Genomic DNA, 485,180 nt, shown 5'->3' with positions numbered 1-485,180 from the left:
TGGCAATATGCTCCAGTTCCTTCTTCGGGTTTCCGGGAGCTCTAGGTACGTATACTTGCGTTCCTCGTCAGGGATGAAATGCTATAATACGTCTGATATTTTTGAGATCAGTCTAGACATTTTAAATTATTCAGTTTCGGCAAGTAGTATAAAAAAGACAAAGCACCGGAAAATAGGCAGAGTTCTCCTAGAATTTTTCTATTTTTTCAATCCTTCAGGAGGAATATGAATGGGGAATTTCCATTAAAAATATGCCATGAGGAAATCAGGACCTAGATATAAGTTTTTTAGCCATAATTATAACATCATAGTATATAGTATAGATTTAGATTGTTAGCACAGATGAAGGGAACAAGTGGTATCGGTATTTGCAAGAATAAATATTCACACCAACGAAAAAGAAACAACTACTTTTTATTATTTCAAATAATTAATCATTGGAAACACCGCATAATTTCACTCAGATAAATAATTAAGGTCATAAAAAGCTGGTGCCTAAGTGCCTCTAGGCAGACTATTATAATTATCCTTAAAAGTTAAGGTGAAGGGTTGATGGTATAAGAAGGATATCCTTAGAAAATATTTTCATTCCAGTTTGAAGTTGGTTGTGAAGCAACTACCGCGCTTTCCTAAGCTAATAAGAAGATCGTATTCAGTAATAATAATCGAGAATTTCTGAAATCATTCACTAAGTTGTGAATATGGCCGTTACCAGGAGAAATATAGATAATTCTACTACTAAAAGAACTATACCACAGGGTCGACGTTCTAGAAGACGGAATAAAAAAGGTCAACAGAATTCAGGTCGCATTGATTCTGAAATGCAACGAGCCAATAATGCTCGAAAGAGTTCGAGCTGTCTAGCTTCCAATTCTTCAAAGCACGCAGGTCCTCGAGTAACGCGCTCAACTCTCAACACTAATGAAGATCCAAAAGTGGGATATGGCGCAGCCCATCCTGATACTCAACGTGCCGGTGCACCTAATCAGATTCGAAAAGACGATGAACAGCGACGGGTGTTTTATGAAACATCAAATGATAATACGTCCCAGCTTCTCAAGATACCGGATTCTTCCCATACAAACACTTTTGCATGCAGTAAACGGAGACGGCGAAGAAACAGGATTCGATCCCGGCGGAATGGCAAGTTCGTCTGTCGAAAAGACGATCATGGCCAATCACGAAAAACTGCAAATATAAATGCCGAGCATTGCTTACCGTCCAAGATCCACCTTGATGAACACCGAGTGGTGTTTTATGAAACATCAAATGATAATACGTCCCAGCTTTTCAAGATACCGGATTCTCCCGATACAAACACTTCTGCACGCAGTAAACGTGCTCGGAGACGGCGAAGAAACAGGATTCGATCCCGACGGAATCGTAAGTTCGTCTGCCATGATTGTAAAGCTGCTTCACCTTGGCTTAAGTGCGAAACTATTTGGACCGATGAATTTGCAGATGGCAGACGTCCACGAGAAAACGGTCCCTACGCTGCCCAACCTATAGCTACACGGTACTCAGAGGACAAATATTCTGAAGATCAACGCGTTCCAAGTCTTGACACAGATTGTGGGGATAGTGACCTGCAAGTTGTTCCAGATATAGATTCGGCAAGGACGGAGTTTGGCGGTCCTATGGAAGGTTGGGCCCTTCTTGGTGACGATTCAGACATGTTTTCTGGAGCTGCAGACGGTCAGGCTAAGAAACTGGGATGGCGCCATTGGTATTAGTACGAAGAAGTATGGATGGATCCGACAAATTTATTGTGCATGTTCAAGGACGCTTTTGTGTCCTTAGTTTGCATTTATGTATTTTTTCTTGAAAATATTACATGGAATAATTGAATAAAATTGGGTGACTAAATATTTTTCTCTCGTTCTCTATTTATTGTGGTAGGAGTTGCTCTATGAGTGACCTGTATTAAAATGACAAACTGATTACCATCGGTTAATTATTCAAGATGTAATTCCGACCTGATTTTGACGTGAAAAGCGCGCCATTGTTTTTGTAGATGATCCCCTTACCTGGTCCCACTATTGCAGATATTGGCCTGGTTATGGTTAACAATATTCCAGTTCCCTGGCATAGACAGCAGGAATGCTCCGTTTAGGACCAATTGTTTTATATGATGTCAAATGGTACGATTCCGGCATTTTTATCCCAAACATTCCTCGGCTGCTAATGACATAGCATGTATCTCCATAATGGTTTGGCTTGCCAAAAACACCCCTGAGCTCAATCCATCTCTTTACCATTAATCGTTTGCGGGTAGTACAAGCCGGAAATCGCCTGAACTGATGTAACAGGAGATACTACGAAGTACGGTTTCATATATCTTCTTCATTTTCATCGGTACCGCCAGAGAGCCGAATTTTGGCCAGCACTATGTGCTGTGATTTTTGTTCAAAGAAAGAGGTTAACTTGACCCTGCAGGTGGTCTAAGGTTAATCGTAGTTAAACTCTCGCCTGAGGGTAGTTTGGTCTATCGCTAAATAGCAGGTAATTTCTAGTCCCAAAACTAGTATGTTTGAAGTTACATCTAATTTCAATCGGCAGGCGGTCTCAAATTTTTAACGCATTTTATCCGACTTTCATGAGAACCACTCTCAAGACCATTCGACATCAACAACGTCTACGACAAGGGGATGCCCTACCATGCGTCCTCTTTAACCTGGCCCTCGAGAAAGTGATCCGTGATGCTGAGGTAAATGCAAGAGGCACGATCCTCTTCAAGTTCACCCAACTACTGGCCTATGCTGACGATATCGACATCATGGGAAGAACCACCCGAGACGTACAAACTGCCTTCATCCAGATCGAGCAAGCGGTGATTGGCGCGAGATCTTGGGCTGTACATCAATGTAGGCAAGACAAAATATATGGTGGCAACGTCAGCACCGAAGACGAATCAACCAACAACATCAAACCGCACTGGTCAAACACGAAGAAGAATAAGGATAGGAGAATACAACTTTGAGACCGTTGACAATTTCTCCTATCTAACGTCGAAAATCACAACTGATAACAGCTGAAATGATGAAATCCGCCCACGGTTGTTGGCAGCCAACAGAGCCTGTTTCAGCTTACAAAACCTGTTGCGCTCGAAACGTCTCACCATAGGGTCAAAGCTCTTGCTGTACAAGACTATGATCTTGCCAGTCCTCATGTATGCCTCGGAAACTTGGATTCTTAGCAAGAAAAATTGCGAACTCTTGGCCGCGTTCGAGAGAAGAATCCTCCGAAGAATTTTTGGCCATTAATGGACATTAATTTCAAAATAGCTTTTAGTTTCTCCTTAATGCCCCTCCTGCGTAGATTCCTGTTCACGCTATTGAAAGCTTTCTTTCAATATTGGAAGACCCTAAGCGGAAACCGACATGTATTATTTTAGCTATTATCTTTGCGACAGCAGGATTGTTACACCCAAAACTTGTGCCCTTCGTTGAAATTTGAACGATCATCCTCTTCTACTCTCGGGGAAAGGTCTCGGATTTCCATACGAGTGGAAGCATCTTTCGCTTCCCCGATCAGCGCAGAAACAAATTATCTCTTGTCACAACGTACAATATACCGAACAACGGTCACTAGTGTTTTCAATTGCTTCCGTTCATCGATCCGCTTCTCCGATTCCGCAATCAGCACGATTTTATGATGCCCCTTTGAGACATATTCGACGAACTGTGTAGTATCCGGGCATTTTTGCTGACAAATCAATGCTCAATGGTATTCTCAGGCGGTAAACTCAGTATATATGCCGTTCGATCAGCAACTTAGGGGTGACAGCTCCCCATCCCTGCGAAAAGTGGTGGACGTAAGATGCCAACGAATGGAAACGATCATCAGATGATGATCCCTTTCGAGGTTGATGGTAGCGCCTCTCTTGTTACGCACATCCAGGAGACAGCTCCTAAATCTGCTGTTGACTGCTCCTACTATGTCGACCAATTGAAACCAAACTGCCAACATGCCACCAGCCAAGAGGCGATGGAGGTTTCAGAAATCCACAATCACAATGTCATCTGTCGCCCCTGCAACAACCCGTCATCGGATTCGTGTTTCGTCGTAGTCCTTATCCGGGGCATTGTTGACGTTTCGGTAACAATAAAGTTTCAAATTTACAGGGCTGGAACCAGCAATATTAGGTAATTTAGGCATGTCTTAAACATTTAAGTTATGTCTCAGCAACTAAAGTGGAGTAAGAACATAGTTGGAAACCTCACAGTAGTTTGAGTGCATTGGTTGATATGGTCGTCTCAGTTGTATGGAACTAGGCAGGAGGAACAAAATTGAGTAGGGTAGCATCTGCAATATTGTGGAAAAAGCGTTTGAATGTAATTCTTTACTTCTTCAGAAAGGAGAATATCTCACCGACGAAAAATCTTAAAGCCAAAATTTTTGCCGAGCCTTAAATTTCGATTGAGCTGTTGACACTTTTGGAAAACATGGGCGAAAACGAACAAAATGTGCTACTACTACAACATCAGTTTCCAGACCTTAAACAAAAATCTTATTTCTTGGTAAATACTCATATTTCGTTGAAATAACCGTGAATCAAGCCGGATTTGTCAAGAACTGCGGAACTACTGACGCAATGCACGACGCGCGGTTACTCATGGAGAAACACCAGAAGCAGAAGCAGAGAAGCATCGCCCTCTTTACATTGCCTTTCTGGATCTAGAGAAAGCGTTTGATCGTGTACCACACGAACTCATCTGGTATGCTTTACGACAACACTTCGTGCCAGAAGAACTCGTTCATGAACTAATAATAATATAATAATCGTTGGCACAACAATCCATATTGGATCATGGCCTTGAAGTGTGCTAGAGCACTTCATTCAAGACCGTAACGGTACACTACAGTAGACTGTAGGAGGCAATGTGGTCAGCATTGCGCTCGCCCGAGATTATTACCCTGATTTGACTCAGGTACTCACGCTGTTCACGTCGAATGGTTTCTTGAAATTGATGAAGAGTCCATGCAACGAATATCGAAACTCCGCGCACTGTTCCATAATGATCCGTAGGGTGTTGATGTGGCCTATATAGGGAGTGTGGAGCGAAAACAAGCCTACTGCCTCCCGATCAAACTTTCGAGATGTTCTTTGATGCGTGTCAGAATTATTTCAGCTATTATTTTTGCGGTTCAAATCTCACTGGTGGCAGTGGAATTTGCATCGTGATTTGACGTCGGATACCAGTCGACTCAGCTATGAATAAGTACCTGAATCAAATCAGGGTAATAATCTCGAGCGAGCACAATGCTGACCACATTGCCTCCTAGTGTACCGTTACGGTCTTGAATGAAGTGCTCTAACACACTTCAAGGCCCTGATCCAATATGGATTGTTGCGCCAACGATTATTATTATTATTTTTACGACGGCAGGCAGCTATAAGATACTCCTCTAATTGTCACACTCAATACGTCTTTCTTCTAAATCTTAACGATCATCCTCTTCTTATTCTCTCTGGGGAAAGGTGTCGGATTCCCAAGATTTCGGTAGCAGCAGTAAATCTGCACTAACTGCAGGTGCAGTGATAAGCATCTCTCCGGGGAGACCGTCAAGCCCAGCGGCTTTGTCCGTTTGATGGTCGAAATGATTTTTCTTCTGCTTAGAGAAACAGTCCGTATTTGCGTGTTAGGGTGACTGACTATTTCATGCGCAAGAAGAGGACGTAGCCATGATAAAGTGTTCTTTCCACCTTTTCAGTTATTCATCATCGTAGATGAGAAGTTGACCGTTAACGTCCTTCACTCGACCGTCGAATGATTTGCGGCCACATGCAAGCTATTTCGTGATGCTGAAATTATTGCATTCTACGGTATCTTCTGCTTCTCTTCTTTTTTGTCACGGCGTACACCACGCTGAACTTCTTGAGATTTCGCTCGGTATTGGAATTCCATCACGTCGCGCACGCCATAATTCGCAACGGCCATTGCATTCTACGGTATCTTCTGCTTCTCTTCTTTTTTGTCACGGCGTACACCACGCTGAACTTCTTGAGATTTCGCTCGGTATTGGAATTCCATCACGTCGCGCACGCCATAATTCGCAACGGCCAATAAAGCTTTTAGCCCCTTCCGTTCACTGATCCGCTTCAGCGATTCTGCAATCAACACGATCGATGTGTTCGACGAACTATGTAGCACCCCAAAGAGCATTTTTGACCGGATCGATATTCTCTGTTGGGTTATGCAATATATCTGCCGTTCGATCAGCAGCTTAGGGGTTACAGCTCCCCAACCCTGCGAGAAGTGGTGGACGTAACACGCCAGCGATGGTAAGCGATCATCAGATGGTGATCTCTTTCGAGATCGATATCAGCACCTCTCTTGTTATGCACATCGAGGAGAGTTCCTAAATGGTCGATCTAACTGCTCGTGCGATGTAAACTAATTGAAACCCAACTGACCTTATGGCAGGCTCGGTGTCGAACAATGTGCCATCAGTGACGGGCTATTGAAGGTGGAGAAATCCACGAACCCACTTCGATTTTCGCTAAGACCGTGTTTCCCCATCACATCTCAGAGCAAAGTATTGTCAGAGCCCACCTTGGCATTCAGATCATCCATCACGACTACAATGTCACCTTTTAGGAAGCCTCCCCTGAGCTGCGCTTCAGTGCTAGAATCGCTTCTCTTCTCCCGAACTTGACCAGCGACTAAATCTTCATTAACACTGCCCTTCTGATTTCTTGTGAGGAAGTGGATGTTATAATTGCGGTGTCGTGTGTGTTTTCTCAGGAATTTAAACATCCCGGAATATTCCCTGTCTAGATCCTGACAGAGAAGTAAGTTTTTGTGGATTCTACTGGCCTTCACACTTTCTGTCATGCCTAATATCCTTGTATCTCTCACATGCTTCAAGAGTTCTAGGGTATTCCTCCTTCATCTTCGACCTGATTTCTTCACTTTCTTTTTCACTAACTCTTCCTCATTAGGATGCTCCCCGAAAACTTTCTCAACCTTCTTTTTCGTTTGTCCGATGTATACATTGTTGTAATGGGTACAGGGAAGATTGTATACTTTAGACTTTCGGCCATTTGGTCTATTGGGTCCTTGGTTAATCCCAGAAGAGTTTTACCAACACGGTCTTGGTGTCTGCAACGATAACGGTGGCATATTTGTGGATTCCTGCAACTTCCATCGCGTCATTGGTGGCACATTGTTCGAGCAGCGGAATCGAGGAAGTGGATCGATGAATGGAAGGGATTGAAGACCCTATTGACCCTGGAGGACGTGACGCGCTCGAGCGCTACTTCCACTTATTTGGAAATCCAAAATCTTTCCCAAAGAGTCGAAGGAGGATGATTCCAAAGAATGGCATTAGTTTTGAATGTGACTACTGGTGGGAGGGCGCGTGATATCTGTGTGCTGCTAACACTAACTTGACTTAGACTCATGACTACAGGGAGGAAAGCCAAGAAAAAAATCCCTCTTGACTTAAAGAAAAATGTAGGATGGGGACAGTCTCTTCGCGGATTGAGAAGTTTCTGTTAAGGATGGGCCAGAAAAAATTTAACCGATACTGGTGTAGGACATAATGGAGTCGACGTGAGGAATCGGTGACACCGGGAATTCACGTGGACGCCAAAGTATCTGAAGGAACGGACGGAGGGGATTGAAGCAGCCCCAACATTAATGTTTAGGTTTCGTGTATCACCTGTCATTATAGAGTAAATTTGAGTCTACCTCGGAAGACGATGGATTCGCAATTAGCGGATTAAGAAAGAGTTTCCAGGAGTGAAGGAATTTATTCAGGGATTGGATGGAGAGATTAAGTCTGATTTAAGCTGCTGGAATGTTACAGGATGCGGTATGCAGGACCAGATCGTCAGCGTATTGGATGGTTTTAACGGCGTTGGTGGTTTAAAGGGGAAAAGGGACTGATCCTTGTAGGATGCCTGTAGAAAGCGAATATAGGTCGGATAGTGAGTCAGAAATACGGACTTGAGAAAGTGCGGTTGAATATGTAGATAAAAATTAAGCTGCAAACGGGGTGGGGGTGGAATTTGAAGGAGTTGCATAGTTTAAAGATGAGACCTTCGTGCCAGCGGAATCAGGTCTTCTGTATATGAAGGAGACAGGCAGCGGTAGGGATATTGTTGCTCAGGTTGGAGAATATGTATGTTTTAACGATAAGGGGGCGTAGTATGTGCATTTTTATTAGCCAATTGGAAAGAAGGTATGATATTATTTCTGGAGATGTGTGAGTGGATGATGTCATGTAGGAAATGTTCAAACATTTTGGATGTGTTGTTGACGAGGGTCGGTAATTGCTCGGGGAAGAAGAAGGATGTTGTTTCTTAAAATTGTGGGCAAATGGGCTGTGAGGATGCATGTATTGAAGATAAGAAGGGGCTAAGAGTTTAAGTATACTTCTTTAAGAAAACGATCGGGATCTGATCGGAGCCGATGAATTTTTTGTTGTTGTGGGAAATCATAATGAATTCTACTGTGGGGGAGGTGATGGCTTGAATGGGGGAACAGAGGATCAGGAAATGTAGAGAAGGGGCTGGATGCCGTGATGTATTGGACATATTGGTGTGTGGTTGCGTTAACACCGGGGTTAGTGATGTGGAGCTAGGTGTAGTGGGTTACAAGGAAGCAATGCTATCTGCATGATCTTTGGGAGTGGTGTTTTTCGGGAGGGAGCTAGCTGATCTGAGTTTAGCTAGACGATGGTAGGTGTTTGACGAATATGCCTGCAACATAAAGGGACGGAATTTCGCATCGGTTGCGTTGGAGTTTGGGTTGGGTCTTTGGTAGCTGTTCTGAATAGTGGGCTAGCAGCACATGGTTGCCATATTGCCAGGATCCAACTTCTGGGGCGATGAGGACCTATCGTCCACATTGCGCTTCGCCATACAGTTGTCGACGCGCCTCTTCACTGACAAGGTTCACCACCAGTGAAGAGGCCTACCACACTATCGCACTTCACGAAAACTCACTTGCGCACAATACACAAACCACGATTAAAATTGCGTCCGGACTCGTACGCAGCTAACACGAATGCCATATATACATTGTTGATGATTTCCCTTATATAGGATTCCTGAATTACACACCAGTAATCTCTTCTTTCTATTTCAGAACGGCGCTCAATGTAAAATCGAGTTACTCTTCTGGCTGGAATTATTTATGAACCTTGGTAAGTTTCCTACATTATTTATTTCTTGATTGTAAATTGTAAACGCAAAAAGGTGCTTACGTCGTGCCTATATTTTAAATTGGTTGGAAGGATGACGCAAAATCTTGGTTTAGGAAATTGTGATGGTTGATAATGGGGCTTTAAGGAGAGAACTTGGGGGTGTCTGAACAGAAATTTTTTTTAGATTACAGCTTGGTACGGAGAATGAGAAGACCTTAAAAACCGCATTTAGATTCTCGAGCGTTTCAAAATACAGCAAAAAGGCATTGCCACCATGGTGAAAAGGAAACCTGTTTTAATTTGAAGCAGTTGTCCAGGGAAGTCTTCAACACCTGCTAGAGGCTTAAATATTGGAAAGACCTTAATGTGCTCCTACATCTCCTTTCCTTAGATTTCCATATAATATATGCTGTATCTTGCAATGGCGTCAGACTTCCTGAGTTAGGGTGCTGGAAAGCGAAGCGAAGTAACATCCTAGACGAAATACCTCGGTTACTCTGAGCATTTCCAATAAATTACACCACTCGTTACCTTAGTTTAGTTAGTTAGTTAGTAGTGAGCTTTCCAACCAGTCTAGCGTGGAAGACCAGCGATGTTGTACGGGGCAACGACACGGCATTCCTCACCGACAAACAAAGGGTGTTCTGTAGAGTCCATGCTAGAGTATTCTCAAATACTCACGGTGTGGTCGACTCTTATGGATCTTCGGGAATGGCCGGGATTCGATATTAGAAGTGTGTCGGTGGCTGGGGCATGATCTGAGCATCAAGCGTACATAGCTATTCTGACCTTCAGTGAAGCTTCCATTAAGGCTTTGTACTGAGTCACCAGATTTTCATGGGTGTGAGGGCAGGGTAAGGATGCCTCCTTTGGTTTCCCTGTTATAGGATCATAACGAGAAATGATCGAGTCAACTAGCAGCGCTGAGGGTGGAATTCAACCACATTACTTAATAGCCGTTGACTTTGGTTGATGAAGGTTCACCACCTGTGCTAAATCAAGGAAAATATGGTCCTTTTACAACAAAACCCGCTCATGAAAGCTTTTGGGCCTGACGTAAATGACTACTGTGATTTGCACGGGGTACTGGCTTATAAGGTACCATGGCGCCAGCTGATTGGGGCCGCTCCCATTGATACGTATCTAAGTTCTTGCTCGTCGTATGCCGTGACAAAAGGAATGGAAACGGCCGCAAATAAAAACGATTTTGCTGCCGTGTATCGGATTACGAAAGAGTTGGCTGGTAGTAAGCCTTTCGATAATGTTGTGAGGGACGTTGACGGTAGCCTTCTTATCCACAATTATGGCCCACTCATGTTGACGCCAACGCTTTTCCATCTCGTTTTCGGTGATGTTTTTCGTGTTTCCTTGGCTGGGGAACGTGGACAGTTCCAATGGATGAAGCCATTTTTCTTCAAATACTGATTACGCTGATGACACCGCATGGGCCTCTTATGGAACCATTGAACTTAGTCAAATGACTCCGGCTTTGTAAAAGAAAGCGGGGAAAGTCATATTGATGGCAAAAATCAACAAAACCAAGTTTGCTGTCTGACTGGTCGTCGCAATCTTCTCTCTTCCTCTGATAATGGTGGCATCGAACTTACTCGTAATGTTGCTCAGCGTATTAGCAGCACTTAACACCGCCTTCACTGTTCGTCGGAAGAGTGACTTCCACTGTTACTCGGAAGTTCGTTGCTTTTTGTCATTGGAGTTTTCGGTCCTGGAACAAATGAAGCAAGAAAAGACAGCCTACTTCCATATGTACTGATGAACAGACGGCACGGTGAAAAAGGGCGACAAGTCCATTGCGGGTTATGCCATGCAATGAAAACCACTTCGCTAAGAGGGCCGACGGAAGGGTCGTCCTAGTAACACGTGCCGCAGAGCAACAGAGGCGAAGTGTAGCTTTTTAAGAAGACCTGGAAGGAGCTGAAAGACACTTGAACGAACCGGTAATGACGGTGCGTCGGCGTAGAGGATCGGCTTTACTCCATTCAGGATATATTGACAATTGTACACATCGTGTTCTCAAGTAAAGAAAGGTCAAGCACACCTTTCGCAGAACAGCTTCATAAATCAATAGTATTTTCTATAGGCTTATTCCGATCCTCACGTTGAACTCCTGGGAAACTGAGATCTTCTCTAAAAGTTCAGAGAATAGTGGTAGTGTAAAGTATATTTTACGGCACTGCGGTCAAATGGTAATGTCGGATATTCAATGCTTCATTGAATCTCAATCTTCAATTCGCCTTTACTATTTGTGTAAAATTTATCTGAGCAATTAGCTGTGTTACTTCTTGGTCAGAGAATGCCATATATTAATTTTCCATTCTTGATCTTAATCTCGAAAAATGTGATTTGAATAATCCGCAAAAACCTAAAGCATTAAAAATGCGTAAACAATTGCTAAACGCAAATCCGGGATTTATTTTTCCCAAGTTAATTATCTTCCTGCCTTGCCGATAACAAGATACTCACCTTTTCTTCTCCCATCCTTGGGCAGTTCATCCGAATTATGGAGGATTTAGGTCCTCCAACAGGATAGCTTTGTCCAACATGAGTGAAAAGTATCTAAAAATACTTACTAAGGTAAAAATAAGGACGTTCAAACTTCCTAATCTAGATTCAATGCCAGTGGAACATCTTAATCTGGTAAAAGCACAGACACGTGTATTTCTTTAAGAAAATCCAGGCAAATTGAATTAGTCACTCGTCGATTGACTCCTAAACGAGCCACTTTTACTGCTTTGCTTTTTATCTTCTTCCGGACGCGACAGAGTGTCAGGACATGTTTACATCCATCCAAGCTTAGAAGGATGCCACCGGAGTTTAGATGAAAAGGACTTGCGCTACGTGTGAAATTAGGCCGGAGAACAATCTTAGCAAACACATGTTTGCTGCTCTGATGAACCGTAAAGAGAGAACTCCTTTCATTACCAAGAATCAGCCTTGGGTAGTAATTGGATTTCCGGAGGGGTGGAATTTACATTCGCGTTAAATTATTCTTCCTTGATTTGCTTACGAATACAGGGAGTCTCTGCAAGGACTAGAAGTGGATAATCATCGCCTCAACGCACTGTGGCTTAATAATAAATCTCATTTGTCAGTGTCGGGTTTTCTGAAGACACCAAGTTAAAGATTCAAAGGATGAACACACCGTTCGACAGTGAATAAATATTAAACCAGTCGAGTTGACACGATTCGTTTGGCGAAATATGTGACCCTAATGCGAAAATATGGAAAAGGAGCGCATTATTAATAGGTCCGCACCTTCACGAACTATCCTGCGTCCCGCCTGAACAGGATATAGAGATGAAGTTATATCTTGTTGCGTCCAATTTGAAGGGACGAGGACAATGCCATTTTATCTGTGATTCGATTATGACTGATCGAATAAAGTTTATTTACTGGAAGAGTGAAGTCGATGGAAGCAGTGAATAATGAAACACGGCTGAGGGACAGATAGACGTAAACAAATGAACTTGGGAGTATTTTTGGTTCATGCCGTTTTCAATGGGCCCAAGGACACAGACGAATCGATCGTTATGAGCAGAATGCGATTGAATTTAACACGAACGTTGAATTGTTGGCGTAGGAAATGGCAGGCATGTGTGATTTCCCGATGTGATACGAGTATGTATAGTCAATGGTACTTGAATGAGATTTGTTCGTCGAGAAATTTGGGAGTAATGAATATTGGAGATGTTTTCATTGTGAGAGCTGTTCAATACAAATATTCTCGTTTGCATAGTATCGAAAATATATTTGCATTGCAAGATGATAGTAGATACATTCTCAGTTGTGCAAATGTTGTGTATTGAAAAGAGGAAGGGATATTCCAATTGTGATCTATTTAATTACATATGAGAAAGATATGAGAATGTAAGATGTGTTCTTCTGACTTAATGTTTAAAAGTTATGAGATATTTGTCACAGGTTATCGAGATGTTTGCAGTTCTCAATATTGCCTTCATATTCACTGTGTGAAAGGCTTTCAAATGGTCCCCCATCCAAGTACTAGCTATGACCAACAACGCTTAACTTTGATGATTGGATGGGGATTGATTTTCCTCCAAAAACTATTCGGGGCCATCTGGGGCAAATTAAGTTCATTTAAGCAATGTTTTCAAATGCAGCTTTCAAGAATATTCTCGTTATATATCAGATTATTCAATATTCACTTTGAGGCTAAGATTCTATGATGACTTACACATAAAAGGCTTTCCATAGTTTTTCATATATATAATAATGATATGATTTCTACCAATCACTTCAATATCGTTCTCTATTTTGTGTCTTAAGGATGAGCATGAGGGAAGGCCCTGCTAGCAGACATCAAGATAGTGTGTATTCTGATGCTTATATTTTTTAAAGAGGCATCATCATGACTTTTCATTGGGCGGTTTCCGAGACTGAACCCTATTTACATTTTTTGTACTTTTTAGCTACCCACTCCCTTTCTTAAAAACCGACTTGAAAGCTAAGACCCATTGCATGAGGTGCTAGTGGAGATCTTTCATTTTATGCTGCTGCTTGGCGCAGGTAAAAGGGGAAATAGACAAACGTAGAATAGGACGAAAAGAAACGGAATGGTGCTCATCATAAAGTGTCCTAAGGAGCTATCTGCAATCATTAGCTATGATCGGTGCCAGGTTAAACTTCAAGAAATATCTTTAACATGGTTGCCCTAAGGTCCCAAAAACCGAAGTGATTGCACCGAGGTTGTATTTCGCTCTTAGGACTGTCTGGCAGACAATATAACGTGCATTTATACCGGAAAGCCCAATTACTGTGATCAGGCCCCGAGTAACGCAAAGAGAGATTGCAGCGCAAAGGCAGAGTTAGCTGTTGCATCAGTCTCTTCATCACGTTGTGGTGGGTTCATCATGGATGCTTTGTTCGTCTTTATGGCTGGAAGCTTATCAATTGCATAACATTAATTGTGACAGTAATGAAACTGAAACGCAATGTCACTGAAAATAAAATGAGGTAAAAAAGTTCAATATAAACGGAGAGACTATTTCCCGCCCTATACTTCATAAAGAAGTGAACAGAAGGCATACAGGGTCTGTTCTGAAGGTAGCAGGACTAGTTTCTCGCCGGGTGAACGGGCGAACGAGAGGCAATCTGCGCCCAGAAACGGTGGAGAGGATATTGGGAACGCTGGGAAAAATCGTCAGTTGACTGTCGGCCGTTGACTTTGAATCATAGAGCATTTACTGGGGCACCGACACGTGATAAAATTTAGTGTAAAGCTTGGCAAAAGGGTCAGAAAGACTCAATCCCTGATGGAAAAAATTAACGGTAATGGTGCCATGTTACGATTGGGTCTTTTGCAGTAGCATAAACTATCTGAGAGTGTAGAGGAAGAATGGAAGTACAAAATGATTGCTGATGAGTTAACCATCCCTCAAACCCAATTTTTGAGTTCGCGAATCTGGTGTCGCGAGTGTCAAGCAAAAGGCCAACCAATAAGCGATCTACCAAGATCTACTTCAACATGTGAATGAGGACCCTAACTTTTTCAACTTGGCCCCACCAGACTCTTTTCTTTTCCCGAAAATAAAATCGACGCTCAAGGGGAGACATTATGCTTATTATTGGCAGTTCAAAAGGGCGTGACGATAAGGCTAAACAGCACTCCGGTACAGGCGTTCCTGGAGAAGTGTGGACACTGAAAAACTCGTTAGCAGCAGTGTACAGATCCGGAGGACTGCCACTTTGAAAAATTCTGATCGTCTGTACTGTTGTCCTGAATATATATTATTTTTTTTTAATGACTCATACAATTTTTAGAAAAGACTATGTACAAGGTTTGGTCGTAGAAAAGATACGGTGCATATAAGATACACCAGATGCCTGGTTAGATTTAAACTATCGGACAATCTATCTGGGGAAATCCTGGAAGGACATGATAAATTTCCTCCTCCGGAAGGTTTCGTTTTGCATAGGTCAAAGCTTAATGTATTTTTAAGTAAAGTTAACGGGAAGAACGTCATGCTGGGCTTGATAACTCCTCAGGTCCCCAGACCACTTTGTGGCTCATGCTTTTGGCTGGATTCTTGATTTCCTTGGTAACTGTGCAACTGTGCATGCAACCCTTATATAGTTGACGGTTTGGTACTTACCAGCATAATAATCAGCAACGCATATTAAGGTGCAATGGTCACGGACGACACTGGCAACAATGATGCAATCATGCGGAAATTTAGTGAATCTTCGTCTTTTTCTTGACATATTGACCAGGGCAACATTTGAGTTCCGCTTAATCGGTTATTAGCTGATGACCCTTAATACATGCGCCAACTGCTTTATCGCTATTAGGTTCCAGGACACAGCAACTTCTTTCTAGCAGCAAGCTTTTGACGAAGTTTTTTATGGGCTTGAGCGGTGAACCAGACTCTGTAAGAGTGCGTAGACTTAGGAAAGGAGGAAACATAACAGGAAAGAAGATCTAATAAAGTGGTGTTGAAGGTGCTGAGTGCTTGGCCACATGTTAATGGAGAGATAAGGGAAGCAAGTTGATCCTCACCAGGACTGAGTTCAGATCTTCAAAAATTGCCTTATGAGAGTTTCGGCACGGAAAGTGAACTTAATGGCAATGGCCGGTTGACTTGCTATGTGTAGCGCTGTCTTTGTTACAATGAGAAACAGAGTAACCTTTGAGGAGCTCGGAATCTAAAATCCTATCATTTTACTAGGTTTCTGTAATGCAAATGACGGGATGTTGGAATGCTAACGCAGTTAACTTGAAGCTCGACAACATGGTCTTTAGACCTCTAACATTCTGGTATGGTCTTATGTTAGGAAAATCATCATAATATCAGTCAAAGCCAAGGGATTAGTCGGCTGGGGCGACTTAGGTGTGGCGACAGACTCGACAGTATAACTAGCCGCAGTCGCTGGCAGACTGTATGACCATATGATCAGGCAGAGTTGTCTCAGAAGCCGAGACTACGCTGGTGCCCGATGAATCAGCAGATTGAGACAGCAAATTGGATGCTGACCAACAACGAGTAGATGCTAAGCACTCTGGTTGCGGGTGCAAGAGTAAGTGCGTCGAAAATCATAGCAGGGGACTTCAACGCGTGGACTCTTGAATGGACCAGAAGAACAAGGACTATGAGGGACTACGCTCGAAGCATTCGCGGAATTAATACTTGCGCTTTCTGAGGAATGAGTGTGTGGTCAATAGTGAGACTGGCATACGCTGAGGCCACGTATGTCAGACAGGTGCTCAGCAAACTATGGATTATGCTCATAGTGACCGCCAGAGAGTTTGCATGAAAATCCTGGGCGGATGGAGCTTTCAAAATAAAAAAAACTCTCGGGAAATGTCTGGTGGGTCGCTCTGGTGGACGGAGAAAGTTGTTAAGGGTGGTATGATTTTTGTGCCACTCGAATGCGCCATAATTGACAGGAGTGAGCCATGAAACTACTGTCGTGCTTGAAAGAGGCATTCTAGAAGATAACGGAACTGCTTCAAACAGATGCTCAGATAAAAAAAGGAAGGGGGGGGTTTGGCACTATGGCAACGAAAACGTTGCAAAGATCACTCCAGATGACCTTTGCGAGCTTTCTTAAAGAACTCGTTGCCATTTTGTTTCTTAGCTATCAAAGCAGCGTATCCACTCAAAGAATACGTGGCACTTCAAGTTACCGAGGAGGGACTGGTGAAAATATGTGGCAGGATGGGCCAAAGTAAGGCCCCACAGATGACCTGTAGTAGATTTGGATAGCATACCTCACAAAGATTTGAAGGTAGAAGTGAAGACTAGGCTCGGCCTTTTCAATACGTTCCTCAACGAATTGAAGTAATTTTCCCTGCTCAGTACGTTTGAAGGAAAGCCAGTGGACCTGAGAAAAAGAACTGCGATAGCGAGTCGAGCTCTGCAAAGGAAGCTGCAGTGCCGGAGAAGCAGAGAAAGGGCTCAGCAAAAAATAAGCGCCGCGAAGCTGCTCAAGAGCGGGGTATTACCTGAGACGATTATTGAGGTAAGTAGCAGGGTCGTCTTAGAGTACAGAAGTGTACGCAATAGGATGGTTAAAAAGGTAGCCTTGGCAAATCGCTGCGAAAGGCGGTCACAGACTGCAGGGCAAAGGATAACCTGTGTGCCTTTTGCTCGTAGAGTGGCCATATGGCCTCATCCTGCAACAATGAGGTACATTGCAAGAACTATGCGTTCCGGAGACTTCCGCCCGGGCATATGCTCAGATTGATGTTGCCCCCTGAGTTTATGGTTTTTTCAGTGAATTAAAAAGTTTAGCTGTTGAATGGGTGGATATGTTACGTGAACGTGATATACTGAGGAATCCTAAATGGACGTTAAGTATGTCACGGTGGACGAATACTTTTCGCAGTAAATAGAGGGAAGTCCGTCGCTTAAGGAACAAATTCCGATCAACTTAGGTAAGGTGTTTCGTGTTCTAAAGAGATGTTGAGACAATCAGAGACTACTGGAGACTTTTAGTCTGTGAGCGTAGAAGTGACCTCTGAGGAAGGCTCTAACGGATATGCAATAGGAAATCAAGTTACGATATTGCCGGCGTCCAGGTGAACCTAAGCTGACATGGCGTAGTAGTGTTTGTGCCTCGCTAGGTGAACTATTTCCAATATTCGCAACTATAGTGTCCTCCTAATCGCGCTGAAGAGGGGGTTTCTCCTCTGCAGTGTTGTGAGATTATGGAAAGCATGGCGGTGTTCAGGGCTCCGAAGCTACCTGGCTGGAATGGAATAGCTGACGAGATGTGCAAGGCCATCTTGCGTGCACAAACATAGTCCTATCCATTCTCGTATTTAGTTATCGCGCTATGCAAGCTTATCGTTTGGATCCAATTTCGGATCCGCCCCCAAAGATCGATATCAGACAATCGAACCTGAAATCGTTCACTGGGAGATTCCGAAGATCTGCCCCGGTGGGTTTTAGATTCTACCCATGGGTCGTAGAGTCATGCGATTGATCTGTAGTAGTGATTGGTGAGGTAGGAAGAGCTTAGATAATCCTAGCAGCTAGTGGTTATCGTTGTAAGGTGGAAGTGCGTTGCACCTTCTGCAGTGTTTTCTTCATCATGTAGGCCGCAAGTGAGCCAACACCTGGACATAATGTGGAGGAGGCGGAACGGGCACCTCTTCACTTGCAGATTGACATATGATAGGTGGATTCCTCTTCTGCACTCTCCGTGTGTTTTCCTTTCGGTTACGAATGGGGCATAACGTGGGGTCCAACATTTATTAGGTTTCAACATAGTGAAGCTGTGGAAAATAGTCTGTTCTGGGTTCTAACTTTGTTTGGTAGATAGACACGTCAGTGCCTCACCTATCTTCCCGGTTAGACTGGATTGTACATCTTCTCTCCCCGAAGGAAGTGTTTCAAAGCCTCAGTTCCATCTGTTCGGCTGATTATTTTTATATTTTTTTCTTTTTCCTGACAAAGTGTCAGCTGAGGTTGTCTTCAGCTGTGTTTGTACTATCATCAACGCTTCGTCCACGATTCGAAAAGTGGAAGATCGGATTTAGTTTATCGTATATCCTATGAGGGGAGCAGCTCACCAGATGCGCTAATACTTTGTTTAGGAAAATTTAACCACTCATCGTACATATCGACAGAAATCTGATTTGGAGCAGTGAGAGGAAGTGTTTCTTATAGCGTCGTTCTTGCGGGAGGCAGATTCATGCCATGAAGAAACTGTAAACAATTTTTTTCAACCTTCTGGTGTATTCACGTATAACTGAAAACGGCTGTTTTCCCTAGTAATATGAAAATTCCGAACCCTAAGCTATCGTAACTTAGTTTTGTACTCCACTGTCTCTATGGGTGGAAAAGCTATCGGCTGGCTTGGGGTGGGTGGAAAGCTCTTTCATTTCAACCAAAACAATCCCTGCCTTCGTCTTCCCAGAGCGTCTCGCCCACGTTCAATGGCGGAAAACTGAAGAAAAGCAAACTCCACTCGCATACTGGCTTCATCAAACCATCATGAGTGGATGAAATATGCTGTTGCATTCTCAGTTCGTGTGCGGCTTTTCAGCAATAACGACGCACGTACCGTTCGCCTGTCGTTAGGATCAAAAGGACATTGTAACGGAATTTTGTTTACGATATGATTGCTTACCTCCCCTATTTGGTGTAATTTGTTGAAGCGGCTAATGCCGGAGAAACTATCCAAACTGTTGAATAATAAATCAAGTTTTAGGGTCCCCTTGCGGTTGACTTGTTGCATGCGAGAGTTTTCATAGTGAATTAATTGTGGTTCGTTTATCTGTGGAAGGTTAATGTGATTTTCCCTGAAGGTGGACAATATTCCCGTGGCTAAAAGTAGACCAGTGGGTGGACAACATCAAAGGCAACATCTTACAGGATTGATTACTGAAAACATTAACTATTTGGTAAGTCACCAGTGTGGAAATCGATTTTTTATTCAAAGCGAGCCTTACAATATGGTCGCTTTGTAATCTGGCGCCCATTATCTGTACCCAATCTGATAACACTTGATATTTGCTTACCGATCTGACGGCATATTCGACCAGTTCTCGCCATTTATTTCACCATCTTCACATGTCCCCTTCCCCCCAGGATTTATGCGGACCGATATACGTCTGCTAGATAAAGGACATTGAACGAGTGTGAGGAGATATATCTGTAGATGGATGAGTTGTTAGATAACACGACGTTCTAGCCATAGCGCGCTAGCCAACTAGATTGGATACATGAGATAGCGTCCGGGGCTCATCGGTTCGTTAGAGAGGTCGTAAAGAGCTTCCCGCTGTAATTACAATTATCTATCTGGAAAAAGTCGCGAAGAAGAGTGTCGCGCGGAAGAGCTGCAGAGTAATAACGGCTAATAGTTTGACACAGTCCATGACTGGTATCTTTTTTTAACGCGAAGCCTAGTTGAGTATCCGTTTTGTTTACGTAAATAGGAAAGACGATGTTAGCGAAACCATTTGAAAGGTATGGGGAAGAAAATGCGCCTAATGAAAGAGAAACGTCTGATTTCGGCCTTTACCAATGAAGAAAGTGCTATAAAAATCTAATCACTTTAAGTAATACCTTTTCCAGAATATACGCATCAAAGTTAGTTCCTCCTCGCTACTTTAGACGCTATATCCTTAAGGTCTCCATTACAATTGACTGTGGCTGATATAATTTGTAAATTAGAAGTTGATTGACTCCCATATGGTAGATATTTTTAGACTGAAAACCTGATTATCTTATTTTATGCAGGCTTCATTCTAAGACAGCCCCCGGTATATGATATTTCACTTTGAGTACTTCTCCGCGGATTCTCTTATTTTACGCCGCATCTTTGCCAACTCTGAATACGAAGAACAGTTCTGGCTTTCAGATAGCTGTAATAAGATTCGCTTCATATTTTCGAAATACCGAATAGATTGTAGGTGTAGCGTTATCTCGACACGGGGGGATATCCACTACTAACTCGAGTTCGTTGCTATCAGTAAACTGGAATAAAAGATGGATAGCGAGGATGTTGCCGTTTTAGTTTGCCTTTTGTTGAGAATATGGCGTTTTGCCTGCCGATGAAGCGTTTTGGTGTAGTAATGACGTCAGATTGGAATACGATTTTTTTTTTGTATTTTATTTCTTTTTTTCTCATTTATTTTCGTTGGTGTTATGCGGACTAAGCCTTTTGCATGGAGGACGAGTTCAATTATTTGTCATTTTTAGTGTTTAAAAAGTAAAGTTAGATAAGAAGCAGTCCTGAGTCCTTGACTAAACCTCATACTTAGCAAATAGCTGAATGAGGTAGAAAATAAGTTTGATTCGTCCTGAAAAGATCTATGTTTTATTGGAAGGATTGTAGCCTCTATTCTGATTGTATGTAGCTACTGTCGGGTTAGTTATTATTTTCTTGGAGTTTTGGTATAATTATTATAATCTCACCATTTATGTTTGAATTGCTTAAATGTATATTATATTTAGATATTTCAGACTTACTCGATATTCCTTCCTCAGATTTATTCTACATTCACACAGTCGTATCCTTTGCTACCAATATGATTGGGTGCAAGTAAGATTGAAAATACCCGTGTCTGCTGAACGGCTGGGTTAGGTAATAGTCAACCTCAACGTGCTTTCGATTGAACCATGGCCGCATTTCTTTTATGAGATGCGCGGTCCATCTATCTCTCAATTCTGCTTCCCAAAATTGCTACCATGCGCAGCGAGTACGGGCTCTCTCTTCACAAGCGACAGCTTCCTTATTTCTTTCACCTTTCTTAAGATAAGCCTGCGCTTGGGAGGATGAAGAGTGATCGGAATAGGTAGACATAGCCCACAGAACCCCTCTTTGTACGTGCGCTAGGCATTTACATTCCGTTACTGAGAATGTCAGCCCATGTTTCGGAACCGTAAAGGAGGAAGGATTGAACCGCGCTGATCAGCAAGTGGCACCTGCTGGATAAGGGACCTACGATGTTGGACATTAGCCGGCAAATGGCATTCTAGCCGCAGCCTTGGCTGTGGTCTTACGAATCTGCCCGAAGAAGCTTATTTTGGTGTGTATTTCATGTATTTCACCGCCGTAGTTTTACCAAACTTAATAAGGACGACTGTGGGATTACACTCCCTGGTCAGCACAACGATTTCAGTTTTCTCCAGAGCTGGGGAGAATTCATGCTCAGCCATCCATTTGCTTACTCGTCGCATCACCATTCCCAGTGGCTTTCACAACAATGCCGCAACATCCTCCGCCACCAGATGCAATTCATCAGGCATCTCGAGTCGTAGAAGGCTATCGTATAAGGCGTTCCAAAGGTCCTTTAAATAGTGCCTTAACATCCGCAAAAGCTAGCCTGGAGTATGAAAACGATTTTCCAAAGCCTAAAGCATGTCGCACTACCTCGCAGAATTAAGGATATTTTTTACGTCGAGGCTTACAAGGAGCTCCACTCGCCGACAATGATGACTGTGTGCCTCAGCCAGTTTTACCGCTTGGACCACGTTCTCCATGGCATCAATTTTGGATCGCTCCGCTCTAAAGCCATATTGTGTTGGTGAACAATCTCCCGTTGCACATATTGCATCAGTCAGTCGTGGTTTGATGAGCTTTTCAAGCAGCTTCCCTGCTGTGTCCAACATACCGAGCGGACGACACACTGATGGCACCTCTGGGTCGCCTTTGCCCTTGTTTATCAGTACAAGTCTCGCAACCTTCCAGCAGGACGCAAAAATACCCTGTCACTGTCAAACATAGGTTGAATGCGCCGAGTAGCAATTCCTACACGATTTCTTCCATCTTTGCTGTTCCATAGAACAGTCCACCCTTATACTCTGCGGCTCTAAGCGTCACATCGTCTTGGCCTCTTCCGCGCTGACCAATCCGCCAAAGTCTGAGGCAATTCAGCCACAAGTACTCGGGTAATTTCCCTGGACACAGTTTCCTTTTGGGAGCTGATGCATTACAAGATCGGTAATAAGGCTCATTGTTGAATGAACTAGCGGTTCAGTTGCATTTGATCTGTCTGCGCCTGGATCTTGTCGCTTATTTACCCCTCTTGAGAGATAAGCGACAAATTTTGCCACCTCGATTTTCCCGATGTTCCACCCGGTAGGTGTTTGCTGGCAGAACATTGAGAAAAGCCGTTTGTCACTTCGAAGGAAATGTACTGACTACCACTGGCCGTGAAATCTTCCAGCACCTTCCATCCTTGGCCCGCTGACACTAAGGACTTTGTAGCAAAAGTTACGTCAGGTTGTTAGGTCATCAGAATGTCGGAGTGATACCAGAATTTAGGACAACGATTCCTGTCCTGGTGGCCATCTCTAAAACCTGTGTGCCTCGAGAATCTGGTTCAGGCATGTCCCATTCGAGGGGTTTGGCGTTAAAGTCTCCTCCGAGTAGAATTCTCCCTTCAGTGTTTTTTCCTCCAAGGAGGCGAGTCTATTCCGAAAAATCTGTATAGATTCATTTGGTATGGGGTAAATGCTGAAAAATGTCACTTCTGCACAACGAAGCCGTCTTCTCAACCATGGTCCCGCACCCGCAAGTTATTATCAAGACGGGGGTAGCTGTAACATTAACCTGGAAGCCGTTTCCACGACAGTGTTAGCTCATGTGCAACCTTTCCCGAATCGTTTGCCAAATCATAAGAGAATGTCAGGTCGTTGTCGTTGCTGCCACTCACGGTAGTTCCTCACCGAGTGAGTCGACTTTAAAATAACAAGGATTGCTTTCATCCGGAAACTTTGCCCTCTCTTTTCGAACCCATTTAGCCCTGTAGACGATGTAGCAGTTCCAAAAGTACCTTTTAAATGCTTTCTAGTGGTAGTTCTTTGCGGTTCTTCGGATCGTGAATTCCTCGTCTTTATTCTCCTCGGCTGAGCGACCACGTCCTCCAATTGCTGAATCCGAACAACCTGAAGATCCTGTTGTTTACTAAATTCTACTATCCGTTGCGGTGTTCTGCAAGTGGTTGCTTAATTTCCATCACCTGCAATAAGGACAGCTTTTGAAGGATACCCCCGATGACCACCCGGATTGATTATGGTCAATCAATAGGAAAGAGCTATATCAAGAACAAAAGAACAGAAAAAGTGCCGAAACTGTTTCAGATTCTGAATTATAAAATTGGGCGGCTTTTGCTTTTCCACTAGTATTTTGATTCGCATAAAATGATATTTCGGAAACTGGTTGTTATCTTCTGCAGTGCTACAGGTCACGTCAGATGTATATGCGAATAAAAATAAAAATACTAGCTAAATAGCAAAAACCGTCCATTTATTTCAAATAATTTAATCACTAGAATTAGCACAAGAACACGCTTAGATCAAATTGGGGATATTGCGAGGAGTTTCGGAAAATGCACGCAAAATTAAACTAGAAAGGTACAAAATGGCGGTTCGGTGTGAACAGGGAAAGTCGTGACCCGAGTACCGCGATGGAAGAATGAAGAACTACCGGCGATCCTCATTAGAACTCTCTTCTGCTTCGGTGTCTATGACGCCCGGCGTTTGGAACCTCTTTATTGCCTCGGTGTTTATAGGCCATTGTATATGGGTGTCTCTTCCTCAGAGCACCTTTACAGTTCATATTCAGACAGAGGATGGACTTTCATCGCAGGAAACACCGTATGTCTCTTCAGTTACTTTACAGATCCTCACACGCATCAACTTTTTGGCATGAGACGGATTACAAGTCAATTTGGATAGGTTGGACAGCGATGTCCTGGCCTCACCCGGTTAAGACAGATCTGGTGCCGTAACTCCATCCGCATCTGGTATTAAGTATTCTCCCAGGTGCCACAACGCACTTTTCGCAGGTGGTCCCAGAACATGTGTGAAATCTTCATCCCTCTCCTCGCAAAATCTACATACAGTAGACTACGTATTAGAACGTTTGTTGTAATGCAGCTGTCTATGATCTTAACCACTGTTTTAAGTACGAACGATATCAGGCAGATTGGTCTCCATCATTTAAGGTGAAAAGAATCCTTTTTACCCGCTTTCGGAATAAAGACCATTTTTGCCCGCCTCCAGGCCCTTGATATATCCCAAGGCTATGCTGCACATTACTATTGTTAGGAGAGATCATGTTTCTTTTTACTTCTAGGCCTCTCTGCGGTAGTGCTACTACTACTATTTCTTCGGGTGATTTCAGTGGTTTAGAGATTTCCAATTCCTGCTTCCTTTTCCTTTACCTTTTTCGCTAGTTTCCAATTCCCCTTTGGGAAGGCTATTGCCTTCCGCCGCGGAGTAGGACTTCGAGGAAGCAGAAGTCGTAGAGGCTTCTACGTCTCAATCGTTGCGGCTTCGGGAAGTTAGACCGTCAAAACGTGTGCCCCTGGTATATCATCCCCAGCACATGTCGACAATCCGTTCCCTTTCATCCTTCCATAAGTATATAAACCAATAGAAAAGCTGGGCAAAGATGTATGCCGGTGAACACGAGCTCCTTACTCCATCCCTCACACATCTTAATGACGATGAGGTCCTCTATTATTTCCTGCTTCACACAAGTGTGTATTTGTACGGAAATGTGTGTGTGTGGTCGCCTGGTTCTCAACAACTTATCTTATCTGACATTGAGAGATGGCAGAATGTACAGTCCGGACCATCATAACAAGTACTAAATGAACCCCTTATCACGATATTCTACATGGCTTTCCAGAAGTAACACGTCCGGACGGAATCAAAAAAATCGCATGTCATCGAACTAAGCATCATGGGGTCATAACGCTAGTTCCTTTAAAATCCAGCTTGGATCGGGTATATCAAATAGTTAATAGGCTGCTCCCTTGAATATGGTGCCTAAAAAGAATAACGAATGGAGATCCTGCGGAGATTATCGCGCACTCAACGCCCGCACTTCCACTGACAGGTACTCAGTTCGGAACATCCAAGGTTTCACCCAAATGCTCTATGGTAAAATTATCTTTTCAAAACAGGACCTAGTAAGAGCATTTAACTAAATCCCCGTGGCTGAAGAAGACATACCAAAGACTGCTATCACAACATCGACGAGGCTTTGAGAGGTTTGAACTTCTGCTATGCCTACATCAATGACATATTAGTCGCTCTATCTTCATGTGAAGAGCACACCTAGGAGCAAACGCCACCGTTAAACCGATAACACAGAGGTATGTTTAGTCATCTGGGAAATCCGATTGCAGGAATTAGACGCGTGGTTGCGATAATTGTCAGCGATCAAAAGTGACTCGCCATGTGACTGCACCAAGGGGGGGGGGACCTTTGCGCCACCGTCATGAAGACTCGAGTACGTTCATCTAGATATCGTGATGCCTTATTGCGAGAGGTAACGCTACCGCCTGCCCGTGGTAAATCGTTTCTTGCGTTAGCCGGAAGTAGCATCAATCTCCGATCAAGAAGCCATCACAGTTGTTAGGGCGTTCCTGGATACATGGATTTCAAGGTTCAGCATATCACCACAGATCAAAGAAAACAGTTTGAATCGAGGTTATCTCAAGAATTCCGCGTTTTCACCGTCGTCAGCTCAAAGCAGTAATAAGTTGTCACAGACGAAAGCATTGCCTGTCGTGCTACGAGGCATTCACACAGTTTGGAAAGAAGACCTCGGTGCAACTGCAGGAGAAATGGTGTATGGTCAGCCATTATGCCTTCCAGGCGAATTTTTCAACTTCCAGCCGAATAACGAGTAGATATACACGTCTAATTTTGCCAACGAGTTGAGACAGCTTTTCCAAATGTTTCGTGCAGTCAATGGGAGTCAACATAACAACATGAGAATCTTCATATTCAAAGACCTGGCAACAACAAGCCATGTTTTCATTCGTAACGATGGTCCCAATAAAATACTCCAACATCCGTACCAGAGCCCATATCGACTGGTCAATAGAATAGAATAGCTCTTTAAAGTTGGAAGTTGCCGCACGTATCATTACAGTATCCATCGATCGGCACAGACCTGCTAACGCGATAGCCGACGATATCGAAGAGAAACCGATCTCGGACCAACAACAGTGGCAATGCCCATTCCCGAGAGACATCCGAAAAATCGTTTCCGCCCAACAACCTGAAGTGGCAAACTCAACGAAATCTGGCAGACGAGTTAGGTTTCCTGATTTCAGGCAGGCATTTAGTAATTTGACAAAAACACAGATTCCCAGCTGGCGTCACGACACCGCCAACTGAACCATTGTAATTTCAGTGCGCTCAATTACTTACCGGGGAGTGTTGCGGTGGCGCTAATTACTTCCAGATCAGAGGCTCCCTCACAACAGAGGGAGCGGGTGCCGGTGCCATTGGTCCAAGGAAAATGTACTTTGAGCCAATGGGCAGGTACACTAGCATATTCCAGGCGGAAATATACGCCATAGACAAATGTGCCTCCTTTAATCTGCAAAGGAACTACAGGGAGCAGGACATAGCTATTCTCACCGTCAACCAGGTGAACTCTAAACTAGTGCGGGAATGCCTTGAGAGACTGATACTTTGGCTTCCAGGCCATACTAGGTTGGAAGGCAACGAGGCAGTGGACGAACTACCCAAGAAGGGAGTAGGGACGCCTTTACACGGGCCAGAACCCTTCTGTGGAATCGGAAACGGTTTCATGGCTATGACTCTAAGAAATGAGGAGGAATGGTTGAGGTAACTATACTGGGTGGGCCTAACAGAGATGGAGCAGTCCAGGGTGCTTATTGGGGGATACGAACCCATGCGTACAAAGGATTGCTTAAACCTCACCAAAAGAACCTCCGAATCATAGTGGGAATTTTCACTGGTCACTGTTAGCTGAACTATCACTTAGGGAAGCTAGGGATATCTACGCACGCTGCCTGCAGGTTTTGTGAGGAGTATGACGAAACCTCTATACACGTCCTGGGATAGTGTCCGGCGCTTGTGTAAAGTAGGTCGAGGTATCTGGGAGAAGCTGAAAATTCTGGAAGTAGGGAACATACTAAAGTTTCTGACGGTTATAGGCCTGCTTGAGATACTATGATCGATACGTACACTATAACCAGTAAAAGGGGCACAATGGCTCTTTAAGGACGCGGTGCGACTTTCCCTTACCAGAATAATAAAAATAGCAATCGTGCGATTCCCATAACACTTGGTAGGACCTTGCCTATGCTGGTGGAAAATTTCATGATTCCAGGATCAACTTAGGGGGGTTTGCAGCCAACTATTACAATTATGGTAATATGCTATTATTAACTTTATTTGAACAGATGGAGGGTATTTCGGAGTCCATTTTCCTGATTTTTTTCATATTTTTGGGTTGGGTAGTTTCTGACAATGGGTTGGTGAAAGAAATGACCACTTTTCACGTCCCGCCCTCCACCTTTGTGCATTAAATGTCGAAACTGAGGCTAGCTGTGAGGAGTATTAATAAAGACCTTTCATTTGCGACTATATTCGGTGAAACAAAATTTACAACCCCAACCCCTTTACTTCACTACTTGGTCGGTCGCCGTATGCGTGTGCGCCCACAGTTCCTAATTTACCATCAATTTGGTGTCAATTGGCATAACTGTTTCTGAGAAAAGCGGTTTTATTTTACACAGAAGCTTAAAAATGAGGCTGTGAGGATTGCCAATGCCCCGCAAAGCAGTTTTATAAAATAGGAGAAAAGGGACTTTAACGGGAACATGTAAAGAATTTACTAAGTGGCAAAGGAAGTTATCCTGTGAATTTTTTGCGACCGACTAGAAAAATGAACACCAGAAAACTTTACATGAGTCCTCATCTCCACATAGTAATTTCTATTCTTTCAATATCCTTGAAGTTGTCACGGAAAAGTGAACTACGTCTTTCAAACGCCAATAAATATTTATGATAGTGAACTACGTGTTTGTCAAATACATATTTATACGCTACACTTTTCATGCTCCGAAACACAAGTTTCCTAAAACGATTACTGCATACCTAACTTTCGACTATCTCAAATCCCCATAGGCCGGAGCATGAATCAAAGTTAAGAGCAAAGTTCCAGTCGCCCACATGAAATTTTTCGTGGTCCTTCCCGTCGTCCAGGAAGCAGGACCGTCTACGTCAGTACCTCTATATCCTTCAAACAGATAATTCATCTAACGCATATTGTGCGCCCGTAAAAACAGAAATTTTGAATGGTACCAGAGCTGTGCTCCGAAGATCTATTTTAAGGACGCGTATGTTTGCTCGTTCTGGAGCATGTTTACTCTGAGTTCCCTTTTTAAATGTAAATGCCTTATCTCCTAGTTCTTATTTGATGAGCAATTTATGGAAATGTTTGAATAAAAATTCATGTAGTCTCCATTCCAGATAGCTCTCGAGAGCAAACAACAAGTTCACTGCTCAGTGTGCTCCGTGTGGAGCTGGGAGTCGTGCAAGGATTCAGGAATACCCGACTGAGAGAACTAAGACGATATGTCGTTTAATTTTTAATATGGCAAGTGAAAACAACATGAACCGAAGCGTTATGAATTTGATTTGTCTTGTTGCTTATGGACAAAAAGGATTCATTACATTCAGCAGGATTTATTAACTTGAGATGGTGTTGAATTAATTTGGAAATGTGGAATATTTGAACGATATGGAAGCAGGGAATAAACCAATTAACCAAATTGGTTGCGAAATATTGTGAAGATGATAATCAAATGGTGAATCTCAATCATAGCTTATTATTATTATTATTCTGTTAAGGGAAAGTCGCACCGCGTCCTTGAAGAACTATTGTGCCTTTTACTGGTTATTGTGTATCTATTGATCATAGTATCTCAAGCAGGCCTGTAACCGAACTTTAGTATGTTCCCTACTTCCAGCTCTTTCAGCTTTGCATCTGGTATTAAGTGTTCTTCCAGATGCCTCGACCTACTTTACACAAGTGCCGGACACTGCCCCAGGACGTGTATAGAGGGTTCGTCCTCCTCCTCACAAAACCTGCATGCAGTGTCCGTAGATATCCCTAGCTTCCCTAGCCGACAATGACCACTGAGAATTCCCACTATAATTAGGAGGTTCTTTTTGGTGAGGTTTAAGCAATCCTTTGTGCGCATGGGTTCGTATCCCCCAATAAGCACCCTGGACTGCTCCATCCCTGGTAGGCCCGCCCAGTATAGTTCCCACAACCGTTCCTCTTCATTTCTTAGATTTATAGCCATGAAACCGTATCCGATTCCACGGAAGGGTTCTGGCCCGTGTAAAGGCGTCCCTACTCCCTTGTTGGGTAGTTTGTCCGTTGCCTCATTGCCTTCCAACCCAGCATGGCCTGGAACCCAAAGTATCCAGACCTTGCTGGACGAGCCGAATGTAATCAGTCTCTCAAGGCATTCCCATACCAGTTTAGAATTCACCGGGTTGGACCTAAGTGCCTTCATCGCTGCTTGGTTACCGGTGAGAATAGCTATATTCTGCCCCCTGTAGTTGCTTTGCAGATTAAAGGAGGCACATTTGTCTATGGCGTATATTTCCGCATGGAATATGCTAGTGTACCTGCCCATTGGCTCAAAATACATTACATTACAAAGTACGTTTCCTTGGACCAATGCCACCGGCACCCGCTCCCTCTGCTGTGAGGGATCCGTCAGTATACCGACTAATCAGTTGCTGGTTTAAGCTGTATGTCATAGTTATGCTCTCCCAGTTTGCCTTGTTACTCCAACGTGTTTCAGACTTCTTATAGAAGTAAAACCTCGTTGTCACGTTATCCCATGGTATCAGTAATTCGGGATACCGCCTAGAAAGAATATCAATCTTCCTTCGATCTAGGCAGCTCGCCGCCTCACTCATACCACCGACCATCATGAATATTGATCTCCTTGCCTGCATCTGTATGTGCAGATGGAGAGGGGTTAATCCCAGAAGGACCACAATGCCGTTGGGCATGTCCTGATTGCCCCCACTGATACACACGCAAGCCAGCCTTTGGAGCTTATCTAATTCCCTGGCTTGTGTGCTGAGTTCGGTTCTTTCTGCATAGATAACCGCTCCGTAGGTAATCATTGGCGTAAGCGTGCTGACAGTGATGTAGGGGATTACGCTTTAGAACGTTAGTTCTAGCATAGTTGTCTATGACCTTCTCCACCGTTTTGAGTACGAACGATGTTAGGCAAATTGGTCTGAAAGATTTAGGGTGAAAAGAATCCTTTTTACTCCCCTCTTTTGCTAGTTTCCAGCTCTCCTTCCTTCCCCTTTTATTCGTTATGGGGATATCAGGCAGACTGTTGTCGCCTGCCACCGTGGGGTAGGACCCCGGGAAATGAGTTCTGAGAAGCAGGTGTACCCTGCCCTCCTCATTCTCGGTAAATATCCTGACTTCCTTTGCCTGGTTGCTTCTGTGATCTGTTCAATCCCTTCACAGAATTCCCTGAAGCTGTTCCGTTTCGCTTCCTTGATCGCGTTGCTATACGCAGTCAGTGCATTTTTATATCTCTGCCAGTCGCCAGTTTATTTTGCCCGGTTAAAGAGTTTTCGCGCCTCTGTTCTCATCCTGGCTAGGTTCTTGTTCTACCATGGTACATCCCTTGATGACTTGACTGTCTTAGCCGGACAGCTGGCCTCATATGCGTCAATGACGATTATGTTGAGGTTTTCCACCACCGTTTCTAATTCCAGTTCGCTTCTGATGTCATCGACTCCTTGAAGGTGGGGAATGTTGTTGCTCAAGTGCATTGCGTAGGATTCCCAATCCGTTCTCCTGGGATTCCTTATTATTCTTTCTATTTCGGAGTTATCCTCAATGTCGAATCCGATTATCCTGTGATCAGACATTGAGGGTTCATCCGATATCCTCCAATTCCTGACCATTCCATTCATTAGGGCATTTCCTAGAGTTATATCTAGTACCTCCTGTTTGGTGCTGGTCATAAATGTTGGAGAGTTCCCTACGTTGTATATTTCTAACTTATTGCTAAGAATAAATTGAAGAAGGTACTCACCTCTACGATTGGTATCGCTGCTTCCCCAGACTTCGTGGTGGGCGTTGGCATCGCAGCGGAGAAAAAGTGGTAACGCCCTCTCCTGGCAATTTTCGTCACCTGGGAAGTATACCGATGTCACAACTGCCTCTCGAGTGCTCCTCCCGGCTTCCAATGAGACTTGGATAGCTACAAGGCTCCCGGTTAAGAACTCTGAAAGACATATGTATTTTAAATTACGTTTAAGAATTATGCAAGCTTTTGGTTTTTCACAAGAGGAGTCCCAAATTACCTGCATGCTTCATCCTTGCAGACCGCGAATCTGCCCCCGGTACACCCAGGGCTCCTGAGCCAGCACTATTCCAAAGTTCTCCTTGGAACTTGGCGGAGGTTTATCTGGGCTATCTTGGTGCTGGCCATTGGCTCTGTTATTGTTTCGAGCTCTTCTCCACTGTCGGAGTGTCACCCTACTCCTCCGACATCGCTCCTCCTGCGCGTCGCTGTCCACCCTGAGCCCTAGGAGTCCTAGGTCTGAGTCGTTCAGCTTCTGCTCTTCACTGGGCAGCAGGTCTATTTCCCTGGTTGATCCAGTCCTTTCTGCCTCTATGGCTTCCGAGATTTCTTCAGGTACCTCGGTAAGTTTTCCACCCGATGCCTTCTCCGAGGTCTCTTTCTTCGGCTTTTCCCTGTGCACATGCACGGGTATGTTGCCAAATCGGTAATTGATATGACAATTCCGACGTTTGATTGCCTCCAGGGATCGGTCATCTACCCCGATCGTGAGGAGTTTCCCCTTGCCCTCCACCTTGCTTCTGAAGACTCTCCATAGTCGGGTATGGAGATCTTCATTCTGAGCCATTAGGAATCTCATAAGGTTTTCCGTTTCTATTGCCGCGGCTTTTGGCAGAAAAACTGTCACCATGTGGGCTCCTGGTATATCATCCCCAGCACATGTTGACAGTTCCACCCCTTCCCAGCCTGGCAATCTAGGAACTATTCTGCGGTGTCTTCCGTCGCGCAGTCCACCAGTATGAGGCCTGGTCGAAAGCGTATCCCGGTGAACACCAGTTTTGAAGTCCAACCCTTGATCATCTGCTTGACGACAAGGTCCTCAATGATTTCCTGCTCCTCACGAGTGAGTATTTGCTCGGGAAACCTTTTTGGCAGTATGCAGTATGGCCAGTCGAATGCCCTTGACCGCACTAGCATAGCTAATGGTGGGCTTCCTGGATCCTGCCTTCACTCCAGACCTGCCCGGGTTTTCTCCCCCCTTAGGTTCAGGTTTGGATTTTTTGGGAGCATTCCCTTCATGCGGGCTGATCTCTGCTGCTCCCCGCTTTCTCGGTAGAGATGACTTAGGTCTGTCCTGAGCCTTCTTAAGGCCCTCTTCTGGTTTCAGGTCTTCCTTCAGATAGCGCATTTAACACCGGCGCCACTGAGACCTGTCTCCTTCCTGACGTCTGTTATAGTTATCTCCCTTCTTGGGTGTAATCACCTGGCTCTCAATAATTCGGAGACGTGCCTCCACCTGATTAACCAGTTTTTGTGCGGTACGGGGCCCCGCTTGTTTGGTTTTCGTTTTCTTTTCTTTTTTTGTACTCGTTTGATTCCCACGAGTATGGGGGTTAAGAGGTGCGCTGTGCCATAGCCCCCCGTAGCACGGTAAGGTCTATCTTACTCACTGAGGCGACCAGGTATCAGTGAGGCTCCGTTCGAATACAGTCAGTTACCCCTGACTGCAAACTATCCAATGGGCACGGTTCGCATGACACCCTGGATTGGGGGAGGTGTTTTTCGTCTCGCCAGTCTAGATCCGTAGCGTTTTGTTAATAGTAGGGTCACCTCGTACAGGGTGTGGCTATCACCACTCACTAACGGTCTTGGTAGACAAGAGGCTTGGCCCCTGAAAAGGCGCACACCGTCCCAGAGGAGAGACAGCTCATCCTCAGAGAGAGATAGGTTGGCCTCAGGGAGCTATGTTCCGCATCAGTCTATCCTGCAGTGCACTGCTTGACCCCAATCATAGCTTTAATGAAAGCTTAAAGGTTATTATTCCTCGGAACTCTCTGCATTTCTGATCAAAAATGCAGCCCACTTTGGGGTGAATAGACAACTAGCTTCTGTGGGACATACATACATAGTTATTGAATAAATTGGATTAAATCCTTGAATCAGAGATGTTAATATTATATGTTATTATAAACACAGTCTTACCTGCACAGGGTTGGGAAGGCGCGATCTCCTGATTGTGTGTTCTGCAATAGAGTGCCGGATGACGCTGAACACACCTTTTTCTCTTGCGAGAGGTGGGATGGCCTCCGCCAGCAGCTTTATGCAGACACAGGGGAGCTCTCTCCGGACAACATTGTCAGAGAGATGCTGAAGAGCGCTGGCAGCTGGAATCGTATTGCGCATTATGTTCGGGCTCTTCTTACTACGAAGAAGATTGAACTCGACCGGCAGAGGGATCGGACGGTAAGGGGTTCCCTTAACTAACAACTCCCTTCCTCCCCTCCCCTCCCGTTGGTGAAAGGAATTCCCTGACTTGAAGGCTCCCAAAGCCGGGAGAGCGGGAGGGCTAGCCCGAAGTAATGTGTCAAACGGTTCCAGGCTAGTTCTCTGATGACAGGGAGGTGTTTAGTTGGTAGTCCGCCAGCGTGCTTTTGCGGGAGTCCAACACTCCGTGCGTAAACGCATTCACCTACCCTACTCCAAAAAAAAAAAAAATTGTAAACACAGCTACACGCACAGATTCACTATAAATAGATTGCTAGCGGAGTTATTTCGAATCCATCAGACAAAACATTGTTCACCGAAGCGAAATTATTGTCATTTGTTAGAAAGTCCATAAAGTTCGGTGTCTATCTCTGACAAGGAGCTAAGACGAAATTCCTCATATGCTAGGATGTTCAATAAGATTTTTCGTTCGAAAAGAAAAACACGATTTTATGATTTGAAATAGATTTTACCCTAAATTTCAATACATTTGTTCAAGCGACTCGAAAGACTGCAGAAATACGCTTCCACATTTGCTATTTATTACCTTTTCATTCGTTGGAACTCGTTCCCTATTCATGCTTTTTCCATATATCAGATCAGTGAGAAGTCAGAGGGAGTCGAATTTGGTAAAAAGGGTGTATGTGGAAACAATTCGTGCTTTCATTGACTGATCTTTGTAATGCGTTTTCGTGTTCTGTGAGAAGATGTGTGCTCTGATAAAAAATAATTTTTGTCCTGTAAACCAGACCTTTTTTTGCAAATTTCAAAAGGTTACAATGACCATTTCAGCTTAATGTTTTACCAGGTTGGGGGTAGTCCGTGAATAGAATGGTTTTTGCGTCCGAAAAAACTAATACTAATGCTTGTATGTGTACGTGTTTGTAGTGGAGGAGAAGCTACAGCCTCTACTCAGGCTGTAGTGAAACACTGTACTCGACTCCTCCGTTTAACGAAATATTCCGGACGCATTGGTGTATCGCAAGGTGACCGTTACTAGATGGAATGATACCCGTTACAACTGGAGAACATGGGAACCGAAGATAATGTCTGATGTGTCCACAGACGGGTTATTCACATAGAAAATGCTCCGTGGATTCCGCTTCCTCATCAATCAAATAATCCTATTCTGAACATATGTCCAGCAGAATACCTACAATACTACTGATTTTCGACAGGATAAACTTTGTGGTATGCATATTTGGTTGTGATAGGAAAAGTTTGATGTGTCTAGCAGCATTTAAGCCCTGCTACCTGTCATCGTACGATGCTTCTTCCCAGCCAGTGCTACTGATACTCCAATTGTTGGTTCGGGTCCTGGCGTAGCAGAGATTGAACCCTCTAAGGCATCCGAGATTTAATTTCATATCCAGAGTAATTCCACCATACTTAGAGACAGAGTTGAAACGGTTTCTGCATTCCTGAACGATTTTTGAGGTCTGGCTATCACTTCAGATTGCGATGCGCCTGCCCTTCAACCGTTCGCTACTCACCCAGTTTGCCGCCCTTAGGATCGCATATACATCGGCTTAAAAAGCCGCCGCATATTATCCCAAAGGAAAAGCACACTTTTTGTTTTTATTCGAGAGTTAGACTCCGTCTCCAGAGCCCTGTTCTGTTTTTGAGTCATCGATGTAGAAGACATCGTATATTCTGCCACGCATTCGTCTGGAACTTTCCAATTCCTCCTACGTTTCAGGATAACTTCATATTTTCTACCAAACAAATGTATGAGGACCCGAGATTCAGAAGGTATTGTAAGAACTGGATTCAGTGCTCCCAATAACTCTTCCAATTCTCTGTGCCCCTCCGTCCGTTGTTTCCCCATAGATCTAATCGAACTTGTTTATGAGTTGCTCTCATTGTGTCGTTTTGAATAAATATTACCAATGACTGTTAATTGAGTAGTGCATTTAGAGCAGCGACGGATGTCGTGCTCATGGCAGCGGTAATACCCAGTCACACAGTTCATTGCAGTCCGGTAGTTTACGGTGGAAAACTATTTGTCTCACCTTAACCCACCACACCACGAATGCACAAATGAACATCTAAATAATTTAGAACTGAAATTGAGGCAAGTGTCGTTCATAGAACTTACCCAACTAAACAATCTAGAAAAAGGCGTGTTCATTTTTTAAGTAAATCGTAAAGCCCCAAAATTGAGTGAAAGTATAAACAATGACATAGGACATGTTAAGTTTGATTGGAGTCATGCAATTACTAACAAAGTTGCAGTAGGTCAAACCTGTAGTCTGTATGTAAATCTACTGCAGGGTATGGGACCATATCCCGCCAATATCAAATCAAATTCAAATATAAACATAAGTAAATTATTGGAATGGCCCTAGAACTTCATTTGTGCAAAATATTATAGAATGTAAAAATCATTGACTATGCATAATTTGTCAAGGGCTCATCAACGTCGAATTTTTTTACTTCTCTACTTTATCCTATGGCTGTATTGTGTCTTTCTCCCCCAGTACAGCTCCTTCTACTTTTTACCTAATCATCCCGGATTTGCACCGAGGTCCACCAAGTTAATATCCCTAAAAGCTGTCTGGTCTACGCCATTGCTCCATCTGAGGCATGGTCTGTTACATCTTCTTTTTCTACCATATTGCTCTTATAGATTTTCCAGGCTAGTTCATCTTAATCACCTATTGAACCAAATTTAACCCGCAACCATCTTCGGAGGAGGGAGCCAGAGAATTTAATGGACGGAGGGCATAGTGTGGACAGGGCAGCCTATAATTATTCCTGCCCTGGAAAAGTTGCTCGTGATGCTGATGTTAATACGAGAGGCATCATCATCTTCAATTCTCTCAACTACTGGCCTATGTTGACGATACTGACATCATGGGAAGAACAACCTTCAACCAGATCGAGTAGGCGGCGCGAGATCTTGCCCTGCACAGTAATGAAGGCAAGGCAGAGTATATGGTTGCAACGTCAGCCCCAAAAACCAAAGAAACAGCAACATCAAATGGGAACAATAAAAATGGGGGACTACTACTTTGAGACCGTTGATAATTTCTCCAATCTAGGGTCGAAAATCATAACCGATAACAGTTATGACGATGAAATCCACACATGGGTGTCGCCAGCCAACAGAGCCTATTTCAGTTTAGAAAAAAATGGTTTTGGTTGAAACGTTTAACCGTAGCGCCAAGGCTATATTCCTTGCACACCTGGATTGTCAGCGAGAAAAATTGCGAAGCTGTGTTCGAGAGAAGAATCCTCCGAAGAATTTTTGGTCCTCTGCATGAGGATGGACGATTCCGTAGCCTCTATAACAATAAAATTTATGAACCAAACCACGACCGTCTGAGATATCAGGCAGGCAGGCCTAGCTCAAATACAGATTGTTGTGCTGTTGATGATGATGATGATCTGTTGTATGCCAATGGAAGTGCTAGACTGCACTTCTGTATATTGGTTTTGAAAGACCTCCCGGTTATCCTTGTTAATAACCAATGTGATGGTAATACCCCACCGGTCAAATTAACTATAAGAAGTCAATGGAGAGGTAAGGAGCTTCTTTGGTGCTTTCCTTATTTGCCCTATGACGAGGATTGAAATTCCCAGCGGAATTTTCTGAACAGCTGTCCCTCATCGGAATTGAGTTCTCTACTCAGTACGCCAAAGAAGGACAAAACACACAGGAGAACGACACGAAGATTTGTTAACCGAGCTATGAAGTGTGATTCAGATGTTGGCTGGAATCGTTCCAAAAAGGCTCCGAAAGCTCTGAAAAAGATAACAATCGTTTAGATGACGACTGTCAAGGGGGTCTTTTTGCGAAGAAACTAACTTCCTCGAGGGGACATCGAAGTTGAAACTGATTCTTGAGAAAGGATGCAACCAGGGAGAGGTTTTCTCTCTGTTCCTGTAGGTCCTGGTAATGGAAACCTTTCTATGGCTCCTTGAACAAGCAGAGAACCCAGTAGTGTTCTGGGAAAATCAGTATGAAGAGGAAATGGCCTGGTGGGGCTCCTTTTGGGGAATTGCCTCTTAAACTATTATATGAAAAAAAATGGGTAGGTGCTTTTGACCGTATGTAGCTAACGTGTGCGGAGGAGTCGAGTACAATGGGCTGCTCCGCATGGTAGAGGCGCTGAGGCAGCGTCTGATGAGATCGCCTCTGCCCTGCGATCGAAATCGCATAGCCAATATTATCATCATCATCATCAACGGCGCAACAACCGGTATCCGGTCTAGGCCTGCCTTAATAATGAACTCCAGACATCCCGGTTTTGCGCCGAGGTCCACCAATTCGATATCCCTAAAAGCTGTCTGGCGTCCTGACCTACGCCATCGCTCCATCTTAGGCAGGGTCTGCCTCGTCTTCTTTTCTACCATAGATATTGCCCTTATAAACTTTCCGGGTGGGATCATCCTCATCCATGCGGATCCAGTGACCCGCCCACCGTAACCTATTGAGCCGGATTTTATCCACAACCGGACGGTCATGGTATCGCTCATAGATTTCGTCATTGTGTAGGCTACGGAATCGTCCATCCTCATGTAGGGGGCCAAAAATTCTTCGGAGGATTCTTCTCTTGAACGCGGCCAAGAGTTCGCAATTTTTCTTGCTAAGAACCCAAGTTTCCGAGGAATACATGAGGACTGGCACGATCATAGTCTTGTACAGTAAGAGCTTTGACCCTATGGTGAGACGTTTCGAGCGGAACAGTCTTTGTAAGCTGAAATAGGCTCTGTTGGCTGACAACAACCGTGCGCGGATTTCATCATCGTAGTTGTTATCGGTTGTGATTTTCGACCCTAGATAGGAGAAATTGTCAACGGTCTCAAAGTTGTATTCCCCTATCCTTATTCTTGTTCGTGCTTGTGTTTGACCAGTGCGGTTTGATGTTGTTGGTTGATTCGTCTTCGGTGCTGACGTTGCCACCATGTATTTTGTCTTGTCTTCATTGATGTGCAGCCCAAGATTTCGCGCCGCCTGCTCGATCTGGATGAAGGCAGTTTGAACGTCTCGGGTGGTTCTTCCCATGATGTCGATATCGTCAGCATAGGCCAGTAGTTGGGTGGACTTGAAGAGGATCGTACCTCTTGCATTCACCTCAGCATCACGGATCACCTTCTCGAGGGCCAGGTTAAAGAGGACGCATGATAGCGCATCCCCTTGTCGTAGACCGTTGTTGATGTCGAATGGTCTTGAGAGTGATCCTGCTGCTTTTATCTGGCCTCGCACATTGGTCAGGGTCAGCCTAGTCAGTCTTATTAATTTCGTCGGGATACCGAATTCTCTCATGGCCGTGTACAGTTTTACCCTGGCTATGCTATCATAGGCGGCTTTAAAGTCGATGAACAGATGGTGCAACTGTTGTCCATATTCCAACAGTTTTTCCATCGCCTGCCGCAGAGAGAAAATCTGATCTGTTGCTGATTTGCCTGGAGTGAAGCCTCTTTGGTATGGGCCAATGATGTTCTGGGCGTATGGGGCTATCCGGCCTAGCAAGATAGTGGAGAATATCTTATAGATGATACTCAGCAACGTGATACCTCTATAATTGCTGCACTGTGTGATATCTCCCTTTTTATGTATGAGACAGATAATGCCTCGCTGCCAATCGTCAGGCATTGATTCGCTGTCCCATACCTTGAGCACAAGTTGATGAACCACTTGGTGTAACTGGTCGCCTCCATATTTAACCAATTCGGCTGTAATTCCATCGGCTCCTGGCGACTTATGATTTTTAAGCCGATGAATTGCACGGACTGTTTCTCCTAAACTTGGTGGTGGCAGTATTTGTCCGTCGTCTTCAGTTGGCGGGACCTCCAACTCGCCGATGTTCTGGTCGTTCAGTAGCTCATCAAAGTACTCAACCCATCGCTCTAATATGCCCATTCTGTCGGAAATCAGATTTCCGTCTTTGTCTCGGCAGGATGAGCATCGAGGTGTATAAGGCTTCATCCTGCTGACTTGTTGGTAAAACTTCCGCGCCTGGTGCGGTTGCTCCCTGTACTTTTCTAGTTCACAGACTTGTTGGTTCTCCCAGGCTTCCTTTTTCCGTCTGTGAAGTCGCTTCTCCGCTCGACGGAGTTCGTGATAAGTCTCTGCGCGTGCCCGCGTTCTTTGAGAATGCAATATTACTCGGTATGCGGCATTCTTCCGTTCCGTTGCTAGCTTACATTCATCGTCAAACCAGCCGTTCCGACTCCTTTTGCGGCTGGGGCCACGTATATTTGTGGCCGTATCCATGATAACGTTCTTCAGGTGGTTGTGAAGATCATTTGTTGATGCTTCATCTCCAGGTCCTCTATTGACTGCGGTTATTGCGGCATCCATTTCCCTCTTATAGGTGTCGCGGAGGGTTGTGTTGTGGATGGCTTCAGTGTTCACTCTCACCTGATTGTCAGAGGGGATTCTAGGTGGTATTGTTATTCGAGCTCGGAGCACCATGCCAACGAGATAGTGATCCGAGTCTATATTGGCCCCCCTATATGTTCTGACATTCATCAAGGCTGAGAGGTGGCGGCGTTCGATCAACACGTGGTCAATTTGGTTGAAAGTGGTCCCGTCTGGAGAGGCCCACGTATGTTTGTGGACCGCTTTCCGCGCAAACCAGGTACTTCCAACAACCATTTCGTGTGACCCTGCTAATTGAATAGTCCGCAGTCCGTTATCATTTGTTTTTTCGTGTAAGCTATGGGAGCCAACGTATCGCCTGAATACGGGCTCCTTCCCTACTTGGCTGTTAAAATCCCCAAGTATGATTTTGATATCATATCTGGGACAGGCTTCGAGGGTTCTTTCTACTGCCTCGTAGAAGGTATCCTTCTCCGACTCTGCAGTCTCCTCTGTAGGGGCGTGAACGTTTATGAGGCTTATATTTCTAAACTTGCCTCGCAAGCGCAGAGTGCATAGCCGTTCGCTTATACTTTCAAAGCCGATAACAGCAGGTTTCATTTTTTGGCTGACTAAGAAACCTACTCCGAGCACATGGTTTACTGGATGGCCGCTATAATATATGGTGTAGTGGCTCTTCTCCAGGAAACCGGTCCCTGTCCATCGCATCTCTTGCAACGCTGTTACATCAGCCCTATATTGGGACAGGGTATCGGCTAGCTGCTTATCAGCTCCATCTCTGTACAGGGAGCGCACGTTCCATGAGAAAATGCGCAAATCGTTGTTCCTTTGTCGTTGCCGGGTCCGTCGTTTTAACATCCGTCCTATCCGAGGCTCCTGTTGTGGCTTCGTAACAGGTTGTTTTCCGTGTAGGGTTGTCAGCCCTACCCAACCCCCAACCTGGAGGACCAGTTGGTACAATTTGTCCCGTTTTTAGGCGCGGGAGACTCGCCTTCATCCTTCTCCGTCTGCAGCTTTTCGTCAAGAAAGAGCTCCCAGCGGTCACCACGTGGAGGTGGAGATAGGGTTTGGTAGTAGAGCTATTGGTGTTGGTTCAGCAGGCATTTCCCAGGTTTTATGCTCCATCGTGGGTACCAATCCACGTTTCGCCCCGGGACCTATACTACCCTTTGACCACCCAATATTATACATTTTTAAAAGTACTGGGCGCTTGCCCACGAAAGAGTAGCCCGCGCACTGAATAGCAGAAGTAAGTTGCTTCTCAAATATATGTAAACCGCCATCAAATAGATGATAGGCTCAGGACAAGCTCATCCCAAAACAAAATTTTCATTTTTAACCAAATCTAGCCTGGATGTTGTTAGCCACGATCCATCCTATCCTAACGTTCTATTGCGTGGTAGCCCCGGCTGGTCAGGAAATATGAAAGGACGGAAGGTTCAAAAATTGCATATGCAGATGGTACTGGGAAGCGAAGCCTAATGGACTGTGTTGTACGTAAGCTGGTCTTTAAGAGGTTTTTTGCGGTGGGACTTCCAACCAGAGCAGAATGAAAGTCCGGCGATGAGTTACAGGGTTCACATTAGTATACTTTATCAATGTATCGAAAATGGAAATGGAAAATGGAAAATATTATAGTCTATTCTAGGGTCTTCCATGAGATACCAAAAAATAATCTCGATGCTGTAGAGGGCATGGTAGTCTCAAATGTAGCGTAGTCATACTAACTGACAGCCAAACCTCAATTGAAACATATAGGGAAATGAGCGAGCCTGTGGACTGGCCAAACTGAACTCTACTCTAGGTAGGTACCATTTTCGCCGCGCTGGCTCACATTACATGATAGTCAGGTGGCGAAGATATACTACCGGTACCAAGGCAAGGAAGATTCGGTCCTCTTACAATAAAATTCAGTCATGACGTACGAACTACGGCGATATGCGTGAGCCATTGACCTATATGGCACAGCTGAACTTCGCATACCCTACAATTCACATAACCGAAGTTGCATAGAGGAAAGAGAAACCCTCAGGCCGTTGACATTGAGTAGACTATTCTTTGGCGACTTCAAAGAGTTGTAGGTTAGGGGGTTTGTCACGGGCGAACTCTAAAGATCTAGGTCTACACTGTGTTCCCTTTGAATTTCCTACAGCGGTTATAGTCCTTGAAATTTGTGGCATTAAAGTGGTACACCGTATCAATACAGCGGCTTACCACATTTTCCTAGCTACACAATGTAATAGATAGATATGTAAGCGTAGATTAAATCTGACGACTGTAATCGATTTCACAAATGATCTGCATTTGCTGAAGGCATAAGCCTGAGAGGGTGTTTCTTCTAAAAAAATTTACAGATGGGATTACAGTTAACAACATTTAAAACTATTGGATTTATAAATTAGGATAACATGCTCATCATATTTCTTTCTTATGCCCTGTCTTTAGTTATCTAATTGTGAGTGAATTCCTAGATTAAAGATAAACGATAAAACTTTAACTATGTACTCCTTTTACTCTCTCCTTCTCTCTTTATATTCCTATCTTTCGTAGGTGTCATTTCAAAATTGTCTGGAGGACAAGGCCAATTGGGCTATATTTTAGCATCATCTGACCTTCAATTCAGTGCCAGCTTTCACTATCTAGTCTACTCCTGCAAAGTGGGTATCACAAAATATTGCATTAAATTTATGTAACATCTGCCAAACTCCGTGAGCATACATCTGAAGTCTATCCTTGTAAAAGTTCAGTGAATCCTTGTACTATATGGTCTCGTTTACCTTGAAGATTTTTTTCTAGGTAAATGCTTCCAATTTTGTGTATTTCTTAACTTCAATCTTCTAAACATAACAACCTCATCAAAAAAGGAACAAAGCTCTATATCCATCCATAACGAATTTCCTCTTTGGAGTTTGTTTTGTTAACACCATTATTGCGTATACATCATGTACGCATAAGCACATATGGGTACATATAGGCAAATCAGAGGGAAATTTGTGAAAGAGGGGGAGAGCTACCCATTCCAGGACTTGATCAAAGGCACCAAACCCCACGAAAACTTTCTAATGGTAGACGCAGGCAACCTTGAAAACTGACTGAAAGTTATCGTCGACTTTGGCCCCAAATAATCCGGCTCGTTTTGCGTAAGCGTAAGATTAAATTGCATCTCAGATTCAGAAAGTCAATCTTATTTCGGTGTCAACGTACTTAAACCGCTAAGTGGATAACGAAAATAGAAATGCTTATTAACACTTTGAAGAAAGTTTCGAAAAGGAAGAGTAAAAGTTTTCCACTTAAAATTTTCATGGTAATAAGAGCGGGGGCGCGTTGAGTTAAGTTGGAAAATCCTGTCAACTTTTCTTATGCAATTAAAACATCAAAAGTGTGGTATCTACTTCATTACCGCCACGAACAGGTTGCCAGTTTGCGCTATAATTAGCGAAAGGGCTAACTAATTACCGAGATTTCCACCCACATAAACAGGAGATATATTTTCCCGAAGCCTGCATGTTCTGAATAATTGTTTTCAGTAACAATTTATTACCAATTTATGAGAAAGTTCAGCACGTTTAGTCTGAGAAGTCTCCACTATGTACGACACTAAATCCTCCGTGATGCGGGTTCGGCATTTTCACATTGTTCCAGAATAGAACGAGATACGTGAGGTGGGTACAGCTGTGTTTATTTGAATGTGAATGTCTTCCCAATGTCATTTTTGTGAAATTTTGGGGTATAGCGAGGAGGGTTCGGTTTTATTATGGAACAAGGTATTGATTTTGAATGAAAGCATGCGGTCTACTTAGGACAGAACCTTCTGTTTGCGGCTACTGGCCTGTATAGAGTTTTGTGCCCTATTCCTAAAAAAGATGAATGTTTCCTAGTTTGAAGCAACTTTGAAAACCCCGCAAGAAAGATTGAAAGGATATATGGAATAGGGATGTTATTAGAGCGATTCACTTCTTGAAATTGCACCTGCTCCTCCTATTTTATAGCGGTTGAAATGGGAATCTAGTTTGTGTTGCGGCATGTGAAGATATATATCCGAAACTGTCTTTGAAATATTCTCTATTTTGTGGATGATCATCTCTACTTTGTAGATACCCATCATGGATGCATATCATGCTTTGCTGAATAAATCTGATATCGTTATTTAATCAAGCTTTCACTATGAACTACCTCTCTGTAACGAAAATCTACCTCTAATTGTGGCTTACTGCCAAGAAGCCGATATATCATGGAGTATTTACTATAATTGGTGTACTTTACTATTAAGCTCGAGTGAATCCTTTCATTGAGTCCTAAGCATTCACTTTTCCACAATATCCGTTGGAATAATTTATTCATTTCACATTTTCTACGGAGAACTCGTTCAATTAATTACTGTAAATTGCAGAGACGGAATTCCCGGAATCACATCAGTCATTAATGCGCTTATGGTTTATTGACGAAGCATTTAAGTGGATATAAATTCTATGCTGTCGTTAAGTATCTAATAGTATTTACTAGGGCAATGAAATTAAAGATGATTATTAAAAATATGGTCAGGTTTCTAGAATCCTTCGAATGCTTGCGTTCATATCACCCCATGAGCACCCTGAATTATTCTATTCCTGGTAACTGTGTTCGGTACAGCTCCTTTAGCCACTCATGAACTCCTTTCGGATTCAACAAATGGATTCCGGTCCATATAGTAGTGTTCCTGCTGTTTTGCTGGCCTACCCATCCACTGCCCCATTGCCTTCTAGCCCAGAATGTCCAGTTTATAGCGTATCCAGTATCTTAGAGGATTCCCATCATCATCAACGGCGCAACAACCGGTATCCAGTCCAGGCCTACCTTAGTAAGGAACTCCAGACACCTCGGTTTTGCGCTGTCTGGCGTCCTGACATATTCCATCGCTTCATTTCAGGCAGGGTCTGCCTCGAGATCTCGCGTCGCCTGCTCGATTTGAATGAAGGTAGGCCGTACATCTTTGACTGTTTTTCCCTTAATAACAATATTGTTAGCGTAGGTTTGTAGTTAGGTGGACTTGAAGAGGATGGCGTCTCTTGTATTGACACCTGTACCGCGAATCACTTTCTCCAGGACCAGGTCTTAGACCGTTGTTGATGTTCAATTATCTCGAAAGTTATCCTGCTGCTATTATCTGGCCTCGCGCATTGGTCAGGGTCAGCATAGTCGGTCTTATCAATTTCGTCGGGATACCGAATTCTCTCATGGCCATATACGGTTTTACCCTGGCTATCCTATCATAGGCGGCTTTAAAGTCGATGAACAGATGGTGCAACTGTTGTCCATATTCCAGCAGTTTTTCCACCGCTTGCCGCAGAGAGAAAATCTGATCTGCTCCTGATTTGCCTGAAGTGAAGCCTCTTCGGTATGGGCCAATGATGTTGTGAGCATATCGGGCTATCCGGCCTAGCAAGATAACGGAGAATACCTCATAGGTGGTACTCAGTAACGTGATACCTCTATAACTGCTGCACTGCGTGATATCTCCCCCTTTATGTATGAGACATATAATGCCTTGTTGCCAATCGTCAGGCATTGATTCGCTGTCCCATACCTTGAGCATAAGTTGATGAACCACTTGGTATAACTGGTCGCCTCCATATTGAACCAATTCGGCTGTAATTCCATCGGCTCCTGGCGACTTATGATTTTTTAGCCGATGAATTGCACGGACTGTTTCTCCTAAACTTGATGGTGGCAGTATTTGTCCGTCGTCTTCAGTTGGCGGGACCTCCAACTCGCCGATGGTCTGGTTGTTCAGTAGCTCATCGAAATACTCAACCCATCGCTCTAATATGCCCATTCTGTCGGAAATCAGATTTCCCTCTTTGTCTCGGCAGGATGAGCATCGAGGTGTATAAGGCTTCATCCTGCTGACTTGTTGGTGAAACTTCCGCGCCTGGTGCGGTTGCTCCCTGTACTTTTCTAGTTCACAGACTTGTTGGTTTTCCCAGGCTTCCTTTTTCCGTCTGTGAAGTCGCTTCTCCACCCGACGGAGTTCGTGATAAGTCTCTGCGCATGCCCGCGTCCTTTGAGAATGCAAGATTACTCGGTATGCGGCATTCACGCTTGGACCAAGTACCTTAATAGCCGCTTGGCTGTCAGCTAGAACAGAAATTTTCTGCCCCCTATAGTTTCTTTGGAGGTAGTACGTGGCATACCAATCACCTACTCATTCCCTGTGCTCGTGGAAGGTCGCGGTTGAAATCTCACTGGGGGCAGAGGGATATGTTATCGTGGCTGGATGTCGGTTGATTCCGTTCTCATTGCCGTAATGATGCACACTACTCAGTCTTTGAAGTATGTGCAACTCCCTGACTGCTGTGCCGAATTCGGTTCTATTTGCCCAGACTACCGCTCCATAGGTAATTACTCGCCTTATCCTTGTAGCGTACGTATATCCAGCGTAGAATTATTGGGGTACATTCTTTCCTGCTGAGGATCTGCATGAGATCAAAGCCCCTGTAGCTTTTCCACATGCACAGCACAGCCACAGTACGAGCTGATTTGGCATACTTTGCGGGAACACCTAGTGCCAGAAGACTCGTACGCTGACTAAAATTAAGTGTAGTGGGTACATCAAAACCCCTTCGTGTCTCGCCCTCCTTATTTTTTTCTTCCATCACTCCTCTTTGTTCTTTTGATGGACACTATTACACGGGATGTATAGCGTACAACGCTCTAAACACTGCTTTATGCAGTTTATGCTTTCCTAGCGTCTCATAACAAAGCTGATCTCAAAGAAATTGTTTAAAGATGGAGTGATCGTCTCATGCAATACGGTTACGGATTGAATTTGAATATAGGAGAATTTTTGTTGAACGCTCCCAATGAAACAGGCACTATCGCTGTCAGTGCCAGTGTCCTACCCAGAACTGAGCGATTTAAATACGCCGGACCAATGTCGCACTGTCATTCGCCGTGTCACCGGCTTCCTAACCAACCCGGGATTTGCTCCTCTTTGGGTACCTTGCCTTCTCCTCTTGCGGGCTGTGCTCCGTTGCTCTCCTCTTTTTCGGTTCCCCTTTTAAATATATTGAGTTCTATCGTGAATCTTCTTGGAGGTTTTTTTCGGTTTCAGGTTTTCCATCAGATAGGGTGGACAGCCTGTAACACTGGTACCTGCCTCCTGCTTGTCGTCTGGTGTACTGCACCTTAACATATTCGCAGTAGGCCAATATTCAACTTGGCTCTACTGCTTGATTTCCCAACCTCTCCATTTTTCTCTGTAGTCAGTATTGCGAAGATATGCCCCACTTGATGGACCTGTTTTCTTCCCATGATTGTTCTTCCCATAATGTATATATTATTATCATAGGACAGTAGTTGAGTGGACTTGAAGAGGATTATGCCTCTCGCATTTACATAATGCATACTCCCTTGCCTTAGACCATTGTTGATGGTGAATGGCCTTGAGTGTGATTCTATCGCTTTAATTTGGTTTCACATGTTGGTAAAGTTAGCCTAGTCAGTCGTATTCATTTGGTTGAAATATCGAATTCTTTTATCGCCCTGTATAATTTTACCCTGGTATGGTAGGTGGGTCCGAAGCTGATGAAGATACCAGGGGCTCTATGTGGTTATTCCAGCATCTATTTCGCCCTTATAGGTGCTCTGGAGGACTTACTATTCCTTCCTCCTGTCGCTGTTCACCTTGAGCTATAGAAGACCCACGTCTAGGTCCTCCAGCTTTTTCTCTTCACTGGCCCTATCTTTTCAGCTCCTATGGCCTCCGAGATTTCTTGGGGACTTCGATTGGTCTTCCACCCGATGTATCCTCCGAAGTATGTTACTAAATTTGTTGCGGCAATTGCGACGTTTGATTGCCTCTAAGAATTAGTCAACCACTCTGATCCGGCTTTCTTCTGAAGACTCTCTATAATCGCGTATAGAGGTCATCATCAATTAGACGGTGGCTGCGGCTTTAGTACAGGGTGCGGCAGCATAACTTCCTTTTTTAAAATGCGCGCCACTCAGTTAGTTGATGTCATAGCGGAGCGCTAGTGGTCTCGTTCAAGAGGGGATACTGTAAAGTTTTGTCCCGACACGGTTCAGTCACCATCATGCGTTGGAATAGTGAGGAGCGTGCCTTTGCCGTTGAGGTTTACTTTTCAAGCCGATGTTCGGTTATTGCAACACAGCGTGCATTTCGGGATCGCTTTAATTTAGCCCCGTTGGCTCCCGTCCCAGACCGCAAATCAATTGTTACATGGGTCACTACATCCAGGCAAACTGCAAGTGCGACAAAAGGAAGAACTGGAGTCCCTCGGCCCGCAAGATCACCTGAGAACATTGAAGCAGTGAGAGCGTCAATGTTGCGATCGCCACGGTGTTCTACGCGCAAACACGCATCTGCCCTTGGACTATCCGATCGTTCTGTGAGAAGAATTGTTCGTGATGATCTTCATTTTCATCCCTATAAGATGGCGATAGTGCAAGAACTTTCAGAACGTGACTTCAATTCTCAGATGAACGCGTGTGAGCTTCTTCTTGATGTCGTTCCCGAGGGTGCTATTGTTTTTTTAGCGATGAAGCCCATTTCCATTTGTGTGGGTCGGTTAACAAACAAAACATGCGCTACTGGGCTGACACCAACCCTCGAGAATTGCATCAAAAGCCTGGCTGGAATTATTGGTCACTGGTTTTTTGAGGAAAATGAGGTTACAGTGACAGTGAATTCGGACCGGTATGTAAACACGCTACAGATTTTTTTTTCCCACGGCTAGAAAATTTGGATTTGGGGGACACTTGGTTCCAACAAGACGGTGCAACAGCACACACTTCAAGAGCATCGATGGCTGTTTTGAGGGAACACTTTCCAGAGGCGATTTGAAATGGCCGGCACGCTCTCCCGATCTGTCCCCTTATGATTTTTTTCTATGGGGTTTTTTGAAATTCCGTGTTTATGTGAACCGTCCAAGAACCCTACAAGATTTGAAGACCAACATCCAAGAAGAAATTGCCAACATAACACCTGTTGCACCTGTTTACGCAATGTATGGAGAATGGGGGACGTCATCTAACAGATTTGATCTCCAAAAAAATGTAAATAAAAACTTTAGACATGTACCTACATTATAAAAAATAAATAAATATTTTCCGATGCAGACAATAGTTTTTATTGAGTTTTGAAACGTTGCCGCACCATGTAAAAACACTCTCTGCAGGGATGCTCCTGCCATTTCATCTCTAGCACATGTCGACAATTCTGCTCCTGTCCAACCTGGCTAGGGCCTTTTCAATTTAAGTAATAACTACACATTCACGGGGTTGGATCCCTTATATCCTTAATATTATTAATAATAGGCAGCATTGCCTTACCCTGGGCAACATTAATAGAAAAGAGAATACAAATTAAATGACAAAATTGAGATATATTGCATAAAGGACGTTAAACGCGTTGCTAATAAGTTTAAAGTGAAAAACGTTTATTTCTACATAATAATTCCAATTAAAACATTAAATTTTTCACAGAAGAGATAGATAAATATTTGCCTTCAATTCTCAGGGACTTTACTTTTCGTTGCCGTGAATATTTATTCTTGCAAATACCGGTATTTCGGGAACCACTTGTTCCCTACATCAGTTCTAACAAGTCGCAAATTTGTTAGCACCGATGAAGGGAACAAGTGGTTGCCGAAATATCGGTATTTGCAAGAATAAATATTCACACCAACGAAAAAGTAACATCGAGTTTTTATTATTTCAGATAATTAATCGTTGGAAACACCGCATAATTTCGCTCAGTTCTAATTCTTGTACACCTGTCCCATTAAATGCTTGCTTCTCTTGACTTACAACTCCAAGTGAGACCGAGCTCTGTATATTTTCGATTGAAGACGTCAGCCGATTAATCATATTCAGTTTTGCATCACGGCCTGGGTCATTCAGACCGCACTTTGCGCGGATAGCCTTCAAAACTTCCAGTTGCTTACAACACTTATTCAAAAGTTCTTGCTTTCGCCTTTGTAGGCCTGCATTCTCATCCTTCCGAATAAATATACGGGCTGTCTCTCTGGGTGGCATCTCAAAAACCTCCATCGGATTATTGCGTGACACGTTAGCAGCCTTGAATGACCACGAACCGTTTCTGAAGCCAAAGGTAGTGCTTCGGTGGGCAATAATCGCTTCAGCCCGACCGGAGAATGTCACAGTCGCAGCTCGTGGATCGGCTTGGTATCCGACTTTAATGTCCATAATTTTCCCGTACTTGGAAAAATGGCTGTCCAATTCAGCAATAGTGTTCATCCATTTCGGTATTCCACGCAGCTCAAGAGTGCAACTTTTTCGAACTATAACCTGAGGGACGGCGGTTTTGTCAACTGAGATGGTGGTGGATTTAGATCTCTTGGGAACAATATCATCCACTGTATCCTCTGGCTCGTATCGGCGTTTAAGGGTGTTTACTACCGGTTCGAATGAAGGTCCGGTATTTGTACATACTAGATTCCTGGATACGGTTGACGACCCGGGTGTTGGAAATGACCCTGTCAAAATCCTAGATTCAGGTCCATTGGTGGGGCGGTATGTCCTTTGAGTAGGGTTCCGTCTTAGTGATCTCGATGCATTGGTATAAACTGCTCCTGTTTTTTGAAAATTGTTGGTTCCATTCCTAGCTTCGCCGCTAAATTGCCCATGTTAAGGATACATTTTAGTTTTTAGTTTTCAATTTAAGTTTTTAAAAGAATGTAGGTGATTCTTGTCTTGTCTTTTCGTTCTGGAAAACGATTTTGAATGTGTTAAGTACAAGATTTTTCCCTTTTATATATGATATTTTCCTTAAAAGTCATTTCACTTAGATAATTAAGTTATCCAACTTACTACTTGCTAATTTGGAAGGTTATTTACCGCAATTGCGGCTTCCTCTAACTCAGCGGAATAGAGGAAGAGTAATTCGCTAATCGACTTTATGTGTAATTAAACGAACATAGGCGTGGATCCAATGTTGGGATCTCTGTCTTTGCGGACATTTCCAGAATCTATTTCCCTCTGGAGGGTCGCGGCTCAAATGTCAGTGGTGGCGGACGAATGTCAGATACCTGTCGATTCAACTGTGAATGATAATAATCACGGATGAGCGCAATGTTGACGGCTTACAGGGTACCCCCTATACGGTGTTGAATGAAATATTCTAACATGGTTCAAGACTTTGATCCAATTCTATTGTCGCGATAACGATTGGTGGTTGGTTTCTGAATGAGACATGCCCTAACCTAGGGCCTTGGCATTAAAGTCATTCCTACGAGGACCCGCCTCTCAATGCTTGACACAGCGTCTTGCAGAGCACGAAACCTGCCTGGAAAGTTCGCCATCGTTTCGGTAGTTAGACGCCGAAAAACGTTCTCCCTAAACATAAACTCTAAAGAGAACGAGCCCCTCCTTTCCAGTTCCACCCTGAAGACCTTTGAAAGGTCTCGCCATTTTCGTCAGTTTAATGACGAAAGCTAGTGGTCTAGTCCCGTCCTTTTACTTGTTTTAGATTCGAACAGGCAGCACAGGAGCACTATTCATTATGAGAGTTTATCCTACTTATTGAATTGGCGCTTAACTTATAATATGCGGTCAAACTATTTGCGGGATGATTAAATTACGGAGTTCACAGCATGGTGGTTCCTGTACAATTTCAGGCGTGAGTGATACGTTAGATGGTGATTTAAGGGCCTCACGACCCCATCCAGATCAGACTTTTAACCGAGCAAAATGGCGCAACTGATCAAGACGAACCAACTCCGCCTTCAAATGGGACAAAGTCTGAAGAAGAAAAAGTTTGTAAGGAGAAAGTACTGGGGACGACAAAGTGCAGTTTTGAATCAAGGGTGCATTCTAAGAAATACCTATGAACTCGGCGTCTTCGACTGGAAATCCACTGTAGGCTCATACTAGAGTCATAACATGGTATAGTAACGTAAATCGTAAGCTGGAGCATGATACTGATGAAAATGTTACTATTATTGACAAAATTATAGTAGGCCAAAGTTGTCTGGTTCGTGTAAATTTACTGTAACCCAAAATGGAATGGAACGCTAATTATCATCGTACTCCAATAGTCTCACCTAAGTAATAACTAAAAGCTTTCATACCTGAAGTGTCGAGCTTCCGATTTAATATTCTATTTTTTATTTTGTACCGAAATTCAGTGCATTTTTTTTGGCGGTCTGTCGTGGGACCTGTCATTAAGTCTAACTATACTTTATTTATCAGTTTCCATCATTTCATCGTTTTGTTTAGTTTCTACTGAGGCGGCTTGAGACCAGCATGCCATGTCAATAACTTGGGGTTGCGTCGGTATATTATACTATTATTCTCGACCCAGATTGTTGTCCTTTGTTACAGGCCACAAAGCCCTTAGGCTATGCTCAACGCCCACTAGGAGAGGTTCTCTCTTCTCTGTTATGGCTTGACAGAAGGGTTCTGGCCCATATAAAGGCGTCTCTGCTCCCTTCTTGACTAGTTCGTCCGCTGCCTCGTTTCCTCCCAATCCAGCATGGCCTGGAACCCAGAGTATCCAGACCTTGTTGGATGAGCCGAGTGTATTCAGTCTCTCAAAGCATTCCCATATCAGTTTGGAGTTTACCTGGTTGGACCTAAGTGCCTTGATCGCTGCTCGACTATCGGTGAAAATAGCAATGTTCTGCCCCTTACAGTTCTTCTGGAGATTAAAGCAAGCACATATGTCTACGGCGTTTATTTCCGCCTGGAATATGCTAATGTACCTGCCCATTGGCTCAAAGTACATTTTCCTTGGGCACCGGCACCCGCTCCTTCAGTTATGAGGGATCCGTCAGTGTACCAAGTAATCAGTTGCTGGTTTAAGCCGTATGTCACAGCCACGCTCTCTCAGTTTGTCTTGTTACTCCAACGTGTTTCAAACTTCTTATCGAAGTGAAACCTCGTGGTCATATTATCCCTTGGTATCCCTTGGTATCGTTGTCATGTTATCTCTTGGTACCAGTAATTCGAGATACCGCCTAGAAAGAATGTCAATCTTGCTTCGGTTTAGGCAGCTTCCCGCCTCACTGATACTCCCGGCCATCCAGAATATTTCCCTCCTTGCCTGCATCTGTATGTGCAGATGGAGAGGGGTTAATCCCAGAAGGACCGCCAGGGATGCCGTTGGGCATATCCTCATTGCCCCCCTCTGATACACACGCAGACGGGTCTTTGGAGTTTATGTAGTAATTTTTGGTCTAACGTAATTCCCAAATATTTGACGTCCCATAGTACCTCTGTCAGCTGATACGGAGCAGTTTCAGTTGACCGTCTTGCCCGGTAAGCGTGTTGACAGTGATGTAGGGGATTACGCTTTAGAACGTTAGTTCTAATATAGTTGTTTATGACCTTCTCCATCGTTTTGAGTACGAACGATGTTAGGCAGATTGGTCTGAAAGATTTAGGGTGAAAAGGATCCTTTTACCCGCTTTCGGAATGAAGACCACTTTCCCCCCTCTCCATGCCTTGGTATGTATCCCAGTGCTACTCTAACCCCCTCAGAAGAGACGCCAAGATGATTCCTAGGCCTCTCTGGCTTAGTGCTGGGAAAATGTCGTCTGTTCCGGGAGATTTCAGTGGTTTAAAAGTTCCCACTGCGCACCTTAGCATAGCTTCTGAGCATACCTCAAACAGACGGAGAATATTGCCCCGTCTTTGGCTACAGCCTTGTAAAGCCTGGTTGCTTCTATGATCTGTTTGATCCATCCACAGAATTTCTTGAAGCTGCTCCGTTTTGCTTCCCTGATCGCGTTGCTATACGCAGTCAATGCATTTTTGCATCTCCACCAGTCCCCGGTCTGTTTTGCTCGGTTGAAGAGTTTTCGCACCTCTGTTCTCATTCTGGCTAGGTTCCTGTTCCACCATGGTACATCCCTTGATGACTTAACTGTCTTAACCGGATAGCTGGCCTCATATGCGCTCATGACGAATGTGTTGAAGTTTTCCACCATTGTTTCCAGTTCCGTTCGCTCCTGATGTCATGGCCCTTTGGAGGTGGGCAATGTTGTTGCTCAATGTCGAATCTGATTATCCTGTGATCAGACATTGAGGGTTCATCCGACACCCTCCAATTCCTGACCATCCCGTTCATTGGAGTATTTGCTAGAGTTGTGTCTAGTACCTCCTGTCTAGTGTTGGTCACAAATGTTGGAGTGTTCTCTAAGTTGTATATTTCTAACTTATTGCTAAGAATAAATTCAAGAAGGTACTCACCTCTTCGATTGGTGTCGCTGCTTTCCCAGACTTCGTGGTAGGCGTTGGCATCGCAGCCGAGGAGAAGTGGTAACGCCCTCTTCTCACAGCTCGGATTTCATCTCCTGGGAAGTATCCCGATGCCACGACTGCCTTTCGAGTACTACTCCCGGCTTCCAATGAGACTTGGATAGCCGTTTGGAGGGATTGACAATACACAACTTTGGAGCAATTGAGGATTGATCTGCTATGAGAGACGTTGGTACGCAAACAAAGAACCAGGTGAAGCTATCTTGCAGTATTTATGCAATGCACTGTTTTGGCGCCAGTCAAAATCCATGGGTGTCACCGCTTAACAGTCTACTTGACCGGGCATCAAGAAAACCTAGGCTGATACTATTCAATGCTGTTGGGTGTGTTTCAGTTTTGTTACTACCACATTTTATTCTGTGCAAGTGACAAGCCTACAGCATCGAAACCGGCACAAAGACGAACGCAAACGTCCATGAAGGATGTGAATCGAGCCCTGGGCAATAAAATCGAGAGACTAGCACTCAATCCTTAAATGGCTTCTTCTCTGTATCTCCATCGCCTTGCGAAGACTTACTTCAACTTGTTGATCCTTCCAAGAAATGTCTTCCCCGGGTTATGCATCAATGATCGAACAATTTTCTACCTACACAAATCCCGAATTAACCTACAATCATCACGGAACTTTCAATTTCTTCCGAATAAAATTACCCAATAAGCATTCAACCGTTATAATACTAAAACTTGTGCTTGATGTTGATTTCTCGAGAAAACAATTTTCTGATGGACTCCTATTTACCCAGAAAATTCTTAGAAAGGCTCTGCAAACTTTTCCAATTTGAAGGATGTCCTTCTCTTGAAAAGTCAACGTTCTCAATGAGCTCAAGGAACTGAAATTCCAATTGACTTTCTTGCTCTTAAGAAGCAACAATGGCTCCCTGAACGATTTCCCATTGCAATTATTTGCTCTGCTAACGAAATTGTCTGGCTATCTGTTGCTCCAATTGTGTTGTAAAAATATCGGTCACGAAAGAAATCTATTATTGAAATTTGTCTAAAGATACCAACCTTGAAGATTGGCTGTTTGTTCAAGTTGGCTCTAATTTGAAACCGAACTACCTGTAGGCCGAAGGACACGATCCAAGGGTCTGACGCTGAGTCAGCGAGCATATGTTACAAAATCAATATTTATATCCTTGAAGTGTATACATTTGCGTACGTGATATGTTCACCTGGATCACAGCAACGTCTGCCCAAAAAATAGTTATAAAAATAGTTTGAATAAAAGACGTGGCTACATAAGTTAGCTATTGTTGACACACATATTTCCTCCTGCGAACATTATTTTGTTGTTGATATCAAGTCCGAAAAGATAATCAATAAAAAAAAGACTCAGCTGAACTTTCATTGCAAGCCAAGGGAAAAGGATATTTCAGGAAAACAACAAAGAGCAGGAATCGTTGGGGCAAACAAGGCTAATTGATGACTTGATTTTCTTTATCCTCAAGTGGAAAGCGCCGAGACGAGGATATGTCAAGTGGAAGGAATGCAAGTAATTGCTTTGAGAGCTACGGAAAGGACTCACATTCTGGACAATATTGTGAAAAATACCGTTCCAGATATGAGGAGGAGCATATGTGGATAATGTCATACTAAGGTGAAAGGCATAACCCTTGTGTCTACAATAGATCCTCGGTTCTATTTCAATAAAAAGATACAGTGCATAGATGTAGACTATCTAAGGTTGCTATTAAGTTTGCAGGATATAACGTCACTAAATTGTTGTAAAAAAAAAGATTGAACAAATTTTTGCAAAATTGATTTATAATATGTTTGTTCAAAGAGATAGTGTCGGTGTTTGTAGGTGTTTTGTTCTTGGAATTTGAGAGTTTGAAACCATTTTCTGATTCGAAGGAGCTTAAAGATCCTAAGGTGAAAGGTATCCATCTTTTATATAATACCCTTATTCAATTCAAAAGCTTTCACTCGATTGCCGTTTGACGGCCTTCGACTTCTGTTTGTCGTCAGTATAATTTAGTGTTGAGTAGATAAATGGATACCAGAGGCTTTCGTGATTCCATCAATGTTTATTGAATGAATGAATCTTTTATTTCCAAGGTCGTGGCATTTATAACAGGTAAAAGGTATGAAATGGAATCGACATTTCAAAAACAAAGGCTAGATGATGTTGTTCACGCAATAAACGACTATAAAGCAACGAAAAGCCTGGTGGATGAGCGATCCTTAATGTTAGGGGTGTTATACGGCAGAAGGTTGTATTTCGACTGAGAGAACATCAAAGGGAGTATTAGGGACTCATTATCCGCGCTTATATACTAAACTTTAAAGTCACTGTAATTTGATATAATGAAGTTGGTGGCTGTAACGTGCCGTTTTCTCGGAGCCGCATTATTCAAAGTTGCCATGGATCATGTTCCCGAATTTAAAATTATTTAAGATTATTTTCATTATTTCAAGTCTGACAGAATACACTGCCTCCGGTCCCAGCTTAGCAATCGTTCCCTAATTCCTTATTTATTGCAATGATGTGCGAGGAAATGTCAAACATAAACGGAATTAATTTCAACTTCATTTATTTTTGTTTATAAAAATTTATCATTTTTCCACTTAATCTCTCTCTTTGAATTACATTTTTGCCAGCAGATTGGGAGCTTTTAATGCCTTCGTCGCAAAAATTCCCTGGATACTGTTGTGGCCACTGGGACAGAAACGCATTCACCACTCGGTGGTCGGTGAAACGTTGGCTTCGAAGCGTTTGTGTAAGGTGTACAAGAAGATAGATGTATCAAGAAGATTTGGGATTGCTGGGAAGATATTCGACCGTTTTTCATTTTAATTTATATAATTTTTGCCCCGTCACGTTCGCCGAATGTCTTATCATACAGATAAATAACATTCTTTTTCAAGATTGAATCTTTCTTCTTTGCTATCGAAAAGTATGTTATTTCTTGCTCCATCAAGATTATAAAGATACTGTGCAATAATTGTGCGTCGATAACGCCGTAAACTGGCGTGGAAAGTTTCTTACCCAACAACCAAAAAAACAGTTTTCATGACCTGCTTACCTGGGAACCATTTTTTTTCCGTCCGTCTTCACCGTGACCTTTCCATTCCATTCTATACTCACCAATTTTGACATGTTCGTGTAATCGCGCAAAAGCATCTCTTCTTCTCGATGGAGTCAATTGAGGAGCCGATAGGAAAGGTTCAGTCAATGTCTCTTGCTCCTTCCACAACAAAAGTGCTTCTCATCTAGAAGACGCTCTGTGATATCTAATGTATAGTACCTTATCTGTTCGTTATTCCCGTATATGGTCTTGACGCCACGCTTCCTATGTAAGATTTTAGGCGCTTTGATGTTGGCCGAACTCGTGTCTCAAGGAGGACTAACAGCATCCCCTCCCCCATAATATGTTTTGTTTGGCAACCTGAAACCGTATAACGCAATACCAATGTACGACCACATCACTCGCGATTTAGGAAGCCTCAACTACCCTGTCGTCTCTCCTATACATTTCCTTTTTTTCGCCTTAAAAATGCTTTCACCGTTGCCTGTCACTCTGCTCAACATGTCATTTCTATGCAGCATGGCCTCAATTGACTACGTGTTGATTGAACGCCGCCACTTCTCAGCCTTGATGAATGTCAGAACATATAGGGAGGCCAATACAGATTCGGATCACTACCTCGTTGGCATAGTGCTCCGGGCTGGAATTACAACACCACTCAGAATCCCCCCTGACAATCAGGTGAGAATGAATACTGAAAACACCTATAAGGGGGAAATGGATGCTGTTATAACCGCAGTTAACAGGCGTCCTGGAGTTAAAGCATCAACAAATGATCTTCACATTCACCTGAAAAACGTTATAATTGATACAGCTACAAACATACTTGACGCCAGCTAGCAACAGAACGGAAGAATGCTGCTGACTGAGTAATGTTGCATTCTCAAAGAACGCGAACACGCGCAGAGACCTACCCAGAACTCCATCGAGCGGGGAAGCGACTTCACAGACAGAAAAAGGAACCCTGGGAGAATCAACAGGCCTGTGAACTCGAAAATTACAGTCCGTGCAATCCATCGGCTTAGAAACCATAAGTCGCCAGGGGTTGATGGAATTACAGTTGAATTGGTTAAATATGGAGACGACCAACTACACCAAGTGGTTCATGAACTGATGCTCAAGGTGTGGGACAACGAATCAATGCCGGATTACTGGCAAAAGGGAGATATCACCCAGTGCAGCAATTATAGAGATATCACTTTGATGATGGTACATCTATAACATATTTTCCGCTATCTTGACAGGCCAGATAGCCCCATACGCCCAGACCATCATTGGTTCATACCAAAGAGGCTTCACTCCAGGCAAATCAGCAACAGATTAGATTTTCTCTGTGCGGCAAACGAGGGGAAAACTGTTGGAATATGGACATTAATTGCACCATCTTTTCATCGACTAAAACTTAACACGACCATGAGAGAAGCGGTCTCTTCAACCTGGCCCTGGAGAAAGTTATTCGCAATGCGGACGTGAATACGAGACGCACCATACTCTTCAACTCCACTCAACTACTGGCCTACGCTGTCGATATTAACATCATGGGAAGAACAACTCGAGATGTATAGTCTACCTTCATCCAGATCGAGCAGGCAGAGATCGGCGCGAGATCTCGGACTACGCTTTAATGGAGGCAAGACGAAGTACATGGTGGCACCGTCAGTGCCAAAAGCCAAAGAACCATCAATATCGAAGCGCACTGGTCAAACGAAAACAATGTAGATAGGAGACTACAACTTTGAGACCGTTGAAACGGTCCAGAAAACAATTTTACCCACGAATTGGACTTGTAAATCAAAAAATTTTTAAAGGTCGTCCTGAGTTTTCCTTAGCGCGCCAAATTTCCTGTACTACTCTCATGGTTCTCAACCAGTGGTACTGGCCATACATTATATTCCCTTTAGGCAAGCAGTTGGATCTTAACCTTAAAGTGTATTCAATACCGTAGGATAGGACCACATCACACTGTAGGAGGCAATGTGGATAGTATTGCGCTCGCTCGTGATTTTTATCATGATTTGGCTCAGGTATTCTTTCGCAGCTGAGTCGATAGTCTAGCGCTCTATCCATTAGGCTGACTTTTCCACTTGCATTTCTCCCTTTTTATCCAGCGAACCTTTCTTAGATCTCGAATCATATTAGCGAACGGTCTGCATCAACGGCCACAATGAGGTTACAAATTTCGTCTGAATCACGTTGACACAATTCAGAAAACTCTTAATAACTCTACAATCGTCGCTCGTTGTCAAATGGTATGAACATTCGTGGTACCTAACGCACACTATTTTTTCATGCGGAAATGTTCACTTAAAGTCTCTCCAATTCCTTCTTTGCTCGTCTGTAACTCTTGCTGCTGTCTTTTCTCAAACCATCTTCATTCAACGATCGCGTCCTCGCTGTTTTCATCAAAAGAATCAGACCAGCGCTTTCGGAGTTTCCTCACCATTTACGTTTCGAAGTATCGTCAATACGTTGAACGTCGCCCTTCCTTTGAAGATATTGACCAGTTTTTTGGAAGTTTGTGTCCATGTTTCATATCCGTAGCATAGTACACGTCTTATTGTCGATTTGTATACTCGAAGCTTTGCTTTCCTTTATATTCAGCTGGCTTCTAAAATCGGCAGTATGTTTGTAAACTTGTTTGGTTTGTAAACTCCATAACCGAAGGCTTCCCTATTGCTCACCCCTTTTCTAAGGTATATCGACCTGAGCTCTGCACCCTGTAGACGGAGGGACTGAACCGCACTCATCAGCAAACGACCCCTATTGGATAAGGGCTTCTGACATTGTTCATCATTGTTCGTGTCTATCATAATGCCAAAGTATTTCCCTGCTGCGGTAATGAACTCCTATCTCGGTACTACGCGCTGTTGAGCAACAAGTCAGCACTTCTTTCTTAGGCCATCTGTCCTATCAGATCATGAGCAGTTGTACTGGTGCGCCTATTTGTTTGCAGTATGTATATCATGGTGCTTAACTCTTCACTTTTTAATACTCTTTTTTTGGAGACCTCGCATTGCTTGGAGCCCCGAATGTGAACCACTCCTTCTTTCTGCAGATCGGGATTCTTGCAAAGTGCACATCATTTTGGAACACGATTTTCACTTTATGCTCGATTTCGCCACATTTTTAAGACTAAAGCCCTTCTGGGCTCTTAGGCCCAGCACTTAAAGCAACGGGTCGGAACTGTCCTTCGATTTATCCTGCAGATCTTTTTTTTCCACAAAAAAGGAATTGGCTCGCTCTCTTCGCAGGGGCGGTGACAATAACTAATTATTGTCCCCTAAAGTCTACAGATGTAACTTCCTCTTTGAGGTTGCCTTCATCTGGGTATCTCTTTTTATAAGCTGTCTGGGGGAATACCCTGCTGAGGCCCGGACCTTGCGCAACTAGAAGTTGGTTTAAAAATTTGCTTCTCTTCGCCGGTATTCCAGGAGTTTTGCTGGTGTGTGGTAACGTCCCGGAATTCCTCTATCTTCATCATGACCTTTTTTACATTTATAGAGATATTTCGTTGAACGATGGTAGCAGTTTGGGTCGCACTTCTTGTGCAGTCCTTTTTTTCTGCCCTTGTCTTTCGGACTCGTTTCATCCTCTTCGCTGAGATGAATTGCATTTTTACCTGTCAATCCTCTTTTCGGACAAAAGAGTGTCGCAGAGCTCGGAGCTTACCACCCCGAGCCCCCTACTGCCTCTCTCACTACTTGTCTTCTTCTCCATTGGGACAGTGCGGCTCTCTACCCTTTCAGTAGGCGACTGTTGCAGTTTTGTGGTTCTTGTAACGGAATTTATGGTAGAATCTACCATTTTAGTTGTAAGAAGCGGTCAACGTCGTGTATTGCCGCGCCCTTTAAATCCCCCTTCCCTTTTAATTTCAGCAATTGCAGGTTATACGGACGTAATTTTCCTTGTTTTTGTTTTTATCGTTGTTATTGTCATTGTATTATGGGTCTCAGCTGCAAGTCACTGTCTCCACTAGAAAGTGCAGTCGCTTTAAATGATTGTCTATATAAACAGGGAGCTCGTGTGTGGGTTGACATAAATCCTTATGTCAGCTCGTGTTTAGAGTGGGGATCAGACTCTAGTGAGGAGTGCGCCTCAACTAAGCGTGCGCTGCACACTTAATGGTGTCATAGTTTGGAACGTACTTGTATTTTCTCAACATCATTATCGGGTCGCAGGCAACTTGTAACATTAGCCGTAGAGCAGTTTGCACGAGATGTCACTCTGTTAATTAACAGTTGTTAGCTCACGTGCAACCTATTCCGAATCGTCATAAATGCATGCCATGCCGGGTCGTCGTCGTTATCACCGCTAGTTAATCTCTAGGTTGACTAGTGGTTATCCGGGGTACCAACTGAGAGCGGTGAGTCGACTTGGTTCGGAATTCACGGGAATCGTTGCCATCTAGCAACTTTCCCTTGTGTGTCCGAGCTTGTTTGACCCTAGATTTTAGGCCATACCAGCAACAGCCATGTGACTAATAGATGCCCCACATTCACCTAACCCAACATACTTTCCACGCACATCGCAGATTCCTGCGGAGCCTGTGGGCCTATGGACGTAGGTCAGTTCATGAGACGGTTAATTATAAAAATCAATTTGGAATAGAAAATGAACTACGGAAGTGTCGTCTTTACGGCAAGAGCAACGGCCTTCCAAAATGCACCGCCTTATGGATCATTTTTGGGAGTGAAGTTGAATTTACGTAGACAATATTATAGTTAAGGGTAAAGATGGGGCTCAATTTCTGGGTTTAGTCATTATCCAAAAAGGCATTAAAATCAATCCTGAGAGCGCCAAATCTTTGGTGGATTTGTCAATTCTAAAGACACTGCGAAATTTGAGACTGTTCTTTGGTATGTCAGTACACTGTCGGTGCTTAATTTTCTAACTGCGAAAATGGCGAAACTCCTGGTACCTTCCTAAAAGCCAGCAATTAAGTTGCTATTCACCCTTTAGTGGAGTGTAGCGCGTCAACCTATGTGCCATTGTACCCAATCCAATGAAACGTGCTTTAACTCTTTGAGGACTACCCGAAACGGACAAGTGTCCTCGAAGGCTTGGAGCTTTGTGTATGACAGTGAGAGTTACAGTCATCTTTCCATGTGCTGGGAGTAGCAGCAACACAGAAAGAAAACTAAAACAGAATAGTCTCAACTTGATTTTAATAATACTAAGTGTCCAGATTTTGGTGTGAGATAAATGCATTTCAAGATTTTAAGGTAAGGAATTGAAAGTGGATCTGGCGTTAATGTGTCAGGTTACATTCGGTTCTTTGCCAGCATCGACAGAAACCACGATTCCCAGATAAACATGCTTTCGATGCTCTACCTATTAATGCAAATAGGGAGAGTTCGATAAGCCCTGAGACTGCGAACGTTGATTCTTTTGGTGTCTGTTGGACTCTCTTTCAAATACAGAACCATTTGGCCAAGTTACATAGCCTGGTGATAAAGCAAGCAGATGTCACCAGAATATTCGTGGTGCTTGAGGAAAGATGTCATACTTTATTAAATTCCTCAGCATGAAGATCACCATCGTTAACAAAAAGAAAATAAAATAATAATATTAGGTAGACTTGTTAGCACTGATGGGGGGAAACAAGTGGTTCCTTAAATATCGGTTTTTGCAAGACCAATAAATTAACACTAGCGAATAGAACAAACAAGTTTTTATTATTTCAAATAATTTAATCGCTGGAAATACCGGATAATTACACTAAGAGAAATAATATCGGTTGCAGGATGCAATTCCTCGAAGCAGCACGTGACATTTTGCGCCATTACAAGTCGCTCTGGCGCCCTTATTTTCTCCGGGATTGCCCTACACTCCCTTTTGACGCTTTCAAAAGCCTTTTCGAAATCGATGAAGAGTAGGTGAAGCCAAGATCTAAGCAATGGGCGTTGCTCCAAAATGTCCCATAGGATGTTATTGTAGTCGGTATAATAGGATCCAGAGCGGAAAGCAGTCTGCTCTTTAACGATCAAGCTTTCGAGGTGTTCCTTGTTGCATTCAAGGATTATTTTAGCTATTCTCTTTGCGACGGCAGGGTGCATGCAGATACCCCCCCCCCCCCCAATTGTTACAATCCCCTTTTTGGGGTCTTGACGATCACCCCCTTCTTCTATTCTCTGGGAAATGTCTTAGTTCCCGGAAACTGGAAGTGGAGCAATGAATGACTCGGCTGGAAGACCGTCTAACCTAGCGGCTTTATTGCGTTTAGATACATTAATGATCGGAATGATTTGCCTTTTACTTGGAGGACCAGTTCGTATCTGAATGTTGCGGTGAGCAGCCATTTCATCCACAGGAGTAGGAACTTCGCCGGAAGTGGTACGGTCAGTGGAGCCGTCAACCGTTCATCAATCCGCCTCCCCGACTCCGCAGTCAGCCAGATCTTACGACACCCTTTTGGGAGGTGGCCGATGACCTGCTATACAGGTCAGAGAAAAGAGCATTTTTAATGGCGGCTCAATGCACATAAATGCTCTCAGGCGGATTACTCAGTATATCCGCTGTCCTATCAGCAACATAGCTCTGCCACTGCCGAGAGGCAGCTGGGTTGTACAAGCGGTCGATGTTGGATTTAGAAAGTCGCAGCTTCTCAACCTTGCGAGAAGTGGCGGACGTAACACGTAAATGAACGTAAGCGAACATCAGATAGGGATTCGTTTCGAGACCGATGTTAGCGCGTTTCTTGTTACGCATATACAGGAGGACACTCCTAAATCTACTGCTGATTACGAAGTGGTCGATCTGATATATCATACGGCGTCGGTCAGTTGAGACCCGACTCACGTTATGGCAGACTCTTTGTTTGGACAATCTGCCACCAATGACGAGACGGCGGAAATTGCAGAAATCCACGAACCTGCCACAATTACCGTTGCGGTCGCCAAAACCGTATGTCCACATCATATGTTCGAGCAAGGTATTGTCAAATCTCATCTTGACATTCAGATTACCCATCACGATCACATTGCGACCTTTAGGAAGCCTCCCCTGAACTGCGTTTAATTGCTCGTAGAAATCATTGTAATTATCATATGATGCTCCTTCACCTTTATCGGAATCTTGGAGTTAGAAGTCTTCCTGTCAGAAACCGACCCCCAGGTCACGAGAGCGCGCCTTGCGGTAGTCGTCAGAAACAACCCGACACCAGATTCGCATCTGCTTGGCTTTCGAGAGTACAAAAGCACGTTGTCACAAAAGGGAGAGAAGTACTGCCCAGAGTCTCAACATCTTACTTCACTTAGGCCCAGAATGTCCATATTATAACACTAGAATTCCCGCTCAAGTTGCAGAAAGCAAGCATTCTGAGGAGCCGTTGTCGTTGTCGAGGAGCATACGTACATTCTAGAAACTAATCATAGTCCGTTTTCGATAGCCAAAGGAGACTTTGAGTGCATTCTTAGGCCTCAACTTCCAGAGCCAAAAAGTATAAAAATTGTATATTTCCTGTTTGGTTTTGTAGAAAAACATTGAGAGAACGTGGGAGAAACTTGAGTGGGCGAAAATCCATCTTTAGGACAAAACAAATCCGCTGAAAGATAATACAAACATCGAATAATACAATTATCTTATTTCATAAACTTGAAGATGAAATCGACACATAGCATACACTCAAACACGACAAGGAACATAAATAACAAGTCGGGAAACCGGAAGCTTGACGCTTCAGGTATAAAAGGTTTTGTGCTTTTCTATGTGAGGAGCATAACGTAGTTTTCCATTGGCTTATAGCATTGACCCGAGATATTGAAATCGTTCAGTTCTTGGCAGATTACTGCCATTGCCAGAATTGAGCGATTTAAGTATCTCGAAGGGCAGGTTACTGCCATTGTCAAAACTCAGCGATTTAAAAATCTCGAGTCAACGCTATCAGCCAATGGAAAACTGCGTAATGAAGTTGTTTCACGCATTAATGCAACCTGGATGAAGTGGCATTCCCCAACTGGTGTTCTTTGTGATCGACGTATCAGCGCACGTCCCAAATCTAAAATTTACTGCAATGTCGTCCGTCTGCCGCTCTCTATAGTTCTGAGTGTTGGCCAACTATAAAGGACAATGAACGGCGTCTTGCGGTAATGGGGACGAAGATGTTGCATTGCACTGGTGGCGTGACACGTTTTGATTACGTCTGAAATGAGAATATCCGCGAACGATATGGGTTTGCATCGATCGTGGAAAAACTGCAAGAGAGGCGTTTTCGATGGTGTGGTCACGTAATTCGCGCTAACGAGAATTCAACAACCAGTATTGATCAGAACATCGAAAGCAATGGTAAGCAACCAAAAAGCCGGCCTAAACAATGGTGGCTTGATACGCTGGATGGGGATTTAAAGGTCTCGCGATTACATCCTGATCAGGCATTTGATAAAATAAAATGACGAAACCGATCACCACGAGCCGACCCCGCTTGCGAACTGAAGGCTGAAGAAAAAGAAAAAGATGTGAGGATCGACGAGTGCACGACCGCTCCGTGTAATATAGCTAAAAATTCCATTGCCCTCTATTTTCTGGAAAGCGATTTAAATAAATCATTTGATGGAAAGCCCTGTGTTGATAATGGTCAACCTCATATGCTTCACGCCCTCAGGTTAATATTATTAGCGAATGAAAACAATTTAACCAACATCAAATATAAAAAAGGGCTAGGGAGAATTAGATTCTTCTTGAATGGAGTTTTAATATTTCACTGGAATTTCAATTATTCTCGTTAATTATGACGTCAGCATCTTATTTGTATGGCTTAGAATGCCGTTAATTAGCACGAAGTTGATAAGTTTGAACTGCTATAACTTTCCCACTAATAGTTGGATTTTCATGAAACCTGGCATGTGTATGCACAAGGCTGTCCTCTATGTCGGTGCAAAATTTAGTACACTTAGGATGAACTTAAGGGGAGTTTTTTAGTCTATTTCTAAAAGTTGATAATATACTATTAGCAAATTTTTTGAGCAGATACCGGAATGGGACATCTCTCGAAGATTAGATTTCACATAAGTGTTTTACAAAAAACCTTAAAAAGGGCTGCAGATAAATAGATTCTTCATAAATGTGACTTTAATATTCCACGCGAATGTCAATTATTCCGGGTAATTATGACGTCAACATCCGATTTGCATGGCTTTGGAACTGCTGTAACTTTGGCGTTAATTACCTGATTTCTATGAAATTTGGGGCATATACACGAAATATTGTCCTCTCTGCTGATATAAAATTTGGAACTCCTAGGATGTATTTAAGGGGGGTTTTTCAGTAAATTTCTAAAAAGTAGTAATATACTATTAGTAAGTTTATTTGAGCAGATATCGGAATGGGACATATTTTCAGGCCTAGATTTTATCTAGGCGCACTACCCTGATTTTTTCGGATTTTTAGGTTGGGTAGTTTCCGAAAATGAGTCCTGTCTCACTTCAAATACGTACATTTTGACTCCTTACTCACGTACTTTGCAATTTATGCCAAAACTAATGTCAGTTTCGGAAAGTACAAATCGAGGCCTTTCATTTGATACCCTACACAACTATATCCGGTGAAAAAAATTTTTGAATCCCCCCTTTGCATGTATGGGGAGCCCCCCTTTAAACTCCACCTAAATTTATGCCACTCGCTGTATGCGTGGGATTTCATAGTTCCCATCTGTCCACCAAATTTCGTTTGGATCGGTTTAGCCGTTTTGGAGAAAAATGCATGTGACAGACAGACAGACAGACATTGAATCGATTTTAATAAGGTTTTGTTTTACACAAAACCTTAATAAATCATGTTGATAAACAAATGTCTATACCTGTGACGTCATATCAAATCTTCTAGAGAATAGATGATTTAGATATAGCAGAATGAAAGATGTTGTTTAGGGAGGTTTTAGACTGCACCACATTCGGAATTGTATAGTGAATAAATTGAAGCAAAGATTCGGCCCGTTGGTTTTTACATTGATTCCCTTGCTGCCACCTTCAAATCTTGAAGGGTCTTTCAACATTTCGGATCAGATATTCTAAAATATTGACATTACCACCATACGCCAGAATCTTACAGTCAGTATTATGCTTTATGGTAAGTTCCCAGGATAAGAGGGCGCGTCTAACGCAGGGTTCAAGCTTACATCCGACAAACTTGCTAGAATACGACGGACAGTGTCGCAGGATTGAGGAAAGTGTGCCCAAAAATGCCACCATCTTAACATAATGTCTAGTTTGCACCGCTACAGTTGGAGTAAACGGGGATTCTTGGGAACCTTGATACCGTCTCCTAGAAGTAGTCGCACATTTCAAGATCTGATCATAACCCGTTGACGAGTGTATGATTCCGAGACGTGGCAGCCGTTTCCGAAGCATAATAAAATTCGCCCACAAATCTCTATTCCTTTTAGTAAACTTTTGCGAGAATCGGAGAATACTTTGAGTGAATTCTATAACTCCCAATTTCAAATGGAGTCGCTACCCCAGCGGGGCCTCGAGTTCCCGTCTTAGTGGAGAGCACTGTGGCGCAGCAGAGTTAGTTGCGAACCATTGGTTGGACTGGTCAAGGAATCTGACTTGTGTTCGGAGAAACTTGCATTTATCAACGTTTAGGACTAAACCGGCCTGAAGGAGACGTTGAAAAATGCACTCGAGATGGGCTAAATGCTCAGACTCTGAGGAAGAAGCGACCAAAACATCATCCAAATACACGAAACAAGTCAAAGTTTCGCACGACCGAGTGGATGAATCTTTGAAAGGTTTGCGCCGCATCGCACAACCCAAAAGTCATCCGTGTGAACTTGAATAGTCCAAAGGGTCTGTATATTGTCTTCTTTGGAATGTCTTCTGGAGCTACAGGGATTTGGTGATACACCTTGGTTAAATCCAAGATACGGCAGTTTGCGAGATGATGTGCAAAGTCGTGGATGAATGGAATGGGCTATCAGTCAGGAACAGTCTGTGCGTTTAGCCTTCTATAATTCCCACAGGGGCGCCATTCGCCGCTCAGCTTCGAGACTATATGGAGTGGGGAAGACCAACAGCTGTCTGAAGGTCTGCAGATACCCTGTTGGATAAGTTGCTCGAATTATTTCCGTGCAATAGCCACCTTCTCGGGTAGTAGAGGACGCACGTTTGAGAAGATAGGGGAACCAGTGATGTTAATGTGGTGTTGCACATTGTGCTTCACTGGTTTAGAGAGACTACATTCGGTAGTAATCTGGCTGAACTTTTGGAGAAGTGCCCAAACAAGAGTGTCAGTAATGTCCTCCAAAAGATTGTTGTTGGGATGTGATGAGATTCTGCCTGACGAGTTAAGATTGGTTGTGGAGTATATAAGGGACCTATTCTGGAAGTTCACTAGCAACCCATAGTGACACAAGAAGTCTGCGCCTAAAATGGGGAAACTGACATCCGCCAGGATGAATCGCCACGGGAACGTCCTACGCAAGCCAAGACTCACGTCCACTTGCTTGTAACCGTAGGTGTTAATGCGCGAGGAATTTGCCGCCGAAAGTTTTAGAGGTTATGGGAATAGCCGGCAATTCCGGATTTGGTTGCTGAAACCCCTAGGTTTCATCTGGGGGCGGAGTAATGTGGCGCAGCAGAGTTAGTTGTGAACCATCGGGTGTTCATTTGAAGTCTATTGAAAAATCAGCAAAAAAATTGATTTCGTATTTTATCTCAAACTAAAATAATAATTATAAATACAAGTAAGAAAATAAATGTGGAAATAACACTTTTCATCCATTCTACCCCGAATTGGAGGTGCAATTTTTAAAGCACTATTAGTTAGGGTGGAGTTGGCCTCGCGTACTTCCTGAGATGTGTTACATGGCCATTTACACTATATTGACCCTTCCCTACTCCTCTCACTTATGGGGCGGTCTACGGTGTAGCTTGCACAAAGTTAATAATAGCGCCGGTGATAAAATCTAATTACGAAAAATGAACGCAATCTTAGTTTAAATCTTATTTTCAAAAAAGTACAAAAGAACAAGCTCATGCAATTTAATTCGCGTTACTAAAGTAATTTACAGAGAGTCGATTGTGTTTTGAGCATAACTTCTGATGGTGTAATCATGCCATGAGAATCTTATGCGACCGGCGAGATTGGGTCTCAAAAACATTCCCGAGGAATAAAATGCTACAGAATAGCATGACAGCAGATTTTTGGGAAGCCTTAATAGTGGGAATGCTTGTACGTGAAGGTTTTAGAATTCTAAAGAGTTGCTAAATCTCGATGTGAATCTTGCTTTGAAAATGAATCAGAAAATATGTAAGTCGTGTATGTTGTGGACAATTTTAAGGAAATTAGCAAATTTCCCGACATTATAACGGGGCTCAGAGAATTTTCGGTCCACAAAGAATAATTTAGTTCCTCGGGAAGGAGTGTAGAGACAGGTAGAAAGGCAGACCCTACCTCAGACGGAGCGATGGCGCAGGACGCCAGACAACTTTTAGGGATATCGAATTGGTGGACCTCGGCTCAAAACCGAGATGTCTGGAGTTCCTTAGTAAGGCAGGCCTTAATTGGATACTGGTTGTTGCGCCGTTGATGATGATGATAATTTTGGCATGCCGCAAATATGCCGTTCATATTGGGAATTCGGGCTTATCCAGTCTCAGCAGACTATCATAAGAGCGTTTCAGACGTCCGGTCCTCGGATGGATCCCTGTGCTACCGCCGACGTGAATTCCATCCTAGTCTAGCCCTCTATCGTCTCAGAGAGCAGGGAGTGGTTTTTCAGATAATCCCTCAATATCCGCAAGAGATAGCTGGGCACGTGAAATGAATTAACATTTTTAATGTGCCTAGCAGATCTGTCCATTTTACGGAATTTAAGGCGGTTCTGACGTCAAACGTTATGAGGAGCACTATCTGTCGAGATCGGCGGCTGAGTTCGATGAACCGCATCTAGACCTCCATAATAGCATCCACCGTGGATCTCCCTATTCTGAACCCGAACTGCCCTGGAGATAAGTACCTGGTAGCGCGGATGACTTCAGTGAGTCTACTCCTGATGAGCTTCTCGAGCACTTTCACGGCCATCTCAAGCATAGACAACGGTCTGTATGCGGACGGAAGCTCCGGGTTTCCTTTTCCTTTGCTGATCAGCGCCAGTCTGGCCACCTTCCAGCGACACGAAAGTCCTGGGGGTTTAACGTGAGTACCTGCCGTGAAGGCTTAATCCCACGGTCCTCTTCGGACACGGATTGATTTTGGGACTACAATCAGAGCCCCGCCACGCAAGCACGGCGGTCCTGGTTTATACTGAGTGCAGGCTCAGCATTCATACCAGTGGATGCGAGGCCTATCTAACACCTCTGCCGTAACTAAGGGGTACGGCACCCGAGTTGTACAGCGCAACTCCACGCTCAAGCTCCGAGGAGCTCTGCCCGCGATGTAGGCATTACCACAACCACCATGAAACTCCCATTAGGGGGCCAACCGCAAATAACCGGGCCGAGAACACATCCTCCAGAAATTCTCCTGGAGCATATGCTCTCAGAGGGCCATCCCGGTTCCCATGGTACCAGATAACCTCCGGTGAGGCTTCGTGGCAGAGCCACTTCAGATGAGTCTCTTGCAGACTCGGGTCTGATCGCCCTCCTCGAGTACATGGGACCTTCCAGCGACAGGAAAAAATACCTTCCTTCAAGCAAGCGTTGAACGCCCCAAGCAGCAAGTCTGGCCGTTGGCGGAACACAAGTTTGTAGACTTCCGCCGGGATATCATCAGGACCTGGCGCCTTCTTGTTTTTCATAGTAAGGACCGTTTCTTCGAGCTCTCTCATTGTGAAAAGAGGGCAATCCCCGACGCTTTCCGCGCTATTGTCATCAACCCGTACAGGATGTCTGGTGAACAATGTCCGTACAATGCGGTCCATCTGGTCGGTATTTAGTATGCAGGGCTTTAGCAGAGTCCCAATTTTTTGGGTAACAAGCTTATAGCCAACTCCTCACAGCCGCGAGAGTTGGTTTTATTTACCGCCCCGCGGATTTCCCTTTTTGCTGATCTATACCGTGCCTTTATAGCGCATACCCCCTCGTTGGGGTTCTTTCGTGATACGTTGTACACAAATCATCATGTTCTGCAACAGTTTTCGCTTCCCCGACCAGACCAATAGCGAATTCCGTTTTGTGGCGATGCACGCTACTTGAACTTCCCGAAATTTCGCATGTTATCATAGTTCGAGCGCGTTACACTCGGTATCACTCGTAGCGGTCAATAGAGCCTTTATTTCCTTCGTTCATCGATCTGCTTCTACGATTCCGCAGGCAGGCAGATCTTATGACGTCCATGCACACAATGATGGCCTGTATAGTAGGCGAGAAAAGAGCAATGATCATCAATATGCTCTGGCGGATTACTCCTTGTGTCTCTCTCACTATCGAGCGACAGGTGGATTATACTAACTGCTGATGTTTAACTTAGAAGATCACAATTCTACAATTCTGTAAGGAATGGTGGACGCAACACATAAGCGAACTTAACCGACCATAAGGTAGTAGACCCTCTTTTATTACGTACATTCAGAAGACATCTCGTAAATCTGCTTCTGATCGCAAAGCGACCTATCTGATTGCTCGCACGGTGTCGGTCAGTTGAAACCGAACTGAATTTATGGCAAGCTCTGTGCTCGAATTTGTGTTTTGCGTAAAACAAATCCGAATCAAAATCGGTTTACTGTCTGTTTGTTTGCCTTTTTTTGTTGATGGAAAGTGGAAAGCTTCATAAGCTACCACTGGCTCCTGCCACAAGGTTATGTGGGACTCTTACCCACTAAAACCACCTCCTTCTCTTTCCACTCTCCCCACGGTACTTCCATATGTTATTACTATATAATAAGCTCGGTGTCCACTCAAGAACTGGATCGAAACTTACCTCACCGTGGGCTTTTTCGAACTATTTCCAAATATCCCATATGATTCTGTGGGTCCAGCGGTTTTTTCTGACTCGTCCCACTTCTCCTGCTATTCCGTTTCAGCGTGCGAACTGCCGCCGAGTGGCAGGAGATTCTCCGGTGAGGTCGTTTTCCTTCTCTCGGCAGAATCTCAATGGGAATCATTTCTACTATCACGCAGGGTGCTTCATCGGATATTCTTCTGTAGGCGCAACATATTCCCTTATTTGTTGTATTTTTCAGTGTATTTGCCCACACTAGGGCTGCATACATCGATCGATCGAACTGACTACCCTCAAAATAAGAAGTTGGCGGCTCGGCCTTGGGCCACCTATATTTGGTAGCATTCTCGCAATCATTGCTCCAATGGTATATGCCTTGATTTCTGTTCACTTTGCACACTCATATGATTTGGAGTTTAGCCTCTGGTCTATCATTACGCCTAAGTACATCAGCGCAGGCTTGGAATGAATGATTTTTTTTCCAATTTTGATCTTCATGGAGGTGCACTTTCTCCGCTTGGTAATAAGTATAACTTATGTCTTATGTTCTGTGAGAAGAGTGCTGGTCTACACTCTTTAACCAGGACTGAATATCATAAACTGCTTCACTAGTATAAAGCTCGACTTCTTCGAGGAGGCGGTCAACAACCGTCACACCAAAGTCGTCCGCGAAACCAATGGCCGCACCAGTAGAGAGGTCTAGCGTCAATACTCTTTTATACATAATAATCGACAATAGTGGTCCTAGGGCGGATCCTTGTGGAACTCCACATGTTGTTTCATATAATTTCATTCCTTCATCTGATTCATAGCACAGAAGCCTACCGATTAGGAAGTCGGCAACGATACGCACCAGGTACTTCGGGCCTAATTTGATTAGCGACTCAAGTATTTTGCTCCATTTTCACCACGAGTGTGATCACTACACAGCATTTGTCTTTATCAAGTGCTGTCTTAGCTGTGTTAGCCACCAGACTAACTGCATCCGTCGTAGACCTTCCTTTTCAAAAACCGATCTGATTCTCAGAAAGACCGCCTCCCTTTTCGGCAATTGTAAGTAATCTGCTACGTTCAAATAATTTGCCAGTATTATTTAGAAGGCATATCTGTCTGTATGGTGAAGGTGCACCCAGCGGTTTGGCGGGCTTGGGTATGATAATCAGCCTCTGTTCTTTCCACTCTGTGGGAAATGCTCCTTAGGACATGCGGCAAACCTCGGCAAACATATTTGACGCTATATTCATTGCTGCCTTAAGGGCTTTGTTGGGGTATTCAAGCCAGGAACCTTATTTTCTGCTTGTTTGCAGCTTCCAGGAGCTCTTCGTCGCTTACCATTGGGGTTTCAACGGAATTCGCTTGGACAATAGGGAGGCTAGCAGTGTTCATATTTTGTGGGAAGAGGTTCATCACTATCTCGACTAACAAGTTAGGTCAAGTAGTCGATAGAGAGCGTTTGCCTTTGATTTTGGACATCACTGTTTTGTAGGCGCCGCCTCAGGGGTCCGAATAAAAAAAAAACAACTTATGAAAAAAACGTTACTTGCCTTTGGCAGGCCGGACGTATCGAAAATCTATAAAAAAAAATCTTTGGACGATCCACTGCTCACACGACCAAGTCTAAGGCACTCAGAATTTCTTGGTGGTTACTTTTAGCCTTTTCTGTTGTCTACAATAAATATAACACTTAAATTTGTTAATTGTCCAACTTTATTTTAGTCTGAATCGCTATGGTTTCACTCGCGGAAGATGTTTCAATCTTTCTCTCGTTTTCTCTTTTTTGCATTTTAAGAAATTCCTTTAAAACGTTAGTATTAGTAGATGCATTCTGTTTATAATTGTCTCTGGAAAAGACGGAGGATGGACTGCACCTGTCGCACAGACGTGGACACTGCAATCCTTTTCACTGAAGCGAAAACTGGGAAAAGTGGTTTGGATGTTGCTTCCAGTAGTCGGACTGGCCTAGGATCCGCCAAAGATTCAATCGACCAAAAGACCGAATCTGAGATATGTATATACATATATAAAATTTCCGCGTCCTAGCTATCAATTGAAGATGGCAGAGTGTGCAGCAAAAGGGGCCGACATACGATCTGAAGGACTTTAAATTAGTACAATACATAAGGATGTAAGGAAGTTAGATATGACCGAAATAGGGAGATCTATAAAACTCAAAAATAGATTGTTTTCCTCAAGGCATGTCAGGAAATTTCGTGAAGCATCAATTATAACATTCGCTTCACCGGCGAAACGAGGTTTCAGAAGGGGACGTTAATGAGGATTCAATTACGTATCAAGTCTCTACCTACCCATTTCGTTCGGGGTGAAACTTAAGTAAGACGACTTTTTATGGCAATGGAGTGGATCTTCCAATCAATTTCCTTACGTTATCTCATCAGTTCGCGTACGCTTTATGCCGCGATGATACCTAGCTAGACTTCATAGTCAAAATTAAATCGTCGTTAACCCAGTTTTAGATTAGAAATGGATTTCATTCCAGGGAAATAATTTAAAAAGTTGAACCAAGAAAGCCCTAATCAAGTTGGTGGCGACCATTTGTTCAGAAACTGACTGATTTCAAGAAAACTTCCTAAGCATGGAAAGGCTGCCTTGAGTTCGCGGGAGGTTTTCTATGAAACTGGCGAGTTCTAAGTGGAACATTTCATTGACCCATTTTCTAAGTTTATTACTCCGTATTAATTTCTTGGAATGTCCCCAGGCTTAAATGGATGTAAGCGGTGGCGTGTTATGCGACGAATAAGATGGTAATCAGACTAAGTTGAACTGCATTTCGTATCATGGACGTAGTGAAGGATTCTGTTTCTTCAAAGCTCTTAGGACTTACATGTGAGCTACTTCTTCAAGGACTCCACAAAATTGCCACGGTATAAGCATGTACGTAGTTAACAGAGGATTTATTGCTACATCAGTGAATTCGGGCGAACGTACTCTGAACAGTGCCGAGTACAAAGCGTTCACAAGCGAGAAGTGGCACTAACCGTATTTCAGTGTGCACATATTCAGGATGTAGCTCATCAAAAACGAGGAGACGAAAACTGTCTTATGGAAATGAGCAGAAACTCAAAACCATTAGTTTCTGTCTAACCATGAAAAACTTCTGCGGAAACCATTCCAACCACTCCATTACTCCATTCGAGCGTTAATAGTTTCTTCCACCATGCAAATTTGCACATGAACCACCTGTAGATTGGGGGAGGCTGCCAATGAACTTTCACGCGTCTCCCTTTAAATTTCCCATGTAGATTCGTGTACGTGACTACATATGAATAAACATATACATACGTAGCGTGTGAGCATATGTTAACACATCAGTTTGAATGGAAAATTCCTTAAATTCTGCTTAGATGGGGCGTGTAATCAGGAAATTTGTACATCGCTCCTTTGGAAGACCCAATCTGAACATTGTTGAACAAGGATATTGGGGATGGTGAATTCGATGGCACTGTCGAAATGCACGGATGCAGCTGCTGTGTGGGAAGTACATTATTGAGAGCTCTTTGTACGGACAAACTTGTTTGTAAATGAAATATTTCCAAGGAAATGTTGTCAACACTAATCAGTTTTCTTGTGAAATCCGACCGCCAAATTCCCACGAACTGTGCACTTCCATATTGGAAAACTTCGAACTTTAACTAGAGGTGAATTGGTTTTTTGGTTAATTTAAGGTCAAAGGAAACATTTTAATGGAAGACATGTTATTGGCAGAAATGGTTATGCACTGCTGGCGAGTTTGTGGGTAATTTAGTGGTATTGTTTGTAATTTCCTGGTTAACTTTTACTCTGGAAAGAGGATCGCATATCTATGTAAGTGTAAAATTGAATGATTCCCTAGAAATTTGATAGAAATGTTTTTATATCATCTAAGTGAAACCTACCTCCCACCGGGATGGAAAGGGTGTGTAGTAAAAAGAGGATGATCCTCTCTTAGGCAACCTTCACCTAAGAGAGGATCATCCTCTTTTTATTACACAACCTTCCCGTTGGGGATGGAAACTTTATAGAGGATGAAGGAGGAGGTTGCTCCTCTTAAAATCCGATGAAAACTCGCGGGAGTACCTTAAAAGAAATGACCTCTCAAATTCAAATCCATCTTTCGACCTTCGCTAAAAGCAGGTAGCGGTCACTCAGAAAGTTACAGCGTCACGAAAAAAGCTTGTTTGTAAGGCAATTTTCGCCCTGATGTGCGGGGGTAGACACATTCCCTCTTTATCCCCTCCCTCTCCGGGTATGCGACACATCACATCAAACTTGGTGGGATGACCGCCGTTATTTTCCGTACCGTACCGATTTGGCATGAAGCTATAACTTTTCAAGTGGGATGGGCGCTGCAATTTTTTTAGCGGGCTTAGAAAGGAGGACCTTTTTCTTTCTCTTGCACACCTTGCCCATTCTCTTTCCGTAACGGGAGAGGGCTGAAAATTCAGATTTTACCATGAAGACATAAAAAAATCCCACTTTGAGTGGCCATAACATTTTAAGTGTATTAGAGCGCCTGACTCAAGACTGAAATGGTACACTACAGGACTACGGTACTCTGTAGGAGGCAATGTGGTCAGCATTGCGTTCCCTGTGATTGTTACCCTCATTTCGAATTGAATACTCTTTGGAACTGAGTCGACTGGCATCCGACAGTCACGATACAAATTCCTCGGCCAATAATAAGATTTGAACCGCTACTTTCCGCTGCGAGTAACAAGCATATTAATGATATGAAAATAGTTCCCTTCTTGGTCGCCGTGATTTTTTAAAAATGGGTGACCACTATTAGTTTTTAACGGGCTAGAGAGGGAGAAGGCCGGTCCGTACCGGATTCCGAAAAATACTTAATCATGGGGATTCACGTCCATCTATCGAGATGAACAATACATAAGCTAAATCTGAAATACAAAAAAAGATGGCGCGATCGCGCGCATGGAGACATAAAACTTCGGACCTGAGTTCCGCAGTCTGAAAGGAGGAAGCACGACGAATCACCTCCTCAATCGATGTTTCCCCTGCTTCAGATGTTTTGTGAGTCGTGACCTCTAAGGTTCTCGCTCTTCCTTAACATCTTCAGGCCATTATATTGGAAGATCTCCCTTTATATTATTTCTTTTATTTCCGGGTTTAGCTCGCGCGCTGGGTGTCATTTGTAATGATTTATGTAAACTGTCGATAGTTAAACGAGCATTCTTAGTGGCATGAGGATGTCAAGGAAAGGCGGGAAAGACAAACACATAAAAAAACATAAAATAAATACCTCACCAAGAGCTCTTCTGATCACATTATCTTTTCCCCATAATTTTCTCCAAGTAATACTAAAACCCAAGAGCAAAAAGCGTTCAATGATCAAATGGCTGTGGTTACACTGTCAGAGGATGCTTCAATGTTTCTTTCCCTTTCTCGTTTTCGCGCTTCTTTAAGGAAATTAAAAATGTAAATTCAGCATGAAACACGTCAAAAAGAAAGCAAATCAAACACAATTCAAGAATAAGCAGGCGAACGAACAACTTTTTCCGCTGCACACGAGCATGGAAAACTACGGGAGTCTGTACTTTCATTTTCCGTTAAATTCCGTGCTCGGAGTTCTTTCCGTTATCAGAAAAATCAGATAAAGTCAATATGAGCGCATCAAGTTGCAGTGCACGCAATCCCTTTCAATGCACCTCCCTCGGATCACATCTAATGTTCAGTTTCTGGAACTCGCGATTTTCTTCTCGTGCTACCTCTCATAATGAATCATCTAATTCAGCCCTTCTGTGCAGTGTGCTTTGGTCAAACTATTACCATCACCGCAATATCCGAATACGAAATTACCTGATCAAAAAAAAAAAAATATGACCGAATGTTTCGCTACGTACTGAATCTGTTTTCCGTATTGACCGCTTATATATGAAAGATTTCATTTATTTTGATTTATATTCACAAAATTGCAAAGTTTCACACAACTCACGGACTTTCTCTCACAGAGTCGCCTATCAAATGACGATTGCCGGTCCAGCTCATCAGCTGTCCATTGATCAGCCGGTCTCGTTCCTGACAATTCCGTTCCCCGTTCATGGTCTTGAACTTAAAAGTCCATGTCGGTTCAGCGCCAACAGTAACATACGCGGTTGCTGAAGTGCGGCTCATTCCCCTTTGCCACGAACAATCGCCTGCACCCAATAATGTAGAATACGAGCTGTTTTATAAAAAATTGAGTTTGGAAAGGTGTAAGTGAAATTGAGTTATGCATTTTATGGGAAAGAGACCAATGGTTGGTGGTTTAAAACATAAGAAGATTTAGTTAGTTGAAGTGTTACGTATTGTATCTAAATGAAGGAAGGGATGGGAATTGTGAAATAGAGAAAGTTAATTGAGGGAACTAAAGGAGTAGAGAAAATAAATAAAGAGAATATTACACAATATTGAATGCATTATTTGGTCAGATTGGCGTCGGAAAAAGCGAATGGAATACCGCTCCTATCGCTAACCTGCGGAGCCTGCAAACTTTCTAATGAAAAATATGTACACTATCATTAAGTAATCCATGAATAATTTTTTGGATTATGTGGATTCATCAAAGAGTCAATATTTGCCAGTTTTGAATCAACGCAAGTTGCAGTCACCATTGAAAACTGCGACATGAATACAAACTTTCGCAGCTCACTGATGTTAACGCAATTTGAGAGTGTTCACGTCACCCTGCGTGCGAACATTGGTTGATGCATTCATTTCCTTATTTTACAAAAAAAAACGCTGTGTTACGTCACGTCATCTCAGCAAGCTGCGCTTCAACTTGCGTCCGGCCTTACTGCCTTTCCCTCCAGAAGTAGGGTTGGTTGGTAGGGTTTAAATTCGCCGTAATAACGCCAAAATGACCCTATTTAGGGTACTATAACTTTTGAAGGGCGGACATCCGATGCGATTTTTGAAAGGGGTTAGTGGAAAAGGTTCTCTTGCTTCTTCCTCCACAACCTCCCCACTCCTTCCGGGGATGGATTTTAAAATTAAATTACTGTTTTTACACTAAAAGAGCTCCACTTTGCGGCCTCATTATTTTTTTATGGGTGCCAACCGCCAAAATTCTTTAGCGGGATTAGAGCGGGGATCTTCCTCTTTCTTTTGCTTACCCTTCACGCACTCTGGTGTTGGACTGTTACTCACCACCATCACATGGCGTGTTCTCATGATTTGTGAGCCGGTTTCTGATCAGGTCAGCATCACAATTGTTCAGTGCCATGCACCAATGGAGATTTTCCATATAGTGGAGATAGGCGATTTCTAAAAGCAATCATATTCAGTTCGGGAGTGGCTTCCTAAACTCTAAATAACCCGCCCGAAAATACTGGTGAGTTTTGGTCACGTCCCGAAGAGACGTTAATGGTAAGTTTTTTATCCACGAGATGTCCGGCTGAAGGAGTGAAAGAAGCACTTTACTACCATTCATCTAACATCCGGCGCAGTTCGACCTCTTGTGAATGATATGGGGATTCATCTTAACATAGATAAAAACTGCTCCTATAAATATAAGGGAAATTTTCTTTGCGGTCATCGCACTCAAACGGAGTACGGGTTCTCTTCCGAATTTATCCGTGCTGTCCCAGCAGTCTAAGCAGAGTTTTTAGTTCCATGCCTTCTTAAACGCTGGCATCCTTTTCCAGGGAGTGGCAAGAGGGAACTTGGATTGGATTGGGCTAAGAAGGGCTTCTGTCTTGAATACAGTAGCTGGAGAGATATTTGCATTGTTTTTGCATTATGTTACTCTCAACAATTTCTTGGCGTTTTGCTTCTGTCCTTTTTTGCATGGATGTTGTCTTTTTAGGCTTTTTGGGCAAAAACTTTCTTGCTCATTCGGATCAGATGACTTCCCTACTGTGTCCTATTGAGGGTCAGAATCTGTAACAACCAGAACACTTTGTCGGGTTTGAAAGCAAAGGTTGTGGTCTGTAAACATCGTGAACGGCCTACCCTAAGACGAATATCGGAAATGTTTTATTGGGGGGTACGCGACTAATAACTCGCGATCATAACTGCTGAAATTCCATTGAGTGCGGTTCAGTTGCTTGGAAAAAAAGGTCAACGGTTACCTCAGTTTTGGTAAAGGATAGCATCTACAGCAATGTTTGATGCGTCGATGAATATCGCAAGGGGTGTTAAGGGAAAGTCAGAAATGTCGCTTCCACCAGCTGTAGCTTGATGGGCTTGGTGGACAACTTCCGGGAACTACGAATCAGGCGGGAGATTTTGGTCAGATAGGTAAGCGTGAAGGGCGGTTTTGGGCAAGAAACGACGGTAGAAGTTTAACATGGCCAAGAATAGTGGCTGTTAACGTTGCGGTCTGCTGCAACTAAGTCACCTGGTTTTGCGTGTTATGTGACATTTCGCCTGCCACGGGTCGCGCGTGGACTTCGTGGATTTGATCGTCGATTGCGGCCAACGTGTCCAGAGACCTGGAATCCGCACATGCTTAGATGGAAGTCTCTGCAACCGCAAATACTGTAGCCGCACGCTGCTGACTTCGTCTGCTCCATTTTGCGCAGTAGTTGGCTTGGCGCAGGGCCACCAAATGTATGCTCTGTCAATAAGTGGTTTAACTTGGCCGTTCCGCTCACTAAAAGGCGCTTACTAAGCTACTCCTTCAGTCTCTTGGACAACTCCCATGGAACCCTTTGTTTGGGGTTAGATACAATTGACTGCTTCCCGTTTGAACACTGATGAATTGGGCAATCGTTGGATCAAACGGTTCAAATGCCGTAGGAGTTATCAATACCAACTGTTGCGACCGCGACGGTCGACAATTCACTCAGAAATGATGTTTGGCAGAAACAATTGGGGAGCCTTAATATGGAAAACCTGAAAAACCTTTTTGGAGGCTGCACAAGGCTAGTTCGAGTCAGCGACAAGGGCGGGAAAACCCTGTCTTAATCAGTGAGTTACGTTCTAGTGTGTAGCACGTGGTACTCGATTAATCCAAATCCAGGAGTTTTTAAAAATATAACTCCCAAAATTTGCTTTATTTTTTGGCCTCTTCAGTGGCTTACCCCTTCAACAATCCGTTCAAAAATAACAACCGAGTCAAGCAATAATTTCAAAATTTTACTGGATCGCCTTTTATCTTCAGGATAGAAATGGCCAGATGGTGTTCTACTTCTTTTCAAATCGAGAATGAAGAATTCACTGGGGTTAAGTTCTAAGTCCCATCGGCTTTCTTATAGGGGTATGTGTTCTTCCGTTTTACTGAGGGCAGAGTGGGGGTTAGGGCACCAGATACCAGTGTTAATTTTGTAAATATTGAATGCGTTTTCTGATAATCTGTCGCGGGGCTTGTCATCTCTGATCTTCCCTGATGACAAATCCTAGGACAGACCACCAGAAAACACATTCAATGTTTACAAAATTAACACTGGCGTTCATCGTGGTGTAGTTTTCCCAGCTATACCCTTTTCAACTCCTACCTTGATCTCAGCTATATTAATTTGATTTCTTTCGGCACATTACGTCAAATCCCCTTCTTTACCTAGGCTTGTGTTTTGCAAACAGAATGTTGGAGTTAAAGTGTTCTAAGTTCATGTTTATTAAAATGTCTCCCAGTCACTCTCGATTCCTGGCTAACCACGAAAAACAATTTATTCCGAAAGTTGATGCTCGAACTTTCGAAGTACGACAATATTTTTTTTACTAACCAAAAACCACATAAACCTCAATATCCTCATATGAATACCAGAGAGCACTAGTTAATGTGTTTTTCTTTCTGAGCAGATAATAAAGTTTCCAGGAAATGTTGGTCGTTCGTAGTTTCCAACATAACTGAAAGTTTCCCTTCGACGTATTACTCCATTCGCACGGGCATTCCTTGCTATTTATTCTACTCTGGAAAACTTTGCTGGTTATTCTAAGCAAGGGGCCCTCTTTACATCGACTTGTCTGCACAATTCAGTGCAAAGAGGAAATAGGGATCTCACCCTGTGTTGTAGTTAGTCCTATGGATGAATGGTGCTTTCTTTTGAACTTATGAATTTTGAATTGAATTGCTCTCGAATGAAGGAATTGACTTTTTTTAATTTGGTAGAATTTTTCGATCCCTAACGTATATTACACTTGACCTAGATCCGTTGATTCTCCTAATACTCCCAATCCAGATCTCAATCTTCATTTCATTACCGGTTCCTTTCAATTCCATTCGAATGCTAATCTTCCTGCCCCAATTATAGAAACATTGGAAAAAAATCCCAGTCGGGCGAGCATGAAATTTTTCACGACTTCTCCAATATCCTCCCTCGAATTTCTAGAATTTAAAACTGTTTGGTCTCTCCATGCTTCTGAGTCAATACAGGAAAAACAGGTGAAAACGTTTCCCTACAAAAAGCACCCCTTTTATATCAATGAAAATTGTCGAGATGAAGTTGGCTTTTCTGCTCCGTCAGGGAGAAAGTCTTTTCTCCCTACATTTCACACCTGAGTGCTGCACATTTTTTCTCGCAAAAGGATTTTTAAGGCAAACATCAACCTGAAGCCGAGACTTTTAATTGGATTACGGAAAAGCTTCCTGCAAAAGGTAGAACTGGAAAAATCATAGAACCGGATTAATGCGCGGTTGAAACGGAACCACGAGCAAAGTGAAAAGTGAGCGGAAATTTTTTCGTGGGTGTTCTATAGGGTGTCAGCTTTACTGATCAAAGGCGAAGTTTTATGGGAAAGACCGTCATTGTTTGTTGAAAACAATACGGGGCGAATTGAGAATTTCATTCCTTTTCAACGAATCACATGAAAAGGACATTGCGAGATTTCCCTCGATTCTGCCAATTTTTCGTTGGAGAAGATAAACTGGAATGAGTTCACCGCTCGTCCTTGGTAATTGTCTGGTGAGACTACTGTAGGACAATTTTGCTATGTACAGAGGATTTGAAACGGAGATTAAAATTTAAGTGAATTTTCCACCTGGCAGAGGATGTCTAGCCGGTTTCCACCTCGTTGAGTGAAGCGTTTGAAACGATATACATGTAAGCATCCCCAACTTCGAATGATATCTCAACTCTGGCCATTGAACTCGCTCGAGGTGAATTGAATTAAATGTCAATTTATCTCGGTTGGTCTGCTTTGTTTTTCTCAAAGATATCCCAGCAGCAAGTCCTTGGATTCAGGTTTACAGTCTCTTCTCTTTCCGAAGTGAATAAATTGAAAATGATTAGAATTTTTCGTAGATAATAAGATGATGGATATTATACGTCGCCTTTTAAACCAATTCTCCAAGGGAATCCTCCTTGAGCAAGAGAGCTGAAAAGAAGATTTCTGTAGCTCTCCATTTCACCTAAATATATATTGGGTTAAAGATACTTCGACATTCAGCAGAATCCAAAGAATGGCAAACGCTAGTAAGTCTTTATCTCTGGGACGAATTCATAACGAAATCAGGACACTTCTTTGATACTCCTTTATTCCAGGAAAATAAATTTATGGAAAAATTTTCCTGATTCGATTGAATTTTTCATCGCATGGAATGTTTGTACTCTGCGGGGCTTCCTACAATAATTGTTGACAGAGCAGCTCCCTTTTGTCTTTAATTTAATTTTCGAGCTTTGTAAACGACAGCAGAATGCAATATATCCGGTTGGAGGAAGGTCTGCTGCTAGCTATAGAGGATATTTGATTATTGAGCAGGAAAAGTCCTGAACAGGATATGGAGCACGGGAAATTCATTTTAAAATGATTGTTGAAACGAACAACTCAATTCACTTTCTGTACCAGCAATCTTTCGCATCTGCTGAAATGTAATTGATAAATTCAAATCTGAGTGGACTTTCAAATTTATGCTTAGCTCTTGATTTAAATAGATTTTTTGGTTAGATTTTAAATGCTTCAGAGTATGACCGGGCAGAAGTGAAATAAGCAATTTGCTGTCAATATTCGTTTCTTGTTAGCTTTGGTCCTGTTCATTAGGGGTCGATTCGTCTGAATCTGGTGGAGTCTGGAGAGTTTTGAAATCGTAGTTTAGCATATCAAGCCATCGTTTTTTTCGGTGCACCTTGCTTTCCTTCCCAATCAAATAGGAGGATGAATCTAACTCCAGCTTATGGGAAACATCTTGCATATATTACCAGCAAAACTGAGACTATGTTGGGAAATAGGGACTGTCAGGTAGGTAGGTAAGTATCAGTGGCGGCTCCAAGTAGTCCAATTAGCGCTTTGGTGCGCCGTTCTGATGCCACAAACTCCTAAGACCGGACTATCAGGTGACAATCTTTTTGAATTTTTGGCTATGCAAATGCCGAGTTGATTGAATATCTGTGTCTGGCTTTCGCCCTTTGAGCTGGATTACCAATTTTGTTGCAAATGTTTGTGAGCATCTTTATGCTTTTCGCATTGCTGCTGGCTTATTGTCTGCAGAGTATTAAGTGTGATAACTCCAGCAGACAATCTCAGTGATTAGTTATGACGGCCAGCCTAAGTTCACCATCGTGAACGACGAGCATGTTTAGTGAAAAAAACTCAGGTGCTTTAAAGTAAGGTTCAGAAGTGCCACAAGAATAGGAAGTTAGGAAGAAATCACTAGCCGCTGCAAGGAGCCCAATTAGCGCTTAAGATGCCGCGAATTCCTAATATCGTGACTGGTCAAGAGGAGCAGAATTTAACCGGATAAAATATTTAGAGCCAACCATTACCGCCTAGGAAAGGTAGCAACTCCCGCACCTCACAACAAGAAATCTCTTTGGGGACCCGAAGAAAACTTGTTTCTAGTGTCTGCAGCCTGGCCCTGGCCAGATTGGGCAATCGCAAAGGAAGTGTCTAAGGGTTTCTCCAACCTCTCTGGAAATTTGGCATGTTTGGCGGCGTGGTCATTTGTAAGTTAGTGCGTGATCCATGCCGATCGCTATCGTTTTGTATTCGTTGACTCACGGCTAAAAGCTCTCGCGATAGGCTCTTGATATAGAGAAGATATTACCTCCGTGAACTGTCCTATCAATTGGGAAATTGCCTATGCCACGCTTGAGGTGCCGATCATATCTCAGCCACCGACAAGTCTCCAGTATTGGCAGCACAGTACTTAGAATACATTCTTCGAGAAAATATTCGCTTCCAACTCCGCAGATCATCTTTAATCCGTTGGTAAAGAATACTGTATCATAATCTTGGAATGTGTCACCAGGTCGCCCATCTACTTTACATCGGAGAAAAGTTTTGTTCCTGGGTACCCTTGTCTTGATAGTGAATAGTATCAGCTCCGTTTTAGTTAGATTTTTGCCCATATCTTGCACCTCAGCAACATACTTCTCTTAACGCGTGCTCCATGATTTCACTTGCTACGGATCTATGACAGGAAGTTGAAAACATCGCAAAGAGCCACCTCTGTGCATTTTGCTTGAAGGTAGGCATGCTGAAGTTTGGAGAAGGATGACTTTTCCATAATCGTCCGTGAATGGATGTCCAAGAGGCGTTCTAGGGTCTTAAATGCCAAGAATTTGACGCTGAGTGGCCGGAAATCATGGAAGCGCCTACCGAATTTGGTGTAAAAATCACTTCTACACATCTCCAGAAGTGCGATCCATGTCCGAACAAAATGCAGCCACAAAAAACCTGTCCTTGCTGTTTTTGGAGTATAGCCCGCGATTATACCGTCTGGGCCTGAAGACTTACCCGGAGTAGTTCTTTATAGGCCAGCTGATTTTATCCTTGATGGTTACCCACTCGATATTTTCAAACGGGGGATTGCACAACCTCCAAGTGGAGTTGTGGCACACAGCCCTTTATTCCACCGTGGTGGTAATTTATTTTGATTGTACTTTATCGGGCATGAAACTCTAAAGATGATTTCCAATGGTCTCTGCCAAGCCCCAAGCTGTGACTCCAGCTCATATACCGTGCTAATTCTACTCTTGGTTGTATCGGTAAATTTGGCTCTAATAATCTGCTCAAACTCTCCGCAGTCGATCATCCTAGGATCTCTGAAAGGGTAAGAAACTGCTACAGTGAGGTTTAGATTGAAAAATATTAAGCTGTGTCTCAAGGAGGTTCACTCTTTATTTTTTATTTATTATGTTATATTTATCTATCGTGAAATTTCCACTGTCCGGTGGTTGTACGAAATTAAGGATATCTTCCCAATCGCTTCTACGCCTGAGCTGGGGAAGCGGACGGCTGGTTACACATCGACAAGTTTACGTTAATAATAAAGTCGACTCTCTCATCTCTTTCGTTGATTTTCGGTCTGCGCCACAGCGTCTTCTTCACATTCACATTGGAGCCTAGCAATAGGTGGACTTCCCCTGATACGATGGCAGATGTCAGATGTTATAATTCTTGTCGCAGTGCAGATTGGTCGTGAACCAGATATGCTGGCGATACATATACATTTTCCGCTTCTGCCTACTCTATTTGGGCCACTGGAACTCAGACTAGCCACAGGAAGACCTTTAGGGCCTTCTTAACGAAGAAACACACGTTCGTCCTTTCCCGATCAGTGCTGTGAAATATATGGTTGCCATTCACTTCTGGGTGGGGTGTAGCGAAAAGCCCTTCAGTTCCCCGACGACTTCCGTCTTCCTCTACTGTTCTGCGTCGAGAGTGATTTCCACTGTGTGGTGTAATCCGCAATGTAATTGTTATCCCTCTTTGATGTCTACTCCATTGCCTGCCACTTCCAATCACAGTGCGAATGAGTGCCCAGGTTGTGCGCCGACCGAATTCTTCGTTTGAAATAGTGTCAGCCCAGCCTACTCCGAGCCTTTGAGCAACAATGGAGTTCAGTTTCCATCTGCTAACAGTCTCAATTTGAAGTTAATGTTGAGATAGCTGCTCTTCCAGATTTTATGCAGAGTAGCGAAAGCGCTGTAAATGTGTCGGGTAACATTCAGTTCGGTGCCACCGTCGACAGAAACTACGCTTCCTGAATATACAAATTAATTGACGCCTTCGGTGCTCTGGTCATTAATACTGACCCTTCAGATTGCGAACCTTGGATTTGTTGGTTTTTATCTTAAGTCCAATTGGTCAAGGTTCATGATCCGGTGAAAAAGTAAACAGGTGTTATCAGCGCACTCGAGGTGTTTGAGCAAAGATGTCATCGTTCATTCAATTCCTCCAAGTCCTCCGTACAAAGCAGCTCGAAGAACGTTACCCGTTACAAGAAGAAATAAACATCGACGACAGGATGCAAGCCTGGCGGTGCATCATATGACATTTTGCGCCACCATATGTCGCTCTGAAAATGGCGATTAGCTTCTTCGGAATGCCTTTCCAAAATGATCCGTAGGATGTGGATGTGGCGAATGCAAGAGGATCCGGAGCGTTCTAGCATTATTTGAGCTATTATCTTTGCAACGGCAGAGAGTACACAGATACCCCTGCAATACCACATTCAAAACGTGCGCTTTTTTGGAATCTTAATGATCATTGTCTTCTTCCATTTTCTGGAAAGGGTCTCCGATTCCCAAAATTTTCATATTAGTGGACCTGAAGGAACTCCAGGTGCAGCGATAAATAACCCCGGCGGAGACCGTGAAGTTCAGTGGCTTTACCCCGTGTGAGTGCATTGATGGCCGAAATGATTTCTCTCCTGCTTGGGGAAGCATTCCGTGTCTGCGTGTTACGGTGCCTAACCATTTCATCTTGTAGAGGAATTTCACCGAATGTGATACGGTTAATACCAGCGGCGAACTGTTCTTTCCACCTCTTTATTTGCTCGTCTTCGTGGATGGGACGTCGACTGTTAACGTCCTTCAAAAGATAATAAAATTTGCGGACACATGTTAGCTATTTCATGATGCAGTATAGACTTTTGAAGTCATTACTTTCTGCGGCATCTTATGCTTCCCTGGCCAGCGCAATCGCAAATTCTCTCTTGTTACGGCGTACACTACGTTACGGATTTCGCCCGGTAACCGAGTTTGAGCGTCCCACGTCATCACTCGCAGCGGTCAATAGAGTCTTCAACCCTTTTCGTTCATCATTCACTTCCACGCTTCCGAAGTCAGCTAGATCTTATAACCCCGTTTTGGGATGAGGCCGACGGCCTATGTAGAACCCGATAAAAGAGCATTTTTGGTTGCAACCCAATTCTCATGGATGTTTTTTTTCATTATATCTGTCGTCCGATCCCCAAGATAACCCTCCTACGGTCGAGCGACAGTTGGATCATATAAGCGATAGATGTTGAACTTAGAACCCGATCCGATGCATGGTTGGCGTTTCAGTAGTTCCTAGATCAGATGAAACTAACTAACCTACTTTTTTTTAATGTGCCTATCTCCAGGAAGACAGCTAAGATGCGCTGCTTGCAGTGTAAAAACCGTGCAATCGTGCTAGTTACCTCGTTAAAGGTGGGCTCAGCACTTTTGTATTTGAAGTAGGTGTTATTAAATTTAGAGAATGCAGGTGCACTGAAAGACTTTTCAGTGTGACAGTAGTTCTGCTAGCCTGATTAAACTTCCTCCAGTCGTTCCTTCTGGAGTCTTTGAAAGAGAAGGTAATCTCAACAGTGAGATTTAAATTAAAAAATGTCGAATTCTCTGATCAGACACTTTCTAGTCCTCCGCCCTGAAAGTCTCATTATCTGTTGATTGGGTTCTATCGCGGATCTCCTTCATCTGTGACAATTGGAAAAGTGGAAGGTTGGCACACCGACAGGTTTGTGTTAATTATAAGGTCGTAAGGAGATAAACTCTTTTGTTAATTTCCGAACTGGCCTGTCTTTCCTGTATTTGATTACAGATGCTAGATATTGTATTTCTTCCGGTGGTGCTGATCGGTGGTGAACCATGTCCTCCTTGTCAATGGGCATTTTTGGGATCCGCTGGGAATTTCATGTGAATGTGACATGCAAAGGCCACCTGGGAGGCCCAGGAAAATCTCTAATAAGCTGCTCCCATTGTCATCCGTAACTCAGTCCCTTCGTTGAATTGTTTGACAGCGGCTGCTTCGTCGGCCGGCCGTTACTGCTTCACTGTCTTCGGAGGTTGCGTAGCTACTGAGGCCTTAACAACTCTGCTCCTTTTGCTCTCCTGTTCCATCTCATTATTAGATCAGTTATCTTTGGAACCGGTAGTTTTCACTATCTGATGATTTTCTAGAATTCCACCGCACTTCCATTCCTTCGTTGGCTTCCGGCAGCAGGCATCTCTGTTCCCCGGGGTATACTCTATGGCTTTAGACTGAAAATCGCTAGCCCGTCTGCTGCTTCGCTCCCGGAGGTCCCTGCTGTTGGTTTCGACGTAGAGGTGCTATGTATGACTAGCACCCGCTGTACTGATTTCAGCGGCTCTTATTTCTCGACTTGATTTCCGCAGCTCATCCTACGATGATGCGCATTGCATGAGCACCACTTCTTTTCTATCGTGCGTTTTATAAAATTTGAGTCCATGTCTTGGTCTTACAAGAAAAAATTTACTCCCCAATTTCTAGAAAGCATATTTATGTGTTTAGCTCTGCTACTGCGTTAAGTCAGCAGAAGCCTGCATTACTGACGCTTATTCTTGTAAACTGAACCCGCTAATTCACTCAGATAATAAGGAATTATGTTATCGATTGATTTGAATAAAGCATCAGTAAGTCTCTGCTGCCAAGCATGATTGTCACCACTGTGGGTTATCAGGCATGGGATTCATGTAGTGTTATGTTGATACACATTGCCGGTTTCGTATGGAGAGTTCATTATATATAATCCACTACAGCATGTTGATAAAGTCACCAAAGTAGATCAGTCTAGGCAAATTGTTGACCAAAAAATTTCATAGGGCATATAATATAAGAAGAATTTTGTTGACAGTATTAAAAATGCCAAATCGATGACATCCTAAATTTGCTGGTGATCCCCATATGATCTTCATATGGTCATTCGAAACCCAACCTAGCTTGGGGCAGATCCTATGTTCTATAATAGTTGTGTGCTGCCGCTGACGCACTGAACGCAATATGCTGGAGATGCCCCAGATGACTATCTTGGTAAACTATCGTTTACCCGGGGGCAAATCTACCTCAAAAACAGAAGATATGATACCATGCATGTCTGTCGGCACCCAAATACAGCTTCATTGAAGTGTTCTATTGACACGCGCTTGCAGGTCTTGACGCTAGTCTGGCTCGGTTTTGGCAGTTAAGTTCCTCACACGTGGGCCCCTTCCTGTGAGTGCCCAAGCTGAGGGCAATGAGATTAACTACTGCAGAGACAGCGCGTACGCAGATTCCATCGGGAAAGCTCCCCGTCTTTGTACTTGGATAAGACGCTTGCGATATACCTCACTGCCAAGAAGGTCAATCTATACCTTTGCGGGGTAGAACTGAGATGTCGCCTCCTAGGGGTAGGACCCTCAATATTGGCTATTAGTCGACTTAAGGGCAAGGTACTGTATCGTTAATTTGGCTCGATTATCGACTTGTCGATCGATACGGGACGCATTGTCGGAATTCTCTTATTAGTTAGGATGACTGCTTTGGTTTTTTTTCCAGTGCAAGGTTAAAACCATGAGCAGGTAACAATATCTGTAAGAGATAGTTCGGCACGTGGAAAATATTATCTAGTGGGTCTAGAATGTCTTTCCATCCTACGAAATTAAAGGCATTTCTGACGTCAAGAATTACGAGCAGCACTACCCCCTGCTTCAGGCAAGCGTTAAGTGCGCCGATGACTTGGTTTGACCGATGATGGAGCACCAGTTTGTATATCTCTGCTGGGATTCCATCAGGCCCTGGTGCCCTCCTGTTTTCCATAAGAAGGACTGCCTCTTCTTTTATTGAGAAAAGTGGGCAGTCCTAGCCGCTGCCGTCATTTTCCCGTACGAGGTGCGCAGGGAATAGTGCTCCTACAATGCGATCCATTTGCTCGGCCTTAACCGAACAGGATTCCCGCAGAGCCAGTTAATAACCGACTCCCCACGGATCCCCATTCACCCCATCGACTAATTCATGCCAGCAGTGAGCTTTACTCCTATTTATTGTGCTGCGGTGTCTCCTTTTAGCTGATCTATACTTTGCCATTATGGCTCCTCCCTGTCGTTTAGACCTTGTGCAAGCGAAGAAGTTTGTGACACTCGTTTTGGAGCTTTGCAATTTCCGCCGCCCACCAATAGATAGAAGGCTTGCCACGTGTCGCTGTTCTTCTGCAGCTCCGCAAACCGCTATGTCGGTTGCAGCGCGACCACCTCAAGGAGTGCCCACCAGTGCTGCCGCACCTACTCCAAGAGTTTCGACAAATCTCGCGGTGTTCACCTTTGCGACGTTCCACGCACAGAAAGGACGATGAGATGGCGCACATCGAGAGTTTGTGTCAACCACTTCGAAGGCACTGTGTTGATGGTCGCTAGCCGAGAAGTCTTCCAGAACATCAATGATTCCGACGCTTGCAGCCTGAGCACCGTTGGGGTGGATTCGGTGTTTAAAACTAGAAATCATGGCAACTTCGTCCTAGCTCTTTCCAGTTTCGCTCTGGACACCGGTCCGAGCTCGCAGAGTGCGTAACGCTCTAATCAGACTCGCCACGATTCCTGCACAGAAGGTAGCTCTCCTTTTCATTATAGGTATTCGCTGTATAGCCTGTCTGACCGCATTTTTGGCATGCTACCGTTCTGTCAAGTCCTCGGCAAATCGCAGACGTGTGCCAATAATCCAAACATCTGTAACATTTGGCTGGGGCTGCCCGGATTCATATCCTACAACTAATTCTGATTTTCCCGCTGTTAATTGTTATTGTTCGACAAGTGCCACCATAGCTAGTTTTCAGCCGCGGGAGTTCGCAGAGGTGATACCGGGCATTGGTTACCTCCGGTAATTCACCTTCGATGACCTCTTCTATTTCGTTCTTTCCTGTAAGGCAGTCAAGGTTTCGGATTCCCAGAGAGCACATGGGTTCCAGGCTTGAAACCAAAGCTTTCTCTCCCAATAGCCCTTTGATTGCCTCACAGACCGCACTTGTTCTTCTCGGGTATACTTAGACCAGGACTCCACCATCCCTCATTTTCCGAATGGAAGACACTCTCACCCTCGTTAGCTTCGGGCTTGATCCTATAACGGATTTCACTGAGCACTTCCGAAGAGGTCTTGCCTTCCATCGGCAGATCTGGCGGTTTAGTCCTCCTTCGTCTCCCCACCTTTTCTTTTCGTGCTTCATCCTTCAGATCCGCCTCAATTTTAGGCAGAGGTTTCTCTGATCAAGCGGCGTGTTGTTGCCTCTTGCCCCTCTTCGCTTTCTTCTTTTGGGCCCTGGAGAGTACCTGAGTGAAGTCTAATTCAGATGACCCCTCCTGTTTTTGTTTTGTTCTTAGTGGGGGTGCGGTTGTTTCTGCTTTTCGCGCGTTTTCTGTCACTCTATAGTATGCCTATAGTACGAATTCACGAGCTCCATCTGACCGTTTTTAACCCCTTTGCTTTTTTTGAAAGACCGTTGTAGACCGCATGTGCTTTACAACTGTCGCGCACTTTTTGATAAACCTTTCCTCTTCAGCTTCGCAAGAGTAATCGATAGCGCTCCGATTCAGTTTCATCAGTTCTCACCGCAGCAACAGCATTGCGTGGTACTGTTTGGGGTGTCTTCTCCGTCACGCTTGTCGCATCACTTTGCGATTCTTTTTCTCTGTTTGCGCATCCCTTCCCTTTCAGCTCTTGCTTGGTATTGGGTTACGTCGATAACACAGTGCTGATCGATGTTGCGAAACATTCGTTATAAAGTAATTTCGGAAAAATGCAGCTTTTTAAATCACGGATGATAAAACAGAGGTGGTGCTTGTAACAAAGATTCCTAAGGAAACAATCGTTCAGATCAGATCGATCAAATACTTTGAAGTGACGAAAAATTCTTGGCAGAAGTTTAAGTGGCATTTGCAACTAACTTGCATTAAGGCTTCGGGGTGGTACCAAATGAGGGGCCGCAGCCGTTAGCTGGTTGTAGCTAAAGTAAGGAGCTCTATAGTGCGGTACTTTAGGGATCTGTACTGCTTACCAAACGTAATGTCGAAAAGATGAGTGTGGTTCACAGAAGCATCGGCTTGACAGTGCACTCTGGCCTCAGAACCATCTGGGACAATTTGGTTTACTCGATAGTGGGGACAATGCTTGATTATTGATTAATTAGCACGTGATAAACCCTGAAAAAGAGTAATCGCGGAGCAGGTGGCAAAACGATGGGAACTGACGGAAAGGGGTGGTCAGGTTGGTTGCCAGCGCAAGGACTGGATACAGAGAAGGTGCGGAAACACAATCTCGCATGAGTTCTCATGGGGAATGTCAGATACTGCGGATAATTGTATGAGTTGAACAACTTGCTTCACTGGTGGCTACGGAACGTCTTTTTCAGAGAAATCTAGAGGAATAGTACCACCGAGGGAGGTAGAACATGAGGTAGGCGCGGTTACGTGAGCGATGGGCGAAAGAAGAGAGCTATGTTCAAGAAGAGCATATGAGGTTCGGTTTTTACGAAGAAGCAAATATGGATTCGCTTCGGCGTTTTTGTATAAAAATAATAAACGTTGATAACACTTCTGCCAGTGTCTTTTGAAGGCTTCCACTTTAGGAAAAATTCTTATAAATCCTCAATAAAACGCACATACTAACTCGCTCAGGCATTTATCAATTTCCTTCTCTTTGAATACTATTATTTTCTGCCCTTTATTAGCATCGTTTAACTTCTTATTGTTGTGCAAATGGGCCATAAGCATGAAAACACAAGCATCCATTCCCGAAATGATGAATTGATCTCCGGGGACCGATTTCTAAAGACTGGCGCTCAAGGATCCAGTGAATTGCATCGCCTCTATTCAAGCTACACTACCTTGGAAAACAGCTTTGGATTCTGCCGAACAGAAGCCGTAATTCTGGAATCTATTAGACTTCATGATATGTCATCGTTAAACAAATATTGTCTTAGAACCTTGACCCAAAAACCATCAAGTTCCAGACAAATAATTCCATTAAATTCACATCACACTTTGTTGTTCCAAGAATCTAAATGAGTTTGTAGACTGGGTTCATTCAAATTTCCGAATATGTATCCACCTCTATATTTAAGATGTCTCAACAATTTAAGGAGGCTTTCCTAGAATATGCGTCTCAGCTTTATCCTGTCTAAATCCGAGTATAATAAGCAGAAATAATAGAATGAAAAGATACAACCAGGATTATCCAGGTAATTGATGGTGAGAACTTCCATAGGCAAACGAGCTTTGAATGGGTTCAATGTCTCTCAGGGAGAGTTGATACAGCGTAAGGAAATTTCCATTCTAATTTTCTTGTAATTCTTGGGTACACCAATTTAGCTGGCGCTAATGGTAGGACCAGGGGTTGAAAAAATAGCAGGCAAAATCGAGGAAGCTTTTTTGTGTCAAACAAACAGAACCAACCAAATAAATGAAAATGTAAAAAGTTCAATCGAGTTCAGCGCAAGATATCTCCCCTACGTTACTTTCAGCTTGTCATTATGGTCCCTAACACATCTGCCACTAGCACTGGCAGAAGATAACTTCATTAAAATCAATTAGTGAGATAAATTTGCCTACCAACTGACGCGAATAAATTTCTAGATGTATCTGTCTTTCCAGGAACAATCTCAAGGGAACATGACAACAAGCGTATCCCCGGACATTTTGCCACTCATACACTTCACTCAACTGCAATAAATTTGTATCAATCAATCGAACATTGGATAATCCTTGTGAAGTTATTTTTCACGTTGATAGACACTCATGTAATAGCCATCTCCCACTGCTGGCCATCACGTTGTTCTTAACTCCGAGCGCAAGAGTTCGTAGCTCGAAGCAGAGTCCTGACTTGCAAATTTATTTTCTTGTCATGATAAATGATTGTAATGCTCTTCACGGATATCATGGAAGGAGACAAGAACAACGAAAACAGCCTACAAGGCCCAAGGAGAAGGTTTGGGACACGTTAAGTGCCGGAGATCAACACGAGGCTTCCTTTAAATTTGGTTCGACTCTTCCCAGTAGATTTTCACCTGAGCCACCTTTGTTTTCTGCGTAATACAATATGCAAAGTAAGGAAAACTTAGCACGTGCTAACCTCCCTTCGTCTGGTACCCAGGATCTGTTGACACCTCGGCGGAGAAAAATTACATGTTGAGTAAAAGAATCAACATAGCATGCCGAGAGGGCAGAAGGATCTAATGAGAAATTTTGCTCGGATTACGACATATACTCAATCAGTCGGTCCTGAAAAAAACTAAAATTGGATTCTGAAGATGAAAAGCAACCCGTTCAGCTGAAAGAAAGGATGCTCTTGCTCAAGGTTCCTTCCGTTTGAATCCTGCAAATCCGGGTATATGACAACAACTTTCCAATGTGCCGGCCGGAAAACAAGATATTTATTTCTGTCTGAATAACAACCGGGGGCAGATGCTATGATTTATTATCGAGAATGTCTTTAACTAGGGTTGAAAAAGGACTGCAATCGATTAAAGTAGGATCTGAGGTAATTTGATGGGGCATAAGTTTGGTTGGGGAAATAGTATGATGGAGAAAAATTCAAGGGTTCCCATTGAAAAGGGAGGAAGGATGGTGGGTTAGTTTGGTGTTTGTTGGCAAATTGACTCATATTAACGCTACAAAAGTTTTAAACTTTTGCTTGGATTGATGAATTTGCAGGTTATTTTCAAGGACCCTTGTATTGTAATCCTATTATGAATGTCCCACGTGGTGTGACGATAAAGAGTCCCTCTTGGATTAGAACTGCCCACATGTAACTAATAAACGTCGCCAGATGATCAAGGATAACTACAGTAGCGAAGGTTATTGTTAAGGTTAGTGGTCGAGTAAATCTCTTTTAAGCAGATCCAATTATGGTGAGGAAAACACACCATAGGAGCATACTCAGCAATATTACGGACAAAAAAATTATAAAGGATGACTGAACAATGGACATTCAGGAATTGGTCAGAAAAAATTAAGGATTAAGGAAGCTGTATGTCGACACTATGAACAGATCCTTGTAAAAGTCAGTGACTCGACGACGAGGGAGACATTTCTTGTGAATATCATCATGAGTACTAGGTCCTCACATTAGGTGGGAACTTCTTCCAAACGCTCCCCCTAAATCATATAAAGTAGCTTTAAATCGTCTGATACGAAAGGCAAGATCAGCTAAATAAGGAGGGAAGATCGTTCATAAAAAAATAAAACAGAAATAGCAGACAGAAAGGATCTTCAGAAACTCTGGCGGTATCACCGAGGCGAAGAGCTATTTAAATCGAAAGAAGGTTGAAATTCTTTCTAAACGGTATCCCGAATTACTGATACCAATTTGGAAGCCACTATTAGTCAGATCTAATCTCCATTGGAGTCGCTGTTGACTCTAGATATCTATAATAACATAAAAGAGATTTCCAGAAAATTTAACTTTCTTTTAAAACCTGGTCTGTTTGCGGAAGGCAAGAAGTGACTTGGCTGCGCCGGCGGCAATACAGGCAGCGAGCCATGCCGGCAAAGTCGATTTCACTACCGGCAATGCAGTCGTGGTTCTTGCCTCCGAGCGCCACCACATCACTCCACTCCCAGTTGAAACTGCGTGCACTCAGCGGAGGAACCCGGGACATGATCCCGCCAATGGGTATACCGGGAGAACCTGATGCTTCGAGCATGCTTTGTTGGGGCGGCCCCCGATTCGGCTCTCGGTGAGCTGCCCGAAGGCCGAAGGAGATCGCGGCCACGACAGATCGCCGCGAGCCAATAAGACGACCTTCAGCGTCCGGTGTTAACGTTTCAGCATCCAGTTTGAAACCAAGGAGTTTGCCTAATTCCGAGAAAGGAGTAGACTCAAACGGCATTCCCTGGGTACGGCTGGTAGCGCGGGATCCATTCTCTACAGAAGGCCTCGGCACATGATTGCGCCGTAATGTCAGTCGGAGGTATTGCTTCAGGCCAATGATGGAATGGCGGGTGGTGTGGAAGCGTTTGGTCCACCAAGGAAATACGCCTACTTCCTTTCTTACGTATTTATTGATCTTACACTTCTGACCCGCGATACACTCTCTTGTTCAAAAGTTTATGTCCTTGTTCATGGACGGTGTGAAGGATTTTCCAGTGGCTAACCGGTTCGTCGTCCTGAAGCCTGGGTGCGCAAGACAGTATACTGCGTTAAATACTTGCTTCTGAAAATCGGTCAGAATATATGGCCTGGGTGCTTTGCCTAAACGCTTGCAGAGTAAGTAGAAGTTTGAGCCGAAATTAGGAAATTCCTTGAACTTATATTTGGAGTTTTCCCTCATGCTCTGAAGCTCTGCGTCGTCTTTTTGCCCCCCAGCGATTGCAATTTAATCGCCCGCGGGGGGGACTATGACCTTAGAAATTTGTGCCAAAGCGTCCGCAACGAAGTTGTCTTTTCCGGGTACGTGTTGGATGTCGGAAGTAAACTGGCTGATGATGTTCAGCTGCAGAAGTTGGTGAGGAGACGCTTTGTCGGGTTTTTATTTAAGCATGGCAGTAGGAGACTTGTGTGGTGAACACGGTGAATGGCCTGCCCTGAGGGCAGAGGGAGAAGGGGAAGTGTTTAATGGAAACGTAGGTGGCAAGTACATCACTATTGTAAGCCCTGTAGTTACGTTGAGCTGGATTGAGTTATTTCGAAAAGAAAATCAACGACAAGTCAGTAATAAATTTGATGACTCTGCGGAAATAAAACTGTCGCTCCAATAAATTATCCAGACATTCCTCATTGAGTAAGAATCCCTTACGGTTACTTGCTTCATCATTTTCTCGATTCTATCCAAAGAGCATATGGGTCTGCTCGACGAAGCTTCACCAAGAAACCAGCAGCTTTAGACGATATCGCTAGCTTCCGACATCTCCAAGACGAAGGAAAGGTCCCCAACCCGGGATGTCTCAATCAACTCAGCAAACACGTCCTCTAGAGCCTCAACTTAATAGCTAGCTTAAGGACTTTCTTCCTCGATGGTGTTTGGTCTCAGTTCTCGTATTGCCTCTCTGAGAGAATAACCGCTGAACAATTTTCAGGAGAAAATGACGACATGTGATTTGCGGAGGCACGCGTCTTCTAATCTCGTTGTTAAAATGCTGTAGGCACTAAGCTTCAGTTTAAGGTCTAGCCAAACTTCTATAAATGTTTGTTCGTCCACTGATTTTGCAAACCCGCCTGACATATTGTTAGTTTTTGTAAATTCACCCCAGCTGTTTGGCTTCTTGAAACTGATTGTTTGCTAACATTCCAGAAAAATATCCCAGGTAGCACAATACTAACTGAAGTTAGGTCATTAAATGTACTGGCTCTCTTTCTGGTAGAGGCGAACTTCATCGTCGTTACCAAATATAACATCTAGTTCCGGGTTTTCTTCCAGAAGGATTTATCTTCTTGCCTTCCCTAGTGAAATTGCCCATTCGGCTACCCACGTATTGAAAACACCGTAAATTACTAATCAAACATGTCCTCGAATTCACCCAATGTGAGACTTCGAGAAGCATATCAACTATAGACGCTTCCGTCAGTATGCCTGCTATTCAGCCTCTTCCTTTTACCGTATAATACACTGATGATCTGTGGTACACTGTCTGGCATCTTGGTGACCCCTTTCTCCACATCTCTGGGTAGGGCAATGCTTGAAGCCCGCCTGTGTGTCGGTGCTCAAAGGCGGCGTGGAGGAAGACAGGGCACCAGCCTTCTCGACTGGATCAACACCAAATGACCAAGGGGAACCTCTAACCTCCAAGCACCGGGAAACACTGTATTCCGCGCTTTTGTGTTCCCGCCGTCATCATCACGGACCAGGGAAGGCAACTTGAATGTACTTTCTTTTCGGAGCATCGAAATCTCCAGGGTTTCAAACGTCAGCGGACAACTGCATACCATCCGCAGCCCAATGGGATTCTGGAACGTTGGCACCGGACGCTAAAAGCAGCCATTATGGCACGCCACGAGCCATCCTGGTCGCAGGTCTTGCCTTCTGTTCTGTTTGGCTCCCGTAAAGCCGTTTGCCAGCCCTGCTGAGCTGGTGTACGGGGAGAACCTTCGACGCCCTGCCGACCTGGTCCTCGACAAAATAGGCGGCTCAAGGAGAAAGAAAGAAGTGATTTATGCGCCTACTACGAGAGGCCGTGCCCAAATTAAAACCAACTCCGCCATCTGGTCACATGCAGCCGGTGGTCTGCATCCCTGGGGAACTTAAAGTTTGTACCCACTTTCTGGTGACGACTGATGCCTTCCAGGTGCCGCTACAATCACCATACGTGAGCCCCTATAAGGTACTCAACTAAGGAGAGCACCCGTTCAGTCTGAACGTCGGTGGCGAGCGAAGACGATCTCCTTAGACAAGCTGAAGCCTTTCTTCCAGGAAGTAGACGGCACTAAAAGGAAGCGAGAGCGCCGCCATTGTTTTGACGTTCGCTAGACGACAGTAGTCTAGAAGACTCCCCTGAGTGAGAAGTAAGAATTCGAGAAGGTTTCTTAAGATTCTTTAAATTTAGCTTTTTTTTTAATTAATTAAAAATGACAGAAGTAAAATGTTTTAACTGAATTAAATGTGTTCTTAATTAAAAAAGCAAAACTATAGCCGTGGCTCCGACCATGAGCATGACCAGAGGTTATCTGGTAGCATGGGAACGGAGATACCTAGGGTATATTTCTTAGGAGAACTTTCTGCGTTCTTGGCCTGGCGTCCCTGCGGGAGTTTCATGGGGTCCACGTCCGTACTCACATCAGAGGTAGAGCTCTTATGGCGTCAAGCGTTAAACCGGTGGAGGCTTTAGGTAAGCCTTGCATCCTGCTGAGTCTGCAGTATAAACTGGTATCATTGTACTAGTGACAGTGGGGTTCTGATTCCGGTCTTCAAATCAATGCGCATCCAAAGAGGACCGTGGGGTTAGGCCGACACGGCGGGTATTCACGTAAGACTACAGAGACTTAACTACCTGCGTGCCAGCATACACTTTCTTAAAATTTGTGGTATATGCTTTTTCTAGGCCTTAGAGCTTGAATTGCTACACTAAAATATTTACATAATTTCGCCTTAGATGTGATCTCGTGAGGAAACATAATAAAGAAATGTTTAGAAATGCCTGTGGGATAAGGCTAGAGTTTTTGGTTACAACTTTTCTTGTTGAATCAAGGATGAGTAGATGTGGTGAATCGATTGGAATCGCTATACTATTACGGTTTGTTAAATCAACTTGAAACCGGCATCGCTACCGTGTTAGGCTATCGAAAATATTTGCAAATGCGGTGTTTCTGCCACCTTTAATCCTGTCTAACGGCGCGATGATTGAGGATATAGAGCGTCAGTCTGTTAATCTCGTTGATCTGGTTCGAATCGCAGTCGTCATGGAGGTGTATGTTCGTCTTGTGCTTGTCTCGCTGCTGCGAGCTTATCATTTACACAGCGTGATGATAGTGAAACTTAAGCATAATTTGACTGTGTAGACCACACCACCAGGGATTGAACAGGAACCACCAAGCCAGTCTTGAAAAGCAGTAAGCGCTGACGAAGAAAAATTCTCAAGTTATCAAATTAGTCGCAAATTAGGCTACAAAGAGAGAGGGAGGTTTTGCAGATTACTACACCGGTTCATGGCCAACAGTCGGTAGCTGCTTGGAGCGACGGGTTCCATCTTGCCAGATTCAGCACAAAATATTACTCTCTTCAAAAACCGTCGACTTCCGCCTAAGGGTTTGTTGAAAACAAAAAGTTACCAAAATTGGTTCACTCTCTGCCTGCCTTTCTTTATAAGGAGGTGGAAATCTTCAAAAGTCTCTAGCCTGCACATAATGTGCTTATTACACATAATGTTCCACAGCAGTAGGCCCCCAGTATAGATTCCTGTGGGACATGCGCGGAGACAACGTACTCCTGGGGTTTGTCATTTGTATCACACCAAAACCCCCTTTCTGCTAAATTGAGCGCATTTATCACGTCCAAGGCTACTACCACGCAGTATTTGCTCGAACTATCCTTTTCGTGAATCGGGTTCTCGGCTAGTCCAGTAATCAAGTTGATTGCATATGAAAAGCCTCCTCAGCTCTTAATCACCGGTAACAACGTGCTCTAACATTTTCCCCATAGTATTTAAGGGACACATGGGTCTATAGAAGGTTGGCTTTCTTAGAGGTTTACCCCGTTTGGCAGTAGTACCAACTTCTGCTGCTTCAATGCTGTAAACATCCTTCCGGACATGCATGCTTCGAACAATTCAGCGAATATGTCTGGTCTGGATTTTATGTCAAGGTTAAGGGCTCTATTCGGTATGTCGTCCAGATCCGTAGCTGGGGATGGAATAACCCCTAAATGATTTTCATCCAGAGAGTAGGGCACTTGATCTGTGGGAATGACCAACCTCTAAACCGTCCCATAAAAATTCTATAGAAACTCCCCCACGGATTCACATCCGCCTCCGAACAGAACTCCTTAAAACATTCTCCCTTGCTTCGCTGAATGGCAAGCTTGAGGTTTTCGTAGGCTTCCTTGTAAACATACTCCTTTTGTCGCTGATCGCTCTTACCTACCTCCCTCTGAGTCGTTCGTCTAGCTCGGTGACAGGCTGATCGAATGCTGGCCAATTTGCTATTTCACCAGTTGGGTCTTTTACTGGGGATTGAGCACCTCCTAGGCATAGACGCGTCACATGCCTTGACGATGCAATGTGTAACATGGAGAGCTAGTTAGTGCTTTCTGAATAAGGGATTTGTTTTGAAGGCGGTTGCGAAATGGCTGGGTCCGTCTACTCTAAAACTTAATCATAAAACGGAGTCATGAAACTCTTCATATGTAAGGAATCGAATTAAGAGTTTTTTTTTAATCTTAAGGAGACATTCTTAAAGTGTTACGTTACACGCTTTTAAGGATGTACCCACTTACTCCCTGACATCTATACTAAGTCATAAGAAAAGTTGTGGGTGTGCTTCATGTCCTTAAATCAATATTTTTTCCGTCAACTGCTGTGTTTATTCGCTTTCCAAGAGACATAATTACTTGTTTGGATGATTACAAATTGCTTCTTAGGATTATTCCTTCATTTTCTCTGCGAGAAAAGAAACGTGGCAAAGAAACCAACTAATAGCATTAAACAAACCCCCGTGAAAGTACTTATCTTCGTAAGAAATTGCACGGCTGGACTGGAAAGCGGGTGTTCTTTGGGCATCAAAGTAAGAACCATAATCTTGAAATCTCAGATTTTTTTCTTGGTTTGGATTGAGATTTTTTAGGAATGTATAGGCAATGCACGCGCTTAAAAATTGACTTCAGAGGTTTTCTGTTAACGACTTCGTTAAGAAGATTTATTCGTTTTCGGCATAATCTGCACGACGGTTTCATCGTGCAGATTATGTTTTTAGAAGTAGCAAATCAAGTCCTTGATTCATTCGTGTAAAAAAATCTCTCTTCTGTATTTGAGGACATTTAGATACAGAAACAAGCTAAATCAACTGGAGAGATACGATTAAAAATATAGTATAGTATCCACAAGCATTTAAATGTGAACAAATGCAAATGAATATTTGAAAGATACTCAATGGGGGGATGATATCTAGGAAATTGTTGGGCAAAGAGGTTACCATCGGCATGATTTTGGAGCATTTATCAGGAGCAAATCAGTTCTGAGAAATCCCAAAAATTCTAAATTAAGTTGGTAAGCCAATTGGTGCGCTATTTTAATGGCGTCCACCTGATCGTAACGGCGAAGTATTTTGAAAGAATTGATCAGTAAGTTAGATTCGAGTTCGATTTAAAAAGTAGGAAATGTTCAATCGGCGCAATAGTGAATAAACTTTCAGAGTGCCATAATGCTGTTGAAATACTTCGTTGTTCATCTATTTTGGTGTAAAAATTGATAAAGAAATTGCTAGATAAGCAGCGCGAATTGTGTCCCAAAACGTGCAAAAGAGTCACCTAATTCTCGGTCACCAGACGATGTGCGCATTCAGTGCACTCGCTGCGGTGAAAGCGTCCAGGTTTTGGGCATCGCAGTCCTACAGTACCAGAAAAATATTGTTCCTGGATATGATGATTCCACGTTGGCTTAGAGTCGAGGTGCACTCCTAAATACTTGACTACTTGATGGATTTGCACCCTACCAGACGTTCATACTAAACATAATTATTCTAGTTTTCGTGGCATTCAATGTAAGTTCGTTATGAAGACGCTATTAGATGCTCTAGTGTTCTGTATCCTCTCACCAAATGGTTTGCGCCGATGGAAGGGCGATGTTATCCTTATGAATGTTTCTTCGTAAACGTAGTGGATATGAGCAGAACACCAAAGAATCTCTGTATCACAACCAGGTCAAAGCCTATGGCCGACAAAAACAGCGAAACTGATCTAAGCGAGTCGATCCTGTTATAGAATGGGGCAAAAGCTAAACTGAGTTTTACTCAATTTTGATGGTTTCGAAATATGCAGAGCCTTTTGTTCGTCTTTGTCCTGAAAGAATTTGGCAGGATGATCCATTTACTTGTATGCGACATTTTTGCTTTCCCTCCTATCTGGATTCTTCAGCGCCTTCATTGTGCTTCCTCCAAATTCCCATCCAGAAATCCTATTGAATAAAAACAATCACGTATCTCAATTTATATTATAATTGATTATACAACCACCATCTTTAAATTTTAAATTTCACGAAATACTAAAACCTATTTAAATATTCATCATCCTCAATGGCGCAACAACCGGTATGCGGTCTAGGCCTGCCTTAGTAAGGAACTCCAGCCATCTCGGTTTCGCGCTGAGGTCCATCAATTCTGTCTGGTGTCCTGGCCTACACTATTGCCCCATCCGGGGCAGTCTGTCATGTCTTCTTTTTCTGGCATCATCGTAGGTGGGTGGACGTGAAGAGGCTGGTGCATAACTTTATCCAGGGCCATGATTGGGCATCCCTTTCTTTAAGACCGTTGCTGATGTTGAACGGTCTCAAGAATGATCCTGCTTGTCTTCGTCCTCCTCGACCTTCACATAGCTCACCGGGGGGAATTCCCAGTCAGCCCGCGGAGTGTGCGGGGAGAGTCTGCGACTCCCCGCCGACCCTGTACTGGATATCAGAGCAGGGTTAAGCGACTGCAGCATGCTGCGTCTGCTCAGGGACGCGCTTTCGAAGCTGCGGCCGACTCCACATCCCCAACACACGATGCCGGAGGTCGACACCCCCAGGGACCTTGAGACATGCTCACAGGTCCGCATCAGAGTACGAGGACCCCTTTAAAGCCTTGGAGCAACGAGACCACTCCTTCGAGCTCGACATTCGGGCGACGTTTGTCGAGGCTGAAGGCCTTCGCCGAACCGGGAGACGCTTCAAAAAAAACGTTTTTTTAAACAAGTTAATGATAGATTTAGTTGTGTAAAAAGAAAGGCAAATTGGGTAGCAAAATTTTCTTAGCCATTGTGTTAAATAAAAGTAGCTTAACTTTTATTTGGCCTAGCACGTCGATCAAGCTCAGCTAAATCTATCTTATCAATTTCGTCGGGATACCTAATTTTCTCATCACCGTGTACAGCTTTATCCTAGCTATATTATCATAGGCGCCCTTAAAGTCGATGAAAAGATGGTGGACCTAGTGGCCATATTCCATCGCTTGTCGGAAAAAGAAAATCTGTGATTTTCTGGGCGTATAGGGCTATCGGATCAAGGAAGATAAAGGAGAATATCTTATAGATAGTACCCAGCTACGTGAGACCTCAGTATTTGCTGCTCTGCGTGTTATCCCCCCTCTTATGTATGGGACCGATAACGCCTAATTGCCATTCGTTAGGCATTGATTCACTATCCCACACCCTGACCATCAATTGATGAACCGCTTGTTGGACCTTCGACTGTAATTCCATCGGCTACTGACGACTTACGGTTTTTATGCCATGAATTGCACGGACTGTTTCTTCCATGCTTGGTGGTGGCAGCATTTGTCCATCGTCTTCAGTTGGCGGGACCTCCAACTCGCCGATGTTTTGGTTGTTCAGTAGTTCATCAACCCATCGCTCTAATATGCCCATTCTGTCGGAAATTAGATTCCCCCCTGGTCAGGTGGTAAGGTTCATCATGTGTAAGGCTTCATCCTGCTGAGTTGTTAGTAATACTTTCGCGTCTGGTGCGGTTACTCCCTGTACTTTTTGAGTTCATAGACTTGTTGGTTTTCTCTGGTTTCCTTTTTCTTTAGAGTGGAGAATCACTCGAAGAAGTCCACAATTGGTCTTTGCGTTTGCCCGGGTTCTTTGAGAGCGCAGCTTTGCGGGTATGCAGCATTCTTTCGTTCCGTTGCTAGGTTACATTCATCACCGAACTAGTCATTCTGAATTTTTTTGGGACTGTGGCCAAATATGTTTGTAGCCGTATCGATGATAACGTCCTTCAAGTGGTTTTTCAGTTCACTTGTTGATGCTTCATCCCCACGGCCTATGTTAGTTGCGGTTATTGCAGCATCCATTTCCTCCTCCTGGGTGTTGGGGCAGACCTCGAGGGTCCGCTCTATTGCTTCGTAGAAGCGGTAGATCTGTTGGGGCGGGAGCCTTAATGAGGTTTATATTTCGAAATTTACCTCACAAATGCAGAGTGCTTAGCCTTTCGCTTATTAAAATATTATTCGACTGTAATACAGAAATTCGTAAGTATCAAAAACGGCCATTAAGCATTTTTGTAGTAATGGGGCTTGGAGAAGGAAGTTCATGGAGAAGTCAGTGGTTTGCAGTTAGTGAGAATACTCAAGACTTTTGAGCAAATTGGGCATCGTCCATTTTCATGGCCTGAGGATGCCATGAATGATGGGGGCCCCAAAGGTTGAGGAATATTATCTTCGGGATGCGATTGGTTGTAGATCTTTCTTCTGGATCTCAGCATATGGGTGTAGAGTTTTCCAGTTGTCAGTTTAACGCGCTCGGGCGAGTCGTTTTTTTTTTCTATTTTCAATTTTAGTTTCCCTTTCACAATCATTACGTTTCTATATCCCATTTTCTGTTTCTGGTTTCGGTGCAGGTAGTTCTCTTGGTCAATCAATTCGATGGTTTTGGTCCACTACGCAATCGCTCAAGTCATCACAACTTGATCTTGGCAGGGCCATAATAACTTAGGTCATTAATTAGGATAGTTTTGTGTTCCCCAGCAATCACGGTTCTTATGTGAAGTTCATAACTGTCTTCCAGCTATATCACAACAACGGTGATATGAATTCCCCAACCAGTTGGTGTTTGCTTTTCTGCCTAGCACCATCCACACGATAGTTGCCAGTTGTCCAGTCTTGCGCATGTAGTTGAAGGAAGGGTATCACCTAAGTGAATGTCTGTATTCTCGTCAGCAAAGTTTAGCCGTAATATTTTATGATATATGGTGCATCGACCGACTTAAGCCTAATTTTGAGATGTTTTATAAGGATGCAATCCTTACAGATAGAAGCAATATTTTATATTTTCCTGCGCCATTGACACTGCTAGTTTTATACATCCAATTGCATCTCGGCTAAAGCAAACATGTACAGTTATATTTCAGTAAGCCTTAGCTTATTCGAGTACTAAAGTTATGTTACTGGAGTTCATTTTGCTTCAAGCGATGTTTTGCTAAATTCCTAGGAGCACTTCAAAGTTTCAAATACATGGTAAGGAAAGTGGCAGAGGGCGAATATCGTCCCTAACCGTTGAGAAAATCTTCCAAGTCCGGTTCTATTCCATCCATCTCCTCCTCCATTTTCATCTTCTATATGTACCTGCTCAAATGCTGTTCGGTGATGGCGTCAGAGAATGGTATTGAGGACAACGTGGATAACGCGAATGGATACTCCCAAGAATCAGTTAGTGATATGCTTTCGAATGTAATATTATGGGAATGAGTCCCGCTAGACGAATCAAAGAAGTTCAGCCTGGGTTTAAATTTGAGAACCACCAGGACCGGCTGGTCAGCGACTCTTGCCTGTGGATGACGGAGATTGATCCTTATCCGTCCTAGACTCTGTAGCTGCCTACTTTGAAACTGTCCTAACAAGGGGATCACAAATGACTGGAAACAATAGCACATTCTGTCATGAATGCGGAGTACCGAATTTTATTATGTTAAAGGGTCTGTTCTCCTACCTAGCTTCGCCAACTTCATGGTCTGACCCAGCAGACTTTAATCTCCAACTCCCGAAATTTTTATAATGGCAAGAATTTAGCTTTAACTAGAACCTCATGAATCCAATTTCTTAAATTTTCCGCTACTTTAACTTTAACGGATAAAATTTCCAATTCCTTAAAGAACATTCATACATCGTTAACCCTTTAGAAACATAACAAACTCTGCGTCTCTCATGTTTCAGTAGTGACAATTGGAACTCCTTTGATTCTTTTTAAGATCATGATTCCCGTGACATTGTTCCAATTGAAATTAGGAATCGCATGGCTAGCACTTCCTATTTGAACGATTTGTAAGAAACATTTCGAGTGAGCATTTGAAAAAAGTTACAAAATGCAAGACGTATTGGGATGATTTCGTTCGTTGTTTTCTAGGAAGCCGTTTATTTGGAAAGTTCATGTTAGATTGATGAGGAATTAATGCAGGACATTTTTTGCGTCATCGGCAGTAAGAATTTCTATTCTTGCTTAGTGTGTAGGACGATGAATAATCACCGCCGTTATCCATACGAAGGACATGCCCTGTTGAATGTATAAAATTTGACTACTTGCGATGTTAAAATCTGTAAGCAGGTTTTGATAACAATGAAGCATCTATTGACGGCGCACTGCATTACTTTCCCCAAGTAGTAAATTTTCGATTTGGCTGCGGAAGTCTTGAGTTTTATTCTCCTCGGAGATTTTTAGCTCCAGTATGAGATCCCCCTTTGGGTTACTCCGGGCCCTACTTGCAGGTAGGTAGGGTAGGTGTCAGTGGCCGCTCCGAGGAGCCCAATTAGCGCTTTGGTGCGCCGTTTAATGCCACAAACTCCTAAGACCGTAACTGTTGTTATGGGAGCAGGGAGACAGAGTCCAGCCGGCTCGGCTCCTCAGAGCCAGCCCCTAGCATTCACGAAGGAAAGCAGCTTCCCGACCCTGCAGCTATAAACCTCCCTGAGGAAAGAATGGTTTACCCAGTGTCCGCAGCCTGACTCTAGCTAGAGCTGGGCAATCGAAGAGAAAGTGCATGAGGGTTTCCCTTCCTTCCCCGCAGCTTCGGTAATACGAGTTATAGGGTATGCCGAGCCTAGCGGCATGGTCCCCTATCGCCGTAATCTTGAATGCATTTGCACGCGTCTGGAACAGGAGCTCTCGCGATCGGGCTATGTTATAAGCGGGCCAAATTCTCCTTGACTTGTAAGCCTTCGCCATCTCAGGCCCGCGGCTGCTAGGTGGTGCGAGTAGACTCCGCCCCCGACAGCCACCAGCGGAACACCGACTGTATTTGCCGAAGGACTGCCAAGAACAGAGCCTTGCCAATCCGTCAGCCCGCTCATTCCCCTCTATGTTCCTATGCCCGGGAACCCAGAGGAGAGTGACCTTGAGCGTGCCGCCCAGACGGTTGAGCGCGTCTCTGCACTGCCCCACCAGCCGGGAAGATGCCGTCGTTGAATACGAGGCCTTGATGGCCGAGACCATACGACTTGGATACACCCTGTGTATTCGAGAAAACCGCCGCGCCGTCTCCATAGACCATCTTTGATCCGTCCGTAAAGAATACTGTGTCATAGTCTTGCCCTGGTCGGAAGGTCCACAGCAAAGTTTCTCGGTATTTCATCTAGGATGTTGCTGTGACCGTAGGATTTCGCTGCCCAGCATCCGGACTCATGTAGTCTGACGGCACTGCACGCTGCGACATATTTAATGTGGAGGTTTAGAGGGAGAAGATGCAGGAGTACATTGAGAGCAGGACTGCAGAGCCCCAGTAGCACCTGTACACGTAGTTCTTTGAATCCTATTAGCTTCGTTCTGTTGTATTTTTGCATCAAAGCCTGCCACCATACAAGAGAGTCGTACGTTAGGATCGGACGCACTACAGCGGTGTACTTCCAGAGAACCATCCTCGGCTGTAGACCCCATTTCTTTGTAAAGATTCTCTTGCAGACATAGAAGGCTATACAGGCCTTCTTAACCCTCAGTTCTATGTTCAACCTTCAATTTAGCTTAGGATCCAGGATTACACCAAGATAATTTACCATTAGAGGAAAGAACCAACCCAACTTGCATTCCCCGGAAAATTTTGATAACAGGTTCAGCTTTCACCCGTCCAAGTAGGTTTGGTTAGTACATACTTCCCGTGCTTGGGACGAATCCTCATTCTCTCTCCCTTTGTTTTAGACTTTTTGGCTCAACCTTACTCCAACCGTCACGTAGCTTTTGATTAAACATTGGCTTCCTTGGCGGCGCAATTGCTGCAGGCACTATTTTCTTGCCTACCGACCGGCCTATCCTTGCTCAAATTGAGCTTTGTTTGCTCTTCTTTTAGGAACCTGCTACTTACCCTGAGTGACCCGTTTTCCTTTTCCAAATGTTTGTTTTCCCCGTCATGAATACGGTTGGATGGCAGCTGCGCGGACTGTGTTACCGTCGAAATTTTAGGGTTTCTTCGATTCCTTCCGATCTCTCTGCAATTTATTATGGCTATCACCATATCGATTGCTTGGTGCACGTTCTGTTTCTTTGATAAATTTTGGCAATTCAATAATTTTCGCTCCATGCCAAGTCAGACTCTGTCTCACTGTTTTTTTCCAGAAAGTACGGCCTTGTATATTGTATGAGATATCACCATCATTAAGCTTCTCCTAAACGGGCCGGGTTCTCGATATTGATGACCCTCCTCTGACTGCTTAGGCTCGGAAGCGGTTGGTGCCATTACGGCTGTGGCATTAGCTGTCACGGTGGTCGTTTGTCGCCTAATCTCTAACCGCTGCGTGATTGTGATCTTGGTCCGCGATCCAAGAGAGTATAAAATTGTTAGACCAAGGGAAATTCTCTCATAATCACTTCGACTCCTAGAACTCAGACAAAATTCCCGTAAAATCGACCAACGCTCAATAATTCTTCAGGATGACAACAATTTCAAATCCAAGTGCCACTCAAGAAGGCTGATGGGGATTCCCCATTGTCACGCTTCTCGTTTCCTTGTAAAATTTGTAGAAATCAGGTCACCAGACTGGTTGGAAACAGGGCCCCCCACTTCGAATGACACAGCCTTTCAGCCGGCAATGTCAACTCTACATCCTTCAGTGTACTGATTAAGTCATCCCTATCAATAATGGTTGTCCCAGAATGAAGTCAGTGGTGATGCTGCGACAATTTACTTCACTTCAATCTGGATGAAGGCAGTTTATATATTCCTGGTTGCTCTTCCCATAATGTCTCATTCATAGCCCAGTAGTTGGGTGGACTTGAAGAGGATTATCCCTCTCGCATTTACATCAACATCGCGGATTACTTTTCCAGGGCCAGGCTAACTTACTTAGTGATTGGCCTTGCGAGGATTCTACTGCTTTAATCTGGCTTAGCATGTTGGTAAAGTCAGCCTAATCAGTCTTATTCATTCTTCTTTTACCGGCCTGTACAATTTTACCCTGCTTATGCTATCATAGGTGGGTTAGAAGCTGATGATTCTCTGCAGGGATGCCCCTGCCATATCATCTCTGGCACATGCCAACAATTCTGTCCAGCCTGGTAATTTAGGGAGCATCCTGCGTCGCGTCCACCAGCCTTTATAGAATTTTTTCAATTTTTGTATGAACTACTGACTCAAGGAGTCAGATCCTTTATATTATTAATAATAGACACTTATTCGCTTAAAGATTTAGTTTATTTGTCATATATAACCCGTGAAGTTTAAAGTGAATCTATTCTAAGAGTTCCTACAGTTAAAAAATGTTATTTCTACATAATAATTCCAATTAGAACATTAAATTTAGATCCGGGTATTCCCAGTCATAATCGAGGGACGAGTAGTCGAGCAAACTTTTATCAGTACATTTGACGGCTGCCGTTGAAATAGCTTGAAACTTGTGGGGCGGCGATGATAGGCTCTGCAATTCTTCCATTTACTACTACTTCTATTTCCACGTCCCCCTCTTATCGGCATCTACCTTAATCGTTTTGTGCCAGTTGATCCGTAGGTTTTAGACCGGCCACTTCTAATTGTCGTTGTTCCCCTGTCCGATCAGATGTTTGCTTGGCTTGACTTTGAACTCCAAGTGAGACCGAACCCTGTATATTTTCTATCGAAGACATCAGCTGCTTAACCATATTCAGTTTCTTCTCACGACGTGGGTCTCTCAGGCTGCACTGTGCAAGGATAGCCTCCAAAGCTTCCATTTCCTTACAACACCCATCCAAAAGTTCTTGCTTTCGGCTTTGTAGGCCGTCATTCTTCTCCTTCCGGGCTGGCTCACTGTGTGGCATCTCAAAAACCTCCACCCGATTATTGGGAGTCATGTTAGGAGCCTTGAATGACCACGAACCGTTTCTGAATCCAATGGCAGTGCTTCGGTGGGCAATACTCGCTTCAGCCCGATTTGAGAATGTCACAGCCGCAGCTCCTGGATCGGCTTGGTATCCGACTTTAATGTCCATAATTCTCCCGTACTCGGAAAAATGACCGCCCAATTGAGCAATAGTGTTCATCCATTTCGGTATTCCACGCAGCTCAATAGTGCAATTTTTTTGAAGTATAACCAGAGGGACGGCGATGTTGTCAATTGAATCGGCCGAGGATTTAGATCTTTTGGGAACAATATCATACATTGTATTCTCTGGCTCGTACTGGCGTTTGAACGTGTTTACAGGTATATCCCTCATGGTGTTTACAACCGGTTCGAATGAAGCTCTGTCATTTGTCGATGAGGTTGACGACCCGGGTGTACGAAATGACCCTGCGAAAATGTTAGATTGAGGTCCATTGGCGAAACGGTAGTTTCCTCCATAACTGGCTTCGCTGAACTGCCCATGTTGAGGATACATTTTGGTTCAATTTATTTTTTTTATACGAAAGATGCTTCACTTCTTTTTTCGTTCTGGAAAACGATTTTGAATGTGTTAAGTGCAAGATTTTTCCCCTTTATATATGATATTTTCCTTAAAAGTCATTTCACTTAGATAATTAAGTTATCCAACTAGCTACCTGCTAATTTGGAAGGTTAATTGCAGCAATTGCCACTCTGGATAATGTAATTACTCTCCCCCTATCAAACTACTTTATCTGTAATTAATTCTTTGGAAGTTTTTGGTTGCTAACCCACAAACAATTGCAAATTTTGGAACTTTCCTGCTTTTGTAACGTCAATGCCGCTTCGTTAGCATAAAATATAGTCTCACGTCTTTGTCAGCATTACATTCAGTATGGTCACCAATCAATCCTCTTTTATATGGAAAACTGGTTTGAGTGTGTGCATTCGCAGAGATTTTGTTTAGATGCTGTTTTTTGGACACATCCCTGGCATTGGAGGACCATCTTGGTACAGTTAGGAGCCGTCAGGGTAGCGACGCCCTTTGTGGTTTAATGGGAGTATCTGTCGAGTTGACTTAACCCCACAGTATTCTTAAGGTACGAATTGATTTTGTGACTACAATCAGAGTCCCACTGAGCCAATATATGGCTCAGCATTCATACTGGTGGATGCCATACCTACTCAAATCTCTATCGTGTTGAAACGGAATACCAAGTTTGAGTTCCGAAAGTCTCTGTTGTCTTGGACGTAACGACAGCCTCCATAAAATTTCCATTGGAGTGCCAACCGCAAGAACCGGGCCAATCGAACATGAACCAGGAACTTGGAAAATCTGAATTCAAAGAGCTATCTCCGCTCCGTGGTACCAGTATATGCCTGGTAAGGTTTCCGTCTTTCAGTTCATCTGCTTCGCATAGAGCTGCTGATCAATCTCATTTTACCTTCCACAAGAACCGACGTCGTCCACCACTCCATGGCAAAACACACAGTTAGTGGATTGCACCATGGAAGGAAGTTGGCAGAGGTCACTCTACCGGTTACCTTCACAGCTGACTCTGAGACAGCTGAGTTAGTTTTACGCATCTAATTGCAACTCGACTAAAGCAAACATGTACAACTATATTTATTGCAAAAAAGCGTTGAGTGGGCTCCAAACGATTTACAGCTTCAGCCTATTTATGTTGTCTCTTGTGGAAGAGTCCTCCGAAAGTGTACAAGCTCGCTCCACCAATTCATTTTGCTTGGCAAACCCTTAGCTTATTCGAAAACTAAGGAAGCACTTCAAATTTTCAGATAAATGGTAAAAAAAAGTGGCAGACGGCAAACATCGTCCCTAAACGTTAAGCAAATCTTCCAAGTCAGGTTCTAGATTCATTTTCATCTTCTATATGCACCTGCTCACATGCTGTTCGGTGGTGGTGCCAGAGAATGGTATTGACAACAACATCAGGCAATCTGAGCAGACGGTTGGATAACGCGAATGGAGACTGTCAGAAATCAGTTGGTGATATACTTTCGAATGTAATATTATGGAAATGAATCCGGCTAGACGAAGCAAAGAAGTCCAGCCTAGGTCTGGTGTGGGCTCGGTTGGGTTTTCAAATTTGAGAGCCACCAGGACCGGCTGGGCAGCGACTCCATCCCAGACTGTGTAAATCATCAATAGCTGCCTTTTTTAAAACTGTCCCAACAAGGGCATCACAAATGTCTGGAAATAGGAGCATATTCTGCCATGAATGTAGAGTACCGAATTTTATGATGTTAAGGGGTCTGTTCGCGGAAAATCTCCAATCCCCAGTTTTCAATATCTCCTACCTAACTTCACCAGTATGGTTGTATGTCAACTTCATTATCCATCAGATCTTAATCCCCCCTCCTATTTCTTAAATTTTCCGCTACTCATAAGTATCTTCAACTTTATCACTTTCCGATAAAGTTTCCAATTTCTCAGAGAACATACATACATCGTTAATTCTTTAAAAACACAAAAAACTTTGCTTCCCTCATGTTTCAGTAGTGACAATTGGAATTCCTTTGATCCTTTATAGGATCATGATTCCCGTGACATTATTCCAATTGAAATCAGGAATAGCATGGCTAGCACTTCCTATTTGAACGATTTGTAAGAAACATTTCGAGTGAGAATATGAAAAAAGTTACAAAATTCAAGACGTATTGGGATGATTTCTTTGTTGTTTTCTAGGAACCCGTTTATTCGGAAAGTTCATGTTAGATTGATGAGGAATTAATGCAGGACATTTTTGCGTCGTCGACAGTAAGACTTTCTATTCTTGCTTAGTGTGTAGGACGATGAATAATCACCGCCGTTATCCGTACGAAGGACGTGCCCTGTTGAATGTATAAAATTTGACTACTTGCGATGTTAAAATCTGTACGTAGTTTTTGATGCAGCACTTCTCAGAAGCCCTTGGAAAAACGGTATTGATAATGAAGTACTTACATTCCAGCCCGAAACATCCTCCACTCTATCTACAAGTAATCAATCTAATTTCTTAGCTCGCTATTTCTGTACGCTATTAATTTCTGTATCTACATACATACATTCATGTCATTTGATTTTCCTTTGCAGATTTTGTAAGTATCAACTGGAATCGAAAATTGGCTGCCATGGGAAAATCCTTGATTGAAATATTTATCTTGTAGTACGTGCGCCATTTTTTACATACCCACTCAATAGCCGCTTGGAAGTTGGTCACAATTACTACACATACCGCATGAAAATCAAGGTATTTTTTATTTTTCCCCATCATCAGAGCCTGTTAGTCCAAGGAACCCCCTGCCATCCCGCTCCTCCACCGGCCGAGCTCTATCTTCTTAGCAACGAGAAGGATCCGAACGTAATGGGCAACACGGCTCCACCTGTCAGCACTCCTCACCATCTCCTCGACAATATTGTCTGGAGAGAGATATCCTGTGTTTAAATAGATCTGCTAACAAATCCGATCCCATCTTCCACAAGAAAAAAAGTGTGATAGGCGTCGTCCACAACTCCAATCCGGAGATCGCGCCCACTTAAGAACTTAAGGAAATAGGAGTTCCTTATTAAAGTTCTTCACGGCAACCACCTCCCTTGCACTTGTATATGGCTTGACACTCCTTGATCACTCCCGCGATCGCCATCACGGCCGGTTCAGAGACAGTGCGGTGCGCAAACGCCACCCGCAAAATTCCCCGCCTCTGTACTTGTGCGAGATGCTTACCTCCTTGCCAAGAGCGTCAGCCCATACCTCTGCGTCGTAGAGCAGGACAGAGTGCGGTGAACTCACCAGGAGACGTGGCTTGCTAGACGTAGGACCCCAATATTTTCCATTAGCCTACTTAACCCCCAAACTCTAGCTGTAGCCTTGTTCGCAGCTGCTTTGATTTGCTCAAAGAAGCTTATCTTTGAGTCAAGAGTCAGCCCGAATTACTTTAGCGCTGGTTTTGACTCAATTATCGACTCGCCGAACGATATGGGACGCATGGTCGGAATTCTCTTTTTAGTCAGGATGACTATTTCGGTTTTTTTCCAGTGCAAGGTTGAAACCATGAGTAGTCATCCATCCGCTTACTCGTCGCATTAATATGCCGAGTCTGCTTTGCGCCTGTTCGACAGTGCGTCCAGCAACTAGCGCCGCGACATCATCTGCATAACCAACGAGGCCTGACTCGTCTGGCATATCGAGTTTAAGTACATTATTACAGGTAGCGTTCCAGAGGTCTGGCCTAGGATCCCTGTCCTGTCGACGTGAGCTCCATCCTCCTCTGATCCCCTAGCGTTTCAAAGAGCAGGATTCCACAGACAGTCCCTCAACATCCGTAAGAAATAGTTCGGCACATGGAAAGTATTGTCTAGTGTGCCTAGAATGGCTTTCCATCTTACGGAATTAAAGGCGTCAAGCATTGCGAGGAATATCACCCCTCGAGTTCGGCAGCTATATGCCTCCGCTCGTCGAACGGCATCCAAGACCTGCATGACAACATCAACTGTGGATCTCCTTGCTCTTAAATCGAACTGCCGAGGAGATAAATCTCCGGTAAGCTTTTCGAGCACTTTTTCAGCAGTGTCAAGCATACATAGTGGGCGGTGTGAAGATGGCAACTCAGGGTCGCGTTTCCTTTTGCAATGTATTGATGGCCGCTTGCCGAGAAGTTTTCCAGGACTCGCTACCCGTGCACCGGCGAAAGGTTACGTCCGGAATGCTTCCCTCGCAACCTGGGCGTTGGAACCTTGGGTGGATTCGGTGTTTCCTCCTGTAGTCTGTGCTAGGAATGCCCCATTCAAATGTCCTGGCTGAAGTCACCCCCGACCATGATCTGCCCATCTGTGGCTAAGACAGTGTCCTCCAAAGCATCAAGTCTGCGTCGAAAGTCTGGCATCGTCTCATTCGGCATAAGAAAGACACTGAAAAACGTTATCCCTGAACACCGAACGGACAAAGCCGTGCTCTCGGTCTTGGGTAAGAACCTTTAGGTAGGTTCCTTCCCGAACCCATATGGCAGTGGTGCCTGATATGTCAGCGTGTCATGGAACTGGGTCCTTGTTTCGGTACTGCTCACTGGTGAGTAAAAAATCATCTTTGGTCTCCGAAGCGAACCGTGAGCGGTTGCACTCCAGTGCATATTGATTTGTAGAATGCGAATCATGTTTATCGGGTCCTAGCTTCCAATTCTGCTCTGAAGAATGGATCTTATCAGACATCAGCTTTCCTTTTCGATACAGGTGTTCGCTTTATGGCCTGACTGACCGCATTTATGGCATTTCTGTTAAGTCCTCAATAGGTTGCGGACGTGTGTCCATAACCCAAAATCTGTACACACTATCCAACCAATTCCCATTTTCCCGCTATTTAGAAATTTCCTCGCGTATTGCTCGGAAACTTCCACTTAAGCGAGTTTTTGACCTAGGGAGTTAGCAAACGTGATGCCAATCCGGACGCGTTTGATGGCGTCTTCTACCTCGATCTTTTCTGTGATGCAGTTAAGGTCTTAGATTTCCAGAGAACACGTGGGTTCCAGGCTGGAAACCAAACGTCTCCGTTGCAGGTGCCACATCACTTTACGAGTCCTCTTCTCCGTCTGCGCATCCCGATGTCTCGTCGGGTATTTCAGCCCTTGTTCGGTCCTTCGCTGGGTACTGGGACGAGCATTTTTGTGCTGCGTATAAACATTGCCACCCCACCCTCCATTTCCACTATCTCTTCGTTTGTTTTGTTTTTTACCAGCGTATAGTGTGCAAGCGAAGGGGCCGCAAAAGTCAGGAACGGGTGTACCTTCGGGGACAAAGCGCCTGCCCCAGTTGCCTGAGGCCTAACCTAGGATTAGCTGATCCTGGAACTAGCAGACGGATCAGCGCTCGCTGGGGGCAGACTGGTTCCTGATACACGCCACAACTATCACCTTGGCTGAGCTAGGCTCACATCACCCCATCGATATCGACAAGGAGATGTCGATGGCTCTAGTTTTCCGGTATGAATCGGTAATTAGCAATTCACTCTTTATCGAGAAACTTTCTCGAGGGTACTACCTAGGACGCAGGTGTTATGCCAGCTAGGGGGTCAGAACTACTTGCTCGGGCACTTTGGGGACGCCCCTCACCGTATCGTAAACGACCTGTTAAGGATCGTTGACAACCCTTGAGAGGATGAAAATAAAGATTTTGAGGTCTTTGGAGGGAACCAGCCAGTCGACGCCTAGAACCCTGAAATAATAACGATAGAGGCTTCAAAGGTCCAGTTACTGGAACAAATTCTCTAACTGCTAACAATCTGCAATCAATTTTAGTCACTTTATTCACGAGAAAGCTTTCACCCTTTACTATTGATAAGAAGCAGCTTTAGCATAGTGGACACGGCTTTACGATTTCTTACCAGGGCAGAGACAAATCGGTAAGAAACCGTAAAGCCGTCATCGCTTGACTTTTTAGACCAAGGGAAGTTCTCTTATAATCACTTCGACTCCTAGAACTCAGACAAAATTCCCTTAAAATCGACCAACGCTTGAATGAATAGAATACACATTCTCCAGGATGGGAACAATTTCAAATCCAAGTGTCACTCTAGAAGGGTTTCCTTGTAAAATTTCCCTCTAAAAGTCAGGTGACCAGGTTGGTTGGAAACAAGGCAAGGCTTTCCTCCGTGAACGTGAACTCCACATCCTTTAGTGTATTGATAAGGTCGTCTCTATCCCTAATAGATGTTTCAGAGAGAAGTCAGTGATGACGCCGCGACCATTTATTTTACCTTACTCCCTTTCCTTAGGCCATTGTTGATGGTGAATGGCCTTGAGAGTGATTCCACTGATTTAATCTGGCTTCGCATGTTCGTAAAGCCAGCCTAGTCAGAGGTACCAAATTCTTTTATAGCTCTATACAGTTTTACCCTGGTTATGCTATTATAGACTGGGTTTGAAGCTGATGAAAAGACCAGGGGCTCTGCGCCAGCATCTATTTCACCCTAATTAACCCCCAGGACATCATCTTTGGTGTTTGTATGTGAGCTATGGGAGCCGACGTATCACCTGAACATTGACTCCCACCCTACTTGCTTATTAAAATCTCCAAATATGGTTTTGGTATCATTCTTGGGACAGGCTTCGATGGTTCGTCCCACTGCCGCCTAGAAGGCTCTCCAAATCTGCAGTCTCCTCCGTAGAGGCATAAACGTTAGTAAGGTTTATGACGTTTATATGGGCTAGCCGTTGAACAGCTCCTGTCACTGTACAGAAAAGAAGCTGCTCAACGGCGCACGTTCCATGAGAAAATGCGCAAATCGTTATTTCGTTTTCGGTGCCGGGCCTGTCGTTTTATAATATATTAACTTCGAGGCTCCTCTTGTGGCCCCATGACAAATTGTTTTTGTTTCGCCCTACCTAATCCGATGGATTAGTTGGTACGTTGTTCTATTTTTAGGCGCAGGTGATTCACCTAGTCCTTTTCCGTCTGTTATTTTTCAAAAAGAAAGAACTCCCAACGATCACCACGTGGAGGGGGAGATAGAAATTGGTAGTAGAACTGCCGGTGTTGGTTCAGCAGGTGTTTCCCGGGTTGTCTGCCCCATGGTGAGTATCAAGTTTTCAATAATCAATCAGATAAAAGCAGAATTAAAGCGTTTTTAAATTCCAATATTGAATTATGAATCATAAATCATGAATTATATAATATTTTTCATTTGAGATGCTGGGAGTCCTGAGTCCGCACCCACTTAGTGACGGGCCGAACCACTTGGGGAGCAACTTAGGCAGAGGTGAGGCAGCGTCTGATGAGTGACCTCTGCCCTGGACGAAACCACCTTTTTGCCTTTTTTTGTAAACATGAATTATAATTAAAATTTTCCGGCTTCTATAGGAAGTGAAATTTCCGTTTTAGGGAATTTCTGTACATAAAAACCCTACATTACAGAGCTTAGCTAGCGCAAAGACACAAAAGCGCGTGTCAAAGGGACATTTAGGTCTAGGTGCTGGTTGGTCTCTGTGCTCAAAATTCCTTCCTTCTTCCTTTGGTTTCTGGGTTAGCTTTGTCTTTGTTGTTGATCATATTGAAATTTGATGCAATACAGCGACAATCGCTTCATGCTAAGCGTTTCCGTCCTCAATAACATATCCTGATTCTGTTATCCTATTCCAAACGAGGAAGACTGAATTCGTGTTCTACGATGTACACTTTCCTCAGAAACGGCTATACCGATTGACAGGAAATTTGTTGAGAAGGTGAAACTATGAACTCCCCACACATGCAGTGAGTTGCATCTTTCTAGGTCAAGTTTAAGGGGGTCTTCATACATGCAAAACGGGTATGTAACATTTTTTCAGCGGATGTGGGGTCATGTGGGGTATTAAATGAATGGTCTCGATTAGTACCTTTCTAAGCCAGTATTAGTTTTGGCATTGATTAGGGACAAGACAGATTAGCGCGGAAGTCCGAAAGGTTCAATTATTTGTACTATCCGTTCTTAGAAACTATTATTTTATTAACGGAAGTTACACTGCGTCCTAAAAGAAACATTGAAGTTTTTACTGGTTATAGTGTATCTATTAACTATAGTATGCCAAGCAAACCGACAGGAATTTTAATCCATACCTCCAAGGCATCTGTTATTAAGTATTCTTTCAGCTGCGTCGACCAACTTTGCACAAGTGTCCTAGTGCGTGCATGTTCATAGATATCCCTAGCTCTCCCATGTGATAGTTTACCCTGTAGGGCATAGTTAGTATTCCAATTATGATCCGGAGGTTTAAGCAATGTTTCGAGCGCTTGGGTTCGTATCCCCGTTCCCTTAGCCGTACCTCTTCATTTTTCAATATCGTAGCCATGAGCCCATTTCCGATTCCACATAATGGCTCTGACTCGTATTGAGACCTCGCCGCTCCTTTCCTGGCCAGACCGATCGCTGCCTCATTGGCTTCTATGACAATGTAGCCTGGAACCCAAGCGAGGTTCCGTGTTCAGTCTGTTGAGGCATTCCCATACCAGTTAAAGTTTACCTTGTTGGACCTAAACGTGTCGGTTGCCTCTTGGTTCTCGGTCAGAATACCCCCATAGTTCCCCTGGTGGCATATCTCGCCGCCTGGAATATATTAGTATATTTCCGCCTTAGACTGATGGTCTCGAGGCTTGCTCCCTCTGCTGTGAGCGATCAGTGAGTGTGCTAAGTAATCAGTTGCTTGTGTAAGCCGTATGTTACTCCATGCTTTCTCAGTTTGCCCTGTTACTCCAACGCGTTCTAAACCTTTTATGGAAACGAAACCTCGTCATGTTATTCCTTGGGATATTGTAATTCGAGGTACCGCCTAAAAAGAATGTTAATTTTTCTTCGATTTAGGGAACCCCCTACCTCATTGATTCTCCATGTCATTCTGAAGATTTTCCTCCTTGCCTGCACCTGTGTGATCACATCGCCATGGCGAGGAGTTAATTTCAGAAGAACCTCACCGAATGGCGTTGCACATGCCCTCATTGCCCCACTGATATTTTGAAGTTTGTATAATTCACTGGCTGTTATGCTGAGTTCTATTCTGTCTGCCCAGAGTACCGCCCCATAGGTAACCATCGGCCTTACTATTGCAGTGTGTATCCAGCGCAGCATTTTCGGGGCGCAATCCTTTTTTTCTTGCTATGGACCCGCAAGTCATCAGTGCGCTTTTGGCTTTCCGACATATGTTTTCAGCACGCATCTTCCACAGTAATTTTTGGGCTATTCCTAAATATTTGACCTCTGTTACTCGTTTCATCCCCATGACAGGGAATCTAATCTTTCAGGTGATCAAGTTTCCGCTTGCTAGCGGCTTGGCTACGTTGATGCGCAGTCCCGCCTTCCCCTACCAGGCACCAATTCTTAGTGCAGTTTGGATTCTGTCACATAATATAGGATATCCTCATAAATATGAGGCCCTATAAATTAAAACAATTCCGTGCGCGTAACTTTTCACTTCTATTTCTTTGTTTGTTAGCTCTCCTAAGAGTTCATCCATGGACATTCTTCAGGAGTATTCATGACAATAGAATTTGTACCTGTTGGTACTTCTATTTGCCTCTAACATTCTCCCCATTCAGAAGGCAGGGTGTTTCCCACTCCTTTGCGTATCAGGGTATCTTGTATTTCTGCGTGTGCTATTTCTTTTGTCTCTGTGGCATCCAGTAATACAACCGGTAACTGATACAGGGCAGTATCGGTTGACCGTCCTGTTCGGAAAGCATGTTGACACTGTTGTAGGGGATTGCGCATTAGAACGTTAGTTCTAATATAGTTGCCTATTACCTTCTCTACCGTTTTGAGTAAGAATGAAGTCGTTGAAGTCGCAAATTGATGTGTCAGGCAGAACATTGTCGCCTTCCGGTAAGGGGTAAAATCTCGAGAAATGAGTTCTGAGAAGCAGATATATTCTGTCCTTTTTACTCTCTACCGACATAAAGGTATAGCCTGATTTCTTCTATGGTTCCCTTCATAGAATTCCCTCAAGCTGTTTCGTTTTGATTCCCTGATCGCGTTGCTATACGTAGTCAATCCATTTTTATATCTACTACTACTAAATCTATAGCTGTTCCGGCAATTGTGACATTTGATTGCTTCTAGGAATCGGTCAACTACCCCGATCGTGACGAGTTTCCCTTGGCCCTCCGGCTTTCTTCTGAAGGCTCTCTATAATCGCGTACTGGGATCATCATCAATTAGACGGCGGCTTCGGTTTTAGTAGAAACACTTTCTACAGGGATGCTCCTGCTATATACTGTCCAACCTGGTAATTTAGGGAGTATCCTGCGCCGCGTCCTCCAGCTTTTACAGAATCTTTTCAATTTTTGTAAGAACTACTAATTCACGGGGTCAGATCCTTTATATTATTAATAATAGGCAATTATTCCCTTAAAGATTTAGTTTACAAACAAGTCAAGAAACCTAGGCGCTTCAGGTATGAAGCTCTTCTGTGAGTATATTTGAGTGTAGAACTATCCTATTTGTACGTAGTCCGTTTTGTATACGCATTTAGCATGTCATAACTTTGAGCTACTGTAACTTTGTAACTAATAGTGTGATTTTGATCAAATTCGGGGATAATATGCTTCACATTATATTTTATGCTACTACCCACTTTTATCACTCTGGGATAAACTTAAGGGGGGTTTTACTAAATTTTCCCCAAAATATGGCAATATACTACAATTAACTTGAGCAGATATCGATATGGAGAGTATTCCGAGGCCTAGGCACCATACAGAGGCAGCTTCACGATTTTTCAGATGTTTCGGTTGGGTAGTTTCTGAGAATGGGTTCATTAAAGGAATCATCACTTTCCACCCCTTCCACTCCCCAACAGATCTCAAAACTAAGACCATTCATTTGATACCCCGACTACATTCGATGAACCTTCTCACCGAATTTCGTGTCAATCGGTACAGCCGTTTCTGATTGAAAAGTGCATTTGACAGACAAACATTGAACCTATTTTGCAAACAAAACTTTAAAAAAAAAATGATATTTTCATTTGATTCGTCTTAATAACTTCATACGTAACCCATGAAGTTTTATATTATCATATTAATAATAATAGACATAATAGGATGGACGATGGAGCATAAAACCTGGGAAATGCCTGCTGAACCAACACCAACAGCTCTACTACCAAACCCAATCTCCACCTCCACGTGGTGACCGCTGGGAGCTCTTTCTTAACGAAAAGCTACAGACGGAGAAGGATGAAGGCGAGTCTCCCGCGCCTAAAAACGGGACAAATTGTACCAACTGGTCCTCGAGGTTGGGGGTCGGGTAGGGCTGACAACCCTACACGGAAAACAACTTGTTACGAAGCCACAACAGGAGCCTCGGACAGGACGGATTTTAAAACGACGGACCCGGCAACGACAACGGAATAACGATTTGCGCATTTTCTCATGGAACGTGCGCTCCCTTTACAGAGATGAAGCTGATGAGCAGCTAGCCGATACCCTGTCCCAATATAGCGCTGATATAACAGCGTTGCAAGAGATGCGATGGACAGGCACCGGTTTCCTGGAGAAGAGCCACTACACCATATATTATAGCGGTCATCCAGTAAACCATGTGCTCGGAGTAAGTTCCTTAGTCAGCCAAAAAATGAAACCTGCTGTTATCGGCTTTGAAAACATAAGCGAACGGCTATGCACTTTGCGCTTGCGAGGCAAGTTTAGAAATATAAGCCTCATAAACGTTCATGCCCCTACAGAGAAGACTGCAGAGTCGGAGAAGGCTACCTTCTACGAAATCATACTTCGAGGATTTTAACAGCCAAGTAGGGAAGGAGCCCGTATTCAGGCGATACGTTGTCTCCCATAGCTTACACGAAAAAACAAATGATAACGGACTGCGGACTATTCAATTAGCAGGGTCACACGAAATAGTTGTTGGAAGTAACTGGTTTGCGCGGAAAGCGGTCCACAAACATACGTGGGCCTCTCCAGACGGGACCACTTTCAACCAAATTGACTACGTGTTGGTCGAACGCCGCCACCTCTCAGCCTTGATGAATGTCAGAACATATAGGGAGGCCAATATAGACTCGTATCTCGTTGGCATGGTGCTCCGAGCTCGAATAACAATACCACCTAGAATCCCCTCTGACAATCAGGTGAGAGTGAACACTGAAGTGACTTCACAGACGGAAAAAGGAAGCCTGGGAGAACCAACAAATCTGTGAACTAGAAAAGTACAGGGAGCAACCGCACCAGGCGCGGAAGTTTTACCAACAAGTCAGCAGGATGAAGCCTTATATACCTCGATGCTCATCCTGCCGAGACAAAGAGGGAAATCTGATTTCCGACAGAATGGGCATATTAGAGCGATGGGTTGAGTATTTTGATGAGCTACTGAACAACCAGAACATCGGCGAATTGGGGGTCCCGCCAATTGAAGACGACGGACAAATACTGCCACCACCAAGTTTAGGAGAAACAGTCCGTGCAATTCATCGGCTAAAAAATCATAAGTCGCCAGAAGCCGATGGAATTACAGCCGAATTGGTTAAATATGGAGGCGACCAGTTACACCAAGTGGTTCATCAACTTGCGCTCAAGGTATGGGACAGCGAATTAATGCCTGACGATTGGCAACGAAGCACGATCTGTCTCATACATAAAAAGGGAGATATCACACAATGCAGCAATTATAGAGGTATCACGTTGCTGAGTACTATCTATAAGATATTCTCCGCTATCTTGCTAGGCCGGATAGCCCCATACGCCCAGAACATCATTGGCCCATACCAAAGAGGCTTTACTCCAGGCAAATCAGCAACAGATCAGATTTTCTCTCTGCGGCAAGCGATGGAAAAACTGTTGGAATATGGACAACAGTTGCACCATCTGTTCATCGACTTTAAAGCCGCCTATGATAGCATAGCTAGGGTAAAACTGTACACTGCCATGAGAGAATTCGGTATCCCGATGAAATTAATAACACTGACTAGGCTGACCCTGACCAATGTGCGAGGCCAGATAAAAGCACCAGGATCACTCTCAAGACCATTCGACATCAACAACGGTCTACGACAAGGGGATGCGCTATCATGCGTCCTCTTTCACCTGGCCCTCGAGAAAGTGATCCGTTATGCTGAGGTAAATGCAAGAGGTACGATCCTCTTCAAGTCCACCCAACTACTGGCCTATGCTGACGATATCGACATCATGGGAAGAATCACCCGAGACGTACAAACTCCCTTCATCCAGATCGAGGAGGCGGTGATTGGCGCGAGATCTTGGGCTGCACATCAATGAAGGCAAGACAAAATATATGGTGGCAACGTCAGCACCGAAGACGAATCAACGAACAACATCAAACCGCACTGGTCAAACACGAAGAAGAATAAGGATAGGAGAATACAACTTTGAGACCGTTGACAATTTCTCCTATCTAGGGTCGAAAATCACAACCGATAACAAGTACGATGATGAAATCCGCGCATGGTTGTTGTCAGCCAACAGAGCCTATTCCAGCTTACAAAGACTGTTCCGCTCGAAACGTCTCACCATAGGGTCAAAGCTCTTACTGTACAAGACTATGATCTTGCCAGTTCTCATGTATTCCTCGGAAACTTGGGTTCTTAGCAAGAAGAATTGCGAACTCTTGGCCGCGTTCGAGAGAAGAATCTTCCGAAGAATTTTTGGCCCCCTACATGAGGGTGGACGATTCCGTAGCCTACACAATGACGAAATCTATGAGCGATACCATGATTGTCCGGTTGTGGTTAAAATCCGGCTCAATAGGTTACGGTGGGCGGGTCACTGGATCCGTATGGATGAGGATGATCCCAGCTGGAAAGTCTATAAGGGCAATATCTATGGAGAAAAAGAAGACGAGGCAGACCCTGCCTAAGATGGAGCGATGGCGTAGGTCAGGACGCCAGACAGCTTTAAGGATATCGAATTTGTGATGATGAATAATAATAGACAGTTATTCTATTAAAGATTTAGTTTATTTGTCCTATGTAGCCTATGAAGTCTAAAGTGAATTTATTCTAAAAGTTAACTTCCTACAGTTAAAATTTTTTATTTCTACATATTAATTCCAATTAAAAGATTAAATTTAGATCCGAGTATCCCCAGTCATAATCGAGGGACGAGTAGTCGAGCAAACTTTTATCAGTGGATGTGACGGCTGCCGTTGAAATATCTTGAAACGTGTGGAGCGGCGATGATAGGTTCTGAAATTCTTCCATTTACTACTACTTCTATTTTCACGTCCCTCTCTTATCGACGTCTACCTTAATCGTTTTGTGCCAGTTGATCCGTAGGTTTTAATTGTCGTTGTACCCCTGTCCCATCAGATGCTTGTTTGGCTTGACTTTGAACCCCAAACTGTATACTTTCTATCGAAGACATCAGCTGCTTAACCATATTCAGTTTTCTCTCACGGCGTGGGTCTCTTAGGCTGCACTTTGAAAGGATAGCCTCCAAAGCTTCCATTTCCATACAACGCTCATACAAAAGTTCTTGCTTTCGGCTTTGTAGGCCTTCATTCTCCTCCTTCCGAATAAACATACGGGCTGTCTCTCTGGGTGCCATCTCAAGCACCTCCACTGGATTATTGCGAGGCATATTAGGAGCCTTAAATGACCACGAATCGTTTCTGAAGCCAATGGTAGTGCTTCGGTGGGCAATACTCGCTTCAGCCCGATTTGAGAATGTTACTGTCGCAGCTCCTGGATCGGCTTGGTATCCGACTTTAATGTCCATAATTCTCCCATACTCGGAAAAACGACTGCCTAATTCATCAATAGTGTTCATCCATTTCGGTATTCCACGCAGCTCAATAGTGCAACCGTTTCGAAGTATAACCTGAGGAACGGCTGTGTTGGCAGTTGGAATGGTCGAGGATTTAGATCTTTTGGGAACAATATCATCCACTGCATCCTCCGGATCGTACCGGCGTTTGAACGTGTTTACAGGTATATCCCTCATGGTGTTTAGTGCCGGTTCGAATGAAGGTCTGTCATTTGTCGATGAGGTTGACTGCCCAGGTGTCCGAAATGACCCTGCGAAAATCTTAGATCGAGGTCCATTGGCGAAACGGTAGTTTCCTCCACACCTTGCTTCGTCGCTGAGTTGGCCATATTGAGAATACATTTTGGTTCAATTTAATTTTTTAAACGAAAGATTGTGTTGAGAACAAGATGTTTCCCCTTTATATATGATATTTTCCTTACAATTCATTTCACTTACATAATTAAGTTATCCAAGTAATTACCTGCTAGTTTGGAAGGTTAATTACAGCAATTGCCACTTTGGATAATGTAATCACTCTCCGTCTATCAAACTGCTTTATTTGTAATTAATTTTTTGGAAGTTTTTTTGGTTGCTAATCCACAAAATTGTTGGCCCCCTACATGAGGATGGACGATTCCGTAGTCTATACAATGACGAAATCTATGAGCGATACAATGACCGTCCGGTTGTGAATAAAATCCGGCTCAATAGGTTACGGTGGGCGGGTCACTTAATCCGTATGGATGAAGATGATCCCACCCGGAAAGTCTATAAGGGCAATATCTATGGTAGAAAAAGAAGACGAGGCAGACCCTGCCTAAGATGGAACGATGGCGTAGGCCACGACGCCAGATAGCTTTTAGGGATATCGAATTGGTGGACCTCGGAGCAAAAGCGGGACGTCTGGATTTCCTTATTAAGGCAGGCCTAGACCGAATACCGGTTGTTGCGCCGTTGATGATGAATCTACAAAAAAACTGCAAATTTTGTAACTTTCCTGCTTTTGTAACGTCAATGCCCCTTGAAGAGAATTCAGGCAATTTGATGTATACGAGTGCTTCGTTAGCATAAAACATAGTCTGGCGTCTTTGTCAGCATTACAGCAGTCAATCCTCTTTTATATCAAAAACTGATTTGAGTGTGTGCATTCGCAGAGATTCTGTTGAGATGCTATGATTTGAAAACTGGTTTTTGGACACATCCCTGTCATTGGAGAACCAACTTGGTATAGTTAGGAGCCGTCAGGGTGGTGACACCCTTTGTGGTTTAAGGGGAGTATCTGTCGAGTTGTCTTAACCCCACAAGTATTCTTAAGGTACGGTTTGATTTTGTGACTACAATGAGAGTCCCACTGAGACAAACACAAAGGTACCAGCCTATACTGAATATATGGCTCAGCATTCATACTGGCGGATGCAATACCTAGTCAAATCTCTACCGTGTTGAAACGCGATACCACGTTTGAGATCCGAAAGTCTCTGCTGGCTTGGACGTAACGACAGCCCCCCATTAGAGGGCCAACCGCAACAGCCGAGTCGATCGCACACGAACCACGAACTTGGGGTATCTGAATTCAGAGGGCTATCCGGGCTCCATGGTCATCTTCGAGTTCATCTGTTTCGCATAGAGTTGCTGATCAATCTTATTTTACCTTCCAGAAGAAAAACAGTTGTGACCGACGCCGTCCACCACTCCATGGTAAAAAGGCACAGTCAGCGGATTTCACCATGGGAGGAAGTTGGCGGAGGTTACCCTCCCGGTTACCTTCACAGCTGGCTCTGAGACAGCATGGTAGACAGACACTACGCGCTCGTGTTAATATTTGCGTTAGGCATTCACGATAAACCTTTTTCCAACCGCATTAGCTCACACTTCCGCACCGTTGATGAAAATGGGCTGTGCCGTACTCATGAGAAAATAGCTCGTACTAGAGGTGGAGCCCCCAACATCTGGCATCAGCTGAGTCAAGTCTGAAACTCCTGCTGTAGCCTTATCTGCAATGTTTATTTTGCTGCAGAAAGCCCATCATACTTGTATATGCGTCTAGCAGTTTACCATAGGATACAGGGCCGAAATAGGTTAGTCACCTTGACGGTTTTTTCCTAGAATAGATCCGAGTTGTATCCCCAACGTTGTCTCCGTCCTCCTTTGGCCTTCGAGTGTCTTATAGAGCAGATAGTCTCTCAATATCCACAAAAGGTCGACTACCTTTAGATAGATGGAAAGAATTTTCTAATGCGCCTAGTGTATCTACATAGCTTACGCAATTGAAGGAATTTTTAACATCGAGCGTTACCCAACGACATCAATGGTTATATGCCTCGGCTCAATGAGCCACATTACAGTACCCTGTAGAACCCCTTGCTATAAAATTGAATTGCCTTTGGGGTAAGTCGCTGGCAGCACAGGTCAAGGTCTCCTTTGTCTTTATTGATAAGCGCCAGTTTCTAGCGTCAGTGAAAATGTCAAATTATAGGCATGTGTTGAGTGCCTTGGACAGTAGGTCAGGCCGATCTTGGAACACCAGTTTGTGTATATTTTCCGGGTACTTCTTATTGTTTATTGGACGGATGGCTTCTTGCAGCTTTTTCATGAAGAAAAATGGGCAATCTTCGACAGTTTCCACGTTATTAACATCACCCGTGCAATGAGGTCTGCTTGTTTGACATTAAATGAATGGAATTTCTGTAGGATTCTTTTTTTGGATGATCATTTTATAACCGGTTGGCGGTTGGTTACTGGATGAGACATGCCCTATGCCAGTGCCTTGTCATTAACCCTCTGTCCATGCTTGAAATGACGTCCAGCAGAGTACTAAACCTGCGTGAAAAGTTCGGCATCGTTGCGGTAGTTAGACGCTAAAAAACGTTTTCTCTAAACATAAACTCTGAATAGAACGAGCCTCTCCTTTCCAGTTCCACCCTCAAGATTCCCAGTTGCGCAACGATCGCTAGAGAGAACGCAATTTGCTTTTTCGTTCTCACAAACAAAGTGTCCTACCTGCCTGCACCTAGTGTATGCTGTCCTATTTTCAGTTCCCTGGTAGGTTTTAAACGTCTGCGCATAGTCTGAGCACTTCTGACACTATTAACAAATTGCTTTGCATATTGAACAACAAAATGCAGGATAACTAGTCTTAGCTTCGTTAATCCACATCCTATCTTGACATTGTTCGCTTCTGGGTTTTCACGCTTGACTTCCTGGTCCGCTTTTATTATGTCAGACAAAAGTTTAAAGTTTAAATTTCCAAAGAGGACATAAGCTTTAGGTTAGAAAGCAAAACCTTCTCTTTCAGTATTTCTTTCACTGTCTTACAAAACGTAACGAGGAGTCTGCAACCCTTCGTTTTCTGTATTGAAGACATTTTTTCTTTGCTGTCTTCGGGCTTGATCTTATAAGGGAACTCGCCGAGGATTTTTCCAAGGTCTCGCCGTGTCCGTCGGTTTAATGAGAAGAGCTACTGGTCCAGTCTTACTTCGTTTTCCTGGGTTTGGGTACGAAAATGCAACACACGAAAATATTTATTATGAGAGTTGGTGCGCTACGTACCTAATTGGCGATTAGTTTCCAATAGGCGGTCAAGCTATTTGCGGGATGTGCCAGGATTGTGCGTTTCCTAACCTCTTTGCTTGTAATAGTGGTATTGAGATGATAACTGCCAGATTTCAGATGTCAGACAAAGCAGCGAAAGCAAATGTAGCACTTTTAATGCGTCGGGCGAAAGCCACGTTTCTTAGATATATCAGTTGTTTAACGCTTTTGATGCCCGTAGGGAGCATCCTTCTCCACCATATCGGAAGCGTTTGCCGGTGCCACCACATGGGGGTTCTCGTAGGCCACTCGGTTTCGGTTTGGTGCAAAACGTTGCTACCCCGTCTTCCTTACCGTCACCTCAGAGCAGCAGTCGTCAGGGCATGAAAGTTCTGGGGGTTTAACGTGAGTACCTGCCGTGTAGGCATAACCCCATGTCCTCTTCGGACACGAATTGATTTTGTGCCCACAATCAGAGCCCCGCCATGACATGCTCAGCATTCATACCAGTGGATGCGAGGCCTCTGCCGCAACTAAGGAGTGTGGCACCCGAGTTGTACAGCGCAACTCTACGCTTGAGCTCCGAGGAGGTCTGCCCGCGATGTACGCATAACCACAACCACCATGAAACTCCCACTAGGGGGCCAACCGCAAATAACCGGGCCGAAAACACATCCTCCAGGAATTCTCCTGGAGTATATCCTCTCAGAGGGCTCTCGGTTCCCATGGTACCAGATAACCTCCGGTGAGGCTTCGTGGCCAAAGCCACTTCAGATGAGTCCCTTGCAGACTCGGGTCTGATCGCTCTCCTCGAGTACGTGGGGACGGTATTCCCCAACGGGTTGACAAGTCGTCAGGGCAGTTAAGTCCTTGAGGGTTTTACGCGACTTAATCCCACGGTCTTCTTAAGAAACGGATTGATTTTGTGACCACAATCAGAGCCTCGCTGAGACAAACAACAACGGTACCAGTCTATACCAAGTGCATGGCTTAGCATTCATACTGGTGGATGCAAAACATACCTAAATCTCTATCGAACTAAGGAGTACGGCACCCGTTTTGAACCGCAACACCACGCCGAGGCCCGAAGGTCTCTTCACGCTTGAGCATAACCACAACCCCCACGAAGCTTCCACTAGGGGGCCTACCGCAAATAAGCGAGCTGTACTCATATACAACGGGAGTTCAGTATACCCCTGGTAAGGTTTCGTGGCCAATTACCACTTCAGATGAGTCCCCGTGCAGATTCGGGTTTGATCGCCCTGATTAGGCCTTTGGAGCATTCGCCTATTGCATCACGGCCGGCAAACCAAAGTGAGTACAGCGTCTCCCGGTGCCACCACTATGGAGGTTCTCCTCGGCCACTTGGTTTTGGTTTGGCCGATAGGGTTGCCGCCCCATCTTCCTCACCGCCACCTCTGAGCACCAAGTCGTCAGTGCAAAGAATTTCTGTCACTAACGGAATAGGAGAAGAGGAAGGGAATTTGTTAAATCGAAGAAGCCGCTGCCATCCGGTCCCTTCACCGACGAAGCTTAGTTTGCTTCGTAAGAGGAAAAATTCGCACATACATAAAGCATCCTTCCCCACTATATCGGAAGTCTTCGTTGGTGCATAACATTGTACAATTGTGTTGCTTCTTAACTTGGATCGCCTCGCAGCATTGCATGGATCCTGACTACTGTTTTCGAGTAGCGTGCGTCGTTCCAGAAACAACTGATGGTCCGTTTTCGATAGCCAAAGGTCGTGTGAATGAGATCCGAGGTATTGTTGACGTTTCGGTAGTAATAAGGCTTCAAAATTTCCAGCTTGTTAGTCCACAAATTTCTATCCCTTTTAGTCGCCTCTTAAGATAAGCAGGGAAGACTTTGAGTGTATTAAGCCCTAACTCACAGGGCGGAATAATTGGGAAGCAAGCAAGAATGTTTGAAATAGATCAGACGTATAATCGGCGGTGTGGCTTACGTGAACCTGAAAGGGCCGAATCCGGAGAAAGATTGAGGTCCTTGGACTCATGCCCGCGATTTGAAATATCGTAAGCGAGAGACGCATTGTATTCAAACCGGTCGGAATTCATTTTCAACTGGAGGAGGAGCTCCTTTAACTTTTCCGATATTTATCACTGTCCGAAACTTTATCATTTTCCGATAGTACTCCCATCTCTTTGCAAACATGCTCGTACATAACTAACTTCTCAGAATCATATAAATCCTTGCTTCTCCCATATTTCAATGATAGTTGGAATTCTTTTCAAGCATTGCACGATGACGACTTCTATGACACCATTCCAACTGAAGTCAGGAAGTGCATGGCTAGCACTTCCTATTTGAACAGGTCGGAAAGAACATTTCCAGTAAGGATTTGTAAAAGTTTCAAAATGTAAGAGATATTGGAATGATTCTGAGAAGGATGTCTCCACCCGTTCCATATGCGCTTCCATAAAATGTATTTTATTGCTAGGAAGCCGTTAAATTGAAAAGTTCGGACTAGATCAATAAGTAATTAAGGTATGATATTGACACTTTGTATTCTTGCTTAGTGTGTAGGACGTTGAGTAATCAAAACCGTTATCCCTAAGAAGGACGTGTCCTGACGAATAAATGAAGGTTTGTCTATTTATAAAGTTAAATTCAGTAATCAGTCTTTGATGGGGCGTTTCTCAGAAGCATTTGAAAAAAATATTTTTGACAATGAAGTGCTCAAATTCCGGCACAAAACATCCTCCAATCTACTTACAAGTAATCAATCTAATTTCTTAGATTTTGTACGCCATTAAACTTTGTTTTTAGATACATTCACACCATTTTGTCTTTTCATTACAGATTTCGTAAGTATCAACTTGGATGGAAATTGGCTGTGATGGGAATATCCTTGAGTCAACATTTGTTTTAAGGTAACGAAATATTTATCCTTAAAGACTCTTTCGAGCTTTTCAAGATCTGCTCGTTCATTACGTAATATTATAATTTAAAGGAGGTCATTTTGTGCATTTGAAATAATAGATTAGGTAAAAATTATGGTGGCTTTTATCTTTTATCTCACAAGTGTGGTATTAGCCGATTATGTTATAGCTCCCACAGTAATGGCACCAACAAAAGAGGAACAAATCTTTGTTGACTTGTGATAGAGCAATAATATATTTCAAGAATGGAAGATAAATATATGGCGTGCTGGGCTACCACCATGAACAACGTCTCGACTATCAAAGACAATGAACAATGCCTCGCGGTAATGGAGACGAAGATGTTGAATTAGATCAGTGTTGTCATAAATTATGATCACATCCGTAATGGAGACATTTGCGATCGACATGGAGTTCCTTCATAGAATAATTTTGAGAGAGTCGTTTTTGATGGTACCGACTCACTAGTTAAGACTAACCTAAAAAATCGCCTTTACTCTCAAAATTTATCTAGGAAGGTTTGTCAGTCTTGTGTCATGTCGCCAGAAATGAAAAAGTCGCTGGTTTTCTGAATTGAAGTCATCTCAACCAGCTCTTCTCTTGATGTCTCTGATGGCATTGTGAAGACAAAGGAGCATATGTAGAAGGATGCTAACTAAATCTGATTTTCTATTCCGGCACGATCGATTCTTTTAGCGGGCGGTGTTATCGATCAAGTATTTTTTTTGTAGGATGGTATTGCGCCGCTGTTCTTCTTGTAACCCGCGAAATTTATAAGCTTCCAATCGCCATCCTTAGTTGGTTGTGACAGTTGATAGGAAACCAAATGTCGGGACTCATGTACGCTGGTCTTAACGGAGAGATCTTTGGTCGGTATTGCCTCTGGGTGGCGAGCGACTGTCAATTATTGTCAACCTTCATCGATTCTTTGTAGAAGTACATACTTTCGAACTTCATATTTGTGAATTCATATTTTTCTCTTATAACGTCATCAGATTCAGTTCAATCCTTTGGTGTATAGGGCATCCATACAGTCTCTTTGTTTTATTGTTATTCCTCCATTTTTCAATTAGACTGTCATCAACGGCGCAACAACCGCTATCCGGTCTAGACCTGCCTGAATAAGGAACTCCAGACATCCCGGATTTGCGCCGAGGTCCACTAATTCTATATCCCTAAAAGCTGTTTGGCGTCCTGGTCTACGCCATCGCTCCATCTTAGGCAGGGTCTGCCTCGTCTTCTTTTTCTACCATAGATATTGCCCCAAGACTGTGCTTCAGTTTTATTAACATCACAATTGTGTAATTGATAAGCTCACAGCGGCGAGACAAACATGAACGCGAGACTGAAAGGCTGACGCTCGACTCCCTCAACCATTGCCCCGCCAAAGCAACCATCAGAATAAACCTCACCGTAGCACACTGTAGCATGAATTTCTCCTCTTCCCCTTAGTGAGTTCTCGCGACACACAAAATGGTCTTGTGCAAATGAAGGGATGGGTGACACTAGATAGTAAAGATGAATACGTCAGTGATGATTTGATATTGAAAGTTTTTCAAAAGATTCTTCCACTTTCCGGTCATTTTAATTTATAGCTGAAATCCGAAAGACGTGAGGTGGATGTGAGGGTCAAATCCTCGAAAACATTGAGCAAGTCGGGATACCGGAAGCTAGGTGGATCGGGTATAAAGGTTTTGTGTTCATTTTATGTGCACTGCATGTAAAGGGACACACGGACAACATTTTCTCACCAAATTTCGTGACAACCCATTCAGCATTCCATTTGTGAATTTGTCTAGAATGGTTAAGGGTGGCATGATAGTCTGTACATTATCGCCGGTTAGTTAGAGGGCAGAAGGGACTGTAGCATTGACTGTTGAAAGGTCAGCACATTTCTTGAAAGACTGTACGTTCAAATGCAGCGTGGGCCCGATGAAGTCTCTGGTGTTACTTCGCACGTTCGTTGAGCTGCTAGTGGACCCGTTGTAATGTACTGCTTGATCCACCGCCTTCGATGCCCTGGATGGGACGGTAATGCGAATGTGCTCTCGATGAAGTTCGTGGTATTTTTCCATAGAGGAGAAAGTGAAGAAGCTTAGGCCATCGTACCTAACCATAACTGCATAAGAGCAGAAATTGCTATCAATGATTTGTACGCTTCGCAAGTACCTTTTCCAACTATGTGATAATGCTTTTTGAGTGGGTTTCGTTGCGAATGTTGGCGGAAATGTTGAAATATCAACGTCCGTATCGATGAGCAAGATTACCTCCGCTTTTTTGTCCGATAGAAGCAGACGGCTTTTCCTGCAAAGCTACCGAAACAGTTCCGTCTGGGACGATTTGTACTGATTCAGCGGCGATACTTAGAGTGCCGCAAATTTCCGCAATTCAATCGACGGCTTCTGCAAACTTGACGAACTCAGACTATCGAAAATTGGAATAATGCATCGAACATATTCTGAAAGTTCCTCCATGAAGAGTATCTTCAAAATGGGGATACTCCGGTAGTGCGAGGAATACATAAGAACTGGCACAATCATAGTCTTGCACAGTAAGGGCTTTGACTTTGAGGTTTTGTAAGCTGTAATAGGCTCTGTTGCCTTCATTGATGTGCAGCCCAAGATCCCGCGCCCCCTGCTCGATCTGGATGAAGGCAGCTTATACGTCTCGGGTCGTTCTTCCCATAATGTCGATATCATCAGCATATGCCAACATGCCTCGCATTCACCTCAGCATCATGGATCACTTTCTCCAGGGCCAGGTTAAAGAGGCCTCTCTTTGTCTTGGACCGTTGTTGATGTTCAATTGTCTGAAAAGTGATCCTGCTGCTTTTATCTGGCCTCGCACATGAGCCTGGGTCAGCCTAGTTGGCCTTATCGATTTCGTCGGGATGTAGAATTCTCTGATGGCAAAGTACGATTTTACACTGGCTATGCTATCATAGGCGGCTTTAAAGTTGATGAAAAGATGACACAACTGATGGCCATATTTCAACAGTTTTTCCATCGCTTGCCGCAGAGAGAAAATCTGATCTGCTCCTGACTTTTTTGTGGGGCTATCCGGCCTAGCAAGATGACGGAGAATATCTTATAGATGGTACTCAGCAACGTCACACCTCTAAAATTGCTGCACTGCGTCATATTTCCCTTTTTATGTATGGGTCAGATAATGCCGCGTTCTCAGTTGCCAGGCATTGATTCGTTGTCCCACACCTTCGGCATAAGTTAATGAACCGCTCGGTGTAATTGGTCGCCTCCATATTTAACCAATTCCGCTCCTAGGAACTTATGATTTTTAAGCCGATGGTTTCCACGGACTGTTTCTCCTATGCTTGATGGTGGCCTTAAACTCGTCCATGTTTTGGTTATTCAGCGGTCGATCAAAATATTCAACTTGTTAAGTGGTGAAATCGAAATGTGTAAAAAGCTAAAACTGAGACAAAATATGAGCTTTATGTCTCTCACTTATTTCGTATTCGGAATGTGCAATGAGAGTTAAAGTGTCACCGACTCATTGATTATCAATGCGCAATCGGATGAAAACTATATAATTACATAATTGTCTTGGAAGAGGTTTAGTTAAACGTGTAGGACGAGCATGGTAACACGCAATTAGTAGACGTACTAACTTGTTGCCATAGCTTGCAATCCTACACAAATGAGAAAATCAGGAATGGATCTTGACGGAGATCTTCCAATAATACATGTGTGTGGTGAATATGTGTGTGTGAAAACAGGTTTAGCTTGAAACCCTTCCACTTGTCCAGTTTTACGCTTTAAGATAAGAAAGGATCTCAATCGGAGATACGCCGTGAAAGAGTTGAATAGAAGAAGATATAGAAGAGTGTAGATCTTGAGAAATAAAGACAAAGTGACGGAATTATTTTGTGTTTCTTTTTATAATTGTGCGTTTAAGTACTTTACACAACTCATCGGTCCAATATGCCCATTCCGTCGAAAATCAGATTTCTCTTTTGCATCGAAGTGTATAGGGCTTCATCTTGCTGACTTGCAGTCGCTCGCTGTACTTCTCGAGTTCACAGACCTGTTGGTTCTCCCAGGCTTCCCAGCTGGGGACCACATATATTTGTGGATCACTTTCCGCGCAATCCGGTACTTCCAACAACCATTTCATGCGATACTGCCAACTGAATTTTCCGCAGTTCGTTGTCATTGGTGTCCTTACGTAAGCTATGTTACTCTTGCTACTTGGCTGTTACAATCTTGAAATATGATTTTGATATCATACTTTGGCCAGGCTTCGAAGGTCCGCTCAACTGTGGGCTTCATTTTTTGGCTGACTAAGAAACCTACTCTGACACATGGTTTACTGATGGCCGCTATAATATATGGTGTAGTGGCTCTACTCCAGGAAACCGGCTCCTGTCCAGCGCATCTATTGCAAAGCTGTTACATCAGCTTTATATTGGGACAGGGTATCGGCTAGCTGCTGAGTCGCATTTGGTCTGTACAGGGAGCGCACGTTCTATGAGAAAATGCGCAAATCGTTATTCCGTTTTCGTTGCCTAGTTCGTCGTTGTAAAGTCCATCCTGTCCGAGGCTCCTTCTCTGGCTTCGTAAAAGGTTGTTTTCCATGTAGGGTTGTTAGCCCTGCCCAACCGCTAACCTGGAGGATCAGTTGGTGCAATTTGTCCCGTTTTTGGGCACGGGAGACTCGGCTTCATCATCACTTCCAGCGATCAGCACGTAGAAGTGGAGATTGAATTTGGTAGTAAAACTATTGGTGTTGGTTTAGCAGACGTTTCCCCCATCGTTCCGCCCTTTTCACCCCCCAAAAGATTACGGCTGTAGGCCTGTCTGAAGTGCCCTGGTGAAGAATGTGCATGATATTTTGACAGATAAAAAGATACTTTCAACTATAACACTAAATTTTCCGTTTTCCAAAATTAACATTATTCATCAATGTCCCTAAATTTAATATTTTTCAATAATTTTCCCATTTCTTCTAAAAATAACCCTGGGTAACTCGTTAGAGATACATATGTCAAACTTTGCTTCTCTCATATTTGAATAGTGCTAGTTCGAATTCCTTTCATCTTTTGCACGTGATGACTTTCATGACTTCATTTGAAGAGAAGTGTATAGCTAGCACCTTCTATTCAAACAGGTTACAATGAACGATTCTGAGAAAAGGTCTTTCACGAATTCCGTAACAGTTTCTAACATATTTCAAGGGAGGTGTATCTTCTATATTTATAGGAAGCTGTTAAATTAGGGAGCTAGGATTAATTCGATAAGTAATTAGTCATGTTTTTATCTTTGCTCGGTTTTAACACTTTGTTTTCTTTCTTAGTGTGTAGGACGTTAAGTAATTACCACCATTATCCACACGAAGGACGTGCCCTGTTGAATGAATGAAGGTTTGCCTGTTTGCAATGTTAAAATCAGTAATCAGTCTTCGACGAGGCGTTTTTCAAAAGCTTTTCAAAAAAGTGGTATTGGTATTGAAGCTTCTAAATTTCAGTACGGAACATTTGCGCTTCTATTTAAAAGTAATCACTGTAATTTCCTACACTTTGTGCGTCATTGAATTATAGATTTATACGATTCTGCTCTTCCATCGAGGATTTCTTAAGTATCAACTGGAATGGAAAATTGGCTGTAATGGGAATATCCTTGAGTCAACATTTATTTGAAAATTACGAAGTATTTGCCCTTAAGGCTTTTCTCTATCTTTCTAGGCTTCATAAACTGCTCATTTACGGGGATGAAATTTTCTATATTTTTATTCATAGGGCCTCATTTTCCTTTTTTGAATGTTGTAGACTTCGCGAAAATTAAGCTACATTCAATTTGCGTCTTTTAGATCCTCAATCCCGGCCGAGAGACATCTAAGTGTTCCAAGAAGCACGACAAAGATATCATTCAGAAACATAAAATATAGCAAACTTTAAAAGGTGGCCGAAAGGGTGAAACCTTTCACGTCAGGATCCTAATATTTTTTTTACCTTATACCAACAGCAGTGGTTATTGGAAGTACCTTGTTTGCATGGAAAGCGGTCCATAAACAAATGTGGGCCTCTCCAAACGCGACCACTTTCAACCAAAATGACCACGTGTTGATCGAGCGCCGCAACCTCTCAGCCTTGATGAATGTCAGAATATATAGGGGTGCTAATGTAGACTTGGATCACTATCTCGTTTGCATGGTGCTCCGAGCTCGAATAACAACACTACCCAGAATCCGTTCTGACAATCAGATGAGAGTTAACACTGAAGCCATCCACAACACAGTCCTCCGCAACATCGACTAGAGGGAAGTGAATGCCGCAATAACCGCAGTCAACAGAGATCCTGGAGATGAAGCACACCTGGGAGAACCAACAGGTCTGTGAACTCGAAAAGTACAGGGAGCAACCGCACCAGGCGCGCAAGTCTAACCAACAAGTCAGCAGGATGAAGCCTTATACACCTCGATGCTCATCCTGCCTAGATAAAGAGGGAAATCTGATTTCCGACAGAATGGGCATATTGGAGCGATGGGTCGAGTACTTTGATGAACTACTGAACGACCAAAACATCAGTGAGTTTGAGGTCCAGCCAACTGGAGACGACGGACAAATACTGTCAACTTATAAATCAAATTATAACTCGGCAGGAGCTGATGGAATTACAGCCGAATTAGTTAAATATGGAATTATCTGATCTCTGGTTGGCGTGTCATCGAGCCAGACGAGAAACCTGACGTTAGCTATATCGAAGCAAGAGAGATCGCCTCGAAGCACTCTGCACAAAGGTGGATGTAGGCCCATGGGAAGGTGTCTACAAGGTTGTATTGGGGAAATTCAAAGGTCAGGTAGCTCAGCAAGTTACATGTCCCGACCTCCTACTGCAAATTGTTCAGGGTTTGTTTCCTCAGGAGAGTTCGAGCGGTTACAGTCTGCAAACACCTTTAGATATGGTTGCGGTAACCCCAGTAACGACGAAATGAGTTCTGCACATTTACAGTAGTCTGGGAGACAACAAAGCACCGGAGCTCGATAATGTACCAAACAAAGCGTATAAGCTGACTGTTAAGTTGAAGTCAGAGATATTTGCAGAGTTTTTTGAAGCATGCTTGATGGATGGGATCTTCCCGGCGACATGGAAAAGGCAAGGGCTAGTGTTGTTGCCTAAACCTGGTACGCTTCCTAGTGAATCACGTTCCTACAGACTATTGAACACTATGAGGAATATGTTGGAACGAACAATCTACAGCAGATTGCTCCTGACTGTAAAGAGTCAGACCGACAGTTCAGTTACCGATCAACCATTGACGCGGTCAAAGTGGTTACTGGTTTAGCTGAAAATGCGTCGCATGGAAGTGGAGTATTGTACAGCGATAACCTTTGACGTGTAGGATACGTTCAACTTGGCTAGTTGGAACTTTATAAGGACGTCTTTGGCGATTGGTGTACCCAGTTACTTATCTGCGCTAGTCGTTGGTACGTCACAGTGATGATTGTTGTTGGAAAACATTTGGGGGTTATGGAATTGCATTCATCCGAAGCAATCACTATGTATTATAAAGGTGGAGCTGAAAGATGCACGTTTTGCACTCGTTGAGGACAAAACAGAGGCGGCGCTTATTACGAAGCGGCATAAGGAACCCACTGATCGTATCAGAATGGAGAAGGATATATCTCTTCAAATTCAACAATTAAATACCTTGAAATTATGATGGATACTAGGCTGATTTGCTAGGAACTTTTACAACATGTTTGTATCAAGACGTGCAATGTTAACATGGCGCTGGCAAGGATCATGCCAAGTGTTCGGGGCCGGCGATACACTCGCAGGCTACTTATAGGTAGAATCGTGAATTCTATATTGATTTACGCAGTGCCAATTTGAACAGCTGCTTTCCTCATCACATCCAGAGCTCAAAGGCTGAGTTAAAGCAAAAGGAGTAGCCGGCATGATGCCGATCGACATTTTGGCTGATGAGAAGACGCGCATCTACGATGGACTCGATTCGCCGAAAGGGAGGAATCGTCAAGCAAGTGGCAACAAAGGCGGTAACGGGCGGAAAATGGTCGATGGATACACAGGTTGATTCCCAACATGCAGGCATGCTAAAATAAATTACGACCTCATGCAATTTCTCATGGCCAGACATGACGGAAAGGTTTAAACTGGATAGCTGGAGTATCTTTTCTTGCATTGTCCTAGATTCGCAGAAAAAAGTCAGAGTCTAGAGTGGCATTGGAAAAAATAGTAGCATCAGAAAGTCTAATTGGGAAAGTGCCACGAGAACTGGACGGACACCAAGAGAACGATGTAAATGAAATAAATCGAAATTGTTTCAGGCTTTATGAGTCAATACGCCAACCCTCTCACCCCTAGCGATTTCGGCAGAGAGGCATCATTTGAGTTAAGCGATTACACTCATCTACCAGCATTGCTAATATGGATTAGGGTCAGAGAAGACGTACGTGAGTCCATGTAGAAGATCCAAAAACAGAGAAAGAGAAGAAAGAAAATTGGGTAAACCTAAATATCGTCAGAGGTATTGTATGGTTTCAAAGAATATAAAATTAAGATTCAAACAAATTTATTATATTTTTTGGTAAAATCTAATTTAGTTTACATAAATTTCTGTTCTTAAAAAGATATTACAGATTCTCACAGGGAGTTTTTACTTGGTACAGACATAATGGTTTGCTATCGATTTTTATTCCCAATCGCCTGATAAATCTGGATATTCATACTCATAGTCGAGAAGCGAGTAATCCAGTGTATCCTTGGCAGTCGCTTGGCCAAGTTGGTCAATATTTCCAGTTTCCTCAACTCGCAGGGATCCTTCCTTATAACTGATCCCCGAATTCCCTGAAGAATGGTTATTTGACATTGACGAAACATGAACAACGTCTACATCATGAAGTTGGGTGGAGAGCTTTGGTGTTTCTATTTTCTGCTGCAAACCAATGTTATCACCGCCTACTTTAATCGAGTAATCCAGTGTATCCTTGGCAGTCGCTTGGCCAAGTTGTTCAATATTTACAATTTCCTCAACTCGCAGGGAACCGTCTACATAACTGATCCCCGAACTCCCTGGAGAATGGATAACTGACGTCGACGAAGCATGGACAATGGTTACATCATTAAGTTGGGTGGAAAGCTTCGGATAACACGCTTCTATTTTCATCTGCGCCTCACTGCCCACCTTGTTCAGTTTGTTTACAGAATTTTGCCGTTGTTCTTTGTCAGCTGGCACTTCTGATTGTCCGATACTCAACTGGTTGTTTGTTGGTGCCATTTGCTTAACGACTGCATTATCAGGTACTTTCGATTTCCCTTCAATACGTACCTTGGCTTGTTCGACTGCATTATCAGGTACTTTCGATTTCCCTTCAATACGTACCTTGGCTTGTTCTCGCACTCCTACAATTGAAACGGAAGCTTTTATACTCTCCATTGACGACATTAGACCCTTAATCATATTAAGTTTTCCTTCACGGGCTGGATCATTTGGCCCACACTTTGCGATAATATCCTTTAAAACTTTTAGTTGTTTGGAGTATTGTTCGAGTAGCTCCTGCTTTCGTTTCTGCAAATCATCTACTTTGGTTTCCTCCTTCCGAATAAATTTATGCTTTGCCATATCTACAGGTGGCATTTTATAGGTTCCTCTTCGATGGGTAGTACAAGGTACGGTGGCCGAATTAGGAGCCTTGAACGACCATGAGCCATTTGTAAAACCCATGTTGGTACTCCGTTGAGCAGCGCTCGCCTCAGCATGGTTAGAGAATGTTACAGTCGCAGCTCCTGGATCGCCCAGATAACAAACCTTAATATCCATAAGTCTCCCGTACTCAGAAAAATGACTGTCTAATTGTCCGATCGTATTCATCCACTTCGGTATCCCACGAAGTTCAACAGTGCAGCCGTTTCGAAGCATAACTTGAGGGACCGCACTGCTGCCAGTTGAAATTGACAAATATTTACTTCTTTTAGGAAGAGTATCGTTTCCAGTATTCGCTGGCTCATAGCTGCATTTTAGCCCGTTCCCAGGGATGTTTGCTGAAGCATTTACCGCTGGTTTGGACAGGTAGGATGGTTTGGTATAGGACAATGTCCGGTTGGTTCGGTTAGTTGATCTCGTAAAATTGCTAGTTTCGTATGTCGCCGATGCGTCGTTATAAACTCGTCGTGCTGGTTTTCCAAAAGTAATACCACCATTCCTTGGCTGAACACTAGATTTTTCATTTGAAGAAAACATTTTGGTTTTTGAGCGGTTGATAGAATCTTGTAAAAGTATACTAGATGTTTCAAGTTCGAAAACGCTTTTGAATGTTGGAAAAACCAAATTCCTTGTCTTTATATATGATTTTTCTCAGATGCTAATTAGAAAAGCTTCCCTTAAGTAATTTAATTATCCGGTTAAATGTTTGGAAAGTTTCTGAAGGAATTCTAATTTTAAGTAGCCTAATTACTCTGGCTGAACTAGTGGGACTTAATTACATCTCATTAACCTCTTGAAAATTTCCGGATGGCTTATGAAAAAGTCTTTCCTGAAAGATTGTACTTTTTTGATGTTATTTTTCTTCATTCAGAAACGATCTTCTAGGAAGAAGACCGGCTCACGAATCACCAATCGTTTTTTGCGTTACTTTTTCCAGGACCAGGTTGATCAAGTTTGGGACCAACCAATCACTTGATTAGTGGCTGATTTTCATTTTACTGAAACTGTCCATTTTCTTCGAAATCGTAAAGATCATCCCCTTTTTCCACTCTCCGGAAAAGATCTGAGATTTCCAGCATTTAGGAATGCACTATGACAAAAAAAGTCTGTCGATGGACTGGTTTAGAAATGGAGAATGTTGAATAAGAGATCTTTCTCAGTGCATACTTTTCAATTCCCATCTTGTCGTAGATGCTTCCAAATTATTCAGCAATTCTAGAAGGATCGATTGGAGGGGAAGTTGTAGGAACTAAACAGCAATCTTACCCAAAATTGCGCGGCTTCAGAGAAGGCAATGTAGATAGCATTTAGAATATCATACTCAGAAAAATGTAGCGAAAATACACTACTACCGTAGTGAAAGGAAGAACTGTCTAATTTGAGGAAGATGACTAGAGACTTCTTTAATATTTGCAGCCAACATAAATTTCAATGCAGCGGCCAAGTGATTCACATCAGGAGCCAAATCTTGCTTGAAACCTTTGCGGAATTAGACATTGTACTGGCCGACGTTAGATGCATACTTACCTTCCAAGGTAGATTGTTACGCCGAATGGTTTACCCAACATAGCTTAGTTTGTCGATTGAGTGAATTCTACACCTATATTGACCACCGCCTCCCTTCATGGTCGAAATAGTCGAGGTAACAACGCACGGCGCAATGTAAGTAAGAAAATTCAGAATTGTTTACTGGTGTACTGGGACTTTTGGAGAAGAGACATTCCTGGTACTGCGCCTTGAAGGGAACGGTCAGGGGCAAAATGGATCATTTGTGTCAGCGTGTATGAGATGTGTTGCGCTTAATGTTGCGACAAACTTGCAGCAAATCAAATTATTGTTGGAGCTGAAAAATCTCAATATTGAGATCGTGACAAGCCGGAGCACTAGGAGTTTGAGGGGGGATATCTGGAGTTTCGAACTTGCCTCCAGAAGGCCTTGCGGAAAAGTGAACCCGATTGACACAGGTAGCTATGCCCCGAAGCAAGTTATGTGTGCAAAAATCATCCTGAGTGATGTGCCCGTGGCTCCTGTTGAAAAAGATTATAACCTCTTTTTAGACCTCAGTCGAAGATTCAAGAGGATGTCTCCTTAACCATGGAACCTCAATTGTAGATTCAAGAGGATGTCTCCTTAATCCTGGAGTTACAGAGGAGGAACTACGTGGCAAACGCGGGGATAACAAAATTTAGGAACTGAACAGAATTTCGATCAAAGCAAGCCTAACTCTTGTCTAGTAGAGGGGCTATTTTTCAGATATTGGAAGGGGCACCGAATGGTTTTGTTATCGAAACCCCAGAGTTAGTATGGCCTTCATCGAGCTTATTCTTAGGGATTTGGGTCTCCCCATTTACGTGGCTTGATTAGTCGAGATTTAAGAGGCTTTTCTGGTACGAGGCGAATGATAGACTGAAAGAATACATTCTGACAATAGGTGTTTCTCAAGGCTTTATAATGGGACCTCTGCTGCTCTGCGTTAGTATCGAATAATATAATCGATACGAAGCTTCGGTCCGAATGTTCGGACTATCCGTGAGAAAAAATTGCAAAAGTTAATCTATCTCTAGCAGGACGGTTCGTTCCTGAGGAGGGAAAGTTCGGCATACGGGACAATCGGATAGAATCAGCAGAGTCAGTGTCCGCTGTCATAAGAATTTCTTCTTGATTTTCCAATATATGAAGACCACTATCTCTACTAAAAAACGAGCTGCATAATGATCGTACCAACCTTGGTATAGTTCCGAAAAAGTCACTGTCGCGGTATAAGTAATAACTGGACTGAAGATATAGAGAATGAATTACCACGATGGTTGTAGAAAATTTTTGCATCGTTTCGATTTGGACGAGCATCTAGACTTTCAAATGTACCCCACATTCGAGGACTCGGAACACATTATGTTCTGCTATCCAAACTCCGATCACAATCTCATCGGGAAGATGCTGAGGTCAGTAGCGGTACTAGTAGCTACTCCGAAAAGCATGATTAACGTTGTGCTGCTCCGTTTTGATGCGAACAATTTCTAGGGTCGTGACCACTATGGGATGGTAACGGGAGAGGACGGGATTCAGCTTACTTAGATTTTCAGAACCTCGTTGAAACCCTAAAGAATTGCTTACTAAATCTAGCTAGAGATGGGCAACACAGAAGGAAGTGCCCGAGGCTTCCTCGCTAATATCCCCAACTTCCACAATGGAAATTATAGTGTACGATGAATAGGGGGCATGGTTCTCTACTGTTCAGTGATCGGGTTTTCCTGTAGGAGAACCAAGCAGCATCTGTAGGAGAGCCAAGCAGCATCTGTCTGTGTAAGTAGACTCCACTCCTTCATAATCCCTCCGCTCATTCGTTTCTGGGTTCATATTACATTTAACCGAAAGCATGTCGCCTGGATTATTCACCGTGTCTTTGAGCTGGAGATATATCCACTGAGCACAAAGCCATGATGGAGGGTTGAGTGTCTGTCAGAATGACTATGTTTTGCTTGGGGTTTGACTCGTCGTATTCTACAAGAGTGGTTACACAGTTCGTATCAGCGAAAAATCCCGGACCGATTTCACAGATTATATTTGATTGGCCGGTAAAGAATATGTGTCGTTATCTCGTAACACATCGCCGCACTGTACCCTGGCTGGAAACCCTAAAGCAAAACCCGGTTTGTATTTAGTGTATTCCATCAAGAATACCTAGAATTTCTGTGGAATTTGATCTAGAATATTATTATGGCCGTAGAGCTTCGCTGCCCAACACCTAGTCTGACTGAGTCTGATAGTGCTGCACTATACGGTGTATTCAAAGTGGAAATGCAAGATGAGGAATTGTGGGAGTACATTGCAGGCATCCACCTGGCAGGGTTACGGAGTCCCAGTAGCACCAGGGGCCATCAATGGACTTAGGTCCAACCAGGTGAATTCTAAACTGGTTTGGGAATGTCTTGAGAGGCTGTCCGGATCGGTCAATAAGGTCTTGATGCTCTGTGTCCCAGGCCATGTTGGGATTGAAGGCAATGAGGTAGCGGACGTACTAGCCATGGCGGCAGTAGGGACGCCTCTACACCGGCCAGACCCATTCTGTGAAATCCGAAACGGATTCATGGATATGACATTAAAAAATAAAGACGTACGCTTATGAGAAATATACTGGGCGGATCTACCAGGAATGGAGCAGTCCAGGGTGCTTATTGGGGGATACGAAAAAAAGCGCACAAAGGACTGTTTAAACTTGACTAATAAAAACCTCCGAATCATAGTGGAAATTCTCACTGGTCATCGCCGGTTAAACTAAAGCATAAGGAATGTTGGGATATCTACAGACCCTGCCTGCAGGTTCTATGTGGAGTGCGTTGAGACCTCTATACACGTTCCCAGACAGTGTCCGGCAGTTGTGCAAAGTAGGTCGAGGTACCTGGGAGGAAACTTAATACCAGATGTAAAGTTCCTAACGGTTATAGGCTTGCCTGAATACTATAGTTATACAATAGTTTTTAAGGACATAGTGCGACTTCCCCTTAACAGAATAGTAATAATAAGGGTCCAATATCACATTCGAGGAAAGTGTCGTATTTAGCCGGACGAGGTAGAATTCAGGATTTAGGTATTCATGTTGTGGAACGTTGATGTATGTTGCTTGTGGTCGAATGATCGCTCAATCGAGCTAATTACCTCATGCGATTTCCGCAGCTTTGCTTCTGAAGTAGGTGGTCCTTAAACAAACGTCCAGGATGCACTCTAGGATCTTCAGCACGAAAGAGGTAAGGCTGTTTGGTGAAATTTCTTCGCAGACTCATGGTCGCACCCGCCCGCTTTCGTTATAAAAACCACTCGCGGCTGCAGTACATATCCGAATGAAATGCAATTTCGGTAAATCGCTACAAGCTACGGCGCAACGTTTCTTACTGTCTTTTGCGTATGCCAGCTGAGCCCGGAGGTTTTTATGCAGCTGTTTATAGCCACTTAGATTCCATAGTTGTTACTGGTTCTCCCAAACTTGCTGGTGCTCTCAATGTCCTGACAAAGCCACGACCGCTTCCTAACAGTTTTGATGGCCGACTTGTATTTCTTCTGGCGTTCGTTGGCTGCTTGCAGCAGATGCTGTAGACCTTTTTGGGCAGCTTCATGAGATTGGATAAATCTTCATTTCAATAGGGTTTTGAATGCCTTCTCCAGAGGTTTGCACGAAATAATAGTGCTCAATGTTTCCGCTAAGATATAGGCGGGGAGAAGAGGGAGGGAGTGGTTTAGGTGTTCGTGAATCCGCTACACGTTGGAGCCTGGGGCAATAACATTTTTCTGAGATTTTATCTTTATCCTTTAAAAAATGCCGGAAAGCTTTTAATAACTAACAAACCTGGCATTTCCGAAAGCACCCATATCATGACTGACTAGCTTAAGCTTGAATTAGGCAACGCGGATTAGCAAAACCGGAGCTCAAGGAAATTTCTAGTTACAGAAAGGAGGGTTCATATCTTTTGTCAACTTGTGCTTACTGGTGGTGGTGTTAACTCCCTTGTCACTTTATAACTTTCATGATTCTGGAAGTCAAACTAGGCAGTATACTTCCTACTTACAGAGGCGCTGAGGTCAGCTGATGGATAAATCGCTCTAATTCCAATTTTGTTTTCCTGTGGCAGTTTGAGCGAGCAAATATCTTCAAAGTTCCAAGATCTTCTGAAATTTTAAAAGAGATATTTCCATGATTGTACGAAATATATACAGATACTAACTTGGTTAGAGGTGACACCGATTGGAAATGGAAATTGTCAGCACGGTAGACTAGTATTTTCGAGAGTTGAAGTACTTCATTGAGTTGATAACCTTCTTCCCTCTCCTGAGGTTCAGAATAATCTGGTCCTATTCAATGGAAAATGTCTGCCTTTTTGACTTTTCCTTAACTTTAGAAGTTAACTTTACATTGAAAGATTTTTACTTGTTGTTTGCAGTGCTCCATGGGTTTCGAAATTTCGCTACGAATTTCTTGGAAAAGTGGAAAGATTTCCCTTAAGTTAATGTGGGAATATAGTAGCTTGGCTCGTAACTTATTAATCCCATCAGTAGCTTCCAGCTAACTTGGTTGATTTTTCGAAAATTTTCCAAACTTTCCATGACTTTAAATTTATTCTTTTGAAATTTTTCACACACACTTTGGTATTAGTTCATATCCAAATATGATATAACCATCCCATGTGCCACATAATTACACATAAATTAGGAGAGTCCTTGGTGCTGTAAAGTTGCTCGGTCCCCTCCCTTAATGCCTATCAACTCCAAGAAACGACCAACAAGTTTCGAAAATCATTAGCTTTATTCCAGACAGACTCTTTCAATTTTCTCATGAATTCACTAGCTTCCTGGCCACATCTCCCTAGGGTGTCATCAGTTTTTTTCACGTTGCCGTCGCTCCTCAATTTCGAGCCCGTGCTATCAAACTGTTTTCTCCAGTCTTGACAAATCCCCTCCCGGCACGAATATCGTCCTCTTCGTCTTAGCTCTTCCTTCCACCGGAACTCGAGTGAATTTCCTTTCTAGGACTGAAATTCGAAAAAAAGTTTGGTCTCGTTATGAAGGCTGCTACTGTAGGTAATTTCAATAAATTCGTTGTACACGAGTTTCAAATCACATTGCCCTGGAGGATTCCTGGCCAGTCCTTCTGCATTCGAAAGTCTTTGATCGATTACGTAAATATCTTGTCATGGCGAGCAACTCGATAAAAAAGGCAAAGAAATGGAAATGATTTGAGGCTAGTCAGCAATGGCTTTGTTATTGAAAGGACACCGAAATGGGAGTCAGAAAAGTTTGTTGCGAAACGAGCGAATGATAACGACGGGACGAATTCACACACGCAGGATATAATATGTTAGTGGGCGATTGGATGAATTCGAGAGGAATGCTAACGATTATGTCCTATCTGTTGCCTAACAATTCTCCAATCGTATGTCGAATACTTTTTCTCGGTTTCATTTTCAGCCCCGAAATCGAGGAAAAGTTTCGGGGCTGAAAATGAGAAGGCTGAGAGTGGGTGGGGATGATGAAAGGAATCAACGACGAAATTACCTATGTGAGCGAATGATTAGGCGGTTAATCAGCAGAGAAAGTATCGGGCATGTGGTCAGAATCATAAAGGATATTATTACCAGAGAAAATGAGGTTGTAATTGAATTATTCGAGGTACATGTTGTAATAAATATTTATCACGTGAATATTAGTTTGGAAGATTACACTCAAATTATTTTATCATGAATTTTGCGAATTCGGGTTGGAGTCTAGAAGATAATTTATGTTTTGGGCAAGTTTATGCCGTTATTGATTAGACTTTGGTCCTGATATCCTCCGGGTAAAATCCTTTTCGAAGCTCTATTAAAGTGGAATAAACATCTATACATGGATCCAGTTACGCTTCTTAGACTCTGTGGGCAAAGTGTCATTAATATTCACCCCAGGTCAGATACTAATTGCAGATTCAATTCTCTTGTTCGCCCCCGCATTCTGCTTCTTACACCCCATTCCCTTATTCATTCATTTCACAAACACTAGGTAATAATAATCATTTGTGGAAGGAAGAAAATTAATCTCAATTGACTAAATCCTCTCTAAGAAATCCTTAAAGGAAACACAATGAAAAAAAAATCCCGGAAAATAGAAGGTTGGAATTGTGAATCACCTCACTTCCTTTTCGATGCAAATTTCATACCTGAATTCTGAGTTTTCCTTACCAGTCCCCCGACAGGTCCGCGTCTACTGGAGTAATGGTTACCAATCAGCTTTTCTCCCACTCTAGTGTCCTTTCAGCTTTACCTGAAGAGAGTGGCTTCTCAAGGTGTTTCAATGATAAATTTCTTGTGAGTTTTCTTCATGTTTTGGAGGTCTTCGGTAAAGGGGAAGCTTTAGAAAATCATATTTTCCTTACCCTGTCTCAATGGGTGACCATTCACGACTCATTGGAAATGTTGGTATGTTTGATTCAGATGAAGCCTTAGCACCTACGATGTCTAGTTAGAATGTTACTAAGTTATCAAACCCTTTTTCAAAATCGGCATATAAAAACCGAATTACGGTGCATTGGCGAAGGTGGTTGATCGTCAGCCTCTCGATTTTCGTGCCACGGATCCAAATATTAGCTCTGCTCCTCTTGACTACACAGATGGGACAGGTGACAATAAAATCGAAAGTGGTATAGGAGAACCTAATGAGGAGGGAAGAAAATGTAGGACAGAGGGATCTTTTGCGTTCCCCCAAATGCGTGTGAGAAAATTGACACGGAACACAGTTTTGACCTGAAACGGCCACCGCCAACCCTGTTGGGAACTCGGATTGCTAAGTTATCTATATTTATCAAAGGAAAATAAAACATGCACTAAGCAATTGAAAACATGATGGCAATAATCTGTGTGAAGGTGTGTCTTTGAGATAGGAGAGAGGCGAAGCCTCTGAGCACTCAGATCCTAGTGGCCCTTTGTACTCGACTCCCCCGTCTAACGGAAAATCTCGGATTCGTTTATGTCTTCTTTTTCTTCAGCCTTTGCCCCGTTCTCAAGCGGGGTCGACTCATCGTGATCGGTTTCGCCATTTGGCTCTATCGAATGCCTGATCTGGATGCAATTACGAGGCTTTTCAATCCCCATCCAGTATACTAAGCCACCGTTGTTTCGGGCCGCCTTTTGGTCGTTTACCATTGACCTCGATGTTCACAAGCGAATTCTTGTTAGCGCGAATTACTTGACCATACCTTGGAAGACGCTTCTCTCGCAGTTTTCCCACGATCGGTGCAATCCCATATCGATCGCGGATATTCTCATTTCGGATGTGATCAAAAGCTGTCACGCCACTAGTCCAACGCAACATTTTCGTCTGCGTTACCGCAAGACGCCGTTGAATGTCTTTTGTAGTCGGCCAACACTTAGAACTATAGGCAACGACAGGAGGAACGGCATTGTGGTAAATTTTTGGTTTGAGACGCTCTTTGATACATCGATCACAAAGAACACCAGTTGTGTTACACTTCGAACTTTACTTTCCGGATCGTGATAAAACAATTGAACTCAACGCACGAGTTCTTCTGGCACTAAGTGCGGTCGTAGAGCATACCAAATGAGTTCATGTGGCACACTGTCCGACGCTTTCTCCAGATCCAGAAATGCAATGTAATGAGGACGATGCATCTCACAGTGCTTCGCAGTTCTTGACAAATTCGGCTTGATTCACGGTTATTTAAACGATTTCGCGAATACGGTTGTCATGAATGCGATGAAAAATCTTCATGGTATGGGGGAAGTAATTTGAACAATCTGTTGGACTATCTTTCTTTTTTATACCGAAACTATGGTACTTTCTTGCCAGTCGGATGATATTCTGTTTTCCTAAATAACCCGATTAAAGATTTCACTGAGCTACAGTGTTAGGTCCCAGCTCTTCGCTTTCTGGAGCTCAAATAGGAAGTCGTCAGGTCCTGTTGCTTTCCCCGATTTTATTCATTTTATTGCGTCCTTGACTTCAATTACGCTAACATGTGGAACTGCTCCGAATGTCGGCAATTATTGTGGAAGTGGAGGATGAACAAATCCTTCAGTTAAAATCTGCTTGAAATATTTTCGCCATCTATCCGTCCCGGCCCGACGGTCGATAAGCAAAGTATCGTTCTTGTCATTAACGCAACAGGAGTGTCCGATGTGTGCGATCTGTCTCCTTTTGGCAAGTCAATATAGATCTCTCTTTCTATCCCGAGTGTCCAGTTTATCGTAAAGAAGACGGGTAAAAGCAATCGCTTTTTTTCCTTCTTGGTTGGCATCCTCATAAATTTACCCTTTGCCCAGCGTTTTATTGTCGAGAAACTTGTGGTAGAGGCGTTTCCTTTCATGGACCTCCATTTCAACAACGTCATTCCGAAGCCAAGTATCTCGGCTGATGTACCGCTCACCTGGATTGGTGACCCCGAAGGTTGTAGAGGCCGCTTTTTAGACTGTGTCTTTGATTTGGTTCCAAGATTCTTACACATTCGTAATCACGTGGGATCATTTCCTCTTCCGTCTCAAGAAATCGCCAATATTTAATCCGCTGAGGGCGGGTTCTCATAATCGATTATGCGCTCACCAGCTTCATTGCGCGCCCCAAAGACGTTTTCCCATGGCACCTTTTACCGTTTCACCTACATGACCATTAAGGTCGTTGGCAATGATGATATAGTCATCAGCAGGCATGTCTTTTGATTGAGAGCTTGCCAGAAGGCATCTTCTTCGGCGTTAGGTCAACCTGTCTACGGTGCGTATGTGTTGGAGAAGTGCATAGTGCAATCAGCTGGGAAAATGGTGAGCTTCATCAGCTGATCATCACATTGTTCGATCTCTTTAATAGCATCACGGATACCCTCTGAGATGACAATGTCAACACCGTATTTAGTGCGCGGGCTACCAAAATAGAGGATTTTGTAGCGATTTCTTCCGGGTTCGTATTCAATCTCGCAGCTTTTGGCACCAGATCATCGGGTTTCTCGCAGAGTACATATATCAATGCGCCTTCTCCGTAGGGCTCTTGCGAGTTCCTCGGTCTTTCCAGTTAGGGTGCCAACATTTAGCGTGCAGACACGTATTTGTTTTGCTTTTGCTCGGGCTAATTTACTTACGTCCTGATGTCGTCCATGTATCAAGAACCCTTGCCCATTTTTTGACAGGACCGGGGCCCGTCTTGTTACTCGAGCCGATCATGTTGATTCTAACGACATTGGATTCATTTTTAAGTCGGCCTGTCGCGACCTGTCACCAAGAAAGATCAGGTAGGATTTAGCAAAGTGGAATAACCCCAGCTCCAACTATACTGTATTTATCTTTTTCAATGTTCTCAACGTTTTATCTTTGTTTTACTGAGGATAGTACAAAGTACGTTGCCTCAAACCTACACTTGTGACAATAACATGGCGGAGTTGTCCCGGGTTCGTTTATGTATCGCATGATTTCCATTAGTGCAAGTGATGCTACCCGTTGCAACTAGAGAATATCGGCACCAAAGATCTGATATCTGAGGTTTCCATAGGCGAGGCATTCACATAGAAAATGCTTCGTGGATTCCACTCCCTCATTACAGGAGGGACACGTAGCATCTTGAATAATTCCCAATCTTAACATGTGTCCCGCTGATGAATTATAGCCAGTCAGAATGCCTTCAATACTCCTGCAAGTCCTCGTGCTTTTGGACAGGATACACTTTGCGGCATGCATGTTTGGTTCTAACAGGAAAAATATGGTGTATCAAGCAGCATTTAGGCTCTGGCACCTGTCATTGTTGGAAGCTTATCCCCAGTTTTTGAAGACAGCCTTAGCCAGTGCTACCGATACTCGAATTGCTAGTTCGGGCCCTGGCATGGAGGAGATTCAATCCTCTTTTGCTAAAGTGTCTGAGATTTCATTTTTCTCTACCCCACAGTGACCAAGTACCCAAAGTAGTTCCAGGCATCGACGAAAATTATTTCTTAGAAGTCCCTCTAAGTGTCCCGTACCCTCCGACCAATGCCAGCTGCTTTGAAGTGTTCAAAGGATAGTCTACCAGATCTTGTCTTTTCGTTGGTAACAATCGCTCTCACTGTGTTCTAATTTATTTTTCTTGCAATACTTTCGTGTTGAAGGGTTTGCAGCCACCGCCAATGCTTATCTTCCCACTTCTGTCTCCAATTCTTCTGTCACCGGTCGTGTAGGAAGACCTTGAGCTTTACTCTCGACGAAGCGTTCCTAATCCTAGCGACTCACGAGCCCAAAAAGTCCTTAGAGAATGGGTTCACGCATGCTTCGACGCGAAACCCACAGACTACCTGGAAAAAAATAAAGCAGCGAATATATCCCCTGTTCCTCCTTGCAGTCTAGGAGATGCTCCCTGGTCATCTACGACACCTACACAAGACGGCATCTCCGGCACTGGTTTGTCGCTAGCAAAATTATCACCCGCCACCTCACCCCACATAAGTGATTCTTGCCAAGATGGGTCTGAACATCGAAGTCGATGGTAAGCGAGCAAAAGGCAGGCCAAAACAACAGTGGCTTGATACGCTGGATGGGGATTTAAAAGTCTCAAGATTGCACCCAGATCAGGCATTTGATAGGGCCAAATGGCGAAACCGATCACGACGAGCCGACCAAGCTTGTGAACGGGAAAAAGGCTGAAAGAAAGAAGAAGAAAAGTGTGTGGTTTTTAGCGGGAAATCGCCAGTTCGGAGTTCCTGCTGTTGGCTTCAGCAAAGCGGTGGTGTGGCTGCCTCCGACGGCCACTGTCTCCTAGCTGAATGCCAGTAGTTCGTCCTCCGATGATGCGCTTGACATACACATTTCTTCTTTAGCTTAAATTGGAATCCATCTAGTATTTTGTTGTTGGTCACGCAGCTCTCGTCTTATGCTATTCGATTTTGGTTTGGTGTCCCATCAGCACCTTTTCCATTACAGGACCGATGATCCCTGGACAGTTGCTTCGGCTCGTTGCCCGCCAGATCCACTTGCCTCTAAAACATGACTACCACGGAGAGAGATCATCGACAATTTGATGAACCTACTGCCGACTCGGCCTTATACACTCGTGGCTCGTTCAAATACGGTTTCAAGCGGTCACTACGGGGAATTTATGCCAGAACTTTGCCAGATTATGCAACCCCTGGAGTATAAGCAGATTATCCTGCCTGAGGTAGGAAGTATTTATCGCGCTGCCATTTAAACAACCGAAATTTTCACTTACTCTCCTTTAAGGGAGGATTTCCATTTCTCCAGGACTCAAATATTATTTTTTAACTCCACCCAGACAATATTAGAAAATACAAAAATTATTTCAACTTTTCACGTAATACCTTATTTTGACGTCATCTTTTTCCAAATGCTTATTATCAAATTTCCGACACTCCTAACTCAATATGAAATAAGACCTAATTATGAAAGCGTGGATAATATTAAATTAAAAACTGTCCCATTCTCTGGTCCTGTTCAGGAAAACAACTTTAATCCAAGCCTCCCACTCGCCATAAATCTTGTTTCCAATGAAAGCAAAGCGCAATAATCCTGCTCCTGATTATTCATACATTGTCATAAAACTCAGATACACAACGAAATCATCACGATAATTGTAACGAGGGAGGGCAGCCAAGCGTTTGTATCCTTTGTGAAATTAATGTCTCATTAACATTTCCAACAATTTCATTTTATCTCCTGCAAAACAGCGCAATATTGCGCTTAATGTGCTCTAGGACGTGACAGTAATTGTTGGCAGACAACAAACACTTTCTCCTGGGTTTAAGTATCATTGGCGGATTCGAGTCAATTAATTGATTGTTATTGTCATCCGGTTGTCCGTCGGGAAGCTGAAATACTCAAAGGACTGCCGTGACTGGGTACCTGTCAAGTAGGAGTGCTGGGTCAGCAATCAAAGGGGATAATTGCCCTCATTGAAGAGGGAGTAATCCTTTCTGTAGAGCTCTGGCCTGGATAGCGTGAAGCTTTTAATTGACCATGCATCGGGTTGACGTCCTCATTGGGTTGTTATCCTGATGGCCATCAAGTAGGTGTTAACACAATGGGGTGCCAATCTGCGTGGAATACGAATAGGAGATGAAGTGAAATTGAATTAAATTTGTACACAAATTGGAGCAATATCGGAGTTGAAATAAACACACTTTTAATTCGGTTTGTACGCGGCTTATCTCATTATTGATATTTGATATATTGTATCACTAACGACTGTAAAAAGCCCACATTTTATTTGAACAAAGGATGTTAAAATTTAAGCACCACATATAGGCTCTTCGTCTGTATTTATTTCTAGACCACACTGTCCCCAAGCACCCGCCAAAAGAGAACAATTTGAAACAACACACTACTGACAATGCAGAAGAGTACCATTTTCGCGCACAGGGAGAGAGAAACTTCAACAATGGAAGGTTGCCTCCACTGGCACCGAATCAAATAAAGATGATTCCGCGAATAAATAGGTGTGCTGTCTTCACGTATGAGCCGGTTTCTGACAGGATCTGATTGCAAAATTCCGGCGTATGTTAAAAAGATGACATCGCGTCCGCAACTGATCACCACCTAATGGTTGCTTGCCTTTACTTGCGTGTTGCGTCTCTCCAAGTTCAACATTGACCGCTTATATGATCCAGTTGTCATTCGAAAGTGGTGGAGCTACCTTGCTGATCGGACGATAGATATCCTAAAGAATCCGCCTCAAAATATGGATGGGCGTTGAGCTTCCATCAAAAGTATTCTTTTCTGATGTTCTCTTCAGGCCCCCTGCCATGTCTCGGGAGAGGTCGATAAACGGAAGGGATTGAAGGCCCTCTTGACCGCTGCAAGTGACTCTGATTCCGTACGAAACCCCAGGAAATTTAACGTAGTGTTAACCTTGAAAAGGGGAATTTGCTATTGTGCTGGTCAAAAAAGTGGAAGACGACGCAGACTGCATTGATTTCAGAAGTATATACCGCGTCACGAAAGAACTTGCATGTGGTCGCAAATCGTTTAAAAGTTCTGTGAAGGACGTTAACGGTCAGCTCCTCATCCAAGGTGACAAGTAGGTGAAGAGCCGGAAAGAACACTTCACCACGACTTGACATTCTCCTTGCTGACTTATTCATCGCTGCAAATGCACTCTCTGCAGATCTGCTACTTCCACTTGTACGGAGATCTTGGGAATCCGAAAATGTTCGCCGAGAGTCGAAGAAGGGGATGATCATTAAGATTTCAAAGAGGAACACCCGTCTTTAGTGTGGCGATTGGGGGGAGGGTATCCGTCTGCTCTCTGCGTAGTAAATTAATATTCAAAATAATCCTGGAACGCATCAAAGAACACCTCGAAACGTTGATCGACGAGAGCAGGCTGGCTTCGCCTTCGGCTCCTTCTGGATTAACAAATTCAACACTCTGCGAATCGTTTTGGAATAGTGTACGCGGGTTAGAATTTCACTTCAGCTGCTCTTCATCGACTTCGAGAAAGCTTTCAGGAGCGTGAAGCCGGAGTGTGTCTGGAGTACCCTACGCAGGAGCTATTATCAGAGCGACATATGAGGGCACAAAATGTCACGCGCTGCACCAAGGTAAAATTTCAGAGGGTTTTGAGTTCCAAAGCGAAATCTGCGATATTATATCTTCTTGTTATTGCTGATGCTCTTGATGTTGCCTTGCCTGGATGACGTGGAGGAGTTCAACGGCGCATGAAATATTTCCTCAAACGCTACGACTACGTTGATTTGCTCTCTCACCGGGTCATGGACTTTGACGGAATGACTTGATTTGGAAAGGGAGGCAAGTAGATTTGGACTGAAGATAAACGCCAACAAAATCAAGTTTCTCAGTCTGACGGGTTATCTCACTCTCCGTATCTGCATTAATAGGCCGAAAATCGAAGACATGGATCAATTTGTATATCTGACAAGCATAGTTTCGGCGGACGGTGGCGCTCAACTGGATATCGCTCGATGCACTAACAGCACTAGATCCGCTTTCACTTCCCTTTATAAAATTTGGAAATGCAGTTATCTCAACGCCAAGATCAAGTTGAGACTGTTCTGTGCTAGTGTTCCTCTTGTGTTGCTATATGGGGGACCCCCGCTGTCACTCAAAACCTCCGAGCCTCAGTGGTTACCTGTCTGTGACGTACCGCCGAGGTATGTTGGTCTAGTACTAGTTCAAACTTGATCGGCGAGTTACCTGTGGACGATGTAATAGGAAGGTGGGAGTGGTAATGGATAAGACACACATTAAGGAGAGGCGACAGTTGAATTGCTGGCTACGCCATGCAGTGGCCGACGATTTGGTCGCCTCAGAAATGCTTGGTACAGAGTAATAGAATAGAGGTATGGTGCAGGCGTGCCAGAAGAAGTTGAAGCGTATTTCAGTCAACCGTGTGTAGATCAACTTTCAACTTTTTTTTTTGGTCTGAGTGGAGTCGAGAAGTTCCTAAATCATCAACTAATGATTCAACGTCGTTGTTTCGCTCAAGCTTCCTTCATTATCAATCGGCCGGTATTCGGAATGTTCGAAACGGCGCCATAGTGGATTTTCGATTTGAGATGCTGGTTGATACGTTGATCGCAAAGGACACTAGTTGTGGAAGCTAACACATTGTACGCATTTTCTTGGCCAGCCTGTCGCGGGACCTGTCACTTAGAGATCAGGTAGGACTTAGCATAGTGGAATAACTCCTACTTTATCTATCTCGCTCCCTGATATCAGCATTTTATTTTTGTTTTACTGAGGATAGTACAAACTATGTTGCCCAAGCCCTCCTTATTTACCTTGGCATGGGAATAGCATGCTATGTAAATAATATGGCGAAGGCAGGCATCCGAACCTTATTATTCTTTTTATTTCGGAGTTGCCTTCAATGTGGAATCTGATTATTCTATGATTGACAGAGAGGGCTCATCCGACACCCTCCAATTCTTAACCAACCCGTTCATCAGAGTATTCGTTAGAGTTCTGTCTGGTTCCTTTTGTCTACTGGTGGTCACGAATTTCGGAGTGTTTTTATGTCATTTCTAACTTATTGTTAACAATAAATTCGAGGAGTTAGACACCTCTTTCATTAATCTGGCTGCTTCCCTAGACTTTGTGATGGCTGTTGGCATCGCAGCCGAAGAGAAGTCGTAGCGCCTCCTTCTCATCAAACATTTGTCTAATGGCTAGCTCCGGTGGGATCCGGATTTCGTCTCCGGACAAAGTTTTCCGGTGATAGGACTTCACCTAGAGTTTCCTCTAGGTTCCTCCTTTCTTCCACAAACCTAGGACACTGGAAGAAAACGTGCGCTGGGTCCTCTGGGACCCCGCAGTTTGGACAATTAGGCGAGGTGTCCAATTTAAACCTGTACAGGTATTGACGGTACCCTCCATGGCCGGTGAGAAACTGGGTGAGATTATAATTGATCTCCCTATGCTTTCTCTCCAGCCACACCACGATGGAAGCGATCACCCTGTAGGTCCAACGACCCTTTTCTGACTGGTCCCATCGCTGTTGCCATCTGCTTATGGATCTCTCCCTTTCGGTTTTTTTCACCTGAGATAAGGGAGAGATGGACCTGGTGTTATAAATGTTCATCATTTCGGTTGCCAGGATGTCAATCGGCATCATTCCCGAGATGACAAACACTGCATCATCTGAGACGGTCCTGAAGGCAGAACACACCCTTAGGGATGTTCTTCTATAAACCCCTACTCAATTTATGTGTATTGCCCAGAACCTGCAGTGCTTTTCCCCAAACTGGGTGTGCAAACAGCGTGATAGAGCTCATCACCCTGGCTATGAGCAGCCTGCAAGTATGCCGCGGGCCTCCCAAGTTCGGCATCATCCTTGCCAGAGCCATACTTGTGGTGGATGTTCTTTTACAAGTATGCTCTATGTGCTACTTAAAATTAAGTCCTCCGTCTATCACCACCCCCAAGTATTTGATGGCCGGCTTGGAAGTGATGATCCGATTCCCGATTCTAATGCAGGCGTAATTTCTTTTGCGGTGCTTAGTGATTAGTTCAGCACTCCCTAACCAAGCCTTAACAATACTGATTGCTTCGCTTGAGTACAACTCAGCATCCTCGAGATTTTTTGCGACCACAACCACTGCTATATCATCGGCGTAACCCACCACCGTGTCCTCCTCCGGAACCGGAAGGTTGAATACATCGTTATACATGATGTTCCACAGTAGTGGGCCTAGTATAGAGCCCTGTGGGACACCCGCGGAGACAAAGTACTCTTTAGGTCCATCATCGGTATCATACCAGAGTGTCCGCTCTTTCAAGTAGCTATCGATAATAGCGGCGAGGTAGGTGAGAACACCAATCGTCGCCAGAGACTTTCGTATAAGGTTCCAATTGGCCGAGTTAAATGCATTCCTCACATCCAGGTTCACCACCACGCAATATTTGCTGGTACAACCCCTTCCGTGAATTGCATTTTCGGCCAAGCCAGTAACCATTTTGATGGCATCAATGGTTGATCTGGCTTTACGGAACACATACTGCCTATCTGAAAGGCCCCCTTGGCTCTCGACGACGCTCCAATATTTTTCCCATAGTGTCTAGAAGACATATGGGTCTATAAGAGGACGGTTCCCCTGGAGGTTTGCCAGCCTTAGGTAACAGCACCAGCTTCTGCCGCCTCCATGGTGCTGGAAAGATACCCTCCGACATGCACGTTTAGAACAGATCCGCGAACATATCCGGTCTACATTTCGTCTCCTGGGAAGTAGCCCGATGCCACAACTGCCTCCCGAGCTCTCCCCCGACTTCTAGTGATCCTTGGACAGCCACAAGTTCTCCGGTCAGGAACTCTGAAAGACGGACCACGACTCTATTCCTTGTCCTTGCAGATTGCCTTTACAATCACTGCAGATGACGCTCTTGCATAGTGGAGGTTTATCTAGGCTATCTTAGTGCTGGTCATTGCGTCCTTTAGTGTTTGGAGATTTTCATTACTGCCGGAGTGTCATGGCGCCTTTCTGAATGTCGCTAACCATCCTAAACTAGCTCGTCGTCCAACTTCTCCTCCTCACTAGGCAGAAGGTCTGTTGCTGATCCTGTCCTTTTAGCCTCTATGGCCTCCGAGATCTTTTCGGGGACCTGTAGGTTTTCCACGCGATGTCTTCTCTGAATTATCTTTCCTCGGCTTCTTCCTGTGTACATGCATAAATGTGTACATTTAAAATGGCCGGGAGCAGTTAATCTTTGCCCTGCAACTTGCTTCTAAAGACTCTCTATAGTCACGTATGGAGATCGTTATTCTGAGCAATAAGGGAAACCATAAGGTCCTCTATATCTAGCGCTGCAGTTTTGAGAACTCTGCTCCCTTCCAGCTTGGCAATTTAGGGATTCTAGCCCTAAGTTATTGTGTAGTGCACTTTGTCGCGCAGTCCACTAGCATATGACCTAATTGAAAACATATGTCGGTGCACACGAACTTCGCACATGTAGAGCTGTGGGATGGACCCTTGCAAGTGTACCTGACGGCAAGGTCTTCAAAAGTTTCCTTCTCCCACGAGTGAGTATTACCCTGTAGAAAAGGCAGTATGGCCAGTCGAATCCTTTTGACTGCACTAACGTAGCTTACGGTGCACTGACTCCTGATCTACTCGGAATTTTCCCTTTTTTGTTCGGTTCTGGTTTGGGTTTTTTCGGGAGCATCCCCCTGAGTTCAGGGCTAACCTATATTACTTCCCGCTTTCTTGGTTACAATAATCGAGGCTTAGGTCTGTTCTGAGCTTTTTTAAGGGTATTTTCTGGTTTCAAGCCTTAATTCATATAACGCAGGTACTCTTTAGCACCTGCGCCACTGAGGCAAGCCTCCTTCCTGTCTGATACCGTACTTTTCATGTGCCTGCTTTTTGAGCAGTGGCCTTTTTTGGTTGCGGTCCTCGCAGTAGGCCAATGTTGACCCTGCCTCCCCTGCTCGACTCCCCAACTTCTCCCATTTTGGCCCTTAGTGTTGCGCTTGATGGGCCAGTTTGTGTGCCGTGTGGGGTCTCGCTGGTTTCTTATTGTTTTTCTTTTTTATGTTTAATTTCTTCGTTCATTTGGTCCCCACGAAAGGAGGGGGGGTAAGAGGTAAGAGGTCTGCCGTGTTATAGCCACAGATACTTGAGACGACCAGGTATCAGTGAGGCTCCATTCGAATACCGTCAATTACCCATAATTGCAAACTACCCAATGGGCACGGTTCGCATGACACTCTGGGTTGGGGGAGGCTTTTTCAACTCCTCGTTCATGATTCGTAGCATTTTGTTATTAGTACGGTGTCTCGTACCGGATGTGGCTATCATCACTCACTAATTGGTAGACGAGAGGCTTGGTTCCTGGCGAACCATATATCACCACTGAAGAAAGATAGGTTAGATCCCAGCTATATATCATCCTGAGGAACATGTTGGCTCCCAGGCAGCTATACTCCACGCCAATCTATCCTGCAGTCCACTGCTTGATCTATTTCGCAAATGATCTAGCGGTTGTTATAAAATAACCTAAAAATGTTGAAGTATACGCTAATGAAACCAAATAAAAGTGTAGCTGGAAATGGTTCAGTTTGACCTTGCGGAACAAAAGACAGAGCAAGTCTTGTTGGTTTGCACATTATCACTTCAGAGCTGGGTATCAAATACAACAGAAAATCAGTTACAAGGAATACCTGGATTATGCCCGGGAAAAAGCGGCAAATACCAGCCTACAAAATACACTCTATCCTATTATGCGCAAGACCTATCTGGAGGAAAATACTAGCGTATGAGAAAAAATGGAGAGGGTAAACACAACTTACCGTTTAGTGGCGTTAAGGGTGTGCAACACTTCGAAGACAATCTCAGACAGGCAGCCTGTATTATTGCGGGAATGGCCCCGATCGACTTTATGGCAAGTGACACACGCTGCCTGTACGAGAAAAGGAGTCGTTGGTAGCAACAATGATGGGGTGATTTACAAAGGAGCCACTTGACCCATACTCTGATTCCCCGTAGGGAGGAGCGGATCCAGCGACACCAGGAGATGAATTACCGCCTAAAACAATTCTTATCAGGTCATGATCTGTATCTGTACCGATTCAGGTTGGATGAATCTCCTTTTTTGTTCTGAATGTGATTGCACACCTGGGAGCTGGAGCATGTCATGTTCTGCTGTTCACTGTTTTGATCATAGAGGACGAGCTGGAAGCCTCTCTGAAAATCAGCATAAGTTCTCGAATCATCCTCTGGGAAACATTGAAGTCGAAGGTAACCTGGTGAATGGTAAATTTCGCAATGAAAAGGATTCAGGTGGAACTTAGGAAAGCACAGTTCGCTTATGGCGCAATCTCCTGCGTGAAGTAATGGTTGCGATGGTTCCGAGGAGAAGGACGAAGGAGGAAATCAGGGTGGTTTTAGTGGTTGAGAATCCACTACGGTGCTGCAACCTCACGCGGCAGAGTGTTTCTAGGATTTTCACCTCCAACGATAAAAATGACAGACAGAGAGACAGTAAACTGATTTTAATGAGGTTTTCTTCCTCACAAAACCTTAAAGTCGAGGCTAAGCTGTATGCCATCGTTTGGCCGAAAATCCTATTTTGCCAGATCTACAGATCTGTTTCAATTGTTCGACTATGTTAGCGTCACCTGCAAAAAAATTAAATTAGGGAAAACCAGACATAGCTCTGTAAAAGGATATGATAAGAAATCTTTATAAAATCGACAACGATTTATCCAGCTCTTCCGATATTTATGTAAATTACTGCGCATTTACAGAATTATGGAAATGTTTGGTGAAAAAGTAACTTTCCACACGTGGAACGTCCTGCTGTTGTCCTCCGAGGCGAAAACATCTTTTGAAAAATTCATGACTGTTGGCTCGTGAAGGACCGCAGACTGAAATTAAAAATTATAAGAAATCCCTTTATAGATAACGCCCACACGACGAAAAGTCAGTAGAAGTCATACGTACGAATCGTCTCCCACCCACTGAAAACAGGGGGCAATTTCCCGAATCAAATATTTCTTGGGAAATCAAATCCTTCATTCTATTCACTTTTGATTGTATTAAATTTGAGTTAAACAATAAAGTAAGAAAGGATAATAAAACGAAATGTCCTTGCTATTGTCCCTTTGAATGAGTCGTTCAAATTAAATCGAGATATCGATACAGAATCGCCTATTCATAAGTATTATCCTGAAATAACGATTATTCAATGGTATTGCCCATAAAAGGATACTACGCGTAAATTTAGTGGGAGGAAGAATTTGTCTTATTTACCCAGGTCGAGGAAAGTATCCTTTCTAAACCATGCTGAGAGAGACACTGTCTTACCTAGACGTGAATGGAATTGCTGAAAGTATCCTAGATCCTAGCCTAGGATACTAGGAAACTAGGATACCGGGGATACACTTTCTCATATGACGATACGTGCACATTATCGCAAATCGTTTCGGCGTATATCCGTTTTTATTGTCGCTCGTAAAAACAACCCGTGGAAGCGATGTACCAAGATGAGGTTGTTGTGAGGTTGTGGGGTCATATTATCCCATTGAAGATGCGGCCGTGTAGCTGGTACCCTAGTATGCAGGATATCGTATTCATCGCATAAGCATATGATTACGTTTTATACTACATTTCATCAGATACGCTCCTCTTGCTTTTGAGTTATAGATAAATAAATCTTAGGATTGATGGCACATGGGGGAATGACTCGTTTAAGTATATGGAGACGAGCGATCTGCGGGCGACAATATTCCAAGCACGTTACTGGTGCGCGATTAAAGTTGCAGTAATGGGAAATTAGGTCCCAAGGCAGTATTTTTTGTTGAACCTTGTCTTGAATGCCCTTCAAAATTTGAATCAAAAAACTCAAAAGATAATCTCTTATTTGTCGTCTGCAAATAAAATTTGTCTGCGCTTATCTAGATAAATCGCGCTGAATTGTTCTTATCTTTCGCATTTAAATAACTCAAGCCCAATTCAATTATCCTTTTAATACATAATCCTATTACCCTCTAACCTGATCCTTGATTTATGGTAATACCATATTTGAATAGATGCTGGTCTGCTGCTGAATTCTAATATCTTCGTTAATAAAATTATGTCCTTGGCACAATCAGGCCAATCGATAAGGATTTTTACTGCAATGACAGCCTTCTCTGGATGGGAGCGATGTGCATTAAAAACTTAATGATGATCTTATTTCAATTCTGCAGGATTTCTCAGAAAGTCAATTACGGAAAAAACCAATCAAAAGTTCAATTGTCAGCGCTCACCATTTGGAGCAGATTCTCATCTCTTCCTTTGTTCCGTACGGAATAATTATTTTATTGAACCATATTGAATTTCTATTGAGGGTTGGTACGTCTTTGCATATTATTTTTCTGGATTGGAATATGTGACTGAGAATTCACATGGATATCTACGAAACAATTTTTCTGCTTCTTTTTTATTCAATTTATTAGAATTAATGATGAATTCACGTTGTGAAAAAATGGTTTTTTTTTGTAATTAAATATTATGTTTCTTTGTTTTCCCACATTCAAGAACTCAGACAAGTTGAGAACATTTCACGTTTTGCGAGGCTGGAGACCTTGGCAACCAACCTACTGAATTACTCGTGTCTGGAAATGAATATCTTACTAAGGATCAAATTACAAAATTGAAATTTGGATTAATAGACTATTGCCATATCTTTAAAGTGTTACTAAATGTAACGAATAATTTATAGCCCGCTATACTATGTGGCGTTGACATACAAAGTGGTGGTTCCGTAACCTCGCACTACTCTCCTCAGTCAAACTACGAACTAAACATTCCCCATCGTCAGAGAACCAACGTGGAACCGTTTGTCACTTTTCTTCGAGTGGGTTCTCTCGCTGTCTCATCTTGGGAAGCCTTCAAATCAGGGAAATCCTTTTATTAACGCGACGGGAAAGAAGGAAGGGAACTGCTAGTTCAAGGAATCCTTTGCCACCCTGTCCCTCCGCCTTTCGGGCTCTATCCTTTTCGCAGCAGGAAGACCCCGATCGTAATATGTAACAGCATCTCTCTGACAATGTTGTCTGGGGAGAGCTCCCCCGTGTTTGAATGAAATTGTTGACGAATCCCAACCCACCTTCCACAACGAAAAGGTATGATCGGCGTCGTACACGACCCCATTGTAAAATACACAGTCCGGGGATTGCGATCTTATGCGGCTAAGACTGAAAATCCTCGTGCTCCTGGGTAAGGAATTAGTCACTCTCACTATGCTTTCGATTCACACCTAAGTTACCAATGAGTCCTGCAATCCATCTGCCTCTTGAGTCGTTTTGCCAAGAGAGTTTCCACTCATTTAATGTACGTTGCCGTTCTTCACGAGACTTCCACTTCCATTGCGCTCGTATATGGCTTTACGCTCCTAAGCAAGAAAGGCGAGGGGGATTATTCACACGATCACCATCAGCGCGAAAACTTCAAATCTTTCTGGTCCCACATTCAGTAAATCCTCTCCGTCCATTAAATTCTCTGGCTCCTCAGCTAGCTCCCTCCAACTATCTTGTGATTTACACTGCTGCCATTTTTCCTCGGTCAATGTTCCTCCTCCTTCATCCGAATCGCTCCCGGTAGTGGATGTAGCATACCCTGCATCGCCTACCTCATTGGGAAACTTGATGCCAATGTTGGACCTGGCTACGATGGTCTTCCAAACCTCTTTTTGCTCAAAACTGGTAAGTCCAGCTCCCTTCCTCTATCTCTTATTTCCAAAAAAACCTCGTACAGAATCATTTTCCCGGCTTATGTAAAGAGACCCTCATCATCCCCATTCGCAAAAGTGGCGATCGTGCGCATGCCGAGAATTATCGTCCTATTACCCTCCTTTCCTCCTGTTCCAAAATCTTTGAAAGGTATGTCAGCGATTGGTTGTCCGCCCACTTTGGCCACAACATAGTGAAATAGGAACGCGGTTAGGCGTAGGTCCACTGCCTCCAACCCGCTTGACTTTACCAGCTTTGTCGCCAAATGTCTAAAATTCACGGCAAGAAGTACATACCATTTACACTGATTTTGTTAGAGCCTCCGACACTGTAGATCACAAGATACTTCTATCCAAACTCTCGTCTCTAAGCGTTCCCATACCATTTGTTTTATGGCTTGCCTCTTACCTTTCCAAGCGATCCTGCCGCGTTTCTTTTGACGGCTGCACTTCCCGCTCCTTTCCCCCTCCTCTGGCGTCCCACAGGGATTTATTCCGGGCCCTTTGTTATTTTTATTTTTTATTAACGACCTTACCTTACCTTAGCTTGGTCCTTTTAACTTGTCTACTTTAAGTAGTTTGAAGCATTGGATATGATTATTGCTCTCTCTTCCTCCTGAGGACAATAAGTAATTGGAGTTTACTCTGTTTGTTGTCCGTCAAATTAAGTAAATAACTAAATAAATCAGGATGGGTTAAAAAAACATTATGATCAGGAAGCGCCCCGCACAAAGCTTCCCATCTCTGCCCTTGCCGAAGGCATGTACGGTACACCTTTTTGTCAAAGAGGTTAGCCTCATACCTTAGAGCAGAACAGACTGAATTGTATTCATTAGAAAAGTCACCTGCTAGACGTAGAACCCGGGATTGGGATTCTATTTTAAGTCAGGATTACATTTTCGGTTTTTCCCAGCGCTAGACTTAAACCAACAGCAGTCATCCATCCGCTTACCCGGTCCATCAATACGCTAAGTCTGCATACTCAACAGTGCGTCCAGCAACAAGTATCGAAACTGCATCTGCATAATCGAATCTTTTGGCATGTCGAGCCATGAGAAACCACGTAAGAAGCGTTCCAGAAGTCTGGCCTTAGGATAGATCCCAGTGCTACTCCGAAGTGATGTCCATCCTCCTCCAGCTGTCTAACGTCTCATAGAGAAGGGGTGGTTTCCCAGGTGATCCCTTAATATCCTTGAGGGATAGGTCGGCACGTGGAATGAAATGCCTAGAATGTCGCTTCATCTACCGGAATTAAAGGTATTTATGGCACCACTCGGCGAGATTGGCAGATGTGTGAGCGGCATCTACGACCTGCATGACAGCATCCACCGTGGATCTCCTTACTCTAAAATCGAACTGTCTTCAAGCTAAGTCTAACCGATGGAACATCAGTTTATACACATCTACCGGGATACAATCGGATTCTGGCACCTTGCTGTTTTTCATAGAGAGGGCTGCCTCTTTCAACTCCTTTTTGGAAAAAAGTGGGCAACTTTCAGCGCCTTCCACGCTGCTGTCATCAATCCGTACGATATGTGGAGGCAATATATATATATTTATATAGAAATAACAATAATGAACTGTGTTAGAGCACTTCTTTCTAGATCGTAACGGCACACTACATGATTACAGAACCCTATAGGAGGCAATGTGCCGAGCATTTCGCTCGGCTAAGATTATTAGCTTGATTTGACTCAGGTACTCATTCACAGCTGAGTCGACTGGTACCCGACGTCAAATCACGATACAAATTCCACTGCCACCATGAGATTCAAACCGCGATCTTCTGTACGATAGGCTTGTGCTCTAACCACTGAGCTATATATATGTGCAGGATATATAGTTAAAAAAAGCCCACGAACCCTCTTCTCGCCCAACTGAGCCGAGGGGCGACCAAACTAAGCATAGGCTGAAGGCAACATCCGACCATGCGAAAATGTATTGCTACATACCGGTTGTCGCAAACACTTCAAATAATGACGCGGTGGTTCTATACTACAGAGGCATGGATCTTAAATGGAAGACAGTACGAATCAAGACTGAAGCCCACTAGGTCAGATTGTTACTGGACAGGACTCTTCGAACTATAGTACAGGCTGCAAGGATAACCGCTTTTTGCATCTCTATGTATAGTCCAGTTCTAAAATCGAGTGTTTTCAGCGCTTCTCATTTCGCCAGAAATCTTCTGCCTGATCCAGATGGAGGTTACTTTCCGACTTGAGTTGGTGAGATTTGTATAGAATCACCGTTGGTTCTGGAAGAACAAGGTGTTGTCTGTCATCATCATCATCATCAACGGCGCAACAACCGGTATCCGGTCTAGGCCTGCCTTAATAAGGAACTCCAGACATCCCGGTTTTGCGCCGAGGTCCACCAATTCGATATCCTTAAAAGCTGTCTGACGTCCTGGCCTACGCCATCGCTCCATCTTAGGCAGGGTCTGCCTCGTCTTCTTTTTCTACCATAGATATTGCCATAAGGGCGTCTATGAAGGCTTTCCGGGTGGGATCATCCTCATCCATACGGATTAAGTGACCCGCCCACCGTAACCTGTTGAGCAGGATTTTATCCACAACTGGACGGTCATGGTATCGCTCATAGATTTCGTCATTGTGTAGGCTACGGAATCGTCCATCCTCATGTAGGGGCCAAAAATTCTTCGGAGGATTCTTCTCTCGAACGCGGCCAAGAGTTCGCAATTCTTCTTGCTAAGAACCCAAGTTTCCGAGGAATACATGAGGACTGGCACGATCATAGTCTTGTACAGTAAGAGCGTTGACCCTATGATGAGACGTTTGGAGCGGAACAGTTTTTGTAAACTGAAATAGGCTCTGTTGGCAGCCAACAACCATGCGCGGACTTCATCATCGTAGCTGTTATCGGTTGTGATTTTCGTCCCTAGATAGGAGAAATTATCAAGGTCTCCAAGTTATAGTCTTCTACCATTTCTAAAATGTTAGATATTGCCTTCTGTTTGTAGTTAAGTCTAAAATAGATAGACCAGTAGCTTACTCCAAACTACAATTTTATTTTATTATGTATATATATTTCGGGAGCAAATTACTCCCTTCATCAGTACAAAGCTAGTAGCTGTAGCTTAATAAAATAAAATTGTAGTTTGGAGTAAGCTACTGGTCTATCAACTCCTATCATTATTCTTCCCGTTTGACCAGTGCGGTTTGATGTTGTTGGTTGGTTCGTTTTCGGTGCTGACGTTGCCACTATATATTTTATTTTGCCTTCATTGATCTCGCGCCTATTCGATCTGGATGAAGGCAGTTTGTACGTCTCGGGTGGTTCTTCCCATGATGTCGATATCATCAGCATAGGCCAGTGGTTGGGTGGACTTGAAGAGGATCGTACCTCTTGCATTTACCTCAGTATCACGGATCACTTTCTCGAGGGCCAGGTTAAAGGGGACCCATGGTAGGGCACCCCCTTGTCGTAGACCGTTGTTGATGTCGATTTGTCTTCAGAATGATCCTGCTGCTTTTATCTGGCCTCGCACATTGGTCAGGTTCTACCTAGTCAGTCTTATTAATTTCGTCGGGATACCGAATTCTCTCATGACAGTGTACAATTTTACCCTGGCTATGCTATCATAGGCGGCTTTAAAGTTGATGAATAGATGGTGCAACTGGTGTCCATATTCCAACAATTTTTCCATCGCTTGCCGCAGAGGAAAAATCTGATCTGTTGCTGATTTGCATGGAGTGAAGCTTTTTCGGTATGGGCCAATGATGTTCTGGGCGTATGGGGTTATCCGACTTAGCAAGATAGCGGAGAATATCTTATAGATAGTACTCAGCAACGTGATACCTTTAAAATTGCTGCACTGCGTCATATCTCCCTTTTTATGTATTGGTCAGATAATGCTGCGTTCCCCACACCTTGAGTATAAGTTGATGAACTACTCAGTGTAGTTGGTCGCCCCCATTTTTAACTAGTTGGGCTGTAATTCCTTGGGCTCTTAGCCATTTATGATTTTAAGCCGGTGGATTGCACGGACTGTTTCTTCTATGCTTGGTGGTGGCAGCATTTGTCCGTCGTTTTCAGTTGGCGGGACCTCTAACTTGCCGATATTTTGGCTGTTGAGCATTTCATCAAAATACTCAACCCATCGCTCCTATATGCCCATTCTGTCGGAAATCAGACCTATCCGAGGCTCCTTCTGTGGGTTCGTAACATCAGTTTTCCATGTGCGGTTGTCAGTACTGGACATACACCCAACCTGGAGGACTAGTTGGTACAATTTGTTGCGTTTTTAAGTGCAGGAGCCTCACCTTCATCTTTCTCCGTCTGCAGTTTTTCGTTAAGAAAGAACTCCCAGCTGTCACCACGTGGAGGTGGAGATAGGGTTTGATAGTAGAGCTGTTGGTGTTAGTTTAGCAGGCATTCCCCAGGTTTTATGATCCATCGTGGGTACCAATTCACCTTTCGCTCTCGCGGTTTACTAAAATGCACTTCAGTTCTCTGCAGGACTTCCCGAAATTTCCGTAATTCTCCTCTACTGTGCCAAGTGTTCTTCGGGCAACCCACACGGCGGTCATCTTGGGACAGTGGGTTCCACGGCATGGTGTAGCCAGCAACGGAATTTTCACCCCTCCATAATGTGTAACCTATCCGCTGCCATTTTCGCCTTCCGATCACATCTTTTAAGGGTGACGAGTCTGTACGTCGACTAAGTTCTTTATTTGCAATAGTAGCATGGCAGCGTACTTTGCGTCGACCAAGTTTTTCATTTGAAATAGTATCAGGGCAGCGTACTCCGATGATTCGACCTAAATAAATGTTTGCGAAAGATTGGAACTCTCGACTGACGGTGATGATCACTTTCCCTGTGTCAATCCCATATATTGACACAGACAGATCACTAGCACAAAACCGTCTCAACTTGATTTTGGTGTTAAAATGACTGCATTTCCAAATTTTAGGCAAGGCAGCGAAAGCAATTCCAGCACTATTAATGCAGCGGGCAACATCTAATTTGGTACCACCGTCCATTTCCTAGATATACAGATTGGTCGCCGCTTTTGATGCTCTCTGACCCGTAATACTAAAAATCTTGATTTTGTTGGTGTTTATCTTCAGTCCATCTCCATTTGCCTCTCATTCCAATCGAGAGAACAAACAGACGCCATCAGCGCAATCGAGGTGTTTGGAAAAAAATGACACCGTCCATTGAACTCCTCCACGTTCTCCAGACAGGGCAGCATGAGAAACGTCACCGATCACAAGAAAAATAAAATTGGTGAAAAGGTGCAACCCTGGCTAAGTTCATTTTAGATGTCAAATTCTTCTGAGGTTTTAACCCGATGTAGCACGTGACATTTATCATATATCTCTCAGATAATAGCTATTAGTTTCTCCGGAGCACACCAATACACTCTCTGCTCATAATCTCGAAACCTTCCCCAAAATCGATGAAGAGCAAGTGAAGCGAAGATTTAAATTTCGTACACTGTTCCAAAATGATCCGTAGGGTGTTGATGTGGTCAATGCAGGAAGATCCTGTGCTGTTTCACTTCTTCCATTAACGTTCTTTATATGGCCATCGAAAGATTTGCCACCACAAGCTCTTTTGTGATGCGGTATATAGTTTTGAAATCATTGCTATATCTTATGACGTCCATACTCGACGTGTCTTGCATCTGAGAAAAGACCATTTTTCATGGCGCCCTAATGCTCGTCGTTACTCTCAGGCAGGTTTCTCAGGGTATCTGCCACCCGATTAGCAAGATAGCTCTCCCACTGGCGGGCGACAGCTGGATTATACAAGCGATCGATGTTGAACTTGATGGCCCACAGCAAAAAGTGACCACAATATAGCAATCCCTTTCTTGGACAATGTCAACATCTCTGTTGTGTATATTCCGGAAACCAATCATAGTCTGTTTTCGATAGCCAAAGGTCCTCGGCGTAAGGTGAGCCCCTATTCGAGGGCGTTGTTTACGTTTTCGTAGCAATGAAATTTCGAAATTTGCAGGTTGCTACTCCACAATTTTCTATGGCTGTTAGTCGCATTTTGGAAAGGCAGAGACGACTTTGAATGTATTCTTAAACCCCAACTCATAGGGCTTTAAGTAAACAGGGTTTCCGCAGAGCCCTGATTTTTGGGGCTGTCAGTTTATAAACAAATCCCCGCGAATCGCCATTCACCCCATCGACTAGATCCTGCCAGCAGCGAGCCTTGTTTTTGTTTATCCTACTGCAGAGTCTTCTTTTGGCTGATCTGAAGTCTGTCATTGGGCTGTGTGCTTACTCCTAGTCACTTAGAAGTTGTGTCAACAGCGAAGCTTTTGACGCTCTTTTAGAGCTTGGCAATTTCGACCATCTGGACAACAGCGAATTTTGCTCTCCTTGGGATTAAGGCTTTGCAGCCTGTCGTTATCAGGTTCTTAACTAAATTTTCGAGAGTGCCAGCCGTAGTGCCACCACTACACGGAATGCCTTCCAGTACAGCTCCGCCTGCTCCAAAACCTTTAACGAATCTCCCGGTGTTAATCCACGCAACTTTCCATGCACTGGAAGAGCGCCGGGTTAATACACACCAAGAGGTGGTTTCCACCACTTGGAACACGATGTATTTATGGTCGCTTACCGAAAAGTCTTTCAGAACTTGCCAACGGTCCCCCGGGAAGGCTACATTGAGAATAGGTCCTTCGCAGTCTTGGTGCCGGAACGGCATAGGTTCTTGACACCATTTCGATAATTTGTTTCTCTCTGGACACCGCCCCAAACGCGCAATATGTACAACGTTCTCACGAATCCGTGCGGAGAAGGCAACTCCCTTCTTCGTTACAGGTATTCGTTTTATAATCTACCCGACCGTATCTGCATCATGCTGCTATCCTGCCAGGTCTCTTGCAGGTTACAGGCGTGTGCCCATATTCTGAGCGCCTGTAACACTTGGTGGGAACTTCCAGTATTCTTATCCCATACACATACATACCAACAATGAGGAGCTTGGTCGCTAATATGGGGAACTGGAATACCCTCGTTACTTTCAGTTTCGATTCTAATCGTTGCCTTGGTGGCTGCGCCATCCAGGCCGAATATTTTTTCTGGATTTCTCGTGTGATCAATACATGAATTCCATATCTAGAAATAAACAGCGGACCATGGAAGGACAATAGGTGTTTAATTCCCGGTGCAGCATTGGACAACGAATTACTGGCATTCAGCAAGGAGAGAATACCCGTCTAGGGTACTACATCCGATGCCAGCTGTATTACTGCTGTACAGGAACCAAGAATAGGGAGAGGGATTTCCAATCCTCCCTCCCTCGATACCGTCGAAGTTGGTGATCAAAGAAGAGGATCCCCAGGTGAACAGCCAACCTTTCCTATTCCGTATGAATAGAGAATGCTTGCAAATACCGGAAAAGGGGCAGACCACAAAGTGTGATTCGCAGCCAGGTGAAAGTTCCGCTCCGTGAAACTGGACAATGATTTGAACCCAGCCGACCCGGCCAAGGTCCTTTGGGAAATCAAAATTGACGGTCTGACGCTTCCTCTTATGGAAGCAGATCATGCTGGGAGTAGTGGGGGTAAATCTGTAGCACTTCAAATGCACTTAAACTAATCTGTTGGCCTCCTCCTGAGAGAAAGACATCGACATCGCAATGGTATAGGAGCCTTGGATAGGAAGGGTACTCTAAACTATATATTACAATTTATTCCGTAGTACAAGAGACGCTGATTGGGACAGACCTAGAGCATGTTGCCTAGTCGCAAAGAGGCTGCACACCCTTTTGTGTTCGCATCACAGAAAGGCGACCTAACCATGGTCAAACTGAAATATGCGGGAGTGATGAATGTCTCCTCGATTCACATCTTTCACAACCAGTGGTCTCCACCAGAAGAATTACATCGACGGATGTCCATTATCGCAGCGAGAAATACCAACCCGTCGATAGGCTGCGACGCAAATGCAAAACACGCATCTGTGTCCCCAACGCCTCCGTGGTAGAATAAATATCTATCAAATCTCAGGAAGCTAACCAAGTATGTGTTCGATATCTGCTACAGACTGAAATACTGACATGGACTGTCTGAAAAAGAACAAGCCGGCCATTTCGGTGGGAGTTTTATCAGAATATTGGAAGCATCTGTGCTTTTGCAAAACTCAGGAAGATTCTCGCCAAGAAATATAAGAAGCAGTGACGGAAAATCAGCTGGGCTACAGACAGCTTCTTCGGATATAAACCTCCGAGCCACAGGCGACATTACCTAGAAATAGCAAGAAAGGGTTGTGTCGTTGCTTGTACAGATTTACCGGAGCTGTTATTCGTTCGGACATGTACGGAACTTCTGAATTTTTGTGCTGAAAAGCCCCAAGTTCACGTTTATTTCGAGTAAAATACCTTTCTTGACATTTGTCTTCGACTACTCCATTCAAATGGCTATGATTTTTAGACTATATCCTTTTACGTAAGTGGGCACTGCATCTTATTGTCCGGTGAAGTTACGCTAGAAGAATAACAACCACCAGGCTTTGAAAGGCCTGTTCTCTAAATGGCCACACACGACTGCCACTACTTCTGCAATAGTAAGCTCCGCCCCGTTTTGCAATTATGCGTCTATGTTTAGGAGATTGTATTCTTTTCCAAGTTGAACCGATATTTATCCCTTCACTTTAATGAAAACTTGATAATATCTAGACAATTCGTCCGGAATTCCAGGTAAAATTAACAAACCAGGTACTCTGAGTGAAATTATGCGGTGTTTCCAACGATTAATTAATTGAAGTAATAAAAACTTGTTGTTTCTTTTTCGTTGGTGTGGATATTTATTCTTGCAAATACCGATATTTCGGGAACCACTTGTTCCCTTCATCAGTGCTAACAAACTTGTTGTACCGAAAAATCGGTATTTACAAGAATAAATATCCACACCAACGAAAAAGAAACAACAAGTTTTTATTACTTCAAACCAGGTACGTTTGAAATAGTTTTCTGGCATGTTTTTTGTATTTTACAAAGTTCTCGTATTTAACAAAGTTCAATACACAATTTCAAAAAAGTACTCCTATTATAAATCCAGGATATTAGAAATTATACTGATTTCCGTTCGTAACTATTTTCTTCCTGCACAAAACTCGTTCTTTTCACAATGACTGCCAACCAACTGTCTTTTTCTTACTTATTATTGTTATTTTTTTCATCTGACGTTTCTCGTCACCTACTCTGTTCTTCACTCTTGTAGCGAGGTCTGAACTGAGCGGAGCGCCGGTGACGTCATCTGTCCGCTGATCCTGCCGCGCCACATATGTATCCGATTCGAAACTTTACCCGGGTGTCTGCTATTGCCTGCAATGTATCAATGCCTCTGCCATTCTTGTTGATTCGTTGGAGCTTTTGCAGCCGGTATGTGATTAAAGACAGGATATCTGTAACATTACCTTAGTCTTACCTAATCCTTAAGCCAACTTGTGACTCAGTTTATTCTTTCTGCCATCACTAGCTTGAGCGCTTTCTGTGCCTTACCCTTTTCCAATAGGGTTAGGATTTCGCTGAACCTTTGGGAGACTGTTATATGATGCCTTTCTCGCTTGGAGATAATCATTACGTCCAGTTACGCCTTCCCGCCTGTCTTTTTCTTGGTAGCTACTTTTCTCCAGGCGTTTGTGATCCCCTTTGCAGTCCAGTGTCATTTGCAAGGGCAAGGACCCTTCTGCCCTTCATGAAAAATACTCCAAATTTTCACGCGCGGTCCTTTCATCCCGGACCTTCGGAGAGATTGTGATAACCCTTGAGCTTGTTATCTCATATTTCGGCTCATATAACTTTTAGGTAAGAATAATTTCTTTGACTAACCGTAAGTGATGCACTTTTTACTTTTTCTTTCTTGTTACTTCTCAGTGTTATTTAATCCTTTTTTACCCCAATGCCAAAAAGGAAGAGAAACACCCAACTCCAGTTTGACTACGTTAGATTAGCTAAAAATGACAAGATCTTGCATCACCCAAAGTTTCTATATTGATGAATTTGCCAAGCTGACTAATAAGTACGTACAAGACCAGGATAATGAATGAATGAGTAGCTAACAATGACAAGGGAAAAGTTCAATGTCACAATGAAAGCGAAATACTTGCGTTGAAGCTATTATCCTTAAAAATTATCCTGCTCACTTTGACAAAACTGTCTTCCCAAAAAAGAAAACATCTTCTAAGAACCATTCGTTTTAAATCTTATGGCACAATCTGTGTTACACAAATTGAGCCGAAAAACTAAATTACGAGAAATTCCCCTTTTTATATCTTTTCCGTGTAATCTCGAAATGACTTGCCGGTTATTCAGGCAGTTCAATGAAACCTTTGTAGAAGGATTGTAACTCTCACCTCATATCCTTTTTTGTGCCAATCCTGGGAAAAATCCGAGGCCACTCAGGGCAACATACTCGATAGAAGCGAAGAAGCCTAAATATCCACGAGCCAAGGGTTTATCGTTTTATTCAGGCCCATTATCCTTTTTGGGGTGTTGTTCCGAGTGAACCCATAACTTCGAAATGTTTTCGCCCTACTTAAGCCCTGCTCGTCCTGTACTTCCATGTATATTCCACCAAAACTGTAGTAAAAGTTTGAAGAAGTAAATCTTTTTCTTGGGTTTAATGAATTGTGGGGCTAACTGCTCTTTTCATTACGTCCTTAATACGTACTTGTATTCCGCTACCCACATTGTCCAACAAAACGATAAAATTTTAGTATTTTTCTTGTAATCTGCACTGATCCTTTTTTCCCTTTTTCCAGATTAACCGCAAAGTGTAAAGAGTGAATAGCGGGGTGGACTAGACAAGAAAGCGGGAGCGAGGTGTCGTAATTGTTGAAAGTGAACTGAGGTATCGTTCGTTAGCCTGCATAGTTGAAAGGGTCAACCGCATCTGTGACGAAATGGTCATGGTTAGTTCGGCAGTTCTAGGAGCAGCCACAGGGACAGGAGTGGCGCTACTACTTGCAGTGACAATTGTTGTCTATCGTTACTACTTGCTCAGGAGGAAAGGCAAAGAATGGGCGGAACTGGACCGTTGGGAGGAGACCAAGTGCATGAGGAAGGTGAAGTTGAAGGTAAGTTTAGATGGTAAGGATTCAGGATTGATAGGTTGAAGGATTTGAATCGGTTGTTGTATTGGATACGCAGGATATGAGAAAGGACATTTCACAGTTTGAATACCGTTGGAGAAGCGCTCTTTGTCTATGATTTGAACCAAACTGTCGAGGAAAAAGTCAAGGAAAAGCTTTTCTGGTTCAATTATGGACTGCTATAATATCAAAAGGATAAAGGCTAGTTGCAAAGTATATATACGAATATGTTAAGTATTTACTTGAACAGCGAAACGAGAAATGTGGACCAAAGTAGTGAAATTTTCTTGATTTGATTATAAGCTGGTCTCGTTTCTTTTGTCAAGATGGACATATCTTTAAGGAATTGATGGCCACTTTTTTTAAGGACAGAGGTAATTAGCAGCAGTTTGTCGCTTGCTACCGGCATCTCCATGTAGACTATAGTGCACCGCCTTTTCTGCCGGCTTTTAACGATGAGTTTCCATTCAACCATTCCGAGTCCTATAGCTCTGGGTGTTATCCATATGCCCACTGCATTGAATATGTAAATTCTATTTGAAACCATGGTTGACAGTGAGATAATTATTCTGCGTTTCCGTTAGCCCTTTGGTCATCAACCGATATCCTAACTAACCACACTGAAATAGATTTTCATTAAGAATTGCATGGGTGGAAATTGAAATTATCTTGGACACTCTTCAAGCATTGCACGGGAGTAAATAAGGCCTTAACGTGGTATTGCCCCTGGAGTTTGGTCAGTGGGCATGTTTGAAATAGATGGTATTGCTCCAACATGTCTTCTGTCAGTGGAAACAAAAATACCCGTCCATGTTAATTACTTTCTCTTCTTTGATTACCTCGCCAAGGCTGCATATATGGAGAGAAAGGACTCATGTCATCCTGAGTACTTTGGTGTTTTGATATGAATACTCATTTGACAGTTGCCTTCACTTCTCTAAAAAGTTGACACATTTGATAGAAGTAAATTAATCACTGAAAAACGACGAAGTCTACTTTAACGAGCGATTTGAGGAAAGGGTTTACTGCCTCTCCGTAATACTTGTATGCAGCTACCCCAGCACTAACCATAAATTGAGGTTATTCCGCGCCAAACTTCTCCATATGTAACTATATTTGAGCAGTACAAAGAAAATGTTCGTCATTATTACTCGTAGGCTTCATTTCTTGGTTAGCAATTGTGTCAGCCTTGTCATGTGATAATCTGGCCTGACGCAATCGCGAAGGGAGAACCGGCAAATTTGTTAACTAGAGTGCAAAAAATGACAGTGGATAGATGAGTGGGAGGGATATAACTTCATTACTGATTATGCCATGCCATGGAATCCGCGTCGACGAGTGGGTCGTCCTAGAAACATATGGTGCAAAATAGTATAGGAGGAGTGTATGCTTTCTGGTAACATGTTGAGGAAGCGAAAACCTACGTCTGCAAATTGACAGCAATGGCGAGTATGTAGTGTCAACATGTTAACTCCATTTAGGGGATAATAGGGACCATGGTTCTCTGTTTTGACAAAGATATCATTGAATTAAGTCAAGATATGTTTCGGAAGTAATTTAACTTTTGCAATTTTGGTACACTAGTTTGTTCCTGTAATTCTTCTTTGGTCCCAGAATTTTAGGTGGAACTTGTACAGTGACACAGGATTCAACACTGAATTTTTCATTTTTGGTGATAGCAACTGTGGAGTAACTGATTCATGAGGGCGCTTCGTAGCATATAATTGATCAATAGGGGGTAATCTTTATTCTGGTGGAAAATCTTTCTGTGTTATATAACAATCCGGATTTAACTTGAAGTTTTCATGAAATTATTCCAAGATACTGGACAGGAGTACTGGACCAAGATAAGGACTGTAATACTCCCAATTCTCGATTTAAAACCATTTTAAACTTAAAGTCGCTGGTAAGATCAACTAAACAGTATTCCATTCGATAGTAGGGAATGTCAACCAAACCTACGCGTCATCGTTTGCGGTTACCTACTTTCCGAGACGCCCGCACGTCCCCTCTACTGTTCTACGCAAGTACCCAAGAAACCACACTTTCTAGATATACAAAGTGATTGACATTTTCGATGCCAGATGCGCTTATCTTCAATCCAACTCTACTTGCCTCTCTTTCCAAATCAAGAACCATTTGGCCAAGGTCCATGACCATTCAGAGAGCAAAAAGGTATCATCAGCGTAGTTGAGGTGTTTGAGGAAAGAAATCATCGTCCCTTGATTTCCTTCACATCTTTCGGTCAAGCAAGAACGTCAACCGTAACAAGAGGAAATAATATCGATGACAGTATCCAACCCTGGCGGACTCCGCTTTGAACCTCACGATATTCCGAGATTTTGTCCCAATGCACCACGCCACATTTTGCGCCATCATATGTCACTCTGATAAAAGCTATTCTTTTCTCCGGAATGCCCCTGCCGTGGGCTGCACATCCCGTTCAATGGTTTTAGGAGCCGACACTTGTAACGTGACGGTCCCAAGCCTTTAGGGTCGGCAGCCCGTTTGTTCCCGAAATTTTTTAACATCCGGTTCAGGAACGCCGATAATAAGGAAAGTTCCCGGCCAATCAGCTCTCTCACCTATTTTGCTGCCTACCAACATTCATGTGGGTGTGTTGTTCCAAAACCTCAGCACCATTACCCCCTTCGACACCGGAACACATTCTGAACGACGGCAGCTGAGAGACCCTTTTCAGAGTTAGTCGCGCACCCTCTCACTCATCGTTGAGGGATGAGAAGTACTGCCTCAGTCACGCGTTCGTGTTTTCTTTGGAAAAGTTTAGCCATAACATTTTACAGTACATACCTCCCGACTTAATGCGAAGCTTATTCCATTGCGAGGATGCAGTGCTTACAGCTAGGAGAACTTTCTCCGTAAGCCATTCGCACTGCTCAGTATCATAACGGACCCATCCACCAAATGAACGCTTAGCCGCTGCCGACCAAGCACTCTTTACTGGTTTTTATGTCGAAGATTTGGAATCCTCCGAGGACCGCTACTGCTTCGATTTGCCCTTAACCATGGTGCCCCGGATGCTCCCTTTCTCTCAACGTTGGTACATCGCGGGTTGTAATTTTCCCGAATGCGGCGCGCCTGGAGGTGGTCTGGTCGAAGGCTGTTTGCTGCCCGAGGACAGGTGCTCATTCGTAGTTTTAACCTCACCGCTAGTTGGCAGCAGGGGTCCTTTTTCGGTTCGTCCATTAAAGACTGAGCCCCCACTTGGATTGGTTTCCACTTGAATAAGTAGAAAATCTGCGTCTTAACTCAAGTTCTTCATCGATAAGCTTATAGTTGTCTCTTCACTCAGAGTTGCATTGTCACCGCCGAGATTAGTTCTAGTTTTTGTTTTCTTATATGTTTTTTGTTTTGTAGTTTTTCATAATTGCTGCTATGGCTTTAGTTTTACAGGGGAAAGTAAGTCAATCTCTGCAGAGCTTTTTTTTTGCTAAGACCAATCTATTTGAAAGTGAGCGTCCCTGTGACCATTCAGCTTTCGGTACGGTAATCAGAACTTGGTTTGGAGTTTTGATTACTGGTTTGAATCAGTTGATACTTCTGACTCCCTAGAGGATCTTCCTTACTGCGCTCCCTCACCACAATAAAATAGGTACCCCTCGAATGGAAAACAAATGACATTCGTCAAGTACTTGTGGGATCCTGCGAGATCGATAAATTGAGTCTATAAGAAAAGTTCATTCGTCCGTTCTTCCTTTGATAGTGCCTCGTCAAAAATTTGACATTTGCGATTTGTTGTATGTATTCAAGTTTCTCAGTTACATTTTTAGTAGCCGATTTTTGCCATAAATTTTGTTGGTATGTTCTCAATTTTTTCTATTCCTGACCAAAGTTTACGAGGGCTACACCAACAGCGATCGGCAGACAAACATCTTTGAACTAAGGAGTTATCATACATGCCAAGGAAACAGCAGCGGAGAAGGGCATCAGGCTGGTTTGCAATAGTATTGGACGAGGAAAGCTTCGTGAATGTGTGGCTAGGCCAATTTTCTAAAGCGGACGGGCTCACGGGGGGAGCTCTCCTTATCACACAAAGCATCGCCAAGGAATGTAACGCGTCCATGCCTAGGAAATGCTTATTTATCAGTAGAAGACCCAACTACTATTGGAATAGTGAATTGGCTAGCCTTCGATCAGCCCGCCATCGAATCAGACGAATTGCTCAGAAGGCGGTAGGTAGCAGCGATCAGGAGCAAAAGGAGCATTTTACCAAAAAGCGTGCACAGACCTCAAGCTTGCCTTCTAGCGGAGCAAGGGGTAATGTTTTAAGGATGTAAATCCGGGGAGAAGCGCCTAAAGAATTCTGATGAGACGGCTTAGAGGTCGGGCATCCCACAGATCTCGTACCCTACCCTCTTGTTGAAAATCATGCAGAGATTATTCCATCAGCAAGAGAGAGACACTGACTCATTTCAAAAATCTCTGAATGTGACGGTAATTTCTGCAGTAATGCAGGTGACAATAAAGCTCCGCGCCTGGACGGAATACCGAAAAGAACCCTTAAATTCTCGATGAAATCCAGACCACACATGTTTACTGAATTGTTCGAAGCGTGCATGTCCGATAGGATATTTCCTAAAGCATGGAAACAACAGAAACTGGTGCTGCTACCTAAGATTGGTAAACCTCCAGGTCTACTATCCCATCAGACCCATATCTCTACACTATGGGGAAAATATTAGAGCGCATAATCTACAATAGGTTACTCTCAGTTATTGAGAGCCGAGGATTCCTTTCAGATTGACAGTGCGGGTTTCGTAAAGCCAGATCAACCATAGCAGCAAATACTGCGTGGTGATAACCCTTGACGTAAGAAATACGTTCAATTTAACCAGTTGGCGCTTGATACGGAAAACCCTGGCAGCGAGTGGAGTTCCCACTTACCTCGCTACTATTGTCGATGGCTATTTAACAGAAAGGAGGCTTTGGTTTGACACTGTGTGTGTGGAACATTATGTACAATAATGTATTTAATCCTTCGATTTCGGAGGAGGAGAAGTTGCTGGTTATGCAGATGATATAGCGTTGGTTGTAGTTGAAAAGCATTTAGAGGATGCTGAGTTATATTTTTGCGAGGCAGTTAGTGCTGCTAAGGCCTGGTTGGAGAGCGCTGAACTGGCACTGGGACGAAAAACGGAAGTGGTCCTCATCACAAAGTGCCGTAAGCGCAATTACGTCCGAAATTACCCGTAAATCACATCATCACTTCCAAGCCGGGCATCAAATACTTGGGAGTGACGATAAATACGAAGTTAAGTTTTAAAAAACACCGGCAATATGCTTGTGACAAGGGATTCAAGACGAATGTGACTCTGGTAAGGATAATGCGAACCTATGGGGCTACGGTATACTTTCAGGCTATTTATTGCCTTGGTGGCGAGCTCGATCTTGCTTTATGCCACCCCTATTTAGGGAAAGGCATTTTACATATCATGCAATGGTCATACACTGAGTGTGGTCTATAGGAAGATAGCCCTAAGCGTGTGTTCTGCCTTCAGAACTGTCTCAGATGAGGCTGCATTCGTCATCTCGGGAATGATGCCAATTGACGTCTTGGCAGATGAGATTGCGAGCATATAAAATCTGTCTTTTGTTGGAGATTAGATATTGTCTGTTATTGTTAGTTTAGACTTAAATTGATAGACCAGTAGCTTCCTCCAAACTACAATTTTCATTTTTCATTGTAGATATATATTTCGGGGGCAACTTACCTCCTTCATGTATATATCTACATTGAAAAATAAAAATTGTATTTTGGAGGAAGCTACTGGTCTATCAATTTTCTGTCTTGTGTTGCAAATGAAGAACGCGAATGGGCGAGATTTGTGAATAGATGGTAGGAGCGTTGTGGCCACTTGGGAAAGGGCGGTGGACACACAGGCTAATCCCTACAATCAAGGAGTGGCTGGGGAGACAATATTGGGAGATTAATTATAATCTCAGTCAGTTTCTGACAGGGCATGGGTAATATCGCCAGTACTTCTATTGGCTCCAATTGGACAATTCTGTCAATTGTCCAAACTGCGAAGGAGTTGTCGTGGACCCAGATCACGTAATCTTCCAATGTCCGAGAGACGACGGAAAAAGGAAGCCTGGGAGAACCAACAAGTCTGTGAACTAAAAAATTTCCGACAGAATGGGCATATTAGAGCGACGGACAAATACTGCCACCACCAAGTTTAGGAGAAACAGTCCATGCAATTCATCGGCTAAAAAATCATAAGTCGCCAGGAGCCGATGAAATTACAGCCGAATTGGTTACATATGGAGGCGACCAGTTACACCAAGTGGTTCATCAACTTGTGCTCAAGATATGGGACAGCGAATCAATGCGTGACGATTGGCAACGAGGCATTATCTGTCTCATACATAAAAAGGGAGATATCACACAGTGCAGCAATTATAGAGGTATCACGTTGCTCTATCTTGCTAGGCCGGATAACCCCATACGCCCAGAACATCATTGGCTCATACCAAAGAGGCTTCACTGCAGGCAAATCAGATCAGATCAGATTTTCTCTGTGCGGCAAGCGATGGAAAAACTGTTGGAATATGGACAACAGTTGCACCATCTGTTCATCGACTTTAAAGCCGCCTATGATAGCATAGCCAGGGTAAAACTGTACACGGCCATGAAAGAATTCGGTATCCCGACGAAATTAATAAGACTGACTAGGCTGACCCTGACCAATGTGCGAGGCCAGATAAAAGCAGCAGGATCACTCTCAAGACCATTCGACATCAACAACGGTCTACGACAAGGGAATGCCCTATCATACATGCTCTTTAACCTGGCCCTCGAGAAAGGGATCCGTGATGCTGAGGTAAATGCAAGAGGTACGATCCTCTTCAAGTCCACCCAATTACTGGCCTATGCTGACGATATCGACATCATGGGAAGAACCACCCGAGACGTACAAACTGCCTTCATCCAGATCGAGCAGGCGGCGATTAGCGCGAGATCTTGGGCTGCACATCAATGAAGGCAAGACAAAATATATGGTGGCAACGTCAGTACCGAAGACGAATCAACCAACAACATCAAACCGCACTGGTCAAACACGAAGAAGAATAAGAATAGGAGAATACAACTTTGAGACCGTTGACAATTTCTCCTATCTAGGGTCGAAAATCACAACCGATAACAGCTACGATGATGAAATCCGCGCACGGTTGTTGTCAGCCAACAGAGCCTGTTTCAACTTACAAAACCTGTTCCGCTCGAAACGTCTCACCATAGGGTCAAAGCTCTTACTGTACAAGACTCTTACCGGTCCTCATGTATTCCTCGGAAACTTGGGTTCTTAACAAGAAAAATTGCGAACTGTTGGTCGCGTTCGAGGGAAGAATCCTCCGAAGAATTTTTGGCCCCCTACATGAGTATGGACTATTCCGTAGCCTACACAATGACGAAATCTATGAGCGATACCATGGCCGTCCGGTTGTGGATAAAATCCGGCTCAATAGGTTACGGTGGGCGGGTCACTTAATCCGTATGGATGAGGATGATCCCACCTGGAAAGTCTATAAGGGCAATATCTATGGTAGAAAAAGAAGACGAGGCAGACCCTGCCTAAGATGGAGCGATGGCGTAGGTCAGGACGCCAGACAGCTTTTAGGGATATCGAATTGATGGACCTCGGCGCAAAACCGGGATGTCTGGAGTTCCTTATTAAGGCAGGCCTAGTCCGCCGGTTGTTGCGCCGTTGATGACGATGATGATGATATATACGAAGTTAAGTTTTAAAGAATACATGCAAAATGCTTATGATAAAGGATTCACGGCGAGTGTGGCCCTGGCAAAGATAATGCCGAACATGGGAGGGCCACGGTATACTTTCAGGCTACTTATTGCCTTAGTGGTCAGCTCGATCTTACGTTATGCTACCCCTATTGGGGAAAAGGCATTTCACATATCATGCAATCCTCGTAGACTGAGTGCGGGCCTATAGGAGGACAGTCCTAACGGTGTGTTCTGCCTTCAGAATCGTCTCAGTTGAGGCTGTATTAGTGATCTCGGGAATTATGCCAACGGACATCTTTTTGCAGATGGCGAGAATTTTATTGACTTTTTATGGTTAATGGTTAATCCATCCTTTGTTGCAAATGAAGAACGCGAATGGGATAGATCTATAAATAGATGGCAGGAGCGTTGCGGCCATTTAGAAAAGGGCCGATGGACACATAGGCTAATCCCTACCATCAAGAAGTGGCTGGGGAGACAACATGGGGAGATTAATCATAATCTCAGTTTCTGACGGGGATGTCTGATGGGGAGTATCACCAGTACCTCTATAGGTCCAAATTTGACAATTAGTCCAATTGTCCAAACTGCGAAGAGGTCCTCGAACACCCAGATCACGTAATCTTTCACCGTCCGAGATTCAAGAACGAGAAGAGAAACCTTACGTGAAGCACTGATACCGGAAAATGTAGTGAGGAGAATGCTAGCATCTCAAGAGGAAACTGCGAACGCGGAAAAAGGGAGGAAGGCACTGTTAGAAACTTCACGCATAGAAGATAGGAGAAATAACTAGCTAAAGTGAGCTAACACCGCCCCATGGTTTTATACTTTATGGTGTTTCCACGGGGTATGGGAGAAGTCAGGGTGGTTTTAGTGGATAAAAATTCCACACTCTGACGTTCCTTTTGAAAAAAACTTCCTCTTCTTCGAAGGACAGAATTGCGTGAACTATCAACAAAGGATAGCTCTCGCTTGGAGGAAGCCGCACTTAATTTTTATAAAAAAGTCGTTATTTTCAACTGAAAATGAAGGGTCTGTTTATAGAAAACTTTTCTCCCCAATCAGTCACAATCAAGATGTTAAGAAAGTCATCCCTCACCCCAAATAGCTACAGAACTACACCTTGTAGAGTTCTAAAATTTGACTGGCGGTTTCGCGAAGGCAGAGGCAACTCATCAGACGCTGCCTCACCTCTGCCCTGGGAGCAGCGTGACCTAAAGTAACGATAGATGGAAAATGCCCCGTAATCGCAAACACGTAATAGGTACGAATTATATTTAAGTGAAATCCGTTACCAGTCTAGACCTAAACCAGGCCGATGTAAATAAATAATATTTTTTGTTGAGGCTGCTGGGAGTCCTAAATCCGCACCCACTTCGTGGCGGACCGAACCACTTGGGAAGCAACTTAATTCCTTTTTTGTAGTTCCCGAACTCCTCTTTTTTTAGTTAAACTCAAGTTTACTTTCGGTCACGCTGCTCCCAGGGCAGAGGTGAGGCAGGTCTGATGAGTTACCTCTGTCTTGGACGAAAACGTCAGTCAATTTTTTGGCTTTTTTTGTAAACTTGGGTTTAGCTCAAAAAAAGAGGAGTTCGGGAACTACAAAAAAAGGAAGTAAGTTGCTTCCCAAGTGGTTCGGTCCGTCACTAAATGGATGCCGACTTAAGGCTCCCAGCATCCTCAACAAAAAATATTATTCTAAAATTTGTTCAAAAGCTTCGATCATCTGTTATTTATAATGTAATGTAACGTCACTTTCGCAGACAATACTGATAATGAGGTTGAACCGAGCCTACAACGCTCTTTCAAATTCGAATGGCGAATACTAGAAATAATAACCATACTTACAGTTAAACATCTTTTTATTTAATTTTAAAACATATAATAACATCTTAGATATGTACAATAACAAGAGCCTCACAATTTGCTTGCCATCTGTAAACATCAATTAGATACAATAGTTACCGCAATTCAAGTGATTCAAATACAAATTATTAACATTGAAATCCTTTTCACTAACAAAAGATTCAAAAATCTGAAGCCTGATTGAAGAACCCGCCCTGTCAGATCTAATTAACCTCCAAGCAAACGGAAAATGTAAACAACAAAGAAACAACCCCTTTTGTCGTGGTCCATGGATACATCTAATTCAAATTTTGTAATACGCGCATGGTTAAGCACCAGGATCAGATGCAAACATTCGCTCGCGCCATTACAAATTCCAGCCAAATTTCCAAGTAAGGACATTATGTACATTTGGGATGCGGTCGACTAAAGAAAAGGAATCCTGATTCCTTTTCCATATGCATGTATGTGTAAGGTACAATGCGGCTAATGATTTAGTTGCATGTGCCATCAAAGCGAGAAAAGGAGACACACCGGTCTCTTGACTGCTACCATATTGCTATGGTGACTCCCCTCGGCTTTGATATCATCCCTTCGGTAATAATTTACAATGGCCACAGTAGCAATTTCAGCTTGAAATGATAAAGAGAAGATGATCGAGTGAATAGTGAACTCGAGAGGGTAAATTACCCCCGTACGAGTACATGATATTATTCCAGAATATAAGTTCGTACGTCGACATAATAAGTAGATAACAGGACATGCATATGTATTTACATGTGCAAAATCTCGAAGAACTGCTTGGTAATTACCTTCGAAACAACACCGGGGGAAATAAGGACACTGTGCATGTACTGCTTCCTTCATTTGATCATCTGAAAGTGATGGCAATGAATATTTTATTAACTGAATCCGCGGGGATTACAATGAGGCTTGCAGGGAAATGGGTCTGGAACCGGATTTCAGAGGGGTGCAAGGACTGGTTTTAAATTTCAAATAGAAGGGTTTGCAATTTATGCTGATAATAAAATGGTGTGGATTTAATGAACTGTAAATTGTACTCTTATTGATGGTCACATTTAATGATGATGTGGAACTTCATATTTAAAAGTTAAATACTTTTTTTCCATAGAAATGACCCAGAATCAAAATATTGCAGTGGCGGATCAAATTAATAACTGATCAGTAAACACAGCACGAAACACCTTTTGCAGAATGATACCTATAATTTTCAGGATTATTTATTATCACGACATTGTGTACATCGATTATCCTTACACCAACATTAATAACAGCGGAAAAGATCGTGTTCGCCAAATTATGAGTAAGAACCTATAATTATGGGATTGGGAATAGTATCAAGGGGACAATTTTCGGATTATCAGCGGATTTTCCCGATTTCACTAGTGAATTTTTTCCTCGAAATTGTTGGTTTTATACAGATATAATTATAATATAGATAGAGTGGACTCAAAAAATTCACGAAAATCTGTAGAAATAATGCATTCGTTGCATGGATTAACCAGCAGTGGGTATGAATATTCCTTCTTATTAATATTATTTTCCGCGTTTCTGATTACATTTTCATATATATAAATTAAATTCAATTAAATTAAACATTTATTCATATTTTCATCCCTTTCCCATGCTTTGCTTTTGTTCGGAATATAGTCTAGCGTATCGGAATTGCAGCCGAAGTTATCACACTCTATGAAATTTTAAATTGAAATGAACTATGGTGTTAGGGAGAGGAGGTGAGTCTCGTGATAACCTTTATGACTTTATTTTTATTAACCTCGGTGACAGAATGAAAACGCTTATAGCGTCTTTAAACACCTTTTAATGAAGAAGTTGTACTCCTTCCAGCCAAATGGCTCTTTTTACTCTGCCGAAAACATAGCTCCTCTACCGTTTCCACTTTGTGTCAAAATGTTATAAAATGCATTAATACCACAAATACTGAGATTTCAGATATGAAATAAAGATTCTTAGTGCTATCTCCTGGCGTCGGTACTAGCTTCGTTTTCTCAAGGACTTCGACCTTTTCATCATGTCATGACAGCGTCATCCTAAGTTACTTCTGGCACCAAATGCCTTTGCCGCTATACTTAAAAAAATGTCGAGGGAACGTCATTTCATCATCGAGAATCCGAACTATAAATGACGAACCCTGTACTGCCAAGAATAACAGATCGATCTAAGATTCAAAACGCCGACCATGAATTCCGGAAAATTATAAGAGCTATAAACTCATCCATGCAAAATACCGCCAAATTTCTGCCGGATAGTTTTAACGAACTAGGTGGACTAGACTCTAAAAGATCCGTTAGGAATAGAGGGGATCTCATCATGCAACTAAAGAATGGAGTTTAAGTCACCGGGCGAACAAATAGTATCATTCGACGTGGAAGCCTTGTTTCGAGGCACCCGGAAACCAGAGGTGTCGCAGTCGAGAACCGCCGGTCACCCTTCTTGAATGAACTATTTATGATCTGGAACGAGAATGATCTTCAGTCCAAAAGCCTACTTTCTAAAACCTGAAATAAAGGCAACTTGGAGAATGGAAATAAAAGACAATGAACAGTTCTAGTTTTTGTATTTAAAAATGATTGGGAGGATGATGGAATTTCTTTGACATTGAAGGAAACCTACCCACACACAAAGAACAATTTCGGAAAGTTCAAATCACCTCTGCCCCACAAAAGTGGCACTCTTTCATGAGATGACCCACAGATTGTTCTCAGTGCAACAAGTGCAGCTGCGACATCCATCGTCAACAACACCAAAACTAAGAGAAGAATATGAGCCATACTCTGAGAGTCTTCGTCAAAACTCGAGAAATTGATGAAAACCCTGAAAATTGGCATACTTAAGATTAAAGCCAGATATGGCGAACCAATCGATTGGTATCGGTGCGCTCGAAAACACGCTAATGAAGCGAAAACGATCATCAGCATCAGCGGCGTAACAACAGGTATCTAGACCTGCTTTAATAAGGAACTCCAGACACCCCGGTTTTGCGCCGAGGACCAAAAATTCGATATCCTAAAAAGCTGTTAGGCGTCCTGACCTACGCCATCGCTCCATCTCGGACGGGGTCTGCCCCCCTTTTCTACCATGGATATTGTCCTTATAGACTTTCCGAGCTGGATCATCCTCATCCATACGGATTAAGCGACTGGCCCACAGCAACCTTTTGAGCCGGATTTTATCCACAACCAGACGGTCGTGGTATCGCTCATATATTTCGTCGTTATGTACGCTACGGAATCGTCCATCCTCATGTAGGAGGCCAAAAATTCTTCGGAGGATTCTTCTCTCGAACGCAGCGAACAGTTCGTAATTTTTCTTGCTAAAAACCCAAGTCTCCGAAAAATACATGAGGGCCGGTAAGATCATTGTCTTGCACAATAAGAGCTTTGACCTTATGGTGAGACATTTCGAGCGAAACAGGTTTGTAAGCTAAAATAGGCTCTGTTAGCTACCAACAACCGTGCGTGGATTTCATCCTCGTAGCTGTTATCGGTTGTGATTTTCGACCCTAGATTAGAGACATTTTCTTCCCATAATGTCGATATCGTCAGCATGGGTCAATGATGTTGGAGCGTATGGGGCTATCCGGCCTGGCAAGATAGCGGAGAATATGTTATAGATGGTACTCAGCAACGTGATACCTCTATAATTGCAGCACTGTGTATAATGCCTCGTTGCCGGCTGTCTCATACCTTGAGCACAAGTTGATGAACCACTTGGTGTAATTGGTCGCCTCCATATTTCACCAATTCAGCTGTAATTCCAGAGGTCCAGAGCATAGGCTCCTGGAGACTTATGATTTTTAAGCTGATGAATTGTACGGACTGTTTCTTCCATACTTGGTGGTGGCAGTATTTGTCCGTTATCTTCAGTTGGCGGGACCTCCAACTCGCCGATGTTCTGGGTGTTCAGTAGTTCATCAAAGTACTCAACCCATCGCTCCAATATGCCCATTCTGTCGGAAATCAGATTTCTCTCTTTGTCTCGGCAGGATGTTGATAAACTTTCCACGCCTGGTGCGGTTGCTCCCTGTCCTGTTTCGGAAAAACCAGTTAAGTAGTCTGGAAGAAAGTGAACTGAGAAAGTAAAGTTATTATACTTTGAAAGAGGCATCGTGTGGCTCATCCTATCGATTGCAGTACAAAGTCGGCTTTTTTTAAAGTAGGTGAACGCGTTTACGCACATATCATCGGAGAATTAGCTTGGAATCGTTTGACACATTACTTCGGAGTAACCCTGCCGTTCTCTCGGTTTTGGGAGCCTTCAAGTCAAGGAATCCGTTTCAACAACAGGAGGGGAGGGGACGAAGGGAGTTGTTAGTTCAGGGAACCCTTTGCCATCCGGTCCCTCCGCCGGTCGAGTTCAATCTTCTTCGCGATAAGAACAGCCGGAACATAATTCGCAACATGATTTCAGCTGCCAGCACTCTTTCTGATAGTGTTATCTGGAGAGAGTTCCCCTACGTCCCCTATAAAGCTGCTGAGGAAAGCCGTCTCAATTTTCGCAAGAGAAGAAGGTGTGTTCAGCGTCGTTGCATAGGACATAATCAATCTCACCAAGCGAACGCACGCTTCAGCCATGGGTGTAAATTGTCGATCTAAAGCCGGTTCTGAGGCAGTACGTTAAGCAGACGCCACTCGCAAAGCTTCCCGCTTCTGCACTTGAGCAAAGCCTTTACGATGTATTTCCTTGTTAGGGCATCAGCCCACATCTCCATGCCATACAGCAGAACCGACTGTGCTGCTCCAGTCAGGAGACCTCTCCTAGTAGATATGCAGCCCTGTCCGTTGGTGCTTCGATTTGCTCGAAGGAGTTCGTATTTGAGTCGAGCTTTACACCAACCAACTCACCGATCAATATGGGACGCAGGATCGGGATTCTCTTTTTGGCCCAGATGAATACGTCAGTTTTTTTCAAGCGCAAGGCTGAAATCATGAGCAGTTATCTATCCGCTTACCCATCGCATCAATACACCAAGTCTGCTTTGCGCCTGTTCAACAGTCCCTCCGGCCGCAAGGGCCGCAATTTTGTCTACATAACCGACCAGACGCAAATCTTCTGGCATATCGAGTCTCAGCAGACTATCGTAGGAAGTGTTCCAGAGAACCGGCCCGAGGATGGATCTCCGTGCTATTTCCGTTCCGTTATTTCAATCCTCCTCTGGCCTGATAGCACCTCATAGAGCAGGGAGCGGTCTTTCGGATAATCCCTCAATATCCGCAAGGGATAGCTTGGCACATGGAATGAGTACAGATGTCCATCTTGCGGAATTGAAGGCATTTCTGACATCAAGCGTTACGATGTCCGTCGAGATCGGCGGCTGTGTGCCTCGGTTCGACGAACCGTATCCACGATCTCTATAACAGCATTCACCGTTCTGAACCCAAACTGCCTTGAGGATAAGTTTCCGGCAGCACCGATCGCTTCAGCGAGTTTATTTCTGATAAGCTTCTCGAGCACTTTCTCGGCCGTGTTAACCATACACAGTGGTCGATATGCAAAGGGGAGCTCCCGGTCTCTTTTTCCCTTGTTCTAGGAACAAGGAAAAATGCCCTCCTTCAAGCAAGCGTTGAACGCTCCAAGCAGCGCGTCTAGCCGTTAGCGGAACACCAGTTTGTAAACTTCCAGCGAGATACCAAGATACCAAGACCTGGCGCCTTCTTGGTTTTCATGGAGAGAACAGCTTCTTCGAGTTCTCCTATTGTGAAAAGGGAGCAAACCTCGACGCTTTTCGCGCTATTGACATCAATTCGTACAGGGCGGAATTGCCCAATTTCCGCGTACCGATGCATCCCAAAAATTGTTCGTTCTACGAACCGTAGAAGTTGGAGTCCCAGCGTTAGAAGTTTCTACTGAACGCAGTTTTCAATAGTTGAGTGCAGAAAAAAATTTTAATCAGAAAACAGTAAGTCAGTCAGTTTTAAGATTAACGAACCTGGAATTATAGTGTTAATGAGGACGCAGCGTGGTCTCCCTTCCGACATTTCTTTCAAAGTTTCATAAAGCAGCTAACTATGCACTCCCAAGCTCTTAGTACCACGATCCCGTTTATCTTATGCATATGCTAACTGTATTTTACCCCAATTGCAATTCTAAGGTTATTGAAAGGGTAGCCAATATAGACAGACAGCCGTGATCAGCTTATAAATAATTTTGAACTTTATAGCACGATGAAGCTTGAAAGTGTTGGGGATCTGTCTTAAATCGCTGCAAAGATATAGATGCGGTGAACTATATCCAGTGATCAATGAGCCGCTTGCAAATCAGAGGATTCCTTGCTATTTAAAATATGTTCACTGGTTTCCTTATAACTTTGATATCCCCTAAATTAATATTTCTGGTCAAAAACCCTATTTGAGAAAGAGTTTTCTACAAGATAAACTGTCCTCCTTTATTTCTTTAAAACCACAAAACATGAGATAACTCTAAATTGATTAATGACCACTGGCATTGTTCTGCACCTCATGATACCGATCAAATCAACTAAGTGTCCACTAAAAGGTCTCCTCAAGATCATCACTGAGCTACTTTGTCCGGCAATAATAACAAATAAAAGGTAAACAACCGAAAATTGGTACCTCCTTAAGGACTCATTCAAGACACTCGGGGTTCCTTCATCCAAGGTACAATATCGACACAAGGACTATCAAGGAGAAAAAAAGCCAAGAATAAAACCCAATCATTCCTTCAAGACATATTTCACCGACATAAAATTTGTTTTTGTGGCCGTTTCATGAATGCATTACTAAAATCCCTCCATTGATACACATTATCCTTGCCGACTGCAGAAAATAGCCGAGATGTTGTTTGTAAGTACTTTGCAGGACTCATTCAAACATTGTATCCGTCCTGAATGATTTGCTGTGCATTCTTCATTCTTTTCTTCCTTTCGCTCATTTTGAACAGAAATGATTCTCTTCGTGAATGAGGGAAAACGAAAGAAGGACGAAATCAAAGAAGCAGAAAATTTCCTTTGAATAGATCGAGCCGCGCCGAGTTTCATTCATGAATTGTGCCAGGATCTTGTATTCTTCGAGTTTGCAAGAGAATGAGATAACTGATTTTTGATTCCTTGGAATTGCATTCTGGCTGTACACGGAATGCATCTAATGCTGCAAGGCGACAATATCGTGAGGTGACATTTAAACAGTTTATGGATTGGCTTTGAGTCGTTGTTTAGCGAGGATAATTCGAATAATGCTGTACACTATAAGAGCCTTTAGCCGGAGGATAATGCGGACAACGATTGCCTCTTATCAGCTTTTCTCGATGCAATTCGAACGACTTTTTTCTATTTTTCGGGATTTTTTTATTCTTGTCGTGCATTGTCATTTGTCCTGCAAGTTTTTAGTGTGTGGTGCTACCAGTCAGCGTGTGCTCTCGCTAAATACACCAGCGTGCGTTGTTATTGTTGGGTGAGGCGATCTAATAATGGAAAAGGACTCCATCGGCTATGAAATATGATGACAAATGACAGACTTGTGCATTCGCCGCCCGTTCCATGCTTGATCCTTTTGAGTCAATTATGAAAGTGAACATTTGTCGATAGCCTGTTTAGATACTTTGAAAATTTGAACCTCTCTAAATGGAGGAACTCACAATAGAACAATAATCATTTTATTGGCGAATAAACAGTTTATTATTGTTTGAAATTTAACTGTTGGAACTTTTGAAGTGATTATTGGAAATTCAATGCATCGGTTGGCAGCGTTTATAGCTCACAGTTCGTTAAATATTTGTTGCAACCATTCTATGCAGATTTCAGACAATAAATGGAAAATGTGTCAGTCCATGGCACCAAACTCGCCAGTTCCACATTACTAGAATATGTTTCAGATTAATATGAAAAATTATAATTAATTTTCAGTTTTATTAAAAAATTCTGGAAAAGTTCGCTTTTCCAAGCTTTAAAAATGTCGTTGCATATCCCGTGACATTTACGAAGCAGGAGATGAATAGAATACAATATAAACCCTAAAGATTAGAAAGGACTAAAAAATTCTAGGAAAGGGTGCTATTTATGATAGTCTCTGGTTCATGCTGCCATAGACAGTCCGCAGCCCGTTTCAGCTGAAAATAAGGAAGAGTCACTATAGTCTGAATAACCGCCAACCCCGTCCTGACTAATAGTATTTTCTATTATGGCGAAAAGCCTGTGTCCTGCTGACACAGTGGTTCCCCTGTGAATTAGGGGTTATAGAATAATTCCCCCAAAATATTCTCTTATTATCGCAAAAGGTAACTTAATGTGATAGCAATTTGTGGCTTAATAATCTGCACATCTTGAAATTAATTATTTTTCGGAAACGGTCACCACCACGACCTTTTGGTTTCGGTAATAGTTTAGTTTATTATTACACTTTGGAATATGCGAAAGTTACTCGACGACGATATCGAGGCTAGCCAGAATGCATGCGATATGGGCTGAACATTCTGGTGTTAAGCTAGTTAAGATGGTGAGATTTTGGCGAGCATTCATCTCCCTCTTTTGGCACTATGCTGTTGCATTCTGGCAGGCACATTGAAAGTATTAATGCTTGCTGCGTCCGCTAGGCCTGCCCTTTCCTAGGAACTGGTATCAGACAGAATCCCAACTGCGATGTTCCGGTCCAGAATGAGGAACATCTCAATGGCGCAATGTTACGCACCAGACTTTCAATACGGAGGAAAACCAGGCTTTCTATAAGGAACTCAATATATTCCAGGAGAGACTTCCTAAAGGGGACATTGCCATCGTAATGGAAGATCTGAATGTCAAGGTGGGTTCTGATAACACCTCACTCGAACATGTAATGGGGAAGTATGATCTTCGAGACCGTAACCACAATGGGGAGAGGTTTGCTACTTCCATCATCTTGTCATTGGTTTCAGATGGTTCCAGCACAGAGTCCGGTTGGGTATCAAATGGCCGGCAACATATATTTAATTTGACTAACCATATTGTTATCAGCAGTAGATTTTTTTTCTGAATGTACGAAATAAAAGAGGCACTGACATTGGCTTCGAGCGAGACCATCACTTGATGGTTGCCTGCCTTTGCTTACCTTCGCATCTTCTCGTAGGGCTGGGGAGTTTTAACCCCCGAAGCTAAACGCTGTTCGTTTACGGGACCCGGCTATTGTTTTACGGTACAGAAATCATCTTGTTGATCGGACGCTTGAGCGCAAGTATCGCGGAAAATCTCGGGCAGTGAAGCCTAGTGTGCACCGTGGCAAAAGGGAATTTACTATTTCGCTAGTCAGGAAGTAGCTGCAAATAACTACGGTTTCGTATACCGTATCAGCAAAGTCTCTCGATGGTCCTATGAGGGGCGTTAAATGTAATCTCCTCATCCACGAGAACCAGCAGCCGAAGAGCTATAGAGAACATTTCACCATGGTTCTCGATCATATAACATTTGGTAAATTTCCATCAATACACTTAAGCGGGGTAAGGCCGCTAGGCTTGAGAGCTTTCCCACGGAATTTTTTATTTCAGCTACGACGAAAAATGGTGGAGGGGTATATGTATGCTTCCTGTCGTCGCAAAGGTAATAGTTGAAATCATCGAGGAGCGCACTTCTTGAAAGCTTAGTCGATAGAGAGCAGGTTTCCAATTCGGATCCATTGATTTCGAGAAAGCTTTCAATTTCGTGAATATTGAATGTATCTGGAGGGCTCTACGCGGGAGGAGCATTGCAGATAAATTAATAGTTGAGAGCGACACATGATAATGCAAGATGTCACGTGTTTTATCGACAAAAACTTGCAGGAGGATTCGACGTTCAAAACGGAGTCTAGCAAAGTTACATTCTGCAGCCGATACTATTCCTTCTTGTTATCGGTATGATTCTCCATGCTGGCTACGTCGCTGGCTCTACTTTTTCACCCAATTAGGGAACTTGGCAAAACTCTGGATTTGGAAAGCGAGGCAAGTATAATTGGACTGAAGATATAGATAATGGTTCTTAGTCTGGCCGGTTATCGTACCTGTCTTATCTGCATCAACGGGCAGAACACCGAAGGTGTTAATCAGTTTGTTCATTTTAGCACCGTGGGGGGGAGCGGGGGTGGTCGAAAATGATGGTTTCTTTAATGGATCCAGTCTTAGAAACTACTCAACCGAAAAATCTAAAAAAAAAAATCACGAGGCTGTCTCTAAACGGTGTCCAAGCCTCAAATTACTCTCCATATCGATCATCATCATCATCAACGGCGCAACAACCGGTATCCGGTCTAGGCCTGCCTTAATAAGGAACTCCAGATATCCCGGTTTTGCGCCGAGGTCCACCAATTCGATATCCCTAAAAGCTGTCTGGCGTCCTGACCTACGCCATCGCTCCATCTTAGGCAGGGTCTGCCGCGTCTTCTTTTTCTACCATAGATATTGCCCTTATAGACTTTCCGGGTGGGATCATCTTCATCCATACGGATTAAGTGACCCGCCCACCGTAACCTATTGAGCCGGATTTTATCCACAACCGCACGGTCATGGTATCGCTCATAGATTTCGTCATTGTGTAGGCTGCGGACACGTCCATCCTCATATAGGGGGTCAAAAATTCTTCGGAGGATTCTTCTCTTGAACGCGGCCAAGAGTTCGCAATTTTTCTTGTTAAGAACCCAAGTTTCCGAGGAATACATGAGGACTGGCAAGAGCAAGAGCCTTGACCCTATGGTGAGACGTTTCGAGCGGAACAGTCTTTGTAAGCTTAAATAGGCTCTGTTGGCTGACAACAACCGTGCGTGGATTTCATCATCGTAGTTGTTATCGGTTGTGATTTTCGACCCTAAATAGGAGAAATTGTCAACGGTCTCACAGTTGTATTCTCCTTTCCTTATTCTTCTTCGTGTTTGTGTTTGGCCAGTGCGGTTTGATGTTGTTGGTTGATTCGTCTTCGGTGCTGACGTTGTCACCATATACTTTGTCTTGCCTTCATTGATGTGCAGCCCAAGATCTCGCGCCGCCTGCTCGATATGGATGAAGGCAGTTTGTACATCTCGGGTGGTCCCTCCCATGATGTCGATATCGTCAGCATAGGTCAGTAGTTGGGTGGACTTGAGGAGGATCGTACCTCTTGCATTTACCTCAGCATCACGGATCACTTTCTCGAGGGCCAGGTTAAAGAGGACGCATGATAGCGCATCCCTTTGTCGTAGACCATTGTTGATGTCGAATGGTCTTGAAAGTGATCCTGCTGCTTTTATCTGGCCTCGCACATTGGTCAGGTTCAGCCTAGTCAGTCTTATTAATTTCGTCGGGATACCGAATTCTCTCATGGCCGTGTACAGTTTTACCCTGGCTATGCTATCATAGGCGGCTTTAAAGTCGATGAACAGATGGTGCAACTGTTGTCCATATTCCAACAGCTTTTCCATCACTTGCTGCAGAGAGAAAATCTGATCTGTTGCTGATTTGCCTGGAGTGAAGCCTCTTTGGTATGGGTCAATGATGTTCTGGGCATATGGGGCTATCCGGCCTATCGATATCTACTCAAATTAGATTAATAATAGTACATAACTATGTTTTTATGGAAATTTCCGTTATGTAATTTAAGAAAACTGAATGTACTTTTGTAAAAGCGTTCAAGTATGAAGGATTTTGGAGTTGATAATATTCATCCTTAGTCGATCAGGGCCTATGAATGTCGAAGATAGAGTAACTTTCACTGATTGGTACATATATCGTATATTTGTTGGTGTCAGGCGCGTTTTTTCCAAGTAGTGAATTCTAATACGAGTGACAGTCTACCTTCAGAATTTGTGACTACTAGATGTCAATCGGTATCATTCTCGATATGGTGAACGCATCGTCATCTGAAAGAGTCCTGAGAGCAGAGCACATCCTTAGGGTTATCTTTCTATAGACTGCACTCAATTTATTAGCGTTAATTGACACTTTTTGGAATCATCCTTGCTAGGGCCATACTTGCAGTGAATGTTTTGCCGCACACATACTGCACGTGCTGCTTATAACTGAGCTTCCTGTCTATCATTACTCCCAAGTAATTGATGGGCGGCTTTGAAGTGATGATATCATTCTCAATTCTAATACAGACGTAATTTCTCTTGCGGCGCTTAGTGGTGAGGACCACTTCCGTCTTTTTCCCCGCTAGTGTGAGATCAGAGATCTCTAGCCAATCCTTAACAGCACTGATTGCTTCGCCTGAGTATAACTCAGCATCTTCGAGATGCTTCGCGACAACAAGCACAACATAACCCACTTGCTTGGCTTAGTACATCGTTGTAATAATATTCGGCAGCAATGGGCCAAGTACGGACAACCGTGGAGACAGCGTACTACTAGGGTCCGTCATCGGCGCCATACCAGCTCCTTCTTTCAGTTGAGAAACTATCGACGATAGCTGTGAGATAGGCAGGAATGCCAATCTTCGCGAAGGATTTCCGTATTAGATTCCAATTTTCCGAATTGAAGGCAATTTTCACGTTATATACCACGCAATATTTGCTGCTACTACCCTTAGGTGGCTTTACGGAACCGATGTTGTCGATCTGAGAGGCATTCTTGGCTCCCAACAACCGGAGGTAATCTATTATAAATTGCCCGCTCTACAGTGTGTCCCCATCTATCCGTCCGTCTCTCTGTCTGCCTTATACCTCAGAAGCGATTACTCGATTGACATGAAATTTGGTAAAAACGAGGATCTGTGAATCCCCTGTATGCAGTGAGTAACATAGTTACCGGTTGAATTTAAGGGGGAGGGGGGTTAAATTTTTTTTCACCGAGTATAGTTGTGTAGGGTATCAAATTAAAGATCCCGATTAGTGTTTTCAAGAAGCTAATTTTAGTTTTGGGATTGGATGCAAAGGGGAGGAGTGCGTGAGTCGGAATAGGATCAGTTACTGCAAAGAGCCGTTCTCAGAAACTACCCAACCCAAATATTTGGAAAGACATATGCTGGTCCGTGCGCATGGCATCTAGGCCTGAAAATACTCTCCATACCGATACCTATTTAAATGAAGATAATAATAGCATATTACTGTATTTATTATAAGTATAGTTTCTGAAAATTGACAGGCAACTCCCCTTAGCTTTATCCTAGAATCATTATCGTCAATAATATAGCCTACACTATAGAGCATAATACTGTCAAATTTGATGGAAATTGCACTATTACTAACAGAGTTATAATGGGTCAGAATCGTCATTTTGGGCATATGTCTTGAATTCTAAGACTGAATGTCAATGTCATGCTAATGTGAATGGTTTGACAAACGCAATGCATGAACATTACGAGCTAGGTAAAAATGGGACAAGTGCCCACTTAAATATGCTTATATAAGAAATACACAAAACCGTTCATACCTGAAGCTTAGCATTCGGTTTCTCGGCTTGTCTTTCTCCATCTTTGGCCCGCAGGGATCTTTACGCCCCTGTAAAAAGGGAGAGAAATCCTCACCTGGTGTTAAGGCGTTTCCCAGCGGTCTTAAAATTTGAAGCTACTTTTAACAGGATAATATATAGCTTTTTCGTCAATAACCAGCAGAAAACTGGACATTTTTCGGAGTTCCACCGATTTTTTTTATACGTAGGGCTCATTTTCTGATATCAATAATAGCGGGCGGAACGTTGAAGATGGTTTTCCTGGTGAGGCAATAATTTGAAGTGCCAATGAAATGCAGTTCCAGTCATTTATATTTTGTCATTAATTTTTGTTCTTTTTTTAAAAGTATGGGTCGAGATTTCATACTTGCAGCTCCCAACCGGGGCGTTTATTTTAGTATGCGGCGTTTATTTCTTATTTCTGAAAACATGTGGATCTTTAGGATTGGACTCACTTTTTTGTTGACGCTAGTTTCGAAGTGAAAATATCCTATTGCAATATAATTACAATGAATTCGAGTAGATAAATCTCCTTTGATCTGATGATCGTTTCCTTCCTCTTTTTCTCTTAACTCCCCACAGAACTCAACATGAATGAAAACTTATCTTTTTTGAAATGAGTCATAAGATACGAAGACAGTGACAGACTATGCCTTAAGGTTAGTTGAAACCAGAAAACGATTTCAAATGAAATCTCCCCATCAATGAATTGCTTTGTCCTGCGTGTCTGATCGCTTCTTTTCATTTTATTTGGAGATCTGAAGAAGGATTTTCACATTCTCGTAGCGCTAATCATATATAAAACACCAGAATTTTGTTAATGACGTATATGGGGACGAAGTAGGAAGATCTTGACTAACCATAAAAGAAATAGGCAAGCGTAGGTACCAATGGAAACTTGATCTGAAAGGACGGCGGGCATGAACGGTGGAAGTTTCCATTTGTTTAAAAGTTCTTACAGCTCCATAATATACCGATTCTAATTGCGACTGATTTTTGCCTCTCTCTTTGCTTAGTACATACAAATTGATGACACGCAGATGCAGATTTTTTTCAGACTCTATGTCCTTATTACCTGACGAATAAAATGCTTTCGTTCTGCGTCCCGCTTAAAGCTTTGAAGTTCCAAATAATTGCTGGAGTCAACGGCTCTATTTCTATTGCTCTTGGAGAACTGAAGCTGAAAATCGCTTCATCGGAAATCAGACTTAATTACGTTATTTTGTCTTTACATTCTGGAAATGTTTGACAATTGTGTCTAACGGATATGTCAGAAAATATTTCGTTTTTACCATCTTTTCACACCTTTTTATTATTCTCCTGAACTTTCTCCAATGCCCACCGTTTCCAGCGCAAAACTCGAAAGGCCAATGCAAATTTAGACAAGCTTGAACAGCAACAATAATAAATTCGTTTATTAAGTTTTGCGTATCCTTAAAAGCTTTTTTTCTTTATTTGGTCTAAGTTAAGTTCCCATTTATGATTTTACATATTCTGGTGTCATCATATGATCTCAGAAGCTTAAATCATATGGTTAAGGCTAGGTTGATGGAATTCGCCCCTCTTCTATCAAAAAGGATTAATATTGAAATCAGTGCTGATCTAATCAAATAACAATCTTTCTTTTAGACTATTAAACTATTGTTTCTCAATCAAGATACGAAACTGAAAAGATGTATGCAATTTCCGAAACCCTCGCTAGACATCTCGGCGACACAGCACACGTCCCTTCCTCAAACCAACCAAACATTTTCCCACTTACAAACCTATTCAAGCCCAATAACATTAGCTACTACACCACCGGCCACTGCCTTCCTCCAATGAATATTTCAGTGTCACGTTCCCTCCTAAAATCCGGGATCTTGCCAGGATAATAACAGTCACGGTCGCTGGCAACCAGTCACGGTAATGGAACTAATTTGAAAAATTATCAAACTCAGGTAGGTAAGAATATAAACACATTTTCGGGAGAGAGAGGAATCGGATTCATGTTACAGAGTCGGAAAGGACCCTTTTCACATTGCATGGATTTCATTGAAAGGAACCCTCCTGAAATGTGCATGTGATTTCGTAGCAATGTCAGGATGCATGGAGGGGCGGAGTTTCAATACTTATTTACAATTATCCCTCATTAGGGTTTGGGATAAGCATTCAATTGTTATGAAATATTCTGAGATTGCTGTTGGCTGGCTGATGCCATCTTTGCGAATTAGTTACAGTTAAATGTAGAGGGGAAGGCCCGGTGGCATATATAACAGGAACGAGTGCACCCCGTAGACATCAGTTGCACTCAAATCGTAGGTGGAACAGTGTCATCAATTTTCAAAAAATCGAATCAAAATGTCGCGATCATTTTTAATGGACTCCTTGCTCAGTGATGCCCCGAGCAAACATGAAAACTTGGATAAATTCAGGCCGAATCCGCTGCCAACATTGCTGCCCTACCCTGCTTGCTACGTCGGGAGTTATTTATTTTCCTTGGGTATTCAGCAGCAACACCAGCAGCAGCATCGTCTAGACCCCTATAATCATCTAAAGCTTAAACGATCACCGGAGTACGCAACCCCATTTTTGGATTACTGCACATCGCCAACATCATCGAACGCCGACTACACCTCTTTCGAGGATCTCTCCAGCCCCCCTCCTGCAGCAAAACGAATGCGCGAATCATCTGCATCACCAGCGAAATCAGCCGCTTCTATTCAGGATTATTCCGATTCTAGCAAAAGGATTCGAACCGCATTCACCAGCAATCAACTATTGGAACTGGAGCGCGAGTTTGCTTCGAATATGTATCTGTCCCGATTGCGCAGGATTGAGATTGCGAATCGTTTGAAGTTGTCGGAGAAACAAGTTAAAATCTGGTTCCAAAATCGCCGAGTGAAACAGAAGAAAGGCGGACGTGATAGTCCAAATGAAATTGGAGATATCAAGCCTGCAGTGATGACCATGGGGTCGAAGCAATCAGAAGCAGAGACTTCACATACCTCCCATTGTTGTTGTCATAGGAATCAAGTGATAAATCATTGCATTGATAAGATTTGTGCGAATAATTAGTTTTGTTTAAGGAAGCTTTTAATGTAATTGTATATTTTGTTAAATATGTAGAAATATGGAACCAGCGCTATTATATCTTATCCCAGTTAAATCGAAGATAATAAATATTTATTGAATATTAATTTGGTGTTTTCGACTTTGAATGCTTGCCCCCGAAATGGGGTCGCACTTGAATCCTTATAAATCCAATTACCCAAAATTTTTCCCATTAATTCCAACCCTAGAAATTGAAAGTCGTGTGCCGAAAACTAACATTTTCAAAAAGGATGAGATCGGTCCTATCGAACATCGAATACCTTTCGGCAAACTCAACTTGCCATGCTATCTTCATGCGAGGTAAAACCTTCCCCCCACTTGTGCTCCTCCTAAATTTAAACTTAGTTGTTCAGAGCATGAATGCAAACCATAAACATGAATCTCCTTTTGAGGATAATTTTTATTAGACATCTGCCAAAAAAAAACCTGTTGCGAAAGGACTCGATAAATTTCTCGGAGAAAGGACTGCAGAGGAAAATTTGCGGAGCATATGGTTTTAGTTTCCACACGTCTTACTTTTTCTGGAGTGATATTGGGCCAGACTCCCGAGGACACTTTTTGAATTTTCAATGTCGAATTTGAAAAACATTTTGCCGACCTCTCACGAGCATACCACCAACACCTAGACGCGCTCCCATACAAGGACATGAAGTCATCGACTTTATCAAAATATTCGCAGGTGACAACGATTTCACGTCAATATCCTGGATATGGGTGTAGATATGATTGGGGCCGGAGGTTCGGCGGAAATTCTAAAAGCTATCCTGCGAACATAATTTCATAAATCGGTTTTGTCACACGACACCACAACCAGGATAATGATGTTTTGGGCGAAGGGAGCGTGTCAACACTTTCTTAAGGAGACTTGCTGGATTTGCTTGTATTGTCCTGGGGTTGGGTTTCGCGCGCTTGCGTTGCCTCCAAAACTGAGACGAAAATTTCTCTTTAACTGTCAATTTCGAAAAAGTTCCTGTTGAAGTTGGAGAAGTGAAGAATGTTCGGGGTGATAAGGACCAAGCGTAACAGGGTGGAAAGCTTTGGATTCACTACACCGGGTGTCCCCATATTACGGCGTTAATAAAATCTACATTATAAGCAAGTGTTGTCGGATGGTGTTTGGTATATAAGGATCTGTAAGGATCTGTATTGCTGGTGTTGCCATCACACCGCCTGCTGGCTGTCTATGCCTGTATTGGTGCACTTTGTGACGCAGTCAATAAGTTTTTGTAAGGACTTGTGTGTTTTATTTAATGTATCGACTAGTTTTATTCCTTTGGAAAATACAAGGCACTTACATAGTGAGACCAATAATTGAATTCAAGCTTGGCGATGGAGTTTTGAAGAAAGGAGAAAGAAATTAAAATCGATGGCCGATGATGTAATAAGTCCTGATGATATTAGCAAACTTTAAATAGATGAGAATAATAAAGTTTATGGTCTGGCTGCGAAACGACGCGTAGAATTTTAATAGCTCTGGGAGGGAATAGGGGACGAACATGCTTAACAGTTTAGTGGGAGTGTTAAGTGAGTTTTCAAGTATGTTTTCTAAAGGACAGCTGTATTTCATGCCATCCGATTATTAGGGTACATGCTTGCTGAAAATCTCAGCCTAAGTTAGAGCATCTTATATCCTGCACACCATTGTTATTGGTCTTGCACCACGTGATCCACCTTTTGCCAGGACTTCTCATTCTTTCTCAACTGGGACTCATTCTTCGGTTGTGTGGTTGACGTTAACTTTATTGTATACTACTTACAGGGAGGCGCAAAATTGTGTGCTTTTAATGTTTTTAATGTCAGATTTCAAGAAACGGGGTGTTACAACTTTATTTTTAAAGATACATATATACGAAGTAGTACACAATGTAATTCGTCTTGTATACGACTGCGTAACTGCTGACCATTTTTGAGTTTAAGGTCTCTAAAGGGACTCTGCTTCTCTGCTGACTACACTTTTTGAAAGAGGCCCAAAGGCACTGTATTAATCTAGCCTGATTTGCCGAAAGTAAGGGTAGTCGGTTGTCGGATTAATGCTTGCTACTCAGTATCAGACAAAATGATGACCGCTATGTTCCGATATAGAAGGAGGGACATTTCAATATTGTTGCAGTACTCATCAACGGAGACTTCGATATAGAGGAAAATAAGGCATTATCCAGGTCAATGCACGAAGCCTAAATAAAGTTAGTTGGATTTAATCAGCAATCAAACCAGATCGCGATCAGCGGTAGGTTCGGGAGTTGTCTTCTGATTATGCGAAACTGAAAAGGTGCTGATATCGGTGTCGATCACTTGATGGTCACTTGCTTTCGCTTCCGAATTGCGTCCACATTGTTCAAAAATTGTTCTGTTTGCCTTATGGAATCATCGATCACATACTAAAATCACATCGCAAGGCCTGACGACAAAAAGTAATGAAGAAAATGTTTTAGTGGTGGGTGTGTGCGAAGCTGAACTTCGTTATCATGACAAAATAAATTTCATCAAAATGTTGGTCAAGGAAGCAGAAACTGTGCAAATAACAACGATTTAGTTGCCGTATTCTGCGTCATAATACAGGTTACAGATGATCGTTAGCCTTTTGATGGTTTATTATATCATTATGTCAAGGGAAGTGTTCTAATTTATAATAATAAATAATCTTGGAACGCATCAAAGAAAACCTGGAAAACTTGATCCATGGAAAACAAGCACTATCTGCCATATTAATACTCCTCTGATCATGTTGGATCAGCGCATAGACCTTAGATCTCCACTCTCTAACTACTGTATATCAGCTTTGTGAAAGCTTCGGACGGTGTGAACGTAGATCGTATCTCGAATGTTTTGCACACAAGAGGCTCTCCGGCGACATTAATTGCAATTAGCAGAGCAACATACGATACTGAAAGTTGGGAAAGATCTCAGAGGAGTTTGAGGCAGAAGCAGACTCCACCAGGGTTGCATTTTATCACCGTTCCTCTTCTTCTCGGTACTAATGACCTTCTTCATGTTGCTTTGCCCGGACAACAAAAAGGCCTTCAATGGGCCATGGTATATTCCCTCAAACATCTCGACTACGGTCATTCTTTTTAAGGTAGGGTAGGTGAATGCATTTACGTACAGAGTGTTGTATCCCGGTTCGGTACGTCGTCCGACTACCAAATAAATACCTCCCTATCGTCAGAGAATTAGCCTGGGCCCGTTTGTCACATTACTTCAGGCTAGTCTCCGAACCCTCTCGTCTTGCGGGGCCTTCAAATCAGGGAATTCCTTTCACCAACGGCTGGGGAGAGGAGGAAGGGAACTGTCAGTTTAAGGAACCCCCTGCCATCCGGCTCCTCCACCGGTCGAGTTCTATCTTCTTAGCAACGAGAAGGGCCCGAACGTAATGGGCAACATGACTTCACCTGTCAACACTCCTCAGCATCTCTTCGCCAATGTTGTCTGGAGAGAGATCCCCTCTGTTTAAATAGAGCTGCCCACGAATCTCATCCCACCATCTATAAGAAAGAAAGAGTGATGGGCGTCGTCCACAACTCCATTGCAAAACACACAATCTGGAGATGGTGCCTTTCCAATCTTGGGCAAGTAAGACTAAAAACCTCCATGCCTACTTAAAAATTGGGTGAGGAAATAGTCAGTCTCACCATGCTTCCGATTCATTCATGCACCTAAGTTGCCGATGAGCCGCGCAGTCCATCTGTGTCTAATTTCATTTTGCGAAGAGAGGTGCCACTCGTCTAAAGTGCGTTGCCGTTCTTCACGACCAACCACCTCCCTTGGCTCATCTCCCTTGCGTTTGTATATGGCTTGACGCTCCTTAGCAAGAAGGGCAACGAGGATCAGTCCCGCGATCACCATCACAGCCGGTTCAGAGACAGTGCGGTATGCAGACACCACCCGCAAAGCTCCCCGTCTCTGTACTTGCTCGAGACATTTACGATATACCTCCTTTTTAAGAGCGTCAGCCCATACCTCTCCGCCGTAGAGCAAGACAGACTGCGTTAAACTCATCAGGAGACGTCGTCTGCTAGACATAGGACCCCCAATTTTTGCCAATAGTCCACTTATCGCCGAAACTCCGGCTGCAGCCATGTTCGCTGCTGCTTTGATTTGGTCAAAAATCTCCTCTTTGAGTAAAGAGTCAACCCGAGGTACTTTACCGCTAATTTCGACTCGATTCTCGACTCGCGGGGTCGGAATTCTCTTTTTGGTCAAGATGACTACTTGGGTTTTTCCAGTGCAAGGATGAAACCATGAGTCGTCATCCATCCGCTTACCCGTCGCATCAATATGCCGAGTCTGATTTGCGCCTGTTCGGCAGTGCGTCCAGCAATAAGCGCTGCGACATCATCTGCATAGCCGACCAGGCGCGACTCTTCTGGAATGTCGAGTTTAAGTAGACTATCATAGGTAGCGTTCCAGGGGTCGGACCCTAGGATGGATCCCTGTGCTACCCCCGACGTGACTTCCATCCTCGTCTGACCTTCTAATATTTCATAGAGCAGGGAGCGGTTCCTCAGATAGACCCTCATCATCCGTAAGAGATAGTTCGGCATTTGGAAAGTATTGTCTAGTTTGCCTAGAATGTTCTTTCAACTTACAGAATTAAAGGCGTTCCTGACGTCAAATGTTACGAGGAGCACTACCCGTCGAGTTCGGCGGCTATGTGCCTCCGCCCGTCGAACGGCATCCACGACTTTCATGGCAGCGTCAACAGTGGATCTCCCTGCTCTAAAACCGAACTGCCGGGAAGATAAATCTCCGGCAGAGCATATCGCTTCAGCGAGTCTACTTCTAATGAGCTTTCCGAGTACTTTTCCAGCTGTATCAAGCATACATAGTGGGCGGTATGAAGACGGCAACTCGGGGTCGCCTTTCCCTTTGTGGATAAGCGCAAGCCTCGCCACCTTCCAACGAGCAGGGAAAATGCCCTCTTTCAGGCAAGCGTTGAATGCTGCTCGGGCCATGCCGCCTTCTTGCTTTTCATAGAGAGGACTGCCTGTTCCGAAAGAGTGGACAGACGTCATCATCCCATTCGGGGTGCGCAGGGAATAAGGGCACTATGAACAGGGTTCTGCGGACCCAATTTTTCGGATTACCAGTTTGTACCCGAGTCCCCACGGGTCTCCAATCACCTCGTCGACCACATCCAGCAGCGACTTTTCTCCTTGTTTATTAGGCTGCGGAGTCTTCTTTTGGCTGATTTGTACTCCATCGTTATGGTAGATGCCTCCTCCCGGTCCCTTAGACGCTGCGCGACACTCCTTCTGGAGCTCTGCGATTTCAACTGTCCACCAAAACATAGAAGGTTCGCCACGTCTCGATCCCCTCCTGGGCATGGAGGCTCCACAGACCGTCGTTATCGGGTTCATAACTAAATTTACGACAGTGTCGGTTGGGGCGCACCGCCCCCAGGAGTACCCTCCAGCGCAGCCCCACCTATTCCAAGAGTTTCGACAAATCTCCCGGTGTTCACTTTCGTGATATTCCATGCACAGAAACAGCACCGGGGTGGCGCACACCGAGAGTGTGTGTACACCACTTCGAAGGCAATGTATTGATGGTCGTTGCCGATAAGTCTTCCAGAATTCGCCAGCCGTCCACCAGCGACACCAGTGATTCTAACGCAAATGTTACGTCTGGAATGCTTCCCTCGCAGCCCGAGCGCTGGAACGTCGGGATGGATCCGGTGTTTAGAACTACCAGCCCTGTTCTCGCCGCCATTTTCAGAATTCGCTTCCTTCTGGAGTCTGTGTGAGGCATGCCGCATTTAAGTGCCCTAGCATTGAAGGCACCCCGACCAGGATCCGCCCATCTGTGTCTATCATCCAGCCTGCGTCGAACGTCTGGCAACATCTCATTCAGCGTACGACAGACACTAAAAAATGTTATCCCTGAACACCCAATCCAGACAAAGCCATCTTCTCGGTCTTGGGTAAGAACCCTAAGGAGGGTGCCGTCCTGAACCCAAACGGCATCGGTACCTGATATGTCAGAGTACCATGAAACTGGGTTCCTTTTTTGGTACTGCTCACTGATGAGTACTAAATCAGCTTTGATCTCCTCAGTGAACTGCGCTAGCAACTCATGAGCCGTTGCAGTTCGGTGCATGTTGACTTGTAGGATGCGAATCATGTTGACCATGTCCTAGCTCTTTCCAATTCTGCTCTGAAGACTGAACACCGCCCTGAGCCCGCAGTGTGTGCAATGTTATATCAGACGCACCACGATCCCTTCATAGGATGCAGCTTTTCTTTTCATTATATGTGTTGCTTTTCTGTCAGGTCCCCGACAGATTACAGATGTGTGCCCATAATTCAAACATATGTAACATTTGATTGGGGCGGCTCGGATTTCACAATCACAATCACAATCAATTCTTATTTTCCCGCTGTTTAGAAGCTTCCTCACGAGTTCGCAGGGGTGATACCAATCTGGGTATTGGTTACCTCCGGACATTCGCCTTTGATGGCCTCTTCTACCTAGTTCCTTTCTGTGGGGCAGTCAAGGTCCGGGATTTCCAGAGAGCACTGGACTGGAAACCAAAGCTTTTTATCCCAGAAGCCTTCACAGAACGCAACTTTATTTATTGTCTTCGGGCCTAGTTCGACTAGGAATCCACCACCCTTCATTTTACTTGTCCGCCATAATTTTAGGCAGAGGTTTTTCTGATGGCACGACGTGTTGTTGTCTCTTCTTTCTCTTCGCCTTCTTCTTTTGAGCTCTGGAGAGTACCTGGTAGTGAAGTCTCCTTCAGATATCCCTTCCTCCCACCGTTTTTTACTCAGTTCGCTTTCTTTTACTCTTCATAATAATAATAATAATCGTTGGCGCAACAGTCCATTTTGGATCAGGGCCTGGAAGTGTGTTAGAACACTTCATTCGGTACACTATAGTATACTGTAGGAAGCAATGGGATTAGCATTTTGCACGCCCAGGATTATTCCCTTATTTGACTCAGGTACTCATTCACAGCTGAGTCGACTGGTATCTGACGTCAAATCATGATACAAATCCCACTGCCACCAGTGAAATTTGAACCGTGACTTTTCGAACGATTGCCTTGTGCTCTAATCACTCAGCTATTCGAACATTTACTGTCCATGTCCCCCTATAAAATGAAATCCTGTCCAGGAGCTAGTTCGATTAGTCCGTTTTCACCACTTTGCTGACGTTGTTCTGGACGAACGCCACAGATCGCACGTGCTTCACAACTGTCGCGCATTTGTTAATAAACCTTTCCTATTCAGCTTGCGCCAGAGCAGTCGACAGCCCTCCCGCTTGGCTTATATTCGAAACCGTTTAGTTAGTTTCGGCAGTTTTCACTGTGCCTCTTTCCGCAATTATAACACTGTCGGCGCGTTCCGATGTCTCGGCGGGTATTTCAGGTTACGTCCTTCGCTGGGTGCTGGCGCAGCCAGCTCACTCTCCAGTTCCACTATATCCTCGTTTGAATTGTTTTCGGTCGCCATTTAAGTTTGTTACCAGCGTATTGTGTGCAAGGGACTGGACCGCAATAGTCAGGAATGGGTATACCCTCGGGGACAAAGCCCTTACCCCAGTTCCTTGAAGCTTAACTTACGATTAGCGGATCCTGGAACTCACGGACAGATCAGCGCTCGCACAGGGCAACGCCGTCTACTAATACCGGTTCAATGCACACTACCCGACCAGGGTCCCGAAGGAGCTGGCTTTTGATACACGCCACAACTTCCACCTTGGCAGAGCTAGGCTCACATCACCCCATCGGTGTCGACAAGGAGTTGTCGACGACTCCGGGGACTCCCAGTGTCCCGGCGTGTATCGGCCATTAGCAATTTGCCCTTCACCGAGAAGTTTTCTGGAGGCTATCACCTAGGACGGAGGTATTATGCCAGCTAGGGGTTCACAACTATTTGCTTGGGCACCGCGGGGACGCCACTCCCTGTATCGTAAGCGACCCGTTAAGGATCGTTGACGACCCCTTAGGGGTCATAGCATTTGTTGGCTCTCTCATCAATTCGTAAACTTAAACCAAAGAACTTTCGAGCAGGGTCAGATTGAAGAATAACGTCATGTTAAATTCGTTTTTACTCATCATCATCATCATCAACGGCGCAACAACCGGTATCCGGTCTAGGCCTGCCTTAATAAGGAACTCCAGACATCCCGGTTTTGCGCCGAGGTCCACCAATTCGATATCCCTAAAAGCTGTCTGGCGTCCTGGCCCACGCCATCGCTCCATCTTAGGCAGGGTCTGCCTCGTCTTCTTTTCCTACCATAGATATTGCCCTTATAGACTTTCCGGGTGGGATCATCTTCATCCATACGGATTAAGTGACCCGCCCACCGTAACCTATTGAGCCGGATTTTATCCACAACCGGACGGTCATGGTATCGCTCATAGATTTCGTCATTGTGTAGGCTACGGAATTGTCCATCCTCATGTAGGGGGCCAAAAATTCTTCGGAGGATTCTTCTCTCGAACGCGGCCAAGAGTTCGCAATTTTTCTTGCTAAGAACTCAAGTTTCCGAGGAATACATGAGGACTGGCAAGATCATAGTCTTGTACAGTAAGAGCTTTGACCCTATGGTGAGACGTTTCGAGCGGAACAGTCTTTGTAAGCTGAAGTAGGCTCTGTTGGCTGACAACAACCGTGCGCGGATTTCATCATCGTAGTTGTTATCGGTTGTGATTTTCGACCCTAGATAGGAGAAATTGTCAACGGTCTCAAAGTTGTATTCCCCTATCCTTATTCTTGTTCGTGCTTGTGTTTGACCAGTGCGGTTTGATGTTGTTGGTTGATTCGTCTTCGGTGCTGACGTTGCCACCATGTATTTTGTCTTGCCTTCATTGATGTGCAGCCCAAGATCTCGCGCCGCCTGCTCGATCTGGATGAAGGCAGTTTGAACGTCTCGGGTGGTTCTTCCCATAATGTCGATATCGTCAGCATAGGCCAGTAATTGGGTGGACTTGAAGAGGATCGTACCTCTTGCATTCACCTCAGCATCACGGATCACTTTCTCGAGGGCAGGTTAGAGAGGACGCATGATGGCGCATCCCCTTGTCGTAGACCGTTGTTGATGTCGAATGGTCTTGAGAGTGATCCTGCTGCTTTTATCTGGCCTCGCACATTGGTCAGGGTCAGCCTAATCAGTCTTATTAATTTCGTCGGGATACCGAATTCTCTCATGGCCGTGTACAGTTTTACCCTGGCTATGCTATAATAGGCGGCTTTAAAGTCGATGGTGGTGGTGGTGACAGATGGTGCAACTGTTGTCCATATTCTAACAGTTTTTCCATCGCCTGCCGCAGAGAGAAAATCTGATCTGTTGCTGATTTGCCTGGAGTGAAGCCTCTTTGGTATGGGCCAATGATGTTCTGGGCATATGGGGCTATCCGGCCTAGTAAGATAGTGGAGAATATCTTATAGATGGTACTCAGCAACGTGATACCTCTATAATTGCTGCACTGTGTGATATCTCCCTTTTTATGTATGAGACAGATTATGCCTCGCTACCAATCGTCAGGCATTGATTCGCTGTCCCATACCTTGAGCACAAGTTGATGAACCACTTGGTGTAACTGGTCGCCTCCATATTTAACCAATTCGGCTGTAATTCCATCGGCTCCTGGCGACTTATGATTTTTTAGCCGATGAATTGCACGGACTGTTTCTCCTAAACTTGGTGGTGGCAGTATTTGTCCGTCGTCTTCAGTTGGCGGGACCTCCAACTCGCCGATGTTCTGGTTGTTCAGCAGCTCATCAAAGTACTCAACCCATCGCTCTAATATGCCCATTCTGTCGGAAATCAGATTTCCCTCTTTGTCTCGGCAGGATGAGCATCGAGGTGTATAAGGCTTCGCCCTGCTGACTTGTTGGTAAAACTTCCGCGCCTGGTGCGGTTGCTCCCTGTACTTTTCTAGTTCACAGACTTGCCGGTTCTCTCAGGCTTCCTTTTTCCGTCTGTGAAGTCGCTTCTCCGCTCGACGGAGTTCGTGATAAGTCTCCGCGCGTGCCCGCGTTCTTTGAGAATGCAACATTACTCGGTATGCGGAATTCTTCCGTTCCGTTGCTAGCTTACATTCATCGTCAAACCAGCCGTTCCGACTCCTTTTGCGGCTGGGGCCAAGTATATTTGTGGCCGTATCCATGATAACGTTCTTCAGATGGTTGTGAAGATCATTTGTTGATGCTTCATCTCCAGGTCCTCTGTTGACTGCGGTTATTGCGGCATCCATTTCCCTCTTATAGGTGTCGCGGAGGGTTGTTTTGTGGATGGCTTCCGTGTTCACTCTCACCTGATTGTCAGAGGGGATTCTAGGTGGTATTGTTATTCGAGCTCGGAGCACCATGCCAACGAGATAGTGATCCGACTCTATACTGGCCACCCTATATGTTCTGACATTCATCAAGGCTGAGAGGTGGCGGCGTTCTAAACTTGCCTCGCAAGCGCAGAGTGCATAGCCGTTCGCTTATACTTTCAAAGCCGATAACAGCAGGTTTCATTTTTTGGCTGACTAAGAAACCTACTCCGAGCACATGGTTTACTGGATGGCCGCTATAATATATGGTGTAGTGGCTCTTCTCCAGGAAACCGGTCCCTGTCCATCGCATCTCTTGCAACGCTGTTACATCAGCCCTATATTGGGACAGGGTATCGGCTAGCTGCTTATCAGCTTCATCTCTGTACAGGGAGCGCACGTTCCATGAGAAAATGCGCAAATCGTTGTTCCTTTGTCGTTGCCGGGTCCGTCGTTTTAAAATCCGTCCTATCCGAGGCTCCTGTTGTGGCTTCGTAACAGGTTGTTTTCCGTGTAGGGTTGTCAGCCCTACCCAACCCCCAAACTGGAGGACCAGTTGGTACAATTTGTCCCGTTTTTAGGCGCGGGAGACTCGCCTTCATCCTTCTCCGTCTGTAGCTTTTCGTCAAGAAAGAGCTCCCAGCGGTCACCACGTGGAGGTGGAGATAGGGTTTGGTAGTAGAGCTGTTGGTGTTGGTTCAGCAGGCATTTCCCAGGTTTTATGCTCCATCGTGGGTACCAATCCACGTTTCGCCCCGGGACCTATACTACCCTTTGACCACTGTTTTGTTGAAAGACTGGAATCGCGGTTACTTTGATCTCAACTTGAAGTTGAAACTATTCCATGCTAACATTCTTGTTGTGGTTTTACATGAGAATAGCACATGGGGATCGATCCACTGTTACTTGGAAGCTTCAAGCTTTCACTAATTCATGTCTGCGTAGTAGGGTGTTTTGGTCTGAGACAACAACAAATGAGGAACTTCGTTAGCTAACGAGTGAGGTGTCCAAAGGTGTATAAATAAGAAACAATGTGTCATGCAATAGAGCCCACTATCCCGACATGACACCTTATTGTAAATGTCTCCTGCATCGGCAAGAATAGAATTTAGTTATGGAGAAGTGACCTAGAAAAGAGGTACCCTACGGTTTGAGACCATATTTCCCATTCAGTAAATCACATTTTGAAGTTCCTTACATTGAAAGTCACGAGTAGAATGTTTGAAAACCAGATATATTTCAAGTTCGTTGCACTTAGTATCGTTTAATAGTCGGCTACGTAGACTTTGCGGAGTGATTCAATTTTATCTAGATAAACCTTTTTTTTTCCATATCATGGATATCTGGTCTAGGCCTGCCTTAGTAAGGATCTCCAGGCATCTCGTTTTTGCACCGAGGTCCCCCAATTCGATATCGATAAAAGTTGTCAGACCTCCTGGCTTGCGTCATCGCGCAGAATCTACCACGCCCTCTTTTTCTACTATAAATATTGCTCTTATAGACTTTCCGAGCTGGATCATCCCGACCCATACGGCTTATGTGATCCATCCACTGCAACCTATTGAGCCAGACGTTCATGGCATAATTCACAAATTTCGCCATTATTTAGGCTGCAGAATCGTCCAAACTTATCTGGGGGCCAAAAATTCTTCGGAGGATTTTTCTCAAGAACGCGGCCAAAAGTACACAATTTTACTAAGCCTCGGAGGAAAACATGAGGATTAGCAAAATCAGTGTTTTGTACCATAAGAGACTCGGTTGGCTACCAGGAACTGTGCGCGGATTTCGTCGTCATAGCTGTTTTCGAACCCAGATAGAAGGAATTTTCGACGGTCTCTTAGTTGTAGTTTCTTACCGTTGCCACTATGTACTTCGTCTTGGCTTCATTAATGCGCAGCCCGGGATCTCGCGCCGCTTGTTCGATCTGGATAAAGGTAGATTGTGCACCTCGGGTTATTCTTCCCATAATGTCAATATTGTCAGCGTAAGTCTCCCTCCCCCCGGAAATTGTATTATGGGGAGAACCTGAGACTCCCCAGCGACCCAGTTTTCGACGTGAGATTGAGCCTAAATCCAACCGGCCTGTTAAGACTGTTCAGAGTCGCCGTGAGCCAGATCAAACCATCGCCACCCGCCAATTAGGGATCTGGAGTCTTGCCCGCAAGTCTTGGTAAGGACCGATGCCTCCGGCATGTCGCTGCAACCACCATACGACGGACCTCACAAAGTTATTGAGCGGGGCCCATCCCACTTTACTCTAGACGTCGGAGGTGCGCCGTTATATCGCCTGAAACTTTTCTTCCCGGAGACAAATACTTCCAGGGGAGAGCCCAAGTAGCGCATCTGGTTCGACTTGCCGGGCTGAGGGAACTTCACCTCGGACATTCGCTGAAACCGGGTTTCAGCTGCGGGTGGAGACTTAAATCCCATTTTGACACACTTAAATCTATTTTGACTTGGGAAGAATCGTCTTATGTCGCGAGCTTTTTTACATAAGACGTTTAAAATATGAGCTAGCCCTTTAATCATATCCAGAAGTGGAGTAATCTACGCAATTAGTGATCTCTACGGACCAGTGCACTCTTTGTTTTAACAAACGAGCATCCGTTAGTATGTCCTGTAGGACGAGCTTTCAGTACTTGGACTGCCAATGCGATTCTCAAATTTTATGATTCAAATCGGAAAGTCCTTTACATATTCTTTTAACCAACTCTTGCAAAGTTTCCCACACTTTGTATAAACACAAACTTCAAATGGAAAACCAAAAACCATTAATTCCTTTGATATTTTTGCCAACAATGCAAATCAAGGAATCCATAATAAACGCAATAAATTCATACAATAGCTTGCAACGCTTCAAATTCAGTTCTGACTGTGCAAGGCTCAAAAATTACTTCATTCATCAAATCATTCAGACTTTCAAGTGTCCCGCAAAAAGAACTGAATGGAGTAAATCGTCCTTAACGGATGGGTTTGTTCAGAGCGTGTATCTGTTACATTTGAATATAACAATATGAGCAATAAACACTTGTGTAGTTATTGTAGCATCGCATTCCTGCCGAGCGGATGCAAAAAGGGGCCGACATACTTCATTCCTCCCACCTGAAATTGCACGGCTCATTCAAAAGTTACAAAAACTGCCCAGTCTATAAATTACATACCAAAATACAGATAGATAGCTGCGAAAAGAAAGAGAGTCTCTTGACACTTTTTGTGTGCATTTAGAACTGCAGAGAGATGCACATTTATAAGCAACGTCATCGTTGAATTTCATTCATAAATTTCAAGTGTATGTCCTGCTGGGTATTTTCTGAATGATATTTCGAAAGAACCTGACATAGGTGGAACGAAAAATAGCGACGTCATGCTGACCATGAGACTCGCAATTTACCTTGCCGTACAGCCATCCGGACTACAGAGGTATGGGTATGTCCCTACTTCATTCAACTCAGCACCGGGTAGCATATCCTTGCATGCCTACAGCAGCACACAGTCTCACTTTCAGCAATGCACTGAAAATCTTCGACAGCCAGTTGGACTCCTTTTGCTTCATCATTATGGCCAAACCGGACCGAGAAAAGACGAAAAAGGTCAAGTGGTTGAATAAGTTTCTAATTGTGGTCCTGCCGTGAGCGAGGCTGGTGAATAGTCAACGGCTAAGTACTGGGACTCTTTCTTTTGGTATTTTTTTGCTGCCATTCAACTTGTTAAAAGATCATTTAAAGTTGGTTAGAGGACTTGCTTGCATTGCACGTAGGTAGGTTCTTGTGACACCTGTGTGCACACGGTTCAGGTGCGAAACAATAAAAATATCCCATGAGATGTTCTCACCGAAATAACTTCTCATTCATAAAATTGCAGACAAGCTGTCGCCTCTGGAAAAATCTAATGCGAGGATAATCATGACTCGTACGCCCCTGCAAGGTTAACTTAAAGAGCGTTACTCGACCCGAGCATCCTCAGAGAAAAAAGGATTTAAAATTTGCTAGGCGCAATCATGCTTCGTCTAGCTGAATAATTCTTGATTAAGGATTTAATTGCTCATTCATGGTATATTAAATTTCAGGAGTTAAGGGGCTCGAGTTAGAATGGCTGACATTTGCTAGGTGATGTGATGCTCGAGCGAAGACGAAAACGGATTGGATGGTGGGAAACTGAACAGAATTTTGATATCATGACACAACAAGGACTGATAAGGATATAAATAATTCTAAAATCTAATAGCCATGTCCACCTTCAGCATCGGTTTCTTGGGTTTTCTGTACAAAAACTTTCCATTCGTTCTCGGGAAACACAATAACCCACTGAAGCGCTTCATTACTCTCCATTCACTAATTAGATTTACTTGGAAAAAACGCAGCTTCCCCTTCATTATATCTCAACAAACTCATAACGGAAAATTCCTTTGAAACCTTTCAAGCTTAATCATTTGCATTTCATAGTCATCCTATCTGGATCTTATCGAGGAGGACTAGGAAAATTGCTCATCGGATGTTTCCATTTTGAACTGCATAGGAAAAAGTGAGGAGTTTACTTAATTGTCCAAGGAAGAGATTCATAAATATAGTTGTGTATGTATTCGATTGTCGTATGGATAAGTTGGAATGATAACGATTTCATCCCTCATTTGACTACAAAGGCGACCGTTACTGACGGATTTGAGTCATACGAGTCTCTTTCTTTCGCCATCGTCCTATTAAAGTGCTCAACATTTTGAAATTAATCTGAAAAGCGTATCAAATCGTCATTTCATCCCTTCGAGTCCCTTCACGTCTCGGCGACTTCAGCGGAAAGTTCATATCCTGAAACTGAACGCCGTCCCAGGATAACACTATGCACTTTTCAGCCACTTTATTAGATGTCCATTGTAACATATTAAATGCATTTCATTTCAGATTCTTGTACAGTCATTTCGCTTAATTCACGGTCAGAGTCCGTACCTTTATATGTAGGACCACTTTTCGAACATATCCTTGCTGCCGGGGATAGACATACACACACACGAGGGCTACTTATCGAACCCAAGTTCCTTTAAATTTCCTCTTCTCCATTATGATTTTTACCAAAATTTCCGGAGGTGTTAGAAGGGGCCCGTAATAATTTAGCGGCAAATTAGATTTTTTGGCTTGAATTTCAAGCAATTTCAGGCTGAGGTACGATAATGTAGCAAAGGATCTGGGAAAGTATTTATGTCAGGTTAAGAGCATGAAATATGCGAAAAATATTATATCCGGAAATGTGGGAGGATTTACGCTGACGCAGAGAAGTGGACAGATGTATTAATTAGTAGATAATTTGCCATGAAATGTTTGACGTTAACTCAATTTATAATGGGAGCGAGCCCTTGAAATTGACTGAAGTTGATTTTGAAACATAAAACCATCTGTTCCTTATTGATGGACACGGTTGGCCTTACTAGGAGGAATAGTGAAGGCTGTGGAATTGGCATCTACTTGCCAATATAAAGTAGAAAGTCTTTCGAGTTGAAATCGTTCAGCTGTTTTTGGCGATTGAATCCGATTTTATAATCGATCACATTGACGACACCTGTTTTCAACGTTTAAAGCTGAAACTGTCAACCCACAATACCAAAAAACACAGTCCTCGGAGTACGGATTGAAATATCCTCAAACATCTAACTACAAAGACCCGTATCTTTAAAGGCTTCTGCCAGACTCCTTTCGCTTAGTCTAAAACTTTAATCCTCACACAACAAGACTGTAAGACTTTTTTGGTAGAGTAACCAAGAAACAATAGGAAACTCTGTTTAAGAAAAGGATACCTTTCGAAACTGCTAAAATTGTAAAGATGAAACAGGTTCATATGAAGCCTGGGCGAAAACAAACAAAATCACTAATGACAACTCCATCTGGCAATTAAGAAATTAAGTTTATTGCGGGGATAGGCTATTTACAAGAGTTCCACCTTATAAGTCCCAGCATGCCTACCTCAAAGGAAAATCCACAGAAACCGCCCTCCACGAGGTAATTGGCACGGTTGAGCAGTTGCTGCAGTACAAGCAGTATACCTTTGCTGCCTTCTTGGATATAGAAGGAGCTTTCAACAACGTCAGTACCAACGCCATCAAGGAAGCCTTGACCAGTACTGGATTGGAGGGGTATCTCACGCATTGGATTATATCCATGCTGAGTACCAGGATAATCCAGTCCGATCTGGGAGGCAACCACTTGACCAGAGCTGTGAACAGAAGCACGCTCCAGGGTGGTGCCATCTCACCGGTGCTCTGGTTAATAGTAATGGACAAAATTTTACGTACATTGGACAGCAGCGGGGTGAAGGTGGTGGCATATGCCGACAACTTGGTGATATTAGTATCAGGGATGTTTGTGTCCATTATGAGCGACATCATGGAAGGAGCGTTGCGAAAGGTGTGCCTGTTGGCCGCAAGATGCGGACTCAGCATAAACCCAACCAAAACGCAACTGATGCTATTCACCAAGACAAGGATGCCTGAATTCCACTACCACGGTTGAATGAACAAAGATTGGTTCTTTCCTCTAATATAAAATATCTGGGTGTAATCCTGGATCCTAAGCTAAATTGGAGGTTGAACATAGAACTGAGGGTTAAGAAGGTCTGTATAGCCTTCTATGCCTGTAAGAGAACCTTTGCAAAGAAATGGGGTCTCCGGCCGAGGATGGTTCTCTGGATGAACACCGCTGTAGTGCGTCCGATCCTGACGTACGGCTCTATTGTATGGTGGTAGGCTTTGAAGAAGAAATACAATAGAACGAAGCTTAATAGGATTCAAAAACCGCGTGTGCAGGTGCTACGGGGGCTCTGCAGTCCTGCCCGGCAGATGCTCTCAATGTACTCCTGCATCTCCTCCCCTTAGACCTCCACATCAAATATGTTGCAGCGTGCAGTGCCGTCAGACTACGTGAGTCCGGATACTGGGCAGCGAAGTCCTACGGCCACAGCAACATCCTAGATGAAATACCTCGAGAAATCTGGGCATCCCCCACGGACTATGTCACACGCAAGCTGAACTTCACGAGAAACTTTGCTGTGGACCTTCCAACCAGGGCAAAGTGGAAGACCGGCGGCGTGTTGCAAGACTATGACACGGTATTCTTTACGGACGGATCAAAGATGGCCTATGGAGTCGGCGCGAGGGTTTTCTCGAATACACACGGTGTATCCAAGTCGTATGGTCTCCCAGGTTTCACCAGTGTATTCCAGGCGGAAGTACTGGCGATATTGGAAGTCTGTGGATGGCTGGATCGTGATTCGAGCCCCAAGCGTAACATAGCCATTCTGACCGACAGCCAAGCGGCCATCAAGGCCTTGTACTCAACGACGACATCTTCCCGGCTGGTGGGGCCGTGCAGAGATGCGCTCAACCATCTAGGCGGTACGCTCAAGGTCAGCGGGCTGACGGATTGGCCAGGCAAGGCTCTGCTCTTGTCAGTCCCTCGGTGAATACAGTCGGTGTTCCGGTGGCGGCTGTCGGGGACCGAGTCTATTTGCACTATTTAGCAGCCGCGGGCCTGAGATGGCGAAGGCTTACAACCTGTGCCAAGTCAAGGAGAATTTGGCACTTATAACATAGCCCGATCACGAGAGCTCCTGTGCCAGACGCGTGCAAATGCATTCAAGATTACGGCGGTCTGTACGGGGCACTGGCCCATAGGGGACCATGCCGCTGGGCTCGGCATACCCTACAACTCGCATTGCCGAAGCGGCGGAGAAGAAAGGGAAACCCTCATGCACTTTCTCTGCGATTGCCCAGCTCTGGCTAGAGTCAGGCTGCGGACACTGGGTAAATCATTCTTTGGGTACCTCAGCGAGATTTCTAGCTGCAGGGTCAGAGAGCTGCTTTCCTTCGTGAATGCTATGGGCTGGCTCTGAAGATCCAAGCCGGCTGGACTCTGCTTCCCTGCTCCCATAACAACAGTCACCGTCTTAGGAGTTTGTGGCATCAAAACGTCGCACCCAAGCTCTAATTGGGCTCCTCGGAGCGGCCACTGATACCTACGCTACCTACCCTACCTATGGAAACGCATTTTCGTCCCAAGGCCCCATGTTCTGCGCCATTTATGATGAAAACAGAATTTGAGGGATTTTTACATGATCATCCTACTTCGACTAAATTACTGAACTTAGGTGCGACGAGCACCGGATAAACCATCGTAATTTTGTAATTGGTTTTTGAATGCGGGTGAGGCTGAACCTCCTTAACTCAGTTCAGATTATAAGTCTTCGTCGTCTGGAGTAAGCGACTGTTAACTAGTCCCAGAAAATTCTACTCTTGACAATCGTCAACAAGACGCAGACTGTGCCCACTGAGGGACTATCAAGAACTGAGCTCCGCCTGCCAGTCCGCTGGCCTGCTCATTGCCTTTAATCTTTCTTCAGAGGACGGTAAATTTAGGCATGTTGCCCAAACTGTTCCACTCGCTTTTGCACTACCCTGTAGGATGTCACCTTTGAGTACTAGGCCATAGTCAATTCAGTATAGTTTAGCTTAGCGGGGGAAGCAGTAACTCTTAACACTCAGGCCTTTTGTTGGACCGTTGTATGGTAATACCCTAATATTGGATATTCGCTCGCCAGCAGCGCTCTCAGCCTTTCGTGAATTTGACAATATCTTCTAGTGCAGAGAGTGCGTGGATTCTTGAAGAAAAGTTTACTGAGATATCTTCATTTGAGATCTGGGGTTGAAGGTATTCAAGAACTAGTTAATTTTCTGATGAAGTTCTTGTTGCAGGCGTAAGAAACTATACAGACCCTCTTACCTCAGCCATGAGAGGTAAAATGTAGTCCCCGTGTATTCCTCGGAGATTTGAGTTCTTAGCCGCGTAGCAGAATTTCCCGAAAAAATTTTCGTCTTCCACAGGAGGTTAGACGATTTCGAATCCTATATAACGATCACAATTTTGGCCGATCCCAGAACTGCTTGGCCCTATGAAGAACCCGGTTCAATAGATTGCGATCGGCGGATCTCCTGACCCGTACTACCGCTCACCTTCGATGGAGCGATGGTTTAGATTAGGACGCCAGACAGGTGTTAGGAATAACGAATTCGTGTACCTTCAGACCTTCAGATCAGACGCCGGTGATTATACTGTTGATGATGACGATATTAAGGAGCGATGAGAGTTGTAACCGGGCTGCGCTTTAAGAACGGGTCTTTCTTTGTAAAGAAGGTTGAACTCGGCTGGCCGAAAGACCGGATGACAAAAGGTTTTTCCAACTATCAAAGTCCCTTCCTTTTTTCCCTCCCGTTGGAGAAAGGGATTCCCTGACTTGAAGGCTGAATAAGGAAAGAGAGTACTAAATAATGTGGCAAATGGTTCCAAGATAGTTCTCTAATGAGAGGGAGGTATTTATTTCGTAGTTTGGTGGTTTACCGTTGCGGAAATGCAACACTCGCAGCGTAAGCACATTCCCCTACCGTACCCAAAAAAACCTTCGGAGATGAGGGCTTCAAGCTTTAAAATTGTAATAGCAGTTGTTTCCTAGTTACCCTTCAAATAAGAAGTCGGAAGGTAGGTACAATTGGTGGCAAATGGAGATATTCTATGAAAAGCTTTCGGCACTCGAAATCTTTGAATAGCCATTTATGTGAGAAAGAAATTTCAACAAAATAGCGCATAGTTGATGTAAAATGCAAGAATATTGTGAAAAATTCGAACAACCGATAACTTCGGTAACATTGAGAATTTGGACTGAAGCAACGAAGTTCGTGACAACTAATTTTGAGGAGGAAAATTTCTCCAGCTTGATATGTAGCTGAATTATTCATCCTTGCGCCTGCACCTGCTGCAGATCTGTTACTTCCACTCGTACGGAAATCTTGGGAAGCCAGGACCTTCCCCAGAGAGTGAAAGGAGAGAATGATCGTTAAAATTTCAAAGAAGGCCAACCGTTTTAAATGTGACAATTGGAAGTGTATCAACCTGCTCCCTGCTTTTGCAAAGATAATAGCTAAAATAACCCTGGAACGCATCAAAGAACATCTCCAAAGTTTGATTCACAGAGAGTAGGCTGGTTTCCACTCCGGATTCTCCTGCATTAACTACATCAACATCTATGGATCATTTTGGAAGAGTGCACAGAGTTTAGATCTTCGCTTCATCCACTTTTCATCGAGTGAAATTTGAACTACAACAGTCTAACCCACTAACCACTGAGCCATCTATCGGCCTTTGTCCCGTTCACAAGCGGGGTCGGCTCATCATGGCCGGTTTCGCCATTTCGTTTTATCAAAATCCTAATCTGGATGCAATCACAACCTGCCTTTTGGTCGCTTACCATCGACTTTGATGTTCAGACCAATTTTTGCAAGTGAATTCTCGTTAGCGCGAATTACATGACTATACCATCGAAGACGCTTCTCTCGCAATTTTTCCACAATCGGTGCAACCCCATATCAATCGTGGATATTCTCATTTCGTTTGTGACCAAAGCATCTCACGCCACCAATCCAACGCAACATCTTCGTCTCCATTACCGCAAGACGGCGTTCAATGTCTTTTGTAGTCGGCCAACACTTAGAACCATAGAGGCTGACAGGGTAGTTCTTGATAAAGACGGCTTTATTCACGGTTATTTCAACGATTTCCTATCCTATCGTGTCCTATGTGTTCTGTTCGATATTATTGCTGCCCAAGATTAACTTACAAAACTCCATCATTTTACAATCAAGTGAAATAAAAGTTGCTTCCACTTGGAGAGAGAACTGCTGACAAGAATATACAAATTTCTGTCACTCGCAATCAGTCAACATAGGAGTGCCCTTCGAACTTAGTAGACGCTTCCTGATCCCGAATCCGAAATCAAAATTGGCACATATCTGATTGTTTTCTGCGTTCAAAACCTCAGTTGTTAAATTTTACTCATATAGGTCTATTTATCATAATTAGACCTTCAAAGATATCACGACAATTTTTTTCTATTCAAACTAAAACTCTCCACTCTCTGCAACCAAGCATTGATGATGTACCCAGTACCTGTCTCTTCAATATCACGCCCTGTGCTCTCCTGAAGGAGCTGGCTCAACAGTTTCCTCATCATCAGGTTTGATGTTTCTGTAAACCTTCGTGGTTGATTTATCATTATCTTCACCAATGTGCACCGAATGGTGCCCGGTCTGGGTCTGTTTTAATAAGCAATTCTAAACAGATTTGCTACGAGGTTTTCCAATTCGGTATACCTACCAGCTGCCTGGCATCCTGGTGTACACCATCGCTTCACCTTAGATTCGTTTTTCTAAAGTAGATGTTATCTTGATGAGCTTTCCGAGTTGGATCATCTTCACGCATACGATTTAGGTGACCCGCGCATCATTGTCCATTTTCGTTAGGAGAATTCCTGAATGCGGTTAATATTTTTTTTTGCAAAGAACCCGAGTGTCCGAGGGGACTGGTACGGTCATTGCCTTGTACAGTAGGTGCCTTTAACCCTATGATGAGGCATTTCTAACGGAACAGGTTTTATAAGTTGAAAAGGGCTCTGTAGGCTGCCAACAATTGTGTGTGGGTTTCTTTATTCTTCTCTGTTATGATTTTTGTCCCTAGATACGAGACATTTTCAACGTTTCAAGACTCCTACCTCCATTGCTCTCAGTTGTTCAGTGCTATCAATCATTGTTGTTGTGATCATTTTTGGCTCTATTTTGCATGCTGATGCCAACAAGTATGTACTTCACCTTGTATTTATTAATGTGACTTCGCACCACCTATTCTCTCACGAAGACAGTTTGTTCATCTCGGCTTTTTCTGTCCATATTCACTTTCTTTTACTAAGGAAGCAGTTCTACTAAAAGGCTAGCTTTTGAAGATCTCACTCATTATTTGTGGTCTAGCTGCTGTGTGATTGAGTATTCGGACGCCGCCTCAGTCGGCCTAACTGAGACGCACTTCGTTGGGCCTAGGCCTTACGGCTTAAAAAACTGACTTCTCCTGATTTCTTGGCAGATTTGCATTTATAAATAAATAGATGGGGACAAAATTCAGATGTCCAGGAATGCTACACATTTAAAGTCCCAGCGACATGCCTAAAAATTCGAAAGTCCGAACGGCGTCGCGGTAACTGTCTTCTTGAAGTCTCTCCGACCAGTGTTTGAAAATACGCAGTGTTTTGTTTCGCAGCATATGGATTGCCTTATGTTCTTCGTTTCCGTATCTAAAGATTTTAAAAGTAATTTTTAGTTGGGCCGGAAGGAAGGCCAGCCATTTTACCTTCAGAAGATCCTCGGAGCTGTAATTGCCGGGTATGTTTTTCATAGCACCGAATAGTTGTGAAAATCATTTGCTCCCTTACTGAACCTCATAAAGGATCCTGTTTAGCTTCTTTTCATCTGACTCTGAGAAGAATCTACTTTTGATGATGTTTTGTGATTCTAGGTGGCGGTGTTGCGGTTACGTCAAACCGTGGCGCCATAGACAGATTTGGGGCTACAATGGATAAATAAACTTCGTCATTGGTCAGTTTAGTACGCGTACTGCCTGTCGATCTATAACCGTAGATATCAAGGCGCTCGCTGCCCTTTGCTAAGTATATCACACTCCATAAGTTCTGAAATTCCAAAAATCGTCGTAACGTTGCTACGTTATGACAAGGACAATTCTGGGTTAATTCTCTAGCTAGTCTCTATACCTGGGGTGGTACAAAATTGATATGCGGGATGCGCTAGCCTCATTTTGGTCAATTCCTAGTATAGCAATGAGAAGTGCTATTCTTCATCATCAATGGCCCAACCGGTATCCGGTCTAGGCCTGTAGTACGGAACTCCAGACATCACGGCTTTACGGCGAGGCTCACCAATACGATATCCAAGATATGAAAAAATAAAGGTTGCTTCATCTGAGGCTGGGTCTGCGAAGTCTTCTTCTTTTTACCATAGATATTGCCCTTAGAGACTTTCCGGGCCGGATCATGCTCACCTGTACGGATTGCGTGACTCGTAACCTATTCAGTTAGTGAAGTAGGAAATGTTGACTGTGTTTGGGTGCAGCACTAAATTGCGTCGCTTGCCGCAGCGCCCAGCGAAGAGCTGAAAAACCTGACGAACCGCCGGAAAGTGTCGTAAAGCGAACCGGTGGCCTTTCTAGTGACAGCGACCTCAGTACTCTTCATTAATGCTGTTCCGCAGGGAGGCCTAGAAGACATCGTTGAAACAGGTCAGATGGCTTTGGGTATGATCCGATTGGGATCGCAGGCAAAAAGAAAAGTCTTAGGAGAGAATGGCAGTTATGAAGCGCATGTAGTCTATAATCTTCTCCGAGGAAAACTTCAACAAAAGCATGAAAGACGGGCTGGTGGAGCTGTAAAAACTCCTGAATCCCATTTCTTTCTACAGATAAACATGAACAGATGAACACGAAAGATGCTCAAAAAGCAGAAGCGGTTGGGCTTCCTGTTAAGAACATCGTAAGCGCAAGGAGATCGCAGATAGCTCGTTGCGGAACGAATTGGGGAAAAAGTGAAAACAAGATGAACAATCTGCAGGATATTTCACTTCGGTAGTCTCTAAGGCTCAAAAGAAGAAATCGATGAAGGACTAGAGGAAACCACACACTGCGCCACTGGGAAACCATCTGCTTAAAGTGAAGGTGCATACGATTTGTGAAGCACCAAAGGAGAAGTGAGAAGACCGCCAGCCCTGCTAACTAAATTGGAAAGCGAGACTTTTGCGAAGCACTAAATCAATGGAGAAGAAGTATCTTCCATGCGGACGGTGAAGGGAGTCGCCGGTGAATTAATTCTGAAGACAACCAACAAGGGTACTTTTTGTGAGGCGACTAAGAGACTGCTGCGAAAGGAGGCTCTGGTTTTTAGCTTAAAACTTACGTGCTCTCTAGTAATCCAAGATCTTAATCGTCTTACAGAAAACACCGAAGTAGACCTAGAATCAAAGGCAACCAATGCTTTGATGCAAAGTTTTGAGGCCAAAAACTCGTTATGGTAGAAATTATTGAGTAATAGACATTGACATTTTTTAACAACGGGAAAATCAAAACTGCCCCTTCAAATATAACAAATGCTTAGATGATAGGCTCACGTCTGCCAGTGATTGGGCGGGGGAACAGAATGCCGCAGCTGCGGCCAGGTAGGTCACAAAACAAGGATCTGTAACGAAAAGGAAAGTTGCGTTCCCTGTAGGGATCGTGGCGCGTCTGCTATAAGCGTTGTACATACCGTGTCCGTTCTTTAGGGCTGAATCGGATAGAGGTAGGACACGACTAACGTGATTCGCATCCTACAAGCAATCATCCATGAGTCATTAGCATTGATTTAGTGCTAGCCAGTGAACGGTAGCGCAACTCAGTATCGTGATTTATCAGGTGCAGCTGCCATCTGAGGTGACGGCACCCGATTTCGTGTTCTTGCTGAAGGCTCAGTGGATGGCCTTGTCTGGATTCCGTGTTTTCGGCGTCTATCTAATGAGATGATGCCGAACTTTCAACGCAGTCTTGATAACCTAGAGGACCCTTGAATGAAGCACACTCCACCCAGACTCTTAAAGCAAATCGATTTTGGGAATGGGGCGAGAATAGGGTAGAAAGAAGCATGCCAACGGTAACCACCAGTGTCATTAGTGGATGGATGGTGAGTTCTAGAAGGCTCGGTGAGTACCAGCTCGGTCCTTCCCTGTACATAGAACATCCCAAAGGTGAACATTAAGAGATTCGTCGGAGGTCTCGAACGGATGAAGCTGCATTCGAGGGTACGTTGGGGGGTAATGGCACTGCCACTGACATTGATAACGACACCCTGCGGCACTTCAGGAAAGCACCCAACCATGGCAAACCTTCTATGTACTGGTGTACGGCGGCAATTGCACAGCTGCGAAAGATGTGTCATAGGTCGTCGTTTAGCATGGAGTTTAAACGAGCGGGTGGAGATATGCACCACAATCCGGAGCACAGATAATTCAAAAGGGGCTCCTTAGCGCGATAAATAAAAGCAAACCTCGCTCTTGGCAAACCCTAGATGACGAGGTAAATGGGGATCTGTGGGGACTCGGTTAATCTGACCAGATAAAATATCGGAGCTCGGGGGAAGCATTGTTCACTTAATGTTATACAAGTGGATCGCATTATACGGGCGTTATTACCTGCATATCTCGTACGGGGTGATGACCACAGCGTAACAGGTGTTCTGCATCAAAAAGCTGAAGGGGCAGTCTTCTTTATGAAAAACAAGGAGCCGCCAGGATGGTTTCTTAGAAACATATAAACTTGTGTTCCATCATCGGCCAAAACTACTACTCGACGCAATCTGCCCTTGCCTCAAAGATGGCATTTTTCTTTCCTGCTGGAAAGAGACGAGGCTTATATTGATTAGCAAAGAGAAAGGACACCTTGACTTTCCGCCTACATACCGATCACTTTGTACGCTTGATATGGCTGAGAAAGTGTTCGGAAAACTGACCAGGAATAAACCAGCTGAAATAATACGCGTTGTGAGAATTTATCTCTATCTGTAAAGGGTTTGATTTTAGTGCAGGGTGACCCACAGTTGATACTGTCACGCAAGACGTGGATGTGTTTGATAGAGCTAAAGCACAGAGGCGTCAATTTCAACGAGTGGTGCTTCTCGGAACGCTTGATATTTGAAATGCTTCCAATTCCATAAGAAGAAGATATGCTAGGTACATTGGAAAAGTCAACCCCTATGGAGGCTTGCTTTTTGTGGGTATTGAAGGATTATCTGAGAAACCAATCCTTGCTCTGTGAAGTATTAGGGGCCCAGACGAGGATGGAGACCAGGTCGGGGTAACACAGGGATCCATCCAATGACCGCACTTCTGAAACGCTTTTTACGCTAACCTTTTAAGGCTTGATTAGCCAAGAAAATTGTGCCCGGTCAGTGAGGCAGATGCTAATTCTTCACTTATGGCCAGGCGTACTTTTAAATGGGCTCAATGCAGGCTTAGCAGGTAATCGGATAGAGGACCGCTCATGGTTTCAGTCTTGCTCTTTAAAAACCGAAGGAGCCATTCTAACCCTAAAAGAGAATTGGGACCTTGCGTCCCATATCGCTCGATTAGGTGATAATAGAGTGACAACCAATGGCTAAGTTTCTTGGATTTCGACTGAAAGATTTTTTGAGCGAACCAAAGCAGACAAGGCTGTGGTTAGAGTTTCGGTGTCAAGTCAACTTATGGAAAATCTTGCCCATAGTACTTACGCTCGACTTGGCCGCTTGAGAGCTTGAACTCCCCCCAAAGAGAGCGACTGACGTAGCACAATGTCAAATGGTTTCAGGGCAATTCTTGGGTTTTGGGTCCGACGGTGTACCGTTGCGGTGATCAAACATCATCATCATCAACGGCGCAACAACCGGTATCCGGTCTAGGCCTGCCTTAATAAGGAAATCCAGACATCCCGGTTTTGCGCCGAGGTCCACCAATTCGATACATGCTGTGCATAAACACATTTGTTCACCCCGCCTACAAAACAAATATTTTGGGACCTTGTAGAGATTATAGTTTTGAGCAATGTTTCGTTGAAGGCGTGGATTGGCGCGAGTAGATAGTATTCGAAAGTTGTGGGATTACGTCAGTAACATTTGCAGTATTTATTGGTTTATAAACCCTTCTATTCCTTCCATTTTCTTAGGTCAATAAGATGTGAACTGTCGGCCTGCCAAGAGGACGGTGAAAAGAGGTTTTCCCCAGTCCTAGGATATTGTTAGGGTTCCGGAGCAGGAGTTTCAACGACAAAAGGGATATTATGAAGACCGTACCATTTTCACCACAGACCCGTAAAATTATCATCTCGGCACCACCTTTTTCGCAGTGGTTTTACCATTTTCGCAAAATCTATATATATTATTAGCTTTCCTTCAAAGTATTTTGCCTCGTATCTGCAACGACCAAAGATTGCTCTTCCTAAATAACTAATTATCGAGAAAAAAGCTCATTTAAATTCCGAGTCAATAAATTATTCGTAACCCTTCCCGATGACCTAATGACAGGACATATTTCATGAAATTCGATAAACATTTCAACGCTCCGGAAATTCATAGTAACCTTCATCTGAAATTTCAAGTTCATAGCACCCGAGGTACCATCCCAAGTTCAGAGATCATTAATCAACTATCAGACCATGAACATTGGATTACTCCTAAAAGACCCCCCAACCCACATATAAATCAACTCCCGGAAAGTATCTCAACAAGTGTCCGATAAATTCCTGAAAAATTCCGGTCACAATCCTTGGAATTTCAAACATGGCCCCGAATCACATTTCACGCTTAAATGCACACTTTCGTGGCTCCAGAGTCACACCTTTTGTTCACTAATCAATTCTTAATATCGAAGCAATTAACATGTCAGAGACAACGCCTGACGCCATATGGATACATGAAGGAATTACATGTTTACGGCAAGGATCCTAAGAAATGACATAGTAGATAGTGCTGTAATCGACTTCGTCATCGCAAACTTAGCCGCTGTACCCGAAGGGGGAGCCAGAGAAAATGTAACCAACTTGTTGCTGTAGAAATAAAATACTGCCTCCCCCTGTGTGATCCACACTATGTCAACATGGTGTAAAGGATGAGCTCAGTATGTGTACCGTCTTTCGGCTTCCTTTATTCGAAAGCTAAATAACTCGCACACACAAGTGCAGGATATTGTGTGAACCTTGTATTAATATGACCGAAAAAAACTCTCTGGAAAGCCTCACGTTTACTTTGCTAGAGGAGACGCTGTCTCGCGCTTAGCCGCCACAGGGTCACCAAAACACTTTCCTCCATCTCATAATTTCGTGCCTGTTCCTATGATTTAAGGGCAACTATACAACGGTGTGTGCGAAAACACTTTCACAGTTGAAATTCCTTCTTCTCTTCTCTCTCCATTTCTCCGATGAATAAGTTTTTCTGTGTGTCCTTTCCTTAGCGATTTCCGTGGCTTTTCGGAAGGTCACAGGAGAAAGGCTTAGGTAAGGCAAGGTAGGTTAGAGTGACTAGCAGGGAGTAGACGATGCCAAGCCGTGGCTGACGCCAGTGTTATTCCTTGTGAAATAGTTGAGATGAAGATAAAGGTATTTCGGCGTCGAATGGATGAAAGTGAAATATTGTACCCTCCGGGGAGGGAATCCCCATTTTCAATGATGGGGAGAGAAATATGTCTTCATACCTTTATGATTTGAATGTTCGAAACTGAGTTGATAACCGTGAGCTTTTGAGTGCTCTCTTTCCTGAGGACATTCACTTTAAGAGCTCAGGAGTCTCTGTGGAATTTTATCCAAACAGGGTTTTACCCTAATTGGGGCATAAAACAACAATTTCAGTTACTTTGGAGCCAGGGGGAATCCAGCGAATTACGTTTAAAAACGAGTTTCAGCCCTGTAACCAGCACGAGAATTCCCAATCCACTGTCCGCACCTTGCCTCTCCAGAAGCTTCTAGACAACCCTCCGAATTAATAATTCAAATTTCCATACATGTTTTGAAACGTGACTATATCTACGAGTGTCCTTAATTCATTTCTCCTATGGGCAACATGTTGAATTCTTCGCTACCCCTTCTTCCACTCAGCGGCCAGAAAAGCCCCAAAGTTCGAATAAGGGGGACTGGTGAAACCTAAGCGGTGCTATGTCTTTTCGTGCCAACATTTTCATCCCTCCCCAAACCCCAACTCAATAAAAATCGCATTTGAAATATATTCGCATTCGCACATAGTGAGCGAACTTTTCAATGTAGTTGTAGGACATTCGCAGTGTAAGGACTTTTCTTGAGGATTTCGTATCAGTTGGTGTTTTGGGGCTAAAAGTTATTCATTCGATTCTCCCGAGTACCGATAGTTACTTTTTGCGGATTTTATTTGGAGGGAGGACTGGTAAAGTGAAATGGAATTTTTTGGATTTTGATTTGTCCAACTGCATTTTGCTGAGTCGCCTGGAAGTTTTGTTTCGTCCGTAGAAGGAGCGTCGTGCGGTCTCTCCCGTGAAAGAACGTAGTACTCGCTTTTTTTTGTAAAAAACTGCAGAGAACGTGACTCCAATCCAGACAGATTTTAACCCTGACCTTAATTCGAATGTAATTACATCGGTTTCAAGACGTGGGCGGGTTTACCGTCTTATCAGAATGTCCTGAGAAAGTTCACAATGTCGCGTCTGAAGAAGTAATATTCGTAGAATTCCTATCTTTCCATCATTCAAGCTCGATAAAGACTCGGTGCTACAAGTGGAAAATCGAATTAACCAATTTGAGTGTGTTGGTGGATGATAGTAAAAATTCTGGTATTCATCGGATCGGAAGTGTATCGCTCATCGTGAAAGCAGAATTACGGCGAGAGAGAAGACCACCCGGAGAAGCAACGAGGACAGATAGCGTAGTACGCCACTTCAACCATCACATTAAGGAGCAGCATACACCCCATTTATTCGAAACTACAATGGATGTATCTGGACTACCATAGCCGCCACCTAGCCTAGAATATCGCGGTGATACGACTCAGATACTTGTAAGATTTTCAGAACTTGCCACGACCATGGTGAAAAATTGATGGCGAGAAAAATCGTACGTAGAAAAATACTATTCCATTCCACTCCCTGTAGTAGTCGGCGACACCACCCCACTCACTTGTCCCATCATATTCAACAAGTATTCTCGACGATAGCCTGTCGGCGCCAGGCCAAGCAAGCGAGAAAAAAGTGTTCACTGTAAAGAAAATTGAAAATTCAGGAAAAACCTTTGCCAGAGTATTAGTACGATCACTTAGATGTGTTGTCGTCGGTGTCTTCGTCGGAAAAGTTAATCGCATTTCATTAGATTTCCTTCTATCGAAAGCGAAGACGACGATACCAGCGACAACAACAAGACAATACCAAGGCGGGTCGATGAATTTTTTCAGATTTCTCCCAAGAAGATATGTCGGAGCGCAATACAGCCTATGTGTATGTACGTTGGTTCGTCGTTCCCTAGAGATTGTAAGAAATTCCTTTCCAATCCTGTCCTGTTTGATTCATTATGTGACGCAGCCCTCCTCTTCCCCGGCCACCTTTCCCGCATCGGCTCGAAATGGATATTTGATGAAAGTTTCTCCCGTTTTCAACAGGACTCGATACGGTTCAAGTAAACATGATTTTTTCCCAAATCAACCTCAACTTCGATCCTTCTGTTGTCCTGGCTTTCCCTCGGACGTCGTTAATTCAATGATGATGTTCCTCAGTGGAATTTTTGGGAAAAACCTCCTCCGACTTCCTCCTTTGAGTCTCCCTCAGACAAAGTGCCAGTTGAAGAAAGGGCGAGAAAGGAAAAACAAGCAACAAACGTCGTTAAAGAAGAAATCCAGTGCTTCCATGCTTCCATGGTGGTGCTCGGACGGGAGAGCTTAATTGTTTTTTCCGTTTCCAAATGTAGCCGGGGGTATGGGAGCTTTTTAATAAATTGAGTTTGAAAATATTCTAAATGGAAAATTGTTGCGAATTTGGGGAATTTCACTTTCCATATTTGGACGGCACTCCTGGCTTTCAAGTTGTATCAACAAATGTCCTTCTGTTGTTGTTTTGACGAGGAAAATCCATCCCTACTTTGGTAGTTGGCCAAATGTGTACATTTTGGTATGTGTTTGATGTGTTATCATTTTGGGGATTATCCACGGTAGGTACGTGGGTGGGTTATAGAAGGGTTTACGCTGAGAAAGAGAGAAAAGATTTGTTGATTTTGAAGATTTGTCCTGGGGGCTAAGGCATTGCTATTTGTTGAGGACAAAGTAATGTGTGTCGTTCCCTAATTCGAATGATTTTGAATGATTTAATTTTCTTTTGCTTGTGAAAGTAAGAATGTTGGAAACAAGGTATTTTCATTGAAAACTTTCTTGTGAATTCTTTATTCGTCCCCAGACCTTCTCAAAGTGGTTCACAATCTACCTGAAAGCAAAACAAAGAAAAAAACAATTTTTCAATCCTTGACAGTCTTTTCTGGCCATGGGAATCTTCCACCATTAAAATCATAGCCATCTTTCGTATGAAATTGCAGGATCTAGCCTCATTAAACTCCCCTATTGATGGCGCTCATAAGCGTGCTTTTCTAACCTTTTCGGCAGCTTACACTGAATGTCTCCTACAACCCTAACAGTATTCTAGTTTTTCTGTTACAGATTCATTACGTCGACTGGGTTTTCCGCTGCAAACATTCTAGTTAATGTACTACTAATGCATACCAGATTTTCCATGACACTCTCGGGACAGTTAAGTGGAGATTATCGCAAATCTCTCTACGGATTCCCTGTGTTCAAGACTTGGGATTTTAAATTAGTCTATGAGCTCAACACAACCTTACCCAAATTCCTTCAAGCATTCTCGCTTACTGGTGCGTGCAGCCTGTCTAAGCATACCTTGAAGGTTCGCATATACTTCCCGTTTCTTGTCGAAATCTGGTCTTGCTCTAAATCGTTGCCAGATCCTCCTTACTTGGAAACTTGCAGCCCATAACACTTCGATTTCTTCGCTCCACCAATAGTTTGACCGCCTATTGGTGAGGATCTGTTGCCTTGGCATGGCAGCATCGCTTGCTCTCGTTATGTGTGTCATCATCTGTGCCACCTTTTCTGAAGCCGTTCGCTATGATTTTGGGATAACATATCCTTGTATTGTGTGATAGTTGCGCTTGGTGGAGCATAGCCCCTGTACATATAAATACCTGTTCATTTCGCCCTGACAAATCCAACTGCTGGAAACCCCATCACGTAACGGATGGCTTGATTCCCGCACGCCCATATTGTCGCCTTTCTGGTTACATCTGTAGCCCAGGCATCACTCTTATTGTCGCGATATAGCCCACTGAGTTTGACAACTTTGACTTCCTTTTCCTAGATTGTCTGGGAGAGTAGGACTTGTGCTGCCTTCTGCACCTTTTGAATCCATCCCAATTACTGGTGAATTTCTCTGCTCTATGGCCAAATTCAAGGTATTTAAAACAGTGCTTGAGGGGCACTTGCCCTCTGGGTCGACAAACGACCTAACCTATTTTTGCTTTTCCAACCGCCAGCCGTTTTAACGATGCTTCAGCCGGGAAGCTTATAGTTAAAGTGTACGTGCCTCCAAAAGCCTCTAATTGCGGACTCTTGCAAACCGAAGGGTCCGAACTATCCTCCTACTCTATCGGCTTAGAGAGTCTTCAAGTCAGAAATTACCTTCCCCCGGCCCAATTCAATCTTCGTAATAAGGAGAACTCGCTCCTCAGCAGTTCTTGCGCAAGGCACTTACGATACTCCTCCTTGCCGAGAGTATTAACCAATACCAAGCACTAAAGAGCAGAACAGACGGCATTGCACTCATGGAAAAGCATCTCCTGCTTGAGGTAGGATCCCTAACGTTTTTCGGTCCGCTACTGCTTTGATTTGCTTGAAAAAGTTCATACTCAACTCGAGTGTCAATCCAAGGTACCCTACAGTTGGTCTTACCTCCATAATCATCGTAAAGAACGCATAGTGAGGATTATTAAATTAGAATTTTGCTAGCGCAAAATTGAAGCCGCTTACTCCTCGCAACAAGCGCAATACTTCCGGCAACAAGTGCCCCAACATCATTTGTATAGTAGACCAGGCATGATCCTTCTGGCATACCGAGTCTTAGACTATTCTAGGAAACTTTCCAAAGTTCCGGCTCTAGGATAGATCCTTGTGTTACATGCGACGTGACCTACATCCCCTTATTGTCCTCCAGCGTCCGATAGAGTAGAGAATGAACTTCCTAAGGTAACCACCTAACGGAATTGAAAGCATTTCTGTTATCAAACGTTATGAGGGGCACCACTCATCCAGGTCGACAGTTGTGAAAGAAAGAGAAAGGATAGAAAGAGAAGCTTGCCGAAAAGAGCTGGAAGACAATTCGTGAGAGCAAACGGTATCCATTTGAGACAGCAACACCAAGTCATGGGGAGGAGCGGTAATGGCTGTGTTAATCAGGATAACTAGGCTTCTTGCTGTAGTTGCGCGCCATCTCATTTGTCAAAATTTAGATCGAAATCATGCTAACAATGACATGTGACGCAACATCTCAGGCGGTCTTAAAAACAAAACACTTTTCAGAATAGTTTTCTGCAAATCTCTCTCATTTTTTGGAAGTAGCTTTTCAACCATCAAACTGTGAGTAGACTGTTTGGCTTCTATGTTTGTCGTCGTCCTATGACAGACCCTAGTTGTCACAGGACACACTCCGTATATGGTTTTACATGGGTGCAACTCAACATTCTCAACTTGTTTCTTTGCCTCCGTTTCATCGTTGGCATCAAATCATAGTTACTGTTCTATTGTCGGCTTCTCTAGCAGGACTTCATCAGTAACAGGAACGTCAAAGATATCATTATATGTAGATGATCTCTTGATTTGAGTAATGGAGATGAAGTTACTCCTCACATTCAAGATAACTACGCCACAATAGTGTTGGCACTACCCCTTCTATAAAATTAGTTTGAATTTTCGGTCAAACCAGTAATTAATTAAATGCATTATTGATTCGCTTTATGAAAATGATATGGCCGGTTTGAGAATAATCCGAAGCTCTCAATAGGGAGGAGCCGGTTACAAGTTACACTTATAATAGGTGCACTCCTCTGTATGATAACTACAATCGTATCACTCAAAAAAACAACAGGCTTGACCAAGAGTTAGCAGTAAGTGCTGCTTCGAGGAGCTGTGGTGCGCCTTTTTCATTCCATAAACTCCTAAGACAATGACTGCTGTTATGAGAGTAACGATCTTTAGAGTCAGTCCATAGCATTCACGAAGGAAAGCACCTCCCTCGCAATATAGCTAGATATCTCTCTGAGGTTCTTAAAGAATGGTTTGCCTAGTGTCTGTAGCCTAACTCCAGCTAGAGCTGGACAATCATACAGGAAGTACCTGAGGGTTTCTCCCTCTTCTCTGTAGCTTCGGGGATGCGAATTGTGGGGTATGCTGTATCTGTCGGCATGGTCTTGTATGTATTTGCACCCGTTTCGCATATGAGCTCATTCCATTGGATTTTGTTATTAGCGGACCAAATCCTCCTTCACTCGGCACATTGCCATTTGGGGTCCACGGTTACTAAGTAGTTTCAGTAGATGCCACCGCTGACAATCGTCAGGGGGATACAAACTATGTTCCCCGAAGGACTGGCCAGCCCGTCAGCTCGCTAATTCCTCTCTATATTCCTATGGCCGGGAACCTAGAGGAAGATGACCCTGGGCGTGCCGCCCAACTGTCCAGCGCCTTTCTACGTTGTTCCACTAGCCTGGATGCCGCTGAGTACAAGGCTTTAAGAGCCAATTGACTGTTGGCTAGAATGTTATGTTTGAAGTTCAGATCACGCCCCAGTCATCGGCGGCATCCAGTATTGATAGAACTTCTGCTTGGAATACACAGACGCATCTTGGTAGAACCGAGAAAACTTTTACAAAATGTTCATAACGAAAGAGCGGTTCGGCCTTGGAGACGTTGGACCATCTCTTTTCTGGCTGCGCTATAATGGCACTGGCAGAATACACGGACAGACATAATGCTATATGTAAGGTGATCCATCAAAATCTTGCCTACAAGCATGAGCTGATCACGGGAACATGTGCGGTTTACCGATATGAACCGCAAGCAGTACTTGTTAGTTTTGCTTACAGCATGTATTGGACCGGCAAACTCTAACTGATCACCATACTCCACACAACAAGCCTGACGTCCTATTAGTTGACAAGATGGGTCGTTCTGCAGCAACATTGAACGGAAATACGTGAATAAGAAGGTGAATTATGAGCCACTGGCTTGGGAAATCAAAGAAATTTGGCATCTCGAGAGAGTGGTTGTAGTTCAAATAATATTTTCAGCTACAGGTATTGTATCTAGATTCCTCACGGCTTCCCTTGATGTCTTGGGACTTTCACACATTCTGCTTCAATCCAACTAGATGTATACCATTCTGCATACGTGTTGTGTGTTCCCGAGAGTTCAACACACAACATTAGGTATCATCCTAGAGGTAAACTAACCTTTATTGCCTTTTCTCGCGCATAGTCCAAGTACTCCTTGAAGCTCAACTTAGCATCGATCATTATTTGCCTCCGCTGGCACGTGAAGGCCAAGCACTCTGTCATATATTATGTTTCACAACAGGAGCCCCAAAATAGAGACTTGGGGAACAACCGCTGTCACAATGTGTTCTTTCCGCCCATCATCCCTCTCATATGAAAGAAATCTCTCCGAGAAGTAACTCTCGATTATATGAGCTAAGTGGCCAGGTACACCCGAATTATCCAACGTGCCTTTAAGTTATTAATAAAAGTTATGTTCAGAGTGTTTGAGTAAAGTTTTGTTCCTATAAATGGAAAATCGAAAAACAATTTCCTTTTCCTTTACTAAAAAAATTTTCTTGAGTGCTTAGGTTTGGACCTAAGGCGACAAGTAGTCGCCGAAATTTCCATATTTGCCAACTAATAAATGTTTTTTTTTATAAAAAAGTCAACTGATTTTGGAGTTTTTATTTATAAATACCAGCCTTAGTTGGCTGACTTAAAGGCATTCCTGACATCGTCATCACCGCTCAGGATTTACCCGCGACCGATAACTCCCGAGCTCGATCCACAACCTTTGCTATTGTATCGACCGTAGAACTCGCTCTCCGAAACCCAAACTACTACTTCGGTAGATAACCCGCTAGCACGACGAACGGAAGCAACCTGATGTATATCAGGCTCTCCAATATCTGGCTTGTACTTTCTTAAAGACAGATAGGGTGATACGAAAAGGATGCGCTAAGTGGCGTGAACTTTAGGGCTTTGTTCGGAATCACATCTAAACCGGGAGCGTTATTATCCACGAATTCCTTCACAAATATGTTGTAGTTCCTCCTCGGTCAAGTCAGATATCAAGAAGACATACTGTTGACTGAGGTCGACTTCCTTCATATTGTGGGAAAAAATTGCGATTATTTTGAACAAAAGTCGCGGGGACCGGTAATTTTTGCCCACGAGTTTTGTGAGGAGCTTTCTACGGATTTCTATCTACTTCGAGGCTTAGTTGCTTCTAGCAATTTCGCTTACTTTCCCGTCTGGCCTATTTAAGGCTACTTCGACGATTGCGTTATTCTTTCTCCAAATGTCGATGTTCTGGCTTCCCTCTCGTCCTTTAGCAAAGCGTTCTGTTTCGCAGACACGATGATCTCAACAGCAAAGTGGTCTGATTCCGCTAGTAGTTTGATGTTTCACTGTGGTGGCAACGCCTTCGCAGCATTGTAGAGCAACATGCCCCGAGTGCATACCCGAGGGCATAGCTGGGTCGCCTTTTCCAGTGCGATTCCTTTCGGATCGTGACCCCTTTCTAAAGCCGGCAAGAATGTTTATTCCTTTAAAGCTCCAGTGGACCAGCCAGCTATCCTGACTTTTCTACTTCTGCTGCGCATTCGAATGCGTTTTTAATGTCAAGAAATGCTGGCCTGGCGGTCACTGTGGGGGTAGTGTTTATTAACCCGGCAGACCATCTTTCTCACCAACGAGGTACTGCGGTAAGTCAGATTGATGTTCGAGTTTAACCCTCGAAAGTGGGCACACATCCAACGTTGACTAGTACAATGTTCAGCTCCGCGGAGGTTTCAAGCAGGATTTGGCCCTAGTGCTCGTCACCTAACTTCCTCAGTCTTAAGCCCATCCGTTGAAATCGTCGGCAATAATTTAAGGGTTGTGGTTTCTAGCTTCCGACACCAAGCTGTCTAGCATCTGCTCATATAGTGCCACTATTGCACTAGGATTGACGTAACAGCTGTAGGTATGGACGACGTTGACTTTGTCTCTTACAAAGCTGGCATTCGGAATTGCTGTTGTTTCTTATATGGCTTGCCTTCCACATGTCCATACCGCCGCGTTTTCAGATGAGCATTTTACCCACGTAGTAAGGTTCACACATGACTGCCACGTCCATACTCAACTCTCTAATGACTTGCTAGAGAAAGTCTTGCGCTACCTCGCTCAACTTTGTCCATTGTTCGGTGATCAGTTCTTTTTGTTGTTGGCCGTTTGCTTGCTAGCAAAGAGTTCACAAATCCCGTCCTTGCCCCGTTTGCCTGCATTCTCACCTACCTTTTGATGAGGAGGTATAGCCTGCGTTTCTCCCGTGAATTTGCCACATGACGCTTGGGCGTTCTCTCCACTACTACTCTAATAAAGGCGACTTAATGCCCCGTGTCAGAGACATGATATTTTGGTAAATATTCCGCTTCTGCTTGATGAACTCACTTAGTTCATAGCTCAGTGAAAAAAAAACCATATTCCTGATGCCGATCCGGGTACATCCGTATTCCTCTCCGAGTTCCGCCATAAGGGTAATATTGCCCTCAGTTGTGTCCTTCCAACCTAGCAGCCCATACGAAAAGGAGCCGGTGTTGACCTCATTTCCACTCCCCTATTATTTCTTCTACCATTAGTTGCCAAAGTAGTCAAGTTCCCCCCTACTGAAGTACTGCATTCGCTGGATATCGACAGTCGGGACCCTGCTTGGTCACTCCCAAAAACCTGCGGTACTGGGTTTCCGATGCCCTGCACCGTTAGAAAACTTCCATTCTCGTGCTCTATATTTGGTTTGGTTTCTGGGTATCCTTTCCGTAGCCAGTTTTTATCCATGGGTTCGCCTTTGCTCCGGGCTCACGCGTTAGCATTCCCATGCCCGTAATCTCGGAGCATTCCTTTTCCGGCACGAAGCGACGCTCCTGATGGGAGATTTGGAAAGTCCCCTCACCCACTGCAAACTGACCTTAATGTTTGCCAGTAATTTGAATAAAAACTGTGCTAAAATGCGGTGCAATGGCCGACGGGTTGAGGGTCAGCCTGTCTATCCTTTGTCTGGAAATCTAGAGGCATACATTAATGGAATTTTTTGAATGCCTTAGAAATACTCAACAATTACAATTTCATTTTAGTCATAAACAGAAAAGATCTTAACATTCGCAATTGAGAACGAAACAAGATTACTTCATTCATAATTCATTACGGTCAACAAAGGGAATTAATAAATGTTTGTCTGTATCAACCCCAACTTCTGCAATATTTTATCGATTTCTCTCAGAGGAAAAGCTTGTCCTGATTCCGCTACCGTGCAGTATAAATTTACTTTTCGAGGGTAACTAAATTAAGCTTACTCTCCAGGCAAAGTAAAACCCTACTTCAGCCCTCAGAGTTAACATTCCAATACTATATTTGAGCTCCTGAAGAGAGCCCCAAAGTTGCTGTGTTTATTCGCTTCAATAAAACCCTTTGTTGACCTAATTCGCAACGTGCAATTATTCAGATTGTACATGGAATTTCCAAGAATTTCCTTCTCCCGTCCAAAAATAGAATCCGCACGCACAATTTTCAATGTAATTTCTGGAAATTCAACTACACAGAGTCCTGCCGGTGACTGTTACTGCACAATCAGCATTGCTCACTTCCTGCTCGAGATTATCCGAGTATCAAAAGGCTAAGCACTCAAATCTGATTAAGGTCAACAAACTGCCGTCACTCTGTCTGTTGAGTTTGCTGATTCCAATCCAGCAAATGATTAGCTTGTGCGCTAAATCCTTTTTGTCGACAGGATTGAGTCCGACCGGCAAGTCAACTCGACAATCATCATTGTCATCATTATCCATCACAGAGAAAATGATGAGGAAAGGACATCTCTTATCTGGTGTACGAGCATAATGTCCTGGTCGTGTTCCTTCTTCGGTCCTAACCGAGAGGAAATTAACTTAAGAATTGTATCCTCCTTCCAACTTTCCTGCGGAAGTAATTTTCTGAGATTTCACGGCTTCAGAAGTGATAAAGGAACTCCATTACAAATGTTTTGTTGTCGTCGCACTAAGACGTCGTGTTTTCGTGTTGAAATTGCAAGGATCTCGTCATCAACGACAATGACTTTACTTATTTAAACAAATATCTCAATTTTGTCAGGACGAAGGACTAGTCGTCGCTGCTTTGTCCGGACTACGAATATGAGATCAAATCTTGTTCAGTGTCTGCAGAAACGGAAGAATGAAGAGAAAGTGGATAACGTTGTAAAGGCTACGAATGTATGTATCTTTTTTAATCCGATTACGAGTGACACAAATGTGACAACAAACAGGTGTCAGGTATGTGCCGTTTTTGCCACATGCAACTACGGGGTGAAAGCAAATATCATATACCAAGAGAAAATCTGTGTCTAAAAGATACTGAGCCAGGAGAAGCTATTTGCTGACTACTATGTAGCAAGACTAATGTCTTAAGGATTATTTGAGGGAAAGTTTTCCAGCAAAAAGGCTTAACTCGGCTCTATTAGGAAATCGCTGACTTTTAGGTTTCGACTGCTATTCAACTTGTTAAAGGATGACGGTAAAGCTCATCGAATTATTTTTCAACGGAGACTGTTGTCCTTACGAACAGGCCACCAAAGGCTCTAGTCGGTCAGGAAATCTTATTTGTTGACTATAACAGTGAGATACGTTCTGTGTGTTATTAAAAGCTCAGTTTTGTACTTCACCGCACATTGCCAATGTATGGGGAGCGAGGAATGCTTTCCAAGTTATAGCTGTGAACAAGGATATGCAATATCTCAGTAGATGGTATTACCAAACAGTTACCACGTGTCGAGTAATGTTAATTTACCCTACTTTACTCGAATAACATGAGGTGTTCACAAAAGGCACACGTGGAGTCCTTTATGCGATGTGCTGGAAAAAATATCCTAACAAGTGGATCGGATAAGCGTGGAGCTAATAACTGTTCAAGACTCTTAACGAAATTTCCACGTTTCTGAAGAAAATCTCGTTATTTTCATATGTACACCATTCGATCGCAAAGGGAGTCCCATCAAAACCACGGATAACATCAAAGCGACATAAGCCTAGCGAAGAAAGCGTGGAAAGTCTTTATTTAGAATCGAACCAGTGAGACAGGACCCAGATGTGGCGCAAATCTCAGCTGCAGATAACCAGGATTTCAGCACTTACATCCACACATTCATCGGTCATTATGTGAGGCTAATTAAAAGCTGCAAAGTCACTACGACCCCAAAGTCGGTGGCAGTAATTAGCTCCAAAAGTAGCATCCCGTGAACACGTTTTCTAATCACATCAACGTACGTGTCGTCTCTGTACAGCCAACTCCCACTCCCGTTCTGGGAGTAAATTTCACCTTGATGGCTTTTGCAACATCCCACACACTTCTTCTGGCTCGGGTCAATCACCGCTAAACACGTGTAAGCCGTGGAAGACGCCCTGCGCTTCCTGTACCTTAATACCATTCATCCAAGAGCTGTCCTTGTTTACTCCCAATATGTTGATATATTTGCGGACTACGCTTTGCTTTAATGATCCAAATATCACAAAATTTCTGATACTTCTTGTGCTCCCTGGCCTAATGAAGGGATGCGCTATACTCCTACGCTGATATTTGATGGAATCACGACGCAATATTCGCGGTACTGCTAAGAAATTTCGAGGTGAGTCCTTGCAAACTCTTAGCAACTCGAGAAACAGATAACGATTTTTATGTGATGTCGTGAAGAGGCTTGAAGATTGTAAAAGGACGTATCCGGCGTAGAAATCTTAGCCACGTGCATAGGCTGGAAATTTATCAAGGTCAGGAGAATAAATATTAAATTCGAGATGGTGGGCATATCGCTTCCACGGAATTGGAAACTTTCAGGAATATAATAATATTGATGTCTGAGTCCCAATTAGGATGACGAAAGCGTCTCTTCTACGCAAGATGTTCGTCAATATTTTGCTTCTAAAAGTGGCGCGAGGACATGAGGACATTTCGCTGAAAAGTTTTTATTCAATGTCTAGATAAATAAGATCCTCCTTAAAACTTTGAATGGCTCTAGGAGGGTGTTATTTTCCTACTCATTTTGCTTGTGTGCGTCAGATGATTCCATATCATAGCCATCAAGCATCAGATTGAAAAATAACGTTTCCTTAGGAGGGGGTTTTATAACTGGCAGTTACTATGCAGCTTAATGTGCGTATGTATATCATTTTCGCGACTAAGGAGCTACTTAAGGAACAAAGTTACAGCTATAATAAACACGACTAGGATGCTGGTGAGGCAGATGTTTTTTTGAAGATTGAAAAAGTCCTTAAGTACGTTAAGTAGTTTCTTGTTTTCGGGAATTAGAATTTTTAAACAGAATTCATTGAGTGTGAGGTAAGGTAATGAACCTAATGGAAATAAGATGATCAAACGATTGTCCTGAGTGGCCGAAGTTGATCTAGACGGAAGAGCTATCCCAAAAACCTAAAAAGTTGGCGAAATTTACCATGAAAGTCCATCCGCAAATACTAAAACTCCATCAAAGTGTACGGTTGGCACGTTCTTGCACGCTAGCCAGGTTCGGGAATGTGGGGAAGGGGTGGGTTTCCTTTGAGCGCTTTGCTCCTTCGCGGGTGATTTGTCAAAATAAACGTGTCTATACCGATGCGCTGATCCGCACCGGATCTAAAAATGAGGCAACGAACAAAGGAATCCGCGATGACCTAACCAAATAAAGCAAATCGCAAGCTGAACCTGGAAAATACAAACAAAAAACGGCTCGACCGCGCGCGTGGAGCCGTAAGGCTCCGCACCCGAGAGGGAAGATCCACCATCAGATGGATATCGAAGTGCAGCCCCTAAGGTTCCTTCCCATCCTTGATATCCTCAGTTACTCACGTTAGGACCCACGTTGGGCGCCATTTATAATAAACTTAAGGCGAAATAAGATGATCAAACAACCATCCTGAGTGTCCTGAGGATGTCAGGGATGGGAGGGAATCTGAGGGGCTGCGCCTCAATAACCATCTAAGGCAGAAGAAGCAAGGATCTAGACTTTTATCCGTCGTGGATATTCCCTATCAATCGCGGTATACAGGTCCGTTTTTTTATTTTCCAGGTTTAGGTCGCGTTTTGATTTATTTCGTTATGCCGTCGCGACTTCGTTCGTTGTCTGTTTTTAGCTCCGGTGCGGACAAACACATCGGTACAGATACGTTCATTTTGTACTAATGACACGGGAGGGATCAAAGTGCTCAAAGGACCCCCTCCCCAGATTCCCGAGCCTCGCTAGCACAGAGGCGTGGAAGAATGTGTCAACCAGTACCTTAATTGAGCTTCAGTATTTGCGGACGATCCTTCACGGTCAATTTCGCCAACTTTTTATGTTTTGGGATAGCTCTCCCCTCTAGGTCGTCTTCGGCCACTCAGGATGGTCGTTTGATGATCTTATTTCCCCTTAAGTTCATTATTATCCGTTTGAAAAGACTTTACTGAGCACTCTTATTTTTTCATGGCAACTTAAACCGCTCCTACTCTCATTTTCCACTTTCTCTGTAGAACCGCTGCTGCTTCCCTCCGAGGTCGACATCACCCCAATAATGTTTAAAAATGTTGCATCGGCCTCCCAGGCGTCTTCCAATCTTTTTCTTTCCAGGTTGAGTGGTGGACAGTAGAATATGATATACTTTGGGTCTTCAGCCAATCTGCCAAAAGGATGATAATCCAACTTAATCGGAATTCGAATGCTGACTAGAAATCGTCTTAGGAGATAGTCTTTGACCGTTAAGGACCAACGTGGGTCCCAAAATGTGTTAGGTTCGGGCCAGACATTGTTTCATCGACATCAACGGCGCAACGACCGGTATGCGGTCTAGGCCTGCCTTAATAAGGAACGCCAGACACCCCGGTTTTGCGCCGAGATCCACCAATTCCATATCCCTAAAAGCTGTCTGGCGTCCTGACCTACGCCATCGATCCATCTCAGGCAGGGTCTGCCTTGTCTTCTTTTTCTACCATCCATCCATACGGATTAAGTGACCCGCTCATCGCAGCCTGTTAAGCCGGATTTTATCCACAACCCGATGGCCATGGCATCGTTCATAGATTTCGTCGTTATGTAGGCTACGGAATCGTCCGTCCTTATGTAGGGAGTCAAAAATTCTTGGGAGGATTCTTCTCTCGAACGCGGTGAACAGTTCGATCTTTTTTTGCTAAGAACCCAAGTGCCCAAGGAATACATAAATACTAGAAAGATCATTGTCTTGTACAGTGAGAGCGTTGTCCCTATGCCGGTTGTCAACAACCGTGTCCAGATTTCGTTCCTCACAGCTGTTATCGGTTGTTATTTTCAACCCTAGATAGGAGAAATTTTCAACGGTCTCTTTATTAACGTGTGACCCAGCACTCAACACCCTTTCTATACCACTTTATATAATCTTCTTCCCTGTTAAGTCTCCTCTTCTCTTAGGTGCTTGTGCTCTTCCTCTCTCTGGTTCAGTACTGAAGTCCGCAAAAAGTTTCGTCAAAACATATTGTGAGGAAGAAGTTCCTGTATTCTACAGCCTATTCTGACTTAATTTTTTTTGCAAAATTCTGCGTTCCTCACTCAAATTCTTAATGCGTCCAAGGCGGAATGTCTGGCCAGTGTTGTGACCTCACTGAAGCGCGGAAACCTAAAACCTTTCCGGTCCAACATTCGTAACTCCCGCTGTTCGGCCCAGCCGTTCACTAAATTCCCTGCCTCGTCAGTTAACTTTTATCTTGTGATTCACCCTGCGGCTACTTTTCCTCAGTCTATGCTCCTTCCTTCTTTTCACTCCCGCTCGTGGTTGTAGCTTGCTCCGCATTACCTACCTTACTCCTCCCCTTATCGAGTACGAAGCCTGTTAGTGGATGGTAATAGTCACACCCTGTACGAGGTGAGCTTACTATTAACAAAACGGTACGAATTTAGACTAGGGAGTCGAAAACACCTCCCTGGATCCAGGTTGTCATGCGATCCTTGCCCATTAGATAGTTTGCATTTGGGATAACGGACTATTCGAATGGAGCCTCACTGATGCCTGGTCGCCTCGGTTGATCTTACCGTGCGAGGAGTGGCTATGGGACGACGGACTGCCGTATAGTGGTCGGTACGAAATTAATGAGCAAATTAAAAGAAAAGTAAAAACAATAACAAACAAGTAGGAGTCCCACCCACATCCAAAGACACGTTACAACACAACATGGTTGTCATGTGATTACACCCAAAAAGGGAGAAGTTGGGGAATCAACCAGTGGGGCTATGGTCAAACCTGGTCTACCTGAAGACCGCGACCAACAAAAGCCACTGATCGAAAAGCAGGGACCAGCAAAATCACGTCTGAGATCACTATATTAAACGCCAGGAAGGGGACAGGTTTTAGTGGAGCAGGTGTTAAATGACGCCTGCGTTATCTGAATCCTTCTGGTTTCAGCTTTTAACAAGGCTCAGAACAGACTTTCATTATCGGAGCAAAGAAAATGGGTGCAAGCCAGATTTGCCACAAAACAAAAAACCCAACCACGAACCCAAGAGGTAGTAAGGTGGTAAGGTGGTAGATATGGATTGCCTTAGAGTCTTTCATTAATTTGTCCCAAATAGCGGTTAGCCGTCATTGAAGGAGGTGGTCTTGTGGAGACTGCTTATGGTATTGTGGAGACCGGCATACCAAAGCGTGGAATCGACTCTGAATAGAGGTTGTCAGCACATGGTAGTGCCGTAATGTCTTTTAGGGGAATCGTCCCAGAACACCGCATGAACCTATCGATGATTGTGAGGTAATACCTGAGTCTCGCATGGGCCAAAGATGTCGAGGTGGATGGTGTGGAAGCATTTAGTGGACCTACGGAACACACATACTTGTTTTCTCACATGCGTCGAAACTTTAAACTTTTGATATGCGATGCACTCTCTGGCCCAAAAATGGATGTCCTTGTTGATGGATGGGCAGAAATATTTCACTGTGACTAACCAGTTCCTTTTCCGAATACCGAAATCGTGAACTGCGTTCAATACTCGCTTGCGAAAAGTGGCCTGTATATACGGCCTTGGTCCCTTTTCTGAGGTCTCGCAGTATAATGTAGAGGTTAAGCCGAAAATAGAGAACTCCCTGATTTGGAGTTAGGCTCTGAACAACAGCCGGGAAATCAATTGTGGCAGGGATCATGGCCTCCTCAATGCGTGACAAAGCATCAGAAACTACGTTGTCTTTTCCAGGTATATGTCCGATATCAGAGGTGAACTGGCTCATGAAGCTCAGGTCCCTGATTTGACGAGGAGAAGTTTTTTGGGTTTTTGTTTTATGGCAAATGTAAGAGGCTTGTGGTCGGTGAACACTATGAACGGTCTACCTTCTAGGGAATAGCAAAAGTGTTTAATTAAAGGCTAATAACTCACGTTCGTAGGTGCTTCAGTTTCGTTGGGCGGGGTTCAACTGTTTCGAGAAGAAAGGCTGCCAGGTTTGATTCACCTTTTGGTGAAAAGCAGCAACTATGGCGATGTCTGAAGCATCGACGAAAACGACTAGGGGTGCATCTTGTTGAGGAAATGCCAGAAGTCTGGCGTCCACCAGCTGTTGCTTGGTTGACTCAAATGTCTGGATAGCGTCTTCAGGAGCTACAGGGATTTCGTGGTAGGCCTTGGCTAGAACCAAGGTAGAAGAAATACGGCTGAATGCCCGAAGTCATGGATAAGCGATATGAATTTTCGATCCAGAATAGTCTGAGCATTTAGGCGTCTATAATCGTCTCCATTCGCCGTTTGGTTTATGGACCACGTGGAAGAACGAGGGTCTGCATATACCCTGCTTGAGGAACTCTTCAAACCTTTTCCGCGCAACAGCGTGCTTCTGTGGTAGTGGACGCACTTTAGAAAAAAATACGAGAGCTGGTGGTGTTGATATGGGGCTGAAAATCATGCTTTACCGACTCCTAGAGGCTCAGTAGCAATGTTGCGGTATTTTTGAAGAAGTGCACGAACGCGTGAGCCAGCAACGTCTTCAAAAATGATGAATAGGGGTTAGGTTAGTTATGGGATCACTAAGGGACCTGCGTTGCGTACCCACTAACAAACCATGGTGGCACACCATTCTCCGCCCTGTTTTATTTTAACGCCACGAATACGTGCGTCAAAGTAGCGATGAAGTTGCTGACGCCAATCGATGTTACTTGGATACAGAGCGAAGGGAAACATCAGCAGCTGTATCAATCAAATAGCTGCTTCTGTACAGGTAAACGGAAAGGCGATGCGCTGTTGTGCTTCGGATAGCTGTCGTCAGGGCTACTGTCAAGTTAATTTATTTGTGTTTTTGGAAAGGCGGGTACAAGGACTGGTATCTTTTCTGGCTTTTCTCGCGAACGTTCGATGGTGCCAGCATAGCCCGGTACCTGTCAAGGACCTGACGACCTACTACCCGAGCGCCTATTTCGAGGAGCGAATTTCCACCTGTTCAGCGAGCTTCGTTCCGGATGGAGAGCAGCAACAATATCAGCTAATTTTGCCACGGTGGTTGTCAATGCGGCCATTGACTGCTGTAGTTCCGTGAGTTTATTCGGTATCGGTCGGCATCTCGCCCAGCGTGAGTTTTGCCAGCAAGGGATTTAGCTTGGTTGTTTCACTTACTAACAGACGCCGTATTAAATGCTGCTTTAGTATGCCGTAGGACCCATGCTCCATACGCCGAAGACGAGCCAAACAGATTTTTCGTCTAGCCGGCGAACATCGCTGGGGCAGAGTGTAGTGGAGCAGTCCAAAAATGTCTGCTTGAAGTAGTCAATCATACCGGTAGAATGATCAAAGACAGTTCGAGGAAGATTTTGGGTAGTTTTAGGTAAAGGAGATTAAATGAGTGTAGGCGGGTAGGATAGTCCACCTGAAATGAACAGGAGGAATCGGCTGAGCTTGCGTTGAATCTTTTTAAAGACCAGACAATAACCGTTGTGAGAAGGATGTCAAATTACGTAGCTATACTCAAGGATTCTTCCACTGGCACAGTTGAGGAGCACTAAGAAGAATAGGACAGGAGGAAGTCAGAGGAAGAACGCTATATGAAGACAGACATTCTGGAAACAGAATCTGGTGACATAAAGGCAGTGGTTGTCGAACCAGAGCTTATCAAGGAAAGTTACACAGAGATTTTGGATGAGCTTAGATATGGCAAAGGGTGGCCAAGAGATTCAGAAAAATAGAGTGCCAGAGTATTGAAGCGAGTGACACACTGAGTGATATTTGCTGAGATTTAGCACTAATCCATTAACAGGTAACCTGTCAACAGGGTTGCTGCAGAGATACACGTAGATGATTGACAGTTTTAAGGCCTTAGAGGATTCCATATAGATTACGTACACTTGCTATTGAGAATTTAGGCATTTGGCCATGAAATTAATGAAGTCTGGTTGGCTAGCAGCAGTAGGCAGACGCGCTGTTCTTCAGCTTTATAGTGGCTAGAATCTTGGACGTATCCCTAAGGAAATAGATTAATTGGTTTGCAGCAGAAAGGACCTTTCTGAAGTTCGCAGCGCTTCAAAGTTAGTGAAATCAGTGTAATTTCCAGAAGATATATATTTTTTCCTTGCTACGAATTTCAGATGACAGATTTTCAACCCCTACCTGCATATCCTCCCGGCAATCCTGATCATGGAAAATGCATTTAGTAATTACGGTGAGCGCTTAAGAAGAGACATATTTAACCGAATTTAAGATTTTCAGCATTTTCTTGCCTCTTGGTTGAAGTAAGATTACATATGCAGTTTTGACTTGCCGAACGACCTCCAAAATTTTTTTGTTGGTTAAGTTGTATTTTTTACAATGAAGGCTTGACTTATATATTTGTTAGATACGTGAACTCTCTTTGACCTTCATAAAACTACGAATTTTACAAAAATTTGAAGTAATCTTAGAGGATTTATTTTGGGTTGTTTATCATCCCCAGTGAGAGAGTCATATTTCTTATTTATAGCTCCTTTTAAATCTTGGAATTTTCCATGCATCAATTTCAATCACATGAGCCTGAATCCCGAAACTAAGTCCCGACATCCATCTATGCAAACATCAGTCACTACATCCGTCTGTTTATTCTGTTGTCTGTCCAGGCCTAATGTCGTTCATTTCCTTAAAAGTATTTTCCAGCGGTATATGTTTGACAAAGGATAAAGGAGGGTAGACAACAGTGTTCCCGCATGTATATGGAAGGCGTCCAATGCCACAGCCATGCCCATATTCCCAACACCACCAAAGTCTCAAATCGAATTTCCATAAAAGCCTCATGCATATGTATCAGCGTCTATACATTTGAGTTGGGTTCTTTTAGGCTCACAACTCCTGTTCTCCTATAAATTATATTTCGATGACCTTTGTAAGTTATCGTTTCCATTCGGAGCTGAATCCTTTTCGCAGCGAGCTTAGCTTAAGCACTATAGTCCCGGACGCGTAAGCATTCTGAGTATTTAAATTGGAATACCAGGCAAGCTAGTGTGATCGACTATGCGTGCTAGTGAAATATTTCCAGTAAAAAGGATGTGCTCGCGATGATGTCCCCATGCCATCGGTACTTTGGAGAGTACGTTATATGTCGGAGATAATACGAAATGATGATGATGATGATGGCGATGACGATAACGAGTATGCACGCATGGATCGCAATGTTCTTCCGCAGCGGGTCATAAAATTCACATAAGTAGTATTTATTGGAGGTACTTTTGCTGTGCCAAGCTTTTTATCTTGGACTCAATTTACGAGAATATGGTGAATTTGAAGTGATTGAGACGACCATTGAGGAGTACTTTTAAATGATTGGAATGTATTTTGGTTCAAATTTAGAATACTGCGGGGCTATAAATTTTTATTAGCTATGTTAAACTGTTCCCTGGAAGGATCCGACCGTTCAAAACTGTTACTTCGGGGCACAATCAGTTATTTTCTTTCAAGGATCTTATTGACGTTCCATTCAGTATGGCAAAAGCAATCAATTTTTCAACTTTTCAATCCCACTCGTTGTGTTCTGTTTCTTGGACATCTGAAGCACACACATAACATGCCCACGTTTGCTTATTTTGTTAAGACATTCCTGGAATGGCTTCCTTTCTTCTCATGTAAAACTCCTTGTCGTTATTACCAGAAGTCAGTTTCGATGGTCACGTTTCAGCACCGTTTGCCTTTCCCTATAGAAAATTTGGATGGAATTGAAAAAAACATAATTTGTAACACTGAGATCGGAATGTATATGTGTGGCACTGTAATACATACCATCTAAAATCATCTAATTTAAATTGGAAAACAGCACCATTGGGGGTTCTCATAATGTCAAAGCGGCACTTTAATATGACCTCGTGTTGATTGGGTAACGTGGGACGGTTACCAAAAACTGCCTGTCAAAGGCGATTCAGTTAAAAAAGAGACCTGGTGATTTCGTCAAAGGCAGTTCGTTATTCATCAGTGATAGAGAGTTCCTCTTCAATTGGTCCGGTCCACCATCAAGTGAGCGCTGACTTAGGAGTCCGTCCATCCTTTAACAACAAAATTCGCCATGGTGATTTGTTGTGTCGTTTAAAATCTGGAGATGGGTCTACCAAACCTGCGATTACGTCCTCGGCTGAACTGCCAAAAAGTGGCCCAAACAAGAGTGCAGAATCTAAATACTCTTTAAGCCCAGATAATTCTAACAAAAGGATCTTCTCCAAGGAAAACCGGCGTCAAATTGGTCCTTCGACTGCCTCACCTTAAGCTTCAAATGTAATTAAGTGCTGCCTGATGACACAGTGCACTTCATGATTCTAATAGATGATGGAATCAAATCTAGCACAACAATATCATCATCGTGGCACTACACCCGGACGTCGGGCCCTGGCTGTCTGGATCGTTGTCCTTCAATTATTTCGTTCACGTGACCCCGCCCTCTAGTCTTAGAAGCCGGTAGCTCGGCGTCCGTATATGTTGTACCCTTCCACCCTGCTCTCGGTCTTTCTCACAATCTTGCTCCGTCGACACATCCGTCCATTCATAACTGTTTTAGGTATGCAATCGTCGGTCATTCTTTGGACATGTCCAGCTTACTGCAGGCGTTGTAGTTTAACGAATTGCGAGACTTCTAGCTCATCGAGCAGTTCATACAACTCATGGTTGTATCGGATGCGCAATCTATCACGGAACTGCTCGAAAATTCGCCGAAGAAGTGTCCTTTCGAATGTGTTTAGCAAATTAGGTTCCAGGTTTTGCACCCATAGCAGAGCACTGGTTGTATGATGGCTTTGTATACGCGGAGTTTCGCACACATGCTTCGATTTCATTAAGGGAAGGACCGAAAAGAAAGTTTTTTTCGCTAGCTGTATCCGTCGCTTGACTTCATCAGTCTCATTGACGTCCTTTGACATGCTGCTACCCAGATATGTAAAGCTGTCTACGAATTCGATGTTGAAGTCCCCTATGTTGATGCTCGAGTGAGTTGGCGTCCTACTTCTTGATTGCATCATTATTTTGGCTTTGTCCTCATTGATGCCTAGTTCAACTTTTTTTCGCAGCAGTGTCGAGAGTATGCAGAAGTTCCTCTTCGTCGGTCAGTTCTCGAGACATAATGTTGATGTCATCTGCGTACGCTAACAATTGTGTTTACTAATGAATAGTATCCGCTGGTTTTGGTATTCACTGCTCTGTGCCAGTCCGTCGCCATCCTTCAAACCAATATGTGTTTCAAAAGGATCAGTAAACCTGTTCTGGATCCTCATCTGTGAGATGGAGTTGGTCATAGGCATCTTCGTCCCGTACTAGCCGTACTAGTTTAGCTGGTATACCAAATTCCAGCATTATGATGTATAGTGCTCCATGATCTACACTGTCATATGCCTGCTTTAGGTCGACAAAAATTTGGAACACGTCAACCTTATATTCTCAACAATTTTGCAGGATTAGTTTAAAAGTAAAAAGCTGATCGGTTGGTAAGTCGTTCGGCGTATGATCTTATTCCATTCTCCAGATTTATACCAATATTTTATAGGACGAACAGACCAGTAAGATGCCTCTGAAGTTTTCACAACGTAATTTATCTGCCTTTTTGCGAATGGAACAGATTATGCGCATCGCGAAATTAAGTTCTTCTGCTGTCCAAGGATGTGTAGTGGGGCCAGGTTCACCAATACCGCCATTAAGTTGTCCGGTTCAGTTCAGTCCGGTTCTTCCTACCCCCAGCGCTTGTTGATGCTGTCGACATTGCTGATGTTTCCATTTCTGTCCTTCCAGAGGCTAGTCCTGGGTTGATAGCCATTCTTAATTGTGGGGCTGAATCCCGATTGGTGCTCTGAGGAGATTCTACACCGATATGTTGCCTTCCCCAAGTGATCGTTTGAATCGCAGTTTGCTTCTCGATAAGATCGTACATCCAATATGCTGGGCACCCATATTTTACCAATGAGGATGTGGTTAATTTTGTTGACGGTATATGCTTCTGGTCTGTTTGTGGATGCGCCGGTGCGGGAAGGATGTGCTTCAGATGCTTACGACAAGATTTCTGCTGCTGGCAAAGTCGATTAATAGTTGACCGTTATGGTTGCATTCCTGATCGAGGCTGTGCCCTCCAGTAGTTCCCCGATGCCACTTTTCGTGTCCGATTTTCGCATTAAAATCCACCAGCTGCATTTTGACATCGTTTGTTGGCAGTGAGTCAAACAGAATATCCAGGCGTGCATAACACTTGTCCTTCAATGCATCTTCCTTGACTTCAGTCGGGGTGTGCTCGTTGATGAGCCAGAGGTTGAAAATTGATAGGTCATCGGTTTAATGGATGACGTGCGGCTTGAGCTGTGATCCGCTGGTTTGCAACTTTTGATAATTGTGTGCGAATTTGTATCAATTATTTCGCTACCAATCCAATTAGTTTCCTGGAATGCAATCATGCTCATTTTGTAAGTTTCGACCTGTTGAACGACGGCTTTGGCGGCCCCTGGTTTGTTCAGGGATCCAAAGATCCAAAGGAATAGTCCGCTAGACGTTTGCTTAGTCGTCGTCGTTTATCCGTCCAATCGGAGGCAAATGTTCCAGATTTCTTGACATGGAGTAGTCTTTACATGAATGGATTGTCGATCCATCGCAAAACCCTGTCCACAAGTGGCGTCGGTGATAACTGGTTCATGCGATTTGAAACGTGGCAGAACTCCTACAACTATGTTGCAAGTCTTTTCACGTAATTCGTAACACCCTACTCACCTGGGACGCTTAGGTGTAACTCAGTCATTCAGGCCCCACCCTCCCTCCTCCTTTCTCAAACATGGCTTGGGATAAGCTACGGCGGAGCAATATTTGCTAGCACAAAAGCAGATCATTTGAAATGTTCAATAGGTATATTTGTGGCCGTGAAGCGAGAAGAACGAATGAAGCCGAGCCTAATCGCTGATAAGTACTTCCTTGCGGACGCGTTTATTTAATGTTACCACCGTTGATATCGAGGTTTAAAGACGTTTAGCGGTGCACAATCCTCACAAAACATTTCATACCTTGCCCAACAACCATTATATCAGTGGCTGGTTGGATACCGAGAAAAAGACTCATATCGACTTGAGGCCTATCACTCTCCGAGAAGTTTTAACTAACTTGGAGTCCTTGCTTGAAATTCGAAACTAGTTTGCCTTACCTTCGAGTACAAATGTTTTTATAAGATGCCATAGATAGTCCTGATTTGATTTTTCATAGCAATTGAAGTCCCTTTGAAATGTGAAGTGTGTCAGTATCTCTACTGGATAAACACAGTGATCAAATGCCAGTGTATCGTTCGTGCTGATAATCATCGGCCGCATGAATTCATGATTTGTACCACTTAATTAGACAAGGAGAAGCAACGACACTTAAAGATCGAAGATATGCGAGAATCTTTATACAAACTCAGGCAAGACAAAAAGTAGCGTGGAAAATTCGATGCATCATGGCAAGAAATTCGAAGGAACTATTATACTTGCATTTTCTGGATGACCACAGATTTATTCACGTCCGGGTTTTCTTACTGAATATGATATACCTGCGAGGAAATCAAATCAGTGCAACTCCATCAAGTACGTCCATACCATCATTTTCGTGGTCAATTCATAGAGTTTGGAGGACCCATCCAAAGATAAATCCCTAAAACTTAGAAGAGACACAGTTTCACAATAGCAGTAATAGCAAGTCCATCTATGGCATTGGTATCCAAACCGTCAGTAAATAACTAGCTATTCAGAAAGAAAATAGAGGACCCATTGGAAGGGGGTCTTGTTACAGGTATAGGGAAGGAATTAACTCAGCTTTTAGTACTACTATTCAAAATGGTAAGGAGCATCCTGCTAGTTAGTTAGCTTGGAGCACTGGTGCTATTGAAGACCCAAAACTTCAAATCGGGGGAAATGAGAACCTTCCTAATAACCAGCCTTTGCCTAGACCTAACTTTGGGCAGGCCGTCTGCTGTCCATCCTGCCGGTGGCTGAAATACTCCTTTTCCAGTGCAAGAATGCAATGCAAGCATTGGAGTATGATTCATTAGTTCCACGGCCTTAGCCTATCCTAACGCAATCCTCCCTATACCAGTTATCGAGCTAACGATGGGAGATGGCCAAACCGTGCAGATGTTTGATGAGCTAAGGGAGCTGACGTGGCTATATTGCTGAGAGTTTGCTACAGAAGTCAAAACTAAGAAGAAAGGAACTAGCGTTTAAGTTTCAATAATGGAGTGCGTTTCAAGTATCCTGTTAAACCTATAAATTTAGTTGGAACATAGGTCAACCATTTAAACCAGAATTCTAGTGGTAAAAAAGGTAATCAAGAAACCATATGGAAGACATGACTGCCGGCTTGCAAGTGGATATAACTGGAGGCGCCTACTGCATATGCATATAACCTATTCATGTGTAATACCTCCGAATGTTACATCAACGAAGTTCTGGAAGTTCTCGATCTCATTACTCCGGGTTCGAATTTCGGTCGTCTTGGATGTTTGTGTTCATATTCACGCTACCCCGCTGCTCTTAGCTTATAAGTTGCATAGCATTAAGCGTGATAATAATGAAACTGAAGCACAATCTCTTTGGAACGGCTGAATGCTCTATACTCCACTCCGGCGTCAACCAAATAATCCACTCTGGGTCCAAAATCTATAATCGCTTTTTCGGCATTACAATGAGGGTACAAAATATCGAATTTGTTTTCTGTGGTGATGTACCCGAAAAACTTCCTTTCGTAGTTAAGCACAGAAAACTTCTTCAAAGAGAATTTCCTGAAAACGTTGCGATATTGGTTAAATTGTACTCCTTGGCACGCTATTTGGATTCTACAAGAAGTGGCATGTAATATCGCTTCTAACGAGGAGACAAATTGGATAGTTAAAAGTTTTGTCGGGATGTCTTTGTCTCTATGGGGCAGCCGATCTAAAGAAGGCACTAGAATCCGTCCGGCTGCTTACAAAAACCTTGACATAAGGCTTGACAAAATGTCGTTAAGGAAACATTAGAGTAGATGAGTAATCCCATCGGATGGATTCTTACACCGGGATGCATCCCAAAAAATCCTCCCTTTTTCTAACTAAGCCTGTTGAAGGGGCGGAGAATACTATTGACAATCGCGAGGCTCCGTTTCCTATCCTTTGGCGCACCCATCAGTCCCTTATATTTCCGCTTCCTCTACTGTGAGGAACCCATCGAGTTACCAAGTTATTAATTACTGGTTTAACTTGAGGTCACTGTTACACTGCCGCGGTCTGCCCTCTTGCTCAATTGTATTTAAAATTTCCTGCCTAATATGTATACCAGTAACTCAAGGTTCAGAAAAATGTCAATTTTCTTTTGATTCAGGCAGCTCTTTCTGAATTATCCAGCCATTCAGTAGATTACGCTCTTTGCTTTCATCTGTATATGAAAATGAATGAGTCAATTCCAAGAGACCCCCCTCCCGTTAGATATATTCTCATGATCCTAGTAACAGATACAAAGCCAGTCTTTGGACTTTGTGGGTCTCCCTTGCTTTCCCGTGCAAATAAGGACATTCTGTATTCCAGCACGAGATATGTTGTCTAAGGCAACTTTCATATTCAAAAATGCGCACAAAACTTTTTCTTTAGCACCCATCATGCCGCGTGGTATAAGCGTCAATCGGTGGAGTTCATTTTGGTTATTCTTTCCGCTCGGTAAGATTGCTAGCATGGATGTAGGTGATTAACCGTAAGAACGCTAGTTCTAATGTAGTTGTTCAAAATCTTCTCCACTATCTTAGTTGAAATAAAAAGGTGTAAAAGGTCCCTTTCGTCCGTTTTCGCAATGAAATTCATGATGACGTTGCTGTCTTAACCAGAGAGCTGGGTTCATACATCATCAGTGGTACCTCTGTTAAAGTTTTTCATGACTACTTTCAATTGTAGTTCATTCCTGATGTCGCTTCTTACCTCTGGATGGGTCCTATTTTCAGCCATGAGCTTTATATTGGCTAGCTAGTGGTCTCTACGAGGATCCCAAACAGCACTGACATACGCCGTTTTGATGCTACATATCTGTAATCTGAGATGATCAGATAGAGTGCATCAACTCCTCCACCCTATAACCAGGAATATCTTTGTGGTCTCCAAGGAATTAGTTTCCTAATGGCCACAACCTGATTCCAACTAGAGTTGGACAAACACAAAGAAAGTGCCTAAGGATTCCATCCTGCTCTCCGCAACTTCGAAGTTGTAAGGTATGCTGAGTCGGCATGGTCATCCATAGGTCAGTGCCCCACGCAAAGTGTCGTAATCTGGCCGAAAAGCTCTGGAGGTAGGAAACCCCCCCCCCTCCATGACTAAGTACAGGATTTGAAGTTAGCGAATATACGTTAGCGTGTCTGTAAATTTTGCCCAACTGAGGTTGAATACAGAGCCTTGATGATGGCCTTGCTATCCGTCAGAATGTCGTTTTTGAGGCTGTGATCATGACCCTGGAATCGACAGATCCCTACTATCTGGAAGTACTTTCGCTTGGCTGTTTTGGTCACCGAGAAGAAAGTGCACCTCGCTAGTTTGGCCGCCTAGATATCCAGAGCCAGCAGTCCAAACTCTCGCTTCACTGCATGGCTAATGCTGTTACATCTTGGCTTGAAATGCTACAGCAGTGCAGGGAAGACGACTGGGCTAATTCTTCGGTTCATTTTCCGCTTACTCCTAAAACAATACGATAGTGCTGATTCCCTTCGTTCGAAGATCGTATTGCCGTCGATTACGTTTTGTTCAAATTTTATCCTAAATGTTGACTCATTGATTGAACCTCATTTGAATTTTTCATTTCACCTAGAAGGTTTTGAATCATTCGTTATAAACAACAAACAAAAATTTCCCCGGGGATGTCCTCTTCATAGTTGGCCCATAATCATCATTTATGAAAATCGATATTTTTCCGTGCCTAATGAGTTGACATCGGTCAAAGCTCGTGGATTATATAATGTTACCTGAGTCCATTACCCACTAATTTTCACGGAATCACCTGAAATTGCCTCCAGTGCGAATTCAAACCTAATTTTATACTCATTGAATATTAAAAGGATTAGAGACCTTCCCGAGAAATCCCATCACAATATAAAATCCATTGCCAGAATTCATTCGAATCGAGTCACAAAATTGCACATTTAAACTGGGCCATTACCAGTCCCAACCCTCAATTTAGTTAGTCCAAACAATTGAGCTCATAATTACACTAAGTAGAAGAGCCCCGAAACATTCGAAACTCATCGAAAAGGAACCCTTAAAATAATAATTATCGACCACCAGCAAATATGAAAAAGCGAATTTCAAGGAAAAATTAGAAGCAAATATCCCGTGGCTGAAATCGCGGTTCTTATCATTTCATCAAATCACAGTTGCCTCCAGTGGGGCATATTTTCCGAAATATGGTAGCCTCACGCGATAGCTGGAGGTGGCAGGAACCTTCGATTCCACTTTCAAGAACAAAATCAAGCGCGACCCTCGTTAAGCAAATTTTAACCGCTGAGTGATCAATCCACCGGCGCTAATACCTCAGAGTAATATTCGTTAACTCCAGTTTATTTATGCCCACTGAAATCGAGCGTGATTTTTCTCAACTCAATTTGATTAATCCTTTTCGGTTTTAAGGAATTACATCCACTCGAAAAACTGCTATTCATTTGCCAAGTAGGAGGAGAAGAGAAAAAGTGCGGAAACCTCTTCTCTTAGTGAGGCCAACTTGTTCATTACCACCACCTCCAATCAGAGCGGTATTAGGTCGCGAAAACATCCTCCCGTTTCGTCCTTTTTCTGGGTGGTTTTACATAAGGTGCGTAATCTCAACCTGACTCGCGTGCTTCTCGCATTTTATCATGCGGTAATGGCTACTTGAGGAACGTGTAAATTGATGACGTATTTTTATGGCAATCTGCAGAGTGACTAGCTGACTAAATTTCAGATTTCCACCCTTATTATGGTCATTTGTGGAAAATCCAAATCTTTGGGCAAGTGTGTAGAAAAAACTGGATAATGAATGATGTCACGCAATGCTGGAAAAGGTTTCCATTCCGATTTCTTCGCGATTGATGTTGGCGTTGCTATTGATATAAGAGCTCAGCTCAAGGAGGTTCCGAATGTGTGCTGAAATGAAATACTATTTACATACAAATATTATCCATTAAGGTCTATTAAGGATTATGCGAATCGATGGCGTATAAAGAGTCACATTACGGTATGGAGCCTGGTATTGACTTTCTCTTTGGATTCTGTAAAAACCGGCTTGTCTAGACAACATTCTATCGGTCCATGATGTCAAACATGCAGGTTTTTTTTGGGCACTGTTGAGGTCATCCTATATTACGCTTGTGATCAATTTATTCTGAATTACATAACGCTGATGCCATCCTGGCCTGCTTGTCATGATTGATGAACGCCTACCCAAAATGAGGAGTAATTAGTCCTCTTAATAGGCTCTGGGACAAGAGTGACAATTTATTTGAAACATTTCGATTAGTCTCAATCGCCGACCATATAAAAAGTAACGCAAATTGCGTCCGTATCCTTTCTACAGATCATCCCCAAAAGGATAATCAATTCTTTCCACTTCTGGAGCATTGGATATACCATGACATGTTTGCAAATATTACCCTACCCCTTTTGTCTCTTTCCTCGTAGGATATCATCACGGCAGTCATCCTGCATGCAAGTACGAGTATATCCTATTCCGAGCAACAGCCAACTACTCACATGGGCATGACTATCGTCATCGAAGAGTTTGTTAGTTTCCCATTATATTCGTTGTGAATTGCATCATTTATTTACAGCATCATGAATGCTTGATTGAAACGAGCCGAGTCATCTCATCAGAAGATTCCATCCCTTCTTAGCTTCGCCCTCTTCACCATGCGGCACCATAAGAATATAATTAAAGGAATGTCCTGTTCCACTTTTACTATAGCCAACTTTACTCAGATTCCGTACAACCATACAATATCCTGTCGTCATCTACTTTCTCAAGCATTACATTGCCTTAACGGAGAGAAATGAGTTCGGGGACAGAAAATAGGACAACTACGAAGGGAAATGGAAGGAGAATATTTATTATATTCTGTGATAAAGTCGGGCTCATCAGCTCTGAGGAAATACTTTGGAGAATTGTCTCCTGCGGAAGAGAAGTACAGAAAGGGATTATAAGATTATGCTGGCGTTTAATTGTTCATTCACTATAGAAACTCATTGTTGAAGTTGTTGCGCAAATATCAGGGAATATGAGAGGATGCGGAAAGAATGATAGAAGCGGAGATGAGTGAAGTGTAGACTAATTGATTACTCGCTATTCAAGTTTTCACTGGAAACATGTAGTGTACTTTGAGTAATGGGTTTTCTATTTGTCAATATTTCCTTTGCATCTAGTTGAAATTCACTTCAGGGAATTACTGTAAAGGAAGGGAAGGCGGAGTATTCAGAATGATTTAGCATTGAATGCAAAACAAAACCTTATTAAAATCAGTTTACTGTCCTTCCCTTTAACTGGCAAAATTATAAAATTTAACATTGGCTCCCACTATAGGGTTATGTCAGACTCTTAGTCACTAAAACCATTACTGTCTGCCTCGTCTCAAGAGACTCATCTCGCGAGACTACCATTTTGGTATTACATCGACGGAGAGAACCAGCTACTAACTGCGGTTCGTTTTGTTACACCTTGTTTTCTTGGTCGCGGTATTTGAGGAAAGATGTCATCGTCCATTGAGTTCTTCCACGTCCTCTGGATAGGGCAGCCTGAAGAACGTCACCGATAACAAGGGGAAATAATATCGGTGACACGATGTAATCTTGGCGGACCTCACCTTTGCCCTGCGAGCAGCGTGATCGAAAGTAATGACAAATGGTAAACGCTCCAATATAAATATAATCGCAAACCCTCATTGGGTACGAATTATATTCAAGTGAAATCCGTCATAAGTCCAAACCTAAACCAGGCCGGAGTAAATTTTTTGCTGAGGAGGCTGGAAGTCCTTCCCAAGTGGTCCGGTCCGTCGCCAAGTGCGTGCGGACTTAGGACTCCCAGCATCCTCAACAAAAAATTTACTTCGGCAATACGTTCCGTGATCTCTTAGTAACTATGCCCGGTGATATGTAAATAACTTATCCATGTTATCGTTCAATCCATTTTGAAACAACTGGGACAATTCTGTGAACCCAGCTTTTTTTGGCAAATTGCCTCATCTCTTTTTGCGGGTGTAGGTAGCTTTACGCTCCTTAGGGTAAGTGGGTCACTCCCGCGATCAGCATCGCGGCCGGTTCTGAGGCAATGCACCTCCTTGTCAATGACATCAATACCTCCGCGTCATTGAACAGAACGGACTGCGTTGCTCCCAAAAAAGACATCTCCTAGTAGAAATAGGGTCCCCCAACATTCGCCATTAGCCAACTCAAGGCCGAGGCCCCAACTGTAGCCCTGTCTGCTGCTGCTTTGATTCACTCGAAGAAGCTCATCTGCAAGCGGAGCAGGTATTTAACAGCTGATTTTGACTCTACAGTCAACTCGTCGATCGATATGGAATGCAAGGTCGGGATTCTCTTCCTGGTCAAGATGACTACTTCGGTTTTTTCCAGCAAGGGCTGAAATCATCATCAATATGCCAAGTCTGCTTTGCGGGTGCTCAAGTGTGTATCCAGTGCCGCAACATCGTCTGCATAACCGGCCAGCACGACTCCTTTGGCATGTCGAGTCTTAACAGACTATCGTAGGAAGCGTTCCAGAGGCCTGGCCGTAGGATGGACCCCTGTACTACTCCCGACGTGATCTTCATCCTCTAGCACTCTAGCGTTACATAGAACAGAGTGCGGTGTTTCAGATAATTTCTCAATATCCGCAAGAGATATCTTGGTACGTGGAACGAGTTTTCTAATGTTAATGCTTAACATATCTGTCCATCTTACGGAATTGAAGGCATTTCTGACATCAATCGTTATGAGGAACACTATCCGTCTAGATCGGCGGCCGTGTGTCTCAGTTCGACAAATCACATCCATGACTTCCATAACAAACTCGATGGTGAATCTCCCTGCTCTAAACCCAAACTGGCTTATAGATAAGTCCCTGGCAGTGCGGATTGCTTCAGCGAGTCTACTCCTGATGATTTTTTCGAGCGCTTTCCCGGCTGTGTCAAGGGTCGGTCCCTTGCTGATCAGCACGAGCCCCGCTACCTTCCTGTGCCAAGGAAAAATGCCCTCCCTCAGGCGGAGCACCAGTTAATAAGCTTCCGCCGGAATATCATCAAACTTAGCGCCTTCTTGTTTTTCATGGTGAAAACAATTTATTTTCGGACGTGAAGAGATGGCAATCCTGGACGCTTTCCGCGCTATTGACATCAACCCGTACGGGATGTCTGGGGACTAATGCCCGGACAATGCAGTCAATAGTGTCGGTACTTAGTATACAAGGAATGGAAGCCTCAGACGCTATCGTTATCAAGTTCATCAATGAATTTAACGTAGTGTCAGCTGCAGCGCTACCTCCTCCGAAACGCCTTCCAGAGCGACTCTGCGAAAGTCCGGCATAGTCTCATTCGGCGTCAGGTAAACGCTAAAAGACCTTATCCCTTGCCCTCGGCCTTGGGCAAGAACATGAAGTTGAACGCCGTCCCGAACCCGATAGCAGGAGTACCCGAAAGGTGCAGATGCATGAATACTAGTATTCCTCACTGATTAGTACTAAATCAGCCTTTACCGTGGCAGCGAACTGCGGTAGTCGCTGCTGAGCGGTTACACATCGGACACCGTCCTGAACCCGCAGTGTGTGCAACGCTCTCACCAGGCGCGCTACGATCCTTGCAGAGAATGCAACATTCATTTTCATTATAGGTCTTCGCTTGGGAACCTGCTTGATCACATTTGCGGAATGCTGTGGCGAGTCCCTTACAAGCTGCTGACGTGTGTCCACACTGAAGACACTTATAACACTTGGCGGGGATTATCCGCATTCGTGTCCTGCACCAATCCAATTGGATTTTTCCACTGCTAAGGGGTGTCCTCGCATATTGCCCGGGACTTCCACCACAGCGAGTTTTTGACTTCCAGCATTTACAGAGTTGTATATTATCGTTTCAACATTGCATCTAGTATGCAATGCAGCTTCTCAATCTAGTGCAGCCGAGAGGCATTACGCGCCTTCGACATTTGGTGTTACTTTTGGCAAGGCTAAACTGATTTTGTTTCAGATCCTCTTTGAAGTCTAACCTCGTACCTATCCTTGTCCCTTTCTATTTAATGGCTCCTTTTGAAGTATCATAACAATGTGGTCACGTATTCTGGCGAATGTAGATGCTTGTTTACAATAGTCGATGATTGTTTCTGTTTCTGTTTCTGCTCATGGGAGCCCTTTTTGGAATAATTGAGACTGTTTTCACTAGCCGACAAAACTTAGGTACAAGAAAAGAATATCCTTCGAGTCTTCGTATTCAGTTAGATATTCTGCTGCGCGCTGCACAGTTTCATGTGAATTCTATAGGTGAGACACCTGCCAGCTGCCTTGTAGCCAATTATGAAAACATTAGATGGTTCTTCACAACATACTGCTGCCAATTTGGCTGATAAGGTCCTCGCTTCATTTTCTCCAATGCCAAGCATCGGGGACGTAATATCAGACGTACCTAGATCCCCGTCTTCAGAGGCTTAATGCCAACTCGCGGATGTGGATGTCAATGCGCGCGGTAGCGATTACATTCACAGTTTAGGTTCGAAAGGCTTTTGTTCACTGAGTATACCGTGCTATTACAAAATGTTTAGTTTTGAAGTTACCACATACATAAAACCATGAAACTGGAATTCCGGAAATGTAATCTTGAGTTGTAAAGACCCTCAAACGATTCTGTTTCATCTTCAACACGCCGTATGCTTATAAATGCAAAAATAGTTTTCTAAAAACGCAGATAGATCCAAAGTTCAGGGACCATATAAAAAGAAACGGTTTGAGGTTACGACGCCAACGGAACATCAATTGTCACTTCTGCCTTTGACAAAATTTTGCATGGGGGTTCATAATACCATACGTTTCTGAATTTGTTCGTAAATGGTTGGACAAACACCGCTGTGTCCTGCAAGAGCTACACCATAATTATACCCATCCTTAGGAGCCATAATAAAGGGCGCGACTCCTCTCTGTGGGCAGCCCCTAAGATATTTGCCTCAATAGGCTGACCAACAAGTGGAGCAATCATTGATTGACCACTTTGCGATCATCTGATGGTCGCTTAGGACTATCTGGCTGACCGGACGGCAGATACATTGAGTCACCCACTTGAGAATATCAGTGAATACTCTGCTGTCATCAAAATGCTCTTCTCTCTGGTGTTACGCATATCATCGGCCACATCCCAAAGAAGCGGTATAAGGTCTGGCTGACTGTGGAATCGTGAAAGTAGATTCACGAACGAAAGGAATTGAAGGCTCTATTGACCGCTGCACACAACCGATAACAGCTACGATGAGGAAACCTGCGCACGGTTGTTGTCAGCCAACAGAGCCTATTTCAGCTTACAAAAACTGTTCCGCTCGAAACGTCTCACCATAGGGTCAAAGCTCTTACTGTACAAGACAATGATCTTGCCAGTTCTCACGTATTCCTCGGAGACTTGGGTTCTTAGCAAGAAGAATTGCGAACTCTTGGCCGCGTTCGAGAGAAGAATCCTCCGAAGAATTTTTGGCCCCGTACATGAGGATGGACGATTCCGTAGCCTACATGACGATGAAATCTATGAGCGATACCGTAGCCGTCCGGTTGTGGATAAATCTGGCTTAATAGGTTACGGTGGGCGGGTCCTTTATTCCGTATGGATGAGGATGATCCCGCCCGGAAAGTCTATAAGGGTAATATTTATGGTAGAAAAAGAAGACGAGGCAGACCCTGCCTAAGATGGAGCGATGGTGTAGGCCAGGACGCCAGACAGCTTTTAGGGATATCGAATTGGTGGACCTCGGCGCAAAACCGGGATGTCTGGAGTTCCTTATTAAGGCGGATCCAGACCGGATACCAGTTGTTGCGCCGTTGATGATGATTATTATTGACCGCTGCGGCTGATGGCGGCCATTATGCCCTCGTACTCCGATACCGTGCGAATTACTGGGAAGTTCAACATAGTGTGTCCCGTGAAGAAAGGATGGCTAGAAAAGCATAGAGTAGCGTGCTACCCCCATCGTAAAGATATTAGCTAAAATAATCCTAGAATGCTTCAAAGAACATCTCGGAAATTTGAACTACAGGGAGCAGACTGATTTTTGCTGACAGCTATTATCAGAATGACATATGATGGTGCAAATTGTTATGTTGTTACGATAATTTTACTACACCGAGGTAAAATCTCAAAGGAATTGGTGGTCGAAAGTAGAGTCCATCGTTATCAGTGACGTTCTTCTTACTGCCCTGCTGGGAGGGTGTCGAGGAGTTCAATAGATAAGGGCATTTGTTTCATCTCTCAATGGGTGGTTGGCCAAATGACTCTGGATTTGGAAGAAGAGATAAGTAGAGTAGTACAGATGATAAGACGAACACCAACAAAACCAAGGTTGAAATAATAAAATTTGTTGTTTCTTTTTTGTTGGTGTGGATATTTATTCTTGCAAATACCGATATTTCGGGAGCAAGTAACAACGAAAAACAAGCGAAAACTTGTTAGCACTGATGAAGGGAACAAGTAGTTCCCGAAATATCGGTATTTGCAAGAATAAATATCCACACCAACGGAAAAGAAACAACAAGTTTTATTATTTCAATTAATTAATCGTTAGACACACCGCATAATTTCACTCACAGAAAACCAAGGTTCTCAGTGTGACAGGTCATCGCACTCTGTTTATCTGCATTGGTGGGCATAGCATCCAAAGCGTCGATCAATTTGTATATCTAGGAAACGTTGTTTCTGCCGACGGTGGCACCGAACTGAAGTTGAGATTTCTTCTTTCTTCGTTGCTATATGCACTCGAAAGCTCCAAGCAATCGAGAACACCTGTCTGCGATATATCATCAGAGTACGCTGGCCTGATACTATTTCAAACAAAGAACTTGGATCGGAAGGTGGAAGTGTCAGTGGATAGGTCACATGCTAAGGGAGAAGGGGGGCGACACTTGTGTTGTCGACGAGTGAGTCACCCCAAGAGCACAAGACGTACACAAATTGAAAGAGGTGAAGTATGAAAACTGTCTATACTTAAAAATGTCGATCTTGCTTCACTTCAACATGGAAATAATCCAACTTATTAATCGTGGATAGATTCCATGCCGCAAATGCGTGTTAGAAATCGCTGTGAATAAGGCACAGTTAGAAGTACCTTCGAAATGTGTAAACGCGCAAGGCATATTCCTTTTGAGATATTGCATTTTTAGTTTTGTTGTAAGCTCGTGGATTGCTGCCATCGTGAATTTGCCTTTGTTGTAGGCATGCTTCCTATAGAAAAGTGACCGCCTAGAAATGTACATATCCCTTATGAATCGGTCTGCTAGTATTTCCAGCTCTTTTAGTAGAAAGAATCTCAGGTTGATTGGTCGGAATATTTTAGCGTTCTCATAGGGGAGTCTTCCTGTTTGGGAACAAATGATGCCATCCAGATTCACAGATTTATACGGATGGGACGGATAACTTTTCGCAGTTAGGTGGCCTTATTTTGCATGCCAAAATCCATTCTGTACTTTTTGCTCTATCAGCATACCAAGCCACTAGCTGCGTTTTTTGTAAAGGACCCGCTTCTACTTCGAGGCCGCCTCCTGTCAGTTAGTCTCTTTGCAAATGTTTCCATGAAGATTATTTAATCGGCTTCATGCTCTCCTTCAAAGCTTTCTAAACCCTTTTGTATTGATTCCAGCTCTCCATTTAACCAGATTCCATAACTCGTCTTAAAAGGGCCCCGTTCTCTTATGTTTTAGCAAATACAAGCTCCACCCTTCTTGCCTTCTTTTGCGTACTGGGTGAACAGCACAATTTGCAAGCTTCTCTCAAACGAGTTATTTTATAATTCAGGCAATGGATTTGACGCTTCCCTCCCCCGCCCTCCTCTTTGTTCCGTGTATTCCAAAACGAACAGCATGAGGTAGTTCCACGCCCAGTGTATTTCGCTTAATGATAGTTTTTTTTTATTGGTATGCCTTTCCACCATTTGTTTATGTGAGAAGCCCCATTCTTTTCATTAGGCCCACGTGGTTCAACCCTTCTTCAGGTTTTAATATTCCCAAAGTGGTATGATTCCACCTCGAAGGCTAAAGAAGTCCAATATGATGTGGGTGGCTGTATATTGGGTCTATATCCCAGTGAAAGCAGAAAACTGTATAATGGTTGTAAGACTGTTCCATTTCCTGTAATTTCTATTAAATGTTAATTTATCTGCTAAACGGCATCTGTCTTTCCTTCGCAAAGCAGCGGTGTAAAAATAGCATATCCAAAATTAGTGTAGGCCCATAAAACTTAATTCCTGATTCTGATCCATAAACAGCTCCACAATGGACGTCATTTGTTAACTACTCGCAAATCTCATTTCCATCTTAATTTATCCAATTACACCTAACAGAAGACAAACATCACATATTTGAGTTCTAGGAAAGTCCATACGCCATGAAAAAACCTCTGTCGTATTTGCCGGACCAGTTCTGCACAAATACAATTCCCTCCCTTAATTAGGCATGCAATTGGAATCACATAATGACGAAACCACGACTCCTTAGTTGCTTTCCGTGAATTAATTCACAAAGTTCTGGAAATCATTCATATAGTTACGAGCAAATTACTTTTAAACTCAATTTAAAAGCTTCCTTAAACTTTATGTAAATGTACCCTTCGAATACCCTCTAACGGGTATTGGGGACTAACACGTGTAAGCGAATATAAAGGGTGATGATTGAAATGCAAGTTTGCAGGGAGGGAAGCTCCCTATTCTAGTGCTGCCATCATGGCTAGTGGGAGTCTTGCCTGTGGAATGTCTATGTCTCCAAGTTCTCGGGACATTCCCAGGGAAGTCTGCATTCAATGAAAGGAAGAAAACTCGCCAGTTGGTTGGGTTTTTGTCCGAGTCCATCAGAAGTTCTCGCTATGTTTTATGTCCAGAAAAAAAACGCTATCCAGATGTTCAGTTGGAAGCGCCATTAGCTAATATTAGAAACCTCCTGAAAATCGATGAGAATCAGTTAAATGAATTGGAAAATTTATATTTGTCATTGTGTCGCTTTATAACACCCTGAAAACATAATGAAAACGATTTGATGAAGCAGAAGCAGTGAAAGGTACCTCTGCGCCCGGGTAGCTGACACTCTATTCATATGTTCACAAGGACATCAGCCTTATCCCTTGATGTCCTTTAACGGTACAATCGAACCGAGGAGCATCTTCAACAATCAAATAATTACACAATGAAGCCTTTTAATAGAAATTTAACACCAAATTATCACATAAGAGTGGAAAACAAGGATTACGAGCAGTACTTATCCTCGAAAGGGACGTTTAGTCAAGGCACAAAGGGACGGCAGACTGGCCTGGTTTGATGCAGTGGTGAAGTCGTTTATTTATTTCAAGTCAAGTGTTGAAAATTGGTGATAAAATAGAAACTACTTGAGCCATTTATTGCCGTGTCTAATTTAAGTATTTGCTCGCAGTTGGGTATGCACAGGCAACTCAGAGGCGGCTTGATACTTCCCTTTATTTAAAATGCGATTCATCATTGGACAGATGTACGACACCCTAACGGGGAACCATTAGGATCGCTTTCGGGCCCCGAGGGGCTGTAGCGCGAATACATGTTTATACTATTAAACATTCATATCCTGGGCCCTTAGAGCTGGTGGCAGTTTTGTGTCCTTTTAATTTCCTTAGTAGAAAACGTTAAAAAAAACCCCTCGTCCTAAATCATCATCCGATCGTGATAGTGTGTTGTCCTGAGGCGGATTCATTAAATCGCTTCGCATTGTTATCATATGAAATTGATGCAGTGAATCAAGAGCCTTTCCAACCCTTGAATGGAATCTGGGAGGAGCTAATCGGATGGGAAAACATCTAGGCGAAAATGTATCTTATAGATTTTTTATTATGGATTCATTGTACGTTTGAAAAATGAAACTTTCATCATTGAATGATGCTTTAAAACGATTTAGCGGAAAGGATTATGTTTACAGAAACGTACACGCTATGAAGGGAAACAGCAGCAATAATGACGAAACGTAAATATCCGGAAGGGTTAGTGAAAGTTTACACTATGATGTTATTAATATGATGGGAAATTTGTTTTCTATGTTTGTGCGCGTCGCCCAGTGCATTGGAGGTCATCCGCATCAGGATCTAGGTCGAGGGTGATGATAGAGTTTTGCAATTTTCAATTAAAATACGGTCCCAGGCGAAATATCGCAACGAAATTTCATACATGGCCATGGGAGCAGAGTGCAATTAGTTCGACTCAAATGTCCATCATATGTTGCTGAACGCCTGAAATGTTATCAGGACATACCTGGATGCGTCTGTATACGTTGCCTTTGACTCTAGTATTTCGTGGAAATTCAATATTCCCTTTCGATATTATTTACGTCCTCCAAAGACAGAGGAGTGAGGATTTAATTATTGATTTTCCCGAGGGATATTCAGTCGGGAATGCTTTGATGTTAACACTGGAGGAATCTCTCGTATTAATACACCAGATAGGATCTATATTTATGACCCACAGGAGAATAAGCTCATCAGCTTCAAAGAGACAATAATTAGCTGACAATTCCACTGAAATCAAGCCAATTACGAGTATATGATTATCCTTGAATGAACCTGAAAATACACAGCAAGGTGAAATCGGACTCTGTGTCCATATGTGTCACGTTTCAGCCATCTTTTCTCAATTCAGTTCAAATATTGAAATTTATCATAAAATCTTGAATGTTAAATGCAAATTCCGAAGTTAATTTTGAAAGGATATTGTATTGATACAAAATATCACAAGGGCTTTTCTCAATTGTGTCTTTCAATTCATTGACTTCCTTTGCAGGAATGCAATAAATATACAAGCTTTTCACAGGAATTGTTCCCAATATAGCTGCAAAATCTTAAATTCGAGGAACATTGAACGCTGCATTCTGTATTGAATGTAATATCTTCGAAATTCGAGGCAGGTAATGACCTTTTAGCTTTTCTAGTGGACCGGAGAAATGTCCTTGCGGAGCCCGATGCAAGTTATTTTTGTGTCGTATTTATTGAAGAATGTTCAGCAAGTATCTAAACTTAAATATCTTTTGTAGTGAAACGAGGGCGAAGACGGCTACGGTTTCGTACCAGGGCAAAGGCAACTCATCAAACGCTACCTGACCTCTGCCCTGGGAGCAGCGTGACCGAAGCAGCTCGCAGGTGTTGTGCGCTCCCTTTTATAATTCGTGAAAAGGAGGAGGAAGATGGCTACGGTTGCATACCATGCAGAGGTGAGGCAGTGTCTGATGAGTTGCCTCTGCCCTGGGTGCAGTGTTACAGAGGCGGCTAGCAGTTGTTGTGCGCTCGCGTCACTACGTACTCGAGGAGGGAAATCAAACTCGAGTCTGCAATCTGGTATCCTGGAGTTGTGCTGGAACACTTGAGGGCCGCACCCCTTAATGGAGGTAGAGATGTTGGATAGGACTCCTATCCATTGATATGAATATAAGCCTGTACTCAGTATAAACCAGTACCACTGTGCCGGCCACGAAGGCGTTCTGATTGTGGTCCTCAAACCATGCTTGTCCGAAGAGGACCATGGGATTATACTTACAAGGCAGGGACTCATTTTACACTCCAGGACTTTTACCAGATCTGTGTTGTGCCTACGTACTCGCTTCCGCTGACTCTTGCCATAACCGGGATGGCCCTCTCCCTCTCTCTTTGCGGGAATCTCATGGTGGTTGGGATTGCGCTGGTATCACATGCAGAACCCTTTGTAGGCTGAAGCGTGGAGTTGTACTTTACAATTCGGGCGCTGTACCTTTTAGTTGCGGTAAAGATGTTACATAGGTCTCGCATTAACTGGTACATGGTAATGGTAAACCTGCATTCGGTATAAATATGTATCGCGATGCAAGTCACGGCGAGGCTGTGATTGTTGTCACTAAATCATCCGTGTCCGGAAGGGCCGTGAGATTATGCGTACACGACAGGTACTCACATTAAACGTTAGGTCCTTCATCAGGTCTGTGCTGTGTTACGGCAATAAAGCGTAGAGCTAAATTCAAATTGCAACTGAAAAAATTGAATGTATGCGAAAGTGAGGTCTACGGAGAATATTGGGAGCAGTTCGCGTTGAAAATAAAGCAAACTTAATGAATCTATATTAAGTCAGACGTCTTGGCCATGACACGATTTCGATACAAAGACTTCATTAGGCCGATCATCTCCAACGTAAGGATGAGATGAGGATTCCCGAAAGGATATTCAGTTGGAAACGTGATCTGATTTACTTAGTGTTTGCATTATTCAGGCTCCCAGACACAAGGTTACAACTGGAAATAACCGTGAAGCGTAGTTAATCGGAAAGTTGTCCAAGGGGGCAAAACATGATTGTTACGCATTTCAAAAACCTGCGAAACATCATAGAGAGTGGATTTTTCTCCTACTTTTTCCTCTTTTCTCAACTTTTGGAACACCAGACAACAAAGGCTTGTCACCAGTGCCACATTAAGGAACATGTGGCTATCAGAATAGGGTTTCCATATTTAACATCAGTACCGGCGACTTTTGGGAGCAGCAGGTTTTCGATCGCTAATATCCCCCGACTATAACATCTCGGTGGTGAACAATTTGACCATCCTGGCATGTAATGTTAAAAGCAGCTTAAAAAAAGCGAGTTTGAACTCAGTATATCGCTTCCTAAAAAGCCCGTAACCATAGTACAGTAGTAGTAAGATACACACAGGGAAAAACGGTGGCGTTGGCAAATGACGCTAACCATATCCGACTGAAGGAGATCGCTAGTGAGAGACATCGCTCTAGGGAGCCCATTAAATATATCAAAATATCCTGGGAAAACAGGAATAGAGGTCATTCTATATGGCGTAAAAACGCGTCATCGTAAAGAAACCTAGCCTAGAAAAGTCATCATTTTTCATCAATTAAAATATGATGAGAGGTATGAGGGTGCTGTACTATAAATCGTAGGATAAAGAAAAAGTATCGAAAGGAAACCGTAAGGCTATTCCTTCGACGGTGAGGCCTTTAACGCAGGTGACACCCAACCGTATACTCGCCGACGGGGAGTAAGTACTGCTACTAGTGTTCTATGGAAAGGAAGACCTGCCATACTACCAGAAGCGGCAAACGTCTTGACCATTGTGAGTCGCTCAAGACCTCCTCTCGCTGTACTGGCGCGAATCAAAGATGCAAGTAGCTATAATAAGGATAGTCCGTCTGAAAGGTGAGGCGTTGTGGATATACAACGTTCAAGCTATGAAGGAATACACCAGACATTTACAACTCTAATTGTTATGCTCCTCCAAGTCTGACATTGGCTTGGTTCAAGCACATATTAGGCAGGTGGGTCTGGGGCGGGAAAACACGGAGAATAAAAGTCATTCCCGATGACATTTGCGAATGGGCCACAAATTGGAGAATTGCACTGAAGATGGGTTTCGCTCTAGCTAATAATGATTAGGTTAATATATCCTGGAAAGAAACATCCGCTTTTGTTCATTGCATACACAAGGCTTTACAGGCGACATATTTTCACCAAATTTCAAATAACTCTGTCGGTCTCGGATGAATGGCTGTAATAGACAGACAAACATCGAATCGATTTAAATAAAAATTTTTTATACAGAGCCTTTTCTTTTTCTTCAGCCTTTGTCCCGTTCACAAGCGGGGTCGGCTATTTTTATACAAAGACTATGCGCAAAAAGTTCCCAACCAGCATCCAATGAGATTTTGTGCTGGAAATATTTGAGGAACAGTTCTCGATTCTCTCTCTCTAAGTCTCCATTTGTTAAACTCACCAGAAATATGCTGCCAGAATATTTTGAGATGACAATTTTGCAAGAGCTTAGAGTCCTTGAATCAACATCTGGCAGAGTGCCTGATACGTTGGGAATCTAGATGATAAGTTTGCGTTTCTTAGATTACAAGTGTAGTCACCAGTAAATTTCAAGTCGGGGATATCGTGTATAAGCAGTTCTTTAGCCAATGGATCGCAATGAGGCTATACAGTGCCAAAATTTCCGAAAAAAAACCATTGAAAGCGCCGAAAGGTTTCAATTTGAGTTGAAGGAGATGGATTGAATCTAACCTATATCTGGCTTTTGAGGTGCCTGAAAACGAAATCTTACGAAAATAGGTTCATTGTCTGCTGCTTTCTTTTTTTTATAAAGAGATACAGCAGCGCTATAGTGTGGAATTTTAGTCCAATAAAATACCTCTTCTCATCCACTATGCTCCGCGTAACTATCTGTGAGATTTGTTTCCTTCTTGCCGCTCTTTCGTAAGCACTTTATCCTTCTGAATACAGCTTTTGGTGACAGATCTGGGCATTTGTGGAATGATTGTCTTCACTCATAATGTGTCTACTTAAGAAAAATTCGGAGTCCGCCGGATTTAACATCCACCGAAGCTTCCTCTGGTGTGGCGTTCTTGCGGACTTCTCGAGAAACTTCCGCAGAGGATCTCCTTTCGTTCAGCTTAATGAGAATGACCTTTGATCGTGGTTTGCTCCTTCTTTTTTTCTTTAACGCTGATGTCGTAGTGGACTTCGACTTTGCTACAGTGGAGCCACTGCTGTTTCTATTCAACTTAGGTTTTCGTTACTGTATTTTCGCATGTTTTCGGCCCTGCTTGGTCCGCTTGGTTACCACCACAATTCTTCTTGCTGTACCCTCGTCGACAGATCCACGATGTTTTCGTCTCGCCTCCTTTGTTTCATTTTTTGTTTCCGCTCTGTCGGATTGAGGCACTAGAGGCTGCATTAGCGATGTGGTTTTTTCCCAGCTCCTCTTCGGCTGTCATCCAGAAGTTTCCAGTTCTTCCATCTGCATTATGTCTTTTTTGACATCCATGGATACCTTTCGCTGGATGATGCCTTTATTTTTCGAATGACCACTTCGCACTTCTTGAATAGCCTTTTTCCTCTACTCTTGTCTTTCGGATGAACTCCATCCTCTCCGGTAAGATGACTTTCATTTCCACCTGATTGGAGAGTTCGTCATGCTTTTCTCTTGACAAAGAGGTATCACGCAAGTCGAAGCTTGCCATCTTTCCCGTGGCCCTTTTCCAAATTCGAATCCGATGCCATCTCACTTTTTTGGTCGCCAGAACTCTTCGTCTCTACGGTGTCACTCCCTTTTTAATTTCTAGTCGCCTTCAACTTTGGGACAGTGGGCCTTTCTATTGTTTCAATAGGGAACCGTCGTAACTTGGAGCTTCTTGCAAAGGGATTTATACTGGAGTCTCACATTTTAGCTGCCTAAAGCGTTGAGAGCCTTTTCAAAATTTCGACCATTGACGGCTGTGTCGTCGTGTTTCTTTTTGTTGCTCTTGTTGTTGTCATTTTAATTTGGGTCGTTGCTGCAAACCGCTATCTCTGCTAGAAGGTCCAGTCGCCTTAAATGTTTCCCGTGATTGTCTATGCGAACAGGGAAGTCATGCGTGGGTGAACGTGAATCCTTATGGGAGTTTGTGTTCGAGCCTGGATCAGGCGCTTGTCAGAAGTCCACCTCAACTGAGCCTGCATTACTAACTTAATCGTGCCATAGCTTTGAACGTACTTGCAGCCCTGCTAAGGTTATTTTCGGGTCGTTGTCGCCGCTCAGGTTAGTTAACCAGCATGTTGACTAGTGGTTATCCGGGGCTACCAACTGTGAGGTGTGAGTCGACTCGGTTCAGCAACTTTGCCCTGTTTGTCCAAATCCGTTAAAACCATAGCGAGAACTTTGGTAGAATATATACCATTATTAATAAAGTTTTAATGAACAACAATGCCACTTTCGCGTGAAATTATTGCTCCCTACGACACAAAATATCAATATAATGATCCAGCCAATTTTCTGGTAAACTTAATGCATATATAATACAGGCTATGTATTAAACAAACATGAAGTTTCGTTGGATGATTGCTCAAACTGTTTAATTTGAGGGAACTACTGCCAACAGAGCCTAGTTCAGCTTACAAAAGCTATTTCGCTCGAAACGTCTCACCATAGGGTCAAAGCCAGTCTTTATGTATTCCTCGGAAACTTGGGTTCTTAGCAAGAAAAACTGCGTTGGAGAGAAGAATCCTCCGCAGAACTTTTGGATGGACGATTCCGTAGCCTACATATGGATGAGGATGATCCAGCCTGGAAAGCCTATAAGGGCAATATCTATGGTAGAAAAAGAAGACGACGGCGTAGGTTAGGACGCCAGATAGCTTTAGGGATATCGAATTGGATCTCGGCGCAAAACTGGGATGTCTGGAGTTCCTTATTAAGGCAGGCCTAGATCGGATACCGGTTGTTGCGCCGTTTATTAACTTCTGTTTTCCTGATCAATTTAATTATGAAACTCTTTTTGTCATTACACGCATTCTGCGCTTCACTTCCCGGATTTTGTCATAATGTTGGAGCTTCCTCTTTTCCCCCATTCCAAAAGATCAGTTTGTTAAGTTCATCTATCCGAACCCACACTTTCGCAGTCAGGCAAGTCCTTGACTTCTTTTTGGATCCAGAACAACTTTTTGGTTGGCACAGAAGGTTAACCCACTTCTGGTGGTGGTGGTGGGTTTGGAGGCAGTGGTCATAAATATTCACCAGCACGCTGTTCTGAGCTCCTGTTGCCCGAGCCGGTCCATGTTGGATGGATCTGGTGACTAGGCGACGGTAGGGGACCTTCACCTTCTGAACCTCCTAAATGGACTACTAACTGAAGTATGGTAAACCTAATTATATATTCGCTGCTGGCGAAATCTCTGCTCTGCTAGAACAATGCCCGTGAATAGCGGGACGGTGAACATCGAAACGCAAAAGTCTCTTGTCATTGTTATTGTCAGCAATACAGTATCTCTCCATAAATAACTCGCGCATGATGTTATTAGATACCACACCTTAGCATTCAGATCACACATCAAAGTCAAAATCCTATCTGAAAGCGAATTCCAGGATATGAAAGTGTAACTTCAGCCTGACACCAATTTTATGTGCTCCAGGAAGAGGAGGGGGAGTACTTTGGAGAGTGTCATCGTTTGATTTCGGTTAGGCATAAACGTTCAGCCGATATCACCACCAAACTTGGAAAAGTCAAGCATTGGGAGGTCCCCGGTTATTTGTTGATCTGCACTATCTCCTTGTATTCTTAAGTCATCTAGATATTAGTGACTCTTCCCTTCTTTTTTTCTTGAACGCACTTGGGTCCATTTTTGGTGGAGTTTGAGCCCTTTAATTTATGCTAATAAAAAATATTATGTGCATCGAAAATGCGGAAGGGTTTCGAGTTAGATCATAGCGACAGGAGAATGCCAGCAGACTACTCACTTAAACCAAGGTTAAACAATTTTCCCCTGCCAGGACAGCAAATGTACTGTAAAGCTTATCCAGTCGAAAAGGAGGAGAATGAGTTTTGGGGACTGACTTATTAGCTACCTAACTATAAAAGAATCTGTGCCTTTCTATTAGGGGGAGAGGGCCGGATACCATGGGTCACCATGATCTGACATACTCAGGCGCTGAACCCCCTCCCATAATAAACACACATAAACCCTTATAATGGGTTGGGTTTCAATTTGAAATTCCTAGCGCAGTATTTTTTGACGATCTGAAATGACTAGCATGCGGCAAGGAATAATCGATTTTTTAATCTTCAGATTAGGCCAATGTGAAGACTTATTCAAAATTAAACGGAAACTTATTTGTTCGCACTCAGCAAGAAAAACGATTTAGTAATGCTCATACCAGTTAGATACAATGCGGTTTAAAAGGAAACACTGGAAAAGAATTGGTTTCCCATTACTCTCAATTGTATCAAATTGCTCCCCAAACCAACGGAAGGGTTTTATGTTGCCAGAACACAACTAGCCCACTTCAATCTTCTTCAATCTAGAATCGATAATAAACAAGTGTGTAAAGAAGAGAAAGAACTCAACTAGACAGACAGACAGTCGGGCAACTACGAGTAGACCATCGAAAATACAAAACAAATAAACAAGACACAAACAAGGTTCGCTCATAACAGGCACGATCTGATTTCCATGATTAACTTTTAGATTTCTCCTCGCTACGTTCACCAGAGTTCCTACGGAAACCTTTCCATCTACCTTTCACAGAGGAATATGATTTGAATAACAATCCCAACTGAAAGTGAATAGAATTTCACTAACGGAGAGATTGCCTTCTCGTCCTTTCCAAATAGCAGAGAAAAATGTTCATATTAAAAATACCAAAGGTCAATGATATTGTTCCAGGACATTTCGAATTGCTGCGTCTTAACAACTCACAGGCAGCCGAGGAATCCTTAATATGCTTTTATATACCATTTGATGATTTATGTAGCAAGAGTTATCTACGACGCAACCTGTAGTGTTTGCCAATGATGGGCCTGCCTAAACCCAAGCACCCGGGGGTTGATGGCTTCGGTAATGTCGTTCGTCATACTGAGCTCTCCTATATATGATGTGTCGCACTATTTATTCATTAGATGTACAGCAATAAAGCTTAAAAGGAGCTGTGCCTGGAGGTCAAGGGATTTTTCACGGAGTCGTAAAAGTGAAAGCACGCCCCACCTGAAGGTCGTTCGAATTGGCTTTGCTGAGGATAAGCTTTCTTCCACGCTCCAGATAACTCTGTGTCGGGAATATGTGCAAAATGGACCTATTACACGTACGAAAAGATACCATTTACATATCAACGTTAGGCGTTCTGGTTAAGGAAGGTAAAGTATCTGCTTCCTTCATCTCCAGACTTGTCGACATCCCGCAATGCTGAGGTCGTTTCACTTTACTGGTCATAGTCGTTTGCACGTAAAATGAAATTAATTTAAAGTTACCGTCGAGAGACGGGTCCTGCGGCGACGTCGCAACTCATTTCATGCCGATGTAGTCCATGGGATGTCTGATACGTATGATGTCCTGATGTTTTATAGTTCTTTCCCAGAAATAGCTGAATGTGTGGAGTTCACTATGACTGTACATAGGGACACAAACGTGCTATGCTTTTACGTTTTTTTTGGAATACAACATTGGCTTCCACATATATCCTGGCTGCCTATCGGTGAAGGTGTTTGTCTGATACTTTCATGAGAAAACGCTGAAGTGAGATGTGGTACAAATGCTGGCCGCTCCTTGCTTTTCTCCCATTAATTAAGTTAAACCAAAAGAAAACATTCCTAGTGTACGCTTGGAATCGTCTGCCCAGGGGTTGTGCTTTTAATCAAGAGAACGATTATCACATTGATTAGATTTTATGAGCTTTACTTTTGGGGAATGTTATGTAAAGTGCACGTCCCTAATGTAATTCAACTGCCGGTGGAAGTTTCATGATCTATCGTCTTCTTCTTTGGAATAGCTTCTTTTATCGCTTCATTATGTCCGGGACTAGGTGCTAATGTGAGTAACAGCAAATGAGTAAAAATGGAAATATCCCAGGATAACAGAATATCTGTAAAAAAAACTTATATTTGCCGCGAAACAACGAATTAAGTGCGTGGGAGCTGAATACAAAATCCTCAGACGATGGTATGAACGTACGCTAAAATGGACTCCTTATTCGGAGAATTTTCTCAGTAGGACAAATTATGGAGATGAGATGCCTTCCGATCTCTACATGATTTTGTTTTGTGAATTTGCATAATATATTAATGCCATCGGATATAGTATTTAAGGAAAAAGTTAACGGGGATTATTGCCGCTGCGGTCATGGTGATAATCAATTGACAATAAGTGATGATCCTGATTGAAATCGGAAAAAAAAATATTCGATCCGGTAAATTTTGAGGGTTTAACGTGAGCATCTGTCTGGACGACTTAATCCCACGGTCTTCTTAAGACACAGATTGATTTTGTGACCACAATCAGAGCCCCACTGAGACAAGCAACAACGGTACCAGTCTATACCAAGTACGGCACCCGTATTGAAACGCAACACCACGCCGAGGCCCGAAGGTCTCTTCTCGGTTGACCATAACCAACAACCCCCATCAAGCTCCCACTACGAGGCCAACCGCAAATAACCGAGCTGTACTCACCCGAACTATGAGAGTCCAGGGGCTATCTCGGTTTCCATGGTACCAGTATACGTCTGGTGAGGTTTCGTCACCAATTCACCACATCTGATGAGTTCCTGTCCAGACTCGGGTCTGATCGCCCTGACTAGGCCTTTGGAACATTCACCTACTGCATCACGGCCGGCCAGCCAAAGTGAGTACAGAGTCTCCCGGTGCCACTTGGTTTTGGTTTGGCTGAGAGGGTTGCCGCGCCGTCTTCCTCACCGCCACCTCTGAGCACCAGTATCACGCTACAGTACATTGTTGGTCCTTGGACTCCCAAAGCATCCGTCTCCACTCTTCTCGATCAACAGACCACACCCTTCAATTTCAAAAACCGAGCAGTTCCTGGGCAGTGATAGGTATGGTACTCTCAGTGCTCGATTTCTTTGAAGATTAAAAAATTACATGCTGATTGGTTGTTGTTACCATTGTCTTATTCTCTTATTTTCAATCAGTTGCCCGCTTTCACTGATGCAAATTTAATCTTCGTCGACCAACGATGCTCAGGTAGGTAGGTGTAGGTATCAGTCTGTAACATTCACGAAGGAAAGCAGCTAGAAATCTCTCTGAGGTCCCCAAAGAATGGTTTACCCAGTGTCCGAAGCCTTACTCTAGCTAGAGCTGGGCAATCGCAGAGAAAGTGCATGATGCTTTCCCTTCCTTCTATGAAGCTTCGGCAATGCGAATTGTAGGGTATGGCGAGCCTGGCGGCATGGTCCCTTATGGGTCAGTGCCCCGTGCAGACTGCCGTAATCTTGAATGCATTTGCACGCGTCTGGCACAGAAGCTATGTTATAAGCGGGCCAAATCCTCCTTGATTTGGCACAGCTCGTAAGCCTTTGCCATCTCGTAGACTCCACCACTAACAGCCGCCAGCGAAACACCGACTGTATTCACCGAAGGGCTTCCAAGAGTAGAGCTTCATCAATCCATCAATCCCCTTATCCGCCTCTATGTTCCTATGCCCGGGAACCCAGGAGAGGGTGATCTTCAGCGTGCCGCCCAGACGGTTTAACGCGTCTCTGCACTGCCCCACCAGCCTGGAGGATGTCGCCACTGAGTACAAGGCCTTAATGGCCACTTAGCTGTCGGTCAGAATAGCTTTGTTACGTTTAGGGCTCGGATCTCGCTCCAGCCATTGACAGACTTCCAATATCGCCAATACTTTCGCTTGGAATACACTGGCGAACCTGGGAGACCATACACCCCCGCGCCGACTCCGTAGACCATCTTTGATACATCGATAGAGTATACTGACCGGCAACACGTTGCCGGTCTTCCACTTTGCCCTGGTTGGATAGTCCACTGCTAAGTTTCTCGTGAAGATTTCCCAAGATTTCCCGAGGTACTTCGTCTAGGATGTTACTATGGCCGTAGGACTTCACAAGCATCCGGACTCACGTCGTCTGATGGCACTGCACTCTGCAACGTATTTAATGTGGAGGTCTAGGAGGAGAAGATGCAGGAGTGCATTGAGAGCATTGGCCGGGTAGGACTGCAGAAACCCAGTAGCACCTGCACACGCGGTTTTTTGAATCCTATTAAGCTTCATCCCATTATATTTTGTGCTCAAAGCCTGCCACCATACAATAGAGCTGTATGTTAGAGAACCATCCTTGGCCGAAGACTACACTTCTTTGCAAGCATGGGAGGCTATACAGGCCTTTTTAACCCTCAGTTCTATGTTCAATCTCCAATTTAACCTTGGATCCAGGATTACACCCAGATATTTTACTTTAGAGGAAAAAACAATTGAGGTATCCTTATCTTGGTGGTAAGTAGCATCAGTTTCGTTTTGGTTGGGTTTTTGCCGAACAGCAGCATCTTGCGGCCCATAGGCACTCTTTTTGCAACGTTCTTTCTATGATCCCTGACACTAATATCACCAACTCGTCGGCATACGCCACCACCTTGACCCCGCTGCTATCCAATGTTCGTAAAGTTTCGTCCATTACTATTAACTAGAGCACCGGAAAAATGGCGCAACCTGAAGCGTGCCTCATGACCATGTCTGCCCGCTTTCGGTATGAAAACCACTCGTGCGCGTCTCCAGAACTGTGGTACGTATCCTAAAGAGATGGTAAATCTCAACAAGCCATGACACACCCCTTTCTTGCTGCTTCTGTTACATGACTAGAATTATGCCATCTGGGCCTGCAGATTTATATGCGGAGAAGCTGGTTTCCCTGGTCAGCTTCCTGAGGCTGGAGAGATCTTCATTCCACCATGGTGGCAGTGTCTTTTTGCTGTACTTAGTAGGGCACGAGACTTTAATGTATCGAATGCCTTGACCAAACTTTCTCCAGTCGATCCTCCTGGGATCTCTGAAGGGTTTGGAGACCTCTGCGACGAGATCTAGACTGAAAATTATCCAACTGTGATCTGAGAAGGATTTCTGGTCAGACACTCTGCAGTCCGACACCCAAAAAAATCCCTTCGGTTATTAGGGTGACATCAAGGAGCGCCTCCTAACCGTCCCAGTTTTCCAATTCTCATTGATTTCCGAGCTTCCGCCAGGTGTGCTTTCTTTGTTGCTGTGGTGTTCATCAGATGTTGTAGTACTTCTGGCAGAGCTGATCTGCTCCAGCTTGATCACGACTAGGTAACTGGACATAGAAAAATGTGCAGACTGTACCTCGCGAGAATACATGCTCTAGTTCTCCGAGCTGGGGAAATGGAAAGATGGTGTACTGCCCCTGTTACACACCGATAGGTTAGAAGTAATGATAAAATCAAAGAATGACTCAACCTCGCGAGGATACATGCTGATGAGCGTCTCCTGTACTGTGGAATAAATTAAAATATTTACGCAGGTTACTTTGTCAAATTTATTCCTGAATGTGAAATAAGATTCACTCCTGTACGTAAAGGCCAGTTTCTTATACAGATTAGCCTTCTTCCTCCATTCGGATGAGTTTTCGTGTATCGTGACTTATTGCTGGTACAAGTGTAAGGCTTCCTTCATCGGCGCGCTTGGGAACAGCGTTCTACCGCCGAAGGATGCTACTATTTCATCACTTTGTATCCCCCGGTCTCGTTGAGTCTGCCAATGACTTGGTCTCCGAATTACGTATTTGTATCGATCAGATAACTTTAGCCAATAAAAAGGAAGTCTATCTTCCAAGGCAATCTTTCATTTTAAGACTTCGGCCAACAAACTGCCCCCTAATTCAAAGCTTGCGTTAAGCGATTACATTCATCTGCCAGCATTGTTAACGCTGACTAGAGTCAGGGAAGGTGTATGAGCATGTTTGGTCCATGTGATCCAAAAACTTTACATGAAGAGAGGAAATGAGAGAGAGGAAAGAGAAAGGAAACGTCAGAGGTGTTGTATAGTTTCAAAAAACATCAAATAAAGATTCAAACAAATTTATTATAATATTCTGGTAAAATCTTATTTAGTTTACATAGTCGTTTCTGTTCTTAAAAAGACATTGCAGATTCCCACAGGAAGGTTCTTACTTGATAGGAATACAAAGAGTTTCCATCGATTTTCATTCCCAATCACCCGATAAATCTGGATATTCATACTCATAATCAAGGGCTGAGTAATCGAGTGTATTCTTGGCAGTCGCTTGGCCAATGTCAAGTTGTTTAATATTTGCAGTCTTGTCAACTCGCGGGGAACTGTTGTCACGGATGGTCCCCGAACTTCCTGAAGAGTTGTTACCTGACTTTGATGAAACATGAACGTCTACAACATCAAGTTTGGCGGAGAGCTTTGGAAAACATTTTTCCTGCGGTGCCTCAATGTTGTCGTCGCCCTCCTTGATCGGCGAGCATACAGAATTGAGCCTCTGTTCCTTGTCAGTTGGCACTTTTGATTCCCCAGCACTCAACTGGTTATTTGGTGGTGACATGTGAACAATGCTTGCTTTATCCTTTTGGCCTATAGAGATATCAGATACTTTCGATTTTCCTTCAGTGTGCACCTTAACCTGGTCTCGCACTCCAGCAATTGAAACAGAACCTTGTACACTCTCCATTGATGACATCAGACGCCTAATCATGTTCAATTTTTCTCCACGGGCTGGATCATTTGGCCCACATTTTGTGACAATATCCTTTAAAGCTTTCAGTTGTTTGGAGTATTGTTCGAGAAGCTCCTGCTTTCGTTTCTGCAGATCATCTACTTTGTTTTCCTCCCTCCGAATAAATTTATGCTTTGCCATATCTACAGGAGGCATTTTATAGCTTCCTCTTCGATGGCTAGTATAAGGCACGGTGGCCGAATAAGGAGCCTTGAACGACCATGAGCCATTCGTAAAACCCATGTTGGTACTCCGTTGAGCAACGCTCGCCTCAGCATGGTTAGAGAATGTTACAGTCGCAGCTCTTGGATCGGCCTGATAGCAAACCTTAATATCCATAATTCTCCCGTACTCAGAAAAATGACTGTCTAATTGAGCAATGGTATTCATCCATTTCGGTATCCCATGAAGTTCAACAGTACAGCCTTTTCGAAGTATTACTTGAGGGACCACACTGCTGACAATTGAATTCGTCGAATATTTACTTCTTTTGGGAAGAGTATCGTTTCCAGTATTCTCTGGTTCATATCTGCGTTTGAGCCCGTTCACAGAGATGTTTGCTGAAGCATTTACCGGTGGTTTGGACAAATAGGACGGTTTGGTATATGAAAATGTCTGGTTGGTTCTGTGAGATGATCTCGTAAAATTGCTGGTTGCGTATGTCGTGGATGCGTCGTTATAAACTCCTCGTGCTGGTTTTCCAAAAGTAATACCACCGTTCCTTGGTTGGACACTAGATTTTTGATTTGAAGAAGACATTTTGGTTTTTGAGCGGTTGATAGAATCTTGTAAAAGTATACTAGATGTTTCAAGTTCGAAAACGATTTTGAATGCTGGAAAAACCAAATTTCTTGTCTTTATATATGATTTTTTCCAATGCTAATTAAAAAAGCCTCACTTAAGTAATTTAATTATCCCGGTAATTTCGAGATACTTTGGAAAGTTTATTAAGGATTTCTAATTTGAAGTCGTCTAATTACTCTGCCTCAACTAATGGCACTTAATTATATCTCATTAACCTTTTGACCTATGTGACCTTTGTTTCCTGGAAGGTGCATCTAGATCGACTGTAGACTTTAGAGTTACGTATGGGTGATGCTCTCCTTGTTCATGTTTCATCCCATTTCAATGATCGTCTTGGAAAACCTGATTTTATCACTTTTTGGTGCAATTTTTTATTTAAAAGTCATCTTTCAGGAAGAAGGCCGTCTCACCAAGCGTTTTTTGCGATATGTAGTCCAGGGCCAGGTTGGTCCACTTTAGGGCCAGCCAATCACCTATCAGCGGTTGATTATCATTCTAAGACTATCCAATTTTTTCGAAATGGTAGAGATCATCCCCTCTTTCCACTCCCTGGAAAAGATCTTAGATTTCTATCATTTATGAATGTTTTACTGGAGCTGCGGCTGCGACAATTATGGTAAAGTGAGTAAAGTAAGTCCATACCCACGTGTTTGGCATGTATGCTCCTCAATTCTCATCTCCTCGCAGATGCTCCCAACTCGCTTAGGGAGGACGGGCATGTATCATCTTGAGTAATTCCTATTCTGCACATATGTCCAGCTAGAGAATTATGGCCTGCAGGTCCGCCTGCGACAGAATAAACTTTGCGGTATGTATGTTCGGTTTTGACAGGAAAAGTTTATTGTGTCCAGCAACATCTAGGATCAACCATCTGTCATAATGGGAAGCTTGTTTTCAGTTTTCGAAGACAGCCTTAGCCAATGCTACTGATACTCCAACTGCTGGTTCCTAGCATGGGAAGATTGAACCCTCTTTTGCTAAAGCGTCCGACATTTAATTTCCTTCTACGCCACAGCGACCCGGTACCCATAGTAGTTCCACCTTATTCAATCTAGAGGTAGATTTCAAACGGTTTCTGCAATTCTGGATGATTTTCAAGGTGACGAAAGGAATACTTGACACCCTCAATACAGCCTGGCTATCATTGGAGATTGCGATGCGCCTGCCCTTATTATTTTGGACAGCATTTCATAACATGCCAATAAATTGGGCAAACGATACCCTTGGAGCAATCCATAAAAAACTAAATAGTATTTAAGTGCAGCAGAGGAAGAAGTAGTTCAGTATAAATTGCGACCAACACCACCAGAGAATCCTACAAAGTTGTGAAGAGCTTGAGGCATGGGTATCAATGCAAAACCATCCTTTGTAAAAACAACAAGTCGGGAAACCGGAAGCTAGACGCTTCAGGTATGAAAGGTTTTGTGTATTTCTTTTATAAAGAGATTTGAGTGTGCATTTGTCCCATTAGCATGTAGCACGTAAAATATGCATATATTATGGGAAAATATCCACTTTCAAGTGATATTGACATTCATAGTCTTGAATTTGCAGAGAAGCTACAGTCATTACCTAGTCTTCTTCTTTTTCTTCAGCCTTTGTCCCGTTCACAAGCGGGGTCGGCTCGTCGTGATCAGCTTCGCCATTTGGCTCTATCGAATGCCTGATCTGGGTGCAATCTCGAGGATTTCAAATCCCCATCCAGCGTATCAAGCCACCGTTGCTTAGGTCTGCCTTTTGGTCGTTTATCATCGACTTCGATGTTCAGACCAATCTTTGCAAGCGAATTCTCATTTGCACGAATTGCGTGACCATACCATCGAAAACGCCTCTCTCGCAACTTTTCCACTATCGGTGCAACCCCATAACGATCGCGGATATCCTGATTTCGGATGTGATCTAAACGTGTGACGCCACTAGTCCAACGTAGCATCTTGGTCTCCATTACCGCAAGACGGCGTTCATTGTCTTTTATGGTCGGCCAACACTCAGAACCATAGAGAGCAACTGGACGGACGACATTGCGGAAAATTTTAGATTTGAGACGTTCGTTGATACGTCGATCACAAAGGACACCAGTGGTGGAACGCCTTCATCCAGGTTGCGTTAATGCGTGAAGCAATTTCATAACCAGTTCTCCATTGGCTGATAGCGTTGACCCGAGGTATTTAAATCGCTCAGTTCTGGGCAGATCACTGCCGCTGACAGTGATTGTGCCTGTTTCATGGGGATCGGTCGTCAAAAATTCAGTTTTGTTTAAATTCAATCTGAGACCGTGTTGCATGAGGTGATCATTCCATTTTTGAACAAGTTGCTCGAGATCATTTTTGCTATCAGATGCTAGGAAAACATCATCTGCATAAAGCAGTGTGTAGGGCGCTGGACGTTGGATATCCCGTGTGACGGTGTCCATAACAAGGACAAAGAGGAGTGGTGAGAGGGCACTTCCTTGATGAACTCCAACAGAGACACGAAGCGGTTTTGATACACTCGCCATACTTCGAACTTTACTTTTCGGATCATGGTAGAGCAATTGAACCCAATGCACGAGTTCTTCTGGCACGAAGTGTTGTCGTAAAGCATACCAGCTGAGTTTGTGTGGTACACGGTCAAACGCTTTCTCTAGATCCACAAATGCAATGTAAAGATGGTGATGTTTCTCACGGTGTTTTTCCATGAGTAACCGCGCAGCGTGTATTGCGTCAGTAGTTCCGCAGTTCTTGACAAATCCGGCGAATACGGTTGTCAAAAATCTTCATGGTATGGGGAAGTAACCGGATCGGACGGTAATTTGAACATTCTGCTGGGCTACCTTTCTTTTTCCATATTGGAACAGTGGTACTTTCTTGCCAGTCAGATGGTGTTCTTCCTTCCTGAATAACCCGGTTAAAGAATTCACTGAGCCACAGTGTTGGGTCCCAGCTCTTCGCTTTCCAGAGCTCAGATGCGATGTCGTCAGGTCCTGTTGCTTTCCCCGATTTCATTTGTTTATTGCCTCCTCGACTTCAGTTGCACTGACTGGTGGAACTGCTTCAAATGTCGGCAATGATTGTGGAAGTGGAGGATGAGCAAATTCTTCAGTTGAAATCTGCTCGAAGTATTCTCGCCATCTATCCGTTGCGGTTCGACGGTTGGTAAGCAAAGTACCGTTCTTGTCATTAACACAACAGAAGTGTTCGATATCCTGTGTGCGTTCATCACGGCTTTTAGCAAGTCGATACAGATCGGTTCGGTTCGCTCGGGTGACAGCGACCGCTTTCTTTGCTTCCCGGTTTGCACTCTTATAAATTTGCCAATTAGCAGACGTTTTATCGTCGAGAAATTTGTGGTAGAGGCGTTTCTTTTCACGGACCTTCATTTCAACATCATCATTCCAAAGCCAAGTATCTCGGTTGATGTACCGCTTACCCGGCTTGGTGACTCCGAGGGTGGCAGAGGCCGCTTTGTGGATCGTGTCTTTCATAGTCGTGACCTAGTATAACCTTGTTAGTAATTGTGCGATTTTCATCAAATTTGGCAGGATCCTGCTCTATGCTGTAGCCTATATTGTTGAATTTCGTGATTCTAGGGTAAACTTAAGGGGGGTTTTCCTGTCAATTACTAAAAATTATTGTAATGTACTATTATTAACTTTATTTGAACAACACATAACACATCGGCAAAGTCTACAATTTTAGCCTTGTCTGGGACGGAAAGTACAAGCGCTCAATTATGAATGACATTTCAAAGGGCCCATCGTCGAACCGTGTGATATCCTCGCTGTGATGAAGTATTGGTTGAGGCCTTTATCCGTCTTGTACCAGAAAGGTCTTTCTCAGGGATAATTCCCAACCAGACTAGCCAAGCATCCAGAAACACCTGTGTCGGCAAATGCGCCTTCAATTGGATCCCCGTTGGAGGAGTTTGACGTAGCTTTTACCTCCAATGTGTCTTTCGCCAAGTTCACAACCGTACTTACCACAACCACCGTGGAGCGGGCGCGTCAAAACTCTTATGATGTGGGATCTCTAGATGGCTTATTGGGTTTGAGAAGCAGCAGCAGCTTTTGCTTTTTCCATTGAGCAAGGAACATACCTTTTTCTAGGCACGCCTCGCAGGTGTTGGTGAACAGGTCTGATATTAGGGATACCATATAAACCTAGGTTCTTATTATCATCGATCCTACTACATATTTCCCGAAGCTCCTTCTTAGTAAGTGACGCATTCATTGCCTTAGAGCACCAATTGCTTTTCGCTGTTTCGGCGGTGAGAAAACGATTTTTTTACAGAAGGCGTGGACATGTCATCTGGGGCGATTTTCGTAGCCTTTTCATTACCACCTTGTCAACCCCACCCCAACTGCTTATATCGGCACAACTGTTTTCCTTTTAGATTTGGAAATCACCTTCTTTAAGCAGCCCCGAAGTTGTCAATGCGTTTCGCCTCTACTCGCTATTGGGTTTCCATAAAGCCTCCTTACCCGGAAACATACAGCTCGGAAATTCGATTTCGTTGTTCCACCAGTTACTGGGTTACCTATTTGAGAGCAGATGCCTTCTAAGTAAAGTAGCACCTCATGCTTCCTTCGCCCATTGAGTGATCTGGGTGATTTTTTCTCCGCCATACCATTTAAGGATATATCACGCTCCGCTATCGCCGCTCAGCCTAGTAACCCATCCGGCACTTTCTGAGAACTATTTTTGGAACTCAATTCTCCTTGATCTCCATGCAGATTGCACTAACTTGATAACCATCTCTTCTGACTAAAGCAGTGCTCACATATACCGGTTCTAGCCCCCGGGCTCCCCTGTAAGTGTACGAGGTTCTAACATTCGCGAGTGCCACGTCTAGTTCCGCGAACGCTTCGAGGAGAACACATCCTCTCAGATTCGTTGTTCGCCTACTCCATTCAAGAGCCCACGCATTAAAATCACCTGCAGGCAACGATCTCCTGTATCCAAATCTATTTTTCATTAAGTGTCACGCTGGGTGAAGATTATCAGGTGTATATTTGAACTCCTTTCACCTTCGCTCTAATAAAGCTGCTCTCCGGGTTCCCGATAATTTTCTAGAAGGCTTTTTACCCGCAAGCCCATAGCGCACTTGGCCTGTTTGGGCCTTGACACAAGTGCCAGCACCACCATGATTTTAATATGGCTTACTAATTGTGCCCATATCGGCATCTTTCTCGTGGATTGAAAGTGTAGATCCTGCGCAGGAGCAGTAGGTCTGGCCGGTGTTGAAAATACCAGTTTGTATACTTATGCTGGAATACCATCCGGTCCTGGGGCCTTCTTACTTTTCATAGAGAGGACTGCCTGTTCTAACTCTCTGCGCTCTCGGCGTGGACGTCATCATCCCGTACGGGGTCCGCAGAGAATAGTGCCCGTGCAATGTGGTCCATCAGCTCGGCCTTAAGAGAACAGGATTTCCGCAAAACCCCAGATTTTCGGGTTACCAGCTTGTAACCGAGTTCCCACCTCGTCGACCAGATCCTGCCTGCTGCAAGCTTTGCTCTTGTTTATTGCGCTGCGGAGTTTTTTTTTGGCTGATTTGTACTCCGTCATTATGGTACATGTCTCCTTCCGGTCGCTTAGACGTTGTGTTAAGCGGCGGAGGTTGTGAAACCCTTCCGGAGCTCTGCGATTTCCACCGTCCACCAATACATAGAAGGTTTGCGACGTCTCGATCCTGGGCATGGAAGCTCCACAGGCCGTCGTTATCAGGTTCACAACTGAATTTACGATATTGTCGGCTGCAGCTCCACGGCTCCCAGGACTGCCCTCCAGCGCGGCCCCACCCGTTCCAACAGTTTTGACAAACCTCCCGGTGTTCACCTTCGCGATGTTCCATGCGCAGAAAAAGCGCTGGGGTGGCGCACACCGACAGTTTGTGTCCACCACTTCGAAGGCAATGCATTGATGGTCGCTTGCCGAGAAATCTTCGAGAACTCGCCACCATTCCAGCACGTCTAGAATGCTTCCCTCGCAGTCTGGGCACCGGAACATTGGGGTTAATCCGGTGTTTAGACCTACCAGTCGTGAGAGAATTCGTTTCTCTCTGGATTCTGAGTGAGGCATGCCGTGTGTGTAAGATAGGCACTGAAAAACTTTATCCCTGAACATTGAATCCAGACAAAGCCGTCCTCTCTACCTTGGGTAAGAATCCTAAGGAGGGTACCGTTCCGAGCCCATATGGCAGCGTACCTGATATGTTAGGATGCCATGAAACTTGGTCCTTGTATCGGTAGAACTCACGGATGAGCACTAAATCAGCTTTGGTCTCCGCAGCGAACTGCGCTAACAACTCGTGAGCGGTTGCACTCCGGTGCATATTAATTTATAGGATGCGAATAATGTTGACCGCGTCCTAGCTCTTTCCAATTCTGCTGTGAAAACTGGACATCGCGCCGAGAAGGTAGTGTGCGCAATGTTCTCATCAGTCGCACCACGGTCCCTGCATAGGACGCAACTTTCCTTTTCATTCATACACTACCCAACCAATTCTTATTTTCCTGCTATTTAGAAGCTTCCTCGCATATTGCTCGGCAACTTCCACCACAGCGAGTTTTTGGTCTCGGAAGTTGGCAGAAGTGATACCAATCCGGACATTGGTTACCTGCGGACATTCGCGTTTGATGGCCTCTTCTACTTCATTTTTTTCTGTAAGGCAGTCAAGGTCTCGGACTTTCAGAGAACACGTGGGTTCCAAGCTGGAAACCAAAGCTTTTTCTCCCAGGGACCTCTTGACTGCTTCACAGAATGTAACCATATTTATTGTCTTCACCACCTTCGTTTTACAAATGGAAGACACTTCTGCTCCGTTATCTTCTGTTTTAATCTTGTAACGGATTTCACTAAGGACTACCGCAAAAGTCTTGCCTTCCGTCGCCTTAATAAACAGAGCTGACGATCTAGTCCTCCTTCGTCTCCCCAACTTTTCTTTTGGTGCGCCGCCCTTCGTGTCCGCCTCAATTTTAGGCAGAGATTTTTTTGATGGAGCGACGTGTTGTTGTCTCTTGTTCTTCTTTGCCTTCGTCTTTTGAGCTCTGGAGAGTACCTGAGTGAAGTCTCCTTCAGATGTCCCTTCCTCCTTTCGTTTTTTCCCCAGTTCGCTCTGCAATGGGCAGCCTGCGATGCGTTAGGTACTCGTAGTCTTCTCGTCGGGAGGCGCGGCTGTTTCTGCTTCGTGCGGATTTTATCATACTGTCCATGTCCGCCTATAATATGAAATCCTGTCCAGCAGTTCCTCTAGTTCCATTAGCCCGTTTTTCACCCCCTTGCTGACGTTTTCTGGAGGAACGTCGCAGATCGCATGCACTTCACAACTGACGCGCATTTGTTAATAAGCGCCAGGGTAGTCGACAACCCTCCCACTCGGCTAATATTCGAAACCATTTGGTTAGTTTCGACAGTTTCCACTGTGCCTCTTGCCGCAAATATAGCACTGCGTGGTACTGTCTGGGTTCCCGTCTCCGTTGCAGGTGCCCGCAATATGCTGATGATCTACATTCTCCTTTACTTTGCACAGTGGGCAATTTGAGTCAGCTCCACAGTCTTTGCGGATGTGGCTCTCCACTACTTATCTCCTGTATTGCTTCAACCTGTCATCCGCACTGGAATATGCCCTTCTGATATGACCGAAGCAAAGCATCTAGAGAACGCGCTCGCTAAGACACATAACCCAGGCTATTCTTACTCTCCCTTCTGCCAACAGTTTAGGAACTGCCGGTGGAGATTTCTCGTGTACTTTCGGGTTGTTCAGACCTAAGGAGGTGAGAACGAGGTGATTTTCCTCGGTGCGAAATTATCTATGATATCCGGAATAGAAATGTATGTATAATTTTCACCCCGGTCTCTGATTTTCCTTTACGGCCAATATGGCAAAGGGCAAGTTTACATTTCTACTATATTTGACAGGAGGTAAGCTGCTACAACTGACTCTTCTAAGCTCCATCATGGTCCCATTTCTTAGGTCCGAAATCGCTCTCGAATACCAAAACAATTACGCCGAGCCCCGTGGAGTTTATTCCGAATATTTCTGATTAAATTAAACAGTGAGTATCTTGTTACATCTACCCAGCTTATCAAATTAAATTATAATTAAGAAGATTCAATTACACCTTCACTTATAAAATTCATCCAGAAAATCTCACAAGACACTGAATAATGAATATCTTATTCAAATATCAAATTAATTACCCGCTCTCAATGCTGACGTGGCGTAATTATTTAAACATTCCGGAGTTGGGTGTAGCGCAACAGCCTCAGCTTCTCCGCAAACTTCATGTCCTGAAAAGGCTACTGCGTCCCTATGCTCACCGAACCATGAAGCCTCCATATCTTATCCATTTTATTGATTTTCTTTCATTCCTCGAGTGCTTGTGTCCATTTCAATTCATCCAGTCACTTCAAGCTCTTCCTTGATATCCTTCTTGTGCGTCCGGAATACATACAATATGAGCATGAAATTCCCATTTGCCAATTTCTCTCAAGTTGATTGTTGCTGCTGTTGTTGTTGTTGGTTAGTTTTCCTTTCAGTTCGGCCGATGGTGTCATTAATTGTGACAAATTGTTCGAACGCGCGGCATTCACTCCGAGCTGAACACTTGGCGTGGTGGATATGAAAAAACTGTGGCTCAGAATTAAGGCACTATCTGTGTCCTTTCGGTAGTCGCCAATTGTTTATTCTTTCATAGCTGGCACTATGGGTAATTGTTTCTTCCTTCTGGTGGTTCAGAGGCCATCCTATTTGGTATATTACATGTGGAAGGAAGGACGTTCTCGATGTTTTCGCCTTCGCGTGGACCAAACTGGAAGCAATTTAATCGCACAGCGTAGCCCGATATGAATTATTCCTCTTTCATTATGTGTGAAAAATGGCAAAAGTCATCAGAGAGTAATAATCGTGATAAGAATAACATTAAGTCTGGACGGAGCAGGCACAGCAATGGCAATCATTAGGAGAGTAGGTGACTAAACTCTGAAACCCTAAGACTGCAGAAATAATTTTATCAAGAAAATGACCAGATAATTGTATCTGAAATTTAAATTTTCTTAAAGGGGATGCAAAGTAAAAGGCTCCTAATATCATGAGCTCGCTTTAATATAATATAAAACGTTGAAGCGTATCAAGTGTCCACTTAAAACTTGTCAACTACCTCAGCTCCTTGAAAAGAGACCCAAGTGCTCAGCTATTTTCACTTTTCCTATAATATCCTCACAACCTTATCTGAAGAAGGCTTATTTCGCCGATACAGTTTTACCAACTCATTGAAATTTACGTGGGAGCGAAAATGATTTGTGCACCCCTTTCTCAGGAACGGTTTCACCGTCATTTCCAAAGGAACCCAAGCAAAGGAAGCAGTTTCTTGTAAGCCACTTTTTGCAGTAATTACTGATACTACCACGTTTGTGTATTCTACGATTTATCATTGTCGAGTCCTTTGAGTATTGATTCAATTTTAAAGTAGCTCGAGGGTAAGCAGGAAGAAAACTGGGGCAGGTATGAAATTCAATCGATTTAATGACTTTTATGTGCGTGGGAATCATTCATTGGATGATGCTCGTTGCTACGTGAATATTCAGTTACCTTTTGCGTAATGCAGTCAAATGTTTTCAGCATTGAATTGATGCGGAAACTGTGATGAATCGTTAGCTGGAAATAAGATTTGATGTCTAATTATTTTCTTTAAATGATGATTAATTGATAGGCCAAAGGACGTCGAAAATGACCTTCATATTTTCCTGGAATCATATTCTTGACGAACGATATTAAAGAAATCAAAATATTTATAAAATATGAACGAAGGATTAATGAATAATGAGGGATGAAAAACCGGGAAAGCTTTAAAATAGAATAGAATAATCATTATTTATAATTTTGGCTTCTCCTTTCAAAAGTTGAATTTGAGAGTACGAACCTTTTCCAGCTCTGTTATATCATCCCATCTTGGTGGAACTTGAGGTTAGCGATACAGACGCGAAGCTAATAAACTGATATTTAAGTAAAAAAAAAGAAACGAAAAAGTTGACTGACCCCGGACTCCCAGCATGCTCAACAAAAAATTTACTTCGATTATATTTAAGTGGAGCGATTACCATCTGCCGTTACTTTCGGTCACGCTGCTCCCAGGGCAGAGGTGAGGCAGTGTCTGATGAGTTGCCTCTGCCCTGGACGAAACCGTTAGTCAACTTTTTCGTTTCTTTTTTGCAAACTTGGGTGTTTAACCCAAAAAAGAGCAGTCCGTGGACTACAAAAGAGGAAGTAAGTTGCTTCCCAAGTGTTACGGTCCGTCATCAAGTGGGTGCGGACTCAGTACTCCCAGCATCCTCAACAAAAAATGTTACTTAAGTGTTATGATTTTCTTATGAGGCATCTTCATATGTTTTCTGATTTATTTCGTCTTTGTGGAGCCTTTACAGCTTATTTCGGGCCTTGGCCTTCAAGATGTCCTTCCTCCAACCATCTCGATCCAACAATCGTGTCCTCGAACAGATCCTGCCCAGTGCTTTCAGGGTTTTCCTACTGGTCTTCATTCTTCTACCCTCCCTTCGAATAAGTATTCAAGTGCGTGGCCAACCCATTACAATAATTAGGAGACTTCTGGGTCGTCAAATATGTAGTGGCTGTTCTCCCGTTTAGCTCCTATTACTCTCCTCAGGGCACACCTCTCGAAGGTGTTGACCAGTTTTGCGGAAGTTTCTGTTAAGGTCCATGTTTTAAATCGGCGGCACAGCAAAGGTTTTGTTTTCATTAATTTATAATTTATATGCGGCGGTTTGGCAGCATGCTTTTTTTATGCACAACAACTTACATATAACCTACTCGGTTGCCAGGTTAAACAGAAGAAGTGCCACCCTATCACTTGGCTTTAGTCCGATGTTTGTCCCAAATGTATCTGTCAAGTTATTATTGACTATTACCTGCGGTGTTGTTTGGGACATGGTCATTATGGTAAGACTTACCAGTTTTGCTCGAATTCTCAAGTTAAGAATTACTTTCTCCAGCACATTTCGGCCAATACTGTCTTATATCTGACTGAAGTGAACCAACCCATGATGATGGACGTAGATGTTGAATTTTTCTATCAGCTGTTTGACCGTAAACAAATGGTCAATGGTCGAACTACCAGTCCGAAAACCTCCTCGGTATTCACTAATCATTTTATCGGTTTCCAATCTAATTCGTCTCTCTAGAATTTTTGTGAAGACTTTATAGACCGTTCAAAGTAATGAGATCGTCATCATCATCAACGGCGCAACAACCGGTATCCGCTCTAGGCCTGCCTCAATAAGGAACTCCAGACATCCCGGTTTTGCGCCGAGGTCCACCAATTCCATATCCCCAAAAAGCTGCCTGGCGTCCTGACCTACGCCATCGCTCGACTTATGACTTTTTGAGCCGATGAATTGCATGGACTGTTTCTCCTATACTTGCTGGTGGTAGTATTTGCCCGTCATCTTCAGCTGGCGGGACCTCCAACTCGCCGATGTTCTGGTTTATCAGTAGTTCATCAAAGTACTCAACCCATCGCTCCAATATGCCCATTCTGTCGGAAATCAGATTTCCCACTTTCTCTTAGCAGGATGAGCACCGAGGTGTATAAGGCTTCATTCTACTGACTTGTTGGTAAAACTTCGGCCCTTGGTGCGGTTGCTCCCTGGGGGGACTGCAGGGTCGTGAAATATATAATGCAACTCATGTTTGCATCTAATCGTCATCGTCATCCTCTCGTTTAGCTCCTATTATTCTCCTCAGGGCACTTTTTTCGAAGCTGTTGACCAGTTGCTCGGTCAACAGTTTGTTTTCGTTAACTCATAGACCAACTTCTTTTGCCATTTTTTTACGTTTAGAAAAATCTCCTCTGGTGATACCATGATGTTTATATCATTCGCTTATGTGGCGATTCAATACTTTTTGTGTCCACAGCAACTTAAGTATAATCTGCTCCGGTTTCCAGGTTGACCGGAAGAGGTGCTAGTGCATCTCTTTGCTTTAGTTCGGCGTTTGTCTCAAACGTATCTGCCAGGTTATCATTGATTCTTACCTGCGGTGTTGTGTGGGACATAGTCATTATGGTAAGGTTTACCAGTTTTGCTGGTGGAATTCTCAAGCTAAGCATGCTGGTGGAATTCTCAAGCTAAGCATTACTTTGTCCAGTACCTTTCGGCCAATACTGTCTTATGTCTGACTGAAGTGAACCAACGCCTAATGATGGACGTAGATGTTGATTTTTCCAGCAACTGTTTGACCGTAAGCAGCTAGTCAATTGTCGATCTACCAGTCTAAAAACATCATCGGTATTCACTAATCGCTTAATCGGCGTTCAGTCTAATTGTTCTCTCTAGAATTTTTGTGAACACTTTATAGGCCATTCAAAGTAATGAGATCCCTCTGTAATTGTCACATGTCAGCTTGTCACCTTTTTTGTAGATAGGGCATGTCACACTTTTGATCACTCTTGAGGGATCTATTCGTGTTTCCAGATGAAGAGAACCAAATTATGGAAAGTTTCATGTTCCATGAACCACCTGATTCAATGAGTTCAGCCGCGTTGTCATCTATGCCCGATGCCTTGTTCGTTTTTTGACATTTAATAGCTAACTCTGTTTTTTCTAATATTGACGGTTCAATGTTCCCATTATGCTGAAACCTAATACTTGGAAGTCCTCTTGGTCATCTTTTTCTTCAGTTGAGGTGTATATATTGACAAGCCACATATTAAGAAACTTCACTTAGGCTTGATGTCTACGGTATTTGCTATGCCCCTATGCACGATAAAAACCACTCCAAACTCACGTTTCACTGATAACTTTTCAAGATTGTGTCTGACCTTATCGCAACCATTCTAGTTCGTTTCCTGAACTGCTAGAACCCTGAGGTTGTAATTGCTGGAGTCGGTCTTTCACAGCATCAGATTTTTTCAGTGATCTAGCATTCCAAGGGTAGTCATTCGTTTGCACTTTGTCGTTTCCGTGGTATCAATCTTTCCCAAGGCTGTTCATCCTGTTTCTATATATGATGTTTTTTTTTATGAATGCCGGATTGTAGGCCCGTCCCTCCGAATCCCTAACCTAAAGGACCAGGCCAATTGCATTAGACAAAGCCTGCGTTGGATGACTACTCTAACCGAAAAAATCGTAGATATCGCTGTATGCTGAAGCAGGTGTTGATCATTCCCTGACGATAAAAGCAACGACTGGCTGCCCGCAAGGAGGTGTGCTACCGCTACTTCATGAAGTATGTTGATCGACTCACCGTTATTGGAACTAAACAATTTGTCAATACTTGCCCATGCTTAGGAGGATATTATGGCGGTACTAATTGGTGGCCGCAACTTGAGAACGATGTGTCAAAATATACAATGAATATTTCAGTAAATCCAAATGAAACCCCGATGCTTTTATTTATGAAACTTAGGAAATCTCAGGAAGGTGAAGGGAATATCCCTTCGACTTTATTCATTATTTATTTTTGGAACAAACATTTAAAGGAAAAAGTGGGACAAGTTTTCATAGCCCATTGATTATGCCGACAGACCTTGACATAGGATTCAAATTTCATGGGATAATATGGAGATACCTTGCTATTATTAGGCCGATGTTCATAGAAGTGTTGTGGATCAAGATGGAATAAAAGCTACAAAGAACTCTATGTCTGGGTATTACTGGTACCACCACCGCGGTTCTGCCCGTTGGTGTAATCGATTAGCTTCCTACAGTGGTCAGCCGTTTCCGCAAAAAGTTACGCTTTTCACTTATTTTCTCGAGTGACGATGAGTAAGTTTTTAAGCTAAAAGGGATTTGCATTAGATTATGCTTCCTCTTTGGTCTTGTGAATCTATCTTCTGAAATACGTTCTATTCCAAGATTGCTGAAACCTTCAGCATTTCAGCATCGCTGTCATAATTGAAACCAAAAGCGGTGGTTATGGTAGAGTTAAGGCTTACTTTGAGTTTTCTACTTTGGTAAATTATTTTGTTCAGTTGATACTGATAGAATATCATCAAGCCATACTCTCGAAATGTTTTATTCGCGAAAGTTTTGGACATATTGGCAAATTTTGGAGAGACCCCACTGAACAAGCTGCGGTAAGGAAATAATCCCTGCAGATTTGCGCAACAAAAAGGTATTGGACACAATGCGAGACGCAGATTCTGCTCCAGATGGGAGGATCATTTGCAGCTTTCCAAACTACCGCGAAAAAAATTTGTCAGTGGGTGAGGTCAATAAAATCACAAAAAAAATAATACGAAATTCTCTCATGGAAAGGTTTATATGATAAAAACCCAAGCAAAGAACAAACAAATTACAAATCCTTTGGAAGTGCAAAAGTGTGGCAATTGCTTTAAAGAAAGGAATCTCCGTTCATCAAATAAACATGCCAATGCCTTTGACATAATCATTGGTAAAGTAAAAAACCTACAACCCAATATCATAGTAACTTCTGGTTATTTCGTATTCCAATCATTTGGATCAAGCTACCACAGACTTGTGTTTGTGTTTGAGGTAGACCCTAGTGGTCCATTGTACTCGCCACCTCCCGTCTAACGGAGTACAAGATTCGTTTATGTATCGCAAGATTCAGAGTTTCCAATTGATGTTCAACCGTCAAATATGCAGATATGCAACCAGCTGGGGTTATAAACTCATGCTCGTATAGCTTCTCCCCTCTATGGTTGCATTTGCTACTCTTCCAAGAAATAAGTTGTGCGTTCGTATGACAACCTATTACGAGCTGAAGACTACTTGATTTTGAGTACAGTATCCGATCCCTTTGTTCTTGCATCAACAGAGGTCACAAAGAATTATAGAGTAAGCGGGGTCAATTACACTGTTTCCCTTCTTGCTATTAATCTATTACTATATTATATGATGACCGTAACTAGGTCTGTACATTTTGACAACAGCCCGCGGGACCTCGGTTTTGAAGATCTCTCATTAATTTTCTTTAATGATCTCATTTGCTGGTCCAGTACCACAGATTTTGTTAAGCCGATCCCATGGCTCTTGTATAAGAAATATATTAAGACAGTTCTTCACCCTTAACAGCCTTGTTGCCAGTAGAGAGCAAAAAGCTTTGGCAGACTCCTAGTTAATTTGACTAACCATTATGTTTGTAGCTTGTCCCTACGCTACGCCGAAAGTTCACCTTCCTTGCATCTGATTCCTCTAGATATTGCCATATTTGGTAATACAGAAACGCCAATGTTCTCATTCCCGAGAAGCTTCGCCTTTTTTCGTAGAACTTTCCGCTCTCGTCGGCTGAAAACCTTCCCAGGTTCACGGTGTCCTAGTTGCATGGATCCATTTCCACATATCGCTATTAGACCAGCTGCTTTCACATCACCAAGTTTCCTTTCTTTCGCTTTTCCCGGTATAGGCGGAAGAGAAGGTTCCGACAGGCAAAATTTAATCTGTGTTCCCCTCTCTTTCTGCCTGAATTAGACAAACCGGCAAACCGGCAGAATTTCGGTTTCTAATTTCTCTCAGTATAGGAGTTGCTGTACTCTCTTTTGTGGTTGACCGCATCGTTAACATTGAGTGCAGACTTCCCTACGAAGTGGAGATGATATCTTCCGTCGATTTCTCCGTGGGGGAATCTAGTGAGGCCTTCAAAGTTTGTGCCTCAGCTGCAACAGGGTTTGTTAAGGTCGTGCTTGACTCCTCATTGTTCGTACACTTAAAATCCGTAGTTTCCATCTTCATGTATTTTGGACTCTCTATAACAGATTACTCCACCATACATAGGTGGTGTCCGAGGGAAATCTGTAAACGTGCTTAATAATCAAAGCTTTTTTCTGGCGGTTTCACAAATTTGCACTAAAACTCCACTTCTTAATAGCTGTTCAGAGCAAACAGTGTGCTCACTTGGAAGAGGCGAGTAGGTCAATTCGTAGATCGCGTTCTACTCTCCCACCGTGCCCACTCGGTCGTACCCCCTCGCACGTCTCACTCGCAGAAAATCAGTTCTACTTCTTATTATGCTGAAGTTGTTTTACAATAAATTACACTCCTTTGGTACATATGAATTCACCCCCCCGCCAATCTCCTTAATCTCAACGTTAGACAATGCCGTTAACTGCATGTATGTGGGTTGACAATTTTAATCTTCCAAACAAATTTTTTGCCAGTCGGAATATTCGTTTCTGAGAAAAGTGTATGTAACTGACAGACAGGTGGGCTGACAGTGAGCCAACGTCGAAAAAGTCTCGTGTTTTCCAATACCTTCAGAGAGGTATTACCCTCTCCTTTGTTTAGAAAATAAGTCTTATGCGCTCTCATTTAAATTGCTGAGAGTTGTGCTAATTGTCACGAAGTCATCTTAAAATAGTGATGAATTTAGGACCTCCATTTTGAGCCCATGTCAATATTTGTATTTCTCGATGATTATCGATTTCAAACGGGCACTTTCGGTCTTTAACTTTCCTCCTTGACCAATTTACACTATCTTCCTGGATGTTGTTATTGTTGGAAATTTGACACAAAAATTATAATGGCTGCAAAATTTTTCTAGATGAAGTATAGGGAACAGCAGTCTTTTGCAAGCGATGATACGGGATCATTAAATCATTGGTGATAAATAAATGCATGTGCAACTGCTTCGAACCCTGATGACCAGCACGCTTGACTACTATGAATCTATCTTCAGTTTACTCATAGCTATTACACTGAAAGACTTGGTTGGATCAAAACCATCTGCCACGTCACCCTATCTCTCTTATATGATCCACTCTTGAGTTTCAAACTTTTTAAGAGTTTGAAAGAAACCTTATTTCTGAAGCCTTTTTGCGGATTGTTGTCGATAGACCTTATATCTTTTTCCATCAGCTTAGTCTGTGGTTTAGCGACAATAATTCTAATAATTGGCCTTCAGTGCTCTAGTTGGATAAAGAGGACTTTCTGACTTCTGCTTTCTTTGGAAGCTACACCAATGAAGACAATAATTTGAATTCAAACACCAACTAGATGCATCCTCTCAAGATAGTTTACCGATATTTCGGGAACCACTTGTTCCCTTCATCAGTGCTAACACGTCCTGATCGATATAGAAAATGAGTTGTATCATTAAGTAAGGGAACATGTGTGAAGATGAGGCGCTGTTCTAGAATGGCGCTTAGCATGTATGCTAGAATTCTATTTAATAGTTTCTATACTGCCACTCTTCCTACTTTTTCTGGCAAACCAGTAGGAATTCAAACATTCATTTTCTATGTAGTTATTCTTCACATTTGTGTAGTTCTTCAGTTGGGATATTTCGCCGATGTGCTCCTCTGTCCTCATTTTTCACGAATAAATAAAACAAGAATTTGTTAATAAAAGTTGTAAGGTTTAATAATTTCATTAATTTTGATCATTCAATTCAACCGATTGCACTATATATATAAAAGTGAATAAATAAAAAATAAATCCAATCACAATTTCTAAACATCCCATTTAGACATTGTAATATTGTTACAATTATCATTGATCACGGCACACAATGAAGCCAAACCCTCCAGGAAAACGGATCACAAAATCATTCGGCATCACTTTATCCCTTTAATGTTTACTAGTTCAGAAAAAGGAGTACAAAACCAGAACAGAAGAAAAGGATTTAATCCCATTGAAGATCAGTGATCTCTAAATGTTAGTTGAATTGCTGAAGCAAGGGATACTCGTATTGTGTCTATTTCCTTGTACGTAGTTGAAATAATGGTGAAGAGAACGATTGGGATATTTATTGATAGGGTTAAAGGCCGATCCTTGCAAAGAACAAATAAATCCTCCTTTGAATGGAAATAAGCCGACAAAAGTTTATCATTGCAATGAGATGCCTACCTCTCTTGAGAAGGAAATTCGCAACTTGGATCCTAACCACAAACAAATGCCGCAGGATAATTTCGTCGAATTTGAATATATTTATGTTTAATGGATTCAATTATTGGCAAGAAATGGCAGGTGTTTTTTCTAGAACCGCGCCGCTATTATCGTTCTACTAATACTACTATATTTTTTCTATGTTTTTTGGGTCGTAGAATTGCACAACCTGAGTGCAGGTATTTTTATAGCCCACAGGGGAGTTACCATTTTCACTGCATCTTTCACTCGCATTAATACTCACGTCACCAAGCACATGATCCTTTTCCTTAAATGGGAATCTAAAAAGTGGCTCTTAATAATTTAAGATACAAATTTTACATCAAATTACAGCAGTGCTATGCAATTACAGCTTTTTGCTTCAATTTTCTGTTCCAAATCTCGGATGAATTTCCATTAGACTTAAGATACTTCTTGCGACTACTTTCCTTTAGGAATTATATTGCTTCACTCCGCAGTGCTTTCGCTGAATCAAAGCCTAAATAGTCTGTTAACCATCTGTCCTCGCTGAGAATTACCGCTCTAGTTTCCTCGTCTCTCTAATAGCTGTCTGGCGTCCTAACCTACGCCATCGCTGCATCTCAGTCTGAGACCTGACGGTCATGGTATCGCTCATAGATTTCGTCGCTATATAGGCTACGCAATCGTCCATCCTCATGAAGGGGGCCAAAAATTCTTCGGAGGTTTCTTTTCCCAAACACGGCCAAGAGTTCGCAATTCTTCTTGCTTAGAACCCAAGTCTCCGAGGAATACATGAGGACTGGCTCTGTTGGCTACCAACAACCGGATTTCACCATCGTAGCTGTTACCGGTTGTGATTTTCGACCCTAGATAGGAGAAATTTTCAACGGTCTCAAAGTTGTATTCTCCTATCTTTATTTTTCAGGTTTGATCAGTGCGGTTTGATGTATTGGTTGGTTGGCTTTCGCTGCTGACGTCCCCACCATATATTTTGTCTTATCTTCATTGATGTGCAGCCCAAGATCTCGCGCCGCTTGCTCGATCTGGAGGAAGGCAGTTTGTACATCTCGGGTGGTTCGTCAGGATAGGCCAGTAGTTGAGTGGACTTAAAGAGGATCGTACCTCTTGCATTTACCTCAGCGGATCACTCTCTCGAGGGCCAGGTTAAAGAAGATGCATGATAGGGCATCCCCTTGTCGTAGATCGTTGTTGATGTCGAATGGTCTTGAGAGTGATCCTACTGCTTTTATCTGGCTTTGCACATTGGTCAGGGTCAGCCGAGTCAGTCTTATCAGTTTGGTCGGGATACCGAATTCTCTCATGGCCGTGTATAGTTTTACCCTGGCTATGCTATCATAGGCGGCTTTAATTGCTATAATTGCTGCACTGTGTGATATCCCCCTTTTTATGTATGAGACAGATAATGCCTCGCTGCTAATCGTCAGGCATTGATTCGCTGTCCCATACCTTGAGCACAAGTTGTTGAACCACTTGGTGTAACTGGTCGCCTCCATATTTAACTAATTTTCGGCTCCTGGCGACTTATGCTTTTTTAACCGATGAATTGCACGGACTGTTTCTCCTATACTTGGTGGTGGCAGTATTTGTCCTTTGTCTTCAGTTGGCGGGACCTCCAATTCGCCGATGTTCTGGTTGGTCAGTACTTCATCAAAGTACTCAACTCGTCACTCCAATATGCCTATTCTGTCGGAAATCAGATTTCCCTTTTTGTCTTCGCAGGATGAGCATCGAGGTGTATAAGGCTTCATCCTTCGGACTTGTTGATAAAACTTCTGCGCCTGGTGCGGTTGCTCCCTGTACTTTTCTAGTTCACAGACTTGTTGGTTCTCCCAGGCTTCCTTTTTCCGTCTGTGAAGACGCTTCTCCGCTCGTTACATCGTGGATACCAATCCACGTTTCGCCCTGGCACCTTTTGACTACCAGTCTGCCTAATCACACAGTACAAATTGAGGGAATAATTCGTTTCCAAAATAGCGGTATTTGCTTATAAATAAAGTGCAACTAACGGAGAAAATCGCGCCACTTTTCCTATAATTACTTTTCACCTTGCGAAATGACTTTCAAGACGTTATTCGAGCTCTTTGAATTGTGCTCTTTCATCTTCGAGCTCTTTGAATCGGTGCCCTTTCTTCTACTCCCAAAATATGTAACTTTCTTTTACTATCTGAATAAGTGGAATTCTTTCTCTCCTTTCCAATATCTTTTGAAATAAAGCCATCGCACATATAATTTGAGGAACAGTCAGCAAACTCCTTGGCTATTCTTACCAAGTATGGGGCGGCGAAACCCCGCCATTTGGTTGTACTAAGTTCAGACTGAGCATTAATGTCAATGAAAATGACACCTACATAACACACCTGTTGTAATCTATTGCTAAGTTCTATTATCATGAAACTGCCATAAGAGACTGATAGTATATCCTCTAAGACTTACAACAGTGCATAAAGAGGCATCCCGGTAGTCATGCCACCTGGCATCCTCAGGTCTTGAGTAAATAAGCGGCACCGAACTCGGTTACTTTTTTTAAAGCCACCGAATTTTCTAAATCTTTGATGATTCCTTCTCATAGGAGGTCAAACTTTGATCTCAAAAATACCTGTTCTCCTTTCACCTTGATTACGTGTTCGGGTATCAACATTTAAGAAGCCCTTTATAGTCTACATTAATTGTATCCACTGATGACTTTGGTTTCCTCACCGAAAGCTTTTTAACTTTCCTTATCATTGTAGGCTCGGTTATTTTCACGTTATCCTTGCGTTTTCATTACATTACATGGAATAATTTTGAAGTTCCAAACTGCACCAACACATGGTGTTTCCTTCTCAGTCGAAGCCAATGATAACCGTATGACTACCATTTGAATGCTGAAATGACTTTTCCTTCGGAAAAAATGATAATATTATATTTTTTTTGTAACCTCGCTAACCTAGCACCTTTTCCAACTGACCACCAAAACTATCTGCTGTCTTCTCGCTGGATATGTTTGGTTTCAACATTAGATCCCCTTTCGGCGCATGCTTGATATGCCTCATACTAACTCCCAAGTTTGTCAAAACCGGTTCAGCTTTTCTTTCTTGAAAATAATGATTATTTCCTGGTGAAACTTCTTTTTCTCCCTTTGCCACTTGTCGCTTATCCGTTACTCAGGTTTACGAACTGTATATTCTTTTCCTTTTGCCAATATTGGGACCGTAATTGAAGAACTACTAACTTTCCCAGCAGCTTTGTTCAGAGAAAATTTTTTTTCTTATTGTGCGCTTACTGGGCACCAAGGAGTCACTATTTTAGTCCCTACACGGTTTGCCTGCGTTCTCACTTACTTTACCATATGTTGAGGGGGTGTAACTTGCATTTCTTGCATGACTTTGTCACATGGGCTTGGGTGTTTTTCTCCTCTACTGCCTTAATATACGACAGCTTGAAATTGGGCTTCATTCTCAAATAGGAGGTTGTCATTGAGTCGTCAGTTTTAAAGTTTATTCTCCACCTCGTCAAGTTACTGACCTGTCAAGTTTACCCCATTTTTCAAATCAATTTGCGGTTTCATGGTAAGATCCACCGAATAATCTCACTCTTGCTACTTTTGACCATTACGATTGTGGAAGAAACGTGAAATCAAATCCGATCATGGTCCGTGAAAAGAAATGTTGCCATCATAACTAACTTAACATAGTTGATTGCCAATTTTTTTATGCTAACTGCGGAACCATGAAAGCGATTGCTGGTACAAGGTCAGCTCACTTAGAACTTGACGATACTGGAAACAGCGAAAGAAATCTGCATCTTAAGCCGATACCAGCGCACACAGGTAGCTGGCGAGAACACGAGGAAATTGCACACCTGCTTCCTTCGCAAGCACTGTCGAGATTCGGAGCAATTCCACCTTTCAGTCCCACAGGTGCTCAGAGGTCGCAGTGAGGAAGATGGGGCGGCAACCCTGTCGGCCAAACCAAAACCAAGTGGGCGAGGAGAACCTCCATAGTGGTGGCACCAGGAGACGTTGTACTCACTTTGGCTTGCCGGCCGTGATGCAGTAGGCGAATGCTCCAAAGGCCTAATCAGGGCAATCAGGCCCGAGTCTGCACGGGGACTCATCTGAAGTGGCAAATTGGTCACGAAACCTCACCAAGGGTATACTGGTACCATAGGAACCGAGATAGCCCCTGGACTCTCATACTTCGGGTGAACTCCCGTTGTATGTGAGTACAGCTCGGCTATTTGCGGTTGGCCCCCTAGTGGGAGCTTCATGGGGGTTGTTGGTTATGCTCAACCGAGAAAAGACCTTCGGGTCTCGGCGTGGTGTTGCGTTTCAACACGGGTGCCGGACTCCTTAGTTCGGTAGGGATTTAGGCAGGTCTTGCATATGAATGCTAAGCCATGCACTTGGTATAGACTGGTACCGTTGTTGCTTGTCTCAGCGGGGCTCTGATTGTGATCACAAAATCAATCCATGTCTTAAGTAAGAAGACCGTGGGATTAAGTCGCCCAGACAGGTGGTTTTACCTCAAGGACTCACTGTCAGTCCTACAGAAATTGTCTGAATTGATTATATATATCTAAAAAAGCCCACGGACCCTCTTCCCGCCCAACCGGACCGAGGGGCGACCAACCTAAGGATGGGCTGAAGGCAACATCCAAAGGCCCGCATCACAGCGATGATGCGTTTTAAGGCAAAGTGTGTGCGACCATGCGAAAATGTATTACTACATCTCGATTGTCGCAAGCACTTCAGCCAATGACGCGGAGGTTCTACACTACAGAGACATGGATCTTATATCGAAGACAGTGCGGATCAAGACTGAAACCCATTAGGTCAGATTGTTACCGAACAGGACTCTTCGAACTATAGCACACGTTGCAAGGATAACCGCTTTTTGCATTTCCATGTATAGTCCAGCCCTAAGATCGAGCGTTTTCAGCGCTTTATGTAAGTTCTGCGGGACTAATCCCGTCGCTGAAATTACTACTGGGACTACTTCGATCTTTTGTAGTCTCCAGGTCTGCTTCATATCGTCTGCCAATGGGCCGTAGTTCCGGATTTTTTCGTGCTGTTTTTCAACAGTGTTCCGGTCCAACGGTACGGCTACATCGATTATAAAGCACGCTCGTTCTTCCTTCAGAAGCAGAACTAGATCGAGTCTGTTATGATTAACACTGTGGTCGGTGGCAATAGTGTGGTCCCACAGTAGTTTGACCCGATCATTTTCCAAGATTCTCTGCGGAGTATACTTATAGTAAGGATGGTAGGTTGCCACTAAGTTATACTTCAACGCAAGGTTTTGATGGAGAATCTTGCAGACGGAGTTATGATGATTGGTATACTCGGTACCGCTCAACATCCTGCACGCAGATGTTATGTGCTGGATGGTCTCCTCTTCATAGTTGCATAACCTACAACTGGAGTTGGTGATTAAGGAGTCGTGAAGAATGTACCGTTTATAATTTTTTGTTGGGAGCGAAGCATCCTGAATTGAAGTTAGGAATGCTCAATCATAGAAAAGTACACCATTTGTCAACCATTTGTTGGAGGCTTCGATGTCAATGCCTGACAACAACAAATTTTTGATATGACCTCCGCGAATGGGTTTCTCTTTCCACATGTCGATCTTCTGTTGGACTGAAGTAACATTCGACATGGGATCCCATTCTCTGCTTCTCAAGTTCAAAGGAGATAATTTATTATCTGCCATGACGGTAGCCTGATGTATTTGGCTAGAGGATTGTTTCTTATAGAAAAACTCACGAAGAGAATGCACTTGATTATAGTGCAACGTTTTTAAATCAAGTACCCCCCTTCCTCCCTGATGACGTGGGATAGTGATCCTCAATTTTTCGGCAGCTCTATTGTGCATGTTGTTGTTTGCAAGAACTACCCTTACCCGTCTATTGACAGCTTCTAAATCAATATTACTCCACTGTATCACACCGAAAGTGTATAGAAGGACGGGAATGGCGAAGGTGTTGATTGCCATGATTTTATTTTTCCCGTACAGCTCAGTTTTAAGGACAAGATCCAGACGCCGCTCAAATTCCCCCAGCAATTTAGATTTGATTATTGCCACAGTAGGTGTTGTTGCTTGCAATATGCTGAGGTATTTGTAGACGTCGTCCGAATCTATGCTCTCAATTCGGATGTTATTTTGGCTGTATCCTTCGTTGTCGGTGTGTTTTCCCCGAACAATTGTTTTTATGCGACATTTCTCCAAACCCAACTGCATGCCAATATCCCTGCTGAACTGGATGGTGATGTCCAGCAAGGAGCGAAGTTGGTTCTCGTCTTTGGCATACAATTTGATGTCGTCAATGTACATCAAATGACTTAATGTACATTTCGACAATATGCCATGCTTGACTTGGAACCCGTATTTGCTTTCATGCAAAAGATGGGATAGCGGATTCAAAGCCAAACAAAACCACAGTGGGCTAAATCAGGATCGGCAATCATCTGATTAAATTGATTTGTCTATATCTTGTGAGTGCTCTTGAACCGCTTCAGCCAGAAGTTGTGAATCTTGTCAACTCCTGGCGCCTTCCAGTTACATGCCTTGTCAAGGGCTGCTTCAACGTCGACTTCAGTTACGTCAGGCGTGGTCATTTCGGGGAGGGCCTCGCATGATCGCATAAGGTGTGGGAGCCACGCTGCTTCTAAATTGCAACGGCTGGATTCGCTCCAAACACTTCTCCAGAAGCCTTCTGCCCGATCCAGATCGAGGTTACTTTCCCTATCTGAGCTGGTGAGATTTTTGTAGAATCCCCGTTGGTTCTGGAAGAACAAGGTGTTGTCTGTCCTTCGCTGAAAGCTTTTCTGATACCTACGGATGCGATATATATAGTTCAAAAAGCCCACGGACCCTCTTCCCGCCCAACCGGACCGAGGGGCGACCAACCTAAGGATGGGCTGAAGGCAACATCCAAAGGCCCGCATCACAGCGATGATGCGTTTCAACGCAAAGTGTGTGCGACCATGCGAAAATGTGTTACTACATCCCGATTGTCGCAAACACTTCAGCCAACGACGCGGAGGTTCTACACTACAGAGACATGGATCTTATATTGAAGACAGTGCGGACCAAGACTGAAACCCATTAGGTCAGATTGTTACCGGACAGGACTCTTCGGACTATAGCACAGGTTGCAAGGATAACTGCTTTTTGCATCTCCATGTATAGTCCAGCCCTTAGATCGAGCGTTTTCAGCGCTTTATGTAAGTTCTGCGGGACTAATCCCGTCGCTGAAATTATCACTGGGACTACTTGGATCTTTTGTAGTCTCCAAGTCTGCTTCATATCGTCTGCCAAGGGGCCGTAGTTCCGGATTTTTTCGTGCTGTTTTTCAACAGTGTTCCGGTCCAACGGTACGGCTACATCGATTATAAAGCACGCTCGTTCTTCCTTCAGAAGCAGAACTAGATCGAGTCTGTTATGATTAACACTGTGGTCGGTGGCAATAGTGTGATCCCACAGTAGTTTTACCCGATCATTTTCCAAGATTCTCTGCGGAGTATACTTATAGTAAGGATGGTAGGTTGCCACTAAGTTATACTTCAACGCAAGGTTTTGATGGAGAATCTTGCAGACGGAGTTATGACGATTGGTGTACTCGGTACCGCTCAACATCCTGCACACAGACGTTATGTGCTGGATGGTCTCCTCTTCACAGTTGCATAACCTACAACTGGAGTTGGTGATTGAAGAGTCGTGAAGAATGTACCGTTTATAATTTTTTGTTGGGAGCGAAGCATCCTGAATTGAAGTTAGGAATGCTTCGGTCTCATAGAAAAGTACACCATTTGTCAACCATTTGTTGGAGGCTTCGATGTCAATGCCTGACAACAACAAATTTTTTATATGACCTCCGTGAATGGGTTTTTCTTTCCACATGTCGATCTTCTGTTGGACTGAAGTAACATTCGACATGGGATCCCATTCTCTGCTTCTCAAGTTCAAAGGAGATAATTTATTATCTGCCATGACGGTAGCCTGATGTATTTGGCTAGAGGATTGTTTCTTATAGAAAAACTCACGAAGAGAATGCACTTGATTGTAGTGCATCGTTTTTAAATCAAGTACCCCCCTTCCTCCCTGATGACGTGGGATAGTGATCCTCAATTTTTCGGCAGCTCTATTGTGCATGTTGTTGTTTGCAAGAACTACCCTTACCCGTCTATTGACAGATTCTAAATCAGTATTACTCCACTGTATCACACCGAAAGTGTATAGAAGGACGGGAATGGCAAAGGTGTTGATAGCCATGATTTTATTTTTCCCGTACAGCTCAGTTTTAAGGACAAGATCCAGACGACGCTCAAATTCCCCCAGCAACTTAGATTTAATTATTGCCACAGCAGGTGTTGTTGCTTGCAATATGCCGAGGTATTTGTAGACGTCGTCCGAATCCATGCCCTCAATTCGGATGTTATTTTGGCTGTATCCTTCGTTGTCGGTGTGTTTTCCCCGAACAATTGTTTTTATGCGACATTTCTCCAAACCCAACTGCATGCCGATATCCCTGCTGAACTGGATGGTGATGTCCAGCAAGGAGCGAAGTTGGTTCTCGTCTTTGGCATACAATTTGATGTCGTCAATGTACATCAAATGGCTTAATGTACATTTGGACAATATGCCATGCTTGACTTGGAACCCGTATTTGCTTTCATGCAAAAGATGGGATAGCGGATTCAAAGCCAAACAAAACCACAGTGGGCTTAGAGAGTCGCCTTGGAAAATGCCACGCCTGATTGGTATCTCTCCTGATGTTTGCGAAGATACCGATAGCTTCGTGCTCCAATTCTTCATTACTGTTCTCAGAAGAAGAACAACATTCGGGTTGATTTTATACAAGCGTAACACTTGTAGTAACCACGAATGTGATATGGAGTCAAAGGCTGATTTATAATCGATGTAGGCTGTCGAGATGTTTCGTTTTTGGTGGACAGCCTGCTTTACAGCTACCGTATCGATTATAAGCTGTTCTTTGCAGCCTCGGGAGCCTTTTGCGCATCCTTTTTGCTCCTCAGCTATCAATTTATGAACATCAAGATGTTTTGAGATGTTCGCGCACAGAACTGAAGTGAAGACCTTGTAGATGGTAGGAAGACAAGTAATTGGTCGACATTTTGAAGGGCAAGAGACACCCTGTTCCTTGGGGATGAGGAAAGTTATCCCCTTGGTGAAAAATGGTGGAACTAAATCAGGATCGGCAATCATCTGATTAAATTGATTTGCCAATATCCTGTGAGTGCTCTTGAACCGCTTCAGCCAGAAGTTGTGAATCTTGTCAACTCCTGGCGCCTTCCAGTTACCTGCCTTGTCAAGGACTGCTTTAACGTCGACTTCAGTTACGTCAGGCATGGTCATTTCGGGGAGGGCCTCGCATGAACGCATAAGGTGTGGGAGCCACGCTGCTTCTAAATTGCAACGACTGGATTCGCTCCAAACACTTCTCCAGAAGTCTTCTGCCTGATCCAGGTTGAGGTTACTTTCCCTACCTGAGTTGATGAGATTTTTGTAGAATCCTCGTTGGTTCTGGAAGAACAAGGTGTTGTCTGTCCTTCGCTGAAAGCTTTTCTGATACCTACGGATGCGATTGGAGCATACCGCAAGTTTCTGCTTCAGCACCTCGAGGATTTCTTCGATTGGCATATCATTGGACAGATGGTAGTTTCCAATGATGTTCGCAACGCATCTGTGCACTCTTGGTGATGGATTTCCAAGGAGTGCTTGCGTCACACGACCAATCTCCTTTCTCAACTTTTCGACTCTTTTGTTGAGTCGAAACACCCAGAACGGTAAAGTCCTTCTGCGCATACCTCTGTTATTCGCTCTAAGATGTTGGTTATGGAGACGAATAACCGTGGCAGCTGCAACGTAGATCAGGCTGTGAACCTCTGTAGCAGTAATCTCGCTAGCCAAACGATCAGCCAAAATTCTGTCAACGGCAGCAATGATGTTAGTAGTTGCCGAAGTAAACTTCAGTTTTGGGATCCTTGGCCTAGCGTCTGGGAGAATCTCAGCATACTCTGTGAATGCGACCTGGAATGCGGTCAAAGCCTCATTATAAATTGGGTCGACATCCCCAGTTACTAAGCTTCTCCTGACTACTGGATTCATGGAGTGCCTTACAGGTGGAGTACTTGTGTTACTCCTTTGACTAGTCCGGTAATTTGATGACTCCAGCCCGAGCTCAAGTGAAACCTCTTGGAAGATTTGTTGCCTAGTTGGTAAGGCAACTCGGTTGTTATTCACGATCACTCGGTACTGGTTGACGACGTTCTGTTCCGGAACATGACTTAGCTCCGGAAATCGGGTTATGAACGCGTCATGTAGTCGATGTCTGTACCCTGATGGATTCCGTTCCAAATCCGTGACACGGTAATAGGCGCGGACGATAAATTCGTTGAGTTGGTTCGTCCAAACCATACGACGCCTAGGTCTCCCTCCCGATATATATATATATATATATAGTTTTCAAAAAGCCCACGGACCCTCTTCCCGCCCAACCGGACCGAGGGGCGACCAACCTAAGGATGGGCTGAAGGCAACATCCAAAGGCCCGCATCACAGCGATGATGCGTTTTAACGCAAAGTGTGTGCGACCATGCGAAAATGTATTGCTACATCTCGATTGTCGCAAACACTTCAGCCAATGACGCGGAGGTCCTACACTACAGAGACATGGATCTTATATTGAAGACAGTGCGGATCAAGACTGAAACCCATTAGGTCAGATTGTTACCGGACAGGACTCTTCGGACTATAGCACAGGTTGCAAGGATAACTGCTTTTTGCATCTCCATGTATAGTCCAGCCCTAAGATCGAGCGTTTTCAGCGCTTTATGTAAGTTCTGCGGGACTAATCCCGTCGCTGAAATTATTACTGGGACTACTTGGATCTTTTGTAGTCTCCAAGTCTGCTTCATATCATCTGCCAAGGGGCCGTAGTTCCGGATTTTTTCGTGCTGTTTTTCAACAGTGTTCCGGTCCAACGGTACGGCTACATCGATTATAAAGCACGCTCGTTCTTCCTTCAGAAGCAGAACTAGATCGGGTCTGTTATGATTAACACTGTGGTCGGTGGCAATAGTGTGGTCCCACAGTAATTTGACCCGATCATTTTCCAAGATTCTCTGCGGAGTATACTTATAGTAAGGATGGTAGGTTGCCACTAAGTTATACTTCAACGCAAGGTTTTGATGGAGAATCTTGCAGACGGAGTTATGACGATTGGTGTACTCGGTACCGCTCAACATCCTGCACGCAGATGTTATGTGCTGGATGGTCTCCTCTTCACAGTTGCATAACCTACAACTGGAGTTGGTGATTGAGGAGTCGTGAAGAATGTACCGTTTATAATTTTTTGTTGGGAGCGAAGCATCCTGAATTGAAGTTAGGAATGCTTCGGTCTCATAGAAAAGTACACCATTTGTCAACCATTTGTTGGAGGCTTCGATGTCAATGCCTGACAACAACAAATTTTTTATATGACCTCCGTGAATGGGTTTTTCTTTCCACATGTCGATCTTCTGTTGGACTGAAGTAACATTCGACATGGGATCCCATTCTCTGCTTCTCAAGTTCAAAGGAGATAATTTATTATCTGCCATGACGGTAGCCTGATGTATTTGGCTAGAGGATTGTTTCTCATAGAAAAACTCACGAAGAGAATGCACTTGATTGTAGTGCATCGTTTTTAAATCAAGTACCCCCCTTCCTCCCTGATGACGTGGGATAGTGATCCTCAATTTTTCGGCAGCTCTATTGTGCATGTTGTTGTTTGCAAGAACTACCCTTACCCGTCTATTGACAGATTCTAAATCAGTATTACTCCACTGTATCACACCGAAAGTGTATATATATATATATATATATTATGAATCCTGGTGTACCAGGTTTACCCTCACCTGAGTTGCAAACGCAGAGCTGCATGCGACCAGGCGCGTGTCATGGGTTGCGGATAATGACATGACCCACCGGGTCAGCTACGAATATCGCAAGTTAATCTTGTAAATAAGTAGCCGCGGACAAGCAGAACGTTTCCCTTTGTGTTCGTCCTCCCTTACCGATTCTTCCCGTTCAGGGGGAGTAAACCTCCTTAACAAATCCGTAATCCGGGGTGAAGGGATCGACGCGCCTATCGGATGAATTGCAGTGACGTTACACTGTATTTCAGCGGCTCCCCTCCAAATACCTTCCCTACCTTTGGAGGTAACCATGGGGCATTGCAACATTGGGGCTCTGTTGCAGGGCTGACTGGTTCCCCATTACTCGTGGGAATAAAATTGGGGACTTTGGTTTAAATTCTTTAAATGGGACCCCAGGGACACGAAGACAGTACCCAACACGGTTAAGGGTCGTTCAACAACATCAGAGCGGCTCTTCGCCCTTGGATGTTTTGGCGGTTATGCCGTCAACCACCAGGGACGGGAGACCTAGGCGTCGTATGGTTTGGACGAACCAACTCAACGAATTTATCGTCCGCGCCTATTACCGTGTCACGGATTTGGAACGGAATCCATCAGGGTACAGACATCGACTACATGACGCGTTCATAACCCGATTTCCGGAGCTAAGTCATGTTCCGGAACAGAACGTCGTCAACCAGTACCGAGTGATCGTGAATAACAACCGAGTTGCCTTACCAACTAGGCAACAAATCTTCCAAGAGGTTTCACTTGAGCTCGGGCTGGAGTCATCAAATTACCGGACTAGTCAAAGGAGTAACACAAGTACTCCACCTGTAAGGCACTCCATGAATCCAGTAGTCAGGAGAAGCTTAGTAACTGGGGATGTCGACCCAATTTATAATGAGGCTTTGACCGCATTCCAGGTCGCATTCACAGAGTATGCTGAGATTCTCCCAGACGCTAGGCCAAAGATCCCAAAACTGAAGTTTACTTCGGCAACTACTAACATCATTGCTGCCGTTGACAGAATTTTGGCTGATCGTTTGGCTAGCGAGATTACTGCTACAGAGGTTCACAGCCTGATCTACGTTGCAGCTGCCACGGTTATTCGTCTCCATAACCAACATCTTAGAGCGAATAACAGAGGTATGCGCAGAAGGACTTTGCCGTTCTGGGTGTTTCGACTCAACAAAAGAGTCGAAAAGTTGAGAAAGGAGATTGGTCGTGTGACGCAAGCACTCCTTGGAAATCCATCACCAAGAGTGCACAGATGCGTTGCGAACATCATTGGAAACTACCATCTGTCCAATGATATGCCAATCGAAGAAATCCTCGAGGTGCTGAAGCAGAAACTTGCGGTATGCTCCAATCGCATCCGTAGATATCAGAAAAGCTTTCAGCGAAGGACAGACAACACCTTGTTCTTCCAGAACCAACGAGGATTCTACAAAAATCTCATCAACTCAGGTAGGGAAAGTAACCTCAATCTAGATCAGGCAGAAGACTTCTGGAGAAGTGTTTGGAGCGAATCCAGTCGTTGCAATTTAGAAGCAGCGTGGCTCCCACACCTTATGCGTTCATGCGAGGCCCTCCCCGAAATGACCATGCCTGACGTAACTGAAGTCGACGTTAAAGCAGTCCTTGACAAGGCAGGTAACTGGAAGGCGCCAGGAGTTGACAAGATTCACAACTTCTGGCTGAAGCGGTTCAAGAGCACTCACAGGATATTGGCAAATCAATTTAATCAGATGATTGCCGATCCTGATTTAGTTCCACCATTTTTCACCAAGGGGATAACTTTCCTCATCCCCAAGGAACAGGGTGTCTCTTGCCCTTCAAAATGTCGACCAATTACTTGTCTTCCTACCATCTACAAGGTCTTCACTTCAGTTCTGTGCGCGAACATCTCAAAACATCTTGATGTTCATAAATTGATAGCTGAGGAGCAAAAAGGATGCGCAAAAGGCTCCCGAGGCTGCAAAGAACAGCTTATAATCGATACGGTAGCTGTAAAGCAGGCTGTCCACCAAAAACGAAACATCTCGACAGCCTACATCGATTATAAATCAGCCTTTGACTCCATATCACATTCGTGGTTACTACAAGTGTTACGCTTGTATAAAATCAACCCGAATGTCGTTCTTCTTCTGAGAACAGTAATGAAGAATTGGAGCACGAAGCTATCGGTATCCTCACAAACATCAGGAGAGATACCAATCAGGCGTGGCATTTTCCAAGGCGACTCTCTAAGCCCACTGTGGTTTTGTTTGGCTTTGAATCCGCTATCCCATCTTTTGCATGAGAGCAAATACGGGTTCCAAGTCAAGCATGGCATATTGTCGAAATGTACATTAAGCCATTTAATGTACATTGACGACATCAAATTGTATGCCAAAGACGAGAACCAACTTCGCTCCTTGCTGGACATCACCATCCAGTTCAGCAGGGATATCGGCATGCAGTTGGGTTTGGAGAAATGTCGCATAAAAACAATTGTTCGGGGAAAACACACCGACAATGAAGGATACAGCCAAAATAACATCCGAATTGAGGGCATGGATTCGGACGACGTCTACAAATACCTCGGCATATTGCAAGCAACAACACCTGCTGTAGCAATAATTAAATCTAAGTTGCTGGGGGAATTTGAGCGGCGTCTGGATCTTGTCCTTAAAACTGAGCTGCACGGGAAAAATAAAATCATGGCAATCAACACCTTTGCCATTCCCGTCCTTCTATACACTTTCGGTGTGATACAGTGGAGTAATACTGATTTAGAATCTGTCAATAGACGGGTAAGGGTAGTTCTTGCAAACAACAACATGCACAATAGAGCTGCCGAAAAATTGAGGATCACTATCCCACGTCATCAGGGAGGAAGGGGGGTACTTGATTTAAAAACGTTGCACTACAATCAAGTGCATTCTCTTCGTGAGTTTTTCTATGAGAAACAATCCTCTAGCCAAATACATCAGGCTACCGTCATGGCAGATAATAAATTATCTCCTTTGAACTTGAGAAGCAGAGAATGGGATCCCATGTCGAATGTTACTTCAGTCCAACAGAAGATCGACATGTGGAAAGAGAAACCCATTCACGGAGGTCATATAAAAAATTTGTTGTTGTCAGGCATTGACATCGAAGCCTCCAACAAATGGTTGACAAACGGTGTACTGTTCTATGAGACCGAAGCATTCCTAACTTCAATTCAGGATGCTTCGCTCCCAACAAAAAATTATAAACGGTACATTCTTCACGACTCCTCAATCACCAACTCCAGTTGTAGGTTATGCAACTGTGAAGAGGAGACCATCCAGCACATAACATCTGCGTGCAGGATGTTGAGCGGTACCGAGTACACCAATCGTCATAACTCCGTCTGCAAGATTCTCCATCAAAACCTTGCATTGAAGTATAACTTAGTAGCAACCTACCATCCTTACTATAAGTATACTCCGCAGAAAATCTTGGAAAATGATCGGGTCAAACTACTGTGGGACCACACTATTGCCACCGACCACAGTGTTAATCATAACAGACCCGATCTAGTTCTGCTTCTGAAGGAAGAACGAGCGTGCTTTATAATCGATGTAGCCGTACCGTTGGACCGGAACACTGTTGAAAAACAGCACGAAAAAATCCGGAACTACGGCCCCTTGGCAGATGATATGAAGCAGACTTGGAGACTACAAAAGATCCAAGTAGTCCCAGTAATAATTTCAGCGACGGGATTAGTCCCGCAGAACTTACATAAAGCGCTGAAAACGCTCGATCTTAGGGCTGGACTATACATGGAGATGCAAAAAGCAGTTATCCTTGCAACCTGTGCTATAGTCCGAAGAGTCCTGTCCGGTAACAATCTGACCTAATGGGTTTCAGTCTTGATCCGCACTGTCTTCAATATAAGATCCATGTCTCTGTAGTGTAGGACCTCCGCGTCATTGGCTGAAGTGTTTGCGACAATCGAGATGTAGCAATACATTTTCGCATGGTCGCACACACTTTGCGTTAAAACGCATCATCGCTGTGATGCGGGCCTTTGGATGTTGCCTTCAGCCCATCCTTAGGTTGGTCGCCCCTCGGTCCGGTTGGGCGGGAAGAGGGTCCGTGGGCTTTTTGAACTATATTATGAAAGGCGATATATATATATATATTATGAAAGGCCGTCCTGCAAAAAGTTCAAATTATCATCCGACTCGATTGTCTTCCTTACTATGAAGATTTTCAAGCGCACTTTTGACAATCGCGTTCGCGACATCGTTATTGTGAACCAAGCAGGCTTTGTACAGCACTGAGGAACCTCTGAAGTTCGAAGTGTGGTAAGCAATCAAAATCGTGCAGTGTCTCTCTATCGGTGGTAATCAGGGAAGCGCCCTGAACAGACTCATTCTCTTTGTCCTTGATACTGTCACCCAGGGCATCTACCATCCACTACCATGGGTTCTTAGCGTCTCACAAGAAAGCTGATCTCGGGTAACTTATTTAAAAGTGGAATGACCGCCTCATGCTGTACGGTCTAAGGCTGAATTTGAACAAAACAGATGCTTCGACGATCGATCCCAAGGAAAAACACACTAATATTGTTAAGTATCTGGAATCAATGTTCTCTGAGATAAATATCTCGAATTTTGCTTCAGACAAAGCGCAAATCAACCGTAGTCTTGTTCCCCTTTCGCTCTTGTAACAAACACCACTTCGAGGCAATAGAGGCCAAGGTATTGCGTTGGACTCTCAATTCCACCTAGGTCATGCCTATGCGGGCTCCCCTACAGAATGGGAGAAACTCTAAAGAAGAAAACATTGATCTGAACTACAGTTTCTGTTCTACTGTACTGTCAAGACAATCTTCAACTAGTAACTCAAATGCCCTTTCTAGGATGTCAAAGAAATTATCTTCTACCATCTTCTCCCTCATTTTTCTTGCTAGAAAACAAAGACCCCTCTTCCATTCGCATTCAGAAAATTTCTGAACTTATTTGTTATTTTAGATTTTAAATTTTCTAAGAAGTACTTCCTTTGTCCGCCAATTTTTCCGCTTGTTACCGACTTGCAAATAAGATATCTCTAGCAAGTTTTTCCTCCAATAACATAAATATTTTCTGGTTACGAAATATACTACCATTTCCTGCCTATTAGAAAAGTGATCACTACAACTCTATAACGCTTACGAATGCCTAAAAATGTCATGATATAGAATTTTACATTCAAACTTATAACGAAAAACTGCGAACTTTAATAAAAACAAAAATGTGTTCAAAACTATAAATAGTGTTCAGTGCTAGTAAAAAATTCAGTGGCTCTAATCTAAACGAAATCAAAATTAAACAATAGAAATGAGTGGTCTTGGACCAGCAGCATGTTGGCTTGCCCACAAACGCCTAGAATCCTGGTCTCGAATGGCCAAAGAGCGTGTTGGGGCTGTCCGACGAGCAGCAGCCGAAAGGAACTCCGAGGATAATCCATCAACCCCACCGCCACTGACGCCCTCATCGGTGTCGTCGAATACAAGTGGCGGCGGGAGTGGCGGAAGTGGTAGCGGAAGCTACGAACTAACAACCGATTCAAATTCATCGTTAGAGGTGATCATTAGTTTGACAGAAATAGTTGATGGTCCTAATATGAGAAAACTGAAGAATTTAATGATGGTATCTTATCTTTTGCAGGAATGTAATCTTGCGCGTGAACCGCATGCTATTCAACCATTAGCATCGGTCCCGGCCCATACAGTTAACACGGAGATGTTACGTGGACCACTAGAAGTGACGCCGAGTCCCCTGCACACGCATTTGCAACACCAAAGTAAATCGTTTCCTCCACGCTTAACACGAACACCATCTGTATCTAGTCAAAGTAGTGTAGATAGTGCTCCTTCTAGACAATCAGTAGGCCCCTTCAACTCCAATGTATTCCCATGTATTTTAAAGGAAGTTTCATTTGTAGGGTCATCGAGGTTCATCTCCCCAAATAAGGACTTTTGGACCAGACGGGCGTACTTCAATCCCACCCGATCATGGAATGATGCATGTAAGTGATCACATGGTACCAATCAAGTCATTCAGGACATCTGATTTACAAATTCACTATGATTTCAGGCCTCACGATCACCTAGTCCATTACGTGCTATAAGCCTTGACGCCCGATGTTCCTCGCCTGGATCAACTGATGTTAGTGATATACGAACCCCAAGCCCGTCTCAAAGCAGTCTAGCTTCAATAGTAGGCGGTAGTGCTAGCAGTGTTTGCCTACAAAGTCCAAAGATTGGTAGATGTCTTTCACCCTTATTGATTCCTCCTCGAATACCGCCTGGTGTCGAAGCAGGCTGCGGTCCTGCGTCACCACTAGGGGCACTCCAACCTGATCTCTACACTAGGCAAGAAGGACCAATCTATTTGACTGCGCCAGAGTTGAGCCCCGCTTTAGGAAGGCTACACTTACGCATTAAATATGACTACCATCTTTTCGATTTGGCTGTGCATTTAATTGAAGCTCATAACCTTTGTCCTATCGAAGATGGCGGGTTCCGCGATCCTTACGTCAGACTTATGCTGGAGCCGGAAGTGGATCAGAGAAAAAGGCAAACGTCTATCCATCGTGGCGAATCGAATCCATATTTTGATCAACATTTCAAGTTCCCAGTTTCCCGTGATCAACTGTCAGGGAAACAACTTATCTTGCAAGTCCTGGACTACGATCGATACTCGCATAATGACATAATTGGCGAAGTGAGAGTTTCCATTGATGATATTGATCTATCCAAATCGGTTGAGGTAAAATTGTTTATCTTATTTTCTTTTGAAAGTGTTTGACATTTAGTTCGATTCCCAATAATTTAGATATGGGGTGATGTGTTGAGAGTGAAAAAGCCGCCTGAGGATCGTCCGGAGATTTTGATTTCACTGAACTTCTTACCGCAGGCAGAACGACTTACTGTGGTTATTATGAAGGCCAAGAACTTGGATACGGTGCAAGAGCCATACGTGAAGGTAAGATTTTACTTTATTTGGTATTTAAAGTTCTAAATTACAACACATTCGGATAAAATAGTATGTATAGGAATATGGACATTCTCGAGCTATCAGTGGAATGGTTTTACATCCAGATGTGGAAAGGAAATCGATCAACCCCCTGTCCCGAACGCTCTGAATTCACACACTATGCTGATCACATTGGGGCCTAAAGGATTCTGAAGGCCTAGACTCATTTAGGTTATCACTCCAGCAATTATTATTATTTAAGCAAACTTTCGGACTCTCTTAAATTTTTAATATTTATGAACAGCAATAGACAAGCTACTTATCAGATTGACTGTGTTTAGGTGATTCGAGGCCCTGTTTATTTTGACTGAGGGACTGTTGACTACTACCAGCTGCTAAGTTAAATTTAAAGGCTAAACTAGTAGGGAATGCAAGGAAATACCGCCTCGCTTGAGCTCTCTGAAAATAATCTTTCGAGACTCCTAACCCCATTTGAATTTACCGAACTCGGGTGTCTTAGTAACCAATGAGGCCAACCAAAGCTCTAACAGTGAAAGTGGGAGTGTTGGACATCATAGCTATCTACCTATTTCTCCTGTTAGGATTTTAAATAGAGTTCTTTGGCTTCTTTTTAAGGTTTTGTGTAAAACAAAACCTTATTAAAATCGGTTTACTGTCTGTCTGTCCGTCTGTCTGTCTTTTTTTGTTTTTTTGCTGATGGAATGTGGAGAGCTTCAAAAGCTACCGAAGAGTCCTGCCACACGGTTATGCGGGACTCTTACCCACTAAAACCACCTCTTTCTCTTTCTCCTTCCACTCTCCCCGTGGGACTCCCATTTGATATTACGTCGCGGGGCTGGATCAGAATTTATTCTGCGCTCATGTTAATATTCATGTTTCTCTCGCGTTCATTCTTTCGGATGACTTCTTCCTGCCTAAGCTTCTTTCCCATGGCTGCAATCACTCCCCGGTTGTAGGTGTTAATGTAGCTCCTCGGGCTTCGAATCTGGGGCAATGGAAAAAGACATGTTCTGCGTCCTCTGCAAAATTTGGCACTTTGGGCAATATGGTAAATCATAACGTCCAAATCGATACAGATATGCTCGATAACCTCCGTGTCCGCTCAAGAATTGAGTTAGGTCGAACCTACTTTGCCGTGGGTTCGCTCGATCTATTTTCGGATATCTCATATGATTTTGTGAGTCCAGCGGCCTTTTTCTGACTCGTACCAATTTTCCTGCCATTCCGCGACAGTTTCAGTTCGTGCGAACTGTCGCCGACGGACAGGGGATTCTTTGGTGAGATACGTTCGTTCGTAAAGTCATTGTATTTCGTTCACCAGAATCTCAATCGGGACCATCCCTGCTATCACGCAAGCTGCTTCATTGGATATTGTTCTGTAAGCGCAATGTCTTCGGAGTGCACTTATACGATACGCAGCTCGAATCTTTTTCTTATTTGCTATATTTTTCAGTGCATCTACTCATATTGGGGCTGCATACAGTAGGATCGAACTGACCACCTTCGAAATAAGGAGTCGACGGCTCGGCCTTGGGCCACCTATATTTGGTAGCATTCTCGCAACCAGTGCTCCGATGTTATATGCCTTGGTTGCTGCACCCTCCACATGAAGTTTAACCTCTGAATCTGAAGTTTAACCTCTGGTCAACCATTATGCCTAAGAACTTAAGTGCAGACTTGGAATGAATTGTTTGCGTTCTATCTTTGATCTTCATGGAAGTGCACTTTCTCCGCTTGGTAACAAGTACTACTTCCTCATATCTTATGTTCTATGAGTTGTAAACGAGCATTCTCTAACCAGGATTTAATCTCATAGACTGCTTCATTTACATAAAGCTCGACTTCTTCGAGAAGGCGTGCAACAACCGTCACACCAATATCGTCCGCGAAACCAATGGAGGCTACACGAGTAGGAAGGTCTAGGGGTCAGTACTCCCTTACACATAATAATCCACAAGAGTGGCCCTAGGGCAGACCCTTGTGGAACTCCGCATGTCGTTTGGTATGATTTCATTCCTCCATCTGATTCGCAGCACAGCATCCTATCGATTAGGAAGTCGGCAACGATACGGACCAGGTACTTCGCCACGCCTAAGTTGATTAGGGGCTCAAGTATATTGCTCCATCTAGCGCGATTGAAGGCATTCTTCACATCAAGTGTAATCACTGCACAACATTTGCCCTTGTGAAGTGCGGCTTAGCTGTGTTAGCTACTAGGGCCACTGCATCCGTTGTAGACCTCTTCTTTCGAAATCCAAACTGATTTTCGGAAAGGCCGTCATCTTTTTCGGCAATTCGAAGTAATCTGTTATAGATTACTCCTTCGAATAGTTTACCAGTATTATTTGGATGGCATATCGGCCTGTAGGACGAAACTTCACGCAAAGGTTTATTTGGCTTGGGGACTACTATTAATTTCTGCTTCTTCCATTTTGTAGAAAATGCTCCTTCTTTAAAGCATGTGGTGACCGCCTCAGCAAACATATTTGGAGCTATTTTGACTGCTGCCTTGCGTGCTTTATTGGGGATGCTATCCAAGCCAGGTGCTTTATTTCCAACAATTTTATCCGCAGTTTCGAGGACTTCCTCTTCATTTACCGTCTGTCTGTCCGTCACACGCATTTTTCTCGGAGACTGTAGCAGCGATTGACACCAAATTTGGTGGAAAGGTGGAAACTGTGAACGCTCACGCATACAGTAAGTTACATCCTGTTACATTAATTTGTTAATTTAAAGGGGCGTCCCCACACATGCAAAAGGGAGGTGTAAATTTTTCTTTCACCATATATATAGTCATGTGGGGTATCAAATGAAAGGTCTCGGTTAGTACTTTCCAAAGTTGGTCTTAGTTTTGACATTTGTTGGAAAGGTGGCTATTCTAGGGGGTGGAAAGTTATCATTTATTTAACGGGGCCATTCTCAGAAACTGCCCAACCCAAAAATATGAAAAAAGAAATCAAGAGGGTCCCACTATATGGTGGCTAGGCTCTGAAATACCTTCCATACCGATATCCCTTCAAATGAAGTTAATAATAGTATATTACTATAATTTTCAGTAATTGGCTGCAGAACCCAATTGGCTGCACTGTTATTAACAAAGTGATAATAGGTCAAAGTTTTACTCCTTTGGAAATTCAAGATTTTGAATATCAATATCACCCCATAGTGAATATTCTTGCATAATATATGCGTATATTACGTGTTACGTACTAATGGGACAAATTCCCACTCAAATGTCTTTATAAAGGAAATACACAAAACCTTTCATACCTGAAGCGTCCAGCTTCCGGTTTCCCGACTTATTTGTTTATTTTGTTGCTTCCATCGCATTAAGACAAGAAGTTTTGGAGGAAATACAAGTGTACAATGTTGAAACACTGTTGTTCTGTAGTAGTCAACTGCAAGAAAAAGCTATCCCCAACCCAACCGTCTTAGAACCGTTGTCAATTCTACCGTATTTTTATGATACCCAAAAAGATGAATATTGGAGTTCATATCATTTTATCTCGTTTTATGGAAATCATACGTGCTGTATGTAGCCAAGTACTGAACGTCTCGAATCGGGTAGATTTTGAAACAATAGGGCGACCTTATCACACTCGAAAGCATACAGCAATGAGCTGCATCTACCGTACGATGTTGCAACGATCTTGCCAGCTAACACTCGAGTTTCTATTTTTAAAGGAGCTGCCTTCCCGGTCCTATGTCGTTCCATTCTGAACTGTTGTAATGATAGACTCGAGCTTAAACGTAGGTAACAATTCGAAAATTTCCTCCATCCATCTTCAATTCGAGCTGAAAACGCTCGTAAGATCCGCAAATGTGCCACTACTGCTTCGCTGTTAGAACGCTAAGGACCAATTTCATACAAATTTTTTGAACCTCTAGATGTAGAGATTGCTTGAGAACTCTCAAAATGTATCTCAACCTCTGCTGTAATTCCAGGAGCTTTCAAACATCAGTCGCTTTCAAACAGTTCACAAACAGTTTGTATATTCTCTTATGTAATGTAAGTCTGAGGATTATTATGTCCTTCATTTTCAATGAATCTACTCATATGCTCGCTTTGAATTTATTCAGCTAGGCACAAGCGTTAGTCTTTGACCAAACAGTTCAATAAACTTTTGAATGATATCAACTGGTCTTAGGTTTACACGAATAGGGAACTCATTTATTAGGCGTTGCGCAGCAGACTGATAAAGCTCTTGCTCTAACATCCACAAAGCTATTGTTCCACTTATCTGAACAGATAAAGCAACCCTTCGCCTCAGTCCTCATTTCTCTCGTTTGTATAATATTTGATTCACGATAATAAACTTGTTCCAAAAAACTGAAAATCATACGCAAAGGTTATAGCGATCTATTAAGCATTTAGTATCATGGCATGATTCCAGGGAAACTAATAGCTATGATCAGAGCAAGAAAACTAAACACAGGAGGAGCAAATCAAGTGTCAACTGGCCCCTCTTGTGGTTTTGGTGTGACGGGGTGGCATTGGCGCCTTGGTGGTTTTCTAGGGTGTGTTTCCTCATCCTATATGACAACGCATAAATAAAAATAAAACTAGGTAGCTTTCTCCTACTCCAATATATTATAGTAGGAGAAAGCTACCTAGTTTTATTTTTATTCAGAAGAACTACAAGCATCGGAACGATAACTATTTTAAGGCATAAATAGCTATGCAGTTCCACATGCTCGCAGCCTTGTGCTCGCAACCACGTGCCGGACATCAATGCACTGCATCACATGCACGACACTAGCACCAGAACTAATGCACGGAATTTTTCTGATGCACGTACCGTAAACGATGAAATATAAGCATTGATTTTTGTCCATCAGACAATTTCAAGTAATCGCCAGCAGGCGAATCTGCTGTGTGTAATCTTTTTAGATCAAAGCAACATTCGACGGGGCAAAATGTCGCGGCACGTGATCCAGATAAAATCTTTAAGGTTTCCTCCGCTCTCTCTTTCGATCGAGCGATGATATATTTATCATTTTCATAGGCCATGTATACAGTAACCCATTGTTCAAATTCACTGGTGTCTTTCAGAATACGTACTCCGGAACGATGTCAAATAAAGCCTGGCAACTTGCTTTAATGCGGAGTCTGTGCCGAAACACCTCGTTAGTTAGTTTCATATCTTTTCTTGAGCGCTAGATTGGCTCATTGTCATTCTGGTGAATCTAATCAGTTTCGCTGTAACTTAAAGTTCGAACAATATATATATAAGTATAGTACCGATCGATCTGTACTGCCTTTTTGAAGTCAACGAAAATTTGTTGGACATCAACGTTATAATCCTAGCACTTCTCTAGTATCTGTTTTATTGGGAATATCTAATCAACCAATATTGGGATTGGGTTGTGGCATTGAGTAGGTCCTAGAAATATAGGGCCTATAGAATTTTTACCTGTTCCATTTTTTTGACAAAATTTCCACTTCATCTCTGCAAAATATCATTTTGATATGGAAACCTGCTACCATTCTTTGCGTCTTATTTATTATTCTGTCTGGGGATCTCGCCATTTATATACTTTAATTTTTTGTGACATTTTTGAATTCCATGGAACAATTAATATCGAACCTGATCGATGGGTGAATCTGCTACTCCCACTATTTACTATCCAAGATCTATATCTTGCTCTGACAAGGTAGTGGTCTTTGTTACAATTTTCTCCGTGATATGAGCGTACATCAGGAATCCTAGACGCAGCTCGTTTCTTGATCAGAACGTGATTAATTTAGATGCACGTCGTCCCATCTGGAGGGGCCCATGTTTTTTATGACAAGCAAATCATGGGATTGTCATATTATTGCTGCAAGTGAATTCTATGAGCTACTTCCTTTCTCGTTAGTGATGTAGCAGAGCAAGCTCCAGTAACCACAAGGAGAACCAGATCGTTTACGATCTTTACGCTGAGGTCCCCGAGTATAATTTTCATGTCGGTAGGACGCATTGTATCAAATACTGACTGATTCGCACCAATTTTTTCGTTGAATGATTTCAGTCCATTACGTAATGAGCAAGATGTTTATGGACGACAAAAGGATTGAGCAGTCCTAAGTCTGCATCCACTTGATGTCGGACCAGACCAAATGGGGAGCAATTTTTTGGTCCACGCCACTTCAAAAATAGGCGAAGACGGCTTTATGGTTTCTTACGCTCAATCGAGCATTTCACATCTGCTACATCGTGCTACAGTAGAGTAGGGTCTTCTCAGGAAAACATGGTTGGTAGGTGGGGTTGATGCGTTGTACTCCATTTAGAGCAAAATGTCAATGTAGATGTCGACCAAAGAACTCTTTTGAATGATTGTTTTTTTATGGAGTGGATCTGTTTTCTAAAATTTTGGATGCAAAAATATTTAAAATAAAGTTCTTTGCTTGCCGCGGAATTGGCCGAAGAGCTAGAAGAATGCAGGTTGGCAAGGAAGATAGTGTTTGTCATTTTTTCAGGTTACCAATTTACATTCTATACAAAGAACCCCAAAAAATCGATGATTTTTGAGATCACAAATCTCATATCATATCATATACAATATTATATATATTTAATGAATTGCACAACCAACAATTATTCCTCGGGGACTTAGGTTCCTAAGAAGGAAAATTACTAGGTTTCAGTCGCGTGCGGGAGGAGAATCCTCTAAATTATTTTTGGACCCCTACATAAACATTGACGCTCTTATTCAACGATGAATTTAGGAGTCATACTTTGACAATTTGGTTGCAGAGCAATATGCGGTAATGAGCGGGTTATCTACTCCATGTGGATGAAGATGACCCAGCCAGGAAAGTTTAGAGGAGCAATGTCTAGTAGTCTGGTAGAAAAAAAAAACATGACAAACCGTGCGTCAAGTAGCGCAACAGCGTCGGTCAGCACACTAGATAGCTGTCAGAAACATCGAATCGAATGCGAACCTTGACGCAAAGTTGGAATGTTTCCAGGCTATTATTAAGGCTAGTCTAAATGGGAAACCAGTTGTTTGAAAAATTTATTAGTAACGCACTACCTATCCAAAAGAATCTATATCTTGGGTACCGAGAATGCTGAACGACGAACAAAAAAAAACGAATTCTGTGGCTTCTTTCGAGTGCAAAGCTTAAGATGTTTCAAATTAATCAGAGCCAGTTTTGTGTCCGTTTATCATCATGGATAAGGCTTGGATCCATAACGGTGATCTGTAGATCAAGGAGCAACACCAGGATCATCAATGACATAGAAAAATCAAGTTTCAACGTCCCCAGGGTAGTGATGACATCTTTGATGAACATGTAATCATTATGATTAACTACCATGAATTACCTACCGCACAGAATGGGAATATGAGGAGCTATCGAGGAGCAAAGGTGGCGCGAACTTCAAACTGGGCTTCCCTTTCACTGGGATAAAACTTGGGGATTTAGAGTAACGACTGCCATAATTGCTTTTAATTCGTCACTCCTACATAATTGTCAAAAGAGAACGTCAAATTGATGTTGACGTCGGCATACTACATAAGCGATTTTGGTTAAATGGTGATAGCAGATCTGGCGATGTTAAAACGTTTCGTGTTACTGTAAGGTGAAACAATACTGCCCAAATATCCAGCTTGTATGATAGCGTCGATAGCTTCTCTGCTCCTTCATTTGATGCAAATGAGAGCTTGGGCTTTGCTGGTATTTATCTTCAGTCCAATTCTCCTCACCTTTTTCCTCAGATTTTTGACTCAGTGAGACATCTATCAAAAACGTTACCAGAATAATTTAACTTTACTTCTAATTGGGGGAGCAGTCCATATCCGCATATTACTGGGACTTATTGTTTAATTTATGACAATTGGAATGTCACTATGTTTTATTTTGTTGGGAGTCGTAGTGAAGTGATTCTTCCACCTCATGAATTTCTCCTCATCATGGACGGGAAGTCGAATTTTATCGTCCTTGACCAACTCACAGAGTTGCCGCCGAATTGGAATTCACAGTTCTCAGTCTAACTTAGTGAGCCTCCTGCAGACATTAACAAATACGTAGTGATAAATACGACATTACTTGCAGCATTCGATACTACCGAACATGGGTTTGAATTAGGTAATCAACATTCTACCCGCCTATTACGCCAATCATGTATTTTCAGAGAACAAAACGGATGCGGAAATTGCTCGAAAATATGCCAGCAATTTTAACAGCACAAACGATCTAACAAGGCAGACGGCCGCGGTCTCAGCAGACTATTATAGGAATGTTTAATTGAATAACGGTCAACTTGTATAGAAATAATGGAAGAGAAGACAAAAACTCACTGAGGAAAAGAACAACTGGTCCTCGGAATACCGACATATGAGGAATAAAAAACTCGCTATTCGGCATTTAAAAAATAAAATTTGGTTTTTTCTTTCATTATAAAATAAGCCGAAAAAACGGCACACACGACCGAAGAAATCATCATCATCATCATCAACGGCGCAATAACCAGTATTCGGTCTAGGCCTGCCTTAATATGGAACTCCAGACATCCTGGTTTTGCGCCAAGGTCCACCAATTCGATATCCCTAAAAGCAGTCTGGCGTCCTGACCTACGTCAGCGCTCCATCTCAGGCAGGTTCTGCCTCGTCTTCTTTTCCTACCATAGATGCGTCCCTTATAGACTTTCCGGGCTGGATCATCCTCATTCATACGGATTAAGTGACCCACCCACCGGACGGTCATGGCATCGCTCATAAATTTCGTCGTTATGTAGGCTGCGTACCCAAAACATACACAACACTAAATCCGCCTAAACGAGCTAAGGCGCCATACCTCCGAGCGCCTTGGACCGCGTCTCATTCAATCAGGACGATTAATTTACAGCACATTGTCACTACTTGGCGATGCCCGACTTCGACGGATCCCATAATCTCTCCGATTATGAAAGCTAATCTACCAAGCGTAAGACACCAAAACAATTATTTGAAGTGTCTGTCTGATCGTGGCGTTCCTGGCCCAGGCAAATCGTTTGTGAAGGTGCTTGACAAAAGGGCTTCTTCAATATCCTTCCTGATTTCAAGCAACCCAGCCAAAAATGAGAACGAGAAGTAATATGCGATATGTCCAACTCTTTGTGATAATCGAAGGTCGTTGCTCATTACGGTCATCAGACCGTTTCTAAATTTTTGCAGTCAGGCAAGTTGCATTACTCAGAAACGTGTTGATTTTGTTCGATTGCTCAGAGATGAGCAAACATGAGGCTATGCTCAGTCGAAAAAACTGCATGAATACATATTTACACATCAACAGGTTTCCCGCTATCCGACCCAAGTGTCGCACTTCATGAGAGATCTGGCAACTCCTCACAGGTTTGCCTGTCTGTCTATCACAGCCGTTTTACTCGGAAACGGCTGAATCGATTACAATGAAATTTTGTGAGAATATGTGGCCTGTATGTTGATTGCATCATTTTGCGTTGAGATTAACAGGGGAAGCTCCCCATACGGGTGAAATATAGACATGGGGACTACCAAACTGTAATTAAGGCGAACACATATATTCACACACGTATTCAAATGATATTCAGCAATCAACATCTTTGAGGATAAAGTGAAATAGAACAACGTCTTCTCCGTTACATCAACGATGAGAATGTGGAATGAGGAGGTTGAAATGCACTTCTTCGTAATGACATACTTGACTACCATCCATTCGTGTACTTTCGGATCAGTATCTGTTGAAAGGAGTGGATCTTAAAGGTACAAAACGGAGGGATATGTTCTCAAGAGAAAGAAAGATAGGAGGAAGCGATCATTATATGGAGAGGGGAAATATATGAGTATACCGATATTCTTAAATTAGGGTAAACCCGAAGATCATCAAACTTGGTCAAAGGAGGAGGCGGAAACTAGAGAAGCGGAAGGATATAACCGCGAACAAGTTCTTATGTTCAATATAGAAAACCATTGAGGTTGGAGCTGGGATAATAGCCAAAGGACAGGAGATTATCATCATCATACCTAACGAGATCGATGAAATCACTGCGAAGGGGGAAATTCGCGCCCTGCGATGGCTGCAATCCAACTGGAGCCAGCCGGGGGAGTAAACCTTATTTATCGATTCAGCTGATAAAAAGCGCATTCTGCAAAGCGTTTTGGGAACAAGAAAATGAAGAAAACCGAGACTAAATGAATAGCTAATGCCAGAGTGCTCAGCCAACCATGAAGGTTTAGATATTGGAAATATTTGAACACTCAATGGGATGGGCACCATGGCAATACCATCCGAAACAAAAAAGGCCATCATGATGCCCTGAGGAAAGCAGACTGGGTCACCTTCAACCACCGCTGATGTGGTTACCTCAAAGCTCACAAGAAAAAGGCGAGGTCTACAAGCATTCAAAGCCAAAGACCTCATTCAAAACGACCCACTGGGAAGATGTGTTGGTGGGTTGACCTAAAACAACAATGATTGTTCCAACTCTACTGTATGAAAAATTCCCCCAAATCCAAGTACTGCCGCCTATCTGGCAGCTGCAGTACCATCTTGGGAGTCCTACCAAAACTGGAAACTATAGTGGACCACCAATATCTGATGGAGATGAAAACCATATCTGCTCAGCCTCAGCAGCAAAAGAAGTTCCTATCGCCATTAGACAAGCAAGATTGGTAAGAGCCTAGCAGGATGTTGTTGATTAGGGTTACCTGTATGATTCTAGAATATCACAATAGTGGTGAGTGCCGTAAATCAAAGTGATCTTCATAAAATCTTTATTCAAAACTTCATTTTACTTTCTCTCAAGACGGATTTTTAAGATTTTGTGTGAAACAAAGCCTAATTGAATTCGAGACATAAACTTCGTCTGTTCATCTGTCCGTCTTTTATTTAAAGAGGTGGACATTTTCAGAGGACACTGGCCTGGACATGCCAGCGTTTAGCATTTTTATCCACTGAGACTACCCCGACACCCTCGTACCGCGCAGAACCACCAGAAGATATTACATCACGGGGCGAAGTCAGCTCACTCTAGCTTCATCACCTTTCTTCTATACGCGGCGCACGTAACCACGCTTTTCTCCTCTCTACTGCCTTTCTTAGTTTGTTCTGAATAAATGCGATCATGGAGATGATCGCATCCCAAGTCTCTTCACGTGCTACCATTCTTGGCACAAGATTTTCTGGTACCAGCAGGTTTCCTAGAGTCTCCTCTTAATTCCTCCTTTCTTCCATAAATCTTGGACGGGGTTCTCTGGGATTTCAGAGCAATTTTGATAGTTGGATGAAGTATTCAGTTTAAACCTCCTACTGGCGATATCCTCCATTCCCCGTGAGAAACTGGGTAAGATTAAAATTGATCTCACTGTAGCATCGTGGTGACGAGAGCTAGCTGGCCCCATATTAGATAGACGTTTTGCGGTTATAATTTTTGGGTATCGAGCCCCTAATATTTTTTTGAAAAACTAGTTTCTTAAACACTTATACTCCAATTGAAACACCCCAGAAAAATACTCTCAACAATTCTAGGAAATTTGAACAGTGTTTCGTGAGTTGCGGCAAACTATCTAGAGCGCAAACGGGAATATGATGACGAATTGACACTGACACGGTATGAAAGTCATCTCTTATATCCTAGGAAGTAATTTCTGATAGGGAATTGGAAATTTCCGAATTATTATAGAACCAGCAGTTGACTTTGGCAAACTTTTCTCATTTTTCTCATTTTTCATCCTCCATAACTTTTGACCAAGATTAGGTTACTAACGTAAATCACGGTATTTTACCTTTATCAGTTATTGTGATAATTCAGCTTAAACCTACAAAATGTGTATATTTTCAGCTCTATCTAATCCAAAATGGAAAACGTGTCAAGAAGAAGAAAACCAGCAATGGAAAATCAAACGACCCAACAAATCCCATATGGAATGAGGCATTCAACTTCAGTGTACCTACATCTGCTGTAAACTCAACAGGAATTGAGGTAATTTACTCGTAATTTGATAAAAGATTGCCCTCGTAAACTAGTCGCATTTCCAAAAAAAAAATGTAATTTTGAATCACTTTCCAGATTTACGTTGTATCGACCGGAGGTGAAGCCAATGCAATCGGCAGTTGCGGTCTCGGCCTACAAGAGCATGGCCCCGGAAAGCAGCACTGGCAGGATATGATCCACAACGCACGGAAACCCACAGCCATGTGGCACTATCTCAGATAAGTTGCAAATTCCACCAAGGACTACATAGAAACGTAAGACATAAGGAATCAAGCCAGAGCAACCCGAAGGGAATTAGTTATTCGTGTATTGACCAGATAGACCAAAGTGACGGAGCAAAATCGACCACAGGGATCCTGCGGACTTAGGGAAAATGTAGGTTATTTTGAGTAATGCGTGTAGCGGTAGTTAGTTAGGCAGGCAGAGATTTGCAACTGATTAAGTGTCCATTACCAGAAATTATGCTGTTTAAAATGTGCTTTTCAGCCCGAAATATTCCATTCCATTCAACGGAGTCCTGCATGGTTCAAATGTACCTGAAACGTTTTGTAAATTGATTGATGTATTGGAGATTAAATGAATAGTTGAACCTTCCTTTCCCTGTTGTAAAATAGCATTCAGCCTTTCCTGTACGAGGATCCTTAAATGTCCTAAGTAGGTAGGGTGCTGCACCCTTGACTATTTCTGCTTCAAGTAGTTGAGGTTTTTGTTCGATTGAAATTTATACCCTGAGCCACTTGAACGTCATGTTTTTGTTGACAAATTTTTCGCCGCTTTATTTTCTTCTTTTGCAATAAAACGATTTGAGTGGAGGGTCTTGAGTAGCAATTTTCAGAATTAATAGTGTGTTTTGTTGTCATCGCATGGGAATCAATTTCATTCATGGGGTAAAAGTGGAATAATGTCGCAATGGGTTTGGGGACATATGGAAATTATTGGCTTTTTATTATACGATTTTGATTTTTGAGTGGTATTTGCTGGCAATGGCCCTTCAATAATTTCGAAGTATGTATGTATCCTTATAATTAATATTTCAGAAGGAAGAGCTAATTTCGTAGTTTATTTCTATCTGCCAGAAACTGATATAAAATTTTGTTAAGATGAAATTAATTACACCCAATCAATGAAGAATTGAAAAGATCTTGCTCCCTTATTTTAGATGTTTACATTAAGTTTTCTATATTTTCTCCCAAATGTTTGGTTTAAATGGGATAGTAAGGTGTTCATTATACAGAATGATGTAAACACACTTTAAATATTTTGCTTTTCTGCTTTTGCCTTTCCATAAATGTTCTTCTGCCTTTGCAATTTTGAGGCGATACCTTCTACTTTTGACTTAAAGTACTTCCTACCACCAAAATATCGAGCTACAAATGTGCTAGCTAGGAAGGGAGGGGGAAGGGCACCTTTATCCTATCTATAGGAGGCTTCGCCCCTTATCCAACATCTGAATTAAGGATCATCTATTCTCATCTTTAACTATTAGAAAAATTATCCAATTCTACCTCCAAGAGTATCGGGTGACTTTACAAATGAAAGATTAATTCTGCTAGAAGTGTCGCTTTCTACAATTTATGAAATAGTGCAGTTCGTTAAGTTTTCTCTAGGAAAAAGGGAGCTACTACTTTCATTCATTCAGCATAGCAAAGTGGATCTATAACGTCAACGTCAGCGAGAAGTTTGAATTCTAATGGAAAAGAATTGATTTGTACTAAAGCTCGCTTGAGATTAATTTTATCCTAAACCAGATTAGGCAGAAGATAGTGAACTTGCTTAATTTTAGTTAGCAATTAATATTGAAGAGAGCAGTGAGGCCTGTGCTGTAATGCAAACAGAATCACTCCATTTTCCATTTTGTCATACTTTTACGAAAATATTACAACATTTTGGCACACGTCGACCGCATGGGAACTGTAACTACGCTGCCAGCAAGGGAGACGACTTTTCCTTTTCTTCAAACAGCAACGAAAATGAAGAGTCAACAAAAATGGAACTCTGATGGCACGACTGAAAATTCGCCGGTTCACAGGACGTTGCAAGCTTTATTTTTTCTCAAGAAAGATCCCCCGCTTCATTTTCAGATGAAATTACTATTCAATTTACTACTTTGAGGGAGCAAATACCTTTCGAAGGGTGAAAAATACGCATTTGCCGGGATTTTTTTTAGAGGGGATAAAATCTTCTTTTTCTTCAGCCTTTGTCCCGTTCACAAGCGGGATTGGCTCGTCGTGATCGGTTTCGCTATTTGGCTCTATCGAATGCCTGATCTGGGTGCAATCTCGAGGCTTTTAAATCCCCATCCAGCGTATCAAACCACCGTTGTTTAGGTCTGCCTTTTGGTCGTTTACCATCGACTTCGATGTTCAAACCAATCTTGGCAAGTGAATTCTCGTTAGCACGAATTGCGTGACCATATCATCGAAGACGCCTCTCTCGCAACTTTTCCACGACCGGTGCAACCCCATAACGATCGCGGATATCCTCATTTCGGATTAGATCATAACGTGTCACGCCACTAGTCCAACGTAACATCTTCGTTTCCATTACCGCGAGACGCCGTTCATTGTCTTTTATAGTTGGCCAACACTCAGAACCATAGAGAGCGACAGGACGGACAGCATTGCGGTTTTCGATTTGAGACGTTCGTTGATATGTCGATCACAAAAAACACCAGTTGTGGAACACCACTTCATCCAGGTTGCATTAATGCGTGAAGCAATTTCATAACGCTGGCTGATAGTGTTGACCCGAGGTATTTAAATCGCTCAGTTCTGGGATAAAATAGTCTGATCATTTTAAAATGAACACATAAGTTTATTCTAACTTCAAACTAATAAGAAAAATTTGTTTTTCTTTGGATATCCGACAAAATGGCGGCGTTAAGAGTAGAATTCCGACCTGTGTTTCTCGCGACATCAAAAAGTGCTGCAGGTGTAATTTTTTTTCTTTTGATCCGAAAAAGAAGAAATGAGTGTTATTCGTTTACTGACATATTAGACGAAGGATATATATATAAAATGATGAAAAAGTGCAAAATTGAAAATATGGTAGCCATTTGACTAGGAAGGTCAAATTTTCGACTATTTTTTCGTCATATTTGACCCCAAAAAACTTATTTATTTACAGAATATCCTCCAAATTTTAGGTATTTTTTCTGGTAATATTACTGAGAGCAACCTCTACAAATTTCATCAAATTGGTCGATAACTGTTTAAGCTACAATAGGACCAGTTTTTGAAAAAGAAGTTTCGAGATAATCGCGTTTAAAGATAAAAAATGTTAAAACTATTGGTTCTACTGACTTACCGATTAATCAGCGATTCCGGGCGGATACAGTACAAGACCATTTTAATTCTTAATACTTCAAATACTTTTGAATCTTTCATCTTATGAGAATTTGACATTATGAATGCTTTTAAATCTTCTTGCTTAAACAGGGGACAGCAAATGTTGTCGCAGCGCTCTAAACTATATTCGATAATTTGGAGAATATTTAATATTTCCAGTTATTTTTTGGTCAATATACTCGTAAGATATCATACTTTTGAAATATTGAAAAAAAATCGATTTTTTTTAAATTTCTAAAGGTATTTCTCCCCTTAAAGGATGTACTTATTTTCACTTTGCCTGATACCTTCACTTCAACTTTGCTAGTCTTTTACTTACCATGCAGCTATTACAGTAACTTAGCACTTACGGGACTATTTGAATGTCCAATTTCGCAGACATGAACAGTCCTAGAAACTGCTCCACTAAATGGTTGAGTGTTTCTTAGCTGATTTTTAGATTTTGCTACTAAATCTCAGTAACTAAATTCAATAATGCAGATAAATCTCGCACACAAACATATCCACCGATTTTCATAGTTTCGCTTCTCCACTGCCAATGGATTTCAGTTTGTTTTGTCTTCAACTGTAGAGAAAATTTGAAGGCGAACTGTTATTGATTGAAATCGACGAACAATTAGTTAGTTTCCAAGGAGGTTTACCTAGTAACTTTAAATCTGAATTATCTAATCTTAAGGGGGTCATCCCATGAGTGGGATCTGAAGAATCGACTTTTTTGGCATTAATTGTATTCTACAGTAGTGGTCAAAACTTTGGAAACTTTCATCTAAATATGAATGCTGTCAATTTTAAGTTAATTAATTAATTTAATTAGTTAATTAATTAAAAAACTTTCAGTTAAAAACTAAAGCGGCCATTTTTTCAACTCGTCAAAAGTTTGGAAACCTTTGTCTTAGAAGTAGTTTAAAATAATAACAATGTGAGAAAAGGAGTAATTTTGATTTGAGATTTTTGGTAAAATTTTGTTGAATAGGCTCTAGTCTTTCTTATTCTTATTCTTATTCACATCTTCGCGGAATAGATTCAACTAAGTTCATTATTACATCAACTAGAGTTGTGAACTATTTGTTGGACAGCAGCCATTAATTCAGCTCTTTTAGAAAAGTTTTGATCTCAAATACGTCAATCTAACTCTTCTCAAAAATGCTTAATAAGTTTCCTATCAGGACTGTGAGAAAACCAGGTTATTTTTGCAATTTGGTTGTCATTTGGCCAATTTTGAAGAGACTTGGACGTGAGCGCAGGAACGCTATTCTGCGAGAAGACCCAGTATCTTCATATCTTGCCATGAGCATATTATAACATGTTCTTTCCCAAAACGTCATAATACATGGCCGATCTCATAACTACTTCAACTTGTATCAATGGACCGACACCATCGCAAGAAAAACACCCTATACTAAATGTTAGGGCCGAAAATTTCGGACCAAACTGATATCACCCCCAGATCATTGGTACTTGGGATCGTTGCAAGCTCCACATGGATGGCGAAGATATCTAATTCCATCAGTAACACCCAGATTAAGCTTGTTTTCGTTGCTCCATAAAACGCGACCCCAATCAGCGACTGATCAATCTTTATGAGTTCGCAAATTTTTTATCTAGCTTTAGTCCATTTTTACTAAAAATTATTATAGACGCATGACCGTGTGATTGGCCGCCTTTCTTCGCCCCAATGGTATCGAGTCTATATGCGTCATTGGCTGCTTTCCGTTTCACTTCCAAGTTAATGGGGGTTAAATTTAGAATAGTTTCAAGTGCCGCAGTCCGCGTAGTACTCATTGCTCCAGTAACACTTAGGCAACCAAGTCTCTGAATGTACGTTAGCAGCTTCCTGCTGTTAGCAAAGTTCAGTCTGTGCCACCAGATGATGCACGCATGCATCAAAATGGGTTTTATTATGGATGCATACATCCAGTATATCGGTTTCGGTGAAAGTACCCAGGTCTTACCTATCGCATTCCTACAGCACCAGAGCAATCTGCAGGATTTCTGATATTGTTCCTGGATATGATGGTTCCTCGCTAACTTGGAGTCGAAATGTATTCCTAAGTGCTTGACTGTTTGTGCCAGCTGGATTTCCGCCCCTGCTAAGGTAGGTAGCGTATAGCTACCCCACCTGACGTTCCTAGTGAACATAACTAGTCCAGTCTTCCTAGCGTTCGCCGTGAGGCTATTGCGGAGGCACCAACTGTAGATTTCATGCAGAGTTGCATTCAAGCGGTCACATATTGTGTCCGCAAACTTGCCGGTAATTATTACGACTAGGTCGTCCGCAAATGCTTGCGCGAAGACTTTTTGGTCCTCCAGGAACCACAGCAGGGTATCCATCACTAAGAGCCATAACAGTGGAGAGAGAACCCCTCCCTGTGGGCAACCGCTGAGACATCCTGCTTCAATAGACTTCTGGCCGACCGATATGTGGATTTTTCTCCACTCTGTTTTCTCTGTATGTGAAATATCCAACTGATTAGCAGCAGTTCGATTCGTGTTGGTGTGGTGTTTTATCCTTCTTTGGCATCTTGAGTGGACAGCTTTCTTCAAAAGCTTCTCTCATGCTAGCTGTGATCATCTGGATTGTCTTCTCAATTCCAGCAATGGATTTGATGCACTTCCCAGGGATCGTGACTCGGGCGCTCAATTCTATTTTATACATCACCCAATCTGTCTTCCTCGGATTCCGAAATGGTGGTGGTGAAGGATCCTTGCCTATTACGAAATCAATGCGTCTGTGATCCGAGAGTGTGATATCGTTTGATACTCTCCACTCTCCGTTCAGAGCCGCGATGTCAAGAGATGCCATCGTGATGTTGATGACCTCTCGCCTGACCACGTTAAAATCGGTTCCTACTAGATACTCCAGTAGTCTCGATCTTCTTGCATTGATGTTCGAACTTCCCCAGCATATGTGCTGAGCGTTGACATTACATCCTGCTATTACCCCCATGTCTCTACTTCCGGCATATTGGATAGCTTTGATGAATGTTTCACTGGGAACGTCTTCTGCGTCGTAGGGAAAATATGCAGAGCACCATAGTATCTCTTTATCCCTCTGTTGACTTTTTATGGTAAAGCTTACCCGATGTGGTGTCGTCATCACATAGGTCGTTAACCAAATTAGCCTGGAAGTTTTTGAAGACTACCATGAAGGTACGGGGTCAATCGCTTCCATTGGCATACAATAGGTCAACATGTTGGAAGTTTGGGCCCCTGACTACCCCACCAACAATCCACGGTTCTTGTATGAGATGCCCGCTCTTAGTCTAGTTTCCAATTTCTCCCATAATGGGAGATGGTTAGGGGCTAGATTGTTCATAGTCGTGGGTGGCTTCGAAAACTCTGACTCCGTAGCATTTGGGTAGTCGAAATTTTCAGCTTTCATATTCATGTTTTGGTCATTTTTATTGCAGCAGGGAGCTACTACAGGATGGGCCAGCATGAAAAGGTGGTGTCTGAGGGGAGTATATAAATCTCGTGATGCTAACATAATATCCAAGGCGACTTCAACGAATCCTGGTCTAAGAAAAGTTGTAGCGGTGCCTTCATATCTACGTTTAGCTCGTGGTTGGCTGCGGTATCTAAAATACGCTTTTCTCTTGAATTTGGGGTTTGCGTATCCTATTCTTCAATGCTAGCACATACCAGCTTATCAACATTAAATCCTTGGTTCTGATGTACGCAATGCTATTCCTAGCTCCATTTTGTGCTTGAGTCAGTTAGCTTTTGCCGGATCGCCAAATCACCACGACACTAGTTTCGCTCTAGATCACTTTGCGTTAACATTTGTGCCATATTGTTCACCGATTATTGCGATAGTTCTACTTCTGTGCATTTTTGGAGATAGAGATCTCTTATTTGCTGCGTTTTTGGTCACTCATATATCTTTTGTAGAGGCATAACAGGTGATCTGTAAGCTTGTTTGTCGCACCGATTGTTTTGGTGTCTTTCATTGTTACAGCGGCAGATTAGCCTACTTCTGTGTGGGTCCTCGCAGTCCATCCCTAGAATAATCTTGATTGCGACATTGATAATACTTCAGTTGGGAAAACCGAAATTTACAAACCGACCATTGAAGCGATTTGACACTTTTCCCTATTGAATGAAATTGGGTTTTCAATTATTTTTTTAGATGATTTTAGATGAGAAAAAAGGTTTCAAAAGCATTCAACTTCGATTATCATTATTTATCTAAAACACTGTCGACAGCTAGAAAATTTACAAAAAAGACATGAAAAAAATATGAGAAGAAGTGAATGCACTTACAGTTAACAGAATGTCCAAAACTCGGGAGAATGTCTCTACCTAAAATTCAAACAAAAATCAAATTCAGATAGAATCACTTTATAGAGAATCTTATTCACAAATGCATCGTACCGTCTACTAAAACTGCAACTTCAAAAATATATTCTGTAAAAAAACTGCATTGATTGATGCAAAAGGAAAATTCTTATGAGTAAAAACTTACTTAAGTAAATAATAGTTATTATATAAATAAGAAAGGACAAAGTCTACTTATAAATATATTATATGATATATAAAGGATAATAACCTACAAGAATTTATTTTGAAAAATAGCGAAAAACTTTATATAAATAGTGAAAACTAATATGAGAATGCATTAATTAAAAAAAAAACTATTTTAAAAGGCTAAATTAAACGCGCTATGAACATATAAACCCTATCATAATGGATGTTGTAGCTGTATCTATTACCTATTTACATACCCACACCGAAGCATACACACTAAATTAAGCAAGAGATAAATGCAAAAAATCAAAATTGCGCAAAAAAACTAATAAAACTATCAAAATATTTACAAACTTAGTGACACTAACCGACTTACTCTGACTTGTAAGTATCAAATTCTATAAATCTGGAACCTGACTCTGGAATGACAACATGTCCCTTTCAATAAAAAGACGAAAAATGCATTGCCTTATTTAATTCTTCTTGGAATAAGCGGGAGTTAGTCGGAGAGAACGAAAAGAGAAAGATACAATGGAGTGCACAATCGCACGTTATTCATTCACTTTACAACTTTCTCATGAATTTATTTTATCTCAGTAGCTTAGTACATATATCCTTGTATTTCGTGAACTTTTGCATAAAACTATAAATCTTTATTAGATATGTACATTTTTCAAAAAGATTTACACGTACTGCTCTTTACTATTCATTGTAATTTATATTTATATATTTTCATCACAAACTATTTACTAAGAAACGAATCTTTTCAAGTTTATATACTACAAACAGTTCCAGTAGAGACGGAATATTTTTAAGGAAGATATAGGGAGCGAACTGAATATACATCCTTCAAAGGCCATCCATGAAATAATGAATATTCAATAGATACTTCTAAATTAACACTTTTCGAACTTGTTACAATTTATATTATTCTACAACTACATATACACTGCGGTACACTCTTGATGAATTTACTCAATTTTCGAGCACAACAGGTTTTCAACACTGACAAAATAAAAGATAAAACAGAAACTTGGAACGCAACCACCTAAGATTATACATTCTATATTCTACTATCTAATATTTTTTAACAAACAAAAGATATATATTTAACAAATAAATTTACAAAAATAGTTATATGAATGAAAAAAAAACCTATAAATGGTCTAAATAAATAGTTAATAATATATAAAATATAAAAATATTGAAATATATAAATATTAAAGAATAAAATATAAATTAACAATTATTCTAGACGAAATATACCTATTTATTGCGCAAGAGGAAAATATATAAAAATTAGTTGAAATGAGATAGTATAAAATCTGTTGTAAAAATGATAAACTACGAAGGAAATGTTATGTATATTGTCTGTCGCTAATTATAAAGAAAATAAATTATTTAAATAACGTACCGACTTAACGTTTTCTCTTTTCGAATATTGAATGAATCCTACCCAGTGGTTTGTTGTTGATTTTTCAAAATGTGTTCTTCTCTCTGCCGATTTTTATGGTCTGCAATGTGCGAAAAATATTTCTTTTATTCAAAACTTGTTTGGATTACTGAAGTCATAAATCTAATATTCACATCAAGTTACATTTCTAATTGGAGAAATATAATATTTTTCTCAATCAGTCAGTGGAAGCCAGTCACATTCTGTAGCAACGTAAGCAATCCGCTCAGGGTAATGATAGTGAAATCGTAGTGCTTGCGCCGCGTTTTGGCAGAATAGTAACAAATACTGTTGGGGTTCAATAAAGTGAGTAAGAAGAATTAAAAAAAACTGTCATATACAAGAATATATTATTTCAAGAACAGACTTTTACCGCCCTGCGGTCAAATAAGTTACAATTTATTAGTTTATTAAATGAAACCTTAAAACAAGTCGGGAAACCGGAAACTGGGCGCTTCAAGTATGAAAGGTTTTGTTTGCTTCTTCTGTGAGTATATTTGAGTGTAGAACTTTCTTATTTGTGCGTAGCCCGTTATATATGTATAAGCATTTAGCATGTTAGATAAAGACAACTTTGAACTGCTGTAACTTTGTTGCTAATAATATGATTTTAATCAAACCTGGAGATAATATGCTTCATATCATATTTTATACCACTACCAACTTTTATAACTCTGGGATAAACTTAAGAGGGGTTTTACTGAATTTTCCTAAAAATATGGTAATATCATCATCATCATCAACGGCGCAACAACCGGTATCCGATCTAGGCCTGCCTTAATAAGGAACTCCAAACATCCCGGTTTTGCGCCGAGGTCCACCAATTCGATATCCCTAAAAGCTGTCTGGCGTCCTGACCTACGCCATCGCTCCATCTTAGGCAGGGTCTGCCTCGTTTTCTTTTTCTACCATATATATTGCCCTTATAGACTTTCCGGGTGGGATCATCCTCATCCATACGGATTAAGTGACCCGCCCACCGCCACCTGTTGAGCCGGATTTTATCCAGAACCGCACGGTCATAGTATCGCTCATAGATTTCGTCATTGTGTAGGCTACGGAATCGTCCATCCTCATGTAGGGGGCCAAAAATTCCTCGGAGGATTCTTTTCTCGAACGCGGCCAAGAGTTCGCAATTTTTCTTGCTAAGAACCCAAGTTTCCGAGGAATGGCAAGATCATAGTCTTGTACAGTAAGAGCTTTGACCCTATGGTGAGACGTTTCGAGCGGAACAGTTTTTGTAAGCTGAAATAGGCTATGTTGGCTGACAACAACCGTGCGCGGATTTCATCATCGTAGTTGTTATCGGTTGTGATTTTCGACCCTAGATAGGAGAAATTGTCAACGGTCTCAAAGTTGTATTCTCCTATCCTTATTCTTCTTCGTGTTTGACCAGTGCGGTTTGATGTTGTTAGTTGATTCGTCTTCGGTGCTGACGTTCCCACCATATATTTTGTCTTGCCTTCATTGATGTGCAGCCCAAGATCTCGCGCCAGTTACCGCCTGCTCAATGTGGATGAAGGCAGTTTGTACGTCTCCGGTACCTCTTGCATTTACCTCAGCATCACGGATCACTTTCTCGAGGGCCAGGTTAAAGAGGACGCATGATAGAGCATCCCTCTGTCGTAGACCGTTGTTGATGTCGAATGGTCTTGAGAGCGATCCTGCTGCTTTTATCTGGCTTCGCACATTGGTCAGGGTCAGCCTAGTCAGTCTTATTAATTTCGTCGGGATACCGAATTCTCTCATGGCGGTGTACAGTTTTACCCTGGCTATGCTATCATAGGCGGCTTTAAAGTCAATGAACAGATGATGCAACTGTTGTCCATATTCCAACAGTTTTTTCATCGCTTGCCGCACAGAGAAAATCTGATCTGTTGCTGATTTGCTTGAATTGAAGCCTCTTTGGTATGGGCCAATGATTTTCTGGGTATATGGGGCTATCCGGCTTAGCAAGATAGTGGAGAATATCTTATAGATGGTACTCAGCAACGTGATACCTCTATAATTGCTGCACTGCGTGATATCTCCCTTTCTATGTATGAGACAGATAATGCCTCGTTGCCAATCGTCAGGCATTGATTCGCTGTCCCATACCTTGAACACAAGTTGATGGTGTAACACTTGGTGTAACTGGTTGCCTCCACATTTAACCAATTCGGCTTTAATTCCATCGGCTCCTGGCGACTTATGATTTTTTAGCCGACGAATTGCACGGACTGTTTCTCCTAAACTTGGTGGTGGCAGTATTTGTCCGTCGTCTTCAGTTGGCGAGACCTCCAACTCGCCGATTTTCTGGTTGTTCAGTAGCTCATCAAAGCACTCAACCCATTGCTCTAATATGCCCATTCTGTCGGAAATCAGATTTCCCTCTTTGTCTCGACAGGATGAGCATCGAGGTGTACAAGGCGGTTGCTCCCAGGAATTTTCTAGTTCACAGACTTGTTGGTTCTCCCAGGCTTCCTTTTTCCGTCTGTGAAGTCGCTTCTCCGCTCAACGGAGTTCGTGATAAGTCTCTGCGCGTGCCCGCGTTCTTTGAGAATGCAACATTACTCGGTATGCGGCATTCTTCCGTTCCGTTGCTAGCTTACATTCATCGTCAAACTAGCCGTTCCGACTCCTTTTGCGGCTGGGGTCAAGTATGTTTGTGGCCGTATCCATGATAACGTTCTTCAGGTGATTGTGAAGATCATTTGTTGATGCGTCATCTCCAGGTCCTCTGTTGGCTGCGGTTATTGCGACATCCATTTCTCTCTGATAAGTGTCGCGGAGGGCTGTGTTGGAGTTGGCTTCTGTGTTAACTCTCACCTGATTGTCAGAGGGGATTCTAGATGGTATTGTTATTCGAGCTAGGCTACAAGGCGGTTGCTCCCAGGAATTTTCTAGTTCACAGACTTGTTGGTTCTCCCAGGCTTCCTTTTTCCGTCTGTGAAGTCGCTTCTCCGCTCAACGGAGTTCGTGATAAGTCTCTGCGCGTGCCCGCGTTCTTTGAGAATGCAACATTACTCGGTATGCGGCATTCTTCCGTTCCGTTGCTAGCTTACATTCATCGTCAAACTAGCCGTTCCGACTCCTTTTGCGGCTGGGGTCAAGTATGTTTGTGGCCGTATCCATGATAACGTTCTTCAGGTGATTGTGAAGATCATTTGTTGATGCGTCATCTCCAGGTCCTCTGTTGGCTGCGGTTATTGCGACATCCATTTCTCTCTGATAAGTGTCGCGGAGGGCTGTGTTGGAGTTGGCTTCTGTGTTAACTCTCACCTGATTGTCAGAGGGGATTCTAGATGGTATTGTTATTCGAGCTAGGAGCACCATGCCAACGAGATAGTGATCCGAGTCTATATTGACCCCCCTATATGTTCTGACATTCATCAAGGCTGAGAGGTGGCGGAGTTCGATCAACACGTGGTCAATTTGGTTGAAAGTGGTCCCGTCTGGAGAGGCCCACCAACCACCCAACAACCATTTCGTGTGACCCTGCTAATTGAATAATCCGCAGTCCGTTATCATTTGTTTTTTTCGTGTAAGTTATGGGAGCCAACGTATCGCCTGAATATGAGCACCTTCCCTACTTGGCTGTTAAAATCCCCAAGTATGATTTTAATATTATATCTGGGACAGGCTTCGAGGGTTCGTTCTACTGCCTCGTAGAAGGTATCCTTCTCCGACTCTGCAGTCTCCGCTGTAGGGGCGTGAACGTTTATGAGGCTTATATTTCCAAACTTGCCTCGCAAGCGCAGAGTGCATAGCCGATCGCTTATGTTTTCAAAGCCGATAACAGCAGGTTTCATTTTTTGGCTGACTAAGAAACCTACTCCGAACACATGGTTTACTTCTCCAAGAAACCGGTCCCTGTCCATCGCATCTCTTGTAACGCTATTATATCAACCCTATATTGGGACAGGGTATCAGCTAGCTGCTCATCAGCTTCATCTCTGTACAGGGAGCGCACGTTCCATGAGAAAATGCGCAAATCGTTGATCCGTTGTCGTTACCGGGTCCGTCGTTTTAAAGTCCGTCCTGTCCGAGGCTCCTGTTGTGGCTTCGTAACAAGTTGTTTTCCGTGTAGGATTGTTAGCCCTACCCAACCCCCAACCTGGAGGACCAGTTAGTACAATTTGTCCCGTTTTTAGGCGCGGGAGACTCGCCTTCATCCTTTTCCGTCTGCACCTTTTCGTTAAGAAAGGGCGCCCAGCGGTCACCACGTGGAGGTGGAGATAGGATTTGTTAGTAGAGCTGTTGGTGTTGGTTCAGCAGGCATTTCCCAGGTTTTATGCTCCATCGTGGGTACCAATCCACGTTTCGCCCTGGGACCTATACTACCCTTTGAAAAATAAGGTAAATAAGGTATACTATTATTAACTTAATTTGAACAGATATCGATATGAAGAATATTTTGAGGCCTGGGAACCATACAGAGGCAGCTTCGTGATTTTTTTCAGATTTTTCGGTTGAGTAGTTTCTGAGAATGGGTCCGTTAAAAATCATCAATTTCCACCCCGTTCACTCCCCGCCATTCTAACAAATCTCAAAACTAACATCGACATCGAAAAGGTACTAATCAAGACCTTTCATTTGATATCCCACATGACTATATTCGGTGAAAAAAATGTTTACACCTCCCTTTTACATGTGTGGGGACCCCCCTCCCCCTAAATCTCAACGTAAAAGGATGTCACTCACTGCATGTCTGGGTGTTCACAGTTCCCACCTTCTCATCCAATTTCGTATCAATCGGCATGGCCGTTTCTGAGAAAAGTGCGTGTGACAGACAGACAGACCGGATCCCCGCCAAAATATCGGACAATGCTGGAGCCAACAGCCCAAGTTGGACTTTAGTTAAATCAAGGAAGGAGAGGGGTGAAGCAGGAAAATGATTACAAAACGTAATCATCAAGAAGCACTTGTAATAACAACAAAAGAGGGTATGTCCTATGCTGATATTATACGAAGAGTTAAGGCTGATTTTACGCTGAAGCAACTTAGCGACAATGTAACACGAATTAGGTGAACGCAAAAAGTAGGATTGCTATTCGATTGCAAGCTACCGTCCGCGTAAGTTGGCCAATGGTAGCGATAGAATGTAAAGATCTTGATGAGGTCACTACTAAAGAGGAAATTTGTGCAACGCTCAAACACCAACTGAAACTGGAGGACGGGCAGGAGACGGACATTAAGAGCCTAAAGAGAGCGTACATTTGAACGCAGACAGCGACCCTGACTATGTCTATGACCTCAGCTACAAAAGCACTGTCCGCGGGTAAAATCCGCATCGGTTGGGTCGTGTGCAGGCTACGTGAATAAATCCCACTAAAAAAGTGTTTTAAATGCCTCAGATCCGGACATATGGCGAAGGATTGCACTAGCACCATTGATAGATCCAAACTGTGTTGAAGATGTGGAGAGGAAAATCATTTGGCGAAGGACTGCAGTAAAAACTCTCATTGCCTTCTATGCAGGGAAACCAAAAATCATGTTTCTAACCACCTAACGGGTAGCACCAGGTGTCCAGCCTACAGGATAGCTTTAAGTACACTATATAAATGAGAGTCATTCAGCTGAATCTAAATCACTGCCAAGCCGCCCAGGACCTATTAGCACAGAAAGTACATGAAGAGGAAATCGATGTTGCTATTGTCTGCGAGCAATACAAAAGCCTCCATCACGGCGTCTGGGAAACAGACATAGGCGGAAAGGCTGCGGTGTGGGCTTGCAATCGAGCCTTACAGCAGGGAATGAAGCACCGCGAATACGATTTTGTAAGGATTAAGATCGATGACCTCTATATATACAGCTGTTATGCCGCCACAAGTATGACAATACCAGAGTATTACAACATGCTTGATAGACATCGCAACCCCAACATTATTACTGGCGACTTCAACGCTTGGGCAATGGAGTGGGAAAGCCAGAAAATAAATCAAAGGGGAAAAATCCTACTCGAGGTTTTCTCCTGCCTAAACGTTACCCTGGCAAACATCGAAAGCGTAAACACCTTTAGACGTGGAGAGCTAGGCTCCGTTGTAGATCTTACTTTTGTAAGTGATTCGTTGGTCAAGCATCTACCCTAGTATGTTAGCGAAGAATACACGCATAGCGACCACCAGGCGATATATATTACTATTGAAAAGGGACCCAGAACTATAAATCCTCACCTGAAGGAACCAGAAACAGGTTGGTCATCAAAAGCACTTGATGAGGATACATTTCTCGAGGTATTGCAATGGAACACCGAGTTTACTGGAGCAACCATAGAAAAAGCATCGCAGTTGTCCCAACAGATATACCAAGCATGTGACGCTTCCATGCCAAGACGTGCAACCTCTCGGAAGCGTAACCCTAACTACCGGTGGAACGCTGAAATAGCGAAGTGTCATGCGGAATGCTTGAAGACCAGAAGGCGGAGTCAACGCCTAAGAAACATGTGAGAGTATGAGCGACGGTACCTCGAATATAAGCAGGCACGAAACAAGTTGCAATGGGCCATCACGAAAAGTGAAAATGGTTGCTTCAAGCGACTCTGTGATGAGGCAGACTCAGATTCATGGGGAGGAGCGTACAAGTCCGTTATGTCAGCAATAAAAGGCAAAAGGTCCCCTCCTATTATGTGCCCTAGATTATTGTGGGAGATAGTTTCGACATTGTTCCCCCAACATCCGGAAACAATTTTCCCAATGATACCAATGGGCGAAGACATACCTCCAGTAACCACAGACGAAGTCTTGGATGCAGTGAAAAGGGTCCAGGATGCCGCAGCCCCCGGCATGGATCGAATCCCAAATAAGGCGCTGAAATAGGCATTGAGAATGGCACCAAGCATGTTTGCCCGGGTATTTACAGACTGCCTAAAAGAAGGGTCTTTCCCCGCAGAGTGGAAAATACAAAAGCTTGTATTGATCTCGAAGACAGGTAAGCCGATAGGTGAACCAACATTCTATAGACCTTTCTGTCTTCTGAATACGAGTGGGTAATCTATAACCGGTTATATCCATTAATTGATAGTGGAGTTTTTTTTGTCGAATAGGCAGCTTAGCTTCCGGAAGGCTCGGTCGGCGGTTAATGCTACCAAACTGGTTTTGAACTAGCCAGAAAAGCCTATGACGAAGGAAAATACTGCGGACTTTCTGCCAGATGGAACCATACCATCGAAACGCTCATCGCGGCAAAAACACCAAAATACATATTAAATATAATCTCCGATTACTTCCGGCAGCGGAAGCTACTTTATGATACGGGACGAAGCTCACCTGAAGCATACTGGGCAGAAAGCGGCGACAATCAGCTCAACACTGGCAAGGATGCGGCCCGAAGCACAGTCGACGATTGCTCCTATCGCGAGTCGTCAGCTTTAAGCTACATATCGATTAAGCGCTCTCCGAACATGTTGCGCCTACCGAACAACATCTTATGAGGCAGCATGCGTGATTGCGGGGATGATGATGATGAAAAGGCAGAATTATAAAAACTGAAGTTCAGGTAATAAAGTTGGTCCCTCTGCTTCCAATAGAGGGCGGATTTCAACCTAATATAAAGAACAGTAATAGTCCGGATCTACAAGAGACACCACTTCTAGTAGGAGTACGATGACACGTCGCCTCGGCGATTCCAGCAAACATGGAATTCGATGGAAGGGGTGAGGGCAAACCGGTGGGAATCAGCAAAACGCGAGTTTCATCCGCATATTAGAGGGCAGTGGGTCGTGGACTCTAAGCAACGGTAGCGTCTCTGGAGCAGCCTCGTCATCAACGCCAGTAACCACAATGTAACCAGGCACCGCAGCCACCAGTTGAAATACTTGCAATAGATAGACATCATGCTATCCACTGCGACTCAACTAGCAGAGCAGCAGCCATGGCCGTCAAAAGGTTGTCAACAACGAGTATCTTGGATGAAGCAGGTAAGCGCAAAAATTCCTCTAATCATGCTCGTGGAACCCGCGGAAAATTTCGGAAACACCGAATCAATAATCATCGTCTCTATCACCGAAGGTCTTGCATGAACCGTGTCTTGCTTAGGGATTAAGCGGGTACCTTCGACGGTGATCCACTCTGCATACTTAGCATGCTGGGCGGGTAACCCCCAAAGTCCAGCCCAGTATTCTTGCGCTTCCGTTACCGAAAACTGCACTGTCTGGACACTCTGTTTGGATTTGTTGAGTTGTGTTGCGTTCTGGACACGTCTGAAGTGACTTTCGCCATACCGTCATTAGCGACGTCCAGAATCTCAACTACGGGTGTTTCACTGGGGCTGGCATAGTTCCGGTAAACCCTTCGCACTTTATTTTTCGCCCGTCTGCTGGCATTGCCAGAGTCCCGGTGACGTTCTAGACGAATTTTCCATGGTGGATCTCTTCGGTAACTCAAACCAATACCGTGAAAGCGAATCTTCTGACTGTGCAATCTGAGAGCCGCATCTGCATCACAATACACTAGTCATCATCATCAACGGCGCAACAACCGGTATCCGGTCTAGGCCTGCCCTAATAAGGAACTCCAGACATCTCCGTTTTGCGCCGCGGTCCGCCAATTCGATATCCCTAAAAGCTGTCTGGCGTCCTGGCCTACGCCATCGCTCCATCTTAGGCAGGGTCTGCCTCGTCTTCTTTTTCTACCATCAGGGCAATATCTCCTTATAGACTTTCCGGACTCAGATCATATGCTGCCGAACAATTGCAATAAGCTTTCACCAATGACTAGAAAAGGCTATAACATCAATGACAGACTGGCAAGGGATAGTCTCTGGATTTCTCCGATTACTTAGCTCGGTTTATCCATAGTTACCTCCCGGAGAGACTTTCTTAATACAAGACCGACTATGGGCGAAAAGAATACGTTGTGTCAGAGGGTGTTCCCCAAAGATTTCTATTGGGACCACTTCTATGGAACATAATGTATAATGTTGTGCTAGCCCTTCGCATCCCAGGGAAGGCAACGTTGATGGCAGAAACCTACCGGTGGTTGTAGTAGCGCATGGTTATTCGTACCGGACCTCAAATTTCTTCTTCTTCTCTGGTGCATTTACCACTAGTAAGTAATTCTGCAAAAAGCTGCTATCCATCCCTCCTCCTTTCACAACCGGGCTTGGGACCGGCTACTGGTTTAGAGTTATTTTATTCCCATAAAGAATTAGTTTATACCATTCGTGTTCTTAAAATTGAGGCAGAAGCGTCATATTCCGGGTATTTGTCTGCAGCAAAGGTCAAAAGGCTGAAAGTTCTCGGAACAGCAAGGTTTTTGGATACCAACTGAGAAAATACAACTATGAGGAGCTATATAACTCCGAATCCTTAAGAAAAGGGGTACACGAGCAAAAAACATGGCAAAACGACAAAATGCGGATACACTATAAGAGGACATTAAATGCGTTGCTAGGTGGTTTCGCCCGGCAAATAAAGAATTAAGTGGACACTGAACTTCCTACAATTAAACATTTTTATTTCTGGGTAATAGTTCCAATTAAAACATTAAATTTTTCACATACAATTTTACTCTTGTTAGCGAGAAATACATACAAATTTTCCTTCAATTCTAACTTCAATTTCCTGACAGATCCGGGTATTCCCACTCATAATCAAGGGACGAGTAGTCGAGCAAACTCAGTAGTTTCGCTGGCTAAATCAGGCTGTCCAATGTCTGTGGCCTCACCATTTCTAAGAGCATTATTGGCATAAGCAGTTTCACAACTCTTTGATGAGTGATTGTTCGATTCCTCTGGCGTTGGTATATCTCGAACAGCGCCTATTTTATTGTGGGCGATGGCGGACTCTGCAATTCCTCTATTCACTGCTACTTCTATTTTCCCTTGCGTTCCCATCTCATCGACGTCTACCTTAATCGTTTTGTTTACTGAACTGACCTTCTCAACAGTACCATTGTCATTATCCCGCAGTAAATTATTGTCACTGGTCTTTCGAGACTTTCCGGATGCATCTTCGTTTGACCCGCACTTTTTCAATGAAATTAGTGCAGGATCTGTCAGTCGATCCGTAGGTTTCAGACCGGCCACTTCTATCATAATTCCTGCTGTGTCCCTGTCCTGTCAGATGTTTGCTTCTCTTGACTTTGTACTCCATGTGAAGCAGCGCTCTGTATACCTTCCATTGAAGACAACAGCCGCTTAATCATATTCAGTTTTTCCCCACGGCCTGGGTCATTTGGACCGCACTTTGCGAGGATAGCCTTCAAAGCTTCCAGTTGCTTACAATGCCCATCCAGAAGTTGTTGCTTTCGTCTTTGCAGGCCTTCATTTTTCTTCTCCTCCTTCCGAATAAATGTACGGGCTGTTTCTCTGGGTGGCATCTTAAAAACATCCATCTGATTATTGCGGGTCGTACTAGGAGCTCTGAACGTCCATGAACCATTTCTAAAGCCAATGGCAGTGCTTCGGTAGGCAACACCCGCTTCAGCCTGATTTGAGAATGTTACAGTCGCAGCTCCTGGATCGGCCTGGTACCCCACCTTAATGTCCATAAGTCTCCCATACTCCGAGAAATGACTGTCCAATTGAGCAATAGTGTTCATCCATTTCGGTATTCCACGCAGCTCAATAGTGCAACTTGTTCCAAGTATAACCTGAGGGACGGCATTGTTGATATTAGAGTCAGTCGAGGAGTTAGATCTTCTGGGAACAGTGTCATCCATTGTATCCTCTGGCTCGTACCGGCGATCAACCGTGTTTATAGGTACATTCCTCGCAGTGTTTACTACCGGGTTGAAAGTTTTTGGTATTCGACGCTGTATATACTAGATTCCTGGATGAAGTGGAGGTCCCGGGTCTACGAAATGACCCTGCAAAATTACTAGATTGAAGCTCGTTGCCGGGACCGTATGTTTTTTGAGTCATGTTACCACTTAGTGATCTCGATACATTGGTGTAAACTGCTCCAGTTCTTCGAAAATTGTTTACTCCATTTCTTGCTTCGCCGCTGAATTGACCATGTTTAGGATACATTTTGGTTTTTAGTGGTGAATTTAGTTTTCTAAAAAAATATATAATAGATGTTTCACTCCTGTTTTCGTTCTCGAAAAAGATTTTGAATGGCTTGAGAAACAGATTTTCCTTCCTTATATATGATATCCTTTCTAAGCAATTAAAGTCATTTCACTTAGATAATTAAATTATCCATGTAATTAGTTGGTAATTTGGAGGGTTAATTACGGTACTTGTCACATTGGATAGCGTAATTACTCTGCCTCTATCAAACTGCTTTATTTGTAATTAATGTTTTTGAAGTTTCTTCCAACTCAACTTCAAATTTTGAAATTTTACTGCTGATTTAAGGGGGTGCATTCTCAGAGATTCTGTTAAGATGCTATGATTTGAAAGCTGTCTTTTTCGGGTAGAATGTGTGGACTGAGTGTTGAATTCCCGCAAGCTGTTGGTGGTGATACAACACATCCCTGCCAGTTAGAGAACCGTTAGGGTAGTGACGTCCTTGGTGGTGTAACGGGGGTATCTGTCGAGTTGACTTAACCCCACGGTTTTCTTAAGATACGCAACCCTGTACAGAGATGAAGCTGCCAAGCAGCTAGCCGATACCCTGTCCCAATATAGGGCTGATGTAACAGCATTGCAGGAGATGCATTGGACAGGGACCGGTTTCCTGGAGAAGAGTCGCTACACCATATATTATAGCGGCCATCCAGTAAGCCATGTGTTCGGAGTAGGTTTCTTAGTCAGCTAAAAAATGAAACCTGCTGTTATCGGCTTTGAAAACATAAGCGAACGGCTATGCACTCTGCGCTTGCGAGGCAAGCTCAGAAATATAAACCTCATTAATGTTCACGCCCCTACAGAGGAGACTGCATAGTCGGCGAAGGATACCTTCTACGAGGTATAGAGCGTTTAGAGCGACCTGTAAGAAATAATTTTCGAGGATATGTTGCTCTGGGCTACGTGACTTCCTCTTGGCAACAGGTTAAGGTAGTCTTCATACCGAAACCTGGGAAAGATGACTATTCTAATCCAAAGAACTTCAGACAGATCATAGGAGGATATATTTATTCAAAACACTGCTACTGGGACGACTGAATCCAGTTTCTTACAATGCCTTCCGATTTTTGTGTCCCTATACATCTGTTTGGTAGAAAATATGAAATCACCCTGAAGCGTAGAGAGGACTGGGAAGACCCAGAGGAATGCGTGGCGGGATATATGGAAGTCTTCTACACCGATGGCTCAAAAACAGAAGAGGATTCTGGAGCCGGAGTCTACCTTTCAAATTTCAAAATCGAGAAGTGGGCTTTTCTTTGGGACAACATGCAACGGTTTTTTCAAACCGAAGTTTATGCGATCCTAATGGCGGCAAACTGGGTGATCGACGAGCGGTTGAAGGGCGGGCGCATCGCAATCTGCAGTGACAGCCAAGCTGCATTGAGGGCATTGAGTAGTCCTTTGATCACATCGAAAATCGTTCAGGAATGCAGAAACCGTTTGCACTCTATCTCTAGTTTCAATATGGTGGAACTACTCTGGGTACCTGGTCACTGTGGCGTAGAGGGAAATGAAATTTCGGATGCTTTAGCGAAGTATGGGTCAATTTCCCCTATGCGGGGACCGGAGCCAGCAATTGGAGTATCAGTCGCATTGGCTAAGTCTGTTTTCAAAACTGGGAACAAGCTTCCTATAATGACAGGTGGCAGAGCCTAAATGCTATTCGACACACCAAACTTTTCCTGCCAGAACCGAACATATGTACCGCAAAGTTTATCCTGTCGAAAAGCAGGAGGACTTGCAGGTGTATTGTGGGCATTCTGACAGGCCATAATTCACAAGCTGGGCATATGTTCAGAATAGGAATTACTCAAGATGATACGTGTCCCTCCTGTAATGAGGAAGCGGAATCCACGGAGCTTTTCCTATGTGAATGCGCCGCTGATGGACGCATGCCCTATAATGCACCCTTGATCAGTAATACATGATGCAGATGTTAATGCGATAAGCACCCTTCCGTTCAACTCCACCCAACTACTGGTCTACGCTCACGACATCGACATTATGAGAAAAACAACACGAGATGTGCAGTCTACCTTCATGCAGATCGAGCAGGCGGCGATTGGTGCGTCAGGTGAAGTCAATACGAAGCGCATGGTGACAACGTCGGCACCAACTGTTGATAATCTTCCGTATCTAGTGCCGAAAATCAGAACCGATAATAGCTTCGACGATAAAATCAGCGCACGGTTGTTGGCCAACAGAGCCTATTTAACTTGCAAAAACTGTTCCGTTGATGATTTTTTTCTTGTAGTAGGGTAGGTGAATGCGTTTACGCAGAGTGGGTTGGAGTCCCGCAACAGCATGCTGTTGGACTACCAACTAAATACCTCCCTGTCGTCAAAGGACTAGCCTGAAAACATTTGACACACTACTTAGAGTTTGCCCTCCCATTCTCCCGTTCTGGGAGCCTTCAAATCAGGGAATTCCTTTCAACGGTTTTTTTTTCAGCAAGTTTCAGCCTTGTGCAGTCATCTCTCCGCTTATCCGTCGCACCAATACGCCAAGTGTGCTTTGCGCCTGTTCAACTGTGCGTCGGGCAACAAGTGCCGCAACGTTGTCTCCATAACCGACCAGGCACGACTCTTGGGGCATATCGACTCTCAACAGACTATTATAAGAGGCGTTCCAAAGGTCTGGCCCTAGGATGGATCCCACCTAGTGCTACTCCCGACGTGATTTCCGTCCTCCTGTGGCCCTCTAGCGTCTCATAGAGCAGGGAGCGATCATTCAGATAATCCCTCAATATCCGCAAGAGATAGCTTGGCACGTGAAATGAGTTTTCTAGTGTGCCTAGCATATCTGTCCATCCTACGGAATTGAAGGCATTTCTCACATCAAGCGTTATGAGGAGCACTATCCGACGAGACCGGTGGATGTGTGCCTCGGCTCAATGAACCGCAATCTACGACCTCCATAGCAGCCCCATCCACTGTGGATCTCCGTGTTCTGAACCCGAACTGCCTTGCGGATAAGTCCCCGGCAGCGCGGATCGCTTCAGCGAGTTTACTCCTAATGAGCTTCTCGAGCACTTTTCCGGACGTGTTAAGTGTACACAGCGGTCGGTATGCAGATGGGAGCTCCGGGTCTCCTTTACCCTTACTAATCAATGCGAGTTTGGCCACTTTCCAGCGACAAGGAAAAATGCTCTCCTTCAAGCAAGCGTTAAACGTTTCAAGCAGTAATTGTGGCCGTTGGCGGAACACCAGTTTGTAAACTTCCGCCGGGATGCCATCAGGGCCTGGCGCTTTCTTGTTTTTCATAGTGAAGCTTCTTCCAGCTCTATCATTGTGCAAAGGGGGCAATTTTTCGACGCTTTCGACGCTATTTACATCAACCCGTACAGGGTGTCTGGGGAACAATGCCCGCACAATGCGGTCCATCTGCTCGGTACTTAGTAAGCAAGGTCCTGATTTTCCGGGTGACAAGCCTATAGCCAAGTCCCCACGGGTCCTCATTCACTTCGTTGACAAGGTTCTGCGAGTCGCGACTTTTGCTTTCACTTATAACGCTGCGGAGTCTCCTTTTTGCTGATCTATACTGTACCTTTATGGCACATGCTTCCTCGTTCGCGTGCAAATGTTGTGCCAAACGGCGGAGCTTATGACACTCCCTGCGTAGGTCGGCAATTTCTGCCGTCACCAGTGCATAGAAGGCTTGTCACGTCTGGGGCCTCGAGGCATGGAAGCCTTACACGCGGTCGTTATCAAGTTCATCACTAAATTTACGACGGTGTCAGTTGCGGCACTACCACCTCTCGGAGCGCCCTGCAGCGCGGCCCTACCTGCTTCAAGAGCTTCGACAACTTAATGGTTTTCATCCTCGCGACATTCAACAGACGGGGAGCGTCGCGTTGGTGTTCGCTGGCAAGTAGTGTCAACCACTTCGAACGCGATGTCCTGGTGATTACTTGCGGAGAGCCTTCTAGGACTCGCCACCCGTCCACCAATGATCCAGGGGTTTCGACGCAAAAGTGATGTCAGGAATGCTTCCTTCACAGCCTGGTATTTAAAACTACGAGCCCGGTTCTCACCGCCATTTCCAGAATCCGTTTCCCTCTAGAGTCTGACTGTGGCAGCCCCATTCAAGAGTTCTGGCATTAAAATCACCGCCTACTAAGATTCGTCTCTCCGTGCTCGAAAGGGCGTCCTTCAGAGCATCGAGACGCGCCGAAAGTCCCGCATCGTCTCGTTTGACGTCAGGTAAACGCTAAAAAACGTTATCCCTAAACACGGGATCCACACAAACCCGTTCCCCCGGCCAGATGGCAGCGGTGCCCGATAAGTCGAGATGCATGAGGACGGGTCCTTGTTTCAGTATTGCTCGCTAATCAGCATTAGATCAGCATTTACTTCCGCAGCGAACTGTGCTAGCAACTGGTGAGCGGTTGCGCTCGGGTGCATGCTAATTTTTAAAATGCGGGTCATGCCGTTCGCACTCTAGCCCTCTCCAATTCCGCCCTGAAGATCAGAGGCCCGACCTACGCTTACCTGATTCACGGACGAATCAGCGCTCGCTCGGAGCAACGCGGTCTACTAACACCGGTTCAATTCATCCTCTTCATCGAGAAGCTTTCTCGAGGCTACAACCTAGGACGCAGGTATTCTGCCAGCTAGGGGTCCTGGGGTCAGTCCTGGGGTTTTACGTGAGTACCTGTCATGTAGACTTACTCCCACGGTCTTCTTAAGACACACATTGATTTGACCACAATCAGAGTCCGGCCGAAGCAAGCTACGACGGTACCGGTCTATACCAAGTTCATGGCTCAGCATTCATACTGGTGGATGCAAGACCTACCTAAATCTCTACCGAACTAAGGAGTACAGCACCCGTGTTGAAACGCAACACCACGCTGAGGCCCGAAGTTCTCTGTTCGCTTGAACGCAACCACAACCCCATGGAGCTCCCACTAGGGGGGGCCAACCGCAAACAACCAAGCTGTACTCACATATAACAGGAATTCCTCCCAGAGTTTGTGAGTCCAGGGGCTATCCCGGTTCCCATGGTGCCAGTATACCCTGGTAAGATTTCGTGACCGATTGCCACTTCAGATGAGTTCCCGTGCAAACTCGGGTCTGACCACCCTGATTAGGCCTTTGGAGTATTCCCCTACTGCATCACGGCCGGAAAGCCAATGCAATATAGCGTCTTCCGGTGCCACCACTATGGAGGCCACTTGGTTTTGGTTCAGCCGACAGCATTGCCGCCCCGTCTTCGTCACCGTCACCTCTGAGCATCATCTAGGGGGTCAGAACTAGTTTCTCGGGTACCTTGGCGACGTCACACCCCGTATCGTCAGCGACCCGATTTCGGTTTGTCTAGAAGCAACCAAATGTGTGTCCACGGGATAACGCTGCTCTGGTAATTGCTCTCAGCCAATCCGAATGGTTATTTTTCAAATCCTAACTTCAGTAGGGGTTGCAGCAAGGCAGCGAAATTGCGAGAAAATATCCTTTTGGGGTTGGCAATACGTTTGTTTTCATAGGAACGGCGTAGGAGCTAGGGAAAGCTACTTTCTAAACGGACGCAAATGGTTTACACTGAAACGGCTTTACCAAACCTTTCGGCGATTCCGCTTTTTCCACAAGAAACTATTTTTGTTCAGAGATTGAGGAGTCCTAAGTCCGCATCCACTTGATGTCGGACCGGCCTAAATGAAGAGCAACTTACTTCCACTCTTTATGGGCCACGGACTCCTCTTTTTGGGTTTAACACCCAAAGTTTAAAAATAAATGGAGGGACTGAGACGGCTACGGCCTCATCTGGAGCAGCATCTCATGAGTTGCCTTTGCCCTGGTACAAAACCGTAGCCGTCCTCGTCCCCCTTTTCACAAGTAACTTATTAAATGAATAAATGAAATTTTTTTTATTTTTATCCTCATATTCATAATTACACTTGTAATCAACCATCTCGCATGCAATATATCTCATGGGATAATTCATTCAATTAGTATATACACAAACCAGACGCGCAATCAACTGTTATACTATGCTTTCAACTTTCCCTCAGCCGATGCATCTGCACTTTCATAGATACATCGACAGACGATTCCGCATGAGTTCACGCATGCATGCAACCGGCGGCCGTCACCGTCATTTGAGTGACAAATTTCCATGAAATGCAAGCGCTCATTAGAGGGAGAGCAGTTGCGTGCAGGCCGGAATCCCATCGAACCTGGAGTCTCGCGCGACACCACAATTTGTAGGCGGTCATGTATCTGGACGAGCAAATGACCCGCAACTTGCACCACTCGCGTGCGAGCTGGGGGCCGCGGATCAGGTGGTGGTCACTTGAGTTATGTGGGGATAAGCCATGGGCTCGTGGTAGGCCTTATCAGCCGAAGACGCACCGTCGATTTCGGTGGTGACATGCCGCCAAGCTCCGCCGATTTTGGCTCCACTCACGACCGAACGGTCGCCCCACAGCTCCGTCCATCCGGCGTGTCTCCGCGACGTTCTTCGCGTTCAATCTTCAGTTTCTTGGCGGTGAAGATTGCGGCAAGACGCTGCCTGAGGATTTTGTGCGTGAAGCCAAGTGGCGCGGTGTCAACGCCTGAGTAGTCAACGGGGCAAATCTCGGGAAGATTTACGACTGCCAACGCGAAAGGATTTACGGACCGTGGCGAATCTAAAAAACGACACTCTTGTCGAGGCCCTTCCTTTGTATCTTTTTATCTTCAGATACTCGAGAGTGTTGGTTTTTGGGATGGTTCAATAACTTGTGATGGGTTTTATGACCCAGGAGTGGGCTTGAGATATGTAGTGCGGAAGGAAGCTCCTCCATGAATCCTTTTTGAGTATTCCCGGGCTCGTAACGATCTTATTTGGAAGAAGATGCGCGCGCAGATTTCTCAGTGATTAATTGAATGCAATAAAAGTTAATTGAGAGAATTGTTTGTGGTCTGGAGGGTGCCCTGCTTGGAGGGGTAGGACGAGTTGTCTCATTGTGTCGCCGCATCATCTGTGTCTGATATCTACCCTGTGCCCCTTGTTTGCTTCTGAGAAAGCTCCCCGATTGGTAATGCTCGAAATATTCACGAATGTGTTTATAAATTATTTTTAAATCCGTAATCAGCTACAAGAGGCCGTGTCGGACGCGCATTGCTCGCGCTCGTTCAGAATTTGCCACAGTTCGAGCGGAAATGTGTCTTCCCAGCGCGGACGCCGACAATCTCGAGATGTGAATGAGAGAAGTGAGCCAGTGATAAGGGAATGGATGGAAGCAATAAATAGATGGAATCCGAATACGAGATGAGAATTGTCCCAACGGTTTCGAGTTATTGACGGAGATAGTGGCGGTGTGATGGTGGAGTGCGTGTTATCAATGTGAAGTCTCCGCTTTTTATTGCTGAGTTGATAAAACATGACAACTTTGGGAAGGGTGACCCTTGCGGCGGGCGTTCTGCTGACGCTGCTAGTGCCGCATTTGGCTGGAGGTCAGGCAACTTCGGATACAGGAAATGGATTCAATAATGAGCACCACGACGGGGCCGGGAGTGCGCGGAATGCATCACATGGTGAGTGAGGAATGCAAACTTTAATTGAAAGGTCAATCGGTGCAGCAGCTGTGCATACGCTGATGACGATTTAAGTGTGGATTGTAATTGTTCGTCTGCAGTTGCAGTGTGGGAATCATAACAAATGAACTCGTCTGTAGTTGGTAATTGTTTATGATTTGCTTCCTGTTCCATAACAAAGTCAGAAATTCATATAATTTATGATAGTAATGGTTTTTTCACAAACGTGAAGAGATTGGAGTCGTTTCATTTGAAAACTTGCTCTGTTGCAGCCTAGCTTCTATTTTTGCAAACAAAACAAAATCTTATTAAAATCGGTTCAATCTTTGTCGTCTTTTTTTTTTGAGGAGGTGGAAATCTACCAAAGACGCTGGTCTGGACACACTAGCGTGCGGAATTTTTACCCACTAAAACCACCCCAGAATCCCTCCCTGTCTCGCGGAACCACCATAAGGTATTACGTCGTGGGGCGGAGTTAGCTCACTCTAGCTAAGTCACCTTTCTTCCATACGCGGCGCACGTGACCTCGCTTTTTTCCTCTCCCCTGCCTTTCGCTGTTTGTTTTGACCACATCCCAATTCTCTTGATGTGCTACCATTTTCGGCACCAGATTTTCTGGTACCAGCACCTCATCTAGAGTCTCCTCTAGATTCCTCCTTTCTTCCACAAATCTCGGACAGTGGAAGAATACATGGGTCTGGGTCCTCTGGGACTCCCTTACAATTCGGACAGTCAGGTGAGGTCTCCAATTTGAACCCCTGAAGGTATCGGAGATATCCTCCATGTCCCGTGAGAAACTGGGTGAGATTATAATTAATCTCACCGTGTCGTCTCTCCAACCACTCCTTGATGGCAGGAATGAGCCTATGAGTCCGCCGACCCTTTCTCAAGCGTTCCCACCGCTCTTGCCATCTATTTATGGATCTCTCCCTTTCAGCGTTCTTTGTCTCCGATAAGGGAGATATTGGCTCCGCATTGTATATGTTCGCCATCTCATCTGTCAAGATGTCAATCGGTATCATTCCAGAGGTGACGAATGCTGCATCATCTGAGACAGTCCTGAAGGCAGAGCATACCCTCAGGGCTGTCCTCCTGTAGACTGCACCCAAATTGTTAGCGCTAACTGACATCCGCAACATCTCTCTCCAAACCGGGGTTGCATAGAGCATGATGGAAGTTACCACCATGGCTATAAGCAAGCTAGAGGTATAGCGTGGCCCTTCTACGTTTGGCATCATCCTTGCCAGGACCATACTTGCAGTGGATGATTTGTCGCAAACATACTGGACGTGTTGCCTATAACTGAACTTCTAGTTCATCATCACCCGGAAGTGTTTGATGGCCGGCTTGGAAGTGATGATATGATTTCCGATTCTAATACTTCTAATTTCTCTTATGGCGCGTAGTAATGAGGACTGCTTCTGTTTTTTTGCTCCGCAAGGGTCAGACCAGAACTCTCTAGCCAGCTTTTAACAGCACTGATTGTTTCACCTGAGTATAACTCAGCATCTTCGAGATGCTTTGCGGCAACAAACACCGCTATGTCGTCAATGTAATCCAACAGCGTAGCTTCCCTGAAAGGGAAAAATTAAGTACACCGTTGTAGATGATGTACCACAATAGTGGGCCCAATACGAAGCCCAGCGGGACACCCGCTGAAACAACGTACCCTTGGGGTCCGTCATCGGTGTCATACCAAATCCTCCTTTCAGCTAAATAACTGTCGATTATAGCAGCGAGATAGGCGGGAATACCAACTTTCGCTCAGTGGTTGATCTGAGTGTACGGAACCCATACTGCTAATCTGAAAAGCTGCCTTGGCTCTCAACAACGGGGAGGAATCTATTATAAATTACCCGCTCTAACCTTTTCTCTCCAGTGTCCAAAAGACATATGGGTCTGTATGAAGGTGATTATCTTGGAGGTTTTTCAGGTTTAAGCGGAAGTACCAACTTCTGCCGCTGGAAATATCTTCTCGGACATGCACGCTTCGAACAACTCAGCGAACATGTCCAGTCTGGATTTCATCGCAAGCTTAAGGGCCTTATTCGGTACTCCATCCAAATCTAGCGGTTTATTGTCTCCTATTCTACCCCAGATCTCTAGCAGCTCGTCTTTGGTGACTGGCGGAATTACCGTCACATTCAGAGGTGGTTGGAATGTGTCGGTGCCCTTCTCTTGCTGGCGGAATAACCGCTGGATGATTTTCAGCAAGAGGGTAAGACACGTGATCTGCGGAAATGAACGACGAATCGTCCCGTCACGATTCTATAGCACTCCCCCATGGATTTACGTCCGCTTCTGAGCAGTGCCATTAAAACATTTCTTCTTGCTTCATTGCATGACGAGCTTGGGGATTTTGCGGGCTGCCTTACAGGCGCACTCTTTTGACCCTGGTCGATTCCACCAACCGCCCTCTGAGTCGCTCTTCTGGCTCGGTGACAAGCTGATTGAAGGCTGGCCAGTTCACTATTCCACCAGTAGTTTGGTCTTCTACTGGGGAATGAGCATCTCCTAGGCATATAGACGACGCTTTCCGTAGAGGCGCCTGATTTATCAGGTTGATCTAACCGCACCTCTATGAAGGTCTGCTTATCCAAAGCTTTTGCAGACTAGCCTGAAATCTTTCTCGGTTTCGGCCATTATGGGTTTTTGCCCTGTGGCTCGACACATACCTCAAAGAAGATTGCCTGGATATCGCTGTGGGTGTAGCATTCGCTTCTGCATCAGGACATACCACGTGCCAGCGCAGCGCTGATAATGGTCAGGTCTACAACCGAACCTGACCTTCCATTCTGAAAAACGTGTACAGCAACTTCGTTAACTAAAACTATGTCCATCTGCGCAAAAGCTTCTAATAAACTGCGCCCTTTGGCATTTGATTCTCTACTATCCCACTCTAGGGCCAAAGCGTTGAAATCGCTAGCAATCACCTTGCGCCGAGAACAAGATTATCAAGCATTTCCTCAAATTCAGACAGTGTCAAACTAGGTGGGGCGTAGCAGCTGTATACATATGTACCACTTATTTTGGCCCATACAACACCACTGGCTGCCCGACTTGCAGCACATTGTTTGGCCTGTCGACTATAAGCACATATTGCCGCTCCACCAGACGAATCTGTGACCCATATGCCACCGTGAAAGTTTTTATACGGTTCACTTATGATGGGGATTTCCATCTCAAATGTGAACGTGGTCTGCTCAAGTAAATCCTGAGCGTCACTGCATGATTTAGGTTTATTTGAATAAACTTCATTTTCTCATTTTATTGAGCTCCTTCTTAAATTCCGGACATTTACCACTTCCGGCATCGTGTCGGTTATTCCGTCCCTTTTTCAATTCGTATAATAGGCATTTGGAGTCCCTATTGCACTACCTGGCAATATGGTCTTTCTCCCCATACCTTCTGCATCGATCGGATCGATCAATGCTGCTAGTGCATACCTTCGCGAAGTATCTAAACGTGAGGTGTTTAAAGTATCTCTTTAGTGAAGTCTGTTCTCTTAAACGGCAGACAACCCATCCAGTCCGAACTTTTTTGGGCACCAGCAACTTCTGCGCTGCTTCCGCTGGTGCTCGTATTGCAGCGGCTGAGTGCAACCATAGGCTTTTCGTAAGCCCACAACAGACTCCTTGGTAAGTTCTTCTAACTTGAATTGCTCCTTCAAAGCAATACAAATTACTGCTTTCGATGTCACTTCATCAAGATCCTTACATTGTATGTAGATCTCACCGCACTGCGGCATTTTCCCCAAGTGAGTTGAGTACTAAAGCCATCAGTTTTGCCTACACTGGATCTTTTCAGTTCGAACATGAGATCAGCTTTTTGGGTTCTTCGGATCAGTTCACATTTCCGCTCAGATCTTTTAGGCCGGGATCAGCTGCACGTAGGACAGATTGCCCCTACTGGAGATAACAATCGCATCTGGACGAGTTCGTACTTTTGCTTTTCCTTTCGCTTTGTTGCTGGTACCTTTAGTCCATCTATCGTTTTCGTTTGTCTTGGGCTTTGCAACGCTGGCCGGCTTTTCTACATTCGCTGTATACTTTCTTTCTTCTGAAGTATTGGTGCTGGTTTTCAGAATTGCCTGACCACCTTTTTTTCTCTTAGGCGCCTGCTGATTATTCTGAGGATGCCCCTCCTTTTCAAGTACTCATTTATTTCGCGGTGATTCAATGGTAGTACCGTTAGGCGTCAGTTTGGTCGTTTGTGACATTGTTGACACAGCGGGTTCAGCATATCCTTAGTATTCTTTCCTCCATCTGCGATCTATTATAGAGGACTCTAATAGTCCTCACCATATTCTTTATGGTTTGATGCACGTTGTACTTGTCCTTGATAAACTTGGACAACTCCACTATTTTTGGTCCAAGCTGGGTGAAACGTAATTCCTCCTCGTAAAAGAAAGTGCATGAACACATATTTACACATCAATAAGTATGCCCCTATCCGCCAACTGGAGTCGCGTCTGATGGGAGATCTGGCAACTCCTTACAAGCCCGTCTGTCTGTCTGTCGGTCCGTCTCTCTGTCTGTCACACGCGCTTTTCTCAGAAACGGCTGTACCGATTGACACGAAATGATGGTGAGAAGATGGGAACGCCCAGGCATGTTGTGAGTAACATCTTTCTACGTTGGGATTATACATGGAAACGGAGGTGTAAATTTTTTTCTCGCCGAATATAATCACGAAGGATATTAGGCCTTGATTAGTACTTTATGATGCCAGTCTTAGTTTTGACATTTGTTGGAAAGGTGGGGAGTGGGAGGGGTCAGAAGTGAAGATTTCTTTAACAGACCCATTCTCAGGAACTACTCAACCGAAAACCCTGAAAAAAATCATGTCCAGGCCTGAAAATACTCTCCATATCGATATCTGCTTAAATTAAGTTAATAATGGTATATTACTATAATTTTGGGAAAATTGAATAGAAACCTCCTTCAAGTTTGTCTTAGAGTTATAAAAATGTAAGGAGTAGTACTAATAGTAGTATGGATCATGATATTCCCAACTTTGATCAAAATCATACCATTACTAACAAAACTAGAGTAGCTCAATGTTGACTATACCATGTAAACTTACTGCAACTCTTCTTTTTGTTCAGTCCCTGTCCCTTTCGGGGTCGGCTCGTGATCAGTTTCGCCATTTGGTTCTATCAAACGCCTGATCTGGATGCAATCTCGAGGCTTTTAAATCCGCATCCAGCGTATCAAACCACCATTGTTTTGGCCTGCCTTTTGGTCGTCGGTCATTTTCCGTCATTAGGCCTATAATTCATTTGAGGACTCGCAGCTCGAAGGCGTTGATTTTCTCCTCCCTGACCTTATTTATTGGCCTGAGCCAACTAGCCGAATTACTGACTTGGAAATCACTAGTTTTCTTTTACTGTGTATATTTGCAGCCTTTAATATTGACAATACAAGATAATAGGCTTTATTAGAAAGCATGATTGGTCTTTTTATTGCGTCCATTTCATTTTTGTCCTCGGTAATTGTCCCATCTAAGTATATGACGCTGTCCACTTGCTAGCTGCAATTTCAAACTAACATTTTCTCTAAATAGAGTTTTTTTTCTGGTTTGTATGGTTTTGTTTTTAACCCTGTTTATTTTTACCACCACACCTCTTGTCAACCTGTTAGGCTTTACCAGGGCTTTTCCACTAATTACTTTCGATTTTGGTAGGATATTCATTTATGTCGCCCCGACTAGAAGCGCTAAACTAAGACCCACATTGGGCGCCACTTTACAATATTCGAAATTTAAGGAATTTCCATCGAGTTATAGTATCGATACATCACGATAGTTATTTATAATGACTCATAACATCAGTAAATCTAGGAGAAACCAGTTTCTGACTTCAACCGTCAACAAAGCATTGTGTAGTACAGCATCGGATAATATTTCCCATTTTTTCAATAAATTTGGAAACCAATAAAACAATTCATTGTGTCGCTGCCCTCTTGCAAAAATCTTACGAATATCTTTCAAAATATATTAACATGTTCATTTCAGACAAATGACAGAGCTTTTCGTTAGATCTTTAAAACAGAAAATCTCGCTGACTAATCATCTTGAAGACCAATTCTACACATCAAAGTGGAAGTCACATTCTAGCAAATATTCAAAACATTTTGAAGGAAAAATTATTAATCATAACAAACACTCCATCTCCCACTCTGAATGCTTTATAGCCACGAAGCGCTAAGACACAAAAAAGATAAAAAGATACAATAAATCAATAAACATTTCGGTGTCACCCACATACGACATCACTTATTCAAACACGAGAAAAACTCATCTAACAAATTTCCATAAAAACAACACCCGGGCGACAGCCACAGCCGCATCGAACTCTCCTTTCGTATCGCATCTCTATCTTTTCGTCTGTTCCATACGCGTATCTTTACTTCCACGGATCGTGAAGAGACTTGAAAAACTATTTGGTATCATAGCCCGTAGCGCAGAAGTATGGAAGTCGGAAAAGATTGAGCTCCACAGGCAGAAACGAACAGATGTTTCCTAAAACAAACAGAATCTGAAGATGGAATCATGACCAGAAAAGATGCAAGGAAAAACGAAGAAGAATGGAAACACGAGGGCCGCAATAGTAATGGCATTCAGAAAGAGCGATTCGCAACAAATTGATTAATTTTTGGAGGCGACAGCAATTTACCCGAGTGACGATCAATATCACGCCTTGCACAATTGCTACAAGCTGTGAGGATCGATATCGCAGAAAGGCGTGATCGAAGTTAGCGTAGGGGGCGAAAATGAGCTGCTGCAAGATATCAGTTTATGATTGGTGGAAATTCTTTAACCCTGGCGCTATTTGCACAGCATTTTTGAATGTCAACCTAAATAGGGATTTCAAGAAATTTTGCGAAGAGCTTTATCAATTGTGGATAATTCAAGTACTGTCAGAAGCACTTATGTACTTATTTTTAAGGTTTTGTGTAAAACAAAACCTTATTAAAATCGGTTTACTATCTTTTTTTTATGTGCTGGCCTCTGCCATACGGTTATGCTACTCACTAAAACCACTTCCTTCGCATATCCCGCGGGACTACCATTTCGGTATTACTTCGCGGGGCAGGGGAGCAGTTACGAACTGCGCCTCATGTCGTTATTTGTAACTTTCCTCCGAAGCTCCTCCTTCCTCAGCAAATTGTGGATCGCGTTCATTAGTTTTTCCACCGTCTTCCAAGATGTTTCAGAGGCTAGCATGCGGTACACGATATTCTCGGGTGTTAACGTTCATCACGCATGTCGGGCAATACGGGGAATCGTCACGCCCGAAGTGATAAAGGTATGCACAGTACCCTACGTGTCCGCTTAGGAATTGAGTTAGGTAGTAACTAACCACACCGTGTCTTCGTTTGATCCATCCAAATAATAGTGGATAACTCCAGCTGTAGACCGCGAAACAGTCTCCATTACCTTCTTCGGATGGAGGCTCGGTTTGCCATTGCGCTGATCGGCGACGAATATCGTATAATATCCACTTTTTATCACATGTCACTATTCCGCCAGAAGGGATCGCTTCTGTTGCGGGAGAGTAAAGAACTGCAAATTTCCATTCGAAGCGCCATGTTCGTAAGGGCATACGAGGCATTTGTTGAGCTTTTTCACCTTTCCAAGTTGTTGCAAGTGCTGGAATGTCTCTCGCAGACTGACGTGTGTCGGATTCGACTAGCAAACGCAATTCGTCGTTGTCAACCGATGGTCCTGGATCTCCACGTGGCTCACTTCGGAGGTTTACGTCGCCTGACCGGAATCGTTCGAAGCGCCGCCGTGTGGTTCGTTCGTTTACCGTATCAGCTCCAAATGCGCTGTTAATGTTCCTGGTCACCTCCGCTACTTTATTACTGAGTTTTAATTCATACTGAAAAAGTATACGTTCTTGGCTTTTTTCCATCATTTTTTCCTTTTTATTCACAGTTATCACAACGATGGTCAAAACTGAGATGGCTCCTTGATTAAATGTAGGAGTATTTAGACTTCATTATCCTACACCAACAGCGCCAATTGGTGGTGGTTTGATACAGTAAAATCGCAACTAACTTCACTTGATTGCCAAATCGGCAATTTCATGTGCAACAACCTAATACTTTATCGAAAGTCAAGATCACTTTTCAATAACATCCAGACTCCCTAACTGCTGGGAAAATGTCCCATCGCCGCAAAGCCAGTACTAAACGCGATAAGTCCTACTAACATACAGTTTCTGTTAAGTAAAATTTTACTCTCCACATACTATAATCCGTATCTAAAACGATAAGATATTTATTTTACGAAGCAATTTCAACGGATCCTACTTACTTAAATTTACAATTCTCCTACCCAAAGACGGGAAGTTAATCGTTATAGCATTTTGAGCCGGGACATAACATCCGAAATTGCATCGTTAATGATAATTTATGGACACCAATAAAACGTTACTTCACACTTAGTTTTATGTGCATGGCCTCCCCCATTGGCGGTTTGAGGAACTCTTTTAATTTCCAGAGAAGTAAATTCGCTCTGAAATGCGTGTATATTATTTTGTTTAGACATTTATAATCTTTCAATTTGTTTTGAATAAATTTCTAGAGAAAAATGTAAATTTTATTCAAATAATTTACCATTTCGGTCTAGGCAAAATGCCTAATGAATTATATGAGGTTTTGTGAAGTTTCCTTGAAGTAAAGAGTTTAAGTGACTTTCTTCTTCTTTTTCTTCAGCCTTTGCCTTGTTCGTTGTGCTCGGCTTCGCCACTTGGTTCTATCAAAAGCCTGATCTGGATGTAATTCAATCCAGCGTATCAAGCCACTATTGTTTCGATCAGCGGTTTGGTCGGTTACCATCGCCTTCGATGGTCAGACCAATCTTGGCAAGTGGAGTCTCGTTAGCGCGAATATCCTCATTTCGAATGTGATCAAAACGTGTCACGCCACTAGTCCAACGCAACATCTTCGCAAGACGTCGTTCATTGTCCTTTATAGTTGGCCGACACTCAGAACCATAGAGGGCAACAGGACGGACGATATTACGGTAAATTTTAGATTTGAGACATTTGTTGATACGTCGATCACAAAGAACACCAGTTGTGGACCGCCACTTTATCCAGGTTGCTTTAATGTGTGAAGCAACCTCACAACGCAGTTCTCCATTGGCTGATAGCATTGTCCCGAGGTATTTAAATCACCCAGTTCTGAGCAGGTCACTGCTGCCGAAAGTGTTTATGTCGGACCGGTTGCCAAACATTCAATTTTATTCAGATTCAATCTGAGACCGTGTTGCATCTGGCGATCATTCCATTTTTGGAAGACAGGAGCACACGGTCACGGTTTTTCCTCTGGATGGTTCACTAATAATTGCCACGTCCTCATTGAGCTCTTGGACTGACTGTCCCAGAAGATCGTGTACAGCCACGGATTGGTTAAGGTGTATCTGAAGAAACTGTATTTACTCTTTGTTTTTAGATCTTTCCAAAACACTGGCCATTTTCCGCTTCCTGTGGGATAGTCCTTATCATTAAACTCTACATTTTTCACAACATCTGTCCGGATAGCCGAGTGGTTAGAGCGCAAGGCTGTCGTACGGAAGGTCGCGGTTCAAATCTCACTGGTGACAGTGGGATTTGTATCGTGACTTGACGTCGGATACCAGTTTACTAAGCTGTGAAAGAGTTCCTGAATTAAATCAGGCTAATAGTCACTGGTAATCGCAATGCTGACAACATTGCCTCCTCCAGGATACTATAACCCTGTAGTTCATGGTTACAATTTTGAATGAAGCGCTTTAAAACACTTCAAGGTCCTGATTCAATTGAATTGTCGCGCTAACGATTATAAGTATTGGAGGGTTATAGCACGTCGACTTGACATACGCGCAATCGTTTGCGGTTACCTCAAATGCACTTTAGCTTTTCTCATGATTTCCCGAGAAGCTCGTCTTTCTTCTCGACCGTTCTGTGCCAAGCGCCTTTGGAGCGACCCACCGTCGAAAATCCTGGGAGAGTGGACTCTACTGCATGTCGAAGCCAGGAATGCAATGTCACCTCTTCTTAATGGGTGATCTATCTGCTACCACTTCCGTCTTCCGATCACAGTGTGTACGAGTGCCAGGCTTGTTCACCGACCAAGTTCTTCGTTTGAGATATTGTCCGGCCAGCGTACTCCGATGATACGACGTAGGGAGGTATTGACGAACGCTTGTGTTACTCCCATATAGCAACATAGAAAGAACATTAGTACAGAACAGTTTCAACTTGGTCTTGGTGTTGAAATAATTCCGTTCCCAGATTTTCGACACGGCAGCGAAAGTCCATCGAGCGCTGTTAAATCAAATTAATGGACATCATCGATGCTTGGCCAGTAATGCAGATAAGGAAACTTCCCAAACCCAGGGGTAGAAAGTAGTCTGCTCTCTCTGATAAAACTTTGGAGATGGCCTTTGGTGTGTTTTAAAATTATTTTACAACCCAAACATCCCTCCATTTATCGCACTCAAGATGGGGTATGCCATTTTCCTCTTGTCTTTCTCTGGAGTTAGATTTACCAGGACATACGAGTAATTGGAATCAGTAACTGCGGGGCTACCAGGAAATATTCTACATGGGAGACCGCTAAGATAGAGATAGTTTAATTTCTGTTTAAAGGAGCAGTTCTTTAGTTTTCCAGTTATAAGAAAGGCCAGTGCAGTGCCTTAAAATCCGGCGTTCGAATGCTTCATATTTGGACATGGTTCGGGTGGACGTGATCCACGCGGGCGCTCCATAGCAGATAATGGGTCTGATCAGGGTCTTGTAAAGAATCAGTTTGGCATTGGTGCTGAGTCCTACCTTCTTTTGAAGAAGAAAGTAGATCCTACTGAGTGCACCGCACACCGGTAGCGAGCTCAAGGTGCGGTTTGAACTTAAGGCGTTCGTGAACCTTAACAGTACTTGATGGTCTGGGAACTGTTCACTATAGTGTTTCCGATCTTCATTTTTAAGCGTTTTGCTTTCCTGTGGATTCTCCTGGAACCGAGGTATCTAGATTTCCTCCGAAAGGTGCAGAATTGCATTTTGGCCTTATTAATTTTAATGCCCCATTGCAGATAATATTTGCAGAGGTCTTTCACATATTTCTCGACCGCTTTGGCTGCCTTGTTGGGGTGGAGGCTTGAACAGAAGATGAAGGGATCATCGGCATATTGAATAAGGTCGGTGCCGTTCTCCGGAGCCGTTAGCCGTGAAGATATTGTAAAAGGTGGTTCCATAAATGGATCCTTGTGGTATTCTCGATGGGGGGGAACTCATGATCTATTGGCTTATAGATTAGTCCGTTTACCTATACGGAGTCAAAGGCCTTTTCTAAGTCTAATGCACATACTACGGTCGGTTTATTACTGACGTTAAGTCTTGCTACGACAGTGTCGTGAAGATAGCTAAGTGCATGTTGAACTGGTGGTTGGGCATAATATCTTTGAGATTGCGATATTGGACTAGCCCGATTGTCCATGCTATCTCAAAAAGTTTGCCTAGATTGGATAACAATGAGACAGGTCTAAAGTTGTTAAGCTCACCAAAGCCGCCTTTTTTCCGGATCGCAATTATTTTGGCTACTTTCCAGGTGTTGAGAAAGTAGCCATTATTTATGCAGTTATTAAATTCTGCCAGTAAAAATTACATGGAAACTCGGGGGAAGTTGCTTAATGCCGTAATAAGGAATTTCGTCAGGTGCGGCTGACTTTTTACCGTTTAAGTTTAAACTCAAGGCGGTGAGTTGTGATAAGCTCAGGAAATGTTGCGAATCCGTTGGTTTTACCGAAGAGTTTGTTAGGGAGAATTTCACTAGATTGTTTGAATGCCTAGAGACGAAGTGGCGATAGTTGTTTCAACCATCGACACTATAGCCGGATTATTTTGAGGCGGAGAGGTATTGAACTGAAACTCAAATGATTCCGCAAGGATATGCGGCTTTCTGGCGTCTCTGAAGATTGGTTCCCTGTTCCTGGTAAGAACGAAATTGCGGGACTTATTTTTCAGCGTTAGCCTATTTATCATCTGACCCGGGCTTAATATCTACAAGTTTACGGGTTAATTCTTTATTGCGGAATTGCGCCACTATTTGCCGAAAAATTGTACTCAGGCAATTAATCCGGCTTTATATTCAGCACTGACTTTATTTCCATATTTATGGAAGTTGCACTTAAGGTTTCGGCGTCAAATCTGTCTGACCTTCATGTGCAGGATGATGTCATGTGAAAGTTTGTTGTATACAAACTCATCGACTTTGATCAGTCTGGTAATCCTGCGTGTAGCAGCATTGATGACGTCTCTAGCCAAAATGATAGCTTCGTCGATTTCTTTCTCCGACAGATTAGGATCTGTAGCGAGTTTCTTCAAGTTCAGCATTGGTGCTAAATCTGACTTGAATTTGTCCCAGTCAGTGTGAGCGAATGACCTGATGGTTACCTTAACTCGCATCTTCATTTGCGAAGTTGAGGCCAGTTTGAGCTCAACTGTAAAATGATCGGACATGCCTGGCAAAGTTGTACAAGCAGTTACCTGAAAACCTTGCTTGGCTCCGTCAGACAGCAGGAAAAAGTCAATGATGGATTGACTAGCAGGTCTTGTCGGGGAATCCGGCGAGACCACCTCAAGGTAGACTGACGTGAAAGGGTCGTGGATCCACTTGTACAGGATTTTCCCATTTGAATTTATAGCCCCGGGAGTTGTGCCGTGAGTTAAAGTCGTCACCGAAGATAAGGTATTTTGATTTTAATTGGAGATTGCCCAAGACCTTTAAGTCATGGCCCAGTTGCTCGCTTCGAGAATTGCATTTCATATAAACGGAAATTACCAAAATCCGCCTAATATCGTTAGTTTTTGCTATTGCCGCTGCAACGGAACAGACTAGTAAACAGACGTCTTCCTCAAAATGGTTTTCTTTTTAGCCTTGTTGTTGTTATGCCGGATAGTGCTGTATCCGGTGAAATTAACATTATGTCTATGGTTTAGATGAGTCACCGAAACGCAGAATATGTCTGCTTTCAGAGTGTCAATCAACTCTTGGGCAGTGGCGCATTAGGCATGTGAGACCAGGGACGCGGAGTTAAAGGTTAATTTGTTGCCTTGTGGAGCTTGAGGTGCTGCAGTTCTAAGAAGAGTATTCCTAGCTGCTTGGGCGTACAATACGCCTAGTCGAGATAAGCTTTGTGACATCTGTGTCACCGTTTGTTTGTTTGTTCCTTAGCGTTTCCGCATTCTTTTTTGCCCTGCCAGCTGCCCTTCTGGCAACCATATCTTTATATGCCGGGCATCCACGGTAGTTGGCGGGATGTCCGGTCTGGCCGCAATTGCAGCAGTGTGGCATCTCCGCCGGGGGTGTAGGGCATTCCCCGCGAACATGTGATTTTGTGCACTTCACACACCTGTGCACAATGGAACAATTGAGGGCGATGTGCCCAAAGATCTGGCAATTGTAGTACTGCACTTCTTGAATTGGCTTGATTTTCTCAAACGAAATCTTTTGGTGAGGTATATACTTCACTTTATACACTTTACTGAGCTCTTGGCAGGGCTCGACTGTTGCTACAAACAGTCCCGATTGCGACTTCATCGGGAGCACCGGGTTCTGATTGTGCAGAAGCTTGTTTGCTTCCGTGACTAAGTTGGCCACGCTTTTCAATTTCAATTGTGGGTACTCTTCGTTGAGCTCCCGCAATACGTCCGCGGATCTGTCTCCTGTGGCAACCGCGAATGACTAAGGAATTAGGAATAGAAGGTCGGTGGGGTACTGGTGGTGGCGTGCAGCCCTTTCTCTCTTGTGATAGCGAATATAGTTGCGTGTTTTTCAACCGTCTCGGCGAAGATGACGGTCCTATCAGCCCTCGTGTTTTTCAGGGTTGCTTTCAACCCTTTCTCTTTTAATACTTTTAAAAACTGTGGTACATTCAATTTGTAGCTAGTTATCGGGGGAATTCTGACTATCTTGGGGGTGGCTGCTTGTCATGGGGATTGTGGGTTAGTTGGAGGGGCATTCACACTATTTGCACTAACCTTAGATCTATTGGATTTTATCTTGCGTTGTACGAATTTAAAGGGGTCTCCTTCCTCCTCCTGGATGATGACTTCCAAGCACATGCCATTATCTTCTCGAGGCTGCTGCTGTCCTTGTTGATTCAGTTGCTGCTGTTGATCCTGCTGCTGCCGTTGATGTCCCCGCTGCCCAGCCATCTTAGCTGCTTGTAGAGCAGCCATCTGCTGGCGCAGCTGGGTGATGAGTGCCAGTTGGCACTCCAACTGTTGGCCCATATTGGCCTTTTCCTGCTCTAATTCCGTTATTCTGATAAGGAGACTCGAATTCCCCAACATCTGTGCTGTGGGGCCCGTGGCTCCCTCCTCCTCCGATGAAATTTCCTCAAGGGGAATCAGCTCAGTTCCCTTCGTGGATATTTTAATCGAATTCTTTAGTCTTTACTGAACACTATCCAATTAATATTGGTGCCACTGTTAGGAACAATACTTCCTTTATTTTGTCTGCACGCAATGTTTCACTTTTTTCCCCTCTTTTCCTCTTTTCCTCGAGAAAGTATGTTACTTTCCAACTATGTTTCCGGTCCGCCATTAAGTGGATGGCGGACTAAGGAGTTCCTCAATTCTTAAACAAAATTTTAAAAGAATATAATTGAGAGATGTCAAGTCGCATAATCGTGGGGATCAATTAGCCGAGAAATGAACCAGTCGCCAAAATTTTCCTTTACAATTTCGAGGGTTGTGCGTTGGAACCGTAGCTTGGATATGCCGATGTTGTTGAGCTTTTTGCCCCAGGAAGTTGGTGTCTCCCTCCTCGTTCCGAAGGAAATACAGACTGATAGTGGCGCAATGCCATAAACCGCACCAAATGGGCAATCTGGGGGGCTGTATTGATGCTTGGTCGAACACATGTAAATTATGATCGCTCAAATAATGGAAATTCTGCTTTTTTCCACTGAGCCAAAAATGGATACTGCCCTAGAAAATGTTTTTTTTGTCAAAATCTGAATCATCGGACAGCATTTTCAGCACCCAATTAACGAACTGATGATGAGGATTCTTTGGTGATGTCGCTACGACCACTGTGTTTTCTGCACTTCGCGCCGTTATCTGTGTGGTTAATGGCTCAAGGTTCAAGGGAGTGTACTTACGAATTGCCTAAGCGCTACAGGCGTGATGGGGGTTGGGCTCACGAGAAAATTCATGTAACATTTTTACAGCTAAGCTTGTTCTGAGTGTTGGCCGACTATAAAAGACCATGAAAGGTATCTTGCGGTAATGGAGCCGAAAATGTTGCGTTGGACTAGTGACGTGACACGTTTTGATTACGTCCGAAATGAGAATATCCACGATTGATATGGCGTCGCACCGATCGTGGAAAAACTGCGAATGAGGGGTTTTCGGTGCTATGGTCAGATAATTTGCGCTTACGAGAATACATTTGCCAAAATTAGTCTGAACATCGAAGTCAAACGGTAAGCGACCAAAAGGCCGCCCTAAACAACCGTGGCTTGATACGTTGGATGGGGATTTAAAAGCCTTGCGATTACACCCAGATCAGGCGTTTGATAAAATAAAATGGCGAAACCAATCACGACAAGCCGACCCCGCTTGTGAATGGAACAAAGGCTGAAGAAAAAGAAGAAGACGTGAGGAGCGACGAGTGCATGACAGCTCCGTATCACATAGTTAAAAATTTCATTGCCCTCCAGTTTTTTAGAAAGCGATTTAAATAAATCATTTGATGGAAACCACTGTATTGATTATAGTCAACCTCATAGGCTTTACACTCTAAGTTTAATATTATTAGAAAATGCGAAGAATTTAGGATACAACAAATATAAAAATCAAAACTTTAAAAATAGCTAGGGGGAAGTAGATTCTCCATGAATGGAATTTTAATATTTTATTCGAATGTCAATTATTCTCGTTAATTATGACGTCAGCATCTTATTTGTATGGCTTAGGATGCAGTAAATTCGCACGAAATTGATTAGTTTGAACTGCAATAACTTTGACACTAATAGTCGGATTTTCGTGAAACTTGGCATGTGTATGCACGGGACTATCATCTATGTCGGTTGTACTCCTAGGGTGAGCTTAAGGGGAGTTTTCTCAGTAAATTTCTAAAAGTTGGTAATATACTATTAATAAGTTTATTTGAGCAGATATCGAAATGGAACATATTTTGAGGTCTAGATTTCATCTAAACGCACTACCCTGTTTTTTTCGCATTTTTAGGTTGGGTAGTTTCCCCAAAATGAGTCCTGTCTCACTTTAAGTGCGTACATTTTGACTCCACACTCGTGGACTTTGCAATTCACGACAAAACTAATATCAGCTGCGAAAAGTACTAATCGAGACCTTTCATTTGATACTCTACACGACTATATCTGGTGAAAAAATGTTTGCCCCATTTGCATGTATTGGGAGCCCCCCTTTAAACTCCACCAAATTTCGTTCGGATCGGTTAAGCCGTTTTGGAGAAAAATGCGTGTGACAGACAGACAGACAGGCCGACAGTGAATCGATTGTTTTACACAAAACCTTAAAAATGAAATTGGGGACCTAAAAATCAATCTTTTTGTATTTATTAATACCAGAACAATTAACAACCATTATAGTTCGAATAATTTTATTATTAAATTAATTTGCGACAAATATTGCAAGAGTTCGAAAAGCAGTTTCAAAATACATTCTCCTCTCGTTAACTGCACCTGAGAAACTTCATACAAAACCCCGAATCCGCCAGAAAACGCTAATCAATAAATTAATCTTAATTTCCCAAACCAAAGCCGGTAATTTATTGTTATTGATCTCTAGTTTCATATATTCAATGGTTTTTTTCAAATTTCTTTGACCCACGTAGGAGTGAAATCGATCAAGATTAACTGAGACATGATAACCACCCACTTTTTTCTAAGAGACTTTGGAATTCTTGGCGTACCACGAAGACATTGTCATAAGACCTGTGGACAGACTCCCAAATATGTCCAATGTTATAAATTGTCTTTTACATTTGTTTTATAAACAAATTTCAATTGACTTGAAACTCCACGCGACATTTATGTGCGCACGAAACACTCCTAACGTGCAACTAATACACATGTCGATCTGAGATAAAATCTTGTCAGATTGAAGTTGATCTGGACCGTGTCCGGTGTGCGATATTGAAATATATTCGAATTGAAGTCAAACCGAACAGGTTATAAATTAATTTCATTTCATTGGGATTTATTGACTGCCTGGGAATCGTTTCCATTCTGATTCGACATTTGCTTTTCTGAGGGGAAACCAGCTCTTTTCCGATTCCAGACTGATCGTAAATTTTCAAAGTGAATATTGATGAAGTCATAAAATTGTAGTAAATTTCGCTAATTACTTAATTGCTGTGTTGTAAAATAAAGATAAAATTTAAATGCAGATTTGATTGATGTTACGTGCGCATGAAATTGGTAAGCACGGTGGATTTCCAATATTCATTCAAGTTCAATGGATTCTGAATGAATTACTCCATATTTCCGCGATATCGTCAATGATGCGCGATTGCAGCGAATTTTCCGGCATTAAACCTAATTCCTCCACATGAAAGCAAATTCTGAATTGAGTCCAAACATGTTCCAATCTGGAGCGAAGCAACCAAATCAACCTTGAGCCAGTAGCGCAGAATCCTAGATTGTTCAACTCCAGTCAAATCAATATCAAAGTCACTCCGTCAACGTCCCCCCAAACATTAAGACCATATAATTTTCAAGCGTTTCCAATGCAGTTATCATTAAGAGCGCGCTGACAGATGCAATCGCTTTAATTGTATCTTTAACAACATCTTGAGTAATTGCTGGGAGCGCTCGAACCGAATGTTGAAAATTGTCGAATGTCTTTTGGCTGCGCGGTGTTCGTCACTCAAAATGCTATTTGTAATTTTCATTTGTAGATAAAAGGGAAAGTTCTAGTTGCGGTTCTGAGCACGAGGGCTAGAGTGGTTTTATTGCTGATAGGTACGTCTAGCGCATCGAAATCCAAGTCAAACGGAACGCCGCCTCTGACGAAGGACATAGTGAAAGTTTTCTTTAATCACTTGCCAAGTGTTTTCTTCGCTTTGTGTGCGTCTCGATCTCTTTTTAGATGCATATTTTTGGGTATTCTCTGGTCATAAAATTGTGTAATTTTAGCTGGCTTCATTCCTTGGAGACAATAGTGTTTATCGGGAAAAGATGAATAATGGTTGTTTTGCTTTCCATTGGAGAAGTTGTCATGACATGAAGAGAATGCACAATATAAACGAAGGAATTGAAACATCTGAAACTTTATGGTGATGGTGTCGTAAAAAATAATAGACTGAATTTTTTCGCTAAATAACATTTTTTCAGGATGTATTTTTGGCTTTGGGGAAGCTGTAGGAAATTGGTTGCCTGATTTTTGCCAAAATCTACAGCGCGCTTTAGAGCAGCAAATGCAATCTTTTGTCATTATCTAGTACACATATAAGGGGGAAACGTGGCGTTATTAACAATTAGGACCGCAAAAATTGAAATTTGCTAATCTGAAACGTGGAGGCTTCCTAATAGTATTTTTGTGGTGTGGTTACATTAACCCACCTTTGTCTTTCCTTAACCCACCACACAACGGAAGCTCGTATAGGCGAACATCGACAAAATGATAGCAAATTACGTATATCAACATTACTCCTCCTCTTGCGTAGGCCATAGGTTGGTAGAGCTCGCTTTATCTTTACCCCAATTGTACATGTTTGTCCCAAAGAAGCTTGTCTAGAGTAATTAAAAGATATTTCACTTCTTGGGAGAGTGGAAGGGTTGTACCCCTCATCTCTTGAGAGCGAGCATCGTTCAATTTTCTCCAGTATCATCGTGATTTTATTTGGATCTCTGGTTTGAGCCACCACTTGTCAATCAAATCAACGGCGCGTTGTATATTTCTACCCACCGTTTCAAGATCCCGATTAACAGCTAGCACAGCCACGTCATCAATATAGGTTTGGGCATGCATTTGCAATTTTTGTAGTTGACATAGTAAAGAGTTGATCAACATACTCCACTAAAGTTGCGGTAGTACCCCTCCTTGGGGGCAGTCTTCCACACCTTCTGTGTGCGATTATTGGGTAACCATCGACACCTACCTGTGCGCCAGGATAGCATAGGTAAACCTAATTAAAATTTCATCTATACCATGCGGTCTGGCAGCATCACAACGTTTTTGAAACGGCGCAAAGTCAATATCCACGAATACATCCGTCACTTACTCGCCTTTCAGAGTAGTATCCTCTATCTTTAAAACCAATGGAGAGCAGGCTCGTAAGACTTTCCACGTTTGTAAGGATATTGACTTTTATTTAGTGGGTGTGACCTTAGCACCTTCCCACGAGTGTGATGCTTAACCAGTATCTCTAAACATTTCAACAAAAATGACGTTAAGCTGATCTGTCCGAAGTTCTTTAGGTTTGAAATGTCATTTTTCCCAAGCTTCGGTGTGAAGACTACCTTAACCTTCTGCCAAGAAGCGCTGTGGTGCGCCTTTTTATTCCACACTCCTAAGACCGTGACTGATGTGGTAAAAGCAAGGAGACCGTGTTCAGCCTGTTAAGATCTTCAGAGTACACGCATTAATGTTATATGTTTAATATCTGTATGTTTCTGGCACAAGAGCTCGCGCGATCGGGTTTTCTTATAGGCTGGCCAATTCCGCTTTGACTTGCAGGTGCAGGTGGCGAGCCTTCGCAACCTTAGGTCTGCGGCTGCTTAGTAGTGGGAGTAGATTCCAGAGCATGATATGCTGGAACAATATTTCTAAGCAGCCGCTCTAAATGCTCTACATCTTCTTTTAGCATCATTGGATAGATGCTTTTCCTGTCAAGTGCTTTGAAGTGTTTTCGTGTTTTCGCCGAATTGGGCAAGCTTCTTCATAGTACTCTAAAAGTGTGTGATTCAGAGTTTCCATTTCATTTCCTATTGCCAAAAGAGTCCTTGTTTGTAAGAAATTAATTGAACTTTGTGCGATCCGGTTTCCTAGGATTCCGCCTTTTATTTGAGGCCTGCAATAATCAGACTGAATTCTAGTATTCGGTGGTCTGAATGTGAGACTTCGCCTAGAACAGTCTTTAATCAACTCTAACACGTTTGAAGTGCGAGTGATTACTTCATGTCTTCTTGGCTCCCCAAACGTAGGAGTGCCTCCTACGTTTGCAGTCACGAGCCAAGCTGAAGTGATGAAATCAAATAGCTTCTTTCCTCTAGGATTGCATTTGCAACTCTTCCAATTAATATGTTGAGCGTTTGTATTGCAACCTATTAACAATTCGAGACCATTTGATTCTGCGTACACTACCAACTTTCTTTGTTTTGTGTCGGCGGAGGACCAAAGAATCATAGTGTATTCGGCATCAATCTAGTATTATAAGATGATAGTAACTAGGTCCTGGGAACAGAATTGTCTCAGCATAGTTGCTTCTTACAGTTTGGACATCAGAACACGTATTCCCGGTTTTATGGATCTTTCATCATAAAAGTTGCTAGCCCCCTTAACTGATCCAATCTGTCCACGGCTCTGGCTTTCCTCTCTTTCGATCCGGTAAACCGTTCTGCCAAAAGAGTTGCCACTCGTTTAATGTACGTTGCCTTTCTTAAGGATTTACCACCTCCCTTTAGTCCACTGCTTTGCACTAGGTAGGGGGCAAAGCTGATTATTCCCATGATAGCCAGTTCTGAAATGGTGCGACAATCAGACGCCACCCGCGAATGTTCTCTTCTCTACAGTTGAATACGAGATTTAGGATACACAGTGTGCTCTCTGGAAATAGGTTTTACGATACCGTCCAAATGTCCGTGCCTTATAGTAAAGCGGGCTACGCTTTGCTCATAAGAAAACGTCTCCTGGTAGATATAGGAACCCTAACATTCGTCATTAGTCAGCTGAAACTCGAGCTGCAGCCTTATCTGCTGTTACTTTGATTTGCTCGAAAAATATCCTCTTTGAGTCGAGCGTGGTTTGGATTCTATTGTCAAGTCAACGATCTATGGAATTTAGAGTGTGTGTTAATTTGGGCGGTTTTACGCGGAACCACGTTTTTCCGAGAAATAAGTTTATAACCGAGTGCCGGTGTATTTCCATTCACTTTGTCGATTAGGTTTACCAGCAGGGAGCTTTACGTTTGTTTATCCCGTTGTGGAGTCTGCTTTCAGCTTCACTCTGTCATTGTCGTACATGCCTCCTTCTATACCAAATGGTGTCGCTTATGAGATTCTCTCCACAAGTCAGCAAATTGCACCATCAATGCATGGCGAGAAATAGCGTTGGGCTGGTTCACGCCCAACGTCAACTACTTCTATCAGAAACCTTCCAGAACTCACCAGCTCGTCACCAGTGATTCCTGTGCAAAGGTTAATCATTAATGTTATTCCTAGACACCGAATCTAAACAAAGCCATCCCCTTGGACTTGAGCACAAACCTGAAGTCGGGTGCCGTCACGAACTCAGATAGCGGCGGTTCCCCATAAGTCGAGATACAATAAAGCTGGGTCTTTGTTCTTGTGTTGTTTGCTAATTAATGCACTGTAGTCTTTTCCAGTTCCGCACTGAATACTTGGCAGAGCCCGAGCTCGCAGTGTGTGCAATGCTCTCATCAAATGCTCTACGATCCTTGTAGAGAACCCAAATCTCTTTTTCGTCACAAGCTTTCGCTTGGTCATCTACCGTCAGATACCAGGCACGCTGTGGACGTATACCCATTGTCTAAGCGCCTGTAATTCTTAGGTGGGGGGGGGCTATCCGCATTTGTGCCCTAAATATCACCCAACCGATCCTGATTTTCTTGTTGTTAAAGAGTTTCCTCGCATATTGTTCGGCAACTTCCACCGCTGCGGGTTTTTAGCCTCGAGAATTTGATGGCTTTCACCACTTTGACCTTTCCTGTGAGATGCGGAACATTTCAGATTTCCCGAGACAACATAGGCTCCAAACTAGAAATGAGGGCTTTCTCTCCCGTTAGCATGAGGTCTAGTCCCCGTTCGTTTCCTCGTCTTCGGTTTCCTAATGGCGTGAGATGTTGTTTCATTTTTTCCTTCTTCGCCTTCTTTTTTGAATCCTGGAGACTACCTGGATAAAGTCCCCTCCAGGCGCGTATTTCTCTTTGCGCATTTTCCCTAGTTTGGTTTGCACCGGACTTCCAACGGTCCGTTTCGCATTATACTCTCCACGGGTATCGCGGTTTCACATGCCTCTCACCTAGGATTTAGCTTGCAGAACTTCCTTGGCTAGGAACTACCGCTTTCTCTTTCACCGAGCCATAGACACCAATATGATCGAAATTCTGAGTCTGACTGGTCATCACACAGTTATAATATCTAAGAGTCGTTACTTCTGGGGACGGTGACAACGAACCATCGCTAAATCTGTCTTCGCGGTTTCCTCAAATTTTGAAAATGGAATTGTCTTGACCCAAACATTAACTATGTGAAAAGTGACCAGAATATAAGTGTGAATGATTCGCTATGCCTATACTATGAATGCCCCTGATAGAGGTTGGAAATTCTATTTCCAAATCACACAAGATGGTGAGACTTGGAGAGTATTGCTCTCCCGCTTGCGAGTCTACTCTTTTGCAGTCGGGAAGGTCTAATGGATGCACTCTCATGACATGGGAAACGGTTTCTGCAGGATTCTCAGTTTTGATCACATTTGTACACCCATGCTGGGTGATATGAATCTAAAAGTGGGCTCTGACACCACATTGCTCGTGCATTTTCGATGGTCTGGTTTGTAGATTTCAGCAAGTTTCATCATCGACGTCATGCTTACCGAGCATATGGCCCGTTGTTCCACGGCAATGGATATCTAATCAGATCGACCATGTCAGGATCAATAGTAGATTTAGGAGTTGTCTTCTAAATGTGCTCTCACCGAGCAATACACCTTTGACAAATGGGTTTGGATTTGGAGAACGTTGGACTGAATATAAGTTCCAGTAAAACTTATCTATTATTTCAACACCACTATTAAATTGAAGTGGTCCTACCCTAATATTTTCCTCATGCTAATACATAGGAGTATTACTTCAAAGTTTCAAGCTTTCTTCAACCTGGGGGTGTGTCTTGTCAATGAGAACTGTAATTAACGACACCATTTATCAATCATCCTTAGATCCACAATAAAAGTGTTCTTGGGCTCATGCGATTCGTCTTTAGTAGCAAGACTGTGTCCATTTGTGCTTTAAACCTGACTCTATCTGAGTCCTTCCACTTTATCGACTTATAGACTTCTCTCATAGGGAACTTTTTGCTTTGATATCACAACCTTTAGCCTCGCTGTGGCCTTTGTGTTTCGATATGAGATGTCTCTTCCAATTTTTTCTAAATCTTTTATATCCAGATGAGATCTAGGGAATATGTTTTGCTTGTCTTTATTTTCCAAAATTCTTTCAGTTTAATCTTGGTTGTTTAATATGGTTCAATTTTCCACTTCACCCAGTTAGTTTAGTTTAGTGGGGGAGGCGCAGCTTCAAACACTCAGACCTTTGCTAGGCCCATTGTACTATCCCCGGAGATTACCTGTTAATCAGCCCCTCGCCGATGGCATTTGCAGGTTTTCGCGAATCTGAGAACATTCTCCAGTGACAGAGAATGCGCAGACTTTTCGTTTAAGAAAACCTTTCCAAGGTATCTTCGTCTGAAGCTTGAGGAAGCCGGGCAGCTGCATACGAAGTGTAGCGTCGTCTCTTCTTCCTCCTCGCATTGGCTGCATGTGGCCGTGACCACCACTCCTATTTTTTTCCAAGTGGTATTTTAAGGGGCAGTGTCTCGTTAGAAGCCCTATTAGGGTTTTCATATCCAACTTCTTAAGGGACAACAAAAATGCCGCTCTAGTGGCCCCGGGTTTCTTCACAAAGTTTTTTGCCTGCCAGTAGAAATTCAAATTTCTCCATTCAGCTGCGTGAATCCTTGCCATTTCTGCTTCAGAGTAGACTTGGCAGTAGATGCCCGGATGCGAAAAGCTGGTTGTGGCTTCACCATTATGAATTCAGAATCTTGGCGAGCCAATTTGTCAGCTTCCTCATTACCAGCGATGTTTGAGTGTCCTGGTACCTACATCAGGAATGATTCCTTGGCCGAAGTTTCAGAGGCATCTGATGACAACTCCACACCAGCTGGCTTGATATATCGTTGCCGTTAAGTGTTGATAATGGTGCCCGACTCTCGGAACAGATTCGAATGGTGGGACTTCTCCATTTTTGCCGCAAACATTGTTCTACTACCAACAAAATGGCATATACCTCCGCCTGAAATATGGTCGTCATTTTTCCAAGGAGCCGAACCAGTGGCATTATCGAATTTCCCGAGAACATTCTGCGGCCGATCCGTTTTTCATGACCCGTCGGTGAAGGCTGTTAAGTCTGTAATTTCAAAAGATTCGTGGCTATTTATCAACCATTCTTCTCTCTTTGTGATTACGACGAAGTATGTCTTTACGAATCACTGTCAGCGGCAACCTACATAGAACTGAGCGATTTAAATATCTCGGGTGAATGATATCAGCCAATGGAGAACTGCGTTATGAATATGTTTCACGCATTAACGCAACTTGGATGAAGTGATATTCCACAATTGGTGTTCTTTGTGATTTACGTATTAACGAACGTCTCAAATTTAAAATTTACCGCAATGTTGTCCGTCGTGTCGGTCTTTATGGTTCTGAGCGTTGGCCAACTATAAAGGACAATAAACGGCATCTGGCAGTAATGGGGACGAAGATGTTGCGTTGGGACTGGTGGCGTGACACGTTTTGATCACATTTGAAATGAGGATATCCGCGATCGATATGGGTTTGCACCGATCGTGGAAAAACTGCTAGAGAGGCGTCTTCGCTGGTATGGCCACATAATTCGCGCTAACGAGAATCCACTTTCCATAATTGGTCTAAACATCGTAGTCGATGGTAAGCGACCAAAAGGCCGTCCGAAACAACTGTAGCTTGATAGGCTGAATGGATCAGGCATTTCATAGAACCAAATGGCGAAACCGATCACTACGAGCCAACCGTGGGACAAAGGCTGAAGAAAAAGAGGAAGTCTTTACAAAGACGAATATGGATGGACGGGCGTGAGAGCCACCTGATGTTTGCCAATAAATTTCCAGATGGGCTCATGACCGTATGATTGACGCGCCAATAGTATCAAGCCTATATCCATCGTTAGCTGCTTTCCGTTTCACCTACAAATGGACTCGGATTAAATTTAGAATAGCTTCGAGTGCCACGATCGGCGTACTACCCATTGATCCGATAATACTTAGGCAACGGAGCCTCTCAATCTGCGTCAGCAGCTTCCTGCTGTTAGCAAAGTTAATTCCAGCCACCAAACGATGGACGCATACATCAAAAAGGGTTTTATTATGAATGTATATATCCAATGAATCCGTTTTGGTGAAAGTTCCCAGGCCTTACCTATGACAGTCCTACAGCACCAAAGTAATCTGCAGTATTTCTGGTATTGTTCCTGGATGTGGTGGTTCCACGATAATTTGGAGTCGAGATGCACTCTTAAATATTTGACTGTTGGTACCAGCTGGAATTCTGCCACCGTTAAGGTGAGTAGCGTGTAGCTGCCTTCGATGTCCATGAATGCTCCTAAAGCGTATTCTTTATTGGATATTGTCTTCTCAATTTTTGACGTTAGCTTATGGAATGCCGTCCGGGTGGCGCAAGTGATTAGAGCGCTTGGCTGTCGTAGCAGCAGGCGCCGGTTCAAATCTGTTATCGTATGTCGGTTACCAGTCGACTCAGCTGTGAATAAGTACCTGAGTCAAATCAGGGTAATAATCTTGTGCGAGCATAAAGCTGACCACATTGCCTCCTACAGTGTACTGTAGTGTACCGTAACGGTCTTGAATGAAGTGCTCTAACACACTTCAAGGCCCTGATCCAATATGGTTTGTTGCGCCAACGATTATTATTATTATGGAATGCTGTCTCCGTAGATTTGCCTCTCTGGTAGGCATGTTGCCTACATTGAATGGGTATATGTATCCCTTACGAACTGATCTACTAGTCTTTCCAGTCCTTCTAGCAGCAAGGAAGTTAGACTGATCGGTCAGAAGCTTTCTGCCTTTTAAGCCTCTTTGTGCCGAATCCAATCCGGTTGAGGGGCATTCTTGGCGTTCTCCGCTGTTCCGCCAAATCCGAGTTCCACCATGGCGTTTTATCCTTCCTTGGCATCATGAGTGGACAGTTCTCTTCGACAGCTTCTCTCATGCTAGTTGTGGGTTGTTTTCTCAATTTCAGCAATGGATTTAATGCGTCTCCTGGGGACCGTAACTCAACCGCTCAGTTCTGTTCCGAAATGGAGTGGGTTGAGGTGGATCCATGCTCACTACGAAATCGATGCGCTTGTGATCCGAAAGAGTGCTATCGCTTGATACTTTCCACTCTCCGACAAGAGCCGCAACGTGAGGGGATGCCACTTTGGTGTCGATGACCTCTTGCGTGAGCACAGTCGAGATGGGTGGGTTCATTACCCAAATTGAGGGTCTGCAATTCGGTTCCTACCAGATTCAGCAAATATGGTGGGCGTTAACATCACATCTTGCTATTATTCCCATGCCTTTACTTACGGCATATTAGTTGGCACTGTTTGTTAGCCAAGATAGCTTGGAGATCTTTTGAAACGATCATGCAGGTGCGGGGTCTATCACTTTCATTGGCATACAACAAATCAGCATGTTGGAAATTTAAAGTCCTAATTTCCTCACCAACAAGCCATGGTCTTTGTATGAGGTATATACATGTCATGTAGCTCTTGATCCGACGACTGATCCGTGCTATAATTCCACCTCAGCTAAATAAGATGTTGCATATATTACCTGTGATAATGGACTTTCTCGCGTCTCTTCTAACTTAAAGCAGATTTAACTTGAATGGCTATTTTGTGTGAGACATTAAATTTTCCAGATTTTCTCTTTTCTCTAGATATTAGTCCTGATTTTTGCTCCTTCTTATTTCGGCGAATTTACAGAGTTCTGATAGCTTTCATCTTCCAACGCCTTCGTCGTCGGAGGAGATGTTTAGTTCGAAGAATTTCTTTTGGGTTTGTTCCATTTTTATTGTGATCCCCCCACTTCGATGTGGGTTGTGTTATTTCAATGCTTTTCTAAGAACAATCTACCTTTATATTATCTTAATCACAGCCGATCGTAGGTGTAAGATACTTGAAGGAATTTCGTGTGTTTACAATTGCTGGAATTCTTTCAGAAAATAAAATCAGGTGCGTACTATGAAAATGTTTTTAATTTCGCTTGAACAATAAATATTAATTAAACAGCCTTGACTTTTGTATTCTTAGAGCAATTATTCCGCGTCAGAGGCACCTTCCCCTTTGATCTAAAATAAGACTCACTCCACAGATTCCTTGACATCTATTGCATGCATAAATAGACACGGATTCGCTCATATCTCACTCAAGGAGATTAATCACAGTCCTTTGAGTAATATGCATGCTTTTGTGAGTCCCATGATGAGACATTCACCGTCATTTTAAAGGAAAACACCCATCAAAGCAGAAAAGGCGAATGCAGAATTATGCCTTTGATTAAGCACTTAAGCACTTTTCTTTCGTGTGGTAGCAAAGCCAAACAAAACCCCAGAAAAGAAGATGAAACGAATTTCCTCGATCATGATCTTTAAATCCGCATAGCAGACGAAACATCCACCTCCATTTATGCATTCCTTTTTGGAAAATCCTCCCGGGCCGAGTGCATTTTCTGCATATGAGTCCGCGGTATGTGTGATTTGTAATGAAAATCCATGCGGAACACAAAAAGATAGAACGATTCGTTCAGCAGGAAAGATCCATGCCATGTGCAGGCTGGGACACAAGGCGAGTGTGGTATGGTGCGCTGTAATGAAGTACTAAGTGTAATGGATGGTAATTATTTTGACGCGAAAGATACGCCGGGATTAGGGCGATAAATAGAACATATATCTTGGCAATGGGCGACAGTTAAAGAGTCATAAGTTTATATTGTTAATGTTTGTTGTAAGTACACAATGCAGTACTGCATGCAAATGGCTCGGTGACTGAGATAAAATGCAAATGGACTTTTTACTTACAATAGATAAAGTACGGAAATGGGCAGATGGGATTGGTATGGGCACAGAATCAAACTGCATATCTTAGAAAGCGGGTGGTCCATTTGACCTTCCCACACGCACTTTCAGTACTTGCGAGGATATCGTGTAGGTGGACGCAGTGTTAATAGTGTTTAATTTACCATAAGAGGCTGGAGCTGTGAGAGTATCTGAAATGTTGAGCTAGAGGTTAGCATGTATAACGATTTATAATGTCTTAGGTGGGCATTAGTTAGTGGATGGCTTACATATGTGTGTTTATATTTCCAGGATTGTTAATGGAACTAATTCCTCGATACAACGATAATTAATTTCTGTAGTAAACTTTGTTTGCTTATGATAATTTACAACAATGAAATAAGTAAAAGGTAAATGCGGAGAAATCCAGTTAGTATACTGCCTAAAATATACTTGTTCGGTAACTTTGACACATTCAATCATAAAAACAACCCTTAGAATCTGCATACCTTTCTTCTTCATTTCTGATGCTGAAATAAAAACTTAAGGGGGTCATCCCGTGTGTTGGATCCCAGGAATCGACTTTTTTTTCTGGCATCAATTATATCTAGATATAGTGTAGAATACATGGCAAAGTGATTTGTTGATATTTGGAGTCGTTCGCAAATTACAGTGTTAAACAGGTAAAATGTCACATGGCAGGTTTATGTCGATCGCCGTAATAAAACGAGTATTTTTCGGTCCGAATGATGTTTTAATGACTTCCCTAAAATGATAAGAATTGAGGCCTAGGCTTTGCATGTGTGTCTTCAAGAAACCTAAGGTTTATGGACTAGGTATAGCAAATTAATGGTCAGTTAAGATTTTACGGTTAGAAATCCAATTCTAGTTTTTAAATGCGTTTTTTCGAAATTACATGTTGAAAATCGGCTGCAACCATAGCTCAAAATCTATCCAACGAAATTTTGTGAAATTGAATATATTTCTATAGTCCGCAAACTAGGTTAATTGCGAATCATCCCGCAGTTTTTTTTATTCATTAAAGAAGCTTTGAAGAAAAACCAAAAAACCGCTTTAAGAAGGGACGAAATCCTCTCTCCCTTTTCTAGAGGGCGGTCGAAAATTGCCAGGAACCGACAACGATAGCACTTAGGTATGGTTAACCCACTGCGTTCTACACAGAGATTTATTGCAATCATATTTTCTAAGGCTTCAGTGACTGCGAGAGTGCAACTTGCCCCGGCTGTAATATCCGTTTTTTTAATGTCTTTAAGAATCCATCATATTTAAATTTTATGTATTTAGCGCTAGTGCTAGTAGTTTACCTAAGCACTTATCAAAATTTCTCTGCTGTTGTTTTAGTTTTGCAGCCTTTATCTCAGATGTTACTATTACTGCTGTTCTCCCAACCCGCTTGGTTAAGATTAAGTCGGATCTATTAATTGTTTAGGGGAGTAAGCTAATTTTGCAACCCCCGTATAAAGAACTATTGGGGATTTTATTTGAGTGTGCGCAAAATCCGCGGACTTTGACTAAACTCCCATGAATATTAATAGACGTATAAACTGCCTTCATTCAGATCATGCAGGTGGCGCGGGATCTTGGGCTGCACATCAATGAAGGCAAGACAAAGAATAGGTGGCAACGTCAGCACCGAAAACCAACCAACCAACAACATCAAACTGCACTGGTCAAACAGGAAGAATAAGGATAGGAGAATACAACTTTGAGACCGTTGACAATTTCTCCTATCTAGGGTCGAAAATCACAACCGATAACAGCTACGACGATGAAATCCGCGCACGGTTGTTGTCAGCCAAAGGAGCCTATTTCAGCTTACAAAAACTGTTCCGCTCGAAACGTCACCATAGGGTCAAAGATCTTACTGTACAAGACAATTATCTTGCCAGTCCTCATATATTCTTTGGAGACTTGCGCTCTTAGCAAGAAAAATTGCGAACTCTTGACCTCGTTCGAGAGAAGAATCCTTCGAAGAATTTTTGGCCCCCTACATAAGGATGGACGATTCCGTAGCCTACACAATGACGAAATCTATGAGCGATACCATGACCGTCCGGTTGTGGATAAAATCCGGCTCAATAGGTTACGGTGGGCGGGTCACTTAATCCGTATGGATGAGGATGATCCAGCCCGGAAAGTCTATAAGGGCAATATCTATGGTAGAAAAAGAAGACGAGACAGACCCTGCCTAAGATGGAGCAATGGCTTAGGTCAGGACGCCAGACAGCTTTTAGAGATATCGAATTGGTGGACCTCGGCACAAAACCGGGATATCTGGAGTTCCTTATTAAGGCAGGCCTAGACCGGATACCGGTTGTTGCGCCATTGATGATGATGAATATTAATATTCGAGTTTTTTTAAAAAACAGAAAAGATCCAAATCTGAGATCTCAATGTGAAATGTATGAAAATATTTCTCCTTTTCTTTATTTCATCTTAATAAAGTGATCCAGATTTGTATCTGTTCATACAATGCATATATATATATTGTTCAAATTGTACTTTGATTAGCCTTACCCTAATGGGTTGCTACTAGGGTTGTTTATCCCTTCCACTGGGATGGGCAAAATGGATTCGGACAGATTTTTAATGGTTTTACGTGTAGACTTACCGCCACTGTCTTCTTAAGACGCGGATTGATTTTATGACTATCCAGAATGTATGGTTTAGCATTCATTGTGGTGGATGCAATCTCTACCGAACTAAGGAATACGGTACTCGAGTTGAGGCACAAGTCCATGTTTGAGGCCCAAAGGTCTCTTGACCGCTTGGACGTAACCATAACTCGAACGAAACTCCCACTATGATCCAACCCCCCACCCCCTCATGTAAATTCAGACGGGTATCCCGGTTCCCATGGTACCAGTATATTTCTAGTGAGGTTTCGTGGCAAAAGCTACTTCAGGGGGGTCCCTGTGCAGTTTGAATGCCTTAATTAACACTTGGAGAATTCGCCTACTGCATCATGACCAGCAAAGTGAATACAACGTTTTCCGATGCCACTACGAGGAAGTTCTCCTCGGGCACTTCTTTTTGTTTGGCCGACGAGGTGGCTGCCTCGTTTTCTTTCCCGCCATACAGGACAAAATTGCTGAGTGGTAATGATCCTTGTCTATTTTCGAATCTAATCGCTCCACACCTTTCAGTTGGTAGCCCTGGAAATCCGCCAGGCAGCCTGGTTGACATGACACAGACTTATGATTTGGCAAACGATTTGGAATATGTTTCATTAAAGCTGACACTATAAAGTGGAAACGATTCGCAGGCTAATGTAACAGTAGGCTAAATTGTAACACAATGAAGTTTGCAATACAGAGTAAAATCACATAAAGCCCGCGGAATCGATGATGTCCCAGTCTACCTCCTAAAAGAAGGGGGAACAGAGCCCACCCCTAGAATCTAGAAACTAACCAGCAGAATCATGGTAACCGAACAAATACCTGATTACTGGAGGAAAAAATTCGCGCAACTGGTGGCCTTCCTAAGCGACGTCGATATTCTTGCCCGATTGACGCTTGATGAGAAGGAAATCTTCGAACAGTTCGAATCAGCAACGAGTGAAGTGGGGCTTAGGGTCGATGAATCCAAGACGAAATGCACACTGGAAAGTACAGTAAAGTAGTACATTACAATGGGTGGGCATCATTTCGTCTACCTAAGAGCCCTACTGTCGAAGGACGGAAACGAAAAACACGAAATCCAAAAGCAGATTACTACTGTTCATAAAGAACTTTATGCGGCCCTCCCCATAATGAGATAGAGAAAAGTACACAGACGCAATGAACTACGCAACGACAAGATATTAATTCGTCCCGTGCTGCTGTATTGATGCAAGACATGGACCTTGATGTAGATGTCGAAAAAGCAGCTCGATATCCTCGAATGAAAAGTCCAATGAAAGGTTTTCGGAGCCGTAAAACTATCAGATACAACCATGAATTGTATGAATTATTTGATGAAGCAAAGGCTCGATTTAGTATGTAGAGCCTCCAAAGAAGAAGTGATAAGCTCACCGCACGGGCGGAACAATAGCCACCAGAAAGAATGACGATTTACGAGTTTGGAGACTTTTTCCTTTTCAGGAACAAATAGTGACCAACTCGCCGACCAGGTGGAACCGCAAGTTATTTTACCGAAGAGGATGGACCTCACCCGAAAGACAAATGTAAAGGAAGAAAAGCTACTCTAGAAGTGTGGGCGATCTTACGGAAAATGAAAGTTGCTACCATTGTCCAGCGCCTCTATGGATATCATGGCATAATGGAGACGAACTTCTGGACGTTATCATGCATCTACGAAATTTCTGAAAGACCTACTATAGAGGAGCTGAGGAAAAATCTAGTCGCTAGGGCAGTCTTTAGTAACGCATAACACTGTGTCTTCAGCTCGCCAAGGAGGGGACAGATATATGATAAAAAGGGACAAGAGGAAAGCAGTGTAGATCAGCCAGCAAGGGCGCAGGAAGGAGAATTCTGAAAGGCGATAAGCAAAGAAACCAGGTAGGGGCGAAAAATAGAAAATACTACAAAAAAACGTAAGTTTGAAGCGGCATTTGTGATGCCACTGTAGCAAAGAAAACAAAAAGCGGAGCGATAAACAAGATGTCCTGTCTCATCAAGCAAGGAAATTTTTCCCGAAAATTCTCCGAGAAATTCGTAACAAGACCAAATCAGCGTACGGTGGGGTAGACGTTAAATCTACTTGTCGTACTCAAACCGGCGAAGGATGCGGGAGGAGGGGGGTCGAAGAATGGATGAATAAGCATGAATTCTCTTTAGCTTTGGAGAAAACCAAAGTGGTGGTTCTGATCAAAGAGAGCGTTCTCACACTCTTCCCTATCTAGGTCATTCGAATCATGGCCTTGTCGAAGTCGATGATGAAATACTTTACTATCGTGATGCACACTAAGATGAGCTTCTTCGAGCAGATTCGGATAACTTCAGACAAGGCTGAAACTGGAATGTAAACGATTAGTCAGCTGATAGCCAAAAGTGAAGCAGAATAGCATTTTAAAACTATTTTTTGACAAGCATTCTTAAGGCAAAAGAAAGGGACATGGGTACAAGAGACAGCAGGATAGCTGAGGGTCTGAGGTAACGTGTCACATGGTTCCGGGTTAGTGTACTAATGCCACACAGGGCTGTTTTAGCCGGTAGTCTATCTGAGGCAGCAGTGCGGCATGTAAATGCATTTCCCCTCTCTTCCCCTCCAAAAAGCAGCTTTCTCTGTATCTTTACTTTATTTTTTTAAACTTGGCGTTGCTCATTGACCTGAAAACCATGTATAGATATCATAAAGTGGTCCAACTTTAAACACAAAAAAGGTTTTTTTCATTTGACTTTGTTTAATACTGGTATAGACGTAAAGGTCATCAGTTTCCTTTTAATGCCTAGGTCTACTTTCTTGTAAAGAAGAGATTGCACGCTGGTTATTGTGCTTCACTTTTGTTGCTATTTGGGTAAGGAATTCACACTGTATTAATTTCTATGATAAATAAGTTCTTTAGTCCAGGTTGAGCAAAAATCTTTCTCAAGATCCAGTCTACATTCTATCTATTACCGATGTTAAATCTGCCTGCAACGGTATCGTCAAGGCAGTTTAGTATGTATTTGAAACGGAAGCCAAATCGATGAGCAGGACTTATATTTTTTAATAAACCAGATAACCATGCATTGCAAAAAGCTTCCCCATGATATCATATCAGAAACGATGAATCTAAAGTGACAGTATTTAGCTTCATCAGTTTATAAGTAGTTTTATTTCAATAAATTGTTGCTGTTCGATGGTGGAATTCAGAGTAATAATTTGAATAATCTATAGGAAGGCATGGTGTGGGGCTGTGGCCGATTAAATTGGAATTTCGAGTTTGCCTTGGCCACCTTTTTGAATCAAAAATTGATTTGTTTTCGAAACGTTTTGTAGTACCTATGTTTCCCTTATGTCAGCCCAGTTTCATCGTAGTTCCAGCGATGCTATGATGCGGTCGTGGTTCTAGATCACTCTACACGAGAGAAATTCTTTGCGCAGTTAATAGTTCTTTTCAGTATACCCAGCATTTAGGCAGTTAAATCACGGCACTTCATCAGGTCACTAGGCTTTATCGATTGACACTTCTTTGTGAAAGATGTACTCATGCTTTTATTTGTGATCGCTGAGAGGACTCCAAGGTTTTGATTTAATTGGAAGCATCATGTCACAAATTTATGACAGGATAAAATTACCAGAGATGCTTAATTTCCCCATTATGCCCTTCGTTTTAGGAGGCTGTTGAAAATTAGCCTTTTTACATTTAATGCATAAGACTAAATATAGATGAGTGGTTCGCTATTTATTTCGACGAAATTCTATCTAATTTGTGTTCATATGCTTTTCCTTAAGTACTTTTAGATACAGCGGTGCATTGAGGCTGGATTCAATGCAGATTGGATTTTGACATTCTTAGGTTTAAAAGGGGTATTTAGAACAGAATCCTTTTCAAAGTAGGTTTACTTTCCACAAAACCTACATAGGTATTTATGGTGAACATACCTGTATATACATTCCAAGGATGCACCCGTTGTAGTTCTCTGAAAAGGACTTATTAAAAAGAGGGCCCCCTTGAGAACCTTCCACGCAATAAGTGCTAGCCATTGAAGCCCACCATCATTAGAACCTTAATGCAACAATAGAATATACACAACAATACCTTATTATTCTAATGCTTGCTTTTTCACATTTTTCAGATATTTACGAGTGTTGCTCAATGGCCTTCGGATATTGCAAATCCTCTTGTGAAAATGTAAGTACATTTTGTAACTAATTTTTTTATTTTAAAAAAATCTACTGTTGTGTACTGGAATTTTGTTTCTTCCTCAGAAGTCTCTCTTTCTTTTTGCTATCGGGACCATACGTGGCCTCCTTACTTTATACCAGTCTATTAAGTAAACTGAGTTGTCTAAGCAGCATGGCGGGTTGTAATCTCGACGGTCATGGATGTTTGTATTGAACTTTGTCTTTGCCTCGCAATTAGGGACTTTTGTAACTAATTCGCCGTCCGCTCTCACCCTTCATTGCTGCTGGTATTATTTACTATTTTGCATTATCTTGCTCTGATAGGATTGTGGTCGCAGTCGCAACATGCTCCGCGGTATGTATGCATGTCGAGGATGCTAGATGCAACTTGTTTCTCAATGAGGGCGTGATTAATCAGGTTAAAATTTGCCCCATTTGGTGAGGCCACATTTTTTTTATGGATCCTGTGCTAAGAAAAACAAGCTTTGTCTATGCTAATAGTGAATAGTACAAACCTGCTTTCGGGTTCGTAAGGTATACTGTTTTAGCTGATTGATCAATGACCGACTAGATGGAAGAAAGAGTAGCGAACTTTTTGTCAGAAGCTACGGTGCAGACCATTTCGTTTTGAATGGAGAAATGGTTGGCCTCGAAAAGGAGTCGTGCGTGGATCCCTATCGAATTGGTGTATTTTTTTCGATGCAGAGCTAGTAACGAATGAGTGACACTCAGGTGCTGGCAACTATACTCGATCAACTTCATCACTGCTTTGAACATCCCCAGAGATTCTTTGATATGAAATTTTTGTTTGAACTATTTCGAAATATGTTTACATCCAAAACATTTTGGTGGTGGCGTAGAGACTACCCTGAGTGGATTAAGAGGAGAGGGCTATTCCGTAAATGAACCAAACATGCTCATACACCCTTCTCTGACTCTAATCAGCGTTAACAATGCTGGCAGATGAATGTAATCGCTTAACGCAAGCTTTGAATTAGGAGGTAGTTTGTTGGCCGAAGTCTTAAAATGAAAGATTACCTTTTTATTGGCTAAAATTATCTGATCAATACAAATACATATTTCGGGGACCAAGTCATTGGCAGACACAAGGAGACCGGCTGATACAAATTGTTGAAATACTGGTATCCTTCGGCGTTAGAGCGCTGTTCCCAAGCGCGCCGATGAAGGAAGCCCTACGCTTGTTCTAGCAATGGATCACGATTCACGAAAACTAGTCCGAATGGGGGAAGAAGGCTAATCTGTATAAGAAACTGGCCTTTACGTACAGGAGTGAATCTTATTTCACATTCGAGAATAAATTTGATAAAACAACCTGCGGGGCAGTAATGGGCAGTACTCTCTCACCGCTGTTATGCGAGGTATTTATGGAGAACCTGGAAGAAGGGGAAGATGGGGCACTCCCGAGATTCTGGATCAGATACGTCCCAGCAATTATCAAAAGGGAAGAAGCAGAAACAATCCTCGAGAAATTCAACCGAGCACACAGCAACATCGATTTCACCATGGAGATGGAAAAGGAAAGGGGAGATAGTCTATCTCGCTTCCTAGACTTAAAAATAATCCGAGAAAGAGGGAATTTTGAATTCAACATCTACAGGAAACCGACCCAGACAAAAAAAACCATCACATACACCTCAAACTACGATTTCCACCATAAAATGGCGGCATACAACCTTATGATCCACAGGATCAGGTGGTGATGCCAGGCGCATCATCGGAGGACGAGCTGCTGGCATCCAGTCAGGAGACAGTATTATTATTATTCTGTTAAGGGAAAGTCGCACCGCGTCCTTGAAGAACTATTGTGCCCTTTTACTGGTTATAGTGTATTGATCATAGTATCTCAAGCAGGCCTGTAACCGTTAGGAACTTTAGTATGTTCCCTACTTGCACATCTTTCAGCTTTGCATCTGGTATTAAGTGTTCTCCCAGATGTCTCGACCTACTTTGCACAAGTGTCGGACACTGTCCCAGGACGTGTACAGAGGTTTCGTCCTTCTCCTCACAAAACCTGCAGGCAGTGCGCGTAGATATCCCTAGCTTCCCTAGGTGATAGTTCAGCAGACAATGACTAGTGAGACTTCCCACTATAATTCGGAGGTTCTTCTTGGTGAAGTTTAAGCAATCCTTTGTGCATATGGGTTCGCATCCCCCAATAAGTACCCTGGACTGCTCCATCCCTGGTAAGCCCGTCCAGTATAGTTCCCTCAACCGTTCCTCTTCATTTCTTAGATTCATAGCCATGAAACCGTTTCCTATTCCACAGGGTTCTGTCCCATGTAAAGGCTTCCCCGCTGCCTTCTTGGCTAGTTTGCCCGCTGCCTCGTTGCCTTCCAACCCAGCATGGCCTGGAACCCAAAGTATCCAGACTTTGTTGGACGACCCGGGTGTATTCAGTCTCCCAAGGCATTCCCACACCAGTTTAGAATTCACCTGGTTGGACCTAAGTGCCATGATCGCTGCTTGGCTATCGGTGAGAATAGCTATATTCTGCCCCCTATAGGAGGAGAGGAGGCACATTTGTCCATGGCGTATATTTCCGCCTGGAATAGGCTAGTGTACCTGCCCATTGGCTCAAAGTACATTTTCCTTGGGCCAATTAAAACGGGCATCCGCTCCCTCTGCTGTGAGCATCTGCCTGCATCTGTATGTGCAGTTGTAGAGGGGTTAATCCCATAAGGACCTCCAGGGTCAACAGCATGGGCATGTCCTCATTGCCCACTGATACGCACGTAAGCCAGCCTTTGAAGCTTATGTAATTCCCTGGCTCGTGTGCTGAGTTCGATTCTTATAGGTGTTGCGGGGGGCTTTGGATGGGTTCAGTAATCACTGCGGCTCCTTTCCCACTTGACTGTTAAAATCCCCAAGTATGATTTTGATATTATACTTGGGACAGACTTAGACGGTCCGTTTACGTACGTACGAGTAGAAGGTGTCCTTTTCCGATGTTGCAGTCTCCTCTGTAGGAACGTGAATATTAATCAGATTTGTATTTCGAAATTTGCCTCGCAAACGCAGTGTCCATGGTATTTTCCTTATGTTTTCTAAGCCGATAACAGCAGGTTTCTCTTTCTGGGCGACTGTAAAACCTACTCCGAACACACAGTGCATCTCCTGCAACGTTGTTGCATCTGTCTTATATAGGGACAGGGTAATAATCTGTGCAGGCAGCGCACCTTCCATGAAAAAAATGAACAAATTGTTAGTCCGATTTCGTTTCCGGGTTGGTAGTTCTAATATCCATCAACTCCGAAGCTCCTTTTGTAGCTCCGTAATAAGTTGTTTTCCGTGTAGGGTTGTCAGTCCTAGCCAACCGCTAACCTGAAGGACTACTTGGTACAATTCGTCTCGGGAGACTCGCTTTCTGGCTTCTACGTCTGCCGCTTTTCATTAAGAAAGAACTCCCAACGATTACCACGTGGAAGTGGAGATAGGTTTAGGTAGTACAGCCCTTGGTGTTGGTTTAACAGGCGTTCCCTGTGCCAATCCACGTTTTCACTGCTGGAACCTATACTATTATTTGAGTATTGAGTACTTTATTGTTGATCCCGCAACTTGTTTTCTATTCGAGCTTCTTAGCTCTACCTTGCCGAACTACCTCGACAAACGAGACCCCTGAAAAAACTGATGCCGAAGGCGCGGTGTCGCTCAACACCGCTGGTATCTTCGCGGTATGCGGAACATCTTAATTAGACAAATGCGATATTACGCGAATAAAGATAATTGTAGCCAACAAAGGAAACCCCTTCTTTTTTCACGTAAAAAACTGGCTACCAAACTCACTTCAAAAATGTTTAATCTGATTAGATGGTGTTTTCGTGGTTATATCGCTACGGTCGCCGTGATCATAAACCATATTCTGGATGATCTTTTCTGTTTGTCTGAACCTCTTGGCTTGAATAATCATCGATTTTTAGAATCTTTCGTTTGTTATTTAAGCTTGAATTATGCAATAACACTGTGTGACTAAACTAATACAAGCGGCCTTAACATGGTTGATCAAAATTCATTCCTCAATATGTTCAGCATTTTCAACATTTATGTTCCCGAATCTATCAAGTTCGCTGTTGTGGGTACAAAAAAGTGGACATCAGTTGACAAGCGATCTAATTCGTTAAAACGCGAAGCGTCGTTAAACATTTTTCCATCCGAAAGAGAGCCATCCAACTTCGATCCACTTTACTTAACAAACATAAGCCAAGCAGATTTAATTTATGTTCTTATGTATGTATGTGCGCAGATAGTTTGGTTATTAGTTTTTTTCCTTAATTGAAAAACAAGAAGCTTGGAAGGGTCAATGGCAGTTTGTTTATTTCGATGAAGCGGATAAAAGTATTTAAATTTTTGCTTGACCTTGCCGTACTTCTGGGAGCAGAAAATTCAGACCCAGACACATTTGCAATCAGATGGTCTTGAAAAAATATAAGAGGATTATCGAGTATTCTTTTTAAGTAAGCGGATTGAATAACAGCGACCAAGGGGAAGATCCAATGAGTGCCAAATCGCAATAAATTCAAGTTCAATCTTTTTGAAGATTAATAAGCAATCTAAACTCAGAATATGTGTTTTTATCTCAGCAATCGTCCCATATTAGATCATACATGTCCTACCGAATGGGTTCAGTTTTCCCTCCCCCACTCTGCTGTAAATCAGCGACATCACCACTAAAAGTGCCATTACACTGCTCAACTGGCCCGAAAAGCAAACAGCTTGAAATCATTTTTTAATTGACTCGGAAAATTAACCTCTTAGTGGCCAATTAGCCAAGTTTATACACACAATCAAACGAAAAACGGATGGGACGGCTCGCTGAGCCGCCAAACGAATTTCTTAAATCTTATGATCATATTTACGCGGAACGTATGTATCTTTTCCAGTGACGCAATCATGGCCAAGGGGGAAATCAAGTAAAGAAATTCGAAAAGATACTACTTGAATTCAATGAACAAATGCGCTTTAATGAAAATAAATTTTCTTAAGAGTTTTTTACTTTTGAAATTTCCTTTGATAATCTACGAAAATTGTATGGAAATGAGCGGATCTCTGGGATGCTGGCCTGAATATTTCTTCATTGAATTCAATGACAGAAGGCCGTAAAGTGCCAATTAAAATGTAGATAGTGGGGTTTATCATTTTATTGGCTGGATGAACTCTTTTGATATTTAGAAGATTATGAGTAATTTTGGAGGATGTAAGAAGTGGACCTAAGACAGGGACAATGTTACAACAGATATTTACATGGTTTCATATGGCTTCAATGGTAGAAAAGCATACTTTGAGGTTGTAGGCTAGCAACTAAATTACCAAAGATTTTGGACAGGCCGGTAGCTGTGAAACCTACCAAGTCACTGGAACCATCGTCACGTTCATAAAACTGGCTTCGAATCAACACTAACTAGAGCGGAACTAAAAATTAATTGAAAACAAGCCCACATAGAAGAACTCCCGAAAACCTCGACAAGACATCATCACCCACAATTTCTTAGCCCCCAATCTCACAAAATCCGTACAACTGCGTATCGCGTTATTGAGTGATTGTCGTGATGTGATCGATTGTCGGCTCATTTGATCTTAATTGTGCAATTCAATCAAACGAACGTACTTATTTGTCCGCTCTGTCCGGACACAAGATACTTGTTGGTAACTTGAGAAGTGCGCCCATTCCGAAGCCACAATTGGATAAGTGTATGCGGCATACCACCAATGATGTCAAGGCATGTGCAGGTTGCGCTGATTTTTTCGTGTTTATTTCATTAAGTCCCCAAGCCACGGAGGATAAGGTGTAGGCTGGTATGAGCTTTTAATTACAGGTTACTATGTTGCGCCTGCAGATTCAGATGTTAATTGAGAACATTGAAATTATCAATATATTCACTGCAGCTGTTGATTTTTCAATGTATCTCAGCTCGCCATTCAGATGCATCTTTCACCAGGTGTATTTAGGCACAAAATGTGGATGAGAAGCATCCAATAAGTACCCAATTTTAAGTCTGTCTATTGGATACCACCTAACAGCTCTCTACAACTTTTCTAGGGAACTGAACCACTTAAGATACTTTCAAGAAGATACAATTCTTTCAATTATCCCCAAAAGCCCTATAGGAGGACTTTAGCCCCATCTCGGCCAATCCGAAGTCTGGAACTCATATTGCCATGAGACCGTATCGACAAAAATGGAAAGGAACAACAATGTCGATAAATTATAATCAAAGCCTGACACTTATTTAAATTCACTGAACATCGAACATGGATGGCGGACGCCAAGAATTGCGATTTCTTGCAATAAATAACAGCAGCGGTAAGTGCAGTGCATAATTGGCAGTCAGATATATTTCTTCGATTCTTTGATAGCGGCCACATTATGAAAATGAAGAGAATGTACATGTCCCAGAGTGCATGTCGTCAATTGTGATAAAATATAGAGTACTGACTGCATTTTGTGAAATTTATCAGTTGTGTAATGCTAGAGTATAGGAAGCAGAGGGAATTTATTAGATTGTGCAGGTGGCGGATATATGCATTCTCTCATATTTTATACAAATAACGATTCTTGCCACAACACGGGAGCCAGCTCATGGCCTCTTGGAAGGGGAGTTCAATCTGAATGGCGAAGATGGATGTAGGGGTCTCAAGAAAGAGTCGGGGTTAAATCTTAGCTGATGCTAACACTGCTTCATTTTCAACGCTATCAGATGAAATGATTTGCTTGCCTCTTTGCCAGTTTAGAAAGATGGATGACGTCTTCTGGGATGTCGGTACCTTACATGTGTAATGAACTAAAAGTGTTGAGATGGTCAAACGACCATCCTGAGTGGCCGCAGACGATATAGAGAGGGAAGCTATCCCAAAAACGACAAGAAATTGCCTAAGTTGACCGTGAAGGTCTGCCTGTAAATACTGCAACTCCATCAAAACGCTCTGTCGACACGTGCTTCCACGCCTCTTAGCTACCCAGGCTCGAAAATGTAGGGGGGGGGGGGGGGGGGGAGTCCGTTGAGGGCTTCGCCCCCAGACGTGCCATTCTCAAAGTTCACGTATCGTGTGGGTCTGCACCGGATCTTGCAAATAATCAGACGGACAAAAAGGATTCGCGCAAGCTTAACGAGATAAACCAAAACGCGAGCTAAAACCTGAAAAATAAAAAAAAATCCGCGGGCCCGAGTGTTGCGATCGAGGGACAAGCTTCCACGACGGATCACAATCTCAACCCTTGCCTCTCCTGCCTCAGATGTTTATTGAGACGCGACCTCTGAGGTTCCTCCATTTCTTGACATCCTCCGGCCATTATTCTGGAGGATGTCCCTAAATGCTCTTCTTCTTTTTCTTCAGTCTTTGTCCCGTTCAGAAGCGGGGTTGGCTCGTCCAGATCGATTTCGCCATTTGACTCTATCAAATGCCTGATCTCAATGCAATCGCGAGGCTTTTAAATCTCAATCCAGTGTATCAAGCCACCGTTGTTTCGGCCGGCCTTTTGGTCGCTTACTATCAACTTCGATGTTCAGACCAATCTTGGTAAGTGAATGCTCGTTAGCGCGAATTACGTGACCATACCATCGAAGACGACATTGAGGTAAATTTTAGATTTGAGATGTTCGTTGATACGTCGATCACAAAGAATACCAGTTGTGGAGCGCCACTTCATCCAAGGTGCGTTAATACGTGGGGCAATTTCATAACGCAGTTCTCCATTAGCTGATGGTATTGACCCGATACCATTTAAATCGCTCAGTTCTGGGCAGGTCACTGCCGCTTACAGTGACTGTGCCTGTTTCATGGGGATCGGTCGTCAAAAATTCAGCTTTATTCAGATTCAATCTTAGACCGTGTTGCATGAGGCGATTATTCCATTTTTGGGAAAGCTGCTCGAGACCATTTTTATTGTTAGACGCTAGGAAAACATCATATTTATAAACCAGTGTATAGGGCGCTGAACGTTGGACATCTCGCGTGACAGTGTCTATAACAAACACGAGTTCTTCTATTACTAAGTGTTGTCGTAGAGCCTACCAGATGAGTTCGTGTGGCACACGGTCAAACGCGCTCTCCAAATGCGGAAATACAATATAAAGAGGGCAATGCTGCTCAGGGTGTTTCTCAATGAGTTACCGTGCAGCGTGTGTTGCGCCAGCAGTTCCGCAATTCTTGACAAATGCGGATTGATTCACGGTTATTTCAACGATATCGCGAATACGGTTGTCAAAAATGTCTTTAAAAATCTTCAGATCGGACGGTAATTTGAATATTCTGTTGGACTGCCTTTCTTTTTCCATACTGGAACTATGGCACTTTCTTGCCAGTCAGATGGTGTTCTACCTTCCTGAATAACCCGGTTAAAGAATTCACTGAGCCGGTGTGTTGGGTCCCAGCTCTTCGCTTTCCAAAGTTCAGATGCGATGTTGTCAGGTCCTGTTGCTGCTAAGCAAAGTACCATTCTTGTCATTAACGCAACAGAAGTGTCGGATACTCTGTATGCGTCTATTTAGGCTTTTGGCAAGTAGGTGCGGATATCTCTCGCCATTCCGAGTGTCCAGTTTATCGTAAAGATTTTGGTAATGGGCTGCTCGGGTGACAGCATTCGCTTTCTTTGCTTCACGGTTGGCATTCTTATAAGTTAGCCAATTGGCGAGCGTTTTATCGTCGAGAAACTTGTGGTAGAGGCGTTTTTCTTCACGGACCTCTATTTCAGCATCGTCATTCCAAAGCCAAGTATCTCGATTGATGTACAGCTTACCTGGCTTGGTGACCCCAAGGGTTGCAGAGGCCGTTTTGTGGATCGTGTCTTTCATTTGATTTCACGACTTTTCCACACTCGTAATGGTTGGTAATCGCGTAAGTGAGATCATTTCTTCTTTCTTCTCAGGAAATTGCCACCATTTAATGCGCGGCGAGTCAGTGCGTTCCTTAAACTGTTTTATCGGTGGCTTGATTCGCAGGACGGCAATCAACGGCCGATGTTGAGGTGCGATGGTCACATAGGATAAAATGTCGGCGTCTTATGAGAATGTAGTTGATTTGCGGTTTAATGTTTCCACTATAAAATGTTGGAAGATGAGGCAATCGTTTGGTGAACTATGTATTCATAAGTATAAGGTCATGAGTGTCCGTAAAATCGGTTATATGTTCGCCACCCTCATTGCATGCTCCAAACTCCTTTCCACCATGACACCTGTTACCGTTTGTGTTTTTACCTACATGATCATTAAGTTCACCGGAACTGATGATATAGTCATCAGCAGGCACGTGACAAATCTTTCTTTCTCGACATCATCTCGACCTGTCTGTGGCACGTATGCGGTGCGATCAGCTAATATAATGGTGAGCTTCATCAGCCGATCATCAAATCGGTCGACTTCTTTAATGGCATCATGGAAACCCTCCAAGATGGCATGTCAACACCCTATTGAATGTGTGGGCGACCAAAATAGAGAAGTTTATAGCCATTTTTACCGCATTCACGTTCTAAATCGCAACTTTTGGCACCAGAGCATCGGGTTTCTTGCAGAGCACAGATATCAATGCGCCTTTTCCGAAGGGCTCTTGCGAGTTCCTGGGTCTTTCCAGTTAGGGTGGCAACATTTACCATGCAGACACGTATTTGTTTTGTTCAGACTAATTTACTTACGTCCTGACGCGGTCCATGCGTCAAGAACCATTGCTCATTTCTCGACAGGACCGGCGCTCGTCCTGCCGTGTCGACTGAGGTGGACATCCTAGCATTTTTCCGAGGCTTGTTACTCGATCCAATCATCTTGTTTCTAACGACATAGGATGCATTTTCTTGGTCGGCCTGTCGCGGAACCTGTCACCAAGGATTTAGCTTAGTGGAATAAACTCGAACTATATTTTACTTATCACTTTCCGTGATCTTAGCATTTTATTTTTGTTTTACTGAAGATAGTACAAAGTACGTTGCCTCAAACCCTCCTTTTTTATGTGGGCTCGGAACCAGGATACTATGTTAATAATATGGCGGAATCCGCAAAAATTCTCGGATGGCCGAAATGCCATCCCAACCTCCAAAATTGTTGCAGCATGTATGCGGGATAGCTGCAGCTCGGAATGTTTACTAAAGAAGAAACAACAATCGAGTTGCTCCCCGTCACAGAGAATGAGATAACAAAAGCAAATAAAAGGGACCGTGAGAATTCAGTCTTCTCGTTTGGAGTCAGAGAACAAAGTGAGGATGAATCATATACCCGACCACCTCCACATTCTATCAAAAATTCATCTCACCCGTCACTTCATACCAACAAAGAAGAAAGAATATTCAAATTTTCAATTACTGGAACGAAGAGATACCCGTTTAGCACAGATGTAGTCATTCAATCGGACGGCTTCCGCTGATTATCCGTACAGAACCTCAAATTTCTCCTTGTTCTGATTCGATGGATTTGCATTTTATACCTAACTGCCAGGGGTAGTGGTAGCTTCCTCAGTGAGCAATCTGCAAGACTACATAGTTCCTGCACTTTCTTCACCTCCCCTTGAGGCGCTGTGATATCGTACAGCCATTCAGCCTGGAGCTATCTATCCCTCCTCCTTTCACAACCGGGCAACCAGCTATGGCGGAGTTATTATAATTGTTTTCAAATCAATCAATTTCATATTTACACAAGGTAAGCATCTTGAAGTGCTTCATTTCGGAAAGTCTCTCATTTTGAAAGTCTTTTCCAAAATTTATTCGAAATTGCTGGACATGCTTCGCCACTCCGATAATGCAATCATTCATCCCACATATTTGCCTTCTTAACATAACGATTGGTGTAAATCGGATACACATGCAAATCCAGAAACTTTCCGCGCAATCAGACGCCATGTTCCCTATGTTCCTTGGCAAGATATAGTTTGTATTTCCCAATTAGTGGGCAGTAGAACCATGTCAAAATTTTCATTTACATGACTTCCAAGAAGCACCCAACTTCACAAATCCCTTTTCCTACGGCAAATTTTCTTCCTCTGCATTATATTTTTTTCAAGTTGGAGACATACCTGATCACAGCAGACGATGCATGTTGAATCCCATATTGGTAATGTAATTCGATCGTAACATTTTTTCTTCGTGTTGGCGATTGACCCCGTCAGGATTTACTGGATTACTGCAACGTTACGGACAGGACTTGTTTTCTTTTTTCCCCGGGACGGACATACACTTTCAGCAAGATCAGTACCGGTAGGGGTTCTTGCACTTCATACTTTCCTTCATTTCACGGTGCACATGGTTGTACCCGCGTCATCTTACGTTTGTCTTTCATATTAATTCCAAGATATTTGATGATGTTCATCGGCGCGATCACTGCATCACGTAGCGTGATCATAAAAGATCCTTACATGGAAGACGGGCATAAAGTATGTATAAAATTAATATTAATTGCACGGATTTTATTTATGAATATGAAAAACGCGGAGATTATCCACGTAGGGGAAGGATGGTTGTCTTCTAACGAACCGTGCAGTGAACGCGGCACCTTGATCTTGTTGGTACGCATCCTATAAATACTTGACTGTATAGTGCAGCGATAAGAATTAGCATACCATTCTTCCCTCTGGAGCTGTCATCTCCGGTCCGGCTTAAAAGATTTCAGTAATTACGATCGCTAATTAATACAGTATGCAATGGCTTAAGATCGACAACGATCACGTTCAGATATTTCGCTCTCGAGACATTACAAGACATACGACCCGCGCAGCAAGATTGCGGCAAAACGTTTCAAGAGCGGTTTAGAAGTAGATCGTCAGTGCCACGGATATGTACATAGCTTATCAACGTTATTTGAATAGCAAGCGTTGCAAAATATGCACACTTGACCCCTTCCTCTATTTGAGTGGTATTAACCCTAGCGTGTCCTCGAATCTTCAATCAGCCTTAAAAGTATTACCAATTTATTTAGTTGATACTTGAATGGGTCCTTTAACTTTTCATCTGTAGCTCTGATGAAACGGAATTGTCGACTTTGCTGCAAAAGTGCTTTACATGGCATAGTATAATTTAGTGCTTTTTGCTGCATCGTTTAGTTCAAGCGAAGCAGGCTTGTAAACTTATATAACCAAGGACAGAATCGGAACGTACTCTTCCTTCAAACTTGGACTATACACGTCCACATTCGTCTTAGAAGTATTTTATAAGCAAAAGTAATTCCGGCGCTCACACCGGGGCTTACATCGTGGAAGAATACTCTGATGACTAATGGTAACCAGGATATACCAGTTTTTGGATGTTTCCTGCTGGTGCTCCTCCCTAATGTATTTGCCTGCTGTGCTCAAATGTCGGACATTGTTACATAATATGTATGGGGGTTTCACCGTCCTCAAAAAACTCTGCAGATAATGTCCTCAGATATACCTATCTTCACTACGTGATAGTTAACCTGCTGATTTGTGAGTAACTCCACTATAATTGAGAAACTCTTCTTGGTTATCTGTATATATCTGGTTGCTCTTCACCCCTGGTGGGATATTTGCGTCAACCACATCAACTTGTCATTGGAAGCAGTTTGCTGAAATGGACTTCAATTCCAACCAAGACTGCGGACTCTACTGTTCTGCGTTAAGGACTCTTCAGGCAAGCCAACTTGTCACCCATCTTGGTGGAGTGAGTTCTACTGGATGGGGTAACCAGTAATGGAATATTCGCCCCTTCTTAAAGTGTGACCTATCCACTCTCACTTTCGCCTTTCCATCACATTGCGTACGGGGGACATAGTAACAGCCTAGCGTGGAAGGCAGGTGGGGTCAGTGGGGGTCATAATCACATGTAGCCACACGGAAAGGACACTAGTAAAGAACAGTCTTGTCAGACTCAGCTTGAACTTGGGCTAGAGATAACAGCGTTTCTAGATTTTAGACAAGGCAGCGAAAGTGGATCTAGCACTGTTAATTTGTCGAGCGACATCCAATTCGGTCCCGACAAGGAAAAATTGAATTCGAACGCTGACGTATCCGAAATTTCATTTTACCTCTACACCACTGTGTCCAAGTACCCAACGGTAGTTTCATAACAATGAATCTATAAACAGAGCTGAAACAGTTTCTACATTCCTGAACCAAAGGGCTTCTCAACACCATCAGCGAAGCTAAGCTATCGGTGTTGATTGTGCTGCGCCTATTCTTCAATCACTCGTCAATTATTCAGGTTGCGGCGCTTAGCATTGCATTCACTTCAGTCTGAAAGGCCGTGGCATATTGTTTCAAGGAAAAGGCCCACTTCTCGTTTTTATTCGAAGGGTAGACTCCTACTCTAGAGCTCTGTTCTGTCAAAGCTCTTTTAGTAAAATGTTAAAGAGGAACTTGGGTTTCTAGCAAGAAAAATTACGAACTCTTAGCTGCACTTGAGAGAAGATTTCTCACAAGAATTTTCACCCCCTTGCAGGAGGATGGAATATTTCGTGGCTTGGGGTGGGCAATGGGTGCCATGCCAAAAGGAGAGGCACCAGACCTTGCCTTAGATGGCCAGTAGGCCAGAATGTGAGACAGCTGTTAGGGATATTGAACTGGTGGATATCCGCCCAAATCCAAGATGTTTGGATGAATAAACCAGATCCCACTTGTTACACCATTTATGGTGATTATAATTTCTACTCCAATTTCGATTTCACCTATTTAAATTTGAGTCCCTAGTGTTTATCTTCCTACAGTTCTCTTAGGTCTATATTTCCACCTAAAGTATGTTAGTGGTATTCATCTGTTCTTTAGACAAATGTGAAGAACACATCCGTAAACCAGATAATCAACTGCTATTTTAAGGAGGTCACGGATATTCTTCTTCGATATTGGTTATATATATTACATTTTTTTGCAGAAGTAAAAGATCGTTTTCATGCAGTTCTCTTTTATCATTAATTCATTATACCAACTGTAAAGGAGGATCTCCTCACAGTTTAAGTGCGTCTCCATCTCATTGAAATTCGCAGATATTCCACTACTTCACATACAGAAGATAAATAGGAGTCATTTCTGAAAGCGTTCCTAAGGAGATCAGCTCCTTTCTCGCATTCTGTCTTAGTTCTATTTGTAGACCATATTATGTAGTTTTGAAAATAGTTGTGACTAATGATTTTTAATTAGCGTTGTCTTCACTTTGGAATCGAAACAGTATTTCAGTCACCAAAATTTACTTCTCATTTCTTATTCTCTACAGTCGCTAACATACCGTTCAGCTGAAGAATGTGGTAAACCTGGCCTCCATCTTTACTACGAGGTTGAAAGGTGGCAATTGCAGCGGCGTTTTCATCATCTTCATAGCACTAGTAATACAGAGATAATTCGATCTTTGGAGCGTATACAGTTTTTTAACAATTTGCCTCTGCCCCATCTTTGGCTACCATGCTGGTGCTCCACGCGCTTCACCACGGCTCGAAGTATCTAACATGTATCGCGTATGGTTTTAATCCCTGTCTCACCTGTGGGTCTTTTTATGGGTTTTTTTGGTTATTATATTTGCTCCAATTTGATAGTTGTTTATCAAAAAAGAATGAAAGTTTGAGTACATCCCGCTTTCTTCTTTTGATGAACGCTAGCAGAGCGGTCTTATTTGGATTTATTATGAAAACTAGTAGCCCCAAAATCGTTTGCGGAGATTCCGTCGCTATGAGTGAATTACTAATTCCTCCACTATAAAGTCTCATAGTACAGGTCAAAGGACTCCCTGCTGAAAATAGCCCGTGTATATAACGCTCTGCAAAGTCTCACGATCGTACCTTCTACCCCGAGTTTGCTTAACAAAAACGTGTACTGCATCCATCAGGACTGCAGTCGGTTTCTTTGTTTTTGTTGGGGTTCCAATCTTCAATAAGATTTTTGTACCCACATTGTTTGTGATGCAGGAGGGATGATACTAGTCTCTTATTTCTGTATTTTTTAGCTTCTTCTTCCAGTGCCATGACAACGAGAAGGCATAGGTGAAACTTACTAACCTATGGGTATCAGCATCGGCTTGATTCTGCCCAAGTTGACTCAACACAATACTAACTCTATAGGTTTCGACTAGATACAAATGAAATCCCCTGCTACAGTGTATGTGGTAGACTTAATGTGGGCTAGGCGTGTTATACGGTTCAGGTGGGTTTATTGTCCACATTTCACCTTATTCAGTACTACCCCCAAGTTCACGAGTTTGCAAACCTTTCTACTCGTTTTACTTTTCAGAATTGTCACATCCAAGAGCATTGAGCTCCCTTTTGTTTTAGAAACTGGATGGTCCTTCAAGAGTGTCCCAACAGAATTAGCTGGATTTTTAGCTAGAGGAATTCCTCTGTAACTGTTTTCATTTCATTTTCAGATAATCGAATTATCTCCTCCTCGTTTTGGACTTTCCGGATTCCTTTGCTATAGTGAATAGGTGTTTCGTTATATTCCTCTCCGCGATCTGTCCTATTTGCCTTATTAAGTAGTCCGCATCTGTTCAGTTATTGGTATGGTAGACTATGATCCCAACAGCGTGTTGCGTTTCTTTGTCTACTATTCTTATACAGACTTGATGGTTTTCCCGCACGCTGCACTGCAGATCTGCTACTTCAACTCATACGGAAAATCTTGGGAATCCGAGACTTTTTCCAGAGAGGGGAAGAAAATGATAATCGTTAAGATTCGAAAAAAGGATACGTGGTTTGCTTGTGACGATTAGAGGAGTATATGCGTACTCCCTGCTGTTGCGAAAGTAATAGCTGAAATAGTCCTGGAACGCATCAAGGAACATTTCGAACGCTTTCCGCTTCGGATCCTCCTGCATTAAGCACACCAACATCCTATGGATTTGAAGTTGAAATTAGTGTCCATGTTTTTAAGGTTTTGTGTAAACACAAAACCTTATTAAAATCGGTTTACTGTCTGTCTGTCTGTCTGTCCGTCTGTCTGTCTGTCTGTCTGTCCGTCACACGCATTTTTCTCGGAGACGGTTATAGCGATTGACATCAAATTTGGCAGAAAGGTGGGAACTGTGAATGCTCACGCATACAGTGAATTACATCCTTTTAGGTAGAATTTAAGGGGGGGTCCCCATACATGCAAAAGGGGGGTGTAAAATTTTTTTTCATTAAATATAGTCATGTGGGATATCAAATTAAAGATCTCGATTAGTACTTTTCAAAGCCGATCTTAGTTTTGACATTCGTTGGAAGGGTGGGGAGCGCGGGGGGTTGAAAGTGATCACTTCTTTAAGGGGGCCATTCTCAGAAACTACCAAACCGAAAAATCTGAAAGAAATCAAGAGGCTGCCGCTATATGGTGCCTGGGCTCCGAAATACCTTCCATGCCGATATCTGTTTAAATAAAGTTAATAATAGTATATTACTACAACTTTTTGTTATTGGTTAGAAATCCACCTTAAGTTCATCCTAGTACCATGAAATTTTGCAGTGATATAGGCTATAATATAGAGCATGATCTTACCAAGTTTGGTAGAAATCGCACTATTACTAACAAAGTTATAATACCTCAAATTTGTTGCTTTTTTGAAAATTGAAGATTATGAATGTCAATATCACCCGAAAGTGGATACTCTCACATAATATATGGATATATTACGTACTACGTACTAAGAAATACACAAAACCTTTCGTACCTGAAGCGGCCAGCTTCCGGTTTCCCGACTTGTTTTTTTTTTACAGTTGGTATATAAGTTGAAAAAAGAGAACTAGGTTTTTTTCCTTATCCTGTAAATTGGTACCTAATTAGGTACTAGCACTGAGGCACGTGGTCTCCGAAACGATCGTATGCAGGAAAAAATAAAAATATTTACAGGATAGGGAAAAAATCTTAGTTCTCTTTTTTCAACTTATATCCTATGGATCATTTTGGAGTAGTGCGCGAAATTTAGATCTTCGCTGCAACAGCTCTTCATCGATTTCGAGAAAGTTTTCGATAATGTTAACAGTATCTGTATATCTGCAATGCTCTACGTACGATGGCCTAAAATGTCACTTCCTGCACCGAAGTAAAATCTCGGAAGATTTTGAGGTCCAAAACGAAATCCACCAGGGTTGCATCCTGTCACCGATGTTATTTCTTCTTGTTATTGATGATGTTCTTCATGCTGCCCTGTCCGAAGGAAGTGGAGGTGTTCCATGGACAATGGCATCTTTCCTCAGACACCTCGACTACGCTGATTACCACTGTTTGCTCTATCACAGGGCTATGGACCTTGGTTAAATGGCTCTGGATTTGTAAAGAGAGGCAAGTAGAGTTGGACTGAAGATATATACCAATGAAATCAAGGTTTCAGTCTGACGGGTCATCGCAATCGCAGAGCATCGAAAGCGTCGATCTATTTGTATATCTAGAAAGCGTAGTCGCTGCTCACGGCGGCACCGAACTGGATGCTGCCCGACGCATTAATAGCCCTAGATTCACTTTCGCTGCCCTGTTTAAAATTTGGAAAGGAAGTTATCTCAACACCTACATCAAGTTGAGACAGCTCTGCGCTAGTGTTCTTTCTGTGTTGCTATATGGGACTAGTACATGGAAAGTGAACTCCAGTGTTACTCAAAAGCTCCAAGCTTTCGTCAATACTTGTCTATGTCGCATCATCGGAAGCACGTTGGCTATTATATGCCACGTGATAGGAAGACAAAAGTGGCGGTGGATAGGTCACACATTATGGAGGGGCGACCATTGCATTGCCGGCTATAGCATGCAGTGATATTTACTCTCCCAAAATGGTCGGCGAGTGGGTCGCTCCAAAGGCACTTGGCGCGAAACAGTAGAGAATGAGTGCGGTCGTCTAGCGAAGGGTTGGACGAACTAAAGCGCATTTCAAGTAACCGCGAGCGATAGCACCTAGCCATGGTTGTCGCGATATACCCTACCAATGGATGATAGGCAACTACATATATATAGTTACCAGAAGTTCGTTATTGGTTTCGCCTTTTGGAAGTAAGTAAGTAAAACCTTTGTATCTAAGAATCTTGGTTCAATTACGAAGGTAGCAATAACTATTTGCAGGCTCCTTGAAAGTGTTTTCACCAGATTTTTATGAGAACGTGTTTATAAATTTAATCTATATTACAGACAAGTTTTCTTGTGAAACTTATTGCTCAAAATTGAAAACTTGAAACAACTCTTGCATTTCTGATTATGCAAACTGTTTCAATACAAAAAATAATATTTAGGCAACGGACGAAGTGGAATGAAGAAATGAACCTCTTCATCATCCGCTCCTACTACCAAATAACGGCGGGGGTGGGTACCACATCTTACCGCTCCTTGTTGCACCAGAGATTCGTGGAGCGTTTCCCGCAATTCCGGCACATGACTGTGCAGCGAGTTGCAGACCAGCACCGTTTTATAACTTGCAGCGACACAATCCCGGCCATCACCAGGGAGCGTGTTTGACTTGAGGTAACCGCGGAAACTGGTGACCAAAATTCGATGGGGGCTGAGGTGGCGGCAGCAACAACACCACCCCGCACTGCAGGGAACAGTTTCTGTACTCGCCGAAGCACTCTTCTCCACCGAGGTTTCCGCTGAGGTTCGGGACGAATTCCAAAGAGCGTGTATTGAATTCCTGTAAATGGATCCTTTGCATAGGCCAGGTATTCCCAGACTCTATGCATCTCCAGCAACTCCGGGAATTCTATCGCAAATCAATGATGAGATTGTATCTCGACTGTATGCTGATATGCCGCTGCTGCAACTACAATCACTTACGTATTGTGGTGCAGTTGCGGCTGTCAGATTGCACCGGAGCGATCCACCATGCAAAATTCGTGTGGAAAGTCGGCGAGACTCACTAAGACAGGACATTGCTAGACTGATTCAGAACAGCACTGGCAATTCCACCAGACGGGTGAGAAATAAAGTGCAGAGGGTTTACCGGAACTATGCCATCCCCAGTGAGACACCCGTAGTTGAAATTCTGGATACATTAAAGCGGAAACTTTCTGTCATATGCTGTCGGTAATGCCGGTATGGCGAAAGTCAGTCCAGGCGTGTCCGGAATGTAACATACGCGACGAACTAGCGGAACTTTTTCAGATCTCTCAACGAATCGTAACAGGAAGGGTGGTATACCACCTTATCAGTGCGTACATCTGAGGATGCTAGTACCTCAGAGCCCATCCGTATACGGAAAGGTGTCTCCAGGGGGTTCGTTGAGTCCCCTTTTGTTTTGAATGCCACTGAACCCCTTTTCATGGCTACTGAATGATGCTAGAGGGAATGGTTTTGCAATAAAGTATGACCTAGGTGCTAAGTGTGAACTAGATGCTAAGTGTGAGCTAAGTGTGAAAGTTGTATGCTGGTACTGACGACCATCTTAGAAATCTGTTGCGAATAGTAGACATGTACAGACGTGATATTCGGATGGAGTTTGGATTAGACAAGTGTCGAATCCAAGTCATCTGCAATGGTCATCACGAGCCGCATGCCGCTATGACCGAGACAGACTTCTACAAGTATCTAGGAATTATGCAAGGAACCCATGCTCAAGTTGGTGATCCGAAGGATGCTCTGCTGTTTAAATTCCTGCGCGTTGAATGTATTCGCTATCCCTTTACTCGCTTATGGATTCGGAATGTTGCCGTGGACGGAGACCGATTTGTAAAACTTCCAGCGGCGGATACGGACAACTATGTCCGAATTCCGAATGCATCATCTAAACCCTGCCGCCGATGAACCTGCCTCGTGACTTCGGAGATAGGGGCGTGGTTGACGTGACGGCACAACATCATCGCCAAGTCGACTCGCTGCGCGCTTATTTTTACAGCAAAGAGCAGGCGAGTCCCTTCCGTGCGACTTTCTGTAAGGCAGACTGTAGCCTGACTCCACTTAACTTGAAGAATCGATCTTTCAATCCTTTCAATACGTGGAGAAAAAGGTGAACTATGAGCCACTCGCTCGGGAAATCAAAGAAATTTGGCGTCCCGCGCGGGTGGTTGTAGTTCCCATAATATTGTCAGCTATAGGTATTGTACCTAAGTCCCTCAAGGCTTCCCTTGATGTCCTGGGACTTTCGCACAGTCTGGTTCAAACCATGCAGAAGTACACCATTCTGCATACATGCTCAATGTTGCGGGGAGTTCTCGACGGATTCTCCCAGTGACCTACCACCGACCACTATCACCAGCGCTCCTTTAGTTTTTAAGTAGGTAGGATTCTCCGAGCCTAAATGCTTGGAACTTTGTGCTAGTATCAGGTAAAATCCGGCATCTGTCGAGATTGTGATAACTCGGAAATTTAAAATGAGTTTTTTGTGCCTTAAATAGTGACAGCTTTAATAAATAAGCCCAGCTTGATGCTGATTTTTCCTCAATTAGTTCTGCGGTAAATCTATCGCCTTTTTCGTGCCATGCAGGTTTCATGATCTGAACGGATTCTTCAAATATTTGACTACAGGTTGTGACAGTTGTTGGCTATATTACGTACAAACTTCTGATTTCCACTGAAGACTTGCATACTTCCTCCAAAATGCAGACGCACGCGGGTTAACACAATCTACTCCATACAAACCGTTGCGTTAATCGCCTTGAACCTCAAATAAATCCTGCATCCTTTAACAAATGCGTTCGATATCACCACCGGCCGGTACCTATCTCCAGCATATACATACATATGTCCGGCGGATTACATCTCATACATGGAGTACCACAAAGTACTCGTCTTTGGCCGTTGTTATTTACGGCCGCCGATGATATGCAAATGATATGTCAGTTTTATTGCCTCGCCACCATTATGCATCCATCCCTTGTACACACTTCCATGTCCAGGAAAAAAATGCAAAGATGCAACTAACGCACGGGTGGACAGCCAGGCAAGATAGTTTGACCGATACTGGACACTTTTTTATTGAAGCCATCTAGAAAGCAAGCACCTCCATTCAATGCCTCTCGTCTCTCGAAAAGCAATTTCAACGGATTTAACGATCTTATCGCGACTGGTTGACAACGTTTTCAGTGTCTATACGCGGATTAAGCACTTGTTGTTGGGATGATCGACTTAGTTTACAAGAAAACGAAGCGAAGATCTGAAGAGGTCCATTAACCACATCATAAAGTAACACAATTCGTTCTTAACACTTGAAGGAGCAAAGTCGGGCATTTCGTGACCTGGCTGGAGAGACCGGCGATCTTGACAGTAGAAATGAAGATCAATGATGCTGTGATGTGATCTGAGAGGAGATAGATAATCTTTACACCTTGAAAATCCCTGGTGGGTCCTCTTTGCCACTACACATTTGACGAATGACCCAGAAGAAAGTTGTTCAAGTGAGATTGCATCGTCTTGAGAGAAGAATGACAATGGCCATTGTAGCTGCGTGTGGGCGACAATATCGATGGACGACTCGTCTTTTTGGTACAACTATTCAATTGTGTATCGGATTTCAGCCTGGTCAAAAATAAAACGTTGATATCGAATTGCAACCGGTCTTGTCGTAAATAAAAATGGTCGGAACAGGCCGTGCATGCTATCGGACCAATCATCGATAAAACGCATGATCATCGCCTGGAAAGAGATTTCACTATCTCAAATCGTAGATTAAACATAGATTGTAAGTGAAGTGCATGTTCGCATTGCTTAATTGAGTGTGTGGAATCGGAAGAAGGCAATTGCTTTCAAATCGCATCGAGATCAGGCTATGCAAATTCCGTACGTTGAACAGGTCAGTACACCGTATGTGTTGAACACGCTCGGCGTGATGGTATCAAAGGCAAGGCAAGAATAAGGAAGTGCAATAACCATCCTCTTGATCATAGACAGACCCAGCCTGTAATCGAGCTCTTAAACTTTGCATCTTTATGGCACTTCGGCAAACAGATGGCGAACACTTGTCAACAACTTGTTGGATCTACTAACGCAATCGTGGTACAGCATCACCATAAACTGCGGAGACTCCTTGCCATGGGGAAATTGATGGACCCACTTTGCTCGCATATCCTACACTTTTCGTGTGCATGTGAATGCACAACTAAGTAACATGATCATATGCGAGCCAATAGTATCTAAAATACCTTGCGAAGCTTGATCTGGATCTGAAAATTAATTACAAACTTGATAGATATTTTAAAATCCTCTGCAACTCTGTGTGAAATATCAAAAGTGTCAGCTTAGCTTAGCCGGAAGATATTAAAAACGACAACCACGATCTTTTTTTAAATGCATAAATTACACTTTGAAGGCATATGTCAGCTTCAGGATTTTATCTGAGGCCGAACATAACGGGCTGCACGGCGCAGAAGTGAACCAGTTCCATATCATCCTATTCGATCAGGTGGACTGCCAAGTTGCTCGCAGTTAAGTAATGCCAATCCGCTACACACGTATCTACGTATGCTCGCGTATATGATAGTATGACTGATAACATGTCAGAGCCTGGAATGTAGGCATATATCAAATTAATTGCGATTATGAATTCCCTACGCAGTGGCCGGGTAATCGCAAAAATCGCAATGAGGTAATGCAAGTAGGTATGCAAAACATCTTTATTGGTGCGGTTTCTTAATTGCTACTTAATTTTTGAAATTGTATTCATTAGCGTTAATTACGGCATTTAGTTTTGTTCAACACCCAACACTAGTCGACATGCGGTACTGGAAGGTTGCAAAAGTTGCAATTGTGGAAACGAAGAGGCGTAAGTGTGTATTTATTAGCGCACTTGGAACGACTTAATGTCTACTTGCACAGAAGTTTGTTCTGGCCCACGAAGTTTCAAGCCTGAGTCATTTGTAGGAGCTGTATGTGATCTAAGGAGAAATATGTGAAATGATATAAGAAAAAGATAATATTATTAGCTGATATGTAAGCCGTTATGGTTAACAAGGTCACACAGGGGCCGCTTTTCAAAAAGAAATAAGGGGGGGGGGCGAATCTATTATAAAACAAAACAATAAACAGCTATTTTTTCGCTGCATCTCTGAAATATGCCATGCATTTCCTTGTTTTTTCAATGATCTTTTTCCTTCGGATTTTCTATCGAATATCACGGCTCCCTCAACCCGCCTGCCGCAAGTTAAAACGAACGCGTCGCGCTCCTCTCGCCCTGGTTGCGTTTTCTTGCTGAACGAAGTGCTTTAGTCGAGTCAAGGAGAATCGTTTGATCGTGCCCCCAAGTTGAGGCTATAATGATGTCGGCCTTGCTCGAGGATTTCGAAGGGGTCCTCATAAGGTGGCTGCAGCAACTTGCGAGGAGCGTTCGTCTTAATTAGGACATGCGTACAGGATTCGAGATCCCTGGACACGTCAGTAACGGTTTTCGCGTGGTTCGCGGGTGGCAGCGCTTCAGCGTTGGTATTGCGTCTTTAAGCAATCGCGAAGCACAAACGGGTAGTGTTGAGTCCCGATCTAATGTGGAGAACAGGGTCACTGGAGAGTCTCAGTTTCTCCCCGGATTGTGTTCGGCCATTATAGCGGCCTTGAGCAACCCGTGTCACCTTTTGAGCATCCTATTGGAATACGGTGGTACGTAGTTGTTTAAAGCCGATTGGTTTGCACAACTCTGAGAAAAGGGAGGACTCAAATTGCACTCCCTGGTTGGGGATTATAATTGCCGGCATACCGGCGGTGAAATCCATTCTCAACAGTGATCCTGTGCATAAGACTGAGCAGAAACATCTTTCAGACGTATCACTTCCGGACACCGCGTGAATCTATCGATAATAGAGAGGCAATATCTGCTGAACCAATACCAACCGCTCTACTACCAAATTCTATCTCCACCTCTATGTGATGATCGGTGGGAGTTTTTTCTTCATGAAAAGCTGCAGACGGAGAGGGATGAAGGCGAGTCTCCCGCGGCTAAAAACGGGACCAAATGTACCAACTGGTCCTCCAGGTTGGGGGTTGAGTAGGGCTGGCAAGTCTACACGGAAAACCAACGTTACGAAGCCATGAAAGAACCCGCGGACAACATGGATTTCAAAACGACGAACCCAGCAATGACAACGGAATAACAATTTGGGCATTTTCTCATGGAACGTGCATTCCCTGTACAGAAGTGGAGCTGCCAAGCAGCTAGCCGACACTCAGTTCCAGTACAAGTCTGATGTAAAAGCATTGCAAGAGATGCGCTGCACAGGGACCGGCTTCCTGGAGAAGAGCCACTACACCATATATTATATAGGCTATCCAGTAAACCATGTGCTCGGAGTAAGCTTCTTAGTCAGCCAAAAAATGAAACCTGCTGTAATCGGCTGAAAATATAAACGAAAGGCTATACACTCTGCGTTTGTAAGGCAAATTTAAAAATATAAGCTTCATAAACGTTCACGCCCCTACAGAGGAGATTAGAGAGTCGGAGAAGGATATCTGCCTCGAAGCGTATCCCACGCATGATATCAAAATCATACTTCGAGATTTTAACAGTCAAGTACGGACGGAGCCCGTATTTAGGCAATACGTCGACTCCAATAGCTTACATCAAAATACCAATGATAACGAAACGCGGATTATTCAGTTAGCTGCATCGGAGGAAATGGTTGCTGAAAGTACTTGGTTTGCCCGGAAAGTGGTCCACAAACATACGTAGGCCTTTCCAGACGAGACCACTTTCAACCAAATTGACCACGTGTTGATCGAACGCCGCCACCTCTCGGCCTTGATGAATGTCAGAACATATAGCGGGGCCAATATAGACTAGGATCACTATCTCGTTGGCATGGTGCTCCGAGTTCGAATAACAATACCACCTAAAATCCCCTCTGACAATCAGGTGATAGTGAACACTGAAGCCATCCACAACACAACCCTCCGCGACACCTATAAGAGGAAAATGGATGCCGCAATAACTGCAGTCAACAGAGGACCTGGAGATGAAGCATCAACAAATGATCTTCACAATCACCTGATGAACATTATCATGGATACGGCCATAAACATACTTGGCTCCAGCCGCAAAAAGAGTCGGAACGGCTGGTTTGACGATGAATGTAAGCTAGCAACGGAACGGAAGAATGGCGCATACCGAGTAATGTTGCATTCTCAAAGAACGCGGGCACGCACAGAGACTTATCACGAACTCCGTCGAGCGGAGAAGCGACTTCACAGATGGAAAAAGGAAGCCTAGGAGAACCAACAAGTCTGTGAACCGCAGAGGTTTCACTCCAGGCAAATCAGCAATAGATCAGATTTTCTCCCTGCAGCAAGCGATGGAAAAACTGTTGGAATATGGACAACAGTTGCACCATCTATTTATCGACTTTAAAGCCGCCTATGATAGCATAGCCAGGGTAAGACTGTACACGGCCATGAGAGAATTCGGTATCCCGACGAAATTAATAAGACTGACTAGGCTGACCCTGACCAATGTGCGAGGCCAGATAAAAGCAGCAGGATCACTCTCAAAACCATTCGACATCAACAACGGTCTACGACAAGGGGATGCCCTATCATGCGTCCTCTTTAACTTGGCTCTCGAGAAAGTGATCCGTGATGCTGAGGTAAATGCAAGAGGTACGATCTTCTTCAAGTCCACCCAACTACTGGCCTATGCTGACTATATCGACATCATGGGAACAACCACCCGAGACGTACAAACTGCCTTCCTCCATGTGTCTTTCCCCGATTTCATTCGTTTTATTGCCTCCTCAGCCTCTCATGGAAGATGAGCAAATTCTTTAGTTGAAATCTGCTCGAAGTATTCTCACCAGCTATCCGTCGCGGTTCGACGGTTTGTAAGCAAAGTACCGTTCTTGTCATTAACGCAACAGCAGTTTTCGACATCATGTGTGCGTTCGTTTCAGCTTTTGGCAAGTCAATATAGATCTCTCCCGAGTGTCCAGTTTATCGTAAAGATTTTTGTAATGGTCCGCTCGGGTTACAACGACCGCCTTCTTTGCTTCCTGGTTAGCATTCCTAAAAATTTGCCAATTGACGAGCATTTTATCGTCGAGAAACTGATGGTAGAGGCGTTTTTCACAGACTTTCATTCCAATATCGTCATTCTACAGCCAAGTATCTCGGTTGATGTACCGCTTACTTGGCTTGGTGACCCCGAGGGCTGCAGACGCTGCTTTGCGGATCGTGTCTTTTATTTGGTTCCACGATTCTTCTCAACAATAGTCTACGAGAAGGGGATACCCTATCCTGCGTCCTCTCTAACCTGGCCCCCGAGAAAGTGATCCGGGATGCTGAGGGAAATGCAAGGGGTACGATCCTGTTTAAGTCCACCCAACTACTGGCATATGCTGATGATATTGACATCATGGGAAGAACCACCCGAGATGGACAAATTGCCTTCATCCAGAACGACCAGGTGGCGCGAGATCTTGGGCTGCACATCAATGAAGGCAAGACAAAGGATATGGTGGCAAAGTCAGAACCGAAAACCAACCAACCAACAACATCGAACCGCACTGGTCGAACAGGCAGAATAAGGATAGGAGAATACAACTTTGAGACCGTTGATAATTTCTCCTATCTAGGGTCGAAAATCACAACCGATAACAGCTACGATGATGAAATCTGTGCACTCAGCCAACAGAGCCTATTTCAGCTTAGAAAGACTGTTCCGCTCGAAACGTCTCACCATAGGGTCAAAGCTTTTACTGTACAAGACTATGATCTTGCCAGTCCTCATGTATTCCTCGGAGACTTGGGTTCTTAACAAAAAAAATTGCGAACTCTTGGCCGCGTTTAAGAGAAGAATCCACCGAAGAATTTTTGGCCCTCTATATGAGGATGGACGATTCCGTAGCCTAGATAACGATGAAATCTATGAGGGATACCATGATCGTCAGGTTGTGGATAAAATCCGGCTCAATAGGTTACGGATGGCGGGTCACTTAATCCATACGGATGAGGATGATCTAGCCCGGAAAGTCTACAAGGGCGGTATCTATAGTAGAAAAAGAAGACGAGGCAGACTCTGCCTAAGATGGAGCGATGGCGTAGGTCAGGACGCCAGACAGCTTTTAGGGATTTCGAATTGGTGGACCTCGGCGTAAAACCGGGATGTCTGGAGTTCCTTATTATGGTTGACCTAGACCGGATACCGGTTGTTGCGCCACTGATGATGATTATGATGATTTTTCTACATTCGTAATGGTTGGTAATCGAGTAAGTGAGATCATTTCTTCTTTCTTCTCACGAAATCGCTGCCGTTGTTTTATCAGTGGCTTAATTCGCAGGACGGCAATCAACGGCGATGATCTCATAGGGAACGGCTTTGCAATCAGTGATGATGGTGAAATGTCGGCATCTTATGAGAACATAGTCGATTTGCGTTCGCGTTTGCGTCGATTATACGCTCTCCATCCTCATTACGGGCCGCAAAGTCCTTTTCCCCATGGTACCTGTTAGCTGTCTGCTTGGCAGTCCATTTTTACCGCGTTCCCGTTCAATGTCGCAATTTTTGGTACCAGACCATCCGGTTTCTTGCAGAGCGCAGATATTACTACGCCTTTTCCGAAGGGCTCTTGCGAGTTCCTCGGGCTTTTCAGTTAGTGTGCCCACATTTACCGTGCAGACGCTTATTTGTTTTGGTCGGGCTTACTTACTTACGTCCTGACGCCGTCCTTGCGTTAAGAACCATTGCCCATTTCTCGACAGGACCGGGGCCCGTCCTGCCGTGTCTACTGAGGTGGAGCATTTTGCCGAGGTTTCTTACTTGATTCGATCGTCTTGTTTCTTGGTCGGCCTGTCGCGGGACCTGTCACTAAGAGAGATCAGATAGGATTTAGCATAGTGGAATAACTCCAACTGTACTTTATTTGTCTCTTTCCCTGATCTCAGCACTTTATTTTTGTTTTACTGAGGATAGTACAAAGTACGTTGCCTCAAGCCCTCCTACTTTACCAGTAGGCAAAGTTGCTGTTTAGATTTTCTGCGCTTTGGATTATTACTATTATTAATCCTGCGTTGCCACCCCATCCTAGCTCCCCGTAGTTTCCACGCTAAAAGAGCGCCGCATAATTAATGCGGGAGATGTAGGCGCAGGTAGAGACCCTCATCGACACCTGAGGTGGAAGAGGTATCGGATGTATCTCTCCTGCTCGGCGCTCAGGGCACGTATTTTCCGCTTTCAGGAGATTTTCGCAGTCTCCTCTCAATTTCTATTATTTTGGATTCTCGTATAATTCTTGCGTAAGGCACGCGAAGTTTTTACATGAAGTTTGAGAGATTGAACTATGCAAAAGTGTTTCCCCTTCAACTCACAACCCTGACTACTACAGAGGCGGGCAAGGGAGCGTCGCAAAACTTCAGTACAGTCGCAATTCTGTGCTGGTGGACCTGTACGGTGAACTTTCCTTGCTTCTACTGTCCTTGGGATAGCTCTGCCCTCGTGGTTGACCATGATGAACCCGGACGGTCATCTTGGCCATCTGTTGCATCTTCATCCATTGCAGAACTTACGATTGATCAAACTACAGATCTGTTAAAAAATGCAATCAGCATATTTACCTTCAATTGACAATGGACATGAAATCTTTCGTTCTGTCTAGAGTAAAATTTGTATAAAAAACTTGCTCAATGTTTTTGTTATACCAACTCACTTTCCATGGAAAAACGTCATCATCTACAGTTTTTGTTAATGTTGGAAGTAAACACAGAGAATTCAAAAAATATAACATTTCTCATGCATCATTTTACGTGCTCTGAAAGATACTTAACCGCCATCGAATTCCCAGAAAATGATCTTATTCGTGGATAAAGTGGAGTGATCCCTTCTAGAATCTTACAATATCCAACTCTCAATAGATCTAACTGTCCACACATTCCTACCTGAAGGATCACTAGTCATAACAACGAAAATTGTTTTGGATCATCACCCAACGTTCAGCTGCGGTTGATGTTGCTCAATGGAAAGAAAACATTATTGAGTCATAATACTTCAAGCTCAATTGGTTTTCTTGAAAATGATTCAAGAATGCACTCAAGAGGGAACCAGCGCACAGAGTATGAAACTGATTAGCATGCAAGATATCACCCTCGCATGATTTGATGATAGAAAATTAATAAAAACTCACACACAAATCGACCATCCCTTGAATATTAATAATTAAAGAAAAGCAGCAAAATGAGAAATACTGAGAAGACCATTGACGCCAGGTTCCAATTGCCTTCATTGTTTTTTCCGGCGAGTATCTCGAAAACAAGTATATCATTTCGAAAAAAACAATTTTTCAATGACTAGTCCGGCATGAATCTCAATCTTTCTAGCTCGACCGACAAAAAGATGTTTGAAGCAGATGTGAGATATCATTTGCGCCAGTCAGCTTGTCTCCTCACTGAAATAAAGGCGAGATGGGGTCAAAACCACTCAATCTAAACGTCTCGCGTTTCACTTTTATTTTTGAAATCTGAAAGATAAAAAATTACCTTACAGGATCCATAAGATGCGGCCAACGAAACTGTTCAAGAAATTACTATTCCTTACAATGCCCGGAGTGTATATGATTTACAACACATTGAACTTGATGCCTACTTGCGTATTTGAAGCCTCCCAACTTCATTGAATTTCTTCATTTGTGCTTGGCTTCCGGCTATCGTGGTTTATAGTGATATCCACACTTTGAGTGGGCAGACTTGGATATTGGAAGACAATAGGCGAAGTGAAGACGTTAATAGATAAATCTCATAAATTTGTTTGGACAGGTCTATTAATTATATGATAATTGGTTATGAGTTTTCATGAGCCCAAGTGTCTCTCTAACATCCAGTGGAAATGATGGTTCATGCAAATAAGGCTCAATTGAAATTAATCAACAGTTAATGCCACCTACTGCTGGTAGGTACGAGGGAGGCTCATACGTGATCGAGTCGAAATACTCGCAAGGAATGAATAATTGCGCTCATAAACGATATAAATGGTTCCAAGAAATGAGTTGTATCTAATAGATACAAACGAAAATATGACGCCAGATATTCTACCTCGTGGGGGGTCAAATGGTCAAGAACGTATGTTTGATTATCATTTGATATGGCTGCCATATAGTTATCAAATTCGCTGTGTTCAATGTCCTCTAAATACAGGCCGTGCTGAGCGCACCTCTTGGACACTGTAACGCAGCTGACATTCTTTTCAGCTCCTTTTTGACTGCGAGGCTATTAATCAACGATGCATTTAAAGTTTTCTACACTTCATTTATGTACATTCGGAAGTGGTTGTTAACATTTCATTGCGGGGCTACCTCCTCATAAAATGACGGCAATAGCCAAACGCTTAAGAGCTAATTCGACGTCATCAGTACTGCCCACTCTGGCATTTCATGCCATATAATTATGCTCACTATAATTATAGGCAATGGAAGCGAATCATCACATGGTGAAACTTTACTTTTTGATGGTTTGTTGGGGGTTGTCATTCATTCAGGGGATTGTAAATTTTATAACGCGGGATGTAAACTTATTATTGAACTATCTCATTGAATTTATGTATCTTACTAAATGAAGTTGGACCGATTTGAGTTTTTTTGAAGAATACTTAGAAGGCCTTATTAATGGCGAAACTTATTAGCTTACGGGGAAATAAGGATATGAACCACAGGACACCTAGGGCGATAACGAAACAATAAATTTTTGTTCACTTTATCGACGTATAATTCATCGGTACGCTGGGTGAACTTAACAGGAATGGAGCCACCCACAGTGCCCAGTGAGCTTAAGTGTTCGCAGGATCATCTAAACCTCACCAAGAATCTAGTAGAAATACTCGCTGGTCTTTGCAGGCTTAATTACCACCTGGGGAAGCCAAAGATATTTGCGGGCACTATCTGCAGATTCTGTGAGAATATTCTGAACAACATCTTGCGCTAGGATAATGTCCTGCGCTTATGTAAAATAGGCTAAAGCACAATACCTAAAACCAGATACCAGGAAAAGGGCCTTGAAAACAGGGACAACTTAAAATATCTGCCGGTTGAAGACGCGGTCACTACACCATAGTTAATAAATAAAGCAGTTAAGGGGACATAATATATGACTTGCGGTTTCGTTCAGGGTAGAGGTAACTCATCAGACGCGGCCTCACCTCTGCCCTGGGAGCAGCGTGCCCGAAGTGGTTGCCAGGTGTAGTTTTGCCTCTTCCGTTTTGAGGCAAATACGTCCGGTAATGCGTCTATTGATATCAGACATGCCGTCAACAGACACGAAGTTTCCTAGATAGACAAATTTATTGACGCCTGCGATGCTCTTGTTATTAATGCAGATAGGAAGAGTACGATAACCCGTTAGATTGAGAGCCTTAGTTTTGTTAGTTTTTATTTTCAGTCCACCTCGATATGCCTTTCTTAACAAATCAAGGGCCATTTGGCGAAGGTCCACGACCTGATGAGAGAGCCAACAGTTGATGACTAAGCGTAGTCGAGGTGTTTGAAGAAAGATGTCGTAGCACATTGAACTGCTCCACATTCCCCGGACGAGGCAGCATGAAGAACTTCACCGATATAAAGAAAGAAAAGTATCGTCGACAGAGTACAAACTTGCCGGACTCCTTAGGGGTTTTATTTCGATTCTATATCTGACATTGTATGTCGTTTTCTTAAATTGTCCCACTTAAGAAGAGTACCCTTCAGCGGAATCTCAACCATCAACCGCTTCTTCCACTATTTGAGAAAAGTCTCAGACTCCCTCGATTTACGAATGAGTAGAAAAAGCAGCTCTGCTTATGTAGCCGAAGTTACTATAGCTCCATGAAGAGAATGTCATGGCCAACCGTCCCGTCCCAGCGGCTGAGATGATTTCTGTTTTGTATGGGGGATAGCCCCTCTCCACATCATTTGTGGTCACTGGCTACTTCTTCCATAAACGGTGGAACTTCACCAGATGCTCTATTGTTGGGAACCGCGGTGATGTAGTCATGAATGATGGGTTTACTGTGAACGTTACTCCTAGGACTGTCGAGAGATGTGCGACCACCTGCAAGCATGGCAGTTATTTGTGACAGATTCTACTTCCCTGACAAACGCAATTAGAAATTTGCTTGCGTCACCGGATTTTATGCAGCACCGGCATCATGTTCCACAACACGCAGCGGGAATAAGAGCGAGACTGTCAGTACCCTCGTTTGCACCGGAAAGTAGAATACTTTTGTTGTCAATATTCTTTAGCGACCTGTTCAAGATGTCCGCCTTCCATTTAGAAAAATAGTTTTCCTAATGTCGAACGACAACCGGGCGTTGAATCTTTCCACCCTTGCTAGGAAATGAGGATGTGGGACCCAAACGAAGCCAAGCGACCATTAAATGATTAGCTCCCTCGAAGTCTATATTAATGACTCTCTTGTGATCCAGAAGACGGCTCCTAAATCTATTGATAGTTGCGGTGTAAACAATCTGATTGCTGATCAATTGAAACCCAACTGATCTTATGACGGCTCTCTGTTCAACAAGACGGTGAAAGCTGCGAATGTCGCAAACCTACCATCATTTTCGTTACGGTCCCTAAGACATTGCTCTCTATCAGATTTTAGAGATTATCAGAGCCTATCTTGACATTCAGATCTCCCATTACTGGGTACAGACTGCGTAGACGTGTGCATACAAATCCTTCTTCTCCTCTGCATCGGAGATCTCCATTCGTGCTTAACACTATGTTATTGAGGAGTTCTGCATCTTGCACCGGAATCTCACAGTATGTATTTTGTTTGATACGGGTTCCCAGGACATCAGCATAGTGCCGCAAGAGGGAGAGGAGTTCTTGCCAATGTCCAGCCGGTATCTCTCAAGTTCTTGCCAAAGTTGGAGTAAGCGATCATTCTGGGGAGCTTCGATTCCGCCGTCGAGAAGCGTTTGTACATTTTAGAATCTAATGATAAACTGCTGATGAAAGCAATAGGTCGCCGAAAGATCAGTCTCATTCTGAAGCGCGGTATCCAGCTTTAAAGCTTAGTTGTTTTTAAGACAAAAAGGAAATACTACTACCAATACTACAAACCATAGGGGAGTTATTACCTCAGAAGTTACGCCATGTTAAGTTCATCTGCCTTCAATCTTTTCCAGAAAAAAAAGATGATTTCAATGACTGACTCTGACCCCCATTTATTGAACGAATCATTACTAGAGGCATGAGCTTATGAGTGTGACAAATAATAAGGACATCCAGCTAGTGAGCGACGCGCCAGAAAAGGGCCGAGCCCAAAAGCCACTAGAAGGAACACGTGGAAATCCAAGATGTCTCCGATGGTCATACCAAAAACCGAATATGCAAAATATCAGCTCTAATCTAGGGCGTCTCCCCTGTATAATGAATTCTACAAATGATCGCAAGTCCTCAGTGTTATTTTTCCGTCTATCGTTCTTATTGTTTGCGCTGAATTTCATGTCCTTAGCTCATCTGATGTAACGTTCCCGGCTTACCATCCCTTCTCAATTATTCTTTTCACATACCTCATCAGAGATTTTTCAAAGCTCATTGTTGCTCTTGCCCTCCTTAGCCTGCCTGAGTGTTACTTTGCTCATACTCCACGTGTTTCTCCTTCCGGTCGCTCTCAATGCAGATTATCCTGCTTTTAATATTGTATACAAAGCTACTAAGTTAATATTTCAATTAACGATTGAAGGGTCATAAGTCCGCCTCTACTTCATGATCAGACGCTGTCTCACCTCTGCCCTGGAAGCAGCGTGACCGAAGCGACTCGCAGATGTTAACTACTCCTTTATATAATTCGCAGAACAGACATGACTGCGAATTATATTGAGAATAAATCCGCCCATACTTTGGGCCAAAGCTTGGCTAGAGTTGAACATATTTTATTTAAGGATTGAGGGGTCCTAAGTCCGTATCCACTTGATGTCGGGCCAGACGGTCGTGTTCTTCCAATTATATAAAGAAGTATTCAACATCTGCAAGCCCCTTGTTAGAAACAAATTTCTTGGCATATAAGGGTTAACTTCCCTTGTAATTCTGACAGTTGTTTATGCTTTATATCGGAGGCTATCCATATCCAATCTCTCACATCCTTTAAGATCCTTAGAAATCTTTGTTAAGCACCAATCACCTCCAATAATTTCTCGCTTGTCTATGCTTTCTATAATTTAACAGGTTAAAATAGGTTGGTTTCATCTACTTTGTTACTTTTTGTAGCAGAAAGCATGAAGCTCCTGGTTTATGCTATCGTCACCAGCAATTTAATGTTTACGCCTTTCAATTGTTAGTGGATCTAAGAGACCAAGGCCGAGAAGAAATTTTTTGCAGTATTCTTTAATTGCGCGTACTTTTTTCGTCTTGTATTTTGACGATCGCGTTAAGGTAGGTAGACTTCCTAGCTAAAGTCCGTATTTTGCCTAGGGTAATAGGGCAATTCCTTGCACAATTACGTACATATGAAGGTTAGTTTTACTTGTTACCTTGGTAAACATGGTCCCTTTATTTGACGGAGGATAAGGACAGGTTTTGGTAATCTTTCCATTCAAAGACTTAACCACCGTTTGTTGCCAGTTTTGATACCAGGCTACGTATCACGAGGATCAAATTTGCTTGAATTTACTCAATTGCGCCGTTTATACAAACCAAATGAAAGGTGCTTCAATCTCTTCACGTAATGACGTTTGCATTTCATAGCCAACTGTCATGAGGTGCGGTAACTCCTTCAGTGCTTCAGTGCCTTGGAAGGAAAATTTCTCAAATTATTTTTCTATCCCCTTACATTGCATTCAGTAAATTCTCAGCACATTCTTCTCGGTATTATTACAGCAGGAACCTGTTTATTAAGTTTTTCCTCAAAGTCACGTTACCAGAGTCTCCATGTTGCGATAATGTCCCCATAATTCTACCTAACGCCATTGTGGTTCCGCCTTACTCTAGCCAAGGCTTCATTCCTATTCCAACCACACCAACCGTAAAAACCGCAACATATTACTGACCAGGGCTCATATTTCAAATGGTTCATTTATTTTTATGCCAATAATATACAATCGCTCGTTGCAACTGCACATGAACCGCAAATATTCAAAAGTTTCAATAAATTTCCATGTTTTCACCTACGCCACCTTCAATGGAATGAAAAATGGAAACAAGTTGATAATAATTTGTGATAATCGAAATAAAGTTGTAAGCAAATCGCGTCCTGCGGTGCAACATTACATTTCTTGGGAATTGTATTGTATTGTAAATCTTTGGTTTTAGGTTGTCGTTATAAGGTTCGGATGTCTTGCTCGATTGGGATAAGATGGAACACTCGAAAGGGATCAAGTTGATCATATTATTGTCGGAAAATATGACAGATATGCAATAGATCGCGATTTATGCAGAAAAGATACAAAGTGGTAGCCAAATATTCGATCACCCTTATGTCTTGTACTAGAAGTTTGGATACTTGACTGTTGTTTGCCATTCGGAGAAAAAATCTAAGACACGTGAAAAAAACGCTTTCACTCTATTACTTTTCAGAAGTTGATTTTCGAAGATCGTGAACGACCACATAAACCTAATATTTCCAAACTGCATTGAATGTTAGTCTATTAATCACATTAAATTCGTTCACATGTTTTTCAAACTACCCTTTATAGAGCATTCAGTGCCCGGGATTGCGAATCAATAACCCTCACTTTCTTTGTAAGTCTTCTGTTCCCCAAATCCTCCTTTCCGCCCCAACTCATTTGTATTTCATTGGAGAAATGTGATCATATTCCTGGAGAGCCCCTGAAATTTTACTTAGTAAGCAGTTTTTATGGATAGGGATAGGAACTGGAGAAAGATTTGAAATAATTGCGACTTGCCTTTCTGTTCGATAGTAATAGTTCTTCAAGGACGCGGTGCGACTTTCCCTTAACATTTATTAAGGTTGCATAACCCGATATTTCGGGAACTATAATATTTGTTCCCTTCATCCCCTGATTTCTTAACACTCATGACGGGAATAAGTGGTTTCCGAAATATCGGTGCTTGCAACCTTAATAAATATTACTAGCAAACAGAAAAGGCAAGTCTTAATTATTTCAAATAATTTAATCACTAGAAACACCGCGAGATTACACTTAGATGCAGAAAGATACTATATTTTTTCGCGATATTGACCAGTACTTGTATTTCTGTCTGTCTCAAACGCAACAAATTGTTAATTTTGCAATTTAACACTAATGTGTGTGAGACCCAATTACCAAAGGATCTAACTGCCGGCCTCCAAACCAACAAGAAGGTAAGGAAGTGTATGACGGCGGGTGTTTCGATGGATAGACTTTGGTGATTGTACGCCGGAGCCATGAAAATTCGACACTTACTCTTGACTTGGTGACTCTACCTTGGGTGGTCGATAGTAGTCAGCCTGAATGAGCTTATTTTTCCTGTGCACCCATTTTCTTTCCATTATCTGTAGGACTGAGTAGTATGGTTTTTTTGTTGTTCGTCCTTCGCTATGTCTACTCATAGGTACACAAAGTTGTTCACGTTTTCAAAATTAAAGTCGCCTATTGTTATGTTTTGTCATATTGGCGCCTGTCTTCATGATTGGGTCATGAATTGTGTTTTTTTTTCCATTGATTCCTAGGCCAATTTTTTTTCGCTAGTTCATTTAGTTGTAGGAATACTTTCTAGGCATCTGGAATTGACCATGCTATGATGTGTATATCGTCAGCGAATCCCACTATTTGTGTAATGTTCCCGTGGTACTTAACTCCTGTTTCTAGTTCCAGTCCGCATATTCAAGGCCAAGTTAAGAAGCATGGGGCAAGTCAATATCTATGCTTTAATCCGCAGTTCGTTTCGAAGCATTGCGTTAGCTCGCCAGGCACCTTTGCATGGGATTCAGTCTTAGCCATCGTCAATTCGGTCATTCGTAGCAGTTTTTCTGGTAGACGGGACCTGCTCATGATATAATACTTCTCGTTTGATGGTATCATTCCTTCAAGGCTAGTCAACAAATAGCTGATGCGATATTGAACTCATAGCACTTTTCCAGTAATTGTTTGGCGGTGAAAATTTGGTCCATCGTGGATCGTCCTTTTCGAAAGTCACATTCATCAATTAATTTGCCTTCATATGGCTCTAACCTCCCTTCATTTTTTGTATTGTAACCCAAATTTCCAAAAAAAATCAGGATGGTGTGCTTAGATGGAATTTAGTCCTCAAAATATATGACATTTCGATATCTGCTCAAATAAACCTACTAATAGTATATTATAATACCAACTTTTGGAAATTGATTGAAGAACCCCCTTAAATTCATCCTATTGCTACAGCGTGGAGTACAATATCTTACTTACATATGCCAAATTTCAAGGAAATCTAGCCATTAACACCCAAGTTATAGTCGTTCAAATTTAGCAATATTGCGCGAATTTACTGCTTCTAAAGTCATGCAAATAAGATGCTGACGTCATAATTAAAGTGAATAATTGACATTCGCATGAAATACAGTCGTATTTATCAAAAATCTACTTCTCCCCAGCCCTTTTTAAGGTTTCGTGTAAGACACTTATGTGAAATGTAAGAATCGAAAGATGTCCCACTCCGAGATCTGCTCGAATAAATTTACTAATAGTATGTTACCAACTTTTAGAAATTGACTGAAAACTCCCCTTATGTTCGTCCCGAGATATTTAAATCGATCAGTTCGGGGCAGGTCACTGCCGCTATCGACAAATTAGTCTTAAGTCTTCAGTCTTACCTGCATAGGATTGGGAAGGCGCGATCTCCTGATTGTGTGTTCTGCAATGAAGTGGCGGATGAAAGCTGAATACACCGTTTTCTCTTGCGAGAGGTGGGACGGCCTCCGCCAGCAGCTTTATGCAGATGCAGGGGAGCTCTCTCCAGACAACATTGTCAGAGAGATGCTGAAGAGTGCTGGCAGCTGGAATCTTATTGCGCATTATGTTCGGGCTCTTCTTATTGAATTGAGATTGAATTCGACCGGCAGAGGGATTGAACGATAAGGGGTTCCCTGAACTAACAACAATTGAAGGCTCCTCAGGCGGGAGAGTTCGAGGACTAACCGGAAGTAATGTGACAAATGGTTCCAGGCTAGATCTTTGATGATGGGAAGGTGTTTAGTTGGTAGTCCGACGACGTATCGAACCGGGAGTCCAACACTGGGTGCGTAAATGCATTCGCCTACCCTACCACAAAAAACAAATATTGCAGGCAGCAGCAGGTGTCCGGAATATAGGAGGCCCTCAATGCAAATCGTAGATGAGTGTGATACAAATCAACCTCAATTACTGCCTGACGCAGGATCTACACTCAGCATCCACGAGAAAGATGTCGATATGGGCACAATCAGTGAACCATATCGAAATCATGGTGGTGGCACTTATGTCAAGGCCCAAACGAACCAAGTAGCGCTATGGGTTTGCGACGAAAAACCCTTCCAGGAAATTATCGAAAACCCGGAGAATGGCTTTATTAGAACGAAGGTGAAAGGAATTCAAATATACACCTGATAAACTTCACCCAGCGTTACACTTTATTGGTATAAGCAAATGCTGAGCGCTTTAGTTTTGGATACAAGAGAACGTTGCCCGATAATCACAGCAGGCGATTTTAATGCGAGAGGGGGTGTTTTCCTCGAAGCGTTCGTGGAGCTTGACGTGGTACTCGCGAATTTTGGGACCTCGTACACTTACAGGGGAGCCTGCGGACTAAAACCGGTATATGTGAGCACTGCTTTAGTCAGAAGAGATGCTTGACAAATTAGTGAGGGTTACATTCACAGTCACCGCCAGTTAATCTCCATGGAGATCCAGGAGAATTGAGTTCCAAAAGTAGTTCTCACAAAGTGCCCGGTGGTTCACCAAGCTGGGCGGCGAAAATGGAGCCTGATATATCCCTAAATGGTACAGTAGAAAAAAAAATCACCCAGATCACCATCGATCCCCAGGAATCGATGGTATTCCAACTGAACTATTACAGAGAGGGAAGAAATTGCCTGGATAATCTCCACCATATACTTCAGTTTTTGGTGGCGCAGTGTTGCTTTCGGTGGTCAAAGGGTAGTATAGGTCCCAGGGCGAAACGTGGATTGGTACCCACGATGGAGCATAAAACCTGGGAAATGCCTGCTGAACCAACACCAACGGCTCTACTACCAAACCCTATCTCCACCTCCACGTGGTGACCGCTGGGAGCTCTTTCTTAACGAAAAGCTGCAGACGGAGAAGGATGAAGGATGAAGTCTCCTGCGCCTAAAAACGGGACAAATTGTACCAACTGGTCCTCCAGGTTGGGGGTTGGGTAGGGCTGACAACCCTAAACGGAAAAAAAACTTGTTACGAAGCCACAACAGGAGCCTCGGACAGGACGGATTTTAAAACGATGGACGCGGCAACGAACATGGAATAACGATTTGCGCATTTTCTCATGGAACGTGCGCTCCCTGTACAGAGATGAAGCTGATGAGCAGCTAGCCGATACCCTGTCCCAATATAGGGCTGATATAACAGCGTTGCAAGAGATGCGATGGACAGGGACCGGCTTCCTGGAGAAGAGCCACTACACCATATATTATAGCGGTCATCCAGTAAACCATGTGCTCGGAGTAGGTTTCTTAGTCAGCCAAAAAATGAAACCTGCTGTTATCGGCTTTGAAAACATAAGCGAACGGCTATGCACTCTGCGCTTGCGAGGCAAGTTTAGAAATATAAGCCTCATCAACGTTCACGCCCCTACAGAGGAGACTGCATAGTCGGAGAACGATACCTTCTAGGAGGCAGTAGAACGAACCCTCGAAGCCTGTCCCAGATATGATATCAAAATCATACTTGGGGATTTTTACAGCCAAGTAGGGAAGGAGCCCGTATTCAGGCGATACGTTGGCTCCCATAGCTTACACGAAAATACACATGATAACGGACTGCGGACTATACAATTAGCAGGGTCACACGAAATGGTTGTTGGAAGTATCTGGTTTGCGCGAAAAGCGGTCGACAAACATACGTGGGCCTCTCCAGACGGGACCACTTTCAACGAAATTGACCACGTGTTGATCGAACGCCGCCACCTCTCAGCCTTGATGAATGTCAGAACATATAGGGGGGCTAATGTAGACTCGGATCACTATCTCGTTGGCATGGTGCTCCGAGCTCGAATAACAACACCACCTAGAATCCCCTCTGACAATCAGGTGAGAGTGAACACTGAAGCCATTCACAACACAACCCTCCGCGACACCTATAAGAGGGAAATGGATGCCGCAATAACCGGAGTCAACAGAGGACCTGGAGATGAAGAATCAACTAATGATCTCCACAATCACGTGAAGAACGTTATCATGGATACGGCCACAAACATACTTGGCCCCAGCCGCAAAAGGAGTCGGAACGGCTGGTTTGACGATGAATGTAACCTAGCAACGGAACGGAAGAATGCTGCATACCGAGTAATGTTGGATTCTCAAAGAACGCGGGCACGCGCAGAGACTTATCACGAACTCCGTCGAGCGGAGAAGCGACTTCACAGACGGAAAAAGGAAGCCTGGGAGAACCAACAAGTCTGTGAACTAGAAAAGTACAGAGAGTAACCGCACCAGGCGCGGAAGTTTTACCAACAAGTCAGCAGGATGAAACCTTATACACCTCGATGCTCATCCTGCCGAGACAAAAAGGGAAATCTGATTTCCGACAGAATGGGCATATTAGAGCGATGGGTTGAGTACTTTGATGAGCTACTGAACAACCAGAACATCGGCGAGTTGGAGGTCCCGCCACCTGAAGACGACGGACAAATACTGCCACCACCAAGTTTAGGAGAAACAGTCCGTGCAATTCATCGGCTAGAAAACCATAAGTCGCCAGGAGCCGATGGAATTACAGCCGAATTAGTTGAATATGGAGGCGACCAGTTACACCAAGTGGTTCATCAACTTGTGCTCAAGGTATGGGACAGCGAGTCAATGCCTGACGATTGGCAACGAGGCATTATCTGTCTCATACATAAAAAGGGAGATATCACACAGTGCAGCAATTATAGAGGTATCACGTTGCTGAGTACCATCTATAAGATATTCTCCACTATCTTGCTAGGCCGGATAGCCCCATACGCCCAGAACATCATTGGCCCATACCGCAGAGGCTTCACTCCAGGCAAATCAGCAACAGATCAGATTTTCTCTCTGCGGCAAGCGATGGAAAAACTGTTGGAATATGGACAACAGTTGCACCATCTATTCATCGACTTTAAAGCCGCCTATGATAGCATAGCCAGGGTAAAACTGTACACGGCCATGAGAGAATTCGGTATCCCGACGAAATTAATAAGACGGACTAGGCTGACCCTGACCAATGTGCGAGGCCAGATAAAAGCAGCAGGATCACTCTCAAAACCATTCGACATTAACAACGGTCTACGACAAGGGGATGCGCTATCATGCGTCCTCTTTAACCTTGCCCTCGAGAAAGTGATCCGTGATGCCGAGGTAAATGCAAGAGGTACGATCCTCTTCAAGTCCACCCAGCTACTGGCCTATGCTGACGATATCGACATCATTGGAAGAACCACCCGAGACGTACAAACTGCCTTCATCCAGATCGAGCAGGCGGCGCGAGATCTTGGGCTGCACATCAATGAAGGCAAGACAAAATATATGGTGGCAACGTCAGCACCGAAGACAAATCAACCAACAACATCAAACCGCACTGGTCAAACACAAACACGAAGAAGAATAAGGATAGGAGAATACAACTTTGAGACCGTTGACAATTTCTCCTATCTAGGGTCGAAAATCACAACCGATAACAACTACGATGATGAAATCCGCACATGGTTGTTGTCAGCCAACAGAGCCTATTTAAGCTTACAAAGACTGTTCCACTCGAAACGTCTCACCATAGGGTCAAAGCTCTTACTGTACAAGACTATGATCTTGCCAGTCCTCGTGTATTCCTCGGAAACTTGGGTTCTTAGCAAGAAAAATTGCGAACTCTTGGCCGCGTTCGAGAGAAGAATCCTCCGAAGAATTTTTGGCCACCTACATGAGGATGGACGATTCCGTAGCCTACACAATGACGAAATCTATGAGCGATACCATGACCGTCCGGTTGTGGATAAAGTTCGGCTTAATAGGTTACGGTGGGCGGGTCACTTAATCCGTATGGATGAGGATGATCCCACCCGGAGAGTCTATAAGGGCAATATCTATGGTAGAAAAAGAAGACGAGGCAGACCCTGCCTAAGATGGAGCAATGGCGTGGGTCAGGACGCCAGACAGCTTTTAGGGATATCGAATTGATGAACCTCGGCGCAAAACCGGGATGTCTGGAGTTCCGTATTAAGGCAGGCCTAGACCGGATACCGGTTGTTGCGCCGTTGATGATGATGAGTGTTGCTTTCACCTCTTCAATAGAAGGAGGTTCCACTAGTATGTTGTTTATAACTTCCGGGTTCGTCAAAACTGTACTTCTCGCTGGCGCTTCCACAGGGTTGAGCATTTTCTTAAAGTATTCCATCTATATTTTCTTGATATCGTCGGGGTTATCTAGGATGTCTCCTTGGTCCCAGAGCCTTGTCTGCGGCCTATAGCCTCGTACGAAATCTTTTACCGCGTCGTATTTTCGTCCCTGGACACTAGTCTTAGAGGTAACCATCGGACTGAAGCTCATTGTTTTGGATAGCGATAGCATTCTGACGCTCTGACTGTCAAGCCACTAGCCGATGTAACCTATGTAGCAGAATTCTTAATGTCAGCAGTGAATCGTCGAAAGGGTATATCGCTTGTGATGATAAGTACACATATTGCCTTCGAAGTGCAGAACGGCTCCTTTCAATGCAAAGGAATCCGGCGAATATCAACTAGGGGACATGTTAGGAAAACAAATTGACCCTGGTAAATTTAACGAGGCTCTGCCAACACGAGCAAATGAGTCACAAGACCCAGTCACGAATTAAAGGACCGGGTAGAACGGTGAGTTTTATCACAGTGTTACCTTAGATTTGGAGAATACAGAGACGCAAATAATTCGGCAACGAAATCGGTAGGCATATGGCAATCTGCTGCTAAGAACTATTGGGCCATAACAACAAGAGCCCATGGGGCCTCACGTACATATATTGATCACTCAGAAACTCGAAGCCCATTAATCACTCTATTCTATGGAAGCTGCATAAAGGATCGACATTGGACAGGTAGTTGCTTTTTTCTCATCATCCTTTCCGAATTATCCGAACACTATCAGCAAAAAGCGACGTATTATTGACTGCAAATTTCCATTTTAATGAAAGTAAAACCGCGGCTGAAGTGCTGAAGCTTGTATTTAGGATAAGTCAATTTCCAATTTTGACATTTGTCGCATCCGTGGGAAGTGAAAAGTAGCATTTATGACCATTGTGGTGATGATAGATTTGAAAGCGAAGCAGGAGTTCATGAATATTGTAGGACTAAACACGGGCACAACATGCTTGGAGTGAACGGTTAGAGTAAATATAAATATAGCGGGGAACTCATAAAGATGTACCTTAAAGTAATTAAGAAGCTTTTTCCATTAACGTTGCTGGAGTTACCCGTGGTGAACACAAGCCAACGAGGATTTGTCCAATTTTTTAAACTGAGTTTGCTCACATTTTTGGGGGGGTAAGTTATATAACACTTTTAAATTTTTATAGAACGGAATGGGAAGTTAGGTCGATAAGTGATTCTTAATATCTATGATGACAGCACCGAATCATGTCTTGCATAGTTTCACTGGTATTCTGTGCGCTGCTCGACTTCTTTTCATAATGACTCAGCCAAAAATTAGGCGGACTGTCGATGTAAAACAAAATCTCCTTTTTATAGGAATTAAATATCTGTTCCCCATCTTTCCTCCTCCCCCTCAGCGCACGCAGTCGAAACAGTCCCGCTTCGCTTCTACTGTAATGTGCATCCGCCGGAGTCCTGAGTGAAAAGAAAATGTCTTCCTTTGTTTCAGGTCCGCGAATGCCTCTGTTCTGGGCAAATTTATTCAGTTGGTCCAGATGGATGGCACCAGGACTATCTCAAATCCTTAAACAAAACTTAGATCTTCCTCGCCGGGCTTACATTGGGCTAAATTTACTGGGCGGTTTTTGTCACGAATGTCAAATGGCAAACAACACCGAGTAACCACTTCGGTCACGCTACTCTCAGGGATCGAAATCTAATACTGCCTCACCAATTTCGCGAAAAGCACTCCAAAATCCAACTGATGCACACCAATCCGACCGAAAATGCAATGAGAAAAAAGCAGGTATGCTCAGACGTTAACGTCTATAGTATAAACTACATGGGGATCTCCGAGAAGAATTTTTTGATAGCTTAATATGTAAAAAAAATACAGCTGGTATACCGCAGGGCAGTGGAACCTACTCTTAACTGAAAAAAAACACAGCTGGTGTACCGCAGGGCCTTAGACCCAACACTATTTTTCCTGTATACCAATGGTATACCTCGTTGTGAGGAAGCCAAAATAGCGACATTTGCGGACGACAATGCTATCCTTACTAGGGTAAAACTACGGAAGAAGCAATAATAAACTTACAAGCAGCTATTGACAAGGTTGTAGAGTTGACGAAGAAATGGAAAATAACATTGAACGAAAGCAAATCAACATATATTAACTTCACAAACAAAATAGAGACTCCAACTAAAGTCATCATAAACGGGCAAGATGTGCTACGGGCGAGTGAGGTCAAATATTTAGGTATGACACTCGATGGTAAGTTCAGCTGGAAAAGACGCATCCTAATGAAGCATGACGAGCTAAATGCCAGATAGAGACAAATTTACTGGCGATTGGGGAGGAATTCCCAGCTGACCATCGACAACAAGCTGCTGATTTATAAGCAGCTCATAAGGCCCATATGGAAGTACGACATCCAGCTCTGGGGTTGCGCCAAGAAATCAAACCTGAAAGTAATACAAACGTTCCAAAATAAAGTGCTTAGTAGTAGATGCTCCCTGGTTCATTCGTAATGAGGATCTGTGTAGGGACCTAAAAGTACAGTTAGTTAGGAAAGTTATCAAAGACCAAGCAATTTAACATAACCGCTGACATGAAGGGTGCCTGAAGATATAAGCTACTGAAGAACAACCAGTTCTTCAGCGAAGCCAGTCAAAGTGTTGGGGTGGACCACAGGGTCTTCTCCCAATAAAAACGAAACTTAAATATGCAAGAAAGCTGCTGGATGGGGAAAACTCAGTCATAGCTTAGCGAGAAGTAGTTTTGGTAGGTGAAAATCCCAAAATTGAAACACTTAAAAAATTATTAGCTGGGGAAGTTCAAGTGGTCAAAGGGTAGTATAGGTCCCAGGGCGAAACGTGGGTTGGTACCCTCGATGGACCATAAAACCTGGGAAATGCCTGCTGAACCAACACCAACAGCTCTACTACCAAACCCTATCTCCACCTCCACGTGGTGACCGCTAGGAGCTGTTTCGTAACGAAAACTGCAGACGGAGAAGGATGAAGGTGAGTCTCCCGCGCCTAAAAACGGGACAAACTGTACCAACTGGTCCTCCAGGTTGGGAGTTGGGTAGGGCTGACAACCGTACACGGAAAACCCATGTTACGGAGCCACGAAAGGAGCCTCAGACAGGATGGACTTTAAAACGACGGACCCGGCAACGACAACGGATTAACGATTTGCGCATTTTCTCATGGAACGTGCGCTCTCTGTACAGAGATGAAGCTGATAAGCAGCTAGCCGATACCCTGTCCCAATATAGGGCTGATATAACAGCGTTACAAGAGATGCGATGGACAGGGACCGCTTTCCTGGAGAAGAGCCACTACACCATATATTATAGCGGTCATCCAGTAAACCATGTGCTCGGAGTAGGTTTCTTAGTCAGCCAAAAAATGAAACCTGCTGTTATCGGCTTTGAAAGTATAAGCGAACGGCTATGCACTCTGCGCTTGCGAGGCAAGTTCAGAAATATAAGCCTCATTAACGTTCACGCCCCTACAGAGGAGACTGCAGAGTCGGAGAAGGATACCTTCTACGAGTCACTAGAACGAATCCTCGAAGCATGTCCCAGATATGATATCAAAATCATACTTGGGGATTTTAACAGCCAAGTAGGGAAGGAGCCCATATTCAGGCGATACGTTGGCTCCCATAGTTTACACGAAAAAACAAATGATAACAGACTGCGGATTATTCAATTAGCAGGGTCACACGAAATGGTTGTTGGAAGTACCTGGTTTGCGCGGAAAGCGGTCCACAAACATACGTGGGCCTCTCCAGACGGGACCACTTTCAACCAAATTGACCACGTGTTGATCGAACGCCGCCACCTCTCCTTGATGAACGTCAGAACATATAGGGGGGCCAATATAGACTCGGATCACTATCTCGTTGGCATGGTGCTCTGAGCTCGAATAACAATACCACCTAGAATCCCCTCTGACAATCAGGTGAGAGTGAACACTGAAGCCATCCACAACACCCTCCGCAACACCTATAAGAGGGAAATGGATGCCGCAATAACCGGAGTCAACAGAGGACCTGGAGATGAAGCATCAACAAATGATCTTCACAATCACCTGAAGAACGTTATCATGGATGCGGCCACAAACACACTTGGCCCCAGCCGCAAAAGGAGTCGGAACGGCTGGTTTGACGATGAATGTAAGCTAGCAATGGGACGGAAGAATGCCGCATACCGAGTAATGTTGGATTCTCAAAGAACGCGGACACGCGCAGAGACTTATCACGAACTCCGTCGAGCGGAGAAGCGACTTTACAGACGGAAAAAGGAAGTCTGGGAGAACCAACAAGTCTGTGAACTAGAAAAGTACAGGGAGCAACCGCACCAGGCGCGGAAGTTTTACCAACAAGTCAGCAGGATGAAGCCTTATACACCTCGATGCTCATCCTGCCGAGACAAAGAGGGAAATCTGATTTCCGACAGAATGGGCATATTAGAGCGATGGGTTTAGTACTTTGATGAGCTACTGAACAACCAGCACATCGGCGAGTTGGATGTCCCGCCAACTAAAGACGACGGACAAATACTGCCACCACCAAGTTTAGGAGAGACAGTTCGTGCAATTCATCGGCTAAAAAATCATAAGTCGCCAGGAGCCGATGGAATTACAGCCGAATTGGTTAAATATGGAGGCGACCAAGTACACCAAGTGGTTCGTCAAGATACTCTCCACTATCTTGCTAGGCCGGATAGCCCCATACACCCAGAACATCATTGGCCCATACCAAAGAAGCTTCACTCCAAGCAAATCAGCAACAGATTTTCTCTCTGCGGCAAGCGATGGAAAAACTGTTGGAATATGGACAACAGTTGCACCATCTGTTCATTGACTTTAAAGCCGCCTATGATAGCATAGCCAGGGTAAAACTGTACACGGCCATGAGAGAATTCGGTATCCCGATGAAATTAATAAGACTGACTAGGCTGACCCTGACCAATGTGCGAGGCCAGATAAAAGCAGCAGGATCACTCTCAAGACCATTCGACATCAACAACGGTCTACGACAAGGGGATGCGCTATCATGCGTCCTCTTTAACCTGGCTCCCGAGAAAGTGATCCGTGATGCTGACGTAAATGGAAGAGGTACAATCCTCTTCAAGGCCACCCAACTACTGTACTATGCTGACGATATCGACATCATGGGAAGAACCACCGAGACGTACAAACTGCCTTCATCCAGATCGAGCAGGCGGCAATTGGGGCGAGATCTTGGGCTGCACATCAATGAAGGCAAGACAAAATATATGGTGGCAACGTCAGCACCGAAGACGAATCAACCAACAACATCAAACCGCACTGGTCAAACACAAACATGAAGAAGAATAATGATAGGAGAATACAACTTTGAGACTGTTGACAATTTCTCCTATCTTGGGTCGAAAATCACAACCGATAACAACTACGATGATGAAATCCGCGCACGGTTGTTGTCAACCAACAGAGCCTATTTCAGCTTACAAAGACTGTTCCGCTCGAATCGTCTCACCATAGGGTCAAAGCTCTTACTGCACAAGACTATGATCTTGCCAGTCCTCATGTATTCCCCGGAAGCTTGGTTCTTAGCAAAAAAAAATTGCGAGCACTTGGCCGCATTCGAGAGAAGAATCCTTCAAAGAATTTTTGGCCTTCTACATGAGGATGGACGATTCCATAGCCTACACAATGACGAAATCTATGAGCGATACCATGACCGTTCGGTTGTGGATAAAATCCGGCTCAATAGGTTACGGTGGGCGGGTCACTTAATCCGTATGGATGAGGATGATCCCACCCGGAAAGTCTATAAGGGCAATATCTATGGTAGAAAAAGAAGACGAGGCAGACCCTGCCTAAGATGGAGCGATGGCGTAGGTCAGGACGCCAGACAGCTTTTAGGGATATCGAATTGGTGGACCTCGGCGCAAAACCGGGATGTCTGGAGTTCCTTATTGAGGCAGGCCTAGACCGGATACCGGTTGTTGCGCCGTTGATGATGATGATGATGAAGTTCAAAGACATTGTTAGGAATCTCAAACTCAACGATGGTGGTTTTGCGTTATCCCTACTAAGAGGTAGCTGACCTGTAAAAATCTAGTGAAATCATGGAATTGCGCAATATAACAGTAGTCACTGCACGAAAACAGCAAAGCATTTTGTTCCTTGAAGAATATTAACATAAATACAAAACATTTCTCATAAGTAATTGTAATTACGTTAGATAAAACATTTGGCATAAAAATGCTGAAGGAATTGAATTTGTGACCAGAAAGGTTATGGGTCCATATCATAAATAGTAATAGCTTCCGCCTACATTTAGTGGCATTTCTAATTACAATTTACTATTCAAGTCCCGGATAACTGGCATACGCACATAGGTAGATTGCAAATAGAGCTAACGACGATTGTAGCACCTACAATTCCGCGCACAATTCCCAATAAATATCTCAACTATGCACATAAACTACGCTAACGCATAGTTGGTAGATAATGTTTAGCCAAGGTATCCGTGCAAAAAAAATGTTCATTAGAATTTTAATTGAACTATGTCCGTTTAAGGAGAACCTACAAGAGCATAGTGCAGGCCGAGGGTGCATGCATTATTTACGAGCCCGACCACCGCATCCAATCATCTTGCAGATACTTCCCGACATGGTCGTTTTTGTAATGCGGTGCAAGAGCCGATCAGCCGCAAAACACAACATCATAACAACTTCATGCTGACATGGAAAGGCTCCTCGATCTCTCCTCACAACATTTTAATTTGCATAACGAAATGAATGCAAAAGTCTTTGGCAAGCTGCTAAATAGAGTTGGAGAAAAAGTAGCCGCAAATCAAAATATGCAGCGAGTCGAGTGGTTTTTCAGGTCCTACTCCTAGCCCTTATCCTTTTCCCTGAGCGGATCCATCAAATCTCCGTCGCATGCATGCCTCAGCCCCTATGCTCGGGAAAAAGAGCATCAACGCAAAAAAGGCAATTGAACCAAGAGGCCGGCGAGTGTACTTAAATAGAATTTGCACATGCAATTCATCGTACTCGAATCGAGTTCGTTTCGGCATTAGTTCAAGTACGTACTCGACTCCGGCCATGAAGTTCTGTTCTTGCGGAACAGACTTTGGTCGCGGAACGTTCTGAAGACGGATGAACTGTTTGCCTCACATTCGCTTATTCATGACCGGCTAAATGCTAATGTTGACGCTAACACTAATGCTAATGCCAGCGCTAATCTTCCTGCTTGCGATTTATTGTTTTCAGCCGACGAGAGCGACTCCGTCCAGGGCAATCTCAGATCAGGGCAACAACTGATTTATTATGGAAAATGCCGTAACGCGATAACTCTATTGTAAACAATTCGAATTCAAGATGAATATGCAGCGTAGCGTTTTCCGGGCAGAGGAATGTGGAGTTGAAGTAAATGGCAATGAGCACAAAGTGAAGGTTCCCAGTTCCAACTATTTATCCTTCGCTTCAATGTTCTCTCACTGCCCAAGGATTCTCTATAACATCTGACAATTCGAATCTCATTTGTATCTTTTCAACCGTCTTCTTTTCTCTTTTCCGGCTTCGAGTGTTTAATGAGACCCAGTCGCCTGCAACGGCTCGCAGCCCATACCGCGACTTGTTTGACCAACCAATTTGAACCCCATCCGTAGTCGCCACCTTCAGACATTCCTAGCGCAACATTTTTCAAGTTACGAAATCCAAACATGGAACTACTTCGAAATGTTTCCTTTTAAGTTCCCAATTCGGCTCAATTTCCCCGACTAATTTGTCTAATCTTTTCTCCCATGTTTGTAACGATCTTCTCCTTCCCTTCCAGTTGAACCTGGTGCAGCTGGACCATCACAACAGGAATACCAAACTGAACGAGATTAAGCGACGGTGTCCACTTGCAAAGGTGAGTTATGAGGGCAATTAAAATTACATGATCACCTCGACTTTATAGGACCTTTCCCCTAAAAATCTTTAATGTATTTTCAGGTGGACTTTTGGACGTGCATGAATAAGACCTTGGAAGGTATGTCCGTTTTATTGATGTTGTAAATTGGTAGTTATCATTTTTAATCGTTGCCTGGTCCACATCGTGAGGAACAAATGCATTGATTAGAAGGAAATTAAAATCAAAGTAACTAACAGAAAGAAATATAGTAGATATCTATCAGCCTGGAAGGTTGCATAAGAGTTTCAGGGAAAAATTAACCAAATGCTAATAGGGCTTGGAAGGCTGAAGCGAGCCATTTGTCATGTACCAGGCACAACACGTTCTGCTTCATGGATTCGTTTCTTCTGGTGGCGAGACTAAAAGTAAATATTGGATTGTGAGCTGATACTGCTACTACTTCGGACTCTATAATGTCTAGCCTACCAAGCAATTTATACTTGTAATAACTGTTCAATGCGCCATTTAGGAATTACTGTTTCTCCAATTAATTCACTTCACTGTTTTTTGGTTTGACTTTGACTCGGTAAAAAAAATATATTTCAGTGAATACCGTGGCAGCCTTGATTGCAACTTTGTCAGAGGCTGTAATATCAACTATCTCTATTAACGCGGAGGTGAAAGTTGAACTGTTTTCGTTGTAGCAGAGGCTATTCTTGATAAAGTTGAAATCTCTTGGCCACGATTAGTTATGCAGTGTATACTCGTATATGAGAGGTTAATATTAGAAAACCCAAGTAGGAAGTTCACATTTCTTGGTAAAATAGCAAATGCATTTTTATGTCGACAAACATAAAGGCAGATGAACATATATAATGGCAAAACAATGGATCAGTCTGAAACCATTGAAGGGGATAAAAATAATGAACTCGAGATAGGTACATATGTGAGGAACTAGAGTACTCTTCCTCCGTGAAAGAAATGGGTTTCTCTCTCATCCCCGCAGTTTCGACAAGGTGCGAATTATAAGCTATGCCGAATCCGACGGCGTGGTTCCCGTGCAGATTGTCATATCTGCCGGCCATGGCTGCTAAGCAGATTCCATCCCTAACAGTCGTCAGCTGGATACAAACTGTGCTCAAGGATAGAACCCCGCCTATCCAGTCCGTCAGCCCATTGATTCCCTTCTAGAGGATGCCACTTAGCGTTTCTGCCCACCAGCTTCGAGGATGCCGCAGCTGAATTCATTGCCTTAGTGGATGCTTGCGTGTAGGTTAGAATATTACGCTTGGGGCCAAATCATGCCCGAGCCATCGATAGACTTATCGCCGGTACTTCCGCTTCAAATATACTGGCTAATCCTGAGATTGCGACTTGTGTATCGGAGAAAACCCCCGCACCGACTCCACAGACCGGTCGTTCACAGGTGAAACAGGTCGGGAAACCGGAAGCTTGACGCTTTAGGTATAAAAGGTTTTGCGTTTCTCTATGTGAGGAGCATAACGCAGCATTGATAGCATTGACTCGAGATATTTCGAGATATTCCAAAAGTTGTTAATACACTATTAGTAAGTTTATTTGAGCAGATATCGGAATGGGACATATTTTGAGGCCTTGGTCTCATCTAAGCGCACCATTTTTTTTGGGGGGCAGACAGACAGACAGTGAATTGATTTTAATAAGGTTTTGTTTTACACAAAAGCTTAAAAATTGGCGCTCAACATCCCTTGGCTTCAAGTCATAAGGAACCTAATTTCTTGCTTTTGAATCTTTCCCAACCCATGCTATTGCTGCCTTTGCAGGCAACTTCCAATGCTGAAACAAGCTCTTTTTGCGTTTGGTATAGATTCTCATCGAGTAATGCCTTCAATTCAGCGTCTTGGAAGAATTGAGGCCTTCCCTCACGCCGACAGTCTTTAACATTGAAATCACTGGGTTTGTAGCAACGAAACCAATCACAGCACGCTGTTTCACTTACAGCAACACCTCTGTAAACTTTCCGGCAAATCGACGCTTCCCCCAAATGACGGTTATTTGGCATGAAATCTGACATTTTCACATAACCAGAAATAGAACAAGTCGGAACACCGGAAGCTAGACGCTTCAGGTATGAAAGGTTTTGTGTATTTCTTATATAAAGAGATTTGGGTGTGCATTTGTCCCATTAGCATGTAGCCAGTAAAATATGCATATATTATGTGAAAATAGCCACTTTCAAGTGATATTGACATTCATAGTCTTGAATTTGCGGAGGAGCGCAGATTTGACCTAGTATAACTTTGTTAGTAATAGTGCGATTTTCACCAAATTTGGCAGGATCATGATCTATACTGTAGCCTATATTGCTGCAAAATTTTGTGATTCTACAGTGAACTTAAGGGGGGTTTTCCTGTCAATTATTAAAAATTATAGTAATATACTATTATTAACTTTATTTGAACAGCTATCGATATGGAGGGTATTTCGAAGCCTAAGCACCATATAGTGGCAGCCCCCTGATTTTTTCCAGATTTTTCGGTTTGGTAGTTCCTGAGAATGGGTTCGTTAAAAAAATAACCATTTTCGACCCCCCGCACTCCCCACCTTTTCAGCAAAAGTCAAAACTAATACCGGCTTCAAAAAGTACTAACCGAGACCTTTAATTTGATACCCCACATGACTATATTTGATGAAAAAAAAATTTACACCCCCCTTTTGCATGTATGGGGACCCCCCCTTAAATTCGTCGTAAGAGGATGTAACTCACAATATGCGTGAGCGTTCACAGCTCCCACCTTTCCACCAAATTTGGTGTCAATCCCTATAACCGTCTCCGAGAAAAATGCGTGTGACGGACAGACAGACAGACGGACAGACAGACGGACAAAGTGTCTCAAAGCTAGGAGACGCTCCCAGCGCAGAAGAAACCGACCTGAGTTCGAGGAGCTACACGTGCAATATAAAGATGCGAGGAAAAAATTGCAAGTAGCTATCGCAAGGAGCAAATCCGAACATTTCAAGCGGATGTGTACTGAAGCTGATTCCGACCCCTGGGGTGGCGCATATAGGTCAGTGATGTCATCACTAAAAGGCGAGCGCTCCCCACCGATTACTTGCCCAGAGTTGTTGCAGAATATAGTGAACACTCTATTCCCAGTGGATCTGAATGGTACAAGTTTGCCTGCAGTACAGTTAAATCCCGACGAAGTTCCAATAGTGGAAAATGAGGAGGTTCTAGACGCAGCAAAAAGATTGGTTGAAAAAAAGACTCCAGGACCGGATGGAATCCCTAACATTGCCCTGAAAGTAGCCGCCAGGACAGCACCAGGTATGTTTGCCCAAGTTTTCACGGCATGCCTTAGGGAAGGAGAATTCCCCGAGCAATGGAAGGTACAAAAGCTAATACTCATTCCGAAGGCAGGTAAACCATTGGGTGACCCCTCCTCATATAGGCCGATATGTCTGGTCAATACCATTGGCAAACTTTTTGAACGAGTAATATATAACAGACTGCTCGCTGTTGCGGAAAAGGAAGGAGGCCTTTCCGACAAACAATTCGGATTTCGTAAGGCAAAATCAACTGTCGACGCAATCAGCATGCTGACTGGCTTGGCTCAGGCTGCAATAGAAGAAGGAAAAAGCTGCGCAGTAATAACCCTCGACGTAAAAAATGCGTTCAATAGTGCAAAATGGAATAAAATCATCGAGGCACTCGACAAGATACAAGCCCCGAAGTACATTGTACGCATTGTAGTCGAGTTTCTCCTTGGGAGGAGACTTTACTGCGACTCGGACGATGGGCTAAAAATATTCCCGACAACTTGCGGAGTGCCACAGGGTTCTATCCTGGGTCCCTTGCTGTGGCTAGTTATGTACGATGGAGTGTTGACGCTACGCCTACCGGACAACGTGACAACTATTGGCTTCGCCGATGATATCGGAATAACGGTGGTTGCAAAGCACCAAGATGAGATCGAGATCTATGCAAATGAAGCGATATGGGAGATCAATTCCTGGTTGAGAAATTCTGGCCTTTCACTTGCCGAGCATAAAACAGAAGTAGTTCTCATTAGCAAGAGAAGAAAGAACACAACTGTGAAAATCAAAGTTGGCGGAAAGACAATTTACTCCCAACCATCGCTCAAATACTTGGGAGTAATTATTGACAGAAGACTCAACTTCAAAAGACACATTGAGTACGCCGCAACTAAAGCGTCTTCCATCGCTACAACGATCTCGAGGATACTACCGAACATTGGTGGGCCAAGACAAAGTCGACGTCTTCTGCTCTCCAGGGTAGTCAGCTCCGTGCTACTCTACGCAGCTCCAGTTTGGGCAACTGCTCTGAATAACAAAGTGAACTGCCGAAATTTGGGAATGGCGTATCGGTTAAGTGCACTCCGGGTATGCAGTGCATATCGGACAACATCAGGAGAAGCGGCATATGTACTAGCAGGGATGCTCCCCATAGACATCTTGGCGAAGGAAAGTCGGCGACTCTACGACAAAACGTATGCAGCTGGAGAGTCTAGCGCATTTCGACGGCAGCTGGCACGGTGGGAATCTATCGAACGGTGGCAACAGCGATGGGACGAGTCCCAAAATGCTCGTTGGACATACCGCATCATTCCGGATATTCGGAGATGGTTTGAACGAAACCATGGGGAATTAAGCCACGAGCTAACACAATTCTTGAGTGGACATGGAGGTTATCGTGCTTATTTACATCGATTTGGTCACGACGAATCACCATGCTGCCCAAGATGTGGTAACGTGGCTGAGAATGCGGAGCATGTCATATTTGATTGCCCCAGGTTCACCGCGCACCGAACAAGAATGGAAGCGGTCGCAGACAGGCGTTTAACACCCGAAAACATTGTGGAGTTTATGCTGGAGTCAACGGATGCCTGGAACCAGGTTGTAAGGGAACTACAAGCTATTCACCAACAGCTTAGGCAGGAAGAACTACGACGAAAACAAGAAAGGGAGAGAACCATAATGAGCCGCAGCTAAAAGCTGATCCAGCCCCGCGATGCAATACTTGATAGGAGTTCCGTGGGGAGAGTGGAATGAGAAGGAGGTGGTTTTAGACAGACGGACAGACAGACAGACAGTAAACCGATTTTAATAAGGTTTTGTTTTACAAACAAAACCTTAAAAAGGGGTTGTCTACCATATATCTGAGCTTGGTTCATGACGTTTTGGATATGTGAAAATCGACCAATACTGCTAGATCCATCTATTTACAAACAGCGGGAAATTAGTTACGCAGCTGATACTATGGCCGCTATATACGCTATAGCGTGCTTAAAATGGAGCTCAAGTAGAAGGAGGCTTAGGAGTATACTGAGAGCATCTGCCGGGCAGGACTGCAGAGCGTCTGTAGCACCTACCCACGAAGTTCTTTGAATTCTATTAAGCTTCGAAGCATTCTCATTCGAAGCATTCTCGGCTGTAAACCCCATTTTCTTGCACTGCACATTAGAAAAAAGAACTAATCTTTATTCATTTAGCCGGGGACCGTTGAATTCGGATACCTTTTCTTCATTTTGGTTGGACTCATACTGAGTCCGCATCTTGCGGTCAATAGAAACATCTTCCCCGACACTCCTTCTATGATGTCACTCATAACGGATAGAAACATCCGTGATGACAATATCACCAAGTTGTCGCCATACGCCACGAATTTCAACCCCGCGTCTGTTCAGCATGCGTGGAATTTCGTCCATCAACCGGAGCACGGGATAATCGCGCCTCCCTGGGGGTGTACCTTGTCAAGGGGGTAAAATTGCTATCTCCCAGATCAGATTGGATTATCCTAGTGCTTAGCATGGATAGTCAATGCATAAGATATAATTCTATACTGATTAAGGCTTTCCTGGTGACGTTATTAGTACCTTTGTTGAATGTTTACTCTATATCCGATCAGAGTATAGTGCTTGTACAATAGCGTCGAATTCACCGTGTTAATTACCTGGTGACTGGAGCATAATGCTTGTGCTGCAGTGATCTACCGTGTTAATTACCTGTGGGGGGCGGTTTCTTTGAGAAATGTGTACTGGGACTTAGAAAAAGGCGCTCTAAGGCTTTGAACACGGAAGGATTTGTTCGAAATCCTTCGTGAATTCACGATCGCGCGTGTGTCTCCAAGGCTGTAGAACGCATCTGAAAGGGATGCAACTCCGATAAATGCCGACAACCCTTTGTTGCTGCCTCTCCAGCATGACTGCCATTATGCTATCTGAGCACGAAGAAGCTGTTTATAGCTCATCCTCAGTTATTTTCGATTTTATAGTCTCACACGACTAGGGCAGCATATTCTACAAACTCGCAGTCTACTTCGCTGTTGAGGAGGCAGCTCCAGGGTTCCAGCAGCCACCCAACTTTTTAAGGAAGGAGAGGCTCCTATGTTTCTTAGACAGAATCTTACTGAGTCTCGCAGATTTGTTGGTGCTTTCAATGTTCGGACAGTAGTTCAACTGGAACCGCCACTTGGTGTCAGTCAGTCAGTTTTTGCATAGCTGGTTATATTTGTGCGTGTAGCAAATATTGAAAATCTCTCTGGTCAGCTTCTCGAGCCTGGGCAGATCTTCATTCCACTATGGCTGCAATGTTTTCTTGCTGTATCTAGCAGGGCACTACTTTAAAGGCGGTTGCGGGTGCCTTTTCCAAAGCCCCAACCTTTAACCCCTGTTCATCTGTTGTGCTAAACCTACCAACTTGTCACCGAAGAGTTTGTTCTCGAAAACTTGGCCATTTCCTCCAGTTGGTTTTTCTGGGGTCTCTGAAGGGCTTGAAACCTCTGCAGTGAAATCTAAACTGAAAGGTATCCAACTATGATTTGAGAAAGATTTGTGGTCAGACGCTCTCCAGTCCCCGCCCCAAAGAATCTTATTATCGGTTAGTAGGGTAACATCATGGATCTCCTCGCTACTGTCACAGTTCCGCAAATTGGAAAAATGGATAGGATGGATAGATTTGTGTTAATAGCAAAATCAAAAAATGTCTCATCACTTCCATTGATTTCCTGGCCTTACATTGTCATCGCAGCCAATCAATAGGTTGGCTTTGTTTGCTGCGATGATACGTCAAATGATTACTCGTTATCCATGAAAACCGCGGAAATGTACATGTTCTTCGCTCCTGACTTTTCCAATTAGGCATGCTTGGATCGCTGAAGCTTAGATCCAGGCACAGAAAGAGGTGCATGCTCTTCATGGCGAGGATATATACTTTAAATCTGTCCCGATAAGTGTCTCTTGAGCTGTGGAATAAATTATAATGTTCGTTTTGGAGCCGTTCTGCCTTCCTCTAGACCAGCAGATTAGCTGAAGCGCACCTCGAGTGCTCCAGATTTATCAGTACTCAGCATGATATGCTTGTGTAGGGTAGTCCCCAATCCCAGTCGGACCGTTAATCTCCATCTTCTCCAACAGCTCGTTGGTGGTGTCGACTTAATTCAGGTCGTCGTATGGTTTCACGGAGCGGAGCAGTTTTGCCTTTACGTACCTGACTCAAACCACACCTTGCATTCCACCTTTGTGGTATCTAAGTGATCTTTTTTTGCCTTTGAAGAAAGTAAATTAATATTACTATCTGAGTTCAATGAACCACTAAGTTGAAGATCTATTTAATTATTTGCTTCTGAGTACTTGATAAGATTGAGTAATAAAAATATTTTTTCTATTGGATTCTGGAATGAGCGTACGCAAAAAAGACTATCCGACGACAACGATGGTTGCCAAAGATCGGTCCCTTCTAAGAGATACCCCAGATCCCTCAAGATCGCACATCACTAAGGAGGTCTTCTTCCCTAGGTAGCTTTTATTGAAAACGAACACTGTTCGCTGAATGTAGCCTTGAGGGGTATCAAATGAAAGGTCTCGATTAGTACGCATATATCGCATATATCAGTTTTGACATTAGTTGTAAAGGGGAGAAGTGGGGGACTCGAAAGGGATAAATTATTTTAATTATTATGTTTATTAACTACTCACCCGAAAAATCTGGAAAAAAGCATGGTGGTCCGTGGTATCTAGGCCTCAAAATGCTTCCTGTTACAATATCTGCTCAAATAAAGCTAATCATAGTGTATTATTTTATTCTAAAAATTTACTGGGAGCCCCCATTAAGTTAATCCAAGCTCCGAAAAGGGATAGTATGCAGTAAGATAGACCTTTATAGGAAGCATTTTGGTGGAAGTTCTGTTATGACTAACAATAACAAGTAATTCAAAGTTAAAACCACAACGAATTGAACCTTGGGTATATTCATTATATAAGTGGAACCATTTTGTAGCCAAATTTTCTTGCCGGAAAGTCAATAGACCCTTTCATACCTGAAGCGTCCAGCTTCCGGTTTTTGACTTGTTTCTATTTCAACGGTAAGCACACATATGACCTGCTACACTTTACAGCGGTACCCCAGACAATTTAAATCCTCGCACCACAGTAGCTGTGGACTACAATCGGCGGAACACACATTGCAGGCTGTAAGATGTATTTTTTTGCCTCTAAAAATTCATTAAAGTTATTAATCATATTCCTAACTGTAATTGTAACTAACAAATCATTGTCGACTGGGATAATAGCGGCCCGACTTTTTCCATCATTTGTATGTCTCGGACCATTCTCATTAGAAAAACGAAATCCCCAGCATCATTTGCATTAGCACGACGTTCGCCCCAGCTAGAAATAAACGTTGGAAATGCATTAAATAATATGCAACATGAGCAAACCTATGTGAAAGCCATAACCAAAACTTTAAAAATTTTTTTAAAAAATTTAAATTTTCCCAAAACTACATGTTTCAAGTTGGCCGGAACCATTCTCACACATATCTTGACGAATTGACTTGAAATTTTCACTGCATGTTTATAATTACATTCCGCATGGAAGTACCTAGGATTTTTACGCTACAATGCATTGTTTTGTGTAAACACACGACCTTATTAAAATCGGTTTACTGTCTGTCTGTCTGTCTGTCCGTCACACGCATTTTTCTCGGAGACCGTTGTAGCGATTGGCACCAAATTTGGTAGAAAGGTGGGAACTGTGAACGCTCACGCATATAGTGAGTTACATCGTTTCACGTCGAGTTTAAGGGGGGGTCCCCATACATGCAAAAGGGGGTGTAAATTTTTTTTTCATCAAATATAGTGTGGGGTATCAAATGAAAGGTCTCGGTTAGTACTTTAGTACTAAGCCGATCTTAGTTTTGACACCTGTTGAAAAGGTGAGGAATGCGGGGGGTTGAAATTGATCATTTTTTTAATCAACCCATTCTCAGAAACTACCAAACCGAAAAATTTTAAAAAAATTAGGGGGCTGCCACTATATGGTGCCTAGGCTCCGAAATACCCTCCATACCGATACCTTTTCAAATAAAGTTAATAATAGTACATTACTCTAATGTTTAGTAATTGACAGGAAACCCACCTTAAGTTCACCCTAGAATTACAAAATTTTTCAGCAAAGTACGCTACAGCGTAGAGTCTGATCCTGCCAAATTTGGTGAAAATCGCACTATTTCTAACAAAGTTATACTAGGTCAAAGCTGTCGCTCCTCTGCAAATTCAAGACTATGAATGTCAATATCACTTGAAAGTGGAAATTTTCACATAATATATGCATATTTTACGTGCTACATGCTAATGGGACAAGTGCACACTCAAATCTCTTTGTAAAAGAAATACACAAAACCTTTCATACCTGAAGCGTCTAGCTTCCGGTTTCCCGACTTGTTTATAAATAATTTTCCAGGTGGCATTAAGGGAAATGGGTGAAGTATATGGAAGAAGCTAAGAGGTGCTAAAACGTGAAAAAGAAAAATGCTGTATGTTAGCAAAAGGACTTTTTCGTCAGCTTGTCATTAGATAAAATGAACGAAATGTTGCACACTACACAAATAACTGGTATGAGGAAAGCGTGTCGAAATAAAGCGCAACAACTGAAGCAACAGGAACCTAAAAGATAGCTCTAAAATTGTCAAGGTTTTTTTTCTTTCCTCATAATGCCAGTCAGCACTCTGAAATTGGGTTTCTGTAGTAAGCTTAATGAAGAATAATTCAAACATTCACGGGGAGTTTGAAATTTTAATAATAGCACAGTAAATTGTGCCACAGATAATAAAATACAAAGGCAGACTAGTTTCTCAGCCTTGCGACGTTGCCAGAGGCCTGCTTCAGAAACCTAATGCTACTCGAGTAAGATAAGTATTAAAACAATGTGAAAGTTAATATGAATATGCCGAAAAACGCCTAGTACGAATCTTCTCTGTGAGTATAGCAGTGACCAAATAACATCGAAATTTTATTTTTTCTAAGAAATTTTGAGAATGTTTCAAGGATAAAAAAGGCCGCTTTCAACCAAATATGTGGGGCAATATAGACCCGGATCACTACCTGGTTGACATAGAGCTAGAGGCTCGAATACTGAACCCATCCTTAATACAGTTCTCTATAACAGCTATAAGGGAGAAATAGACGCCGCAATAACTGCAGTTAACAGAGGTCCTGGAGATGAAGCATCGACAAATAATCTCTACAACCATCTGAAGAACATTACCTTTGATACGGCGACAAACATGCTAGGTCCCAGTCGCTAAGAAGTTGGGACGGCTGGTTCGATGATGGATATAAGCTAGCAAAGGCACAAAACAATGCTACATACCGAAAGCAGGACACGCACGGAGATCTATCCCGAACTTTAGCGAGTGGAAAAGCTACGGCACAAACGGAAAAAAGGAACCCTGGGAGAACCAGTAGGTCTGTGAACTCGAGATGAACAGGGAACAAGCGCACCGTGCGTGGAAGAAGAAGTTAGCAGGAAGTCTGATATGCGCTGATCCTGCCCAGGCAAAGAGGCAAATCTGATTTCCGGTTGTGTAAGCATATTGGAGCAATGGATTGAGTTCTTTGACGAGCTGTTCAACAAACAAAATATCGCTGAGTTCGAGGTCCACAAATTGAAGACGATGGACACATTTTGCCACCACCAAGAATAGAAAAAAAGTCCGTACAATTCATCGGCTTAAAAATCATAAGTCGCCAGGAGTTAATGAAATTATAGCCGAACTGGTTAAATATAGGGGCGACCAACTAGATGCCTCAAGTGGTTAATAAACTTATACTGACGGTATGGGACAGCGAATCAGCCTGACAATTGGCAACAACTATAGAGGTATCACGTTGCTGAGTGCCATCTATAAGATATTTTCCGCTATCTTGCTTGATCGGATAGTCTCATATTCCCAGAACATCAAAGGGGCTTCACTCCCGGCAAATCAACAACAGATCAGACTTTCTCTGTACGGTAAGCAATAGAGAAACTATTGGAATATGGCCATAAGTTGAACTATCGTTCCATCGACCTCAAGGCCGCCCATGATAGACGTCCGATTATAGACGTCCTTAAGAGCATTCGGTAACCCAACGAAACTGATAAGACTGACTAGACTGACCCTGAGAAATATGCGAGATCAGATAAAAGCATCATGATCACTCTCGATACTAATCGACATTAACAACGGTATAAGACAAGGGGATGCCTTATAATGCACCCCTTTTTACCTGGCCCAGGAAAAGAATGAACCGCTATGCAGAAGTTATTGAAAGATGCACCTAACTACTGGCCAATGCTGATGACATCGACTGCCTTCATCCATATCGAGCACGTGGTGCGAGATCTTGGGCTGCATATGAAGACGAAACATATGACAACGTCAGCACCAAAAACCAAAGAGGCACATCGAATAGTGCTGGTCAAATAAGGACAATAAAGAAAGGAGACAACAACTTTCAGATTGGTGATAATTTCTCCTATCTAGGGTCGAAAATCACAAACGATAACAGCTACGATGATGAAATCCTTGCACGGTTGTTGGTAGTCAATAGAGCCTATTTCAGCTAACAAAAACGGTTCCGCTCGAAGCGTCTGATCATAGACTCAAAGCTCTTACTGTTTCAGACTATGGTCATGCCTGTCTTCATGTACTCCTCGGTGACAAGGTGTCCTAAGCAAGAAAAATTGCGAACTCTTAACCGCTTTCAAAAGAAGAATTCTTTGAAGAATTTCTGGGCACCTAGAAGATGATGAACGATCCCGTAGCCTGTATAACGATGAAATCTATGAGCGATACCATTATCGTTTGCTTGTGGAAAAAACCTGGTTCAATGGGTTGCAGCGGGTGGGTTTTTTAATCCATATGGGTGAGGATGATCCAGCCCGGAAAGTCTATAAGGGCAATATATATGGTAGAAAAAGAAGATGAAGAAGACCCTGCCTGAGATGGAGCGATGTCGTAAGCCAGGATGTCAAACTGCTTTTAGGGATACCAAATTGGTGGACCTCGGCGCAAAGGAGGGATGCCTGGAGTTCCTCGTTGAGACAAGCTTAGACCTGATACCGGTTGTTGCGCCATTGATGATGATGTATGTATACGCATATTTTATGTCATAATATTCACTTTGGCGTGCTACTGACATTCAGAGTCTTAGAATTTGCACTGAATCGACCACTTTGACTAATTACATATTAGTGATAGGGCTATTTCCACTAAACTTAGTAGGCTCACACTGTTCGTTATTGCAAAATTTCATGATTCTAGAATGAACTTAAGGGGGTTTCACATTAAATTACTAAAAATTATAGTAATATGCTATTATTAACTTTGTCTGAATATATGTCGGTCTTGAGGGTATTTTCAAGCCCTAGGTACCATTCAGCCTCATTTTTTCCGATTTTGCGTCTGGGTAGGTACTGAGAATAGGTTCTCGAAAGAAATAACCACTTTACAGCCCGCCCTCCCTCCTTTTGGATTAAATGTGAGAACTAAGACTAGCTTTGAAAGATACTAACCGATACTATTCATGTGGTACCCCACAGGACTATATTTGGTGAAAAAATTATTTGATCCCACATTAAGTAATATTTACTTTCATTGACTTACTCAATCACGTCCTCCCGAGTCCTCTTCTAGTGGCAGGTTTTTTAGGGCTAGGAATCAAACTTAGTCTAGACGGCTTCCTAAGCTCTTCAAATTATCCAAAATCAATTCTCACCTTGAACTGAACATGAACAAGCCTTTTGGGACGCCTGTAGATGGTTAAGACCATATTCTTCATAAAAAATCGAATCATCGATCGTTATTTATTAGGCGATCGTGCGTGAATTTCTTATTAATAATTTGATTAGGCCTCGCCTTTTCTTTCCACTTGTAGTTGACATCATCCGAACAATAACCAATCACCCAAGAATTCAATTCAATTTTTTATGACTTATTATTCGCCCCTCAGTAGGTGTAGCGAAACCTCTTTATAATTCATCAGTGGCAAGATCAGTGCAGGGTGTGATCGAAGAAATATTTATTTAAATTATGTCGCCAGACGATTTGAGCAATGGGTAATTGTATGCATCTCCGCTCCCAGATACCTGACGCCATATAAATTTGAGCCACTCGGAAAGTGGTATCGCCAAGCAATTCCTAGATGAAGCCAGCGATCTACTTATTATGGGAAGCAATAATCGTTTCGAAAATGATCGGTTACCTGTCGTGTGATTAAAATTGAACTCATTGATTCCAATGCCCAGTTGCGCCTATACTTCTCATCCGCCATAAAATTAGCAATTTAGTCGATAGCACAAAGGAAAGGATAAACTGCGATTAACGCCGGGAATATAGTCATAAGAATTGATCGCGCGGCCAAGTTGCTTCTGCGGTGTTTAGTTATTATTCAATCAGAGTTTTAATCGTTGGAAGAAACCTTTGTGCCCGCGACTATCAGCCGCCGATGTACAGTAAACCGATTAATGTCTAATGTCGGGTTTGATAAATCCTAAGCGGCTTAGTAAGTAGAGGAGCATAAATTTCCCTTGAATGCGCAAGTTGAACGGATCGGATCGCATGGCGTCCCGTGTTTGCGGTAAAGCCAGTTCATAATGTTGTAAGTTTTCTGGTAATAAATTATAGGATACATTTCATGCGGGTTTGTAAATTACTTATTTTTAGGTTTAACTTCTCAAGTTGTCTTGGTTTCCATGGGTTATGCTGACCTCATTTCGTGACTACGGACTTCACGGTTTCTCACTAGAGCAATCAAAATAGTAATCGCGATTATAGGAAACTATGCGATCTTTCGCTCATAAGCGCCACAAATTCATTGGATGGATTGAAAGATTGAACTTGGAAAAACGAAGTGGAGAGCATATAGTACCAAAGGAGATGATGATCTTGGACCTTCTTAAGCTCGCGCGCATCCATTGGATTAATACAATGGAAGAGTGTCGAAATGTGACTAATAACAGGGAAGCCACTCATAGTTTGAATTTTAAGCCCGTTTCAGAAATTCTATTCCTATGTCCTCATTGGCTTAAAATTTGAAAATCATCGTATCTTTATTCGTAGCATCTTCATCAACTATTGGCCGCGTTCGAGAGAAGAATCCTCCGAAGAATTTTTGGCCCCCTACATGAGGATCGACGATTCCGTAGCCTACATAACGACGAAATCTATGAGCGATACCATCCGGCTCAATACGGTGGGCGGGCGGATGACTTAATCCGTATGGATGAGGATGATCCCACCCGGAAAGTCTATAAGGGCAATATCTATGGTAGGAAAAGAAGACGAGGCAGACCCTGCCTAAGATGGAGCGACGGCGTAGGTCAGGACACCAGACAGATTTTAGGGATATCGAATTGGTGTACCTAGGCGCAAAATCGGGATGTCTGGAGTTCCTTATTAAGGCAGGCCTAGACCGGATACCGGTTGTTACACCGTTGATGATGATTATCTTCATCAGAAATTTATTGAATTTTCATAAGTTGGAAACAAATCACTACTTTTTATGGTCTTTTGATACCCTACTCCTATTCCTGTCACAAAATATCTGGAAGATATATTCTAGTCAGGTACTTAGCAAATAAAATCATCATTCAAAATTATGAAAAGTTTTGTTCAGACATATTTACCCAGATTCATCAGCAATTAACACGAAAGAGCAAAAGTTTCAGTGTTGTTATAACAAGGATACCACAGAGTTTATTCACAAAACCCAACGTGTGGAGAGGGCTTAGGTTATAACGAAAGGAAAATGCACGAGACAATGAATCACATTCAACTGATTGTCCCTTGCTTTTTGACCCTGGTGTCAATATACCCTGGATGTAGATTGGCCTACCCATAATAGACAACAGGTTCAATAATACTCAGAAAATTGAAAAAGATGACCATACCACATGGCATAAGATGGGATCTAATCCCTTGATCACCATTAGGATATCCAAAGAAAACCACTTGTAGGAACTAAAGAAATGTGAATATATGACCAAGGACAACTTCTTAAGTAAGATTGTAAGAATTCATACTCTCGGGAAGCTATCAGATCGGCAGCATCGTCGGATGAAACTATGTTGATGGCAACCCTTGAAGAGACAATCTGGGTATCTGAATTGCAGCGGTAAACAATTGATACTCTGTATAAGTACTGTAGCTTCCCCTATCGAGCTGCTGCAGCCATCAGTGTAGTAACGGAGGAACCACTGAAACCCGGGGCAGCTTTGAAGCGATGATATATTTTTTGTTGGTGGAACATCTTAGAAAGACACACACGTGTGCTCCAGCTTCACCGCACCAATGCCGGAGCTAGAGTAAGCCGTATGGAATTCGCACCAACTACAAACCACCGCCGGTCTCTCTAACCCCAGCCCCGCGGGGTAACTTTGCCCTTCGCCCCCCGCCCCCGCTTCTCCTCTTTTTGGCATTCCGATTTCTTTGCTCCTTCAGCATCTCCTCCTGTATTTTCACGATTGCGAAGAAAAGCGTAAGCCAGTTTTCCTTCGACCTCCGCATCTCCGCAACTAAGTGCTCCGGGCTCACGCATCCACCCAACATTAGGTTTAGCTTCCTCCTCTCCATTGCAACCCTTGGGCAGTAAAACATCACATGCTATGGATCCTTCTGTATGCCACCGCATCTAGGACAATTCGGAGAGCCATCCAACCCAAAGCGGTGCAGATACTGCCAGTAGCAACCACCGTGCCCGGTGAGGAACCGGGTGTGATAGTTGTGTAATAGTTGGTCTTCTCATGTTTTCGCTCAAGTCACGCCCTAATGTTAGGAGTCTGTGCGTCCACCGACCCTTTGTAGACTTGCCCCATTTGCGTTACATAGATCATGCAACTTTAACCATGTCGCATTTCTACGCTCTGTGTGGCCATCCATACGTCTTCCATGGGGTAGCACACTTATATATTATTTGTCAAAATGTCGACAGGCAACATGCCTGCCACCACCAATACTGCCTTATCTAATGTGGTTCTAAAAGCACTGGAAATTTTCAAAGTAATCAGCCGGTAAGCCGAGTGCACCTGCTTCCGTCTCTGAGCGTTTGCAAGCGCCTCTGCCCACACAGATAACGAGTAAAGCAAGATGGATCACACCACTCCGGCTAGAAGCAACCTCCGACAGTGTTTCGAACCACCAATAATCGGGAAAATTTTTGCAAGTGCCACGATAGCACTGGCTGCCTTTTGACATGTATACCTTAAGTGTCCTCTAAAGCTAAATTTAGGGCCAATTATCACCCGCTGGTTTTTGATAGCCGGCAGTAAAAAGAGTGGGAAAGCCTGAAATCAAACTGGCGCTCCTTTTTTCGACAATGGGTAACAGTCTGTTGTAGATGACTCTCTTCGTCATCTTCCCCATTGTATCCAGCCGATAGATAGGACGATATTATGTTGGGTCTCCAGGTCTCCTTTTTTACTGGACATACAATATTCTTTCTTATAGGCACATTTTGAAGGTGTTGGCAAAAAGGTCGGGCTTAATCTTCACTGCTAGTTTCAAAGCTCGATTGGGATGGATGCCTTCGAAACCTGGGGTTATCACCGATACTTCCACATATTTCCCGCAGTTTCTCCGCAGTTACTAGAGGTATTATGCACCCGTTTAGCTGGACAACCGTTTGCCCTCTCCTATTTTTGTGATGAGGCAAGAGAATAATAACAATCTGTTTCAGGAGGCGTGGACAGGTTAACTGAGGTGATCTCTGCAGCCTTTTTATTACGACCCTGTAGGCCCCGTCCTAAGCATTTATATTGGCATGGTCCAACAGCTATTTAAAGCAATTCATTTTACTTCTCCGAGTGGCTCCTTTAAGGAGGCCTCACAGTTGCCGGTGTGCCTCTTTTTGTCCAGTAGCCTCTCTACCCGGAAACATACGTTTCGCAAAATTGCGATTTCGTTGTTCCACCAGATGTCTGCTGGGAAGCAATCGCCTTCTGGGCATAGTAGCATCGCATGTTTCCGTCATCCATTGGGTGGTTTGGGTCGCTTTTTCTCTAACCGTATCTTTCAGAGATATATCTAGTTTGAGCGCCGCATAAACGTGTGCCCCTCAAAATCTTTAGTCATCCAGCCGAGCAAACCACCGGGCATTCTGTGGGAACTCTTTCTTGAGCTCGATTCTTTCTTGATTTCTATGTAGTTTGCCTGATGGTCACTGTGAGTATAGTTCTCACTGACATGCCAAGCGAATGTACTGCCTAAACCGAACCTCATGTATGTCCGTTCCACTATATACCCCAAGTCGCTTCCTCTGAAAGTGTTCGAGACCCCAACATTTGCGAGTGCCACGTCTAGCTCCGCGAATATTTCGAGGAGAACATGTCCCCTCCCATTCGTTATCCGGTTGCACCATTCAAGAGACCACACATTAAAATCCTCTTGCATTCAAAACCAGAACGGCAAACATCTGCTCATATCCCCCAGGTGTAGCGCTGTAGATGTGGACTCCTTTATTATTATTTCCTGAAGGCTATTATTTCCTGAAAGGCTTGTTTTTTACAAGCCCATAACGCTGCTTAGCCCGTTTGGTTTTTGACCCAAATATTACCACCGTCGCTTCGGTATAGCTCACTATGTTTGTCTCGCAGATGGTTTGCGAGAGTAGGTCCTGCGCCACCTGGCAGTGGTTGAGTTTGTTTTGAATCAACCTTATCTACAGTTTGTATTAAGGTTTTTTCTGTATTCTGGGCTGCTGCTGCCTACAATGTGTCGATGATTCACATCCTCCTTTCCTTTGCACAATAAGCAATTTGAGTTAGCTCCGCAGTCTTTGCTGATATGGCCTTGCACTCCATATCTCCTTCATTGCTTCGACCTGCCATTTGAACTAGTGCATGCCTACGCAATATGACCGAAGCTAAGGCATCCAGAGCATCCCTTCAGTGCCACCTGCTCCCTGATCCGACAAATAACCGAGCCTATTCTTACTCTCTCTGCTACTTACAGTTTGAGTGCTGCTCGGCTGATGATGGCGGCTTGTGTTCGCCCGGAGGCTTTCCTCGGCGTTTTCACTGCTGATTCCTGTAGTCCGACAAGATCGAACTGCTTCTCTAAGGCTTCGCGAACCTCCTTTTTCGTGTTGATCTTATATATATCCTTACAGATCATAGTAATCTCCGGACTGGTAATCCTTATGTCGGCTTCCAATCTTAACGGCTTTCCAATTTAGTTCAAGAATTTGTCAGCGGTTTCATTCTTGGATTTCTTGAGCTCCAAGATAAGATCTTCTTTCTGAGAATGTCAGCGAATGACCCTTCATTTCGTTTGGAAATAATAATCACCTCCGGTGCTATCTTCCTTTCGATCGTTATCTTTTCGGGATGCCACTTTCTTCTAAGTTTCCGCATCCGCCTTTAGAGATCGGCGTCCTTCTCCCGAAGTCACGGCTGCAACTGTTTCCCTGGCGGTTCCAGCAGTAGTCCACATGTACTCCGCCTTTTTTGGAGTTGAGGCTGTTTTTCTTTTCTGGGTTTGCTGACCTGTTTAATTGTTCAACTTTTCGCGCAAACCTTCCCCGGTTACTTGAGTCGTTTTTCGTTCGGCGGCTTTATCCCTCTTTCGTCCCGGGCACTGCGTACGCCGAACGAATGCCTCTTTTCATGGCCCTTATTTTTTGGTGAATATTCAAGTACTCCTTAAAAGGAGCGCTGTGACCGCTACCTCCAGTGGGAAGTATATAGCGGGAGTCTTCAATGAGCTAGAATCCTTGGCGCCGAATTATCCGAGCGATGTTTTACCTTTACCTCCCTGCGCAAAAAGATCTCGGATGACTCGGCGCCAAGGATTCTAGCTCATTGAAGACTCCCGCTATATACTTCCCACTGGAGGTAGCGGTCACAGCGCTTTGTGAAATGGGAACGGGGATCTGGGAAGAATCGACATTCTTCTAAATGGATCCGTCGATGAAACCAGCTCCAGTAGTCCCTCCCATACACTTAGATGTCACAGCAGCCATGTTTCCCACTGCTGAGGCACTGCGGTCGTTGGATATCGACGACCGGAAGCTCGCTTGCTAACTCCCAGAAACCGCCAGTATTGGATTTACGCACCGTAACTTTATTTCCTTTCTGTTCCTGCATGTTTGGTTCTATTTCAAGCAACTCAACTCAGTAAACATACTTGTCCGAGAAATACAAAACCAATGTTGTTCAATGCGCAGTGTTCCTACGAGTGCACTGGTATCATAGGTCCTCATTTTCAAAAGTTCAACCCATCCTGTGCAGTCCGACACCAACGAGAGCGGGAACCATCTTCTCCAATGTGGCATGTCGTAGTATCTAATCATAGGCGGTGAATATAATGCCAGGTACATCTCCCAGTTAGGTACATACATAAACATCGATGGCTACAGCTTTAGCGCTAACCAGCTACTCTGGTGTACGTAACCACTTTTATTATTATTATTTATTATTTTATTATATTTTCCATTCAGCAGCAACCTTCCGGTAACAGAAAAAGCAAATATCTTTCCGTTCCTTGTAACTATTCCTGGCATCAGTAGTTATCAGCAAATTATCTCAGATTCATCTACCTCTTAATTGGTGGGAGTCCGATGACAATACCGGCGATACGGTTCAAAAAGAACTCATGTTGATCACTTTTGTAATTTCTTCTTGCTCTATCTCCCTCCTCCGCTTTAAATATCTATAGGAACGTGGCTCCATCCGCAGATCAGCTATTATCCTTAATTTTCGTTTGCAGCTCCTCGAACTAATTATTGACTCCCAGATGATGGGCAATCTCTAATGCAACTTCAAGAATAACCTTCTTGATTATAGCCTTACTATTGTAGTATCCCCCTCCACAATCATTTGCCCAATAGAAAAAGGTCCGCTAAATTCATATTTAGGTAAGCTTCATCGATACTTCATCAAATGAAAACTTACCCTGAACCAATGACGCTGCCAATAACCATGTTAATTGCAGAATCTACTGCAGTGTCGTTTGCTCTCTCCCCATCGATGATTGAAGTGCTGGCCGCCAGTCAAAGAAAATGAATACGGATTCGTGGTAATGAAGATGAAGTTGTTGCGCTGGAGCAGTCGCCGGCATAATCAATTCTGAAATGAGAATCTCTGCGACTAGTATGAGTTTGCGTCCGTCTTGGAAATATTGGGAGAGAGACTTTTGTACTGGATTAATCCTGTAATTCGTGCTGACGAAAACACACTAATTAAGAGTGATCTGAGATTCAAAGCCGATGAGAATGAACAAAAGGCCGACTGAAACAACGATGGCTGGATGCAAGGTGTTCCCCCCAAGACGTCCCGAAAAGTTGTTTATTCTTCACCGACTTTTAATAACCTCACATCTTCAACCCTTCTACAATATGCGTTATGGTTCCTCACGCCAGTTTCCAAAATAATCCAGCACATACTAGACTAGACTAGTAAAAAGCCTCTTTTTTGCAGCCGTAACTCGAGGAGCACAATGGCCGGGAAGGAAGTGCTGCCACTTAGCAATTTTGCCACGCTGTCAAAATATCTGTGCAGCCTCGTCATCGAGGGCTGGTATTCTGCAAGCTTGCAGACAGAGTGACGAACTACAACTTTACTCCTGCATTGACCGCCAAGAAGTAGCTGATGATTGCTGTAGTAATGCAAGGACGAATGAATGCTTTCAGGTAAGATATCCCAAAATATGATCCATAATAGTTACATATATTTGCATAGAAGTTGTTAACAATGTCAAGGTATCATACCATCTTCCAGTTATGCCGTGACATTTTCGAACATCGATCATCCCTTTCAAAGGAATACTACGATACAGATGTTGAGGTCGTTTGCGATGCAAATAGTGGAAATGGAGAGGCTTTGGAATGTATAAAGCGCCACACAGATCTAACAGCGGTTTCGGATGCCAAGAAATGTAACTACATTTCTATTAGCCTACGGTCTTTTATTTTCAGTCTCCTTTACAATTACCATCAGATCTACCATGCTGCGAACTTACAAAATCCCAGGAATGTCGGTTGAGTTGCAGAAATGTCCTTCATATCACTGACGTTACAGAAGAAATGATTATCAATACATTGGAACAAGGTGGGTGCGGACCACTATTGCCGTTTGATCCTTTTTGGCAATGTTTCTTTTCCCCTGAGGGCAGCATTTTTGTTCCAACATCTTCTAGTGAAGTGTCACAGATAAATCAGGTGAGTATTTCCGATGATGATTAAGAATATTTATTTTCAAGTAAAGCATAAATGTTATTCATCATCAAAATTACCGGAAAGAACATCAAGATATTCGCAAATTATATGAAAGCTTCCGTTGGACGGCTGAGCTAGAATTTGTGGGGTACACCCTTTTGGGGGATCTTTTTTGCTGCTGCTGGTTACGAGCAGAAATAATTGCTAAAAGCTACCTTTAAGCTTGGTCGTTGCTCCTGTAATCGTATTCTCTACTAGTGATGGATACATTATAGGAATTATCAGCACTTACTTCTCTCCAAATTGATTCCTTTTCGTACTTTCTGGCTTCTTAATTATACAATTTATGAATATCCTTCCCATTCAAACCATGCATATATTCTAGGACAGATAGAATTTGGCGCGTTATTAATTACAAAAAATTAGGTCGATAACAAAATATGGCCTCGACATTCACTGTCGTAAAGCGTCTTGCTTACATTAGCTATTTCTTTCTATAATTTTCTCATAAGCTTATCATTCAAGTTTTTCATGTATCTGTTATCTATTTCTGGTGTTAATGAGTATGTAGTCAGTTCACCTAGCATGATTTATGATATTACTAAATAGTCATGCAATACCCAAAAACGAGATCATTAGAAACGAAAGACTTAAGCGAGCAACCTTTTATTAGTAAAAAATCATGGACTAGGAATAGCTTTCTCGTGGTAAAGATATGATGATAGTGGTGTAGAAATGATAGTTGACACGTTCCTCTGCAGCTTTGACGATGCAGTAGCCAAGGTAGTTAAGCATATTTGCTATGTTTGCCTTCGTACTTACCCCGTCGCTGAAAACCTCCTCCTCCTCGTTTTAACATTAGAAGATTATGGTCCAAATAACAACGCTTAGAAAAATTCATTGTTGCAAGCTGCTTTGTAGACCACTTTGACGACTTTCAGCTCTATTATGGTGTTTCGAGGCGATGAAGAGGGTTAACATGCAGAAGGCGAGGGTTAATGCCGAGAGAGAGAAGAAGGAGTAAAAAGTATGAGTAAATACTAGTGAGCGCTCTGTAGTGGATGAGGTTGTTCAAGTGCAGGTTAAGCGGAAATTCGACCACACAACGAAACACACTTGTGCTAAGATAAAGAAGGAAAAAGAAAATTAAATAGATGAGATGTGGGAAAAGTTGCCATGCTGAGATGTAAGGAAGGAGAATTAATGATCAGTAAGAACGGTGAGATGGACCCTACTATAGCTGCCCTAGTGACCAGTGGAAAGCGGGCTGGGCTTCTAACCGCCGTTGATTCTAAAACGGGCCGAGGTATGGTCAGTCGTTGTGAATGACCAAATAAGCAGCCTTCACCGATGGATATAACGGAGGTGATAATGGACAAAGCAGTTATCATCATCAACCTATTAAAATCTGGTGGGGTTGCTATACCAGTATCCTCTGATAAGAAACAAACAAAGATGATAGAATATGCCAGCACGGATTCAAGGTGATTCTAGTTGAGAAGCTTGTGCTTAAAGCTATTATTTATGACGTCCACTGCCGCATAAGCGCGAACGAATTAATGCAGCAAAATCATGAGGGCCACATCACGGAAGTTAGTTAGTTATTCGATTCGGACTGACTCTGAGGCAGTCAGTAAAGTAACCGTTTGTATGTTAGGTGATTCAGCTACAGGTTTAGATCAATCCACTTGCTGATTGCAAGGCGAAAGGTATGGGCGAAAGATATGGGTTCACTACTCGCAAAACGCCCATATAGCTTCATCCCTCCACAACGAAGCTCGGTGCCGGAATTGCGCATTCCAATAACTTCCGGCGAGACATATAATACATACATTTGATTCTGTGCCCCATTTACGCCAAAAGGATGGCTTGGGTTAAAGCCGGTCAGTCCCACAGCTGTAGTTGAATTACGTCAAAGCAACTGCAGCATATTCGCGGGTATAGCATTGGCGTCACGATGTTATAGGAACTCTGGGGAGCAGTCAATTGTTGCGTGCAGACTTACGATTTTGTAAGGGATCGTTAGCCGTTATCACACATGTCAAAGCACTGTCAATCCTCGACAAACTTAAGCTCATTTAAACGCAATTGTCACTTCTAAAAAGTTACTTAGTTAGTCAAAGGAGACTTGAGCCGATTGGTAAGTTGCTTTCGAGACCTGGGCCTTCGGTGTCTCTTCCGTGTCGGTGGAGCAAATCCTCCTTGGCAGTATGAGGTCAAAAAGAACACGCTCAAGTTTAGGTCTCCGAGGTCACAGGGCTCAGATGAGATCACTGGCGAGATGTACAAAGCTATCTGGTAACCCATTCCTTCTTATATCAGTATTTGTATGAGTATTTTTCATGGGAGGGCTATTTCCCAGCATTGTATAAGACTGCCAGGGTTATTGGGATTATTGTGGTGTGGGTTACCGTCCAGCGACTGAAGATGAGAAAATCCAACCGGGTGTAAGAGAGACAGTAAAGCTACCAAATTTGCCACCGGCCGCCTATTTATGAAAAACTGTATTGCCCATTGTGCTAACAAGGACTTCCTCGGAATTTCGGTAAATTTCAAGGTCGAATTTGATTATCTGAGTAGGTTATCGAAACTTCGTGAGTTTCACTGCCACAAAATAAGCTCTGTCCAAGAGCTACTTCCTCCACCTTCCTTGAGCATCCGTGATCGAATTTCGAGCGCAGGCCTAAATGTATAGAATCAGAACCAGTGGTAGATGAACTCGTTAGCTTGGCACCACGTTGCTGAAGGGCAACGCGCTGCAGGACCAAGTATAAGTTGAATGGCGCGTACTTGGTATACTAGAAGCAAGTCAATTACTTGGGGACTACGGTGGGTCTCAGAAGGAAGCTTGTAGATCTTCATATGTAGGACTCTTCGTTGCGTGTTATATATGAGGCCCCGCTCTTTGCCGAGTTTGCGATGACGGTACTTTTGATCTAGCGGTAGCCCGCCGTGAATAGCTTACAGTATCAGGAGGGACATATGTTTGCTGCAGAGTGACATTGTTAGTATTAACCAGGTGAATGTGTTAGGAACGCTTGCGGTCAAAAGGTTCTTGAACGGAAATGTTGCAAAATAGATGAAAAAAAAATAAAGGTTGGGAACATTTAAGTCCGACAAATGTGTAAATACCATATGGTACTCTATTGTGAACTTTCACCTCGAAATGGACTTCCTCTTGGCTAGGCATAGTTGCTTGTAGAAGTTTCTCTCTTCGTGGTTTCCGTCTGGGCTGTGTCCTATGTCGGGCAGTTTCGGAAGACTGGCTACACCTTTTCTGAGTATATTAACCGTACTCTAACGTCCAAAATCTGAACGACATGGGCGCTCATGTAATAAAGGGTATCTTTGATGTTAGCCAGTCCCTTGCTAGCAGTGATACGTTCAAATTCTCTAATCCATATCCACGCGCTGCCTTTTAACGTAGGTGGTAGTTTTTCCACGGTGTTTCGTCTGCAGTAGGATGGACGAATGGCCATGGTGGCCGTGGTGAAGAGCCAATAATTCTATGTGTTTTATATTAGCGTTGTCCTTATACGTGTTATGTATTGTATCTGCAAGCAAAAATTGGGTGGTGAAAAGTATTGGCTGTGGTTTTCCACACTCCGCTAATTCCAGTTGAATCATTGGGGCCCACTTACTCAAGAAATGGGATCAAATCGAGTTTGCAAGGGGAGGATGTCTGGTACCATGGGAACCTAGAAAGCCCTCTGAAGGTATATACACTAGGACAGTTCCTAGAAGCTGTGTTCTCCTCGGATGCGCTGTTGTAAGTTTGTGTAAGTTTCATAGTAGTTATGGTTGCGCCCATATCGCGCACAGAGCTCTTTCTGGGTTCAATGGGCGAAGTCACTCCTTACGATTCGGGAGACATACATCTTCTTTGCGGCAAAAGGATTCGATAAGTTTTGTATCAAGTGGTATGAATGCGGCGGGCTGTGATTGTTGCCTCCAAATTAGTTCGTTCTCAAAGAAGACCTGGGATTACGCCTACAAGGCATTCACGTTAAATCTTGACCACCTTCATTGTTTCAATTTGCTCTAAGGCATACTATAGCATTAGCAAAATCCATTCTCCCTTCCATGCTATTTGAGGTTGCTTGTAAATATCGTAGCGGAATATATGTAAAGCCCAATTTTGCCGCCTATTAGATATCCGACTGTCATGTGCTGAACGCTTTTTCCTGCGTTGTAATTTACATTCGGTTACGGGTAAGACAACGTGTTACGTTGCTTTGTAGAGAAAACCATGGCAGGTAGGTACTTAGTACTACTCATTATATGATTGCAATCCTTGGCTTTCCTGTAAAAAAAGGCAGTGAGTGGTTTTGGTTTCGATTGCTAGTAAGGTCTTAATATTCGCGCTATATACTACACAGTTCAGATCTAGACTTGGGTAATCTGGTTGTCAATTCCTGCGAAAGTTAAGCAAATCTCTGCTAGGGTTCCACTTTTCATTTTGGGGTTCCTGGTGCAGACGCGTTTGTCAGTGGCTTCTTCCCAATTTTTACAAAGGGATCGATCAAAGGTTATCTTTTGGAGCAACTAATTCATGATTAGGTTCGTTCAGTGGAGCAAACCATTTTGGAATGTTTGGATAGCCCTCTTCCGCAATATTTCATTTGATACGATCAGGTTATTCCTTTCCTTCTAGTTATCAGAATTGGATTTTCAACCCCAAAATACATAGTTGAAATCTATAGTTGAAATGTGTGTCCGGATGGTTCGAGTGGTTAGAGCACTGGACTGTCGTAGCGGAGGGTTTCGGTTCAAATCTCACTGGTGGCAGAGGAATTTGTTATCATGATTGGATGTCGGATACCAGTCGACGCAGCTGTAAATGTGTACCTGAGCCAAATCAGGGTAATGCTGACTACACTGCCTCCTACAGTGTACTGTAGTGTACCGTTACGATCTTGAATGGAGTGCTCTAACACACTGGACAATATGGATTGTTGCGCCGATTATTATTATAGTTCAGATGGTTTTTCAACATCTACGGTGTTCTTGTTCACTAATAATTCCATGACTTCTATTTTAATTCAAAAGTATCTACTTCTTCTTCTTTTTCTTCAGCTTCAAAAGTCTAATCTGGATGCAATCGCGAGGCTTTTAAACCCCCATCCAGCGTTTTAAGCCACCGTTGTTTCGGCCGGCTTTTTGGTCGCTTACTCCTCATTTTGGATGTGATTCAAACGTATCACGCCACTAGCCCAACGAAACATCTCCATCTCCATTACCGCAAGACGCCGTTCATTATCTTTTATAGTCGGCTAACACTCAGAACCGTAGAGGACGACAGGACGGACAACACTACGGTAAATTTTTGATTTGAGACGTTCGTTGATACGTCGATCACAAAGATCATTAGTTGTGGAACACCACTTCATCCAGGTTATGCCAATGCGTGAGGCAATTTCACAAAGCAGTTCTCCATTGAGTGATAGGATTGACCCAAGATATTTAAATTGCGGATTCTATCCACCCTATGCTTATTTTCTTCCGGTCACAGCCCACGGTTCTAAGCATCCGAAAACTGGGCCGTAACCTCCTCCTTTCTTTACTTCTATAATTTGGTTTTGTTCTGAGTTCGTTCCCAGATCCGATAAAGAGCTTCGGCTTAACATTGCAACGGCTCTCAGTTCACCTTCTCCCGCAGAAGACGAAACCTTCTCCTATGGTTATAATGAGAAGATGAAAGTTGGGCTCAGTATAAGAACTATAGATAATTTTTTTTGGGGTTTTTTTTCGATTTCGGCATATGAGCTCCGAAAACTACCAAGGACATATACTACCATTTCTCTGCCTGGGTGAATCTAGGATGTGCACTATCGGTGCTTCATAAGGGCATGGCACTGTCAACAATGATTTGGATCAGTGCCGCGATTCTGTATCTTCTACTAACCCGGTCTGATATTGCATTCCTATACGTAAATTATTTCAGCTGAAGAACTGGCATTTTCTTGCGCCCTCAAGACATGAGTTTTTCAGAAACGTGAGGTGAAAATTTCATAGACCCGGGAGACGGTCTATACAATTTGTGTGTATAAAGAGATTGTTAAGAATTTGTTCCAAATCTGGAAAGGAGCTTCCAAATGGAGCCGACAGAATGTTGATCATTACAACACTTAACACCCTATCAGTTTCGGGGGAGGTCAGGATACCTGGCGGAAAAACTAAAGCTCTATGATTTGATTTCTGGAACCTTCATTTTCGAGGACAAGGGCTTTGCTAGGAAGATATTGCAAGTGGTTCGGTCATTCATGTGGAAAATATCTATTCCCCCTCCTCCACTATTTAGCATCGATGAAATTTCATCTTATTATTATTATTATCTTTTAGGTCGGTATGGATTCTGCCAAACTACATTGTTGCCATAAAGCAATCGCACCGAAGTGCCGTCGTCTTTGTCAACAAACATTTTTCAACGATTGGACCGCGACAAGAGATGATTTTGAAATTGATTGCCTTCTCCAGATTAACGAACTTGACCTTCGTCAGTGTATCGATGATGTTGAGGAATCATGCGAACTTGGATGCGATGGTTTGTCGTTCTGCACGAATTTCAACAATCGTCCGACAGAATTGTTCCGCAGCTGCTTAGTGCATGCTGATGAAGCTGCCAGGGCCGATGTAGCAATTTGGCAGAAAATGGGAATGCTGAGTTTACCAGGGCTTAGCTTACCTCTAAGAAATATATCCAAATGTTCACCAGAAAGCTGGCAAGCGATTGCTTGTGCATTACAAATTAAACCATGCACTAAAGTTCGTCATATGAACGTTATTTGCAGAGAAGATTGTTACAGAATATTGAGCGAATGTATGGATTGGACAAAGTTGGAAACAGGTAAGTTTCTCAAGAATCAACATTGAAACAATATTTTTTTTAAACTACATAAATTTTCCAGGAATCACCGCCTCTTATGTCTGTTCAAAGCTCTCTTCTGATAACGACGAAATACCCTGCATCTCCCTCAAACCCTACATGGAACCCAGTGATATTCCTTCGGATACCGGCGGTCATCATGGTCTTACTTCACCTTGCAAAGGTCATCCCTGTAATGCCACCGAAGTGTGTCTTTCATATCGAAATGAGACAGTGGGATATTCATGTATGCCCGGATGTACTCTCGGTGAAGCTTCAAGCTATTGGGTGCCCTTTGGAGCCTATGTTCGCATTCCATCCTCCGCGTCGCAACCCGAGTGCTTGAAAATCTGCCGCTGTGGAAATGATGGTAGGATTGAGCATTGTCAACCAGTACCTTGCTTCACTTACTCCCAATGCACTATCGGGGATCGAAGGATTGATCATGCGTCTTGGTTTTATATTGAATGCAATATTTGCAGTTGTTTCGCGGGAGAGATCACTTGTACAAAGAAACAGTGTAAGATTCCAGGTAGGCGACAGTAGCTTTCTTTTCAGTGGAGAATTCACACTTTTTATTTTCAGGCATATCTGACCATGGTTATACGAGCTTACCATGCAACTGTCCCCGACATTATGTCCCGGTATGTGGAAAAAACGGAAATACTTACCATTCTGCGTGTATCGCCAAATGTGCAGGACTACATGATACTGAGATCGAGTTTGGAGCATGCGAACAGCAAGCGCCATGTAAAGATGGAGCGCATAATTGTCCAGTAGGGACCAAGTGTATTCCGGAGAGGCAGGTCTGCTTGTCAGTGATGCACAGACCTTGTTTGCAATACCGATGCGGTAAATATTAATTTATTTTCAAATTGCATGGGGTTTTTAGATATGCCCAAAACTACCTGCTGACTATTTAGGACACCAAGTGCATTGAAGCACATATACCAGCATTCGGCCCAGACTGGGTCTATTGTATTATATCCTTATTACATATATTCAAACAGTTCACCTTTGAAGAGGAACACGCAGAGGTACCTACGTTTTAAGATTGAAAAAGTTGGACAAGGAGGAGACACTTTTTCAAAGTTTTTTTAATTCCTGCTGCAAATGTGTCATTTTAGCAAATCAAAAGACATGAACTAGCTATTCCCGGCTCCGGCTGGCGATCATGGTATTGAATACGCTTATATTTGAATTAAGGCTATTTTGTATCAATTTGACTTGCTTCACATTTCTTCAGTAGGGACACATAGTGACATCTATGCCTGCCACTCATTGTAGACTAGCTTTATTAATTCAGTTTAAACATGAAATGATTAGTCATCACCCCATCGGGTCGATAGTCGACACAGCTGGGCTGTAGTCTCTTTTCTCTCTTTCGGACTAAATTAGTCCGGGGTCGAGGTTGTTGGTTTTTCAGTATGTCAAGGTGTCGCTGCCTAGGGAGAAGAGTTTTCCTTGTAGATGAATGTTGAAATCTTTTGAGCGACCAAGTCACCATCAGCGCAGGTGATGTGACCATGCCATCAATGGGATTTCTCTTGCAACTTCTAAAGTGTGAATAAACTGTTCGGGATCAGCTTCATTGAAAAAGCAGAATTAAGTGGAAGAAATCCTGCATGATACTTTTGTCGTGAACAGGGACAAAAACGCGAATCGGTTTAAATATAGCGGCCATCCTTCGAACTCGGCCCTTTAAGTTGTAGCTTAGCAATGTAACCCAGTGTATGAAATATCACTGAGTTGCCTATTAAAAGGATTTTTGCGGCACGCGGTCAGTCGCTTTTCAGGATTATCAATCCGGGTTCGTTATTGGTGATTTCAAGTGTAAGTAACTAACTAGAGTTCAACACGGAAGTTTTGTGTAGTGGATTGGAACACTACCAAAGCGGTTGTTACCAATGAAGTGGTGAGAGCTGTCATACTGTCCTTTGAACATTTCGAAGCACCTCCGCATGAATGGCATCTATGCAGCAATGCCTACCTCTTGGGAGAATGCTAAAGTAGTCTTCATACCGAAGCCCGTGAAAAATGACTATTCAAATCCGAAAACAGATTAGCTTGACAACATTCTTGCTGAAAGGTTTGGAGAGACTGGTTGAGTGTTACACTCATGGGAAGGCGAGCCAACCAAAATCAACATGCTTACCAAGGTGGAAAGTCCTGTGAGTCTGCTCTTCATTAGTTGGTTTCAGAGAAAGAGGATACAACTCTGGAGGGTCAGTACGCGATGGGGGTGTTCGTGGACATTGAACTGGCATTTGACTGTGCGCCTTTCCAAAAACTGCTTGATTCTGCCAGGATGTCGTCAATGACATTTTAACTAAGTGAATTTATGTTATGCTGCGCGAACTTTGGAGTAACGCACTCGTGTTGAAGCGCAACACTGCATTTGGGACTAGAAGGTCTCTATTCGCTTGAACGTAACCACAACCCTCGTGAAACTTCCACTAGGGGGCCAACCGCAACAACCAAGCTGAACGCACACGAGAGGCGATTTTGCCTGAGACATGTGAATTCAGGTGTTATCCCGATTTCGGTGGCACTACTATACCCCTGCTAAGGTTTCGTGACCAATTGCCACTACAGATCTTCGTGATCTTCGTGAAGACTGGCGCAATCAGACTAATTAGGCCTTTGTTGCATTCGCCTACTACATCACGGTCAGCAAACCATACTAAATACTGCATTTCCCGGTGTCAACACATAGAGATTCTCCTCGGCCACTTGGTCTTGATTTAGCTGACAGGATTGCTGCCCCGTCTTTTTAACCGTCACTTTGCAGCACCAGTGGTGCTGACAGGTTGAATTCATCCAAATGGAATACTTGTGTGGAAGTGGAGGATGAACAAATTCTTCCATTGAAATCTGCTCGAAATCGAAATCTACCCGTTCTTCTGATTAATGCAATAGAAGTGTTGAATATCCTGTGTACGTTCGTGTCGGTTTTTAACAAGTCGATTCTAATCTCTCTCGCCATATCGAGCGTCCACTTTATTGTAAAGATCTTTGTAATGAACCGGTCGGGTGACAGCGATCGCTTTCTTTGTTTTATGGTTGGCATTCTTGTAAATTTGTCAGTTGGCTAGCGCTCTATTGTGCAGAAACATTTGGTACAGAAAAAAGTTAACCGACGGGTTAGTGCGGCAACTCATCAGACACCTCTACCCTGGGAGTAGCGTGACCGAAAGTAGCGACAGGTGGTAATTGTTCTGTTTACATATATATAATTGCAAACACGACCTGAGCGCGAATTACATTGAAGTTCAGACCTAAACCAAGCCGAAGTGAATTTTTTTGTTGAAGATGCTGGGAATCGAAAGTGAGATCATTTCGTCTTTCCTACAAAATCGCCACCACTTAATGCGTGGCAGGCCAGCTATCCGGACACCATTTGCCGGAGGTAAACTGATTTCAACGCTCTTCTTGATATTGCATAATTGACCTAATTCTGTTAAAGTTTCCCCATCCTGTGCCCGGATGAGAATTTCGCGCCCAGTGGGAACCCTCCCTTTCCCCACCCGCTTTTTTATAAATGGATGTATTAAACTGTTGGACTTGATAGAACGCAATAAATTGTTGAATATAAATCCAGTCAATTGTGTTTCCAAGAATTCGTCCTCGTTTGGAGGAGTTCAAATCAAGTCGCAATGCCACCTTCAGCTCCCAAGTTATTTAGCACCGATGATGGTGCTGGCATCTTTCAAGGTTCCTATGGGCCTAAACATCATGTTTCTTCCACTCGAAATTGAAGTTCCAAGCGAATACATTCTTTAAGGGGTCATTGGATAACCCAAGGATAAGAGTCAGTTTCTATTGCATCCAGGGCGAGGATACCTACACGTTATGCTGGAGGCTGGTGAAAGCATTTTATGAACAATTTTTGTCCTTTTATCATATTGGAAATTGATGACGTTTTCAGTACGGCCTGTGATTTTACCCAATCTGTCCTTCATCAGTACATTAGATGAAATGTGGAGACCGTATTACTCTCTTTCTTATACCAAAAGCTAAATTACCGATTCTTACGTTTTTTATTATCCTTCCAGTAACTTCCACAAAGATCTGCAACATCAGTGAACCTGCTTGCGATACAACTGGAATTACCCACCCTACATCATGTCAACTACTACATTCAGGATCAAAGTTATATCATTTTGGACCTTGTTTCGCGACATGCTCACGGAGAGGGCCCATTTGCGGTATCAATGGAGTGACATACAAAAGTGAATGCGAAGCGTGGAGTGATTACTCCCTGATGGACTACCCAGGTTCATGTCAGCAAGTTGGGCTCCTTGCATCAGACATGGGTCCACGTTGCAAGAACGTTGAGTGCAATCCTCTCCCGTCCAAATACTGCCAAGGAGTGGTTCCACCCGGAGCATGTTGTCCCATCTGTGCTGGTGCTCTCCAGATAGTATTCTCTCGAAAACAAGTCGATCGAGCCCTGTATGCATTAAAAGGCAAAAATCTTCAAACTGTCACTCTCAAAAGTATCCTGCGTGAACTCGACAATCTGATCCAAATCACCGAATGCCAATTAGCTGGCTATCTGAGCATGGAAACCGATATCTTCGTCGCTGTCCGGAGCCGTGAGACGTCCCCAACACAGATCCAAATCGAAGCCTGTACCCGGGAAGCTGACAAGCTTGCAACTTTGATATCAACACAAAGTCATCGCATTACGACTAATCTAGCGCTGAGTGCTCTGACCGTTGCCATAAGGATCCGAGATAGTGCTGAAAGCGGAGCTGTGTCCTCATGGGCGATGCTGCACTTTGGCACTCTCACAGCCATTTGCTGGATTGTCCTGTTGTGGCGCAATATCGACCGGATTAGCTGAAATTTAAGGAAAGTTGCAAGAGTGAAGATGCGATGAGGTGCCATTTTGTTGGATAGAAATCTGTACGTGAATTCAAGGTGCCAAAATAGTCGTAAGCGAATTGTTAGATAGTCAGAACTATGTAAGCTAACTTTCGGTTATTTGTAAAATACTTTCAGTAGCATTTATTGTTTTTATCAGTCGCGGGAGTCACTGTTACATTGTTTTAGATTAATTCGTAATTCGGTCTTCACTTTACATATCTTGATTATGTGATATTAGACTGCTAAGGAGGAACGTAAGCTTACATTACTCATAGATTTTCATGAAACAATTTAACTCACGGAAAGAGTCTGTAGATACCAAAGTTAACTTAGCAAAATGCTTCGATTCATTTTAAAAATTTTTAATTATTTTTCTAGTCTACAGAGTAACATCTTTTATCATGATGTTGGTTACTTTGTGCTGGAGAAGTGCATAATAAAGGTTTTGTCTATTTTTGATTGTTACTTTAAGGGAGTTTTTGAAAAACCTCAAAGCACAAATGAAAAACGCATGGTTTATATATATATATACTTATAATCTAATGTTAACGAAGTAAAGAGAAGTTTTGTAATTAAAAAATCATCATGATTATTTTGAAATATTCCTCATATCCCCATCCAGCCCGTAACCGTAACCGTAACCCTAATGAAGTAGGCTTATTGAAGCAAGGATTATGATACACGTTGTGTGAAGTATGGAAGGCACCGTTTCCACAGCTTAGAGTCCTGCCGATGTTCAGCGATTTTGGAGAGGTTCGACGCCAAAATGATCTGGTTCAGAGGTAGCATTTTGGTGGGAGGTGGCATTTTGCAGATTGACAGCTACTTTGGATAGAGCTCATCTAAGTATAAATTCGTAATACGTCCTTTGTCGGCGAGGTCATCGGCGATGATTGGGTTGGGCGTGAGGGTGAGGTTCTGGATGTCCACGATAAAAAGTGAGAACAGAGTTGCGGAGAGGACTCAGCTTTCTGGGATTCTAGGGGCCGCTGGTGGACTTTTGCTTGGTGCGAGGGGACAGGCTGGAAAGCAACCCTCTCGGCTGAGTTGATTTCATCTGCAATGTCTTACTACATCAGGGGTTGCTTAAACTGGGTCTACACCCCTGATTCAGCGGCGCCTATGCGACGAGATACGATCCACCGAGCCTCCTGTCTCGTTCCATCGCGCCTTCAACGGAATAATATCCGCAGCTTCCTCAGCAAGTCGCGATTCAGAACACAGCCGCTCTACTTTTTGAGATCGTTTCCGTCGACAAAGAAGCTATTTATCTCCAGGCTAGCGTTCGCAACTTCTACGGATAATGTACTGGAGTACATAAAGAGTTGATTTACTTTCTCTTTTGTCCTGTGTCAAACCAACAAAAGACAACAACACCGACCGGGTGATAGCGTTTTTCAAGGTGACTTATTCTCACGAACTTGACGTCTTCGGTAACCATTCTTTCTGGCTCGAAGGTATATTCATCAAAGCATACGAGCACCCCCATTCTCGGGTAAATTTCAGGACAACCCGCCTGTTTTGCCAGGCAATGTAACTGGATCCGTGTTTCGTCCATCAAAATGTTAGGGGCTTAAGAACCAAACTAGGGGGCTTTAATTTACCCGCACTGTCTGAACTCCTTACTGTCAAATTCCCTGCCCTCCCTTTCTTCCTTGCGGAGATTTTAACTTCCCCATGCTCCATTGGCCTAATACTCCTAATCGTCCAGTTCCTTCCAATTCCTTCTAAAAACCTTTCCCATTATTCCTTTTTATTTTTTTCCCTTATGAACCGCTCTGCCCTGAATTTTCCAACCTCCCTGAGCGCCACTTCCCTTTATTTGCACTGCGCCGTATGTCAAAACGGGCGCTCACCATCCCCCGCTTGAATTTGAACCAAAACTGCGCGTAAATCTACTAAGTTTAATTTCCATAAAGCCAACTTTGACGGTCTCAACTCAGCTTTATCAACTGGGTTCATATATTAACCAACTCAACGAGTGATCAAGCTTTACCCAAATTCTACAATATCCTGTCTGATCTCCTCTCCTGTTATGTCTCTTCATCTCCTACTTGCCTGCGTTCGTACCAAATTTGGTTCACGACGCAGATCCTTAATAACATTCGCTTGAAACATGCACTGCGGAGGAAGTTTTGGGCTTCTAAGGATGACGCCGATCTTGATCACTTTAAGGCTATGCGCTAGACTGTGAAGTCGATGCTTAAAAAGCGTACTTATTGAGCATCGAAGCCTTCCTTGCCCGCGGCAACTTGAAATCCTTTTGGTCCCACACTCGCTATTCTCGTAATCCCACTCAATCTCTTCCTTCTTCTATTAGTTTTGCTGATTCCACTGCCAAGTCTCCAAAACAATCCTCTGACCTTCACTGCACCGACTTCTCTTCCGTGTTTTCTCCCTCGACTGCCTCTTCTAACTGCAGACTGCTCTGAATCTCTGGCCATTCCTCCTCTTATGCTTTCCTTTCTTCTCCTCTTATGCTTTCCTTATCCTTCTTGAAAGATACATCTGGTTGATCGCGCAGTTCGGTCACTTCATTGTCAAAGAGCACCATGGTTTCGAGCAACATAGATCTACGGATTCAAATCTTCTGGTTTTTACCAACTTCGCTGCTAAATGCTTTAATTCACGACAGGAGCTACATGCTATTTATACTAATTTCCCCAAAGCCTTTGATACTGTTGATCATAATATTCTCCGCTCTAAACTCTTTCTACTGAACTTCCCTCCCTCAATTATCTCCTGGATTTCCTCCTATCTCTCACAGCGTTCCTGTAGAGTTTCTTTTCATTGTTCCTCATCTCGTTCCTTCTCTCCACCTTCTGGTGTTCCTCGGGGCTCTATATTTGGCCCTCCGACTCTTCCTGTTTTTTATCAATGACCTCGCCTCTATCCTCACCTGCCCGTGTTTGTTCTACACAGATGACCTGAAATTATTTGCCTGCGTTTCATCTCTGCTGGACTGTGCGTTCTTGCGATACAACCTTGATAATCTGGTCTGTTGGTGTTTGGTCAACGAGCTGACACTGAATGTCAGCAAATCCGACTGGACCCAATGTTCTGTGCACCTACACGCATTGTTTACTCATAGATCTAATCAAGTTAATCTATGAGCTGCTGTCATTGCAGTGCTTTGAATAAATATACCCAGGGGCTGCAAATTGAGTAATGCATTTGAAGCTGCACCGGATCCCGTGCTCATGGCAACGGTAATACCCAGTGCGGCTAGTTTCTATGAATGCATAAGCAAACATCGGCCAAATGATAGCAACGTATATCCAGATTACCACATGAAGCCTAAGTCCCCATGTCGAGGCGAAGGTCCGTCTGAACAGCCCATAAGCTGTGAGAGCTCGTTTCAACTTTATCTTTACATGTTTGTTCCAAAGAAGCTTTTTATCTAGAGTGACTCCCAGATATTTCACTTCTTCGGAGACTTGAAGGGTTATAGCCCTCATCTCTGGGAGGCAAAGTCCATCCAGTTTTCTCCTTTTTGTGAATAATAACATTGTGGCTTTATTTGGAATAACTGAAAGACCATACCTGAGGCACCAACTGTCTATCAGATCAACGGCACGCTGTATATTTCTACATACCGTTCCCAGATCCCGATCAACAGCAAGCACAGCCACGTCATCAGCATAAGCT

At 43.3% G+C, this 485,180-nt stretch overlaps 4 protein-coding genes across 13 annotated transcripts; 3 read left to right on the top strand and 1 right to left on the bottom strand.

Annotated features, from left to right (window-relative positions):
* Positions 1–19,190: 19,190 nt before the first annotated feature.
* Positions 19,191–344,785, top strand: LOC119647651 (synaptotagmin-1). Of its 10 annotated transcripts, none has more exons than XM_038048720.1 (9): positions 19,191–19,543; positions 38,470–38,474; positions 178,045–178,359; positions 322,279–322,497; positions 322,556–322,639; positions 322,708–323,382; positions 323,449–323,598; positions 335,397–335,537; positions 335,625–337,827. In XM_038048720.1, the coding sequence occupies exons 3-9, from the start codon at positions 178,186–178,188 to the stop codon at positions 335,769–335,771; spliced, it is 1,590 nt and encodes a 529-aa protein (XP_037904648.1). In that variant the 5' UTR covers positions 19,191–19,543; positions 38,470–38,474; positions 178,045–178,185; the 3' UTR covers positions 335,772–337,827. The 10 variants fall into 10 exon arrangements, 8 of the variants coding, with proteins under 8 accessions (XP_037904648.1, XP_037904647.1, XP_037904641.1 ...); XR_005248917.1 differs by lacking the exons at positions 19,191–19,543; positions 38,470–38,474; positions 178,045–178,359 and adding exons at positions 233,415–234,202; positions 321,752–322,194; positions 344,135–344,785 and having other exon boundaries at positions 335,625–335,924; XR_005248918.1 differs by lacking the exons at positions 19,191–19,543; positions 38,470–38,474; positions 178,045–178,359 and adding exons at positions 233,415–234,202; positions 321,752–322,194 and having other exon boundaries at positions 335,625–335,924; positions 336,036–337,827.
* LOC119647652 lies at positions 141,978–143,714 on the bottom strand. Its single transcript, XM_038048721.1, has 2 exons — positions 142,777–143,714; positions 141,978–142,722 (listed from the first exon to the last, which is right to left on the bottom strand). Exons 1-2 carry the CDS (start codon positions 143,660–143,662, stop codon positions 142,115–142,117), a joined length of 1,494 nt encoding a protein of 497 aa, XP_037904649.1. The 5' UTR covers positions 143,663–143,714; the 3' UTR covers positions 141,978–142,114.
* Positions 203,681–204,488, top strand: LOC119647653 (homeobox protein Hox-C5a). Its single transcript, XM_038048722.1, has one exon. It carries the CDS (start codon positions 203,681–203,683, stop codon positions 204,395–204,397), a length of 717 nt encoding a protein of 238 aa, XP_037904650.1. The 3' UTR covers positions 204,398–204,488.
* A 17,288-nt stretch (positions 344,786–362,073) lies between the features above and the next one.
* LOC119649160 (reversion-inducing cysteine-rich protein with Kazal motifs) lies at positions 362,074–482,104 on the top strand. Its single transcript, XM_038051168.1, has 12 exons — positions 362,074–362,826; positions 362,884–363,325; positions 398,162–398,217; positions 448,264–448,341; positions 448,425–448,461; positions 469,059–469,270; positions 469,359–469,515; positions 469,578–469,798; positions 476,138–476,642; positions 476,704–477,192; positions 477,246–477,512; positions 480,716–482,104. Exons 2-12 carry the CDS (start codon positions 363,172–363,174, stop codon positions 481,507–481,509), a joined length of 2,970 nt encoding a protein of 989 aa, XP_037907096.1. The 5' UTR covers positions 362,074–362,826; positions 362,884–363,171; the 3' UTR covers positions 481,510–482,104.
* The last annotated feature ends 3,076 nt before the right edge of the window (positions 482,105–485,180 follow it).

The sequence above is a fragment of the Hermetia illucens genome, chromosome 2 (genome assembly GCF_905115235.1).
Source record: "Hermetia illucens chromosome 2, iHerIll2.2.curated.20191125, whole genome shotgun sequence".
NCBI classification, from domain to species: Eukaryota; Metazoa; Arthropoda; class Insecta; order Diptera; family Stratiomyidae; genus Hermetia; species Hermetia illucens.
This window is presented reverse-complemented; position numbering and strand designations above follow the sequence as displayed.

Coding starts and splice junctions, on each gene's coding strand:
- LOC119647652 (XM_038048721.1), bottom strand. CDS start 143,662: ATGTTTTCTTCAAATGAAAAATCTAGTGTTCAGCCAAGGAATGGTGGT. Junction 142,723..142,776: donor TGAAGGGAAATCGAAAGTAC/CTGATAATGCAG, acceptor AATCGAAAGTAC/CTGATAATGCAGTCGTTAAG.
- LOC119647653 (XM_038048722.1), top strand. CDS start 203,681: ATGTCGCGATCATTTTTAATGGACTCCTTGCTCAGTGATGCCCCGAGC.
- LOC119647651 (XM_038048719.1), top strand. CDS start 321,949: ATGAGTGGTCTTGGACCAGCAGCATGTTGGCTTGCCCACAAACGCCTA. Junction 322,195..322,278: donor ATTCAAATTCATCGTTAGAG/GTGATCATTAGT, acceptor TATCTTTTGCAG/GAATGTAATCTTGCGCGTGA. Junction 323,599..335,396: donor TGCAAGAGCCATACGTGAAG/GTAAGATTTTAC, acceptor GTATATTTTCAG/CTCTATCTAATCCAAAATGG.
- LOC119649160 (XM_038051168.1), top strand. CDS start 363,172: ATGACAACTTTGGGAAGGGTGACCCTTGCGGCGGGCGTTCTGCTGACG. Junction 363,326..398,161: donor TGCGCGGAATGCATCACATG/GTGAGTGAGGAA, acceptor CACATTTTTCAG/ATATTTACGAGTGTTGCTCA. Junction 477,193..477,245: donor GAAACAGTGTAAGATTCCAG/GTAGGCGACAGT, acceptor TTTTATTTTCAG/GCATATCTGACCATGGTTAT.